This window comes from Trachurus trachurus, assembly GCF_905171665.1.
Source record: "Trachurus trachurus genome assembly, chromosome: 17".
Lineage (NCBI taxonomy): Eukaryota > Metazoa > Chordata > Actinopteri > Carangiformes > Carangidae > Trachurus > Trachurus trachurus.
In genome coordinates, this window is record NC_139900.1 from 10,739,809 (window position 1) to 11,183,191 (window position 443,383).

A 443,383-nucleotide genomic window follows, 5' to 3' on the forward strand; every position below is an offset into this window, starting at 1 on the left:
TTCTTCTTCTCCTCCTCCTTCTGCCTCTTGAATATGAAGTCTTTTTTTTTTTTCTCCTGAATTCTGAAGGTGGTGCACGGGCGGCGCTCGGCTCTGCACCGACTGATCGATCCATCCGCTGCTCTGTGAGTTTAGCAAGAGATGGCTCGAAGACAAGGAGGAAACAACACGAAGGAGACACAACCAATCCGTCAACCGGCAGCGACCTCAGCGGCTCAGACGTCCGCGGGCGTTGTAATGTACCTGGCAGAGGCTGAATTTAAATATTTCTTTCTTTTCTTTTCTTTTTTTTTTTGGGTAGTTATATTTCCAGGACTGGAGCTGAAGCCACCACGTCTTGACGAGCTCTGTTACCTCTGCGTGACTGTCTTCTGTCAGGCTGTAATTAATCTATAACGAGCGTAATTCAGGCCTTCATCTCTGACTGAGGGAGTACTGGAGGCAGACGCTCTGTCGGTTTCAATTTTCTCTGCTGCGTTTAGAAGACGCTTCAACAAACAAGGTCATTTGAAAAAGAAAACACAAGCGAGCAAAAAAAAAAAAGCAGATTTCAGTCGAACCAGAGGTGTAAATGTAAATCTGTGTGTTGACTCACACAACTTGAAGATGTCAGCTTTCTTTTTTTTTATAATGCTGTGAAATTGAATTTTAAGAGAGATGTCTTGGCGTCGACTTGATGTCTGGATGTGTTTTTTTTTGCGTATTTATTCTGCAGAGTGAAGTTCCTGAGGCTCTTTAACGGTGTGCCATTGACGACATGCAGCATCACAGCATATAGAGCAACGTGCAATTAGGAAGCCCATCCGTACGGAGGGAGGAAAGTCATTTGTGACCCCACTGAGGGAGAGATTTATGTGTGCAGTGAAACCATTTGAAGTTAATTGTATTCTATTATCATTTTGTGCCTGCGATATACAGTACTCTGCAGTTCAGCTTATAGAGACAAGCTCTCTGTCGCTCTCTTTCTCTCTCTCTCTCTCTCTCTCTCTTTCTTTCTCTGTCTCGCTCAGCTCATCTTCTCGTCCAGCTTTGTGCCTCTTTGTGAACAGTATCACTGTGCGAACACATCTTCCCATTTGTCTTTGGGGGCGAAGCGTGCGTGTCTCCCGGTTCAGCCCATTACATTTGAATGCGTTTGTTCCAGGGCAGTGGAGGATAATCAGCCGAGGTGTGTGTGTGCAGATGTGTGTGTGTGTGTGTAGGTTGGCCGGTCGCCGTGGAGGCCTGAGACTCTGTGATTAGTGTCCCGGTCAGAGTGATGACGGCTCAGAGGGGACGACTGGAAGGATTCAAAGACTTCTAATTTAGCCGACTTGATGCACAGGCTCCCTGGTGACGGTAATATACTGCAGCTGAGCATCACAACCTTAACTCCTCCTGCAACGTACTGTTTACTAAAACACACTATATAAAACGCACACTGTTGCAGACTGTGTGAGTGCTTGTGGTGATTTACGGGACGAAAACATTGAAAAAACTGAACTTAACGGGATAGTTCAACATTTTGGCAAATTGGCCCATTGCCATAATCCCTATAGTTTTAGCAGTAGGTTCGTTACCTTTAATTGTTGGTGCAAGCTGTTTTTAGAACGGCGGAGCAGAGCCGTGAGCTGCTCAGAGCTACACTACGGAGGCTCATGGGATTTCTTGGTTTCCCTCATCAAACTCACCAAATACACAATCCAACAACTCCACAACGCTCTGGTGGACAAGTTGTGACCTGCACATTCACCACGCTATGAGATAATAACACAACGTTACCAGACAGAGTTGTTTTAGAGGGAAATTCATGCAAAACTGTTGATGCACGTTCCTGTCGGGGGCAGTCTCTGTATTTCCCTATATTATCTCATAGCGTGGTGAATGTGCAGGTCACAACTTGTCCACCAGAGCGTTGTGGAGTTGTTGGATTGTGTATTTGATGAGTTTGATGAGGGAAACCAAGAAATCCCATCAGCCTCCATAGCGTAGCTCTGAGCAGCTCGCAGCTCTGCTCCGCCGTTCTAAAAATAGCTTGCACGGGCAGCTGTGGCTCAGGAGGTAGAGCGGGTTGTCCACTAAGCGGAAAAGTCGGTGGTTCAATTCCAGGCTCCTCCTGGCAACATGTGTATGTGTGTGTGTATGTACGTGAATGGTTAGATTCCTGCGCTGTATGAATGTGTGTGCGAAAGGATGAATGCGACCTACAGTGTAAAGCGCTTTGAGTGGTCAGAGAGACTAGAAAAGCGCTATATAAGTGCAAGTCCATTTACCATTTACCATTTACAGACAATTAAAGGTAACAAACCTACTGCTATAACTATAGGGATTATGGCAATGGGCCAATTTGCCAAAATCCCTTTAACTGAGTGAACTTGAAAACAAAAAGTTCAACAGAACAAAAAAGACTGAATGAAGCTTCAATTGGGTTAAATGTGTTGCTACAGTTCCTACATATCAACAGTGTCCCAGCAGCACCTCTCTCACTACATTTCAATATGAAGCAGGTCCGACCTGCAGTGAAATATGCGTTTGAAGCGGTGGTTATTTGTAACTTTGATGTCAGGAAAACAAGCCTTTCTCCGCCGCTGGAACTTCTCCAAGAATCTTTTTAAGAAACTCAGAAACTTAACTTTCGACAAAACAGTTTCAACCTGAAGGAACAAGGCCTTAAATTAGTTCTTGAGCCAAAAAAAAAAAAAAGTCAGAGCAGTGAGAGTGGTGCTTTTACATAACTTGGGTACAGCATTAATTCACAGAGTGAGAGATCTCAGGAGAATCAGCGTCAGGACAAAACAAAATTACACAAACAAAATGATGTTGTCAGTTCTGATTAGTCTAGAAAATGAGCGATGCAATAAAGCGTGAAACACTCGGCAGATTGAAGAGCCAAAGTTCATCTTTGACTTTGGAAATAAAGAATAAAAAAATGACAAAATAATCTCATCCCATTATGAAAACCATTCGATGTGGTTGAAAGTCCCCTCTCTGTCCACTCTGCACGTTCACCAGGCAACAACATCCACTCAAACACTGAACAGTTCATTTTCAAACTTCATCCATTGTGTGTTTCCCACTTTTATTTTCAATGCATGATGATAATTTCATTTCTGAGTGGAGTTATTTTGGTTCTTTAGCCGCTGAAATTACTTTAATGAAACAAAATGAATTTAGTTTTTAAAGCCAATTTAGTCCTCACTTGTCAATCCACTTTCTCTTTTAGTCGAGAATTAACTTTATTTCACTAGAAGTTACTAAAGTGATATGGATGAATTGATAACAGCAACACACACACACACACAGCAAACTAATTGACCTATGCCTAAGCCCCGCCCCCTCCACTCACTCGGACAAACAGTCAACATTCGGTGACAGTTGCTATGGCAGCTGTCACAGCAGGAGATATTTCACAGGAGGCAGTTGATGGTTTTTGGAGACAGAAAGATTAAATATCACCAACACTTTGGTGCTATGGCTGCCGTTTGCCGCGAAACGCCGATAGCAACGGGCTAACTTCTATTAGCCTGTCTATGGAGTTTTTCATTATACGTTAGCATTAAGCTAGCGGGCTTTATGCTTAGTTGTGATGCTGGCTAACATCCAAACATCTCTCACAATATGTTGCCTCAAATACGTTGTTGACTTAACTTAGAACAGATGTAGACATCCTTGTTAAGTTTATCCATGTTTCGTTGGTGTTGTGGTCTACCGCATAACTTTATCCAGAGCAGACACTTCTCTCGGTTGAGATGTGGCTTAGGAAAAGGTAAAAAAAAAAATCCACCCCGTCGCCCAGCCTCTCGGGATACCTAGTGTCGGAGTTGCATGTACCCCATGCACACCGTTTGACCATTTTAAACTTAAAATGTCAAGAAAAAACATATAAAAACGAATGAAAACTGACTAACTGCAATGCATTTCAATGGACGTGGAAGCAGAGAATGTCCGAGTGCATGGGCTAGCTAATGCGCACTGTGGTTGGCTCATCGTGTTTGGGGGCGTGGCTTAGCCATAGGTCAATTCCATGACCTCATCATCTCAACATATTTTGACCCGTAAATCACCAGAGTCGTACTCATGAAGGTCGTCTTTGTGTCAGCTGCATGTGTGGAAACATCAGCAGCAGGAAACTCTGATGTCTCTGTGTGTTCTCCAGGCGGAGACAAGAGTCCGTCCTCCTACGACTCCACTCCACAGTCCGTTAGCGCGTCTCACCGCCGTCACCTTGTCACTCATTGTAAGTCGACCTGGCTGACAAGAAGAGCATCGGCAAAATGTAAAAAATGCCCTGTTTTAAATTCCTCCCCGGTGTTGCTCTCAGCAGATAGGAGGCGGCCGTTAACACAGGCAGGGGGTCACGGGTCCGATTTCCTCTGGGAAAGACGTGAGCTCCAGAGGTATTCAGAGCATCCACCAACCCCTCAGAAACATCCCAGTTTTGTTTTTCCTGCTGCTCGAAGCCTGGAGATTAAAAAAAAAAAAAAATCTGGGCCTTCAGCTCCTGTGGGAAAATGGTTGCAGATACTGAAGCGTGAATTCATACGATATGCCGTGCATGTTACATGATTAACATACAGCTTTTATACATTCCCACTCAGCCTGTGATTGTGCAGTCATCTGGCAGCTTTCCGCCGATCGGTTTTTACCTCTACTGTACAGAACATCCACCATAAATTGTAAAGCACCTCACACCAGGAGGAGGAATTAACTTCTGCTGAGACATGTTTTATCACCGTGATCTAATTTTCTTTGTGCATCATTTTAAATTTGTTTTACTTATAACTGGAAGAGGAGCGCTGTGCTCCCTCTGTTCATTTTTCTTTCTTTTTTAAATTCTTTGCAAGTAATCGTTTGCTTTTATTTTTTGTTGATGCAGTGGTTTGTGTGCATCAGCATGTGTTGTTGTTGGGTTTTTTTTTTCTGCTGCAGGTTGCATGTTGCCAACATTTTTTTGCTGCTTCAGGCTCCGCACTCAGTTATTTTCTGATCAACAAACGCTCCATTGTTCTCAGTTAGAGCACACCGCACGAAATGCCCACGGATGTGTTACAGTGAATATTATGGAGAGCAGACGCCCTCTTATAGGCTCCCATGAATCATTTGCTGGCTCCCAGGAAGGACACACGGAGACACACTCGGCTCTGAAACACCATGAATACAAGTAGGAGGCAAAAATAAAAAAGTTACTTTCATAGCTCAATTATGGTTTTCTTATCTTTAAATGGAGTTGGACGCGTTCTTTCACAATCTGTGGCTCAATTCTGGAGCTGCATCATCATTTGACGGGTTAGTGTTAGTGCTGCAAAGTAGATTCAAGACGCACCTTCTTCTTTCTTCTGGGACTCCATCTCGAACCATGAAGACAAAACAGTCTCCAATCAAATGCAGACCAAACCTCCAGAAGTCCCTGGACTGATCAGTTACCCCAGAGCTGAGTAGCTGAATTTAGCCCCTGGTCCCTGCTACACGTTCATCTACCTGTCGCTCAAAGTGTCCACGCCCTCAATTATGCAGAACTTTAAAAATTTAAATGAGCAAGTTTCTATAAAAATTTCACCCCCATACAGTCGTCATGAAGGAAAACATTAGCTGTAAAAACCTAAACCGTTGTTGCCCCGGTCTGTTTATTTCTGCTGTAAAGTTAAAACCGACTCACTGGTGGAGCCTCTAGTGGCCAATTGATGAACTGCAATTTTGGTTCTTCTACTGTACAGTCGGAGGTTACAGTTTGTTTCATGGTCAAACTCATCTCAAGATTACATTATGTAATCGCTCTCGAGTTGCTCAGTGCAACAGCTAACCGTACAACTTTTAAAACCTCAAGTTTTTATGGAAACTAGTGACGTAGTAGCAAGGTTGCCACATGGTGGCACAAAGCAGAGATCTGTTCATTTCAGTCAGACTTTGTGGTTTCCAACGTATCCAGTCCCTGAACTGATTCAGCTCCTGTTTAAATGCTAAGCTAACTGTAGCGTCCTACGTATCAGAGTGGTATCGATCTCCTCATCACCGTCTTTCTGCCAGATAACTAATAATCATTTGGCCCAAAATGTTACACTTTTCTAAAGTCATCTTCTTGGCTTGTAAAACTTTGTTCAGCTCAAATTTTGTCTCTTTTCTTTCCAGTGCAACTCGAATTCATTATTAAACGTCCTGATTTCTCGTTCTGAGCTCTGAAGTCTCGACTCGTCTCAAACCTGAAGCAGAGACTTGACTCTTTGTTCTTCACTGTATATATATGCAAATGGGTTTTTAAAAAAAGAAGACACAAACACTGTCCTCAGCTGCTCGACAACAGAAATGGCAGCAGAATGAGCTCCGACTGTTCACACATCGTATAATACAAAGTATAAAAAGAAAATTGAAGGTCATTTCCCTTAAAGCAGAGCTGGCTTCATATAGAAAGAAAGAAAACAGAGTCCTGATTAAAATGTGTGGGCTGCGAGGTCGAGGGACAAAGACATGAATTGCATCGTTCCTCACTCTTTTTTTTTAAAAGCTCTAATTATTTTTGGCTCCTTTTGGTCCCTGCAGAGATCGGTCGATTTCTAAAGAACATGTGATTGTCTGACTCCACGTCGATATCTTCTCTTCAGGTCACTATGTAGCATCCGACTCTTTCCCTCACGCCTCTTGTACTTGTTGCCATTTTCTCAAATGCCTCAAGTGCTTTACGTCGAGAACTTGATTTGATTTCTCTTCTCTTTCCCCGTGTGCATGTCTTACTATTATGTTTTTGTTTTTTTGTTGTCGGTTTTTTTTTTTTTGTGTTGTGAAGCACTTTCCCCGTTCTCATCTTAAGGTCAAGTGTCCTTGTGAAGTGTGTAACTTTGGGTGTGTTTGAGCTACATCGAATGTACTATAACACTGAGGTTGTTATGATGGAAGAAGAAATGTGTTGTTTTGTTTTTGTTTTTTTTTGCTAACACGGCTAACACACTCCTTTTTATTGGTGGTACAATAACATCCAAATGCTGCATGGATTATTGCAGGTTGTTGAAGTGTACGTTTTGTTGGAACAATAAGTAGTGATTCTATGTATTCTTCCGTCACTTGCTGTCTACATTAGCAAAAATTAGATATATTGTGAATGTTCTCATTTTTTATCAATGTGTCTTCTGTCTTTTATTCACTGTGGGGATTAAAGAAAACCTAAAAACCCCCCCTTTATATGATTAAGTTCCTTTCTACACAAAAAAAAAAAAAAACAGAGTAAGCAGCATCAAGAATGTAAAAGGACCCTTGGTGAAATGTGTTCATATTGTTATATAAATGGAGCCTGAGTTGAGCTGTCGTCTCAAACCCGGTGTCTCATGAGATTATTAAAACATCGACGACGGAGGAGCGGGGATGTGCTGAGTTCACACAGTTTGCCGGGAGTTTGGGTTTTTATGTAACCTCTGCATAAATAAACATGAGTTTGAAATAATACCTACATCCATGGGTTTTTATACGACACTAATGAATAAAGTATATCGAGACTGAAAATTAGAGGAGCACTCCGGGCATTTACGATCACACTTTAATATATTTAAGTTGACTCATAAAAATTGGATTTTAACAAAGGTAGGCTACGGTACAACACGCAGCAATAAAGCTTCTTTTCTTACCCCATGCACACCTGAATGTAATAAAATCTAAATATCTCCCGAAAACCTTGCTTATATTCTACTAATTTGCCACAGTTGATACATTTTGCATGATTAAAAGACGATTTTCAATACTGCAAGACGTGTTTTTTATGAGTATCTCTGCAGAGTTGCACAATCTTTGTATTCCCATCCATTTGTGGTAAATAAAACAGAAGAAACATTCACATGGTTATATAAGTTTAGAAAAAGATGTAGTTAAATGTGTTTATTAAAACTAAACCACACCCTTTTGCAAACCTTAACCTGTATTGATAAAATACTCCACTTTGAGGGTGTTATAAATACACGACGCTTAGAACAAATCATGTAAAACTGTAAAACAAATGGACGTCACAAGAGTCAATCTTGCTAAACTTCACTTTACGTTGTGTTTTCAACATGATGATGTGTTTTTTTTTTTTACTGAGTTTGTAGAGCGTACGTGTTGAGCCGTTGAGTTTCTCTTTAAATATGTTTCCACTGAGTCGTGACTCCAGACAGTTTCGGCTTAATCTCTGAGTAAAGATGTAGTGTGGCTGAGCAGGGTTTAATTGAATAGTGTATCATTTTTATCAGCCTCTAGTGTTATTATATCAGGTCCCAGGAGGACACCCAGTCTTTTGTGGTATTTATCAAAATGTTCCACCACGGGCGCAGGGAGAGAAGCTGTGTTTGGTTAATGCTGTTTCACCCCCTTTGGCTTCAGTTTAATTAATAGACAGTTTGAATTGTCATCTGGCCTGAGCTGACCAAACAGCGTCAACACAACAACGTCTTCAAACCCTGCAGTCCCATCGGTCCAGACACAAACATTAACATACAAAAACATATTCTGAACACTGTGAATGTTACCTTACAGGATAATAAACCCACGTGTGTGTGTGTGTGTGTGTGTGTGCCGAGCTGACTACATCAAATCAGCAGGCGCTTCCGTCTTCTTTATGAAAGCCTCAGACAGTACAATGACATGGCTGATGTATTAACTAATAACTAAATAGCTTCGAGCGCGGCTGCAGAGCCCATTCATTTCTCAGAAGTGCTGGGTGGAGCCGTATACAGGGAGCTCGATGTCTGAGCAATGGGAGTAATGGACATAATGTAATTTACACGAGCTCACAACAACAGAGAAACTAATGAGCCGCTGGATAAAGGGAGAAAAAGAAAGAAGAAAAAAAACAGCAAAACAAAATGTGTTTTTTTTCAGCCCAGCAGTCATTTGTACTCAAGTTACCTTGACTGTGTTCAACCTCATTTTAAATTCCAGCCTGACCCCTGTATTTACTTTTAATTTTTTTTTCCTCCTGCCTTTTTTTTTCTTCCTCTTTTTTTTGGTTTTTATTTGGCAGCTGGCACCCATTAGTGTTTTCTGTTATGTGCACAGCTTAACTGAGCAAGGTCAATGAGACAACTGGAATCTTTTCAATTCAGTGTTCGCAAATTTGTTCTTGCACAGCGTTTGACCTCTGAAACATATTTGCAAGTGGATGTGCTCTCCAGGGCCAGATGGTGCCACAATATGTAGAATTATCATAGCTCAGGGACACCTAACCATGGTAATTATAAAATATAAGGGACAAAGAAAAAAAAAGGGAAGGAAAAATGTTCTACTTTACACCCTACCTCAGGATGGAGCGTGTTTTTGTTCATTTTACTCCTAGAGTTTCATTCAGGCAAATCGTTTTTTGAGAAAAATAAAAAATAAAGCTGCTATGTGTGAAATATTCACACTGCACTTTATTGTCCCTTACAATTTTAAAAAACTGTCCACAGTCAAATGTGCTGGGAAAATCAACACATAATAAAAAAGCTGCAAAGCCGAGATGTTTCCTGAACGTCAACACAGCTCACATTCAAAATAATAAACCAGTGTTTTGAGAAAAACTCCTCAGGCCTCATCGCTTTAGTGCTGAGAATTATGGGTAGACCGACGCCACCCTGGTGTCTGTTCGCTGAATATGAAGCTGGTGCCAGAAGGCAGTTCAAAAACAGTAAATAAGAGCAGATGGAAGCAGCTAGCAGAGGCTCAGGTTATAGCCAATAGCTGGGCAGCCAGTTAGTTAATGAATCTCTCCACAGATAAAAACATACGGCTGCCAACATCCACTGAAGATCACTGACTGACACGTCACATTATCTTCACTCAACACGGCAGCATGTCAGGGCCGGTGTCGGTTAGAGAAACCAGCTGAACAGGAGGGACGGGGGATTTTTTCTGAGTTTAATACTTAGTCAAAAATTTTCACAAATGTGTTTTCTTCTCTGCTGATTTAGAAAAAAGTAACTTCATAATGTCCGAGTGAATATCTGAGTTTTTTTTTCCTCTAAATTTTGCAACTTTGAAAGTAAAATTCTTCGGTAAAAACTCAGAAAACGACCTCCTTCTCTTCTAGTTTTTATTCAAACCTAAAATAATACTTTATATATAATTAAAACTATACAGCATTTTTTGGTGTTAACAGTGTTAATTAGTTGTTGGTCAGTGTGCAGGTGCTCCCAGTCTTGATGCAGATTATTTGTTAACACTTTATAATAAGTACACACTAGTTAAGCATTAATAAATACTGAATTCTTCATTCATAACACATGAATACTTATTAGTATGTAGTTTATAAATACAGTTGGTGCTTAAAGCAGAAGTAAGCGGAATGTTTGTGTTAATATAAGTCTTAAATAGTTGTATCTTCCGACAGCAATCACTTATAGCTATAGAGTGTTTGGTCTGAAACACGGGTCTGTCAGTCACTCTGCTCTGCTGTAAGCCGAGGAGAAAACTTTCCTTGTATCCTACAACCTTTATCCAATGAGGAGAGAACGGCACAAAGGGGCGGTCCTCTCTGTGTGTGCAGCCAAGGGATGCATGTGAATGTGGTGACGTAGGGACGAGGGCGGGGACTGCTAACTCCATCTGCTGACAGGAAGTTAGTCAAAACGACCGGATCGCTTACTTCTGCTTTAACCCTAACCCTATGAGTAAAACATTTTGACTGTGTTTATAAACAACATACTAATGTGTATGCTATAAAGATGAATTCAGTATTTAATGCTTAACTAATGCTAATAGTGTGTACTTATTATGAAGTGTTACCGATTATATTTTTTATCATCATAATTCTTGGCAGCAAAGTGAATCAATACATTTCCCCAAATGTCAAACAGTTCTTTTAAAGTCTGTGCTTGTGAATGAGAGGTGCTGGTTAAATCTCTAAATCTTAAAAAGTCGAAGTGCAGACATACTGTAGAAGTTTGTCTCGTCACTTTCTCTCTTTTTTTTGTCACCTGCAGTTTCCCCGGTTCACAGATTAAATCCCAGCATGTGGTTCATCTCATTCAGCACTTTGTGTCAGCACATCGTCAGAATATCATTATCATCTCTTTGCACAAACACACAGGCTGTTTGCACTGATGGTTGTTGTGACACATGAAGAAAAGTGTCGGCTCCTCTCCCTCATGTTTCAGGCTGTAGTTACAGTCTGCCGCCTCTCTGAGAGCTTTTTATCATTCAGATCATTTTCTTGCCCACAGGCAGTGATATCTGTACAGATCTACATTTGGATCATGTCACTTTTTCATCGCCTGAATCCAACTTGTGTTTTTTTTTTTCTTTTTCCTTCTTCTAATAAATGAGTGATCCTAATTATCCCTTTTTCTTTCCTCTTCATTTGGAGCGAGTCGTCCGCCTGCTCTCTTAAATGAAAACTTATGTCTCTCATGTTTCTTTTTTCTGCTCCGTTGCTCTAATGACCGTTTGGCTGTTGGTTGACAGATGCAGCCAATTATCCAGGTGTGTGTGTGTGTGTGTGTGTGTGTGTGTGTGTGTGTGTGTGTGTGTGTGTGTGTGTGTGTGTGTGTGTGTGTGTGTGTGTGTGTGGGACACATCGAGTCAACAGATCACCTTCCCCCAAGCAGTGATCTCCAGCTGTGCACGAGGCCCAAACACAGTGTGTGTGCAATGCATGGGCGTTTGTTTGTCTGTCTGTTTGTTTTGTGCCTTTTTTCTTTTTTTTTATTAAATGTTTGCCTCTCTGTCTCTGCTTGTTTGCATGTTTCACGAGGTTCTCTGGACGAAGCGATCGCACTTTCTGGACTCGGCCTGGTCCACTTGGCGCTGGACTGGTGCTTCCCGCCAGATCCTGTTAATTGCTGCATTTTTCACTGGTTTCAAAACCCTAAAACGCTCTCAATCTGTAGCAGAAAATAAAATGATGAGAGAGTCCATGTGGGAGAGGATGAGAGAGAGAGCCGCCATGTTGATTTCCCCAGTCTGGTAACTTGAAACTGTCTGTAACATTGTAAAGTGCATAAATGATGGAGGAGCACATTGTGTTTTAATTAATTCCACGCAGGTTTCTTTAAGGCTCTTTAACAATACATCCCTGCAGTCGCTCCGCTGCTTCATTAATGACTCACGTGGAGCAGACATCACTTTGATCGCCACTTTTTTTTTTTTTTTTTTTACTACACCCACCTCCCTAAAGAAATATGAGTGCTACACTAATTGCCTCATGTTTATATTGATTACATCCACCTCCCCCCAGTACTCACTCATCCTCCCATCTTACCACCTTTCAGCGAGCATGCCGAGCCTGTCAGGAGTCAGTAACGTCGGAGGGATAAAGTGCACGGAGCTGGCACTAAATGTCAACAGTTTTTCCAGATTATCTGAGGCAACAGAAAACAGTCGAGTGTGACTAATTGCAGCCGTAGTTCTGACAAAATAAATCTCACTGCTGTCGGGGAGAGAGAGAGAGCTTCGGTAGGCTATGGGCTGTGTTTACATTTTTTTTCCCCCACATAATTTAAAACACCTTGATAGCAGAGACATGTGTTTTACATCGGGTTGAGTGAGGATTGTGTTAAAATATGAAAAGATGCTAAGTAACGTCTCACCTAATGTCCTTGTTTACCTCCTCCCGTCCTCCCGTCCCTGCAGCTCCTCTCCTGTATAATCATAGTTGATATCATCCTACAGTTTCTCTGGGCCTGAGGGTAATTGAATTGCTTTAAAAGGTCTTATCTGTGGAAAGCCTCCCTCCGCTCATCTCAATCAATCACCCCCTCTGACGCCTGTTTATATTCCTCCCAAATACATTAGCTACATGTTGTCTTTATTCATTTTCCAGTGTGTTTCCAGTTTTATGCCGACGACGTCCTGGTGTGTGTGTGTGTGTGTGTGTGTGTATGTGTGTGTGTGTGTGTGTGACAGCAGATGGAAATGATTGACTGCTCTGTCTCTGATTCGCTGCTGGAAGGCGTCAGCTGTCTTCAAGGTGCACGAGGATCAAGGCGAGCGCTCAGCGACTGTGAAAGTTTCCTGGTTGTAAACACTTTTTCTTGTAACACCCTGATTCACACGTTACACATACACTCCCCCCCGCCCCCGTGGGAGCTCGCCACTGCACCCACAATCCTTTGCTGTTGTTGACTGAGCAACAACCCGGTGGGTGGTAAACAGTTTCCTACTTTTATATTATTTAAAAAAAAAAGAAAAGCAAACAATGTGATTTTTGGGAGGTTTATATTGAAACTATAGCATAGTATCTTTGTGTTTAAGTTTTATATCCACATCAGGTATTTTATTAATAAATTATATTGCACCACCCAGTGCTACATAAATGATGTAAAATCAGTCTCTAACTCCAACAAGAAAACACTTGCATCAATTTTTGATAAGAATTCAATCATAAAATACACATTATACATAATAAACCTCTAAAAGGGGGGTTATAAATTATGACGGTTATTTCCTTTAATGCTTTTAAGTACAAGTTTTATTGGCTGTTGCCTGAACATGGTGTTTTTACTCCCTGAACAGCTCTACTGCTGCGTTCGAGACGACTCGGAACTCAGGTTTTTCCAACTTTCTACTTGGAAAAGTGCAATCGAAGGTCCCACTCAGGAAAGTCAGAGAAAAACAATCTGCACCTGCTCAGAACCATACCGCCAATGGTAACACATTGATTAAAGCAGAAGTAAGCGATCCGGTCATTTTGGCTAATGCTGCGTTCCAGGCAGGCTTTTGAAACCGTAAATTACAGCTTCAAGTCACGACTTACGACTTTGTAGCGTTCCAGGCAACCCACTCGTGTTTTTCCGACCTGTTTTACCTGTGAAAGTCACTATAACGGCCACTCGTAACTTCCGACCGGTGAACTTGTACCAGATCGAACTGGTACGACTTCACAGGTCGGAAAAACACGAGTTACGGGTTGCCTTGAACGCACCATAACGTCTTGTCAGCCGATGGAGTTAGCAGCCCCCGCCCTCGTCATGGATCTATTGGTCCTCGTCCCTACGTCACCACATTCACGCGCATCCCTTGGCTGCACACACAGCCCTTCATGCCGTTCTCTCTCCTCATTGGATAAAACTTGTAGGATACGAGAAAAGTTTTCTCCTCGGCTCAGAGAAGAGCAGAGTGACTGAGAGACCCGTGTTTCGGTCCAAACACTCTATGTAAGTGATTGCTGTCGGAAGATATAACTATTTAAGACTTATATTAACACAAAAATATCGCTTACTTCTGCTTTAATGCATTCTAAATGCGAAAATACATTTAAACGCTATGAAATATACAATATTTACTTATACTTACAAATTACCTATTGATGTTGTGGACACATCAGTAGGCTAAATTCTAATGCTTCTTTTTCAAAAAAAATAATTGTTTTTGTGCCTGAAGCACTTGCACAATTTGTCCGCCATGTTTTTGATTATTCTCGTGTGGTGCCTGCGTCTTAAATGCTTTTAAGTCTGAAATCTGAGTTTTCAACTGGGAGTTTCTGAGCTCCGAGTTGTCTCGAATGCATCATAATGTCTTCTTGGAAAGTAATAAATACTATGGCTGGTGCCAGCTTGTTAGCATGCTAACTTCATTAGAAAGAAAAGACGAGATAAAGATATAAGTTAACATTTGTGTTGTTTTTCCACTGGTGGAGATGGATCATAGTGACTAAAGAAATGAAGCGTGATGCTGAATTTGCACTGACGCTTCCAGACTGTTCAGTAAACAGCTAATGCCAAACATTGGCGGCTCGGCCAAGTAGGCTACTGTAGCAATAGCAAAACAAAACAAAAAACCAACAACAAATAGCTCCTTTGAAGCAGCGCTCATTAATATTTAGTTTTCTGTTCAGGAGGGTTTTTTTTTTATAAAACCCAGTAGAACCTAATTAGTTATAAAATAACATATGTTTACTTCCTTTGTTTTGAATGTTGTGTGCATCCATTGAACTGTTATTTCTTTAAGTCACATATTAATACAGTCTCATGGACGTTCTTTTGCCTTTAAGATAATTTTCCTTCTCTTTTCATGTCTATGACTGTTGGTCCTAATTAACTAAATGTTTGTGGTGTTAGCCACCATGTTGCTGACACATTGTTTTCCATTAAGCTTCATTTGAAAGTGTTGCATGGCGCTGCATTCATATGTAATCTGAGTGTGGTGTTGATAATCCTATACTCACTAGTATTAGTTGTGTGTTTTTGATCGTAGTAGTGGATCAGTTTTTGCTCATTATAAAAGTGGATTTTCTTTGTTAATTTCTTTCTGCTTTTAGAAATGACTGATTGCTTTCAGGTTTCCAAGCAACCGGCTTTGTCATTTAACCCTTATTGTGACTGAATTTAATTGTTTGCATTGTGCTGCTGCTGTTCAAGTAAAAGTACACACACACACACACACACACACACACACACACACACACACACACACACACACACACACACACACACACACACACACACACACACACACACACACACACAAAAATGAATCCAGACTTCTACCTTCGGCCTGTAGATGCTGTTAGGCCATTTGATTGCTTTTCTGCTTCTTCTGAATGAGAGAAGCCACTACAAGCTCTTGTTGAATTATTTTCTATTTTTGTACCGTTCTTCATCTCAACTGTTCAGTTTCTTCGCTGTCCTTGTTCCTAGCACATATTTGGCCGATAATACAATTCTTAACTGTAGCTATGTCTCCATCCACTTGTCAATTGAATTATCTGAAGATCGCTAAAAATATTATTGCGAATAGCGCCAGTGAAAGTTTGTTTCCATCTTAGAACATTAAATCAAATAAAAAAACTTGTGCATAATGACCCCACATGCTGTTTTGCGAACAGATTGATGTATCGAAAAGATTTCTTGCATTTTAAAGGGTTTCCTTTCATTTTTGCACTGAATCGCAAAACCACTGGAGTCATTACCTGGAAACAACTGAGGGATACGAACGCCACCCAAGTTAAGTTGGATAAAAGGTTAGCCTATAATAGCGCTTATGAACCAACTAATTGCGACATATGAAGATTTTTGATGAAGATGCAGATGCACCCAGTGACACCGGAGGAGATCTGTGGTTTGGGAACGGCAGCGCTCCAAACAGTTCTGGGAGATCATGGTTGAAAGACACTTAAGGGAAAACCTGTTGCCGGAAATAGGTTGCAGATTTGATGTAGAACATGTTCGCAATTCACATTTATCTGGCAAAGGACTGTTTCAATCAGCATTTCTCTCATAAACCCTTTTACCGATCAAGAGAAAAACCGATGCAACAGTATAAACTTTGTCAATCTTCATGAGATTTAATCGATTTTTACTTTTTCCATGAAGCATTTTTTACTTAATGCACAGAAACATGTGTGGATGCTTGTGATTTAACAGATGAACTTGATTAGACCTGGTCAAATTAATGAGTGAAAACACCTGTGCAGGTGTGTGAGACGACTGTTTCGGTTGCATTGACTGAATAAACTGATTGTTAATGACAACAGATTAAAAAACTCTAAATGACTGAACTGAAAGAACAGTCTAATTAATTTGGTCTTTTTCTACTTGTTCAACTTTTTTAATAAAGTTACTCAGAACCCCTCGGCTTTGCTTTGCCTTTTGTTCGCTCTTTTTTTTCCTCTCTCAATGCAGAACTTTTATTTTCTCAACCGTTCCTAATACTAAAAGTTCACTGGCAATGTTCCAGTTTCACAGACCGGCTCTGCTCAACCATTAGACCGCAGCCAGTCACGGTCTATCTGAAATCGGAAAAGAGCTGCCTCCAATTATCTGAGAGATGAGTATGATCTTACAGGCAGTGAGAGGAAATGTTCACAGTGCATTTTCAGCCGTGCCAGGCAGCTGAAGACATGAAAGATTCCTCTGACTGGACTCCGCCAACTTAGTGAAATTTTTGGGAATCCATTGACAGTTTGATGAATCCTTACTCTGTTGGAAATATGCAACCGATGACTACAGCAGCTTTTTTTTTTTTTTTTTAGCCCTGGAGCAAAGTGAAATTGCGGGACAGGCACACACAGCCGTTGTCCTTCCAACCAAACATTACACGAGCACAGTTATCATCTCTGCATTAGAAACCCAGCGTGTATGTCGAGCAGTTTGCTCGTCCCTCCAATCCTCTGAGGCAGCACTGATCTCTCTGGGGGATTCTCGCTCTACAGAGACAGAGAGGCTTTCAAAAGTCCCCTGAAAATTAGGTCTGTCCAAACCAATCACATATCGTGGAAGAATACTTCCGCACAGAAAAAATATAAATAAATATGAAAAAAAATTGGTGCAGAGCGATGAAAGGATTCCTGGTTCTTCACCAGTGGAACTGTCTGAATGCATCACTGCTGCTTCCTGCAGATATGTGAACACTCATGACAAACTGTGGTTCATCAGACATGTGATCCCGGACAACAGGAAGTAGGAAACAACAAAATATGAGGTCTCATTTTTAAAAGTGACCTGTATACTATTATAATAATGGACAGTGAATTGATCTCTTTTGTCAACGTCAAAGTTTTCACCGCCTCTGCAGTTGTGCAGATAGTTTGGGCTTTTTGTATTCCTGGCTCTGAATATAGTGCTGCAATTACAGATGAGGATTTGAAAGCAGTTTTACTTCTGATTGAAGAAATAATTCACCATGAAAGCAGCAATCAGTCTATTCTTTGGACTATTAAAACCAACAGGGACTCTGTTCCTGGAGAGAAATCTTCCCATTGAGTTCTGTAAATGTAATTCTCCACATACGAACTTCTGAGTTACTGTACTCCAGTCAAACTTCAAATGAGAAAAGGAAATAACTAGGACTCTGGGATGTTAATTACTGTTGGAGTGTGTGAAAAGGAAGCAGGTGCTTTCCTCCATGTAATACAGGAATTGTTCTTTTATCACTTCTTTTGTGAAACATGACTCATCAACTATTAGCATAAATTACGTCCACAATCTCTCCAGCTGTGTTTATTGAAAGACGAGTCTGCACTTCCACTGAGTGTGTTCAAACAAGGATGTGGAGGTGTGGAGTCACACGAAGCCTGAATAGTTTAAAATGAATGTGATAAATTTGCCCTTTTAATCCCTGATTGCAAGGACAAATAATTATCTGACAAATCTTGCAAATAGATCCACGAAATATATTTTCCAGTGTTGTCTAATCTGATCCCTCTGTCAGCAAGAAGGACATTTGCATAACCATTACAAATCATTTTAATGACGCAACATTTTAAAGAAAATGGCCTAGACATATTTCGGGGAAGTCAACGTTCGGGTTAAACTTGGTTCCTCCGGTTAGAGAACCTATGTCGTCATGGTTACCATAATAAAGCCTTATTATCTCCAGTATTGACTGTTAGTCTATGACTTCCTCCTTGTTCCTCATCATGCAGGTGCTAAAAGGGAGTCCTCTACTCTTTTCAGTATATACCCTACAATTATCAATGAAAATTGGCTTTTTCGCAATTTATAATATGGCAGTAACATAACTGTAAAAAAAATATTGCAAATATTCCTCTGAAAATGTTCTGCTGCATTTGTTTTGTATTTGCTGTATAGTAGCCTATGTTTACCTTTTTATGTCCATTGGTTGTATCATATCATTTACACAATCCACTTCAGAGCACCAAGATTCATTCTGTTATGTGTTATTCAATACTTTATGATGCCATGGTTTGTATTATGGCTGTTATGTGTTGGAATATATGGACATACCAAACATAGCAGAACACTCCCTAATGACAAATAGCTTTTTTTCCCCCCTCTAAACTGAGAAATACGAGCTCTGCCAAGGAATTTTCTCTGTCTTCTTGTATCGTCTCCAGAGCAACAGAGATCAAGGACCAGGCAGAGCTAGTTTCATCTCTTATCACCGAATCTTCCGCCATTAAGAAGAAGAAATTAGTAAAGAGAAGAGTTGAGCTCATTACTGGGTTAAAAATTACACAATAACTCCTGTTGCCAGTGAAAGTACAAGATATGTGTTAGGTGAAGGAAACGTTTTCAAGGAAGATTTTACATTTTAGAAAATCCTGAATGGCACATTTCAGCACACACTCCTGAGAGAAAGAGTGCAAGTTTTAAAAAGATGGAGATACCTTGGCTTCTGCTCTCTTAGCTCACATTATAAATGATTTCAGACTCCCTTATTTGTTCAGTTTTATTTGACAGTGCATGTTAAAGCAGATATCAGTGGAATGTTTTTGTTAATATAAGTCCTAAATAGTCCTATTTTCCGTCAGCAATCACTTACATGAAGTATTTCAGCCTAAACACGAGTCTCTCCGTCACTCTGCTCTGCTGTAACCCGAGGAGAACATTTTCCTTGTGGGATACAAGTGTTATCTAATGAGGAGAGAGAACGGCATGAAGGGCTGTGTGTGCAGCCAAGGGATGCGCGTGAATGTGGTGACGTAGCACGAGGACCAATTGATGCCTGACAAGGGCGGGGGCTGCTAACTCATGGTGCGTTCAAAGAAACTCGTACTTTGTGTTTTTCCTTCCTGTGAAGTCATACCAGTTCGATCTGGTACGAGTTCACGGGTCGGAAGTTACGAGTGGCCGTTATAGGGAACTTTCACAGACAACAGGATGGTAAAAACACGAGCTACGGGTTACCTGGAACGCTACCAAGTCGTAGTTGTGACTTGAAGCTGTAACTTACGGTTTCAAAAGCCTGCCTTGAACGCAGCATTAGCCGAAACGGCCGTGAAGCTGATATCTGCTTTAATGAACATTTCTTCACTAAGTAAGACAGGGTAAAGTGCTGCTGTGCTTATTACAGTGCTATAGCGGCTGAAGATGCAGGATGTGATGTAAAATAATAAAGTCCTGCAGCTGTAGGGCTTGTTTAGGTGCTTGCAGATAGTCATATACATTCAATAATTAATTCTATGCCATAACTAACATTACTGATGGGCACAAGTCTGGTTTTCCCTTAATTAACCATGATTTCAACAAGGATTTGAAGGTCACCATGGGCATTCCCTCACTGAAGGTGGGATACTGTTCCATATCTTATGGATGGTCACAGTTAAAGGCTCTTTAACATATATTTAAGTGTTTGTCTTGCCTTCCAGCTTCCTAAATGTGAGAATTGGCAAAAAGAAATCTGTAATGTGCAGGCTCCCTAGGTTGAAATCCACTTAGTTTTACAAGCTGTTCCCTCAGTTGTCTTCCAGTGATGTAACTAGGTTTCTAATTTGCATAATCCCACCCCTACCTGGGACCAGTAGAAGGGGGCGGGGCAAGCAGTGGTTCATTTGCATTTAAAGGGACAGGCACTGAAACCAGCCGTTCTGAACAGGGCTCTGATAAGTTGTGATGTTTGATCCTTGGGGTATTTTGACCAAAGCATGTCACAGATATGTCTTTAAGACACCTGGGAACTATTTTAATTTGTGGAAAGCGGGCATAATATGTCTCCTTTAACAGACAAGACATTTTGAGCAAAAGATGTCTGTCTAAATGAGAGTTCACAGTCGCCACAGTGGCTCTAGTCACACGAGAGGTAGAGCCACCGATAGACGTTTGTGTGATAAAGAAGGCGTTCAGTGGAGGGGGTGCCAGGCCATACAGGACTTTGTAGATGAGAGCCAGACATATTTATATATATTAGCCCCTTCAAAATTTATAAAACAATTTTTTATATACTGTAAAAAAAAATCTGTAAAAGTAATACTTTTATTCTGCACCCCTCTAGACATTCTGTTATTTTTTTAAAAAAATTAATCGTTTTGATGAAAATCGCCTAGAATGAGCACTGAGGAGGGCTTTAAAATTGGTTGTAAAAATCCACTTTGGCTGAGGGTTGACAGAACAAGCAGATTCTTCAATAAAAGACATTTCAGCAGAGACTGTGATGTTTACACTGCACACCAACGCATTCTATTGCGATCTCACAAGGCCAAGATATTTGTTTGCAATTAATTGAGTCCTTGACGTACAAAAGTACACCGCCACCCATTTGCAGTCCTTCACTCCCGACCTCTGATAGTTTCCTCGTCACTGAGGAAAACTTCCCGAGCATCTGGCAGCGCTCGCACACCCCCTGCAAGAGTGAAGCATGTCGGGGCAGGCGAGTTTGCCTCTCTGCGGGCCCCGATGATGAAACTGTGCATTTACATTAGCCTAGTGAAGCAGGAGCAGTGGCACGCTGCCAGCGCTGAAGCACAGAGCATGCAGCCAGAGCATCTGGTGAGTTTGTGCTAATGCAGCAGCAGCAGCAGCAGCAGCAGTAGCAGCCCGGTCTGCCTTCAGACAGAAGAACACACAAGCAGGCGGGCAGACAAACTGGCACACATTCAGATCATAAAGTCAGATAAACAATCATATTCAGGAAGTTAATTAGCCATTACTCGTTGAGCCAAACCATTTGTCAGCCAAAGAGGGAGAGAGACTCCTGGCCTGCACCTCAGTCAGTTGTAACTAGGGAGCAGAATTAGAGAGGAGAAGGGACGGCTTCATTTAGCAGACAGAGTGGCCTCCAGTCTCTTGGCTTGGACGGGGAGGAAACCAGGTTGCTCTGTTCACAGGGAAATTAGCCTGGAGAGAAAAATCACTCCCGTGTTGAAATTACCTTGGACACGAACTGTAATCTTCCTCCCAACCAGAATTTTCTTTGGATTTCAGCATGACTGTCAATAAAGACTTAAATGGAGGAGGCTGAGAATGGGACATCAGAGGGGCACTTTGAGAGCGGCACTTAGGTGCACCAAATGTGAATTTCCATTAGCTGGAATGGAAAATGGACAAGTTAATGGCAGCAAGCACAGCAACATTTTGGAAAAGAGTTGCATTACACCTATATTTGAAGCAACAGAGAGCAGGAATAATTCAGTTCTTTAGCTGAATGGGGTTAAAAATTGTTGTGCACTCTCGCTGAAATAAGCAATAAAAGTAGCACCAATAAGCATTTATTACAGCCCACATTGCTGCCCGAGCAGTAAAGCAGCAAAACACATTCAGCAGAACAGGAAAGCAAAAAGGCTTAAGAATATAAAGAATATAAAGAAACAGGCTGCAAACCTTTTTGACTTGTGACCCTCTTCTCTTCACAGTTTAGGATTTGAGGGTGTTTTTTACCTTTGTTTTAATTGCTTATTTATTAACACAAAATTTATGTTTTTGAGTCATTATCCAGTTCCCAAACTGATCTATCAAACAGATAAATACAACTGCCCTAATAATGTCTCCCAGTGGACAGCTAATGATTCCCTGCAGATGCACCCTTTAGTCTCTGAATCAATCCATAAAAGCTTTTAGCACTATTATTAGAAAATTTCATACAGTGACATCATATTGAGCGTCAGCACCCTAATCCCAAAAATAAATAACCGTTGAAGAAGCTGCACAGTTCATTAAATGTTAAAACAAAGTGCAGAGCAGAATCGAATGAAATCACTTCAAGATGTAAAAGCTTATGCAAATGTCAACTTTGGTCATCATTTTTTTCACATCTATAAATGGGAACCAACCATCAGTACGTTTCTTTTAAATGTTAAGTGTTTAGTTTTAAAACTGCGCTGCTACAATTTGTAACCACTGAGGAAACACTCACATATATCACAGTGTCGTCTGCGTACGTAGTAAACGCGGTAATCCTAATTCTGTTTCCTGGCTGCAAACCAAATATCCACACATTAAAGCAGAAGTAAGCGATATTTTTGTGTTAATATAAGTCTTAAATAGTTATATCTTCCGACAGCAACCACTTACATAGAGTGTTTGGACCGAAACACGGGTCTGTCAGTCACTCTGCTCTGAGCCGAGGAGAAAACTTTTCTCGTATCCTACAAGTTTTATCCAATGAGGAGAGAGAACTGCATGAAGGGCTGTGTGTGCAGCCAAGGGATGCGCCTGAATGTGGCGACGTAGGGACGAGGAACAATAGATCCATGACGAGGGCGGGGGCTGCTAACTCCATCGGCTGACAAGACGTTATGGTGCGTTCAAGGCAGCCCGTAACTCGTGTTTTTCCGACCTGTGAAGTCGTACCAGTTCGATCTGGTACGAGTTCACGGGTCGGAAGTTACGAGTGGCCGTTATAGTGACTTTCACAGGTAAAACAGGTCGGAAAAACACGAGTGGGTTGCCTGGAACGCTACAAAGTCGTAAGTCGTGACTTGAAGCTGTAATTTACGGTTTCAAAAGCCTGCCTGGAACGCAGCATTAGCCAAAACGACCGGATCGCTTACTTCTGCTCTAATTCTCTCTTGACAGAGGAGCTCTGGTATGGAGTGGCACATAAACCACCTATGTGTACTATGAGGTTGCAGGTTGAGTGGTGGGGTGGAGGCGCTCATGCATCCCCCCCACGCCCCTCCTCCTTCCATGAGCTGCATCACCATTTGGTGAAGTGAGACTGTGAGCACTTGTCTCGCCTCCAGCAGAGACACACAGCAAAGCCGGGGCTTCACAAAGCGTTGGGTCTCCCTCTGTAGCTGTGGCCCAGTCACCCCTGAAACTAGATTCCCTCTTCCATCATGCCTGAGGGAACAATTTAATTAAAGGCCAGCACAGAGGAAAGGACACCCATCACCCTATTCTTGACATGTCCACAGTCAACAAATATTGAGAGCAAATAAATCCCCTAGTGGACAATGTCCTGGCCTTGCAAGACTAACTGTAAATACACACCGGGTGAACAGATTGTATTGTAATGACTGTAATTTACTGGGTAAAGGGGCAGGATTAAATCTCGTTCAGGCTTCGAGTTATTTTCATGAGAATGGCCCCGATGATTGACGTAGTTTAATTGAATCCGGTCCTAGAATCTGTTTTCTAATTTACCTGCGGCCCAAACTGAATGGGCTTCATTTTTTCGTCCCATCTGGTCATACAATCCATTCATTTCCCCCTCTAATGACCTGTCAGCTGTTATTATCATGTTAACCATGTGTTTATTACACAAAGAGCCACGAGGATCGCTAATTCCTGCAGAAATGAAAAGGGTCAAACTGGAGTTTCAGCTTTTAACTGCCACAACAGACACAATATGAGGCGTTTTGGGGTATGATAATGTCTGGATGTGCCTCAGATTTTATGTTGTGCTGTTACTAAAGTGCATTATTTTATGTGAATATGTGAGTGTGTTTCTCCCTTTAGCTCAATTTCTGTTGCCACTAACTCCCAAATATAGCCTGGCTCTTCAGCTTTATGTGCCATTTTCTTCAGCAGCGACTTGCAATTTTTCTCCGAGATGTTTGGTGCAGTGGAGGTTACATACACTTTATCAGAGCTTTTTCACTGGAAAACAATGAGCTAGAATACAATAAATAAAAAAAATCACTATAGAGCTGGAGAGCGAGTATGTGCGTTAGTCACTATAAACTTTCACATTATGCCCCTATACAGCCATTTGAATCACTGTGAAATATGAAAAATATTGATATCAATGCAGGCGGAAACTCATTGTGATGTTTTAAGTATCTGGCAACAGATTTTCCATGAATAGAAACTCAGCAAATGGAAATAAACTGAATCAATGGAATTTTGCTGTCGTCACAAAAGGTCAAAAATATGTTTGAAAAAATCCCAACTTTGCAAAAATGTTTACAAGAAAAATTGAGTACACATGATTTATAACAACAGAGCTAATGCAGCTGAAGGACTCCGCTCTCTTCAGTCCTCCCTTCCCTTCGTGTCTCTGGTGAGACATTCAGATATTTTCAAAATTGGACGAGCAAAGAAAAACAAAACGAAATCTCAGCTTCATTTTGTGTAATACGGTTTGATAATTAAACTACCTCATAAATTCGTCTCCCGTCTCCCATTCTCTTGTATGCAATGTGGCTCATTCACCCCGAACAGGACATTCAGTGAGCCTGCATTAAAACAGGCCTCCTCATCATTTGTCACTGGGCCCAGGGGTAATGAACGGGGTGAATTGGATGTACTCTCTAATTATGGAAAGGACAAAAAGCCAGTCAGATTCCCTTGTCAAGGTCTCCCTCCTGCAGCACCACAGGGAGCAGCTTTCACTCATAAATCAGAGGTGGGATACAGATCTGCAGCAGATTAGAGAGAACATAAAAGGGAGAAATATAGGCCCGCGTGGACCCTAGACAATCAACCATGTAACGGCCCACGACAGGTAATAAGTAGAGGCCCGGTCCCTCCTGTGCGTTATAGGCATCGTAAACACCTGCTGATCAGCATCCGCCACCGTCCGCGTGCTCGGCAGCAGCAGCAGCAGCAGCAGCAGCCATCTCTCACAGTAACCTCACCCTCATCATCATCATCATGATCAGCGAGTTGGCCCCGGCGATCAGACGCTGCTCTGAGAGCGCCGTAACCTCTGCATTAGAGGATCCATTTACAGTGTACATCGATCAACCTGACGCTGATGCTCCCACTGCTGCTGCTGCTGCTGCTGCTGCTGCTGGCATGTTGGGTTTGCCTGTGTGGTGATTGCATTTTAAATTTGTATGACTGCTCGTGGCCTTTTCGTCATGCTTAAGATTATATAGCAACAAGAACTCCCACGCATATGTGATCTGCACTGGCCCATCATGGATAGCCTGTATACGCTAGGCTATACCCACCACAGTGAAGCTGTTTTTTTTTTTTTTAAATATCTCTGTTTCTGAGATTTTTGTGCACAATTTTTCTCCTCGGGTCTTCGGGTGTTTGAGAGGTTACGAGCACAGACTATTAATAGCGGGGTCACTACTTTAACTTGAGCAACTGCTGGCTTCTCTCTCTCGTTCCGTGGGTTTACGACAGTTTCTACAAACTCACCCTGGAGGTTTGATCCTTTTATCTTACAACAGTGTCATGTATAATGTATAAACACCAGCAACAACATTGGAGCTGTAGTATTTGTAGTCGTATTATTTCTGGGACATGAGTATTAAGTGAAAAGAAAATCCTTTCATTTAAATCCTTTTTGAAGTATTAAATGGCACAATAGACCACACTAATAATTATGTAGAGTGTAGGCGCATGCAGTGAATCTGAGGGTGTATCAGGCACAGCTACCACATGTTAATATTATATTGCAAATTTGGATTCTTTTCCAGTTTCCAATTTTATTCTTCACCCCCCTGTCGAGGGACTGTAGATAAAAAAAAAACCAGCAGTTTATCAACTCAAGGGGGAGGAAAGTGCAGGTGTCGCCATGTAGAAGTTCTGTTTTCCACTAAGTGCTTGTTGAACTTCAGGTACACTTTAGTCCTGTTTTCCAGTCCTGGGAGGATGTGTGAACATAAAAACAAGGCTGTGTTTTCTGTTAAACCTTTGGAGGTTACACCGAATGGCCCGCTCACTGGGGATACTACAGTTTCATGCCACAAATATTAACTGAGTTTTACTCTGAAGTGTAAAAAAAAAAAAAACCTACAGCGTTGGTGGAAAACAGCCACATAGAGTTATCTCCAATGGTGCCTATTATGGCATATGCGCCAAATTCCACACTATTTCCCCCAAAATATCCCTGGTAAAACTCAGAGATCCACATGCCCTTTCACTGCCCTTCACTAAGTGCACACTTCAAAGATGGCCTTTCTTTGAAACTACTTTTCTGATGCGCTGCTGCTGTTGTTGTTATTGTTGTTGCTGATCCTTCCAACCTTACGCTGTGTTATCGCACATTATTCCCCCGTGACTCTGATGGCAACACTGATGTGGATTATTGCTTCTAGGAAGTCTCTCTTGCTTCTCCCCCCATGAGGATGTGTTTTTTTTTATAAGCAGATTATACACAATCACTGGCAAATGGGGGTGAAGCATGCAGCAGCTCCAGTCCAGATGTAATGCATTGTTATATGTAGTTTATGTGTCCATTGTGCTGTGGATTGTGAACAGAAGCTGTCACTGTCGTGACCAGAATTGATCCCTGAAAATGGTGTCACGCTACAAACTCTTAAAAGGGTAAAGTCTGCTGGCTTTCTTCTGAATGTCAACAAAATCCATGAAAAGACCAAAGCCAACAATAAATTGCTCTGACTAAGTGTTGCCAAAGCCTGGCATCATTTATTCCTCTGTGCCACAGACCTCCATGTTGTCCAAAAGCTGGTCAAAACACCACCACACTGTTGCATTGGATGAATTTTAACAAGCATTGTAATTTAAACTGAGGCTATATCAAACATGTTAGTAGCTACTGAAAATGCATTTCCTATTTTTTATTTGAAAATAGATATTTCTGTTGAACGCTCATGCTGCATTTGAGAACTTGGATCTTTCTGACATTCTACCTGAAAAAGTGCAATCGAACGCCCCCTGAAGTGGCAGCTCCCACTCTGCAAAGTTGGAGAAAAAAATCTACCCCGCTTCAAGATTCTTCAAGAATCAGTTGTCCGACGTCACACAACAATCTGCACCAATACAGAACCACAACGTTAACAGTGTAAAACATCAATTAAGATGCATTTAAATGCCAAAATACATTAAAATGTTCTTTTTAATATTGTTTTTATGCCCTTTGTAATGTTTTTACGCCTTACCTGAAGCACCTTGAATGCAAAGTTTGTCCCGGCCCACCATGTTTTTGGTTATTCTGGCATGGTGCGTGACGTCTCAAACGCTTTTAAGTCGGAACTCTGAGCAACTGGGAGATCCGAGTTGTGAGTTGTCTCGAACGCAGCATTAGTTCAGTTTAACACTTGCTCGCTGGTCAAATTGCTAGGCAACCATCCAGTTACCAAGGTTGAGGAAGCAGAGCTTGCAAAGTTATAAGCCTGTTTAGGTGACTAAAGCGTGCTAAATTAGCTAGCTAGAATTCTGTTTTCAGTAATGACTTCTGTTCAATTAACACATATATTTACCTTAGTTTGAGAACTAGGAGCATTTCTGTAGACGAGCTAACTTGTAGTTTTCATCCATTTCATGCTGTGGGAAAAGAGAGAAGGTAAAATGGCCTTTTCTGGTGTGTTTTTCCATTCTAAGAAAAGTTGTCACTCACATAATGCTGTGGAAAATAAAAGGTAGCCTAGAGGGGTAAACAGTAGGTCCTCGTGCTTTTTACCTGACAAAACATCTCCATCAGAATGACTCCTGCTTTTAGAGAGTCTGCTTTTCTTTGTTCAACGTTTATTCAGTGTTATAGGCATTCATAAGACAACGCTGATGTGATCCAACGTACCTTACTTTGAACAATCGTAATGAATCACAACATTTCTGACACATCTGGCGAAGAAAAACAACATGTTTACACTGTGTGGGGTAACGTTGACCAAAGGAATTATGGCTTTTATCCATAGAAAGCAGGCAAACAAGAAAATAGTGAGATGTACTTTCAGAGCCATAAAGCCTTTAGAGAGAGGAAAATACAGACAATAATAACAATTCAGCAAAAGCCTGGACCTCACAGTCGGCATGACAACTATTATGTAGTTAAAATTTGAGAAAATGGCAGCAAATGGCTACAGCAAAGGAGCAAAAATGATTTGGTTACAGGGATAGTTCAACATTTTGGCAAATTGGCCCATTGCCATAATCCTTATAGTTTTAGGAGTAGGTTCGTTACCTTTAATTTTAGTATTTTTAGATCTGCTGAGCAGAGCCGCGAGCTGCTCAGAGCTACGCTACGAAGGCTAATGGGATTTCTTGGTTTCCCTCATCAAACTCATCAAATACACAATCCAACAACTCCACAACGCTCTGGTGGACAAGTTGTGACCTGCACATTCACCACGCTATGAGATAATAACAGAACGTTACCAGACAGAGTTGTTTTAGAGGGAAATGCAGAGACTGCTTGATGAAAAACTGCCCCAGATGGGAACGCGAATCAGCTGTTTTGCATGAGTTTACCTCGAAAACGACTCTGTCGTTCTAAAAATAGCTTGCACCGACAATTAAAGGTAACGAACCTACTGCTATGACTATAGGGATTATGGCAGTGGGCCAATTTGCCAAAATGTTGAACTATCTCTTTAAAGATCTGAGGTAGCACAAAATATCAAATATTTTGCACTCACATCCAACAGCCCAAAGTGGCCAGGGTTTGCCAGTTGAAAGGTGTATAATGATCCAATTTCACTACAATGTTGGGATATTTGGCAAGTAAACATCCTGGAAATTAGTCCAGGAAATTAGAGAAACTATGTATTTGTATATTATCAGTGTAGCAACGAATGGGTGTGGGGCTTAGAGGCAAAGATAAAGGCAGCAAAAGTAATTGAAAGCAATGAGAGACACAATTTTCTTCACAATTGTTAATGGTCTTTTCATGGTTGATGATGTGAGTCAATCCGTTATCTCCGTTTTAGAACACTGTGTCTAAAATCCCTTTTTTTTTCATTGATGCTGACCGAGTAAAAGGTGAAACATCAGTTAAAAATACAGATCTTTTAAAATCTCTTTATAAAGACCTGTAATACTCCACACTCAGCCAGAAAACCCTCTCCACAGGCGAAATCTCCAGGATGTGAGCGTATAGTATAACCTCTGCATAACCTCCTCTGCACACGGTTGACCTGGAGTTTTTGAATCGCCATTTTTAACATTTCGCTGATCACCTTTCGTGTCTCTCCATAACAAACATCTCTGACCTGGTTACTGTCTTCAAGTCGAGCGAGCGCCTCGGGCAAGAAGCCCACAGTTCCCTTTGGTTATTCCATTGAGTGAAGGCAGCTGACCTTCATTGTGAGAGCACACAAAAAGCACCAAGCTTCCTCCATCACTGTCTCGTCTTAAATCACCTCTTATTCACCTTCTCTCTTTCTTTTCTTTTCTTTTTTACCGATTATTCTATGTTTGTGTTATTGCTGCATTTGGAATCATTTCTTAACAACATGAGGATTTTTCTGTGTTTAAAAATGCATCTGTACTATACACTCACCAGCTGCTTTGTTAAAGGGATAGTTCAACATTTTGGCAAATTGGCCCATTGCCATAATCCCTATAGTCATAGCAGTAGGTTTGTTACCTTTAATTGTTGGTGCAAGCTGTTTTTAGAATGGCGGAGCAGAGCCGTGAGCTGCTCAGAGCTATGTTATGGAGGCTAATGGGATTTCTTGGTTTCCCTCATCATACTCATCAAATACACAATCCAACAACTCCACAACGCTCTGGTGGACCAGTTGTGACCTGTACATTCACCACGCTATGTCAGGGGCAGTTTTTCGGCAAGCAGTCTCTGCATTTGCCTCAAAAACAACTCTGTCTCGTAATGTTACATTATTATTTCATAGCGTGGTGAATGTGCAGGTCACAACTTGTCCATGAGAGCGTTTTGGAGTTGTTGGATTGTGTATTTGAGCAGCTCGCGGCTCTGCTCCGCCGTTCTAAAAATAGCTTGCACCAACAATTAAAGGTAACGAACCTACTGCTAAAACTATAGGGATTATGGCAATGGGCCAATTTGCCAAAATGTTGAACAATCCTTTTAAATAGCTACACCTATTCAATTGCTCATGGTGAAATATTAAATAGTTCAATGACATGGTGGCAACTCAATGCACTTAGTCAAGATGATCGGCTGACGTTCAAGCAGAGCATCAGAACAGGGAAGAAAGATGGTTGAAGTGACTTTGAACATGGCATGGTTGTTGGTACCAAACGATCTGGTCTGGATATTTCAGAAATTGCTCCTCTGCTGAGATTTTCACATGCAACCATCTCCTGGATTCACAGAGGAAGCTGGAAAAAGAGAAAAACACCCAGTGAGCAGAGCAGCAGCTCTCTGAGTGAAAACACCTTGTTGATGCCAAAGGTCAGAGAGGTGACAGAGGAGAGTGACAACAAGACCGATGAGAGTTGATAGAAAAGCAACAGTAACTCCAATATCCACTTGTCACAACCAAGGTCTGCAGAAGAGCATCTCCGAACACACAACAACATCAAACCTTGAAGCAGATGTGCTACAGCAGCAGAAGACCACATCAGGTTTCACTCCCGTCAAACTGAAGCTGCAAGTCTCACAGGCACAAAAACCGAACGATAAGAGTTTGGAAAATATGGACTTCTGCTGATTTCTGCTGCGATGGATTTGGTCTAAACATGAAATAATGGACCCATCCTGCCTTGTATCAATGGGCCATTTATCTTTGTACAGGTTTATGTCTACATATACTCGCTGAGCACTATATCAGAGACACTCAACACTGGGCAGGGCCTCAAGAAGCAGGTTCATGAAACGACTTCACGTTTCACGACTTTTGCTTTGTGACATGGTGCATTATCACATTGGACGTAGCCATTAGGAGATGATAAATTATGGCCATAAAGAGATGAACATGGTCAGCAAGAATCCTCAGCTCGGCTGTGGCACTCAAACAATGATTGATTGGTATTAAGGGACCCAAAGTGAGTCAAGAAAACATTCCCCACACCGTTACACCAGCAGCAGCAGCAGCAGCACCAGCAGCAGCAGCCTGCACTGTGACACAAGGTGGATTGGGTCAATGTATTCATGCTGTTGACGCCGAACTCTGACCCGACCATCTCCACGCCTCAGCAGAAATCCATATCCATCAGACCGCGCTGCATTTTTCCAGTCTTCACCTGTCCTGCATTGGTGAGCGTGCGCCCGCTGCAGCTCAGGTTTTTCTGACAGGAGTTAACCCCTCGTGGTCTCCTGCTGCCGCTGCAGCCCGTTCACCTGAGGGTTTGACATGTTGAACGTTCTCTGTTGTTGCTTTTCTGCAGAGCGGCCGAAACCCTGCGTCGACTCGACACAAACAGTCCCTGTGATTTTTATGGCCGCTGACCTCAGAAAGCCTCAGCATAGCCCTGCTCCTTCTGTGTGGTTTTCTTCTTTTTTAGTTTGATAGCTTTTTTTTCCCCCCCGCTGCTCTGTGAAAACCTTTGGAAATGTGCTTTGAACAAAAAAAAAACAAATGTGTTTTGAAAATAAAGTGTATTAATATTTATGGTAAACTGCAGTTGGTGCAGCTTGAATCATAAAACACAACACTTCCAGGGCTCCACACTGAGTTTGGAGCTGCAAATTTAATTTTTTGTTATTTACTGTATCTATTTATTGTGCTGTGGTAAATGCAACATCTGTACATATAGATGACTTAATTAGAGAAACAGACCAGTGGCAACCATCAGCACACACACTGTAGCAGATGCCCACAAAGAAAAATTGGAGTTGATAATATCTGCATTTTGTTTTAAGGCTGAAATCCGTGTATTTTTCTACTGTAATGTTTAATTTTACATTCATGCAGCTAACAAGTCCAAAAGGGGATTTAAGGCTTTATATCTTCTCTATCAACACTGGCCTGTGCAATACATATAAAAGGAGTAAAAAAACAACAACAAATAAATAAAAAAGGGATCAGCGGGTGGTGTCAGCACTGCAAGCAAACCTTATTTATACTGCACTTTTCAGTAAAAAGGACAATGTGAGATTAAGAATAAAAGATAGCATAGTGAAATGCACTGTACCCATTAAAAACAAAAAAAGGAGGAAAAGGAAGTGGATTAAAAGCTGATAAACTATTAACTCACGGCTTTGATGCATCAGGATGTTTTGAGATATTTTTACTTCAGCAAAAAACAGAAATTATTATTTGAAAATACTGTTTAAGAAAAACACTGGAAATGTTACATAATCAGCTACATTATTTTATTTGAAGTGCCAGCAGGCTGATTAGTGGACGCATGTGGAGCCCCTGTCAGCCTCATAATTCATTATTGTGAACTAAACTGTAATGTGATTTATTATGTTACAAATCATTGTGTTATCGTAGGTTTTGTGTTGTAAAAGTCAATCTTCTGAATCAGCGGTCAAGAACCCCTGAACCCACACAAATTAGCGCACAGACCTCCATCTGACTTTTGCTTTTAGATGTTTGATTTGATTTGAAAAGTCATTCATTCTGACATTGTGTTAAAGTATGGCTGGAATTAAAGTGAAAGTAATTTATTGCCCTTTTCTTTACTAAAGCGGTGGTGAAGTAAAATGGAGAGATGTGAGGTGGCTGGAGATGGAGAGTAGGCTGCCTACAACTTTTATCAGACATGTCTGATGAAGAGATTTATTTTAATAACCCATCAGACAGTCTGATGAAGGGCAGGCGCCTGAAACGTCGCACATAGGTACATGTGGTGGTAATTAAAGGGATAGTCCAACATTTTGGCAAATTGGCCCATTGCCATAATCCCTATAGCTAGTCTTAGCAGTAGGTTTGTTACCTTTATTTGATGGTGCAAGCTATTTTTAGAACAGCGGAGCAGAGTCGTAAGCTGCTCAGACCTACAGTTGTTTTCAAGGTAAATACAGAGACCTCTAAAACAACTCTTGTCTCGTAACGATCCGTTATCTCATAGCGTGGTGAATGTGCAGGTCACAACTTGTCCACCAGAGCGTTTTGGAGTTGTTGGATTGTGTATTTTGTCGTGGAAATTTTTGGTTGACTCGCCCTTTTGCTCTTTTTGTCTCGTCGGTGATGGTCCCTCTGCCTTGAGTCAGTCAGCTCTCTCACTCTTTCTCTGAACGAGTTGAGGTTTGAGACCGAACTCTTTTCCTGTTCGGGGTGATCAGCCTCTGTCTGCACTCAGCAGATGGACGAATCACTCACGAGATCCCACCACTGCCACCATCTTGCCGTGGAAATTTTTGGTTCTGTCGGTTTGCGAGTCAAAGAACAAGACAGGAGAGGTAGCATGCACCCAAGTTTATTCTCCATTCTCCACAGAGAAGGGGAGAAGGGAACAGAACACAGAACTACATGGCAGGTAGCAGTTCAGAGTAGTGCCCCAAGAACAGAGATTGCAGTCCCTTCTTATACCCCACTTTATGACTCTGGTTACTTCATTACCTACAAGCACTTCTAGCCTTCCCAGACGATAAACCAATTCAACAGATGTGTTACTCAACAAATGTCTACCCCAGGTGTTGGTTTCCCTATAGGACTTTACAACCTAGATCAGTTAGTAATAAAGGTTGTACATGGGTCATAATTGTAGTCAGTACACAAATGTCTCCACTAATGGAGTTAACAGAATTTCAACATGGTCTTACTACAACTGCTTCAAAGACTATGTTACCACTTATTACAAGGAGAATACCAATGGCAGCAATTTTCCACCACAATTTGATGAGTTTGATGAGGGAAACCAAGAAATCCCATTAGCGTAGCTCTGAGCAGCTCACGGCTCTGCTCCGCCGTTCTAAAAATAGCTTGCACCAACAAATAAAGGTAAGGAAACTACTGCTATGACTCTAGGGATTATGGCAATGGGCCAATTTGCCAAAATGTTGAACTCTCCCTTTAATTAACCGGTGATTTTTGCACCTGTTTCTCTTTCCAGACCCAGCATTTAGTTTTTTGGGGGCGATATGTGTGCTGCCTTTGTTTACCTACAACTTTGTGCCTTCAGTTCAGAATAGGCTATATGCCGCTGGCTGAAATCCAGGAAGTAGTGGTACTTCCTGGTTGGTACTACCTGAATTTCAGCCAGCTCCTTTATTTCCTGTTGTACATGATTGGCCAAACTGATTAATCCCGGTGTGTCTGACCTAAAAAACAATAATCAGACACACCTGGCTGGCTGAAATTCAGAAAGTACCAACCAGGAAGTACCACTACTTCCTGGATTTCAGCCAGCGGCATAGTTAAATTTGGTTACCAGAGACTCTGTGTTAATGTGAGATATTTCTGAGCCACAGGTGATAGTGTGTTAGTCCACCTCATATTTCATGCAGCAGACGTCAGGCGGTGACATGTCGTGGCTCCACTGTACTCCAGAGTAATCCGAGCACAGATTCCCATCAAATATTGCTCAGCAGAAAAATAACCATTAAACAAAACGGCCTTATCACCCTCTTGCAGGTACTCTCTTTAATTAACTGTGCCGCGCCTCCTCCACTGCTCAGCCCTCTCTCTCTCTCTCTCTCTCTCTAGCTCTCTAACTAACTCGGGGGGCTTTAAGACCCAGCAGAGGTACAATAGTGAACATCTGTCTCCTCGTTCTCCACTGTATGAATTGCGCCTGGGCTCCGGTCTGGAGACACACAAGCAGCGGCGGCGGGCGGGCTGGCACGGTGCGGACAGACTGGAGTGGATCCTGAGGGGGGAGGAGGACTGCGAGTAGACGGACTGACGGACTGACCACGGCACTGGACCATGAGACAAAGTGGAGTCAGACGCATCGAGCCGCAGCGATAAGACAGCGCGCCGCAAAATGAAGACACCTATGGTAAAGGTTTGAGCCCCGTAGCCCCACTGACTCAACTGTTTGTGCTGCTTTCAAATCCAGCATTGTTGTGAGAAGTGCGCTCCAGCCGCCGTAACGCTGCTCTCTGTTTGTGTGTGTGTGTGTGTGTGTGTGTGTGTGTGTGTGTGTGTGTGTGTGTGTGTGTGTGTGTGTGTGTGTGTGTGTGTGTGTGTGTGTGTAGCCATGTGCATGTGTATGTGTACGTGTGTGTACACTGACGGATCAAGAGATTAGGATCTGAACAATGGACGTCCAGCTGTGCGGGCTGGTTGGCACTAAAAGCTCTGGCTTCTCTCCCACTAAACACTATACAGCGTGGAGCACGGCGCGCTGCTGGGTGTTTGTTTGTATCTGCGCCTTAATGCAGAGACACACATTTGTGCAAGTGCATTGAATTTGTATAACTGCTTTAAAATCACTTGTATTCGTGCACGTTGCTCCAGTTTATACAGATGTGAAATAATGAAAAACAACAGATCCACTATCAGTGTCAATGTGAGGAGCTGCTCCTCTCATCCAGCTGTGATTTAAGGTGGATTTATGAGGCAGCAGCTCCAACACTGAAGGTCAGGACATCTGTGTGAACTTTTTTTTTTTTTTTTTTTACTGTAAATCTCCCAGTTTCCTCGGAACTGTGGTGCTTTTACTGTAAATCTGCCCGCAGATGTGCCGCTGAACGCACCTGAGCATTGACATGCATGCTGGCAAACTAAGTCTAAGGTGATCATTAACAGGCTGACATCTTGTCAATGTCATGAATATGCCTGTGCCCTTAAATTAAGTCGATAAGATTTTTTTTTTTTTTTTTAAGTTTTGGTTGCATGTGAGATGAATTATAAGGAAAGTTTAGTTGGTTTTTTTTTATTGACAAACCAGCTGAAGATGATGATGATGATGATGATGATGATGGGAGCAGGCGCCCACTCATCTGTTGTTGTTGAGCTTCTCTGTGCAGCCTGAACTCGGGAACTAATTTGTCAGCATCTGCTTGTTGTGTCTCCGTCAGCGCCATGGGGTAGCCGTGCTCCTCGTGCTTCTCCTGTGCGCGAGCCTGTTCCTCGTGTACAACGGCAGCTTCAACATCGCTTCCAGGGACTCGAACGACACGCGCATCCGACAGCATGAACAGCTGCGGCGGCCCACTGAAGTCTCCGTGAGGGTGGCCAAGCCTCACCCGCCGGTCCTCCAGGGATACAGTGGCATCATCGACCATAAGGTAAACAGATGTGTGTGCTTGTGTATGTGTGTTTGTGTGCGTGTGTGCGCATCTGCCCGTGATGTATGAGTGAGTGTGTGAGTGTGTGAGTGGCTAATGCAGGGCAGAGCAGGAACCAAAGCCTCAGAAAGTGGAGCCACTTTTACTTTATCGCATTAGGAACCAATTTGTGCTCTACATCTTCACTTTCTCCACTTTCTCCCTCTCTCTTTCTCTACACACACACACACGAATACACACACCTTTCCTCCTGTCTAATACCCAGTAGTCCTATAAACCTGCACAGCTCTGTAGAAAGAGAGAGAGACCCCCTCCTTCTCGTCATTTATCACAATTTTCTCCAGCACAGTGTTGCGCCACACTCAGTACCCACCTGTCGTTACTAATAACAGCTTAGGCTACAAATGAAATCCTTGGCTGCATTCATGGCTCTAATTGATAAGCCTGGGAGACCTGGAGCTAGGTGAACCCTGACGTCACTGTAGGGGTGTATTGACTTCCAGCTATTTACCGAGGCAGGAGAAACAATCAATGTGAGTACTGGGGAGCGAAGGCGCTGCAAGTAAAGCAGACCTAATCACCTTGTAAAGGTTTTTTTTTTTTTTCTTTTTCTTTTTGGAAGGCAACATATAATAACAGTGAGCTTCTCTGCAGGCAATTTGGTTGATGGGCTGCTGGGTGGTTTGTGTAGCGGTCTGCACCACTGACCCAGATGACGGCTGCAACAGTTCTGCAACAATTGGATTTGAGATGGTTGGAATTTAGAGAGATGGAAAAGTTGGGAAGAGCTCGTGGATGGATGATGTTGATGATGACAATGATGATGAGACCGTTACAGATAGACTTGTAGTCAAGACCGCCTACCAAGACACTACCAAGACCAGAGAGTATTGTAGTATATTATCCATCTGAACTTTTTTTGCTTTAATATCTTGAATTATCTCATGTTCTTCATGGTGTTTTCTTAGCCTAAAGGTTAAGGGATAGGTCAGAGGTCATTCACCATTTGGATAGGAACTGACCAAGACAGACCAAGTCAAGACTAAGACCAGATGAGCTCAAGACCGAGACCGAGAAAACTAGTTTACACCATATTTTTTTGCATTTTTTTGTCATATGTTTTGTAGAACATAAGCACCATACTGGGTTCAGCTGCTTAGTATAAATATGATATTGTTATTATTTCAACTACAGGCACAACAGTACAGACAGTACAGTACATTGTGTGTGTGTGTATCCAAAAGAAGAAGAAGCGTGCCTGCCTGGATATTGTAGGCAACAAATCCCTACGAGACAGCTCTGCCAGTCCGAGACATTGCGGGACCGAGAGACCCGAGACCGAGACAAGACCAAGACCAAAGACTGTCGAAAAAAAGTGGTCTCGAGACCTACGAGTCTAGTTACAGACGACGTAACAGGTTCCTTTAACTCTCCTACAAAGGAGCAGGAACAACCACAGTCGGACTGGATCAATCAGATGCTGTGTTCAGTGTCTCTGTGGTCACTTGTGTCTCACTCTGTAGGAGCCTGGCATCTCGTTGTGGCGATTTGAGTCACTTCTGAGAAGGAGAGAAGCTCCCCGCTGACCCCCTCCCCCCCTCCTCCACCTCAAACCGCCGGCTCCCCCCCCCCCCCCAGCTCGGCCCCTTCTTTGAGTGACGTGTCCGTGGCATCGACTGACGAGAGCTTGGACAGCAGGGCCAATCGGCGCTGCCATCTCTCCCTTTGACGATGTGTCATATGTTGATTTGCATATGAGTAATTTGACAGCCGCCCCCCTGCTGTCCCTGTGTGGACGACACAAACAAGCAGAGTGAACATGTATCAGCCAGACAGATTTGGAAGCCAATACACACATTGTTCTTGTACGTCAGACGGAGAAAAAAAAAAAAAAAAAACTAGCCCTGCTTGGTAAATGAACTTTTGCTAAATTAAACACCAGGGGCTCTGAAGAGTCACTTAATCTTGTGACAAAGTAATGCGAGTTGGCAACAGAAGGCGGAACTTTTATTCATTAAAGGGAATCTCACGGGAGCAGAAACCAACAAGTGTGGAAACCTATAATGTTGGCTGCTGATAACTGTGAAAAGATCAGCTGGCAGAGTTTCCTCAGGAGAACTGCTGCTGCTCTGCCCACTTAACTTTCTCTACCTTCAGCTCTGCATGTTGCAATGTGTGCTGTAAATCCCCCCCTCACCTCACCTCCTCCCGTCCTTACAGAAGATAAACTCAATGTGAGAAGAATGATTCTTCTTGTTTTTGGCATTTTATTAAAGTTATTTACGACAGCGTGTTCCTTATTAACACACTGCTAAGGCTGCAGAAAACAGACTGCAGCAGGAAACCAGCACAAGTTACCAAAGAACACAGTGTGGCCAAGTCCACAGTTTCCCCGCGTTATCCTAATGATGACTCATTTATTAGACTTTGCTGAACTACTTCCTGATTAAACATTAACATACGCAGCACTCGCTGATTACGACCTGCGGAGTGGAAGTGGATTTTTTTTTTTTTTTTACAGAATCACTGGAGTGATGACAGGAAGTGAGAGGATACAGAAGACGACATGTACCAGAGGCCCCAACCGCCCCTCCTAGTTGAGGCCCTCATTATTAAAAATGGAGGAATAGATAGTTTTTTAAGTCCGTCTTCCGTTCTGCAAAGTGCTGTTTGAGGTTTGAGGTTTGACTTTGGGGTGAGCAGCATCGTAGAAGCAGCGGTGCAGATCAGGATGGTCATACATAAATCATACATCACATGCGAGCGTCTACATGGGAGCGCTTGCATGCACCTAAAACCAAACGACCCAGCCGACAGAGCCACATACTGTACGAACGCACCTCCTTATACGCAGACATGCAATGCAACGCAGTAAAAACGGCTCATGCGTGAGCGTCGGCTGCTGATCTCAGGAGAACCAGATCCAGGCCTGTAGGGTCCTGGGGGGAATTGCATCCTGTCAGGTGAAGTGTATGATTCATGATATTTGTACAAAACATGCTTTTTTTTGTTTTATTCCCCCTCCAGTGCAAGGGTCCAATTATAACAAACATTTCACATGTGTTTGTTTTAACTTCCAGATAATTTGGTTTAGATAATTGGTTTGAGCTGCAGATTTTCACAGCCTGTTTGTCACTGGGTTGCTTTAATAGACTCCTGTGTGGAGCTGTGTGGAGTGAGGCTGCTTCTCCTCCCACATCTCAGCAATTTATTTAGCATTGAGTAAGATCTTAGCTGTAACAAATGTAAGTAATGCTTGAAAATTACAAATTTAATTTAAAAAGAAAATGATTTTTTTAATGTGTGAAAACTCTTTAATTTGTATGTAGCGGGGTGTGATGCAGCAGATCTTGGACATGATGTGGCAGACAACATTAAAACCCGGTTAATTCTAGTCCGGAGCTGTCACTCAATATGCCAGAGGCTGTTCAGTTTTTGGTTTTTTTTTGGTCTCTGAATCCGAATTATCGGCGAGCGGAGTCACGCAGTTCTGTCAGAAGTCGAGTGGAGCACAAATAAATACGAAATGAGTCAGTCATATCTGAAGACAGCTGATGGGGCAGCAGCAGCAGCAGCAGCAGCAGCAGCAGCAGCGGCATCTTTTTATTCTCACCGCCTGAAATGCCAATAGTCAGTGACCGTGTGCGTTTTGATTTGATGAGGATTTGTCTGTAATGCGTCAGTAAACCCCGGCTATGGATGAGAATTGATTTTCTCCCAGTGACGGGAGCAGCTGAGCATTGTAAGTAAACCGCCAATTTATTTTTTCTCTTGGCAATAAACTTATTGACATTTTGGTGACAGGGGACATCAATTAGGGCCCCGGCTTCGCTGAGCATCATTTACGCTTCTCCAAACCTGCTATCATGTCACCCTTCACTTTCTGCCACGCTGAGCTGCTGCAATCAATGCTTTATGATTTGAATGCACTTTCGCTACAACAGCATGTGGTTGTGCATAATGCAGCACAACCTTCACATTCTTTGCATTCACATCTTTAAGCCATTGTATTCTCCCCGAGGTGCAGTCCAACAACACAGATGAGCTTTCTCTGTGCGGATGTATCTACTGTAGTAGTGTAAAAAAAAAAGTTGTTGGCCTTGCCTCACATTTGTTCTCCTGCGGCGCTAAATGATTGGTGTTTGGAAGACAGAAAAAAAAAAGAAAAACTCAGACATGAACATTTGTCTTCTTCATTTTTGCTCGCTGACCTCTCTGCCATATTGATCTTTCTGAGATATCAGCTGACTGGCACGCAGGGTGCAGTGCCAGTCAGCCTCTGACCATTTCACTTTATCTTCCACCAGAGTATTAAAACTCATCACAGCCCAGAAGCCGTTCTGAAGCTCGCTGAAGTTTAGTGCAGACTTTTGGCCGAGATGCTAAAACATTTCCCCGAACATTAAAAATAAATGTTTCACCACCCATGTCAGGTTATGAACTGAAATTGTAAGATTTTTTAGAAATCACTGACCCTATTTGTGCATCTGAAATCCATAAAATCCTATAAAGTACTTTTAATGCAGCATGTTTGATTCAGGTCAGAATAAAGGCTAATTTATTTCTATCTGTGCAGCCGGCCGCGCTGGTTCGGAGCTGAACTTGTGCCGTGAAGGATGAGATAAGGAAGCAAAAGAAAGAAATGCAGGACAAAGATGAAAAGGCGAAGAAACTCTTGTGGAGTCAGGGCAAAGAGAATGAGAGAAGAGGACAAAACTAGGGAAGTTTAAGGAAAGAGGGAACGATATAAAGAGAATACAGTATAGGACCTAGGAAAAGGTTCAGCCGGAGAGAAAAGGGGCGATAGAGGGAAGAAGGAGGGAGAAGCAAGCAGACACAGGAGTGAGAGATAGAGGATGAAATCCCATTGGGTTTCCTTTCTTCCAGCACTATCCTGCTTTTTATTTCCTCGGTGAGCAGGAGCAGCAGGAGGAGCAGGAGGAGGAGGAGGAGGAGAGGAAACCACTCTGCCCTGTCTCTCAGTGGAGATGTGAGGATGAGGCAGTGTAAGCGTCTCCCTTTGATTGCCTCTCTGACACCAGAATCATGCAGATTCCTAACTGATATCCCGCAAGTCAGGTGGAGACGGAGTAATGGAGGAGATTTCTGTGCAGCAGACGAGAGCGCGGCGCCTTATCAGACACGCGGGACGCCCCGGTGTCACGCCGGAGAGGGATGAACCAGCTGAACAGCAGACATGATGTTTTTTCATATGATTAAAAGTCAAACCTTTGGCTCCTGAACAAACACGGCTAAGAGTCGAAGCTCGCGCTCGGAGCTGTGAGACTCCACTTAAAGGAGCAGTTCACAGATTAAACAGAGGACGAAGATCAAAATAAATGCAGCAGAACTACTAGATATATTGTGTTTAATTAGGTTGCCAGCATGATGCAACTCCACCACCGACAGCCTAGTACTTATCCCAGTAGCCTCAAGCTGCTAGCCTGAAGCAAAGATGAGGAGCTGGCTACGGAGGCTGAAGAATTCACTCCGATCTAACTCCACAGATTTATTTAGATTTTTAAAACAATCACGCGGCTTCCTCTGGAGCCAAGAGCAGCTTCTTTTTTCTTTTTCTTTTTTCCACATATGCAACAGGAAACAAGCTTTGGATGTGAGATCAGTGGAGCTGCACTTTGGAGAGCGATGCTAACAAAAGTAAACAAAAGATTCATCCAACCGTCCATTAGCTATTCATGCTGGGTCACAGAGAAGCTGTACAGGTCGCCATCCCAACGCAGGACTCACACAAAGACACAAACAACCTCACACACACACATTAGAGTTACCAATCAACCTAATGGAGCATGTGTTTGGACAGGAACAGTGTTGAGCATGTTACTTTTAAAAAGTAATTAGTTGGGGCGTGGTTTTGCTCAGTTTGTAGAGCAGACGCTCCATATGCAGAGGCTGTAGTCCTCGCCGCAGCGGTTCCCTTGTTCGAATCCTGACTCGGACGGCCCTTTGCTGCATATCATTCTCCCTCTCTCTGCCTCCCCATTTCCTGTCTGTCTCAACTGTAGCTACTGTCCATTAAAGGCAAAAAGCCCCAAAATATATATAAATATATTTAAAGAAAATTTAAAAAGTAAATAGTTATAGTTGATACTTTCCCCAAAAGGTAACTGGGTTAGTAACTGAATTACTGCATTATAAAAGTAACTAATTACCAGGAAACATAACTATTGCATTACTTTAAAAAGAATAAAATGCTCAAATATGTCAAATCACTTGGACGTGCCCCCCTAACTTCCTATCCATAACTTTAACCTCGTTTATCTGGAACTAACCAACTGACTCAGTATTCCTCAGCGTTGTGGAGCCTGTCTGTGCGGAGGAATATGTGAGTTGGTTATACTTCAAGTTAAACAGCTTTTTTCCGACTAGTCGATAGATTGAAAAAAATTGTGTATGCACTGTAACGTACACTTTAACAGGTGTATTTTATTTTGTGACGGGGCTTCTTGAGTCAACGGCGCATTTTATTGTCAGTAATGGTAACGGTGTTATAACGGGGGAAACAGTAACTATTTTGATTACTCGTTACTGGAAAAAGTAGCGCTGTTAGTAATGCCGTTATTTTATTACGCTGTTTTTTATATAACGCTGTTATTCCCATCACTGGGGAGGAAGGAGAGAACCTACTGTACACAGGAACAGGGAGAACATGCAACCTCCACATAGAAAAAGGCTCCAGGCCTGGAGAACGAACCCAGAACTCAGAGCCCATTAGCAGTACATGCAGCATAACTGAGGCTAAAATTTTGCATCGAGTCAAGTGAAATGTATCAAACAAATTAAAATATTGGCACTAAAAATGTCATCAAAATGAAATGAAATCATCCGTCAAATTTCAGCCTCACAGTGCTGCTAAAGAAAATTGCAGGCAGGTTCACACTGGAGCGACGTTGGAGATGCCAACGTCGTGCAGCTTCAGACGGCTCCACTAAGACATCAAGACATTTACCAAGCAGCGTCTCGTGCACAAACTCAGGACAGAGTTGTTTTGTTTTGTTTTGTTTTTTTTCTAGACATATCTGGGCTTGGAAACACTCTCTTCTGACTCTAGCGACGCTTTGCTGGGAGGCAAGAGCCAAGGAGAACGAAGTCGTCTGTGCCAAGGAGACATGACAAGGCATCTCTCTCCCAGCCACAGCTTTAGTGACAGCTGGAGAAGTGAGATGTTAAATATTTCATCTCAGACAGCCACATCTTCTGTGGTTTTCTCCGAGCAACAAAACCATTTTTCACCGTTCATTAGGGTTTTTTGCTACGCAGTCAGCCAGCTGATAGAGAGACAGAAAACTCCTCAATTAGACCGTTATGGCCGAGGACTCTGTAGTCGCCTTATGCGAACTAACAGTGTTTGTGAAGTCTGTGGGCCTGAGTGTGTGTGTATATATTTTGTGCATGTGTGCATATGTGTGTGTGTGAGGTCTGTCTTTGTGTTTCGTACCATTAGGAGTTTTTAAATTACAAGGAGAGCTGCACAAAACATTACTGACAGATAACCGCTATTTTTATGCAGAGACCTTGTTAGAATGCTAAAAATGCTCCGTTTTGACTGAAGAGAGGAGAATAGTGGTTTCGTTATATCTCACTGGTCCCAATTGGGGCATAGTCTCGGATTTCAACTTATCTCCAGTGCATTCTGCTCCCGCCAAACATAACACCGCTCCAGGCTCTTTCCAGTGCAGGCCTGGAAAGCAATTATGGATGAAGGAGGGAGACGAGGAGGAGGAGGAGGAGGAGGTGTGGGGTGGGTTGGGTTGGGTTGGGTTGGGTGGGGGGGGGGTTGCTGCCTCTCGATAAGCATTCCCTCGATGGAGTAATCTCACACTTGGTGCCTTTTGGCATTCTGTGGTTAGGGAATCACGGGCGAAGTCAAACATTTTCAACATAAAGGAAAGTGGAGGGAAATTTCTGGAGGCGCGTGTCAAGAGCTGAATGGTGATTTCATGCCTCTCCGTGTTTTAACCTTTGGTGCTCGGTAAAGCTGCAGCCCGCGGGGGGGCGACGCCTCCCTCGTTTGGCCCCGCAGAGACCTGAGGAGGATCTGAAAAGGTTAAACTACACGAGAAATGGATGATACCTTTTGGCACAGCCATCAGCAGATAGATGATGGGGCCCACTGCCGCCGCCACCACCACCTTCCACATCACCGAGAGCGAATACAAAGAGACGGCCGGCAGGAAGCATCACAATAAAACTAAATTTCTTTGCTTTTTCCGTCCTCTGGCTCCTCACTCACACACACACACACGAGGCGGCTACTTTATTCAGCTCTTTAGGCGTGATTAATGAGCATGTCCTCCACGGTGGGAGAGGGGGATGATCAAACTGTTATTTGTATTGTGGCGTAATCTCTGTCCGTACGTCCTGAGCAACCCTCCCCCCTCCCTCTCCCCAACCACATCCCAGATTAGAAACATATTGGATGCCAAGGTTATTAATTATGGAGACCTGAGGTTTGCCAGAAACACTGAGCGTCTTGGCTGGAAGTGCAGCAAACAAGGAGCAGACTTGTATTAAAGTTGGCAAAGTTTGAGTGTAAAACTAGAAAGTGACAAAAAGAAAAAAAGTTGTGGAGGACCAGAGAAAGAAAGAACTAACGGGGCTTCTGTAGCCTTGTACTGTTTTGCTGATGTGACATTAAATTGCCGCCCCTACGACGTTGTCTGCCTTCAGTGGAGATACGCCCAATTACAGAGCGGACTTTGATGTATATCCCATCAACCCCCTCCACCCCACTGAGAAGACGGTGTCACGGTTATTCTTCGAAGGTTCTTTGGTCTCCCGCTCTCACTGACTGATCACACTTCCAGAGAAGTAAGCATTTTTTCCTGGCTGCACACAGAGCTGCTGCTGCTGCTGCTGCTGCTGCTGCTGCTGCTGCTGCTACCACCACCGCCGCCTCCTTCTCTTTCCTCTCCGCTGGGGACTCCACATTAATTCAGGTTTTTATCAACAGCAGGGTCTGTCGCAGGAGCCCAAGTCATCATGTGGAAAATAGATACTGTAGATAGGCCAAACTCCTGGAGAGTAATTTCAAGCTGATGCATCGTGCACCGTGAAGTAGAGCCAAGTTGTTCACACAGACAGGTGACGGCAAAGAAAGTCAGAAGGAAGTGGTTCAACAGTTTGATGAAAATAATCACAAACATCTAAAGATATATGAAGATCTTGGACCAATGTAGCTGCAATGAGGACCTGCTGTGGACCCTAACACTATATCTTCACTCAGGATTGGTTATTATGGAAACACTGTGGACTCGCAGCAGTTTGATTCTGGGTTTGACCTCCAGGTCTGAGGTCTTCCTGTGTGGAGTTTGCATGGGTGGTTCTGCAGCTTCATTGGGTTAATTAGAGTCAAAACTGGTTGTTTCAGTCGTTAGGTTTCAAGTGAATGTGTTTTCATCCATCCACCCACCCACTGGCTGTACGGTTTATTAATGCAGGGTCATAGCAGCCATTCACAGTCACAGGGAAGATCATAGGGCCGACATAACACTCACATTCACACCTACAGGCAACAGGCTTTATGCACAGCTCCACTACTTCCTGAACTTAAACAAGCTCCTTTATTTCCTGTCTTACATTATTGAACAAACAGGAAGTAAAGGAGTTTGTTTAAGTTCAGGAAGTAGTGGAGCTGTGCATAAAGCCCTTTTGCCTGTAGGTGTGAATGTGAGTGTTATGTCGGCCCTATGATCTTCCCTGTGACTGACTGCGATTGGCTTCAGCTTCTATGACCCTTCATTAGTAAACTGTACAGCCAATGGATGGATGGATGGATGAAAACACATTCACTTGAAACCTAACGAGTGAAAAAAACGGTTTTTGTTAGACTTTGACAGACCATGTAAAACCAGAGATAATTATTATAGAGTTAATTTGATATCGCAAAAAAATATATATAGCGTAAAAGTGGGATGAGATGGGCAGGCGTCGGATTTTTTTGTCATTTTACAAAACAGATAGAAGTGGTTGAATCAGCTGATACTACTCTGTGATTTTTGGGCCCAATGTTAATAAAGTAGGTTAAAGTGAAAAAAATAATTGTCAGATCGTATAGGTAAAGTTGTGGTAAAAAAGGAACCAAACATGGATATGGTGAATTTTTTCTATGTGGTATTTAAATATTAACACTCCTGGTTAGTGTTGCACTCATGAATTTATATGAAAAGTGATAAGTAGTCTTTATCGAGAACCAGAGAGAGAAGTCGAAGCTCTTTCCTCACCTCCACTCTTCTGACCAATCATGGTGAGGATGGAACAGTCGATCATAGCGTCTCCTTAATCCTCCTCCTCCATCTCCACCATCCTTCATTCATCTTCTTCAGAAACTTGCTGGCAGCTTTATCCCCTTCATGTCTCTAGAGCGGCGTAATATCTATTTGATCTGAAGAAAAAAAAAAAACTTAACGTAAATGCCAATGAGAAACATTTGAGACTGAAATCTGATTATTAAAGCACCTTGGGAGGTGATGCATATTCTGGGTAGATGAATGTATTTGTCTCCTCTTGATGCTTATCTTCTCCAGTCGTCCCCGGTGACAGGGCGTCGGCGAGCAGCAGTCTGTGGAAGTCGACCGTCCTCTGTGATAAAGTAAATCTAGATAAAGTTTTCAGCTCAGTTATACAGAAGCAACAAGTGAAGATGACGTGAGAGAGGAGGAACAGTGTGACTGAGCAAAATGCAACTCATCACCCTCGCGGCGCAGCTTTCCGCGATACTGTCGCGTATCACTGTGCAGCATCGCTAACTTTCCTCCAGCTTTTTCTCACGGCTCATTCACGTGAAAGAAAACACTGGACATCATAATAAACATCATAATAAACCACCCAACATCCAGCTTAGAGCAACATTGCCACCTACCAGACTGGAGTGTGGTTCACTAGATCAGTGGTTCTCAACGTGGGGTCCGGGGACCCCTAGGGGTCCTTGAGAGATTTGAAGGGGGTCCCCGATTTTTTCTTGAAACTTTACCACTTTTTCTAGATTTTTATTTTTAAATTTTTAGAAATTTTACCACTTTTTGAGAAAATGTTTACTTTTTAATTTTTATTTTGAACATTTTTTATGAGAAATTTTACCACTTTTTTTTTCGAGAACATTTTTTGGCTACTGTTTTTTATTTTTCACTTTTTTTTGAGAATTTTTATCACTTCTTCCTAGAAATGTTTAAAGGTGTACAGAAATGGCCGTTTGTCCTGTTTGTCGCGCCGAGTTGTCACGAGCTGCAACATGAGTTTACCCGAGTAAGGAAAACGAATTTGATTGGTCGTTATCGAGCGGGCGGGATATTCAAAGCTTGGGGCGAGCCCGAGCTCGGTGTGTGTGTGCGTGTGTCAGACGTTTGAATGACGGATAACGGATCCAATATCAGTGGCTGGTGAATCGTGTACAGGCTGACGTATAATCCGTGCGCCTGCATTATCCAATGCGAAAAAAAAACTACACTAAAATACACACTTTCATCCCGGATTTACTCAAAAATAGAATTTTGCACAAAGTTTGGCCTACATCGTCTGATAGATGAGTTATTACACTAATTTTATGACCCAGAGTGGGCTTAAATTCAATTTTCTTTTCTGTACACCTTTAAATGTTTTTGGAGAAATTGGACCACTTTTTTTCCAGAAATTTCTCTATAATATTTCCAAAAATTCACGCCATCGGCCCTAATTTAAAAGTATAAAAAAGTAATGTTCTTCAGTCTTAGAACAAATATAGTATGTGCATTTCTGGTGTTTACTTCTAAATGTGGTCCAATGGGGGTCTGTGGTCTAATTTGTGTCAATTTAGGGGTCCTTGATGTACAAAAGGTTGAGAACCACTGCACTAGATCACTGTTGTTGTCTTTTCCACATCGTAACTCATTGAAGACTATGATCACGCACGCGATTTGTGCAAGAACAGCGGTACACCCAGAGGAAAGAGGGAGAGAAACAGCAGCTTGATTGACACATCACGATCCAATTGACTTAAACGTGGCGTTCAAGATGATTGGATGGTGTCTTTACAGGATTGTCCGTCCCACAGGTGACTGACTTGTTTCATTTTTGTGAAAAAGCATTTAATTAACTGGTTGCACTCGGGGTGTGAAGACGATTTCAAACAATTTAATAAAAAAAAAAAAAAAAGCTCCAGAATAAGATCTCCAACCCTGCCTTTAAAATGGTAAATTTCCATTTGCTGTTGCCCTGGGAGACGAGTTAACAGACAAACAAAGGTGGCTACACGTGATGCAAAGCCTGCGGAGCTAGTTCAGGCAGACGACTGCATGCATCCTGATCAGCTGATCAGTCACATGCTCTCCTCATCCAAATAGGGCGGACTACTTAAACCCCCCAGTTTACCTGCTCATCCCTGGCTATGATGCTACTGCTGCTGCTGCTGCTGCTACTGCTGCTGCTACTGCTGCTGCTGCTGCCTACTGCAAACCCACCTCCTCCCCAGCATCCACCTGCGGGGGTCTGCTTCATTCCCTGTAACGTCTGGCAAAGCAGATCATTCAGGGAACGAATAACCGAGACAGTCTGACGTCAAACCTGCTGCAGCCATGCTCAAGGATACCCATGCTGAGCTTCAGCTTGCCATGCTTACGCTCAATAAATGATTTGTTCTCATTCCTGAGTTGTCTGACTGAAATGCACTTATTGAACAGTTTATTAGATACGCTAAACTAATACAGTCCAATACTAGAGTCCCTGCAGGGTTATGGGAAAGTGATAATGTTCAGTTTTTCAACTTGATGGTGGATGAACCCGAGCAGGAAGCTCTGAAGCTGAAAGATGAAGAAGCAAAAACTGCACTTCTTGTAATACTGTATATATAATGACCATAATATAATGACTATAATGCCCATGGACTTCCATGTTAAAATGTCCAACTTCACATTAGATGTGTTTTGGTCTTTACAGCTGAGTTCCTCGTCCAACTGTACAGGAGGTGAATTTTTGTATTTCTCACTTGTTTAAGTTTAATTGAGGCTTAAACTTGTGCATAATTGAGAATTCAGTCACATTCAGGTCATAAAACACACTCGTAAAATCAGGGTTTTAACACTTAACAGCGTTTTTGGCTCATGTGAAACCAGAGTGTTTGGTTTTGAGGTTCTTCCTTATTAGTGAGAGATATTTATGTAGAAGCTTTCAGAGAAATTTGACTTTCTCCAGTTATCTAGTTAAAGCTTGGATCGTGACATGAGCACAAATGAAATCCTTATAACGCTCATATAACACGAAGGCAGCACTTTATGTTTGTTCTTCATTTTACTTTTTCTACATGTGTTTTTTTTTTCTTTCTTTTCTGAGAAGCCACCTTGGAGAAAGCTGCTAACAGCTGCTCCTCATAACAAAGGAGGGGACATAAAACCAAAGTATTTGCTGTTATAATTGGATAATAAACAGGACCCGGAGTGAGATACTGTTATACGTTTGTATATATCTGGTTTCCTTGTGAGGGACGAGGACACAGAGACATTGGAGTGGAGGTCAAAGAGGAGTCTCTCAGCTGGAGATAATTTTCCCTGGTTGTTGTGTCACTTCTCCGATAAAACACAGATCTCTGCTGCTACAAGAGCAAAGGTGTTAGTGAACATCGACACAGGAGGAAGTGGAGTGAGAATTTGTCTTCACACATCTGTTTTCACACTCATGCACTTCCTGTCAAACACTGTGGTTGTTGGTTTGTTTGTTGCAGAAAGTTAAAATCAGATCATTTCACCAATTATCACCCCTGATAAAAGACAATTTTAAAGGAATACTTCAACATTTTGGCAAAATTTGCCCATTGCCATAATCCCTATAGTCTTAGCAGTAGGTTCGTTACATTTAATTGTTGGTGCAAGCTATTTTTAGAACGGCAGAGCAGAGCCATGAACTGCTCAGAGCTACGCTATGGAGGCCAATGGGATTTCTTGGTTTCCCTCATCAAACTCATCAAATACACAATCCAACAACTCCACAACGCTCTGGTGGACAAGTTGTGACCTGCACATTCACCACGCTATGAGATAATAACAGAACGTTACGAGACAGAGTTGTTTTAGAGGCAAATTCATGCAAAACCGCTGATGGGTGTTCCCGTCAGGAGCAGTTTTTCAGTAAGCAGTCTCTGCATTTACCTTGAAAACAACTCTGTCTCGTAACGTTCTGTTATTATCTCATATCGTGGTGAATGTGCAGGTCACAACTTGTCCACCAGAGCGTTTTGGAGTTGTTGGATTGTGTATTTGATGAGTTTGATGAGGGAAACCAAGAAATCCCATTAGCCTCCGTAGCGTAGCTCTGAGCAACTTGCGGCTCTGCTCCGCCGTTCTAAAAATAGCTTGCACCGACAATTAAAGGTAACGAACCTACTGCTATGACTATAGGGATTATGGCAATGGGCCGATTTGCCAAAATGTTGAACTATCCCTTTAATCCGCAGACACAACAATGTACCCGTCACTCTACCATCCCATAGAGATGCAGAGGTTTACACACACACACACACACACACTGTACCTCAGAGTGTAATTTTTGTGAGATCTCAGTCGTAGCAAGTGGGTCACACTGACATGTAGGTCAACGCTGGAAGTTTCCACAATTGTCAGTACGACTAAATTGATTTCAGTCGTGGAGGCACAGGATGTAGCTGATGTGGTGTAAACCCTCACGGCCCTCGGTTTAATCTCATCAAAACACAACAAGGCTCTGACTCAATTTCCTGCAGTTCAAAATAGAAAATTATTGTTAATCGTATATTTAATCATGTGGCAAATTTCCAGCACCGTTTCACTGCAGCCATTCAAAAACTGTCGACATCCAGACACATGAGGGTGTATTCAGACATGTGGCTCGTTTGCTTTGTTCTGATCCATGGGCTATAAGGACACAATTGTTGCTTTTTTGTCTTTTGTTGTCGTTTGTGTTCACACAGTAACAGTCCCAGGCTGTCCAAAGTGGTGAACAAATACCGTGCGTGAACCAACTGTTCTCTCTTTGGTCAGAAACCGTACCCGGAAGGAGGAGGAGGTTGTTACGTGGGAAAAACAAAAACTAGTCTCAACGGGCCTGAAAATTAAAACCCGACCTGGCCCGACCCACGGTTGAAGCCCGGGCCCGACCCGAGTCATTTGTATATATTTTCAGTCCAAACCTGGCAATAAAAAGAAAAGGAAGCCCATGCAGGGCCCAACCCGACCCAAGTCATCCTATATTTTCAGCCCAAACCAGCACATCTGGTCGGCCCGAACAATTGAACATCAACAGCGTGTTGCGTGTTGTGTCAGTTGAGTCGATTATGTTCTCACTGCAAACAAAACCGCTCTAGGGCTACAGTGAGGCGAGCCGAGATCAGCCCTTCTTTGTGATCTCAGCCCTCTTGTTTTGTCCCATTTCAAGCGCAATTGCTGTGTTGACATCTGCCCAAACGAACCGATCTTTGGGGTTTAGCGCTCCCCAGTGTTTCCTCTACATTCATTTAGGAGCCGCCGCTCCTTGAAATTTCTCCTTTTGTTATTGTCGCAAATACACCACCGCCGCATGTCTCCACCTTCCAAAAAACATGGCCGGCCACAGTAAGGTGATGTTTGTTTGGATGTCTTTCCAGCATCAAAAGGTACTGCTGGGGAAGTGCATCAGCTAAGGGAGAGGGAGAAAGAGTGTTTTTTCGTCCCTACTACATACACGCACAGACCTTTTTAAATCACAAATTAACCGAGTGAGAATGGAAATGCCACTGCAAAGTAATTCTACACTTTTAGTAACACAAATGCCAAATTAGACGACACGAGTTCAAGGGCCGTTCTATTGCACTTTTCCGATTCGGAGGTTGGATCTTTCCGAGATCCGAATGCAACAGCCGCGTTGTCTCGCTCTCTTTTTTTACTCAGGTGAAAGAACAACAACAGTCTCAGTACAGATCAGTGGGCACTGCTGCCAGTGTGTTTTTAAACTTAGTGGGTTTGATTGTCGTCGGACGTCACGCTCGAGCGCTCGTGGAAAGGCAAAAAGGCAAAAAAGCAACAGAAAAAAAAACAGAGTAGAACCGTGTCACGCTTGTGGAAAAGGACCATAAATAATAACCCCCCTAAAGTATCTCAGTCCACTCTGTTTATCAATAAACATATACGGTATAACAGGGAGGATTGCCACCGTCAACTTGGGGGGGGTTTACCACCACTACTTCAAAAAATCCCATGCGGAAACACTGCTTCCTGTTTCAGAAACAACTGCTCCAGCCGAGCCAGGTCTGAACACAATATCTGAATATATTGAATATATTTTGAGGTGAACATTAACACACCATTGGAGGACAGAATAGAGGAGCTAAAAAAAAAAAAAAAAACCTCTAAAATGTATTTCAAGCTGATAACCTTCAGTGGGGTTTTCAGGGATGCACAATTATTTCTGTATGAACCAAGAAAAAGCTGCGGCAGGTGTGTGAGTCCTCGCTGCACTGTTTGTGATGCTGCACAGCAAAAATTAACCTTTTGCTGAACAAATAACAAGCCAGACTAAATTATAGCTTGACAGCTGCTTCGTGGGGATCAATGAATGTTTGTGCTCTCGGATAATAAGATAAAAATCAAGTGAGAATTGTGTTTCATTGTGAGCCAGCAGGACGGTTGGTTTTCAATAAAAAAAAAAAAAAGTTGCTATAAATTTTTGTTTTTTTCCCCCTAATGAAACAAATTAAACTCATTGTTCAGCCTGCGACACAAAATCATGAAACATTTGGAGCAACACTTGTGTATCGCTCTGATCGCGCCAGCAGGGATTAAATATTTGTCGAAAGCAACTCAGCGTGTTTAAAAGATTGTTTTGGAGGCGAGTAATCTTTGGAAACTTCTGCCACCGTCGTCTCAGACTGTCTGTCAAGATAAACAAACACGCAACCATGAATGAAGTTTCTTCTCGACTCGAAGTGCCTCCCAAAATACGACCGATCACTGCAGATGCACCGCAACCTGACAAAAAATTAAGATACAACACGTTGATGCTAAACTTGGAAAGACTTTTTTGGGAATTAAAAGAATAAACTTTTCAACACTGACGACACTGTTGATTGTCAGATTCACTCAGGAGAAGACTGATACGAGGACAGCTGGCTACGACTGGCTGATGAAATTATCGGCTGCAGAGGCAGAAGAGCGTGTGTCTGTTTGTGAGATGAAGATGAGTCAATTTCCTCAACTCATAATCACGGTGTTAATTCTGCCTTCCATCATCATCTTATTACGAATGCATCAAAACCTCGATGATGATGATGACAGCGTCAGATGCTCCGCTAATAACAAGTATCGACCGCACAGACGTTAATATCACACTTGTTCATCTCTGCTACACTGATGCGACGTCTGTGGCGACTTTGAATTAAAACATTAAAAGTTAATGGGTTCTATTTATTGAATATAACACATTAGCTTCAGATCAACTGTTTACATGGGAAGTGATTTAATACGTCTGGTGTTTTTATGCGGCGAAGCGTTGGACTGGAACAGCTGTGCAGTTTGAGATGAGCACATCATGTGTTTTTAAACATGTAGCCTACGTCCTGATGCATTTAAAGTTAATCTGGACAAATCATGCACACGGTTGATCTATTTATGAAAAGATATAGATTTCACTTGTTTTCAGCCTGTTTATTCTTAATGAAGTGTTTAAATTTTGCATTTTATCCTGTTTAGCTTCATGTAAATATGTATTTTGTTACAGAATGAAGCAGGGTGCAACCTTTGTTTTACAGTTCAGCACCAGCTCTACCTGAGTGATGAACCACTGATATACCTGCAGAAAAAAAAACAAGTTACACTTTATTATAATTTACACACTATTACAGTAAGCTAATCTACAATAAAACATCTACTAACATACGCACTCTCTATTAGTACACTGTATGTATAAGTGCAGCAAAAATGTGGATCTAAATAGTTTGTTTATTTATGGACGTCTACAGATGCACATCTCCTAAATAACTGGTTTAAAATGGATATAGTCCTTGGTAAATGGTAAATGCACATGCACGTATATAGCGCTTTTCTAGTCACTCGGACCACTCAAAGCGCTTTACACTGTTTTTTGTCGCATTCACCCTTTCACACACACACATTCATACAGCACATTCATTGACAGACATTGTCGATATTGGCATTGGTATCAGTTAACAAGGTCTGTTTATAAATGGCAGTGGGACGGCCCCCTACTCATTGTAGGTTCCATGTTTAACATAAAAACATGAATATATGAACCTGTGTATTATGTGAATAGGTTAAACCTGTGTACAGTTTAATATAAAACACAATTTCATACAATATAGTTGGGGGTCCCTGCCCCATCTCTTGGGGGGTCCTTGGCCTAAAAAACATTGAAGACCCCTGCCCTAGTCCATAGTAATTGCTATCAATGCAAGAGGGATGCTTTATAAATGATGAATTAGTGATTTAATGATGCTTAATAGTAGGTGTAGTTGTATGAAGTGTTTCCAACATGTTTCAGACTTGTATACCGTAGGTTTCATGTAGAATATTTTCAGCTCTTTATCTTCTCGCACTATGTTTTCACAGCCTCTGAACAAATGTATTTCTACGCTGCACAAACAGCCGATCTGCGGCGAGATACAGGTCGCATCATAGGTGTGCAAACAACCTGAACTATCACATCAACAACAACTTCCGTCTAAACTCCCCAGATTAAGTCATTTTAAGTTTTTGTGACCCCAAATTTGCCAACGATGCAAAAAAAAAAAAAAAAGTCCATCCTAACAATCTCAAAATTAGTTTCTCCTCCTGCAGAATGGTTCATTTTACATGTTGAATATATTTTGGTGATGATTCTGTTGTTTTGTTGGTGAAGTAAAAGTTTGAATGCAGGACTTTCACCCGCTCTGAGTTGTTGTTGTTGTTGTTGTTGTTGTTTTTGTTACTGGTGCTTCTTTCTGGCTCATTGAGGCCTCTGAACGCACCCCTCAGCGCCGCGGCTGCGTGACGTTCACCTTCTCCTCAGTGTGAGAAGCGTGAACAAGCCTGATCAGGGCTCATTAAGGGATAAAACAGTGGGAGCAACTCACCGACAGAAAGCTGTTAGCATGTGTGCGCGCATTGTTTGTGTCTTTATGAATTCCAGCTAGACAGAATACACTCAGGATTAGACTAATGAGCCCTGTGTTTGTGGGGGAGGCTCATCACCTTGGTGAAAAGCTGAAAAAGAAAAAGAAGGAAGAGAAAGAAGAAAAAAACAAAAAAAAACAACAACAACAGGCATTTATTGATGTGAGTCGGATCCAGAGTTGCTGCTGCTGCAGGAGTCATTTCTTTCCCTGTGAAGCTCAACCAGCATGTTCATAATCACCAGTTTGGCTATTATCGCATCTCAGGTGCGTATCCATTAGGTAAATGAATAGGCATTACCTTGGCACTACACATTAGCATTGTGATTCATTTCATTAGCGCTTTCCTATTAAAAGCCTGTGTCTCTGGGAATGCAGCAGAAAATCACATAAACAAGCGCTCCTCCCCTCCCTAAGCTCCACCTGGTTACACTGGGAATTTCAGCTCTGCATGCAGATGAGCTCATTATTACCATTATTATAAATATTAATATCAAAGTAAAAGGATCAATTGTGCAATGTAAAAACACTTTAATAACTGTTATACTGAAGAAAAATGAACCCTGTGCTTAATAAATGATTGCAAATGATATAATTAATATTGATGCATCTGCATGTACGGGACATTTTTGGTTAGTTTTGTCTACTTCATGCAGCGAGTTAGTTAGCTTTCCCCAACTTAGTGGATCCCCAGGCTCCTCCAGCGGGTCACAAGATGAATCTGAAGGTTTGTGAGATGATTAATAGAAGAGCAGAGATGAAAAAACAAAGTTTTTTCCCCCCACTTTCCTCTAATCTTTGCTTTTTGTGAAACATTGCGTACTTTCATTTCTTTGATCTTCTAATTTAGTGAGGCCATCTGAGAAGTTTTGGAGGGGAAATCAGTCTTTGGTGGAACAGCGAACAACTCATTAGTCAAGTCTCCAACCAGGACGTACATGTAGCTCCAGGGAAAAATAAAACGCTACTGCTGTTACACAAATATTAGGAGGTGGGTAGATCAAGATAAACAGCTGGTGGCGCTAATTTTACCGTCAGGTGCCATTAACCCTGCTGAGTGCCAGCCAGACCTCAAACACTGGAAAACCAGGTTGAAAGCATGACGTGCAAACGGGATCTGTGTTTTAATTTGAGGAACATATTAGTTGACACAATGTTTACTGTTTTGCTTCTTTTTTTCTTTTTTTTTGCTTCTATGAATTCCTGGTGTTTGCACTGAAAAGCTGACGTACTGTATTAGGTATCATAACACCTAAATATTCAAGCAGAGAACAAGTGGCTCCTGGTGAAAGCGTTTGGGTAAATGTTATTATTTAATTTCCATTTCCACACAGACACAGTCATGCACATGAACACACACAGACACACTCACGTGTCCTTCTGCCAGTATGAAATCTGCCGCCTCCCAGGAGATTCCTCCTACTTGACGTGTGTTGTCACTGGCAGCTGGTGTTTTATACACACACAGAGACACACACAGACACACACAGACACACACACGCCCTTTTTGGTTACTGTCTCTCATTATCCTGTGTTCCAGCACATAATGGACTCACTCCAACTCGAATATTTACCATTGAAAGTGTTTTCAGAGGGAAGCAGAGCCTTCCCCAGCACAGAGCCTGTAGTATTGGTGATGTATTATTGATGTCTCCTTTTTGTTTTTCTTGGGCTCGTTGTTATATTGTGAGAACACAACAGTAATTGCTCCTTTGGGATTTAGCTCGACGGGATTTATTACACTCGCACTCCAAGATTTAACAGCCAGTCTCCAGCCTGGAAGAAGAAGTGGAAGTTTTTTATTTTATTTATTTATTTATTTATTTATGTTTTTTGCATTGGTGTGAAAATTGCCTATTTGCCCTTGTTCGCAACAAACTTGTCATCTCGAGTTTGACGGTTACCAGTTCGTCCTGAGTGCCATATTCAAATGTTCCTCCCGCTGTCCCTACCCATGCATATATTTGGCTGCACGCTAGGATTCTGCTGCACCTTTTATCTTCCAGTTTCGTTTTCAACTCCCTGTATCTTGTTGTAGAAGAGGGACTTTTTGCAGCACGGATGTGACGTGACGTGAATATGAAACAGTGACACGCGCACAGACGTCGTCGTCATTATTACTCTCACCATGCAGACTTTCTCCTGACAAGATCATCTTCTCGCCATCGATTGCGCTCCATTGTTTACAGCTGGTAACCATGCCCATCACTCCCAACAACAAGTGATCAGAGAGGATTATGGGAACATATAAGCCCAGCGGATCAATAAGTGGAGTGCTGATGATGAAGGCGGCTGTGAGCTCACTTGCAAATGTGAAACCTCCTCCTCCTCCTCCGCTGCTGCAGGACTTCACGTTCAGAAGCCTGGACGAGGAGGAGAGAGGAGAGAGAGTCTGTAGATGTTGTTAAAGCTGTACAGAAAATAAAAATGAATTTGATTCCACTCTGGGTCATAAAATTAGTGTAATAACTCATCTATCAGACGATGTAGGCCAAACTTGGTGCAAAATTCTACTTTCGAGTAAATCCGGGATGAAAGTGGGGTAGTTTTTTTTTCGCATTGGATAATGCAGGCGCACGAGTTATGCGTCACGTTGCACACGATTCATCAGCCACTGATATTGGATCTGTCATCCGTCATTCAAACGTCTGAGACACACACACACGGAGCTCGGTCTCGCCCCAAGCTTTGAATATCCCGCCCACTCGATAACGACCAATCAAATTTGTTTTCCTTACTCGGGTAAACTCGTGCGGCAACTCGTGGAAACTCATAGAAGGAGGCGCGACAAACAGGACAAACGGCCGTTTCTGAACACCTTTAATGTTGTCTGTGCATAATGACCTCGTCAGATATCTTGACTTATGAAACAGGAGAGTAGAGGGTGCGATTCTGAAGTTCCCCCCCCCCATCAAAGGATGTCCCTGAATCCCCCCGTGTCTCTCTGAAGGTCCTGCCCTACATTTCCTGGTCTCCAAAGTGGCTCTTTCTCTGACAGCCACTCCTTTTTCTTGTTCGTCTTTTTCATCTCTATAAGATTGCCTTTCATTTTACTCCCCCCACATCTCGGCCCGCCTCCGTCTCTCACCCCCACTCTCTTCGTCTTTTTCCCTTCCTCTCTCTTCCTAATGTCCTCCTGTCATTTCCTCCAGGGCTTTTCCCTCCTCTATCTTCTCCACTCGCCACCTCCTGCTGCAATTTCAGAGCAAAAAAAAAAAAGAGAGAGGAAAGGAGAGATTCTTTGACCTGGTAAATTGCACCTCATCTTTTGTATTCATGCCAAGACAATCACTCCTGCAGGGATGCAGTGCCTGTGTGGTCCTCACAGCAGCAGCAGCAGCAGCAGCAGCAGCAGCAGCAGCAACAGCTCGTCTTCTATCTGGGTGGAGGTTATAGGGACAAGCAATGGCTGCATCATTGTACTTTACACTCTGCACCGGCGGCTAGCAGCCTGATATGGAGCCAATTAAGGAGCGAAGGAGTGTGTGTGTTGTAACAAGCTGCAACCCGATTGTCTCCACACTCCCACTGGCTTGACACGTCGGGCTGCCTGAATCCGGTCTTTCTCTCCAGCTGCTCTTACTAATAGAAACTCGCAGCGAGAGGAGCTGTTTGTTCTCCTCTCCGGGTCACCTGCACCAGACGAGGTGAGGGAGGGAGGGAGGGAGGGAGGGAGGGAGGGAGGGAGGAAGAGGAGAAAAGGAAGAGGAGGAGGAGGAGGGGGGGTTCACGTTTTATCTGTGAGAAAAGAAGAGATAGAGGAACAAGGCGCAGTGTTGTTCCTTTCACCTCCTCATGCAGGTGGTGAGGAGAGTTAAGGTTTAATGACACGGAGTCTCGGCCTCGGGGCAGAGTGAGTCGAGCTGCACGCGAGCTGCAGAGGTGTTCAGGAGGATACAAGGGCGGTGCTTGATCGGGGAGGCAGCGGGGGAGGGGAATGTGAGACAGACATCAAGCTGTGGATGCTGTGTGGGTGGACACCATAATAGCAACAGCTGTATAATAAAAAAAAACGCACTCCAGAGCGGTGCTGCATGCAGTTCATGTGCTTGGAGTTCAGTTGAGACGGAGGCTGATGAGAGATGAAGCTGGAAAAGTTTGTGGTGAGGATGTAGAAACCGATTCAACTCAACAACACAGTTCAACTTTGGCTCAAGTGCTTTTGACATGGTCCAGTAACACAGAGTCTCAGCCAGAGCAAGAGCAGGTTTAAACTGCGTGAGTCATATGTTTGGAGGATTTTCTGGGAAAAGTGTTAGAAAAGAGATTCAACAGAGTCTGGCTATTAATTATAATTCAGATCCAACTTGAACTGTGTTTACACCACACAACCTTATATATATAACAGAGATCTGATTAATTTATGAAGTAAACCACAGTGAGAGAGGGTGAAAAGGTTGTTACCATGGAGAATGTCACAGTTAGAAACAGGAGTTTGCAGAGAGATGGATGTCATTAATACAAATATTATCAAAGGTAAAGTCACCTACATTTTTTTTTTGTAATTAACTTCCACACTGGTTCAAGTTGCAATTAGTGTTCATTTAAAGTGATAGTTCAACATTTTGGCAAATTGGCCCATTGCCATAATCCTTATAGTTTTAGGAGTATAGGTTCGTTACCTTTAATTGTCGGTGCAAGCTATTTTTAGAACGGTGGAGCAGAGCCGTGAGCTGCTCAGAGCTACGCTACGGAGGCTAATCGGATTTCTTGGTTTCCCTCATCAAACTCATCAAATACACAATCCAACAACTCCAAAATGCTCTGGTGGACAAGTTGTGACCTGCACATTCACCACGCTATGAGATAATTACAGAACGTTACCAGACAGAGTTGTTTTAGAGGGAAATACAGAGACTGTTGATGAAAAACTGTCCCTGAAGGCAACTCGGATCAGCGGTTTTGCATGAATTTCCCTCTAAAACAACTCTGTCTGGTAACGTTGTGTTATTATCTCATAGCGTGGTGAATGTGCAGGTCACAACTTGTCCACCAGAGCATTTTGGAGTTGTTGGATTGTGTATTTGATGAGTTTGATGAGGGAAACCAAAAAATCCCATTAGCCTCTGTAGCGTAGCTCTGAGCAGCTCGCGGCCCTGCTCCGCCGTTCTAAAAACAGCTTGCACCGACAATTAAAGGTAACGAACCTACTGTTATGACTATAGGGATTATGGCAATGGGACAATTTGCCAAAATGTTGAACTATCCCTTTAAAATCAGTAGAAGTACAGTGTGGTACTGGATAACATGGCTGTCATTATAATGTCCAAGTAACTTGTTATAAATGGTTTGAGACGGATGTAAAAACTAGTTTGTGCATGAACTCGTTTGATGACATGTTCATATTTTCCGTTCAACTGGATGAATCAGTTGAGAAATGATGAACATGAACATGATGTTCACTCTCATGACAGTTTTACAGTGTGCTGCATGACGCGTTTAAAGCAATTATTAACAAACAAGGAACACTCGGATAAAAACACGTTTTCCAAATTGCACCTGTCGGGTATTTCCACGCACAGTTCATCTTAACTGCACCTGATTTGTTTTTTCAGCACAATACACTTCATTGTTTAAGAGGTGAAATATATTCTCAATATCAACACTGGTCTTGTACAGTAGTTCATGTCTGTGATAGATGGTAGAAGGAAGTTTTATTGAAAAACAGCAGCATCGAGGCATCGACTAGGTTCAAAATTTTAAAAAGATGAACTATGATTATATTCATGTTCTTCTATATGATCTGAATTTTGAACTTTTTAAATGTGAACTGACACGACATTGATCTGTGTGAGCTGTAACGTCCTCCTCCTTCTCTCTGTAAACTTCACTGCACTAGTTCCTAATTTTCATAAGAGATACCGTTTTTATTAGCTCATGAAAAGTTTAGGTTTTGCAGATGCATTGCTTTTGTTTTATTTTAAATATTAAGATATATTATGAGTGCAGTGTAGTTGGCATCCCATTAAGATTACCTGTTATTTGAATAAATGACCAGCGCTGCCGTATTAGTCTTTATCTGCGTGACCCCTCGAGACCCCTGAGCTCAGGTCGCTTTAAGTAGTTTAACACACGACAAATGGTCCGTCACTGATCTGTGATTGATGCTCTTTTCTCGCCCATTATCTTAATACTTCAAGTGTCCAACTCCTAAGAGCCCAACGTCTCCTGTCTGTGCAACAGGTAGCTGGTTTCTCCATTAGTCTCACTGTGTTGGATGGATGAGTGTCGAAGCTGCATCACGTTGACTTTATGTTATTTGTTCTCTCAGAGATAAATTTAAAAAATACTCTCTTTTTTTCTGTGTTCAGTAGATTTAAGACTTTGGTCTGTGTGAAGTCTCTCTGGACACATCACGGTGAATAAATCGCCATCTCCTCCTAACACACAGACATTGATCAGTTTATTTGACAGCCTCAGGTACAGTAGTCGTCAACTGTCGATTCATTTATTTATATTTTATTTGCCTTGAAAGAAAGAAAAAAAGTGACATACAACTCCTCAACAGAGGTATGAACAAACAACGACAAAAAATAAATAAATAAATAAGACCTGTATGCGTTTCGTATGGTACAACAGAAAAAGGCTACTGTTTCATATTTAGGAGCAAAAACAACAACAAAACACTCCACCCTAAACAATAAATTCATATTCTGCTCTGTCCATTTGTCATTGACCAATGAAGTACTATGTGCACTTAGATAAAGGTCACACAAACAAATGCCAACAAAAAGAAAAACATAATTCTGAACACTAAGTTTTTATGAGCTGCCCCCCAGGGCCGTTGCTAGGAATTCTGGGCCCCCTGAAAGAATACTAAAGTGGGCCCCTACCCCCTAACTTTTCCACTTTTTTTTCTTAGACTACGTATGTATTATCATTTTTTATTTAGCCTACTTTGTTTTGATGCTAATGCAGCATTACTATGAGTATTAGTCAGGGTCTTATGCAGAATAAATCAGTCATACAAAGATTAGACGACTGGGCCCCTAGAATTATCATCACCTTTCTCCCCTATACAACGGCCCTGCTGCCACCAAAACTGTTTATTTTATTTGTTAACACGCCACTTTTAGTGTAATCAGGCCACGGCGCTCCTCTGTTATCTGCTCTATCTGCTCCTGTATCCCTGAACGCCATCATCCTGCTGCAGCTCTGGTTCACACGTGTCGCACTGCTGAATAATTTGTGTCTTTGTCTGGATTTTTTTTTTATCTGGCTTTGACATTGATTGTTGGATGCAGCTGAAGTTCAAGGGTGGGTGATGTATTTTGCAGTGGTGTGATTTTTTTGTTTTGTTTTGTTTTGTTGTTGTTGTGGTGTGTGAAACAGACTGGGTTTGATGTCCTCTAAACTGTTGCATCCCTCTCCAGCGGACGTACGGTACACTTTTACTTTGATCGCAAACGTGCACACAGACTCACATTAAATCATTAGATCTCCTCTCTGTGGTGAGTCTCGCTCTCTCTCTCTCTCCGTCACACACACACACAGAGTGGAGAGCCCTCTTTACACCCTTGCTTGCTTTGAAGATCAGAGCTCTGCTGACAATCTCTCCTCTCCTTCAAACGCCGTGGACGATACCAGCTCTTGTTTCAACCAGTGCCCTCCTAACAAGATCATCCCACATGTCACTTACCCCCCCAAATAAAGAAAGAAAGAGAAAGAGAAAGAGAAAGAAAGAGAGGAAGAAAAAATACCATCAACCCCCATCAATGAGTTTTCATTAACTCCTTTTTGGGTCAGATGCTATTTTTCTTCTGAGGTAGATAATTGCCCTCCATCAAAGATGTCTTCTCCTCTGAAAACTGTGCCCTAATTAAGACCGGAGCGTCGGAGCAGCAGGAGCTGTCAACCTGCCGTATGACTGCTGACCGCTGGAACCCCTAATTGCCCCTGTTTCGATATCCACTCCCTCCTTCTCCTTCCTCCTCCTCCTCCTCCTCCTCTTCCTCTTCCTCCTCCTCCTCCTCCTCGTCTTCATTAGTCCTCAGCAGTTGCTTGTTTCCCACCTCAGCTCTCTCTAATGACCGGCCAAACGCGCATGCTGGACAAACAGCTCCAAATAAGCCCTCCTTCATTGACTCTGCCCTGCAGCACTCAACCTGCTGGAGTGTGTGTGAATGTGTGTGTGTGTGTGTGTGCCAACGCTCATCAGCACAACACAAGCCGACACTTCCATAACTGAGCCTAACTCTCTCTCTCTCTCTCTCTCCATCTCTCTCTCTGTTGCCTCCAGCTGTTGAGATTTTACTCTAATTTGGTGACTGTCCTCATTCAGCTCCTCCCATCTATTCTTCTTCCTCCGCCGCTATCGGCTCTAATTGGTGTTTTGCGTCTGCATTCGTTAATTCTCTATTCATTCGCTCTTTTACTCTCTTGTCTGTCTATCTACGCTCTCCATTTCCTCACCCTTGGATTTCTCCTTTCTGACGTTTTCCTTTCCTTTTAATCATAATAATATCATAAATTGCACATTTTGGTTTTCGCAGCAGGGAGCTGCTTAAGAAATTACTAATTTTACTAAACACTTTTGTCCCTTTGTCTGATTGTAGAGAGGTTTTCTTTCTTTCTTCATGGTCTTTTTACAGGCAATTTTACAGAATGATAATGCAAATATGCACTTGATTCAAACCAGCCAGATGTGTTTGAACTTATAACGCAGCTGTTAGAAGAAGAAGACAGTCAGTGATCGTTGAGCTTTTTGTTTGAGCTGGTCTCTAAAGGTGTGGTTTCCATAGATAGATAGATAGATAGAGATAGATAGATAGATAGATAGATAGATAGATAGATAGATAGATAGATAGATAGATAGATAGATAGATAGATAGATAGATAGATAGATAGATAGATAGATAGATAGATAGATAGATAGATAGATAGATAGATAGATAGATAGATAGATAGATAGTAAATTTTATGGACTACAGATTAGCTGTGGACGCTAAATCTGGTACAACCATCTTTCCATTGCTTTACAATTGATCAATGGTATTGTACACTGTCCTGTATTAAACTAAATTAAACTTAAACTTAAACGTAAACTAAGATAGATAGATAGATAGATAGATAGATAGATAGATAGATAGATAGATAGATAGATAGATAGATAGATAGATAGATAGATAGATAGATAGATAGATAGATAGATAGATAGAGGCCTGTGATGAGTCAGTCACATACTGTTGTGTTGTCACCAGCTGCACCACTTTGTATAGCCTTGGTTTGCTGTCTTCGTCTGATGGCGCGCTAATATATTTCAACCTTGTCAAAAAGTGCAGAATCAAACTGGACAGCTGGTTAATAACAGGAATAATTAAAGGGAAAGAGAGTCGAGAGACAGATGGCGAATCGACGAGTGATCTCTCCTCCCGTCAGAACAAAGCAGCTTCCCCTGGTCTCAGTCCCGTCACTGTCATGTCTAACCCGAACCCACTGCTGTATAGAGGACACTTAATGATGATGCAATGATCTCTCCTCTAGCGCCATCATGAGGCCGACATTTATGTGTTTTGGGGGTGAGATATGACAGCAGCTGTAGGATGGATGGATGGCCGTGACATTTCCTACACACTTTCATTGTTCCCCCTCAGGATCCAGGTTCTCTATCACAGTGAGTGAAGCAGCTCATAAACACACAGAGAAGTCTCACATACAACTAATGAGCCGCCAAACAGGACCTTTCTACCACCGCTATGCATCTGCATCACTATGTAACTTTAAAAAAAATGCAAACACAGTCACCGCGGGGGATCAAAATTGAAACACACTACGCCTGGATCACAAACAATATGGCCGTCTGATGATGGCAACTTGCTTCTAGCGTTGACGACACGTTGTGCTGCTAGAGGCCGCCGCGTCTTTGGTGTTTTCCAATCAAAACCTGCTTTGTTTTTCAATGGGCCGTGGAGGATAAAAGCTGCATTGAGCAACAAATGAGCAGGGTGATATATCATTAAAGATACTCATCACACTTTCCCTTTGTTTTTGTTTTTTAAAGACCTTGCATGAGTATTTTTTCGAGCCGCTGTTAATTTCTGACCGTGGGCAGAAAGAAGTCTCGTCTCTGAGGAAGCTATAGAAAACAAAAGGCGTCTTTGACAGGCCTAAAGGTCAGCCTGGAGGAGGCTGCGAGCGCTCGGCTCTGTTGTGGTATCTCCGGGTGATACGAGACAGCCAGACAGCGTCCTGCTGGGCTGGATGATTGCCGCCTCTCAACGCTCGCTCGCATTTACTGCCCATATCCTCCATTTCGCATCTTTTGAAGGCCCCGGCATCCTCACTAAGCCCTCGCTCGATCCCTCTTCCCACCGCATTCGCCCACACAAAATCAATAACAACACTCAAATGCTATTTCTCTCCGCTCCGAGAGGAGGAGGAGGGAGGGGGGTGGGGGGTGGGGGGGTATATGGCATACGTCAAGCGTAATGGTTCGCAGCGGTGTAAGTATGTCTTTCCTCGGGGGACCACGCCGGCTGGAGGAAAGGGTGGGGTGGGGGGGAGTCAGGTTAGAATCTAAAGGCAGATTTCACGACCCCCCGTGAGATTTAACCACCAATTATTGCCTGGTGTTAACCAAGAGCTCTGAGCGCTGACCACGAAGCCAACCGGGCCGGCCGACCTGCACCTTCTCTCCCATTTACATTCACATCATAATAATAATAATAATAATCATAATCATAATAATGTGTGATTAAATGAGGCTTTTGATCCCACTCTTGTTTAATTACACACTCTTGTACACAGTCGGTAGCAGCAGCCCTTTTGACTCGCACGATCTGATCTCGATCGGTGACGCAACATCTCTGCTTCTTCGGTCGTCAAACATCAGCAGCTCCTCCCCAGGTGGTCCCGCAGCCCAAGCCCCCTTCTTCCCTTTCATCCCCCTTGATCCGCTGTATCTCAAGGTTAATCCCCGCTGCTCTGACAGCCGTGTGTATCCTCGGGTCAGGAAGTGAGGCGAGGGTGAGCGGCGGCGAGGCCTCGTACAGGCCGGTGAAGGACAGCAGGCTGGATGGAAGCAGAGGAAGGTGTAGTCGGGTTCAAGATGCCGACAGAATGAGGAAACAAGAGGAGCCGGGGGTCGTCGCTCAGGCAGAGCAGAGCAGAGACGTGAGAGGCTGTTGTCTGTCTGTCTCTGCGTTGGAGGGTTTTTTTTTGTTTTTTTTGTTACTAGGCCACTGTGGATGGATGGATGGGCTTAATGAAACCAGGACAGGCTCCTGGTGTGCCACAAGTGGGACAAGGTTACGCCTCATCCCGTTCAGACTGGAATCTCAGTGTGAAATGAGAAATGAATTTGTTCTGTGAGCTCATTTTAAATAGATGCACAGAGCAGCGAAGAAGTCACACTTTGCTGTGTTGCAGCTTTTTTTTTGGTTATTGCGACAAAGTTCCGTTTTTTTTCTCAAGAAGCGATCGACCTCCTGGTGTTTCCTCGCTGTAAAAATGTCGATCGACAGCATCGTGTTGTTTCTCAGGTCAGGTTTTTTTGGGGTGATTTTCAGTGGAAAACGACCAAACTTCGGATTCAGAGATGTGTTCATGTGTTGATGTGTTGCTGCTGCTGCTGCTGTGGTCGTCACCATGGCGCCGTCTTCACGTGCCGACTCCCACTCAGCTCCTGCTTTTCTGAATCTTGTTACACCTTTTGAAGACGCTGCAGAGCTGCACTGCGCTGCGCTGCACGCCTCGCAGATGCTGCGTTTGGAATCACGTCTTGGAAATACACCCTTGTTTCTCCATGAAAACCGGTCCGACAAAGAAAAAGACAAATTATTCTCTCGTCCAACGTTTTGCTGCAACACTTAAGCCCTTTTTTTTTCTCTCTGCTCTTGATCACCTCTGATGTTTCTCGGCCTCGGTTGCTGCTGACAAAAGCCACGAGGTGAAGGAACTACCTGCAGAGCTCGGAGACATGGTTGTGTCGAGGCACAGATCTGGGGAAGGCTTCAAAAACATTTCTGCTGCTCAGTGGCCTTTATACAGTAATCCCTCAGTGAAAGACGTTCATATATAACAACCGGGACTCTTCCTAAAGAGCTGCTCAACAGGATGAACTGAGTCCGGCCCCGGTGGAGGACGGCCTCGGTGAGAGATGTGACCATGAACCTGACGGTGACTCCTGGTTGAGCTCCTGTGTGGAGATGGAAAAACCAATTCACGAGTGTCACATCTAGTTTCCTTCAGACATTATGTTTTGGAGTTGAGGGCGAACAGTTCAATCTTGGTTTCACCAGAGCAGAGAATATTTTTCTCCAGAGTCCTTGAGGTTGAAAATGTTCATTAAGGTGAAGCTATAAAGCTCTACGAAGCAGCGAGTCAACTGTTTAACAGCTACAGGCCAAGAACAACGTCTTTATGGTTAATATAAACAAGAATCTACAGGATGAGTGGATTAATTGATGGTTGATTGAAAATAATCTGCCTCCATTTTGATAATTGATTCTCAACTTTCCAAGTAAAAATGAGTTTCAGAGTTTCTTTGACTTTTTCTTAGACGCTTTTTTCCACAATTTCCAGATATTTTATTGTCCAATTCATTAATTGGAGGAGACAGTGTCATGATTAATGTCCGCTCTACGCTGCCCTACCTCGTTGTCTCACATGAGAAATACACAAATATAGATGCACCGTTGTACATGTACAGTATGTGAATTATGTGGCTGTGTATATGATTTAATGTGGGTATATTGTTAAAAAAAAAAAGAAAATGAAATAATAAAAACTTGATCACAAAAAAAAGAAATACACAAATATAAATGTCATAGTTCGCACATACAGACATATAGTCATGCACCTGCATACATGAGCACTGAAAAAAATAACTTGTTGCAATGACTCAATCAGGTCAGCACTTTTACAACACCGTATCATATGAAGGTGATTGAAAGAGAAAAAGGAGGATTAATAAAGTTCAAACTCTACTGTGCCTCTGATAGAGACTCAGGTGTTTTAGTCCAGTGTTTCCAAACCTGGGTGTGAGGCCGATTTGAAGGAATAGATAAACCTCTGAGCTCATGAGATGAATAATGGAGAAGGAGAGAGGAACAAACAAAGTTCAGTTACATAAATTTGAATTTCTGTTTTTCGACTTTAATCCTGCAAAATATTGGTTCAAACCTGAAGTTTTTATTCAAATGAAACTAACAGAGAAGTTTGGAAGGGAAATCTCTCTTTGTTGAAACAACCCTAACTCTGATCTCAACTCTAGTCATATTTCTTTATGTAAAGTCTTGAACAAAGAGACACAAAAGTACCATATTAAGAATTGATATGTATACACACATGCTAATATTTCTATATAATATTTAGTATGGTTTCTGCCATGAACCGACAGTTAAGCAGCACAGAGTAAATAAAGTTATTTTTCACTCTCTAAAGAATCACAGATTGTTCTGTGTGTCTGTCTCCTGCTTCTAAATCCATCTCCAACCAGACACCACTCGACTGTGTACTTAACAACTGAGACATTTCCTGAAAACTGTAATTTTTCCTCTCTCTTGTCTATTTTTTCACCTCCAGTAAGACAAAAAAAAGCCAAACAGTTATCACAATACATAATTTAGTTTGAGAAATCACTGGGGTTGAATTACTCATCGCAGCTTTGATCAGGTGTTGTAACCAGACTCCACTGAAATACGCTTAAAATGAACGCACAGTTTAGACGTGGTGAATCTTTTAATTATGATCAAAGGTGTTTTTCTTGTTTTTCCAGTATGGAAGAACAAAGCCAGAAATTTAAGCTACGTAAATGATAGATGTGTCTCTTGAATTATGAACCATTTATTGCATGAATCATTGAGCGGAGCACGATCCTCCCCATGGTTTCATCCGCCACCGCCGCTCTGCCTGGGATAAATTCTCAGTATTTATGGAGTTGGGAAACGGCCACTTTCTCAGGTGCACTACCAGTTTAGTTTACCTCGACTCCATCGCCTCGGCTCAAGCCACCATATTGGACGGGTCACGTAATTCCGGCTGAAATGGAGAGCCTTGTCCAGAAGCATGCAGCCTATTTCTCGGTAATAGCCTGACCGAGCTCCCTGAAGAGGCCAATTCTGGCCGAGCAAGCCCCACTTAAATTCTCCGTGAGACAGAGGAAGAGAGAATAGGGTCTGCGCAGCCACTTAAAAGCCCCTGGGTGAAAATGGGATTTCTGACCTGCTCCACTGGTGCCGTAGCTCTGTAGCCAGATTGGCTGTCAAGGCGCTGCCAGGTGGGAGAGGGAGGGAAGGGGAAGGGAAGGGAAGGGAAGGGGGGAGATGGGAGGAATGGATGGATGCTGCTGCTGCTGCTGCTGCTGGTGATGCTGTAGACCGCCAGGACCTCATTAGCTCAACATTTCATCAAACACTTTGGCACCGGTGTGGCTCTCACTGCCTCCATATCTCTTTTACGCCATCTTTTTTCTTTCTTTTTTTTTTGGTTTCCTTGTTCTTTTTAACACTTCTCACTCACTCACTCCTCTTTACCTCTCTCTCTCTCTCTCTGTCTGTCTCCTTTTCTTCCCCACCTCTCTTTCATCTGTCTCCCTTTTCTTCCTGATCCTTGAAGTCTCGTTAACCAGATGAGCCTGTTCTGCTTGGTAATCTGCCACTAAGTCAAAGTCGGCAGATGAGTATGATAATGACACCCCCCCTCTTCTTCCTTCCTCCCCTCCTCCTCCTCCTCCGACTCCCCCTCCCTCTCACACACCCAGCTATAATCATTTGTTCTTGTTAATGCCACAAAAATGTAAATTTGTTATAGCTGGAGGAATGTAAATAACCACCATATTTCTTCTTGGGGGTGAGATATTTCAGGGCACATTAGAAGCCTCTCCACTTCTCGTATGCATATCATTGATTTCGCAGTGCAGAAGAAAATCCCATGCAGGCACACACACACACACACACACACCCCACCCACATGCACACATACATACAAGTACATGTGCCGCTTGCAGCCTCACACACATCACAGCCAGTAAACATGCCGTGCATCTTAACCTACACAAATAGGTCTGTGTTAATGATTTATGTGCATGCACAGCCTCGAACCCAGTGCACTGTAAAGGAAAAAGAGGCCACACTCTTAACGAACCACAGCAGACATGTACAAATGTGAGACCTTCAGTGTGGGGTCGAATCCTTAACGACAAGATCCACAAATATCTTTTAAAAATTAACGATATAACATTAAAAAAAACCACAATGCATCTGGTGGAACATGCATAAGATATGCGTGCACTGACATTCTTTATGTAACTACTGTATAGGCTCTGGGCTAAAACTGTGATTTTCCTCATTGATTATTAATCTCTTAGTTAATTTCTCATCTAATTGATTAGGTCAGTAGAGTCCAAATTGATAAAGTGAAACAGTTTAACAGTCTTAAATAGTTTCCATTTTAAAGATTTTTTGGAATTTTTGCTTGAAAATCTATATAAACAATCAAATAATTATCAGAATTGCTTCAGATTTTTAAAGTTTTTTTGGTCATTCATCTTCGGGGCTTTTTTGTTTGTTTGTTTGTTTGTTTGTTTGTTTTAAATAGATATTTAACTTTATCAAAACTAAAACTAAATCACATTTTCTATTCATCTTATACTCTATATGTTGTATTGTAATCAGCAGTAGTATTATTCATGAATATCCCATATCAAACACACACAGGACACTTTAGTACACCTGCTTGTTTTTATGTCATTATCCAATCAGCCGTCACCGTGGCGGCGGTGCAGCTCATGAAATCAGGTCAGGAGCTTCAGTTAACGTTCACATCAAACATCAGAACGAGGCAAACATGTGATTCTGTGACTTTGATCGTGGCATCGTGTCGGTGCCACTTTGAATGTTTTTTGAAATTGCTGCTCTCCCGAGGTTTTCACGCACAATCATCTCCAGAGTTTTTGCTCACCGTGGTCAGAGAGAGACAGACAGAAGTCACTACAGTGACTCAGATGAGCACAAATTAGCCACATGTTAAGTCGTCAGATGAAAACACACGACCGTAACTCTCTACGTCGCTCTGTGCCCCTTACTGCTGATAAATCACTCGGCCTGTTTGCATCACAGGGCAGAATGAACGTGCAGCTGACAAATCTGCAGAGACGATGTGATGCAATCATGTCAACATGCAGCAGAATCTCAAAGGGAGGTTTCTAAAACCTAGAACCACCCAGTCTCAGGCCCAATTACATTTCTGCCTCTTCGGCCTCCACAATGCTCTCCTACATGAAGGAGTTAGGGCTAAGGGGGGAGGAGGTTACATATTTCCCAGTACCACACACACTACAAATGACAAATTTCCCAGAATACACCAGATAGAGAAGCAAGATGACTGCACAAGCCACCAAAGTGACCTATTTTGCCAATAATAAGGATTTTAAAATTACAACAAGCATTGTATGTGACACGGAATCTTGTGTCCTGTTCCTCATCAAAATCGCTGTGTTACAACAGATGTTTGAAGTCCAGCACCAGCAAATAAGTTGAACTTTTGTATTGCCCGCCTCACATCAGTGCATTGTGATGCATAAGATGACATATTGTGGTTTAGTAGTGGTATCTTATTTCGTAGGGGAACGTTTCTACTCCTTGTGACTCTGTTGTTCAGGGTGAAAGGCATGAATGAGAAATAAGTAGGGCTGTCATCAAATTATCTCATTTTCTGTAATTAATCGTGATTCATTTATCACTGAATTAATTGCATTTGTCCACTTAAGACTGAAGCTTATGGGTTCAGAAATGGCCGTTTGTCCTGTTTGTCGCACCTCCTTCTACGAGTTTCCATGAGTTGCCGCAAGAGTTTACCCAAGTAAGGAAAACGAATTTGATTGGTCGTTATCGAGCGGGCGGGATATTCAATGTTTGGGGCGAGACCGAGCTCCGTGTGTGTGTGTGTCTCAGACGTTTGATTGACAGATGACGGATCAGATTTCAGTGGCTGATGAATCGTGAGCAGCGTGACGCATAATTTGTGCGCCTGCATTATCCAATGCGGAAAAAAAACTACCCCACTTTCATCCTGGATTTACTCGAAAATAGATTTTTGCTTTGGGCTACATCGTCTGATAGATGAGTTACTCATTTTATGACACATATAGTGGAATCAAATTCATTTTTCTTTTCTGTACACCTTTAAAGACTAATTTAATGGCTTTCTTTACTTTGAACACAGTTTCTCTCCTGAAAAGTAGCGCTGCTCTTCTATCCAGGTCACACATGAAGCTTCACTTTTCATTCAAACAAACTAATCAACAACTAAACAAACATTCAACAACTAATCAATGCGACCAATATTTATCTCCTAAAAAGAATTAAACCAGCCGGCGGTAAACCTCTAAAGACCTGCGGGTAAGTTAATCGGCTACTGCCACCACCACTGGTCGCTGCTCCCACAGGTGCAGCTTCACTACTCCCAAAACGTCGGAGCAAACTTCCAAACAGGCGTCATTTGGATAAACTAACCACATATTGGGCATCTAAACGGTTAATTACTCGCATAAAAAATATTAAAACTTAATTACAGTAAGTGACAAATAACAGCGCTACAGCTGTTAAGCCCCTACATCGGTTTGCCTGCACAAGTCCCCAAAGGTTATGGGTCAGCCGCCACCGGAAGTAAACAAAACAACGTTAATTGCGTAAATTTTCTTTAACTCGTTAACTTAAATGCTTAAAATTAATCACCAAAATGAACACGTTAACTTTGACAGCACTAGAAATAAGATTCAGCTCCCTATAAAGTGCTCACTATTCTCTATGCCTAATCCTTTCATGGGTTTATGTCTAATAGGAGCTCCACATGACTTCTATGCATCGCTGTGCTTGTGTCGGAGGTGAGCACACACACACTCCTCTGTTGTGTGTGAGTGGGAGAAAGATTTAAGGTGAAGCCTTTGTAACACCCCGGGGTTTCTACCAATCACAAAGCAATATGACAAGTCACACACACCCAGGCGGCTCTGTCGCTCCCTATTTGTCAACAAAGCATTTTCTGCCTCAAACACAGAGTGAAGCTTTTTACCAAAGTTCCCTTAGGTGAGCATTTCTGTCTGCTTTGCATATTCCCTATGAAGCAGGACTTTCACAGCATTTTGACTTCTGACAAATAAAAAAAGAAAAAGTTTGTAGATTTTATTATAAATATGGTGCAAAACTAACACAAAAATTCTGCTGCCGGTGCCTCCACAGGGGAGGAGGAGGCCAGATATTTGGATGCACAGAAGATGTTTCTAGGAGAAAGAAGTACTTTTTTTTCCTCCTCTGTTTACCTCTTCCCTGTTTTCCTCTCCTGTCTCCATCAATCAGCCTCTGAGGATGCACTGCCACACCTGTGCCCTGGTGACCAGCTCGGGTCACCTCATCGGAGGCGGCCGCGGTGAAGAGATCGACCGGGCCGAGTGCGTCATCCGCATGAACGACGCGCCGACCGCCAGGGGTTACGCCCGCGACGTGGGCCGCCGCACCTCCCTCCGTGTCATCGCTCACTCCAGCATGCAGAGGGTCCTGAGGAGCCGCCACGAGCTGCTCAACGCCAGCCAGGACGCCGTGTTCATCTTCTGGGGCCCGAGCAGCTACATGAGGCGCGACGGGAAGGGCCTGGTGTACAACAACCTGAGGCTGATGAACCAGGTGCTGCCCAAACTCAGAGTCTACATCATCTCCTGGCAGAAGATGCTGCAGTTCGACGAGCTCTTCAAGAAGGAGACCGGCAAGGACAGGTGAGGTGTTACCGTGTTAATAAGAAGTTATTCAGAGGTGCTGAAAAAGTTATTTTAGGGAGGGTCACAGTAACACGATAATAACGCTTTATTACAAATAGACTCATCATTAACACATGTTCTGTGCTTTTGACCTTTGACCTGATCCATAGTTTTAATCAGCTCACAGTCAAGAGCTAAACCGTCTCTGCTTACAGCTAGCACTCATATGGCATCATCAAGTTAAAGTCCCCCTAAAGAGGCATTTTAAAATTTGTTAAACAACTATTTTTTGACTAGAATTGCTTTCCCACAAAAAAGTTGTTTAAAAAAACTCTCAAAGAGGCTAAAAACACGTCTACTATTTCTCCCTCATTGAAAAATCCAGGTTCTATGAATATTCATGAGTATGCAAATGCATCACGACTTGCACCTGCCCACCGCCATGGGTTGCGGTGCGCGTCAGAGAGAGACAGAGGGGCGATGTCACAGTGAACAACAAATGAGATGCAAAATAAATCAACAGGATTGGTTGCTAGGGATTCTGACGTATTAAACCTGACTGGGTGCTGAAAAACTGAATCCAACTTTTTCAGACTCTGACTTTGAAACTGCATTTTCAAATCTAAAATGCTCCGTTGTGGCGTGCATTAGCAACTTCGCTGCTGAAATGTCTTGTAGCAGAACCCAAACACTACATTGACATGTTAATGATTTCAAAAAGTCAATTTTTGGTTTGGGGGGTCTTTAATATTTGAGCAGACTTTTTACACCAAATGCAACGAGAACAAGTTCCCAGACAATATTTATCGTATAATTAAGTTACATTTGCATAGAGGACTTGAAAAATATCCCATTAAAGTACATTCTGACTAAATAAAAAATGTGCAATTCATTTGCAAGTAATCACAATTAACTATGGACACACATGCAATTTATCATGATTAAATATTTTAATCAATTTATAACCCTAATTTGTTTCAGTCACTAACATGCTGGTCAAAACAAAATATGAAATTTAGTTCATTTCACCTCAGGCTCTGGGTAAATGTGATTTGGTGTTTTCACTATTTCCATATTATGGTGTTAACTGCATGAGTAATGCAGTAATAGAAAAAACTATACAAGACAGAAATCTCCCAGACCATGTTTGTGCCACATGTCTGTTTTCTTCTCACGTATACTACGCACCGTTCCTCTGAAGGGGCTAGTCCCACATCTGGACCAGTTCTGGCACACAGAGCATCTTCCAGCTGTCGTTCAATATCAGAGGCAAACAGCTGGATATACAACATATGTTCTATGTATCTAAGCTATAGTTACATTTATGAATGACAGTGACATTAATCCATTGTGGCCTATGATGGAGTCTGGAGTCAGGGTCAGCGCTTGTGGTTATTTGGATCAACCTCTTCATGCAGAGGCCATTTTTGGCAATTTCCGCCTGTTTTTGTATCACTGCAATTAAAGCTTAATAGCCACAGAAGTACTAATCCCACAACTATGGTTTATGGCTTAAATGAAAGACAACCTTTGTCCCTTTACATCTATATCTATAAAATATTGAATTGAGTCATTCCATAAAAAAATGGGCTTCTGGAATTGCTATTTTTTTTTTGAAAAAAAAAAAAAACGAGTTTGAAATTTTTGGTGAAAAGGTGATATATCAAAATCCTAATTATAAAACAGGTTGAATTTTACATATATGGTTCACACACTCCCTGTCCACATGTGTACCAAATTTTAGGTTGATATGTAAAACTACTGAGGCACTATAGAGTTTTTCCAAACAGTGTCCCTTGGCGATGTACAGTGTGCAAAACCTGTCCAAAATTGTCCAATTTGGCTAAAATGCACACTGCAAGATTTAAGTGAGATTTTTTTTTTTTCCAACAGATAACCTATTGGGGCCAATCACACACTTGATGGGTTTTAGGAACACCAGTTACATAAGTAAAATGCCATTTGAAAATTTTATTTCTGGGGATGAATATTTAGTGTCCAAAACCCATCCAAACATGAATTTACCTATTTTCGCCTGTATTATATTGTTATTTTCCTTTAAAACTCCAGAAGTAAACATCCCACAACCATCAGTGATGGCTTAAATTAACAAGGACATTTGAAATAGTTCATTTTGTCTTTTATTATTATTTTTAATTAAACTTGGGGCAGTAAAAACACACTTTTTGTGTCGACTTGTATTGCTTACATGTTGACACTAGGGGGAGAGGGAACCACATGAACCAGCTGGGTGCAGGCTTAAGCTTTGCCCAATCAGGGATCATTATATATCAGGTCACACCTTAGAGTCTCTGCTATTGGACCAAAAAGTTTTCACCCCCGTGACTTTGATTGACAGGCGACGAGAGATGCGCAAAGCGGGTGCGCAGTCTGCCGGAGAATGCGAGTAGTATTAGAACTGCGGAGTTACGTAAAACGCCGTGGAATATCTGGTCACGATGGATAAAATCAATCAATGAATTATTTTCGAGCACATGTTCAGCTTTTAAAAAAGGGTAAGCTTGTAATTTTATTCAGTGTTTTAGTGGGTCTATTATTGATTATTGTCCGTCTTTTTCGGCACTCGAAAATGACTTCCGGGTTTGTTTTTGTTGAGTGAGCAGGCTTGTTTAAACCTTTGATGGGGTAAAAACTGCATTTTTGTGCTTTGCTTTTGTTTATATGACAGAAAACGATTTTTTGGTGGTGAAAGAAGAGGTGTACAGATGGTACATATGTTAAAATCACCTTCGTTGTTGACGTGACGTCACTTGCGGGCTGCCGTAGTCTGATATTGTTTGAGACATTTTCAGTGACTGTGAAAAAACCGTAGCACCTAGAAACTTCATTTTTTTTCTACCTGTTGCTGAAAGTGTCCTTAAAAGGTCTGTGGTGGAGTTTTAATTACAGCATGCCTACTTTTCGTTATATTAAGGACGCCGTTCGTGTGTTATTGATTTGGGACGCCGGCGTCCCAACCACTAGGGGGCCTGCGTGAACAGGTTTGCATATTATTATTCATTTGTATAAACACTCGTGGTGTTCTTCCTTTCATTGTGTCTGTATCTACATGCATGTCTTTCCGTCCTGTGCACATGAGGTGTCAGTTCAGTTTTTCATTTTTGAAAAGAGCCAGAATTAAAGACACGGGTTGCTGGCTGTCGAAAATTCACGCCTTTGCACCCACTCTCTGTGTAGTTGTCGATTCAGCAGGTAAACTGGGCATGTTGTGAAAACGAGTGTGATGGGAATTTAGTTTGTTTCTTGCACGAAGACAGCTCTCAAGGTTAATGTTCAAGTTCAACATGAAATAGTAATGTAACAGGGAAAAAAAAGAAAAAGGACAGAGTCTCCTCCGCCTGCCTGTGTGAAGTGCAGATGGCTCAGTAAACACTGTGTGTGTGCAACACCTTCTCTCACTCTGGTAAAGGACCTAAATTGAATGAGTCCTAGCTGAGTTCTCAGTCCTGTGGCTATTAATGCTTAATGAAAACGCCACCGTACACACACACACACACACACACAGTTTTGTCTCTCCCTCTCTTTGTCTGAGCCTTTGTATGGGCTGTCAGTGGAGATTGAATCTGACTGCAGCTTAAGATAGATGTCAGGGGGGAAATTGCAGAGTAGAGGATTTGGTGAATAGCTCAGACATTCATCCGTCAGAATCGGTGCCTACAGTCATGGTAAATGTTTACAGTGAGCAAGCAGCTTCTGTCACTGCTCTTATTGGCTGTTTCTCTTCCTTTGTAGCATCAGGCATTAACATCTGTGAGGCTTATTTTAGGTCATTTCTGCCGTGGGGAGCGTGGGTGGAGAAAAGGGAATGTATTCCTTCCTTTAAACGCATTAGTTCTGTATCTTGTCTAATGTTTGAGAAAGTTTAAAGGAGGCTATCATCACGCCGACTGCGCTGTACTTTTTTTATGGAATAACAATGTTTTACTTAATTTATAAAATGAGTTCTATTGTCAGTGAGGGTTTGGCTCCTGCTGGGGGCGGGGGGGGGGGGGGGGGGGGGGGGGCAGCAGTAATAGCAGTAGAGTTTCTGGGTAATCAACTGTGCGATCTGCAACCCTGCAAGCCTGTAATTGTAATTATGGGTTATGGCATTTCAGTAAAGGTAATTAAGATGGTGTGGGATGATGCCACATCCACCCATTTTAATCACACCGGCAGAGGAGCCGTGAAAAAACGGCCTCCCCCCTCTCTCTGTATCCTCGGTGTTAAATTGCAAAGCTGGAATGAGCATCAACCGGTGATTAAAGGGAAATTAGCCTTAGGAGCAACTTTTTTTATATATATATTCAGTGCTTTATATCCCTGTAATGCTTTATAATCACTGCTAACAGCTCCTCTGTGGTGCACGGTTGTGGTATAGTTTGCTGGAATAAAAATGTGTGGGTTGCAGCAGGCCAGGTGGTTTAGACGTCTTTCACTTCTCAGAAGATTATAAGAAGTGCTGATCGCTCTGACAGCAAATCTACCTGCAGTGGGGAAAAAAAAGAAAAAGAAATGCAAGTTCAAGCCTTGGAAAGAAAAAAAAAAGTTCTGCAATGTGAAAAGGTCAAAACTGAGAGAGGAGAAACCTCAGAAACTGTGCAACAGCTGCAGCAGAAAAAAAACAGGAGGCTGAAGTGAAATGGATCATGAAGGAGTGAACAGAACCAGATCTCCTCTTATAGACTTGGAACCACTGGAGCCAGAACCTGAGCCTGCATTAATCACAGCTCCCATAATTATGCTCAGAAGGAACATAAGAGTCAATTTAGTATAGGAAAAGAAAGTCGGTTTGCTTTTCATTTTAAGTGTAAGAGTGGCTTTTAAGAGGCCATGCACACCCACGCACACGTTCTCAGTGAGTGATGAAGCTTCTGCTCGGGGTGAAAGTGGGCGAACCTCCGCAGGTAAACACAAGAGGTGACCAGATTTTAAAAACTAATAAAGATTGTCCCATTCTGTCTAAACGTGAAGGCTGTTACTCTCTGTGAGATTAAAAAGAAAGAGAAAAAAGAAATAAAAATGTCACCAAAAAAAGACCCTTTTCACTCTTGGTAGAGATGGAAAATTTTCTGTTGAAAATGGCGGATTAAAAAAGTTACTTAACTACTTCTCGACGTTTTATTTCCTTTAGTTTTTTAGTGTTGAAATTTAAAAGCGAGGACCCATATATTTTCATTACTCAAGCTGACATAATAAATCCTCAGTATCTGCACTGGAGATTAATGAAATGAAAGGCACAAGTAGCCGACAACCAGAAAGTGAAAGATGGAGGGAAATGTAGGAAAATTAGACGAGCTATAGAAACAAAATGAAAACCAAACTTCGCTGCGGGTGGAGAGGAAACATCAGAGAGGACATATAATAACTCTGGTAGGGGGGAAAAAAAATATGCATGAAAGGAGATTGCAAACAAGGGGTAAAGGCAGTTTTTTTTTTTCCTGCCATTTTCACCCCTGAGGAACGCATCAAGAAAAAGAAAACTGATGCAACAGAAACAGGAACTGTGATCAGACCGAGCAGATACACACATCCTTGAAAATAAAAAAGTAATTTCTTGAATTAGAAATCAACAAAAATACACACTTAAGTTGTATTTAGCCTTGAACACGTCTGCACGCCGCGTCTAGCTGCAGGTGTTTCCAGTCAAACAACAACAACAAGAAAACCACCATCTCCACTAATCTGCATCATCACCACCTCCTGAGAAGACGATGCTGATGATGATGATGTCCAACAGCTGCTTCAGCTTTAACTAATTACAACTCATCACATCTTCATGTGACCTTTATTTCTCAGCAGTTACATAACCGCCATTACAATACGCTCACTGACAACACACCTGCTCTTTACAAATGGCAACAATGCAACAGCAGCACAGTCCACTTCTCCCTCTGTCTCCCTAATTAAAACTATATGTTTTTATTATAACAACACGCCCCTGTGTCTCTACCTGAAGGAGGATGTTTAGCTTCAAGTGCCATTATTGTGAAAGCAGTCGACTCCTTTATTAAATACAAGCACTGCGACAATGATCTCACTTTTTTAGTGGAAATCCGACTTTTAAGTCTCAAAGATCAACACACGATTAAACCGTTCATTAAATGGGTGATGTTGATTTAAAGAACCAAACTGTGCGAAACATGAGAAAACAGCACTGTTCCTCTTCACGGGGATAAATCTGTCTTCCTACTCACAGCTTCCCTTCAGTCCTTTTAAAAAGACAGCCATTGAAGCTGAGAGCTTGACATTTCACACCACATTATTCATCACCATGTTCATAAACAAGGAAATGAGGAAGACTTCTTAAGTGAGATTAGCTGCATGCATCCTGACTAAGACCTCCACGCATCCACCGCCGAGCGCTTGATGACAAAATGTTGTGCTTTGAACTTTGAAAGTTTTCTAATTTGCAGGAGGTGTGTGTGTGTGAGTCATGGCTGGGCTGTTGTCATATTAAAGCCCAGTGGCTGTGTTTGCATATCACAACAAATCAACATGTTCCAGACAACCTGGCTCCTGTCTTAAAAGAAAATGAGAAATCTGTGCTTCAGCTGCGATAACATCGCTTTTGACACTGTTGTTTGTTGCGTGAACAGACTCTAATAAAGGTTTAAAAAACACACAAAAGTGCATTGTCACTATTCATCTGGCCGTCACTCAGCCGGCGTGTGCAGAGCGATGGATGCGGGAGGTTCGGGAAACAGAGAAACAGCAGGAAGTGACCGTTTACTGCAGCAAACACAATGTTGCTGTGTCAAAGGTCAGATTGTTTAGGGATAAAAGACGAAGTCCATTTCTATATCCCTCTTTGATATCTAATATAAACAGTACAGTATGTTTCTTCTCCAAATTCAAGCATGATATTTATGTTAGCGACCAAAGCGGTTGAAAATGTTTGCCGCTTTGGAAGCTGTCTTGTCTGAAGCCCACCCTCGGGGGTTTTTGACGCTTTGGAAGCTTTTGGTGTGAACGCACAGTAACTCTTCAAATATTTCTCCCCGAATGATGCCGCATTTTTGCATATTACCTACATATGTAAAAGTTACAACTATAAAGAATGATGCTAATTGACAATTAGTCAAGTGTTTGAAATATTATATTACAAAATTACATCATATGTATGAATGTCAACTGTCCACCACAGTAGCTACATGAGGTGAAGGGGAAGAAGTAAACAGGTTATTATGTTCAGCCTCACCGTGCTGATGCTAGCTTACAGGAGTCATGTTAGCGACTTGTACTTTAGAGACATTTTTTGCACTGAACATTAATAAAACAGGAAATTCTTATTTATTTTTTTGGCCTTTTCACCTTGTGTTCAGTTTGTCTGCCTCCTGCTGACATGTTGAATGTTTTATTCACTGTTTTCTGTGTAAATCACTGACATTTTATGCTCCCATTCCTGTCAACATGTTAGCTAAAACTAATTCATGCACATTGGATTTGACTGGATTTCACAAAATTTGCATGTAGAATAACCAGATTTAGTGATTTTTTTTTTCATCAGTGAGGATATTGCAGCGTATTTCATGACAACATCCTGATAATATCTCCCTTTGGATCAAAGGAGTAAGAGAAACATGGCACCACAGCACTAGCATGACTAAAAATACACAGAGGTGTGGACACAAAGCCCGGCACAGCAGAGTGTGTTTTAATTACACTCAGGGGTCTTGTCTATAACGCTCCTCTGATCTCCTATCAACAAACTAGTAACGTTTCCTCGCCTCCCTACAGCTTTCCAGGAAGATGCGTCTCTTTTTCCGCCGTTCCCCCCAAACAGGGGAAACGTTCAAAATACAAATGCTAAACAGGCTTTTTATTTCAGGGTTTTTCTTTTTCTTTTTTTTTTGCCTAATGTGTATCGTCCTGCACTGTTCACCTCTCTGTGAGAGAATAAAAGAGAGAAATCTGAACCCCTTTTCAAACGAGCAGGTAAACCCTCCACTCCAGATGTGTCACCCTCATCAGCCGGAGCCGAGCGGGGTGTCGAGGCGCCTGCCTGGTTGTTCTTGTCGAGACTTTCCTTATCAGGCCCCGGCTTTGTTTCTCTAACTGGCAGAGTTAAAACCTCAGTCACTATGGATGTTGGTGTGTGTGTCTGTGTGTGTGAGAGATACGACAACAAGCAGTAACAAGCTTCCCTGAAAACAGCGGTGTGAGTAAAAATAAGTTGACATGACCTGGGAAAAAAAAGAAAACTCCCCCAAAAAGTTACGATTATTAAGTAAATTAACAACTTAACCACATAAAAAGTTGTTTTATCTAAAGTATGTAAGGTTATAAATAATAATATCATAATTAATTGGTCATACCAGCAGCTGCTTTTATCTAGACTCAAGTATCTCATCAACTCTTGACTTGAAATTCGAGTCGAGTCTCCAGTCAACAGCTTATATTTAATAAAATAAAATGAAAAGAAACAGAATTAGTCACTTGGTATTTTCCTGATAAAATCTCAATGTGTTTTTTTTTCTAACCTCTAACTAAAAATACATCTCCTTTCCCTCTGCACTCAAATCATTTTCTCTTCCCATCAGCCTTCATCTCTTCTGCCGTCTCACAAACTAAAGCCGCCTGACAGTCGGAGAGTTTTGTTCTTTTTTGTGCTCCAGACCATTTGCTGCAAAAAAAAAAAAAAGATTCAACAGCGCTTCTCACAATAAAATGAAATATGTAGGTCAAACTTTAAAAACTGATAACACACAAAACGTTCCTATTGTTCGTATCCTGACTTCAAACGTTATTAAAACTATACACTTCTCACAAAAAGTTATGGATATCCAGCTGCACCTAAAATGCACTACAACCTTTACAGGTGAACTTGATTTGACCTTCTCTAAACTCGTGAATGCACATGTCAATACATTGTTTAAGATGGAGAAATTACCATTCCGCACTTCTACTTAAATGCCCTACTTTCTTGATATGATATCACTGTATCATGAACTTCTTTACATTTTCCATAAATTTCACCCAAATATCCCCAACTTTGTGTGAGCACTGTGAATTGAAAATGTATTCACAGTGCTGGCTGGGAAAAGTGTGTGAAGCTCTCGGCTAATGACACGAACAGAAACGAACTAGTCAGGAGTTTTCAAACATGTCCAGTCCAGTCAATGAGGCACAGTTTGACTTTGAGCTGCTTTGACTTCAAGACATTTTGAGTCTGCTGTTCACACCGAGCGTCTGCTGATCTGAAAGAGAGATCTCAGTGGACTTAGGATCAAGAATTGTTGATTAGCATAAAGATGAAAGTGCTACAGAGAGTTTATAGATATTCACCAGGACACAGTCGGGCAAAATGGAGACGATTTAGCTCTGTGGCTCTGCTCCCCTGGAAGTGGATGTCCTGCTAAGACGACTTAAAAGACACAAGGTAGATCCGTAAGTGAGGTAAAATAACAAGAAGAAGAAGCTCAGAGCAACAGAAAAAGGTTTTAAGGAGTCACTGGAGCTGGTTAATGTCTCTATTAATGGGTCTAGGTGCATCATTTCTATCAGAGGAAGCTGCTCCATGCAAGCACCAATGCCTCGACACCTCACACCACTGCAGGGAAAAAATGTCTACAGACTGATGAAGCAAGTTTGAAGCTGTGGGTCTCAGCTGGAAAATGGTCGACTGCTGCCTCAGGGTTGGAGGCGAGTTCCCACCCAAAGTGAAGACGTTCAAGTGTCTCACAGTCTTATTTGGAAGTGAGGGTGGGATGAAGCAAGCGATCAACAGACAGAAGTGTTTAGGGGCGGGACACCACCGCGAAATGTCGTCCAGATAGAGACAACGCGAGCGATAATTTAAGGGTTGAGCGACATCGCTGGACGGCGCGACGGCGCTCGCGGCACGTCAGGACAGGCTGATTGAAAAGTAACGCATTCTAATCACTTTTCCTCGCTCGCTCGCTTGCGTCACTGTCGCATCGCTGTATGTCAGGACGGGGTGTTATGGTGGAGAGGGAGTTGAGCTGGAGGGTGAAGCTCTCGATTTACCAGTTGATCTTCGTTCCAACTCTCACCTGTGGTCATGAGCTTCGGGTAGTGACGGAAAGAGTGAGGTCATGGATGTAAGCAGCTGAAATGAGCTTCCTCCACAGGATGGCCGGCCGGGTTCAGCTTTAGACACGTAAGTTGCATTTCCACTGCGGGAATTTCTGGTAAATGGAGGCGGGTAGGAACTTTATAGGAACCGTCCTCCCATTCGGTCCTCTCGGCCGCCGTGTCTCCACTGATCGTTGCGCAATCGTTGTACAGCAGTTTTTTTTTTTACTGCTGTTGCTGTTGCTGTTGCTGTTTTTCCGTCGGATAGACGCTTTGTAATAATGCTGGGTTTTAAAAATGTTTTTTCAATGGTCGTATAATCTGTATAAGTCTGTCCACTTATCATACATCTTATACTACTACTATCAAACATCTTTTACAGACTTATACTCTTTTTTCCAGTTGTGTAGACGCTATTTTAGCAATGCTGGGCTTTAAAAACGCATTCTTTTGGGGCTTTCTCTTGGCATCACATCCTGCTTTGAGTATGACCAATCAGCACGGGAGTTTTTCAGGGCCACTCTAAGTTCCTACCCAGAGGTATAGGGACTCATTTAGTCCTTGTAAAAGTTCCAGGAGGTGATCCTTCGGGGTTCCTGCAGTGGAAACGTCCCTATAGGGGGATAGAGCCGATGTTCCTTCATAACAAAAGGTGACGTGGTTTGGGCATAAGGCCTCCTGGATGCCTCCCTCTGTCGAACTACAGTATGAAGACACCTGGGAACAGTTTGGGATCTCCAAGGAGAAGCTGGAAAGTGTTTCATAGGAGAGGGAGTGTCTGGAGCCCTCTGCTTAACCTGCTGCTGCTGCAACTCGACTCTGGATAAGTGGAAGAAAATGGATGGACTGATGGATCTAAGGTTGAATTGTTGGAGAAGAACATCTATATGGTATGAAATAGGCCTCTGAGGCTGGACAGCTCCACACCCTCAGGGGGAGAATGAATTCCCAAGTTTATCAAGTTAAGGGATAACGTCAGGGTGGCTGAGGCCCAGCAGATGCCGGATGGATGATGCAGCAGCTGGACAACGACCCTAAAGACTGAATTAAATCTACGAGACAATGACTTCAAAGAAAATCCATCTTTTTGGAGTCGGAGCTGAGACTGAGACTGAACGCAGCAGAAAGGCTGTGAAATTAGCTCAGAAAGCTGCACATGCACCGCAGTGGTACTAAGAATACGTCTGAGCTGAGGGACTTTTGCAGGAAGAATGACACAACATTATAAACTGTTTGTGCGTTATCAGCTCGAGCACATTGTGTTTGTCTACACTTGTCAGTTTGTAGACGATCAAATCACATTTTATGTCCAATTAATGCAGAAAAACCAGGTCGTTCCGAAGGGTTCATGCACTTTCTTCTTGCCACTGTAAATTAATGTGGCAGTAATTTACTGGTGTCACAGCACCGCCAGTGGCACTAGTACATCTTTAATTATTGAATAAGGGAGTTAATGTGATGTAATTGCTGTGCATTAAGGAGAATTGATTTTTATTTTCCTCCTTTGCTGGATTTTTCTTTCTTTCTTTTTTTTGGGCCAATTACAACATAACAACTTATTTAGAAAATGACCCTGTTTGAGCGAGCGGTGATAATAATAGAGCTTGCAGGGGTATGACTTCACCATCCTGTTTAATATTTACAAAGGCGCCATCTCGACAACGCACCTGATGACTGATGCATGATCTGCAGGTCACCAGCTCCATCCCAGTCGTAGCTGAGCATGAAGAGACGGTTCGGCTCTGCCTGACGCCGCTCAGGGGCTCAGATATTTCCCTGCTGAAATGTCTCATTGTAAAATTGTTACATCATTTCTAATTTGAATATTTTCACACTGTGTCGGTAGAAACAAGAGCAGCAGCGGTGATGGGTTTCTGTTTCCTCACTGAGACCAATTCAAAAATTGAACTGATGATGAATATTGATTGTTCCAAAAATGCCTTGGACCACAGTAGCTAAACCCCCCACCCTCTCTGCTTGACAGCGCTTGGCAGCGCTTGGCAGCGATTACAGCTGTGGCTACAGGCCAACGAGCCAGAGATCGGCATCATGACATCCTCTGTCACTGCTGCACTGTGAACAACAACACCGAAGCGTTTGCAGCCACACTCGCAGGCTCCGTGACGCCCGTCGGGCATGGCGGGCAGCGCTCTGAGCTAAATGCTAATGCTAATCCTAAAAACCATGTCGCCGCGTGACGAAAATGTGAGAGAGGTACAGTCTGTGAAAAAAATCCTCCAAAGGTCACTTGGCATGCTGCTGCAATCTGAATGAAATGAAGCTAATGTTATAAACATTTGGCGCTGTGATGTGTCCTCACCACCGCAGATTTCAGTTGAGTCTCATTAGGGTGTGTGTGTCTTTCACCGACATGAAAAACAAACTTAAGTTTTAGTTATTTTGGTTTTTGATTAAAGTTGTTTTTGCTTTTCATGGCCCTTTAGAAACTGTGCAAGTTTCATGACTCTGGAGCCCATTAAATCTGCTGAAAACCAACAAGGAGTTCTTAAAAAATGCATGGTAGTCAGACTGGAGCGCTTTTTTTTCTTTTCTTCATCTGATACGAACCCTATGAGACGGATCACTCTGACTCTGATGGGCATTTAGATTTAAAGATTTTCTCAGGGAATGTAAATATCGTTTCATGTTGCTCCCAAAACAACATATCTAAGAAAAACGATAATTAGTGCTCGTTTCTATTAAAAAATAAATAGGCCTACTTTTTTTTTTTTTTTTTTACAAAAACTGCTCGTTCAGCTGAGGATGCTGTGTCATCTTGACTTGCTGCACCACATACAGACCAAGGCTATTTTTCTGATTAAGGTTTTGATTATTTGACAGCGTTCATTTGTATCAGTCGATATGTAGGATGGATCTGTATTTTAATGAAGCTGTGTGGGAACTTGAATGATCTCACAGTCAAGAGTATCGACCCTCTGGATCCAGAGGAATCTTTATTCTGCCATAATACACCAGTGTGAGATTTTTCTGATTATCTATCCCCGTTAATCACATCTTCAAAAAAAAAAAAAAAATCAAATATGGTGCAGTTTTCATCCTTGTGTTCTCTCACACATGAAATCCATCTGATTGTCTTTTCTCTCCTCCTCCTCCTTCTTCTCTGCAGGAGGATATCAAACTCCTGGCTGAGCACCGGCTGGTTCACTATGACCATCGCCCTGGAGCTGTGCGATAGGATCAATGTCTACGGCATGGTTGCCCCTGACTTCTGCAGGTGAGACAGTCGGAGCTGAATGTAAAAAACCATCATCATGAGCTCATCAGTGTTGCACCGTCACTGTGGAGTTTTTTTTATTTTTATTTTTCTAAAGCAGAGCTATGCATGTGGTCGCTTCAAGTGTATAGAAATTCATGGAGTAACACCGTACAGCCGCCTGATAAGAAAGATTAAAACTGTAAATATATTCTGGGAGCTGATAAATAAAAATGTCAGAGTGGCTGGAGATGTTGGTGGAATACTTAAATAAGTCGGTAAAAAGTAAACAAGTCAGTAAGAGATCAACATTAAGCCAAGTTTTCACTCTCACACTATTTTTTTATTCCTATGGTCAATATGAAGTCTCACACACCATCACCACATAGTGGAATAAAGTGTCTTAAAGGGGTAGTTCAACATTTTGGCAAATTGACCGTTGACATAATCCCTATACTATAGTCATAGCAGTAGGTTCGTTACCTTTAATTGTCGGTGCAAGCTATTTTTAGAACAGCGGAGCAGAGCCGCGAGCTGCTCAGAGCTACACTATGGAGGTTAATGGGATTTCTTGGTTTCCTTTATCAAACTCATCAAATACACAATCCAACAACTCCAAAACGCTCTGGTGGACAAGTTGTGACCTGCACATTCACCACGCTATGAGATAATAATGTAACGTTACCAGACAGAGTTGTTTTAGAGGCAAATGCAGAGACTGCTTGCTGAAAAACTGCCCCAGACAAGAACGCGCATCAGTGGTTTTGCATGAATTTCCCTCTAAAACAACTCTGTCTGGTAATGTTCTGTTATTATCTCATAGCGTGGTGAATGTGCAGGTCACAACTTGTCCACCAGAGCGTTTTGGAGTTGTTGGATTGTGTATTTGATGAGGGAAACCAAGAAATCCCATGAGCCTCTGTAGCGTAGCTCTGAGCAGCTCACAGCTCTGCTCCGCTGTTCTAAAAATAGCTTGCACCGACAATTAAAGGTAATAGCAGTAGGCCTACTGCTATGACTATAGGGATTACGGCAATGGGCCAATTTGCCAAAATGTTGAACTATCCCTTTAACAACGTAAATGTGGTAGGAATACAGCTTTATCCTGCAGATATTGTTTTGACTATTAAGTAAACCAGCAACACTACACTATAAGGTTAATAAAAGAAAACAGCCTTGTATCCACAGACAGGTTTCAGCTCCACTGAGCCTGGCCATCAGGGAGGTTCGGCTCACCTGAGCTAATTCCCGGCTACGCTTCTTAAGCTCGTGTCAGTCAAACAGTCTGCCTTTTTCTCCTTTTCTTTTTTCGCTTCGTCCACTGTTTTGGTTTGGTTTTATTAGATTTTTGCTGCTGTGTACAACTACAGAAACTGGTATTCATTTAAAACATGCCGATATGTACAGAAAAGCCTCATGCACCTGCACCCACGAGCACTTCAGCCATTTTTGATTTCCTGTCGTCGTTTCTGCATAAAGGACTTGAACAAACCTCTTCTAGTGAGTTAATCAGATCCACATTATGTTTGGTGAATCTCATCTGAAGACCTTGAGATGTTTGACTAAAGAGCTTTTGAGTTTTCTTTTTCTGATCCTTTGCCATGAAAATCCAACTGCCTCTAACTCTGCTAACACATTGTCCACAATGAGCCAAAGTTTTTTTATTTTGTGTTCAATGACGCATCATCTTAACATTTCAGTTTCATTTCCCACAAGTGGTTTTTGGCTTAACACTTTTGCACGACGTCCTTGTTAAATTTTGGAGTAGCATCAATTATGGAGAGTTTGGTACTTTGGCTTTTTAAGAGCTCATGTCAACTTGTGGCAGGAAACTAAAACTTCCCATGAAATAAGAACTGTTTTTAAAGGTGTATTTCACATGTTATACATATCTAAAACTAGTAATGGCCTATGGTCCTAAACAAGAGATTACGGGTTACAGGGCACGTTGTTTCGTAAAGTAAAGGGACACCGGGTCGGATGCGCTGGTCTTGCAAGGTTGGTTTTCGGCCAAGAGATGCTATGTGGAAGGCAGAGAGACTCCATTCTCTTAGAAACTGTTTAATTAAGGGGGGAAAATCTTGCATAGTCCCTCTTTAAACAATGCAGCAGGATTTCAGCCAAAGCAGCAAATTCAGAGATACAAGGTTTTCCATGAGGAGAGATGAAACCTGAATTCAATTCCTCTACATGTCAGTGTTATTAGAACTGAGTGACTTTGTCTACGATCCTAAACCGAAACTTTGAATAACGACCACATTAACTGCAACTGACAGCACTGAATACAAAAAGGACAGCTGTACCTAAAGCACGACAACAACACAACACCAAAAAGCAGACGACATCCCTGCAGGCGAGGCTTTTCAATTTCATCCCCAGCTTCTGCCACGCCGACTTTTATACTCTGCATATAATCTAATTTAATTTTCTTAGTTGTGTCCAGAGATTCTCAGAGTAAAGACAGGTAGTGCAGCGAATACTTGAACACTTTTGATGAGAGAAACCACCGTGACCAGGCCGCCGGTCCCTCAAAAAAAAAAAAGAAGCAGAAAATGCAAAGAGAACCGTGGGATACATAGCCGGTGCTGCCTCCATCTTGCTCCTAGCAACCAGCTCAACCTGCCTCATTAGCAGAGTTTTAATGGTTTGAATCACAGCTCACGTCTCAAACCACCTCAGTCAACACTTAAATTGGAGGATTTTATTGGACAAGGAACAAATCATATTAGATTTCTCAATAAAAAAGAACAAACTGTAAAATGTTCAGCCTTTGTTTTATCCCCCCCACCACCCTACTTAGCTCTCATTGATTCAAATAATTCTTTATTTTGGGCTTTGGCACATTTTCAATCTTGATGATAATGAAGAGCAAATGCCGGTTCATTTCTCCCAGCAGTTTCTGGCTTAAGCTGATACTTAGTAATCCTTTTGGCTCTCGTATAACGAGTGAAGTCTAGATCTTACTGCATGTGATCCTACTGGGGATTTAAAAAAAAACATTTTTCTCTCTCTAACATCATGTCAAATATACTTTATTGACATGAAGGGTGATGCAGGGGTTATATTATCAGACAGAGCAGGATGAAATTTCAGTTTGGATGCCTCCTCCTCCTCTTCCTCCTTCTCTTTTCTCCTATTTTATTTCACAAACTTCTCTCTCTCTCTCTTAGCTTAAGAGGAATTTTTACCATGCGGTCGTTGCTTACTTTTTCTTTCATAAAAGTACCATCCTCTCCTTTCTTCTGAAGAAAAAATGTTTGAAAATGTGACTCGCATGAATCTTCCTAACGACTTCTTCCAGACGACCAAGTCACTTTTTGTACCAGCAACTCCCATTTAATGGCCCAGCATCACAATCCTCTATTCTGCAGTTCCTTTAAAATAGTGGAGCGCAGTATCAAGGTGCATATTTTCTCCGGCTGAAGCTTACTTTTGTGGCATTCTTCCCTTTTATTTTATATATATTTCATTGTGAATATGTGCAGAGAAACTTGAGAAAGGCAAGAAGCGATCCCTGTCATATTTTTCCTGACATTGTGTTTGGAATAAACCTTGGACCACTGAACTGTTACATCGACTGAAAGTTTTCACCCCCCCCAAAAAAAAAGTTTAACCAAAGGCAAATCTCTTGTGCGTGACATTTTGGACAAACAAAGGAAACAAAGGAGAAAAAAACAACAACAACCTCCAACTGCAGACTGCTCAGTGTTCCAGCAACTTCAAGAAGAACAAGATTTGATGTCTCTGGAGGAAAAGAATAAACAGTCGACCCGACCGACGTCTGTACATTCCTGAGACATAAATATCCCTGTTTGATAGTGAAGCAAGCGGCTACCATACAATATTATCCTCTTGATGTCAAGATTAATTTGCTCTTGCTTCATTGAAAACTAAATATAAATAAAAACAATCAAACAAGCCATATATGTAAAAAGTAAAATAAAATATGTACTTGTGTGTTGTTTATGAGGGAGCAAACACTGGTGCAGCTGAAAATGTAAAGGAGCAAAAAACGCCTCATTAATATTTTAGCGGCATCCGATCTGAGATATCACTCGACGGGTGGATCAGAGAACAGCGTGCGAGTCATGTTATCTCCTGGTTTGAGAAATCTAGGAAGGAGGGAAGATTAACTGAATTGAGATTAACAAAATTCAAGGGTCTAAACTGTTTGAAATACAAGAGGTCTATTTTTATCACCGTGAAGATTAATTCAGATGAAAAAACCTAAGGAGCTGCTGCATTAACCAAGGTGAAATATGATGTCAGGACCATTAACATCTTCATTCTGGATCATTTTGCAATGTAATTACTACATGTGGGCAAAGTATAGGACACACATCTTATATAATAAATATACTATTTACATTTAGTGTAACTTTTATAATGGTTTGGGAATGCTCTTCTCCACAAGCATCTATATACTGTAGTTATAACTCTTCCCTGTTTCTCTAATAGTTAAAGCTGAAGTTCAGTCAGGACACTCACATCAAGGTTTTCCCTATTAATTAAAATACTCACTGTTGTTTGGCTGCACATGTGAAGCTCTGGCACAAATCTGATTAAGCTGGACACAATGACTGTCCCTGGGTTGTATTAAAGCTCAGCATAGATGAAATTCAATGACATGACACTTTTGGATTTAAATCCTTTCAGTGTGTGCAGGGAGCTACCAATCTGGAGCATTTCATCACATGACGCAGAATCCACACAATCTATTAGTTTTTAAAAACAGCTTTAAACTTCGATTTAATCAAATGGAAAGCAAAGAGATGAGTGAATGGCTTTAGTACTTTATTAAAAAAAAAATGAATAATGCCATGCCTGCCTCTGCTATAATGAAATATGCATCAGTTACAGAGGCACAGCAGCACATTTATTATGTTATTACTTGTTTTTATCCATTATGTCGTTTTCCTGCTGTTAGAAACTATGAATTAACTCAGCACTTCTTCCCCTCAGACCCTTTGATTTCACTGCTACCAGTTCACTGACACTGCTCTGAAAATGCACATGGATTTATGTTTGGATATTTGGTGCTGTATATTGATGATGACAGGCATCAGCATCAGGAGAGAGTGTGCAGGGTGCATGAAAGTTTGGTGTTTGCACAGAGACGGTCTTTTCTCAGCCGGGTGCGATCATTATAGTGCATTAATACGTACTACAAATGCTATAGGGAAAGTCACATTTCACTAGCTGTGACACGTAGGTCACAGCTAGCACTTAATTCTGCTTAAATGACTGGTAAACAAACAAGCTCTCCTGCATACATACATATCATTATGCTATATGCACATCTGTGTATCTTTGCAAAGGAGTTTAAATGATAGTCCTCAATAATCAGGCTACCGCCACGTGGAAGGAAAACATAGGACATGAAAATCAAGGTCAAAACTTTTGCTGTCGATTTGAGAATCCCATTTTCTCTCTCTTGAAATAATTTCACACATTTGTCACTCGTCCCTGTTTGAGAATATTCTTCCAGTCGACGAGTGCAGGCAGGGGAAATGAATCTGATAAGATGATTGGTCTAACTCTTCTTCTTTTGCTTTGCGACAGATAAGATGCCCATCGGCGTCGACTCGAGCGCTGCACAATTAATCAAACCCACAAGGCCGCGCCAGATTTTTTTTTTGTTGCATGATACGAGTGGCAACTGGTGCACAGTGGTGTCAGAAAGAATACAGAGCTGCTCTGCAAAGTGCGAACAGGTTGGCGGGTCTGAAACAATATTACATGATGACTCAGTGGGCTACGGTGGCCCAGATGGGAAAGCAACAACACCAATACCAACTAAGCCAAATGGAAAGTAAGTGGTTGAGATTTAAATGAGGACAGAGTTTGAGAACTGGCTGCTCTGATCCATAATACTGAGTCTCATCTAATAATGAAGTATTGACTACTGAGCGCTCGTGGATCGAGGGATGCAGCTGCTGTGATACTAGAGCTGCTGGATTATGGAAAAAATCATAATCACCAATTATTTTGGTCAATATCATAAACTCTGCTAAACTGTGCATGCATGCCTCTTTCAGAATGAAATCCTAGTAGTCTTAGGCTTACTTGCACAAATGAAAATGACATATTCATCTTTTTTTTGCCTGATTTCGTGATCGTTTGGAGCCAAAGTCGACGTCAAAATGTGATTAATTGCACAGGCCTAGGTGATCTCATAATAAGATGGTACCTGGTTTGTGCTTTTCAAACCTTCACTTATTTGCCTTTTTCTGTTCCCCGTTGAGCTGCGTGTGACATTTAAAGAGGAACTCTACAAGATTTTTTACCTTAATTAAACAGCTTCAGAGTAATTGTGATGGTTAAATGACTTGTTACAAGGGAGAATAGAGGCTCTCTGCCTTCCACCTAGCGTCTCCTGCAAGAAAACCAACCTTGCGAGATCAGAGCCTCTGACCCGGTGTCCCAGATCACCCCGTAATCTGTAATTTCTTGTTAATGTTACCCACCCACCTGGGTAGACATTGCTCCACTGATTTCCTTCTCGCTGGTTTCATTGAAAACAAACGCACATGGCTGGGGTGAGGGTTAGCTGTGGGTTCTTACGACTATGAAAATATGTACTCCGAAACTGGAGCTCCGTAGAGATTAAAAGAGGACCAAAACTGCGAAAAAGCAATGCCGACGTGCATAAATTCCCCTTTAAAAGTCATTAAAGGAGACATATTATACCCCCCTTTTCCACAAATTGAAATAGTTCCCAGGTGTCTTAAAGACATGTCTGTGACATGCTTTGGTCAAAATCCCCCAAGAATCAAACATCACAGCTCTTTTCATCCCCCAAAACAGCCCTGTTCAGAACGGCTGGTTTCAGAGCCTGTTCCTTTAAATGCAAACGAGCCACTGCTTGCCCCGCCCCTTCTACTGGTACCAGGTAGGGGTGGGATTATGCAAATTCGAATCCTAGTTACATCACTGGAAGACAACTGAGGAAACAGCTCGTAAAAACACATGAATTTCAACATATAGGGAGCCTGAAAATTACAGATTTTTTTGTCAATTCTCGCATTTTGGGGGCCGGAAGGCAAGACAAACACTCAAATATATGTTAAAGAGCCTTCAAAAAGTGATATTTCCATAATATGTCCCCTTTAAAACCAGATAAATGTGGCTGATTTCGCCCTATGAAGCCCTATCTCTCATCACAAAATAAAAAAAACAACAACACTGAGATGTTGTACATGAAACTGCTTTTGTAAATGTCATCCGTCTCTTTCCTCCCTCTCCATCCCTGCAGGGAGCCTCAGCATCACTCCGTCCCGTACCACTACTACGAGCCTCGAGGCCCGGACGAGTGCGCCATGTACATTTCCCACGAGCGCGGTCGGCGGGGCAGCCACCACCGCTTCATCACAGAGAAACGCGTCTTCGCCAAATGGGCACGGACGTTTGACATCCACTTCTACCAGCCGGACTGGAGCCCCCCGCCTCTACCGGCCAACCGGACGCTGGAGGGAACGGTCACAACGACAGCAGCGCCCTCGGTTCCCCAGAAGACGTGACCGGTGCTGCAGGCCAAGACGAAATGAGTAGAGATTCATGTTGAGAAAGGACTGAGGACAGGGTAGCTAGACCCTTAACATGAAGTAGGCATGAACACGTGTTACCGTACCACAGATGAAGACTGACTCTTGTTGATCCTGCTGGACATTTAGTTTGGAAAACATCTCTCCGGCTCCAGCAGAGTGTTTTGTTTACTGCGCCGAACCAGTACTACATCCTTTTATGAAGAAACCCCTGTAAAGTGAGATTATAGGAGAAGGCAACGCTGTCACACACTCCACTTTTCAATGCATGCAGTGTCTTACTGTTGATCCTCCTGGTCTTTGTGCACATGTGTGTGAGGGAGAGAGTGAGTGTGTGTGTGCATATGTTTACCAGAGGAATCACAGGGGACACACGTTGGGCTCTCCACAAAGCCTCTGCTGGATGAAGGCTCTACACAGGATCCACTGCTTACAGCCCATTGAAAAGAAAAAAATACCATTACAATGCTCATAATCTCACCATGTAATGCTGCTGCTGCGGAGAGAGAGTGTGTGCTGAATCGTAATAATAGCGCAGCCCCGGTTTAAATTTGGCCATTTGAAATTATGATCACTGCTCAGACGTCTTATTCTTCTGAGGTTTTTTTTTTTTTTTTTAAGATTGAGGTCAGTTTTGATGAAATTATTCAGACTCCTGCGTCACCTCCTGAAAAGGAGGCGTGTAGTGTAAATCACTTTCCTGACTTCTACACTGTGTGTCAGACGTGCACGTTGAAAAAAAGACAACTAAAGGGGTCACACAAGTTAAACTTTGCAGCTGTTCCTGGTTCAGAGATCCCCCCCTGCATACACACACAATAATTCATTCATATGTATCATACGGCTTCGTCGGCTCCTGTCACCAGTTAATAGTGCGATTTATATAGCTACAAGCTGGATTTCCATGTAAATGCACAGCCATGTCACACAAGACAAGTGGGAGATTAAGATCGAGAGCAGGGGACGCTGCAGCTGCATCCATCCCACTATGTTCATCTGCTGCCGCCTGTGTGAGTCTGAATCACCTCGCCTGAGAATTAGACCGTTTGGAAGACGACCAGGTTTTTTGTTTCTTTCTTTTTTTTTTGTTAAAATGATGAGTATGTGATCTGTCAGTCTCTCGATTGTGTTTCATGTGCACCCCTATCATTTCCATGGGAGTATATGCTACATGTAAAGTCCTCACTCTGTCCTTTCTGCTCCGTCTCCTTGAATAAGAACCAGGTGTCAGTCAGGAGGAAGTGGTGGTTAGTTTAATGATACGTCCCGGTTATAAGTCCCTGTTGGTTTGAGGTTTGTTTTTTGTTTTTTTTGCCCTCGGCTCTAATGTGAGTAACGAGCGGACAGATGCTGTGGCTCAGATACAGAGGTGCTGTTTCCTCTGTGACGAGCACACGAACGCTTTTCACACTCCAGCAGCTGCAGGAGTGGTGCTACACTGTACGTCGCCTGGTTCCTCAGAGCTGCTGACTTTGTACTGTCGCACAGACCCGAGATGTATGTGTGTGTGTGTGTGTGTGTGGATGTGTGTGTGTGGATGTGTGTTTTCCAGAGATGCTGACTCATCTGCGAAAAGGCTGTGTGCAATTGTATTTATTAGCAAGAGTTCCTGCCTAATTAACTCTGTACTGAATCACAGTGTGTTACTTAGGGGCTGCAATTGCTCATTATTTTCGCTCTCGATTCATCATTAAGGTCTTTAAAATGTCAGAAAACAGCGAAGAAATGCTCATCACAAGCACCCAGAGACCAAGGTGACATTTTCAAATTAACATTTCCCAAACGCCAAATCATTCACTTTACGGAGAATAGCAGTAAATCCTTAACATTTCTCAAGGTGAAACCAGAAAACACTTGACGTTTTCTCCTCGATAAATACCTTAAAGGCATTGTTCGACATATTGGGGAATAGTACTTCACTTTCTTGCCAGGAGAATGAAATGAAAAACACAGATGCTTCTTTCACGTCAGTGCAGTCAAAATGTAAAGTTAGAAATGACACATTATCCAAAAGTAGGACAACTAGATGTTTTTTTATGGCTCAGTTTGTGTGTAAAGTGTTGGTGGGGTCACATATTTACTGTACAGACTTGACAGCGGCATCAGTTCAGACATCTAAATCTTGGCAAGAATTAGCATCTCCCAAAATATCATACAGCAATTAATCACGTTTCGCTGCTGATTAGTTTTCTGTTCCTCGACTAATTGGTCGTGTCAGCGCCGATGTTGATCTGTTTTCTTGTCTTTGTTTTTCGCACATAATGGAAAATGTCATTCCACTCAATAAAGTAATTTTTTTCAGGACTCTTGCGTTGGAACCGTTTCTATTTTTACCAATAACAAATGAATGACAGTGAGTCATAAAATGAGCTTCCTCTGTATTTGTAAGCAGCAGCAGCAGCAGCAGCAGCAGCAGCAGCAGATACGGATATGAAGCATGGAGGATGGGAGGCCGGTGACTCACCTTCACCCTCCACTGATGGCAGCTTTCAGTTTTGCCTTTCAATCTCTGGTCTCTGTCTGCTCGCGACATCAGGCCGTGTCATACTGAAATAATAATGAAAGACAGGCAGAGCTACAAGGTCTCCTCATTACTCCCCGGAGCTGCAAATAGATCCCCGACCACATCCTTCACTGAGCGCAGGGGCATTTTGTGTATTTGTGTTTGAAAAAAAAAACAACACTACTGCCTCATCACCTGAAGGCAAAGGGAATATAAAGATCGAGAAGATGAAGGGGAAAGCAAGTATTCAGCGGAGAGTCATCAACGCTTCAATTATTAAGACAGCTTAGCCTTTACCAGATCAATAAACTGTACTTAATATGCATTGAGGAGAACTGATGGCTCATTATACACCAATGTGCCACAACATTACAACAGGTAATTGGTTTTAATGTTGCGGCCGATCGCTGTGTTTTTTTGACTTGGTAAATCAAAATTCATTTTAAATAACATTATTGATGGTTAACGATGAAAAAACTGCCGCAGTAAAGGTATTTCGAGATATTGTTTTGATTAAAGTACAAATTGTTTGGTTTATAAACAAGATACCTGCAGAGTTCAATAATGCTAGATTTTTAATTCCACATGAAATGCAATTTAATAAAAAATAAAAAATCACTCAAAAGCATTAAAATATGATGAAAAAGAAAACAGTTTGGACAATTTGGTATTTAATTGTTTATTATAATGTCACTTTTCTTAGCACTTCCCAACAGTATTCTGCACCCAGACAAGACAAAAAATAGTAGACGCATGGATTAAAAGGATTAAATTATTAAATTAAAATTTTTTGCTAAGGTCAACTCAATGAGTTTCCACACAGCACAGCATCGTGATCGCTACAGGTCTGATGGTGTCGACCAACACTACACATTCAGTTGGTAGTTCAACAGTGCACCTCCCAACATTTACCCACTTACTTAAAAACTTTTCTTTTAATTCCAGCATACACAAAAGGCTTTTGTCTTCACACTTTTTAACATCTCATTAGTAAGTAATAACAAATAAACCCACAGTGCAAAAGAGATTCATTTTAGAAAACCAAAACTTACCCAGTTCACATCCACATAAAACAGGCAAAATCTGAAAACGTTGAAGCTGAAAGAAGCTTCAACGTTTGAAAGAAGCTGAAAAACCAACTTAATCCACCAGTTAACAGAATGATTGTTTATGTGAGTATGACATGATGACACACACTAATGTGTTGAAGAACAAATTAGGACTTGAACAAATAGTAGAGCGTGAAAAAAGTAGAAAAAAAACACATAAATATTCTGGAGCTTTCGGTCGTGTTACAAGATCTTCTTCAGTCGGTTGTTGGGAATCGCATGCTCACATTTCCATTTTCTTGTGAGCACTTCAAGGACACGTTGTCGGGACAGACAGCTCATTCTTCACCTCGGAAACAACAGCTGGTGAAAAAGATCGGCTGTCACTAAAGCTCCCGTCTCCAGAGTCAAAAAACAGAACTCGGGTCTCATCAGATTTCATCTTCATCTTCCTCACCGGCTCTAAACGTATAAAAAAAAAAAAGATTTCCGAAAATGTACCATACAGATGTCGCTTATATCACGCAGCCCTCTGTTTGAATTCTTCTCTGCTTTCTTAGTTTACACTTGGCGTGAAATCGACTTTGCATAAATGAATGAATCTCAAACAAAGCAATCTGGACAGAGATGGGGAAGCTGTTCATATTTATTACTGGGCTTCGTGCCCAAAGTCAGAATGTGAGTTTCTACCACATTCATTTATTTTGGTCGTCTCACTCAAACTCTAAAAAAAAAACCAGATGTTAAATAAAAAAAGCTGATAAAAAAAAGCAAAGTGCAGCTGAGTGTGACTTTATGCCACAGCTACTGTATTGTTACAGATGAGCGTTAAAATCTGCGACTGCTAAAATTACTGTTATCATTTCGGGGTAATTGATCGACGTTACAAAGGCTCGTTGACAGTCGAGCGGTGGGAAATCCAGAGTTTCCATGGAAATTGGACAACCTGTCAGGCGCACACGCTGTCACCAAACACGCCATGTGTGTGTGTTTGTGCGTAAATCATTAAATTTAGCAAGCTGCCACATGGGGCTAAAGTCGACGCTGCTCTTCTAAAAAGATACACACACCGGGTACGCGTTTGAACAACCTGTGTGACATATTCAGATCATCCTGCCTGACTCTCCCCCTCCCCCTCCTCCCCCCTCGGTGGAGACTGCTGCTCTAATATCGTCCTGTGACTGGTTCCTCTCCGTCTCAGTCAGGTGTGCAGGATGACAGACACTGATCTCCATTATCGTAAAGAAACCATAGCGACAGAGCAGACAGGAAGAGTCTATCAACACGCCGCAAGGTGGAGCGTCTTCAACTCCGTCTGCCGGAGCCAAAGTTGAAGCGAGGGCGGTGAGAGGGGGAGGGGGAGGAGGAGGGGGGGGCTCAAAGGAGATGAAGTCAATTTTGAAGTGGGTTTAAGAACAAACAAACCCATCTGAGATAGGCTGGCTTTAATTTTATTGTATATCTGCTGCCAGCCTGGTTGGTATATACGCTGCTGTATACTGAGGCTTGAACCCATTTGTGGCTGTGTATTATTTTTGAAATACAAGAGTGGAAAGAAAGGGGGAGGAGGGGAAGAGGAGGGGAGGATGAGGAGGGGGAAACTGCTTTTAAAAATTGTTTGAAATGTTTCCAGTAAGAGAACAACAGAGCAGGTGTGTAAGTCAACTCGAGCGGCACCGATTTCAAGGGTGTCTTTGTGGTATAAAGTAAGATTAGACTATCAGCTCTGCCAGGCATACCTTCAAGGATGTAAGTGTAAAAGCAGATCTCGACTTTAAACAGCATTACAGAGTAATTAAGGAAGCTCAATATCGTTTCAAAAAAAAAAAAGAGAGAGAGGAAAGGTAGTTAAAGACAAATGTATTCCTTTTGATTCTGCGTTTCATCTTTAATCTTAGCATCAAAAATCCGACCAATTGAGGAAATAAAATGTGCTTCCAGTCTCTTAAAGGAGGAATGGAATTACAGGAAGTGAGAAAAGAGGGGGGAATAAGTGTTGCATAAATAATGTATAAGAAAAAAAGGTACATACATGGGCGGCTGACGCAGCAGCTGCCTTTCCGATACTTATGCTTTCATTTCTGGCTCCATCTATTTTCCCTCTTTAGACTCCAAGGAGAGTGGCAGTGCGCACCTGATGGGTGGGCCGCGTTGCCACGGAGCAAAGATAAACTACCGGCGGTTCAATTCAAATGTTTTGAGCATCAGTCACTCCCACCTTCAACAATGAGCCTAATGCAGAGTGGTTGCAGATGGAGAGAAAGGCAGAGGGAGGAGGAAGAAGAAGAAGAAGGGGAAAAAAAGGAGTGGGGGTAGAAAACACGTCCCCGTATAGACGAGATTCATTTGGGACAGCCGGCAGCTTACTAGGTTATCACTCACTTATCGCCGCTGTAGCGCGAGACGCAGAATGGCCGGGGAAATAGCTGTCCATCACCCAGAATACAATCAGCAGAGTACAAGGCTGGGGAGCTAATGGATGTTTCCACAGGGAGGGCAATTTGGTGAATGGGAAAGTGGATGGGTCCATCACACGAGATGGGATTATGTGCGATTGTTATCCTTCACGAGCGTGATATGACGGTCAAGGGGTGTAATGTATATGGACAGGGGAGACATTAAATAGTAATCTCTCCGCGCCGCTCTCACAGCCAATCAGCCTGCCCTCATCCCACATTTCCCTTTTTCTGACCGAGCGGATGTTCTGAGTAGCACTTAGACAAAAAAAAAAAAAGAAAAAAGAAAGAGGCACTGCCGCTGAAATATGCAGAGCAGCGCGCACTCGAAAATAAATTAAATTCTTATCTGCAGACTCAATTCAGTGCATTTATAACCAAATCAACTCGATTATGCTATGGTTGGAAAAAAACAGAACTTTCGACACAAAAAATAAATAAGTTTCAGTGTTTTTCAAAAAGACACAGAGAAGAAAACTGGTTTCGCAAATAACAACAGCAGCAGCAGCAGCAGCAGTGCCGCTACTGGAGTGGAAGTGCCCATGCACAGGAAAGGGCTTTGCATATTTGATGCACCACTTTGAAGTATTTGTCCCGTCTTCTTTGTTACAAATGAAATAATACACACGCAACTGTTTACATTTCATCCATAGAGAGCAATCATCCCCAAAGTTAAAAGAGGAAAAACCAACAGCATCACAGTATCTGGACGAGCAGTGTGTGGTGCCTTCATCGTCTTTTCCATTTCCAGGAAAATAAGCTGCACCTTCCATCTTCAGTAAGAAAAAAAAGAAAGAAAAACAAAAAAACAAGCTCCTGGTCTGGTCTGGTCTGGTCTGGTTTGGTCTGCAGCTTCGAGTCCTCAGGTGTCCTGCAGCGTTCACTCAGAAGATGTGTTTGAGGTGCTTCATGCCGTAGGTCTTGAAAAACACCAGGAGGATCAGAGTCCACAGGCCCAGGATGAAGCCATCAGGAGGATGCCAGTCTCTCTGCTTTGGTTTCTGTGGGGAGGGGAGGGGGGGGTGAGGCGAGGTAAGGCGAGAGCGGGATCGGGTGGTGCGGTGGCGGGGGGAGGGAGGGAGGGAGGAGAGCGGGGGCGGATGGAGGGGAGGAGGGAGAGATTGCAGGTTAGTAATAGTGTGTATATTTCTCCTGTTGAGGCCACGGCTGATTGTTCTGTCATTCACACAGGCAGGCAGGCAGACGCAGAGTCACACATAGGCTCACTTTATCTCTACAAACACTTTATGTACACTATCTGTTGTTTCATGCACACATACACACACACAAACACACTAACACAAAGGTTCGCACAAATAAAAAAAGAAAAAAAAAAAAGCGGGTGGTAAAGCTCATCAGTACACCTCCCCTGTCTCGTGTTGTCCCATTCACTGCCACATCATCACTTTGTGTATGATTATACTTTTAAATCTCGCCCATATTAAACATGCATCTCACAAGGAGCACATTTATATGCTAATGCGGCGGCAATATTCTGCGAAGAGATGAGATTTAACCTCTAAAAAATCTTCCTAACTCCTCCGCTGGCGACAAAGCTACAGATAGGCTGTGAGGACGCACTTAAGAGATTTCTGTTATCCGTCGCTATACAAGCTGTCATTATCCAGACGGGAAATCACTAGGCAGAAAAGGCATCCCCTAAAGCCAAAACCCCAAGACTTGGCAAAGAGGATGAACACACAGTGCGCACTCCAAGTCTGCCTGAGTCATAAACTATACACGCACAATGGTACACCGTCACACAGGACAGGAAAAGCTGCTGCACCACAGCTCCACAGACGTCTCTGTCTCTCTCTGTCTCAACTCTTCCCAGTGTATATTTCCTCCCTCTCGAGCTCATCAACACACTGCAGCAGGAGCTGGATGAGTCAGACCGACAGGCCACAGGTGTGAAGGTACCTGTGTAATCTATAACCTGCAATACCATAAAGATGAAGTCTCAAATAGACTGAGGTCTGGCTACAGGTTTGAGTAAATAAAAAAGTCTGTCTCAATTAGAAACCGAGTCGATTTTCTGTGCAAGTTCTTGTGAATGTAGAAAACCTCTCTGAAAAATTAAAAAGTTGGTGTTGAAGCCCGGACACGACGAGGCCGGACTCGTGAGCATTAATTCTTGGTCGAAACAAAATGAAAAAAAGGGGGGGAGCCTGTGGCCCGACCCTGAATTTGTACAGTACAGTATACACAGCAGGGAAAATAAGTATTGAATGCGTCAACATTTTTCTCAGAAAATATATTTCTAATAAGGCTACTGACATGAAATTTTCACCAGATGTCGGGCACAACCCAAGTAATGCACACATACAAAGAAATCCAAACATTTATGTCCATAAATTAAGTAATGTGTAATAATTAAAGTGTTAAAGTATTGGACACATGAAGAAAAGGAGGAGGTGCAAAAAGGTTTGGAAAGTCAAGAAAGCAGCTGGAGTCTGTCAGTATTTAGAAAGTCATCCATATCAAGTAATATCAGCTGGTTTAGTCCAGTTGACGCCTATAAAAAGGTTTCTCATCACCAAGGTGTCACACAAGAGGCGTCTCATGACGGGGAAAAGCAAAGAGCTTCTCTAGACCTTCAGAAACTGATGTTGCAGAACAAACCGATGGCATCGGTTACAGATGTGACCAGGTCCTCACAAGATTTCTGAAAGAGTCAAAAGAAAACTAAGAAGAGTCGTCCAAGAGTCAAGGAGACTGACAGAGCTTTAGACAGACCTGCAATTAGCAGGTACGGTTATAAAAAAAAACAAAAAAAACAATGAATAACGCATTTAACCGCCATGGCCTCTATGCATGCTCACCATGCAAGTCTGTTGACGTGTTCAATACTTATTTTTCCCACTGTATTTGGGTTGTTCGGACCGGCCGGGCCCGCTCAGAACTCCAAATGACTCCAAGTCTACTCTGGCTGGATCTAATTTCGTCAGAAGGACTCGTAATGACGCCAAAGTTATCTGGGTGAGTAAATGAGAAATAAGGTCCTTATTGTAAAAAACTGAAATTCCCGTTTAATAATTTACATATTGATACCAGATACCAGAAATATCATCACCACAATGAGAAAAACTCTTAGTGCTCCTACTATGCTCCTACTACGTTTGTGCCTGTACCTGAGAGATTCAATACCAGAGTATCTCTCATTTAGCTTGAGTGACTATAAAATAACCAGAGTATGTGTTTAATAAGATATTTGCAGTGCCGATAGAGAAGAGCAGTAGTAGATTTAATCCTGATGAATCGTGGCATCTCAGAGCTCAAACTGTCTAATTGCCTTGAAATTTTCTACATAAATTCATCCGTACAACTCGAGTGGACGTCTGATATTTTTGCTGGATTTCACTTTTTCAGAAAAGTGATAACTGCTGAATTGGCATAAGTAGCTACAGTTAGACTCGGTTTTCTGTGATTGCAAAGACAAAAATAAAAGCCGGGCACGTACTGTAGAAAAGAGTGTGTTAATAATAATAATAAAAATAATAATAATATGCGTGTAGTAGTGTGTGGTGAAATTACCACCCACTGAGCTCCAAATGCCGGTAAAATGTGTCTCTGGCAGCTAAAAGCTTCCACTGGCTGAAACTGTAACACTTTAACACCTCAGTTATATTCAGTTTTGTTTTGTCCCAGTTGACCACTGTATAGTCTCTGTCCTCCAGCCAATCAAATCAAAGCTCCACAATGGCTGCGGTTCAAACAGGCTGTTCAGTGCCTGGCGATAATTCCCCTCCGGCTACACGGAGCGGCATTATCTCAGCGTGTGGAGAGGGGCTGATGATGAACTTGACCCGCCATATTATACAGCAGGTCTTAAAATAACACGCTGCACCTGATTGTAATCATGGAAAAGCATTAGAACCGGCAAGATAACACATCTCTTGGAATAATAACCATCAATTGCTTTGACAGCTGAAAATGACTGTAATTTCTTATTAGTGCAAAAGCTCCTGGTAACTAATGCACCAAAAAAGAAAAAAAAAAAAACGTTAATAATTTCAGGAACAGTGTGTGTCTGTGCACTCGTGGCCACTGTGCAACCTTCTGTGTGCAGGGCAGCCGTCCTCTCAAGGCTGTCTTTTCAATCCAAACTCCTGGTTACGTGACAACGCTGCCAATTTCTAATGTAGAAAGAGTGAGGACAGGGAGTAAAATTGGATTACGTCTGACTCTAAATTTATTTAACAGCTCAATCAAGTCAAATCAATAGAGCGCCGCAGCCTGCCAGAATGCTAAAGCGAGAGACAGTGAGGCCTTTTGGAGTTGACACCGGCCCAGAGCTCCGGGGGCTTAAAGGAGAGAGTCAAGGCTGGAGGTCCAAAGCAAAGAGCTTCTCATTTAAAAGATGCATTCACACGGCGTATTGTAATTATTATATTCAGCTTGCATTCATTTATCATCCGCCAGCAACATCCAACAATAACCACGGCTGAAAGAATAAAAAAAAAAAAAAAAAAAGACTGCAGTAATATCCAGGAGTACAGGAGTTATGGGGTTGTGAAATGTGACTTTTCTACACACTGCATTCAGAAAGTCTTCACAACCCTTCACTTTTCTCCATTTTATATCTTATTATATTATATTCTACTGTGTTTTCCCTCCTTGTCAGTCTTCACATTCACCAATAATGACAAAGTGAAAATAAAATGATGTAGGAGTGGTTAAGGACGGGGTGCTGCAGCAGCATGACAAAATGTGAAAATAAAAAGCGAAGGGGTGTGAGTATTGTCTGGATGCGCTGTGTCTAAAAGTCTAAAAGAGTTTCAACAGACAGCGAACAACAACGACAACAACACCTCGTCTGATTTTCCCAACAGTGCTTTTATGGGAGCGATGGAAACAAAAGGAAACGTCTCAGACGACAGATTCTGGTCTGGTTAGCAGCACATCAAAGTCAAGCACTTAGTCCAAAAACAGCGGCACCGTGTTAAAGGCCCTGACAGCCGATTTCTCCAATCACTTTATAGAAAAATCATTTATAATGGAGTCTTTTGTGAACTTTAGTTTTTTTTTGTTTTTTTTTGGTGTGACAGAGTTGGACCTTTTTTTCCTGTGAGCAGGATGGAGTTGGAGAAAATTGATGTAAGGTACTTCCACACATCAATCAGGATTATACATTATGAATCAGGTTCTGGTAACGCATGTGGGCTCGTTTCCTTGTGTTGCTAGGCAACGGCTAATCAAGTCTGATCAAACCACACCCACACAGTCCTACTCAGGCGGTTTTTGACTCCATGAATACCATCACATGTCTGTTATTCAGTGATACAGGAAAATGCTTCACATACTTAAAGCACATTTGAGAGGCTTCACACAGAATAATAATAGTGAGAGGAAATGAAATGTTTGTGAAGGACATTTGACTGCAAAGTGGTTTATGGGATGGAAGGCTTTGACAGGTTGTCTTAAAGGCAGAAAGTATTTCACTGGGGGCTGACGATACACTGTGGACACTGTTTTGAATATACATGTTTTGTTTTGTTCAGTGAACATTATGAATATTTTATATGAATGTATTAATGTGCAGGTGGGTGGGCAGGGTTCTTGTTTCTGTTTTCATATTGGTTGTGCCACAAGGAGTCTTAAAGGGATAGTTCAACATTTTAGCAAATTGGCCCATTGCCATAATCACTATAGTCTTAGTAGTAGGTTCGTTCCCTTAATTGTCGGTGCAAGTTATTTTTAGAACGGCGGAGCAGAGCTGCGAGCTGCTCAGAGCTACGATACGGAGGCTCATGGGATTTCTTGGTTTCCCTCATCAAACTCATCAAATACACAATCCAACAACTCCAAAACACTCTGGTGGACAAGTTGTGACCTGCACATTCACCACGCTATGAGATAACAGAACGTTACCAGACAGAGTTGTTTTAGAGGTAAATTCATGCAAAACTGCTGATGCTCGTTCCTGTTGGGGGCTGTCTTTCATCAAGCAGTCTCTGTATTTGCCTCTAAAACAACTCTGTCTCATAACGTTCTGTTATTATCTCATAGCGTGAATGTGCAGGTCACAACTTGTCCACCAGAGCGTTTTGTTGTTGGATTGTGTATTTGATGAGTTTGATGAGGTAAACCAAGAAATCCCATGAGCCTCCGTAGCGTAGCTCTGAGCAGCTTGTGGCTCTGCTCCGCCGTTCTAAAAATAGCTTGCACTGACAATTAAAGGTAACAAACCTACTGCTAAATGGTGCTAATGGACCAATTTGCCAAAATGTTGAACTATCCCTTTAATTTACAGGTGGGTGGGCAGGGTTCTTGTTTCTGTTTTCATATTGGTTGTGCCACAGGGAGTCTTAAGTTTGTTTTGAGCTTGATCTGTGTAATGGATCGCAAGAGTATGATTTTGGACTTTTGAATTTATTTATTCATTTTTTTTTAGCATGCTGTGTTTTTGTTTCTGTCCTGTTTTGATTTGTGTATGTGTTCTTTGTTTTGTTTTTCTTCTTTTTCTTTATATATGTGACAATTCAGGTTCAAACAGAGGCCTCACTGCACTGAATAAGCTACATCTCTGACACAAACTAAAGGTCTGTCTGGAACAAGACTTAGTGCTCTGCTTGTACAAATCATCCAATATTTTATGTTGCTGCTTTTCCACTATATCTGAATTAACCTTGGCCTTGTGTGACAAAGCATATGGAGCTTTATATAGGGTAGTGCAACTTTTCATGAGCTACTTTTCTAAATGGAACTCCTAACAATACCGACGTGTCTGATTCTGGTTAATAACTTCAGTGTGAAAGCTGCTGCTGTCTTCAACTCAGAGATCATTACTGCAGTGAAGTACAGAGGACAGATAGACGGTGCAACAGCAGGAGAAACAGGAGGTGCTCTGTCCTGATTGTTATCCAGAGAGAGGGAAGTGAAGAGGCTGAGCTCCTGCAGGTCAAATCAATAAGACACTGACCTCGACCTACAACGGTGAAACACCAAGGAACTCCTGAGGAATCACACTAGAGAGGCCAAAACAAAAACCAATCAGTTCATCTGTGAATCCAAGTGAGCGACAGGTTACCGCTCTGCCTTTCAAATATTCTTTCTATGTGCATCTTTCTATCACAGAGCAGACAGAAGATCAGGGAGCACAGCCCGGTCTAACACTGTTTCCTCCAGACGTACTCCTCTGGTACAATCAAAACATTTCGTTTTACATAACGAGCACATTTTGCAGCCATTGTTAAAGAACCCGTTTCCCGTCATCATTTCGAATGTCAGTCAATCCTGAAATGTGTGAGATTTGTTCTTCTTGCTTTTGTCGAAGCAGAGGCTTCAGACCCAAATCCCAGCACGCTTGAGCTGTCGATCTCCATGTCGTCCCGTGTCAAAAGGACACAGAGCCATCACAGCAGAGATCTGTCCTACATGGAGACGCTGATATAATCATACGAACGGTCTGACAACCAGGACATGGCCACTGATCTCAAAACACAAACGTGTCCCAAATCCTAAACTCAGTGTTCATTTTTTCTTTTTCTTTTTCTGCTGCTACTTCACTCCACAAGCCTTTAAATCGAGCATTACGTAACTAAATCTGAGTTGGGACACTTTCAGCAATCGACCGTGGTGACAAAGTGGTCGGCAGAAAGACGAGGGGAGGAGCTGAGAAAGAGAGAGAAACACCTGGAGGATGAGGCAGAGCTCGGCTGCAAATGTTCATAAGAGGAGACTGGGAGCTTATGGCCATCGGGGGCAGTTGACCTCTGTGACAATGGTAGGAAGAGGTATGCGTGACTGCTACTGCGACTGTGTATATGCATGTGTGTGCGTGCGTGCGTGCGTGTGTGCATGCATGTGTGTAAAGCCCAAGTCCCCGGGGTAAGGAAGAGCAGGGGGAGATGGATCGACTGTGACAGGAAGCCACGTCAGCAGAGCCGGCAGAGAGAGAGGAGCATATGTCAAGAGGGGAGTGAGGAGAAAAACATTAGGAAAGAGGCACAGAGGAGAGAGGGCGATACAGTCGCATGAGCAAAACGATTTTTCTTTTCTTTTTTTAAAGTGAAAAGTCATAAATACAACCCGTCTTATAATAAATGTTTTCACTGCATAAGAATTTGTCGCTTTTTTTGTGATTAACCGAACATACAGTAGGATCTATAGGACTGATGGAGTTTTGTCAGCCAATGTTTTTCAATGGAGCTGAACAATGTGCATATTTGTATTCTCATCAGAAGTTGTTGTGTTGTGGTTTCGGTCTGCATGGTTTTAATTTTCAATGAAAGTTTTTGAAAATTAAGTTGTAATTTTTTGCAGGGCTTTGGATCAGCACCACAATGTTTATGGTGCCAACAAGACCCAAAATGTTGGTGTTTTGGATATTGCACCTGGCCATATAGCAACACCGATTACATTATTTTTTACATAAAAAGCAGGTTTTTAATAAAGTGTCTCTTAAATATGTTTTACACATGAAAAAACAAACTTGTCATCACTCTGACAATGTTGACACTGTGTCTAAATGCTGTAAAAGCTGCTCCTGTTTCATTGAAGATGCATGTTATTTTTGATTTGGTGAATTGATAGTAATCATTATATACACCGTTATCTCAGTCTCAGTGTTGGCCATTGTGGCCTTTTGGTCCAATGCCGTTATGTTAACTGTGGTTTGTCCTTTGTTTGTACGATGAGTTCATGTTTGTCTGTATGTTTGGACCCCCTCGAAAACAAGATGATTCATCTCAAGAGGTTTATCCAAAAAAAAAAAAGAAATTTCAAACAAAAACACACAGCAGGAAGCAGCTGCACATGTTCTACACTGAACTTTAGTTTGGAAAAAAAAATATTCAATACATTTTGAGATACTTTTGCTGTTTTTCACCACTGAATTACACCACCTTGGCTCCTGTGAGACACATTTGTCCAATAAGTTATCAGCTGATACTGTGACTTAGTGTACAATGGTGTTAGTCGTACTGTAAGTTCAAGGCTGCATCTTCAAATAGCTTGTTTTTATTAAACCAAAAACCAAACCTCCCAAATGTTACCATCATTTTAGAAGAACATAGAACATGTTTGAAATTCTAGCTTGATAAATGAGACCAGAATGAGGGGAAATTATCATTTTAGATTGAGTCATAAACGTATCGATTGTTATCGTATTGTAGAAAATGAATTCTTCATCAATCAACTGATTAAATGACTGATACAGCCCAGAATGTAATATGCATGCATGTCATCATTACTTTAAAGTTTGATAGATAGATGCATACTTTATCTGGGCGAAAACACACAGGAAATGTGTGTTATCTGCTGGCCAACACATGAGTTTCTGATGCTGAATAAAAAGAATGAATCTTCTCCTGACAAAGAAAAGCATGAATGAGTCAAAAAAAAAAAATATTGGAACAGCTGAGCAGAAAGAAGATGAAGCTTGTGCCGACCTTCACATGACGGCAGCATTCACATCCCACCAAGGCCAAGGACAGGGACCTACACTCGAGCAGCTCTGCCTCCATTACACACACTTTGTGTTGCGTATTCAATTCACCGGTAAAATCAATTAAGGGCTACCCATCTGATTGATCGGTGCTAATTAACATGGCCATGGGGGGACGCTAATGGCCGTTGAGGGAGGTCTGAAACGCCCGGCCAAACACGAGTGCTCCCAAGGTCAAAACTGCTGCAAATTCACGTTGTGCAGAAGACGGGTGACAGAGCAGCAGCTATTGTACCCGGCTGCCGGGACGCTGCACTGTGCTGCCTTGACATTCAAACACCTCAGCAAGAGCCGGGATGGGATGATTATTCTCCCATAAAGGCATGTTTTGCCTTTAGAGAAAATATTATAGAGCGGCAGAGCTAATTCTAATTGATATTTGATTAAATGGAGGGAGCTTGTCCGACTGGGTCTGGCCCTGTGATCCGCACAATCCACAACATCTACTTTTGATAAGAGTCATTGTCGCAGCCTGAGTGAGGGGGGGGAAACAGGGGATTTGGCGGGCGATGGGAGGGAGGGAAAGCATTAATTTTCACTGTTTCCATTTTCGATTCTCCGGAGCCATATGGTGTGGCGTCAAGCTGGAAAAAGAACAAATAACAATTTGACGCCAGAGACCAGGACTCACAGCAGCGAGGGACGAGGGGGGAAAAAAAACAAAAAAATACACAAGAGTAAAAAGAAAAGAAAATAGAGAGAGCTCCTTCTCGTTATTTCCAGAACTGAACATATTGTGATTAGGCTTTGGCGACGTGATGAGACGTGTGAGGTTGGAAACAGAAGGTGGCAGGAAGAGGGGACTCACCCTGTCACCAGCAGCTAGACAACTGCCAACAGTGACAGGGCATTAATCAACTCCTCACATCCACGTACACAACAAAAGGGAGGAAGTTTGTCTACAGACGCCACGCAGCACAGCCTTATATACCCACTGTCACTCACTCTGACGACTTTATTTACAAGGCGTCGGCCGGGCTGGAGGCAAATTGAAAAATGTTTTTTCTTAGAAGATAGAACAGAGTGAGTGAGATTCGTTTTATTTATTTATTTTCTGGTGTATGGCGCAACTGAAATCAGCTTCAGACGACTCAGATGATCAAATCTTAAAGAGATACGATCGCATCGAGCCCTTCAGACGGCGAAGGGGGCGCCACCATATAAATCTCATATCTCCACCTTGGAGCGCTGCATCCAATATGACAGCTAATCAAAAACAGGGCGAGCCGTCAATAGACTTGATGGACATTGGTCATTCTGCTGCGGTCCAGATGGAGTATAGTGAGGGGGAGCCGAGATGACTCAGTCTATCAGGACTCCCATCTTCAACCCAGCAGGAGCGCGAGCCGATAATCGAAATCTCTGGCAGGGGTCGCCGGGTTGACGAGTGTGTTTGTGCGTCGTACGTGTGGGTGCATTTAAAAAGACAGAGAGAAACAACGGCAAAAAAAAGATGTATGAAGATGAATAGACAGGGGAGCGGTGGAGGGAAGGGGAAAAAAAAGAAAAAGACAAAAGATTGAGCCAAGATATGAAGCCAAGTAGCAGACGGCAGAGGCTTAGCAGTGTGTGCGTGTGTTTGTGTGTGTGTGTTCATGCTTCCAGCAGTGCCATTGCTTCTACATATTGAACAATTATAGACACAGTTTATGGGGGCCCTCTCTCTCTTCGTGGAAGCAGCAGATCTGAAACCAGCCTGCGTTGTGCTCGGACTCTGAAACAGTCACCCAGCTAATTTCCCAGAGTGCCGCTGGGTGTGGAGACCCCCTTCTGTTTCCATCACGATACTCAATAAGCGTCTGACGGGGCTGAGACCTGTGGTCGGCTTCGTTTCTCTGGGACCAAATGACTGCGACTTCTGTGCTCACAGTGAAGTCGATGTCAGTCGGCAACGACACGAGGAGACCCGAGGAGTTTTCTGATTTATTTTATTTTATTTTTTATTTCATTTTTCATCACTTACTCAGTTCAGCTCGATATGACCTTTGCAATCAACACCAATAGTTTAGTATCCAACAACAAACAGACGACAAAAATCATTTTCAAATCAAACGTCTGCAGCGTCAACTCTCCTTTGACAGATCTGACCTAATCAAACACCTCAGTTTTTTTTTGTTTTTTTTGCAGTTTCATTTGAAGCGTCTGTCTCTCGCTTATATATCAGATAGAGCCATGATATCTATATATCTTTCCTCTGTTTGGAAAAGTGGACTGGAAACAAGCAGCTGCTCTGACCCTCTGCTTTGACTTTTAAAGTCTCAGAGCTATTGATGTGACACTTGGACTTTAACTGATGCCAAACCCCAGTAGCTGAAATCAAGCCAAGTGTCACATCTTCTTTCCTAAAACAAATACCACATTTAAACAGCCCACTTTTTTGCTATTATCTGAAATAACAATTCTTTGGAGGGACGGCAAGGTGATGAGGTCTAGTCAGTGCACCTAAGGCAAAGGCTAATTTATACTGAGCGAGGGAAGAGTCGTTCCCATTTAGCTTTAAAAATGTACAACAAATCTCCAGTGTGAGGACTGAATTATCCCACTGCCACAGAGAAGTTTGACCAGTACGACCTTTCTGACCGACTGACTGTGACTGGTCTTCTCCTGGTGTTACAAGCTAAGGTGTAGTGCTGCTGAAGCACACTCCAACGACCAGCTCATGTTAGTAAACCTGACACTGGTTATACAACCTTTAAAACCAGTCACGACTCAACCGTTTGACCACACTCATTAAAATGTAATTAACGATGAGCGGGGTAAACTCAAGATTTGTGGTGGGTGGACAAGCTGTTTTCACCAATAGATGTTGGTGGTGGGTTTTCTGACTATTATATTTAGTACTACTCCTTATACCTCACATGTCAAACTGGCCAGATCTGGCCTGCAATACATTTTGTGTGGCCCATGAGAAAATTTCAGATTTCTATTATTAACGGTCTGCCAGTGTAGCGCTCACACTACTCACACTACAAATCCCATAGCACACTGCAACAGCTACCGTACGGTCATGAACGAGAAATAGACTGAGAAGCACCGGCAAGCTCTGTCTGCTCTGTTGACAACAAATCAGCACACAGATGTGCTCTCAGTCTCACTGATGCACACCTCCACTCAGCTCAGGACCGAACTCCAAACATACATGAACTTGCAGCCAAGAGGTCAAGTATCGGGACAAAATGGCATAGGAAAAAAACATTATTTTTATTATTTTTTCTGAAATCACAATACATTTTCCATGTTTGACCCGCAACATACTTTGTGTTTGAAATTTTGGCCCCTTGTGTAACTGAGCTAGACACCCTGGTCATACGGTGAGTTGCACGAGTCCAAGCACCAAGACATTGCACTGTGAGCCCACACAAGGTCTGCATTATAGCATTGGTATGATGCAAAGATGAAAGCCAGACCACCAGATGACTTTGGATCAGGACTAGTGATCAGTGGCCCAGCTCACAACCGACCAACACTGGCTTAAAACATGTCGGACATGTGACAGCTGTGACACTATTTCAGAGACACAACACCAGATCTAATCATTTCTCAATGTGAATCCTTTCCTTTTAAAGAGGAACTATGCAGGATTTTTAGCTTAACTATGCTACATTTTTACCTTAATTAAACAGCTTTGGAGTAATTGTGATGGTTTAATAAATGGCTTAACTTGTCACGAGGGAGAATGGAGGCTCTCTGCCTTCCACGTGCCTGTCACTTCTTGCGTCTCTTGGCTGAAAACCAACCTTGCAAGATGTCACTTAAACGCGCCCTGTAACCCGTAATCTCTAGTTTATGACAGATTAAACTACACAAATGTACACATGGTAACATCATGTATGAAATATAACGTTATCTACTGCTCTATTGATTGCTTTCTCGCTGGCTTCGCCGTAAACAAAAGCACATGGCCGGGAGGAGGGTTAGCAAAACAGTGGAAAAGCGACCGGACTTGCATAGTTCCTCTTTAACTCACAGGGTCCAAATGGAAGAAAAATGCGTTATCTCAGTCAGAAACCACAGTCTGATAGTTATATCCAAGTTCAGACACAACTTTCACAGCACTAAAGAATAAAACCTGTCCTATACATCCGTCTTTCAAACTCTCAAAAGAGACAACACTTGTATCTGCGCTACTCTCCTCAAACAGCATAAAAGGCCTCTGCTGTCAAAAAACTGATGAATTAGTTCAAAACTATTGCTATGATGTTATAAGAACAAAAACCAATAGACTATTCATTAATGCACAGCTTTTTCAAAGTAACAAGGTCACATGCATTAATGACACTTCAATGAGCTGAAGTATAAATAAAGGTCTTATTAAGAGAGAAGGTCTAATTGTTCAAGACAAGGTATAGATAGATATAGAGCATCTTCCAGCTGTAATACCCAAGAATGTTATTTGTACACATTTAATTATTTATTCTCCGCTCTACAGCGACTCAGGTCTCAGGTCTAAACCACGGTACAGTGGTGGAGAACTTCAAGCTCTGCATTTAATAAACATATATCCACACTATAGCAAAAAAAAAAAGACATCATTACCATAAATTTCACAAATTTAGCAGCTATTGCAGGGATATTAGATAACACTGTGTAGAAGTTATATTACATATTAATGCGTGTACTCTCTGTATTTTAAAGTAGTTTCTCCGAGGCTAGATCCCGAATGTAAGCAACAATAATGACTGCTTTTGCCTGTGGCAGAGATTAAATGTGACTTTGTTGCACAAGTTGAAAAGGTGGGTGTAGAAACAGCACTTTTAACAGGCTCGTCATAGAAAATCTTACGAGTGTGATATAGGACCACCAGACGAGCTGCTCTGAATGCAGAGCACAAGGCGGAATAAGTAGGAATAGGTGTTCATTTGTGAAGGTCGGCCACCTGAGAGCCACTATCCATTCGAGAATGAGGTGTGAATGCACAATTCCTCGCCACAATCACGCCTATCCATTCAGCCGGATTTCACGGTGGGCCCCTACACACCGAGACCGGGAGGCACTCGCATTTCACACCTACAGCAGTCACCATAGAAACGGCACAAAGACATCTGTCGGCGGATGTTGTACATAACTTTCCAAAAAAAAAAAAAAAAAAAAGCAGGTGAGCATGGACACGCTTCAAAAATAATGAAAACACCGGCGCCTTAAAAATAAATGGCTGTGAATGTCAATGACACAAAAAAATATGAGAAAATGTGAAAACTCTGTTTTTTATCATGAGGAGGAGCCGATGTCAGAGCTGCACGGATTAAACCAGCCTGGGCCATGTCGTTCTCACCTGTCCTTGGGTGTTTTTTGTTTTTTTTTGGTCTCTTACCTGATGAATGATCTCAGACACTGGCAGCTGGTCCACATATGAGTGCACCTCTCCTTGTAGCTCTCCATTCATAGCACTGAAAAACAACACACACAAAGAGAGAGACAAAACAGACGTCTTTTAGCATTTATCTGAAGTAAGTAAACTGCACATTGGAAACATTAACCTTTTGTTGTGTGAGACACCATTACTCAGTGATGAAGAAAAGCCGTCAGGAAGAGGAACCGACTCCAGAGTCTCTGTTGGCAGCGTGTGAGTGTGTGTGCAGCAGGTGTGTGTGTGTGTGATTGACATATTGTTTCAGGGCCAAGTCAATGATATGCAGTGCAAATTGATGCAAATGAACCAATTTTTTTTGTTTCTGCTTAATGAATGAAAACAGAAATCATCCTGAGGAACAATGACAGTCAGAATCATCCTGTTCATGGATGGATCCACTGCTGATCACGCCAGAGGAAGCTCTTCAAGACAACATGCAATAAATGAAAATGAAAAATATATTTAAAAAATATGTTTAAAATTTGAAGTAAAACAACTTAAAAGGTATAATATGTAGGAATTCCCCCCCATCTAGCGGTGCGGATGCGTATCGGAACGTATTCTTGGATGTTGCATTCATGTGAAATCGGGCAGACGTCAGACAGACAACAGACGCTGCATGTAACAGGATAAACAAGCGTCTATGTAAACAAGTGATCCGCCAGCACGAGGCAAAACAATACAGGCGTGACAATATGTTGTCATGGTGATGTCGTATTGTTAACCTGACCCACGTTTTACCGTCTTTCTCTCGTGGAGTAAAATGACATCCGGTTGGTTTGCCAACGGCCGTCTGCCTGACTGCACCTGAATGCAACACCAGTGCCTCCGTCCTTCCTCACACTACACAGTGGTGACAGTTTTAACAGGCCGAGCCCACAGCTCCGCTCAGTTTCCGTGGTTACCTACAGTCACGCTGCCACTGAACGTAAAAAATGGCGATGCAACATGGCCGCCTCGGTTCGGTGCGTCGCCCACTTACAGTATGTATTTGTAACGACTTGTAACAACTCATTTTAAAGTACGAGAAAGCTTTCATTTGTATGCGGGTGTGATTCGACTTCAGTGAAATACGTATTTATGAAAGACATGTTTGATTTTTGCTAATAAAAAGCCAAATAAGTTACAGACTGGGGCTTTAAAAAAGTATCTTTCCAGCGTTATGAAAGCTGCAAACTCCCCGGCCTCCTCCGTCTTTCCCACAGTACTCTCTGCTCTTCAGTTAGTTTTTCTTTTACACCATCATCAATGCCGCGATCACTGAATGTTAAAAGGAGCTGCAGGTTCAACTTCAACACTCACATGAGGGTTTGTTGGTGTTCAATTTGTAAACAACCTCAGATAAAGTTTTGTTGTTGTTGTTGATGCTGCACAGCCGACATCAGCTCTCCACAGCGTCTCATTCACACCCACCCCTGCTCTCCTGGTTGCTCTTTACAAGTTTATGCACAAAGGAAACACGAATTAAACTTTGACTATAAAGAGAGAGCCAATGTTGACTTTTGCCGTGTGGCACTGAAATCACCTGAATCCACAAAAAGGGAAGAATTCTGCCCAGGTACAAAACGTAATTTAATGTAGGACAAAGAAAGAGAGTTTTATATGGTCAATATGTGCACAGACACAAGAAGGAGATCCAACTAAAGGCTTTGAATAACAGCAAATCTGGACTGCAGTTTCTCCTCAAGCAGAACAATGAACCTGAGTCAGTCTGTATTAATCAACATTAGGTAATAGGCCTGTCACAAGTATTTCATAATCGCCTGATTGCAATTATTTGAGCTGACTGCTATCATTTTGCATAACCATTAAAACCGTTTCCATTCATCTGTATAAAAACAGCTGGATGAAACCAACAGAAATGTCATATGTCCAACGTTTGAGGTTTCAATGGTCCTCCCCCTTCTGCTTCTATGGTTAATGCCACATGAGTGGAGCACCACAAACTGTTGATCTGCTTAATTTCTATGTTCGACGATCACATTTCGATGAGCATCTATTGACATTAGCATCCTGGAGTTAGTTGCAAACAAAAATGCAATTTTTATTTATACGTTTAATGCCAATTAGTTGCTCTTCTCTCTTCTTCTCTAATATGTATTATTAAACCATGTTTAGGCTTACACTATAATAGTGATGGAAAAAAACAAATTAATTAATTAATTAATCGTAAACTAAAATGTCATGATTGTGACAGCTCTATTATTAGGTAGATCAATGAAACACTGTAACGTCTGGTCTTGTTTCATACGGTGACAGGTCGTAAGCTTGAGCTTCGTAGCATACTTTAGTCAAAATAAACATAAAAGAACAAAAACAACAAAAGGAAACATAAATCATTGGATTGTAGAGGAGGCAATGCGTTTGTACTTGGGAGTTGTAGTTTTCTACATCTGCCACCAGAACTTAACTGACTAAAGGACCTTATGTTAGTGTGAGAAAAGTTAAAGGTATTAAGATGATAACTTGATGAATATGTTTTGTACAAATGTGTTTTCTGAAAACATTACACAGGCTCTCCACTGGACAATGTTGATGTGTGAATCTCAGGTAAATTCATATGCAAGTTGAAACTACTGTAGTTGTTCTACAGGTAAATGCAGAGACTGCTTGTTGAAAAACTGCCCCCGACAGGAACGCGCATCAGCGGTTTTGCATGAATTTCCCTCTAAAACAACTCTGTCTGGTAACGTTGTGTTATTATCTCATAGCGTGGTGAATGTGCAGGTCACAACTTGTCCACCAGAGCGTTGTGGAGTTGTTGGATTGTGTATTTGATGAGTTTGATGAGGGAAACCAAGAAATCCCATTAGCCTCCATAGCGTAGCTCTGAGCAGCTCGCGGCTCTGCTCCACCGTTCTAAAAACAGCTTGCACCGACAATTAAAGGTAACGAACCTACTGCTATGACTATAGCGATTATGGCAATGGGCCAATTTGCCAAAATGTTGAACTATCCCTTTAACATCTGGCCAGGGACAGCAGATGAAAATTAGCCTTACTGGCAAACTCTGGCTCAATTGCTGTTTCTCTTAAATACTGTTGTGTTGGTTTGTCCCTGGCAAATAAATAAATACACCAATAAATAAATAAACCACCACCAGCGTTGTGTACAGACAAAGTTCTGCTCAGCCTTCAGAGGAGAGATGATGAAAAGATGAGCTCAGTTGAGACGAGACATATTCAAACTTCAACCATTTAAGTTACGTAACTGGTTTCCAGTCTCAGGGTTTTTGCTGTTTCCAGTGTTGCTAATCTGTTGTTCACTATTCAACCTTTTTCAAAACATCTGTGACCCATTTTTGAATCCTCGGTAGGAACGAATGGCTTTAGGGAGCAACAGACAGGCTGGTTGGACTGTATTGAGACTGACAAGACCATTTCTGTTTTTCTTTTTTTTTGGAGGGGTGATTGACAAGAGCAAAAATATTGAATAATGCCTGCCTGATTCCTTAAAGCTACGAAGGCAAGGTTTTTCTTATCAGCATGAATCACAAATGCGGTTTGAATTTGAAAAGTATAACACAGAAAAATGTCCAGCTCTGGTTGATTTACTCTGCTTCCTGCTGGACTGAATCAGCTTTATGAACTCCGAAAGGGCTTCAACAAAAACACATATGACAAAAAAAGCTCAAAAAGAGAAAGAAACTGAACTGTCAAATGACATTACACCTATCCACTGCATCCGTGTGGATCCAGCAACTTGCCACAGTTGCCGTGGGCTCTGAAATGCTTGTATGCTTCCGTGTATATACACAGTATATGCTTATATCTCTGTTTCTGAAAGACTGTTTGTCTCCAACATCACAGTCTGATACAGAGTCAGAGAGAGGAGTCTCGGCTAAAGGTCACAGTCATGTGGAGGCTGTTTTTGGATAATCAAAGAAAGTTCAGGTCAGACTGTAGCTGACAAAAATGGGCCATATCCCCCAGTGAGCGGCCGTGGCTCGTCTCCAACCACCGGCTGAGCGAAGCAACCTGTTCTCCTCTTTCATTTTGCCGCTTTTCTTCTCTCTGAGTTTTATTTTGTGCTCAACATTTCTTTTCCTCTCTCGGTTTTCCTTCCTTTCCTCCTGCCTCTGTGTTCGACTCCTCCATCCCTCTGCCCCTCTCTCCTCTCAGCATGTGTACGTGCGGTAGGGCAGAAGCTGCTCTGACAGACAGAAACACTGACTGGAGAAAACAGGCCGAGCTCGCTGGCAGGGGGATGATCTCCTGCTGAGCTCCTCCGTGGGCTCACAGCTCTTCTCCGCCACTGGAAACATGTCACCGAGGGCAGCGAACGCCTCACCCCTTCCAACCCTGGACCTCTCCAACCCCCTCCTCCTTCCACCCACTCCCACTTAGCACAAGACATGAGGTCTAATTCAATTCAAACCACTTTCCACTTTGTTTTCCATGAAGAGATTTTTGGAGAGGATTTTTCAATCCACTTAGTCGACTCTAATGGATGTGACTCCACCTCCCCACCTCCAGCTCTGGTATCGCTGCTCCAGTCTCCAGCTGCCATCTTAAGGTCAAACAAATTTCCTTTTAACATCTGCTCTACTAATGGCAATAGTAGTTTTTTTTAACATACTATCCAGTGCTGCAGGTCACAAATTAGATTACATTTACTTTATGACTGAATGGGACATGAACTCAGCTTTAATTTGGCACTTTGTAATTATCCTGGAAGTCGTGTGACGTGGTTTGGTCGACAACAACCGCCGCCGATCGCTGGAAGTACGTAACTGCGCGGTGCCGTTACACAGTTTAGCCGATGTATAATGAAGAGGATCGAGGGGATCCTTTAAAATGTCCTCTCCATCAAGTACAATCCACTTAATGGAAGAGCCTGTTCTGAGGAAAAATGGCCGTTTAGGGATGTGAGAGAGGAGAAGAGACAATAAGAGAGGAGTGAGAGCGACCGAGGAGGACGAACCGGAGAATTAGGAACAGAGACACGGCGCACACACACACACACACACACACACACACACAGGAAACCATCTTCTCCAAATATCCTCCGCCACTCGTCTGAGTGGCCAAACGAGCCGACAAAAGTGGATTAAAGCTGCACTATATTTAATAACAGCTAGTTTCAGTGTGTGCGGACACACAGAACTCACTACAACCTATTATCAAGTCTAATAAAATGCTATTATTGAACTTTATGAGTGGCATCCCAGCAGAGGTCTCATAAAAATCAATTCTCTCCCTTCTGAGATGATCCAGATGTGTTTGGCAAAGGGTTTTCTCAACAGTTTTCCTCATTAAAAGATAACAAAGAGTGTCTATTGTCATTCCTCAGAGGCTCAAGTGATGCATTCAAATCGCCCTACTACAACAACAGAAAAGCAGAAGCTGGGAGCAGCAAATGTTTGAAATGTTCCTTTAATTAAATCAATGAGTGAATGGATGGATTATTAATCAAATAAAACAGTTGCCAGTTAATTTTCTGTCAATCCACTACTCCATTAACTGACTAAATGTTTCATCACTGTGTGTAAGTGGTTTTAATCCTGTCCTGCGATAATAAAAATACTATTACATCCAATTACCTTCTGCATCTTGACACACTTATTGATCTTTCCTCTAATTTAGGTCCTGGTGGGCAGATTTTGTATTTCAAAAATGTATCTGTGAGTTTCTGCTGCCGATCATCGTACAGACACAGTTTTGCACGACAACTAAAACTAGACGCTATTCCTGTTGACAACAACATTCAGTTTGTTTCAATTTCATTTCCAACCCATTCTGTCACAACTAATCTGTCACTGAACAGCCTTTCTACTCTTCCTATGTAGAATAGTATACACTTGCAACATAATTAGCTTGCAAACGCCACTTCTTGCATGCACAGAGAGCCATTTGAGTAGTTTGCAACGGTCTTTGCAAATAATCCAATTACCCATTAATGATTTAATAATGCTAATATTAATGGAAACATTAAACTACATTATTTGATAAGCCCAGTGGTGATGAAGGTCATGGTTTTCCAGCAGAATATTCTTGGCGCTGTATCTTGCAATTTGCCCATGGCAAAAAAAAAAAAAATGAGAAGCACAACAAATGCTTAATTAGCCCCCCTCCCTGTCGTATTAATCTTGTCTGAATAGAGCTACAGAAACACTAATCATCAGTCGCCCTAATATGTTTGAACTTTCACGAGAGTGTTTTCTTTTTTTTATCACTCTTATATATAGAGAGAGATGCTACCAGAGCTTTGGTGCATCACTAAACTTTAACTCCATTAAACATCAAATGAATCAGGGGATTGCTGCTTTCTTACATCAGAATTGGAGATAAAACGTCTCTCTAGGACTGAATTGGGGCAACAGCAAACCCAATATCACTGGCGCTGTGTTTCTGTTGGTGCATGGGGGATCAGCCCGCCTAATGTGTTGGCCTTAATCAATAATAAAGTGATAGGGGAAGTTGTGTGCAATGCCTAACCAGCCTCGGGCCAAAACAGCCGATGACTAAAATCGGTATGGCAATTGCCTCTAATTACTAATTAGCAGCCAACCGCATTAGATTCTTTGACTATAATACCTCCCAGTGGTTCAATTAAAACCCAGCTTAATGAAATTAACAGGAGTGGGGGGAGGGGAGTCGTGAATAAAGTTTTAATTTCTCCCACATCTGTTTGTAGAGCACCTAACTCTATTCGTTACCCACAGCTTAATGAGTCAACATAAGGCGGACTGTTTGCATTTTAGTGCATTAGCTGTGTGTTTTCCCGGAAACTCCCGGTGATTGTCCTTATTATGGGATTAGTGCATCTGTCTGAGAAAGCAAACAATTTGTCACAAGGCGCCGGGAATGCTGAGCAGGTGGTGTTCAAGAGTTTGACACTGCAGCCATCTAGTGGTCGAGTCTGTGCATCACACCAGGAGGAGGGAGGGAGGGGGAGGGAGGGGGGATCAGATGCATGTACGCGTGTCCATCACAGGGTCGCGCCAGAGAGAATCGAACACGGACGCAGCCGCTGCTGCTGCTGCTGCTGCTGCTGCTGCTGCTGCTCACTCAGCCGCCTGCAGACAAACCCTCATCCTCACAGCGCTGTGTGAAATAAAGCCTCAGCAACAGCATCAGTCAATACCACCTGAATGGAGCTGTGCCATTACATCAAGCAATGATGTCACCCACAAGGTAGGTAGTCATGGCAACGTGCTCAGCGAGGTTTCCTCTGCCGGTAACAGGCCACTCAACAGGTTATTAGTAGAAAAAAATCAATAAGACTAATGAGAGATGTTCTAAAAACAGAAATCGAAACCGAGTTAGTTTGAAACCAAACACGGAGCGAACGCGGCCTGCAGCGCTTCAATTAAAACAAAAAGGAGGACGACCTCAATTAAGGCTTTTACATCCCAGCTGCCCTTAATCCACCTCAAACTAAAATCACTTCCCTTTAGCGCTAAATCCACCAGAGCTCCTCATTCCACCCGCTTATCATCATCATGGTTATTGTTCGTTCACATTTAAAAAGATATTAAAGCAAGAGCAAATCCAGTAAAAGGACATTTTAAAAAAGGAAGGTCTTTGACTCTTGAGGTTCAAATGTAGAAACCTATTTGTTAAGAGTAGTTGATTGTTACAGTCCACCTTAAATTTCTAGACAAGTTTACTTTTCAAAACTGCTTCCTAACTCTGTCAAAACAGTATGTTGTGATGACAGTGGTGTTTTAGAGATCTGGCTTTTTGTTTAAAGCCACTATTAATATTTATTTTACTTTCACATGACATAACTTATATATATATTTTTTTTATTCATTAACCATTATTTAACCAGGTCGGTCCTGTTGAGATACAATGACCTCTTTTCCAAGGGATGCCTGGCCAAGACAGCAGCATAGGAAAGTTGCAACAATGAAGAACACACAGAAACTCACACAACAACACAGATAAAATATATGCACGATAAAAGCAACAGGACTAAGACTCCAGATTCACATTAAAACAAGAAGAAGTGCGATATGAAGCGGCTCCAATGTCTCTCACACTGGTTTTCAAAGTTGCAAGGTTGATGAGTTCCTTTAACTTTAAAGTTTTCTGCAGTGCGTTCCAGCAGGTGCAGTGTCCTTAAAGCAGTGCTTACCAAATTCAGAATGAACTTTGGGCACGTTTAATAAGTAAAACTCGTTGGAACGCAAGCAGTAATTGCTTTAGAGATGTAATTACATAAATAGTGGGGGAACAGACCCGAGACAGCTTTATAAATAAAAAGTATGCCAAAGTGTAAGGCGGCGTGCTGCCAGAGACGGCCACTCTATATAAATTATCTAAATTCATCTTACTTCTCCTCCACTGGCTCGATGGGACTGGTCAGGTTGATGGTCTCCATGGTGATCTCCACTTTGCGGACGCTCCCGAAGAAATCAGTGATGAGGACGCTGCCTGGGTCCCTCAGGAAGAGGTCGGTACGGTGGCCCGGAGTGGACACACACTGGCTCTTGGGACAGACTTTGAACTGGAAAAAGCAGAAGGAGAAAAAGAAAAAGCAGCTTATTGTAACAAAGTATATGTAATAATAATAATAATATGGGGCTCAAGCCATTCATGCAAAAATGATATGTTTGCTTTATTTGTGTTAACGTTTGTTTGCGTCTCCTCCTTTTAATCCCACTAACAGTTGACTGCAACCTGTAGCTGCTTCAAGTCAGAGCAGCAGCGTGAGGTGTTCAACTGCGTGACAATGAGTGGAGAAGATTAGAGACATAAAGCCTGACATTTGTGCATGTCATCATCAATTACAAATCTTTTGGTGCCTGGTGCGTTTCCACTTGTGGGTTAATCCTCTTAAGTGTGTGATTCATCGGCGTGTCGTCCGACTGGGTTCTTCATTTGAGCGGAGAAATAAAAATCATTAAACCGAGGCAAACGTTATCTCCGTCAGCCAAACAGACTGTGATGAGCAAAAAAACACACACACAATTGCTGAAGGATTTTTTTTTTGGGGGGGGAAGTGGAGGCAATTTCAGTATCATCAAAAGGTCTGGATTAAAAAAAAAAAAAAAAAGAATAGATAAACTTGGTGGGCTTGTTGGAGAAATCCATAACATTGATCCTTAAATCTACCAAATAGCAGTGGAACAAAGAGCGCATCTTCAGAAACAGGAAAATTACAAAGAATAATAATCTTGTGTCAGAGCGCGTCGGCTGAAGTCGAGCCGAGTATGGATCTGAGGCGTTTTGATTGTAACTCCAGGTGAGGTTAAGGCGGGCGGGGTAGGTAGGTAGGTAGGTAGGTGGTGGTGGTGGTGGGGGGGGTTGATGATCGGTCCCCGGGGCCAGTGGATCTCTGCAGGAGTGTGGAAGATGAAAAGAGCGGTTGCTGCTGAGATTGAGCCACGGCCGCCCCGAGCAACGGGCGCTCGCCCTCTCCACCGTCATGTGTCAAAGGCCAACAACCTTAACGCAGTATCACACATTCTGTTTCAAGTGCAACTTTCATCTGGATTCTCTAGGACGAGAAACCTTAGAAAGCGAGACAGACGAGACGGGCAGAGCAGCCAGACGTCGTCTCACACAACCTTTTCTTTCGTTTTTTTCTTCTTTTGATTAATCAAATAATTGTTTCATCTGGAAAATGTCAAAAGATAATGAAATAGGCCAATTTTCACAGTTTCTTTCGAATTTTCCTCAGAAAAGCAGCACCTGTCAAAGTCTGGTATTTGGATCATCAAAACTCTTCTGTCAATCTGGAGAAAGCTTTTCTTAACATCATTCACCTCATGGATATCTGGAGGTCCTGGAAACTGATTTTTAAATGACTAAACACTTATTTTTATTAATCAGCTACTAGATGAGAAGAAATATTAGCTGCTACTTTAAAAGGGTTGGTTCAACGTTGTGGCAAATAGGTCCATTGCCATAATCCCTATAGTCATAGCAGTAGGTTCGTTACCTTTAATTATCGGTGCAAGCTGTTTTTAGAACGGCGGAGCAGAGCCGTGAGCTGCTCAGAGCTACGCTACGGAGGCTAATGGGATTTCTTGGTTTCCCTCATCAAACTCATCAAATACACAATCCAACAACTCCAAAACGCTCTGGTGGACAAGTTGTGACCTGCACATTCACCACACTATGAGATAATAACACAACGTTACGAGTCAGAGTTGTTTTCAAGGTAAATTTATGCAAAACCGCTGATGCCAGTCCTGTCGGGGACAGTTTTTCAGCAAGCAGTCTCTGAATTTACCTCTAAAACCACTCTGTCTCATAACGTTCTGTTATTATCTCATAGCGTGGTGAATGTGCAGGTCACAACTTGTCCACCAGAGCGTTTTGGAGTTGTTGGATTGTGTATTTGATGAGTTTGATGAGGGAAACGAGCCTCCGTAGTGTAGCTCTGAGCAGATCGCAGCTCTGCTCCACCGTCCTAAAAATAGCTTGCACCGACAAATAAAGGTAACGAACCTACTCCTAAAACTATAGGGATTATGGCAATGGGCCAATTTGCCAAAATGTTGACCTATCCCTTTAAGGATGGACATGAACTCTGCACACATGCACACAGATCCTCACCAGGTCGTTCATGTTGGCTTTGCTGGCAGGGTGGATGTCCTCCAGGAACTCCAGCAGGTAGAAGGTGTAACGGTCCATCAGATGGACTCCTATGGCCAAATCTGGCTGATGCTGGAACGAGACACAGTTTAACAAAATATGAGAATAGAAACATTAAATCTAACAGCATATTGTGAGCACGCAAACAGGGAAACAGTTAAGTGCTAATATTGTAACTGCAGCTGATTTTACTGCCACGATGAGAAGCTGCCCTCATCTTAAAACTACTGTGATCTTATTTTTTAATGATCTTTAGACACGAGTTGAAGTACAGTGCTTCTCACAGCCGTGCTCCTCCTGGCCATCTGGAAAATGTAAGTCTAATATTAACTCTCATTTTAGTCTCCATCGACTCCTGGGGGAAATAAGTGGCTCCCTTGCTGCTAAATGCTTCGCTGTGTCCAGCAGCTCGTCTCTAACACGGTCTGCTGCTCGGTGCTGAGCAGGTAGAGCGCAGTGGGTCTCACTCACTCGCACAATTAGAGCATTGGAAACCAAGGACACAAATTCAGATGGTTGGTTTCTGTAGGTCTGGTTCATTATTACAAGCCACTGTCATCTGATCTGATATAAATATATATTTTTTTTTAATAAAAATCAAAGTTACAACAGTTTTACAGTCAATTTACACTAACACACACACACCAATGTCTTTAAAATGACACAACATGAAACTTACACCACCAGCTAACCAATAGACTGGACACGGATCTACATTAAAACAGGTGGTAATGTCTGTATTAGAAATAACTTAAACTATTAAGTTTTTAATCTAATTACTAGTGATTCAGAATTAACAGGTCACAGATACGAACCAATCAAGCACAACAATAAAAACTGTCACCTGCTCAACTGTGCATATGAATTATGAAAGAATTGTTAGTGAAGAAAATAAATTGAGTTTGAAATCATTCCTCACTATATAAATAACGAAGACTTAGTGGTGAACAACTAAGATTTCACACATGCCGTTTGAATCACTTTACATTATTGGGATATTCAAGAGCCCTATGATTGATAGATAGATAGATAGATAGATAGATAGATAGATAGATAGATAGATAGATAGATAGATAGATAGATAGATAGATAGATAGATAGATAGATAGATAGATAGATAGATAGATAGATAGATAGATAGATAGATAGATAGATAGATAGATAGATACTGCACTATAGTAGATGGGGAGCAACTTGTAAATGTGTAAAAACTGGACATTTGATTTGCAATTGATTTGACCCTTCACTGTTATTGTTGTTATTGTGTTTAAGACTTAGTGCGTCATCATCAGTTAATGAGTCAACATTGAAATAAATGAGCAGCACTGTGTTTAGTCCCAGTATCATCAGTATGATAATGAACATCACACTATTATAAATCGTAATAAACTTCAGGCTTGGTCTTCAGCTTCGCTGTGCGATCAAACCTCACAGCTTATTAGAGACGCTGACAAACTGATTGATGACTTTTCATTTATTTATCCCGGCGTCCTCACGGAGAGCAGGTAACTCACCGACAGGGAGTCTTCTCCGACCTGACTGCTGGCCAGCGCCATGAGGTTGGGAGAGTAGAACCTCTCGTACATGGAGGCGCCCTGACAGGTGTCGATGATGAAGAGCAGCTCGTTGTACCTGGACACACACACACACACACACACACACACAGCGAGAAACAGGATTATGTACATTCTCAAACCAAAAACTGATGAGAGGATCCACTGCTGGCATAACATTCGTCCATTTCTGCCAATAAACCCCAGTGTCACACAAACCCTCTCATCATCTTTCATGCTGCAGTTGCCATGGTGACCAAGAAAAACCAACAGCACCATTCAGCTCCTCTAACACACCCACCCACACACACTCACAAACACACACGTCGTTTCACTTCCTTCTCCCTTTTTCCCTCTTATTACGGAGAAAAATTCACTACAAACTTTATTTTTAACCCCCGCTGCTCCAGACAAACACGGCGAGGTCTTTAAATCCATGCGACAGAACTGCATAAGGTGGTTTTTTAGGGGGGGGGGGGGGAGTCTCTAAAGAGGGTTTAATTTGGGAGTTAAAGCCGGCAATTATCACATCAGCATCGAGGCCGGCGTCACTAAAGCTTTTATCTTGTAGCCTGGGGCCGAACTGTAACCCAGACTCTCTCTTGATAGGTTTGAAGGATGATGGAAGCTCGTTTAGTGCCTGGCAATTTAAAAAAAATTAAACACTGAAACATTATTCCATTTATAGAGGCAGTTCCCCTTTTGTATTATGTATTAATTGATGGATATATGATGTGTTGCGTTTAAGGAAATGAGTCAGATTCTCCACTGACAGTACTGCGTTGGTAACAGTCCAAATATAAAACTGTTATAATCACTATTTTTATATGAAAAATGGATCAAATGACCATGAGCCCACAGACTGAACCAAAATACACTTCAGAGTTTCTGGGAGATACAACACACTCAGTTGAGTGTTGAACTGCATTTTTCATTACCTTTAATTATCGGTGCCCCTCATCAAACTCATCAAATACACAATCCAACAACTCCAAAACGCTCTGGTGAACAAGTTGTGACCTGAACATTCACCACGCTATGAGATAATAATGTATGTAACATTAAGACACATGAAGCAAATACTCAGAACTACTTTTGCTTTTGAAATCACTCCACCCAGCAGCATTTGGTTCCAAAAGAACTCAGTCTTGTAGTGTTACATGATTATCTCATAGCGTGGTGAATGTGCAGGTCACAGCTTGTTCACCAGAGCGTTTTGGAGTTGTTGGATTGTGTATTTGATGAGTTTGATGAGGGACAGGGGACCTGTACCGTTCCCTGAGCAGCTCACGTCTCTGCCCCGCGGATCTCAAAACAACATGCACCGATAATTAAAGGTAATGAACCTACTGCTATGACTATAGGGATTATGGTGGTAAGTGGATTTGCCAAAATGTTGAACTATCCCTTTAAGTTGCTCTAAAGCAGCTCTGCCTCCAACACACAGCACATCAGAGCCTATAGACACTTTAAAGGCCACACACCCCCTCCACTCTCCTCTCCTGGTTTAAACCTCTTGCACCTCTTGACCACATTCAACTGTGATATTTGAAGCGTGAGTCACCGTCTCTGCTGACCGCACTTCTACTTCTACATCCCTGCAACAAGACGAGATTTTCTATCACTTTCTCAGCTGCAGCAGCTTCAACGTTGTAAACGAGAGGATCAACAAACACTGTGAATCCGTACGGAGAGTAGTGCATGAGCCGAGAGCAGCTAGAAGCAGTTAACAGCTAACTGGTTCTATAAAGAGTCGAGTCTGTAGACGGACACGCAACATGTGACGTTACTGTGTGAAGCTGTTTTCCCTTTAAATTATTTATGTCTCTTTCCGGTTTATTTACCTTCTCTTCTGCCACATCTGCTGAAAAGCGTCGGCCAGCTCCACATTACTGATCTCCTCTGAGTCCTGGAACTTCAGGAAACCGTTCCCACCATGGCCTGTTAGACAAACACACAGGATTAATAATTCATTCACCTCTGATTTATAATTCAAAACAAATATCCTATGGACCACAAACTAATGGGAAACATGAAGAGCTTCTGGCGGCCTTGCTCACTGCGTGGGAGAAACAAACATGGACTCATTCAGCCTCAGATGAAAACGATAAAGAAAATGGAGCCATTCAACTAAATATATAAAATATACCTCAAGACAAAATCTCCTGGGAATATACAGTATATATCACATTATTATACACTATAGATTCTATATGTGGTGTATTTAGTATGTATACATGGAAAATAATAGCCAGTGTTACAGCTTCTTTGTGGTCGCTTTTTTTTTTAAATGTGTTGGTTTTGACATAAATATTCATCATTTGAAATTTTAAATGTGGTAAAACAAGGAGTTCATCTCAGAACATTATAATAGTGTTTACCTCTTTGTGATTTTACTCTCTGGACCAGTATAATTGTTTAGTGGAAACCAAACAGACCTGAAGTCATATTAATATATTATATAACAAGTTCTGTACCTTTGTAATTGCTCCTGTCTGGTGGTGAGTTGGGGTAACTGGCTTTAAGGGATTACTTAAGATTTTTTCTCTATTTTTCTATGTGCTATGTTTTATTTCTGTGTTATTTCTTTCTTCGTTATCTGTGGTGTTTTGTCCCTGTGGTTTCTTCTCAAACTTAAAGAAGAAGAAGCAAAACGCTCCATCAGCAGCTTAGCATCCTGAAGTTTATGACGGTCAATTAGAAAACTCTGTTGGATTTCCTCCAGTGTTTCATGGAGGAGATGGGTAACCTGACCTGAAACAACAATAACCACCTTGAATCTCATCATTAAAAAAGGGTACCTAACTGTAATTTTACAAACCCATTAACCTTAAGGAGAAAAAGAGCAAAGGAGCCATTTCACTCAACAACCGCCATAAATTTAATGAGAACGGCTTTTTGTTGAGGTCAGACTCTGCAAACTACAACAAAGACAAGATACTGAACAATGTGCATCCTTCAGGAAAAAGAGTTCCCGGTGGAAACTTTCCTATGATCTTGGTCTCTTCATCCGCACCTACAGCACCTGTTTACTGTTTAAGGTCGGCCGAGGATGATATGAGGAACTTAAAAGCCGAGGTGTAGACAATGTAGGAAACTGCCTACACACACAAAATGAGTTACACTGCTTCAGTCAGAAAACAGCTCCTAGCACTGAATATCTTGTTCTCATTAGATCTAAGAGGAGCTTCCACCGGTGGATTTGTCCTTTAATTACCTGTCAAGTATATGAGGATGTTGCTGCGGTCATCAGAGAGGAGGCGCTTGGAGCGTGGAGTGCTGGGTGGAAGCCGTCCTGTCAAAACCCGCAGGAAATTCTCCACGGTTACCTGTCACACAGGCAGGATATACGTACATTAAAAAATCACTGTTTTTCATAACCCAGCATGAACCAGAAGTGATAAATGATAAAATTGTGCTTTCTCTAATTCAGGAGTCTGTGTTTAATAAAACAGTGAGAGGAGCGTGTCAGTGTAATAAAGAGAATATGATTAAACGTTTCATCTGTTCAAGTGGGGTCAGTCTGAAGGTTACAGAAAAACATTTTTGTCCTGCGTCACTTGGCTTTTTATTAAACGGAAAGTCAATTGATCATTGTATTATTTTCCCTTGTGTTCCTTCATCGTTATCAGCTCTTCATGTAAGGGATTATCATTCATCATTTTTTAAATAACCAGCACAAGGCAAAGTAAATAATCAAAGACAAACTGTGATAGAGGGGGAAAAGCCGATGTGGCTCTGTCCAGATCCACAACAAACAAAACACTCGGGTGCTCCTCTGCTGAAGGACTCATGTGACATGAAGTCATTTCCTGGTCAACAGACAGAGCAAACACTGGACCTGCAGAGTTGAACACAATCCATCCAATTCCCTACTACTGTACACTTCTGTCAATACCCATCTAAGTGAGTTACGTTTTACTTTTTGATATGAAGTTCTGAAAACAATATGAGATCGCTTCTGACACTATTTCTCTGCAAGATATGGAAGTTGCACATTTCAAATTTTAATGAACACTTGTCCACATCAAATTCAGATACACATACAAATGTGCATACAATTAGTACCAGAGGTTTAAAAATTAGATACACAACTTCAAAATCTTGCAAATGGAGTAAGAATTTATGTCGAGTAAACTCCAGGTGATGCGAAGTGCTCTTGAAGCTTAAAAAATTGGATAGACGGACAAAAAAGCACTAGACTTGCTTCAGGCACTCACTCGCTAGCCTTGTGCTTTTTTTGTCTGAAAATCTGATCATTATTTAATTTCTATCAAGCTGCATTTTTTATCCTTGAATAGTTAGGATGTGGCAAGAATACAATGTCAGAGGATTAGAAAGAAAAGAACATTTTAAAAAGATTACAATAAGAGTGACAGACGTCTTTCTATGAACGAGTTTAACAGAATAGAGTTGGCCGATTGTGAGAAAAACCAACCTCGTATCCTCGGTAGTCCACCTCCACGTCGTCACCGTAAACATTCAGCTCCATGTTCTTATGGCTGAACACTGTGGCAGGTTTGGGGTTTCTGTGGTTGCAGGCCATATCATCAGCCAGCATCAGAACTATGTGGCTGCAGGAAGAGAAAACAAAGATCCAAAGTTATTATGATGGAAGATGAGTGGATGGTATGTAGGTCATTACTCTGATAATAAAATATCACATTTCACAATATTTATGTGGCAGATGCTTTTTTTTCTCCACATAAACAAACAGAGGGATCAGTTTCTTGTTCAGTTTATTGATCAAGGTTACTATTGGACAGCAAAAAAAAGAAAAGAAAAACTACAGTGCATTAAGAAAGTGTTGTTTTTTTGCCTTCATTTGTTCATTTAACATTTTTCGATATGTTGCAGTCTTGCAGTGCTTTTTTTCTTCATTCATCATATTTATTCATCTTTACTCAATGCCCTATAATGGAAAAACACAAACATGAAGTTTGAACCTCCATTGTGTTCGCTGAGTACATGTATTGTGCATAATATTAAAAAATGGTCTGAAAAGGGGCGGTGCGTGGCGCAGTGGTTAAGGCGGCCGCCCCATGAAGAGGCTACAGTCCTCAACGCAGGCGTCCCCGGTTCGAATCCCGCGTCGGGCAGACCTTTCCTGCATGTCATTCCCCCTCTCTCTGCCTCCCCCTTTCCTGTCTATCTCACTATGTGCTGTCAAATTTTTAAAAAGGCAAAAACGCCAAAAAAATATACTAAAAAAAAGAAAAAGGTCTGAAATAAGAGAAAATATTATATAAAGAGTTCCTAATTACTTTTGTACTTTTCACTAAACAATTAACTGACTATTCCTTTCAGCTTTATTGTCAAGTATCGACAGATAGATATAGATAGCTGGTTAAATTCAGGCATACAGAGTATATAGTTGCAAAGGCAGCTAAAACTAGTGTTTAATAGCAACCCAAATAAACCTAAAAACATCAGCATCTTTAATATCAGCTCATATTTTAGATTATGATCACCTTTTAAAATCTAAAACTGATACAGTACATGTGGAAGATTAAGAAAAGCAGTTTTACTACTGTACAGTTACCTGTCAGGGATGCCCAGCCTCTTAACACTTCTGTACACAGACAGACTGTTGGCCACATGACGGTAGTTGAACCAGAACCTGGATGTGCACACCTGAGTGTCAAACATGGAGGAAGCAAAGGTGAGAGAAGAACCAGTTAATCAGGCAGGAGCAACAACGACAACAACAAAAAACAATTAGCATGAGCTCTAGCAGAGATGTAGCATTGATTAATACTGACCAGAACAGCCCAGTTGTTGGTGTGTCCGCTGCTGAACATGTTGCTTAAGATATGCCCCGCATTATCCTGAAGGAACAAGTGAAAGATAAATACATCTACACGTGTTAAGTGGTCATTTGAATAAGCTGTCAGCAGGTTCATCCCCAAAACAGCAGCAGCAGCTAACCGGCTAGCACATGAAGCTAACATGGAAACGATATCACGGGGAGATTTCTTACGTAAACACACAAATTGGCGGGAAATTGAGAAGCGCATGCAAAAAAACATTCACTCACATCGATGTTCAGGCTGTCCGCCAGCAGGTAGATGGAAAATACGGTGAGTAAGTTCAGTATTTTCATTGTGCAGCTGTGTTAGCAATGTGCATCCAGGAAGTGGAAACCGGTGGCTCCGCCCAGCACGCGCTTCCGGTTGGAGACGTTTCAAAATAAAAGTCGCAGCGCGAGGAACGTTAGGTGGGGAGTGTCAGTGCCCGATCCGTACCCGGAACACGATCCGTTCCAGGACGCTTCTGCGCATGCGCACGCACATGCGCACTCCCCCCTTCTTTTAGTTTACGGCAGACACCGCGGATATGGATGAAAACAGAGACGTTCTATGAGGAAAAACACAAGCACGTCGCAACGAATTCTGTCAGTGCCCGATCCGTACCCGGAACACGATCCGTTCCAGGACGCTTCTGCGCATGCGCACGCACATGCGCACTCCCCCCTTCTTTTAGTTTACGGCAGACACCGCGGATATGGATGAAAACAGAGACGTTCTATGAGGAAAAACACAAGCACGTCGCAACGAATTCCCCTCTGTTCTATTTCTGATTGTAATGTAGACCGATCAGTTAATTGTAAAACATTTATTTATTGATGTAAATGTGGTGATTTCTGCACATACAGACAGCAGCAAGTCAGCACTGCTCCTCTGACCAGCTCCTCCTGAAGCTTCACTTTTCATTTACACAAACTAATCAATGAGACCATAAATTAATCTGCTCGCTTTCTCCACCGGCATGACGACGTCTGGGTGACCGGTCAATCACCTCAGCCGGCCGGCTGCTGCCTCTGAGATGAGCCGAGCAGCGAGCTAACGTTAGCTCCCGGTGGCTAACGTTACTCCCAGGTAGCTGCTCCCAGCTCTGCTCCCAGCTAGCTCTGCACTTCTCCCAAAACCGGAGCAAACTTCCAAACAGACGTCAGTTGGATAAACTGCCACAGATTAGGACTCTAAACTCTGTGACTTTCTCGCATGAAAAAATATTTAAAATTAATAAAGTGACGTTTTAACAACGCTACGGCGGACTTTTAGCTGCTCTACTGCTAGGCTATCAGTTAGCATAGCTTTGAAGCTAATGCCGTAAAACGGCGCATGCGCAGAAGCACTGGAACGGATCGTGTTCCGGGTACGGATCGGGCACTGACAGGGAGGAAACATCGTTACATTTTTTAACAGGTAAAAAAAAAAAAAAAAAGGACTTTAATAGGTCTCACACGGCTTCTCCACCTCAGGGGCATGAGCCAAGACATTCTTATGGTAGAGCCGGTAAATCATGACTATTTAAAAATGTCACTGACCCATAGGCCAACTCATGAAGCATTCACAATATAATATAAATGAAGGAGAATATGGGTATGTAGAATATTTCTCTGCTGAAGTTTATATGGTTATACCAATATCCAAGCACACATACAAAAAAGGATCTGTCTGACCTTGTGTAAAATACCAAAGAGTATATGCAGAACACATATATATGCTTATGTCAAGGGAATTGGCTTAATAAAGATATAAAATAACAGACACTAATAAGTGGAGCATGTGCCTTGGTTGCACATGTACATATACATATCATTGTTTACTGGCTATTACACTTTCTGATTGATTTCTATTTGATTTCTTATGATTGTTTTTGTTTTTGTTTTTTTACTCTAACTATATTATATACCAGTTGTGAAGCACATTGATTCTGTCTTGTGCATGAAATGTGCTTTATAAATAAGGTTGAATTGAATTGAATATGCATTTTTAATTAAGGTTAAACATTTTTTAAGAGCCAATGAGTCACCATCATTGCTCTGAATTTACATAGGCCTACATGCCCACTGCAAAGAAATACTATATTTTGTTATTAGGCTAGGGTATATGGTTCCTTTTTTTTCTTTTCTTTCTTCTTCTTCTTCTTCTTCTTCTTTTTGAAAACTGGTGGGACATATTAAATGTTTTTAATGAATGTTATATCAGTTGATCAGTGCTGATATAACACTTGTGACAGTGAGTAGTAGCAGCCCATGTGGTTATCAGATGTTGCTTCCTGTGTATGAGAGGCAAAGGCTTATCATGGCATGGGCAGATACAGAGCTGCTATGGGAGTAAACAATCATCTATTTCTGAACTTATAGATCAAGACAACCAAGACATCACAATTATTAATGTCAGTTCCTGCAGATACGATACTTTAGATGCACTTAGGATATGTCACAGGACAATTTATGAACTTGCAAATTAGATTCGGTTCAGCCCTGTTATTTAATTCTGACCGACGATAACAAATGTGTTTATATTTCTGCAAGATCGCCATCTATCTAGTCCCTTATAGGCTCATTTGGTTCTGTTATTAAAGTTTTCTTATGCTTCTGGACTGTTCATAACAAAAAGCAATATGCAAATAACCATTTTATTCTGTGAAACTGCCCTTAAAGTGACATATGATTGGTTTTCCCCCTGTATGTTTTATTGCAACACATCTGTTAACAGCTGTTTGATTTTGCATTACGGGTATGTAGCCTATTGATGATACCCCAGGGGCCACAGCTGTCTAATTAAACTAATTATCATTTGGTCAGATATGGCTGATACACTGACAAGAGGGGAAAAAAGTACACATTAGATAAGTAATGGTCTTTGACAGCTTCATATTCAAGTGTCCTCTCCAGCTAAGTGGTAAGGGCCCGGGTAATGAGAAGTGACATGGATATCACAGGCAGCAGATGTCAAAATGCACGTCATGTTCAATCTGAAGTAGCCTAAGTGTCTGGGATCCCTGTAGTAAGGTGAAGCTAGGAAAAAAACATATCCCTCATGCAATTCTAATGTATGATTACAGCACAGCACAGCAGACGGTCGGGCTGGAAACGTAGCATCCAAATCAGTTTTGACACACCGCGGGGCGCCTTTCCAGGTCTGCTAACCACTTTAATCCCAGGGACGTCTCCTACTGTATACCTTTGCTGCTTTCTTTCTGACCCTCAGCATCACCACTCTCTTTGCCTGCAGTGCTCATCACAGTAATGTCCTCCTCCAAATGCATCACATTAGACAAATGAAAAAAAAAAAAAAACCCGAGCACAGATCTCCCACAAAGCAGTTTCTAAGTTGCATAAATCTAATCGTTATTCCATTTCCAATCCATAAATTAGCATTTTACTGTCAGTCTGTTGTGTCCTCCGTCAGCTGTGAGTCTTGGTCATGCATGAAATGTTATTCGGAGTGAATGGTCGCCACTTTCCAATGGCAGTAATGGCACTGAACTAATCTAACGTTGTTCCGTGATACAACAAGGAGACTCAAAGTCAGCTGTCCAGTTGTCAAGAGGATTAGTGGCCTATAAGAATCAAATCCTATATGGGACACACCAGGGGTTGCACCAGGCAGTCAAACTGGCCTATTCCTGGGTTGCCTAAAAAAGCCATGATTGTGTGACTAGGAGAATACGCCTTTTGCTGATCCGTTTGTTTCTATGTATGTCCCAAAGTAAAGACATTGTTATGCAAGTTAAGAGTCTGACCTGCGGTCAAACACATGCAGAAAGCTGCGTGTGCTGAAAGTCTGTTTCAAAACATTCAACAGATACTTCAGGAGGCTCGTTGGTTGTGATAATGGGCCGAAAATTAAGGTCACACTAATCAACGATAAAACTTTACTTGTTCTTGTCTAAAAAAAAAAAAAAAAAAAAAGTGAGTTTAGAGATTTATTTTGAACTTTGAAACAGCAGCTTGACTTGACAAAAGAAGAACAAAATAAAGTGAAGAAAAGGCTGAGGAGCAACTTGTGTGTTCTGATTGCAAAAATTAAATAACTTTCTGTAAGCAACAGCTGGAAGATTATGTTGACCATTAAAGTGGTGGAAGAATTCATATTATTTAGTAGAAGTAGCAATATAGGTACAAGTAAAAGTAGTGAATATTCTATAAAAGAAGAGAAGGATCATCAATTAAAAACTTGAAACTTTATATTAATGTCCATATATATTATTTTATTATCAGATCCATATTATTGATTTATCAATGATATACTGTTAATCTGTAAAATGTATTAGCCTACAGTATATTGGATAGACTTGATATGGGTTTTGTTTCTCTAATAAGTAACTCTGTAAGTAACTGCAGCTGTCGGATTAGTGGGGTGAAAAGTTCAGAGTATCAGAAGATTAAAGAAGCATTCAATTGAAGCAACTACAGTGAAGTCAGTGCGGTTCTTAATTATCTACTAGATCACTTTTCTCCACTGTGTCACTGTAACATTGCAGCTCACGACCGTTTCACAATCGGTATGGTAAAAAAAAAAAAAAAACTCGTAGAGGCGGTGCGTGCGTTTTTTTCTTTTTGGCACACACAGCGCGCAACCTCTGTGCCAACACACACACATACACGCACGCACACACACACGCTCTCACGGCGCGTGGTGGAGGCAGAGCGCAGCAGGAGGGAGGACGGACGAGCCACGCATCCGCATCAGCGGTGGCACTGTGACTGCCTGCAGGAATCCAGTTGTAAAGTCCACGCGAGGCACGAGGCAAAAATGCGCTGAAGGGGGGGAAAGAAGAAATCTGTCCGGAGCTCGGTCGTTAACCAAAGATTACCTCACGGCACTGAAGACACCAGAAGAGAGAGGGAGAGAGAGAGAGAGAAAGAGAGAGAGAGGGGGCAAAAAAAAAAAAAAAAAATCTGACCAGAGATGAATACCAACGATGCCAAGGAGTATCTCGCACGCCGGGAGATACCTCAACTATTTGAGGTGAGAGATGGTGTGCGCTTTGTTTGGGGGGGGTGGGGGGTGAGGTGACCGGACTTGACCATGTGTGTGTTACATCGATGCTTTGCACAGTGTTGCAGAATGCATGTCAGAACAGAGACGAGATGGTTTTTATGATATGAAGTATATCTCGCTGTGGCGCGTCTCTCTGAAATCTTATTATCACTCAAAGGGGGGGGGGACTTGAGGGAGTCATCATTTGTAACAAAGTGGTTTCTAAAATGATGTTTTTCTCTTTTTTCTCTCTCTTATATTGATATTTAATCATAATTAGAGACGGAGTGTAAGGGTAATTAAACCAAGCAGACCTTCCTCGGCTCTGCTCCTCTGCATAATTTGCTTTTAATTGAGATGTTCGCAGCGGGAGACATTCTTTTATCGTGAAAAATGAAAATTAGTCTAACAACTGTGACAGAGTGGGCTACAACAAAGAATATTAAAAGTTCACAATACATCTCAGAAGTGAAATAGGGAAAATAATAATTACTATAATGTGTCTTAACCTCCAGGATATTAATGACACTGTATATTTGTGGTAGAGGTGTTGGACATTTCATTAATGGTTACAGGATTATCTTCAAAACTAATTGTTAATAAGCAGACATTGTGAGGACTTATAGTGAAATATGATATTAATATTCCTGAGGGGATAGTAAATTGGCTCAATCACATAATTAGACTCAGCTCTGAATGCAGTTGCAGCTTTTAATGTATGCAAGCAATCAGTGCTTGTTTATTTAGTGGCAGTTCAAATTACATTGAGCAGCCAGCAGTGACACATTATCATCCTATAACCGCGGAGTCGTTTCACTGATCACAATTGCTGCTCATATGGAAGTGTATTCATTATCAATCAGCTCAATGAGCACCAAGAGGCTTCGTGTTGTCATGAGGGAGGAGGAGGAGGAGGAGGAGGAGGGGGGTGGAGATAAGGTCCCACAGGAAGGTATTGTTTTAAAACAGTCAGGGTCAAAGGGGACAAATGTCACGCAAACACACACTTGACTTTGTCTTTTGGCTTTTGGCATGAAGCTCGTTCTCACATCCATCACAGCCACAGTGTTTCCTCCTCCACACACACACACACACACACACACACAAACATAACAGGTCGGTGGAGTTCTGTGTTTATTCGGCCACCAGGCTGAGGGCAATTTCACGGATATCTGACAAAACGAGATGTTTTTGTTTCCCCGGTGGAGCCGATCGAGCCAAGGCAACCAGATCTGAACTTCAAAACTTTGCCTCATTAAAGGCGTCGCTGTTCTCTGCCGCCCGCCACTCTGTCACACAACAACACATCATTACAGAGACGTAGCAATGTCAGAGCAAACATCTCCTCCTCCTCCTCCTCCTCCTCCTCCTCCTCACACTTAACTCCCTCCTCTGTGTCTCATCACCACCTCCACTGTTTTCTCCAGAGCCTGCTGACAGGGTTGATGTACTACCGGCCCGATGACCCCATCGACTACTTGGAGGGCTGTCTGAAGAAAGTCAGGGAGCTGGGAGGAACAGACAAGGTGCGATGGGACACCTTCGTGGGCCAGGAGAAGAAGTCCCTTCCCCCTCTCAACGGGGGCCAGTCACGCAGGTCCCTCTTCAGAAATGGTGAGCGGTGATGAAGGCTCATTTTACTCAGGCTGTGGCGTAAACACATTAGCCACAGTCAATTAACCAGTTAATTGGTAAACAGGAATTTTTTCATCAGCAACAAATTTAATGACCAATCGATCACTTAAGTTTTGTTTTAAAGCTACGACACCAAAACTTTAGTTCCAGCCTCTTCAATAGGTTTATAATGTTGTTAGATAAAACAGGACGTGTTTTACACATTTCTTTTACTGTTTTCTGACACTTTACAGACTAATTGGCCAGATTTTCCCTAAATTACAGGTAATAATAATCATTAATTACAGCCATAAAACATCTGTTATGTTTAAGGCACAACTTCTGTTAAAGAAAAAGCTGCCAACTACTGTAAGAGCCAAAATATAAATAAAATATGTGTTGGATGTACTGTATATGTTTTTGGTAGGCTACTGTGCATCTTTCTAAGAATGCTGGCAACAGTACAACTTCCTCTTTACTCGCTCAGTGTTTCAACAGGAAAGGGTGTTAACATTTGCCTTACACCCTCATGAACCCCTCTGTGGCTGCACTAGCGTTTAAACTGAGGAGTGAGAGTCGCAGCTGTGTGTGCATCACCTCTCTCAGATTGATTTAGTTTGCTAAACAGAGCCAGAGGCATTTGTTGGGACCCCAGAGCGCCCACAAACAAAAGGCAGCCGCCTCCGTCTGTCTCCAAATCACCGAAATCAACTCGTTCCAAGACTGAACCCAGTGGGAAGGACCAGCCTTGAACATGCCTCTGCTGCCTTCACTGACCTGACAGTGGTTGAACGGTGCTATACAACAAAAAACAAATTAATGTGTGAGATTAAATATTAATCTGAGTATAAGGATACCAAAAACTTTCTCACAGGTTTAACTGGAGGCACCACAGATGCAAACTTTGAATTTGCAAAGCAAAGTTCTCAACTACAGCTCTCGTATGTTAACGAGGTTTTTTCCCCGCATTTGCATCGAGTTGTCACGTCCACTTTGAATTCAGACATTCACTTCTTTGTTTGGTAATGTGAGTGTAGCACGGTATCAGTGTATACAGTGTCTGAGCATGAGAAATAGAAAGCAGTCGAGTGTGAGCAGGGGACATTTTAGTGCATTACTCACAGATACGCAGGGTCAATATTTATAAAAACAGAAGCATCCACAGCCAGAAAGATGATTCGAGATGCATTTAGGACAGCACCGTGCTTTTGGAATTTCAGATTTGTCTTGCTTCTTTAAATATTGTGGCAAAGGCGCCTGTTAACTTTGCCAGCTGCAGAGTTTAGCTGCTGGCAACTGCAGCCTAATTAAGGGTTAGAGATTTCCCCTCTGCTGTGATTCCGTCTCGAGCGATAGCTGCATGAAGCTCAGATCTTTCATGTTTTAAAATGCTCGCTGGAAGGAAATCCTGCTCCGACTTCCTAAAAGTATTTTTTCCATTCGATTTATGAGTTAGAAATGTCTGTGGGGCAAAAGTGAGCCCTTAGATTAAGGCAGGTGGTGCAGTATTAGATTGGTAATGTGCAAACTCCTGAAAGCTTTAGCGTTTTGCTAAATTATTGGCATTTTCTCTCATATTATGATCACTCTCTGATCAATGTGATTCTTAGCGCTGTATTTTATAAGGCAAGGCAAGGCAATTGTATTTGTATAGGCCATTTTTACAAACAGTTTGTCCCAAAGGGCTTTACATGGCATCATAACAACATCCTCTGCCCTTAGACCCTCACATCCACTGAGGAAAAACTCCATAGAAAACTCCTTTAACAGGGGAAAATTGGAGATAATACTGCATAAATAGAAAATATTGGTGATGACTTCTGTGTGTGACAAATGTGCTATATTACATCAATATAGTATAAAACATCACAATAGGCAGCTGTAGTATAAGTTCTGATTGTGTCATCACACTAATTAATGAATCTAGATCACTTACACTACGGTAATCAACATTTTGACTGGCAGAATCTGAAATGATGTGACAGCTGCACCGAGCAACTGACTGGCAGCATGAAATTACAGCAGTTTGTTCTCATCCATACCTTTTTACGTGTGTGTGTGTTTGTGTGTGTGTGGGACAGTGTTGCCCGACAGTCCCAATTTCCCCTACAGACGCTACGACCGCCTCCCTCCCATCAGCCAGTTCTCCATCGAGAGCGACTCGGACCTGTCGGAGACGGCGGAGCTCATCGAGGAGTACGAGGTGTTCGATCCATCGAGACCCCGACCCAAAGTCATCCTCGTCATCGGTAAAACGGACTCACTGCAACACACACCAATAACACCAAAACTATAAATACACACACCCAAGGAGGAAACTCTGAGGCACAATCTATTTATTGTCTCTTCTGCTGATGTTACTGATTTGATCTGAGTTTCTCCCGGGTCATGTTTTCCATTAGATAAGAAGACGGAGCAGTAAAGAGCTATTTGTGTGTAAACACAGTAGAACAAGCATCCAGCGTCTATTCATTTTGCTTCTGATGAGAGTTTTGGCCGTGTATATAAAAAGATCAACAAAAATACAGAATAGAAGTTTATATTTGACTCGCTGATGATCTAAAAATACATGACCTGGATGGGAATCTATGAGTCGTGGAGTGTGTGTTTGTGTGTGTGTGTGTGTGTTTAGTAGCAGTATGTTTTTCCTGGTATTCTGCACGTAGCCCCACCTCCCTCTGTCTGTATCAGCCGCGGAGATCTTGTTGCATGTCACTCACTGTGTTAGACACTCACGCTCTCCTAATCTGATTTCCTTGATGGGCCTTGCATTAACCTGTCAAATACATTCATTAATCTTAGAAATTAGGCACGGCAGCTGCACAGAAAGACTGATGATGACATTGGGGTGAGCAGGATCAAAAAAGAGCTGCTATTTATAAAACCCTTTTTAAAGTAGTTTATTGAAGGTTAGTGTATATATGTAAGCAACAAAACGACTTTGGTGTCCATGAAAAGCTTTTTAAAAAAAAAACCTTCTGACGGCCTTCTGCTGCAGCGTGCTTCGCTTTTGGTGTGTACCTGGGATGTTCGCACTGTCTATGCATGCGGGATGATAGTTATTTGTCCTCGCAGCACAAAGCCACTTCCTATCTCGTCTTTGTGAGCACATTGTGCCCTATTTTAAAAAGGGAGAACAGGACGACAGCAGCTGTCATCCCTTTGGAGGATCATGGCAAATGTTTTGTCTGCCAGGTTCGCACAGAGAGAGACAGACTGACAAAGACACGTGTGGTCATGAGGAGGCTGGGAGGGGACCAGGCGTGTCGAGCGTTACAAAACACTCAGATGTGAGATAAAGTGCACATTTTGCCGAACGCATTATTCAAGGATCTCTCTTATTCTCCCACGCTTTCTCTTCTCTGCTCTGCAAAACTTTCTCAGACAGAATTATTATAGAAAAAACACTGCTGTAATTAATATGAATGATAGTGGCTGCGCTCCATCTGGGTGTGCTGGTTCAAAGATGTCTGCTGTGAAAAATGTCCCATTTATTTCACTCATATATAAAAAATGAACTATAAATAACACAAATCACAGCTCTGAAACAAAACCTCATTAGTAATGAATCACAGTTTTATGATAATAATCGTAAACATGAGGTCAGCACTCTGTTGTGCATTAAAAAGCTAGACCCACGGAGAAAGTTAACATATCTTATCTTATCATAGTTTAGCTTAATTTAGCTTAGCTTAGAATAAAAACTGTAGGCTACACATATGTACAGTAGGTAACTAGCCAAACTAGCTTTCTCAAAAATACAACAACTCTAAAGCAAATATTTTGCATTTAGACAGAACCAGACTAGGGTTGTGTCCAAAATCACTCGCTCACTCACTATATAGTGACTACGCCGATTTGTAGAGCTCTCCGAATGTTTAGTGAGTATTGACACTACATAGTATCCCACAATGCAGCGTGAAAAGTAGTGCAGGCCTACAACTGTATTGGAGCTCCAAGACAACCACTGTGCAAAATTTAGGGTCAAAGGGGGCCACTTAAGGCCAAAAAAGACACTACAAAACAACAACAACTTTTTAACAAAAATATCATCAAAACTTTACCTAAAATAAATACAATTTCAGTATGTTGCTCAGCTTCAATTGTAATACAAGAATATTTTTGTTCCATAATGATTAGAGCTTTCTAAAGCTACTTGGCTTTCCTATTGGCTGACAGAGATGAGCTTTTGGAATATTGATCAGAGTCTCCAACACAACCTCTGTACTGATTATGCATAGTAATATACAGTTACCATAATGCATTGCGGTTGCCGGTTGGCATTGATCTGCAACGTTTTAATTATGCACCATAACTATGTGGTGAAAGTTTTTTACATTTTACCAGTGAGCTCAATATAGTCTTCTATACCAGTGGTTCCCAACCTGGGGGGCGGGACCCCCCAAGGGGGTCGCCAAAGATCCAGGGGGGGTCGCGAAGCCCTCTTGATTTTAAGGGGTTTAATAATTTTAATGTAATTAAAATGTTAAATAAATTAGTCGGCTAAGCATTTAATTCATGTGACAAAATCAACTAAATTCAAGGGCCACATTTAACATTTATTTGTGTATTTAAATAGATAAACAAATAAATTATAGGTCTATATCAATAGATGATTGAATATCAACAGTTTTAAAACATTAAATACATAATATACAGCAGGGCAATATCAGTCACAATGAATTTGAAAAACAGCATTGAACAATGAGAAAAACCTGTGTAAAATTACAACATATTCTTCAGAACTTGTACTTTTAAAAACACAATTATCTTTTTAAAAGTACAAGTTCTGAAGAAATATGTTGTAATCATACACAGGTTCTCCTGATTGTCCCATGCTGTTATTAAATTACTGAAATATAATAAAGTATTTCATGTAAAAGAAGTTATGATGTTCCTTATTTTATTTTATTTTATTTTACATGGGGGGGGGGGGGGGGGGTCACCAAAGTTTTCAATGGTAAAAATATGGGTCCCTTAAGAAAAAGGTTGGGAACCACTGTTCTATACTATATAGTCTACTACATAGAATTCCCTATATAGTGAGTAGGGAGTACAGTAGGTGAAAGAGTAGGCATGACACTGTTCACTTTCAAAAGAAGCTAGCGGTAAATGTAAGATTTGCCATTTAGCAAACATCTGTTTGCCTTGAGGGGCCTGCATTATCTGGCAAGTTATAGCTAACTTGCCAGTCTCAGCTCTGAATCAAGAAGTCACCACAGTTTTATGATAATTATCTCACTAGGTCTACACAAGAAGGCTGGTAGCCTATCCCCTTATCTAAGCTTAGCATAGCATAGACACTGTAAACATAGTAAAGCAGCAAAGCCTGCGGCTCTCTCAGAAATACAACAGAAATACACAGCAGCAGTTTTTCTGCTCTTTCCTCAGACTGATACAACCATGAACTTGACCTTGGTCCAGCTCTAAAAGCCTTAGTATGCTTCAAACAAACTAGCCTGTACGTGTCGTCTGCCCACGTCTAAAAACAGAAGTGTTTAGAAAAGGCCACGTTCAAAGGCCTCTGCCTTCACAGAGAGAAGAGGAGCTATAGACACAATTTTCAGCTTCTCATTCATGGTGTTGAAGTAATTTTGTGGAGTGCTGAAACGAAATAGTTGTGTGAAGGTGGAGTGAAAACAAGAAATGTTGAAGGGAGCTCAGGCTTTACTTACTTACTTTCACACCTCTGAACAAGGTGGCCACGGCTGATGGATGATCAGTTTCAGAGAGCAACAAACATTGCCAGACCCCCTTTCCCACTCAATCTGACCGTCACTTTGCTCAAAACATGCAGAGGCCTGAACCCTAACTGCAAATCCTGTAAATCCTGAGTATTAATCCCAGCTGTAAGGCGGACACTGGCCCGGATACCTGCGGGATAGGCCTACTTGGAGCTCAGCAAACCATTTAGAGGGCCACATTACATGTCACTTCGCTGAAACTTGGTTGTCAGAAATGGATGATCTAATTTAAATCCAACCAAATAATATATTAACAATCGCTGACTTGTAATGATTTTCCTCACTCGGGCGCGCGCTCGTCTCCTCGTCCCTTAAAAAATCATTTCTGACAGTCAACGCCATGATGGAATAAATTACCAATGACACAGCTTGTTCTCTGACTAATTTCACCCTTACTCCAGCCTGGCTGTCAACCAGCAGTGATTTTGGAGCGGTTGACATTTCTATGGTAACGGTAGCATTTCAGAAATCCTGAAATGAAATTCAATGCAAGTTGTCTCTCAGGCAAAAGCAGCATTCAGGTTGCCAGATGGCTTCAACGCTGGCCGCTCACACATTTTTAAAGCTCTCACCACTTTGCGTCTTCAGATTGTAATTTTAAAGGAATTATAATTGATTTTAATAATGTTGCACTGATATTGTAAGATGTTAAAACAGGTGCTAACGTGTCATATTTACCAAACTATGCAGCACTAAGCTGTAGGAGCTGTGTCCTCTTGTCATCACTCCTCCTCCTCCTTTTTCTCCATTTGAATAATAAAAAAGAGGATTTGTTAGCTAATGTAGGAGGTTCACACATACCTGTTTCTCTATCACCCCCCCCCTCCCCTTTCCCAATGTGCCCTTCTCCCCCGCACACACACAAAACACACAAAAGCAGCAACACACAGTCACAAAAACACCCTCTCACACATGTGCAAATATGCACACAAAGTCTGGGATTCTCTCACTAATACACACGTGTGCCTACGCCAACAACACACCCACACACATAATGTTTCACACTCACACACACACACACACACACTTTTTTTCACAATTTCCCCAAACATCAACAGCTCTCCCTCTGTGCCTATAGGTGGCCCTGGCAGCGGCAAAGGAACACAGTGCCTGAAGATCGCCGAGCGCTACAGCTTCCAGTACGTGTCCGTGGGCGAGCTGCTGAGGAAGAAGATGATCCACAACGCCACCAGCAACAGAAAGTGGAGCCTGATCGCTAAAATCATCACCAATGGAGAACTGGCACCACAGGTAGCGAGAGACACGGAGAAGGAGGGAGGGTCGGGACACACTGTGGGGTCGCATTTTCTATGAAAGAGGGGGAGAATATGAGAGGGAGGATGGATGGATGGATGAGCGCCGAGTGTGTCCAGTCACTTGCAGGTCATTATCGCAGCGTGCATGTAACAGGGGACTAATTAGCAGCATCCATATCACAAGTGCGCTGGAGAGAGGGATGTTGTTCCGTCTTATTAACGTCCTTCTCTGCAGGATAATTAATCTGGCTGAGAAGAAAATGGGCACAGACCGACCACCTCTGGTTGTTTTTTGTGCTCTCCGTTCTCTCAAAGCCGGTGTAGAAAGCACACGAGGAGGCCTCACACTTGTGTATGAAATGAAGATTATTTCCCTAATTAAAATTTGTAATCAAAGGGCAAAGGAAGGACCAAGGCAATGACGATAAATAACAAAGCCTGTTTCTTCATGCAGAGGAGTTCAGGGCTGTAACGCAGACAGAGTGCCTCCTCCTCCTCCTCCTCCTCCTCCTCCTCCTCCTCTTCCTCCTCCTCCTCCTCCTCCTGACTTTGTGATTTGAGTTTGAAGCTTGTGTCCCCTCCTGAATTATCTCCAATAACAGTCTCACCGTTCATCATCTCTCCTGTCTGACACGACACTGCATCTCCCCTCCGGCCGTTCACCGGGAACCAGGGAGATAAACAGCAATGTAGGCCAAGCTGCAGACATATTAGATATGGGGGGAAAAAATGACTTGTGGCTGATAGGTGTTTAATTCCCTGCTATGATTACTTCATCAAATTCAGATTACAATTTGGTTTCTTAATGATTTTGTATCTGATGGTGAGAGACTGGCGGCTGCATAAATAGTGTTTTATGATGTGCTGAGACACATATTACTGATTCACAACTTGTTTTTAATTGGTAGCTATAAACTTACTTCCTATCGTGTTTACTTTACTGCAAATTAAACGGATAGTTTCACATTTTGGGAAATACACTTAATCTCTCCACTGAGACATATGAGAAAATCGATCTATGCTATTGATCTTAACAGGAAGCTATAGCCAGAATATAATATAATATAATATAGCCTCTTCATCTGTTCTTACCTGTCCAGGGACTACAGGTGGAAATTAGCAAATGTTGCTACAATCTGGCGCAAGGCATCTTCTCTTGTCGGACAAGATTTATGTTTTTGTGCATTGTCCCTGTTTCTAATACATTCCTATCCTATTCCTATCCTCAAATGGTCAGCTTAGCTTAGACAACACACAGCATGATTGCAAAGAAAGTTTGGAACATAACTACTCCATCTCATCATTTCTACACTTTGGCAGTAGCATTGAGCAATGAGCATTAGACGTGCAGGTTGGCAGATTCTCTCCTTGGATAGCGCTAAGCTTTGTTTGTCCCTGTTTCTAAACAGGGAGAAAGTGCCTGGAACAAAAGTTGCTGGTGGATCCAGCTTCATGTGTAACAGACAGAAATGATCACAGCATCAATCGCCGCTCTTGGCAAGAGAGTATGTAACTGTGCTCATCTGTGAAGCAATTATTCAAAATGTAACGAGCACACAGCATCACTTCTGACCTTTAGGCAAGCACCAAATCAACGTGAAGTCCTCACGGTTTGTCTGTACAGTAATTCACTGCAGGTCATGTGACTCAGTATATTTCTGACCCTGTGTTCTCTCCGAAATCCCACTGGCCTTCTCATTCAGTAAGAGGCTCTTGGACGTTCGACAGTCTGGTCTAAAATTAACAACTCATACTCATAGCACTTTTGTACTTTTTATATCCACAGACAGTGGAAAAAATGTTTCAAAACCAGCTGAAGACCCTCGAACCAGTACATAGTAAATTATTCATGCTAATTTCAACTAGAAATAATGCATCTTTCCAATTTGTGACACTGACATGTCATTAGGATGTTTGGTTTTCAGTGGCACACAAAAACAAAAACACCTCAATCACTTCAACTCTTCACAGCTCAATCAACCAATCAATCACAAGCTATCTGTGAGCTGTGCACGAGCATTGGCAGCTGTAAACATCAATGTTGTTTGACTTACTTGCACAGCATTTTAACATACACTGTTATAAACAAATAAGTAGCGTACTACTACTACGGTAATTATATTAGCAGAAAATTACAACATTTTAAAAATCGGGGCATTTCTTTTGCTCTTCATGACACTAAATTAGTGTCTAATTCACTAACTAATAGTTCATTGAATTTATTTGCACTCTGAACTGTTGTTTTTTTGTCATTCAAATTTTTATTTGTTTTAACATAACTTTACAGACATTTCAAGTGTTACAGATATGGCACAAATTAATAGTCTGTTTAAGAAAGTAAAAAAGGAGAAACAGATAGGACGAGGAGAAAAACAGAAAAAAAATATCTGAAAAAATAAAATATAACATTGATAAAAATAAAATACTCATCTTACAACTTAAAGACTCTGAACTGTTGTTTGAACAAAGCAAGACATTTGAGGACATCGTCATGTTCAGGTGTTTTTCATATTTTATAGACAACAAATTGATGAATCTAGAAAATATTTAGCAGATTAAGCGACAATGAAAATTAGTGTTTTAATCCCATATAAAACCTAACCTTTCTGCCATTTTGCCTCGGCATCCCTATATCAAGTGTGAAATATACATTAGGCTACTATTGCCTGTGCCATTCAAATGCCAATGTTACAACTGCGCTTCACTACACAGCGAACAGATGTATATGCATTGGGAATACAGGGGGATTGGGGATAGACAATCCCTCCAGCTGCTTGTCTGCTGCATGATTGCTATAGAGTTATAGATAGATCGTATTTTTAGGCATCAGATGCTTGTCTGACCTGGCGCTCCAGTGAGAGCTCAGACGTGAAGCCATGCAGAGGATCAAAGGGCTTCTCCTAGATTAGCTCTCTTTTCATTTTATCATACACACATGCGTACATTAATCTGTTCAATGAAACTGAGATTAAGTTTAATCTCTGTATATAGTCTGCTGGGCCACTGCTCACATTCTGTGGCTGGAAGCAAATGAAATGTCTCTGTTAGTCAACGTTGGGCGGAGCGACAGCCATAGTAGTTATTTTTAGATCAGGGCATTGCTCATGTATCGCTGCCATATCGCATGATGCATTCGGCCTGAAGAGATAACCTCCAACATGTTGACCTCCTCCGGCCACGAGGACGGCAGCGATGCTGAAAGATGCTGGCACTCTCTGCCCTCAAGTGCTCTCAAGACAGCGGCTCTGCTGCTTTCAAGAATATTAAAGTGCAATTGGATAAACACATGAATTATGTTGTGTAATTCTCCAACGTGCTGTATTTCATTCACTATTTTTTACAACTTTAAACGAGCTACTCATTATTAATGTAACGCAATTAATCTACAACCTTGATGAATATACACTGGGAATTGCAACAGCACAGAGCTAATCTCCCCCGTCCATGTTATTATGTTCTTATAATTACAACTATAAAGTTTTTTTCTTTATCACTCAGTTGACAAAACTGTGGAATTGGGAAGCAACAGAAATCCTAACATCTAGCTAATTGTTGAGCTATTAAAATTGATAAATTAAGAACAGTTAATCATCTTATCAACTGCCCAGCAATCAGTTGTTATCAAGCTATAAAAAATTGAGGCACCAAGTGATGATAATCATGTTGCTGTATTTCCCCCCCAGGAAACCACAATAACTGAAATTAAGCAGAAGATAATGAAGATCCCTGACGCTAATGGTATCGTCATAGATGGGTTCCCTCGAGACGTCGGACAGGCCCTGTCCTTTGAGGACCAGGTGAGTTGAGTTTCCATCAGTTCTATGAAAATGCATAAGATTACCTCTGAGTGGCATTGTCACATTTGTTCCAGATGCTACCTACAGTACAGTATACCTCCCATCATTTGAGAGGGGGTTGTTTCCTTAAACTTGATTTGTTTCGGTGACAAAGCAAACATCACATCAATGAATTCTGCAGTCGTGGAGAGTAAAGCCTTTCAATTGTTTGTTGACATTCTTCATATTCTTGTCAGATTTTCTTTGAAGGCAAATTCAGTCTAAAATCAAACTGGGCTAGAAAACATCTTTTGTTTGACGCACATGCTTTGTTCGCATAAGAAGACGATTATATTGTGAATGCATGATGGGAACGTGCTGGTTTCTCTTTATGGCATCCAGACACAGGCGTCAGAGAGTCACGGTATTTGTTTGTTTGTAGAGACAGCAACAGTTCCTGTCTGTGTGACCGACAGAGAGCCTTTCAATTGGCGCCTGCCACAAGCCCTTTATGTAAATGACTTGTTTGCTCACCACCGCACACTGGAGCTGTTATCTTTCAGGCTTCACCTCCAGGAGCATGAGATCTAAGGATGGCTGAGGTGGCTGCCCAGTGGTTTGACTTGTATCATCCGGGTTTGATTTATTTGATATCAGAGGCTGCACAGTGTCTGGAGGTCGCTGTCAGGGCATTTAGACTCTTTGTGGAGTCATAAATATATAATCAGTTGTATGAAATAATATAAAAAGTTCATCCCCAGATGAGAAATCTCCCAGCTGTTGCTAATTAAACTAATACAGACTGAATTATAACTATGATTTTGCATCCGTTGTACTTCAGTGGGTCGCATTTTTTAAAGTCTGACTGAAATTTGAATCTCAGTTTTTTTGTGTGTGTGTGTGGGGAAATGTGAACCATGATGACAGCTATTGTGCATATTTGGTAATTTTTTTCCTAAGTACAAATATGTCACATTTGTGCTTGCACGCCTCTGAGTGAGTGTTTTCCACGGCAGCAGCTGAGTGACTTTTGAGAGCTGAAGTTGTTGGGAGACAGACTGTCAACAGAGCGGAGAGCACCACCGCTGGCAGATTAAAGCGTCTGTGTCTTGACTGCAGTTAACATTGGCTGCGTTGCCAACTATTCGAGCAAAGGCAGCTAAAGCATGCTGGGGAAAATTCACAGAAAAGTCACACACTAATCTGCATATGAATGCTGTCGTGTCAACTGGCTGTAAATCTTCATTCGTATTGTTCACGCTGCCATCATCACTCCAGTGCATTTCTGAGTCTACCTCTTTTCTAAAGCTTTTTATACTGTGGAAGTATCATGAACAAAGTGGGTCAAAATGTTTTTAAAGTTTGCATTTTGAGGAAAATAAACCCTGACAAGTTAAATAAATTGGGTCCACTAGAAAAATTAATGGAAGGATCACTGGCATATTTGGGTACAGCTTGGACCAGAGACACCCAAATTCAAAATAAACACCGAAGACATGCTGTATAAAATATACATAGGCACTGAATAACAAAATTTAATTTGTAGCAAGGAATATTTCCCTGAGGGCACTGTTAATAATAAATAGTGCACAATAGAGTTTTATTATAACAGCCATAACTTATAGTAGCGGTGGCCTTCAGTTCAGCAATTTCCCTTTACGTGTCCCTGCAGAGACAACACATTAGCAGAGTCTGCAGCCTGCACTGAGACCATTAGGATTATTTCTCATCTTCTTTTTACTGACTGATGGAATTTGGTTTTATTATGTCATTTATAAGCTATGCAACACAGTGCTATAGACAGACAGTGGTGGATTAGATGTGTTGTTCTTCTCTGAAACATGAGCAATAAACGAATCAGTGCGAAGGCAGAGTCAGTTTGAATATGTTTGCTGTGTGTGTAATATTTCATAGCAGCACTGACCCTGAGTTCACACCATTAATGCTAACAATGTCTTAAATCAGCATGTTTCCGCTTGCTGCTCCTCCTGCTGATCAGCTATTCAACAGTGAACCGCTTGTTTTCCATTTCACTGCCAAGTCAATGCTCAGTGTTGCTGAAATGCGAAGGCGGTAGCTCTGAGCAAGGACTCTGCCCTTTGACTGGCAGACTACAGATGTTACTGGTTCAAATTTGCGGGGTTTTTCCTGCACTGCAGGATCGCGTGATCGCGTGACTTTTCACCACAACTGTTTTCCTCTAGGTGGCAGCACCGTACTAAATACTGCTCAGACGTTTTGGGGACAATGCTGACAGCCTGATAGCCGCGATTAGGAGTGGCGCTGTTCATGATACAGAATACAAGAGGATGAAAGGAGAACTAGCTGCAGACAGTAAATAATATAGTAGCCTAGTTTTTCAATGACAAAATGTAACGACGGCAGCTACAGTAGACTATAGCCCACGTCTCACTCTCTTTTTTCGGTCATCTGTCTCGTCATCTCCAAAATGTGTTTTTAAAATGAGCCAACTACAGTACTGTGCAGTAGTGCCGCAGATTTCTCACTCCGCACCTTGTTTGAGAGTGCAGCTGGATGATTTCTTGTGAATGAACGGGTCTGTGTCACTTTGGGGCTGGGCGATAAAACATAGGATAAATAACTTTCCCTCGATAGAAGACGCGGCCGATACAAAGTGACACCGTCAGCCATGCATAATTAATTGATCTGTTGTTTGGCCACTGTTTGAAAATAACCCGAATTATGAGCAAATAATCTGATCCAGAGCAGCAGTCATAATCAGACTTCTTCTAAATAAACCTTAACATTCAATAACTGGGTCAGGTCGGACCATGGGGTTATTTTTTCTCTTCTTCTTCACAGGAGAAAATGAGGTGCCGCTCACGGACGCGTTGATGTTTTGTGATTTATCTGCTGCCTTGACTCTGCCCTTTATACATGTGCGTTCAGATTAACAATAAGACAAGCCATGGTTGAGTTTATTGAGTTTTAGCTGCTCAATCTCATTGTTTCAAAGAAAAGGGATTGATTTTTATAACGAAATGAAACAAAAACAATATTATATTGATACATTGTTGTAAAAAAAATCCAAAAGAAACGAAAATGAACTAAAGAAAATAACTTTCACACACACACATTAAAACAGTGCGATTGGTTGAAAGCTGATAATTAGCCATGTGCTTATAAGCTGATTGGCCGAAACCAAGAACAAAGCCGCGTGAATGGCCAATCGCCATGTGTTAACGGCCGACATGTAAATCAGCTGTTTCGATGGGCGTTATATGAATAGAGATGTTAATGTGGTACTTTGCACATAGGCTGTATACTTTCTGTAACTGGAAGAAAAACAGCCAGCTGGAAGAATGTGTTGCCTAAATCTTTTACTGTGTGGGAGATCTCCACCAACGTACTGTAGCCGGGGAGAAAGCAACCGTTCTGCTGCGGGGGGAGGGAGGGGGGCTGTCGGGGTGGAGGTGCTGAAATGGAGAGCTGTCCCCCACAAGGTGCTAAAGTGAGGGAGAGGAGTGGAGACGCCGGTTGATTTGAGCGATTTAAGCAAAGCAAAGCCTGGGCTTTTATTTGGTTTTATTATATGCTTGTGGTTTTTCTCTATTTTTGCCTGTTTTCACTCTGCACCTGCCCTAATGTGTGTCTCCCTTGTCTCTAGTAAATGAATATTTCCCACAATAAAATGAGTCTTTAGAACAAAGAACTGATTTTTTTCTCTAGCTTTATAGAGCTTTATAGGCTATAATAACCTTGCTTACTGCTTTTTGAATCACTTGACAAAATAAGATGCCTCGAGCAAACTTGGATATGAAAACATTTTATTGAAGAAAAAACACACACACATTGTAGCATCAAGTTTCATTTCAAGTCCTTTCTGTCCATGCCTGGAAACTCCGTTCTCAGTGACTGCACTCTAGCTTTATTTAAAATATACAGCAGCTTTATATTAGGCTACAGTCACCAGCAGGCACACAAACAGCATCCCCAGGACAGGATATCGATTACGGTCACATGCCAGTCGCTCCTCCCTTCAGTTCTATAACTTTCTCAATGACACTGTCCAGATGATCGATGTACTTATTACAGACGCTGATGGTCAGCTTCTCCATCCAAAATGTCTGGATCGCTGCTTCCAACTCCTCCCTGTTAGTTGGTTTCGCCTCAGAGCGGATGTAGTGCTTCATCGAAGCCCAGACCAGCTCTATCGGGTTTAGATCTGGTGACCTAAACAGAAGAATATGATAGATTAGCACTTATTTCCTGCTATTAATTTATCCCAATTATAAATGCATCATTATTAATGCAGGTAATCACGCCAAATTTATGACTAACTTACTCTGCTGGTGTTGGCACCCAGTTGATTCCCTCTGTCTTCATACAGGCTCTGACACTGATTGCAGTGTGTTTGGGATCATTGTCTGGTGGAGGGAAAATAAAGAAAACATTAGATTTCACCAACTAAATCATCATTACATTGCCTTTATTGTAGCCTAAGAATGTTAAGGATGGTTTTAAAAAAGTGTTAAGATGATACCTTGGAAGAATCGATGTGTGCGCATCGGATACTGCTCTCTGAGGTATGGACCAGCAACTTTTCGGATGATTTCCTCTTGGTAAAAGTGTCGGTCCATAATGCCTGTGGGTGACATAACGGGCTTAATTTCAACATTTTTTATTCTTCATTTTTTTATTTTTTTTATTTTAACTCTGTTTCAGACTAAATTGTTAGGTAGGTCTATATATATTCAAACTACGTTTTTTCCCCACTCACCGTCGAAAATGAGAAGCGGGCAAGGGCCACAGCGTGAAATTCCACCCCAGACATGAAGCTTGAGGGGGTGTTTAGCTTTAGGCTTTGGCGTCCCTGCAAAGTTGCTCCTCCTCCAGCACTTCAAGGCAAAACGCTCAAGGGCCACAGTCGACTCGTCGGTGAAGAGGACATCGTCGAATTTCTCCCCAGCAGCTTTCCATTTCTCAGCCTGGAGTAGACGTGCTTCTTTGTTTTTGTCCCTCGTCATAGGAACAAATCTGCAGAATATGTAGAAATTAGGCTTAAGCGAGCAGTTCATTACTAATAAATGTAACATAATTTCAAATTTCAATGCAAGATGCAAAAGAGCCTAATGTTTTACCTTGACTTCCCATAGTTCCAGCCAAGCTGATGCAACGCCTTCCGCACCGACCATAAACTGATGTTTATGTTGTGGTCACGCAAAAGAATCTCTTTCAATTTTCTTGCAGGTAACTCGTCGTTTGCTTTCAGGATGGCATCTAGTCTTTCCACCACCTGACTGATAGAGAGACATTGTTAGGGTAATAACAACAATAATAATAATAATAATAATAATAATAATAATAATAATAATAATAATAATAATAATAATAATAATAATAATGAAAATATATATATATTGGCAATACCTTGTCAGTTTACGTGGTTTACAGACTCTTTTCTCCACAGTTGCATGCAGGAAATGATGCTGAATTGTGCGCAGGGAGGCTGAGACTCCGGCCGACTTGAGATGTGCAGCGATGGCTCGTGCAGTCCAGCCTTTCCTCCGCAGAGTCTTGATGAGTTCACTCGTTTTCGCGTCGATCATAGCCATCTCTGAGTAAATCGAAGTCCAACTCAATGAAGACTAACCAAATGTAGTCCATGTACAGTAGGCTACAACAATTTATTCTTGCTGAGTGGGCGTTGATTAGGATGCCTCTCCCAAGGGGCGTGTCTGGTCTAAAATGATTTTTTTTCTTTTACTGTGGGTCTCACATTCGCCTAATGGGCGTGGCTACCCTACTGTAACTCTGCTGCCTTGTTCAATCACGTCCTCAGTTCTGTACCATATGGGCTATATGGCCCCCTGCTGATTACTCGACTCGACCTACTGATTACTTTAGCTGACCGAATTCAACTGCTTCAAGATGAAGAGCGCACGTTTCTACGGAGCATCCAAGGTCAGCAAGGCTCTCTTTCCCCGAGATGAGAACTCACCACCTGCTGCACGGGGGCGCAAAAAGGTATTTTTTCCCATTACATTTACAAGCGAGAATCAAACATTTGTCAACCTAATGGAAGAGATCAACGTTTTTAATTTTCAGTCTCTAATTTCTTTGCTATTTTTCCTTGTTACAGGTTGCAGCAAAAACCGCACAATCGTCTGCCCCGCCAGCAAAGCGTCTCATCCAAAAAAAAGCGGTAAGTGTCATAGGCCTAGACTACACTTTATACCGTGTACTGTATACTACTCTATCTCCCTTGTTTATTATACCGTAAACCATGACTCATTACTTGTTTGTTTTTCAAACCACAGGCAGAGGTTTCTCGTTTGGTGGCTCCTCGTGTTCCTGGTGATGTTGCTCTGAATATGCTCCTGGACCACAGAACGCAGCAGCTGCAGCGCGAGAAAGAGGAAAAAGGCAAGCTTCTGGCAGAAAAAGAGACCCTGCTCGCAAAAATTACCCGGATGGAGGATGAACTGGCAACCCTGAGGCAGGAAAATCAAAACCTCAGAGAGAGCGGGAACTCCGAAGGAAGAGGGCAGGCTTTCATGGAGGAGATCCGAGCTGGGATCGGAGAACTGCGAGATGCTTTCCGCGAGCAGCGAACTCGCATCCCGGTTACGCCCCTTACCCCCGTCAGGCCGATCCCACGACACACATCGACTCCTGATCTTTCCTCGTCGCAAGCCTCGATGTCTCCGCTGGTTCTATCTTCAACCTCGGACAGCATTAACATCTCTCACCAACACCCCGATGTAAGCTTGAGGCATGTCGGACCTGAAGACCATGCTCAAGTCCGTCACCAGAGCCACGGCCAGGTGGGACGTTTTGGGTGCCTACTGTTCCGGAGAGTCATTTCAGAGGACAATTACCGAGCCTGGGCCAAAACGACAAACTGGGACGGATCCCGGGGGAAACATGAACTGCCACAAAATGTGAAGAACTTTGTAGTGCAGTCACTGAGAACGGAGTTTCCAGGCATGGACAGAAAGGACTTGAAATACTGCATAGATAAGATCAACGAGTTCTTGCGAACTCCGAGAAGATCATCTGAGGGTCCTATCCTCACCCTACTGTAGCCTACAGTAGCCTACAGTACTTGATGCTACAATGTGTGTGTGTTTTTTCTTCTTCAATAAAATGTTTTCATATCCAAGTTTGCTCGAGGCATCTTATTTTGTCAAGTGATTCAAAAAGCAGTAAGCAAGGTTATTATAGCCTATAAAGCTCTATAAAGCTAGAGAAAAAAATCAGTTCTTTGTTCTAAAGACTCATTTTATTGTGGGAAATATTCATTTACTAGAGACAAGGGAGACACACATTAGGGCAGGTGCAGAGTGAAAACAGGCAAAAATAGAGAAAAACCACAAGCATATAATAAAACCAAATAAAAGCCCAGGCTTTGCTTTGCTTAAATCGCTCAAATCAACCGGCGTCTCCACTCCTCTCCCTCACTTTAGCACCTTGTGGGGGACAGCTCTCCATTTCAGCACCTCCACCCCGACAGCCCCCCTCCCTCCCCCCGCAGCAGAACGGTTGCTTTCTCCCCGGCTACAGTACGTTGGTGGAGATCTCCCACACAGTAAAAGATTTAGGCAACACATTCTTCCAGCTGGCTGTTTTTCTTCCAGTTACAGAAAGTATACAGCCTATGTGCAAAGTACCACATTAACATCTCTATTCATATAACGCCCATCGAAACAGCTGATTTACATGTCGGCCGTTAACACATGGCGATTGGCCATTCACGCGGCTTTGTTCTTGGTTTCGGCCAATCAGCTTATAAGCACATGGCTAATTATCAGCTTTCAACCAATCGCACTGTTTTAATGTGTGTGTGTGAAAGTTATTTTCTTTAGTTCATTTTCGTTTCTTTTGGATTTTTTTTACAACAATGTATCAATATAATATTGTTTTCGTTTCATTTCGTTATAAAAATCAATCCCTTTTCTTTGAAACAATGAGATTGAGCAGCTAAAACTCAATAAACTCAACCATGGCTTGTCTTATTGTTAATCTGAACGCACATGTATAAAGGGCAGAGTCAAGGCAGCAGATAAATCACAAAACATCAACGCGTCCGTGAGCGGCACCTCATTTTCTCCTGTGAAGAAGAAGAGAAAAAATAACCCCATGGTCCGACCTGACCCAGTTATTGAATGTTAAGGTTTATTTAGAAGAAGTCTGATTATGACTGCTGCTCTGGATCAGATTATTTGCTCATAATTCGGGTTATTTTCAAACAGTGGCCAAACAACAGATCAATTAATTATGCATGGCTGACGGTGTCACTTTGTATCGGCCGCGTCTTCTATCGAGGGAAAGTTATTTATCCTATGTTTTATCGCCCAGCCCCAAAGTGACACAGACCCGTTCATTCACAAGAAATCATCCAGCTGCACTCTCAAACAAGGTGCGGAGTGAGAAATCTGCGGCACTACTGCACAGTACTGTAGTTGGCTCATTTTAAAAACACATTTTGGAGATGACGAGACAGATGACCGAAAAAAGAGAGTGAGACGTGGGCTATAGTCTACTGTAGCTGCCGTCGTTACATTTTGTCATTGAAAAACTAGGCTACTATATTATTTACTGTCTGCAGCTAGTTCTCCTTTCATCCTCTTGTATTCTGTATCATGAACAGCGCCACTCCTAATCGCGGCTATCAGGCTGTCAGCATTGTCCCCAAAACGTCTGAGCAGTATTTAGTACGGTGCTGCCACCTAGAGGAAAACAGTTGTGGTGAAAAGTCACGCGATCACGCGATCCTGCAGTGCAGGAAAAACCCCGCAAATTTGAACCAGTAACATCTGTAGGTCAGGACTTTTGTTGTGAAGCATCTGCCAAACTAATGTGTCCTTGAGCGAGACTAAAAATTGTCTGGTAGATAGGCCTATTTTTGACCTGTTTTCAGTGGATCCATTAAGTATTATCTGTCAGTTTTATCAGACAGGAGAAATAATAGAATAATACCCTGGCAATATGACAGTAATGATATACAGTATGAATCATAGCAAAGTTTTCGTCTAGGCTAATGGAAATATTTCCTTAACATTTGAGTGCCCAGCTTTTAGCAGGATTGATTGGTTTTCCTTATCACATTTTAACTCACTTAACATTTATCAACTTTTAAATGAGCACTCAGTGACTAATAGACTGGGGAATAGGCTGTGGTCTGTGCAGCCAGTGCAATCATACAGTGACATTATAATCTGGTCATTTTAGTTGGGTCAAGAGGGATGGACATAAGAGTCTCAAGTCCCACTTGGACGGGGTTAATGTCCCAAGAGGAGATGAACTAAACTCACTTTTACAAATTTGTAACAGTGTATTTTTATAGACTAGAATCTTTTTTGTTGTTGTTTTTAAAGGCAGCATGTCACATCCTTATCAAATTAGTAAGATTAGTAGCCCATTAGTAGCCAATTATTTGTAAACAATCCCATTTGTTTGATATTAGCATTGGCAAACAAGTTCAGGAAGTTGTTTGTTCACTTTTCTTTGTACAAAATTAAATGTCAGACGTGTTTTTGCACATATTGTCGATCACTATCACGTCTGTGTATAAAAGTTTAACTTTTATAGCCAGAACTTATCTTGGCAAAAGCTTTGACTATTGTTTTGTTTACAATACAAGAGGTCAGCTATATAATATGTCCTCAGGGAAGCTCTGCGGGGCCGACTGAATGCCACAGTGGCACCATGTCAGAAAACAATGTGAATTTCTGACCAAGCTGGGACTATATGCTAACTTTAGTGTAAGTAAAAATAGGGGTTATTATTACAGATAGATCTTTATATGTTCACAAGACAAAGTTTTGAATAGTCCCCTGAGTGGCACTATTTTTTCAGTGACTTGGCGACATTGAAAGTGACAAGCACAGTTGATTGGGCTGGGGCCATAGGCTGGGGGTAGCTAATTGGCAGGCTACCTTCAATAGGCTACAAGAAAGGCTCAGCAAGTGTTAAAAACAAAATTATTAAATAAATTGTACCTGAAAGTGATAAGTCAGTTCGAATAGGCTGAGATGAGCTTGTTAGCATGCTAATTTCAGTAGAGGAAAACAAGCGATAGATAGGCCGGTGCATATTCTCATTTGTCCAGGTCATAGTATTTCAAAGGAGGTTAAATCGAAAGCAACTGGACTTAGTTGTTTGTCTAGGAAGACGTTTCACCTCTCATCCAAGAGGCTTCATCAGTTCATGTACGCAGCTGACCAGGCTGGGACTGGTCCAACTATCTGGTGTGGAGACTCACTATTTAACCTCTTGTGTGGGCGTTTCACAAGGGTGATGATGTCACTGGTTCCCTTTTATGCTCCAAGTGCCAACGACAGTCGTTGGAGTGACAGTCGTTGGTGGGAAGTTGGTTTCGACTTCGTTAGTGCCCTATTGTGTTCTAACGACAGTCATTGGAGTCACTTGCCACTTGTGAACAGTGTTCACTGTTCACGAGTCACTTGCCACTTGTGAACAGTGTTCACTGTTCACAAGTGGCAAGTGACTCCAATGACTGTCGTTAGAACACAATAGGGCACTAACGAAGTCGAAACCAACTTCCCACCAACGACTGTCACTCCAACGACGGTCGTTGGCACTTGGAGCATAAAAGGGAACCAGTGACATCATCACCCTTGTGAAACGCCCACACAAGAGGTTAAATAGTGAGTCTCCACACCAGATAGTTGGACCAGTCCCAGCCTGGTCAGCTGCGTACATGAACTGATGAAGCCTCTTGGATGAGAGGTGAAACGTCTTCCTAGACAAACAACTAAGTCCAGTTGCTTTCGATTTAACCTCCTTTGAAAAAGCGATAGATAGACAAAATGAAAGGGCTGCCTGCTCGTCAAACTTTCAGTCATTGTTAGGGTTTACAAGACAAAAAAAGCTGTGCTATACTTCTTCAGTGACTTTGTATCTCTTTGTTCTCTGGGTAAAAATAAAAGTCCTGCTCACAAATCACACACTGTCATTTCACTAAAGTTGCTGGACGATGTGGCTGGCTGAGTCACTGCAGAGGTGAGTGTGCTCATCGACAGGCCATGTGTTTTGTTAGCATGCCACAACACTGAAGCAGAGCATAGATGTAAGTATCAAGCAGCATTATCGTCAACAAACTGCGGCTCCCCAGCGGCGCTGAATTGTTATTAAATGGGTGTTTGTTGGCTCCTGCAGGAGAAACCAGATGGGGCTCTTCTGGAGGTATCATTTAGTGAACGATGGCGTCGGGCTTTATCTCGTCATCTTTATAGTTAACTCATGTGAATGGCCCGTTTATGCAGGCAGCCATGGCCCAACAGCTGGCTGCATGGCTGTATATCTGGCTGCTCCAGCGGGTTCAGTTAACAAACAGTGAATGGCTTTCTGTTTTGTATTTCTTTTGCACAATGCATGCAATCACATGCCAAAAATAAAGTATAGTGTATAGTATAGTTAATATACAAAACTTTTGCACATAGAAGGGTGCATACGCAATGTACACACTTACTTTCATAAGTGCACACAAAGAAACACACACAGCATGTCCTTAATACTACATACACCTGAATGAAGAGTAGCCTATGGACGTATGACATGGGAATATGTCATGTAAACTGTACCAAATGAGATTCCACATGACCTACTCAGTGCATTTCAGTTTGGGTTTTAATCATCCTGTTGACTTTGCATATTAGGCTACATTTGATTAATCCTGCTGTGGATTATTGAGTCTGGATGAGTCCATTTCAGATATGATGGAGTCTGGAGATGAGCATTAGCATTATGTGGTTTTGTTTTGATTTGTTTTTTGCTGGTAAAGGCTTTGGTCATCTTACCTTATATCTCAAGTGCCAAAGTGACCAAAGCAGCATTAGAAAGGCTGAAATGGAGAAAACCTCAAGCAAACCTATAACAAAGCTGATTTAAAAAACAGGTTTTCTTACAGCAGATGAACAGATACAAACTTCCAACCATGCCTGATAGCAGCAAACTGTGTCAGGCGTGTGTGTATAGATTTTCATCAAACTGACCGCTGTCGACAGCTAATCCTCCCTCATGTTTTCATTATATTCGCTTGTCTAGAGTAATTGTACATTTTCTCTCTGTTTTTCTGAAGAGGCCGAGTCTCAGTAATGAGAGCTCATAATGTGGTTGTTGTTGCTGTCTCCTGGTCCACCTCACGTAACAACAGATTCCTCTCAGTACAGTACAGCCCCATCAGACAAAGAAGAGATGATATACAGTATATATACAGTATATGGATATGTGTGTGTGGCAGGGAGAGAGATTTCTAACCAGACTATAACCACACAATCAGCCCTCTCCTTTGATGGAGCTCACAATGAAGCTATTATTGTGGATATAATCAGCAATTCCAGCTGTTTAGATGTGAACAAACATACTTTCCCATCGTGTCTCCACATTAGCTGAGGCTGTAAACACTAAACAGTGGTGATAAACTCAAATTTGCTGCTGAACCTTTGAGAACAGGCATTTTCACATGCAACAACGGCCCTGGAAGTCTCATAATGAAAATGTTGTCGCATCTCTCATCTTATAATTCGAGAAGTTACATTTCATAATCGGTAATCACAGAAATTTGATTCCGCCGGATAGATTTTATTTATTGTCACAGTGTTATTCAAATTGCGTCAAGACAAAAACAAACAAGGCGGCTATTAAACAGGGATGATGACAGGTTGCAAACGGGGCCCCAGGGTTAGATAAGGGCCCGAGGAAGTTCACGGGAGATGAAACCACAGAGATAACACGTGTATACAGTTGTGTTTATAATCATTTCCAGGCAACCGCCAGGAAAAACAGCTCATACAGTCACCAAGGGTCGGACAGGAGCTGAGGACCACTTAGCCAGTGATGCACAGATGCCGCAGCCCCTGGGATTTACAATCGAATTAAGTGACAACTGGTTATTAAAGGGACTTTAGCTCGGCTCAGCACCAGGGAGAGAAAATAATGGTGGTATGTTTTGACAAATAAGCTGCTGAGACCCGGTGTTGTCGAGGATGAGGCCACTTATTGGCTGTGAATCAGACAAGTGAATCACATATACATTAAGAAAAACACTGATAAACTAATCAATAAACAAATCAATATTTGTTTTAACTTGCTCAAATGAATCCAGCTCCAATCAGCCGTCATATCTGGACAAACGTCATGTTGTCTACAGCTGATAATGTTAAAGAAGAAGAAGAAAAAGCTGTGTTACATAATCCAAGTGTTAGACGCTGGGGAGTGCTGTGATTATGCACATTGATGCATTTCATCTGTATAATAAGATAATCATATAGCAACAGCAACCACATTACGAGCTCTCATTACTGAAAGTGCCTAGAACAGGTTTATTTAAACCATATACCAACTGATTAACCTGTCAAATACTGTGTTGAATAATCACTTAATCATATGATCTATTTACTGTAATATAAGAGCGAGGAAACTCTGCATTTCAAGGCTGCAGCATTAGAAAAACTACTTCCATTCATTCATTGCTTATCAACAGATTCACCAAGATTAATTTTCAACAGACTAATGTCATCTCAACTGGACTCGACCTGAGTCTACAAAAAAAAAAAAATGCTGCATTGCATGACGCTCCTTTTACAAGCAGACCTGCTGTTAACTGTCCCAGTGGGAGCTGGTTGAAGACTCGGCTCTAAACTCTTCTCCTCATCATTAGCAGCAGCACAACACTTAACACCAGTGGAGATGAGAAGAAGAAGAAGGAGAATGGCTGAGGCAGTGAAGGAGAAGCTGCTGTGATTAAAGGTGGAGGCCCCGAGGCAGAAAGTTACACATTCAGCTGCAAAGTCACACACAGTCTGGAAAATTTATGAAGGCACATGAAGCTGCAGGAGCCTGGAGTCCTGGCACTGGCAGGGAGATTAGTGCTGACAGAGACAGAGTCTGATCGACACTGACAGTGAATACAACAAAAACATGGCAATACCAATGATTCACAACATGGATCTGCGAGTTATTTTTTTGATTTATACTGTGGAATAAGAAGCCTGGACACATGATTCAACAAAACACTGAGTTATTACCTGGCAACACGGTCGGTGACGCAGTAGCCAGCACAGAGTTAGTGTGTCCTGTGGTTTCCTCCCACCGTCCACATATACATGCAGCAAGGTCTAAATTGGCAAAGGCCTGTAGGTATGAATAGGAGCATGAATGGTTTTTTGTCTCTAAATGTCAGTCCCGTGATAGACTGGCGACCTGTCAAGGGTGTAACGTGCCTCTAGCCCATTGTCAGCTGGGTTTGGCTCTGACCCCTGACTCACAGCAAGATAAGCTAATGGACCTGTGTCTGACTGTCTGACATTTGTTTTACTATAATATCTTTTAAAAAAGAATACACAAAATGCTGTGCAGACCAGCGCGGGTCTCAGTTTTAAGTCCATCATAGTTAAAAATAAAACACTGCACACACTGCTCTGTATTCACCCAGTGTATTCAGCTTTCCTGCTTTCATCAAAGCCGTGCTTCAGACCGTTTCTTGTTACGCATATACAACATATCAGTCATCCAAGTGATTGACATGTCATCGTAGGGACTATATATCATCTGTATTTACAAAGTATCTGCCTCTTAGTTCATACAACAACTCCAGTTAATACACTTTTTAACCATTACCGGTTTCATCTGCTTTCAAAAACAAGTCCATTTGCTTTTGAATTCATCCCTCGGGGAACTAATTTTCTGATGAGTCTCTTAAAAACAAATCCTGTCATTGCGGAACAATTAAAATTCAGCAGACATTACAAAAATGGTCAAAGAGTCATTTAATGCCCTTGGGTAAAAAAAAAATAAGGCGAGTTCATGAATCCAGAATGCCTTCTTCTTTTGTTTGAAGTCTATAAAAACATAATTTACCAAGTCAAACCCTGGAGTCTGAGCTTCAGCTGTGTCATTTCTGCATTCTTGTTTTACACTGCTGCTCAGGCTGAAGTTAGATTAATGATCTGTGTGCTGAAGGACGACTCAGGACTGTGCCCACTCTCTGCTTTGTAGCATTAAGCTAATGTGGGCTCATCATGCAGACATAGCCCACAATTGAAATTCCCAAACTGTAACTTTACAGTTTCAGGGGAGAATTGCCTTTGAAAGGGCCAAATCCTGAATTTCTGATGACCTGCACACAGACTCTCTGCTGCTTTAAAGGGGACATATTATGGAAATATCACTTTTTGAAGGCTCTTTATAGGCTATTTGGGTGTTTGTCTTGCCTTCCAGCTTCCAAAATGTGAGAATTGACAAAAAAAAAAATCTGTAATTTGCAGGCTCCCTAAAATCCATGGTTTTACGAGCTGCTCCCTCAGTTGTCTGACAATGATGCAACTAGTTTTCGAATTTGCATAATCCCACCCCTACCTGGGACCAGTAGAAGGGGCGGGGCAATGGTGGTTTATTTGCATTTAAAGGGACAGGCACTGAAACCAGCCGTTCTGAACAGGGCTGTGATGTTTGATCCTTGGGGTATTTTGACTGAAGCATGTCACAGACATGTCTTTAAGACACCTGGGAACTATTTTAATTTGTGGAAAAGCAGCATAATATGTCTCCTTTAAGCGTCAGACAGTGCATCTAATAACCTGAAAAGTTCACTTTTTAGATCCTATATTTCCCAGCGCTGTGTAAGCTCAGGGGTGACTGAGAGATCCTCTGAGGACCCACAGTATCCATTTTCATTAGTCTCCCCTCGCTCCATGATGCTACTCTGCCCTTTACAACATCACAGCAGCCATTTCTGAGGCTTTTCCTATGGGCCTCTCAGCAAACGCCCTGCTCCTCTTTATAGCCGCCCAGAGAGACCGTCTATCCCTTCATCGCCCCCTCAAGCTCTTTCACAAACACTCCTATCGACTATGGAGGTGTCTGTCTCTCTATTTATCCCTGTCAGTCTCAGTGTGTGGGTTTCTGAGTTCACAACACACGCAAATCCATCAATCTTTGTAACTGAATAATCATCAGTCGAGTCTTTTATCAAGGAAAATAGCTCCAGTTCCTGAGGACTTGCAGCTTGTCTCTGTTTGATGTCATTAAGTCTGACAAAACAAGTGAGTTTCTCATCAGCTGTGCCAGTGGGACATTGATCAGAAATATGTCACCTTGTTTCTCGTAAATAACAATCATGAAGGGTTTTGAAAAAGTGGCAAAAAGAAAAAGTAGAGCAGCTGTTGTTGTGCTGTGCTGCAGCGAGATCGAGGTGCACACATCATTACTGTCCCTGCACATTCCTCTCAGACAGCGAAGAGGGAAATTACACATTACGCTTTGAGAAGAGTTTAAAATTAATTACTGCATATTGCAAGCGCACACAGCTTCATCCACCTCCTCCTGTGAGATTTCTCAAGGCTTAAGGGGAAAGACAGTAATGTTATATAACTCGTCTTGTACAAAGCTCTCCCTGCGTTACCAGACCAAAAAAAAAAAAAAAAAAAAGCTTTTTCACTTCTTTCATTTCCTGTGAGGTTACACCGAGATATGTCTTCGCTATGAATAAGCAGAAAATAGGTGTGAAAGTGACATTTACCAAACCTGTTGAGTTTACAGATGAAGACTAAGGCTCATCCTTCACTGGCTTTAGCACACAGATTAAACCAAAATCATTTCAATACTCATAATCATAATAATGGTGGATTAGAGAATCTTACGCCGTGGTCAATTTACTTAAGAAGTCAGAATTCAGAGCTGGAGAAAGACGTCACATCCGAGTTGACCACGTTCCAGTTGCTGACAAGTTGGAAAAGCTGCCGATTTGTTAGCTGTTGCAAGAATTGTTAACTAATATCAGCCGATAACACCACACTATGGGATAGTTTGAGCATGAAAGCCACATATCAACATGTCTACTGGTAGAAGTTGCATTATACTGTTGGTACGACTAATTTAACGACACAACAATAAGACTAAGTGGATGATAAACAGTGAAATCTACAGCTTTTATTCGCTGTTGATGCACAGAGCAGCCATCTTGGACTGTGAGTTCAGGGTTTCCAAATTGTAATTCCAACTTCAGGGACCATAAGACAAGGCAAGGCAATTTTATTTGTATAGCACGTTTTTACAAACAGTTTGTCATCATAACATCCTCTACCCTTATATTAGACCCTCACATCGACTGAGGAAAAACTCCACAGAAAACCTTTTTAACAGGGAAAAATTGGAGGTTACTGATGACTTAGCTGCGTGGGAAGTAGGAAAATATGAAAAATTATCAAGAACCAGGCTATTTTGATTTCAGTGAATTAGTGAATAGTTTGTCATTTTTTCAAGCAAAAATAAATGTTAAATGTTGTTTAAATGTTTTGTGTTATATGTTAAAAGAATTTGCTGCTTTTCTTTGTCTTATGTAATAACAGACAGAGAAATGAGGATTCTTTACCATTGGTTAAACAGTAAAAGTAAGTTCTGTCACCTCTGGCTTTAAAAAATGCTGATGGGCAGTCGATTTAGAGAAAATTATTATTTCATAAATTAAAAAATAATGCTCAAACAGATCAGTAGCTAATGAAAATAACTGCCTAAGTAGCTATCCATAGGCTCCAAGCATATGGATAGCTACTGTAAGTGCACTGGTTTGGTTCTGTTTGTTAGGACGAGTAAGATTAATGCCATTCAAACCTCACTGCGACATCTGAGACATGGAAGTCTGTTGTCCTCCATTAGACCTGCAGGACGGCAGCTCGAGAGGAAACAACCCCAGCTACAAACCGGGGTTATGGAGACAGATTGAGACGCAGGATAGTCTCCACACACTTAGGACGAAATTAACCTACAGTACAGCAAACAGCACTCTGGATTGATGCCCACATTCAGGTCTTTCATCATGTAGCCTACTAGTTTTAACTGCTTTGAACCCCAGAGAAGGTCAGATTCATGAGGAAAAAACTCCTTAACAATTAGCTCCACTTTGAATAACTGGAATAATCTGATACGAGGCTTGTTTCACTAAAAACGTATGAATGTTTTAGATTAATTCCCACAGCGTTAATGCACACAGACTGTATTTTTGCATGTGGGGGGAAACCATATCAGTATTATGTATCTAAGGTTGCGGCTTATCAAGGATGTTGACTTTCCTCTGAAGCTCAACAGGAAGTCACATTTTTCTGTTTATCAGTTGTTGAACCTCTGCCATCAGTTTATTTCTCAGGTTCCTTTTTTTTCTTCTTTTTCTTCTTTTGATGGAGAGAAGTTAGCAGAATAAGCCTTGGCACAGTGATCAGGTCAACATCTCAACACCTGCCTGCTTATGTGCCTTATAGCCTATATTTAGCACCGTGTGTGCGAAGTGGCAGCACAACAACAACAACAACAACAACTATCTTTCTTATCTGTATCTATCTCGCTCATGTGGAGGATGGTAAATTTCTCAAGAAACCTTGATAACTAAGAAATTCTCATTAGGGTTAACTGTGGGGTCTGTCTGACTATACAGTAGCTATAATCTGAGTGAGCGTGGTTACTATGGAAACAGAAACTTTTCATTTACAAAGACTGACTCAAAACTGAGTCCTGTTTGCCGGAGTGGCATGCGCCTGAATAAACAGCAGCACCATGGGAGCTATTTCTGGCTCTGGCAGGGCTCCAGATCAAACGCAGGACGACTCTGGAGTGTTCATCATGTGCATCTCATCCAACGCAGGAGCAAAACAAATGACAGAGCATGAATAGTTATAAACCACTTTTGATGCTTTTTATAGAGGAAAGCCCCAGCTGGTGGTGGACCGGGTGAGCAGATGTCAGGTCCAGGAGCTTTTAAACACTGTGACCACCAGAGCCATAGAAACCAAGTTACTTCATTTTAATGTTTGCATTAGATTGATCACTGCATCCTTTACTTAAAGGGATAGTTCAACATTTTTGGCAAATTGGTCCATTGCCATAATCGCTATAGTCATAGCAGTATAGGTTTGTTACCTTTAATTGTCAGTGCAAGCTGTTTTTAGAACGGCAGAGCAGAGCCGCGAGCTGCTCAGAGCGACGCTACGGAGGCTCATGGGATTTTTTGGTTTCCCTCATCAAACTCATCAAATACACAATCCAACAACTCCAAAAACGCTCTAAAACAAACTCTGTCTGGTAACGTTCTGTTATTATCTCATAGAGTGGTGAATGTGCAGGTCACAACTTGTCCACCAGAGCATTTTGGAGTTGTTGGATTGTGTATTTGATGAGTCTGATGAGGGAAACCAAGAAATCCCATTAGCCTCCGTAGCGTAGCTCTGAGCAGCTCGCAGCTCTGCTCCGCCGTTCTAAAAATAGCTTGCACCGACAATTAAAGGTGATGAACCTATGACTATTAGTCCATGAGCCAGACCACCAATCGCAATCCAAAGGGTGGGCAAATTCTTGTTGCTATTTTATTATTCCTATATATGTCCAGATTATTAATTGGTATGATAACCTTCGCACAAGAGTAGCTTAACAATATTTATCATGCATTCACTATTTTGACCATAAAAATGCCATATACACCAATTATGGCCATTCTCCGATGTTGCACATTTCATAATTTGTGTGCCACTACTGATGATTTACAGCGCCTTTGCAGTTGCAGAAAGGCCCTGCAGATAATATTTGTTTGCACCACTAGTTGGCGCTAATTCCACTGGGTGCATGAGGGAGCGAGGGGGAAAATCGGCTTTAATACTGCTGTTAGCAGGAAGTAGCAGAGGACTTTTGTGAAATCACATTATACAGGGAACATTTTTAATGGTTTATATATACATCCAAGGTTAAGAAGGCTAAGATGTAGTGAGTAAAGATGACATTAACATTATAGCATATTACATCCATAGGTTTAGGGTTATTTAGGGGGAACTGGGGCATTGTTTATTAGGCTGACTGCAGAGAGGAAGAAACTGTTCTTGTGGCGTGAGGGCCTGGTCCGGATGGACCGGAGCCTTTTGCCAGAGGGGAGGGGCTGGAAGAGTTTGTGTCCAGGGTAAGAGGGGTCAGCAGCTATTCTGGCTCTGGTCTCCGGGTCCTGGAGATGTACAGCTCTTGAAGAGATGGGAGGCTGCAGCCGATCACCCTCTGGGCAGAGTGAATGACACGCTGCAGTTTGGCCTTGTCTCTGGCTGTAGCTGCAGCACACCAGACTGACATGGAGGATGTGAGGATGGATTCAGTGGTGGCAGTGTAGAAGTTCACCAGCATCTTCACAGGGAGGTGAAACTTCTTCAGCTGCAGCAGGAAGTATAGCCTATCCTCTGCTGAGGCTTCTTGGTGAGGGAGCTGATGTTCTGCTCCCATCTGAGCTCCTGGGAGATGGTGGTGCCCAGGAAGAAGAAGGACTCAACCAGGGTCACTGTAGAGTCACAGAGGATGACAGGGGGAGGGCAGGTGGGTCCTTTCTGAAGTCCACTATCATCTCCACTGTCTTCAGAGCGTTGGGCTCCAGGTTGTTCATGCTGCACCATGACACCAGAGGGTCCGTCTCGCTGCTGTAGGCCGACTCGTCCCCATCAGAGATGAGGCCGATGAGGGTGGTGTCAGCAAATTTCAGGAGCTTGACAGACTGGTGTCCAGATGTGCAGCTGTTGGTGTACAGGGAGAACAGCAGAGGAGAAAGGACGCAACCTTGGGGGGATCCAGTGCTGATGGTCCGGGTGTCAGGGACATGCTTCCCCAGCCTCACGAACTACCGTCTGTCAGTCAGGAAGTCCGTAATCCACCTGCACATGGAGTCAGGCACATTAAGCTGGGAGAGCTTGTCACAGAGCAGAGCTGGGATGATCGTATTGAAGGCAGAGCTGAAGTCCACAAACCTGGCGATCCTGGCGTAGGATCCTGGGGAGTCCAGGTGCTAGTGGAGGGCCATGTTTACAGCATCATCTACAGATCTGTTGGCTCTGTAGGTGAACTGTAATGTCCTTAAGGTGGGTCAAGACGAGGCACTCAAAAGTCTTCATGACCACAGAAGTCAGAGCAATGGGTCTGTAGTCATTAAGGCCTGTGAGCCTTGTCTTTTTGGGAACTGGAACAATGGCTGAGGCCTTGAAGCAAGCTGGCACATGACAGTTCTCCAGTGAGGTGTTAAAAATGTGTGTGAACACCGGAGACACTTATACCCCTTTCCCACTGGCCAAAAAACCTGTTTAAACCCACAAACGCACCGACCCGCGTCAACCCGTTACGTCTGTCTGACTACCCATTTCTCCGACCATACATTTCTTCATTTTTGCGTCCATTAGTCCGACCTCCCATTTCTCCGACTTAAGTAGCCCTAACCCTCAACCTTACCCTAAACCTAACCTTAACACTGTAGAATGGGTAGTCGGAGAAATGAGCCGTCGGACTTTTCAGTCGGACTGATGTATGCTCCCCGTCGACCCGCGTCAAATGACTCTGCAAGCGACGCGGGTTAAAATCGCCTTCAATCGGCTCGGCTATGATCGGCTTGCAGTGGGACCACCAGACCCGGCTCAACCCACTAATTTACGTGATGCCAAATCATCAAATCAAGTCGCGTCTCACGTAGGCTACCAAAACAAAGCTCTGCTTGCATTCAAGACTGGGATTTGAAGATCAAAGAACACTGACCAAAAAAGATTGAAAAAAAAAGAAGCAACAGTCTGTTTAACTGACATGTTGTGCCGCGGACGTCCATCATAAGGCGGCCGCGGCAGACTCGCTGTCCTCCATGGCGGGCGGCTGGGGCATGACACGGTGTTTCTCGCACTGCGAATGAAAGCGGGGCGACTGGTTTATACGGGGGTTAGACAGACAGACCCGGCTCATTTTGGTCAATGGGAAAGGAGCCAAATGCCGATTGTTAGCGGGTCGACCTGCATTTAAAAAACCTGCGTCGACCCGCTGATGTTAGTAGGAAAACGGCTAGAGTTTGGGCCTGCAGCTTTGCACGGGTTCAGCTGTTTAAACAGTCTCTTCACCTCTCCTTCTTTGATTTGATTTGATTTCTATGATGGAGAGAGGTGTGAGAGGTGTGGGGGAGGGTGGCACTTGGGTGTGGGGCTGTGTAGGTGATCCAGGTGTGGAGGAGCTGTTGCTGATCGATGGCTGGTGGTCGAAGGTGTGGGGGATATCAGGTCTGTCCCATTGTCTTTCAAAGCAGCAGTAGAACTCGTTCAGGCTGTTGGCCAGGCGTAGGTCATTGACAGAGGGACACTTGAAATACTGTACTGGCAGTATGCTCCACATTATTTGTGACAGAAGGAGCAAGCTCTTTAGTTGATTTTAATTGTGTAAAAAATATTTGTTTGTTCTTGTTATTGCATGAAAAGTAAAACACTCTAAAGATGTTGGCTATTTCATGAGTATGTTCTAATTTTTATCACATTTTCATTCACATATTCCTGAGGTGAGTCTATTATTATTACAGTAGGGTCTTGATAAAAGGGAAAAACATCCTTGAAGTGATTTAGGCACTGAGTGGTCAACAAACAGCATAATACCGAACAAGCGCTATACACAGTTTTCAAGTTTCCACTCTACCGGTCCACCTATTCAACACATGATAACCACCACTAAGCTACCTGTTTGCAATGGTTATCATGCCAAACTGTTCACTAGAGATGTCTACCAAGTCAAAAAAACAATCTAGAAATTGCCCACCCGTTCGATTGCGGGAGGCCAATTTTGGGGTCTTGGCTCATGGACTATATAGGGATTATGGCAATGGGCCAATTTGCCAAAATGTTGAACTATCCCTTTAACTTTGAAATACCAGGTGCACACGTCAGTTTGTGCTTTGACAAGGAATGTTTTTGTGTGTTGAACTTTGTAAAACAGAAGCGGTCGAACTCATGGAGCAGCACAAATTAAATCTCTATTACTCAGACCAGTCAGTGCTGCTGCTGCTGCTGTCTGACCTTTACCTGTAAAATGAGAATAGCTAATTGTTTATTTGCCCTCTATAATACCTTGGTAACAGGTGCGGTAGACCTGTCATAGATATTTCATCACCATCTCATTGGACTAACTTTAGCAGAACAATATCGCTGTGTGCAGAGTTTAATGTTGATGTGTGATTATTGTCTGTACGTGTTCAATCAGACTCACTCTGCAGAACAAAGCTCATAAACTTCAGTGGGATGTTTCCAGCTTTTGTCAGATTTTATCATTATAATTGAGTTTCTTTAACAATATTCAGTACATGATAACTTATTTAATTGCATATTAAGTTGTGAAAATGAATTAAAGCTGCACTTATCTCTATTTTCATATCCACAATAAATGTAATATCATGAAAAATGTTGCTTATAGTGACAGAACAGTAGATTATCTTGATTTTACAGATCTCCTTTGCTTTAGGCATTTTAGCATTTTGATTTTCCATCACACAACTTTAATGTGTTGGTTGTCTATCACTGCTCTCCTCAGTTTTGTTTACAGGCATAATATGCCTAAATAAATAATAAAAACTCCATACAGCAACGTGGTGATGATAGTGGTACTGCAGCAGCTAAAAGTCCAGATATTTTTCTCAAAACTAAACAACCAGTGGATATTTATCAAGAAAACTGACATTTTGCTGTGTCAGTGTTGTCTTTTGACCGCTATACCTTTGAGCACGTGTCTACATCAACTGTTCTCAACCATTTTTATGCATCAACGGTTCATAACTGTTGCAGAACGAGCTTTAAAATGAGCATTTGTGCAGCAGAACAGGTGAAAAACTGAAAAACAAATAAACCAGAGAATAATTATTTACATGCCAAGTAATCAGTTTTCTGATTGGCAACAAAGACTAATGAGCAATCACAGCATTATTCACGCACACAGATGAAATGGAGGGGATGTCGCATCCTGTGCCGTTGAGTGACATCTTCTTCTTTGCGTTTGATCTCTAAATAGAAACACTTTTTTTTTCACAGTTACGGAAAGAGGCAGCGTGAGTGATCGTGTCATTTACTGTTACGAAGTGATTTTTAAAATATTTTTCATGTGGTCTCGAGTCGGCGAAAACAAAGAGAAGCCGTGTGTGAGGCAGGTAATGATGCTCTGGTCTCCTGTAGGGAGAGCACGGTGTCGTTCTGTTTGACTCACTGTCACTGTCACACTCGTATGAAAGCTACAGAGCAGCTGCAGCTGACGTCAGGGCTTCAATCTGAATTCTTCACTCCACTGATTCAATCCAGGGAAATTCAGGTGGTAAACGTTGCTATGAATAAAAAAAAGATATTCAATCTTTTCAGACCTTGCCGAGAGCTAAGTGTTTATTCTTCTTTGAATTTAAGTGTTGACATTTTTGAACTGAGTGCAAAGAATTTAAAAATGAGACTGACCCTGCATTGGTTCACTGGTTTTCTCTGGATCAGATTGAAATGGAAATCGAAAAAGAAAAACTGAGTGTGTCGTAGTGACGTCCTCTCCCTCCTCTCTTTAGATCTGCACTCCCGACCTGGTGGTGTTCCTGGCCTGCACCAACCACCGCTTGAAGGAGCGGCTGCAGAAACGAGCCGAGCAGCAGGGACGACCCGACGACAACCCCAAGGCCATCGACCGCCGCCTGACCAACTTCAAGCAAAACACCATCCCTCTGGTCAAATACTTCCAGGAGAGGGGCCTCATCGTGACGGTAAGGCTGGTGGAATATGTTTACATTACACCTGTGTACGTCTCCAGACTGTGGAAGTGTGTGAAGCACATCTGAGGTCAGATCCCGTCACTCGCATCATGATGGAAAATAGAGATGGGAAAGATGGTTTACGACTCCAGGCGTCATGTGTCAGCAGTCTGATTACGATCCTACAGGGAGCAGGACAAACTCAAACTCACAACACCGACTACCTGACAAATGATTTACTACAAAAACACTATTGAATTGAACAGGTAATATGGGTTGTTTTGTTTGGATATATACTTCATCATCACCAGTGAACTGAGACTGCACACCAGGAGCACTGAAACATTTCCCAGTGGCCTGATGGTCGTTCTGGTCGTGAACAGTCGACTTCACCGGCAAAAATGTAGCAAATCAGAATCAGAATCAGATGACGGATTAAACAAATCCACTTATCTGGTAACCAATGTAACCACAACGCTCTGTGAAGCACAGCCGGCGTCTTAAATCCGCAGCTGTTAAATGTGTTTATGTGGAAGCTGCAAGAAGAAAAAAACAAAAGTGCAGTTTGCACAGATGCAAAATAAGCAGCATTCAAGAACGCTACAGTTTGCTGGTAAAAAAAAAACAGTACATTTATGTAGTCACGGGGCGCCGTATAGCTACAGCACTCGTTTCCCCAGTGGCCCTTTGTTGTATGTCATTCCCCCCTTCTCTGCCTCCCTATTTCCTGTCTCGCTCAACCGTCCTATTAATTGATAAATTGAATTAAATTAAAAGAAAAATGTATGTGTGACCGACGTTGTCTGGCTTGCCCTGAGTGGGTTTTGAACCCAGGTCTCCTGCACCGCAGGCGTCGATGCAAATTGTTTCGCCAAGAGGTCAATGACCACTTGGCAAGTGGGTTTGCACGCTTTTTTATGGGTGAGTGAGTTTAACTTCAGTTCCGCTAACCGTCACGCGTTGTCACTTCTCCTCACTGGTACCTCGTAACTGTGGCTATACCCGCGGACCTCCGTTACATTTATAGTCATATTTCTGTGTGTATAATGTGTAGGGCTGACCCAAAAAAAAAGAAGCTTCGAAGCTTTGTTCGTTGCCATGGTAATTGATCATGAAGTCCGTGATCGATTGTTTGTTTTTTTCTTCCTTTTTTCTTTTTTGACACCGGTTCTCATCGGCAATTGTTACATTAAAATGAGTAGGCGACTTGGCATCCTGGAAACCTGCCTGATTTTGGAGATACGCAGTGTTTGTTTGCCATTACTTTCATTATTTCCGCTACGGTCGCACACCCCCCCGGCCGTCGAAGCTTCGATTTTATGTCCGCGAAGCTTTGATCATCAAAATATGATAATCGGGTCAGCCCTAATTATGTGGTCGTACTACATAACCAAGGTCAAGTGTGTTTACTGACAACAAAACAGGCTACAGTAACATAACTAACACAGTCTGTGCAAGACAGTGATGTTTTTGCCGTGTATGAGCGATATCAGTGACACCTAATGTAGTTCATGTCATAAACACGTTCTAATTTTTATATTTTGGATAAGCCTACTCCGCAGTTAAAGCAGAAGTGAGTGATATATTTGTGTTAATATAAGTCTTAAATAGTTATATCTTCCGACAGCAATCACTTACATAGAGTGTTTGGACTGAAACACGGGTCTCTCAGTCCCTCTGCTCTGCTCTGAGCCGAAGAGAAAACATTTATCGTATCCTACAGTTTTTATCCAATGAGGAGAGAGAACGGCATGCAGGGCTGTGTGTGCAGCCAAGGAACGCCGTGAATGTGGTGACGTAGCGACGAGGACTGTTATGGTGCGTTCAAGGAAACTCGTATTTTTCCGACCGTGAAGTCGTACCAGTTCGATCTGGTACGAGTTCACCGGTCGGAAGTTACGAGTGGCCGTTATAGTGACTTTCACCGGTAAAACAGGTCGGAAAAACACGAGTGGGTTGCCTGGAACGCTACAAAGTCGTAAGTTGTGACTTGAAGCTGTAATTTACGATTTCAAAAGCCTGCCTGGAACGCAGCATTAGCGAAAACGACCGGATCACTCACTTCTGCTTTAACAGAGTTCCCTAATTTATAACTGGAGTTTTAAAGCAGAAGTAAGCGATCCGGTCGTTTTGGCTAATGCTGCGTTCCAGTCAGGCTTTTGAAACCGTAAATTACAGCTTCAAGTCACAACTTACGACTTTGTAGCGTTTCAGGCAACCCACTCGTGTTTTTCCGACCTGTTTTACCTGTGAAAGTCACTATAACGGCCACTCGTAACTTCCGACCCATGAACTCGTACCAGATCGAACTGGTACGACTTCACAGGTCGGAAAAACACGAGTTACTGGTTGCCTTGAACGCACCATAACGTCTTGTCAGCCGACGGAGTTAGCAGTCCCCGCCCTCGTCATGGATCTATTGGTCCTCGTCCCTACGTCACCACATTCACGCGCATCCCTTGGCTGCACACACAGAGAGAACCGCCCCTTCATGCCGTTCTCTCTCCTCATTGGATAAAGGTTGTAGGATACAAGGAAAGTTTTCTCCTCGGCTCAGAGCAGAGGGACTGAGAGACCCGTGTTTCGGTCCAAACACTCTATGTAAGTGATTGCTGTCGGAAGATAGAACTATTTAAGACTTATATTAACACAAAAATATCGCTTACTTCTGCTTTAACTGTTCGATCAAAAAACAGGGTCAGCCAACAAGATGTGGTGGTCTGTGTGGTTCTGGAAGTGAGTCAAATTCTCGGCCTGAGTCATTGTCCCAGTCTGACACAGGTCGTCTAGTTAGCATAACTGAAGCTAAACCTCAGGAGGAGGCGCAGACCAAAACACCAGTCTTTCCAAACTGTATCCGCTCCGCTGCCGCTTCTTTCGCGAGCTGCCAGTCAGAGTCCTGTTGCTGTTAATTGGAGGCCGCTGGGATCTTCTTAGATTGTGTAGCTCGGTGCAGAGGGGGCATCGAGTTACCCCCGCGGTATGTGTGTGAGGCGGGTGCTAATAGAGCTATTGACTCCTGCAGCCAACAGGAAGTGGCGGCCCACGCTGCCGGCGGGAGTCTCATTGATCCGTCTGGGTCTCAGCGCTGCATCGTCTTCTTCACAGCGGAGGGGAAACACCAAAGAGCCGCTCCACTGTGTTACTGCGCCGCTGTGGATCGTCTTTAAACCAAACACACATTGGATCATCTCCAGAGAATCTCCCATTGATTTTAAAAAAGGAAAACGTAGCAGGATGTGTCTGTATAGTTACGTATTGCATAAAAGCGTTTCTTCTCCAAAATCTTAAAGCATCTCATCTATTTTTCATAATCTGCTCGTTGTGCGATTGTCTCTTTGTCTCTTTCCTCCTGCTCTCGTGTTTCGTCACAGTTCATGATCCTGTATACACGTTTGCAATGTTCCTGTTTAGCTTGTTAAAGGTTTCCCAGAGCCGGTGCCAGCCAGCAATAAGCCCATTTGTCAGAGGGCTCATACTGCTGGCTGCACATGTTTGTTTGTTTCTAGTTCATCTAATCGACACGTCTTCTTCACTCTGTTGGAGGAATGTGGGGCAGACCTGGGGAGAGTGTGTGTGTGTGTGTGTCTCCACATGGATGCTGCCGTTTGCTATCCGTCTGATTGTTGTGGTCCAGCCTCGGCCACGTGAATCTAGGTCACTCATGAAGGGAGGAAAAAGAAAATGTGCAGATTTTTAATCCCATCTGCCTGTTTATAAGTGATTACCTGCATTTTAAAGATGGACATGGAGTGTTGTGTGTCACAGCTCAGTTCTGGATGTTCGTCTTTATATCTGATGATGATGCAACAAGTTTCCGATTTAAATCATATATCAGAAATCATATTGGCCAGATACAGTATGGCTGAGCAAGACATATCGTCTTAGTCCTGACTGCAGCAGCTGCGAGTTTGAGTTCAATCTGCATCTCATTTCCCCTTTCTCTCTCTCTCTTTCCCTGACTTTCCAGTCTCCATTGTCCTGTCAGAATAAAGGCAAATTATGAAAAAAATATAGAGGAGCCTGGGGGCCATCTTGTCATAAAATATCATCGCGCACTTAACCTTTTAAAGCTCTGTATTAAAGTGAGAGGTCAAAATCTAAAAGTCATTCATTTGGGCACAAGAAGTTATTATTCAGTGTAATATGAAAATTGCATAAGTGTGATTTTCTGAGTCTAAAATTGAAGTGGTGAAAAGACGGTCTTCTCTTTTAGGCAGTTTTTCATCAAGCATTTCATTACTGTATTTGGTTCCATAAAATGTCAGAAAACAGCTAAAAAGAAAAGGTGTTATCTCCAAATGTCTCTCCAAATGTGTCTGAGCAATGGCACCAAAATGCAAAGACGCCATCACAGGAGAACAAGAAAAACATGAATTATTCACAGTTTCAAGCCTGAAACAACAACTGAATTTATGGTGCTTTTATTTTGAAAGTACATAAAAGTATAACCAGCAATCAGAATTGTGGCAAATGTTGTTTTCTTTATGAGATTTGCGTGTTTAATATGGTGTTTTGTTTCTCTTTAATGGAAAAAAACAGAAGTGTATTCCCAGCTACTTTAATTATAGTATTGAATCTTGGCTGTTCACAGTAGAAATGAGTTGTTCTCACAGTATGGCTCCTTCAGACTCTTCACAGCCTCCCAGACTCTCAGACAGCAGATACATCTATATTCACACTCTGAATGGTGATTATTATCACTTTATATTATTACCCAGCAGTCATCTGTGTCAGCCAGAATAATGAAAAACAATCCACCTGAGCAGTAAATATCAGTCACAGGTGAAGCCTCAGACACCTGTGCCCTGCTTTTTCTTTTCCGTCCATGCACTTCAGACGGTGTTTACTAAGAAAAGCTCCATTATAATGATAAACTTTATACAGTATATAGAGGAGCTCTGACAACAAAGGTTATAAAACAATGTACAGCAGAAGTACAGAAGGAAACAATATGAAAAACAAAGAAGGAAACGAGTCAAGCAGCTGCAAAGAGAACGAAAGAGAAAAGACTGGAGCTTCGTAGACGTCAGGTGTCGTGGATGACTTTATAAATCCCAATACTGACTCTAACACGTTCAGACAGGCAGCACGGGGGAAGTTAAGGTAACACGAGCCCATTTCTTCATACAGTTTGAAGCCCAGCAGCTGAATCTGAACAGTTAATGCCTGTCAGAAGCTTTTTTCATTAAGACAAGAGAAGAGAAACATTTAGTATCTTTAAAAAAAATGAGGCCAGGCCTAATCCTCTTTAACGGCTGAGCAGCGATGTGCTGATTAAAACTGAAGTTGAGATGCAGTGTCACAGATTTGTGGCATGATGTTTAACTGGACTTGTCATTTCCTGTTCAGACAGACTCTCAGAGTAAAATTTTTGTTTAAAGGAATAGTTCACCCAAAATTCAAATTGCACTCATCATCTACTCACCCTCATGTGGACTAAGGGCTGGCAGAAGTTTCAGAGTCCTCCGTGCCTTCTCTGAGTTACAGGGGGTCTCGGCGTAGCACTGCATGTCCATATGACGGTTGCAAATGGATACCAACTGTCTTCGTAACAAAAAGACACACCAAAAAACATCCAAATACCTCCATAGTGCTCGTATGTAATGTCCCTCTTGTATTGAAGCCCCGAAATGCGAGATTGTTCCGAAAAAAATTAAATAAGTCTATATTTCAAGCTTGTTTATAGCGGAAGCTCCTCTTCCTGGTCCATCCAAATCTTGGGCAATTTGCGCCGGCGTCAGTAATCGCACTGATGCCGGCACAATTTCGTATTTTGGGGCTTCAATACAAGACGGACATTACATACGAGCAGCATGGAGGTATTTGGATGTTTTTTGGTGTGTCTTTTTGTTACGAAGAAAAGTGGTGTCCATTTGCAACCGTTATATGGACATGCTACGCCGAGACCCCCTGTAACTCAGAGAAGGCACGGAGGACTCTGAAACGTCTCCCAGTCGACATGAGGGTGAGTAGATAATGAGTGCAATTTGAATTTTGGGTGAACTATCCCTTTAAGTTAATACAGATCCAGTGCACAGTCTGCAGGTGACCAGAGAGATTCACCAGGTGCATGTGAAACATCATCAGCATAAGAAGAGAAGAGAGAACAGGAGGACGAAGCTCTAAGAGCAGGTTCACTTTCTAAAGAGCAGTTTAGCCCAGAGACGAGGACGCTGAACTCTGCTGACATGCTGTGTCACTCAGACCTGACTCCACAATTTCAACAACACTCAGCCCCCTCCTCTCCCTCCCACGTCTCTGTGACTTGCTGTCGACACTCTCTTTGCACCAGCGACAGGGACTCTCAGACAAACAGCGTCACTCCCCCTTCACTCTTGGCCTCTTGTTTGTCAAGTCATCCCAATCAAAAGCTGACAGAGTCTGACACGCTGTTAAAACAACAACAACTACGACTACAACTACTGCTTGACAATTTATGTCAGCGCTGAACATTTCGGGGCGGTTCTTGTCATCAAACATCAGACAGAGACACAGTTAGAGACGAGTCAGTGAACAGAGTGAAGTATTCAGCACCTGAAGAGCCAGATATCAGGCGCTCCGGTGGCTCCACCCCATAATGCCTACTTTAGGGGCATAGGCTTTACTTAGTGGCCCAGCACTGAATCTGACTTCATTCTCATTTCATCCCCATCTCTCTCTCCACTGATTTCTCAAACTGACTTTTCACAATAAAAGCATTAAAAGGCTAGAAATATATTATATATATATATATATATATATAAAAAGAACCAGATATCTCCATCAGGAGTCGGTGGAGACCAAAATCAGAGCTAAAAGAGAAAGAATATTGGACGAGATTCACCAGAAAGCCAGAAACACAACAGTACTGTTGCTCATAGTTACTGTCGAAAGTGTTTGATAATAACAGGTTTGAAAGAACTGCCCGTAACCTGCCTTCAAAATATCACACATGAACATTTTCAATTGTAAAAAAACAATAAATAAAGTGGGGGGGGGGGGGGGATCACACATGATGTTTTTAAGATAAACAGTAGGTCAAAATATTGGAACAGGATTTATTATAAAGCAGTAAAATCTGCTCAGTGCACAGATAGATACGCCTTAAAACGAGCCACTAGGATTTCTGTAACTTTCTGATGTCACAACAAAGTACCCAACTCCCCACCTGGACTCATCATCCAGCTTTGCAGGAGTCAACCAATCAGAAGAGAGGTTCAGAGCCTCCTCTCCTCTGATTGGTTGACACCTGTTCAGAGAGGAGATGTACAATCACACTGAGATGGTTTCTGGCCCTGCAAACCACAAATAACTCTTTGTTTGGCTCAAAGCTTAAAATAAAAGTGTAAAACATGGGACCTTTAATTGCCAGTAACACCAACACTTCAAATTATCAGAGGGTCTTTGTTTCAGGTGTTTGCACCGAGGTGTGAAAATGAACAGTTTTCACACAGAAAATGTGCAAGAAGTCACTATAATAATGTTTTGTGTATAAACTTTCTTTCTTGTTCTGTTGTCAAAACACCAATTATTCTGTCTCTCATTTTAAAGAAAACATAAATACTATGCATAGAATTTCTGACAGATGCACAGTGACTGAGTTTAAAGGTTGGATTATTCCTGTTTACCCCGTGTTCTTCAGTAGTCGTCTCCAGAGAAGGACTCGATACTTTCTTGACTAATGAATCCAATAAACGTCTGAAGCTTAATTGCTTTTTGCACTCGGCTTTTGTGAGAGAGCACTCCTTTAATTCCAAATGTCAGGTTCAATATGGGAACAACTACAATGACACATTACTCCACAAAGTTGAGCGTGGTTTGGAACGACGATAGACACGTCTGCAGGTCTATTAATTCTTGATGTTTCATCATATCAACTCATCCTACCTCCGTTGCTGTGACGACGTGTTGTCACCCTTTGAGCTTCTCAGTGTTTTTACGTCCGAGCTCTGTGCGTGTCAAATATTGACATTTTAGTTTTTGGGGTGAAAAAAAAAAGTGACGCACTCTCAAACAAAGGCCTGCGTGTTTGTTTTTATCATCTACACTGACTCAACTTTAAATAACACACACAAACACACACACAAACACACACACACACACATCTCCACAGTGAAGCTAAAACCGGAAACTGCAGCGAGGAGAGATAATTGTTTGTTGTGGTCTCTGCTGAAGCCGTCTCATCATTCTTGGAAAAAAAAGCAGAGATCTAATTAAGTATTTGCTGATTGAGATCAGCTCCAGCTTCGGCCCCACATGCTGCGCGACGCCACACAGATACACCTCACTCTGTCTGTCCTCCAGGTATTGGTTCGTTATTCCTGAAAAACACATGAGACGCAGGCAGCTAATCAGTCTTTGTGTCAAAACAACAAAAACACAAAAACAAGATCCAAATTTCACGATACTGTATATCTGTCTTTGAAGAGACAACCTTCAGTCATTATTAAACATTAATTTGATCCATGTGAGTCTGTATCATACCTCTGTTTGTTTATATCTCATCTGTTTTCTGACAAGTTTGACCTGCACAAAGCTTCATAGAAAACTGGAATTTGAAATGCAGCTATGTTGCAATAGAAAAACATACAAATAGACTCTCTCTCCTCATAAGAAAAACACAACACAGTAAAACATAATCTGCTCAGTGTTGTGATAAATCACTTCAGTCAATCTGCTTCATCTGGACTTTGTGGCTGTACGATCATATGTGACTGAAAGGAAACAGAAAAGCCGGCAACTGTCGACACATTTTGATCAAAATGCCTTCAGAAATCACGTAACAATATGTTGTTGTTTTTTTCCAATTGACAACGCCCAGACAGGTCATCAGTCTGTATACATGTAAACAGCAACATAGGCTGAGACTGAACCCAAAACTGAAGTAACAAAAACTGCAGAAACACACTGTTTCCAGTCTGGTGCATGACTAATTCTATGTTAATTTCCTCCTTCATGGCAACTGTAGAGAGGTGAATCTTTCTACAACTCACTCATTTCACTTTTATTAAAGCCTTAAAGAGGATCTATGCTAGATTTTTTACCTTTATTAAATTTAAATGGTTAATTTATTAAACAGCTTTGGAGTTTGTGATGGTTAAATGACTTGTTACAGGGAGAATGGAGGCTCTCTTCCTTCTACGTGGCGTCTCTTGGCCTGAAAACCAAAAACCTTGTAAGACTGGTGCCTCTGACCAGATCTGGCCTCAGCAACACCGTAATCCGTAATTTCCGCTCCGTTTTCGTTCCTGTCGGCTTTGTTGAAAACAAAATGCAGAGGACCAGACTTGCATCGTTTGCTTTTAAGTTCTGTGAGTGTGTTTGACACAAGCCGGCATTATGCACCAAAGTTGCAGCTCCACTTGTGAACCCTCCTCTTAGTTAGGCGGCATCGAGAACTGAAAAAGTTGGACCCATTCTGAACTAGGGGTTGCATGATTTCAGATTAATTAAAGTCGACTGTTGTGAAGTCGAGTAATATTCCTGTCATAAATAAAATCACAGGAGGAGGGAAATGCTTTGCAACAATCTGTTTTCGCTGACAGACAGCTCATGCACAGAAATGAGTCCACAGAACAGCAGGTTTATAAACAACAAGCTGTAAATCAGTTTTTTTGTGTAACATACACTCATATATAGTAAGTGCAAAAGAAATGACTGTAGCCTACTGTCTGTATTCATTTATTATTAATTAGGGAGGAAAACGACACACAGGCCTCGTCACCATCACAGTCCTGCTCAGTCACAGTTTTTGGTTTTTGATCCTGGTTAGTTGGTTGTTGTTGTTGTTGGTTGTTGTTGTGCGCGACGTTAAGCTGCCTATACGAGCAGAGTTTTTTTTCTTCATTTGTTTAATTGCCTGCTTATTTGGCTGCGGTGGTGCACTAGTGTGGTTTTTTTTTCAATGAAACGCGGTGCGTTAGTGTTACCACACTACATGCACAACTTTTTTTTTTTCATCAACGATCCGTGGAACACTTGCATGCCGATCCGTGGAGACCCTCACCTAGAATAACATTAATAACCAAGTTTACCAAGGCCGTGCATTCAGCTATAGAAGACAATTTAAATAAATTAGGGTGACGGATTAGTTTCAGTCTGCACATTCAAGCTGTTGCTTCAAGCTGCTCTCCTCTTCTACGTACTGCCAAAATCACAACACAAAATCACAGCAAATAGTCGACGTCAAGCTCAAAACGTCATTGTGGAGCAGTAAAATCGACTAGTCTGTGCAACCCCTACTCTGAACCACAACGTCTGTCTTTATTTACAGTTTGTGATCAGGTCACACAACCTCGCACACTCACATTCACAGCTATGAGGAGTCACAGATTGATGTGCATAGGTGCTTTTAGGAATCTCATGCCTTAGAGATCAATGTAACAAAAACACAGGAACTTGTTTTTCATGAAAGGGACCCTGTGCAGCCCCTTAAAATTGTAGGGGTAGTAGACAGGTTCAAATATCTAGGTACATATATATTGATTGTAACCTAAATTTCAGTGAAAACACAGACTATATTTTTAAAACCGGTAACCAACGTCTCCATCTACTGCGCAAGCTCAACTCCTTCAGAGTGAGTAAGCACATTATGGAAACAGTTTATAAGAACCTGATAGAGGGCATTCTAACTTTCAACATGGCAATGTGGTGTGGTAATCTAAACAATATAGGAAGAAGCAAGCTGCAGAGAATAGTAAACCTTGCCTCAAAAATCATAGGGACAAGACAGAAACAATTAAGTTGTATGTACGAGGAAGTGCTTAGGAAAAAAGCTGTCAAAATAGCAAATGATCCCTCTCATCCACTCAATAGGGAGTTTGAACTTCTTCCCTCTGGTAGACGATACAAAGTGCCAAGGGCAAATCGTAATATTTTTTTTAAATTCCTTTATTCCTAATGCCATTGGGGCACTGAACACCATGCCCCGTTGATGTGTTGTAATGTAACTGCCACTGCTGTCCTGCTGAAGATGTCTGTGTGTAAGTGTTGTTGTTGTCCTGCTTGTTGTTGTTGTTATTGTCCTGCCTGTTGTTTTTATGAGACCAAAAACAAATTTCCACATCGTGGACAATAAATGAAACTAACTAACTAACTAACTAACTCAGTGACATGCAGTGCTGCTGACCACTGCGTCCCCGTGCCGCCCACACACCTGGCAGCAGACACACAGAAACCTGATGTGGCACAGCTGTTCCCATCAGCATGTGTTGATGTGTGTTTTGTCATGATCAGGTAGAAAACATCTACACAACATTTTCCCGGATGCGTCGTGGTGCAGCATCAGTTTTGATTATTAGGAGGGAGGGAGAGGGAGACAAGACAGGTCTGTTTAGTGTTGAGGACACTGACTCACTCAGACAGCGGAGCTTCCCCGTCCGTCCTTGGAAAGTGACACTCTCTCGTCTTGTGAGAGTAAATGGATTTCACAGAGCTTCTCTGTGTCGGCGTAGCAGCATATTCACGATACAAAGAGTCCACAGACACTTTCTCTGACATGTTGAGATGTGAAGGTGAGCTGCGACTACACTGATGGCTTTTTTTTCTTTCTTTTTTTTTTTTTTTGAATACCACACTCTCCAGGGAATCCTCAGTTTGATCCCGTTCGCTCCTTTTCTGCAGGTGTACCCGAGGGACCAGCCTCTCTTTCTTTTTCTTTTTTTTTAAAGGCTGTTACCATGGAAACCCCTGGAGGAAGTGGTGGCAGTGGTTGGTGGGCTATCCTTATCTTACATTTGTTTGACCTCCACTCGGACTCGGTGACATTAATTTGTTTGTTTGTTTTAGCTTCCTGCTGAGCATCACACACCTGAGACTGAGATCAATTACAATCCAGTCTGTTTACATTCACCCAGGGGTTTTTATTGTATGTGTGTGTGTGTGTGTGTGTGTGTGTGTGTGTGTGTGTGTGTGTGTGTGTGTGTGTGTGTGTGTGTGTGTGTGTGTGTGTGTGTGTGTGTGTGTGTGTGTGTGTGTGTGTGTGTGTGTGCGCAAGGTCTCAGTTCAACCAGAAGGGCGACAGAGAGCAGATTAGGCAGGAGGAGTCAATCAGCTTCTACTTCATTCACAAAGCAGATTCTTCACGGCCAATTTGCCGCCGCCGTACGTGCAAAAGGAGGAGACGGCCGCCGACCGCCGGATAATCTAAAGGAGACCGAGCGCCTGAGGGAGAGGCTAATTAATCTGGTGTTATTAAAGCTGCTGGTGTGTGTGTGTGTGTTGAATACAAAACAACCCCTGAGCTGAGTGTGTGGAGCTCCCAGGACCTGAGCTCATCTCTGATGTTTGATCTCATAATGAGTCTCATTGTGGACGGCGCAGCAGCTTAACTCCGGCCCAGCGTGTCATTTCTTGTCTCTGATGTCATAGGTTAAGGTCGTGACTTTTTGTGAAGCCTCTGTCTGCAAACTTCAAAGATATAATTCATTGATCTATACAATATATACACTACGTCCCTGCGTTATGCACACAGCCATTAGAAATAGGCTACCACACACACCCACATGCAAACACACATTTAGCCTACCCGTCACCCATTCCCTCCCATTATCCCCTCCTTCACATGATGCTGCTAATGAACACGTGCAACGGCTTCAAGGCGACTGCTGCTGTGAGAGAAAAATCACTTAAACTTGTTCTATACTTGTTTATTATAATGTACAGAAGTGTTTTTATATCTCAGATTTGTATATATTGTAGATATTTGAATTAATTTTTGACCTTTTTCAGCTTGTGCCGCTGCATGTGACTGCTGCCAAACAAAGATTCATTGTAATTCAAGTGAAACAAAGTGTCTGTCATTTTATTTATAAAGTTATAAAGTTCCTACCAGATTTCATAACAACACATATTTCATTTACAGATACAAGTTCATTAAAGCAACATAGAAATTGCTTTTCTTAGAAATATCTGAGGATTGTTTTATTCACTGGGACGTTTAGACTTAATAGAATATGTAGTTTATGTAATAAATGGGTTTAGGATCATATCAGGATTTCTCTTTTCTGTTCTTTTTTTTCAGTTGGATGCCGACCGAGATGAAGAGGAGGTTTTCTGTGACATCAGCATGACTTTGGACAACAAGCTGTTTCCCTCCAAAGAGCCTGCAGCCGGTGAGTCGAGCTCTTATTTTATAAAACATCTCAATATGATTAAGGCAAAACACATTTAAAAACTTTAGATCTTAACCTCAGATAAACTATCCTGGGAAATATTAGGGATTTCATCAGGCCACTCTTGGCTATGGGAGACTTGTACAGTGAGTGTGGGCGACATGAGGGAAATTTCAACAGACATCTTATTTAGTTTGACATATTATTGGTGTGGGATTACTGTGGGAAATAAAAAAAAGAAAAACAATTTACACACGTTGGTTGTTATGCTGATAAAAAGACAGGCTGTGTGCAGTGCAGTTGTAAATGAATGCTGTGTATAGGCACTGTTAATTATTAACTATATATAGAACTGTAAACAGTCATGGGAAGTAAAGTACATAATAATATTAGTGCAGTACAGTGTAAAGTGTCATAAAATGGAAATACTCACTAATTCAAAGGCAAATGTTGTTTTTACTGCATGACATTTATTTGATTACTGTAGTAGCTGTTTAGATTTAGATTAGCAACACATTAAATACTCAATACATTTTCTAGCTTAAGGAAAAACACTGCGCTTCCCTGGAAATACACAAACTAAACAGCAGTTTATTAAGTACTGATATATTTTTTATTTTAACTTAAAATGTGAGTTTTACTTGTAAGAATATTTCTGCAGTGCAGAATTGCTATAAAAGATCTGTTTACTTCCACCACTGTGCAGTACTTAGTGTATTTACACAGGCAGCAAGAAAGATTTTGCTAAGATGCCACAACAAATAAAAAAGAAAGAACGTAATATTGCAACAGGTGTGTTTACATACAGTAGCTATATGTATGTGCAGAAGACGTTCATGACAGCAGCTCTGGGCCAAATAATGATGAAATATGATGCAATCATCATCATCTCTGAGCTCCTCAGCATCAAAACACCTACAGTCACAGTGAAGAGCACCAGGAGGATTTTACTGGCTTTGAACAGCCACAGTGATGAAGGGCTTCTCCAAAACAGTCCCCACACACACACACACACACACACACACACACACACGAGTGAAAACCAAAAACATCACCCACCAGCTCCCTGGTTACCACAAGAGTTGGCATGGCAACTGGTGAAGCAGGGTTAGCCACGCTTTGTGAGAACCACAGACTCAACAAGGTTAGAAAGAGTCTTTGATCCTCAGATGGAGACGACCAGTTTGTGTTATGTAAAAAAAATAAAAAAGAAAAAAAAATAAAAAAGATAGATAAATAATAATAAATAATTTACCATTTTTCAAAATTGTCCCAGACAGTTTTGTGTTCATCGCCTTCAGCCGAGGTCTGGCAGACACAGCCTCAAGTCTCTTTAGAAGATATGATCGGTCGGCAGGGATTTCAGAAATGATAGCGATCATAAAAGGCTTCAGTGAAAGGGGAAAAATATATATATATATATATATCACTGCTGGCACAGAACTGAACTGGCAAAAAAATATATGCCTTTACTTTTCATGATATAAACTTGTAAATGTGCCTACACAGCATAAAAACCTCTTGAAGTGTGAAGTCAGACTCACAGCGGAGAATCCTCTGCCTCGGCTGAAACACAGTTTTTGGTACGATATCTCCTGCTCTCTGTCGACTGGGGGGAAAAAAGTTGAATGAATGTTTCTACTTTGTAGATATGTCGTTATACAGACTGGTGACTGATATCTGATCCATGATATACTGTATGATCATTTATCACGCTTTTTTTTTTGGTTGTTAAAGGAACTGTTTTAGGAAATACACTGAATGATTTTCTGTTGGAGAATTAGACGAGAAGATCAAAACCTCTCTCATGTTGGTCTGTAAAACATAAAGCTGCAGCTGCTTCTCTTTGCACAGCACAGAGAGGATCTCTGGTTTAACTTATTTATAAGAGGGCAGCTTTATTGTGAGAGCAAATAGGTTTAGAGCTGCCGGCGCTCCAAGTGAGGAAATAAAATAACAACAGTTTGTATTATCCAGTTGAAATATATGAAAATTATTAAGCATTTGAAGATCATCACTAAGAGAGCTCATAATAGTCAAAGTCATTTATTGACAATTAGGGTGCACTGATTGTTTTCCAAACTGTCAATCACACTTTAAGTTATGGGCAAGAAAAGCTGCCGGTGATGAATTAAATTGTTAAAACTTTATTTGCGATGTGTTTACACAGAAAATAAGTTGGTCTGTTTTACTGTGAACTGAGCTCTGGTTCATGAACAAACAGCACCACACATTTAAAACAAAAAGGAAAACTAAAGGAAACTAAAACTCACTAATTAATGAATATTTTCAGTGCTTTCTTTAACTTTTGGATTCTGAATGATGCTCGATCTGTTAATATATTTATGTTTATACATTATACTAAGGTCTGTACATGTTTATATCTTGAGAGTGTGGGTTACAGCACATTTAAAGGCACCTCGACAAATCCTCCTCATCTGTTATTGGTCAGGTGGATGACATGTGACCTGGAAACAGGAAAGTGCTGTCGTGACGAAGTGTGGAGTAAAAGAGTAAAAAGCTGCTTTTAGTTCATCCATCTCCATCCAGCTCGTCCAAAACTGATCCATACCATCACCAGTACAGTAAATGATCAACTCCAATCCAACTCAACCTATAGAGAGACACCTGTATCAGCCATTTTCAGCCATTTTGCTTCAATGACCTGTCAAATTATCTTTAATTCCCATTCGATGTGGAAAAACAATGGCAAAACTGCTTTGTTGACGCTCTCAATGTCGGGAACGGTCTGGAGCAGATTCACCACAACAGATTCACTCAGCAGTTTGTGTCGGGAGGTGAAGAATCAGAACAGGAGAACATACGGCACGAGAAGTTGGAGAGCTGCTCAGGAAGCTCATGATGGACGATGCAGAGATTATTACAACTGCAGCTTTAATATTATAATATCAATTACGCATATTTTGGTGCTTTGACTGATTCATATCAAAGTCAAATAAACCCTGCAGATCATTTATGGAAAAAGTTTTTCAGCTCATCTCCAGAGTTCATAAAGGCCGAGCACATAACAGGATGGAGGTTCACATCTCTCTCTCTCACATCCTTGACATCGAAATTGGCTCGTGCTCAACTCAACAGCTACCTGACGCACTTCTGCTGTTCTCCTCACACTCAAGAGCAGTCAGCTTCATGACAAAAACACAGAAATACCAAACAGATGGAATAGAAGTGGGGGGAAAAAAATAGAATAAATCCTGTCCTGCATTAACTCCACTTGAGTGACAGAGCCTCAAAAATAAACCGTTTGACAAAAGAGAATCGTTTAAGCTCCGTTAACTGATCGCTCGCTGCCGGAGAAGAGACGCTGAACCTTATTAATGTTCACCGACTCCTACTGAACCGTCATTATTATTGTTCTTAAGATAATGTGTCACTCACTCTTCTTCCAGCGAGGAACGTCAGTGATTGATCTTTTTTCTCATTTAGGACAATAATTGGCTGCGAGAGCTTCCCATCGACGGTCCACTTACTGTACGCAGCGCTCGTCATGAACCCGCACTGTGAGATGTGTTTAAGAGCATTTGTGGAGATGTTCTTTCTTTCACGTGTGTTTTTCCATAATGGAGTTTCACAATAGGTGGAATAAAAAAAAGAAACAAGCTCTCCTGAGTGGAGAGCAATTTGTAAGGACCAGTGAAAGGCCTCAGAGATCAGGTGACGTCGTTACACTGCAGAAGAAACGGAGGAAGGAAAAAGCTGCAGGAAGCAACAAAAAAAAAAAAGTGAAATTTAAAAATAGATCGGTAGTCCTTGTCACGGCAAACCCTTTGAGAGAGATTGCCTTCAGGTCCATGTGCTGCTGCTGCTGCCAGCGTCCACATCTCTGGAGCATCCATCCTCAGGCTGTGATTATCGCAGCCTGCATGGGCCACCTGACATCACAGGCCTCAAACGGTGACACAAAAAAAAAAAAAAACCTCCATACTGTCATCGCTCAGGATGAGATGCACTCTGACAAGCTGCTGACTCTTTAAGTTGTGAACTGTAGAGAGGACACGGGGTGGTGGTGGTTGTTCTTCTTGTTCTTGTTTGATGTTTTCTCTGGTGGGTTCTCGTCGACGCTTTCAAGTAAAGCAACTAAGGCTCCCAACCTGAGAGGATGCACAACTGTACAGTATATTTAAAAAACTGAAAATATAAATTATGTTTTTGAATGAAATTATCTTTAAAGACATTGAAAGTGTTTTAAAAAAAAATGCAAACCCTAACCCCTTAAAATTAAAAAGAGGTGGAACTATTTACACTGAAGCACAAGTCTCTTAGGAGAAAAGATAAAAGCATCTGTCAAATGAGTAAATGTAGATGTAAATATACACTGACTTTATGAAACTGCTCATTAACACAAATATCTAATAGTTGAATCACAGCTCATTGCATCTAGTCACGTAGACATGGTCCAGATCTTCTGCTGAAGTTCAAACTGAGCATCAGAACGGGGGAAGGAAGGCGATTTAAGAGACTTTGAACACAGCATGGTTGTTAAAAAACCAGACAGGCTGGTCTGAGTCTGTTGCTGATCCACTGGGATTTTCACACACAACCATCTCCTGGATTCACAGAGGAAGTTGGAAAAGGAGAAAAAATATCCAGTGAGCAGCAGAGTAGAAATGCCTTTTTGATGCCAAAGGTCAAAGGGTCAGAGGAGGATGGAGAGACTGGTTGGAGTTGATAGAAAGGTAACAGTAACTTAAATAACCACGCATTGTAAGTGAGGTCTGCAGAGAAGCAACTCTGAAAACACAACAACATCAAACCCTGAAGCAGACGAGCCACAGCAGCAGGAGATCACATCAGGAGAACAGGAAGATGAAGCTACAAGTCACAATGGGCACCAAAACTGGACAATAGAGGAAAGAAATACGTCTTAATTTTTTACTGTGACATTCAGATGGTCCGGTTACAATTTGTCACAATGTGTAGAGAATCGACAGCACTCTTAGTAAGGGAGTGCACTTTCTTTTAATATAAAGCGCACAGCAGCAGTACAGATAAACGGACACGTTTCGGCTAACAGCCGTCCTCAGCACGGATACAATGTGGGTGTGTCTCCCTTTTAAACAGAACCAGCTGGTCCATATCAGTCACTACGATAGAAAATACATTCATATAAATCAGGGCTGTCAAACTCATTTTAGTTCAGGGGCCACATACAGCGCAATTTGATCTCAAGTGGGCCGGACCAGTGAAATAACAGCACAATAACCTATAAATAACAAGAACTCTTAAGTTTTCCCTATTTTTTTTAGTGCAAAGAAGTACAAGTGCATTATAATTTATTAACATGTTTACTTTTACAAAACATTATGAACAACGTCAAATTTCTTGAGAAAAATATGTATAATTTCAACAATATTACGCCTCTTCTGTCCTCTATAATTTTCACGCTTGACAAATTCATCCTGCTGTGGGCCTGATTGGACCCTCCAGTGGACCTGTTTTGGCCCAAGGGCCGTATGTTTGACCCCCCGATATAAATAATTCGAACAGTGATATATTCGATAATGCATCATAATAGTTTACATATAACTAGGAAAAAGATGAACCATCCTGAACATCCCAACCATATCAGAGAATAGGTCCGATATAGCTCTTAACAAGACAATAGCCTCTAAGTTTGAATATAATAAATAGAATACAATAAATAGAAAAAGGACAATTTTAGCATCACATCAATTATCAGAAGACAAGCCAAAATACATCAAAAGGTCCAAATATCTTAATTAGACCAAGATCTGGATCAAAATATGTTAGAAATCGCTTCACATTAAGACAAGAAGCCTCCCGTCTCTATACAACTAGAGAATAAAAACAACATAATCCCCCCCAGTAAGTGTTGTTGTAGTCGACTGATGTGTGACAATATTGTATTGTCTACACAATTTGTTACACATCATGGATCCATCCTGTCTTGTAGCAACGGTTCAAACTGCCGCTGGTGGTGTGACGGTGTTGGGGACATTACAAACCCAGAGCTCAAATCATTTCACACGGGTTTCTTTGACATGATGATGATGAGTTCACTGGACTCAAACAACCTCCACCGTCACCAAGTCTCACAGAGCTCTGACCTTTAGGATGTGGAGGAACAGGAGATTCACAACATGGATGTGCTGCCGACAAATCGTATTGTTTTCACGTGGTCCGGTCTGGGTTAGGATGAGTTTGAGAATTTCAAAGTGGGCCATGAGCAGGGAAAAGGTTGGGAAGCACTGATCTAAGGAATTCACAGCTGCCGTCTCTCTCTGGAATCTGCCTGGATGTTTGAAGCTTCATCCTCACGGAGTCTCTCTAACCCAGTTCCTCTAATCAGGATGGAAGCATGTGTGGCGTGCATGAAAGGAAAGATCTGCCGAGGGGGGCGCGTTATTCACGACCCATTTCCACCAAGGATGGAGGATGGAGGATGGAGGATGAAGATGCAGCGCGTTTTAGATTTTTTTTATCTCAGTGTCACCTTCGGCAGCTTCACTTATGGACAGGAGGAAAGCGCCGGTTCGCTTCAGGTTCACGGGTTTATGAAGTTAAGATGAACCTGATGAATTTGTAGATTAAACTGTTTCCAGGTTTGTGTTTGAGCCAAAGTGCAGATGTGCATGCAGCTGTGTGTCTACATCTGGAAGTTGGATGTGCCTTGGCGTGCTGTTGTGGTGCACAGGGACAAAATTAGCTGCACAGAGATCATGCAATATACATCTATACATACATATACATACATTCATCTTCATATATTGAGTGGTTGTGGCAGCAGCATTATGTTTTTATAATACATTACCAGTCAGCTCAGTTTATAATGACATTTCCCAGACATGAAATGCGTCTGTTGAAAATCAAATTATTTCCAACCTTTTAAAAATGAGGATTTTCTGCCTTTCACATGAGGAATAAATTAACATTTTTTGGAAAATGTGCTGCTCTGAGTTCAGTGAGGAGCTGCAGAATAATTAGGAACATAATGTAAAAACAACACTGTGTGATCTCGCAGTGGCCTCATGTGCTGTAAATGCTCCTTGACAAACAACAGCCGAGCTCAGTGGCTTCCTGGAGTCTCGCCACCATTGCCAGGCAACCGGGCTCAACCCTGTCTCCGAGAAATGATGTCTCTGTACAACTAATTTGCAACAGTAAATATGTTTTGAAGGAAACATAATTGTGACGTTTTAGGCGAGACAGCCTACTGTAGGTGAATAGGCAAAACAAATATTTTTATAGATATCACTACGAAACTTTCCCAGTTTGTTATGTGCATAAAAACTAAGAAAAAAGTGTATACGTTTTCTGAATTTTATGTTTATATATGCAAATTAGGCGCTAACTCATTAAATATGTGCAAATTTGCATATATCACCAAGAACAGAATCACCAACATTGAATGATGCCAGACTCAAAAGCTTGGTTTCATTTTGTTGACGCATTCCACAAGAAACTTTTTACAGAAGGGATTGTGGCTGGGATGTCCTCTTATCAGCCCATACATCAGAAAATACCATCTACAGTCATACAAAAAATCTTTTTTTTTTTTTTTTTTTTGGTATAAAATGTACTTAACACCCGGATATGAATGATATATCAACAAACCTTTCTGTAAAAAGAAGCAGGATATAGATAGGAAGAAATGTGGAAAGTTTGGTGAGTGTAGGTACGAGGGAAATGGGTATATCTTGGTATGTAAGAAAAACTTATTTTTGAGAAAACGGCCTGAAAGTTATGTATTGTAAAATTACATACATTTTTATTTGAATCTGCTATTCACAAACACAACACCTAATCAAACCATTGGTAATAGACATCCTAAACACATGACTGATAACTGAACAGCAGCATGAAGTTATTCATATGAAATGAACAGAACTATACACATACAGTGTAGTACAGCTGTGCCAAAAGTAATAACTTTTGGCGAATTTATGAGGAATTTACGGACGCAATCAGGCAAAATGAATTAAAATAAACAACTAATTGTGTGTTATTGACATTTTATTGCCACTAATTTGAAAGAAGACATGTTTAGGAAGCAAAATCACCCAAAAAATAAAAAGGGAAAATGGCATTTTCGGGGGTGCTGTCTCGCCTTAATTCACATATTTAGGAAGTCACCGATATGTTAATACTGAACAGATCAGGGATGTTTCTTTTTTTCTCTTCTGTCGTATGTCTGATCCTGCAGAATGAAATCCACTTCACTTCACTTCACTTCACTCCAGCGTTATTAAACTTTTATATGTTTATGTGGAGGCAGCAGCAGCACTTTGTTCAGGTGAGAGAAAGATGGTTCGGTTGAAACCAGGGAAAGCTCACAGTGAGATATGAACGTGTTTATTTACTTTTAATAAAAAACCGCAGTGTTTTCTTAACCTTGACAGACACATCGGCCCCTGAACACCTTCCCCTGACTCTGCTGTGGTTTATAATGCTCTGCTTCAGTCATTTATAATAACAAAAGAAAACAGCCTCTGTCTGAAAATAACCCAGCCAGTGATTATGTTTGTCTCAGCAACAGGACGGGGCTGAACTTCTATAGGAGAGACTTCAGGAGTGTTGATCACCTCTGGTCCTCCAGCTCCACACTCCACTCACAGACATGAGTCACTCTGATGCTGACGTCCGACTCGCAGCAAGAAACCCAATAAGAGAATCACACAGGAAGTTGAACAACATCAAGTTTCATGATTGTTGTGGATTTAGTTTTTCTTTCTCTCTGTGTGTGTTCAGGTCCCAGTGAACTGGACTTGAGTCTACTGGGTGAAACCAGCAGCCTGGCAGACACCGCCTGCAAGTACGATGAGGTAAGACCACGATTTATTTATTATTGCCTGTTCAGTGGAGGGTTGTCCGTCCCTGAATCTGAATCGATCATCATTTGCTCACGTTGCAGCTTGCAGCACTTTTCTGGAGGTTGAAAATATCCCAGTTTTTGCACAATCTGCCTCCCACCACCAGAAATGTCACCCATGCATGTTTCCGATCCAACAGCCTGAGCTGCAAAGTTCATTTCTTTGTTACAGTGGACACAACATATTGCAAATTAACTGACCAGATGCAAATAGACAAACTGCAACACAACAGAAGTCTGGATTCAAGTTCAAGCTCTGTCTCTATGGACGACATTTCGCGGCCGTGTCCCGTCCCTAAACACTTCTTATTGGTTGAAAGGAGAGGCTGCTTCCTGTTGACAAGCTAGTTAGCAGAGAGAGGAGAATATGAGAGAATTGCATTGAAAAAGAATTTTAGAAAAATACTCCAAGGTGTCAAAAACGACAACCAGGAAGTGTCAGGAATCTAAAAAAAAATAGCCCCAGAAGTTTGTTTACGTCCCTCGATAATTTGATTGGTTTGGATTCTGAACCAATAGAATACTCGAGGTAAAATCGTCACACTGCATATCATATATGCATCATATAGCCTCGCGTCACCAGGCTCTTCAGAGAGGAGCCTGGTTTCTGTTCACCAACATAAAACTTATAAAATAGAAAATAACTTGTAATACAATTAAATACAACAAAAGAAAAAGGTTAATTTAATGGCTCGGGATTTTCTTGTAAATTATATTCCCTAAATTAAACAGTTTCATCACATTTTATTAGCTTGGTGCTTTTATTTTGGGGGAAAGGCCTGTCTCTCTCGCCCTGGTTCCGGCTGCTGCCCAAAACAGCGAGTGAAGGGCCCCAGACTACAGTAGCGTATCAAGACACTTTTGCACAAAATTTCGTCGCCGGTTCGCTCACTCTCTCTCAACTGCTGGGATGCACTTGTTTTCCAACACCTTTAACATCTATAATCACAGCTCAGCTTTAAACAACAACAACTCTCAGGCAGGTTCTTCACTTTATAGTGGAATCACTTCTGTTGTGCTGTGTGAATTTGCAGCTTGTTTGTGTCTTTGTTGCTGTGCACTGAGCTCTCAGGGCCACTGTACTTTTTTTTTTTTTTTACAAAATAAAAACTGGACGATTATCTCTGAAGGAGAAGTTCTCAGTGAAACTGCTTCGTTGTACTTATGTCCATTGTATGTATGTCTGTCACTGCTTATTGCTGCTTATATGTCTTGTTGCTACACGGTGCACTTTTGCCCAAGACAAATTTCCTCTTTTGGGGACAATAAAGTTCATCTAAATCTAAATCTAAATTTAAACACATGTGTGAAGAGAATTTGGGAGGAAAGATGTCTTTAGTGTGGAAAGAACAACCCCGAGATGTTTTTCGCTGCACCTGTGAATGATCCTAATGTGTCGGCTCATGGCTCAGTGTTCCTGCAGCTTTCAGTCGTGATGAAGCCAGTGGAGCGCGGCTGAAAGCTTCGGGAACATCCGAGTAAATATGGAAAGTTTTCCACTTTGATGGACTGAGTTTGTTTTTGTGATTCGAATCTCAACGCGGCCCTTTTTTCACCCCGATGATCCTCACAACAACCTCACTACACAACTTAATAACAATCTCATTGTCCCTTTCATGGTGTTCATCTTTGTCCCATCACATAAATCTAATTGTGAATCATCACTAACGAGCCAAAAAAAAGCAAAGCCGTGTCCACGTCCTGCGCTCGTCTCACTCTCACTCCGTCCTTTCTCTTCAGCTGCAAAACAAAACTGACAATCTGCAAATTACCTTTTCAGAAATGGCAAACTGTGAACTCCTTTCAAAAAGGCCGAATGATTCAGATTTTCAGAGCGATGCATCGAGCATCGTTCCTCCACACAATCCCGGCGCTGCAGTGAAGCGTGACCCCCGACCCCCCCTCCGTCTCATTTCCATCCACCGAGAGTCTGGAAACAAATAGATTGTCTCTCTCTCCCTCTCTTTCTCTCTCTCTTTCTGTTTCTGCTTCTCTACTTTTCGTCTCGGGAGTGTTGCTGCCTGATGGAGATTCTTCTTTGTTGTTGTTGAGGTTTTTACTTTTTTTTTTTTTTTCTCCAACCAGTCTGATTTTCAGGGCACAAACGCTCTCTGAGCAGCAGCACACCTCTTCATTTACACAGTGCACTGAATTCACACCTGGGAGCTGCTCTTGATAACTGAATCTGTTTAGTCTTGGCTGCTCTGCACTGGAGAAGTTTGGGTCTTTTGTTTTGGCAGAAACTCAATGGGAGTTGCATAAACGCACCTTCTCCATAGCATTTGTCTATTGTGCCATCTCTCCTCAACCTACTCAGTGATTAATCTACAGTCTACACTTCATCTACACTGTTTTTTAATCTACATTTTGCACATTTTTCCTCTTGTGCATGTGTAAAGTGTCTTAAAAAGGGATGATATGGGTCAGTGCTAGAGTTTTAAATCAACAAAAGAGGAAAGTTTCTACATGTCTCACATCCCTGTTAAAAGGATGCATGACGCTTTAACTCTTGATTGTAAAGTTTGACACCTATGTTAATATGAAGTATAAGCTGACACCAAACACTGATCACAAACAGCTTTTTCAATTTATAAAGAATTGAATGTGCAAAACTACTACTACACTGGAAACTCATATGTGAAATGTAATTCTCTTTATCTTGAACGTTTAGACCTTTTTCTAAGTCGGTGGAGACCAAAAACAGAGCTAAAAGAGATTGGTTGCTTCATTTAGATTTTCCAGTTTATGAATGATGTTCCTCAGTAAGTGCTGGATGAGTTGTAAAGAAAAAAAGAAGAAGAAGAAGCATGATTTGCTGCCAAGGTGAAAGATAACCACTTTAGAAGGAGATGATATGTCGGTGTTGTGCTTGTAAAATAGTTCCTGCTGCACCCAAGTGGTGAAATCAATCAATTATTATGAATTATTATCATTAATTAAGTGTTATTCGCTCCATCTCCCTCCATTCATATTTCAGTCCAATTCATTTGCAGAACAGAAGACAAAAACACACAGTAAACAAGGTCAGAGATGAATCTGACTAATAATATTACTTTGTATCGTCACTGTGATTATTCTTCGCTGCAGGTCAGATCTGTTTATCTTGTCGAAGCCCGTTCATACACCTCAGACTGACACTGATATATGTTTTGTCCCTGTGTGAGTGTTTACAGAGATGGTAATGTTTCATCTTCAGACCCGGTTGTGATCTATAATAAAAGTGAACTTAAAGAGAGGCCGATCGATAGATATTGAACGGCGCTGTCACCTACTCATCATTATTCAGACACATCCAGACCGAGGGTAAAGCCTGCTCTGTCGATACGACGCTGAGATAATCTTTGTAGAGGGAAAAAAAACAAAAAAAACACAGAGCGGCTCGAGTTCTAAGAGAGAGAAAGCAAAGAGACCGGCAGCTCGGTGGAAGACGCTCCTGTGCTGCCGTTTCCTGTGGCGAGCTGTGACCATTTTCTCTGTGAGGTGGAACAAAGACGCTGTGCAGCCTTGTCACTCCATATTTGTGGCCTAAGAAATGAGACGGAGATGGATTTTGTTAGCGTGCTGCTGATCCACAGAAGGAGGGGACAGGAAGGGCAGGAGCGGCTATTTTGGTGCTCTGGTGTCAGAAAACTCACCATCTACCATTATGATCCTGATGAGAGTGTGAGATCTGAAGTATTCATGTATTTCTGACTCACCTTTCCTTATGTGGCTTTGAAAAACTTCATAGTTTCACTGCTTTATGGTGTGTAGCTGTAGCTGAATCCAGGTCAGGGTCGGCTGCAGATGTTCTCTCATCAGTAATTAATTAGCAGGTGGACCTGAGCCCTCCTCCATGCTCTGCTGGAGATACAGGGGATGTGTGTGTGTGTCTCCATTCATTATTTTTTTGAACATTTGGTGCACTAGATAGTACATTTATTATTTCATTTTCTTATTTAATGTATTTTATTCGTGCAGCAATTTTGCTATTACAGGCAATTCACCTTCTATAGCTGCGCCTACTTCCACTACGTCCAGGTCAAACATAATAACTGTGTTATTATTGCCTGACCCCATAGATGCAGGGCCGTCCAAACAACTGATCTAATTAAGTCGTATCACCAACTAGATGTCAGGTGGAAGCTGAAACACAGTCAGAAGTGACACTCAGGTTACAATGAAACACAGGGTGAATGAAAGTAGATTTAACCTGAGTGACCTGAGCAAACAACGACAACAAAAAGCCAAACATGATGAGCCAAAATGTGTCAAACCACTGCAGCAAGAGTGTCCATTATACAAAAGCAAAAAAAAAAAAAAACCTGTATGGTGCAAGCATCTTATTGTAATGTGAAGTTAAAGGGATAGTTCAACATTTTGGCAAATTGGCCCATTGCCATAATCCCTATAGTTTTAGGAGTAGGTTCGTTACCTTTAATTGTCGGTGCAAGCTATTTTTAGAACGGCGGAGCAGAGCCGTGAGCTGCTCAGAGCTACGCTACGGAGGCTCATGGGATTTCTTGGTTTCCCTCATCAAACTCATCAAATACACAATCCAACAACTCCAAAACGCTCTGGTGGACAAGTTGTGACCTGCACATTCACCACGCTATGAGATAATAACGAACGTAGCGTAGCTCTGAGCAGCTCGCAGCTCTGCTCCGCCGTTCTAAAAACAGCTTGCACCGACAATTAAAGGTAACGAACCTACTGCTATGACTATAGGGATTATGGCAATGGGCCAATTTGCCAAAATGTTGAACTATCCCGTTAAGTTTTTTCCTAAAACAACAGAGTAACTCATGATACATACGGTACCCACGATAACAATAATACCACAATATGACAGTATTGCCAATCAAGTGATACTGTGACACTGAAGAACTGAATTCAATGCAACACAATCATGTAGTACAATACGTAAAGACATCTGTGTTAGTGATGAGCACATATAGATATTGATATATTGCAAGAGGAAGTAGACTGCTGTTCATTTCCATTTTCATTCACATTCATTTCTTTATGATTGTAACCATAACAATAAAGATCCTCTAACCATTAAGTAGTTAAGTTAACTTATTCTACATCCTAAACCATGATCTTTCTCCACATCATATCAAACCTATTTATCTATTTTATTCTAAACACTCAGCTTTACTCACATCATAACTTTACTTCATGAAGCTTTCAAGCTGCTGGAAGTGAAGTATTTGGCATTTTACTGGAAAAGCAACAGTTTATATGTCCTGAATTAAAAAACTATTTTGGGATCGAGGAGGATAAAAAAATCATCTAAACACTCTGCTTCAGTAAACAGACGAGTTTCCTTCATCTGAACATCAGTACAGAAATGTGCAGGACGTCTCTCTGCTGCTGCTTCCTGCTCCCAGAGTCGCTCAGACCACTGGAGCGACTCCAGGCTCATTTTGAGAGTCACGACATTTGAGCTCAGTGGTCCAGAGGTTTAATGAGTCGAGGGCGGGCGGCCGCCACAGCTCATTTGATTAGATCACACAGGTGACTCACAGCAGGACAAACATGTGAAGGAATCATTCCTCTGAAAGCCAGATGGACAGACGCCGCACGCTGCTGCTAACCACATCACTGTCCTGTTTCCTCAGATCTCTGCTGGATGGTTTATATATATTTATATACAGTATTGATCCTAATGATTTTGTTGATTGCACAACTTCATAACTTTCAGAATCAGAAAATCAAAATTCTTCTGTTGCATTATTGCGTTGTGCATAAAGATACAATACATTATAAGATATATATCAATTATATTGAACTATTTATACATAAATAAGCCACTTAAAATGAATTATGCACAGATAGTGTGCAGGATTAGAATCAGATTAAAGGGATATTCCGGCGTAAATTCAACCCATGGTCCAACGAACCGTAACACTTACCACGTTTACATGATCTTTTTAAAGCGGAATTAACTTTAATTCAGAATTAAATGATTTTAATTCGGAATTAAAGCTCTCATGTAAACGGGGCAACTGAGTTAGACCCCCCCTCGAGAGATGAAGTCTGCTAACCGCTAGCTTCTCTAGCTGTAGCAACTTTAGCAATGACCGCACCATAACAAACAGCGCAGTCTATTGATCCACTATCAACCGATCAAAAAGCCACTCATAGCCACAAATAATGCTCAGAACAGCACCAACCTTCATCAACAGTACAAACAGGGTCCCAGCCCATAATACGAGGCATCAAACACCTGTTAGTGAAAAGAGACTAAAACAACTCACCCACTCTCCTCCAGTTATATGCTATGCAGCAACTTTCCGCGTCCAGTATAGTGTCCAGGCACTGACAACACACCTCCGAGGCCAACTGGCAGCACAAACATCTGGTTTCAGCGGCCACTGGCAGGCACTGACCACTGACCACTCGAAACCCCCAGGTCCAGCATTTAGACTCCACCGGCTCTATCCCTCTTTCACTTTTCTCCTCCATTTCATATATTTTTATATTCCACTATAAATTGAATTGATCAATTGAAAATGATTAATTATGATGTTTTTATAACCATCTGTCAAACCTTTTAGATATTATAACTGAAAGTCTACCCACTGACCAAATAATATTTTCCCTCAGAGTGAACATTTCACATTTTAGGGAGCATAACCTCCACTTCTCAGAAACCTGTGAGTATCATCAGTATCTACTGTAAATATCAGAGCTGTTAGCTGTTAGTGATGTTATCACCATCTATCAAAGCACCGCTGTGTATAAATGCAGAGCTGCAGCTACAGGAAAAAACACTGGTACACCTTTTATCTACAGTGTTCGGCTGAGTTATAAAATATTCATGCACCAGACACAGATTATCTGAGAGGCTGTCGTCCGGATAAAAGTGATAACAGATCTAAGAAAAGTCGTCTCCTCAGCATCTGTCAGCAGTTTTAATCCGTGATGTTACCTCTTTATCATCTTAAATTGGATTAATTCATTTTCAACCGATTGAGTCAAAGTGTTGTTTTTTGGATGTTGTGTAGGAGTGTGTGTTGGTGACCAGTATACAGTATCAACTTCACAGGAATTAGAAAAACAGTCTCATTTCTGTATTCCTGTGTGTGTGTGTGTGTGTGTGTGTGTGTGTGTGTGTGTGTGTGTGTGTGTGTGTGTGTGTGTGTGTGTGTGTGTGTGTGTGTGTGTGTGTGTGGTCTCCATCACGTGTCAGCAGTGTGTGCTGGCGATGTGTTTCTCTCTCTGAGTCATCACAACAGTTGGTGTACCCGCATGCCAAGACTGTGTGTTGACACCGGCCCTCCCCCTCTTACACACACTCTCACACACACACGCACACACACACTGACGCTACTTAACTCTGAGCTCCACTTTGTTGTTCTGCTCCTCCACTGTGTCTGACTGCAGCTCCACTCCGACCCATCACACACTGCCACACACCGTCAGGATGTGATGGTGGGAGTTAAAGCAGATATCAGTGGAATGTTTTTGTTAATATAAGTCCTAAATAGTCCTATTTTCCGTCAGCAATCACTTACATGAAGTATTTCAGCCTAAACACGAGTCTCTCCGTCACTCTGCTCTGCTGTAACCCGAGGAGAAAATTTTCCTTGTGGGATACAAGTGTTATCCAATGAGGAGAGAGAACGGCATGAAGGGCTGTGTGTGCAGCCAAGGGATGCGCGTGAATGTGGTGACGTAGCACGAGGACCAATTGATGCCTGACAAGGGCGGGGGCTGCTAACTCATGGTGCGTTCAAAGAAACTCGTACTTTGTGTTTTTCCTTCCTGTGAAGTCATACCAGTTCGATCTGGTACGAGTTCACGGGTCGGAAGTTACGAGTGGCCGTTATAGGGAACTTTCACAGACAACAGGATGGTAAAAACACGAGCTACGGGTTACCTGGAACGCTACCAAGTCGTAGTTGTGACTTGAAGCTGTAACTTACGGTTTCAAAAGCCTGCCTTGAACGCAGCATTAGCCGAAACGGCCGTGAAGCTGATATCTGCTTTAAGAGCTGGAAACAGATTTTTAAAATGAAAAAAAAAAAAAAAAAACGTAATGCGAGATAATTTTTCTTTCGGTTTCCATCTCTCCTCTTCCTCATCAGTCTCCTTGATGATGACAGTCGGCTCCATCTCTCCAGACTGCAAATTGTTCAGGATAATACAAAAGCTATTCAGTGATTGGTTATAGCAGCGCTCCAGTGAGATAAATCACCATGGAGACACTGATTAATTGGACACATATACAAAATAATATCTAATATATGGACTGAACAGACCTATTTCTAATGTTATTTATATTGTTGAACCACTTCATGGATGATTTATTACAACCAGGCAGCTACATTTGCTGTTTACAGTTGTTAGTTACAGTATTATTCACAGTTTAAACTCAGACGCTACAGTGTAAACAATGTTAACATGTTGATGTTTGGCTGCAGATGAAATGTTTACCAGGTTCACAGAGTTCATTAGTGTCTTAAAAAAAAAGTGCAGCGGATGGGAATGTCACGGCCTGTGTCTTGACCTTTGACCAGAGGACGTCACCAGATTTAAAAGCCAACGAGGGTGCATGGTGGTGGGAGTAATTACAGTATATCATTCATCCTCTGGGGACTATGAGTGTGTGCACCGGGTTTCACAGCTACAGTCAAGGAAACCATTAAAGGGATAGTTCAACATTTTGGCAAATTGGCCCATTGCCATAATCCCTATAGTCATAGCAGTAGGTTTGTTACCTTTAATTGTCGGTGCAAGCTATTTTTAGAACGGCGGAGCAGAGCCGTGAGCTGCTCAGAGCTACGCTACGTTCTGTTATTATCTCATAGCGTGGTGAATGTGCAGGTCACAACTTGTCCACCAGAGCGTTTTGGAGTTGTTGGATTGCGTATTTGATGAGTTTGATGAGGGAAACCAAGAAATCCCATGAGCCTCCGTAGCGTAACTCTGAGCAGCTCGCGGCTCTGCTCCGCCGTTCTAAAAATAGCTTGCACCGACAATTAAAGGTAACGAACCTACTGCTATGACTATAGAGATTATAGCAATGGGCCAATTTGCCAAAATGTTGAACAATCCCTTTAAGGACAGGAAGCAATAATGTAACAGTGCTATAGGAAAATCCAAGGCATGGCATCAGAGTTTATCCTCATCGTACAGCTGCGTCACCTCTGGTTCATATCATTAAAATGTTAACATACTGTATGGTATGAAAAATGAAGTCATTGAGTTTGAGAGAAATACTCGTTTGGACTTTTCCTTATGGTTGAGTTAGTCATAAACTGCAGTAGAAGTCAGTAAACCCTTCAGTAGTAACATTTTTGTGTGTCAGCCTTTATTTCTGACGACAGATTTGATGCTCCTGGGCACGGAGTCTTATCTGCGGCGAGATTATCTGCAGTTATCATCATTCAGCTGCTCTTTGCTGGAGGGGGTTTTGTATGTTGCCTGATCTTCTGCTTTAAAACACAGTGGATTCAAGTCAGGAATCATTTACTCATAGTTATAATGGAGTTTTCTGTTTTTTTTTGGTCTGTACGAACACCTGCGTGTTTGGGATCACTGTCGCATTAGAAAATCCCCTCTCCTGTCGACCTCCTCCTCTATTCCCTCAGTGTCTGTCTGTTTACACATTTACATGTTTAATGCCATCTGTGCTGCACCTTTCAAACTCATGCAGCCTCTTATCCGCTCACTCCGACCTCCATGATTCACCGAGGCTGCTACTGTTGTTGTGTGTGCGTGTGCAGAAACAGAAACACGCTGAACCCCCAGCTGGTCCAAACAAACACACAAACATATTTTGGTTTAATCTGAATGGATTAAACTTCTGCCGTCATTTGATCAGACGTCTCTCGACACTTTCTCCTCTGGCAAAGTGTAATCCTGCAGTTTTGTGAGAAATGGTTGCCATGGACGCCATCTGTAGAGTCTGACCTCAGAACGAGTCCTTCGCTCCGTCTGATCAGCTTCACATGCAGAGCATTATTAGCTTATCTGTGTACTGGTTATAGATTAATTAAATTATCAAAGATTTGGATCTTCAGGGGCGCCGTGTGCAAATATTGGTACAGTCTCATGTTATTAATTTCCAAACAGTCCACATATTTGAGGCATTCTGGGAAACTTTTCTGTCTCAAGTCCACGCAGGTCACGTTACGGTTACTCAATAAAACAGACGTAGTGAGGCCTAAATATCTGATCTGTATTTGGGTGGGGTAGATGTCTGTGTGTGTTCAAGAAGTTTGGGGGGGGTTTTAAAGTATTTTTGCCTTCAATTGATAGGACAGTTAGAGAGACAGGAAATGGGGAATAACGTGCAGCAAAGGGCTGCCGGGGGAATCGAATGGGGGACGCTGCTATATAGTCTCAGGGCGCTTGCTCGACCCGACGAGCTACACGACGCCCCACAATTTTTGATTTTTAAGTCCTAAACCACAATGGGTATAAAAAGTGAATTTGCCAAAACCAAAATTGTGCAGTTTCGTTTAATTTTTTGATGTTCTTGTTTTTGTCAAAAATTGAAATGTGTGTCTGTTTTTTCCCCTGGTAAAAGTTATGAAGCAAAGATGGTGGCAGGTCAGAGTTAGCTTCAGATGATACAGTACGAATCATAAGCCTGTGAATATTCTCATTTGTCCAGGTCATCGTTATCCCCAAGAAATTTAAGTCAAAAGCAACTGGACTTGGGTATAACCAAGTCCAGTTGCTTTTGACTTAAATTTCTTTGGGGAGTACGAATCATGTTACATGCTCAGTTCTGTTGTGTGATCCATATGTTTCCTCATACTTTTTAATATCTGGATGTGTACATTTTGCTTTGATTTGTGAAATATAAAATCAATTCAGTCAAATCTCTCTGGTTCAGTTCAACAATAAGAAGAGCCGTGTGTGTTTATATATCTGTACTGAGCTGGCAGACGGACATCTCACACTGTATTTATGTGCACATTAGAGTGATTTTATTTCCCTCAAATGTGAAGTTGGACGCTTGTTTTTTTTTTTTCTTTCACACATCGATGTTGAAGTGCATAATGCAGCCTATTGTTGGGCTCCTCTTTGATAGCTGTTTGCCTCAGACCTGCCTGTAGAGATAATAGATGCCTAGCTGCTAGGTTTTTTTTATATAAGCATGTTGCAGATTTAGAATAATTTCTGCAGCCAACAAACACCATACACACAGTTTGTATTTTTTTTAAAACAAAAAACAAAAAAAAACAGTGATGACATAAAAATCACACTTTTAAAGCCAGGAACATCCAAGTCGTTGCCCCTTCTGAGAAACTTAACAGAAAACCTAATCTGTGCTCTTCATATTCCCTCCCTGCTTCCATAAATCAGTGTTTGCCATTTAAAAAGATCAATTAACATTTCAATTTTAAACTCTCTCTGCTTCGTCGTTATCCGAACAGAGATGAGACAGCACTTAACTACCGGGTGCGTTAAGTGTAAATTGATTGTCTCAAATCAATTTACACGTTGCTCATTCAAATAATTAAAGTATAATTATTGTAACATCATTCAGTCCGTTGTATCCACAATTTATTTGATGCATTCTGTCAAATTAGTAGTGAAATAAATGAGCATTCCCAATCATTTGTCTTAATGCTACAGAGCTGTGGTGTTTTACAGTAATTATTCTGGTACTCCAAAACAGTACGTACTGTATTTATGGATTTGGCTATTACGGTTGATTAACATCCTTTTAGACTGTTGTGTAGTGAGATGACAGATTGTTTTCCACACTCATAACATGGGAAAACAATCTGTCAACATGGTCATTTATGAAATTTGAGGTCCTATATTTTACGTCTTTTCTGTGTTTTATTTGAAGGGTTGATCCATAAAAATACATATATATTTGTAGTTTTAAGACAAATGTCACTGTCAGCCAATCAGAAGAGAGGAGGCTCTGAGACTCTTTTCTGATTAGCTGACTCTTTTATGAGCGATGTAATGAAAAATATAGATTTCAGGAAAAACACTTAAATTAAGTTTGGGCCGGGGCTTGGAGCACATCTCAGAGCAGTGACTGCTTCTTTGTGACATCACAAAGTTACAGAAAGTGACAGCTGGAGATTGCATCACATTTTTGGGACTTGTACATTTCTGACAAAAACGTCTCACGTATGGCTCTGAATATTTTCCTATTTTCCTACACTGCACACTCACACATTTGAGAGCACTGATCCCTATTTATGAAAATATCAACCATTCCGGTTTTACATGTTTGCCTGTTTCTTCTGTGGCCAGCCTGCTGGATCATAAAAAATAATAATAAATTGTATGCTACACCTCCAGTCATTAGCAGGTCATTTGTGCCAAAATGATGCAGATGGCCGAGGAGGAGGAGGAGGAGGAGGAGGATAACCATGGAAACCTGCAGCTATGAAACTTGGGGGGGCTTATTTTTGGAAAACCTCTCAAATATGTGAATTTAATTGATTTCAGTTTGAACTGAAAGACTCGGATTCTCCCTTGAAACAAATTAAAGTGAGAGGAGAATCGGTCTCTTGGCCAGTTTTTCTGACCTTGTTTGACTGTGACATGTGTTTGTAGACGACACGTAGTCATCATCATTCAGTGGACGAGGCTGCTGGGAGTCTCAGTCCTCCTCCAGACTCAGACCATGTGTTTGCTCCGGGGAGACGGAGGGTTTACACAACACTCAGTCTCGTTCTGTCTTTCTCAAATACTTCTTCTTCTTCTCTATTCTCTCCGTCTTGATCCCTGTTATTCCTATAAAACTCTTTTCCCAAATACTGCCAAATGTCTCCGTTTAGATTTCCATATTATTACTGTGTGTGGCCAAAAGTTTGTGGACTCTTTGTGCTGCTGATTTTAATGCTGCAGGATTAGGATTACAACATTTTTAGACAAGTCTATACATGGACTTTTAATATGTCTTGTGTGAAAAATACACAGAGTGGCCAGAAAGACACAAATCGAACACCCACGGAGTTGGAAAATGAGCATAACAAGATGCAACCAGGGAGAATCACAACGAAATCAGCACAAAGAGACACAAAACAACCACAAAGAGATGGATTATATCTGCAATGAGAAACAAAATGGCCATAAGGAGGCAACAAACTAGAGAGACAAAAACAATATTCAAAACATCCACAGAGAGAGAAACAAAACAGATCCAGAAATAGCAGAATAGCAGAAGTTGGTGGTTATTTATGTGGCTTCATTGTTTGTTGCTTCGTGTCTCTTTAGTCTGAGAGTCTTGTATAACAAAATGCAACTTTGACCTAGTTTCACCTACTGTTACTAACCTCCATCATAACTGAACTATCCTGAAAAACAAATCTAATTATATACTCTATTATATATTATATACTATTATATCTATTATATACAGTACGTACTGTTTTGGAGTACCAGAATAATTACTGTAAAACACCACAGCTCTGTAGCATTAAGCCAAATTAAGATTCTGTGATAGTGGCAGATTTTACTGGATTTTCAAAGTAAAATGTCCGTGTAACTGTGAGTGAATTCTCCCACAGGGAACATTTTTCTACCAAAGTGGAAAACCAGAGCAGTTTTATATGAAGTTTGGAGAAAAAAAAAGTCTTAATCTAACCAGAATTCATGAAATTAGTCTCTGTAACGAGACAAGAAGTCGACAGCTTTGAGCAGGGATGAATGAATAGTTGGTCATGTGACTCTCTGTCTGGTGTCTTTCCAGGTTGCCGAGGAGGAGGAGGAGGAGGAAGAGGACATTGGGTATGCTGAAGGAGCCGCAGACAGTGAGTTGACGAAATTAATGATTTTTATCTACCGTCGTCTTGTATAAAACAGTCAAAAGAGGAGAGACACACAAACACACAGCACCTTATCTTATCTACAAGGTTTTTATTACCTCCTGCCTTCCTTTATAAACTACACACTCCATTCAGCATTTCATCACTCACACACACAGACACACAGAGGCTCATTCAGGGATCTGGTGAATAACGGTTACATGACATGTGGCATTTACTGAGATGGAACTGTGTGTGTGTGCGTGTGTGTGTGTTCATCATCATGGCTCTGCATCAACATTATTGATTGTGTAATGGAGGGGGCGGAGGCCTCGTCTGCAGCTTCACTGTCATCACTTGGACCTGATGTTTATCTCGTCAGCGAACTGCACAGGACAGAGGAGAGGGAGGGGGAGGAGGAGGAGAGAGGGGGAGGAAGGGGGGAGGGCACCTGTCTTATTAAAGGAAACATATACGCTGCATTTAGTAGCATGTAGGGAGGCTGCACTGCAAAAACTCAAAATCTTTCCAAGAATATTTGTTTTATTTCTTCTCAAAATGTCTAATTTCTAGTCAAAGGTAATCTCTTTCCACTCACCACCTAAAAATTAACTCTTTTTTAGATAATTTTCACTTATTTCAAGTGAAAATAGGCTTGAAAGAAGTAAAAAGTGTCTTAAAACAAGCTACTTTTTACGTGGTGAGTCTTATTTTGGGTATAATTAGATTTGTTTTGACTAGAAATGACATTTTGACGAGAAATAGGACAAATATTCTTGGTAAGATTTTGAGTTTTTGCAGTGTGACGTTTATAACATGAACCACGTGTTGCGTCACATGGCTCTCTCGGTATAGAGCAAGCGCCTCATAAACAGAGGCGTGTGTGTGTGTGTGTGTGTGTGTGTGTGTGTGTGTGTGTGTGTGTGTGTGTGTGTGTGTGTGTATGTACATGATGCTCGGTGTGTGTGCTGCTAATCGACTCTGCATGTTTAACTCAGATTTTCTCTCCTCTGACAGGTTACAGTACAGAACAGAGGAAACCAAAGGTCATCTTCATGATTGGTACGTACATGTGGTGGAGCTCACACACACACACACACACACACACACACACACACACACACACAGTGATAATGAGCAGCTACTGTCTGCTCAGCTGTAGTATACTCTCATGCTCACTCACGTCACAGACACACAGGTGAGTTACTTAAGTAATTTAAGTTTCTTTGCTCAAACTTCACATTCAAAAATGCATCAAAATAAAATACGTTTTTTTATCTATAAGCTATTATTTTCATAATGTGACTTTTTTTTACACATCATAGGTTTCAGCTTCTTAAACTTGCTGATTTACCGTCTTTCTTTATCATAATGGTGAATTTTGAAGACGATCCCCTGAACTCTGAAGAATTACAACAGGCATTTATTCGCTATTTGGCATTTAATAGACATTTAAGGAACAGAAAATTGTTGACAGGTCAGTCGGTAATGGAAATAATTGTAGTTGCAGTTTTTTAAGACATAAGTTTCAACACAGTGAGAACTTCTCAGATGTTTGATGTAGCCTGAACAGATTTTAGATTGATGTGTAATTTAAAAATGAGAAATTTTCTCTGAAATGTAGGAAAGTGGATAAAATATAAAAACAGAAACGCTGGCGCCTAAAAAATTGTGTTCAGGTGCAGCAGATGAGTAAATGTACTTATTTACTCGACTCCTCTGGTGCATTTCTGTCATTAATTAGTCTGCTGTGGCGCTGCAGCAGCACAGCTCAGGCTGCTAATTGACAGGACACAGAGATGAAGGTTAATGAGGGAGCTGAGACGCACAAAGTCTCCATTAACTACCATTCACTTTTCTTAGCGTGGAAAAACCACTTAAGATACAAGTCATTAAAAGATTATTTCATCAGCATTGTGTGCGGCGCGTGTTCCCTTTCACGCCCATACAGATTACAGAGCAGTTATGTGCATTACTGTTAAAATCCCCTTCTCTGGAAAGTAACATGACAAATCCCCACTGATCTGTTTTAACACCAGTTTGTCTGATTATATGAGAAACAGACGTGGAGAAGGACCAAGAGCTTTTCCTCAGCAGCAGCAGCAGCAGCAGCGGGTAATTGGAGGAAAATGCCAGCTGCATATATAACAACTGTCACCTGGACTCAGATCTGTCTCCTGAGCAGATCTTGCAGCATATAATGAAAGTCTGGCCCATTTACACCAACATATTCATGATCTATATTCCTGTTTATACCCAAACTGTGATCAGACCATCTGCGCGTTACGACAGAAAGGGAGATTTTTGTTTTGTTTTGTTTTGTTTTTTTACACTCTGGATTTCATGTCTAATCTTAGACCTGAGCAAAACATCAGACGACCTGCTCCAGTGTTTGACTAAGCAGCCGTTACACAGTGTGTAGTATACCAGCATGCAGATGTTTGCTGAAGCCATCATCGTCCTCCTCAGATCTCTGTCACACCTCTCACTACCTGCTGTTCTGCCTGCAGACTGCTGCCAGCACTGTGTGCAACACTTCACAGACCGATAGTGTTATGATAACTTACATGAATATGAACAGGAACAGTGTGTTTTTAAGGCTACTTTTTCTTTGTTCACATTTAGGAGTGAAATCACCCACGTTATTCACATACAATACAACCAACTATGAATTTAAAAGTGACGGCAAGTTGTGTTTGCAATTTAATCAACTCTCAGCTTGTTTTACACCTTGGGATTTGCAGTCATGTCAAAGATTAGGCTAGCCTATATCTAAACCAGCTTCATACCCCTGACTTTGAATGACAGGAGCAGAGTTTCATGCTCAAGCTATATCAGACTCATTCAAGAAGTATGACTAATCATAAATGTAGGTACAAAATGAGCTAAATTAACTCATACAGTACATCCTTAAAACTTAACTAATTGTGCTGTGAACACAACATCTGGTCTGTTATTAGCTTAAAACATTAGCGAACGTCCTGCTCACATCATTCAAACCTAATTACATAACATTTTTTGTCTCCTTGTGTGATGATAATGAAAAAAGGAGGTCGCTTCAGTTTAAATTACCAGTTTTGAACAAAAGATTGAAAGCATAATACACATTTTCTCTAACAGAACATCATCCAGCTATAACAGTAGCATCAGCCAACCTAAACTTATGTGATACGGTTTCCTTGTTGTTTTTTGACCTTTGACGTGACATGTGGCGTCTTTACAGGTGGTCACTTAGCCAAACGTTTGCTAATGTGCAAAGTAGGGCTTTGTTCACCAGCTAGTTGCTAACTGAGGCTAAGCAGGTGGTGCAACCTGTGGAGCTTGACAGGAGCAGTGAGACTTTTAACCAGCAGAGTAAAAAAAGCTGCAGGCTGCAAAGCCCAAAACAGCTGCTGGAAGACGCTTAAACTCTCCCAAGAGCTGCAGAGTCGGTGCTAATTTCCTGTTCATCACTGCGAAGACCCCCTGACTTTACACAGTCATTTAATCTGCTGTTAATACAAAACATCTGGACCACAGCAGCTTTAAAAAAAACAGCACGTCTCTAACTTCAAAGCAGCTAAACGGCTCACTTTATGTTCAACACTCCAGGGTGCAACGATCAGCAGTAGCTTGTCCATTTGTGTTCATTTAAGCTGAGCACCCTCCTTGTTAATTGTTTATGGGCTCATTAGCGTCAGTGTTTGGAATGCATCACTTCCTCTAGCTGCAACTTTGGGAAAACTGGACAGAGTGATTTATGCAAAGCCCAAAATGAGGTCTGTTTCAGAGACGCTAGAGTGCACACGTTTACAGCATCGTCCCTGTTGTAATATTTATTCAAACATAATATGAACCAGGTAATTCTGTTTTATTTACAACATTTTTTACACTTTAAGCAGCAGCAGCTAAAGCCCTTGGCTTTTATATCAGAGACTAAGAGGGATTTATGAGTTATTTATGTGAACAGGGAGTGCACCTGTACCTGCGTCACCTCAGAGGACACGTTGCCTTTCCTGCCACATCATCAGACGTGAAGCCCTGACTTTGAACACACTGTCTCCAGACTCCCTGACGCAGCAATGATGACTCCTCGCTTCTGCGTTTAAAAAAAAAAAGTCTGTGTCCTCTCAACAACCCCGCCGTCTCCTCCTGTCGCTCTTTTTCTGACGTTGATGGTGCTGCTGATTCAGCACAGAGCCAGGTTATCTGTCTCAGGTGAAGGACGGCTCAAAGTCGCTCCCTACAAATCTGTCTTAGCTCCGAAATGCTGATTAGAGCAAAGTGTGTGAAGGTCTTTACAGGAAAGAAGCAGTTTTATGTAGTAGAAAAGAAACTGCAGTTTCTCAGAGAGCTGGACTGATGGAGACTGGATGAATGTGGATAGTTGCACAGTTGTTTCACATTTGTCTTCTATTTAACCAAAGCATTTAAAGCAGGGATGTATGATAACTCTAACCAATAAGCCATAACTTCTCATAACCGATGGTAATACAAATAACATTTTTAACAGTTTATATACACACCTGAAGTTAAGAAAGGCTAAGATTTAGTGAGTAAAGATGAATTTAACCTTATAGCTCTGCATCTGACTTAACCAAATAATATACAGTAACTGACATCATACTGTCATCACAACAAAAACAAGAACTCTTCAAGCAAACTCAAGGCAATGTTGGCCAGTTATACTGGCTCTAGTAATGTCAAGATCTGACTTCGGTGTATTTTGGCGGATAATTATCTCTACCAATAGATTTTTTATCATTCACAGTATTCAAATCGAGAGATTCTGCCTTCTTCTATGTTTAAGTTTTATGAATGATCTTGTAAACAATAAAATATATTGGGATTGGGGTAATCATGCAATAGTTTTAACTTTAACTTTGTAATATTTGTTCAGTGCAACTTAAAAAACTTCAGAAGTCAATGATTCAAACTAAGCAAGTTTCGATAAGTTGCACAAACTGTCAGGACAATGACAAAAATAGACTTTTGAAAAACAAAATATAAACATGAGAGTTTCCTCTGTCTCCCTGCAGCAGTGGCATTATAATTGTCCTCGCTCAGTATGTTGGAACAAGACGAGTCACAGTCTCCAGTGAAACTAGAATAAAGGAAACACTATGAAGTGAGCTGCAGACGCACCAACAGATGCACAGATACTGAAAATCTTTATAAAAGAGCCTCAAATTAAGATGCACTGGCCTGTTTTCTGTCACATCCAAACTGATTCAGGTCGTTAAACATGTCATTAAACCTGCCGCTGTTTGTTAAACATCCCCACCCGACACATGCAGGTCGATTCAATCACATTATGTGAGCGCTTGTTGAGATAATTAAAACTCTGCACAGGAGAAACTATAGTAGGCTTCGCGTGTATAAGTTCTCAAACTGCTCTAATTAAAAGTTGGTGGAGAGGAGTGTCTCCTTTAATGTGGGTTTACTCGTCCAATCCCTCAGTGACCATGAGAGGTGGTGGAGGAGAAGCTGCAGCCCTGTTCTGCCTGAGGGAAATGCTAATGTGAGGTTTTCTCCTCTTTTGTCTCTGTTCGTCTCCTCTTCACATCGTTGTCATCGTCCCTCCGCTCCGCTCCGTTCCTCTCTCACTTCCATCTCTTCCCCTCCTCTCTGCACAAAATTACCATTTTTACCCCGGTAATCAGACTTTAATTTAAAATGGCGAATAAGCTGCTCTTGTAGCGAGAGAGAGACAGAGAGAGGTAATGTCAGCTGCTCTGAATTGATGCCATGGCAATTTAGCACTTTGGAGAAATTGGGTGGAAACTGTTTCTGGTGTTAAAGGATTTTATTAACAATGGAAAACCAACACGTTACATCACATCCCTGCAGTGTAGACGCTTCGGTATCATCCTAATATCATTATAATCAATAAAATAAGACATTAAATTACATGATGAAAAAACAATGGGTTGAATCAATGAACAAAATAAGATTGTTCAGCTAGGTCTCAGCTCTGATGTTTCATGTGAATTCAAATGTCATGTCTTGGTTTTTAAATAATAGCTCTGTCAGCAGCTGGAGTCATTACATTCTTACATTTCACAGACTGACATAAGTGTGCTGTAACCCCAGCACCTTCATTCGTTGTTGTTAATGCCACATAAGTCTCATAATCATGGCACATACACATCACTACAACAGTGTTTGCAGCTGAACCAACAGGGTAAACAGAGGTTTGACAGCTACGTATGTGGGAGCAGAGCTGAGACACAAAAACAATCCATCTCTCAGAGTTTTGTGTTTTTATTTTTTGGTTATGGATTGGAAAGACAAAACTTTATCCACCACTGTGAAGAAATCCAAAGTTCCTGTATAGTAGTTAAGCAGTTTTTTCATCCAACAGGCAAATTCATAACGCAAATATCAGTTACGGATCAGGTGGACACGTTATTCAGAAGAACGGTTGAAACCAGGGAATCAGAAACTCTCAGGCAATGGTAGCCTACAGAAATCCAGCAGACAAAACTCAGGGAACAAGGAACACAGAGGTCACACACAGGAAAACACTCGAAGGAACACAAAAAGGCTTGAACGCGTACAACTACTTGACAAGACGATCTGGCACAGAAGGGAAGGGGAACACAGCTTATATACACACAGGAGACACAATCACACCAACTTGACAGGAAGACGGGGGGTGGATAAGGACTTCAAAATAAAAACAGGAAATAAAAACTATTTTTGAAACATACACCGACAGTGAGGTTTTCGAGTTCAGTCCCACTGCAGATTTTGCGAGTGGAGGCAAAAGACAAACTGCAGCTTATGGGAGATAGATTGCACATATCGCTATATAAAACACTGTTATAGCATTTCCTTGTTTCAATTCAACATTATTGTCACATTTCCTTGTTCAAGTTTAATATAGTTTCGTTAGTTCGTTCATTCATTCGTTCGTTACTGTAGGCTTGGTTGGCTGATGTATGACGTAGGCTGAAAATGAGCTTCCCCTCTTTGAAAGACCAGCAGCCGCCACTGAAATACAGTAGTAATATATGGTTGGTTCATCTCAACTGACTGTAGTGGGTATTTAACTGTGCTTTTTGCCCGCGTGACATCCTATAATCAACATCTGGAGGTAATTGTGGCTCCAAACCAAACAAGTGTCAATCATGAATCCAGACTCTGTCACATCTGACAGCATCCACAGAGTGTGACCTCACTCAGTGAGCGGCACCTTGAAAAAAAACATGACCATCGACAATGGAAAAGTCTTTCAAAATCTTTTCAAAGCAGCAGATTCAATTATCATTCAGGAGCCCAGCGCTTCTCCATCTCCTCGGTCTGAGCTCCTCTGTGTTTGCAGGAACATTCATCATCTTTGCTCTCAGGCTTTGATTTGCCACTTCCTGTTCACCGGGAGAATTCCCTCCCAGTCGACGTCTGCAGCTCCGACTGCAGAGCCGAGGTGTCTCAATTAGCCGAGGCGAGAGGCTCGTTACCGCTGCAGCCCATTTGTCATTTAGACCGATTTTTATTTCTTTTCTTTTCTTTTTTTTCCCTTTTACATCAAAATATTACCTGCTGAAACTTCAAGGAAAAATGTAATTACGTAGCAGCGCCACATACACAAATTAAGTTACCACAGAGCCATTTTGCCGCTCTGCGTGTGTGGTCGTCTGCCCTCTCTGCCTCGTTTCATGTGTTTCATCTTCATCTCAGTCTGCTGCACTGTTGCTCTCAAACATATTCATCTGTCACTTTGGCTCTAATCAAGGACAACGCTGTGACAGACCTGCTCACATCATGGGGGGAGGGGTTAAAGGGAGAGCCGCATCTCTCTGTTTGTTTGTTTGTTTGTTTGTTTGTTTGTTTGTTTGTTTGTTTGTTTGTTTGTGTGTGTGTGTGTGTGTGTGTGTGTGTGTGTGTGTGTGTGTGTGTGTGTGTGTGTGTGTGTGTGTGTGTGTGTGTGTGTGTGTGTGTAGGTTCAACCTCTCCAAAGAGACTTGAAGGTGCTCAGCAGGTGTTTCGCTTTCGCTTCAGATTTTATGCAAAAAAATTAGGTCAACACGAACACAGAGCTGCCTAACCCTCTCATTAAAATAGATTTTAAATTTTTTAGGCAAATTGAAAAAGTATAAAATGTGAGCGTGTGAATCCTGAGCATGAAGCATGATCATATCTCTTCCTCTGCGCTGGTTTTAACGGCACCAGACTGGAGACGTAGCTCCTCCAGCTGTTCACCTTGACCAATCCTAACATCTGTAGAACGTTTTTCTTTCACTAAAAAATCTGTACTTGTTCAATCTGTAGCAGTTTTCCTGCACCACAAAGACACCTGTTGATTAACTCAGTTATATCCCAACAGGCAACTGATGTTATTTGACAGTGATATTTGGTTGGATGTAAGTTGTCAGGTGACTAGAATTAAACATGAGGACAACACTGATGTCAACCTGATATAAAATGATATAAAACAGTTGACATTGCATCATTATATAGCACTTTTTTTAAAACAATACCCGATACCCAAAGTGCATTAGTTTAGTTTATTGGTTTAAAATATACAGAGACAGTGCACATCAATTGACATTTCTGTAAACATGCCGGTTGGCTAATTTTCAACCGTAGTTTCTGGGGCAGGTGACAGAAACCATTATTCATTCATACCACATTCACACCTGGTGTGATTGATATTTTTGTTGGTTTTCAGTTGTTTTGTTAAATAACCAAAATCGAATGTCTGTTGAACATTTTATTCCATCATCATATTGACGTAGAATACCAACTTTAGTTATGATCAAAACCCAACATTGGTTAAACGTCACAATGTCGACATCTCCATAATGTGAAATTAGATGTTGATATTGGTTTATAAGTTTTAAGTTGTGTCAATAATTAACCAAAGTCCAACATCTGTGCAACGCTGGATGTTGATTTAAGGCCAAAGTTGGGTTTGACGCCTGATTTTCATCCCCAAATAAAGTTTAATGTCTGTCCAATGTCCTACCAACATTACATGGACATTAATCCATGCTAATAATGCCAGTTTGGATGAATTTTAGGTGAATTTATAGGAAAAGAAAAGAAAACAGCTAATGATTTCTTATTCTATTATTGCATTAGTTTCTACATACACCTGTTCTTCAGTCAGTGGTTCACAGTGATATGTTGTCATGTGTTTTTCTATATTGGAAAACTTAAAGCACAACCCAGGAGAGTTTTAGCAGAATAAAAAACCTCATTCCCTGCCTCAGTTCTGACTCTGAAGGTCAGGTAATCTAAATTTCAGACAGTCTCCTATAGAGCAACTCTCTTTACCCACAGAGCCGCTGATCTCTGCACTAACTAGCAGAGTCACTAACGAGTTTCTCAGGGTTCCTGCTTCAGCTCTGGTGGGTCATTATTTCACTTTCTGTCCTTCCAAGGTGTGAAACAACCATGGGGAGACATTAAGTCAGTGTAAATGTGCTGAATATACAATGAACAAATCCATATCTCCTCCTCCACCCTTCATCGATCTCTGCGGTCGTCCCTGTGGGTGATCGCAGCTCGTGTCTGCGCGTGAACTCTGAGGAGACGGAGGTGAGGACGTTTGTGTTTGAAGGCGGGCGGAGGGCAGCGACTCTCTCGCTGACTGGAGCAGCATACTGATGAATATCAAGCACATGCTGAGTTTTATTACTGGGCTCAAGGCTGGAGATGATAAATCACCTCCTGCCCACCGACGCCTCGCGCAGCTTCCAGGCCAAGTAATGTGGTTAACCCGCAATAAAACACCTGCAGACCTCACAGCACGGCAGCTGAGCTGAGAGCCGCGGATGTTGTCTTCTCAAAAAAGAGTTGTGACTCAACAGCAGCTGAAAACTTCCAGCTTTGTTTGTGTTTGAAGGTTGAAGTTGGACATAAACTGGTCACTGTTCAGTTTGAGGCTCATTTCTGTTGCAGTGACAACACCTCCATTCATCCTTTACACTGCCATGGATCCACTTTTTATTATTGTTCACATGCAACATGCAAAACTATTTTAAATCTTAAATTATAATCACACTTTACTTCCATGTGTTCCTGTTTTAGCTGATCTGTACACGCTGATTTTAATATTTCAATTATCGTCAAGGCTTTTATTTATTCATAATAGTTGGTTGTTGTGTTTTTGTTTCCTGACACTTTCTTTTCTTTCAATTCAATTCAACATTGCAATTTGTGTCTATAGGACCTTTAATCCATCGTTAATTACCTAAATGTAGCCTATAAATGAGTTAAGATAAAGTTGTAATTAATGAATGACTAATACGTCCAGTAGAGGGCAGTTCAGAGTCCTGTCCAATCACCTCACAGCTGTTCTCTACCGACTACAACATCATAGAGATTTTTGACCTTTAACTCACAAATGCTCTTCTTATATCATCTGACATTTGTAAAGATTTACTTTAATTTACAAAGAAAATGTGCAGACCAAAGATTTCATCTGTGTCCTCATACACATGTCTGAAGTGGAGCGTAAAACTAGACGTTAAGTCCACAGTGAATATAAGTCAATATAATCTTATGCTAATACGGATGTGTGTGCATGTGCGCGTGCGTTAAACTGATGCAACAGAGCGGATATATTCAGATAATCATCTGTGATAACTTGGCTCTGAGCCGCTGGCAATGAATCAGACCTCTGATGTGCAGGTATAGACACATACACACACACACACACACACACACAGAGTTCACCTGCCCAGCTGCTCTGTTTCCTCTCTTCTATCCTCCCTCTTGAAGTCTGGCTCTTCTCCCACACTTCTCTCTCCTCCTGAATACCCACATCTCTCTCACTTACACACACACCATTTACTTCCTATTGTCGCCCTCCGTCATGCTCTTACTTCACCTCTCAATTTCCTCCTCTTCATCCTCGTCCTCGCCTCACCCTGTGCTGAGGACGGACTGATCTGTGAACACGACTCTGTGGCTGTGTTTTGGTTTTAATCCATCGAGTTTGAGTTCAGTTTAGGTTTAGATTTGGTTTTAGGTTTAGATCGGGTTAAGCTTTCAGTTTTACTGGTTAAGGTTTGACTTAGACTGGCTCGGGAATACATTATGTTGTGTGTGTGTGTTCTCAGGTGGTCCGGGCTCAGGGAAGTCTCTGCAGAGCGAGCGGATGGAGGACAGGTTCGGCCTGCGTCGCCTCAACCTGGGCGACCTGTTGTGTCACGAGCTGCAGTGTCACAGCGACAGAGGGCGCCACCTGCGGGACGTCCTGGAGGGAGGGGAGCAGCTGCCCGAGGTCAGTGTGGAGCGATGGGGTCACAGCCAGCACACAGCACACAGCTCATTCATATTGTAATGAACAGCAAACTGCAGGTCAGTTCAACCAGTAGCTAAACCATCAACCAAGCTTCAAGGTTGTTTTTTCACAGAGCAGAGAGCAACCAGAGCCACATGGTCACATGACTGTCTACGCTTTCCTCACATCTTTTTAAGGTGTTTCACTTTGATTTCACATCCAGACTAAATGCTTAGAAAGTTTTACTTGATCTTGTTGGTCACGGTAATTTACCCCCCAATCTACAGCGTAAATGTTCTTGGTTGTAGATGAGAAATTTTTCTGCAAGTTATGAGGAAAACTGCTGCTTAGTTTATCAGTACAATTTCAGAATAAAAACCTTAAAGGGATAGTTCAACATTTTGGCAAATTGGCCCATTGCCATAATCCCTATAGTTTTAGGAGTAGGTTCATTACCTTTAATTGTCAGTGCAAGCTATTTTTAGAACAGAGGAGCAGAGCCGCGAGCTCTGAAACAACTCTGTCTCATAACGATCCGTTATTATGAATGTGCAGGTCACAACTTGTCCACCAGAGTGTTTTGGAGTTGTTGGATTGTGTATTTGATGAGTTTGATGAGGGAAACCAAGAAATCCCATTAGCCTCCGTAGCGTAGCTCTGAGGAGCTCGTGGCTCTGCTCCGCCGTTCTAAAAATAGCTTGCACTGACAATGAAAGGTAATGAACCTACTGCTATGATTATAGGGATTATGGCAATGGGCCAATTTGCCAAAATGTTGAACTATCCCTTTAAGCCTCAACGAGAGTTCACACTTTCGTCCTCCTCCCATCATGTCGTCTATATAGAGTCACAGAAACCGTGACTCAGCACAATAATCAGCACATCTGCACTAATGGACGACATGAGCTGATGTCGTGCTTCTCCTCTTTTGTCCTCCGTCCTCACACTATGAACAAACGCGTCTCAAACCGCCGTCATACAGTCCTGCACAGACTGCAGGATCTTATCTGGCCCTCCAGCACAGCGTGACATATAGAAAACATCTACAGTTGTTGTTATCACGCAAGAAAAGCTACAGCTGCTGCTCCGGAGACATTTTAAAGGCATACCATGTAAAAAGAAAGAAACAGACAGATTAAAGCTGCATAATTGATTGCGATGTGACCAAGTGCAATTGTCTTTGTCTGCTCCATAAATGTTAGTTTGGTACAAGACCAAACAAAAACCATCATAAATCTTGTATTTCTTAAAGCAGAAGTAAGTGATATATTTGTGTTAATATAAGTCTTAAATAGTTATATCTTCCGACAGCAATCACTTACATAGAGTGTTTGGTCTGAAACACGGGTCTGTCAGTCCCTCTGCTCTGCTCTGAGCCGAGGAGAAAACATTTATCGTATCCTACAGTTTTTATCCAATGAGGAGAGAGAACGGCATGCAGGGCTGTGTGTGCAGCCAAGGGACCCCGTGAATGTGGTGACGTAGGGACGAGGACTGTTATGGTGCGTTCAAGGAAACTCGTAACTCGTGTTTTTCCGACCTGTGAAGTCGTACCAGTTCTATCTGGTACGAGTTCACGGGTCGGAAGTTACGAGTGGCCGTTATAGTGACTTTCACCGGTAAAACAGGTCGGAAAAACACGAGTGGGTTGCCTGGAACGCTACAAAATCGTAAGTTGTGACTTGAAGCTGTAATTTACTGTTTCAAAAGCCTGCCTGGAACGCAGCATTAGCCAAAACGACCGGACCGCTTACTTCTGCTTTAAGTGAAAATGAAAAGCAGAGATGACAACATCACAACAACAATATCTACCCATATGATCACAGTATGATAGATTTTTTTTCACATAGCACACAGACCTGGTTTCAAGTGTCTTCAGACTTGCAATCTATGGAGAAATGTTGTTGGCCCTCTGGATATGTTTTTGTCGCAGTCGAGTTGGCAGCAAATGAGATCCAGCTGAACTCAGACCTGCTGTGAGAACATGACGAGCGTCTCTGAGCGTTTGGAGAGGCTGCACTTCTGCTTCGTAAAAAAAAAAATACAGGCGGCTAGACAGAGAGATCAAACGCAGACGACATCGTTTTCACACATTTACTGAAACAAGAACGACATTTTACTGATAACTGCGAAAATGTGCGAGGGAGAGGAGAGAGGATGTCACAGAGAAAAAACAACAACAGTGGTTTGTATGGAGTTAGAATAAAAAGAGAGCGAACAGGGAATTAAATAAAGATGTCACAGAGTCACCACCCACACTTATGATTGACAGGTTGTGCAAAAAAGAGCTGTCAATCAAGCCAACAAAACTATAAAATCGTACAGAATATTATCATTAATTCATGAGGCTGAAGCTGCAACATTAAACATCTATATATCCTGTACAACATGTTTTCCTGCAGAGAGCCTGGAGGAATAAAAACACACACAAGCAGGAACAGAGAGGAGCTATTACACATCCACAGCTCATAAAGGCTTTCACAGAGACTGCACTCCTACACTCACTGTAGCTACTCTTCAAGCTGATACGACCGTCTGAGGCTGGATTAGAGCTGAAAGCATCCATTCACTGACTGTGCGAGTGTGAAACCAGATAAATGATCCACAACTTAAAAAAAAGAAAAAGAAAAAGAGAGGGGAACAGCGCATTCTTAGTGAGAAGACGTAAACATGTTGGACTGAAGCCAGTCGGCAAAAACACGACGGCTTCATTCATCCAAGCAGACAGTTGGACGAGAGTTACATCCACACTGACGCTCATCACAATTCACTGCAGCTCCTTTAACAAGCTCACAACACTGTGAAAACTGACACTGCTGCTTAAAGCAATACTTACCTTTCTGGAACTTTTGCACATTTCTTTGTCTAAGTTAAAATGCTATTAATAATCTGATGATACATTAAAATGTAAGAGAAACCCAACAGGGTTAAAAACTCATCATTTTTTAATTCTCATATAATTCTGAGAAAAGTCTGACCAATAATATTATTCGGTCCGATTAATAATATTTGACGAGCGACCGAACCTACTTAATATGTAATCACTTTGTGCACCCCTCTCCTCCTCTCCCCCCTCCCGACCAGGAAGAACGCTTATTGACAGAGCAGTAGCAGGACATGAGCAGAGGAGACTAGAGTCACAACACACACTAGAAAGAAGGTTTTTGGAAATAAATAGTTTTTTAAAAGACCAATAACTGCAGCCGCAGCTGTTTGCGGAGTTTCATGTCTGATATTGTAACGTTGATAGTGATCAGCCCCGAGTGATACGTAAACACAGGAAGTCACATGTGTCTATAAAGCATCCAGTGCTAACGGCTAGGCTACTGTTAGCTCCCTTAGCTCTGGGAGTTCTCAGCGGTCCGGACCCGGTTGAACTCCGGACCGGCGCGGCTCGACTCGGCTCGGTCTGGATTTATTTTGGCCCTGAACCAGCGCATCAGGTGGCGCTGGTCCGGGCCGCCAGCCCGGCTCGTTGAGAACTGTAATCTGTAACAATCACTTCCCCTGCATCTCCAGTAGCAGTAGGCTAACAACAGTTTATTATAAAACTCATCAGTCATCATCACTGAGTCCGTTTATACGGTTTAAAACTCCGGTGTTGTGTTTGTTTGTGTTGTTCCCGTTTCACTCGCGTTCCTGTTCTGTTTACCGTTGCCCTGCCAACGCATGCAGCGGGGAGGGAGGGGGCTCGTGGAGATGCGGCAGGAGCAGGGCAGGAGGGAGAGGTGGGTGGGACTTGTGAGGGAGGTGGAGCTGTTGATTTTCAAATGTTTGTGCTGTGCTGAGTGAAATGCCAGATCGGTAAGTATTGCTTTAAATCACCGCGGCCACTTGGAAAACGGACAATCCTCCCAGTGAGCTTCTTCTCCGCAGAGGAAGTTTAAGACATGTTTTAATAATGCCCTTCCTTCCTTCCTGCAGGAGGGAGAAACTTTCCCTCCCGTCAGCGGCAGCAGGTGAATGTGAAAACAGTTCACACTAATACTTCATCCTGCAGCCCAATAAAACAACATACAGCATTAATGCGATGGGATTCAGCAGCACCCAGCTGTACAACCGTGGAGGCGAGGAGGGTATTTATTCATTATCATAATCGTACATTTTCACCCACGCCAGCCTGTGTGAGTTCAGACCCACACTCAGTTATCTCAGCCACTAAAAGGTTGGATTTCCATGAAATCTGCCGCAGACGTTCAAGGTGATAAATCCTCATAACTCACAGCGACTGTCAACAACAAAAGGTCAAAATTTCCACTTGTCCGCGACAAAACTAATGACTGCACAGCTGTACTTTGAGATGAGCGCTAACTTGGGTGACATTAACATGAGCAAGATATCGTTAGCATAAAAGGTTTTTCCACTCAGAGGTGAACGATACTGAATATACAAACGTTATTTGTCTATAAGGAAACTGCAGAGAGAGAGACACCTTTAAGATGCTGCGTTCAGGGTCCAGCAGATGGTGTAAAGATGAGCACATTAGCATAGAAACTGGAGGAAGTGTCGTGTTATAGTGAACAGACTGACACTGAGGAAACAATATTTAAAGAGCTTTGCAAGACTTTTTTTTGTTCATGGTATGTTTATTGAAGGTTTTTTTTCTTTTTTTTTACACATACATTAATAAAAGATAGAAGATCGGACAATGAGGGATCCATTATCCATTTACAAGAATGACGACAGCACATACATACAAGAAAGAGGAAGAAAAAAGAAGAAGAAAAGAAATAAAATAATAATAATAATAATAATAATAATAATAATAATAATAATAATAAAATAAATAGATGAATAAAAGGAGGGGGTTCAGGGGGGTCTCGCATATCTACATCAAAGCACATGTACCAGGGCAGTTACATGACAAAGTTCACAGTCACAGGTAACAAAATAGATATACAGTAAACTTATACGGTATCTGGAGGTTGTAAAACAAGGCTCTCTACATGCAAAAGAAATGGCTGCCAGATTTCATTAAATTTAGATACAGAACCTCTCTTTAAGTTTCGAATCTTTTCGAGTTTTGAAAACATTAATATATCTCTAATCCACAATGAATGTGATGGCGGGTGTTGTGATTTCCAGTGTCTCAAAATTAGACGCCTAGCAATCAAACAGAGAAAAGCAGCAAAATCAGATTGGGGTTTTGATAATTTAGTGGAATCTGATAAGACGACTTTGCAAGACTTTTACCCTAATTAAAACAGCTGAGTAATTGTGATGGTTAAATGACATTACAAGATCAGCGCCTCCAGTGGCACCACAACACAAATGCGCCCCGTAATCTGTAATCTCTTATTTATGACAGATAGGACACAAATATACACATTGTAAAACATAGTATATGATAAATAATGTTATCTCATCGGCTTCACATGTTCAGGTAAAAAGTGACCGAACTTGCATAGTTTCCCTTTAAAATCCCACCGTGCACGACCTGTTGCCCACAAACTGACAAATTTAAGGATTATCTAGTTAACACTGTGAAACATTCAGCAACTGACGAGCCTGATGCTGAGGTCAGAGGTCGGTGGAGACTAAAAAACAGAGTTCAAAGAGACTGAATTAATCAGAACCAGAACTCCACATGTTGTTACAGTAATGTTGCTTCATAAATGCTCAATATTTATGTACAAATATCTGCTAAAAATCCAAGGCCATTCTTGTGTTTACAGCTTTTTTCCACTTTCCACAAAAACACAGTAACTGCAGATTTAAAATGGATGAGACTTCATCGTTTGACCCAGTTGCACTTTTTTCCCCCCCTACAGACAAAGTTTTAAATTCAGCTACTGAAATAAATATTAAGTTTTCTTGAGCTTAAAGGTCATAGCTACAACTTTTTCATCAAAAGGATACATTTTTCAAAACTAATGCATCCACAGAATGTCTAGAGGGGTGCAGAATAAAAGTATTAATTTTACTGATTTAAAAAAAAAAGTATATAATTAATTGTTTAATAAATTTTGGCAGGTCCGAAATATGTAAATATTTACATCTGGTTACGTTGGCAATGTCGGCATGGAATGATCTCTGTGGCAACAGCATTTGATGTCATGTGTAACTGCTGTAACTGGCAACCATGTAAAACGTAAGGTTGGAGCGAGAGCAGGCAGTGTGAGTTCTACACCTACTGGCCAGGAGGAATTAAACTTGTAGCTATCACCTTTAAAGTTTCTTTGTTCTCCCAAAATCACCAAATCACTGTGTTTTATGCTTTTAAATAGATAGGTAGATACTTTAAAATTCCTTCACAGGAAATTGCAATTGTTACAGCAGCTGTGCATTCAATCATTCAACAACAGGAAATATATATTTGACCCATTTTAATGATTGATCAATATTTTCCCTGGTCAGATAATTGATATTTAGAGATGTTTATTCTACAGTATAAAGCCTCAAAATCCTGTTCTGGTGTGAATAACAGTGTGTGAGGTTGTTTGTCTCTACGCTCTCTAACAGATTCACAGATTGCTCATGGATTCATGGATGGATGGATGATCTCAAAACTTGTGATTTCATACTTTTTTGTGAGCAACACAGACTAGACGTCACGCAACAATGAAAAAAAAAACAAAAAAAAAAACACACACTTTCAGGCTTTTCATCAACTCAAGATTTTTAAAAAGTGGCTCACTGGAGTGGAAAGCGAGGCGTGTAAAAAGACACCCACGCAGAGATTTACTGTAACTTTCTGTCGTCTCGGTGGAGAAACCCAGTGGCTCTCAAGCAAAGCTCAGCTGTCTAAGCTCCTTACAGCACATTAAGGTCACGTCCCAGTGCGTTCACCAACACTCTGTGCCAAACACTTATTTTTTTTTTATGTGTGTGAGCAAGATAGTTATGGAGAGAGGCGACGATGAATAATCCCGCACTGGGACTGTTGAGGTGCAGAACGCATCATAAAGTCAATCACACCCACGTCACTGTTCAGGTTTTTATCTCGGCGTGAGATAAAGCGCCGTCATCTGAGGAGGCTCGGTGGTGAACACGAACGTGTCGGTGAAAGTTGGACCTGGTGAAATGTTAATGTACAGTTGCCTGGCAACACAGACGGGGCAATTTAATATTCTCTGTCATGTGTAATCCGGCTGCAGACGATCTGATCCCCGTTTGGCCATCCACTACTGTAACAGGCACCGTGTGTGTGTGTGTGTGGACCCCAGTCTCACCGTGCAGAGGTCACACTTCATACTAGCGATGTCATGTCACGGTTATACATTTTCTTGGTAGGTTTATCGTCAGACAGATAATAGTAGTAGTTTATTTTGGTAATATGCATTAAACACATAGTAAAAATCAACAAACAGTCAAAAACTCATCACCAATCTTCCTTCCAAACTATATGCAATCTAATTTAGGAGTCCATAGTTATGGCATATGCCGAAAAGGAATAAACTGAAGCTATCAGGCTTTAATCCTCCTCATGTATTAAGCCTCAACTATTTATATTTTAGTAGTGCCAATTGCCAAGAAAGCAAAAAACAACAACCGCGGTATTACGATTATTACGATTTCACAATGTGTAAAATCAAAACTAGTCAAAATATGATTACATTACTAATTTGAAGTAGCTATTAATATACGACCAATTATTAATCCCCAAGGGGAAATGTTCCAGTTATGACACGGGGCACCATCTAGCTCAGTGGGTAGAGCAAGCGCCCCATATGCAGAGGCTGTACCTGGTGGCCCTTTACTGCATGTAGTTCCCCCTCTCTCTGCTTCCCCATTTCCTGTGTCTCTCAACTGTACTGCCAATTAAAAGGCCCAAAAAACATATTTAGAAAAAAAAAACTAAAATACAATGGCACTAACAAATCTGAATGTTCATTGACTGAGCACCTTTAACCTTTAACCAAAAGCAAGGACAAACTCTAAAGCCAAATGCATTTCTGTTATTGGAGTAAAATTATGGAATAGCCTTGACAATGAACTAAAATCATGTACAACTATTACCCAATTTAAAAGGATGTTTAAAATCAATGTATTGAATAAATACTTAACACTAACATAAAGTAAGAAAATTATTATAACCAAATGGAGGTTCTGTTTGTTTCGTTTTGATACTGTTCACCTTACTTACTCTCTTCGAGTGTAATTTTCCTACAAATTTTGTTTTGTTATTGCAAATTTTCTTCTTGTAAATAGGGTAGGCATTAATAAGCTTTGCTTCTGCCTTGCCCTTTCGCCCATATTGATTATGAAATTTTGACTTGTTTGTGTATGTTAATGTTTTGTGGAATGGACGAATAAATCAATCAATCAAACCTTAAGACGACAACATTATGTCCATCTTCAGGCCATTGCACATGTGAAAGTCACGGTATTGAGGAGTCTTTATGATTAATTAACCGTGGCGTTCAAAGAGGAACTATGCAAGTACAGTCGCTTTTCCACTGTGTTGCTAACCCTCCTCCTGGCCATGTGCATGCATGCGGTGTGTGTTACGAATGTTATGATGTGTATATTTGTGTAGTCTAATCTGTCATAAACAAGAGATTACGGGTAACAGGGTGTGTTTCTGTCACAGTGCGCCAAAGTAGCATAGTTCAGGTAATATTCTTGCATAGTTCCTCTTTAATACTGCGGTTAATTGTGAAAACGAGTAATCGTGATATCCCTACTTCACACAACAAGACATTCACCCTCAGCTTCATATTCTGAGCTGAGGCCGAGGAGTAAAAACCCTTTAATGTGTTTAATCACCGACAGTGGAGTGGTCGTTGTCCTGCGGGTGTGTGCGCTGCACATGGTTTGATGAGTCTCTGACAGCTCTGAGCTCAGGCTGCAGTCGATCATGATGACTCAGTGAAGAGCTACCGACTCCGCTGTGTCCTCCTGATATGAGCACATCAACTAATAGTTAATCATGTTCCTCAGGAACTTATCGACCGGAGCGTCTAGCTCTAGTCGACCTTCGATGACTGCGTCAGACCTGATCAATAGTTCTCCATGGACATTTTTAGATTTAGTCAAATATTTAAAAGAGAAAGAGCTCACATACCTTCAACATTTCAACTCATATCTCCTGAAATGTCCCTGAGTGGTATTAAAAAAGCAATAACAGGTCAGATTTATTAGTACATTTGCATAAAAGTAGTAGAGGGCAGTGTTTGCATGTAATTCAGCACAATCTATTACTCTCTTCGCTCTATCCAGTGTCATGCAACACAACGACCGGTTAAATGTTCAGTTTGGAGTAATTTTACCTTCATGAACCTAATAAACTGGCAGCTCAGTGGAGTATAGAGAGATGTGACACCATCTAAATCCAGCTGACATTCACATTTCAATCAATCTAAGACAGTTATGTAGTTGAGAAGCAGCAGATGAACATCCACGAGTGCAGCAGATTACATATAATCACCGACTTCATCGTCCACCTCTTTTCAGTTTCACCCAAAGGACATTCAATAAAATCCACACAACAAAAACACACAGAACATGTACCACAACAACAACATACAAAGGTGACAATGAGCAGAAAGCAGCAGCAGATGAACACCAGAGAGCAAATAAATCCTATAAATAACAGGACAAGACAAGCAGCAAGTGTTACCTTGATGCAAATGTAACCCCCGGTTACTAGGAATATTGAATAAATAAAATAAAATAAAAAATAATAATTTTATTTACACTGGTTGATTTATATTTAGGTTACATTATTTAAATTAATAAATATCTATATCTATTTATTCATTTTATTATATACTATATAATATTCATTTTGGGTTATATGTGATTTTGTTGGTGTTGTTGTCATTTTGAAAGAAAGAAATACGAAAAGAAAAAGAAACTGAGAAGAAGACAATCAATTCATATTGATTATTATTATTATTTCATTATTTACTTTTTTATATACCCCAGCAGTGACCTCTTGTTTGTTTTCTTTCTACTTACACCCATTTCTCCAGAGCAAATCTAATCTTCTGAGTACTGGTCCACATCTAAGTTTTCATTTTATTTACTTTACATTAATAACTGGTTCTTCCTTTTAACCAGGTGTTACACAAACACTTAATGTGTTCAATGGGGAACAAAAGACAAAGTGTATGTGTGTGAGCCGACCTCTTGGCTTGAATGGACAGAGGATGTGTGTGTGGTTTGACAGCAGTGTAAACATGTTATGAAGAAGAACATACTGTAGAGGAGGGCTGCATAAACTGAACATTGTGTTGTGTTGTACATCCAGTGCTGAATAGAGAGAGAGAGAGAGAGAGAGAGAGAGAGAGAGAGAGAGAGAGAGAGAGAGAGGAGAAAATGTGAATAAGACTCTCAACAAGAATGAATGAAGCTTATGATCAATATCACTGTATTAACGAGAGATGAATGTCCAAACTGGGCCAGTATAACATAATGACATATCACAAAGCAAGTGAGCATCACTTGCATCAATACACTCAAGTCAAACAACCACAGCAGCAGCACAAGACACAGTTAGCAGCGTTAGCAGTGTTAGCAGCGTTAGCACAGACAGACAGAAGAGGCCAAGAGTCAAACACAAGCGGCAGCACAGCACACAAACACCAAGCAGAGGAAGAAACTACTAAAACTTACTGAACAGAGTCGGTTGAGGTGAAGCAGCAACTCCAACAGAGGTGTTTCATCCGAGCTAACATCGCTACATCATCACTTCCTGGTTCAGGTGGCTGAAGCCAGAGAGCAGGTGGAGCTGCAGCTTTAAATAGGCCGGCACATTACAGAGGGTGCGCTTGATTTGAGTGGCAGGGAGCGCAGCAGACAGTGTCCAGTCAAACACTGCAATAAATAAAAGTTACTTCTATGGAGTTTATCCTGTTGGATATTTATTGGCTGACACTTTGACCTGGAGCTAATGGGCCACGAATACTCATTTTGTCTCTTTTTTTTTGTCCTTTTGTGTCTCTTTCAAGTCATTCTGCACCTGTTTATAGTCTTGTGTGTCTCTGTGCTCATTTTACAACCATTTGTAGTTAGATTGTAGCTGGTGTTATATATTTTTTCATTTATGTTGTCATTTGTTTGAGTTTCTGATAAGAAATGACATCAATTTACTTCATACAGAAGCTGTGATGCAGGAGGCCCAAGATCCCTGAGTTACGTTTAAAGAAAGAAAGAAAGAAAGAAAGAAAGAAAGAAAGAAAGAAAGAAAGAAAGAAAGAAAGAAAGAAAGAAAGAAAGAAAGAAAGAAAGAAAGAAAAACATGTCATTTTTTAAGCTGCTTCTGAAGACTCTGGCATCTGTCCAGTGCAACAACATATCTGCCACTGGACGCACCAGGCAGGATATAATGTATGTAGGTTATTTATGTCCAGTAAAGTAGCACATATGAATGCAAACCAGTGCACAGGTCTGATAAACCCACAAGGGGGTCTGGAGCAGACGTATGAGCTGAGAGGCTCCGTTCCTCCAACTAATTATGGCTGGAGCTCGGCGCCTGCAGTGGCTCAGGAGCTGGAGCGGGTCGTTCACTAATCGGGAGGTCAGCGGTTCAATCCCCAGCTCCTCCACTCTGCATGTCAATGTGTGGTTGGGTTTGATACTGAACCCTGAGTTGCCCCTGATGTACTGTGAGTGTTGAATATATTACAGAGCTGTGTGAGAGAAACTCAGAGCTGTGAATGCTTGTTCAAATCGATTTTTTGGTATTTTCTGACAATTATTCATAATAAATCAACAGATAAAGCAAATAGAATCCGCCATCTCACTACACATCTTCAATAATGCATTACATTTATGTTAAATATGAACGTGTGCATGTCCTTGCTCTTTCAGGTATGACTGGTGACTAATGCTGGCACTGTGTGTGTGTGTTTGATTCCCAGGACACACTGCTGGAGCTGCTCTGTGATGCAGTGGCGTCGTCGGTACGGCAGGGGAAAGGCCTCGTGATCAGCGGCTTCCCCCGAGACCTGAGGCAGGCGGAGGAATACGAAGCCAAGGTGACAGAATAAAAGAGAGAGAGAGAGAGAGGGAGTTATCCACAAATTGGAGTCATAGAAACTCTGAGCTCGTTTGATTGTCAGCGGTAGTTTGACATCGGTGACAGTTAGATGTGACTCAGTGTTAATGGAGCAGTGACAAAGTGTGGAAATAACAGGAGGAAATGGGGAGACATGACAAACAGAGGATGTCACTGTGACATCATAATGACATAAAGAAAAATGTTGTGTTTTTATACACACACACACACACACTAGGGTGACCAGGTTTCCCGCTTTGTGCACCACATTTTCATCCCTGTCTGAAAATGTGCAAACTGAAAAAATGAAAAGTCCTGTACTTAATATATACTACCGTATTTGGGTCTGTTAAAGGGATAGTTCAACGTTTTGGCAAATTGCCATAATCCCTATAGTCATAGCAGTAGGTTCGTTACCTTTAATTGTCGATGCAAGCTATTTTTAGAACGGCGGAGCAGAGCGGCGATCTGCTCAGAGCTACGCTACAGAGGTTAATGGGATTTCTTGGTTTCCCTCATCAAACTCATCAAATACACAATCCAACGGCTCCAAAACACTCTGGTGGACAAATTGTGACCTGCACATTCACCACGCTATGAGATAATAACAGAACGTTACCAGACAGAGTTGTTTTAGAGGTAAATGAAGACACTGCTTGCTGAAAAACTGCCCCTGACGGGAACGCGCATCAGCGGTTTTGCATGAATTTACCCCGAAAACAACTCTGTCTTCTCAAGTTCCGTTATAATCTCATAGCGTGGTGAATGTGCAGGTCACAACTTGTCCACCAGAGCGTTGTGGAGTTGTTGGATTGTGTATTTGATGAGTTTGATGAGGGAAACCAAGAAATCCCATGAGCCTCCGTAGTGTAGCTCTGAGCAGCTCACGGCTCTGCTCCGCCGTTCTAAAAACAGCTTGCACCGACAATTAAAGGTAACGAACCTATAGGGATTATGGCAATGGGCCAATTTGTCAAAATGTTTAACTATCCCTTTAAATTTATTTCCTGCAAATGCAAATCATGTTTTAGGAAATTCCTGTGTAGTTACTACAGTAACTAACTACTACTATTACCTGCATTGACCTCCCTTCCTCCTGCCCCTGCGGTGTCAGATGGGTGAACCCAGTGCTGTTCTCCTGCTGAGCTGCTCGCCCGACACCATGTCCAGTCGTCTGCAGTGTCGCGGCCGCTCCAGCTCCAGCTCCAGCTCCGGCCTCCATCCCTCCACAGACAGAGACGGCGCCGTGCACCGACGGGCCGAGAGCTTCTGCAGCAGCAGCAGCCGGGCGGTGGCCGCTCACTACGAACGCAAGAGGCTCCTGCACACGGTGAGTTGTGTGTGACAGGTTCGATTCCCGTTAAGGCTCACTGCTCTCCGAGGAACAAACTCACCCCATCGAATTAACGTCGTCTCCTTTTAATCCACTTTAGCTGAGCTGAAATTCATTTGCTGTAATAAGCTCTCCAAACACTTTGCAGCCTTCTTTTAAAGCAATTACACTAAGAGGAGAAACTGTCCACACCAACATTTATCTCCACAAAAACATGACAGGCTCCTAAAGTGTTATGTAATCAGCTGCACTGTGGTTAGAAAAGTCCCCAATTATTTTTACCTCCTCATTATTCCACATTATTTTCTACACTGTGGCAAAACTTTGCTCTTTAAGTCTTTGTACGTGACCAGATTATTAAGTTAAATGAAAGACACAGTGGTGCTTTTAAACAGAAGTTAAATCCTTTGCACATGTCGGTCCCCCATTCTGCTTATTTTCCTGTCTCTCTACGCTGTCCTCTCAAATAAAGACAAAAGACGCCCACAACATATCTTTAAAAAATAATAAAAACACACAAGATTCATCCAAGTAATCAAATGAAAAAAACGTAGTGAACCACATTGACAACATATCACATATCTGCACTAGTTTTTTTCTTCAATGTGTCATAGTATAGTAAAAGTGTAGTGTATATATGGACCGATTCGAGTCTGAAATAAAGATTCTAGAATAAAGTTCTGCACACATGACAAGATATACATACACACGACACATTAAAACATACTATAACTTAACAAATCATTCTGAGTGCAAAGAGCTAAGAATAAAATCAGTCCATAGATAGTTAATTAAAATGTCCTTGCAGTGCAGATGTTATTAAAAAAAAAACAACAGCTGAAGGAACAAATGTTTTTAGAAATCGGTTTTATTTGACCTTCATATTGGGCAGAAGTCAAAACTCCCTGTGGACATGGCTGAGGTTGTTTAAATAACCCCAATGATCTTTTGACACACTTTAACAAACGGTCAAGTCTGTTTTTATTGGCCAAACCAATGAATCATTGAAAAAGTTAACATTGTCTTAAAGCATCAGTGTGTCTGAGCACTGAGGCAGGTTTTGTTTGCTGAAATGATGGTGCAGAAAATAAGTCCAGACTTTATTTTACCCTGAAATGAGGCTTCAGCAGTTCAAGTCATGAAGCGTTTTGAGTTTCAAAGTTTGTGTTTTTGGTACAAAATATTCTCAGAAAACAAACTCTGTGCTAAAAACACTTGTCACTGCCAAACTCAGACTTTCCCCAGAGCTTCATACTGTATAAGGTTTAAATAAACAGTATTACTGCAGTTATGCACAGAACGAGGACGGTGGAGTCAGTCCCAAAATCTCTCAGTGTCTGTTATAAACAACAGGATTGATTACAGCTGTTTCTTTACTGATATGATCAATGACCCTATATTAATGGACCAGTTAATATTTTGTCTTAAAGGAGACATATTATGCCCCCTTTCCTCAAATTAAAATAGTTCCCAGGTGTCTTAAAGACATGTCTGTGACATGCTGTGGTCAAAATAAAAAAAAAACAGCCCTGTTCAGAACGGCTGGGTTCGGTGTCTGTCCCTTTAAATGCAAATGAGCCACTGCTTGCCCCGCCCCTTCTACCGGTACCAGGTAGGGGTGGTTTTATGCAAATTGGGATCCTAGTTACATCACTGGAAGAAAACTGAGGGAACAGCTCGTAAAACCGCGTGGATTTCAATCTAGGGAGCCTGCACATTACAGATTTTTGTGTCAATTCTCACATTTTGGAGGCCTGAAGGCAAGACAAACACCCAAATATATGTTAAAGAGCCTTCAAAAAGTGATATTTCCATAATATGTCCCCTTTAAATACAAGTCGAGTTGAAAAGGCTACAGAGACTTAACTCACTGCACATTTGGTGGCAGGTTATTACAGTTTCTAGTCGAGGGTGAATGTCGCTTTCAAATGAGCTGTTTGAACATTTAAATGCCACATCAGGTGTGTGTGTGTGTGGAGGGTGATGGTGGTGGTGGTTTAATGCCACAACATATCGAGGTCATCAGTCTGCTGTGAGCTGGCAGGAGTCGCTCCGCAGCAGACTGTCGCCCTCGACCACACACACGTGAAGACACCGACGTCTCCCTCTGAAAGGCCTCGACCGTCTCGTCCTTTTGTCTTTTTCGTCTGCAGATCGATGCCGAGAAATCTCCGGAGGACGTGTTCACCCAGATCTGCCAGGCGATGGAGTCATCCTCCTCCTCCTCCTCCTTCTGATCCGTTCACCTCAGCACCACCACCACTTCTCCTCCAGGAGGTGAAGGCCTCCCTCCACATCGCTCCCCGGAGACGCACCCACTCCACCTCTCACCTGCACCACACATCTGCTCATGAACTCCAGTGGTCTGCATGTCCCACCTGATGTTTTTTTGAAAATCGGTGAAAACCCCTCTCTGCTTTTGACACTGACGACTGACGAAGCGCCTGGTTGTCACTTCCTGCTTCACCTTCTCCTTCTTCTCGCATCGTCTCTTTTTCTCTCCGCCGACTGCCGGATTGAGGCCAATAAATGTACAGAAAAGGGAGAAAAGCGTTTCCTGTTGTGACTGAGAGCGTGTTTCCAGTTGAATGTGAAATCTCTCTGCCATTTTGCCCCCACCCCCCACACTCCCACTCCCACTCCCCTGTCCCCACTCCCCCACCCTGGAGGAGATCAGAGAGGGTTCCCGCCGTGTCACAAAGTGAAAATGTCAGCGTGTGCTCATGCTCTCGTGCACAGCAACATGCTTTACATTGTTAACAAGCATGCAAGAATTACAATCAAGCTTCAACGGCCTTTTGTGCATTAAATAAAAAGCAGAGTATTTAAAAAAAATTAAAAAAGAGAGAGAGAAAGAGAGAGAGAATATTTGCATTTGTATGTTTTTCCGAGCTCATCGCACAAGTGCTTGTTCCAGTCTGGTATTTAACATTCAAATAAACACAGTGCATTTGCTAAAAGGAGGATTTCTGGAGTGTGTGCTTTGCTGTTGTGCCCCCGTGTGTGTGTCTGTGTGTTTGGAGAAGATCACAGCTGATCTGATGGCGCCATCTGCTGGTGAGACGCTCACAACAAGAGGAGCTGGAATTACATGAAGAAGCGCCAAAGGAGAAGAGTTTAGCACAGTGTTTCTCAACCTTGGGGTCGGGACCCCACGTTGGGTCAGCTGAAATGTCTAGTAATTGATCAAAGAAAATTACTGATAAATATTTTTTAACTAATTATTATTATTTTTAAAATTATGATTAAAAACACCACACACAGTCTTTAACAACTGTATTCTATACTTTCACTTTCACCAATATAAATCAAGTTAAAATAAAATGTGAATCTGAGCTGGCGCATCTTGATTGGGTTGCCAGAAATTTGTGATGTCAGAAACGGGGTCACGAGCCAAAAAAAGGTTGGGAACCACTGGTTTAGCATATTGTTTAAGATAATAATAATAATAAATATATAACAATAACTCATGTGTCTACATTTATGCTGATGCAACACGACGATACGCGGCTCCAACCTCAGAAAATGACCTTTAGCTGCAGCTCTCGGTGTTTGACGAAGGCCTCGAGGGGACACGAAAGCAGCAGAAATGGAAAGAGACAAAAGAAATGAGGAACTCGGATGTGTTCACACTTTTCTGACAACACCTGGAGCTTTTCAAATTGCCCTCATGCTATAAAAAAACCACACTTGTTTTTACACGACAGAAGCACTTTAGCAGGTAGAGGAGGTGGTAAATTAGCTGTCGCTCACTCTCGGCCTCTCCGCTGATGAAGGGGAACCAGTCTGACATTGTTTCTGGGAAGCAACGTTTTCCTGCCGTTTCCTTTTATAGATATAGAAAACACACAAGTATATGTTTCTGTTTTAAACCGTGCACATCTTGATTCAGTTTCAAAGCATTTTTTCAATCCCATGTTGATTAATCTCAGGCAGATTATAGAGCAGAGATATTGATTAGCTCTACAACAAAGGAATATACACAAACAATCTGATTATTATTTATCACTTATCAAGTAAAAAGAGTAAAATATTTGATGAATCCTGCAAATTGGACTTTGAACTGAACAAAAGAAGCAAAATAAACCATCATTGGGCATAAGTTATTTTCACAAAGAACTAATTGATTTAACAAGTAAATACTTGATGAGATTATGAAATGATAGTTTGTCTTCACATTTCACTTCACAGGTTTCTTATTCAATCCGTTCTTCTTCGTCAGGTCACGATGATGTAAAACAGAAAAGCTCCGAAGTCCAATTTCTGAATATGGAACTGAAACATTTCTGCGACTTTTTTTTATTAATCGAGTCGATTCATATGCTCAACCACGAGTCAAACCTGGAGTCAACTTGAAGACACAAATAATGTAATAATGCTTCAGGAACCACATATGTAGAAACACTATTTTCACATACTTTTATTTCCACGATTCTCCTCTAGCATTTTTTTTTTTACATTTTTTAAATTATTTTTTTACATAAGAACAGACTGTTATACACAGATATTGAAGCAGGGCAAAGGGGGGAGGGGAAGGAGACGAAAACCATACAAAATGGTGTCTACTCAAGCACAACAAAATCTATGTGTATAAAATTGTGTGGGTTGTTCCACAGTGGAGGCACCAACCACTACCTCAATTCTTTTTTTCTTCTTTTAAATAGATTAATAAAAATACAATCTTTTAAATGGACCTTTTTTTGAAGTGGACTGTGAAATTAAAGAAGGTCTAAGAGAGGCATGATGATGGTGATGATGGTGACTGGATCGATAATGTGGGGTAATGTGGGTCGATGGTGCCACGCAAAAAGGGAGAAAAGTTGTGGCCAAGTTCGGAGGTGGGATTCCCCCCCGAAAACAAAAAAACAAAAAAATATTTCTTCTTTTTTTTTAAAATGGCACACAGCAACTAGCACTGGCTACTTTTCACCATATACTTGTACACTCAACATGATCAACAACGGCACACATTGGGGGAGGAGAAAAGAAAAGAAAAACAAAAACACAGTCTTCTGTATTTTTCCCGTACGTTCCCGTTCGCCTGCCATCAAAAACATTTTTGCTCTCCGTGCTGTAGTGCTTCCTTGTTAGACGTGTTTTAGTGGAGAGAGCAAAGGGAAAGGAAATAAGAGATGAAAAGTGTGCATCTGTGTGTTTGTTTGTTTGTGTGCGTGCGTGTATTTGTGTGTGTGTGTTTGAAAGGTGAGGGGGGGAGGGGGGTAGAGAGCAGCGTTTGTGTGCGACAGTGGTGTAAGTTGACGGCTCCATGTTGAAACACGTACGTACAGGTCCATCTGCAGAGCGAGGTTTGGATCCGCAGCGCCTGAACGCACCAGCCTCGATCCTCAGTGTCCGTCCGATGTCTCTCACAGCAGCCCCCACCCCCACTCGCCTCCCCCCAACCGACCAACCGAACACCACCTCCTCCCCTCGACTCTCACCGCACCGCACGGGAGGCTGCGACTCATAAATACTCGATCTACGGATACCTAGCTAGAACATTTTTTCCACTCTTGCATAACACGGAGAGATCACATACACACATACAGAACCACCATCTGTGTGTTGATGACTTCACGGTCCACTATGACACACTGGTCGACCACACACACACACACACACACACTCACACACACATCTCCATTCACCAGACTGATCGTCAATACTCCAGTTTCGAAGCAGCAGCAGCAGCACAGGGAGGTAACTGGAGGGCGCTGGCTGACGGGCCGAGGGGAACGGGGAACGGGAAAACGGGGAACGGGGACCGCCCTCCTGGAGTCACAGAGCTCGGGAATGTCGGTGTGCCTTCGTTGTTGTTTTTTTGTTTGTTTGTTTGTTTTTAAAAATAGTGTATCGTTTTCAAATCACAGATCCGTTGATTAACCTGGCTGAGGTGGAGCGGTGGGCCCCTCCCCCCCTTGTTTTGGGGAGCCCAACACGGCCGCCCTTTGCTTGAGTCAGGGAGGCCAGTTTTACCCCCACACCCCCCCCCCCAGCAGCAGCAGCAGCACTGTGGTCTGCTCTGAGGCCCCCACCCGTCCGGCTGCCTGGCTGCACGTCTGCCTGCTGGCCTTCCTGCCTGGCGGCGGGTTAAGCGGTTATCTTGGACTTGGAGGATGGAGCCATGCACAGAGTGGCCTGTGGGATATGTGGAGAGAGCCTGGAGCTAGGGGCGCCTGGGACCCTGTCATCTGTTGGCCGGGAAGTAGTTTGGGTCCAGGTAGTTGTAGCCTGTGCTCTGAGGCAGGCAGTAGTCCCTGTCCAGAAAGGTGTCCGGCTGGTACACCGGGTCCAAGTGGTGGTTCGGCTTGTGGGTCTCTGTCTTGAACAAGCTGGAAGATGAGAGAGGGGAGAGAAAAGAAGAAAAAAAAACATTAAAGCAGAAGTAAGCGATCCGGTCGTTTTGGCTAACTTTCTGTCAGCCAATGGAGTTAGTCAAAGTCAAAGTCAAAATCTTTATTTGCCATTTGTGCATACACACACCTAGGAATTTTTGTACGGTTGTTCCAGGTCAGGTGGAGAAACAAAAGAGAACACACAAAGATATACAAGACACAATAGAAAAACACTTTAAAAAGGCTCAAGCCTGGGATTAAAAAAAGGACAAGGACATAACATTTCTAAAGAGGCCAGAGATCTATGTCTATAAGTAAATAAATATAGGAATAAATAAGTGTAAAGTGCCAAGTGCTACTGAGGTGGGTGCGTGTTGTGTTGCCATGTGCCCGGGTTATTTTGTGTTTGCTAAAAGTCTGACTGTAGCCGGGTAGAAACTGTTGAAGAAGCGTGATCTGTGTGTGATCTGTGTGTTAGCAGTCCCCGCCCTCGTCCCACAGTGAAAACAAGTAAGAAGAAGACTGTTGTTGTTACAGTGAGCTAACTGTGCCCGTGTATTGTCTTGAAATTTCCGGCCAAGTCGCAGACGTTTGATATATAAGTCGCTTCGAAATATAGGTCGCATGACCAGCCAAACTACTAAAAAAAAGTGCGACTTATAGTCCGGGAAATATGTTATGTAAAAAAAACTTCAATGTGTTGATGGTCAAATAAACTCATAGCGAAGACTAAATGAAGGGAAATGTGTCGGAAAAGTACTTGAACTATTTTGTCCTCTGTCCCATTGGGCTGTCTGACTCAAAATCTAAAGTTTTAATATAATCTATCCAATATATTATTGCATTTTTTTCTTTATTAAAACATTAGTACTTAACAAAAAGAGCTAGGAGGGAGTTTCTGGTAACATTTCATTTAATGGGTCCTGTATTTTACAATGTTCCTCAGATCTTCTTTAAAAAATGATCTCGTATGTTTCTGCACCTCCTCAAATACTCCTCAAATACTACAATACTTGAAAATTTGAAGGTGAACAAATGAATGTCGTCTCCCTGTGCTGCAGCCTCAGCTCAGCTCAGCTCAGAGGTGGAGGAGCAGCAGACTCACCAGTCGGAGCAGTTGGAGCAGAAATCGACTGAGTTGTCTGGCGGACAGTCCTGACAGTGCCACCGCACTCCCTGGATCGGCTCCATGCCACAGACGTCACACTGCGCAAAACAAACACACACAAACAATATCGTAAGAACACAGACAATGTCAGACCAGTACACATCTAATTCATGCAGGTAAAAACTTTCTGTAATCTTTAATAACAGGGAAAGTAAACACAAAATACTACACTGTTGAGTAATGTTGATATTTCTAATCTCAAAGATAAGTGACTTCTGTCCTGTGTTGCTTATTTCAAATTGGAAAATATATAAATGTCTTAAATATTTAATGATTCAGTGATTTTTTTCTGAGACATTTCCCACCACCTTACAGAGTCAAAAGACAAGTCTTTCTACGATGCACAGTCTGTACATGCTTCATAATCAATCACTGTTGGAGCTGGAGGATATTATGCAACGACAAGGACGATCGTTGTCCTTGGTAACCTGCTCACAGTGGCCTTCACACACTTGTATATGCAGAAGCCTTGCTTTAGTGTCGTGTTTATGTTGTACAGAAATGTGCTCAGTCTTCACCTTGTATCCCAGGTGCCGCACCCCGACCTTATCCTCCTGGATCTCCTGCAGCTTCTGTTTTTTCAGTCGCTTCAGCTCCAAAAGCTCTTTGTATTCTGGCAAATTCCTCAACTCCACAGGTACGCTCTCGTCGTCCTGGGGGTGCAGGAAGCAGGCAGGCAAACACACACACAGACATAAACATGCAAACACAGACAGAAGGAGATAGAGGGAGTGAGTGACAGGCATCCAGACATACACAAAACATCTCCACATGACTCCAGAGATCCAATCCCATGGTGACATTCTCTACATCTTTTTTAAATGCCACAAACAGTTTTGCTGACAATATTGATCCGTCTAATTTTAGTTGAAACTTCCTATGCATGAACATTAGTATAGGTGTTCTGTAGGGGTGTGCATCTCTCCAATACAAGACGATCCGATACATGGGGTAAGATACGATTTAGGAACAAAATGGAACAATTCAATTCGGTAGGATCTTGATACGATTCAATTCGATTTTGCACAGCTGAATTCGAGGGGGTTTGATGCAATGATAGTTCCTTGTTGAAAGTAGACAATCATTTTACAATATAATTGAACATGTCAGTTCTGTAAATGTGGCATTTCTTTCAAAAAGATTTATCAATAGACTACAGAACAAGTGTATTAGTGTAACACATAACAACAACAACAATATGTAAGAGCTCTCTAAAGCCCTTCTGGATGAAAAAATTAACAATATTAAGGTGGTTAGGTTTGTTGGCACAAATTAAAGTCAAAGAAACAACGAAGAACATTGCTGCACTCTTTTTCATCATCTTCAGTTTTTTTGTTGTTTTAAACGTGCCTTTTTTTAATAGCAGTGCCGTTGTTACAGGTGAAGTACATCTATGTCCGTGTATTGTATTTGTCCTCTGATCTTCCGTAACTGGCACATACTGTCAGTCCTCCTGTGTAACTTTTTGCTGTGAAATATGACTGAAGGCACGAGTGGAAGTCTGCATGTGTGTTAAAAAAAATAAATAAAAAAAGCTTGAGCGAGCGCTGCAAAAGGGAGAGAGAGGCGGTCACAGAGGGAGATGCAGCATGCATAAACCGAATTATAACTTTGTAATCGGGCCACCGGCCGGTTCAAGCTACACTGAGACCGATTCATTAGTCTGTGTACCGATGCACTCGCATCTTTTAAATTCGTTCGTTTTCTGTCTGAGCAGCACTTGTTGTAGTGTCTCTGTCATGAGCAGAGATCCTCTTTCAGCTCAAAGTATCGACGTCCTTCATAAAAGACACTGGATGTCTTCTGTGTCCAGACTGTATAAAACCTCCACCTTCTCATAGAGAGGAGACAACAAGTTTGGAAAAAAGCGGCAAGGTGCAAAGTCTGGTTCTCAACAGAAACCCATCACTTGTCCTTCCAGGTCATGACAGGAAATGGCTTTGTGAAAAGTCCTGCTAAGCTGCCGACACACTTGCCCTGAGAAGACTTTTCTGTTCAACCTGCAAACGCGGCCGAAAAGTAAAGGACAACCTGGTGAAGTGAGAAATTATCGTGGCCCATGCTGGCAACATCTTTGTGACTTTACTTCATACCGGCGGTGTCAGAGGTTTTGTTAACGCGCTGGTGGAGCCGGCAGCCTGTGTTCTCAGCAGGACACAGCAACCTGGTTTTACTTAAAGGTTACTGCCATCAAAGGGGGGAAGGAAGAAAATGTCAGCGCTTGGATAACGCCGAGCGTCGGGAGTCGAGCGGTTCAAATGGAAAAAGAGGCGAGGCTGGCCGGGCCCCCTGCTCTGATTTAGCAGTTTTTCAACAGCACACCCTGCCCCGATCGGAGAGAGGAGGAGGAGGGGGGAGGGGTGGAGACGAATATGATCAAGGGCCAAATGCTCATTTCATCCAAAGGTGTTAAAATGGAGCGAGGAGACGGCGGGATGCTCTGTCAAAAGATACAGATAGAAGAGACAAGACCGCATTTTGTCTCATCTGAAATGGATCTAATTAAAAATAATAATAATAATAAAAAAAAAGGTATACGATAAGCTCCAAAAGGCAGATCAGACACAGCTTCACCAGTTTATCCTACAGACCATTTTTATATACACAAAGGAGAGAAAAGGACAGTGGATGGAGACAGAAGAGGATTAGAGCTCGTCATTATCTTAATTAAGTAGCTGCAGTGATCAGTGACAGAAAATGAGGCGAATTACTTCAGTTATTAGATAATCAGTAGTTGCGTTTCCATCCACCTTTTTTTATTCGCATTTTCAAAAATTGCAAATAAATACTTGAATGGAAACGCCAGAAATTCGAAAAAAGGCAGTAAATGCGCATAAAAGTTTTTACGCTTTGGGTGGGTGGATTTGTCAGCGTACCGATTAAATGAAAATGCGACTTTTTGTTATGGAAACAGGTTATGCGAATTGAGCCAGAGTTTGTGGGTGAAGTGCTGCTGGACTTCACCCAGCGACGTTCAAACAAATGGAGAACGACGCCCCGTCTCCCAGCTCTCGTCTCTGCACACCGCAACACAAAACGCGCTCCGTAACCCATAATGTTTTATTTATGACAGTTAAGACTACACAAACACACGCTGTAACATCGTGTTATGTAACGTTATCCACCGCTCCATTTGTTGATTTTTCGCCGGCTTTGTTGTCAACAGATGCACATGGGCGAGAGGAGCATAACCAGAACAGCGGAAAAGCGAGCGGACTTGCACAGTTCCCGACTGTCTTTCTGTGTAAATATCTCATGTTACAACATGAAAACCTGCGGCTTATATTCAAGTGCGGCCTATATGTACAGTATTTTCTTTTCAAATTTAGCTGGTGCGGCTTATACAGGTGCGTCTATAGTCCGGAAAGTACGTAAATTGTCCATGATGTTGAGTGTCAGCTGTCAGCTGAGTGTCAACTGTTGGATACATTCACGCACTCCTCCTAATCGCAAAACACCAATGAATGGAAACGGTCATAAATTCGCATTTGCTTTTTGCGCATTTTCACAAAATCCGCTCTTAAATTCGATACATTTGGATGGAAACCCAGCTAGTGTAAAAACACACAGTACACTTCAAAATTAAGACAAAAGAGCTTTGTGGGCCTCCAAGTGACTGATGTTGTGTGAACACTGACCGAGTCGTCGGCAGAGGGGTCCTGCACGCCGCTGTAATACGCCGCACGCTCGTCCTCGTCGTCCATGAAGACCGGAGGCTCGTAGGAGGTCAGGAAGGTGGACGGCCGGTAGAGGTGCTTGTTAAGGTGGTGCTGCCTCTTACTGGATGCCTGGTGGACGAGCAGGAACAAAAACAGATGATTGTTTTGGATAGGTAAAATCACTACTGTGATATCACAAGTGTTATATGACCAAATAGTCGCCTGTGTCTGTGCTCTAAAAGCCGCTGGGGATCCAACTTCATTCAGCATATGAAACGCCCGTTCAATTAAAACACACTGGTATTTGCATCTGTGATATTGAAGCATTCAGGGCTTCAAAATGTAAGGATCCAGCCAGAGTGTGTGTGTCCGTGTGTGTTGATTGTAGGGGTGGGAGAAAAAATCGATTCACATAAATATTTTTTTTTTTGAATTTTTTTAAATATTGTGCAATGTGCATTTGTTAGCCTTTTCACAGGTTTTGAAAAGGGTTTAAGTTCACTTTATAATGGAGTATGTTAATTTATAGGCTCCTACAGTATTTGTGTGCAGATAAATGTTCAAAATGCAGACTAAAAATCGAGAGAATCGGCAATATCGTAGAATCGCAATTTAAATCGAATCGCCATCCAAAAAATCTTGAAGAATCGAATCGGGAGAAAAGCATATCGTCCCAGCCCTAGTTGATTGTGTGCCGATTGCTGTTTATTGGTATCCCAGGTGTGGGGGCTGACGTGGCAGCTGATAACAGTTGACAGTTGACAGTTGTGTTACAGTGTGTAACACAGTTGTGTTGTGTTGTGTGTACAGTGTGTTAGTTTTGTTCCAGTGGTCCTACGGTGACCTCCTTGTTCTTTGCAAATAATGGTCTGGTGCTGCTGGGTCATAGCAAAAACAAATAATTTAGTAGCCTGTTGCAAATACGCGCCTGGTTCTTATAAACGCCTGGGCTCCAAGGTGATTCAGCATATTAAACGCCCGGGCTACTAAATGGTCATATACGGTACATAAATAAATGCAACACATAATGATGAGCAAAACAAAACTGTGTTGTGTAGGTAAATATTTTTCAAACATAAAATTGCTGAAATGCTCATAACAATTTTCCTGGCATCACTTCATTACCATGAGGCGAGTATTTGAGCCAGACAGGTGAGAGATTAAAGGAAGGACGACAGAGCGTCTGACCACAGGGCTCAAAGCCTCACTGAACGTCTGATGAGTGTGGAAATGGGAGTGAATCATGCTACGACCTCCACATTCATCAGATCTCAAGCCAGTTGAACACCTATGGGAGTTTTTGGACCAACATGTTAAACAGCGCTCTTCATCATCATCATCAAAACACCAAATGAGGTAATATCTTTTGGATGAAAGGTGTTCATCTAGTCAAGTCCTGAAGCTGTTGATGTGGACCAGTGCTTTCCTAAAGACACTTTAAGTACTATTAATATTCATTTTCATTTTCATCTGCTCAAGGTTTGAACAACATTGTTAGCCATTTTTATCTCATCATGGCTTTTCTCAAATGTCTAGAATAAATCAATCTGTCCTCAAACATTTAACCTCCTCACTTCAACATTCATTAAGAAAACCATTTGTTTTAATGAAATTAGTAGTTGAGGGTTACCTTTTTAGTGTACATGCACAGGTTGGGTGTTCTTCCAGGCACGGGGATACCAGCTTTTGTCAGTTTGATGAAGTACTTTTGAACCCTACTGGCAACCTGGAAAGTTTTTAACAGGAGAATTTGCTGCGTTAATTATTTCCAACAGCGGAGCAGCTGCTTCAAGTAATTGAGGTCACGCACACACACATCATTCAGGCGCTTGCAGGGGGTCCAGTTATGATAGCAGTCAGAGTACACTTGTAATTTTACAGTCTGTTGCCATAGTAAAAGACACAGATTTTTCAATGTCATGACGTGCTTGAAAAAAAAAAAGCACGATTCGACAGTTCACAGAAAACTGGAAGCAAACAATTAGTCAGTTTATCATCATTTATAGATAAGTGACTAAGTGTAGATCACATAAACATGCACTTCTCTCATGTTAATCCTGACTCTCTGTCACCTGTTTTGCTGTTCGATTGCCGAGCTCGTCTGCAATCTTCTGCCACCTTCTGGACTCCACTTCCTCAGGAGGGAACTTCACAAGAAGCTGCTCCAGTTTTTTCTAGAAAAGGTGAAAATGTGTAAGAACAAAGCTCCTTTGGACGGGACTGGAACAGTATACTAGATGCACCCTCTGCACGACCCAATCTCCTCTTCCGTTTTCCGGACTCTATGATAACACATCTTCTGTGGACTCATGATTATGTGCCTTCATTGGGAGGCCCACTGACCGCCATGTTCTTGTTTTGTTTTGTTTGTACAGTTGTATGGAAGTATGTGTATGAAAAATTTGATCTGACAGTGTATCATGTTTGTACACTTCTGTACCAATTTACACACTTCTCTGTTGTTATTTGTTCTTGTATGTCTTTTTTAAAAATGGAAATCCAATAAAGATATTGTTAAAAAAAAAAAAAGAACAAAGGTCCTTGTTGCAGACTTGATTACACTAAGCAATGGGATGCACGTATTTACATAAATAGACAAACATCAGTCAAAAAAAGCCCAGTGGAATAGATTAATAGACATATAACAATACATACAAATACCCATGAGCATACCACAGACACTTGGTTATTGTTATTTGTGTTTATCATATTGTGTTGTTTTGTGTATCTGTGATGCATTGATAAAAACCAAACACCAGCCCCCTCCCCTGATAAATGATGTCAATCTGATATAAATGTAGCTCAGCGTCTCACACTGTGCTTCCTACCTGTTCCTCCACAGTCCACAGCTGGTTAAATGTGTCAGACTTGTTTGGATGACAAATCCTCCCCCTGATCATCTGCAAAAGAAAACAAGTGACAGGCATGTTGAAAAACTGACACAGTGCAAAAAAAAAAAAAAAAACCAAGGGGGCAAAATGCTATTTGGAGAGATCTATGCATATGAACTGCCTGGCACACTGAATGTGTCAGTTTGACAGAGAAAGCCCGGCTGTCAGATGCGACTTGAGACGTGTCGTCGGGAAGAGGCAGAAAAACAGCAACTCTTTTGAGTGACAAACAAAATCCTGTTAGGATTCAGACAGCGTCGTCCTGGGGAATGCAAATGTGCTCGACGCAACGACACAAACAGGGAGAGAGAGAAATAATCAAGGAGTTGTTTGCTCTGTTTGCTAAATGCTTAGTGTCGTCTAATCCCAACAATCAATTAAAAAGTGAAACCTTACTGCTTATACAACACCGTAGAGACACACACACACATAATAGAGGCCAAGAATAAGACATCATAATCAGAGGTGTGAGAGAGGCGGTCCCCCTCATGTTTCCATAGATACCATCTTTTCTGCTCAAATGTGCTTACGGGTGAGAATAACGAAGGTGAGGCCAGTCAGAGTGAGACGGCAATAACCTGATGATTTGCAGGGCAGCGTATGGATGGATGTAGCTGCGGCTGCACTAATGATGCACCGCTGCGACGACAGCAGCAGCAGCATGTGTGTGTGTGTGTGTGTGTGTGTGTGGTATAGATTATTATTGCAGTAAGGAGGAAGAGCTGTACCTGCGCTTGTCTCCCGTTCTCTAGGGCGTCACTGGTGGGCAGAGAGGAATACATGGTGGAGGACTCGCCCTCTTTCTTAGGCTCAACTGGACTTTTTGGTCGAAGAGGCAAACCTGAATGGCGGAGATAAAAAAAAGAATGATTATCTCTGAAAGCTGTATATATTATTATTATATTATTATTTTATTCTATTTTTTTTGTTAATTTCCATTCTTCGAGATGCTTATTTGGGAAATACCAGTTTGCCTCATATATATGTTTGTCTGTATTCTTTATGGTTTGTTATTTACTTTGCGATATTGTACCTTTCTTTTTTTTCCAGGTATATATTCACTAAGAGAATGAAATGACTGATTATGTTTGTGAAGGTAAGAAGCTTTGCAATAAAGTATTAAAAAAAATCTTTGAAAGCTGTGGGATGACAAAAAAGGTTCAATCTGGTTATCCCCGGCTTTGTGCACAATACAAGATAAAGAGACAAAAAGAACTCATCCCTGCTTAATGAAATCCACGGTCGTTTCTAAATTTACACGTGCCTTTGTCGAAGATCAGCTTCAGCCGCCTGGTTTTGCGTTTCTTGTCGCAGAACTCTCGCTCAAAGTCGCCGAGGCCCGAGGTGTACTGTTCCCACGCGATGTCGGGGAGCTGGACGACCCGCTGAGGACACGGCAGGCCCAGATTCACCTGGGGACACAAGAACCATCAGTCACGAACCATCAGTCACGATCCATTAACAGATCAACACATGACTTCTGTAACCATCACTGCTGCAATGTTAGATGTGTCGATACTGAAAAGCAGATATTTCTACTTTTAAATGTCATATCTAATCTGATCATATTCAAATCTTCATATCGAGCAGAAACAAAAGGTTTCATCACTTTTTGCACAAATATTTGCTTCAACATCTGCAGCAGGTGTTCTGACAGTATCTGCCGGTCAGATTTAATCGTCCACATTGGTTCATTTACAGATTTCTTTTGAGATACTCTCGATTTTTCCAGCCCCAGTTGATAAAAATCAGAGCAGCACAGCAGTAAAGGAACGGCACTCTGCAGCCTGAATCTGAATTTTACAAGCTATCAAACTTTTCTTTTTTTTATTCCAGTAACGTTTCAACAAGCGAGGTATTCCTGAGGCAAAAAAGAAACCAAAATCAAGATCTTACACGTCTCAGCGTGGGGCTGATGCAGAGGAAGTGACAACTTATTAAAACACAAGCTTGCCAGTGTTTTGTGAATATTCTGCGCAACTCATTCACCTAAGGTGTTTCTTGTAAATTAAAACATCACACATTCTCTCTCCTTTTCCTTTTTTTTTTTTACCCGTTTCTGCAGCTGCTCCACAAAGCTGATGGGATCGGTGAGTGCTTCTCTCTGGTGACGCGCTAACGTCTCCAGGTCCAGGATGGCCTGTGTGCGCTGGGCCTCCAGAACGCCGATGGTCTGCAGCAGCCTCTGATAACTGACATGAAGGGAAGCGAGTTTAGACACGAGTGGAGTGAACGGACTGCTTACATTATTCAACCTGACACTTGCAATGCTGCAGTGCATCAAACTTTCACAACCCAGACTATACATAATTTAACCCGTGGTGCTCACAGCCGTAATAGTTGCACAAGACAGGAAGGACTTCTCCAGGCTTTACCATCTAGTTTTTTGTTGTGTAAAACGCGTTTACAGGTGTTTGAGTGTTACCAGTCTTGCTTTGCTTATAAAATGTACATCGTCAAGAACTGCAGGTGGTTATAAATAAAGGTTTACACAACAGCCTATAACACTGCTCCTCTAACAAACGCTCAATGAGGAGCGATGTCAAAGCTGTCATGGCTAAAATATGACCTTATTTTATATTAAAGAACATCTGGACCTTACACAGACCAAAAAGCCAGTATTCACAGCTGCAACCGACCATTGATAGACATAATAACAACACTCGACAAGCCTTAAAAGGTCATTTCACTTTACCTCAGCCAAAATCCAATGCACTTTAAAATACAGCTATATCATATTGGAACAGACTCCCTCTTTATCTTATTGGTATTGATAATAAATCAAGATTCAAAAGGAAACTCAAGAAAGGTAAAGAAATCATATTTTGAGCAACTTATTACCCACTTAATCCTATTTGTTGTGTATAATTTGACTTCATTGTTCGGCTATTTTGACCGCCTTATGATTTAAAGCTGAAGAGGAGAATAGTCCTCACCAAGGTGACAAGTAACGGGGATCCATGTACAAGTAACAAATAAATAAACTGGTCTGATCTGTAACTATACACATCAGTCAGATTTCAAAGCAAATACCAAAATCTTTGCAAAGACAAACACTGAGGGTTTTTGCGGTGCTTGAGGAGTCGTCAGTGCTGTGGAGGTCTGACCTTTGTACTAACACCCTCTGGGGCAAGAGGAGAACTGCAAACTGAGCTGTCAGTGACTAAGTGTGGTACTGACTCAGAGGCTGTACAGTGCGAGCAGAGCGGGGAGGGGATCGACGGTGGCGTGACAGCGTCCTACACGGCTATAACCTAATGCAGGTGCTCAGTGGAGCAGAGTGGATCAATCTCCCCCCTAACAGGACATGAATGAAAATCAATGCACAGGACACAATTTATTCAATAGCTGCCGGTGTTTAAAAAAGAATCCTCCATGTAAAAAACATCGAGTCAAGTCAACTGTGTTTAACCTCATATTCCTTCAGCAGTCACACACACACACACCATCCTTTTAGACGACGTGAGGCACAGTTGACCTTGTGAAGCATCAGTGTTTCTTTCGGGGGTTTTTTAAACGGTACTACAACTGAAGCTGTAAATCTGGCTCTGCAACAGTGGCACTAAAACACACACACACTGCTGCACACTTCCTGTACGACAGAGTGATTCTGATTAAAATGCAAGATCTCTGCAAGTGGAAGCAGCGAGCATGCTGACTTCTTCTGATGAACAGACGATCTGCGCATTAATCCGTTTTAGCGGAATGAGGGAGAACTTGGCTCCTCTCCTCATCTTCGGCGCTCTGGACTCGCTCCAGGTGTCCGGGGACAAGCCTGGTGCTCCGTTGCCACCTACTGGGCCCGAGGACCACTCGCAAAACACCGGTGCCAAACCAAAGGCTGCGGCCAGGACAATCATTTTGCTTTGTGGAAGTCCTGATAATTAAGATTAAGACTTTTTTTTAAATATTTACACAATGTAGGTGAGGGGGGTAATTTGTCAAAAGATTTTCTATGCACAGATAATCAATCACGCCGGTGTCAATTCTCCATATTCAGCAAACTTAAAATGCCTAGTCACACTTCCCTAAAAATGACTCCTTACTGCATCGATCCGAGCCTTCAAAAATCTCCTTACTCTGCGTAACGAAACCTTGGCGCGTGGTAGAAACTTGATCGAATTACCCTGCAATACGAGCCCTGTGAAATCTTATTCTAAGGCCCCGCTATACAAATTTGATACATTCGCCAATAGTGGTGTCAAAGACGGAGGGACCTCGGCCGACGGTGTACTCTGAGCCCCCTAAAGCGCTCCGCCCCCCCCCCCATCCTCCCTATGAAGATGCATCATGAATCAGCTGACCTGCCACAGTGCAGTTAGCAGAGCCCGACTGTGCGCAGCATGAGACCTGTCCGCTAACATCAACATAATCTTGCATGACATCTGACAACAAAACTAGGAACAAAGCCCTGCACCGAGAAATCTCTCTCCTCTAAAACTCTTATCCCTGAGTAGAGAGAGAGAAGAGAGCAGAGAGGCAATCAGAGGAGTAATTTTAACATCCATTCTCCTCAGGCTTTGGAAATCTGACAATTGGCAACAGATTCACACAATCGCAGCGGCAGATTGAAGGTGAAAATTAAATGCTGAAACATGAAGAAGCTAAACAATAAGACAGGAGCTATAGTTAGATTCTCAACCATATTCCCACAACGACCGAGGAAAAGACGCTAAAATTAACCGGGATAATAATTAAACATTCTGTCGATGTGTTGTTGGTGCAAAACAGCGTTTCTACAGTCTGTTAATCAAAAAAAACAACTCCTTCAACTTATTATAAAATACAAACTATTGAAACATAAAAAGCCTCTGGGTCGTGGGCAGAAAAAAGTCCTTAAAGCCTGGCGACAGGCACAGGGCTGAGAGAGAAGCTGCAACAATTATGTCAATTCATTTGCTGATATGCGAAGAATTAATCAGCAGCTGATTAGTAGTTTCAGTCAATTCTCACACAAAAAATGTCAAATTATGTCTCTGGATGCAGCTTCTATAATGTGATTTGATGCTTTTTCTTTGGTTGTGACAGAAAATGTGTTGTACTTAAGGTCTGGACTGTCACTGGATAAAACAAGCAAGCATGAAGATATGACCTTCGGTTGCATTTTTCACTCTTTTCTTACATTTTAACTGACCAAACTATTTAGAAACTAAATGGCAGATTAGTTAGTTGCAGCTCTATTTGCAAGATAAACCTTCAGGGTCATGAGATAATAAAGCAGGGACAGCAAAGAAGATAAATGCTATTCGTAACTCAAATTTTGATTTCTGACCCTCCACTATTACAAGACTTCATAAAGAAAAAATCCTCCAGAGTAAACACCACAATTTCTACCCTTTCTATTTTGTGTATGGACTTTTAACCTTGATGTGAAGCGGGACTCATTGTTTGTATAAGATTTTATCTTTAAGTTTTATCTATTTGTCATGGTGTAATGTCTGTATGTTTTTATAATGCCTGCCTTAGGACAACAGATGAAATTTAGCAACTGTGCTGATATGTTGATTAATGTGCATTGTCCTAATCAAATAAATAAATAAATCCTCAGTTACAGTTATTCAAATGAAACTAAGAGGTTCAGAGGTCTGCTCACAACTCATTCACATATTCAGTCTGCAAGGAGTGAAAGCCAAAACATTTGAGAACCACTAACATTTTGGACACAATAAAATGAGATTCTCTTGTGTTATTGCCACTGCACTGACCCAGGATTAAAAGTTCTTCAGCACTTTAAAAAATATAAAATACTCTCAGCTTATAGAAATTCACATTTACTGTGAAGTGAATCTCTGGTTCATTCAAACCCACAGAGCAGAAGTAACGCAATGATCACAGAACGTAGCGACCAACATGTGTGAGAGCTAAACCAACAAAGGATGAGGGGGGAAGGCCGAATCCCAGAGGAGCTCCCACGTACTCTTTATTGTGTTTCAGAGCCAGGTGGTCAGACTCAAAGTAATACACGTCTGGCTCCTCCTCTTCCTCCTCCTCCTCGGCAGCCTGGGTCTGTGCGAGCTCCTTGCTGCTCTCGGCCTCAGACCCGCCGCCGCCGACCTCGCGGCCCGCTCTGTCTCCGGGATCCACGGACATGGGCTCCTCGATGGAGGTGCTGATAGAGTCTGAGGGGTCGGGGGCGGCGGCGGCTTCCTCCACCGTGGGGCAGTCCTCCTCCAGCCCGACCACCACCTCCCCCTCCTCCCTCAGGGGGCCATTGTCTCTGGGCGGGGAGCTGGGCTTGGAGGAGGAGGAGGTGGCTTTGCCCCCGGTGGCGGCCCTCCGGGGCGACGTCCGTAGGGTGTATCTGTGTTCGTAGAGCTCGGTGAAAGAGGGGGGCGTGCTGGATAGGGAGGGGTTGTTGCACCCTGGCTCTGTGGGGGAGGGGGTTGTTGCTAGTGGGGGTGTAGTTTCTCCTGAGTTGCTGTTGTTGTTGATTGGACTACTGTTCATGTTGGGTGTGGTGGTGGAGGTGGAGGAGGAGGAGGAGGAGGAAGAGGAAGAGGAGGAGGAGGAAGAGGAAGAGGAGGTGGAGGCAGCAGCTTCTTGCACTGGTGTCAGCGGCCGGCCGTTGGCGTCGCCCTCGCTCTCCGTCACCTGCTCCTCGTGGGCCAGACACAAGGACTCGCCCACCACGTCCACGTCCACGTCCACCTCCTCCTCCGCCGCCGCCGCCTCCTCCTCCTTGGCCACGATCAACTCAGGGACGGGGTCCTCCTCTGGAGCGGCCGCCGCCTCCTCCAGCGCCGGCGATTCCCCTGAGCCAGAGACCGAAACCTCCATCTGCCCGGAGGGGACAGAGTTTCTACAAGGCACAGCAGGGTCGGGGGACGAGGGCCCCGCCGCCTGGCTGCCGTTGAGCAGCGACGGGCAGTTGTTGTTGTTGGCGGCAGAGGAGGCGGCGGTGGTGGCGGCGTCTGCACCGGACTCTTCAGTGAGTGTGCTCGAGTCCTCTGATTTATTCTCTCTGAGTCCGTTAGAAGCTTTGTGAGCGTTCGGGGACTGATGAGGCGCCCCGTCAGCCTCCACATGGCCGCCGTCCTCCTCCTCCTCCTCCTCCGCCTTCTCACCTGTCGGCTCCGCCTCCTCTTTACTCAGGACAGGCGAGGAAGGAGTTATACTAGCAGAGTTTTGACTAGGAAATTCTTCACAACTGTTGTCCTTGCCGGGCTCCGGGGCAGAGACCGGCGCGGGCGGACTTTCGGGTTTGGGGGGCTCAGGGTGCTCTTCATGTCCCTGAGGCTCTCCGGAGCGGGAGCACCGCTTGGCCCTTTTGATTTGAGGAGAGGCATCCCGCGCCCCTTTCCCTCTATCACAGTTCTCAGGCTTCTCTGGACTAATGTCTTTTTCTAAACAGGACACACCCCGCTTCCTGGAGCTGGTCCACTGCTCCGCCTCGGCCGGGGGAGCGTTTGAGTCAGTTTCCTTTCCCTGCAACGGGGCCTGCTGTTGGCCGTCGTGCTGGGCGTCCTGCTTGGCGTCATGTTTAGCGTCCTGCTTCGAATCCTGCTTAACGTCTTGCTTCGACTCCTGCTTGGCGTCCTGCTTCGGGTCGTGCTTCGACTCCTGCTTCTTCTTGGGCGAGCGGGCCCTCGGCAGCGGAGACACCGAGGTCTCCTCCGGCTGGGCGATGCTGCGGTTCCTGAGGGTTCGACCACAAAAGTTCTCATCCAATCCATTGAGCCCCACTGATGACCTTGTGACGCGCGAGGAACGGGACGCGGCCATACTACGGCGGATGCCTACAGTCTCCTCATCCTGGTGCTCGCTCCTCTGCAGCAGAATGTGGGCACCTACAAAAACACACACACACACACAAACAGACACCTCATTAAGGCGTTACAATAAACAACACGGCCAAACATTTACAGCTCAAGGGTTACGCTGTAGCACTAATACTGCAGTAGTTACAGGCTTTGCTGGCCGGCCAAAGTGCTTCAAACAAAAGCACCCCCCCCCCCCCCCCCCCCCCCTCCCCAAAAGGCCTTTGTTAAATACGGCTTGGGTCATTTCTCAGCTCACACCAAAGGAGTATTGATTTCTGCTGTCATTGTAGCTAAGCAACACCTTCTGGCCACAGGCTAAACTAGACGTCTTATCCCAGGGCTGAGCAGAGGAAATATATTTTAAAAGGTGGCTGATCAAAACAGGAAACAGCGAGGTCGGATCTCTCATTTAGACCTAAATGACCACTCACACTTGTTCCTTTCAACGATTCACAAATGTCAGAGCTTTGAAGCTTACTCAAGAGGTAAAAGGCAACTTACAGTGCACTGAGCATTTTAAGTGGAGAAAAAAACCCTGTATGTTTCACAAGAGGTGAACCATTAACTGTAGACAAGTCATCGCACATGATGTGTGTGTTTCAGGGAGGTTGTATTCATCCCCCCGCAGCCAGAGATCACTGCTTAGTCTGTCAGACAAAAAGAATAAATATGTTTTACTGGTTGACTGATTTCTGACAGGAGCTACACTGAAATTCTTACATCCAATTCAGCAGAGATAACACTGCAGGTGAGCGTTTATCATCACACACTGTAGTCTGTTTATCTCTGTACAACAGGTGTGCCTGAGGACCAACAGGCTGCGGTCCTTCCTTCTACGATTTATCAGAAAATAAAGGATTTAATGCTCAAACAACAACACTCCTTCAGCAGGCTTTAAGTGTGGACAACCATACAAGCTTAGGACACGATGATTAACTTCCTGACACAATTAAAGCTACAACAAAGCCTAAAAAAAGTGCTGATGAAGTACATTACATTGGAAAAAGAAAAAATACTGAGTCACAGCGTGTACCAGAAAATTACCACTATCCAAATGCAAGCAGCCACTAAGTAGTACATCTTATTCTATATTTACTAATCCATTTCACAGATCGTGCACCGTCTTGCATCATGCATGACAGGTCATCTAGGTCAGACAATCTGTGATAATTTCACTACCTCATGGAGGCAGGTTAACTCACATTGAGGCAAATGTAGCCTAATTAACATTGCGAGGTTAGTCATCAACACGGACAAAAATACATATAAAAAGTCATCTTATTCTTGTTTCTCTCGGTGTTTGAGTCTGTATAAAGGTCATGGAGGGAAGCAGATGTAAAGCAACGTGTTAATGCAAGAAATGTTAGTGGTTTACAGTTTTAGTGGGATCATTTGCATTTATAAACCATGTTAATACCTTAAAATCTCAATATATATTTAGGTATATGACTAATGGAGTTACCTCTTTGTATGCAGTAATTAAAATAAGTGTGAATTTTTAGATTAAAGCAGAGGGATTAAAAATACTTTCCTGACCAGGATACACGCATTTATTCTCCGTTTCCTGGGAACATTCCCAATCAAGACACGCAGGAAACTTGCCATTGAAGTATCCTCTACATCACGGCTCCAACTAATAAATCTAACAACAGAGGACAATAAAAATGTGATGCGGTAAAGGTCACGCTAAAGTGACATTCAGGGGGAGATGATCTCACCGAGCGTCCCTTTTGCAGAGGATGAGATAGTCTTAGACATTCAGTGTAGAAAAGAGAAATGATTGCATCAATTAGCATCGGACATGGTGTTCATTTACATTAATTCGTAGTGCATCAATCTGTGGGACGACCTCTGTCCAAACTAATTTAAAAGCTCCTTGTTGCCTAGTACAATCAGTCCCGTCCCCTACACACTGCCAACACAGCAACATCAAAGCCAAAGGCTACCCTGGCTACAAATGCATTTTGATAATATTCCTTCAGGGAGATAACATAATAGTCACCTGGAATAAGCATTACCACATGCACGTATTATTCACACTCCAGTAAAGACTCCAGCTGAGAAAGCTAATGTGATTTGTCCATGCATAAAAGAAGAAGAGAGAAAGAAAAACACAATGGGGGGGAGCAGGGGGCAAGTTATTCAGACTGAGCCCCGCACCCTTAGACTCAACACGACAAAACTAATTAAGCTGGCTCATGTGACCTGCTCTCAAAAACTAAAAAGTAATCACTACTCCTAAATGATCAGGGTTACAGTTAGGCTAAATCACTAGATGATAAATTAACTCACACTCTCTTATGCTAATAATTGGCGTAGCTGGCGAGGCTTCAACTAGTAATTGACACACAAAGGTCTAATGTCACGTTCAGGCGCCTGTAGGAATTGGATTTGTGTTGGGGTAACAATACAGTCGAGTTGTTATTAAGTTGCCAAACATGAATACCATATCTATGACTACATCCACATTAAGCCACTTAAATTTGAAAACACGTCTTTTTCTCTCAGTTTCAGCTCTTCTCCCTGCGCTGTTTTCCTCTCACAACAACTAAGCTTTTCCAAAAACAGCATCAAAACACATGAAGTCCGGTCCAGCCCAATGAGGGTCAGGGGCTGCTTGCCAGAAAAGTTAAGAAAAGTCTTTAGTCGACCCTCGTCTTGGCTGTGATCATTCATTTTAACTGCCAATATATCCAAAAGCTCAAAAAAGCTGTTGTCACCAACCTGCTTTTATCTCGACTTTTTTACAGATGATGCTCCAATTATAAAATAAGGATTTTATCAGCGCAGCGCAGCAGATCCAGAATGATTGCTGGTTAACTAGCGTTTACGGGCTGCAATTAAATCTCTATCTAACTCTCATTCTATTGTCTAACAACAAAAACAAAATAAACATGTGCATGAGAACTATACTGTGAATTCAGCTGCTATAAAGCACAGTGTAGGTTACTACAGAGAGTTGGAGAACAGAGAGACTAATATAACACACACATAAGAGAGGTGTAATCACTGCAGTGTTATAAAATACAGAGTGCATGTAGGTTGCTTTTTTTCCTAGTCCACACTGTTACAAAGTAGGCATGCAAGAACTTTTTTTTTTATGGAGGGCTAATCATTAGTAAAAGCCTCCTTAGCTGTGCAGCATCTAGAGTCAGCATCAAAACATACAGCGCTGCGCCGAGGCTTTACATTCACATTCAGATGTATTGATTCTTCGCCATCGTGCAGCCTCACCATCAGAGAGGCATCAAATTTATTTTACAGCAGTAACTAACTCCAAACAAACACACAACCAGGGTTATAAGGAGCAATCAGCAACAAGAAGAACATGGAGCGCTGAAACAAATCATCTGCCCCCCCACAGAGCCCTGATCTCAACATCACGGAGTCAGTCTGGGTTTACATGAAGATACCGAAGGGACTGCGACAACCTTCATGCACATAAAAACTGTGGTAACTATCTATTTGCCAAGTGCTTGGGTGGAGAGCTGGTTGGCATTTAAAAAGCAAAGGGTGGTCGCAGGCAGCAAATGGTACATTTTCTTTCTTTTACTGCACTTTGTATGACCTCAACTATTATATAGAAACTACTCATTGATTCATTTCTGGAAGCACTCTCACATTAAATCTTTCGCACACTACTGTATTATCACTCCACAGGTATAAAGGCTGGGGGAAAATTTGAATACATGTACCTAAGCCAGAATAAAACTCTGTTACACAAAATTATGTGAAAAAAATCTGATGTGTTTCATTCTTCATGCCTCTGAAAAGTGCCTAAATGAAACAATCTTACAGATGAGTGGCTTTTTTTGGTTGAACTGCATGTAACTGATGTCAACACTAAGGTCAAAGCGCCTGATCGGGGGCAACAACTAGACACTGCTGTGTTTTATGGGGTCATAAGCCAAGAAGGTTGGGAACTGCTGCTTTAAGACAACAGACCATTATTTGTTTGGTGCTTTCTCTTTCTAGCATCAGTGGGTAAATGACAGTGAACAGTCCTGAGTTACTGAGCCAAGAAGAAATGTGAGTTTTTATCTGAACATGGCATCTGGTGTCATATCAGCCCTTGTGTGTCAGATATAAACATTTAACTGTAACTACCAATAATGAATAAAGTACATGGAAGATCACACAATTGCTTATTTTTCAAGGAAACATCTCAGCACACCATGTCCCAGTGAACCACCTAAGTACTTAGTTTCATTTGGCAGTGGAGGGGATTGAGCAAGTTCATTACAGTCTTACCGCAAAACACTGCCATGTATGTAAAAGAAAAGAACAACTTCTACTCACAAGCTGTCAACTAACTGTTAACCTCATATGTGAAAAGTGTCAAAGCCAGAATATGATTTTGGTCTCACACACAAGGATCAAGACAGAACACGTGTGATTTACCTCTGAATCAAACCACTTCCTGTGCTTCTCTACAGCGTGTTTGGTTGTGAAGTTATGTTTAACACGTGCTGATTTGTATTACTACAATCATGACAGACCAGTGCTTAGAAATTGCTCGTTTGCCCCCTCATACACCATCCTAACACTGGTTTCATTGAGATGTTAAGGCGGTGAACGCCACAGCTTTACATACAGGGCTCCAGACTAACTTTTTTATTTTTTCACTAGAGCACAGTGGCCCATCACTTAAAATTTAGGAGCTCAAGCAGAAAATTTAGCGGCACACATCGACTTGCAAAGCAAATATACACATTTCCCTTTCATTCATTGATCCTCACACACATTGACCTGCCACCTGTGATTACAGATACTAGATCTTTTGAGTCGCCTCTTCCACATTTTACCAGTGTTAAAAAACAGCAAATTTACTGGTTGCACATGTGCAAGTAGATGAAAAATTTTACTTGCACTGTCTCAAATTTTAGGGGCAAAATGCCCCCATTTAGGAGCAGTCTGGAGCCCTGACATAAGTAAACAACCTCCTTACAGGCAGAAGTGTAAGAGGCTAGTGTTGTTTGCAAACGAGCTAAGCTAACTGAGTTTCACAGTGAGAAATCTCAATCTTGTTTCATGATAAAACAAATAAGCTTTGAGCTGTTTTTACCGTCGTGTTGGTCTGTTCGTCTCTGTTGCTGCTGACCTGTAGTTCAACACTTCCACAGGGCCTACTGGCAACAAAAAATCCACGCAGTCGTGTTGTTGTACATACCGACGAGAATCGCTCAAACCTCCACATGTCGGTCAAGTCAAGTTAACATAACACTAGTTTTTGCGCTTGTCGTCAGGTGAACTCTATAAAGTTTACCGTTAAAAAAAACACTCCGGAACCACCACGTTTAGAAGAAGAAAAAAACACAGGTGGTTTCGAGGAGCAAGGTAAACGTTAGCATGGACAAACACAACTTCCAACCCGAGCAAACGTTACTTGACTTACAGCTTTGCCGTTTGGCGAGCTAACCCCAGCAAACTAAACTTACCGTTAGCTCTCAGGGGCTAATTAATATAAAACATTAACGCTTTAAGACCCCCCAAACACGGCAGACTGTTGCACCCGTCAAAAATAAAAATTCACATTATCTTTCACGCTGCCAACCAACTAACAAGTACACTACTATCTAATCTAATCCTAAACCAGCCCATTAAATTGTGAAATGTTTTTTTTACATTCTCGTGAACGACTAGACTAGTTAGCCAACTTGGCTAACGTTAGCTCGGCTAGTTTTACCCAGTTAACCGCAGAGACCGTTAAGGCGATTTCAGATGTAGCTCCTCTCTCTCTTACTAACTAACGTTACTAACTAACATCGGGTGCATAGTAGCTAGCATCAACAACAGAAAAAAAGGGAGGGAACCGCTACTGACATTATGTTTCGCCGAGGTTTACATTTCAACTGCTGCGTACAGACACAAGTAGCATGGTTAGCAGCACAAGTAGCATGGTTAGCGGCACAAGTAGCATGGTTAGCAGCCAACGGCAGTTAGTAACCGTTTTAGCTTAGCAGCTACGTGCTAGCAGCCGCCGCCGCAGCAGCAGGTTAATATTAGCTAACCCGAGCTAGCTGAGCTGATTGTTCCGCGCATAACTTTGCCGATATATCTGTGTGTACTGCAAAAACAAAACAGTGCAGGTAGGTCGTAGACGTTTTCTTTTTCTTTTTTTCTTGGGATACTAAATTCAGGGTTTGTTAAATGTTGCTGTGCTACAAGTACCGAATTGGTGGTCCACTTCTAAAATAGCTTTTTGTAGCTCAAGAATTACACATACCTCACTTCCGTAAATCTGCTGCACGTTCGGCCGCAGCCATGTTTTTTCAGTCCAGTCAACTAGTCGGGGTGTGTGTGTGAGTGAGTGTGTGTGTGAGCCGATTCAGCCGCGCTTGTCAAAATGCAACACTATACATTTTCCCCCCTGCCAGAAGTGCAGTGAGTCGGTCACACACTAACCTCTCTTAATTCACGACTGTTTACTATCACTTTTAATGAATGGTGAATACACACTATAATAAATATATTTTAATTTTTTGGGGGGGTCTAATTTACCTCCTTGTTATGCACCCAACACCCACTGTAGTTTGGAGAAATCAGCAAAAGGGTGACACAATTAATGGAAGCACACTGCTCAGTATGTTTTCGTCAAGTTTTAATAGTGTCAGCCAGCCAAAAATCAGCGTAGATCTTACTCAAGTGACATCCATATGCAAAACCTTACAGTACAGCATCCTGTTACTGCCTATCAGCCAACACATGAAGCAACACCATGCCCATACACAAAAATAATGCCTTTAATTAATTAGATTGCTGATGATGATGCTGATTAGATACTGCTATATGCTTCCTATAGCTGTACAGTTTAGTGAAGATAGATCCGGATCATGAGTTGCGTGCACATTTTATGAGCAGCTTTTGCATTTACATGCAGTTACATGTGATGTTAAACTGGGATTGAGTGTTAAAGCATGCATTCTTAACAGACTCTGCCTGCCACTTATTTTCTACAAAAAAAATCTATTAACATCATATTAAATCACTCCCTTCTGTGATAAATAACCAAGTGCTGAATCTTGACCAACATACTGTCACTATCAGTACTGGTACATTCAAATACAAACCAGACATTTGCGTGAGCATGCCAATTTGTACGTATAAAGAACAGTGCAAAACACAAAATTCATTCCTGAGACTAGTCAGTAATTAGTCCCTTCATACCCTTATGATTTTCATCACTTTAAGTGTCACATTTTGCTCTCCTTACCATTCATTGGACAATATTATAACAGGAAAAATGTGTGATATCTACAGCAAGATGTATTGTGATTCATCATTATCAGCAACACAAGACACATGGACAAATAATATGTGCTCATTTGGTCAAGAAAAAAAAAAAGAAATATGGCATTCAGTGGAATTTTTAGCTGCACATACTTTAAATGCTTGGTTCAGAAAACAACCTGACACATGAATACTACAGTGCTAATAGAAATTGAAGAACTCTTTATACAGATTTGTACAAAATGACAAACCTTTTAAGACATGTTAATTCCCTCAGCTGTCAAAGGCTGTCATGTAGCGGTAAAGATGAGGTCCTTTGCTTGAATGCTTTTGAAATAAAAGTCAAGTGCAAAATAAAAAGGCTTTTAGTTTCTGAAACGTTTTCCCATTGTTTGCTGTAGAGTGCTTGCTTAAAGAGAGCGCGTCTCCATCTCGATCTTCTCCTCCGACTGCGAGGACTCGGCTTCCTGGTGGCTGACGTTCGGCCGCACCGTCACCAGCGGGCCGCCGCCGTAGATCGAGTGAAGGAAGTTCCACGTCTCTTCAGAGATCTGCCCCGAGTCAGCTCCTGCAGGGTTAATACAAACACACCCGCTTACACATCACAAGTACAACAACAATCTGCAAAAAAGACTTACAAGATCATTAATTTATATCTTACTATAATTTACTTATAACATGCTTTTTACAAGATGAAAAACTACAACTTTCTACAGCAGAGGAATAATAAAACATGACATCCACAATAATAATATTAGTACCTTGTTTGAGTGTTAAATGGCCATTCTTGTTGACTGTAATCTTGGAATTATCAATGGGACCAGGTGGATCTTAAAAGATGAAGAAGGACAATTAGCTGCCACAATTATAAACAACAACAACAACACACATGCCTATTCTTCTTCAGACACATATTCTCAGTCCTAATTGTTTCAAAGAGCAATGACGTTAAATGCCAAATGTTTCTGTCACAATATGAAAAGCAGTTTCTGCACTGCACTTGCTACAGAGAGAAAACAAATATTAGAGGTGCAGAAGTCAGAGGAAAACAGACGTTTGCAGACGTGCCAGATGTAAGTTGTTATAAATAGATATGACAATACAAAGTGTGTGGAGAAAAAAAAAAAGAGAGAGAGAACACATGGAATAAAAAAGAAGACTAGTTCGACGGTTCATTTATGCTGTAGCAAGAGGGAAACTTGACTCGGGGGACTAACGCAAACTCTTTGAAGATAAATCAAGACAAGAAACGGGACTTCACAGCTTCTTTTGAACATGAGCAGCTTTTGGTAGCAAGAGGATGTCCTATTTAAAAAAAAAAAAAGCTGATTGTTTGGTTTATTCTCCTGTCCATATAATGCATAGATCTGACATTTGTTTGATAAAGATAAATTAACATCTGATAAGAAAATAAAATCACAGCAGGTTTCTCATAGTAAATCACAACCAATCACCAGATACTGAACATTTGACACAACTGTCATGTGGTGTAGATTTAGCCCTTTAATAAGACATTTAAACCAGGCTGGGGGTGGAAAGGCAAGACTTCTGTCCAATTACCATTGTCTTTTCCTTTGACAAAGCCCTCCCACTCACGAAACCACTGCATGCTGATGCAGTATATGACCACTGGAGACTCCTCCTCCTGGAACGCCTTGTTCAGCTACAGAGGGGGAGCAGAGGGAGGCCAGAGAGAGAGGAAATGGGGGAGGAGAGAGCAGTAGAGACAAGAGGGAGGAGAAAGGAAGCAAACAGATGGGGAGGAGAAATGGGAGGAGGAGGAAGAGGAGAGGGGGGGGCATTGAGGGGTTTAGAGGGAGAGAGACAAAAAAAAAGAAAAATTAAGTGAGGATGAAAGGATTGAGAGGAGAGGAGATGGAAAAACCTAATCAATTTTCTCTGGCAGTTATTCCAATTAGAAGACAGTCTTAACACCACACTGCACCCATTTTCTACTTTCCTGGAAATGACACAATCCCTGCACTTCTTGTTGGCTTTGCTGAAGCTAATAACAGGTGCATCTGTCCCAATGCATTAATGATAAAGGCTTTCATCAGACTCACACCTCTCATCTCCTGCTGGGTGAGGAGCACCAACACATGCAGCCTATCAACTGGCTAAACAGATCAGGAAAATAGAGCCTATACATGTCCACGGTTACTGGCTGCTCAGACTCACACACACACACACACGATGCATTATCACTCACACCAGTTTCTTTTTTTTTCTTTTTTTACACTGTTTCTGACTAAAAGCTTGTCTGCCTTTTCCCTTACTGTTCACAGTTTGCCTGGTGAACGTATGATTTAAAAGGTCTTACCCGGACAAACATGTCCAGCTCTGACTTGCGCCGTTTCTCCAGTTTTTCTATCTCGATCTGGCACGTGTGGCAAACGTACAGGTGGTTGACAGCCGGTCCCCCTCCGTACCTGCGGAGAAGCGGTCCACATTAACTCTCTCACAGATAAAAACCAACGGCACAAAGGAGAAAAAAAAGATAATACACTCATGAGAACAATGAGCATAGTGTCTGTATGTATGTGTGCAGTGTGTGTACCTGCTGTAAAGGTGATCCCACACGTTCTGTGGCAGCATTATCACCAGGTCGTCGATGAACGACGCTTTGTTGGGTGGCACACCTGATGAAACACAATGAAACCCGTCAGACATTAACGAGGTAACATTTCCAATGTGTCAGGATGTTGTATAGAATATAGATCAGTGTTGGAAACGTTGTTACCCTTCCTCAACTCCAGTGCTCATCATTAGAGCAGTGGCTCTTAAACTGAGAAGAATCTGACGAATCTCACAGGATTATTAAATGTTATTATGATCTAAATGAAAAGAGAAAAAAGAAAGTTCTGCTTTTTCTTGTGATGTTTTTTGGTCACTGTCCGTCTTTTTAAGGCGTCTGAAACTCTTGAAGTGAAACAATCTGAGGAGGAAGAATCGCTCGTCTTCACATTGAAGCCATAAACCTGTGACAAAAGGGTCACAAGTACATTTTGCCTCATTTTCAAGGCTCACAAAAAGGTTGAAAGGACAGATAGCTTTTATTCTTTGTTTCAGTGAGGATTTAAAATCTTGTCCTTTCCTCATCCTTGAAGCTAGATTACTCTAATCCTGCTCCAACATTATATTTCTGAAACAATTCACACATTACATTTAACAAATGAAAAACCAAAGTCGATAGAGAGGATCCTTCGGTTTTAGTGCAAAAACAGCTACGCATTTAAACTGATTTGTGGGTGAATGGGTGAATTAGAAAAGTTCAATTATCTGGAATTATCAAGTGATTAAAGATTTGTTGTCCCCAGATGTGACATTCACTGAATTGCAGCTGAAATCCTCATTTTGCTTGCTACAGTACGAGAGATCCTGAAATTATGAAAAAGACACCACAATGCAGCAGGATGTGTGCGTGCAGAGAAGCAGAGTCACACAGAGAGGACTGTGATTTGCACATATAAAAACAAACAAATCAGATCAGTTTGTTTTTTTTGTCCTGTTTCCTCAAAAAACCTACGGCTGACAACCACGTCATGTCTCTTTCTCTGGAAAAAAAAAAAAAAACCTCTCCTGGAGGAACAGAGTCCCTAATAAAAGGCTTTGCGAACTGTACCCAATTATCCATTTCTGATGACACCCCTTGGCTATGAATAGGAAAGTGAAAATAAGCTGTGATACTTTGGATTTGCATGGAAAACTAAACAACTGGCAATCACTGAGCTGATATTATCTCCGCTTACGTACATGACTGGGCTGTTTTTACAGCTGCAGAGGAGAAAGAGGAGGAGGAGATAACTGGTAGGTGCTTATTTACACCCCGAACGCATTCTTCTTTACAGCCGCTGTAGCCTGTAACAGCTTTATCATAAATTTACATGATTCCAACTCAATTTTCAATACCGCCGTTTTCCAGCATGAATAGAGAGAGGTTGGAGAAGAAAAGCAGCTGATTGGCACAAACCCTTTAAGAATCCGCCCCTCTTTGCTACTAAAAGGAGAAAGACGGATCATCTGTACAAAGAGATGTAAAACCCTCTTTTGAAGTCTGCTGTGTTGTGAGGGGAATACTCTGCAGTCTTTGTCAGAGTCAAAAAATCCCCAGCCAAGATGAAAGAAAAGGCTTGTGTGGAGGGGAGGGCAGAGCACAGCTTTTCCGCTAACTGTTTGGACACGGGGCAAAGTGAAAGGATTCCTGCACAGAGACGCTTTGACCTCTGTGTGGTTTTTGGGGGAAGAGGAAAAAAAAAAGAAGGAAGAAGAAAAAAAGAAAATAAAAAAAGATTGTGATCGTATGTATGTACCTCCATGCGAGCACAGGAAGTCGTCATTGGAAATGGGCCCCGGCTCGGCAAAGGTCTTGAACTTGTTAAGCCACTGGCGGGAGATGTAGAACTGCAGCAGGCTGGGCTCCATCATGCTGAACAAACCTGACACCCTCCTACGCTCCTTCACCGCATCCTCGTTGCTCTTTCTGTGACGGGAACAGACCAATCAACGGCGAGATGTGAGTAATGAACATGGAAGCAGCCAGAGAAGATCTTGGAAGTGTTACCGAGGGGTGACTATGCTTTGTTTACAACTGTTTAAAGTGGAGTGTTAACCATTCGGGTCCAGTGTGTGTGACGTCTTACTTATAGAAGAGCACATAAGCTTCTGCGTTCTGGACGAGGGACTCGGACACCTCGGTCACACTCTGGTCATCGAATTCATACCACAGATTGTTCGCATCGTTCCTGCAGTAGGCGATGTAGTGGCCACCTGGAAGCAGACAGCGGGGGAATGTGTTAGAGCAGCATTCATAAACCTAACAAGTGCATGTGAAATGTTCTAATGAATGCAGGACCCTCTTAAAGTGCCAACTGATGGCAGATGCCCCAGTCTGATGTAAAAAAAAAAGGGGGGGGGGGGGGGTTTGGGAATGTGCCCACTCACTGCTGGCAGTGCCGTGGTGACAGATGACTGACAGCAGGTCGTAGTTGGTGGTCTGGGCGGAGCCGTCTTTGGCCAGGAAGGGCTGCAGGTCCAGGCCCTCCAGCGGGAAGGAGACGTGAGTGCTTATCTTGGTGGAGAACATCAGTTCGTGTCTGAAGCGCTTCAAGTGGATGCAGAGAATCTGGAGCAACAGAAAGTTTAATTATTTTAGAAACCTGGGTGTGAAGCTCAGGGGATGAAAATTTTTGGTTTATTCATGACATGAGGTACAACACTTGTCTGTATACCTCTGGCAAACTTTGCATTTTACAAAACTTGACTCCGTTTCGTAATCTAAGGAGAGAAAAAAAGACAGAGCAGACGGGTAATCATTAAAAAAAAGAACTGTTTCTGATGAGGAATCAGTCGTCTGGCTTAATATTCATCAAGTACTCACTTCTTGCATTTTTCACAGCTGTACATGTTGTCTCCTAGAAAACAACAAACACAGTTATTGAGCCGTCAACCTGTGAGTGCTTGTATTTGTAGGACAGATTCACACCCACTTGCTTACCCTTCAGTTCATCTCTGGCAAAGAAAGCGGCAAGACAATCTTGTAGCGTGACCACGGGACCCCAGAACCAACTAAATACAGAAACAGACAGAGTACATTTTGAACAAAAAGGAGGAAATAAAAGCAAAGATTAACTCGTGTCTGGTGTGAAATGTAAATAAATACGGCGCTGACATTACACACAAACACGCACCTCTTGATGTATTCCATGACAAAGGCGATCCAGCCCTGTGGCGCATACGCCTCCCCACAGGAGCCCGCTTTTACCATGGAGGTCTGGTGGGTGGAGGAGTGGAGCTTGGCCAGGTCTTCCTTCCCTGGGATGGGCAACGAGATATCCTGGAAGTTCTCCAGAGTTACAGACACCTGCCAGACACAGCGCACACACACAGACAGAACGATTAATCTCAGGACAAGCACAGGCAAATAAAAAAATGTATTTTAATGGTTTATAGATTAGTCACTTTGTGGTTGAATACTGCAGCACCAATATCACAATATGTGGCACAAGAGAAGGCAAAACAAATACGGTAAACTGTCTAGAATATTCATCTTCTTTGGACCTTGTAGCAGGTGCATTTCCATTACCCCTACAAATGCGCAAAACCTAAATATCGCAATAAAAAACAGGTAATGGAAACACCTATGTTTCAAAAAACCTCACAAATATCGCCAAAATATTTTTACGCTCTCATGAGGTGGTTTTTCAGAATAGTTCCTTCTGTTACAGTTGCGAGACTAGACTTTACGAGAGTTACGGCTCATTCGCAAAAGACTGGAAACAATGGAAACATCTGCAAATAGCAATTGTACTTTTTCAGAAAATTTCAGATATAGCGCTTTTATTTTGTGAAAACCTGCAATGGAAACGCAGCTACTGTCTCCTCTACCACTGTTCCCCGTCACACTCTCAGCAATCCTCTTATCTGTTTACTAACCCGATCGCAGGTGAGGCACTGAACGGAGCTGACAATGGTCCCGTCGAACACGTCCGAGATGACGCTGCGGTATTTCTTCTGACGCTTGTTCTTTGGTGGAGAGAATGTGGTCACTGCTGTGGGAGGGCAGAGAGAGAAACACGAGAAGAGCGCTTTACAGAAGGTCTGCAGAGACAGATACAGGATATAAGTATAAGCTATTAAAACCCAGACTGTATCAGCTGTCGGTCTGGATGCGACGGCCTCTGGTTCTCTTACGTACCTTTCTTGTGTGCGGGGTTGAGGCTGGGCCAGCCGGAGGCAGCTTTGGGCGGGCTGCTGGACATCTTGGGAATGTGTCCCTCCATCGGGACTGGACTCTGCGGTCTTGTGATGTTGGACATTTGGATATCTGGGAAGGAATCTAGAGGACAGCGAGTGGGGTTTCATTGAATTTGCGGAGTCGTCGCTTTTTTCTCTACGGCGCTCCCCCTACAGTTTCAGAGTGCATACAGTGCATATCCTCAAATTATGGATTACTGGGCGTGTTTGTGTCGTGCCGCCGTAAAGCAGTCCATGTTTCTCTAAAGACAAGAACTTGGACACCGGGTCAAAGCGCTGATCTTGCAAGGTTGGTTGTTGGGCCAAGAGACGTTAGGTGGAAGGCAGAGAGCCTCCATTCTCATTTAACAATCACAATTCCTCCAAAGCTGTTTAATTAAGGTAAACATCCTGCACAATTCATCTTTTAAAATAAAGCCTAGTAGATAATTAAGTAAATTACAGAAGAATTAGACATGACAGAGAGTTTTTTTTGACTCCCTGATGAAGGCTTGATGCTGAAATGCGTTGGATGTCATTGTGACAATGCCAGATAAATAAAGGCATTTTAATGATTTAAAGAGAGTGCTTTGGACTTTTCTCTGTTTTTACATCTCCTGTATCCCTCTCCAAATAAAAGAGCGCCTCTAATTGCGAAAGGAAGAGCTCCTTGTTTGAACATTGAGAGTGAGTCAGCCTGTAGTTTCAATGTGATTACCTGACGTTCTGCTCTGAACCTTGATGGCTCCCTGGCTGCTGATGATGGGCGTGTTCTCGGTGGTGGTGTCGACGTCTTTGTCCATGTCCGTCCCTCCGGAGTTTCCGCCCATGACGCCATGAACTCCAGCACGATAAAGGTCATTGATCATGTTCTTCTCCTTCTGCCACTCCCTGTTGGCCTGAATGTCGTCCTGCTCGGGGATCAGCATCTCGGCCTCGTTGGTGTCGTCCATGTGCACGTTGCCGCCCTGCACCTCGTTGTCGGCGCGCTCGCTGCTGCCGCAGGACTCGCACGACTGGAAGTCGTTGTCCGACTGGCTGTGGTTGTCCTCCTCGGGGCCGTCCTCCACCGTGACGCCGCTGGACTGGTCGTAAGGCTCGGGCATCGGCTCCTTCAGCTCCTCGTGAAGCTGATCCATCAAGCAGCGCAAGAACTCCTGGGAGTCCTGGAGATTGCAAGAAACAAACAAACAAAAGATTCACTTTCATCTTGTCCATCTCTGCCCCCTCCCTCTGGAACTCACTCCCCAAACCCATCCGTTTTTCTTTTTTTGAAGGGTTTGCAGATGGGGAATATAGTACATCTAGTTTCAAAGGAAAAAAAATGACAAAAAAGGTTGAATATCTTATTCAACTCAGAATTCATTCAAAAAAACTTTCACCGCCTCCACAATTCATCATCCCAAAAACATTCTCAATCTCATACCCCCCCACCAAAAAAAATGGATCTGCACACATCTCCCAACATTCAAGACTCAAAACTCACCTCTTTAAATTAGCTTTTAATGTATAAGTTTGTGCATTTCATTATTGCTTATTGCTGTTTTTGTTTTTTTTATTTTATTCTGACTTTGCTCTATTTTATGATTTGTAAAGTGTAAAGTCTCTTTGAGCATCTGGAAAAGCGCTTGCAAATAAAATGTATCATTATTATCCAAATGTTAGTTGAGGCTGCACATTAGTTCCAACCGATTGAAAAATTATAGTTTTGTGCCGTTATTTTTGTTTAATTAGTCAAAAATAGCTAATTTCCTCTCCCTGAATAGAACATTAAAACATAATACATCACTAATTCTTCCTAAATATAATCGAGTCTGACAGACGCAGCACAGCTTTCTTCTCACAGCTCATTTTTTCCCCCAAAAAATAACAAACAACCACCACTTCACCTCATTTATCCTAATTCTGCATAACAAAACCTGAGAGCAAACGCTCATGAATGTGTAATCAAATTTAATGAACCTCAGACATCCAATCTCCCTCTCAGGCCAGATGAACTCTCCTCTCCCAGGACCTGGAATGTTAACTTCATTCACAGCGATGCTAATTTCAAGGCTGCGCAGCCCAGCGTGGCGTGACAAATGAATATTCCTCAGTTAACTCCTCTGAATAAACACTGGCAAGCTGAGAGGAAACAGGCCCTTTTATCATCTCACCATTCAGGCACATAAATCCCTTATTTACAGACACTGGACAAAGACAAGACGTGCTTCAGTAATACATCCTCCAAAATCCTTTATGTTTATGATGCTTGGATCTTTTCATCCATGCACCTCCTGGAATCAAATTGAGCAACTTATTTTTAGGTTTAATGTGAGTATTTGTGTGTGAATGGAAAAGTCTGTAACTTTAGAGTTCATAGTTGCAAGGAGGAGGAGGAGGATTCAGTTTATCTGGCTGAGTGATTTGAGTTGGAGCTAAAGTAATTTCTGTGAAAGGATGAACACCGAAGGTTATGGAGTGGAAGAGGAGAAAAAGAGAAACGTAATAATATCTGGGACAACTTTATAGTCTGGCCATCAGACCCATAATAACCTCGCCTCAACACAAAGTCAAACTGAAAGAACTTCTCAGTGTAAAAAAAAAGAAAAAAAGAAAGAGGATAAAGTTTGTTGACCTGCACCTGTTTGTGTTTCATGCTACACCGACTGCATCACAGTGTAATGACTGCAAACAAAAACCAAAGCATTACCCACACATATCTGAGCTCACTGAGACACCCAGACATCATTACGGATATGAGAACATCCCACAAACTGTACAAAGTTAAATCGACACAAAACTCATTACGCTTTTTTTTTTTTTTTTTTAACTCATTTGCAAAAAGGCAGAGGCAGAAGTAAATAAACCCACCTGCTCACATCATAACAAACAATTACTTTTTAGTAAAAGTAAGAAGCAAAGTTGCAAAAAGTTGCAGTTCATGTTTCCAACTATCTCAGGCGTGCACTGTTCATCTAGTTCTTATATAATGAATATGCAAACGTGTTACACCTAGTGATGTCACGCTTATAATTTTTTGTCAGAGAAATAATCACGGTATTACGCTTATCAGGATTATTATGCATTAATTACTTTAACAACACTATGCATGTGTAAAATCAAATATAGTCAAAATATAATTACATTACTAATTATATACACTAAATATTTTAAGTATCTATTAATATAGGACCAATTATGAATCCCCCAGGGGAAATGTTTGAAATATTAAAGTCATATATCATCATCTATACCAAATGTTAAAGTTTATTTTAATCAGGGTTTTTTTTTTAATTATTATTATTACAAATGACACACTAATTTAAATTCCTACCAATTCAGTGTTACAGTATGTTAGGTAAATGAACCAGAATCTGTGCATTCACCTTATTGCAGATATGGTTCTGACATGATCTTTTTTGGAAAGTGACGGTATTTAGGAATCTTCATGATAAATTAATTGTGGAGTTTAATACTGTGATTAATTGTGAAAACAAGTAATCGTGACATCCCTAGTTACACCATCTAAACGGTGACTCACCTGCTGAGAGTATCCTCTGAACATGGGGTTAATGGCTTTGATCCCCTGGAACAAGTTGGTTGGGACGACATAGGAGGGTCTGCAAGGTGAGAAAACACAACACATTCAACCAAGCAGTGACGTACACAACATACTAGTGCAACTATAAGAAGTTTAACATGATATGGTCCTGGATTACTCCCAAAAAACCACTTATGTCTGGTCGCTGAAGCCCTGAAGTGAGCTGTGGCTTGTGGGGCAAAATGTTGGGGTGTTGTGAAGAGACACCGACCTGTTCTTGTGCCACAGGTCTGAGACTAGTTTCTGGTAGCTTTTGCAGAGTGCGGGCTTCTTGTCCGTCCTCACCATGCCACCACATTCAAGGAAGAACTGTGTCAAAGGCGGGCTGCAGGTGGACAGAGACAGAACAACATCACATGTGGAGACTAAACAAGCTTTTTTCATTTGATTATCATCAATCTGAACTGAATCGAACAGAAGTAGATGTAATTTGGAGAAGAGTGTGCTACTGTATATCCATTTTCAATTCCTTAAAATCTGCTGATTGTATTAGTAGAAGTTTTTTTTTGTTCTCATGAAGCAGAAGAACATTACAGAGGAAACTGAGAGTGCAGTATTTCTACATAATGCTGTCTTCTGCCCGTATTTCTGATTTATTCTACTTCATTAAATTCCTATTTCACTTGTTGAGTGATATCACAAACTCCCAGGGGTACTAGCTCATGCAGGACAACTCCACCCACAGCTGAGGGCTGAAGGACATTGGAAGCAGCTGAAAGAGAGAAAAAACAGCTGAGGAGTTTTTTTTATATATACTGTATATATTTGATGGATACACAGTGCTCGGGAATTCTTCGAGGAAGAGTAGAGACTACAGGATGAACAAGGCACAGAGTGTGTTCCCTTCCCTTGGCAAGAGAAAAGTCCTTCAAACTGAATAATGACCCCGACAGGAGCTGAAATAAGCAGCGTTCACACAAACAGACATCAAAAGGAAAGTTTCAGAAACGCTCCCTCCTTCTGCAGCTGCATGACTCAGTTCCTCCTATTTCTGGAATGTGATTTAGATTGCAAATTTTGACCCACATCTTTTTTCCTTTTTTCCATTTGGACTTGCATCCAGCCTAGGCATCGGTTTAATTTAAAAAAATTTACCAGCCCCTGGGTAGAAGAAGTAAAAGCTTAAAAAAAAAAACAAAGTAAGGAAAAGCACAGCCTGGGGCTCGGCTGCGGAGCTCTAATTCCAGTGACCGCACCAGCGATGCAATCATAAAGAATGAATCAGGACGATTGGCATTTCAATAAACAATATTTTAAAAAATGAGGCAGACTGGGAGAGAAAACAGTGAAAGGGAGACACATAAAAAAAAGAGACAGGGTGGTTAAGGGGAAAGAAAAGAGGAGAAAGGGCAGAGCAGATGGGGAATGAGTTGGCGCTCATTTGTAACTGAAGACCCTACTGGGATCTACAAAAGGCCATTTCTGCCATCTCAAATGGTGCACTGCAGCAGTTTTCACTCAGCCGTCCCACCCCCCAACCCCCACCCCCACCCCTAAAATGAGCCTGGGCATGGCCGTTCCTCACAGTCAACTAGAAGCAGCCAGGCAGGGAGCACAACTGTACAGTAAGCAGCTGCTGAGAAGAAGCGTGTTCAAAGAAGTACTGTATGAGCCGGGAAAAACTGCAGCCCCTGAATGCAGCGTCACAGAGTGAGAGGTGATGTGGGGAGGGGCGATGGAGGGGGGTGGGGGGCAGGTAAACGGAGGGCAAGGTCTCACCAGTTGGACAGGGCCTGGAGGGCGGCGTTCATGTAGCAGGTGTTGCCGATGTTCTTCAGCCCCGTCAGGCCTGGGGAGGCAAAGCAGAGCAGGAGGATTAAACCGAGTCACACACATCCAGACACATGTACAGTTTGACGACAGCAGCAGCAGCGAAGTCCCCACGTTGTTATAAGACGACCCGCTCCATTTCTGAATGAATATTTGATAAGCGGGAGCAGAAGAACCGACGTCTCTCCACCTGGTGTGTTTTAAATCAGCGGCTACTGGCCGGTGGACTCCGATGTCATTCTGTGTGTAAAGCAGCGATAACTTATTCATCAACTTCTACAAGGGGCTGTCAAAGTCTGACTCTGTAGGACCCCCCCACTCCCCTCCCCTCCCCTCACCTCACCTCAACCCATTAGACGAACACAAGACAGCTTCCCCACCCACCCACCCACCCAGCACACGACACAGTTAATATTAAAGGATTTCTCACTCCTACTGTTATATTCATATAAGTGTACTGTTTCCATAACTGTTGGTTAACTTCATCCCAGTTTTTCACCTTTATGTGTTTACTTTATAATTGTATTTTTATTTTTTTATTTTTTTTATCTGTTGTCAGGAAGACAGGCCAGGTCCCTGAAAAGCAGGACTAACAGACTGAACTCCTCACTGTAATGCTGCTGTTTCTTTTTTTTTTTTGGTCCTATGCCATCCCACCACTGAGGGGGCCTTATCTGAGATCCAGCGTTGAAGAATGTATTTCCTGGTTATTTATTGTTATTTAAATTCCCAACCTCATCTCGTTTTTGATCTCTTTATGCACCGTTAAGCGGTTGCTGCAATTTCGTCATGCACCTTTGTATGATGACAATAAAGGTATTCTGATTCTGATTCTGATTCTGACTTTTCAGCACATGTAGTGCTAATAAAAGCTAATTAGCAATTCGCAGGTGCACTGACAGTTATCAATAGATTCCTCCGGTACTCAAAAGCATCTTTTGTGTTTTGATTTCTAGGCATCTTTATGAGGTTTATTTGAGCCAGACATCAGGAGTGAACATCACACTGAGTATAAATATGTGTGTATAGTGTCTATTTTATGAGTTATGACTCTGCACAAAGCAGCAGTCCGACTGAAACAGCTTAAAGCCTCTGTGAGCTGTGTGTCACAGCTGCTGCTGCTGATGATAACTGAGTCAAATCAGGTAAACTACAGCGACTACATCCCCACTGCAACGTGTCGCACCTGTCGCCCTCACCTCGTACAGCATCTCTCTCTCTCTCTCACGCAGGTGCGCCTCACAGTGTGAAAACCTCACGATGCCCGGCCCGTCCTGCAGACGCTACTCTCACAAAGCCTAATTACTCCACCTCCTGATCACATGATCTGTGTTTGTGACAGAAATAACCAAAGCGGCGGCTCGTGCCAAAGCGTGAGCTCCGCCGTAGGAGGTTTAACATAACATATGTCGTTTTGTAGAGTGACTGTGTGCGTGTGTGAGAGAGGTCGTGCGTCACTGAGTTTCAACTGAGTGAGAACAGTATTTGCATCGGTGGCTCCAGTGGGACCGAAGCAGTCGGCACTGAGGAGCAGGGAGTCGTCTGTGCTTACAGGTCACGTGTGGTTTTTCTACTGCCCATGTTTTAGTGGTGTGTCTGGCAGCATCGGCCTCAGTCAGCTGTTATCAGCAGCTCAGTCTGACGACAACTCTATTTCAGAAATAGCTGCTTGTCTCTCCGGTGATGTTTCCAGATGTTGGCAAGGTCTTAGTGAAGTTTTCAAGTGTAACTTTTTAACAGGAGACTTGACACATCAGCTAATGCTCCTACTTTGAAGTCTGCTCGGTGAGTCAGGCCTTTTAAAAACGCTGGTGTTGTTGTTGCACCCGTTTACTGCTCAGCTTTATTTCAATCACAGACTTCTCTTTGAACTGAACAAACCGCTGATTAAAAAAAACACACACACACACCTGAATTAAGAGGCAATAAAATGTTTTTTTTTTTTTAGTCACTTCAAAAGTAAATGCTTTTCATTATCTAAATGATAATACAGGAAGAGAAATAAGCCTTTTTGTACATTTGACAATTTAGTAGTTTATATGACTGCTTCATTTTCAATATTTTTTAAACCTTAAGAAATTCCTTGACCTTGTAGCTGGTGTTTAGGTTTAGGAGGAAAACCTATTGCATCTCTCTCATTTGGCTGCAACTGCCAATGGTAAAGGTTTATTTTTATAATATATAATATACAATATATTCACTGACCTGTCCAACTCTCTAAAAATCATCCAATAATGTGTGAGATTCATGTTGTTGTGGTGAGATGAACACTGACCTCTGGCTCTCACATCGTCCTCTTCCTCTGTCTCCATGTCCAGGTCTTCACAGCCTCCATTAGGGGGCACTCTCAGAGAGGTTGGGCTCCCAGGGGCCCTGCTGCTGCTGCTGCTGCTGCCGACTCCGCCGCCGCCGCTGCTGCTTTCCTGGAGCAACAGCAAAGCACAAACCAACCTCGTCATCGAAAAAGAAAAAAAAATCTTATCTAGTAAATGAGTAACAACACAATCTGACTTGCAGTTCAAACTGTAGCTGAGGGCAGAGCGGTGGGATCTATCAATCAGTGCGACCAGAGGCCGCGTGGTTATGTAACTAAGCGATAGTGATGTAAGGCGCCGTGTAAATCTGTCAGTTCAAACAGCACAGACTGGCAGACAGAAAATGTTCATGATGTATTTCACATCTCCTCAACTCCATCACTTTTTTTTCTCTTTTTTTTTTTTATTTGCTGTATCATCGAACCTGCTTTACGACTCAGCAGATCTGCAGCTGTAGCCGTAAAAGTTAGGGAGTAAAGTGTTGTGCAATAAAACATGATGACTAAGAGACGGCGGCCTGGTTCCTTCCTACCTGACCGGCGCTCTGCGAGGACGGGAGGGGCTTGTTGCTGCTGCTGTTGCTGATACTGCTGCTGCTGCTGCTGGTGGCGGCGGCGTGGGGCGAGTGGGGACCCAGTTTACGCTCCAGGAAAACCTCCTTGCCGCAGGCGTAGCACCACACTCGGAGCGTGGTCAGGTTCACCGTCAGGTTGTGCCGTGTCTCCTGCACACAAAGTCGATTCGGGGTGAGACACAGTTTGTGAACAGAAACATCAGAAGTGAAACAAGAAGTGTGTGTTGTTGTTTTTTTACAAGATGCTTTGTAATCGTCAACCCAATCTACCAATCAGCATCTCGTTAGCAAATGTACATGTTGGTTTGGCTGTTACATAATAAATCTAGGCGTGCCCTGTCCACTGCTTGCTGCTCGCTGGGCGTCTTTGAGTCTGTGGTGCTCAAACTACACTTATATGGAAAAATCTGCCTCTCAGGCATAAACAAGTTTTCAGCCCAAATACCATCTCAAGTCACACTGTGTCAGTGTTATTGATGTTACTAGAAGAGGGGAAATATATTCAGAAAACTGTACAAAATATGAATATTGTGCAAGAGTGTACAAGAGTTGCAAAGGATTAAAAGGAAAAATGAAAAACATACAACACTTCCACATCCGCTATCAAAGCAGTTTCATTTGATATCATTGTTTCTTTATAGCTATTGCAGTAAATCATATAAACAAGGTATTAAGGCTGCAATTCCCCAAGGCTATTATCAATAATCTGCAGATTGGTGTCTATAAAATGATCAGACAATGTTTTAAAACATTTCATATAAAGTTCCTCATTGTTTGTGTTATTTGAACAAAAGTCCAAACTAGAAGATATACAGTTTAAAATCTGCAACTCTCTACAACTGCAAAACCAGAGCAAGGTCATTTTTGTGTCTGTGCTTGAAAAACAAAACACACCCCCAACTCAAAATCTATAAACCAGTGGCGCAGCTATCTTGATGTTATATTGATTTTATTTATTTTTTGATACTTGAGGAGCTTAAATACAAAAACCAGCACTTACTCTCCTCCCGTTTTTTTTTTAATGAGAGCACTCATAGGTAAACAATATAAAGCTGCACTTCAGTGTTCAACCCTGCATTTGCAGATTTTGGCTGCATCACAATGAGTTCATCCACATGATTCAGGTTTGAGTCTCAGGTTACAGGTGGAGGCGAGGCGGACGGCGCTGCAGCAGCGGGGCGGGACCTGCGCTGCTGAGGAAACATGGCCGAGTTCTGCTGACCCACTGCTGCTCTGACAAACGCCGGCAGACTGGCGGGTCGACAGGAGGCCGAACGTGAGCAGCTGCTGACCGGCCGACTCTGCATTATTCATCAGGGCTGCATGAGCCTGCTGCACACACACAGTGGGGCAGAGCAGGGGCAGAGTGGGGCAGAGCAGGGGGCGGCAGAGGGAGCACGCCAGACTGAGCACCACCATCAAACTACCCTGTTTAAATCATTCATGAAGGGAGGGAGGGAGGGAGGGAGGGATAGCAGGTAGGGCATTAATAACAAGCTGGATTTATGGAGTCTGGAAGATGTTTTTCCAACCCATAGTTATTACAAGCTCTTATAGCGAGACTTTATGCCGTTTCATCTGGTTGGATGAAAAGCTCATAACTTAGAGAGTCACACTGATGCAAAGCAAATCCATTATCCTGCGAAGTTCTGTGAAGTTGAGCACCGACAACACTCGACTCAACACAGGACCACCCTCTGCATACTGCTGGAGTTTTTTTCTGCAAGTTAAACTTTTGCACTTTACACACTGATCTCCTCATTGTCACTTCTCTCAGCCAAAACCAAGATGGCGGGTGGGGCTTACAATATCAACACTGTCAACAAATGCTGGAGGGAAAAACTGACCCTGATGGTTGTCACTGACAACAACACAGTTATTTGCAGTATATAACACTGGAAGGATGGGAAGTGCTAAAGACAATTTCAGTAACCTAGCAACAACAAGCACTTGAGAGAAGCACTTTGAAAACAAGGTCACGGGTGCTTCCTGTGTAAAAGAAAACAACAAAAAAAACAGATGCTTGTGAACCACAGTCCAAAATACTAGAGAAAAAGGAAATACCCGATCGTAGCAGCAACTCATATGGTCACAGTATTTTGACCAGAGTATAAAACAGTTGTAAGATTTATGTGTTATAAAGAAGCATGAATAAGGCACTGGTTTGGTTTGCAAAATAAATAAGGCCAGGAAAAACCAGCAGCCAGAATCAGTCTCGATCAGATTCTGTCAGATTTGCAGTATTTGTGCAAACACGTATAAAGTTGCAGAACTGATCCCCAAATTTGGTGTTTTAAGAGGAAAACAAGAAGCCTGAGAGGAACTGGAACTGGAGCTAGTCTTAATATCCTTTCTCTGATGGATTTCCAAAGTTTACCCTTCATTAAATTTGCCTCGGAAGTCATTTTTGGTGCATAATGATATTTGAAGTACAATCTATGTGCAAACATTAATTATGTGTCCTACTCCATTACCATGAGTACACACAAAAGTGGAGCTTCAACTTTTGAAAATCAGCTGACCCAGCTGGAGTGCTGCACAATTCATTCATATTTACTCATAATATTGATGTTCCCAGTGTGTGTGTGTGATGAGCAGTGGTCCTCATTCACATACATTACTGCATCTGAGCAGCAGTTTTTCTTTTTCTTTTTTTTCACATTTTCCCTCCCCTTGGGGCCTTCGGAGCGCTAATTAAGCATGGCCTTCATTCTTACAGGATTTAAAGATGGCTGCCGCTGGAAAACACAAAAAGAAGGCAGCCAACGAGCTACACAGACTGATGTCCCCATTGTCCCAGATAGAAGGCAACAGATATCACATTCCCTGCTGATATCACTTTAAATCAGTCTGCGATTGTTACATTTCTTCACCAGCGCACACTGTATCCGATATCTGTGTTTTATCTGGGTGGAGATTTCCACTTGTGAAACGGTTTGCACTTTCTCAACAATGGATTGAGCAGCAATACGATACCAATAAGCAGCAGAGCGAATAATAGCATGTTCGCTTTTATGTTCCTCCTCTCCTTCTAACCCTAGTTGGCCCTTTGCGTGCTGGAGGAAAAGCCTGAGTCAACGCCGTGAACAACTGGAGGCTGAGTGAAGCCTAGAGCAGCCAGGAGGGGCAGATACTGTAACCATGCAACTGACAGTACCAGTGAATCTCCCCCACTTCCCAGAGGAATGGCAATTAATAATGGATGATCCACTGCTGAAACCGCACCGAATGTGGAGATGTAGGCAGGCAGACTGAGCTGGCTCGATGGTTTTTAACAATGCATGTGCTTCAAAAAGCTAAAAAGGCGCACGTGCGGCGCAGCCTTGTTTGATCGTGGTGAAATAAAAAATGTTAAAAATATAGGCAAGTGCTTGAAAGGCATCATGGCTCCTGGGACCAGGGAGTGGTGTTCCTGTCCTGGACTGCCATCTGCCATCTCCTCTGCTTCTCCTCTCTCACACCTCCACCACTCATCTCTGTGGTAGATCTTTTCATCTCAGCATCACAGGCAACACTTCTAGACCTTTCAGTTTACTCATAGCTCGAGTTGGGCGTCTCGTTGCGGTTCGGTCCTTGTCCCAGTTTACATGCAGCGGGGAAAATCGGATAATTGACGGTGTCCTCCTCCTCAACATGGGACCACTTTTCAATTGACTTTTCTGTCACTAAATAACTGGAAAATAAATAACTTAGAGTCCTCAACTACAGTTGCCGACCAGATGCACCGGTCCAGGCTGAAAGTATATGACTCAGGTCATGTCGGACCTTAGACTTCTTTTTTAATAAAACACATATTCTTGCTGGTTGCACGTGAAATGCACTGAATTGGCGGTGACGCATCAGAACGGGCGCTTCTTTTTTCTTTTTCTTTTTGGCCGGCTTCTCTGCTGTGCCGTCTCTACTGTTGTGAAGCATGCGCACATGCATTGTCTGGTTTCAGTCCAATTAAGGCGTTTACATGCAGAAGAAAATCAATTTCCAGTCGCATTATCTGGGTGTTTTAGTCAGATTTGGAGAACTCCGATATTAGTCGGACTAACGCGTTAACATGCACTTCAGTTGTCCAGTTACAGTCGGATTAAGGCAATAATTTGAGTCATGTAAACATACTGAGTAACGCCCCTGTCTCCTTCCTCTCTATGCGTCTATTATCATCTAACAGCTGAGAGGCCGTTGGTGCAGCCTTGAGGTGTCTTACCTGCGAGTGGACGGTGCTGTGGTCGGTGTGAGATTCTCCACATCCTACGTACGCACAGCCATTCTGGAGGGAAAACGCAGACACCAAATAATCACATACCTCTGGTGAGAAGTGTTAAGTGTTATGCGGTAGTATTTCAAACTGTCAAGGAGATGTTTTTTTTTTTTAGATTTTCATGGAGTTGCAGACAGCTCTGACTCACCTCCAAACACGCCCACAAATTTGGTCCTCCAACTTTGCAGTCTTGGCACTGGCCCTAGAAAAACATAAAGATACTCAGGTGAGAGTCACGTTCAAGTTAAGTTGAGGTATTATGGGATTATAAAGGGAGCGGTGAGTGAGTGAGTTATGAGCAGGGCAAACGGACAGGATCAGGAGGGTTAGGGTCACTCACATGGGATTTCTGAATGAGTTCCTCCTTGGTGATTTCCCCCACACAGTCAAGGTGGGGGCAGTCACAGCTGGACACCAGCGGCATCACTCAGCCACAGGTCTGAGAGGGAAAAAGGCCATGGGGGGGAGGGGAGGGGGAGAGGGGAGGAGACAAAACGTTTGAACAGGTGATGAGATTTTGTGTCAGGTGACTTCCGCTTTTAAAAGCTTTTCAAACCCCCGCGTCTGACACTTGACACACAAGCAGGCGAAGGGACGGCGTAGCAGAGCAGTCAGGTAAAGCCTACAGTAACATGAGTCAGCGCCACGCAACACGACTGACAGATTCCTCTTATTATCAGCCGCTGTCACGCCAAGCAGCACATCACGCCACAGCTGTCAACAACTCACGGAACGGGCATTGTATGAGTAACGAACGACGAGGACATAAAGGGTTTAAGTGTTGACTTGAATAGAAATATTTAGCTTCGCAGTCCATTAGGTGTAGAACAGGCTGGAGCAAATCTTTTACTGTATATTATGTAGTGCATGTCTTGATATGTTGATATTTAATTAAATTGTTTTTTGACTTCTTGCACTTTATGTGTTTTTTTTTTACTTTTCTAAATGTTCTTTGCTGCTGCAGGAGAGAGACTGCTAAACGAAATTTTGTTGTATGCAATGACAATAAACATAAACTACACGAAATCTTCTGCAAACGACGCCAATGTGACGAAAAATCTGCTCGCTGACGAAGCTCAAAACGTGGCCAGTGCCTCTGTATCCGTCCGTCTTCATGGTCCTGATTTACAGCAAGTAGTAAAAGGAAGGCCTACATGGAAATGACCTCTCAAATGTGGGGTCACACATGTAAAATTATTATCACTGACAGCAGCAGCAGCGTACAAAAAGAAGACACCTCTGTTTGTGTGGAGGAAAATATGTGCCTCTACATTCCTGCTACTGTTCTGACTGTGTGTTATGAATGTAAACACCAAATCCTGGTATCAGAAACATGTACAAGCCTTTAACAAATATGCAAGCAATGGTTTCACAACAGAGCAGTGAAACTGAAACATGTAAACACTAGGTGCGTTTCCATTACCCCTGGAAATGCGTAAAACCTAAATATCCAATTAAAAGCTGGTGATAGAAACGCGTCGCCTACATTTTGAAAAACCTCTCATATATCGCCAAAACATTTTTACGCTTTCATGAGGTGGTTTTTCAGACGTGACTGACGATATAAGACAGTGTACCACAAAAGTGTAATGGAAACACTTTTTTCGCATTTACGCGTCACTCCAGGTCTGATCAGGTATGATCCCGTTGGTAGGCTAACGGTTTTCTGTTTGAGTCGTCCCATAATAAAACTTTGGCGTGTGAGGTCCAATCATTCAACTCCGTATGATAACTCAGGTGGTGTCACACAATAACATGTCTGTGTGAATAACCAAACAATAGTTCCTTCTTCTGTTACAGATGCAAGACTAGACTTAACGGCTCATTCGCAAAACACCTTTCAATGGAAACACCTGCAAATAGGAATAGTACTTTTTCGAGATTTTATTTTGTGAATATCTGCAATGGAAATGCAGCTACTGTGTTGATTTTCTTAGAAGAACAAGAAACTATGAAAACATATGACAATAAACACAACAAAACGAAAGTAAAACCAAGTCAAACCAGTGATGTTACAGAGCATAACGTTTTATGGCCGCTCTCCTTCCCCATTACTGCTGTTCACAATGTTAAATCCAGCAGAGCAGCAAACGCTGCAGAGTCCAACACAAACTGTATTCATCTTCTTACAGTCGCTCAGTCAGGAGAGAAGGCGGGTGATGGAAATGTTGTGGTATTAAAAATACAAAACTGGGTTACTAATGCACTAATTAGCTTTGGTTGGTAGCCCATTTATACTTCGGAGGGAAAAAAAAGTAGAGCAGCACTGTCCAGTTTCATCCACAACAGCCCATAAACACATTTTTGCAAGTCAGTTTTTATTCTCCTTCAATTACCTTTACCTTAGAAAATAAAATTACATTCCTGAACTTTGAACCCAGGTCTCTGCAGTGCTGTCCAAGAGTGATATGTCCACTTTCTACAGCGAGGCTCAATTAATTAAGCTACATTACCAGGCTGTAAGTATTGATTATTATTCAAAGGAAGAGATAAAAGATCTGATCACAAGGTAAATATTACCACTCAGCCAGCTTTGTGTCACACTGACAGTGTAGAATATCTCCCAAAATATCCCTTAATCATCATTTTAGAAAAACATCACCTCAGATCGCTTTACGTTCTGTAAGACTGATACTTTCTAATTCTGTACAGACGTAACGGACTCCTGTTCTGCTTCTATTTTTCAGTGTGTATGAAAAAGAATGAAGGGCAGCTCAGCAGCGAGTTGTATAAACTCTGTACATTCATTGGGATTACAAGAAACCACTGCTGCTTCCTATAATCAGATTTCTTGAGAGCGCAGGCCGGCGTCCTGTCTCCTCAACTAAACAAACAAGGCTCACACACTGTCTCCTCCGGCCCTGAGGAGGAGCTGGGGATTTGCTTGTACAGTGACAGAGGGGACATGGGGCTTGGTCGGGCTCTGTCTATTAAGTGAGCAGTATTTGAGGAACTGTTGCATCATAAAACAAACAGCTGTCTTAGCGTGAGTGGGAAACATTTCTCTCTCAGGCTACAAATTACATAACACGGTTTGTACGAATGGTTTTAAGACACTTCCTCTCCGGGTAGCAGGTGCACCTGACAGAGACAAAGCACGCATTTACTCTACTACTGCATGACACAAATAATAGTACAAAGCATTGACCCACAAGTAGAGATGTATTGCAAGAGTCAGGAAGATAAACTCTTGATGTAAAGTGTGTAATAACACACATTTTGTCATTATGAGCAAACCGCCTGTAGCTGCAAGGCCTCCTCAGACCTCAGTGTGTCTGTCACACACAAAAATAAATAAATAGATGATCTAATGTGTGCCCACTTTGCCCGTGGCAAGGATGCTAAGTGTGCCTCTTGTTGAAGGTTGCACGCTGACTTTTGAGGAGTGTTCGGGTGTCAGCGGCATGATGACAGCAGATCCCGGCTCGCAGCTCTCTAAGCTACAGCGCCGCACGTGATGCAGCACATTTAAAGTAACCACAACTACACGGTAAGAACCACTTTCACTGAGTGTCACAGCGGCAGCGTACACCAACTTTCTCTAAACCGCAGCTCTGGCCTGCCGACAAACATCTCTAGGACAGGACAGCCGAAACCTGACAATAGCAGATGCATGACAGTGGCAAACAGGACATCACACCACCACCTGATGTATTTATACTCACAGGTCCAGAGGTGACACTTGTTTGCAGTTATAACACACTGATAGATGATCGATACATTCATATGCAAAGTTCCTGTTCTTAAATTATGCTGTGAATATTAGGGAATTTCAATAGTTGGTCAGACAACACACAGAGGTTAAAAATATCGCCCTGTGCTTTATATTGTTATGGTGGGGATTTTTCTTCTGCTCCAGATATAGCTCCACAATGTAAAGAGGAAGAAGAAGCAGTTGCACATTCAGTATCCTAACAACAGGTCATAGGAAGACAGGAAGAGGGCCGAGCCTCAGTTAAGTTCATGTTCAGTCTTGCAGTGTCAATATGCCCGTTTCCTCATCCAATCACTGCTATCTGTGAGCACATGCATAAACAAACTGATAAAAGACTCAAGGTCAACTACAACTCTATTTGTTTTATAGGCTCCTGTAATTGCCCTGAACTTTGGAGGTATCCGTTCAAAAGGTCAACAAACTCTGTGTGCCTGAGTTAACACTCCTCATCCATCCTAACAGGCAGTAGTACGCACCAGGATAATCAAATTAACCGGTGGTTTCACTCTCAAGCCTGAAGCGACTTACTATACGCAAAGCTATTGCTAGAAAAAGATAACTGTCCTCAGTTGTTTCATCATCGCAAACCATCCTCATCCTTACACTGTCTGCACAACCGATACAATGCTGCAATAATAAAGCAGGGGGTTTTAAATCTAAACTAGAAAGAGCATTTTCCTGAAGACAATGCGTGTGAATGTTGAAAGCTGAACGCCATTGCTGAAGCAATGCTGAATGAGCAGAAGAAATTGTTGAAACAATGCTGAGTTAGGTGAAGAAACTGCTGAAGCCAAGTTGAAAAAGGGTGACGCTAAAGCTGAAACATATAGGCCTAACTTGTAAACTGAGAGATTAATGCCTTTAAAAGGGCGTAAAGTAGAATAAATGTTTAAAAGGTAGAAGAAAATTTAGAAATCCTGCATGTTTAAATGTAACAGAGAGTTGAAATGTGCAGCTTTAACCTGACAGTAAGGAAAACTGATAAATCAGCACGAACATAGCCGAAGAAATAGGTGTAAATCGATTGAAAATTTGTAAGAAAGAGGTTGATTTTGTATGAAATGGTTGGAAATTATTTGAATGGTTGAAGATTATAATAAAAAAAACATTAAAGTCTACTCAAATGAATAAATATACATTGCTTATAGCCTATGTATGCTGCAATAATAAAGCAGGGGATTTTGAATCTAAACAAAGAGGAGGTACAGTCAGGGTGGGGCGTTGACCCAAAGCAGGCAGTGCACATGAAGCCCACTTTGACAGCGAATTCCCATGTTATTATAGTTTAACTTAAAGCAACGAAGTAACAATAAAAAGGTCAATTTAAGTGACCTGTTAGCACAGGTTAGCAAACAGCTCATGATTAGCCATTATACTGAAACGAAATGTTACCTTGCAGATGATGTTTGTTTGTTTGTTTGATGCGTATAAAAGGTTAAAATATCGCTGTAAAATGCAAAAAATAATAACTTCCAACAGGTTTAACAGCTAAATAGCGACCACCTTGGTCTGTGGTGGACAAAAGACGGAGCATGTTACAGATGTGTGAGGCTCTCTGGCCTTGTCCACTGAGCTGTCAGTGTCAAAACCAGGCGAGGCTCTGACAGCAGCGTCACAGCTCCACTAGCATTAGCTTGTTAGCTCACAACCCGCGGTTATCTTGTTAATCTTTTTAGTCTCGAGCAACGAGCAACCTGCAACACTGGTAATAACAATAGCACACATTAAAGCTCATCGTGCTTTTGGCTTATCTACATATAACAGATAACATTTGAGTCAGGTGTAGTTCGCTATTGATGATAACCATCTCGTCATATAGGCATGCTAGCTAACGTTAGCATGCTAATGTTCCTGTATATTACCCGATCACCCGTCGATGCCACAGTGAGTTAGCAGCAAATATAAATGTTATCATCGGCTCTTACCGGCGCGATGGTGAAGAAAAAACGCTTCCCCAGCGGATCCACTTGAACTCTGAGTGCGAGAGAGTAGATTTTAGTCTGTTTTTAGAGACATAATTCAAAGAGCAATCCTTCACATGAACGATAACCCTCCTCCCTGCCGCTCAGCGTGGTTGCTAACGTTACAGCTGGCTCCGCCCACTTCCGGTTTAAAAAATAAAAATAAAAAAGTCATTTAAACGCCCCTATCCCGTCCCACTGTAAACATTACTACAGATTTTTATTGTAAAAAGCTTTATACTTTTAACAGTTTATATATCTGTATAGAATTGAATGCTGGTGCGAACTATCTGGTTTATTTTGGTTTTTGTTTCTTACATAGCCTACGTTGTCTGCGACAGAAAGGAAAGTCTTGTTAGGCTACGGGACAAGTCAGGCGTAATCAAAGGGGCAATATAAAACAGGACTAGTATAAAACAGCCTAAATTTGTCTTTCGACTATATGTATAACATAATATTCTTTAGATTAAAAAAAAAAAAGTGTGTTTAAATACATAAAGTTCAATTTCCAGGTTAGAACATCTTAAAAATGACATGTATGCCCCACCCTCAGTGAAAAATCCAGACTGAACCCAAACAGAAATGTGATCCATTTGACAAGAGTGATGATGAAATGTATAATGAACCATCACATATATACATTGTCTAGATGTATGGCAAGTTACATAAAAATATAAAGAATATTTATTGAATATATCAGAGATTAATTTGACTTGACCTCTTAAATAATCAAAGTTTCAGAGAAATAAACAAAAAACAGTATGGTCATGCCATAACAACTCACCCAGGACCTCGTGGATTTTGGCTTTTTAAAATTCACGAGACAGCTTGTGAATTCTACAGCTCCACTTCAAACACTTCTTTAGTTATCAATTTTGAAGTCTGGCCCTGAGGCTAAATTCAATTAACATCTTATTTTTCACTGGTTTGGGTTGAAATTTGTCCAGAACTTCCCAGAAATCATGTGGATAACTTGGAACGCGTATGCATAGAGATCATTGGTCATGCATTAAAAAAAAGTGATATACTTTTGTAATCATTACGGCTAACTACTTTGTTTAGATTCTTATAAATCACACAAACAATTGGGGATGTGTCTGATTGATCCTACTTTTTTGCAGCAGCAGCAGCAGCAGGGCTACAAATCCCAAACATCCAGTCAGAGTTGTAATGAGGAGACTCCACCATAGTCTCAACATCATGGAGTCAGTCTGGGGCTACATGAGGAGCCAGAAGACTCTGAGACAGAATAAATTCACATTACAATTGTAGTACATAATCCACAATGTTTGGAGCAACCTACCTGCCAAGTACCTTGAAGACCTCAGTGTAATTCTTGGTTTTTGGTGGGGTTTTTTCCTGTCCTTTTTTCATGCAAACAAACTGCTAAAAAAAAAAAAAGTCTGACAATAGGGAAGATGAAAGTCCTTTGAATGTCTTGTATGATATGAATGGATATCTGAGGAAAGCGTACAAAGTGAGAATGAGAATGAATGAGAATTTGCACAGACAAGCCTTTTTGGCTAATTCTGGCGCATCTATACAGCAATGTTTATTGATGTGCACTATCCCTGCTAAATAAACTAATACATAATAATGATAATAATAATAACTATTTAGCACCTTTAAAAACACAAGTTTAAAGTGCTTCACAAAAAAAGAGACAAAGAGTCACAAATGCCATAAAACCATAAGAGATGGACCACCCAAGAAATACAGCAACACGGGCAATAGGAGAACCCAACAACTAAATGAGACCAGGATGACTCAAATTAAAATGCAAGATGCATTTTATTAGATATAAATAAATAAATAAAGGTGGTATACATGATAAAAAGATGATACAATACGATGGGATACAATAAGATAAGGAAAGATGATAAAAGAGTTAAAACAGAAGAAGGTGTAAAGTAAAACAAAGAGCATCTGAGTAAACCTGTGAGATAGAATAGATGATGAAAGAAGAGGATGGCATAAAATCAAGTCTGTTTAGTTTAGTTTAGTTTATTTAGATTAGCTTTTGCCCATGGATGTATTAGCTTTTGCCACACAGCAGCTATTCTTCCTGGGTCTTTTCATCATAATAAATGACAAATACAAACCATTAACACACAACACATTAATACATAAAACAAAAATACATACAGAAAACACATACTCAATACATACACATACAAAACAAAACATCCAAGACAAACACTTAACATATGTTACCCGCTCCTACATTGAATCACTACACAACAAGGATACCAGGACCCAATTTACAAATATAGGCTACTAATGGTCAAAATTGCGATCAAAATAATAATCTCTTAGTTTCATTTTAAAACTAAGTTTCTTTGTTTCTTTGTTGTATAACATAATTCGGAAGGGCATTCCACTCCTTCATAGCTCTAGCCTATATAATACTGTACCTTGAGAGAGTGCCCTGGGTAAAATAAAATAACCTCCAGCAGCATGTCGAGTTGAATAATTATGTATGTTTGAATTCTATACAAAATGTATGGCATTTTAGTTGTTATTATATTTCTAAGAAAAACCATCAACAAATATGACAATCTGTGCTTGACATCCAGCAAGACTGGCATGCATTTGACAAATATTCGACCTTATTCCACACATAAGTGCAACACGTGCTGCTTTATTCTGTAAAAGTGGGTTTAAAGAGGTATTTGTTTGTATGTAAATAAATAAATAAATAATTTAAAATTCAAGGTGAGTGTATTTGTAGTAATTGAGAAAGCCACGCGGGGGAGCAGCAACTCCATTGAGGTAGACGAGAAGCGTGCTTTTATTTTGAAAATCAAACCACATGGTCGCCTGTGCTGTGGCCCGAGTCCTTCACTCTGCCGCCGCCGAGGTCAGCTGGAGGAGCCGGGGAACCACCGGGAGCTGCCGCGGAGGTAAACTCCAAAACGTCAGGGTGATATTACCGATACGAAACGTTAGTCACATTCGGTCAGAAGACAGCCACGGAAGCTGACGTGTTTATTTGTTATGACATGTTATAAGTAACAAGGCTAACGCTGCTAGCCGCGTTATTAGCCTCCTTAGGTAAGTTAGCCTCTAGCTGCTCAGTTCAGTCAGGCTATAACAGCTGAGAGCTCTGACAGTTTCTTACCATGTGCTACAGTAATAAGACCAACCTGACACACTGGTTCAGAGACAGGGAACTATCTGTTATTTATTTTCATTTCGTTTTTACTCATTTCAGCCATTTTGGTCCTGAATTGCTTGTTATTATGATTGTGCATCACTGATAGAAAGTATGAATGAAGTTTGGTCATCTCAGTCTCAAACAGATTAAATCATTTAATGATGATGAGTATTAAACTAGTAACTCAGCAGACACCAAAAACATTGATATATTATTATTATAATATACAAGCAAATAGGTGAAATTAAATGTTAAACTTATACTTATAGATTCTCAGTCAGAAACGGCTGCACTGTAATAGCAAAGTGTTAAACCCTAGTAATAATGACCTGTTAGCAGACACCAAAAACATTCATATATTATTATAATTATTATAAGCAAATATGTTAAATTGAATGTTAAACTTATAGAAACAAAAGATAACATCAAATATTTATGTTGACTAGTATCTGTAGGAAACATGTTGTGCAGGTTTGAAAGAGTTATTTCAGTTATTTGCCTTTGTTGTAGTGAAAAACACAGAAACTTAAGTGTATTTGACTTCTTTTTCCTGATTTTAACTGGACTATAATGACTAGCTGGTTATGGACATTTTTTATTTTGTAATAATCAATGGACTAATCGATTAAACAATGTTGCAGTAGTGCTCCCTCAGGAAAAAGATGCAGTAGATACTGACTATAAAAATTAAAAGTTATGGTGGTTGAACATTTGAAGTTAAAATGTAGTCATACTTTGCATCTTTAATTCCCATTTTTTTCACTCTCATAGTCTCACAAGTGGAAGTTAGTTACAGACTTAATTTACTCTTACTAAGCCCAGATTGCCGGTGGTTTAATGCAGACATTGATAAATAGAACAAATGTATTCCCCACCTCTTCAGTGTTATTGTTTCCTCAGTAGCATATCAATATTATTTAGTCACAATAAAGGTATTTCAAAAGACATAAAAACTTAACTTTTCCCTCATGAGCCATGATAACTGACTAAAGATACAATGTTTTATCAGGCGAAGGACTCAGCTCTGAAAGGAGATAATCATCCATGTGATGAGCCACATGCGTCTCTTGTGCAAACTTAATTGGATGTTGCATGCGTTCCTGTGTCAGGTGGACACACACAGCAGCAGCAGCAGCTTACTCTAGTAGATGATGTGGTTGTGCACTGTGTGAAGTTGTGTTTAGAGAAGGCAGCGCTGTGTTTGCAGGAAGACAAAGCCTCCAAGTGCCACTTTGTTCAGGCAGGTATGCAACATTAAGTTTGGTTTGAAAGTGTGTTATTAGAGGGTGTGTGTGTGTTGCCAGTCCTGTAGCTCAGTGACTCACCCACATATTTGTCAGTTCTCATGCAAGTAATAATTGGGATTGAAGCATTTTATGTAATCAGGATTTTTGTTTTTTGTCCCTAAAACATTTTAACAGCTATGCGGTTGCTAAGCTCCACAGATTGGCCGAGCCTCGCTGCGAGCAGATACTGTATGTCAGAGGCTTTATGTAATAACGTCATTCTATCCCCTCCTGAGCCTCCAAGGTTAAACCCTTTGCATGTCACTCACTCACTCCTGTCCCTCCTGTTCAGTTCCAGCAGCAGAACGGGTGAAGAGGATAAAGGAAGTTGCCAAGTCATGGATAGACCGCCACAATGACACATGAGACCCTTGCCAACTCCCAGCTGTCTGTTCAGGCCGCCGCCCTGCGCATGGTTAACTTACCGCTGTCCGTCTATGGCTCCCTGGCACAGGTGAGGACATGTTTGAAAGTGGCAGGTGTGTCTCTCTCAACAGTTCACTCTGAGTCGGAGCTGCCGTCCGTCCCTGGGTTCTGACAGGGGAGGTTGTTGACTGTCTTGCAACTGTCTGCTCTGTTGATATCAATATCGGATTTGTCATAATGCTGGCCGCCGAAACAGATAGTAGGAATGAAATACTGTATGTGGGTGTTTTTCATCTTGATAGATTTGTTAATCATCATTAGTAATATTTTATCTAAATGGCTTCTTTGTATCCTAGTGTGGGCTGTAAGAATTTACTGTTTAAAGAACAAAACAACTGTTTTTCAACATAATAAAATAGTGTTAACAATTCAAACAATAGCCATGGAAAAAAGGAAAAATATAACTCCCCTTGCACAAACTTTATTTATATATTTTAATGACGAAGCAAGTCTGTCATATTTGCATGGACCTTTTTATATCATAAACATGTGGACGATCATTTTGTGAGGTTCTAAGAATATGCAAATAATGTGCATTTAAACATCTACACTGTCTCCAGACCATTACATACAAATATGAACATTTGTAGATTTATTTCCATATTAGCGAATTGTATTTTATAGCCTTGAACTGGAGCATAGGCTCAAACTGTCACTTTGGGTGTGTAAACAGAAGTTACATGACTTCACTAAAGCCTGATTTATTGAAATGGACCTTTGGTTATTTCTTCACTTGGGGGAGTGTTTGATGTGGAAACTGGAGCCCTTCACCCCTGAGCTCATGGTCGTCCTCATGCGCATGCTGGTAGAGCACGAAGACCAAATACCTGGACCTGCTCGTCAAAACTTTCCAGTGCTACTGGTCATAAAAAAAACTCCATTTATTTATTTTAACCTGTTTTTTCATTAGTTAATTCTTTTGTTTTTCCTATCAGACATGTGTCTTGGGAGCACAAGTTGCTCCGCGGTCTGATCTGATTGAGTCTGGCACAGCTCCATTCATAGTGTTTCCTCAAAGCTGATCAGATTAACCTGTGTCTGATCTGTTTGGATGTGAAGTACTACTACACTACCTGCCAGAGCAGTTTAGTAGTTTAGTTAAAGGTGGTGTGTGATGGAAAGGTGGCAGCCAGCAGCACAGCTTGGAAAGCCAATAAACATCAAGTACCAGACAGTACATCTCAAATTAATATGCACAAAATTAAATAAAAAAATCTCCTGAATTACTGCAGCAGACCCTCATGGTTCAGGTTCTTTCATTTCTCTCATTACTCTTTGTATCCTGCAGGCTGTAACAGGTTATTTCCCCCCTCAGCGACCCTCATGTTAATGTGTTTATGAGTCGTACATGAGAAGAGTCACGTAGTGGATCTGGTTTCATGCAGAGTCTGGTCGGAGCAGGATCACTGCAGGCCTGTTGCAGCATTTAATCCCCCCCGCCCCCCCTCGTCCACTCAGTAGCTTCTCCACAAAAAAAAAAAAAAAAAAAAAGCATCAGTATTATGGCTGTTGTCATGGCTGCTTCAAACAGAGCGTTTATGTAATCTTCATTTGTTGGTGGATGTGCAGCAGCGGGGCCTGTGTGTGTGGATAATCTCAGCGCCATTCACTCTTGCTATCTATAGACGGACGGCAGCTATGCACGCTATCTGAAATTGATTCCTTAAAATTCAGATGACAGCCTGGTAGCTGGTTCTCTGTCTGTTATGTAATCGCTGTTCACTATATTCTCAGTTGCGTATCCTCAACTGAACTCAAACCAAGCAGGAAGTGTATTCTTTAAGTGCTGTTTTTAATGATTTCCTTATTTTTATTTTTTATTTTATTTTCATTTTTCCAGCTCTTGTAGCTGTTTGGTCGTCATTCTGTCACTGCAGTTTAAATAATCTTTGTGCAGAATTTCAAGGATGTTGGATACTGTATCGCTGGTCTGACAGTCTTACCGTGCCTCAGGCTTTCTCTGTTTTTATTAGTTTGTTTTTATCCATTTCAGCTAACGACCGTCCTCTTCTTTGCTCAGAAAACGCTAAAGACCTTGATGATGATTTGTTGTGAACACTTTGAGATTTTGCTGAACAGGAAGTTTTAATAATTCAAACATACATGGTCCAAATCTGCCTGAAACTTCACATGTGTGATGACGGACAGTCCCACACTGACTTCTGACATCAAGGCAGCTGTATGAATGAAGTCTTACTCATAGCGCCACCTACTGGATACAGGGAATAACCCATAAAAAACAATCTGATATGAATTTTATACACAAAAGCTTCTTGTCTGCCTTTGATGAACAGTAACAACATGTATGCATACAATACATCTTGTCAACCACCCGTCAGTGTGGGCGACTCTAAATCTTTTTGTCAATCCTGAACAAATCTTCCTTTTGAGGTTTGATTGATTTCTCCCTGTAGGTTTTGCAAAAGTCCAGTTTTAGAGAGACGTTCCAGCTTCTTGATTCTGATTGGCTGACGTCAGAACCTGATTTTAACAGCTTTATGTATCACATTATCAGCCGTATCTCTAACAGTCGTGTCTCTGGATCTAATGTCACTTCATTTCAGTCATGTCTGTTGGAGTATGAGCAGTAACATCACCAAACAAAACATGACCCAGAAAGATATAATCTGTAGTGCAGAGATTTTAACTCTGTTTAATTGTTTCAGGATGGATTTTTGCTCATTTGATCGTGATGGGTTTGGATTAGGGTTACTTAGCTCTGACGTAGCCGTTGTGTCGTGTCTCTTCTTCTGGTTCCAAAAATACCAGAGTTTTTTGTATTAATACTTGAAATATAAACAAATTGTCTAACAGTGTTTAATCGTCCGTACTGAGTGAACCTCTATGTGAATTTGTTAGAGATTCAATACTGAGTGAGGCCAAATTCAAGATTAGGGGAAAAAGGATCTGATATTGGAACTTGTTTCACTTTCCAAGCCGGACAAATCATTCACACAGCGGGGGAAAAAAGTATTGAATGCGTCAACATTTTTCTCAGAAAATATATTTCTAATCGAGCTATTGACATTACATTTTCACCAGATGTCGGCAGCAACCCAAGTCATGCACACATACAAAGAAATCCAAACATTTAAGTATATATTTTTTTGGCTTTTTTGCCTTTATTTGATAGCTCATAGTGAGATAGACAGGACCAGGGACGCCTGCGTTGAGGACTGTAGCCTCTACATGGGGCGGCCGCTTTAACCACTGCGCCACACACCGCCCCAATAAATCCAAACATTTATGTCCATAAATTAAAGGAGTATTATCGCAAATCCAAATCCTTAATTCGGCCACTAGATGGAGCCAGGCGAGTTTATCAGATATAAACAAGTGGGCAGCTGTCAGAGAGAGAGAGCAGCCTCCTTTAGTCCTCCCCCTCCCCCCTCCTCCTCCTCCTCCCTCCTCCCTCCTCCCCCCTCCTCCTCCCTCACCAGGCTGAATGAACGTGCAATCGCGGGAAAAAGAAAACTCGCTAGTGGAAGCGGCAGCTCTACGTCGCGCACAACAACGACAACAACAGCAACTGCAACTTCCTCCTCCTTAATAACGCTGAGAGAGGACAGCTGAAGAAAGACACGGGACGTGGAGACAAAGTGTTCTACCAGCGATTCAGTGACTGTGAGCAGCCTAACACTGCTACATTACTATTTACTGTTGCATATTTGTCCGGTTCGGGGGTCGTATTTGCGAGTTCCGAGTGCATTTTAACGCAGCAAGCGCCGGGCCGGCTTGGATCATAACAAAGACAAATGCTGCATTTGCCCCACGGACACTATACTGTTGGCGATTTTTTTTGTACATTTAGTTATGGCTCCCCCCGATCCATCTTTTGCATATTTCATCTTATTTTATGCTATTACTGCTGTATTTGTGATAATGCTCCTTTAAGTAATGTGTAATAAAGTGAAATGACACAGGGAATAAGTATTGAACACATGAAGAAAAGGAGGAGGTGCAAAAAGGAATGCACCATTTTATCCGTTAGTGCCGTTAATCCTGAACTAAAAAGAACAACATTTCACCATAAACTAAACTGGCCACGACCAGGTCCTCACAAGATTTCTGATAGAGTCAAAAGAAAACTAAGAAGCAGGTCGGATAATTAGCAGGTAAAGTTATTAAAAAAAACAATAATGAGTAATGCATTTAACCATCATGGCCTCTATGCTGCTCACCATGCAAGTCTATTGACACGCTCAATACTTATTTTCCCTGCTGTAAATCTTCTTTGTAAAATGTATAAACTCTTAACCCGTCTGTCTCTTCCTCCCTCCACCTGTCCTGCAGGTGAGCGTCAGCACAGGCACCAAGAAGCTGGTGGCCGCCACTGCCTTCGGTGCCGTCTCCCTCCTCCTCCTCGCGCGGCGCTTCCAGAGGAGGAAGGGCAGGAAGAGGGCTCTCTCCCCTCAGTGGGAGCAGGCCGGCTTCGAGTTCTTCTGCCCCGTCCCAGCTGGGAACGGTAAGACTTCCTGCCTCCGAGATATTTTTTACCCCTAAACCAGCAGCTCACTGGCCTCAATCGATCTCCATTTAGCATCTCAGCCTCGGTTGCTGGTTCGTGATATAATCAACCTGATGTGCTAGTCTGCTCCTGCATTACCTTTACAACTTTAACAGCAGGCTCCAGATAAATGCTTTAACTCATTTAATCTCACTTAGGAAGATTTACAACCGAGTAGTACTAAAGAGAAATTAACAGGAATGAAGGATTATCTGGAGTCGAATACTAGAAGCAGGTAGCCCCGGCCTTTTGAACGCAACTGATTTACAGGCTGTTAATTACGTCATAATGTCAAGAAATGGCCAAGAAATAACAATTAATCGCATTATAATGGCTAGAAATTGTCCAGGAGAAGAATTCTGGCCTTTCCCAAAAAAATCTAAGCATGAAAAAGCATGTATAATCTTTTGCCTTTAAGAAAAACATGACATTACAACCCATCTCTCTCTTTTTATTTCTAAACTCTCGTCTTCATCTGTTTAGATAACACCAGCCAAAACATCACACTCTCCCTCAACTCCAAGAATGGCTACCCCTCTGGTCTGGTCCTCACCACAGCAGACTACAGGAAGCTGTCGGGCTCTCTGCTCAGCTTGGCCTCGGTGAGACTGAGACTCAGGTTTATTTAGGAGTCTGGTTATTGATCTTCTTTTGTCTCCTGAAATGTCAAAGTGCAGCAACAGAAGTTTGGTTTTTTAGTCCACAAACTGTTACTGTGTACTGTACAGCAGACCTACATCTGCATAACAATGAAGTTTGTACGTTTACTGTGTTTGCAGGTGAAAAGCATGAACTCATCGAGCAGCAGCACCTGCGCTAATGAGTCCACCTGCTGGGACCGAGTCGGTGACGCCGACATCTGCAGCGTGGTCAACCTACCGGTCGCCACACCTGAGAACCTGTACCTCATGGGTAAAAACACTTATCCACCATATTACGTATGGAATGCATAATAAATATGTTAAAGAGATAGTTTAACATTTTGGCAAATTGGCCCATTGTCATAATCCCTATAGTCATAGCAGTAGGTTCGTTACCTTTAATTGTCGGTGCAAGCTATTTTTAGAACGGTGGAGCAGAGCCGCGAGCTGATCAGAGCTACGCTTTTACGGAGGCTAATGGGATTTCTTGGTTTCCCTCATCAAATACACATTACGAGACAGAGTTGTTTTCGAGGCAAATTTATGCAAAACCGCTGATGTAATCAGTCTCTGCATTTGCCTCCGTCTCGTAACGCTCCGTTATTATCTCATAGCGTGATGAATGTGCAGGTCACAACTTGTCCACCAGAGCGTTTTGGAGTTGTTGGATTGTGTATGTGATGAGTTTGATGAGGGAAACCAAGAAATCCCATTAGCCTCCGTAGCGTAGCTCTGAGCAGCTCACGGCTCTGCTCCACCGTTCTAAAAATAGCTTGCACCGACAATTAAAGGTAACGAACCTACTGCTAAGACTATAGGGATTATGGCAATGGGCCAATTTGCCAAAATGTTGAACTATCCCTTTAAAATAATATTCAATCCATAATTTACTGGTTTAATTTTCTAGGGGATTAGGAGTTAGGTTTTCTCTGATTTCTCTGATTTGAAATGGAGCTTTGGAGACTCAGTTTGTGTGTGTTGTGTTGTGTTTGCAGGTATGGATTTGTTTGAGGAGGCTCTGCGGCGGTGGGAGGAAGCTCTGACCTTCAGGAGCAGACAGGCTGAGGACGACGCAAGTTGTGCCTCCGTCAAAACGGGAGCTGGAGACGCCATCGCTGAGCAGAGCAAGGAGGTGAACACTCAGGATATTGGGTTTTTTAACCACATAATATCACCCAGGAGCCTGGGAATGAGCCATTTTCCCCTCACACCTCATAAACTACTGCAGAGCAACTCGCTCAACCTGAGAATCAAGATTTCCTTTGTATCCTTCTATACCAGACGAAGTTCGCCTACAAACGCTGCCTTATAGGTCACATATGAATAACCAGCACTGACAGCCCACTGGTGTCACAGAGTGTGAATTGTGTAATGACTCACTCGTCGGCTCTGCTACCTGGTCTGAAGGGCTTTGGATTAGTACGGGTCAAATAGTTAAGCCTGGGCACCCAAACAGACATCCAGTCTGCTGCCTGGACTTCTGTCAGGGATATCCCCCGCACAGTTGGGCCTCTTTAGAAAGCTGATTTAAAATTAGGTCAAAGGAGTTTCTCACGAAGGAACTGATGAAGATCTATGAAGTGGAAATAAATGTTGTTTTTTTAATCTAAAATTTCTCTATTTTTCTTATTGTCCATGTTGTGAAGGATTCAATACAAAGGACAGAGATGAGAACACAGGGCAGGGAGGTGGTTTAAATTAAAGCAGAAGTAAGTGATATATTTGTGTTAATATAAGTCTTAAATAGTTATATCTTCCGACAGCAATCACTTACATAGAGTGTTTGGTCTGAATCACGGGTCTCTCAGTCCCTCTGCTCTGCTCTGAGCCGAAGAGAAAACATTTATCGTATCCTACAGTTTTTATCCAATGAGGAGAGAGAACGGCATGCAGGGCTGTGTGTGCAGCCAAGGAACGCCGTGAATGTGGTGACGTAGCGACGAGGACTGTTATGGTGCGTTCAAGGAAACTCGTATTTTTCCGACCGTGAAGTTGTACCAGTTCGATCTGGTACGAGTTCACCGGTCGGAAGTTACGAGTGGCCGTTGTAGTGACTTTACCGGTAAAACAGGTCGGAAAAACACGAGTGGGTTGCCTGAAACGCTACAAAGTCGTAAGTTGTGACTTGAAGCTGTAATTTACGATTTCAAAAGCCTGCCTGGAACGCAGCATTAGCGAAAACGACCGGACCACTTACTTCTGCTTTAAGTATTTACTAGTTTCTCCTGTTTCAACTTGTTATGTTGTGATCCGAGTTCCCCAGCAGAGGACAGTACCCCACTCTGTGAGTGTCTGGTATTGCCATAACACTTAAATACTGTCTGGGGCAGTGAGGTTCATGCTGCAAAGAGTGGGTGATGATATTTTTCCAGATAACAAGACTTAAAGGGGAACTATGCAAGTAAGTCTAGTTGCTTTTCCTCTGTTTTGCTAACCCTCGTCCTGGCCATGTGCATTGCAAAGCCGGCAAGAAACCAATCAATAGTGCGGTACATAACGTTATATATAATATAAGATGTCACGACGTGTATATTTGCGTAGTTTTATCTGTCATAAACAAGAAATAACAGGTTATGGGGGCGTGTTTGTTTCACGGTACCGCAGAGATGAGAGCTGCGACACCGGGTCGGCTGCGCTGATCTTGCAAAGATGTTTTTCAGCCAAGAGACACTACGTTCAAAGCAGAGAGCCTCAATTCTCCCTGTAACAAGTTCTAAGTCATTTATTGAACCATCACAATTACTCCACAACTGTTTGATTAAGGTAAAAATGTAGCATAGTTGAGCTAAAAATCCTGCATAGTTCCGCTTTACAGTCCCTAAGAATGAGCTCAGGTTGATCAAAAGATTTATGCAACTCTTCAAAACAAATTTCCGTATATATACACAAATGAATGGAGCTGTCTGTCAGAGATACTTGTCTCTTAATTCATCTTCCATGTTTCTGTGAACAGGACGTCATCAGTGCAGAGTTCGTCCACCGGCTCAAGTCTCTGCTGCAGCGGGCGTACCGCCTCCAGGAGGAGTTTGAGGGAGTGTTGGAGCCGTCGTCCCACAGCAACAGCCAGGGTGAGGCACAGAAAAGTAGACCCACCTGTATAATGTCATTCACAGCCGTACAATACAGTAACCTGGTGGTAAAGTGTGTTGTAAGTTCACTTAACAATATAACGCCACTAAAAGCAACAGTTGAATGAACACGGTCGTTCTCCTTCGCAGATAAAATGGCCGACATCTTGTCCAGAGAGGACCTGGACGACGTGTGTCTGAGAGACAGCATCAGCATCGCCTCCACTGACTCGTTTGTCTCCGCTGCAGAGGTAAGAGACGACTCGGTCCGGTCCATACATCCCATCATTATCACCTCGGTTACACCTCAAGCACCTCTTGCAGGTTTGAGTGATTTCTCCCTGTAGGTTTGCAAAAGTCCAGTTTTAGAGAGAAGTTCCAGCTTCTTGATTCTGATTGGCTGACGTCAGATCCTGATTTTAAAGGAAGAGTTCACCAAAAAATGAAATTCATGCTGATGAATACTAGTTAATTTATTCGTCAAAGTTGGTCTGGAGACCCGGGAGGCCGGTTCGTAGTCCAACGATATCCTTATGAGAGTCAATAGCACCCGACACAAAAAGGTCCATAAAACTACACAAAAACCTTGTAATATTCCTCCACACTGCTCGTCCACTGCAATCCAAGTGTCCTGAAGGGAGATAGTCCAGAGTTTACTCGAAACAATGTCATTTAGGCAAGTCTGGTCATGTCCGCATGAACGTGAGAGCGCACACTAGGCAAATTCAATACAGGACTGTTTAGGCTGTAAAAATGCCCTAAATGACGTTGTTTCCAGTAAACTCTGGACTATATCCCTTCAGGACACTTGGATTGCAGCGGACGAGCAGTGTGGAGGAATATTACAAGGTTTTTATGCACGTAGTTTTATGGACTTTTTTGTGTCGGGCGCTATCGACTCTCATATAAAGGTTTCGTTGGACTACAAACCGGCCTCCCGGGTCTCCAGATGCACTTTGAGGAATAAAAAACTACTCCGGAGTATTCATCAGCATGAGGGTGAGTCAACAATGACTGAATTTCATAGTTTGGTGAACTAAAAATAACTTTCACCTTTAGTCACAATAAATGAATAATGATGAACACTAGAGCTCACATTATTTGTTTCAGTGAGGGAAAATCTCTTCGTCCACATTTCTGTTTTTCCTTCACTTTATTGTGAGTTATGATAGATGCTGAAATAGCAGGTGTGAGTGATTCAAGTGAATTTGTCTCCATTAACAATTTATTTATAAGTACATTTCATCAAAAGAAACTATCGCTCACAGCCTGGTTGATACAGTGTCAACAATTTGCAGAAGATTTTTATATCATAAAACAAAAACAATGCGTCACAGTGTAGTTATTATTTGGAAGTGGTTTCAAAACAGACGCCACACAATTTAAACAAACTAGGTTTTAAATCACTAATAACCTTGTCTATGCTATAAAAAAAAGAAAACCTAATGAATATTTGGCTGGCAGTATTGTACGGCCACAGGTGAGTCACTGTTAAATAGAAGCGTCTATTGATCTCGGCCGTCCGACAGGTTCACAGCAGGAGTTTGAATTAAATAGCTCTGATCCTCCTCCCGGTGTTTAACTCTTTTCAGCTCATTTGTTTCACCCGCTAAGTCTCTGTGGGGGTTTGAGCTCTGTGTATCCACCCGTCGCCTCTGCTGCACTTGACCCACAAAGAACAAAAATAAACCGGTGCTGGAGAATCACAGACCGGGAGAGACTGTGTGTTGAACAGGTGAACCTCAGCGAGCGGCCACGGCTAAAAGGATAATTCCTGCACATTTATAAAGGCTTAAAATGAAGATTAGTTAAAAACCCTCGGACCTGTTCACCATTTCCTGTCCAGTGAGTGGAAGGTGGAGCTCTCCGCAGTGGAAAAACTGGGTCACTCATACTAAATATAGACCCTCCACATTCCTCCATTAGTGTTCAACTGTCTCACTGCAGCTGGTTTTACTACAACAACACTGAGAAGCCTCAACATGGTCAAAGCAGCTCAGTAAAATTCAATGATGTGATCCACAACATGGTGAAGCTGAACAGATTCACAAAGACACTAGGTTGAAAATCGATGTCTTGAAATTACCAGTATTGACACCCTCTTCTCTGTGTGTGTGTGTGTGTTTGTGTCAGCTGTCCGAGCACAGAGAGCTGAGGAGTGTCTTCGCTCTCGGTCACCACTTGTTCTACGAGGAGGCTCTTGAACTGGCCGAGGACGGAAAGATCTCCTGCAGAGTGCTGAGGTAAACACCGTGAACAACCCTCACTACCCGCTGCCTCAGAGAACAAGAAGACTGAAACTGAAACTCATCTTCAGCAGCTCTCACTGCCTCTACGTCAACAAAGCAGAGTGTACTGTTGATAACACAAACACTAAAGTGAAACTGCAACACTGACTAAAGACCAGGGGGCACAAGTGTATTTGTTATTAAAGAAACATTGACACTTCTGCCTTGCACCTCTTTGCACCAGGTGTAATTTAAATCCCTGTGTCTTAAACACACACTGACAGTTAATGTGGAGACGAACACTTAAACAAGGATCGTACTTCTTTGTTTACAGTTGATTCTGGGGCTGTAACTGATCTAACACTCATGATGATACACAGAGTATGCCCAGCACTATCGAACCTACATTGGCCCCCAGTCAGCTACAGAATAGATTTTAAAGTTCTGCTACTGGTTTACAAATCACTGAATGGTTTAGGTCCAGAATACATGAATGACATGTTAGTAGAGTATAAACCCAGTGGAGCTCAGAGTTCAGACCAGACATGGTGAAGCAGCATTTAGCTGTTATGCTGCTCACAAGTGGAACAAACTACCAGCAGAACTGAGATCAGCCCCAACTGTGAGCACTTTTAAATCCAGGTTAAAAACATTTCTCTTTTCACGTGCTTATAGCTGAGAACTTACAACTTTATCTATTTTATTTTACTTTTATTTGCTCTTGCTTTTAACTCTGTTTTTTGGTATGAAATGCGCTATATAAATAAAGATGCCTTGCCTTGCCTTGCCTTACTAGTCCATCAGAGTCTGACTGTTTTTTTTTCCTCATCAGGACTGAGATGCTGGAGTGTCTCGGTGACTTGGATTTCTTGGCCAAGTTGCACTGTGTGCGTCAGGCGTGTCAGGTACAGTCGAGCCTCGTACACTGAAATGCAGCTGTTTACAGTAACATGGTTCCTGCTGGGGTTGACAGGGTTTCTGAAATATTGTGGAGTTAAAAGGTTTTATTATTAGAAGAAGATTAATGTCAACAGAGGTTTTTCTAATTGGATCACATACATACACCATTAGAAAAAGTTTCGGCTGTAATTATACACACATCTGTGATCCAACTAAAGCCACTTACAAAAAAAACAATCACTATTAACATTGTGCATTGGAATAACTTGGCATTGATGTGGCATCATGCTGAAGGAACCTCATGTTACACAGTGGGAATCATTAAAATCATTTAGAAACAACCTATATGTAGAATCGTTCAATTTTAATTACAAAAAGACTCAGTTTGAGTAAATGAGTGTTTTGTGTCTGCAGCTCATCTTGTGTGAGAGGGCGACCAGGATGTTTCTGGCTGAAACAGGAAAGAAAATCCTGTCCTCCATCATTGTTAAAGCTCAGAAGGTGAGAGTCGAGCCACAGTCACATTTCTCTTTTCATGTGCTTATGACTGAGCTCCTTTTAAGAACTTTTCTTCTACTTTTTTATTCTTCGTTGCTCTTGCTTTTAACTCTGTTTATGTTTATGTAAAGCACATTGAGTTGCCTTGGTCTGAATTGTGCTATATAAATAAAGATGCCTTGCCTTGTGTCCTCACTGTCACTGTCACTGTCCTTGTCCCAGAGCCCAAAGAGATTCGAGGAGGTGTTTGAGGAGATGATCTCCTTCCTGGAGCACACGGAGCACTGGGAGAACACGGAGGTGGAGCTCGCCACACGAGGAGTGAGTGTGACGTTAAATACTGTCGATCTCAACCCCACTCTCCTTTATTTTATATACGTATACAGTGGAAACCGCTTATAGTGATCACAGATATAGTAATCAAGAAATCCGCTTACAGTGTTCATTTTTGGTCATTTAATGAATGAAAACATGTGCAAAAACTTTAAATTTTTTTTTAAAACAACTGTACATGTATTTATTTTATTTCTTACTCCCATGATTCCTTGCCGGACGTGTGCCTCTGGTGCAATTAAGACCCAGAGACTGTGGCAATACTGAGACAAGATGCAATATATAAGAAAGTGCAATAATTATTTATTACTTTGTATGAACCGTGAACTTAGTTGTACTGTCTGTAAGTGATCTCTGCTGGTTGTGTGTGTGTGTGTGTGTGTGTGTGTGTGTGTGTGTGAGTATGTGAAATGGTGTATGGTTTTAAAATCTGTCTTGCAGGATGTACAGCAATGATTGTCCAAGACAAATTTCCCTCCGGGGACATTAAAGTTTATTTTGATTGATTTATGTCCAATAAAAAATAAGAAATAAGTCACCGTCAAGCCGCAGCTGGGCTACCAATTTGCACTACGGACATACAGGAGGCTGACTGTTTTTTACGAAACTGCACCACAACGTTAAAGGCTGTTTTGTTACATTTTTCTCATTGGAAACTATACAAATGGCATTTAGATGATGCTCTGCATAAAAAATGAAGTGAAATAATAAAAAAAAATCGGTTATAATAGTCAACCGCTTATACAGTAGTGCTCACATTGACTCTGGACTCACGTGATCACAATCAGCGGTTTCCACTGTAATAATGTTTAACACTTGCTGTCACCAGGTGAAGCACTTGAACTTCTATGACATAGTGCTGGACTTCATCCTGATGGATTCGTTCGAGGACTTGGAGAATCCACCGATCTCCATCCAGAACGTGATCAACAACCGCTGGCTCAACAGCTCCTTCAAGGAAACGGTGGGTAAAAAAAACTGTGAAAAGTGGAAAAAACCATGTTCAAATCTGGACAAAACAGCTTCCACGTTGTGTTTTTATTTTATTTTTTAGCATGTCCCAGTTTGTGGATTTTGTCTTTGTTGAGTCTGATCAGTTTGTGTTCCTCAGGCCGTGGCGTCGAGCTGTTGGTCGGTGCTGAAGCAGAAGAGGCAGCACATGAAGGTACGAGTCCAACACATCCTTACTTTACTTTACTTTTTTATTTGCACATTACATAACCTGCATAAACAATGAAAATAGTGTAATTAAACATTGTGCAGGAGAGGTGGAAGCCAAAAAAGGCTTAGGAAAATACCTCCCCTATGTAAAAAACAAAACAAAACAGCAGTGGTCTTCAAAGTAAGAAGATAACACAGAAATTCATAACATAATAGATAGAAAAGAGAAAAAAAAGACAAATTTACATGGAAAAATGAAAGATACTGAATTAAAGCAGATATCAGCTTCACGGCCGTTTCGGCTAATGCTGCGTTCAAGGCAGGCTTTTGAAACCGTAAGTTACAGCTTCAAGTCACAACTACGACTTGGTAGCGTTCCAGGTAACCCGTAGCTCGTGTTTTTACCATCCTGTTGTCTGTGAAAGTTCCCTATAACGGCCACTCGTAACTTCCGACCCGTGAACTCGTAACAGATCGAACTGGTATGACTTCACAGGAAGGAAAAACACAAAGTACGAGTTTCTTTGAACGCACCATGAGTTAGCAGCCCCCGCCCTTGTCAGGCATCAATTGGTCCTCGTGCTACGTCACCACATTCACGCGCATCCCTTGGCTGCACACACAGCCCTTCATGCCGTTCTCTCTCCTCATTGGATAACACTTGTATCCCACAAGGAAAATTTTCTCCTCGGGTTACAGCAGAGCAGAGTGACGGAGAGACTCGTGTTTAGGCTGAAATACTTCATGTAAGTGATTGCTGACGGAAAATAGGACTATTTAGGACTTATATTAACAAAAACATTCCACTGATATCTGCTTTAATGAAAGAAGGAAAGAAAAAAACTATTTACATTAAAAAAAATGAAAGGTCCAAATTGACAGATCCAGAAGTTTTACAAATCTTAGCTAAAGAATGATTTTTTCAGTTGTTTTTGAACAAAGCCAGTATGAATATTGATTTTAGTGATGTAGGTAGACTGTTCCTCTGTATTTTAAAGTGTGTTGATTGTATGAAGTCCAACACATCACAGTGTTGTCTTTATTCATCAATAATTAGCCAGAGTTTGATCGTCTCTGTAACGTCCCTCCCTCCTCCTCCTCCTCCGTCTCAGGTCCCCGACGGCTTCATCGCTCACTTCTACACCGTGTGTGAGCAGATCAGTCCCGTCCTGGCCTGGGGCTTCCTGGGGCCCAAGAGCTCCCTGCACGACTTCTGCTGCTTCTTCAAGGTCGGTCTCAGTCCAGAAAGCGACATTACAGCAGCACACGTCGTCTTTTAAATTCATTATTCTGAATGTGACCTTCACTTAGTGTTCGTCTGGTCCCGACTCAGTTTCCCTGATCCCACAATACTGACGTGGTTTTACACCACGACCACCACGACCTGTGCACTGTCAGAAAAGTATCTGGTGACATAAGGCAGAGCTAATAGGAATTGTCAATTACTTAACTGAAAGAAAATGAATTAGCAGTTTACTTGATAATTACTAAATTGTTTCAGTATTTCTTTAATCTGAAGTTGTTAAAACCAAATATCTGTTGTCATTCTTCATCAAATGTGATTGAAAGCTGATTATTTGACGACTCAGACACAACAGATGTTTGAAAATGTCATGTCAATTTTTTTAAACTTTTGACTGAACTAGCAGATCAATCAGTTATAGATAGTAGATAATGTTATTTGGAGCCTGACAAAATAAAGGACATTTTGTTTATAGCACACGTAAAAATCATGTCAAATACAAAGAGCATTTCAAATTGAGACGTCGATGTGTTTTGACATCACGGCTATAGGCACATCTCAATAAATCATCAGAATATCATGGAAAAGTTTATTTATTTCAGTAGCGAAACTCATATAGATTCTTAACCACACAGAATGAAATATTTCATGTCTTTATTTCTTTTATTGTAATGATTATGGTTTACATTTAAAGGGATAGTTCAACATTTCGGCAAATTGGCCCATTGCCATAATCCCTATAGTCATAGCAGTAGGTTCGTTACCTTTAATTGTCGGTGCAAGTTATTTTTAGAACGGCGGAGCAGAGCCGCGAGCTGCTCAGAGCTACACATTTACGGAGGCTCATGGGATTTCTTGGTTTCCCTCATCAAACTCATCAAATACACAATCCAACAACTCCAAAACGCTCTGGTGGACAAGTTGTGACCTGCACATTTACCACGCTATGAGATAATAACACAACGTTACCAGACAGAGTTGTTTTAGAGGTAACCAAGGAAGGGAAACCAAGAAATCCCATGAGCCTCCGCAGCGTAGCTCTGAGCAGCTCGCAACTCTGCTCTGCCGTTCTAAAAATAGCTTGCACTGACAATTAAAGGTAACAAACCTACCGCTATGACTATAGGGATTATGGCAATGGGCCAACCCCAAATTCGTGTGGAAAAAAAATCACTTTTGTAACCTAATGATCATCTAATTAACTCAAAACACCTCCAAAAGTTTCCTGAGCCTTTAAACGATCTCTGGTTCAGTAGCTGCACTATCAAGGGGAAGACAGCTGACCTCCATGCTTTTCTACTTTATTGAGATGTGCATTTTAATAAATGAGGCTCATGAATAAAGAATCAAATCCACTGAGACGGCTTGAAAAAGAAAAAGCTTTTGATTTATCTTCTTAAATAATAAGTTAGATGGAGTATAACACTGAGCCTTGTGTTCACGTTCAGTCCTCTCTCTCTCTCTCTCCTGCAGGACCAGGTGTTTCACTTCCTGAAGGACATCTTCGACCTGGACAAGGTACGCTACACCTCGGTGGAGAGTCTGGCCGAGGACATGCTGCACCTGCTGCACCGCCGCTCCGAGCTGCTGCTGGCCTACCTGGGCGCCGACTCGCTGCGCCACGTCAACGGCTGCAGCTCCCCGCGGATGCAGCTGGTGCCCGGGGCCTCCGCCGCTCTGCTGGAGGCCGGAGTGCAGTGATGAGGGCCCAGGGAATCGAACCTGCTTGGAAGTGGAAGTGGGAAAAACCTCAGCATTTATTTTACTAAGTGTAATAATAATAAGTTCACACCAAGTATTGGACCAAAGAGAGAAACTGTGTCGGTGTGATGCGACTCCTCACTGAAGAGTTTTATTGTAAAAACACTGTATCTGACCTCCACTCATCACATCTCCCATCATGCCTTGCGCTCCCCAGTTGCACCAGCTCTCTGCCTTCACACATTATCCACATTATCCCCCGACGCGCCACCGACTCCCCCTCCCCTCCCTCCTCTGTGCCATGGCAGAGCGCACGTTAATATTTTAAAATATCAGAGCAATAATATTTATAACAGAGCCTCGCTGTGAGCCTGGCACCGACTCCTGTCCTAGATCATCAGCTGTGTAAATTAAGCCGTATTTATTGCCGTTAAGAGCAATTTTTGTGCGTTGGAGGGAGGGGGGAGAAAATCAAAAAGGAAAAAAGATATTTTACCATATTTATTTTATCATACGTCTAAATAATGCAGGGTTTATTTTTTAGAAGTCGTAGTTGTGCCTGTACGCATCAATGGTTTTGTGATCAGCTTCAAACATGCAGTAGTTTGAAAACAGAGAACTATTAAGATGTAACTCTGACTTCCTAAAGAAACATGTGCAATGCAAAACTATTAACTGTACTTTGTGCGTTTGTTACGAGCACATGTGAACAAAGGGACTGAGATAAAATTAACTGGGTCACACTGAGACCTGTTGTTACTTCAGTTAGTTCAAAGGGAAATGTTTTTTTTTTTTTTGCTAAACGTTTATGTAATATTAAATTAATCCAAACGCATTCGGCCCACGATCCCATTAGCTACAGGAAATAAAAGATTAAACTTCACGGTTTCATAACTCTCCAGCCGTTTTAACAACCGTGTCCCTCTTGTGTTTCCATGGCAGGCAAGCACACGAGAAGCCTTATACTGTAAACGCACATATTCAAGCCTTGTGTTCATCACTGAATGTGAAAGTCTTTTTTTTTTTTTTGTTTATTTTCATGAAATGCAAGGTTTGGAAAGTACTAATATATTATAAATGTCTGCTCTGCTAATCCGTCACTGCCGTGTACAGAACATGCACAACATAAATGCTTCGAGCAGCCGTTTGTTTTTTGAGTGTGTGTTGACAAAACGAGTCGATTGTGAAACGCTGCTGCACATCAGAGCAGGTGTCATCATTCAACGCCGTCAGATGTCGTGATGGTGCTTTTTGTAATGTGAACCCGTCAATCACATCAAAAAATCTACAGTTCTGCTTCTGTGTCGACATCAACTCTTTACACTGACTGAGCTGTTTGGATAATCAATCTTTAAGTTTTAAATTGATCAATTTCTATAATTGTTACCGTCACTAATCAAGTGAAATTCAGTAGTTTCAAGTTTTTACTGTTTAATTGCAATTGATTTATGCAACAGTGGCTTTAACTCTTCTGAAATGTTCAGGTTTCTCATTTTGTCAACACACATTTTAAAAGTTAACATTTGTGACTTCATGTTTGTGTAAAAAATAAAATAAAGACTTGAATGTGTTTAATTTGTTTTTTCCTTTGGTTTAAAAAAAAAAAAAAAAAGAAATGTATATGAATCCAGTTTGTTTTTTCTTTGTTACAACTTTATTAATGAACATGGCAACATCTCAAAGTCAGAACAGTTAATAATTCAGAGAGAAAAAAACAGAAACCAATAATTTGATAATATACACAGCATATGAAACCTTGTTACCTCTAAGGCATGCTCCTTGTTTAGTCTTCTACACCCATCGACCTCTGTGTTGAAACACTTGAGCACTCACATGTACAGAGTGAACAGCCTCAAACCAAACAGTATGTGACCTTTTTTTAAACTACAGAGAGAAATCACTGAAACCCCAAAGTTACTGCCAGTAAAAAAAAAAGAGAAAGAAACACACAACAGTGCATGTCATTGAAAAACATCAGATCCTGTCCTCGTCCAACTTTCTAAAGCACATTCCTGTTTGACTAAAAAGTTACTGATGAAGGCAAATCAAGCGATAAAACAACCATCAGACAACTCTAAAGTACACTATGGCATGATTTTTAACTAAAAACAGTCAATCAATCCGAGCTGCAGCAGAAAACATGTATCAGACCAACAAATGCAAATCACAGAATTTTCAATTTCAATGCGTTGCTTTTAGATTTGTTTTTTAAGTTTTTACCTTATCACTGGAGCTCTTGAACGGTCTACGTTCAGCAGTGGCACTGACTCAAAGGATTCCTCCTTTTGTGTGTGTGGGGTGAGGGGGGGAGACAAACTACGACAGGGCCTACGACTCTACGACCTAAGCTTGCAGCGTCCTCCAACACTGTGAGCGAGAAGTGAAGGCAGCAGCGTTTCAATAGCAGATTTGTTTTTGCACTGCACTTAGAAAAGGGCAGATTCACACCACGACATAATTAAAAAATGATAGAAATCAAATTTTTAAAAAATCACCGTTTTCTTTCTTTCCTAACAGTTCAGAGCACATTGCTAACGTCTGGCAACAGGTTTGCATGGCATGCAGTTTTGTTACACCAGTGTCTAAGGTAAAGCATCGATTGAACATTTCACTGTCAGACTTACCAGGAGGCAAAAAACATAAAAGGCTACTTTCCAAAATTATTAAGAAAGCACAGTGACAACATTTTCCTCAGTGAACCTACATCATCACAACAGCTTGTTCTGGGCAAAGTTATTCAACTCACATCATGCAGTTTCATTCAAGGAGGCAGATCATCTTATTAATAATAGTAATAATAGTAATAATCATAGTATAAAAAAAGGGCTGTTCATACTTTATATCCTGGACTAAGCATGAATGCATTGAGGCATGTTAATGTCACAGGTAAGCATTTCTTTTGCATGGATATATATGGGTCAATGTCACTGGACAAGGAAAAAATATTCAAATATATATATATATATCAACAACAACACTGGGTTTCCTTAGGTTTCGCTTACCTGTGTTATTGCAGCAGAACCTAAGGTGCAAGGTCTGGGACGACACTGCAAAGATCAGATATATTGCACTGTTTGCCATCAGTGAACAATGCAGTCAAAAAAGATTGTTTTGCTTGTATGTTGTTTGACCTTTTAAAATCAACAGCCTTTCATCAACAACAACAGTGCTCATTCAGAAAAATGTCATAAATCAATACTGAGAGCTAAGTCAGAAGCACTTTCCACTACTTAGCATTCCACATGCTCATATGGGACATTTAAGAAATAAGAGCAAGAGGCCTAAGCATGCTATGCTGGAAGTTATGCAGTAGGACTTTTTCTAAAGCAGTGTAATGCAATAAATGGCATTTCTTGTTTTCAAAAAATCTACACAATGGCACTTAGCAGGTCAGATATTCAAATGACAAAAAAAAAACGCAAATAAGGGAGAAGAGTTTGTTTTTTTAAAAACCATGGACATCCTTTTAAAAATCAACAGTTCCTACCAGCAGTCAGTGTAAAGAGTAGCTGACCATCATTCAAGCCCTCAGTTCAGTTCAGATCTCTCCCACCTGGGCACTGACACACGCTACCTACACGCAAAGATCTAAAGGACAAGCTACAGACAAAAGTCAACAACACACTGTGAAGTTTTCAAGAGTCTCAGTGTTATATGGCAGTCAGGAGGAGTCACACAAGGGAAATGATCAAATAGAAACGTCTCAGAAACATGGTGGTACAAGAATCAATCAAAGTTGAGTCTAAAAAAAAGCACTAAAGCCTCTCCTCTGGACATTTGATACTTACCCACAGACATGGGGGAAATGGCAAGATTTGACAAATGCACTACATCTTTAGCAGTTCATAAAGCATCAAGATATAAAATAATAATCAAAGGCGTGTATCTCTCAAATTCAAATCACAGGTTTTGTGTACTTACAGTATAGGAGGGCTCAACTGATGGATGACGACCACCCGACCCTACAACATCTACGTTCTTATACTGGATAAACACTAACAGAATGGGCACAGCAACAAAAATAAATAAAAAAAACTTTTCTTGGTTGTTTTCTTTTTTGCAATGTTTTTATATTAAAAAAACATTTTTTCAATCAATCATAAAAAAGACAAATTTATACATGTGAGTTAGTTCACAACTTGAAATGGGCAAAAGACAAAACGATTCAATGCATTTTCGATACAGTGGCAATTTTTACCTGACTGTCCTGCAAAAAGAACAGCACAAAAAATGTATAATAATAATGCGTAATAACACTAAAAATATGCAACATTTCTTGCAACCACGTTTTTCTGAGGAACAGGTTAGGAAAAGAACTTGCTTACCGCTCTTTTTTTTTTCTAAACTTGCCTGTGGAGGAGGAGGAAGTTTCTAATCAAAATGCAAAACACAGTGCATCATACTACACCTCGACAATGTCAACAAACCAGGCAAAAACTTTTTAAAGAGAGAGCGCCACAGCAACAACGCACGTTAAAAATGCATGAGCACACGATAAACACAGATACCCGTCGGCTTTTTTTTCTCTACAGGACACACATCTGTCTACAGCTGTTGTCAGGAAACAAGTCAGGAAGTGTAAAAAAGATAATAATGCAATAAAAACAAAAGTCTATCAACAAGAGGACGTTTTGTTGGTCTGAACCACTCTGGATCATTGCACTTGCACGCACATAATGTTATCTAAGAGCCTTATAGACAGTTGGAGAGAGACAGGACAGCGCAACTTTGAGTCATCCATGTTGGACATTCAAAACCCCTGCCCACCCCCCACCCACAGCAAAAAACAAAACCATACAGATGTTCATCTCAACCCCTCTCTGCTTTCTGTTTTTTTTCTATTTCTTTCTTTCCTTTCCAACCACCCCAACTTACCAACACAGGAGGTTTCAGTTTGTTTTATTGCAAAAACACAACAGGCAATAGCATTTTTAAAACTGAGATGATTTACATGGTAATGTCAACAGTTCAATAAACATGAGTTCTAACCACATTTGATGTAGATACAGGGCTGGAATGACCATATGTATAATTACCTCACTAAAAACAAAGCATTTACAAGAGAAGGAGAAACAAAAACAAGAACAAAAAGAAAAAAAACAAAGAAAAAAAAAGGAAGGAGGACGTGTTCGCCGGGAAATCTGCCATCTATGTGAAACACTTTCAAACCAAGGAAATTTAAGATCTTCATCAAGGCGTCTGCATCCAAACATTTAACAAAGGATTTTGTTTCGACAATGTAGCATTTACTTTATGTCCACTTCACATTACTGGCCCTGTGCAGAAGAAATACATAGAAGATACATTGCATGTTAACAGCAGAAACAGTGGACTCAGCTTCCCAAAATTAAAAGCTAAAAAACCTGTAATAGGGAGGAAAATTGTGTGTGTGTTTTTTTTATGGTTAATGAGTTTTGTGTAGCTGCTGCGGCCACTGGAGCCCTGTGAAAACCTGAGGGGGGAAGGAGGTTAAGGCAGCAAAAACCAGCAGTAACCGGCAGTAAAAAAAACAAGTGAATGTGGAGGAGGACAGATTCTTATCGGGGGTGTACCTGAGGGGCTTGTGGCGCTGCGCCCATCGTCTGAGGGTTGGCCGTGCCGTAGTACGCGGCCTGCTGCCGGTAGTACTCCGCCCAGGCGGCGCTGTAGTCCGGCTGGCCCCCGGGCTGGGAGGCGGCCGCCGCTGCCGCCGCCGTGGCCTGAGGGGCGGCTTGACCTGAAGAGGAGGAGGAGGAGGGGGAAGTGGGGGGCGGGGGGAAGTGAAACCACAGGAAACTCATTAGTAACTCAGGAAAACTCGCCACTAACTTGGAACTTGTAAGTTGATGGTGCTGAGCTCGTTTCCTATTGAAACCGTGACGTCACCACTCAGTCAAATAATAATAATAATAATAATATCATTAACACTTTTTATTTTAATTTACGAACCTTGATTGATTTCAGCTGCTAGGGGGTCTCCTAATCAAAACAAAGCAAGACGGATTTCGGTGACATTGTTCAAAAGAGCATAGGATCATGGGAGATGTTGTCAATCAAGATAAAATAATGGATTTCTCTAGATTTGGAAATTGCAAAACATTTGTGATGATACATTTCATTGATGATCAATAACATGGGATTTCTCATTTATAGATATGTTAAAGTAGAAAAGTCACATACTGTTGCCATTGTATATTTCTATTAAAGCACAAGTCTCTACTCGGAATTAAAACTTGGATAAAAAACACAATTTCAGAAAACTTTTTCTTGCAACTTGTTGCTGATTCACCACTCACACTCTTGTACAACAGTGCCCGATCGATGTCTCTGATCAGTATGTGCAGCTTTAACCATTTACAGGTCAAATAAAAACTGTATAAAAAACAGTTTCTGTGCCGTCCACTTGTTTTAAAAAAAAGGTTAAAATCTTCGACTCGGCTCGTCTGCTCGGCCGCGCCCCACTGAGGTATGTAAAGCTGGTATTTTACTGCAGATGAATGAAACCTTGTGTCCAGTCACAGCTTGTGGGGGTTTTGGACATAACTACCACGTGTTTGTGGGGGTTCGAGAGCTAAGAGACGAGAGCAGCAGCTGCTGTGACAGATCTCAGACCAGCTGCACAACGAGTAACGGCACATGAACTGGTTTCATGCCCAGTGAGTGTGAAAATGGTTCCAGCTTCACAAATGAGAAGATTATATGGTTTAAATTCTTTCAACAACTATAATTTCTAGGGGGCGTCTGTCAAATAAAGCTTCATTTGGTTACACTTTATAATAAGTACACACTATTAAGCATTAAATAAATACTGAAATCATTTATAAAACATGAATACTCATAAGCATGTAGTTTATAAACAGTTAAAAATGTTTTACTCATCATTGATAAGCACCAACTGTATTTATAAACTATATACTAATGAGTATTCATGCATTATAAATGAAGAATTCAGTATTTATTAATGCTTAATAGTGTGTACTTATTATAAAGTGTTAACCATCTTTTAAATATGATCTATTTCTTCAAACGTATAAGAAGGGGAACGAACCCACCACCGATGACTCAGGGTGGCGGGACAGAAACCTTCTGCCTTTCTGTCGGGCGGCTGGGAGAAGCAGCGACTCACTGTCAGAGCGCTGCTGGATGAACGCAGCCTCCCTTCAACTACAACTATTACATTTACCAAACTACAGGGTCAGACTAAAACCTCTGTGATACCACATACTAACACTTTGTAATACATTTCTCACAGTGCATGGATTCACATTTGTGTCTCTACATCCCAATATCACAATTCCTGACTAAGCAGCAGGTAATGGATGGATCAATAATTGATTTAAAGGTCCATATAAATAATACATCAGGTCAAAAACAGTCTGGAAATGAAATACTGAGGATTTTCCAGTCATCCCAAAACAACAAAAAGCATTTCATATGCTCTTAAACATATTTATATTTGTTTGGGAACAAATCAATTCACAGTAAATCATATTAAAGACATACAATCTGATTACATCTGTGTGCCTTTAAGATTCATACACATGTTAACTTATTAACATTCGGCTCAAACTAACTCTGAATATCATTAGTGTACATGGTGTATTACTGTCTTTATATCCAAGTACTTCTGCTTCTAATGACTTGGTTGTATATTACGGCCTCAGGCATTTTTGTTTATGACTGTCTGTGCCACTTTAATTCCAACCTCATGCACATGCAGCAGAACCGAATTGCAAAAAAAAAAAAAAAAAAAATTGAAATGTGCAATCTACGATTATCTGAACAGGAAGTTGAGTCGACTTCACACACCTTGTTTCTTGTAATATTCCTCCCAGGCTTTCGTGTAGTCCTGAGGTTGTTGACTCTGTTGACCTGCACAGAGAGGGGAAACGTGTGTCAATGCATTCAGGTGTCGCGTGAAATCAGATTTTAAAAAAAGAAGAGTAATTAACATTAATCCTACATTTTTAATATGCATGACAACTCCCCCCTCCTTCCCCCAGTAGCAGTAACACATTGCATGGCACATTGCAAAATACTCTGCCATCAGTGTGGATAAAGCCTAAAGAAAAGTCTAGGTAATAAGCTACTCTAGGCTGAGAAAAGGTGGTTTTTCTGTGTCGACAGCTCAGTCCTGTGAACAGTCAAAAGTGTTGCAGTCTAAACAGCACAGGCGTTAAAATGTCAAACCAAGTGGAGGCACGGTGAACACGCCCCACTGCAGGCCAGCAATGCTGACAAATACCCAGACCTGGAAAAGAAGCTGATTGGGGAAAGGCCCAGTGGCTGTTTAGACTGACTTGTGTCAATAAGTGTACACTGGAACTACGTTCGTATACCCATTTTCTTGTAATATTCCTCCCAGGCCTTGGTGTAATCTGCCTGTCCACTCTGACCTGCAGCCTGTGGGTCACCTGTTAAAAAAAACGGTACTTGTAATTAGTGAATCATTCTGAGCAGTTTGTCCTCCACCTGCCCGCGTCGCGCTGTCAGCCTAGGGATGGTGGAGGAAAACTATCCTGTCCCTGGGGTAATGTATAAAAAAAGTTTTTTTTTTTCTTTTAAAAGTGCTCTGGAAAAGCAAAGTAATTTAAAAAGAAAAAAAAAGAAAAAAAAGAAAGCAACTCGTCTCCACCAGGACACTACTCAAGTAAAGCTGGTAAACTACGCTGCTCTACGTTTGTTTTTGTTTTCTTTCTGCTGCTGCTCTGACACTGGGGGGTGGGGTGGGGTTTGGGGGGGAAGTGAGAAACACTTCAGGTACCTTGGCCGTTGGTTTGAGTCGTGCCAGGAGCGCCGCTCGTCGGGGTCATGGGAGCCTGCGGCTGCTGGCTGTACTGAGCGTAGTAGGCCGCCCACGCCGCTGCGTTGGCGTCGGCCGCTGCTTTATCTGAACACAACAACAAACAGGTAGGTCTGGTTACAACATGGACGCCAAGAATAAAACTGAAGACAACACAGTGAAATAAAATGCAGTGAAGGCAACTGAACAACTCTATGACAGCGCAAATAGTTAAAAAAATAAGGGGCAGTAAAGCCCACAACTATGAATCGAGGTGTATATGACAACAAGAATTCACAGTGTTGTACTTCAATAAACCTCACCTGAACTAAAGCTGGACCTTTGAAATTGTTAAAATGTTACTTTCTGTTCTGCTGCTTAAGTTTAATCTAAACATAAAACTATATATCTAATAATAAAAAGGCACATTTAAAACTGTGGTCTGGTTTGTTTCAGGATTTTAACACATAACTGAGACAACAGTATATATAACATTAAAAGTCTCCAAAACTACCCATCAAACTATTTGCATGTGTTTCGGTCTCAGATAAGTTGTGGTTTGGGGGTTATACATCAGCTGTCAGCGTGGTGCATGAGCTTTCATCATTGACCGTCCACATTTTAACTGCATCTCAACACTTGTTCTGGGTTACATTTTCTTGATTTGAATTTATTTTTGCCTCTTTAATCTACATCTTGTTTCCTTTTTCTCTTGTTCAGTATTGAACTCAATCAATAAACACAACCTGAACCAATACTCAGACCATTGAAATTGAAGTTTTGTCCTTGCCTAACCCAGCAGATAAGTTATTTTCTCATTTCCCTGAGCTAGCAGCAGGTACTCACTTGGATCAGGCTGTCCCTGTTGCCAGTGTGGGTAGCCGTTGCCCCATCCCTGAGGCTGGTAAGGCGCAGGAGGGCCACTGAGGAAATAAAGAAATAAACACTGATCAGTTTTCCACATCTTGCACGCTTGTGTGATCACACAGGACTTTCTCTAGGCAACTGAATCAAGGAAACTTGAAATTCACACTTTTATCAATAAACCTCACCTGAACTAAGACTAGACCTTTGAAATTGTTACTCTCTGTTCTGCCGATTAAATTTATTCTAAACACTTTGGTCTGGTTTCTGTTTCTGGATTTTAACTTAGAAAAACATTTTACCCCTAACTGAGACAACAGTATAACATTAAACGTCTCCAAAACTACTCAAACTATTTGCATGTGTTTCGGTCTCAGATAAGTTGTGGTTTGGGGGTTATACATCAGCTGTCAGCGTGGTGCATGAGCTTTCATCATTGACCGTCCACATTGTAACTGCATCTCAACACTTGTTCTGGGTTACATATTCTGAATCAAGGAAACTGGACTTAGTTTTAGTCTTTGGAGATGTTTCGCCCCTTATCGAAGTGGCTTCATCAGTTTGTGAAAAAAAGGTGGATGACTCGGGTATCTCAGCTCCAGGTTTGATGTTATGGATAAGGGGGCGAAACGTCTTCAAAGACAAAAACTACGTCCAGTTGACCTGACCTGGACGAATGGTAGCGTTTTCACAGACACAAAGGACTTTAAAGACGAGGAGGAAACACTCACTGTGGCCCTGGAGGTCCCTGGTTGTACGGCCCAGGGTTGTATGGACCCATGGGAGCCCCGGGGGGTCCGGGCGGTCCAGGAGGACCGTGTGGGCCTGGGCCTCCGTGTGGACCAGGGGGGCCGTGTGGGCCGCCCATCGGAGTGACTGGTCCCTGAAAACACATCAACAACAGTCAGTTAACAACCTTAGAGCAGATTAAAAGTGTCTCTGTAATGATCAAAAATTCAGTATTGTACTTTTATCAATAAACCTCACCTGAACTAAGACTAGACCTTTGAAATTGTTACTCTCTGTTCTGCTGATTAAATTTATTCTAAACACTTTGGTCTGGTTTCTGTTTCTGGATTTTAACTTAGAAAAACATTTTACCCCTAACTGAGACAACAGTATAACATTAAACGTCTCCAAAACTACTCAAACTATTTGCATGTGTTTCGGTCTCAGATAAGTTGTGGTTTGGGGGTTATACATCAGCTGTCAGTGTGGTGCATGAGCTTTCATCATTGACCGTCCACATTGTAACTGCATCTCAACACTTGTTCTGGGTTACATATTCTTGTTTTGAATTTCTTTTTACCTCTTTAATCTACATTCTGCTTCCTTTCACTCTGAACCAAGACTTAGACCATTGAAGGTGAAGTTTTGTCCTCGTTACATTTTCTTGATTAGAATTTTTTTTGTCTCTTTAAAAGAGTCTCTGCAATGCCCCAAAAAAATCAAACTTTTGGGGTAATGTATGTGTACACAATATATACAATTCCTAGCAATGTGATTGGTGGTCCTCTATTTTTGTGTCTTAGACGAAAATGTGAAAAAACACTGGTATCTATGTAAAATACTGTTGATGGCTTGTTAAAAAAAAAATTAAAAAAAAAAGCTATAACCAAGTGCTGGTATAAATCTGAGTCTCCAAACCGTAACCAATGGATGGACAGAGTGAAGGAAAGGTGTTTAATAGAAAAGACGATTTTCTCTCTCAGATCTAAAGGAGCGACCTTTCCCAGGAAATGGGAGAAATGGACTGCGTTTATCAAAATAATTGAGGACGCTTCAAATTAACAAGTAAAGACACTGGACATTATATATAAGATCATCAACAGAGGAGCCCCCATGTTTTTGTTTTGTTTCCTTGACAGCTTGGGCTAAAAAATCTCTGCAGGAGATGTGTTGTCGGTGTCTCACCCCGATCTTCTCCTCCACCAGCTGCCTGGCGTAGTCGATCTGTTGAGGGGAGCCTCTGACTGTGAACATCTTGATGTTGGGGTCAGCGTTGGGTGGAGGGTTTCTCTGCAGCTCGATCCGGGCTCCAGACTGTTGGCTGATGCCCTTGATCGTCTCACCACCTGGTAAAAGATCATCAACGTTAGCTTCAAATAAATCCAAATCAACGCCGCCGATGAAGTGAAGACAAACCAGACAACAGGATGAACATCTTAGTGATAATGATGACGTTAACATGTCCTTTAATCAACAAGGTTCATAAGATTTTCTGTTCTGCTGCTTAAGTTTAGTTTTTCTGATTCAAGAACTTGAAAAAAAAATGCATTTATGAATAATTAACACATCTAATAGTCTGCACTGAAAAGACTCCAAATCATTTATGCATGTGTTCAGGTCTCAGATAAATTGTGGTTTGGGGGTTATACATCAGCTCTTCAGCGTGGTGCATGATTTTTCATCATTGACCGTCCACATTTTAACTGCATCTAAATGATGACGTTTGCTTCTGTCCTTTTTCTCTCATTCTTAATTTAAATTTATTGGTTTAAATGTTGTTGTTTTTTTATCTCTTTAAACCACATTTTCTTTCCTTAAAGAGCATCATAGTTGTTTAACAAAGCCCTGGTGCCACTTGCCTTTTCCAATGATGAGGCCGGTCTTCATGGTCGGGACGGTGAAGGTGAACTCCTGCAGGCCACCAGGGGGCCCCATGTTCCAGTTGCCCTGCCCGCGCCCACGTCCTCGGCCCCCGCCGTGTCCTGGCGGCCCTCCAGCCTGGACGCTCCTCAGCAGGTCGGATATGATTTCTGCCGCGTGCTGAGCCTGGTCGGGAGGACCCATGATCTGTGCTATCCTGTCTGGCGTGCTGCCGTCATCTGCAGGGAGGAGACGGGGATCAAACAAACGAAGATTCAAGTTTCTGTTTAACATTTATTTTTTTATTTTGCACAAATAAAATAAATAAAATAGTATGAATAAGGATTATGATTGCAATGTGCAAAGGGGAGGTATGAAACCCAAAAGGGCTTATATGAAAACCTCACCCAAGAAGAACATATTCAAAAACCAAATTTGTTACAAGTAAAGAAAATAAATTACAAGTAAAGACTCTTAATTTAGACAAAAGTATAACATTTAACATCTTCAAACAAACACTCTAAGCCTTTGTGCGTGTATAGGTCTCAGATAAATTGTGGTTTGGGGGTTATACATCAGCGCTTCAGCGTGGTGCATGAATTTTCATCATTGACCGTCAACGTTTAACCTGCATCTAATTGATCTGATGATCAAGTCTCTGCTCCTTCTGTGACCTGAGCGCTCACCTGGTTTGAACTGAATCCTGACGCCTGTGTCATTCTGTATTTTCTTGATCATCTCTCCGTTTCTGCCGATGACAATTCCTACTGCGAACCGCGGTACAGGAACCTGAACGACGACAGAGAAACAAAACCCCATTTAGGACACCAACTTACAATACAACAACATTGTCTCCACATGTATAAATGTTGCGGTTTGTTGAAAACACTCACGTCCAAGCTGTCTCCTCCTCCCCCTCCTCCGCCGCCGCCTCCTCCTCCTCCTCCTCCTCCACCTCCTCCAACCCTTGAACCGTACTCGCCCCTCTGCTCCCTGAAGCCCTGGTCTCTGATCAGCTCCATCACCATCTCTTTGGCTTGCTGAGGAGCAAAGACAGCTTTATTATTATTTTTATTATCCCAGTCTCCATGGAGGCACGTAACAGGACTTTAAGATTAATATATGTCTTATTTTATTAGATTCCAGTTATAGAGAAGAGATCGAGGACCCACCTGAACTTTAAAGGGTTCTCCTGATATGCGGAGCGGCTTGTCTGCGCCTGTGTTTTGGGGTCCGTCTTGGATCATTACCATCTTCACTCCCGCTCTTTCCTGCAGGACGAGATGAACAAAATACATTCAGTAAATGTTTTGTCTGTGCGCCATCACAACCACCACACACCACCCGCCTATGATTAATTTTTGGCCTCCGACCCTCACCTGTAGGCTTTTGATGGTCTCTCCTCCTTTTCCAATGACGAGTCCGGCTTTAGAGGCAGGGACCATAATCTCCTGAACAGTCATCCCCGGGCCGTCGTTGTGGTGAAACGCTGGAGCTGGGCGTCCCTTCTCCACTATCTCTGTTAGTAGCCTCTTTGCAGACCTGAAAGGGAGAAAGAAAAACAACAACATTATGCACCGCGCAGAATTCATATAAAAAAAAAAAGGGCATTAAACCCAAAACTTTAGGTTTTAAGGTAAGAAAGGGGTTGGTTGGTTACTTACTGGATTGATTCTGGTGGTCCTGTTAATGTCACCGATCTCTCTGGCATCCCTCCACTGTCTGAAACACAGAGGACAAATCAGGCAACAGCGCAAACATCTCAGTAACTGTCAATGTTAAATTGTTTTTTTCTGTTCTGCTGCTTTAGTTAACTAATTAAATAAAATGTGTTCAATAATAATAATCATAGGCAGGTTTAAAACTGATAAGACTCTAAAATCTTACATGTGTGTTCAGGTCTCAGATAAATTGTGGTTTGGGGGTTATACATCAGCTCTTCAGCGTGGTGCATGAGCTTTCATCATTGACCGTCCACATTTTAACTGCATCTCAATAGCTTTTACTTAAGGATCTCTCTTCTCTTGTTCTGGGTTATATTTCCTTGGTTTAAATATATTTTTGCCTCTTCAACAGGCCCTGAATCAGATTAATCACAACCCAATAATCACACATGGTCCAAATCTAAACTCACCAGGGGCGATCTGTATTTTACAACCAGACTCCTGCTGCAGACGTGATATTTGCTCGCCCCCTCTTCCGATAACTAGAGAAAGAAAAAAGGGAAACTGTTACACCCAAACGCCTCTTACTGTGAAAAAAATAAAGTGGCTTTCATCGTTGACTCTGAAAACACAAAACTTACTGAATCCAACCATCCCATCTGGAACCTTGAACTCCTCTGACGTCGACCTATGGATGAAAAGATTAAGTCAGTGTCTGTCAACACTATAAATAGACCAGAAGTCAAAAAGTAAACATTTAAATATAACTTGTGTATTTACCTTGGGGGGCCACCCATTCCTCCCATAGCTGAAAAGGCTGGGGGAAATGTACAGGGGAAAATATACATTTAGAGCAACCAGTGTACCAAAAATGCCCAATTAATGCTTTTTTTTCTCTTCTCAATTAAGCATTACTAGGAATTACTTGTAATTACTGTAACTACAGCTACATCATTAGGAAACTTACCATCGTTTGTAGCCACTTTCTTTGTCTCTGGTTGGTCTGCGACAACACAACACAATGACCAGCATAAGTAACTGATATCAAACCGTATCTCACATTACTGTCAGGGACTCGAGCGGCATTGCTCAAAATACAACTGGTTAGGTATGTTGAAAATAAATATTCACCTACAACAGCCTGCATAGTAACATAACAGAAACCAATACAGAAGTCATGCGGTTGTAGCCTGTGGTGCTGTTTAACTGCACCATGGTACATGACCACCCCTTTTAAACCAATGTAATTGACTATTTCTAGCATTACTACACCCTACATGATCCTAATACTCTAGGCAAAGTTTATAATCACGATGATATATGCTCATACAATCTTGACTATATACTTAACACCTGATTATTCTAACCTACAGGGACTAAATCTGCTTGAATAAACTGAGCTCATGAAATCACACATGTTCGCCAGACACTGGCTGAGAGCCGCTGTGAGGATAGACGGTGAATTTATCATTGAAATACAAAAAAAGACCACATGCCATAGCTAATATACTGCATAAAACATAAATCACAATACAATGAACTGCAGTAGTACTGATGTTAAGACTTATTGTTACAAATGCACATTGATATGTAAACAATATTACTATAGATTAAGTACATTTCTATGCATTTACGATTTACAACTTATTTTTCTGCTTAAAAAATAAAATAAAATAAAAAGATAAACAAACACAGGCAGGCATTAACTGTGAAGACTTGCATTGATTGAATCGATTTGAGCCACTGACCGATATTCAGGTTAGGCATGGGAAAATACCCACCAGCGTCCTCCAGGGGCCTTTTCTGGCCTCCGTAGCCAAATTCATTTGTTGGAGGTGCCGCAACTCCATCACCACCGATCTTCGCCGCGATCTGAAACAAAAAATCAGGAGAAAAGGCCGCCATTTAGTGCAGTTTGATTTAGTTTTATTTTCTTTCTCCCGCTGCGCTTGTGATAGTCGTAGCGCACGCGGCATGCGGCCTTGCTCCTTCTGTCCGGAAGTCTGGACCAACAAAGGACCGATATGTAGCCTACATAAAATCATGCTATTAATCACATAAAGCTTCAGGTACCTGATAGCTCATCATATTTATGAGACTTCGCACGAATTCGCAGTTAAACCAGCTTCAGTTTTCGCTACGTTTTTTCGCAGCGTGGCGTTGGCCGTTGTGTTAGCTTAGCTTAGCTCCCGGTCTCCCGTGTGTTAACGGCAGAAAAGCGCAAAAACTCCCCGTTTCCTGTCGATTTTACGAGATTATTCCCGGACTAAAACGATGCAGTGGGGTCTCCTTACCTGTCGTGCTCGCTGCAGAGCGTCTTTAAAAGCGTCGTTCATCCCGCCACCGGCGTTAGAGGACGGCGGAGCCACGCTGCTGTAGTCAGCCATATCTGCTGCTGCTGCTTCTTCTTCTGCTCGGCGCGACAAGATGGCGGGTTTCATTCACGGGATGTGGACGGGAAAACTCGCGACCGGACGTCAAATCTCGCGATAACAAAAACACTCTTTTGTACACTGTTAAAACTACCATGGCAAATCTAATCCGTAAAGAATTGATATGATTATGTTCTCGGAAATGGAATAAAGATGAATAAATATTAACACATTGATGTTCTTTGTTAATCTTGATTAGTTTTACACAACTAGGTCATGTTTTACATCGGGATTTTTGATCTCGACCTGCTTTTAATGTGGTCTGGAAGGGAGCAAAAACAAAACAAGTCACCCATTCTCTGTGTTACTCTTTCACAAATAGGAAACTCTCTTTTAAACAGCCTCCACACTCTTCTTATTGATCTAATCCAGTAATAATACATCTAAGTATAATGGTTTGTAATCTGAATCTGGTCTTGTCTTCCTTAATTGTCTTTTATTGTGATATTCAGTTATAGACTATGGGCTCCTTTGGGCTAATGATAGAAATAAACTCCTAAAACCTCACAGTGAAAGATGTACACCTGTGTCTTACACCTCTAAAAGTTACATTCAAAACAAATAAACAACTGTTGACACTTGATGAAAAATGAAAAAGTTGCTGTTGTGACATAAAATGTTATAGTTTATTATACAGCTCACACTTAAACACACATCCTTATTTACAAAGTTCAGTCTGAAGTGGGCAGTTGTTACACTAACATCACAGTGTTAATTTCAAGTCCACAATGTTTCCACCACTCTGAGGTTTGGTCAGTGGTCACCATGTCTCATGATCTTAGAGGTAAACCTTTTACTTAATGCTTCAGAAAGAGGTATTGTGTGGATCACATGAGAGCGCAAGTCTGGCGGACTTGACTCGGTAATAAGAGTTCACAGTTTTTGCATTTTCCTTTATGTTCCCGATCACATCCCTGAAACGTATTGCTTAGGGATAACAGTTAAGCATGCTAAGAAAGTAAACTCTTCATTACGGCTCAAGACTCTATTGAAGAAAACATATTTTCAAATTGTCTAGTTAAAGTGTAGTTTATCAAGGCACATGGTACAGCCCTGACAAAGCTGGCTCCCATGCCATTATAATATCCTCTAATTCCACGTCTTTCATATATCCCAATGAGTCCTTGTAAAACGCCCGAGGTCGGTCGCGAGTCTGAGCTGAAAGCTGCAAAACACACAAATTGTAATGAGGAGAACATGATTTCAGATTGTTTTAAATAAACTCAACTATGTTAAACCAAATAGAGACGTTACCCTGAGCTTGCTGGTGGGTGCGGATCACTGCCAGGGGGTAACTGGTCACTTGTCCAGAGGCAAAGGCCACAAAACTGAAGAAAAACAGCTTGGAGTCGCTGTTGTAGGCCGGATCGCTCTTCGCCCAGTTTATGATGGACTGTAATTAAACACAAGTAGTTACAACTGGTATCTGCCAGAGGAACTGAGCTCTTTAATCTCCTGAGTGTTGTTGCAATGGGGTCTCACCTGATGAACTGCACACTCCACTCCTGCGTAAGGGATCATGCAGAGGATGCTGGGCTTGAATCCTCTGTAGAACGAGGACAAAGACTCATGTCTGTAAATGGACCGGGCGCAGGCCACCACACCGTGGTATGTACCGGACTGCTGCAGGTTCAGCCTCACTTTCAACACCTGAAGGGCGAATTGGACAGAGATTAGTAAAAGAAACTGACACAGTGTTGGTACATACAGTCAAAACTCTGACACTGTTTGAAAAGCACTATGTAACAACAGAGTAATATACAAAAAAAATTATATTATATTGTTATTGGGAAAGACTGCTGTGGAGTTAATTGGATTTCTAAAGCATATGCTAAATTTTCACATTAATATTTGGGATATTGGTGTGATGGCTGCAAACAAAGGAATGAGTAATGAGTGAGGAAAATAACAGCAAATGCATTGGATTTTACAATACAGTCAGTTTTGATTTACAGCACAGGGAGAAACTAATTCAGTTAATAAAGGTATGTAAACAGAGCAAAAGAGGAGTTTAATTATGTTTGTTTGCAATTTCCTGTGTGTGATACTGTAGAAACTACAAAACATCTCCATAATGTCAAAAAATGTTCAAAACAAGGAGCGCTTTGTGGATTTCTTTAGAGGTGTCCTTGGAGAGGGATCCAGGAGATGTGAAAAGCAAAAACTCCAAGGCACTCTCGAGTAAATAAAATGCCTTTAATTAATCTGGCATTGTCACAATGACATGTCTAAAATAGGCTACGACGCGTTTTGAAGGCTTGATGCCAAAACGCGTCATAGTCATTTTAAACATGTCATTGTGACAATGCCAGATTAATTAAAGGCATTTTATTTACTCGAGAGTGCCTTGGAGTTTTTCTTTGCTTTTTACATCTCCATAATGTGTCGACAATAATCAAACCAAAGCATCACAATGAATGTGACATGACATAGCCTACTGACATTTTAAGTCTGTAATAATCTATATATTTCAACAATGGACAACCACTATGTCTAACCACAGGACAGGACATAAATGTTGCACTCAGACCTGCCACAGATCTCTGATACCTCTAAAGGGTAGAAGGCCGCGTGGGCAACGGCACCTGAGACGCAGCCCAACCCGAAACGCTGCTGCACCGTCAGAGTCTCCTGGGTTCTGTTCTGGGTGTACGCCTTCATCTGGACAGAGCCGGATCGCGGCGCACATCATATCGATTAGGAAATAGGAAACTGGTTTCTTCAATAATTCATACTGGAGAATTTGAGAGCTGCCATACGCACGCCTCACCTGGGCGTAGATGAGACACTGTAGCGTCGACTGCGGTGTCCCTTTCAGCACATTGACAGCGTTGCCTTGCCACATCGACCGCAGACCACCTGCTCTCATCTCCTGGAAGCCTTGGGAGAAGGCCTTGGATCCATGAACCTACGGGGTGCAGGGGAAATACTTTAAAGGGATAGTTCAACATTTTGGTAAATTGGCCCATTGCCATAATCCCTATAGTCATAACAGTAGGTTTGTTACCTTTAATTGTCGGTGCAAGCTATTTTTAGAACAGCGGAGCAGAGCCGTGAGCTGCTCAGAGCTACGCTACGGAGGCTAATGGGATTTCTTGGTTTCCCTCATCAAACTCATCAAATACACAATCCAACAGATTCAGATTCAGATTCAGCTTTATTTGTCCTTTGCAGGAAACTTGTTTTCACCAACCCGTACAAGACATCCTCAAGATGCAACATACAGTATACACATACCCACATTAACACATCACACATAACAATAGACAAAACACACATTTAGTGGAACGTTATGAGACGGAGATGTTTTCTGGGCAAATACAGCATTAATTTGCCTCGAAAACGACTTGTTCCATTATTATCCCATAGCGTGGTGAATGTGCAGGTCACAACTTGTCCACCAGAGCGTTTTGGAGTTGTTGGATTGTGTATTTGATGAGTTTGATGAGGGAAACCGAGAAATCCCATTACCCTCTGTAGTGTAGCTCCGAGCAGCTCACGGCTCTGCTCCGCCGTTCTAAAAATAGCTTGCACCGACAATTAAAGGTAACAAACCTACTCCTAAAACTATAGGGATTATGGCAACGGGACAATTTGGCGACATGTTGAACTATGCCTTTAAACTGAATCACTGTCATAGTCAGCTGTAATACATGTGCAATGTGAAGCAGAGATACACCCACATGCTGCAGAGGTAACAGACAAGTGTGAAGACAGACAGAGGAAATTATGTCATACTTCTGTCAACGTCTTTTCACTTTTTTAATCTGTGAGGTCAGACTCAGCAACAGAAAAAAATCACTATATGTCCTGAATAATCATCCTGCAGCAGATAAAAAGGTGAAGCACTTGAAAAAACAGCACTAAAGATAGGACGAGTGTCATAAATGATTGGTCTCTCTCATTCTTGTGATTGATATGCCGTATGAACCATAAACTGAATCATCTTCTATTTATTATCAGCAACAGACGGATAATGTAAAATAAAATAGGTCGGCTGATAACAGGCTATCTTTACACCCTGAGACAGTCCAGGAGAACATCTCATGTCTCTCCAATGTAACAACAAGCTGCACGACAGGAGATCAGAGCAGGGGTTACAGTAAATGTTGTTTATGTGAGTTTGATTTCGTCTTATCTTAGGGAACACTAAATCTAACACAATAATCTGAGCTGTTAGGACAATTTACTGGGTTTAGGAGCTTTAAACTGTGCCTCGTGGTCTTTACTCAGCAAATAGTAAAAGTTATAGTGTAAGGCGTGGTTGTAAGCTCTGAAAGTCAGTAATCAGACCTGTGTTACAGCAACTGAAAGCTACAAATGAACTATACAACTATACAATAGTTGCTGCACTAGGAAACCTAAAAAAGTGTTTGCAAGCTTAATGCACAAGAAAGTGAGAACTGGGCGACTTCAGGAGAAACTTAACGGCAGCATCATGCAGGAAGTGGATTTTGTATTGCACATCAGCTTAATCTAACTGACTCTCCCCACAAGGTGCATCACTGAAACCAAATGTGAAATGTTGTAAATAGCGTTGGGTTTAGAAAATCTATTTTCCGAAGTATGCCACTTCCTGTTTCCTGTTTACTGAAGAGTTGCACTTTTAACTTCTGGAGTAGGTCATGTTAAAGAGTAGACACGGTCGCGCACATCTAGTTCAATAGGTGCTGGCCTCAAAAATGTGGACAGGAAAAGCAAAAAGAGGAGACCGCACACATCAGCTCCCTTATGTGCAGATTTATTAGCACATCAGTAGTAACGTTTCGAGCTCATAGCTCTTCATCAGTCTGATGAAGAGCTATGAGCTCGAAACGTTACTACTGATGTGCTAGTAGGTCATGTTAAATAAATGTGCATTCACGTAACTGCTTTTGCTTACAAATTTCAATGTACATTTTCAATTTTCAATAATGCAACGTTCAATAATAACGTCTTCCTGGACAAATAAGTTGCCTTTGATTCAATTTGTTGCCCAGAGATAGTAATGCACCAGGTTAGAGAGTTCCATCTTTGAACAATTTGCAGCATTAGTTCTGTGAAAATCTCTGTCATAACCAACAAAATTGGTATTAAAACTAAAATATCTCTAAATGAATCAATATCAAATAGAATGGGGACTAAATTAGTAGCAGTACCCATGCTGCATGTTCTTGGAGTATCCTTGCATGTATTTTTCACAGATTATATGCAATGAAGTGATGCATTTCTAAAGCAGTGGCACCTGTTCTTGGAGCTGACCTGAAGTTGGGTCTTCAGGCGGTCAATGGGCGCCGTCACGGTGCGGGAAACGCCGTCTGCCAGACCTGCTGCCAGGACAAACGTCTTCCACGCTCCAAAACCGGACGCCTCCTCGGGGAACTCGAGGGGCATCGCACGGCTCTCCCCGACATCAAAAACCTGCAGGAAAACACATTCATCATACTGTGTGGTCTTTTTTTTTTTTTTTTTTTTTTTTAAATCACGATATTATTACACAGCATGTGAGAGTTTTCTTACCAGCTGGTGTTTCCATGAGGTCACCAGCTCCCCGATGCTGTCCACAGGGTTGAGGATGATGTGGTGCAGGAACTCCCCCCAGTCCACTGTCATGGAGCTGTCCTTATCCATCCTGGTGTCGGCAAACAAACACAACAACACACATATAATAATATATAACATAGAAAATGTTCATAGTGTTACTTCTTTTTTGTTTTATTTATTGTCTAAAATATCATCACCAAGTATCACTTTACAGAAATCCATACAAGTAAAGGTTGCAAACTGATGTTTTCATTGATAATCAATAACAATAGATTTCTTACAGAGCAGTAATAAGCCATTACATGAGATAATATCAGGTTGTGAGGCCGAATTGAAGGATAAGTTTATTGCTAATTTACCTTCATTCATAATGGGCTTTTTCCATCTTAAGTGAACCATTAAGTCTGTGTTTAAATTAAATGTTAGTGAGTCATTATTAGTCAGTGGCTTTGATGCTGCGCTGCCTCCTTGTTGAGGCCAAAGTGCTGAATTAGAAGAGATGCCACCACATCAGTCTGATCAAAGACTAAGAGGAATCCCTAAGTTAAACACGTGCTCCTGATCTGGGAACACTTGTTTAATTTTACCGACACTAGGATGTTTATTACTGATCATCAAGCTTGATTTAGTGTCATCAATAAAGTACTAATCAATTATATCTTCACAACAAAGTAAAGTGATACAAGGTGATTGAACAAACATCAGCACTAATGTGTTGAATGTGAATGAGTGAAATGTGTTTTGAACTCAGTCTGAACCTATGACTGTGTAATAATTAGATTTCTTTTGTTTAGACAAATTAGTATTTGTTCAAATATAATAATTAATCCATGGCGGGGGGAAAAAAAATCTTACATTTGTATTATTTTTTTTGCATTCGGCTTTGAAATGACCACTCCTAACTCCTTAAACAAACAAATGATGTCCTCCTGGTCAATCACTCCTGATCAGAGAAAAAATGCACAAAATTACAAACAAGATACTGGGATTGTTTCTTCCACGTATTGTCTGCAAACTGTCAAGTGATGACTGCACACAGTCACAGAGTGCAAAGTCTGTAGTACCGTTCAGTCAGTGTACCATAAATAACTTTGACGTCTGCATGTGAGCTGTTCCCGTGTGACCTTGAAATGCTGTTTATTGCCAAAATAAATCAACATATACTGTAGTTTAGTTTAAAAAATAAAATATACATGTAGGAACACAAAGCCTCTACACAGTAAAACACATAATGTCATGTAAAGAAAAACAAAACTATGGCTACAATTCTCAAAAAAACAAAACAATTAATGAATAAATAAGAGTATTTGTATTCAACCAGCTCAGTTCCACTTCACAACATTATTTAAAGTGAAAGAAACAAGATATTTTTAAGATTAATTTGGAAGTTTAAGACTGTCAGTACTCACCACACTTGTTCTTATCAAGGTCATGAAAGTGAATTTTCCACGTTTTCTCTCTGTCCATCATGTAGCTGAGGAACTCTGTATAATCCAACAGGCCATCTTTGTTTTTATCATAAGAATTAATGATATTCTAGGATGAAAAAAAAAAGAAAAATTATTTCACTAGCTGGTTTGAGTCGACATTTTAATTAAGGAATTAATGAAACAAAGCCTATATGCATTGCACACTGTGAGAAATTAGATAATCAGATTATTACCTGGACCTTGCCGTCTGCTGAGAGGATCCCATGCTTCTTCATTTCATCATGGAGCTCTGCTACAGATACGAATCCATCTTTGTTTTGGTCCAATTTGACAAATAAACCACGAAACTGGTCCATGTTTGGTTCAGGTGATAATTCCTAAAAAGAAATTTTTAAAAATCAAGGTGTGGGAAGAAAAAAAAGAGGCGATATGAAGCTTGATCAGCCTGAAACAATAAAGCATTAACAGAAATGATTGACCTGCAGCTGTACGCCGACGCTGACTCATGGCAGGGCCCAGAGCCAATGCAGTATGAGAGTGTACATCAGCAGCTCCAAGACAAAACCCCTCACCGTCTGTGTGGAGCAGCAGGTGGCGCTGTGGCTGCAGGAGAGGAGGAGGAGGAGGAGGAGGAGGAGGCCACCACAGCCCCATCATCATCATCATCATCATCATCCTCAATCATCACTGTGCCTTCTCTGCTACTATTTGTGGAGCTGGTGACAGAGTTTTCCAGAGACAGAGAGAAGATTGTTATAATAAATAAAACACGAATAGTGATGAATAATGAGTAAAATAACTTGTAGGCCTACTTAACTTTTAAAAATGAAAAATGAAACTAAACCTTCCATGTTTAGGGTTAGGTGGTTAGGTGTTGAGCCAACAATAGGAATAGTCTGGCGTCTGGCCCAGGGACCTGAAACACACGCACACACATAGGCTAGAACTTTATATAATAACAATCATATAACATATAAATAAAAATCTAGCAGAAAAAAAGGTGCGTGGCATTGTGCGTTCAGGCCGGTAGGTAAATGTGCCATGTGTCTGTGGAGGTAAAGAGTGAGTGAAGGGGGCGCAGCTGTCGGTTTGCTGTGTGATGTGATGTGATGTGATGTGATGCTGTCATCTTTATAATTTACCTAAAACACAATGGGCAGCAGCACTTTGTCCCCCTGCTCTCACCTGGGGTCTGTGTAAAGGAGCCCGGTTTAGTGAATGACGTGCCTCAAAATGACTCTCAAAATGTGCTTTCTAGAAAGAGCCGCTGGATTCCAGCGCGGGAGCGTCGAGTTAGACCTGGTTAGATAGAGCTAAACCGGAAAGGGACTTTCAAAATAAGACCAGATATTTTGTTCGACCATGTAGGCTACAGCTCGTAAAATTAATTTTATAAAAATGCCTACGTGCAAATGATCTGCACAGGTACCTATTACACCAATTTCGTTTTTTTTTTATTTCCATTTACATTATTTCATGAAGTGTGGTTTTATTTGATAGCCGCATGACAAATAAAATTGAGACAGTCCCTGTTTAGATGGATTAAGTTGAAGTTATCGGTGTCATTATAAATTATTTATTTTGGCTCAACTTCCTCTATATTTGAAATTTGCATTTAACTAAAAATTAATTAGTGGCTTTGGGCTTCAGGGGCCCAACAGCTAAATTTTGCCTTATGGCCTCCAGCAGTTAAATCTGGCCATACTTTCATCTTAAAATGTTTAAACCTGATTTAACCTATTCCTATCACGTTATCCACTTCATTTTGATAAATAAACACAACTAAAAGTGGATGAATTTAGCACCTTTATTCCTGTGCTAAACCGGATCTAGATTTATTTATCGTGTCTAACTTGACTTTGGCGCTGTTGGATGCAGGGGAGGGAGCCGTGGCTATTTAAAGAGGGTCATCCAGTCACGGATAAATAACAGAGGGTCCACGGCGTTGACTAACCGCCTCTAAATGGTCTTCATCCTGCACCGTGTGTCCGTCTGCGGATACTTATTGTGTTTTAGTCCAGACTGAGGCCGCTTCACTGCTGTGACAACCCTCCCGTCGACCAGACTCACACCAGCATCAGCTCTTCCCCTGAGGACTAGTAGTCCGGTTCTTTTATTTATTTATTTATTTATTTATTATTTATTTATCCATCTGGGATAGGCGAGAAATGGGTAAGGATTACTACAAAACGTTGGGTATCTCTAAAGGCGCCACAGAGGAGGATATAAAGAAAGCTTACAGAAAACAAGCCCTGAAATGGCACCCGGATAAAAACAAGTCTGCAACCGCCGAGGAGAAATTTAAGGAGATCGCTGAGGCATATGAAGTCCTGAGCGACCCGAAGAAAAGGGAGATTTATGATCAGTATGGAGAGGAAGGTAATGTGCGTGCATGTGTATGTGCGTGTGTCTCTTCTATTGCACTGAAACTCATCTTTTACCTGGTGTCACGGTCCTTAATTCACCGTCAATAGGCTACCACCGTTATAAAACTGGATGGCCAGATGTGAAACACACAGCTGGCTTAAATTCAAATCCCACTCTGCAACCAACCAGCACATCAGCAGGCCCAGAAAACAGCTGTTCAGCAGACCTACAGTTTGGGGCATTTTAATATTTCAAAGATTATCCTCATGGCTACTGTCTCGTCATGCAGCTTCAGGCCACTGATAAATAAAGAATTAAAGGCTTGTCATCATTTCCATAACAGATTTTTTTTTTTTTTTTATCAAATAAGTGGGTGCTTAGCATTTTCATTATGTCTACCTTTTCTGTTCTGTGTGGTACCTCTGAAGTATCTATCTATCTGAACACGAGGGTTTAATTATCAGTCCAGATGGTTCTGGGTGGGGAAGCATGTCTCATGTGAAGAAGGTAAGAAAATAACACGGATCATCTACATATTCAAATGAAAGGTGACTCATATTATGATTTTATGCAAATTAATTTAAGTCACCTTGATGATGCATCAGAAAGTAGACTAGAAACACTGCAAGAAAGGGTCAGTGTATGTTAAATAAAGGTGTATTTGTAATGTAAATCATTAATATGGTCCCTGAAATGTATCTCACATGGTACAAAAATACAAAAATGGAGGTCATGGGAATTGATCCACCAAAAAGCTAAAGATCTTGATTATTCTTTAAAACGCCCAATAAATAACAAACAGTTAGTCCAAATCCAGTAGCCGACCTCCAGTCACCTCAATACTGAATAGGCTACCAAATGGTACCATCAACCGTTTGGTATTAAACTCAAACAATGAATTGATCATCAAAAGAATTCTGTTGATCAATGCATCAATTACTTGCCTAATCATTGCAGCTCTGATGATAAATTGAACTGAATGTGGACTGGTCACTTTGTGGTTGATAACACGAGGTCAGTGTTCGTTCGGCAGATTGGATTTGTGCGTCCCCGTTGTCATAGTAGCCAGCTCTTGTCTCCCACCGCTCAGTGTTAAAGGAGACATATTCTGCCCATTTTCCACAAATCAAAATAGTTCCCAGGTGTCTTAAAGACATGTCTGTGACATGCTTTGGTCAAAATCCCCCAAGGATCAAACATCACAGCTCTTTTCATCCTCTCAAAACAGCCCTGTTCAGAACGGCTGGTTTCAGTGCCTGTCCCTTTAAATGCAAATGAGCCACTGCTTGCCCTGCCCCTTCTACCGGTCCCAGGTAGGGGTGGGATTATGCAAATTGGAAAACTAGTTGCATCACTGGAAGACAACTGAGGGAACAGCTCGTAAAACCACATGGATTTCAGCCTGAAAATTACCGATTTTTTTTGTCAATTCTCACATTTTGGAGGTCGGAAGGCAAGACAAACACCCAAATATATGTTAAAGAGCCTTCACAAAGTGATATTTCCATAATATGTCCCCTTTAAAGTCAGGATAATCAATGAGTCATGTCTGATGTCCACCACCAGGTCTCAAGGGAGGAGGTGGCCCCACCAGCGACGGACAGGGCAGCACCTTCACCTACACCTTCCACGGGGATCCTCACGCCACCTTCGCCACCTTCTTCGGGGGGTCCAACCCCTTCGAGATGTTCTTTGGGCGTAAAGCCAACGGCCGGGACGACGAGGACATGGAGGTGGACGGGAACGACCCCTTCGGCTCGTTCACCAGCTTCAACCTGAACGGCTTCCCCCGGGACGGCCACATCGGCCTCGGCGGCCAGCAGCGGCGGAAGCAGGACCCGGCGATCATCCACGAGCTGAGGGTCTCGCTGGAGGAGGTCTTCCACGGCTGCACCAAGAGGATGAAGATCTCTCGCAAGAGGCTGAATCCGGACGGGAGGACCATGCGCAACGAGGACAAGATCCTCGCCATCGAGATCAAGCGGGGATGGAAGGAAGGAACCAAGATCACGTTTCCTCGGGAGGGAGACGAGTCGTCGAACACCATTCCCGCCGACATCGTGTTCGTCATCAAGGACAAGCCACACCCTCACTTCAGGAGGGAAGGGTCCAACATTGTGTATCCTGTTCGCGTGAGCTTGCGACAGGTGAGGCGCTTTTTCTATTTCAGCGTGTTTGAGTGTATTTTTTATTAATAGAGTCTGACAGATGGATTCCCAGATAACAAAGAATCATTGAAACAGTGTTGTATCAACATTATTTTGTCAGCGTTAAAGCAGAAGTAAGCGATATATTTGTGTTAATATAAGTCTTAAATAGTTATATCTTCCGACAGCAATCACTTACATAGTGTGTTTGGACCGAAACACGGGTCTGTCAGTCACTCTGCTCTGCTCTGAGCCGAGGAGAAAACTTTTCTAGTATCCTACAGTTTTTATCCAATAAGGAGAGAGAACGGCATGCAGGGCTGTGTGTGCAGCCAAGGGATGAGCGTGAATGTGGTGACGTAGGGACGAGGACTGTTATGGTGCGTTCAAGGCAGCCCGTAACTCGTGTTTTTCCGACCTGTGAAGTCATACCAGTTCGATCTGGTACGAGTTCACGGGTCGGAAGTTACGAGTGGCCGTTATAGTGACTTTCACAGGTAAAACAGGTCGGAAAAACACGAGTGGGTTGCCTGGAACGCTACAAAATCGTAAGTTGTGACATGAAGCTGTAATTTACGGTTTCAAAAGCCTGCCTGGAACGCAGCATTAGCCAAAACGACCGGATCGCTTACTTCTGCTTTAAGTCACTGAATCAACGTTGGACTGGAACGTTGATTTTAGATCAGTTGGCACCCTTTTTTAATATTGAAACAATGTTGATTTTCTAACTCAATGGAATTTCAATGGTATTTCTACTGAAAAGATATTGAAACAATGTTGAAATTTCAACCATTGAACAATGTTGATTTTCTAACTAAAGCTCAACTGAATTTCAATGATATTTCTACTAAAAAGATATTGAAACAATGTTGAAATTTCAACCATTGAACAATGTTGATTTCTAACTAAAGCTCAACTGAATTTCAATGATATTTCTACTAAAAAGATATTGAAACAATGTTGAAATTTCAACCATTGAACAATGTTGATTTCTAACTAAAGCTCAACTGAATTTCAATGATATTTCTATTAACACTAATATTGAAACAATGTTGAAATTTCAACCTAACTAAAGATCAACCCACTTTTAATGATATTTCAAATGATATTAAACCACAAAAAATACTAAATATGCCTATATATTTAAGCGTGTTTGAGTGTATTTTTATTAATAGAGTCTGACAGATGGATTAGTCACAGAGAGAGAGAGAGAGAGAGTGCTACTTTAAAGCTCTGAACAACCCGGTCATAATCAATAAACCCAAGGTAGCTAGTGTACCTCAAAAGTTTTCCCTGGAAAGTAGAGGCGTAATGCATGAGCATAGTACCAAACTACACACACACACACTCTGTGGATGTGCACTTATGTAACGTGGATCATCATCAGCATTGAGAAATAGGAGCTGTAGCACAGGGAGGTGAGAGAGGCGGCGGCCGCCCACGCACACTCACACACACAGTGCAAGATGTACTTATACGGTTCCTCCTACTCTCCTCAACACTCAGAAATACATGTCTGAATATCTCAATGCTGCAGATCAGCTCAGCCCGACGTGACTCATGCTGAGAAATCACATATTAGATTAGATTAAATCAACTTCTAATCACATTAAATGTTCTCCAGCGGTACCAACGTTTGAAGATTGTTTTTGTTTTTTCACTGTAGGTTGATGAATGAATGAATGAATCCTTGTCAGGAGATGTTTGTTTACATCGTGCTTTGTTATTTATGTTCAAAAACACAAGATTTGTTGATGTTGATGTAGTTTATTTAGTTTATTAAGGGACAGTGTGCAATGACATTAATCATTTGCAGAAAATGAAGAGATGGTTTAGCTCTCACAGCTAATTTCCATTTGCAGTCCCAACATTATAACATATCAAAAATACACAGAAAACACAGACCACAAACTACTACACAAGGGTGATACATAGAATGACACAAATAGACAATAGACAGCACATAGACAATACAGAAACACAGTTTCCACATCTAAAAGACCAGGTCAAGTGTAATACATTTGAGAAAGGTGTACCCTATCCTATATGGTCAATGGAAAGAAAAGCTGAGTCATACATGATTCAAAATACGATAAAACATTTTAAAATTCCCAAATTCCTATTTCACAAGATTTTAAAACAATTCCATAGATTGATAGATTAGAGGTAGGCTACTAAAATACATTTTTTAAGAGACTAACTGAGTAACAATTGCCCTGCTCCTGACTTTACATCCATATTTCTGTCTTTGCAGTCGTTGTGTGGATGCTCGGTTACCGTGTCGACGATAGATGGGAAGACGTGCAACATGAAGATCACAGACGTCATCAAGCCCGGCTTGAGAAAGACTGTCGCCGGGCAGGGTCTCCCGCTGCCCAAAAACCCCGAGCAGAGAGGAGACCTGGTGGTGGAGTTTGACGTGAACTTTCCCGACACGCTGCCCGGGAACGCCAAGGACGTCCTGAAACGGCATTTACCTACTTAGGAAAACAGAAGGACATGGATTTGAATGGATGAGGGGAAGGGGATGAGGGGGGGGGGGAGGAGATACCCGCATGACAGCACTCACCCTCGTTACCAAACACACACACACACAAACACAAACACACACACAGGGACAGTTTATGACAGCTCACAGATGGACCCCGTGCAATTTCTATTTTTGAGCTATGTGGTGTTTTTATAAATACCGTCGTGCATGCTGCCAAGGTGACACAGGTGAAAGACTGTCTGGGGGTCTGGTTTATATCTGAAAGTACACGATTTATGTATGCGTGGGTCTTTTCCACGGTCACTTTAACCTTTTGTTTGTTAAGTTATCTGGTTGTGAATGAGTCGAGTCTCCTGTTGCCAGACACAAGATGTCGCAGTGATCCCGGGGACGCTGCTGTGCCAAAATGTACATTTACAGATCCGACAGGTTTCATTTCTGACATTTTAATAACCGTCAGTTTTTGATACTGTCTTTAAAGCTGTGTACAGGTTATCCAAGCGGAAAGTGGTTGAGTGAACTCATGTGTGCATTTTTAGAAACTCATAGTTAACATGTGAAGATTGAATTTTAAAATAAATATTTCCACATGAGCTTGATGATCTTGAGCCGTGTCAGTCATGGAGAGAGGCATTCAGCGACTCCTCCTCCTCCTCCTCTGTGAAATAAACACTGCATTAACTATAATCACTTTAAAACCACTAATGCTGCTGCTTAGGCCTATTAATAGTCAGTCTGCATAGCGATATTACACTGAATGGGTTCTCTGCAGCGCCGGGAAATCAATCACATGCTTTCTTTAGAAATACCGTACTATATTTTGCTAGTCAGATGTGGATATTTTGTCGTTGTAAACAAGTAAAACTCATATGGTGACATTTCAGAGATCAAAATTAAAAATATATCAACTGGATTTAATGCTTTAAAAGTTACTAATGGCAAAACTATGACTGTGTAAATATAGCTGGGGTCTCAGCTGCTGGATATCAGCTGCCAACACAGAGGCCTTTACGTTTTCCCACCAGGGGACGCCACATCACTCGTCATGGAGTGGGGGGCCCACAGAGGGGAGGATCAATGGGGCACTAGGGTGGAAGAGTGGCAGTAGAAACAGTCATTTCTACCCTGTGTGGCCTCTATTAAAGCCATATAATGCTTGGTATTAGATGCATTTTACATTACATTCATGTTTTTATCACATATTCTCACAGACAAGTTTCCTACTTTTATGTTGTTACCATCCACCACTGATCTATAAACGATGTAATCTGGATGTTACCCAGTTTTATTAACTAGTGCTCTGGGGACGAAACAAATAGCTCTTCTTACTGACAACGATTTGTGTTAAAACGGCGCTGCCCGCCCCTGAACTGAATAACTTACATGCACATTTGTGAAAATGATGAGTCACTATTGTCGAGGGAGGGAGGAGAGTAAACACACCTGCTCCTGCTTCAATGTGTGAGTTTATCCGACTGATGGGAATCTTCACTGTATGAAGATCATTGTGTCCTATTAATACAAGATCAAACTCATACATTAATGCACATATATATCCATATTAATCAGCTCAAGTGTTGTTGCTTGTGTAATAATGACGTGCCCTACTTTCTAAATGTCAAGTTATTTTCTTCAGTTGTCTTGACTATGTAAATATTTCACAGGTGCATTTTCCTCTGTTCAGCTTAGCTCATGTTTATTATCTCCCACTTAATCAAGAAGATGAAACAGTGGGTGTAAAACACAAACCACAAACCTTAAATGCACTCATTGAAAATTGCAGTGATGAGTAGGCTAGATCAGTGGTGGAAAGTAACAATATAATTTTAATAGGCCTTAAGTACACAAGAACTTGCTCTTCGTAGTTGAGTATTTCTGTTTATCCGACTACATTTCATACATTCATAATTTTCTACTTCTCTGAATTAAGAGATTTCTTTAAAATGAAAGACCTGCTACTGGTTTCAGGCACCTTAAAGGGATAGTTCAACATTTTGGCAAATTGCCCTATTGCTATTGCTATAGTCATAGCAGTAGGTTCGTTACCTTTAATTGTCGGTGCAAGCTATTTTTAGAACGGCGGAGCAGAGCCGCGAGCTGCTCAGAGCTACGCTAAGGAGGCTAATGGGATTTCTTGGTTTCCCTCATCAAACTCATCAAATACACAATCCAACAACTCCACAACGCTCTGGTGGACAAGTTGTGACCTGCACATTCACCACGCTATGAGATAATAACAGAACGTTACCAGACAGAGTTATTTTAGAGGTAAATGCAGAGACTGCTTGTAGAAAAAACTGCCCCTGACGGGAACGTGCATCAGCGGTTTTGCATGAATTTACCTCTAAAACAACTGATAATGCTTATGTGCTTTTATCTTGATACTTCAGGTATTTTACTGAGAACACTCCTGTGCTTTTTCTTTTAGAAATGATTTTGAATGCACAACTTGATTCATGTTTAAAGCTTTGATACTGGTGCGTACACTGCCAAACTTAAAAATAGCATAGGTGCACAATTTTTCAGGTCATATTTAAATATTGAGGTCCAGATTTTTACTAAAACTGTAACTTTTCCTGTTCACAGACATTCGGGTCACTAGGTGGTCAATGCTGTAAAGAGCCACCACCCTTCATCTGTGTAAAAGTATTTCAAAGTGAACCTGAAGCTAACATGAGACATCAGTAATCTGAATTGGACAAATCAAGTTGGTGCCTCCCAAAATTACAGCATTTTTATTTATTTTGTTTGCACAAAATACCTTTCTTGTGCAGCTGTCTCTCTATATCAGCTCAACAGAGAAACCCTGTTTATGAAAACTCAATTAGGACATTTTACTTAAAAAAATGCCGCACCTTTAAAAAAAGAAAATAGAAAAAAGACATCCACATGATACCTTTGAAATATGTCCAGTCCACATGATGTGTCCAGTTTCAGTATTTTGTTCACCCTGTAAAAGAAAACAGGCTTCAGACTGACACTGTGGACAGATATAAAACACAATACTTCAGCACACTTTGCAAAATATCAGAGGAAATCATAACAGAAGAATTGAGATGCTGGTTAAAGAAAACGTAGCTTTACTAAGTCAAGTTTCTTCACTGTGTTAATATTTTAATGCCTCATGCCGTGCTGCTGGATTGAGTGTGGTTGAAGATAATCAATACTCATCCCTCCCCATTTTAACCAATATTACTTTGCAGCAAGTGTTCATAAATTAAGAACAGAGTGGTCCCCCTACTCTGAAATGATCAGATGATTAATCACTGAGATGATTCATTCATGGTCAATGAATTAATCAGCTTTGATAATTGATTACATTAGCCTCTCAGAGGTTGAAAGTCCAGTTTTGACTTAAACTGTCAAAACCCACAGAGAGATAAAGTTTTCTGTCTGATTCACCTGATAATATTCAGCTGGAGCCAATAATTTAGCATATCTTTTTAAATTTATGACTCAAAACATCTAATATATTACCAGAATACTTATTAACAATGATTGTGTGATTGTGATACAGTGATTGCCAGATGTAGCCTATTAATAATGACAATAACCAGTCAATCAATTAATCAGTGGGGCAATTTGTTTCACAACAGTAGAAGCACACAAAAGTAAAAAAAAAAAAAAAAACACAAATACACATACTAGCATAATAAATAACATTATGCACAAGCCTAATAAATAATGTAGCCTATAGAAAACACTCACTCATACTCAGTTAAAAAGGATCGCTCATTGGATTGAATGTGGTTGAAGATAATCAATAACAATCATCCCTTCCTACTTTAACCTTTAAAAAGCATAAACACTCTATGCGGTTGTTTAGGGCCACAGCCGTTAGGTGGGGGGCCGCATGATCAGAAAGGTACCGGGGTTCATCAAGTCATTTAAACATCCTGAGGCAGTGCACGCACGCTACAAGCTTTATATGTAATTTGAAATCAATATTCAGCTTCTTTTATCTCACATTTGAGACATTTGGTGAAAATGGAATGGCAGAATGACAACATTTGTGCTCAAAAAGCAATCTTACAAAATTTCATTTTAGACTTGTTTTCTACACTTATCTATTACTGTATTCATATCCTATTTCAAGCACCAAAACAGTTCATTCTCATGACTGAAGGTGGGTTTTCACAAGGGATTTGAATTTTTTTCAAAAAGCAGACCTCAAATTTCCAGCATTTGGCCTAAATTATACATTATTATTATTATTATACATTATTTCTTTATACAGTGTTCTAGGCAAATTGGCCTCAGTGTGCTTACAGCGGAGGTTCTAATATTTAGACATAAAACACTTGAGTATTGTTACATCTGCAAGTATCTTAAAAAGATAAATTTAAGAATGTAAAAGTCGAGAAAATGGCCTCAAACCTCAGAGGGCATAAACACCTGTATTCAGTTTTAACCAGTGATTTGGTGTTTGTGCTTAGAGTGCAGGGCCACAAACAAAAATCTTGTTTAGGGCCACCAAAATCCTAGGGCTGGCCCTGTTAAAAAGTGTTCATAAATGAAAAATAGAAAGTGCTGGCCCCACTTCCCACCCCCATGTGGCGGTCCACAGGTGCACCGGGATCGACCCCCCCTGTCCGGTGAAGCCCCGGTCCGTCCGTCCGTCCGTCCGTCCCACTGCGCGTGCGTCCGGCGGCACGCGGAGGGAGACAAACAGAGCAGCTATTGTTGAGCCGAGGAGCAGCCAGCAGGTTGAGTCAAGAGTTTATCCCCACACTCACTCACTCACTCAACATCTATCTACCTGTTGTTGTTGTTGTTGTTGTTGTTGTTGTTGTTGTTGAACATTTACACCGTCGAAGAACAAAGTCAAACCTCGGCTGCGGGCAGGTGAGGAAGAGAAAAGGTGTTCACGGAAGGAAGGAAGGAAAGAAGGAGGGAAGGAGGGAGGGAAGAAGCTGAGGGAAGCTCGGAGCAAAAGAAGGAAGTAAATAAAGGACAACACGACCGTCGGGGCTTGGGCTTGGGACGCAACAGGTACTTCAATGCTCTAGCAGCGGCTCGGACTTTTCTGTTCTTCTGTTCTTCTTACACGGAGAGAAACAAACAAAAAAAGAGAGGACAAAATGCCGTTGGGACCATGGAAGAAGAAAAACAAGTCGACGAAGGAGCATTTGGTGGAAAACGAGGAGGTCGTCGGACACGCAGGTGCCGGCGGAGGGAGCTTGAGTAGTAAATCCGCCGTGAACGGAGGCGCGGGGCTGCCGCCGCCACCTGCCAGCCTGCGGCCCAAGCTGGTTTTCCACACGCAGCTGGCGCACGGGAGTCCCACCGGCCGCATCGAGGGCTTCACCAACGTCAAGGAGCTGTACTCTAAGATAGCAGAGGCGTTTAATATAAGCCCACCTGAGGTAAGAACTGAAGAGCTCACCTGTCATTAAAAAAAAAAAAAAAAAAAAGTCACGTCAGTAGTAGCCTAGTACGTCCGTGATTTCATGTGACGTTCAGGGACTAGTGGTCGATTTTACTCAAAAGTACGTGAAGTGTTCATTTCAAACTTGTTTTCTAGACCAGGGGTTCTCAACTAGTCTCACTCTGGGCTCCACATTTTCCCATGGTCATTAAGTCGCGACCCACTTTTATAGAATTCAAACCAAGATCTTTTTTTTTTAAGCCTTTAAAAACTCATTTAGCTCTTTATTGAGCAAAGTGCATTTCAGAGCACATGAATGAAACTGAGGAGGACCATGACAACTGTATGTACGGAAGTGAATAAAAAAATATCAAACTGCACAAAATGAAGACCAACAAAATGATATATTTGACTTCTAATGCATCTCTGCATTCAGAGCATGTTCACAAAAGTGAATAGCCTAAATATCAAATTGCACAAAATAAAGACCCACAAAACAAAACAAGATTCACTGCATTCAGGCCACATTAATAAGAAAGTAATATCTTTGCATTCAGAGCAAATAATAAGAAACTGAGGAGGACCATTACAACTGCATGTGTTCACTGCCTTTCAATATAAGTTATTTTTCAAAATAAAAGACATGTCCAACATCAGATGTACATTAAATATTATTTACTTTTTTGACCAGCTGTCCACGACCCATCCAGAAAGGGTCCGCGACCCACTTTTGGGTCCCGACCCACCAGTTGAGAACCACTGTTCTAGACTTTGTGCAAAGTGGACACGGTGCTCAGGGCCCCGGATTTACCAAATACTTGTGTTGTTGTAGTTGTTGTTGGGCCTCTCTTGACCCCCCCACCCCCACCTCCCCAATACTTTTGACTGAAGTTTCATTACACCCAGAAACCAACCAGCTAGCTAGGCTACTCTCTGAAATGATCAGCTGATTAATCATTGAGATGATTCATGGTCAATGAAGTGGTATCAATCAATCAACCAACCAACCAGTCTCTCAGATGTTGAATGTCCAGTTTTGACTGAAACTGTCAAAACCCACAGGGAGATGAGAGGCTGTAAAGTTTTCTGTCAGATTCATACACAAGGAACCTGGAAATATTCACCTGCAACCTACATTTTAGCATATATTTTTTTAAAGATATGGCTCAAAACAATTAATCAATTATCAGATCATATTTGCTGATTATTATTCAGTTGATCAGCTAATTGTTGCAACTCTCAATTTTTCATGCACTGAATAATCAACCAATAACAACTGTCAGGTGTAATGAGAATATTTCACATTAGCTCCTTTCCAACCAGGTAGCCTACAACCTTTAAATCTAAAACTTTCTGATGAGAGATGTCTGATTGAGAAACATTATATATACCATATTTTTTTCAGAATAGTTATTATATGTTTTGCTCAAAAAACCTGCGTTATTTTACTTTCTGTAACACAGGCTTACGTACGGGCTACTTGAGTAAAGAAGTTTGATTCTTCTCGGGCAGAAACGGTTTGAGCTTTTCAATGAGAGTCCTCGTCTTGTGTCATACCTAGTTTGTGTTAGTGAAGGCACGCCCTGCAAACTGTCAACCCCGTCTGCACACTTTGACCCAACAACATGATTGAGAAATATGATGTGCATCCTTATAATTCAGTCACACACGCGCGGACATCTGACAAATCAATGTTACGTCTATTTTTAGATACAGTTATTTCCCATTAGAGTCTAAATTCCTCTTGGGAAAAGAGCTCAAAGCTACACGACTACGTGAAGGTGGAAAACAAAAGCAGCTGATCTGAGTGCCTCAAACTGAGCTTAAGCTCTTCTTTTCTTTTCTTTTTTAAAGAGAAAGACTGTGTGGCATGTTTGGCTTTTGTCAGCCTGAATATGACCAGATCGTCTGGCAGGGCAGCCGTCGTCAACCTGCATCCACAGAGATACATTCAAGTAGTCTAATTACCACATTCAAGAAGTCCAAATACCAGATATGTCCTTGTCTCAGTGGCTACACTGGCACATCAGAAGACTTCACATGTTTGTACATTTAATAATAGAGAGCCTCAGACTCTGTTATAGCAGAAATGAGAGTCCTTAATGAGGCTCAAACATGAACACAAGCCTATTTTCCTAAAGGTATTTGTTCCATCATGTCTGTTAGTAACATTCATTAGCACTTTCTGTCTGTGTCTAGACCTGTTCCAGTACAGAAACACCCTTACGGCATGTTCTTTTCCCCAACACTGAGTGAACACATCACCACAGAGGAGCTGCAGCAGATTTTCGATCATTTTTTTAGCAGCTTGCATTTGAAAAACCCTTAATTTACTTCCAGCGCTGCATGCTCTGCTGAAGTGTCCATGAGCAGGAACAAGTGATCCTCTGGCTGCAGCTCCAGAAGGTGTTGTTGTTGCACTTGTGTCTGTTTTTTGAGCTCTGATCTTCCTGTGATGTGTTTTACAAGAGAAAACAAAACAAAACAGGAGTCAGTGAAGTGATAGGCTGCTGACAGCGAAGAATGTCTGAATGGTGCCAAGCAGGTAACAGAGAAAACGCAACAACATAAACAAGTTAAGATCATGTATGCGTTGCATCCTTTTGCTGGTGTGTGTGAAATATGGCACAAATATTTCTGCAGAGAGACAAAGACTGAGGGAGTGTGATGTGCTATAACGTTAAGTGTCGGACTCACAGGAAGTCCCTCGCGTCCGGCTCAGCCTCAGCCTCCAATCCAACCAGATAACCCGTCCCAGCCGCAGCCAGGCCTCGTCCCAGAGGAGCCGGGGCCTCCTCCCTCCATAAACACCACCCAGCCTCAGCGTGGTGCCCGTCTGGCTGCTGCGTCCACGCCGACTGGGTGTGACCTCGATCAGACAGGAGCAGAAATGTCTATAACTTTAATTATTTTAGAGCTATTATCAGGTGAAAAACAAAAGAAAAGCAAACAACATTACAGGAAAAGCGTCTTTCCTCTCATGCGTAATGAGTTTTTTTTTATATATATACGTATATTGATCATATCACAGTTTTAAGGTAAAGGTCAGTTTCAGTTTATTTTATTGACCAGTGCAGTCCAGTGCAGTCCTTTGTGGAAAGGTTTGCCTGCAGCTATTTCCGTGTCACTGACTTGTTTGGTTTTCTTTTTTTTTTTTTTTATCGCACTGCACCGCAGCGCTGCTGTAGAGATGTTTTTACTATTTAACCGTCAAATGCAATCAGTTTATAATGTGCTGAAAAGACAAATACCTGACTGCTGTTGCATCCAGACTTTGATCTTTATGACGTAGAGATAGTCCCAGTTGTAGAGCAAGCATCACATGTGTCTTTTGAAACAGGATTTTAGAAGAAAAACAGTGGAAAAACATGTAACCGAAATAGTTTTATGCATCAGAGAACCTGGCATAGGCTTATTATTGTGTATGTAGGGCTGTCATCATGAAATCTCAGTTGACAATTAATTGCCAAACAAATTAATTGCAAATTAATGATTTAATTGTATCTTTATGATCATTTTATTCCACTATTGTAGTATAAGCCTAAACATATATCTTATGAAGAAGAGGAAGGAGAGCCATTTATTGGCTTTGCAACTAAATCCATGATGTTAATGTCAGAAATTAAGTGCCTAAGTGTGACATTTCTGTTCCAGCTGTTTATACAGATGAAGAAAATGTAAACAATTTTAATCATTATGCAAAATTATAGCGATCAGCTCAAATAATTGGCAGTAACAAGGCGATTATGTAATATTTGTGACAGGCCTATGTATATTATCATCATGGCTGAAACGTGGTCCTGGACACACCTGCTGCAGCTGAGACTGTTTACTTTAACAGGTGTTTTACATCTGGACAAACTTTTGTGCATACAGTCATGAAACTTTGTCAATCATTTCCAATTGCTTATAAACTCTATGAAGTCTAATTTAAAATGAAAAGACAGTTAAAGCTGTTAAAGATGTACGTCGTTTATTGATCCATAAGGCTGATTGAAACTGCAGCACAAGTGGGAAAAAATATACAAAAATACAAAAAATACAAAAAAGATACAAGGTAAACATACCTTTAAACATCTAACATCTAAAACATTGTTAGTATCTAAATAGGAACAAGCATGAAATTCACAGGCTGGATTCCTCTTTCTTCATATACACATAAGTGATCAAAATATTTCTTCACACTTCACCAGGCCGTGGCTTTAGTTTGCTGGATTCTCACTTGTGTTTTATTCTGTCACTTTGTTTACAAACTGTGGTGAATTAAGTGAGACGACTTGTCAAAAGCAGCTGGTTTTTTCTTATTAATCGTGGACGATGCAGCCGAGCAAGAGCTTTTTAAACCTGACACTGCCTCTGTGTAAATACAGATCATTAACACTTTAATCTGCAGCAGCTCAGTCGTCTCTTCTCCTGTAAATGAAACAGTCTCTCTATCTCTTTCTCTCTCAGGGGAAAAAAGAAAAAAAAAACATGACTGTGTTGTTTGTAAAAACCAGCGGCTCTGTTGTTGACGCTGATGCTTCATGAGCACTTGGCTGAGCCTGATAGGAATTATGTAATTAACGATGGCGTTGTCTTCCTCGCTTCTGAGAGGTCACATATTTCCTCCCAAACAAGACATCGCTTTGAGTCAAAGAAGCGTGTCTTGGTCTAACTGAGGGTCTATTGTTGGCTCCCTAATTAGACAGCAGACCTCAGAAAAACTCCAGGCCGGCCGCTTTATTTAGGAAGCAAAGCTGATGGAGAGGAATTTGTCTGAGGGGAAATAACTGGCAACTGAAATAATTACAGCAATTTTTTTTTTTACAACAAGTAAAAAGTAAAAGGGCTGAAGAAGAAAGAGCACAGATTATTATTAGTATTAATATTATTATTACAACTTTTATTTAAACTCGGAAATATATTGAGGAGCAACCTCATTTACAATATAGCCGAGACAAAACACAAAACATTTTAGGACAAGACAAAACACAAAACATATCCGAAATACCAAAAAGTAAAAGATAAATTGAAAACAGAGAAGTCTAGTTAAAAACAGGAGCAGCTGGAGGTGAAATAAGATGCAGTTATGGATTTAAATTGTCCTAATGATAGAAGTGTGGTAAGTTTCAGATGGTTTTGCAGATTGTTCCAAGTTGCAGGTGCACAGTAAGAAAAACTGAACTTTATAAATTCAGTGTTAACAGAGGAAACCTGCAGTGTGAGCCACTCCTTTGAACGTGCATGATAGAGACTAAAAGATACTAAAAGAGATAATATAGGATTGTTATGGTAAGAGCCCAATGAGATCTCTATCTATCAGATAGATGCACATGAGTTATGTAAACCCAGGAGACACTCGTGCACGGTGCTGCAGGGTTTTTATGTGCTGTCTCTCTCTCTCTCGGCTCAGGTCAAAGTCTGGTTATTGTCTCCACGGCTCCAAGAGTTTTTTTAAGGTGTGGCTCTGCAGTCACTTTGCCTCTTGTTCACCTGCTCGCCGCTCACAGAAAGCGCACGCCCATTTGCCTACAGTTTGAATAATATCTGGGCTGCGGTCGTGCTAACAAGCCACACACACAACACACACACACGTCTTGTTTTTGTTTTGCAGGTTTTCAGGCCGGTTTGCGCCTCCATGTCGCCGCTGCTGCTGCTGCCAGACATTTTTTTTTTAATCGGGGGGGGGGATTAGGAGGAACAATCTCATTTGTTGGAGCTTGAGCCGGCCGGTTGTATTAGCTGAGCTCCTGTGCCCACTTCCTAGATGGAGTAAATAAGTAGCAGGCAAAGCAAAGGGTCAGGTGAAACTACACCTGAGGCCACACTGCTGTTTACTGTCACACACTGCAGCTTTATCACTTTGTCTTCTCTGTAAGAGCAGAAAAAAGTTAAACATACTAGTTATTGAGCTACGGTCTAATATCTATTGTACTTTTTTCATTAACAATATGCTTTATTTATTTAAGACTAACTAGTCTAGTGTACACGAACTGATGAAGCCACTTGGATAAGGGGCAAAACGTCTTCAAAGACAAAAACCAAGCCTAGAAGTATCCTTTAATGTTTGTATTGTAAAATAGATATAAACCTATACAATCTAATGCAGTTCAGTGTGATGGCTCGTCCACCTGTTACATAGTTTATAATGAAGTTTTTAAGATGTGTTAATTCAGCTGGACTCTACTGACCTGAATTAGTGAATAGAGTGTAAATATTACTCCCTCCTCATGGTTGTAATAACCTGTAATAAATGTGCAGTTAATAATACCACCTTAACTGTGTCAACCAAAGCCAAAGTCATTCAACGTCATTGTCTCTTGTAAAGGTAGAATTTATGGCTGACGTTGATGTTGGAAGTTACATAACATGAGATAACACGTAATACACAGGGACCTAAGTTGTTCATTTTGTTTGTTTATAGTTAAGATTTCTTGAGAATCTTGAACGTAACTTTTAAAGAGGTGATAATAAAAAATATCTCCATTTTCCGTTGTGAGTTGATACAGGACAATATTATAATTCAGCCTTTTGTCATTTTACAGATGAAAACAACAACAAATCTCATAATTAGCTTATTCATATGAATTTCCTGATTTATTGTTTAGTTAAAGTCTAAAAAAAAATGTCCATCACAGGTTTCCATGGAGATGTTGAATTCTTTTGACAGTATTCAGATATTAAATGTCGTTAGTTTTGCCAGTAAATCGAGTCAATTAAATATTTTCTCATCATTAATTTGTCAGTTGATTAGTTGATTATTTTGTTTTATCAAAAAGGACCCCTGTGGTTTCCCAGGTTTATTGTTTTTACAGTATAGTGGCATATTCCTACTTGGTAGAAAAACTATTGGACCAAATTATTTCATTTGATTTTTTTTTTTTTAACCATTATCTCAATGATTTTTTTTATTACCCGGGATGAGTCACTTATTGTCTTGTGTGTACAAGCCAGAGTGTTAAGCCAGTTTATATTACATTAGCGCCTAATAACATGCTGTGAAAGTGTCCTGCAGCATGATTTCAGAACATGTATTTACTGGTAATTGCACTTATTACACATGTGATGAGAGAAATTGAGAATCAACTTTCCCTGTTTGCAAAACCAGGCGGCTGCAAGTGTGAAGCAGCAGCAGAAACAGACCCCAGGTGTGTGTGTGTGTGTGTGTGTGTGTGTGTGTGTGTGTTCATTGCTGACTGGACTGCAACTGGTTTTATAGTGATTTAAGTGGTTGTTTACCAGCAGTGATGCAGAGGAAAGCGTTGCCACGGCACCACGGCCCAATGAACAACAACAACAACAACAACAGCCGAGTGATTTCAGTTTTTTTTACGTTGTTTTCTCCGCGGGTCGATAAGATGGTTAGAGACAAACAAGAAAACTAATCTGATCGTCTGCTGTGAGAGTAAAATGGTCTCGAAGTCTCTGAAGTAGCATCAACAACAACACAAGTTCATCCACATTTTCAAGTTTGATTCTCACAAAGAAGAGATATAAAAGAGTTGGATGAGTCTGACCACTATGTTACCATGGAAACGTCCTGGCAGACTAGCCGGGTGCAGTTTTTCAGGATAAACCAGTGTTACAGAGTAAATCACCGCCTTTTTCCTTCGAAAGTCTTGTTTTTTTTTTTACTGCTGATCTCTGATCATGCATTTGCGATGGATACTTAAAGGGATAATTCAACATTTTGACAAATTGGCCCATTGCCATAATCCCTATAGTCATAGCAGTAGGTTTGTTACCTTTAATTGTCGGTGCAAGCTATTTTTAGAACGGCGGAGCAGAGCCGTGAGCTGCTCAGAGCTACGCTACTGTACGGAGGCTCATGGGATTTCTTGGTTTCCCTCATCAAACTCATCAAATATACACAATCCAACAACTCCAAAACGCTCTGGTGGACAAGTTGTGACCTGCACATTCACCACGTTATGAGATAATAACGAAACATTACGAGACAGAGTTGTTTTAGCCGAAAAACTGCCCCCGATGGGAACGCGCATCAGCGGTTTTGCATGAATTTGCCTCTAAAACAACTCTGTCTCATACCGTTCCGTTATTTTCTCATAGCGTGGTGAATGTGCAGGTCACAACTTGTCCACCAGAGCGTTTTGGAGTTGTTGGATTGTGTATTTGATGAGTTTGATGAGGGAAACCAAGAAATCCCATGAGCCTCGGTAGCGTAGCTCTGAGCTCTGACCTGTGTTTGTATAAAGATTATTCCCTAGTTCACAATAAGCCCGTTCTTCTCTGTCTCACCTTTACTCACTGTCATTCCACGAAGCCTCACATCCGCACTTAGGTAAATGATTACTCGGGTTTTAAACGCTGATGAATGTGATACTGATTTCCTGTTTAAAAAGTCAGTCACACCACAACACACACCGCTGACATCAGCACTGCACCTGTCACCTGCTGAAACACCCAGCAGCTCAGAGACAGCAGCAGATGAAACGAGTCGACGACAGTAGGAGGGGGGGGAAATCATTGTTTTGCAGAGCGTCTGTCTCTGTGCTCCTGGTGTGATATTGTGTTGAATCCGTCCAACCCTCTTTCTTTTCTGACATTTAAAAAGAGCAGTTGAAGAGGCTGTAAATGGACAAGCAGTTCAGTTGCCAAAGAAACAGGTTTCCCGAGTTTTTAGTCACCGCTGCTTCAATTCACTCTAATTATCTACCTTCACCTGGTGCCTACACACACATGCACACACACACATACACAGAGGCAGATCAATGTGTTCTCAGATTTAGCTGAAGAACCTGTATGATTTTAATATTGCATAATAATATAATATATATTATATATATATGTACGTATAAATAATATCGCCTGCTTGACAAATCACTTTCATTTTGTTTGAGCTGCAAATTATTTTTCAGAGCTGCTGAACTACTTGCACCTTCCTGGAGGGATCAGATCTGTAATTGCAGCCGAGTGGTTTTGTAGCTTTGTGCTCTGGTGCAGTGAGAAAGTATTAGTTAAAAAAAATAATAATAATACTGCTTAGGAATTTGAGTAGGGTTGCAATGAGTCTGGTAATTATTGACTAATCTGTTAATTATTTTTTTTAGATTCATAACTAAATCACTAAAGCTGTTTATCATAGTTTTACAGAGCTAAAGTTCATTGTGTCAGATGAATGTAACGTAGTGTTATGTTATGATAAATGAGAACAAGCATCAAATTCTCACATTGTGGTGAGATCAAAATTATTATTTTAAAATAAAGAGTGATGCCTTAAAATCAGAAAATGACTGGTTTTCTCCAGGGAATTGGTTTTGCAAAGATAAGGTTAATGTCACTCACTCCTTTACCAGTGTTACGCTGACAGGAAGTATTCAGATCACTTTGCTTACGTAAATGTAAACGCATTGTAAATTGGGTCACAATGCAAAACTACACTCCATTAAAGACAAAGTCCTCATAAACCTGCAGTAACTGACTGTTCGGCCAGTGGGTTAATATGATGAGCAGCACACAAAGGAACATTATCGTCTTTTATTTATATTCATTACGATTCTGTGTAAAATAAATCTAATATTCACCTCCTTTTAGCTCTGTTGTTGGTCTCCACCTCTTCCTTCCCGCCGGCCAGAGTTCAACTGTGAACCAAAACAGACGGTTTGCAGCACTGAACACTACATATGAGAAGAAATATCGCTTACAGTATACAGTAGCTGCTTTAAATGACCTATTTAGAAGTTTTGCTATTGCTGCAAAGCCCATTTACAGCTGTTTACTGAACGGTGTAGAAGAAACTTTGCAAGTTGGCATCAAACGTCAGTCCTTTACTCACCTGGAGTGCGCTCGGTTACGCACACACTTTGGTGATGTTTTGCTGGTGCAACGTACATTTGCATATAGTGTGCAAGCATGTATTAAGTGGCCAAGCGTGTAGGGATACAGTATTTAGAAGCTATCGGGACATACTTGACAAGTGCAGCCTGTCATTTAAGTGTCATTGTGCACACTAGCACAACTAAATGTGTAAGCCCAACCCCGTAAGAAAAAAAAGGAAAGAAAAACACAGAGCAGGATGAAAAATTATAGTGAAAAGTTATAATCAATAGAGAAAATTCATTATTATGTGATAACAGCTCAAAATGATCAGATGTAAAAGTAAACAAAGCTTAAAGAGAACAAAACTGGAATTGAAAAATATGAGATAAAAGAATATAAAATATATGAGATTAAAAAGTTAAGATAGTCAAATTCATTTTATTGAAATTTATTCAATGGCATTTCCCAAACATGGCTTGTGTCTCCCGGTGACGGCAGACTTCAGCAGCTGGAGCATTGTGGGATTTATACTTGGCCAAATATCGCTCCGATGCGGTCTTCTTAACCTAAGTGTGGGTAAAGTGCAAATCAAGCGCGCTGCACTTTTGGTTGTTTGAGAAACGGGACACACTTCCGCACTGACACTAAGCCCATGAACGCACACGCCAAGTGCCCAAGCGTGTAAGTGTGATCGAGTGTGCATATTGGGACAGGCCCTCTGTTAGCATGCTAATCATCCAGCCCTGGCCTGTGTCATCACTTTCCGATAGCGACTCAGCATCAACTCAAATCTGCCCTGAAGAATCAGCGTTGCTCAGACTAGAGGTGTATCATCACCTCTTGGATTACAAAGTCAAGCAACAACCACATACACCTGCACAGAAAACTTTACAAATAGCTTCTTTAAAGTGTCTAAATTGGGAGTAATCCTCATGGAGGATGTTAGTTGTTGATATACTATATGCAATACTAAAATGTAGTCATGTGTTATTTGTTAAAAAGTGTAGAAATATTGATGTAATATGTGGCTCAGAAGTCGTCGTGTTTTGCTCCATCCACCTCTGAGCTTTGATAAGTTAATGTGGAGCAAACGTTTGATGTTTGATGTGATAAACCACATGGTCACCTGCTGAGTCCTAATATATTAATAATATATCACATCTCCTCATCAGTGGAGTTGGTAAATTTAATTACAGTGTAGACAGTTTCCTCCCTCATTCAGTGTGTGACGTTATAATTGATAAAATGTAATACTTTTTATGAGGGTTTAACAAATTGATCGTCTGTTTAAGTAAGAGAGTCCTAGCAGTGACTGATATTTCTGGACTATTTCTATGCGATCAATCGATATTTCTTGGCGATGTTACTATGAAATTGACCGTTATTTCTAGGCTATTTCTAGACATTATGACATTATGACACAATTAATTATTATTTCTTGGCTAAATCCTGACATTATCACATAATTAGCGGCCTTACATAAAAGTGTTACCTAATACTTTTCTCTTACTTAAACAGATGATCAATTTGTTAAACCTTTATAATAATCGGCTCTATACTCAACTTATTTATTTACATTTATGTCGTGTGTTTGTGTTTGTCCTTCTGAAGCTCTGACCCGTGAGCTGCAGCTCTGCCACCGGTGATGCTGCTGAACAGATTGCAGAGCCTCTCCTCTCACTTGCCCTTGTCTGTGTCGTAGCTAATCAGTTTTTCTTCAGTCAGTGGGAGGTGTAGTAGTCTGTGTGTGTGTGTGTGTGTTAGTGTGTGTCGTTGCCCGCCGCCGCCTCCTCCTCCTCCTCTTGGCTACACCCGGCTGTGTGAACGCGCTGTGGCTGTCGGCCCAGCAGGAGGAGAAGAGAGGAGAGCTGAGAGCTGAGAGCTGAGAGCTGCAAACGTTGTTGCAGAGAAGCGGCTTAATGCAGTCGGCCGCCTTGGAAACCGGGTGTAGGCGTCCACTGCTGTTACTCCCACTCACTCCTGGGTAATGCCCTGGCCTGGAGGTGTTGGTGTGGGGAGGGAGAGAGAGAGGCAAGGGAGGGAGGGAGGGTCTGTTATGGAAAAAGAAAAGAGGAGACCGCACACTTAACCTCCCTTTATGTGCTTTTATTTAGCACATCCAACAATATCGGCAACGTTTCGAGTGTACTGCTCTTCTTTAGACTAACTCATACATACAGGACGCCACGTTTTTGGGTCACATGATGAGTCACATGATCAGGGAAATATTATATCACCAGTAAAAACCCTGTGGTAAGTAGAAAATGACATGGAAAATATACACATATACAATATACAGTAATATGTCAAAATACAAAGAACTCCATAATTTAAACTAAATCAAGACAAATCAGGCCTATACTGGCTGTCATAAAAATCTAGTTGCTAAATAAAAGCACATAAAGGGAGCTTATTTTTGAGGCCAGCACCTTTTGGATGTGCGCGACCTTTCTTTTTGTAGGGTCTGTTATGGAAAAAGAAAGGAAGAGAGGGCCATCAGTGCAGCTACAGTACAACCCCCCTCTCCTCCTCTCTCTCTCCATCCTCTGTCCTCCAGTTTCTCACTCCTCCTCCTCCTCCTGCAGTGGCCTCCTCTCCATTATAATCCCATTCTTTATTAGTCTGGTATCCCAAGGCAACGCATGAGGCCTACTTACTGTGTGTCCGTAAACAGCGCCAGGAAAAAATAAAAAGCCCCCCCTCCCAAACAAGGCAGTCCCCTCGATCGCTGCCAGCCGGACGGGGCCTGATTGGTGCACAAAGGTCATCGTCCTCCTGATGAAGCAGCACGATCCAATCCCTCCTGCACCCGGAAGTCAGACAGCTACATACAGTAATAATCCTGGCTCGGTATTTTCACCAAGCCCCTTTCTAGGAAGCTGGACTCACAGTTACTTTTACTTTATTTGTTTATTTATTTGAATGGGACAGTGCACATTAATATGACATAACATGTAAATTATTATAGAAAGATGCTAATTTCCGTCTGTAGTCTCATTAACATAAAAACAGTTCAGCAGCAGTATACACATTACAAGTAGAGAACACAAAAAGCCAAGTATAACAATGAAAAACGTATTGAGAAACACACACAATTAGGAGAGGGATGCATGACTTGTGTTGTTTACATCCTCATCATGTGCATATCTGAGTAGATTTTATCTGAATCGCACGTTTGATAAATGACAGTTAAAGTGGAGCTTGTAAACGTCCTGTTAATGTGGTGTAACTGTTCTGTCCAGGTGAGTTGGAGCTGAATAAATGATTCACAGCCAGCCCAGTCGTCTCCTCTTCGTCCTGGGTTTCACCCTCGTCCCCTCTGTTTTAAAGTGCTGGTGGTAAATCTGGCTTCTTGTGTATCGAGTTCTGGCCGATCGCATTTCCTTCTCCGTGACCTGCCAAGAAGATGGACGGCCGCGGCAGCCGCAAAGGTGTGAAGCCAGATTTCTGCATTTCTGGCACAGCAGCAAAGGTCAATCCCCCCCCCCCCCCCCCCCCCCCCCCCCCGGCTGGCTTCATCATCACCACCATCCGGTCTTGTCCCAAAAAAACAAACAGACGGCACATAACTGCATAACTTAGCCTGTTGCAATCAAGACAGAGCTCCCAGATGATTCCTGCATTTAGCTCCGTGACGCAGCACTTATTTTTGAATCCGGCTTCGTTTTCACACTGAGACTGAAAACACATTCTTCTTCTTCTTCTTTTGATTGTGTTTAAAAGATAGCAGATAATCCGAGGTGTTTTGTCTTTTCTCTTCATATCTGTTAACGTCCTGTCTGTGTGCATCTGCTGCTTGTCTTGTGCACAGATCCTGTTCTGCACCCTGAACACCCACAAGATCGACATGGAGAAGCTGCTGGGGGGCCAGATCGGCCTGGAGGACTTCATCTTCGCCCACATCAAAGGGCTCAAGAAGGAAGTAGAAGTTTATAAATCTGAGGACGCCCTCGGCCTCACCATCACCGACAATGGAGCGGGCTACGCTTTCATAAAGGTGAGGAGGACAGAGGGGACATCTCAACGGAGACAAAGAAAGGGAAGAAGCTTTGGTCGTGGTTTTGTGGTTTGGATTTCACAAGATGTTCGACTGAAGTTTTTGGTGCAAATTAACACAGGATAGCAAAAGATTCATCCTTCCTGTGATGTGTTCAGATCAGATCAGATCAGAAAAACTTTATTAATCCCTGGGGGGAAATTGACAAACAACAAAACAAAAACTAAGAAAGAAAGAAAGAAAGAAAGGCAGTGCAAAAAATAAAAAATGAAGAAATATAAAAGTAAGTATAAAAAGGACAGTACAACTATTAACATTGACACTAATTTGATAATCAAAGGAGAAGGAAGAGCACACACACAAAAGAAGAAAAAAAGTCTGGAGGTGCTCGGCAAACAATTTAAAAAGAACAAGAAGTCAGCAACACTCAGTGTCCTTCTGATATGTATAATACTGTATATGGTTATCTGAGGGACACTGAGTGTTGCTGGCTTCTTGTTCTTTTTACTAATTTGATAATATCTTGTAAATAAGTTTTTATCAGGTAGAAACTACAGATGAAAATTAGCCTTTTAGCTAACTCGGGTACATTTACATTTGTTTTTACAATGTTTTATTGATGCCCCTTTTCAAATAAACTAAAAAAATAAAGAAATAAATAAAAGAAAGGTGCTGTGTTCCTATAAGTGCAAAAACAGTGTGTGTAGGTCTGGCCCTGCTGGATGCATTGAAGAGTCACCACAGCTGTAGAGAGAGCGGTTTAGTTTACTCAGTCATTATCAGCTCCATCCAGTCGGTTCATTCTTCTCAGAAACTCCCTCATCAATAAAAATGTTTCTATCCATTCATCCACTCTGATCCCAGGAGATCAGCAGCTCCACACTCGGCTCCGTCTGGCACCAACAATCGTGCCACACAGTGAAAATCACCCATTTTAAATATTTGATGTGGCCACGAACTGACCTGCACTGCTGCCGCACCATTAATGTTTTATCAGCAGTGCAACTCATTATTGGAATAATTTAGTTAGAAATATAAATAAATCTACGATAACGATGAGTGCTGCTGCTGCTGCTTTATCACGGGCTACCAGAGTGCAAAGGTGTTGTGTGTGTGTGTGTGTGTGGGGTTTGTTATGGTGCAGCAACAAATGACAAACTGCTCACATGTGCCATCATGTGACTCTGAGGCTGCACTGCATCCTGACAACCTGACACACACACACACACACACACATAGACACACACAACAACAACAAAGCCTCAGGTCAGGGCTGTGATGCTGTTGAATGAAGTGAGGAATGACAAAGATGCTGCATCCCTGAGTGGGTTAAACCGAATGTCGAATGTCTGGAAAGTGAAGTTTCTTTAGCTTTAGCTGCATGAACATCCAGCTCCATGCAGCGACTCTGACTCATTTACACCGTTTAACAGCTGCTCCTGCTCCACAAAATTGACCAAATATGATTATAGGGCAAAATATAGGACAGTACATGAAGCATTTATAGGTGCAGCTTCCATCTCGAACTGGGAAAAAAAAGAAAATGTATTGAAATGAACTATAATTTATTTTATATTATACCCCCCCGGCCGTTCAGTCTGTGGTGCAGATGTTCCTGAGCTGCATTTGCATCACAATTGTGTGCTTTTTTTTTTTTTTTTTTTTAGAAAAAAAAGCTTTAATGGGGTTCTCGTTGGTCGAGTGTTTAAGAGCGAGTCCCATGTTGCAGTGATCACCGGATCAATTCCTGATTGGACTGTGCTGATCTGGACTGTGTGTCATTCCCACAGTCTCTCTCCCCACTTCCCTATCTATCAATTAATACTAATATAATAATATTATATACTATCCTATTAATTAATGCCAAAAATGCCCACAAAATATCTTTTAAAAAAAGAAAGAAAAGGAAGCTTTTCATGTCCCATCCAACAAATAAATCTTATCTGAGCTTTCTGTTGAAGCTTATTTAATAATATATTATCTTGTCTTCTGCTGAGTCGAGTGGTTTCACAGCAGTGGACTTACAAACAAGAAAAAAAAAAGATTATATTGGCTAATACACACTCACACACACACACTTGTTTGTTCGCTCTCTTGTTTTGATCTCTGTGCGCCTGGAAAGAAACAACAAACCTCAAACTGACCTCTTTTTTTATGTAGCTCTTTACACTTTCGCTGTCTTTTTAATTCTATATATATATTCGGTAACACTTTAGATTAGGGAACACATATTCACCATTAACTAGGTGCTTATTAATATGCATATACTGTAAGTAGTTTACTAGCTCCTTATTAGTAATTATTAAGCACATATTAACACCTTATTCTACATAGCCTTATTCTACCTCTATTACACCATGAATTAAGATTTTTCCTGATATTAACTCCTAATTATCACTTATTCATTGTAAATTAATGCATTAATGCTATACTAATTCAGAGTGATAAGGAAGAATTACTGTTCTTGTGCTACTGCCCCTGTACAAGGCCCCAATAATAACCCACTGGTTATTCACATCATTATTCAGAAACAACAATGCATTAATTTACAATGAATAAGCGATAATTAGGAGTTAATATCAGGAAAAATCTTAATTAATGGTGTAATAGAGGTAGAATATGTAGAATAAGGTGTTAATACGTGCTTAATAATTACTAATAAGGAGCTAGTAAGCTACTTATATGCATATTAATAAGCACCTAGTTAATGGTGAATATGTGTTCCCTAATCTAAAGTGTTACCATATATTCATGTCATGATGACTGACGTCTTGTTTTCCTGCAGCGCATCAAAGAGGGCAGCGTCGTGGACGGGGTGAAGGTGATCTGCGTGGGCGACCACGTCGAGTGCATCAACGGACGCAACATCGTCGGGACGCGGCATTACGAGGTTGCACGCATGCTCAAAGATCTGCCCAGAGACAGACCCTTCACCCTCAAACTGGTGGAGCCGATGAAGGCCTTCGGTGAGTGAGACACAGGACGGAGTTGGAGAGAAGAGTGTAGGCGACACCAACGCTGACTCAACATTAACATGTTTCTGTTGGGTCGCTGTCGTGTTTATGTTCGTTGATGAGTCAGCAGAGCAACTGGACGCTGTTGTGATGAAACCTGTTGTGATTACGGCTGCATCATGAACACAGATCGTATTCACAAGATGTTTGTTTGCTACAAAACCAAACAAGAATCACATCATCATGTTTGTGTTTTTTTTTTATAATACTCTTTTTATTGGTTTTTCAGTTTTATAAGTACAAACATTGGAACTGAACAAAACAAGACACAACAGAACATCAAAAAGAGAAAAAAGAAAAAAGAAAACCCACCCCAAACCAACAGTGAGCGCTGCGCTGTACATATGCATGAAGTGAATAAGTAAATAAATAAGTAAATTAAAAAAGACGACAGGAGACAGGTAAACGAAGAGCACATACATGGAATACATGAAAGAAAAAACAGGCAGTCCAGGGACAGATGCTGATTTAAAGCTTCTGTAAGAAGGTGTGCAGTGGTTCCCAGATCCTCCAAAACTTGTCCGATTTGTGATTAAGGTCATGAGTCAACTTCTCGAGAGGAATAAGAGCAGAAATCTGTGATATCCACATGTCGACTGTAGGGACCTGGGGAGTTGCCCACCGCAGCAAGATACATTTTTTAGCCAGGAACAAAAGAATTATCAACAGAGATTTGGTGTCTGTGTCCAAAAGAATGTCTGGAGCATCATGGTAAAGTAAAAAGAAAGAAGGAGTCAGCCTGAACTGTTTACCAGTGACCTCCTGGATTACAGAGTGAACCCCCTTCCAGAAAGTCTGGATGTGGTCACATGACCAAAACAAATGGATAAATGTACCTTTGTGTGTCTTACATTTATAACAAAGGTTGGAAGTGTCAGGAAACATTTTCTGGAGGCGAACAGGAGTGTAGTAAGTTCTGTGAAAAAATTTAAAGTTCTGTTCATGTATAGAGATTGAGGTACATTTAGGAAAAGTCCTGCTGCAGATCTTGTCCCAGTCTACAGGATTAAACGTCACCTCCAGATCACGCTCCCACAACAGCTTCAAAGAGTCATAACCTGAAGAGTCAGAGTAAAGTAGTGACGTATAAATCTTGGAAATCAGTCCTTTAGGAGACTTTTCCAGAACTATAGTGTTTTCCAGCTCTGATAGTCTCATGCGGATCCCGCCTGTCTTCAAGAGAGATTCTATAAAGTGACGAATTTGGAGGTACTTATAAAAATCTTTGTGGGGAATATTAAAATCAGCCCTGATTTGCTCAAATGATTTAACCGAGTCAGAGTCCAACAGGTCTGTAAAATCTGACAGGCCCTTAGACGTCCACTCCATCAAACCAATACTCCTAATCTGTGCTGGTAAATCTGGATTCAGAGCCAGGGGAGAACAAAGAGAGATGGCAGAGGCAATGTTTAGGTATTTCTTCACATCTCGCCAAACCAACAGTGTGTTATAAATAATTATGTTATTCTTGAGATGATTTAACTGATCTATATATTATTGATATCATGTTTGTGTTTAATCACAATGAAATTATTATTTTTGATTGATAGAAATGCTTGAGCCCAGGTCGAAAGGCTCCAAACCTGCCAGCGACAACAAGATCGGCACAGGGAGGGGGACGCTGAGGCTTCGCTCCAAGGGCCCAGCTACTGTGGAGGACGAGGTACGTAAATCTCTCTGGGTGTTTCTGGGTAACACGGGTGTTCATTCATTCAAATTGTTGCACTCTGACGTTTCCATTGTGGATCTGTTGAGTTGAGTCCATGAAGAGGAAACACACACAGATGAGGCGGAATAAACACGACACGACATGCTGTTGGAGGTTATTTTATTTTACCCAGGACGCTCAACGTACAGTATAATATAGAGCTATGAGGGAGTGGAAAGCCCTTCCTAATTATGTTACACAACAAAGAAATATGGTAAGTTTTAAAACAAAATTAAAAGATTATTATTTAACTCGATACTTGACCATTTGTTCAAATTTGGTCTGTCGTAAATATTTGTTTTCAGTTTTGGGTCATGGCATCTACACTAAATGTTTTGTAATGATTCAATGTAGGAGCTTGTAACTTTTATTTTTGGTGTCGTCTTGGGTGTTTTGTGTGTATTTGTATGTATTAAGTATGTGTTTTTGTTTTTTATGTATCAAGTAGGTGTTGTTTATAGTTGGTTTGTATTGTCACTTATGAAAATGAAAGACCGCAGGAAGAATAGCTGCTGCTTTGCAAAAGCTAATGGGGATCTTAATAAACCAAACCAAACAAAAACAACACATACCGTGATGTGAATGTCCTATTTTCCCCCTTTACAATTGAAATCTGGGAAAATCTGGGAAAAAAAACCGGCTGATGACCTAATTGATGATGAAAATGTTTTGTCAGAAGATAAAAAGGAAGACAAAACAATTTACCGTCAACTGAACCGAAGCGCTGAGCCGACCTGTTTGTGTGTTTCCAGCCAACAGAGTTCGAGGAGAAGGCCGTGAAGAAAGTGGACGACCTCCTGGAGAGCTACATGGGCATCAGAGACACTGAACTCGGTGAGTGGTACTAACACGAGTAACACCAACACTAGTGCTACTTCACTGTTTCTCTATGACTCAGACTCATCGTGTCTCCTACATGAGGGAAACACAAAACTTTATCCTATTGTGTAACAGCTGTGGCTCTGCAGGACGGAGCTGCAGAAATATAGAGTTTGAACTTTAGCTTCTAAATGTTTTGTCCATTATTTAGTCATGTGTGAAAATGTTAAACCTCAGTTTAGTCCTTGATTTTATTGTTCTCCAACACAAAGATGTGTTTCATATGATCAAAATTCATAATCCCAGGTGTAATAAAAGCAAAGAACTTTGAAACTTCAATAGATTTAACAGGGATCATGCTGTATCTTTCTCATTATTACTTTTTTTAAACAGTTTATTTGTTGCATTTTCAAGAAAAATACAATGCAGTCTACAGGGAAAGACACAGGTGTAAAGGTTGAAGATCATTAAAAGAGAGAAAAACTAAAATTAACTAAAACTCTGAAGGTACCAGAGGAGTGGAAATATATATATAAACAAACACGTATAAAGAATCATTAGATACACAATAACGGAAGGGTAAGAGAGAGAGTTGTTTTCGAGGCAAATGCAGTAACTGCCCCAGACGGGAACGTGCATCAGCGGTTTTGCATGAATTTACCTCTAAAACAACTCTGTCTGGTAACGTTCTGTTATTATCTCATAGCGTGGTGAATGTGCAGGTCACAACTTGTCCACCAGAGCGTTTTGGAGTTGTTGGATTGTGTATTTGATGAGTTTGATGAGGGAAACCAAGAAATCCCATGAGCCTCCGTAGCGTAGTTCTGAGCAGCTCACGGCTCTGCTCCGTGGTTCTAAAAACAACATGCACCGACAATTAAAGGTAACGAACCTCCTCCTAAAACTATAGGGATTATAGCAATGGGCCAATTTGCCAAAATGTTGAACTGTCCCTTTAACTGTTATTGTTGATTTCTGTTGTTTACTTACTTATATTTATGTTGCTGGCACTTGATTATATTCATGTTATGCAGCATTTTGGTGAACTGAGGTTGTTTTAAATGTGCTTTGCAAATAAAATTTAACTTTGAGGTGAGTTGTGTCTCTTTCTATGGAGACATTTGTTTAAACCACATGGAAACATCCAGCACTCGGCTTGATGTTGATGTTCCTCTCTCCGTCTCTCCTGCAGCTGCGACGATGGTCGAGGTCGGCCGCGACAAGAAGAACCCGGATGAATTCGCCATGGCGCTGGACGAGACCCTGGGAGACTTCGCCTTCCCCGACGAGTTCGTCTTTGACGTCTGGGGCGCCATCGGAGACGCCAAGCAGGGAAGATTTTAAAGTTTGCTCCGGCCTCCTACAAAAAAAAAAAAACACATACACACAAACACACACTGACACACACACACACACACACACACTCCATCCATTCTTCCTTTCCCCCCCCCGACCTCAACCTCTTTCTACTCTCCCCTGAAGCCGACTGGACAAACTTCAACCAGTTCTACAAACAAAAGGAGGGAGGGAGGGAGGAAGGGAGGGGTGGGTGAATGAAGCGCTCCTGCCTTCACCGTCACCTTGTCGTCAGGTGTAGCTTCACCTGGATGGAGAGTCTCTAAGTCCGGTTCAGTTTACTCTGCACAAGGAATTTCACACGTCGGGGTTTTGGTGTTGTAATCTTGGTGTAAAGATATCCATGAAACGTGGGATTCAGTTTTCCAGCTGTGGAGCCGAAGCGTCACTGATTAACTCCAGATGTTGTTCACAGCAGCAGCAGCTTCATGCATCTCAAACTCAGCTCATGAGGCTGCTCTCCTGTGTGTGTGTGTGAGTGTATGGGGGGGGGGGGTACGGCCCACCTAGTCCACAGTGGTCTATTAACACTGGTTATAAATGGTACGTGCACAACCTTAAATTTTTTTAAAAACAAAACAATCACTGAGTTTTAATCACACTTTATAGCTGTGTAATTTTGGAGTATACAGATGTATCACAGCTTTTTATAGGCTTTTTTTTATATATATATATATATATATATATGTGAAAATGCTGCTGATTTTTTACAGCAGCAGCAGCTTTGTGTAATTATAGAGATCGTAGCAATACTTCTTCCCTCGAGCAACTCTTTTTATTTCCCTCAGTACTTTTAAAAATGACCTCATGGTAACAATGGTAATAATAATAAGACCACGTTCACTTTGCTAATGTTCGTTTACTTTGTTTGATTTGATTCTCTTCTCTCTGTTGCCCCTTAAACCTCTCAGCTTGAGCCTTGCGTCCATCCATTAGAGACTGAGCAAAACAGAGAAAAAGAGTTTTTTATTTTATTTTATTTTCATCTCCAAATGCCTTTTTATCCAAGTTTGACGACACATTCCTCGTGCTTCTCAAGTCCGTTGGCGCTGATGATACGTCATGAAATAAGGAAGATTTTAAGAGGCACGCTGTTTTATCTTTTTTTTTTCTCCCCTGTAATTTATTTTATCATGAAAAATCAAATGCTGTATGACGTTTTGTACACTGAGGAGGAGGAGGAGGAAGTGGCTCTGAAGGCCGTGTCTGGAATGGGATCAATTGCAATCCAATGTCTTAACTAAAAAAAAAAGAAAAAGAAAAAAAATGCACTCGCATTAATGTAACTGCACTATTTAAAATCACTGTCAAACTGAATTTAAATAGTGACTCCAGTCATCTACTCGTGTTAACTGTTCACAGCAGTTACAGACTGTTTGACAAAACCATAAGGGATCACTATTGTTGTTGGATAGACAATAAAAATCTGATATACTGTAACAACGCTGCCCGTGTCGTGAATGAATGATGCAACACATGTAAAATTACTCAATACAACAAACTTTTTATTTGCACACTTGGCTGTGTACATGTATAAAATACATCAAGACACTTAACCAATGTTTCCATCCCTCATCCAAGAGTTTAACAAGGCTGGTTTCCAAAAAAACAAAACAGTAGTATCACTTCACAAGCAGCAAAACAAACCCCAGAAACAGTTAAAATTAAACAAACAAAAAAAAAAACAGTTATTGAGATATAGAGCTAAATAAGTAAGTAGAGATTAAATTGTCAAGATTAAATGAGTCGTTATAACATTTAAGAAAGTGGATAATAGAAATAGAAGAAGTAGAGAGTCTATCTAGTAGTGCAGGGTGAATATAGTCGCAGAGGATCTTTGGAAGCACATCACTGTAGGTGTTGGTTTATTGTTTTACCAGTGTGAAATACTGCATCGTGGCTGTTGGGTGAAAACATTAGAAAAACTATACTGGTTTCACGATCAACGACGTGAAACTAGCTCAGAACCAAACAGACTCGCATCTCGTGGCGTTTCACATTTAAAAAGAAATAAAATAAATTGGCATATTATTAAAGATGTGGACGTTTGCATCCAACAACAGATGAGAGTTAATAGTGAACACTGCAGTTTTAAAACTTGGCTAGCTTGAGTTGTTTTGCATCCTCTCTAACTGGACAGTCAGTACAGTACAGTATATGGCGTTTATAGTTAACAACAGTACCTTATACAAATATACAGGTTTTTTTAAACAAAAGACGACGGCGACGGGAGAAAGAGGTGGTGAAATAACATACGAGACAGAAAAAAGAAAAAAAAAAGGAAATACTCAAGCACCGATGCCTCTGAATGACTGGCTTGGTTTGGTCAGCGGGACGCAGCCCACCGTGTTCAGTATGAGTATAAATAGTGAAGGGAGGGGTGAGGAGGAAGTGTAGCCCTTACAGCCTGATCGTCGCTCGTCTCCGCCTCCTCACAGCTCGTCTCCGGTGTGGCCGCCGTGCTTGAAGGCGTCGCCCGTCAGCTTCTCCTGAGCCTCCTTCATACCGGACACCACTGAGCAGGATGGAGGCAAACAGACACACAATTATTATCAACTGCTTTAAAATGAGGTTCACCATCCAGCTCCAGCACATTTATCGTCATATATAAAACGACAGAAAAGAGGTGGAAGCTCAGGTCAATATGAGGAGACAAGATGATGATGCATTGCAAGAAGGTTTTCACACAGTTAAATGTGGGAGTTATGAACAAAGTGACATAAACCAACCATTTCCTCTTATTTTCAGATCTAATACATAACATTTAGATTTACTACATTCGATACTTAGAGTACAACTTTTAGATTTACTGAATCTACTACATGACAACATTTTAGTTAAAGCCAGTTCTCTAAACCCTCTCTTTTTCCCAGTATCTACATCAGTACGTAACGTAAGCATGTGTACCATCTCATTTTTTTTTTATTAAAAAAGACAAACAATAAAGTTTCAAGTTAAAAAAATAAAAATCTAAAAAAATCTCATCATAGATATGAGGAAAAGTAGATGGATAGAAAAAAAATCATAAACTGCTGCCTCAAAATAAATAATCGAAAACATATGTAAACCCACTCTATTTAAAGTGGAGATTTGTCACTTAAATGTGGCATCTACTTTTTATTTTAAAGAGGGTTAGGGTTAAAAAATGAACTGAACTGTCCAAATCCTCCAGTCTGGTCTGAAATATGAGTTTCCCTTTTAATCCCAGATGTTATGTCAAAGAGTGCAGCAGCTGGAAGCTCAAAACGAATATTTTCCCAGAGCCAAAAGATGATAATCTGTTTGTTACCTTGCTCTGCGTTGCTGTAGAAGTATTTGTAGTTGGGATTCCCGTTCTTGTTGGTGATTTCAGGATGGACTTTGCCACTGGGATCTATGCGGGGGAGTAAGAGGAGTCAAATAAAACATTGAAATCCAAATGCTTTCATTGAGGGTGTGTTGATTTTGTATTAAAACCCAAAGTTTGTGCAGCCTCATCTAATGTAGTTTTAGTTAGGACCAGGAAAACAACAACACCAAGATGCTGACGGGTATCTTCTGAATCATTAATTCATCATTTTGTCTGTAAAATGGTAAAATAAATACAAAGACAAAGCAGTTTCCCAACATTAAAGGTCTAATTCTGTCAATCTAAAATTTACAGTCACATAAAAGAGAAAATCTGAAAATCGAATTAAATTTCTATCATTTAAATGATGTATCTGCTCAGCTCCAGTTTTACCTCATTAAAAAAACATGCAGAACTAAAACAGGTTAAACTGTAAATCTAAATATTTTAAAAGTTTAAAGATTTCACATTACAAAATAAATTCCTGCGATTAGTTCTTTTAAACTTTACACACTGTTCACTACATTATTATATCCATCTATCCACATGAATTGCATTAATTCAACCTGAACACATTCTCTAGTAGTTTTGTTCTAATGTGCAAAAAAATGTGACATTGTGCAACTGGAGCTTAGTGAATCAACCGCTGTTCAGGAGGACGACCAACTGTGCACCGGGTCTGTCTGGAGGAATCTTAATGAGTGTTTACAGGACTCGACCCTCGTCCGTACCAAGGAAAAGAATCCGAGGAATGTATCCGCCATCGGGGCTGAAGGCTTCGTCCTTCGGCTCCTCCTCATCCTGGTCAGGAGCAGAGATAACAGCTCGTCAACACTTCATACCAGTGGGATAAAGTAACACACAGTCACACACAGTTAAGATTTTTTTTTTTTTTTTTACACAACGCAAACACTTTAGATGATGATAATGAAAAAAAAAGGGTTAAGTTGGTAACTATACAGCAAGTGCCTTTAATCATGTGACCAGAGTGTGTGTATGTGTAGGCATAAAGTTTTTTCTACAGGTCTGGAGCTGAATCCAGTGTTTAAATGTTTCAGTGTGTGATAAAAGTGATAAAAACTGAATCCACCACGTGCATTAGATAAACTGCAGCTCCAAAAAAAGGCACCAAATCAAACGGAGAATAAAGAAAATAACCGTATATTGTACAGTGTATGATGATAAGTAAGCGTAACCCTGACATGAGTGCGTCCTCACCTCCAGGTTCACCATCACAAAGTTGTGTGCAAGTTCAGAGATTTCCCTGGATTCAGCAAATTTGGGCTTCAGCGCTAAAGGTAGAAATAAAAAAACAACACAATCATGAATGTTGCTCACAGTAGATCATGATGGCAGTGCAGTTCTCACTCTGCATCTTTAACATGAAGTCTCCTCCAGAAAAGAAAAACATATGTACAGGAAGAGAGAGAGTTCATGTTCAGATCTGACTTTAATCCAAACTCACAGAAGAACCACGAGGTCGTCACAGTTCAACTGCAGCACAACACTTTTCTACTCTCTGTACAAGTCAGAGTTTGTTCTTATGGAGATCATCAGCAACTGTTTTTTATTATTTTATGAAATATCTGATCTGATTCCAGCTTTTGCTTTCGTCTTTGTTGTATTTCACTATAGTTTTTGTGTGAGACAAAAAAAAAATCTGCAGACTCTCACACTTCAGGGTGTGTGTTGGACTGGAACAAGCATTTTCACACATTTTATACACAAAACAATTGGGTGAGAAAATAACCATTAAATTAAGATGAAAAATGTTAATTACAGTTTCTAAGAGTCCAGTGAGACTTTTTTCCAAATGTCTCACTTTGTCCAACAAACAGTCAAAGACCCAAATATATACAGTATGTAGTTTTCAACTTTCTCACATCGGAGATCCTGCAACCTTCACAACAATGGACTATCAACCAATTATACAAATATGATGTTTGCGGTTTCATCTGTTTGTCAAAGTGGTGGCTTCTTGTCATTCATACATATTTGTTCACTATTCAGTGGCTTCATTTGGACATGACCGACTTGTATTCGTGTGTTTGAAATTAGTTAGTTAGTTTCAGTTTATTTCGGACATGTTAAAAGAAAAAAGAAATAATACAGTAATGGACAGACATAACAAATAAATACTTTACAAAGACAACACGTGAAAAAATAAAAAATAATTGAAAATGAAAATAATTAGATTTTTCATATCCAAATGGGAGTGGGAAGAAGTTCAACTTATTTACTCCCACCCCCTATTCATAAATTAACTATCAAGCTTCCTTGTCATTACAATAAGTGAATTTATAAGTTTATTCAGCCGGATTTATTCTAATATATTATCACTAATCTTTATCTCTCTAATATATAGGCATATACATAAACAGATTGAAAGATTTAATATTGTCACATCTCTATATGTCTAGGACAAAACAAAAGAATTGAAAAGTCGGTTCTCTCACATAAAATAAATACTATATATATATATAAATTAAATGCTCTACAAAATAAAATACTATAATAATATTTAAAATCATCTATGTACATCAGTGCAAAACACAGTGCACAGGGTAGCAAATGTTAATGTTAAAGCCCAGGGGCAATGGGGCATTGTTTTTACCTTTGCAGGCTCCACACCAGCTCTTGTGGACGATGACCATCATCGGCAGCCCGCTGTCACAGAAACACACACATGAGGAAGAGTCGACTCACACTCACACAACACTGAGAAGAGTAAACTACAACTGCTGTGAATAAAAGTAAACACTCAGCAATGTATTACAAAGACAATGACTGATATGTGTTGGGAGTAAAAGTTATTTCTGGATTGATAGGGCATAGTATCACAATATTTTGTGTGGAAATGTTATATTGATTAATGGATTAATAATAATAATGGATTAATGTATCAATCTTTTATTACATAACTTGCAAATACAAATTGAAGTTTTTAGCACAGGAATACCAGAGTACTTTTTTATTACTGTGTTGGTCTGATTGTCAATCCTGTTTTATAAGAATAAAACTGATTTAAGTGAGATTTTCTTTACGGGACATTAATCAAGGTCAAAAATAACAACGTATCAGAGTTGCAGTACCACACACTGTGTAGTTTCCACTCTCAGTGTGGACTCACCTGGCCTCGGCCTCATTCTTGCCGTCGTCCAGTGTCCTCCAGTGGATGTTATCTCCGAACCCTGCAGCGGAGGAGGAGGAGGAGGAGGAGGAAAACGATTTAATGAGTGCACCTGCATTGTGCAAATGGTGTTGTGTTTCTACAGCAGGGTGGGTCTGTCCTAAATACAGCATCAACAACAGAAAGAGCTGTGGTTTGCAGATACAACCGGATGAGCTGTAACTCAATATCAAGCAAAGAAGACGACTCAAACCAGAGGCCGGATTTATGAAACGTCTTAGAGTGACATTTTAGTCTTAAGTGCTGGGAATTTGTGGAATTTACTCTCAAACTTAACAATAAAAGCTATTCATCACTCCTACTCCCCCAGATATTTAAGAGAGAGTGGGCCTCATCCCTGTCACAGATTTAATAAGGGACGTCATCTCACCAACAACGTCACGCTGAATTAATGAATAGGAAAGATTAGGTCACATTTAGTTTAGATTCATTATAGATTTTGTATTTTGTAGATTGTTGTCAAAATACGGTTGAATAGGCTATACACTTCCATGGGCCATTTAACTATTCTCTGAGATATTTCTATGATAAAAGGGACTCCATTCAGCGATTGGTCATTCCTATGAACTTGGAAGTGCTGTCATCTGTCGTAACTGACGCTTAAGATTCAGTCCTCCACTTCGCTAAAAGTGTGAGTAATACACTTGATAACTAACTTTTAAGTGCAGCTTTCAGCCATAAGTCAACTCTTAGCAGTGTTGTTGTTAGGAGTTATTCTTAGAGGTTTGATAAATACGGCCCCGGGGCTCTGTGTCACCTCTGACTACTTGAGTCTAGTCGGTTTAAATCATGGCACCTGCATTTCCTGGTATAAACTCTGTAAATGTCACAGTGTGTGAAATATAGTTTTGTATAGAAACACACAAAAATTCAGAAACACATTTACAGCCCCTGTGTTTCATAATATACTGTATGGTTTCAGAAGTGCTTGTAGTTGTTAATCATCAACAGTTTAATGCTTTGCTTCATCATCATCTGCTGCTGCTGCAGGATGACGCTCTGACTGATCCGTCTGTCCTTTCTCACCACTCTGGAAAAAATACACAGCACTAGTACTTCCTTATTCAGAGGGCGTAAAAAACATGTTTCAGAAACAGTTTTACACAGACAGAGGTTTTTTTTTTAGTAAATAATCAACTAAAGTTGGGGCAAATGTGCAAATAGTTTGCATCAACTTTCAAGATTTTGTTTACTTCCACTGCTGAAGCAAAGCTGTGTGTTGTTCCATTTTTTCATCCCTGTTCCTGATCTTTTGCTTATATTTGAATAAAGACTGTAAAAACATTGAGAGTTTCTGGGAGTTTTGAGCAGCGGGGTAGGCTATATCATCCATACAGGAAATATGTGAAATGATGCAGAAGAATACATAAATGTATCTAAAAAAGAGCTGTTCAGATGACAAAGGGGGGATTAAAATGGCTTTAACACTTACTGCAGTTATCTTTTAACTTTTCATTCTGTATGAGTCAGAGTGAATTACAAAAAACCTGTTCCTCCACTTTCTTTCATTCATTCATGTTTAGTACAATGAATCTTAACATTTATTTTATTACCTTGACTATTTCTGACACAATAATAAACCTCCTAGATGAATAAAGTTATATATTTTTTCCTTCAGTGGAGAAACCATTCACATTGAACTCAAAGGGCACAGTGTGACTGCAGGGAGGAGTGAGTGTGTTGCCAGTATTAAATACTAGGAAATAATGAATGAATGCCTGAGGACACACACACACACATACACTCAGGAAACTACCTGTCCAGACCAGGAAACACACACATTTAGGCTTACACTCACAAAAGACAGCGAGGTTAACACTGTGAATGACCCGGCACACACACACACACACACACACACACACACACACACACACACACACACACACACACACACACACACACACACACACACACACACACACACACACACACACACACACACACACACACACACACACACACACACACATATTCACACACACACATCCTGCTGCTAAGTCCACCGATGCACCGGCGGAGTGAACTCACCTCTGCTGCTCGCCGCCTCCACGACGTCCTGCAGACACGTCAGAGACAAGAAAAGCTGCAGGGTCGAGAACAGCGCGATCTTCATTACAGATGTGTTCATTTTGTCTGGCCTTCTCTCTCTCAGCAGCAGCAGAAGCAGAAGCAGAAGCAGCAGAAGCGGGTATTTGTGGGTAATAATGGCAGTGGCTGCTTCTTAACCAGCGACCCGGACGTTCTACTGCAAATTTCACAATAAAAGTCTGTTCAATAAAGTTGTGAAATCTTGTATTGGGCGGACTCCTCCTCTTTTTTCTTTTCTTTTTTTTTTAGCAGTGATTCTCTTTCCTGGAGGGAGGGGGGGTTTTGGTATTATTCACATGACATCACATCCACACTACAGCACCACCGCGTGCTCCTATCTGCAAACTCAGCTAGTCAAGTTAGACAAACAGGATGTCTGACCAGGACCGGAAGTTGAGCCGAAACCAAAAATTTAAAAGCCTTTGATTAAAAGTTTGGTTTTTATTTTGTGTAAACTTTACATCATATTACACGAAAGCCTCCAAAGTTCAACTTTTTATGGTATCTAGAATAATATTAATGACATCCCAGGCTCTAACCGCCTCTGAAAAGTTTGTTTTTTCCGTCCTAATGCTGAGTTCTCAGGTTGAAGTAGTCAGGGCATTAAAAAAAATCAGACTATAGAGCACTGAGTGCAAGTTGAAAAGAAAGATAGTAATCTAGTTAATGTTATAATCTAATGCATTAATGTGGTTTTACACATTTTACTGATTATTACTGAAATAAAATGAAATGTGTACACATCGTCAAGTGTTTCCGTAAAATGTAAACCAGAACACAATTGTGTAAATCTGAGCTAAAACTATAGGTCATTAATTGCTTAAATAAACAGAAAAACTAACTGGGCTCCAGACTAACTTTTTTTTTTTTTTTTTTTACTAGGAGTGGCCCCTAACTTTAAATTTTAGGAGCACAAGCAAAAATTTAGGGGTGCACAGTGTAAATCAACTTGCAAAGCAAATATTCACATTTCCTTTTCATTTATGATCCGCACACACATTGGCCTGCCACCTGTAATGACAGATACCAGATCCTTTGAGTCGCCCCTCCCATGTTTCACCAGTGTTAAATATTTTCAGATTTTTGTGTTTGAAAATATATATATATTTAGGTTTTTAAGTAATTCAACCCCACTTGAATAGATTAATTTATAAAGTTAGGCAACATGTTTTCTCTGTGGTGTTAAAGTCAAGATACTAGTTTTATTGTGAAAATCACAAGCGGAAGTGTGTTGTATTGCTGCGGGTTTAAGCTGCGCTGCTGCCTCACACTCACCAGCAGCGAGAACATTTCCACGGGCTGTCAGTGAATTTCCTCATCAAAAGGTAACGAAAAATAAAGATAATGACAACAATAACGATTTAATCTTGTGGTAAACACAAGTGTCGGCCTATTTCATCGTTTAATTTACAGTTGACCTCGGCTGTTTGCTTAGCTTTGGCTCATCTTGTTGCGTTAGCCACCGTGCTAATTTTAGCTAAGTTAGCATGCATGCTAAGTTAGCAGCAGACAAGCTACATTAATGTTGTACTTAAATGTCACTTTAACGACTGTTTCTAGATACTCTTCTTTATCATTTTTTAGTTTATGTTGGGTTGTAGTTTTCAGTGTAGCTGCTGTGTAAATGTCAGACCATCTGTCAGCTCTGTTAGCCTGTCTGCTAGCAGTGCTAACGTGTGGAAACGAGGATTATTGTAGCACTTATTGCTTAATTCATGATGTCTTCACTGCGTTAACAACCTTTAACCACACGTGCTTCCTAAAAGCTGAAACTGTGGAGACTTCGGTTATATCTTTGCCATTGGCTTTAATGTGAAATCATGGTGAAAATTAAATGTTAAATTGTTAAATCCCCTCTTTTTGATTTTTTAAACAGAGCACTATGAATCAAGAGAAGCTCGCCAAACTTCAGGCACAAGTCCGGATAGGTGGAAAGGTACAGTCTGCTCCTTTATCACAATTTATTTTCTTTTTAACTTGTATTATTGTTTTTTCTTATTGTGTGTCACACAGGTTTGGTTGAGATGTGTGATTGATTCCTACATCAAAATTGAGTTTTAAGGTCTTAAATGTTGTTATTTAGGAAAAATCTGAATTAGAAATGTTTTTATTTCCAAGAGCAGTAAAGGTCACTTTACAGCACAAGGAACTTAACCGTGGTGTCAGGTGTAGACACAAAAATAAAATAAGATGAAATAGAAAAAAGCAAAATATTATATTACAATATATTTAATTGGATACAATAGGATAAAGAATTGCACTTTCAGCTGTGACTACACTGTTTTCATCATAGGTGAATAAAATCTGGTTTAGAAGTGTGAACTCAGAGCCTGTAATGGTTTTATTTTCTAAATTTTATTTCGTAATTCAGTTACTTGATGAGGACCATGTGAGACAGTTGAAAGCAGAAGACAAAGCTCTTCTGTGAGTGAACTTGAAACAATATTTCCAAGTTCAAGAGTGACGATGTCGATAATCAGCTCTCTCAGTTTTGTCCTGTCGTTACTTCAGTTGTTGCTCATTTTAAGGAGTGTGGTGGCATTCAGCATCTGTCAGGTCGTTTCTCCCGACCTCAGCGTTTCCTTTATTAGCCCGGGGCTGGGGGCACCGGCCCCTTCATCTGTGGCCTCTGTGGCTTTGTTCCCACTTATTGTGACGGCTTCAGCCACACACTAGGTGGCGTTATTTGTTGTTTTTTTTCTCTGACAAAGGCCCAGTGTCTTTGGTTAGATTACACCACACTGTCATCGTCACACAGTCAAAATTTCTTATCTGTGTTTAACCAGAAGTAATGACATCTGACACACTGTTGGTCACTTCTACTCGTGGAGACAGTAATTAATCAGTCAGGACTTTCTCATCCAGGATCTCTAAAAGTGATAAAATCCCTGTTTTTAACTCCTCGGTTTAACTTTAGAGTCTTGTCTTCAACCATGTCCCTCATGTGCTCTCAATGAAAGTTATTAAACTATATAAACTCTAACAAAGCAGTGCATCAGGCTTTTCACTGTAACCACTTCCCTTTTCTTGTGGATTATATTAAGTGTAGTAGTGAATCAGGTGCAACTATTTTTTGACTATTTTTCACTGCAGTTACCTCTTTGTTTTTTTTTACGGACATTACTCATCAAAGAGGAAAGACAAATTTATCACATCATCATATCAATATCACAGCTTGAATAACATATTTTAAAGTTGAACTGTTTATTCAACACATTTTGAGAAATGGAGCAAAAGCTCCTTTAATCCCATCACAGGTTGTAACCAGGCATCTGTTTGTAGCTGCTTCACCACACTCCAGAAATCATTCAAAAATGTAAAATAGAAAACCCACAGTGTCCCACTTTGATTAAAACTTGACACTGTGGTATTAAACTGTGTTTGACATCCTGGTTCATTCTGGCATTCGCACCTGTTCTCTCCTCAGGGAACAGCCCGCAGGAAGAAAAAGGTTGTTCACAAAACGGCAACAGCTGACGACAAAAAACTCCAGGGCTCGCTGAAGAAACTGGCAGTGAACAACATCGCGGGGATAGAAGAGGTGAGGCGTCTCCGACAAGATTAAAAGGAAAGCTGATGTCACTTCTGTCCTGGTTTTTTTTTTTTTTTTTTTTTTCTTCTTTCGTTTCTTGGAGTCCTGAATCTTTTATCGTTGTTGTGTCACAGGGAAGATAAAAGACGGGGATGGCCTAATCAAAGCGCTCTCCAATCATGTCATCATCTAGTTTATTTTTAGACTGCTTTTATCCAACAAGTTGCAGCACAGAGCTTCAGATAAATAAAATAATAAAATCTGAATAATTGTGAATCCTCACACACACACACACACACACACACACACACACACACACACACACACACACACACACACACACACACACACACACACACACACACACAGGGCTCATTTTGCTTCATTCATTCATGTTGTGGTTCAGTTTACCTGTTGAGTTTTCCAGGGAAGTTGGTAAAACAATGAACATATTCATTCATTAATTGATTTTTTTTCTCCCGCCGTCTCTCAGGTGAATATGATAAAAGACGATGGGACGGTGATCCACTTCAACAACCCCAAAGTGCAGGCGTCTCTCTCCGCCAACACCTTCGCCATCACGGGCCACGCCGAGACCAAGCAGCTGACAGAGATGCTGCCAGGCATCCTGAGCCAGCTGGGAGCCGACAGCCTCAGCAGCCTGCGCAAGCTGGCCGAGCAGTTCCCACGGCAATGTGAGTGCACACACACACACACACACACTTAGACATTCCCTGTCACAGTGTCAGTGTATCATCCTGAATATAGGACTTTTTTTAATGGATGAAAAAGTTGTGAGTTGCCTTATATTCAAGGACGAGAAGTGTTTACAGTATACTTGAGAACGAAGGTATTTTATTCTGAAAGACACACACATGCGCGATTCCATCGTGAAGCAGGTAGGCAGGTTGAGAGCAGCGTCATAGAACAAGTTCTCTAGTGTGGGAACATATACAGGGTTTTCCTTAAAGGGATAGTTCAACATTTTGGCAAAGTGGCCCATTGCCATAATCCGTGTAGTCATAGCAGTAGGTTCGTTACCTTTAATTGTCGGTGCAAGATGTTTTTAGAACGGCGGAGCAGAGCCGCGAGCTGCTCAGAGCTACGCTACGGAGGCTAATGGGATTTCTTGGTTTCCCTCATCAAACTCATCAAATACACAATCCAACAACTCCAAAACGCTCTGGTGGACAAGTTGTGACCTGCACATTCACCACGCTATGAGATAATAACAGAATGTTACGAGACAGCTGTTTTAGAGAAAAATTCATGTAAAACCGCTGATGCACGTTCCCTTCAGGGGCAGTTTTTCAGCAAGCAGTCTCTGTATTTGAGTTGTGGGTCATTAAGTTATGAAGTTGTCGAGTGCTTTCAGACGTTTCGTGGTGACTCGTTCTGAGTTAGTCTGCCTTTTAAAAAATGCTTTGCTCGCCCATTTCACCTGCAGGCGTGACTGAGGGCCGGTGTAACGTGTTCTCGAACTAATGACGAGAGAAAACAGTTTCACGCCCTCTTCACTGTCTTGAATGTTAAAAAAAATCCCTCAGACTTGAAGCTGAGGTAGATGATCAGCTCAAAAAGAAAACCAGGTCAGTTAAAATAATTAAAACTGGATCCAAGTGAGCAGAGAACAGTTTAGTTGGTTTTATGTTAGAGGAGACTCTTCAAACACTGATTAACCGATCTCTCAGTTGAAGTCAGTGCCTTATTGTGTCACACTTTGACTGGTGCGACCGGATCAAACACGCAGCCTGTGAACATACAGCAGCGTCTTGTTTGTGTTGAATCGCTGCTGAACCGGAGGAGGTTAAACCTGCACATGTGACCTGGAGGAACAGGTTGTAGCTGCGAGGTGAAGCGAGGAGAAAGAGAGGTGCAAAACAGCAACGGAAAAAGGTGCAGAATCAGATCAGAGGAAAGTCCAGCTCACCGATCGTCTCTATCTAGACTCAGTGTTTGCACAGTGCAACACAAATAATCATGTGATTTTTTTTTTTTAAATTGTGTACAGACTGAGACTTCAAATCAAATTCAGGTTCATTTTCATATCACATGCTTTTCTGTTTGCAGATGTTCACTTAAATTTGCTGAGCACTTTCCTAACCTCACATCCACACAGAGCAGCAGCGTGTTGCTTCATGTTTCTATAAGCAGAACAAGAGACAAATCACTGACATGTTGAGACCTGATCCGGTCTGGGGTCAGGAAAACATCAAAAATAGATCTGTGAGAATTTGATGGAAACATAAAAAAAAAAGTCTAGTAACTATCAAAGAATTACTTTTTCCATTTTTCAGCTCAACTCTGGATTCACTTATTGGTTTTTCTTTACATATTTTGCAGCAATGGACATGAAAGCAGTGAAGGAGGAGACTGCAGAGGAGGAGGACGACGATGTACCAGGTACAGATGGAGATTATTATTTAATTTTAAAGGAAACATCTCTTTTTAGTTCTCATCTTTGTTTCTTAAATAATGCAGTAGATCTATTTAGGCTATGAAAATTAGGACTTTGGAGTTTGCATTATGTTTTATTGGAACAGTTCAGCTGGAAAATGTAAAAAAAATATAGAATTAACTCATCATCTTGCACAAATGGTCTCTATCATGCTACAACATCCTGATGCAGTTTGTCGTCTTTCTGTCTCTCAGATCTCGTGGAGAACTTCGACGAAGCCTCAAAGAACGAAGCAAACTGATGAATCCTCCTTTTTCCTCCGTCAACCGTTGTATTTTTTACCTCTTGCGGACTCACAAAAGGGCATTTCCTCTTGTGGGGAAACAGTTGTTAAAGGTGCAATGCATCATCTCCGGAGACGTGAACCGCTTTGGTTCAGCCTGCCACTACAGCACGACAACGACAACGACGACAACAGCAACAACGACAACAACAATAAAAACATGATGCAGATACAAGTAGGTTTTGATTTCAGTAGGCGGTGATGTTGTGGACACGCCGAGAAAACGAGGGATCTGTACGACTCTCAGCACCCAAAGGACTCAAACGACTTTAGGGACAAGATTTCTACATGGTTAAACATGGCTAGTATTTAAGAGATTGTTTATTAAATTACAATTAAGTGAATGAATAATTCATTTTACATATAGTGGTGATTATGACTTTAATAAAACATTTTTTTGGTCAATCAATGTTTCTCTTTATTTGATTTTTGGGGGGGAAAACCGTAGGGGAATCCACACGAGCTGTATTTTCCTGCTTTGATGAGCAGCTCTGAAGTCGTGGTTGACGCCTTCATATGTCATGTAATTATCAATACTTGTTTTATAAATAGAATAAACAGTTAAGCATCTTCCTTTACACTTCCTTGAATTTAGAGCTGTTGTGAAACTGTGAGGTTTTAGTGATAGATTATCAGTTCAAAGCGGCAAAATTATGATTTCAAGTCGTCTGCTGCTTGAATTTCCTCTATGAATTGGAAAGGGGAAAAAAAACAATAGCTATGAACAACCTGTTACAACGTAGCAACAGAATAATATACTGTATATAACTACTGCAACACAAGTGAAAGCTCTGCTCATTTACTTAAAATATGAAAGAAATATCAACGAAACATCCTGAACTGTGCAGCAGAATGGATCCTGTTAGTGTCGCTCATGTTTTAGCAAAATTTTGATGATGTATGTTGTCAAAATGGAGCACATTTTACCCAGTATTAATGCTAATTTTAACTTTTACAATTTAGTATGGGACTGTGATTAATATGAACAAGGGAAACAGTGACTAGCTGTCATATGGATCGATTTTATGAAGCTCAATATTTCCCTTTTAAATGTGAGTAAAAGTATGAGGTAGTAAGAATTTAGTAACTTACTCTATTTTTTTTTTTTTTTTACCTTCATTTACACAATAAAAACCCCAGATGCTGATGTTACAGCCTCACAAGACGATGTATATTTTCTTTTTTATTTGACCTTTTATCAGCTCTTAGTTCTGTAAACTTTAATGAACATTTCCACATTGCTGCACCAGATAAACAGATTTTTAAACTATGACACTACAATTAAGCGCTGTTGAAATTATAACTGGCTCTAGTCTGTACATAAGGTGGGGTTAACTGAGTTTGGTGGGTTTTTTTTTTTTTTTTTTTTACACATCACTACATCCCCGCCAACACTGTCACATCCCGTTTCATTGATCATCTGTGACGCTGCTCTGCTGCATCATGCACCTGATCAATGGGCCGCTGCTGCTGCTCCTCTCCTCCTCCTCTCCGTAGTAACAGGAGGAGAGAGGTCTGACAAGGTTACTGGGGATGAACGTGCCATTTTGGCTCTGGGGTGTCGTATCGTGAGCGGGACAGGGGGCTGCGGACCCGCCCCAGAGCACGACACACCACACACACCAGCCTCAACTGCCCCGACTTGAGCCAAAATGTCCCTGATGCTGCTGCTGCTGCTGCTGCTGCTGCGGCTGGAGCCCAGTGCAGGGACTGGATGGAGCTGAACCGGTTCAACTGCGTCAAGCCAGACACTAACAGCTCGATCCAAACAGGAAACCTTGTGTTGTGTCATCTTGAAAATAAAAGCCCCCCCCAAATAAAAAAACAAAAACAGTTGTGCAAATCTCTTGGTGGTGTCCTTACTGTACATAAACACAAGCCAACATGTGTGCAAATATATCTCTTTATTGCTCAGGTGTGACGTATTATATTGTAGCATAATCTTATCAGTTTGGTGTCCAGGGTGAACAAGCCGCGGGCGGCCCAAAACAAATAAGGAAACAAATGCAGTGTAAACTCAACAACCCTGTATGCATATAGAGTAAATATACAGTGTTGAATCAGACTGTACCATCCACTATATTTACAATAACACTGCTTATTCAGCAAATAAACTCAATGTTTTCGAGAATATCATTTAAAAATACTTTCACACAATTTCAATATGTTGTCTTGATATTAGTTGTGCAATCATAAGAAAAATTCTCTTTTTCTCTTTTGATGGCAACTAGTTAGTTTGATGATGTTTTGTTTTATACTGTAATGCAAAAATGAGTTGTTATTATGACCCTAACCCCAACTACATGTTATTGTACATTTTACACGCTATTTGTTAAATTTCAAACTCAATGGCTCAAAATAACTATTTTGGAATTGCCCATATGACTCACATTAGTTGTTTGCTTGTATGATATGTCTATAGTTGCATGAATGTTGTGTGTAGTTTTGCTTCTAGCTATAAAATGCATGGGGTTGTATCTGATTACATTTGCCTCTTATTACATTTGTTAGTTAAGATGATTTAAGTTGCTCTCCTTCCTCTGTGTTCACATTTGACCATTTAAACTAAATAAAAAGAAATACCTAGGCTAGCCTAATTCACAGTTACATACATACACACCCCAACTCCCGAACTCGCCATACATTTTATTCTGAAATCCAGAACCGGAAGTCCCAGATACACATCATGGCTACCTTGACGTTACTCCTTATTTTTCCCAGTATTAAACCTTAGGGGAGGTGATACTTGAGCGCTGTCGCACAACCACGGCAGACTACGGGCTGTACTTTCCGACTTGTGCTGTAAGAGTCGGGCGGGCGGGCAGTGGAGGGTCTACGCGGGGATAACTCAAAAATAGCTCCCAAAGGCGATTAGGTATGACGGTTACTAACGGAGGGGCTCCGCGGGACCGCACGTAAAGATGAGGATTCCTCCGGTGAGTGACTGAATTTTGTTTATTATTATTTCACAGCTCTGTTGCGTCTATAAAAACGGCAGCTGGAGTCATTGTGGACGGCTGCCGTGTTGTGTTGTGTTGTGTTGTGGTATTTTCACGGTGTAGTCTCTTCGCTAGCTTGTGGTGTGTAACCGTAACACTATATTTTTTTTTACGTCAATTACACAACACGTTAACAACGCTCCCCCAACGGCTGTAACTAAGCAGCCACTAAAAAAAAACGTTAGCAGACGTTAACGTTACTTTTCAAATGACTGAGAGAAATGGAACGGAGGAAATGGAATGCTTTTCAAATGGAACGCTTTTCAAAATCCCTCTTAACCGTTAAAAAAACTGCCCGCTGGCCACGAAGCCCACCACCACCACCACCACCAACAGCACCGAGTCAGTGACGGTGTGAGTGTCCGTCAGAGCAGCAAGTCGCTGCCGTCACTCGGCTGCACGACTGCCCGGCGCTGGCTGAACCCGTGTGTGGGAGCTAACACTAACTAGCTCCTCCATTAACCCCCCGATACAGCCTGCTGCTGTGTAATTTCTTAATTTTTCACCGTTTTCTTCAGTCGATTCGGTGATAAATGTTTTAAAAAAAAAACTTCCCTTCGGCCTTTTCGCTGATGTGCTATGTGGATGTTAGATACAGCTAGCACCCATATTGCTAATACAACTATGTTTAAGTTCTGCTGCAAACAAAATCTCAACTGTGCAGGTTTTGTTTCTTGTGTTTGTGTTTTTTTTTTGTTTTTTTGCAGCTATTCCGTTTTATTTAACCCAATGCATTTAATAGCAGAGTAGTTTTCCCCACTTATCCAGTCTACCTGTGAACAATATTTACCCATCTGAGGGCTGTGTTTGGCCTGTAGGCAGCAGCAGCCACAGACAGTGCCACTTATGGTTGCATAATCCAAGCTAATGGTCATCTATCTGTATATTGCTCTTCAGAGTTGGGTTTTTGGTGAAGCTCATTATTGGTAGCAGGTGTTTTTTTTTTTTTTTTTTTTTGCATTTGCCTCATCATTTGGGTTCTGCAGGCCCGAGTCAAGAAACCTCTGGAGGGAGGTGGATTTATAAAGAAGTGGGGGCCCATCCCAGTGCCAAGTTGGATAGTCATCATCATCATCATCCCCAGCGACAAATTAGGAATGAATTTGTTGCAGGAAGGATGGCCAGAGCAGATAATATCTAAGTGCAGCTGGAGTGATTTAATAGTTGTTTAATCAAGTAGTTGGATGCCAGAGAAAACAGTCATTTACTAATCACTTCACACACTACATTCTGCACATTCACAGGTTCTCAGATGGCAGGACCTGCTGCTTATCATGGTCATTTATCATTGTAATCTAAATATCCTTTGTGGACTCAAGATCAGAGAAATAAGACATTGGAAAATGTCACCTTGAATTATTCAGATTTTTTCATTTCAAGTGCATTTTCCACGAAATCAGTATAACAGTCACATTACGCCAAAGTTTTATGCTTTATTGCACCCATCATCATCATCTTGTCTGGTCCTTTTTGGCGTCTCTCCAGTCTGGACTGGCTGACTAACCATGATCCATGAAATCCAGATTTACCTACATGCTGAAACCCAGGGGGTTGATTGAGCAGACTGATCCAACAGGCTTCCAAGCGAAGACGAGCTCTCATGTGTGCACAGCCTCCCCAGATGTAGGTTACTGTATGCTTTCAGAAAGTATTACAAGTCTCTCCCCTGATGGCAGCCTGGCGGTCTGTCTCTTTTTCTGTCTCGTGGTGGTTAAATGTAGATCAAAACATAAAGGAGAAAGGAAGCTCATAATAGCTTTTGACACTTGCTGTGAAGCAGAGCAGCTCTTTGTAGGAGAAGGACAGCTACTCTCGTCTCTACCTTTCCTTCTTCAAACCTCAATGGATTTACCTCTCCAACCTCCACCCTGTCAAAGAAATTATCTTTTCAGAAATCCTGAGGAAGTGCGTGACCTTTTTTTTTTTTTTTAATCGGAGGATACAAACCTGTGGCATGTTTTTCTTTAATATGTGTTTCTTTCATTCCTTTAATCTCTCGCAGATCTCGGAAATTGCTGTGAGAAACAAAACTCAGCGGAGCAGGGAGGAGAAGTCCCAGTGCACTCCCAGTCAGGGCGTTAAGCGTTACATAAAGCTGTGTCACTCAGTCATGCGATGGCGTTGTTAGAAAGTGATGTCAGTCCATTCTTAAAGAGAGGAAGTGATCATTTGGAGGTTTCCTGTGCTCCCCCTGTGCAGACGGCGTCTGGAGCATGGCCGCGCTGCATATGGATCTAAAAAACACTGTTTGTCAGGATGTGAGCTCGCGGCCATGGGAAGTTTGTAGCACCAGGGAGAGAAAAACGAAAGAAAAAAGGAACAATCCAGAGATTTGTCGCGCAGCCTTGATTTCTTGAAGAACTCTTTACAAGTTTCACAGCCATTACCACTTTCACAATGACGTTTCCACTAAACTGCAAAATCCTCAGTCATTTATAAAATACCATGAACTTGTGAAAAATACCCCGTTATAATCTGTTAAGCGCCCAAGGTTGCATGTTCAACTTCTGTGGTTTGTTCAACAGTTGTTGAAAAATAATAAGAAAGAACAGCGTTAACATTTTCTCAGTTTCCACTGTCATAGTGTTTTGTTCAATCAACCATCTAGAAGCTCTAGGTTTTTAATTTAATGGCACTTATGACAGAGAACAGTTACCGTCATTACCGTTACATATGACTAGTTTACATCAACCACAGGATATTTGTCCTTTAGTTTGAAACGCAATTATTGAATCAACTGTCATATCAGGTAATATACTGATCATATAAGTTAAAGCAGAAGTAAGCGATCCTGTCGTTTTGGCTATCTTCTTGTCAGCCGATGGAGTTAGCAGCCCCCGCCCTCGTCATGGATCTATTGGTCCTCGTCCCTACGTCACCACATTCACGCGCATCCCCTGGCTGCACACACAGAGAGGACCGCATCTTTATGCCGTTCTCTCTCCTCATTGGATAAAGGTTGTAGGATACAAGGAAGTATACAAGAAGTTTTCTCCTCGGCTTACAGCAGAGCAGAGTGACTGACAGACCCGTGTTTCGGACCAAACACTCTATGTAAGTGATTGCTGTCGGAAGATATAACTATTTAAGACTTATATTAACACAAATATTCCGCTTACTTCTGCTTTAAGTTTCGAACCACAGCCGCTACAAAAAGAAATTTCAGTTTACCAGCAAATCGCCTCTGCTTGATATGAATGTTGTTGATAAACTGTCTGGAAAATAACAGTTTTAATAATCGATTACTCGTTTTTCAAGCAGAAATACTAAACGCTCTCTCGTTTCAGCCTCTCATATTTGATGATTTTCTGATTTTCTTTGTCACAGATGAGAATAAATTGAAAATACAGTACATCACAGTGGGTTTGGAGAAAATGTAAATGGCTTTTCTCACTATTTTATAGACATGTGTGTTACAATACAGGAAGAAAAATTACTCTTAATGCTCATTTTCTCATTTCCTATCCCACTGGCTGAAGTCAGCGTGTATAAAACTTTAATGAAACAATTCTTAGAAGAAGAACCACGGCACTTTTCAATAACGACACTAAAACTTTCATGTAAGCGTAGAAATCATTCTCAAGTGCAGACTGCGAACGACACGAATGAATGTGTGTGTAAAATAATGAGTCTGGTGAAGTCAAATATCCTCCCTCTACACACCAGCCAATAGCAGGCCTCCGAACGCCATGCGTCAGGCCTTCATCACCCCATTCATCATGATTTAATGCACAGCTTGTCATGATTAATCCTCCTGAACTGACTCCTCATCCTCCTCATCACTCACTGTAACATTAATGCTTCAGTATATTAAAGCGTGCAATAAATAAGCTTATCATAAGATGTATGTAACCATGAAACTAATTACCAGCTGAAGCTGAAATGTTATCTGATGGGTTTAAACTGAGTATGTTAAAGAGTATTAGACATGAAAAACTAAGGAAATTATGTTTTCAAAGTTAATTTCTGACCCTGGCATCAGTGTGTGACCACATGTTTTAAACTTAACTACAACTGAACATCAAATATATACAGCTTAAATAAACAAAAGGTATTAGGACTGTAACTAAAACTAACAGTTACTTTGATTATCAAGTCCACTACTAATTGCACTTTCTAAATGGGCCGTCACTATTTCCCCACAGTGTCTTTACATTTGTTGTTTCTAACCCTTACATTTGAAAACCTGTGTAGAAATGATTTGAATGGTGATCATTGAAATAGTTGCCCACTCTTTTTCTGCTCATTGACCATCATTTCAGTTGTAAAACAGATTTTTGATTGTTTCTGTTGAACGTTTCTCTTCAGATTTTGAGGGCGGATCAAAACCATGCCAAAATGATGAATTGATCAATCGAAAAATAAAATCTGCAGGTTAAACAATGAGGAAAATGAATCATTTGCAGCCCCCAACGCAGCTCTACTTAACTTTATGTCAGCTTGTTTGTTGTGGTTTACATCGTCACATATTTCCACAACATCTTGAGTCGTTCGGTGAGCGTGTTGTCGCTGTCTCCATATGTGTAATGCAGACATCAGCTGGTGACGCTTCGCTCGTGAGCCCTCTTTAATACTTCAGGAGCTGAGTCCAGTCTGAGCACTTAGGAACATTTAGGCAAGACATTTATAATTTGTAGAGGAAATCCAATGTCGTTTTCAAAATTTAGATGCACTAAAAAAAAATGCTTTTACTATAAAATGGTTTGGTATGCTTTTATGTTGTTATGACAGACAAAGACATGAGCGGTCTCTACGGGGCCTTGTCAGCCAGTCAAAATGAACACTACAACAATCCTGGAAATGTTGCATTTAAAGCCTGCAGTTAAATGGTTATTTTCATTAATGATTGATCTCCTGATGGTACCCCTGATCAGTTCATTGATTGATCATTTTGTTCTCACATCTGAGAAGCTACACCCGGCAAATGTTTGGTATTCTTGCTGAATAATGATTATTTAACAATTAGAACGAGCGCCGATTCATTTTCTGACATTCAACCAATCGATTGCTGACTGATTGTTGCAGCTCCAGTGCACTTAAATGCAGTAATGCCCTTTTACTTAGCATATTACATCTGTCATTTTCTTGCTGTGACATATGAACATGTAGATGAACTAAGATCTACTGCCAAAAACCGGGAAGATCAGCACCAATTTCATGCAGGAAATGGTCCCAGGAAATGATGAGAATAACTCAAAAGGAAACAAGAAGCTGGAAAAAGAATACGAAGAGAGGAGCCTCGCTCAACTAAACACATGCAGAAGTACAAAATGTATATGCAGCATTACATAACCCGGAATGTGAATGTCAAACTACACAAATGACTCTGAGGAATTTCCAGCTGATTGGCGAGGAAGTGAGTGCAGCTCGCTCACAGGAAACAACAACAGGAAACTGTCTTGTTCTGACAGCGAGGCCTTAACGAACTGCCTCAGCGACCCAGTGCGTCCGTCCGAGCCTCCACGCTTGTTTATGTGCTTGTCTTATTTAATTATGCTGCTGCCATGATGCCAGGACGTCCAGTCAGGCATAGTCTATTGTGTTAGTAGTCTGTTAGGCCATTTCATTATTAGCATGTCTGGCTTTACACTGACTGGAGGCCGGAGCAGGACCGTCACTGACCGTGGGTTCAACTTCAATGAACTCGATTTTTAAAATAGAGTCTCTGGGTTTTAGTCATGTGTCCTCCAGCATAATGTTTCATATTCTGTGTTTTACTCTGAAAAGCATATACTGTATATATCATCCATCTGTCTGTGCTGTGGTCCCGATTCGATTCAATATTGATTAATTTGGAGATATTTCAGTTTTGATAACCAATTTGCTTGGTTATGAAAGAGATTTTCACAAAACGAATAAGAAGATGGAACTCTCGAACCTGGCGTCTTATTAAAAATATCCATGTTTATATTAACTGTTTAATTGACTGAAAAAGCACAAGTTACATTAATGCACATTTATTTAAAATGACCCACTCCAGAAGTAAACAGTACAGCAGTGCAATGGCTACATTAAAAGATCGATCTAAGGACTTTATGAATCGATATCAGATCTTTCAAATGAAGATCGATATAAATCAGAAAATCTTTTTTTTAAACCCAGCCCTGTGCTGTGTTGTTGATCTAATCTCACTCCCACAAACAGTTGTATTAGAGGTGAAATAACTGATCAGTTAATTGATAGAAAAAGACTGAAAAGATACTTGATGAACTGCTCAAATGACTTATCAACTATCAGTTTCTGGTCACAGCTTCTTTAATGTGTCTGTTATAGCATAAAATGAATATGGCACAAAGATGGACTCATGATTTCTGCACCTACTGTGTCATCTTTTGGCGTTTTTCTATAAAACAAAGAGTTTTAACACCTAATAGTTGATTGATTAATATGAATAATAGGATAAGTGTATGTGCTGTGCTGTTGTGTTGGATGCATCTTTAAGAGAGAGCTGCATGTTTGTTTTGGGAGGACTTTGCGGTCTTGATTGTCTAGTGTCACTGCATGTGGTTGCTTGCCCTCCTGGTAGGGTTAGATTAGTCATGAGTTGATGAGTTAAAGCTCACATTGTTGGGAGCAGTTGCATCAGGCATGTTTGTACGTTTTGTAGCTAAAGGGACTGCTTTTTGTTTTGTTTTTTTGCTCTGACTGACACTTTCTCTCTCATGCACATATGTCTCCTTTAAAGCATCTTCCCAAGTTTACATGTCTAAAAATACAACTCCTTCACGCACTTTGACTAAAGATGCATTATTCAGCGCCTCTGCAGAGTAATTAAATCTTAATCAGGGACGGGCTCCTGTCGTCATGGAGGCGTGTCTGTCTGTCTCTGTGTGTTTGTTCACATGTATTTATGTGTGTGTGTGTGTGTGTGTGTGTGATCATCAGTGCACCGTCCACTGGAGCTTTGCTGACTCCTATGGTGCTGGATGATTTATGCTCTCATTCAGTATGGGGGGGAAACCTCTCTCTGCTGTAGTAAAAGGTGCAGAAGCTGTAAAGGGTTAAACTCCAGGGTTCAGCTTAGATGTTGCTCTGGTTCATCGGTCGGTTCAGGTGATGTGATGGTTATTTGTTCTACGAAAACTGGGTCTCATCCTGCACTGGGAGGCTCATGTTTTTTTCCCTGTCAGACTTAAAACCGTCTGTTTTCATTTTCATGCTCTGTCCTGGTGAAACACTTCCAGTGGGGTTTCAGTGGCTCAACTCAAGTCTTGACCTTGGAGCTGCATAAAAATTTAATTTCTAATTTTGCATTTTAGTTTGAGTTTTTCTATGGTTTTGATTTGAAGCCTGTTTTTTTTTGTTTTTTTTTTGTTTTTGTACTAACATTACAGTTAATACAACCAAAATAGATATAAATGAAGTATTATGGAAATTGCCCATTAAACAAATTTTACAAGCTGATAAACTAATAGTTATTTATAAGCTCGATGCCTTTTTGAAGAGCGTCCTTCCTATGTTTAAGTGATATTTTAGTTTTTTCTGATTATGAGAGCTGGAAAACATATACAGCCTCGTCACTTGCTAATGATTGATTATATTCTTTAATGTAAAGAAGGTTTTGATCAGATAGATTCTGAAATCTGGATGATTTCCTGGGTGCCCTGGTAGCCTAGAGGTTATAGCACCACCCATGAAGGTCCACATGTCTTTTCCTTTATTGTTTTCTGTCCCCTTGTTTTGTCTGTTAGTTTACCTACGACATACTTTTCCCTCAAATCTGGTTTCCTTGAATTATTTGCATTTATAAACCATATTAAAAAAAAATATCTGAATGGTAAAGTTGAGGGACTAAAAAATGAAATTTTGAGTAATATTGTCTTGTGGGAACTGATCCATGTGTTGGACTTTCCTGACAGGCAAGTTGAGGTTTCATTAACCGGTGTGACTGTCATAGCAAGTAGAACGAAGCTCGCTCCTGTATCGACTGAGCACAGTGACGTCACACGACTGGTGTGTTTTGTTCCTAGACTGAATCATCATCATCATCATCATCATCATCATCATCATCATCCTCCATCTGGACTGTGCTCGCCTAAAGGGGTTGCAGTGCGCTCTAATTAAAGCGCTTGTTTATTTGTTTCGTTCGCTAGTGGATTAATAGTTTTGTGGATTTTCTTAATTTGCAGAAGCCTGTGAAGTTTCTGCCGACTAGACGTGTTTAGCTCTGGTTGCAGCAGCTTCTTCTCGCTCCGCCGTCGTTCCTTCCTGCTGTGACTGAAATGGTTCGACCCCCCCCACACACGCTACACGCTTACACATGTAGCAGCCTCCTGTCCTGTGCCCTGTGCCTTCACAGTTTTTTTTTTTTTTGGTGCTGACATCGTGCCCATGCTTGCATCTTAAACTAAGCGGAAAATGTGTTGACTCTGCTCCTTTTCTCCGAAGCCTCTGCTCTGCGGAATATCTGGTCTCTGGTGTAATCCCCCGGTCGCTCTTGTCCTTATGTGAGTGACCCTGAAGTTCAGCCTGGCTGTTACTCATTTGCAGCCCGACACACACACACACACACACACACACATGCGCAAGGCAGGCAGGCACCGGCACGCATACCCACCCCTTGTCCCATCACGTCACACACACACCCTCATGCCCCACCACATCACATCCTCTCTCCAAGGTCTCCTCATCTGCAAGGACGGACGAGGCAGGTTTACTGTGGCGGTGATTCAGGCTTCAGCCGTTTCACCATTCATGACTCTGATTGCCTTGTCGAGCTCGGGTGGCTAATGGCTCACTATGTATGATAATGTGCAGTAGTTACACACTCTCAGCTGAGTACAATGTTAGATGGACGCTCGGCTCGGCTGCTGTCTTATCAGTCGCAGCAGGGTGGTGTTGTTCATGAACTGCCCTCCACTGATTCATCACTAACTTTGAACCGTGTGCATGTGATTTCATTTCAACACAGCTGTGTGTGTGTCATAGTGTTGACACTGGGCCATACAGTAGCTAATGCTTAGTGTTACTACTGACGCTTTAACATTACTCATATGTTTTGTCTGTGAAGTGTAAAAATTTCCATTGCATACTAATTCTACCATCATGAAGTGACAAAAAGCATTAAAATCTCATGTTTGTGAAACTGGAACCAGTAAATGTGCGATTTTCTTTATTTAGTGAATGTTTCATCTACAAAATAAATGTCTTATCTTGTCGGACAAACAGCCCAAAAGCCAAAAATATTCACTTTAAAATCACAGGAGACCAGATAATATTTAAAAAGTTGGACCTTGGTTGAAAGTTTTGTTTGCTTGACTAACTATCAGACTACTACTATTAAGCTCAACTTTTTTTGAAAAATGTATAAATGATGAGGGTTTTTATTTTAAAGGCATTATTTTTTATTGGAGGAAATACCAGTCTCAAGCTTTGCCAGAAGTGGGAGTGGAACCGACACTTTTCACCCACAAAAAGTGAAATATTCAGCTTGGAAAAAAAGCTCTCAGCTGCCTGGCTTTACTTTTTACTGTAAAGCATGTGGGGAATTTCACTGTTATGGTACTCAAAGTGTCACCTCGCAGTGTAACAAGCGGCGCAGGGTTGAAAAAGCAGCTCTTTAATGAACGGTGTTTCCCCTCTCTCTGCCTCAGGTGTGGGCGCTGGGCGCTTGCCAGACTGGGTGAAGTGATAGCTGAGAGGGAAACCTGCTGAGAGAAAAACCACCGCCTGGGACTGCTGAGGAGGACCTGTGTGCAGGTGAGGACTGACGGAGAGGAGCATTATTTCATGGCTAAATGTTTCTACAGGCTTTTTGCAGCTGAGTCAGGAGTGTGTAGAGAAGACTCCAGCACACTATACTGAATGAAAAACACTTGTATAACCTTCATGGAAATATTTGCATCAGGCTTTAGCGTAATGATATCATTCAAACTACCCGGCCTAAGAGGGCTATAGCAGGACGTTTTAGTGGTGAGATCCACTGACAACAGGTGCTGGCTGGATGTCAGTGTTGACATTTACTTGTCTTTAATTTTAAATGAAATCTATCTATCTATCTATCTATCTATCTATCTATCTATCTATCTATCTATCTATCTATCTATCTATCTATCTATCTATCTATCTATCTATCTATCTATCTATCTATCTATCTATCTATCTATCTATCTATCTATCTATCTATCTATCTATCGAAAATACACAGTTCCTCTGAAATCTGTGGGTTTAAGACAAAGCAAGTCAATTAAAGGCTAATTTCTTAGTCTAGAAATGAATCGATAGTGTATTTTTTGTTTTGATTAGGGAGAATGAAGAAAATATATTCCCTTAGAGGAGCTGTAGAAAAGTTTCTGTCATGGCCATCTCTTTGCAGGATTGTTCCAGATCAGTTATTTCTAGAGCTGCTCCAATACCTGTTATCACTTAATTAATGCCTCGAATATGCAAATCTCTGCACCGATGATCACAACATACCATGTTATTAATGAATAAACATCGTAGTTGCACACTTCAGAGCAGCTTTCCTGGGAATCAATTCTTGTTTGCTGCTCTAAATCAGAAGCTTGCACAGGAAGTGATGACTCCTGTTTAACAGTGGAGAAGTATTGATTTCTGGTAAATAGTCTAACGTGGGTCATTAGCAAAGTGTCAGCGTTTTGACGACATGTTGCACTGGAAAATCCCGCCAGGAAAAAAAGGCAACGTGTGCAGTAATACACGGCTTTAATTTCCAGGGGTGCTGGGACTGGTGTTAGGACTAGAAGCCAGAATAGCCATTATACATACAGGGTTAGTAGTATACACACACAGTACAGAATCTGTATTGTGAAGGACAATATTGTACCGTATAGGGATGTCTCGATTATAGATTTTCTTGGTACAATTATTGTCAGAGAAATAATCACAGTCTCACGATTATTATGCATGAATTAATTTCACAACACTATGAATGTGTAAAATCAAATATAGTCAAAGTATAATTACATTTACTAATTATATACACAAAATATTTGAAGTATCTGTTGATATAGGACCAATTATTAATCCCGTGGGGGAAATGTTTGAAATGTTGAAATCATTAATTGTCATCTATACTAAATGTTTAAAGGGATAGTTCAACATTTTGGCGAATTGGCCCATTGCAATAATCCCTATAGTCATAGCAGTAGGCTCGTTACCTTTAATTGTCGGTGCAAGCTATTTTTAGAACGGCGGAGCAGAGCTGCGAGCTGCTCAGAGCTATGCTACGGAGGCTGATGGGATTTCTTGGTTTCCCTCATCAAACTCATCAAATACACAATCCAACAACTCCAAAACGCTCTCGTGAACAAGTTGTGACCTGCACATTCACCACGCTATGAGATAATAACAGAACGTTAAGAGACGGATTTGTTTTCGAGGCAAAACTGCTTGCTGAAATACTGCTTTCGACAGGAACGCACATCAGTGGTTTTGCATGAATTTACCTCAAAAACAACTGAACTATTCCCTTTAAGTTTATTTTAATCATTTCGTTTTTTATTGCAAATGCCACGCAGTTGTTGTGTAACTTTGTTTTCGTTCATCTGTCCATGTGGTTCTGACAATCTTTTTTGGAAAGTGTTGGTATTTAGAAATCTTTACGAATAATTAATTAATTGTGGCGTTTGATGCCGCGGTTAATTGTGAAAACAAGTAATGGTGACATGATCCCTAGTACTGAAACATCTCTGTTTTATTCAGTCAGGAATCTCTCTTATCAAATAGACTTGTTGACCACACCTCACTTCCCTTTTATTATCCCTGTGACCCCAGAGTGATCATAAAAGAGAGGACTGCTTAAAAGGGAAATGAGAAGTGAGAGCGAAAGAGAGTTGGAGGGGATATTTCTGCTTAAACAAATCATATTATATCCAGTAGAGGACAGAGATATGAAAAAGGAGATATGATTCAGGCCGTTAGAGACATCTGCATACTGTATGGAAATATGAAAAAGGTTTGGTATTGAGGACACGGCGCTCGCTCTTCCTGCCTCCAGGTTCACACGGCTGTCGGCAGGGTGGAGCTTCCTGACCCATGGAGAATTATTTCCAGGCCGAGGCCTTCAACCTGGACAAGGTGCTGGACGAGTTCGAGCAGAACGAAGGTGAGGTTTTAATGAATGACTGCGGAGACGAGGCGGGGGACAAACAGTGAGTCACCGGCGCGGTTTAAGAAGAAGAAGAAAGATGGACGAGACGAGGTGTAACCGTGGGATTGCGAAGTTTCAGGAGAGCAGCTGCGGTTAAAGATGACATTATGTAACACATGAGTAACGCAGTCGAGGCGTCGGATCAGCAACAGTCAACCACCGCCCAGTGAATTTGAGCAACACTTACAGGTGGTAATTGAGGGTGCGCAGAGAGGGAATAGGACTAATTTGATTTTCCATTTCCCTCGGGTTCAGGTGAAACTGTGTAATTGGTGCACGGAAAGAGGGTTGTCGTTTTTCACACTTAATACTCACAATGAGTAAAGAAAATGTATTTGGGCCTCTTTTTTTAAACTTTGTTCTCTGTGTTTATTAATGGTAATTATAAAGTAAACACTGCATTACTGAGCTGAGTGTCTGCAGACTGCAGCTCTGCAGTATGAGCGATCAGATTATTAGAGAAGAAAGGCTGTTTGTTTTTTTGTTTTCTTCTGGTTTTATTGTGTATGACCCCAGAAAAAAGTCGGTCCTCCGAAAACACACACACACACAAACACAGAATGTATTTTGATAGTACTGTGAGCTCAGTTTGTATTTTGGCTGAGTGATTATCTGTGTGTCCTCTGCCAGAGATCCAGCTTGGCAGATTAAGTCTGTGTGTGTGTGTGTGTGTCTGTCTGCGTGTGTGTGTGTGTTTGAACTGAGTACAGCACACATACTAAAACAGCTTAGCATGAATTCCAGGGAGGGGAGCGCTATACAGTAGCTGCCACCGCTGTGTGTGTGTATGAAAGTTGTTTTGGATAAATAGTATAAGAATTTCCGCCCACATTACACAGCATTCATGTGTCAGCCTGACTGATGGCTCCCAGGGGCGACCGAGCCGTTTGGCCCACTTTCTCAGAATTTCCCAGTCCATCCATGCACTAATTTCCCGCTCCATGCCAACCTCATTTCTCAATTTGTCCCCTGATATGTTCAGCCATTTTTAGCCTCTTTGGGTCACCTGGGAGTGTGTATCTTCACGCTCCGCAGCACAGTTCATTTGACGCCGCTCCCGTCTTCATGTTGAGGATCATGATCATGTTTGCTTGTGGCCGTTTCCTCTTGTTTTTTCTGTTTCTGTCTCAAATGTGATAAGAAACCTGGAAGTTGATCAACGAAATGAGGGTGAAAAGTTTTGTTTGTAAGTTATAAGTGCAGGAAAAATTACTATTGAAGTTTCAGTCAATTTGTAAGAACAATCTCATTCTGGCTTTTTAGATTTTAGATTTAGATTAAGATTTATTTTGCACACTTAAAAATACACAAGTAAAAGAAACAATTCGATAATTTACAGTGCTAGAAGAGGCGAAAACTGAAAGAGTTTATAAGATGCCTCCACCTTTATAGTTAACAATGAAATATAATGTCATACAAAAAAGAAAACAGAACATACATAAACAATCAGAAATATACAAGTGATAATAATAAAAGCAAAATTATCATAGGGAAATTACACAAAGAGATAAATTATCAAAATATATGAATAACAATAAAAAGAAACAGAACTAATAAACCAACAAAATGAAGTTGTGATCACTCTTTCCTATTGTTTAATAATCAACTACCCTAAACGTATGACTGTCCATCTGTTAGTCAGTTGCAGCTCTGACTCTTCTCTGTCTTCCAGATGAGACGGACACTCCTATTCTCTCCGACGCCAAGTGGACCCAGATCCTGGCCCCGCCGACCCACCTGCTCTCTCTGAACCCCGCCCTGGCCCACGCAGACCTCAGCCCCCGGGAGAGTCCGCTCACCTTCAAGAACCTCCCCGACTCCACGTCCAGCGCCTCCCCGGGGGCCGACCCCAAAAGACACCCCGGTCCTGAACTGTCGTCCTGGGCGGAGGAGAGGCCGGCAGACGTCCACAGCCCGCCGCTGCCCCAGCCCAACATCGGCAAACTGGTGGGAACGGACGACCTCTCGCCGCCCCCCGTGACGGCATGTAGTGCCGTGGAGAACGGTTGCCCAGCGAGCCCGCGACGCGATGGGCTGAGCAAGGATGTAAGCTCTCCTGCAGACACGCGGCCTGATGTTTCTGAGCAGGCCGGTACTACGGCTCATCAGGAGGAGAGCGCCGCCTCAGCAGGGGGAAGTCACACTCACTTCACCTTTGAGCTCGGATTAGGACAGGAAGAAGCTCCGTCTGAGAAGATTCATCCACAAATTGCAGAAGGTGTCAAGGAGCAGGCGAGTACGGCTGTTTTACAGGACTATGGTCAAGAGAGACAAACTGCAAACTCTGACAAGGAGCAGGGAGAAAGTGTCCTGAATGGGGGAACAGATGTTCACGCAGGTTGTGAGGCCGAGGAGAACGGTTTATCTCCTCCTGCAGCGGAGACAGAGAGGAGATGTGGTCCAGACGGACACACGGAGCAGCTCCTCAGAATAACGAACCTTCCCAACGGTTTGGAGCAGGAGAGGAGCAGTGACTCCAAGCTGAAAGACACGGAAGAGAGACAGGTGGAGGAGGAGGAGGAGGAGGAGGAGGAGGTGGTGGAGGGTTTGTCTCCTTCCCCCGTCCCGTCCAAAGAGGACTCTGTGACCGAGGAGAAAGAAATGGAGGAGAGCAAGCAGGAGAGCAGCGAGGGAGGAGCGGGAGCGGCGGGGTCTGGCGGCGTCCAACCAAAACTCAACAACCGCCTGCAGCCGGTCAGCGTCCCCTACGGAGGGGCTCGACCCAAGCAGCCGGTCAGCCTCAAGCTCCAGATCCCTCAGCCGCTGCCGGGACAGACCCAGAACCAGCTCGGCCCGTCCGCCGCCAGCAAGAACAAGAACCTCGAGAACCAGTGTTGGAGAGGCACGACGTCCGACGCGACGCAGAGCGGGACGGATCAGGCCGCGCTGGGGATGAACGGGGACGGCGTCGTCCACTCTCCCTCCCTGATGCCTTCGGAGAGCCCAGACAACGACCTCCAGGCGGGACAGCTGGGCACTCTGTGCAAGAAGCCCGCCAGCTCCCTGGGGGAGGTCGCCCCGGTGTGGGTGCCCGACTCCCAGGCCCCCGTCTGTATGAAATGTGACGTCAAGTTCACCTTCACCAAGAGGAGGCACCACTGCAGGGCCTGCGGCAAGGTGAGAGCAGCACTGGAGCGTAAAACACAGTAACACACAAACAAATGGGAACAATTTACCTCACATGTCTGGGTTTGATTGATTGTCTCTTTTTTTTTCTCTAATTACAGGAGCATCTCAATAAATTAGAATATCATGGAAAAGTTAAGTTTATTTATGTCAGTAATTCAATTAAAAAAGTTAAAATAATACTATAGACCCTTTCAGAGAGTATAAACAAAGACAGGTGTTACCAAGGATACTAATTAAGGCTCCATTCCATTTAGTGTACCAGAGCGTTTTCTAATGAGCCACACCTGTCTTTGTTTATACTCTCTGAAAGGGTCTATAATTGTATAGATTCAGTACACACAGAATGAAACATTTCATGTCTTTATTTATTTAATTTCTTTTAATTGTAATGATATGGCTTATATTTAATGAAAAAAATTGAATATTACAAAAGACAGATTTAAAAAAAAAAAGAAAAAAAGGAATTTTTAATATGGAAATGTTGGCCTTCTGAAAAGTATGTCCATCTACAGTATATGCACACCATAACTTGTTTTGACTTCCATGATATTCTGATTAATTGAGATGCACATGTATAGCTAACCAGCAATAACGGAGATAAGTCATCAAAAGCAGACATTGTGCTGTCACTGATATATTTCCAGTAGCTACATTTACAATATTAACATTTAAACATATTAAAGATCTGTGTAGTTTTTGGAAACAGCTCTTCAGAATAAAAGAAACTCGGTACAGCCCCAACAGCAACAGTTAGGATGAGTGACATAAAATATAAAACATACCTTTACAATCGCGACATGAATAAGACAAGACAAGTCAACAAATATAATACAATATTTGCAATAGGTACAGTATAAATCATCATCCTAAATCAAAAAACATGCATAAGACACTCCAGCGCACAGTGGTTATAACATAAAGAGGCAAAACAAATCGAAGTGACAAGTCAGGACAAGTTGAGCTAAAAATGGGCAAATGAAAAACCTGCATTACAACATTTCAGCATCAAAGAGCCGTCTAATCAACACAGTAGTAACCTACTGCAGCTTGTGGGTGTGTTGGATGATGCAGTTGTACCCTCTTTACATTTCTCCACAATGTATTAGTAAATCAAGCATTCAGCTGACGCCTCCATACTGTGTCTCTTGGGAGTAAATAACCTTTCACTGTATGGACACTTATATAGAATCATCAGTGTTATGGGTGAGTGGTGCAGTGGAAATCTCTTACAGCGTGGTAAAGATGATGCCAACAACAAAACAAGACAAATTTGCACTGAAGTGAAAAGGTAAAACTTATGAGAGCAAAAACAATAACACCTGCAAATTTTACAGAACAATATTTCACCAGTGACTTGTAGAAGCTGTGTTTGGCTCTCTGGAGTTAGGGTTTATATTAAGTGCAGTCCTTTTGATAGATGAGTTCCTCTTTTTAGGGTCTTTTCTTTGCAGATTAACTCGGTTTGTTCTGCAGGTAGCTTTCTAGCATCACGACCGCCCACACACAGGCAGCGGGACGTCCGCGCACACACTATGCCTTAAAGTGAAGATGCGGTCGCTGACACTGCACTGTGAAATCGCCGGACTGCTACTTAATTTCCCCGCGGTGGTAAACAAGCGCACGCTCTGCCACTTGAGCTGGGAGGAGCTGGCACTGCAGTAATACTGACACCAGCAGTGGGGCCGCAAAAACAATAGACACAGCGGGATCCTCGGAGCAGAGTGGTAGATCCACAAAAACCAGCTTATGTTGCTGTGAGGCTCTGAAATTAAAAGGATCCACCACCCTTAGTCTAATCATTTACTAGATTCATGTTACTGGATAATGATGTATAATGAGGTGCTAATCCATTGAAAGTGAAGAGCCCTGTACTCAGCCGCAGCTCATTAAGGCACCAGCTAAGTACAGGAAATCGATATCCATAAAATGGTACATTTGCTTCACATTTAATCAGAACGTCTTTTTCACTTATTCTCTGTTTGAATCCTCTACTACGGTGGATTTGAAATAAAATGTCACACAGCATCGTCGTCCACTAATGCTCAACTCTTTTGTCCAAATGCGACACAAATGACATGTTTCTGTGCGTCGTCTGCTTGTTATTTTTGAAGGTGTTCTGTGCAACGTGCTGCAGCCTGAAGTGCAGGCTCACGTACATGGACAAGAAGGAGGCTCGAGTCTGCGTCACGTGTCATTCTGCTCTGACAAGTGGTGAGTATCAATGCAAAGTAGGAAGTCACTTCTTTCCGTCTTACAACAGGTCACATTTATATGTGTTACATGTTATATGTGACTTAAATGTGTCCAATGACGCTGCTCCATTTTGGTGGATTTCAGATGTTCAGTGTTAATTTTTTTTCTTATTTATTTACATGAAAATTACAAACAAAGAGGAGGAGATCATCATGGGCTTTACAGTTAAAATCAATATATTCTTTTACACATACCGTACATCATGGCAAGTTGCTACATACAGTAAATTTCTTTAATGATCCCGTGCCACTGGTCCAATGTTGGAGGATCTAGTGTTGCAACCATTTTCGTGTTATAGCTTTCCTACTATTTGCCAAAAGCATCTTAAATAAGTATTTATCCTTCTGTAGAACTGTTTCCTGTATTTTACCAAGATATAAAGTAACAAAAGGGTAATCTACTGTAAATCCACCGCTATTATTGTATTTATCTCGGTAGCTTAAAGCTTATCATAAGTATTAGGATTCTTCAGCACCAAAACATACAACTACAGTGACAGAAATCAGTTGTTTTAAACAGAAGTGGAGCAGCAGGATGATTTTCCTATTGCATATATGGTAATAAAGCACGTACATTATAGCTACTGCATAAATACATAATTTCAGTGGCAGACAGTTCACATGTCATACTAAGAAAAGCACAGGTGCAAGCAATAACCGCAACTACATCTGTATTTCATTCATTAGGTTTACTAGGCTACTTACTGGATGAGAGATATTTACTTTTATGAGTTGTATATAGGAATTTTTAGACTTAACACACACATGCACACTTTCTTTCTTTCTATATGTGTCTAACTTTTAGCTATGATACTTTCTGTCTTCCAGTTCAATCATGGGAGCCACCAGCCTCCACTGGCAGCAACCAGAGTCCGAACCCCAACAATCCAGCAGAGTACTGCTCCACCATCCCCCCTCTCCAGCAGGCTCAGGCCTCGGGGGTGCTCAGCTCCCCCCCTCCCACCGTCATGGTGCCTGTGGGAGTCCTGAAGCAGCCTGGCAACGAGGGTACGACCTTTACCGAGCATAAACATCCTATTAGCACTTTATATTTCACTGTTACCGCAACATCCCGTCCACACTTACTTTAAGCAGCATTTGCAGGGTTCCCACGCGTCCTGGAAAACCTGGAAAATGGTTGACCAATTTTCCAGTCATGGAAAACACATGGAAAATGAGAAAAAAAAAGGTCCTGGAGAAACTTAAGTTGTCCTGGAAAATTATTTATCACATCGTAATCAGCTACCAGAGCTCTGTTTGACTTTTTCAAACCACACTAAGGATTTCTTTTCCAAAGAACATTTCTCTGCTGATTGACAGACAGAGGAGCAGCAGAGAGCTGTTGTGGGCGTGGTTTAAAAACAAAAACAACATGTTTGTGTTGCTCTATGATGAATTTGTTATAATTTCTAAGTGTGTAAGAGATTATTTAGTAGATAAGTAGAGCCACCACAGACTGCACACCTTTAAATCAGACTTCTGAGAGTGAGAGAGGAATAAACATAGAAACAAACTGGTTAAATGTATAAGATAAGGTACAACTGTTGAAAACAACAATTCTCCAAAGCATGAATGGGACGAGGGATGTATTAGTGTATGGTGTGATAAAATGTATGTCAGACTGTAACAGCTGAAAATGTCCTGGAAAATGATTTCAAGAAAAGAGTGGGAGCCCTGATTTGCTTTTTTTGTTATTTATGGGAATAATTTGCAGTTTTTGTTTTTTAAGCTTTTGGTATTTCAATGTGTCTACTTTGTTTAGGTTCCCTCTCACGGGAGCAGAGGAGGGTGTGGTTCGCTGACGGGGTTCTACCTAACGGAGACACGGCAGAGTCCCCCAAACCTCTGACTTCCAGCGCAGCCCCCTCCCAGTCGCTGGCCATCTCATCCAGTTCCAACAAATCCTCAGCCTCTGAGTCCTCGGAGGTAGGCTGGGCACGAAAAACATTTCACCCACAGCTAATGCTATTAGGTTAGCGTGTATGGTCATATTAGCCCGAAAGGAATCCACAAAGAACTCTTTCTGTGGGATTCTTGGTGATTTACTCGTTGGCTCGGGGACTGAAATAAACGGGAAGTAAACAGAATTCAAAAAGGAACATTCCTCGTGTGCATAATCAGAATTAAAAATCCCAGCAGGCTGAAACGCTCAGACTGGAACATACTATACTTTATCCGCTGTATAAGCCAACATAAGTGACCAGAACGCTGTTTTTTTCCCCTCACAGCATGTAACAGGACGAGCGAGCTGTGTTTGGTTGTTTCTGTGTTTGCGGCCCCTCGCTCGTCGGAGTTGAATGCCAACTGTCAGGATGATTCATGGCCTGTTGAACAGAGTGATTGTTGAAGCTTTTAAATGGCTTTGACTGAGATGGCTCACTGATGCTATGCAGGCACAACTCGAGTTTCAGATTGTGGCAGTCGCACTGACCACGCTGACATCAACACAAGGCCGTGATTTGAGTTCACTGCTAGAGGTTTTTGCGCACGGAAAGACGACTACTCTAGTTTATCAATGTCAGAAGATGAGCCTTTGATACGCTGTGTCTCTAAATGTGCTTTTCCAGCTGTTGTTGTCATGGTGCAGCATCTTATAATGAATAATATGAGGGCAAAGGCGACAAAACTCTCAGTTCGGGCCATTAGTAATGTTAAAGGGCCACTGAATCAATTGTACGCGTCCGAATCAATTTACTGGTCAGACAGAGTTCAGCTCAGACTGTGAGAGCAGTTGTGTGATGTTGTACGAGGAGCTTTATCAAAACTGAGGAAAGAGACATCGCCTTTTGTCTTGCAGGCAACAAATTTATAATGAAAGCTTGCATTACAAGGTGTTGCACGGAATCTGAAAGCAGCTTACAAGACAGTTAGGATCAAAGTAAAGCAGCCATCAGTTTGTATCCAGTGCTTACAGAGTTTCACTTCCAGACAGAGCCGGTGCTAACTCCTTTAGCTGCTCCACTGTGTTCGTCAAAACAACGGCTTTCAGACGCTTTATAGCTCAGATTTCCCTGCAGGAGTTGGATGATAAGATAACTCTCTGTGGGTTTGAATCGCACGGTAATTTGTCTCTTTTGTTAATATGCAAATATATTGTAGCTTCAAGGAAAGGCGATTCTAAATGGCAGCAGTGTTTACTTACATAGGTAAATTAAGAAGCCAGAGGGGTGAACTATGAAGTGAGTAGAATGGGTTAACGAGCTATGTTGAGTCTAAAGCCAGGCTCTCCTGTACTGCAAAGGTGACTGTCTTTTAACCCGGTAACTTATGCTTAGCACATAATCTGGTCCCGACCAGGTTATGTTCAGAATTTCAACCTAAAATCGGCTATAAAAGCTGATAAAACAGTCATAACTGTACTAGCATAAAACCATAATCATCAGTATTGAAAATAAAACAAATAGAATAAATGAAATAAAATCAAAATATCAATTTTTTTGTCATTTTACAAAACAGAAAAAAGTGGTTTGAATCAGCTGACACTACTCTACTCAGTGTACTTCTGGGCCTAATATTATAATAATTAATGAAAAAAAAATCATTTTCAGATCATGTGAGATACCAAATGGGTATGTAGTAACTAGTAAATAAAGGTAAAAACAAAAGTATTCAAAAACAACCAAACAGGCTCAGCAGATGTTACCTGTGATCACAGCTGGATGATTTGGCTTCACTGTGTCTTTGTTGTCTCAGTCACGGCCACACGAACATGCTCTTGGATTCTGTCTCTGTACTGTTACATCTCACTGTGCGTTATAACCTACAGTACATGTAACCCTGCACCTCCACCCCCCCCCCCCCCCCCTCCCGCCCCCCCGTCCCCCCACCTCTCCTCTCCACCCTCCTCAGGCAGCCCACACCCCCGTGGCCCCGGTGGGCAGCCCCGTGGGCAGCTCCCTCAGCCTGATCCCGGAGGACGGGCTTCCTCCCATCCTCATCTCCACCGGAGTCAAAGGAGGTACGGGAGGCCACATCACAGGTGCTTGCCCTCATCCTCACCATTCTGCTGCCTCCTCATCGCTCCGTCAGCCGCTGCGTCTGTCGTCTGTCTCTGCCTGTTGTTCTCATGTGCTTCTATATCACGGCTCATGTTACGGTCACTCATTGCCGACACGGGAGGGAGGGGCCGGGGTTTGTTTGTTCATGGGAACGCTGTGATGATGCTTTAAATCATTTTGTTTGGGAGGGCTCTAGCCGTTGTTAAAGGACGATTCCAGACAAATTCAACCTGAGGCTCTAGTTTCCTAATATTTTGGGTCTAAAGAATGAATCTGAAGATTTTGTTTTTAATGTCTCCTGTTTTGCAGTTGTTCTGTCTGTCCCCGCATCGCCACAGCAACATATAATGGGAGGAGACCGATCTTACACCCCATCCTGACATACAGCGACGCGAGCGAGCGAGAAAAAGTGATTAGAACGTGTTACTTTTCAATCAGCCTGTCCTGACACGCCGCGGGTGACATCGCTCTGTTCAGCGATGTCGCCCAACCCTGAAAAACTTGCTCGCTCTGTCTCTATCTGGATGACATTTCGTGGCCGTGGCCCCTAAACACTTCTTATTGTTTGAAAAGTACACGCTGCTTCCTGTTGACAAGCTAGTTAGGAGAGAGAGGAGAATATGAGAGAATTGCATTGAAATAAAATAAAAAAAAAATACTCCAAGATGTCAAAAACGGCAACCAGGAAATGTCAGGAATCTAAAAATAGCCCCAGAAGTTTCCCTCGATAATTTGATTGGTTTGGATTCTGAACCAATAGAATAAACTCGCGACAAAATCGTCACGCTGCATATCAGGACATGTTCGCTCGCTCGCTGTATGTCAGGATGCGGTATTAGGCTGTTTACATCCCACAAAACTGTAATTGTTTTTCACAGACAACGTCAGATGGCTTCAATCATACACCGAGGGGTTTGTTGACTTCAAGAAAGCCGACATGTTTGTAAATGTAGCTGTGATACAAAGTCTCGCACAAGAGTCAAGTTGATGTGCTCAGTATGTTTACAGGTAGAATAAATCATATCCAGATTTACTCTCACTGCTACGAAAACATCGTGCCTCCGAGTTGATATTCCTTTGTTGATTAAACAAACGGGAGCTTCAGACGTGAGCACGCTAACTTCACTCTTGCGTGAGACTTCGCGAGACGTCGTATTACAGCTCCGTTTACAAACATGTCTGCTTCCTTGAAGTAAACAAACCCCTTGGTGTATATTTGAAGCCATCTGACGTTATCTGTGAAAAACAATTGCTGCTTTGTGGGATGTAAACAGCCTAAACAGCCTAAGATCCGTCCGCTCCCATTAAACGCTGCTGTGGCGATGCGGGGACAGATAGAACAAAAAAGAAAATCTTCAGATTCGTTCTTTTAAACCTAAAATATTAGGAAACTAGAGCCCCAGGTTGAATTTGCCTGGAATCGTCCTTTAACTTGGTCTGATGGTCATTTCCCCCTCCTTACCTCACTTATAATTACTTCTCCATCTTCACCTCCCCCTCGCCCTCGTTCTCACTCTCACATCTCCACCCTTTCTCATCCTCTGCTCTGTTTATCTAACCTGACCTCCACTCCTTCCTTCCTTCCTTCCTTCCTTCCTTCCTTCCTTCCTTCCTTCCTTCCTTCCTTCCTTCCTTCCTTCCTTCCTTCCTTCCTTCCTTCCTTCCTTCCTTCACCCTTGTCTCCTTCTCCTTCTTCTTCTTCTACCCCACCCTCACCTGCCTGCAGACTACGCAGTGGAGGAGCGGCCGTCGGAGATTGTGCTCATGCAGCAGCTGGAGGAAGGAGGCCCCGACCCCCTGGTCTTCGTGCTCAACGCTAACCTGCTCGCCATGGTCAAGCTGGTCAACTGTGAGTTCCCAGCTGCTGCCTTTGTATGGGAATGAGTGTGCAGACCAACTTTTACATTTATAAGCTCATGACGGCCTAAGTGAAACTTTTTTATCGTGCCTGATTTTTAGCTTTTCTGTAGCCAACCTCAAATTCACTTTTAGGTGTTTCTTTTCCCTAAAAAACACCTAAAAAAGTTGCATCACTGATGTATTTTAAAACTTATTTTGCAGTTGAAGCTTTAAGTTTCTTCATTAACGAGCACTTTGGATGAGGAGGAAGTTCTTTCATTGTTTCTCACCAAGTTATTTTTCTGTTTAATTTATCTTTTTATTATTACACAATTCTGCAGCCTACAGTCTCCAACAGTGTAGAGGCACAGAGCGGCAAGTTGGGGTTCACATTAAATCCTGTTTGCTCACATCCTTTATCTGAAGCAGAGCTGTACATATTATGGGATAATTGAAATTAGAGACAGCTGGTCCACTTATTGCTGCAGATGTACAATATAGCAGCTCTGTGAGGGGAAAAATCACCAAGACCGATTTCCTTTGAGAAGAATTTAGTGATTTACACTTTATTAGAACTTTTTTTTTTTGTTCTTTGAGCAAAGATGAGTTGTGAGTGGTGAAGTAGACACAAGACACGTAACACATGAAATCTCTCTTTGCCACTTCAATGTCCAAGGATTCAGTTCAAACTTGTGTCAAGTTGGGAACGTCATTTAGATGTCACGCGGTCTGTGGTGATATTTGAGTTTTTAGATAAAGTGAAGGAAAACAGATAAAAGTTCAAGATTTATTGCGATCAGAGCTTTTGATGTAGAAACGACATTGAAGCAGGAGTCTCAGCAGCATTGTACGACAACACATGTATCATCATCACCACCAAGAGAGCGACTCCAGATCTCTGCTCTCTCTCTGTCTCTGCCCACAGACGTGAACCGGAAGTGCTGGTACGTGACGACTAAAGGCATGCACGCCGTCGGCCAGGCGGAGGTGGTCATCCTGCTCCAGTGTCTCCCTGACGAGAAGACCATCCCCAAAGACGTCTTCACCCACTTCGTGCAGCTCTACCAGGAGGCGCTCAGCGGTAAGAATAACAATCAGCGACCGTGTGAAACTAGTCCAACTCCATCGCTGGTCTCCGTCCTCGCGGGGCGGCCGATTACTATTTGTGTCTCCGGGTCCACAGGTGAGTCCACCTGTGTGTCCGCCATGCGCCGTCCAGTTAAAAAACGACTTAACCCTCGTGTAATGCAATGGGAGATGTTCCAGCTCTACTTTTATTTTCCATTAGGGATGACATGTGCACCGTGTCGTCCTCTATTTAGAAACCAGGTTACTGTCTGCCGCCGCCGCCGCTGAATTGTGTCTGGCTAAAAAAAATGAAAAATGGTCCAAGTATGAGTGTCCTGCTGTCAGCGCTTCCTCCCTCCAGGCGTGACACCTCGCCACCGCTTGCTTTGCGCTTTTTAACTCCATATGCTGCAGAGCAAATAAGGCTAATATCGGGTGACTTTGACGGCTCGCTCCCCTCGGGCCGTTTCCTTTTTCATATTCACACTGGAGCCGTTTCAGCGCTGGTGGAAAGGAGCCATACTGCGCGCGTCGCTCCTGATTAAGCCGCCGTCAGTCAGGGCTCGGGGAAGAAGTGCTGGCTTTAGCAAAGTCTCGAGCCACCGAGCTTTTGTCTTTGTCATTACGCTTATTGTGTTACGTTGCCACATAAAGCCAGCCGGTCCCTCCCCGTGGATGATAAGTAACATGAACCCTTTTGTTGGTAATTTGAGGTTGTAGGGCGAGCGAGCAGGCAAGTTTTCATCCCTGTTGTATAAGTCGATACAGGCTCCATATCCCCTCAGTAATCCAGTGAAATACACACAGGGTCTTTGACTTTCAAATGTTTCTCCTGTTTCAGAGAATGAAAACCTTCCTTCTCTCTCTCTTTCTTTGTTTCTCCTCCTTTTGCTTTTGTTTGTGTTCATTTCTTGGCATTTCTTTAGAACCAAGAACACGATTATATTTCTCCTCTTATTCTTTCCTGCTGCCCTACTGTGTCTCCTGTCTCCTCCTCCTCCTCCTCCTCCTCCTCCTCCTCCTCCTCTTCTAACCCCTCTCTCCTCTTCTTCCTCGTCTCCTCAAGGCAACGTGCTGAGCCACCTGAGTCACTCCTTCTTCACGCAGAGCTTCCTGGGCAGTAAGGAGCACGGCGGCTTCCTCTACATCAGCCCCTCCTTTCAGTCGCTGCAGGACCTGCTGCTACCGAACCCGCCTTACCTCTTCGGCATCCTGATCCAGAAATGGGAGACGCCCTGGGCCAAGGTCTTCCCCATCCGCCTCATGCTGCGGCTGGGAGCGGAGTACCGATGTGAGTCGGGGGTTTTCTATATAAACAGTTCACACACACACACACACACACACACACACACACACACACACACACACACACACACACACACACACACACACACACACACACACACACACACACACACCAGCTGGAGCTTTCATGTCACATGATCTTCATCAGCAGATAGACGCTGATTGTTATTCCTTATTTTTCTGAATGTTGCCCCACAGATTGCAGGCAGTGTTTCATTTGGTTCAATCAGAGCCAAAACTACTAGATATTTAAAGAGACCCCGAGGAGTTTGCTTCTGGTTATGAAATAGTCTCATATTAATGTTGATGAATCTACGTTACCCACCCTTGTTAATGGGTCCATTTTCGATAAATATATCGTTTTGTCTTTATAGTTATTTTGTTATTATTATTATTTAGTGGTCGGCTCGCCCAGCATTTCCTAGTTTCGGTTTCCCAGACGCTGCCCGGCGGATCATAGGAATAACGCCGCCGGATCGCTAGTTGGCATCGTTTATGGTCGGAACTACGACGGTATCTGATCATCTTCCAACCTCCGACTTTCGTTCTTGATTATGAAAACGTTCTTGCGTCGTGGTCCAAGAATTTCACCGTGCACGTGGAGGCTCATGGGAAATGTAGTGTTCACTTTCCAAAACTCTTCGTTGTCCCTTTAATGTGTTTTTTCAAGAAATAGCCAAGAAATAACAATTAATTGCATCATAATGTCTAGAAGTAGCCTAGAAATAACGGTCAATTTCATAGTAATGTCGAGAAATATCGCCAAGAAATAACGATTGATTGTGCAGAATTAGTCCAGAAATAACAGTCAGTTGTCAGGACTTGTAAGGGAAAAATTCTGGCCCTTCCCAAAAAATTCAAGGCATGAAAAACATGTGTAAACTTTTGCCTTTATAAACAACATGACATTACTATGAAACGGACCGTTATTCTAGGCTACTTCTTGACATTATGACCTATTGACAGCCTGTAAATTAAAGGCTTACCCAAAATCCTTATGTGAAACATTTTTTTTGAAAAGACTTGATGGAGAGGGAGTGAGGAAGTTATTGATACTTGTTGCCATGGAAACATTTCTAAGAGAGTAAGAGATGTCACACTCGGCTCCGTCTCTGCAGCCGTCCTGTAGTAGAGCAGCTGCTTCTCTGTTTAAGGTACAATCACATTGACCTCTTACACACACACATACACACGCACGCACGTCTCCAGGAAAGGACGTTGTGGTGTCGTGTTTCTGATGTGCGTAATGCATAAATATTGATCCAAATTATCCTGTGTAAGTGTAATCAGTCTGAGAGCAGCGCTGCAGTTTGTAGTGCAGTGTAATGTTGCAGTAAACATGATTAAAAGAGAAGCTAAATGAATGACACAAACAAAACCTTTGGACGACGTGTTTGTCTGCGCAGGAAATACATATTTATGGGATTCAGCTGGAGGAAGACGGAGCAGGAAAGAGTGATGTAACCTGACCTTTACCTGCACTGACATTTAATACATACATACATTTATATATACATACGTTTTTTGTCCCAGTGTCACATTTTCATCCTCACTTTAAAACCCTCATCATGAGAGGCTTAGTGCGGTAGAGAACAACAGTAAAGAGATGCTCGCTGTGCCAGCTGATTGCATGAATTACCTGTGAGGCAGAACGGAGCCTCCGCGGCTTCAAGGTCATTAAACAACCTGCTCAGCGAAACATCGAGGAAGTCTGACACAAAGACGACACGTTTAGTTCAATTTGGTGAAAGGCGGAGCAAAGAGAGAGTGAGAAGAGATTTATGTGGAGAGCTCACGCCAGCCTGTGTTTATACACCGACGTCTTGTGAAGGTTTTTTTTTTTCTCCTTGGTATCGGCAGTGAGGTTCCTCTCCACCAAATCCCCCCCGTCTCTCACAGCCAGAGCTGCCAGCAGCACGGAGCGCCGCCTGGCTCCGCTAAGCCTCTCGCCTGCCTCCAGTGAGCCGGGATAGAATACATTAACAAAAGCCACATACAGCCGAAGCTCTTCAACACAAAAATAACGTTAGCATTACCATGAAATTAATCCACCGCACAAACGGCACGCTCCTCTGTGGCCTCACCTCTGAACGGTTACACACAGTGGCCGGCGGAGAGGAGGTCGGGAGGCCCGGGAGGGAGGCAGCGCATGGACGGATGGACGGACTGACGGACGGATCCCCCCGCCGGCCGAACTGCAGTTTGTGGCCGAGATTTGGTTTTTATTGCTAATGAGAGTTTGTGGCGAGATCTTCTATCCAGCTGTTTGCAGAGATAAGGCTAAAAATAGTCATCTAAGGAGCTTTGGTTGCTGGAGAAAAAAAGCAGCCTTATTTTTCACTTGTGGATTAGGAGCGTTCCTCCTAACTGCAGGCGCACTTCACTGTATTTGATGTGTGTGTGTGTGTGTGTGTGTGGTCTCTCTTGTTCAGTTCATTTGCATTTGTGAATGATGAAGATGGGGAAACTCTGTAAGCAGCAAGTTGTGCAGTTCATAAATGTCACAAATCCTGGACACGGAACAAAAACAAAAAAAGACCCAAAACTAAGAGACTGAAACAATAAGTAAATAAATCAAATGAGGATAAAGAAGAGTTACAGTTACAGAATTAAAACGTGGCTTCGTTCGGCTGAAGTTCGTCACCGGTGCCTCTTTTATCAATAAATCCACCTTTTTGTTTTGCAGTTTATCCCTGTCCGCTGTTCAGCGTCCGCTTCAGAAAACCACTCTTCGGAGAGACGGGTCACACCATCATGAACCTGCTGGCAGTGAGTGCCTCCTTCTCTCCTGAGCTCAGTTGTTATGAAACAGAAGATGACACTCTGTAGTAAGATGAGTTTGTCAGATAAGGATGTGAATCATCAAGGACCTTGATATTTATATTGTAACCTATTCTGTAGGAATCTGTTCATTTTACCAGTTTGTTGTACGTCACTGTTGATGATTTTTATGGTTTTGTTTTCTTCTTGTTTGTTAAATCCTCTCCCGCCGTAGGACTTCCGTAACTACCAGTACACGCTGCCGGTGGTGAAAGGCCTGGTTGTTGACATGGAGGTGAGGAAGACGAGCATCAAGGTCCCCAGCAACCGCTACAACGAGGTGAGCGCCCGGCATCTCTCATAACTCTGTCGACAACTTCACATAGTGGTTCATTCAGACTTGGAGAATAAAGTGGTTTTTTTTTTATTTCTTCAAAAATGGGCCGTTAATAAGAAGCTTCAGACGGTTTTGGTGACTGTCAGTGTCCTGCTGTTTTGCAACATGTATTGCATCTTGCTTTTATCGTGAAGCACATTGAGTCTATGCTTGCCATATGAAATGTGCTATATAAATAAATTGACACATTGACATTGTTGTTTCACACCACAAACTAAAGCCACCAGTCTAAAAGTACGAACACACAGCAGAGTTTATTTGAACTGCATCTAATTAGTTTGGTGTCGGATCATCCTGAAACTTCGGACTGAAGCATGAAAACGGATTCTCGGCTCAGAGAGAGAGAGCAGAGTCTCATGTGTTGAACATCTGAGCGTGTTTTCTTGGATTATAAATCATTTTTGAATGATGAATTAACACAGTAAAACCCTCCAACAGACTAATGACATCAGTGGAGGAGTTTTTTCTCTTCTTTTTAAGCTCCTTGAACATCAACACACACACACACACACACACACACACATACACACACACACACACACACACACATGTGCTCTGTGTGTAGGTGATATGTGACAAACTCTCCGGGGTCCCTGCAGCTGAACATTAGGCGTGGGCTGTCGACTTGTTATAACGCCGCTGCCTCGAGGGTGTGAATGAATGTCCAACCAGAAGAGGCGACGCACACGAGAGCACCATTTGGCTGAGAAAATGAGCCATTGGTGGAAAGAGAGAGAGATGGAGATGGAGAGAGAGAGAGAGCGGCGCTGGTTGTAGCGTTTGGCTGCCGATCGCAGTAACAGATGGGAACGCGGTAATGTGAAGTGGGGGGAACGTTTCTCAACAGCTTGCGGGCGAGCCTTTAGCGCAGCAAGTGGTTAAAGCCCTCCAGATTTTCAGTTTTATTTCTGATTTGATAAAAAAAAAAAAAGGGAAGGCTTCAAAGAGATGCAGAGGCCGGGGATTTAGGAAGAATTAATATGTGGAATCTTTCAACTATTGATACCCGCCCGCGTCAGTGTCTCCTTCGCCGCAATCTGTCATCTCAGCGTTCAACTGGAGGACTTCACCCAACGCAATTAGGCTTAAGCAGGCAGCCGTCTTAAACCCAATTCTTCTTCTCCAGCACACACACACACACACACACTCAAAGGGCATAAGCTTAATCAGACATGGATGTAATGTGTGTGTGTCTGTGTGTGTGTTCTTCTCACAGCTGATGAAGGCCATGAACAAGTCCAACGAACACGTGCTGGCCATGGGGGCGTGTTTCAACGACCGCGCCGACTCCCACCTGGTGTGCGTCCAGAACGACGACGGGAACTATCAGACGCAGGCCATCAGCATCCACCACCAGCCACGCAAAGGTGCACACACACACACACACACACACATGGAGGCTCGTCACGATAAAGACTTCCTCCACTGACTGCTGTGATTTTTATTTTTGTATTTCTCTGTTTGTCTGTGTGTGTTTTCCCAGTTACTGGAGCCTGCTTCTTTGTGTTCAGTGGAGCGTTGAAAGCCTCGTCGGGCTTCTTGGCCAAGACCAGCATCGTGGAAGGTGAGAGCTGTGACAACAAACTACACGTCGGCTGTAAAAACACTGAAATATTAGTTATTAAACAACAACAAAACCACGACAGAGACTTCAGGGTGATTTTAGCTTCTAAAGGCTGAACTGCTTTGACCTGCCAGGTGTTTATTATTATTATTAAAAACCCACTCATAGATGCAGCAATGAAATATTTGTTTAAATGATTAGCAGGAAATTATTAGTTGAAGGGATATTTCACCCAAAATCAATAATTCACCAATTTTCTACTCACCGTCATGCCAAGGAAGGGTTTGGAGAGCTTTCAGAGTCATCAAAACCCTTTAGGAGTTCCAGGGGGGGTCCGGCTGGCAACGGATTTTCATATAATGGCGGCGGATAGAGTTCACTTCTGAATCGTCCAAAACACACACAATGAAACATCCAGATACCTCCATACTGCTCGTCCTACTGACCCAAGTGTCCTGAAACCGCCACATGAAAAAGTTGTTCAGAAAAAAATAATTTGATCTCTGTTTTTATCCTTGTTGTAGTAGCAGCTCCCAGTGGCTCTGTTGATGTTTGTGCACATGTGCGAGATTTGCCGCGAGATGTTCGTTCGCATCTCGCATCAAATCTCATGCAGTCACCAGGAGCTACTATTACATCAAGGATAAAAACAGAGATCAAATAAATTTTTTCCAAACAACTTTTTCTTTTTTTGGCGGCTTCAGGACACTTGGGTCAGTAGAGACGAGCAGTATGGAGGTATCTGGATGTTTCATGTGTGTGTTTTGGACGATTCAAAAGTGAACTCTATCCGCCGCCATTATATGAAAATCCGTTGCCAGCCGGACCCCCCCTGGAACTCCAAAAGCGTTTTGATGACTCTGAAAGTTCTCCAAACTCTTCCTTGGCATGATGGTGGGTAGACAATTGGTGAATTATTGATTTTTGGTGAAGTATCCCTTTAAAGTTATTTGATTAAAAAATGTCTAGAACAGTTTCAAGGTCCAAAGTTGAAGTTATTAAATTACACCATGATAACTTGAAGATATATAAAAGCAGAAAATGTATGAAGACGTTTAAAATGAAATCTATTTCTGCTTTATACTTTTCGTCCCTTGTGTAGTTAAAGCTTCAACTTCCTGGATCCTATGTTTCCCATAATGCACAGTAGTCGTATTTCTCCCACCCTGCACCTCACACTTGTAAACACAGGTTTTCAGTTTTATATTTATATCCTCCATCGTAATGGATCATCAAACGCCACATGACAGGTCGAATCAGTGGAGTCATTACTTATCAGACCATTTGTTTGACCACTGCTCATCATTGACCCCCCCCACCCCCACCCCCTCTCGCCCCCCCTCAGATGGTGTGATGATCCAGATCACAGCTGAGACCATGGACTCCCTACGGCAAGCCCTGAGGGACATGAAGGACTTCACCATCACGTGCGGTAAAGCCGACCAGGAGGAGAACCAGGAGCTCGTCCACATCCAGTGGACGGAGGACGACCACAACTACAACAAGGGGTGAGGAGCGAGGGAGCGAGGGAGGGAGGGAAGGAGGAAGAGAGGGGGAGAGACGCAGTGATGTCACGGACAATTGAGCTGATGGCTGCGTTCTCCACTTGGCTTATAAAAGCTCATCGTGTGCGCCGGTGGGATGTCTGAGTAGGAAACTCGGCAGCAGTAGCAGCAGCGGGGTGGAATGATGTCGTTGGACGTGTCTCTCGCTGAGATACCGAGCAGCGCAATCAATTTTACAGCAGCCTGATAAAATCTCCAAAGTTTAAATGCGACTCTTCACCATTAAATATAATTGAGCTCTTCCACCAGATAGCGTATCGCTTCATCAGCAGAGCAGCTGGTTTATAACCCTGACTTCACCGAGTCAGTGACCTCGTAGGTCTGCTGTCGTCACGTCACGGTAACGTCGGCGTGTGAACTGCTGCATCATTTATCGCCACGTCACTCTGGCTGTCGTTTTTTATTTTCCATCCTGCATCGAGTTCCTGCTCTTAACAGAGATGAGGTTCACTTAGGACGTCTTTACACTACAGCCTTGATGCCCAATTCAGATTTGCTGCCGACATATATCAGATTTTTTCGTTCGTCTGTTTACATGTTCTGTTAAAGTGACCCATATCGACCAACTTTCTGCTACTAAACTGAGATGATAGCCATTGGACCCTCGATATACAGACAACAGTTTGACAATTTCAATCTATTCCTTGATAACGATACCATACATAATAATGATAGGGTAAGAGTCTCTGTGTTATCTTGATCTGACCCTTTCATTTGATCAATATGAGGTTAATAAGAGGTGACACGTGTAGCATTTCTTCACCTAAGAAATATTGCTAAAATCAGACAAATTCTGTCAATCAGTATGTTTACGTGCACAGCTTAAGAGAGCTATGCTCAAAATGTTATTTTGGCGTCTAATTGGACTTCTCTCCTGGTCCCACTTTGCATGCAACTGAGAAAATCGAATAACTGACGTTGTCCGCCTCCTCAGGCGGCGATATGCGTTGTTAATACGGCCCCCTGTCCTGTTGACTTTTCTGTCACCGAGTAAAAATCTGAATATAAACAACTTAATTAGCTTGTTGGAGAACTCCGATATTAGTCGGACTAACGCGTTTACATGCACTCAGTTGTCTAGTTATTGTCGGATTAAGGCAATATCCGATCTGTCTGTTTAGACTGCAGACACATTGGCGGATATCTGATTTGTATCTGATTTATTTCCACATATAACGGGGGCCTGAATCCGATCTGACAATATCTGATATGCATGTTTTTCCATTTACACGTTCATGCTACAGATCTGTGCCACTTGAGAGGAAAAAATCAGAACTGGGCCACTTGAACGTTGTAGTGTAAACTAAAGACAGCCTTAATGTTTTTTGGCTGTAAGTAGTTTCCTGATGTATTGTTTGTCTTCATCTTCTGCCGACTTAGCACTTCCTTAATGTTTCTAAATCTCTGTGTCGGCGCCGCTCAGAACTGCAGACGTTGTGTTTTTTATTTGAGGTTCTTCGTCAGATTCAGATTTAGCACAAAAACATTCACTTGGTCACTGAGACGGCACAAAATAGGTTTTTAATCGTAACTGAAGAAATCAGTCAGTTTGATGAACAGGGATTCGACCTGAAACGACTGATTCCACATCTGGCTCAGACACAGAGGAAACTAACAGTGATGTTGAAGCGTAGTATGTCTTCTCACTGACAAAGACTGAAACAAAACAAAACAAAAAGAAAAAGAAATCAAAGCAGTTGGCTCAACACAAGCGGAGCCAGAGGCTGTGATGTCGGCCACAGCAGCTGGCAGGTCGCTGCCTTGCTGAAGGGCACATCGATTGGCCGTATCACTCCTCCTCCTCCTCCTCCTCCTCCTTGTGCTCTGCTCTACATTTCTGCTGCAACTCTGTAAATGTAGTTTCATCCAACACTGACGCTGTGTGTTTTGTTCCTCCAGTGTGATCAGTCCGATCGATGGGAAGTCGATGGAGTCCATCACCAGCGTCAAGATCTTCCACGGCTCCGAGTTCAAAGCCAACGGCAAAGTCATCCGCTGGACAGAGGTACGACTCGGACTGGTCCTGTTACTGGGAACCAGTTAGAAAAACATCAAGATATCTGACGGGATGCGTTTCCTACCTTAAAAGGGAAAAAAACTAAGAATAACAGCTTGAAGTCAGTCGGTTCAGTATGAAGCTTTGAGTGTTGAGTCACTGTAAACAAACATGATGATATGGTTCTGTGTAAATGGTCCAGTTTAGCTTTAATGTAAAAAAAAAAATAAATAAAAAATGTCGCGTTCCCATTGATTGGATGCTGTTTTTTCAGGATTGTCCGTCCCACAGGTGACTGACTTTTTTCATTGTTGTGAAAAAGCATTTTATTAATTGGTTGCACTCGGAGCATGAACAGGATTTCAAACAATTTTGTACAAAAAAAAAAAGAAATGCTACAGTCCAGAATAGGATCTCCAACCCTCCTGCCTTAAATCCTTTATTTCAAACATGTAAAGTTGTATAAAAGAAACTGACAGAAGACAAAGCAAACAACAACAAACACAGAAAAAAACAAATAGTATGGTAATAGAAAAAAAAACAATAAATCACATTCATCAACAGTCTGAACATGCTCGAAAGGGAGTAGGAAGAAGTAAAAAACTTATATGATCCTAAAACTTGTATATGTATGTATGTATAAAAAATAAAAAAATATAGAAATCTATTCAAACCTACATACACCCATACACACGGACTTATAAACGTTCATATTCAGTCAAAATGACTTTGAGGACACGTTTCAGTTTTCTTTCCTCCACCTCCTCAAATATTGAAACCAGCTCCATCTGCAGAAACCTCCATCAATACTGTGTGTGTGTGTGTGTGTGTGTGTGTGTGTTCCTCAGGTCTTCTTCCTGCAGAGCGAGGACCAACCCAACAGTCTGAGCGACCCGGCCGACCACAGCCGGCTGACGGAGAACGTGGCGCGGGCGTTCTGCATGGCGCTGTGTCCACACCTGAAGCTGCTGAAGGAGGACGGCATGGCCAAGCTGGGGCTGAGGGTCACGCTGGACTCGGACCAGGTACGACGCAGACGTGTGGACGTATGATCTCACAGGGGGCGGGGCTTCATTTATATAGTAAAAAAAAAAAATGTATTCGATCTTTTTTTCTGATTTAACATTTATTGGTTTCCTGTTTGGTGTCGTCCGTTCTGAATGAACTGATAACAACACGGAGCAATCAGTTAAAGGTCCAGTGTGTAAAATGGGGGGAAAACCATGACATTGACGCTCACTCGCTCAGTGACGGTGGCCTCCCAAGGACAAAAAAAAACTTGTGCGTTGATGATCCATTCGCAAAATTTCAGGTTTTTAACTCAAAAACTTCTCCACAGTAGAAACTTCTCACAGCTTCATAGAGACCAGACGATCTGATTGGAGCTTCTCTCGTCTTGCTTAATCTGCATATTAATGAGGTCAAACTTTTTTTTTTTTAACTTCTGTTAAAACAAATCTACAGTTGTGTTGTCATGGAGATCATGGCCTCTGAAGACAGTCACAGTGGAGACGTGAAAGGAAACAAACGGTTCATGGGAGAAAGAAAAACTGATGAAATGCTTTTCTCTCTGCAGTGAAACGATAAATATCAATCAATCAATCAATTTGTTTGTTTCGGGCATGTCAATTTAAATCATCATCATCACACTTCATCTTAGTTCAAATAATACAATACACATGGCCGAAAGGGAAAAGCGGGAGTCCCGCCCCCATTACCCACAGAATAAAAATAAAAAATCTTTATCATAATATTTTCTTTTCTTTTGCTTTTTTTTACATTTTGACATAACATTCTTTACTTATGACATTTTGACATAATGTGTTACAGCAGTAGGTAGTATACAGAGCTGAAGTTTAGCTCTAGACAGTACATACAGATTACGTGTGTGTCTGCACATGTGTCCATATTTCAAACCTTTATTTATTCTCGAAAGGACATTGAGGTTTTACCCTCATTTGCAATGTCGTCGAGATCACAGCAACATTCAAAGCAAAACACAATGCGCAGCATAGGATAAAACACAGTTACAAAAGTTAAATACAGCTGATTCATTACAAAATTTAAAAACAGTTACAGACTGTGGTAAAGAGGTTTGAGATTATATTTTTATAATGTTGATAGGATGGAGGGGCATCAATTTTAAGTGTGAGTTGAAGGTCGTTCCAGGAGTCAGGGGCATCATAGCAAAATGCAGATTTACCAAGTTCAGTTTGTACCCGGGGGACTTTAAAAGTAAGCCAGTCATTGGAGCGAGTTGAATATGAACCTTGATTTAAATCTAACAGTGTTGTAATGTATGCTGGGAGTTTTTCAGTAATGGCTTTAAAGATGAAGAGATGCCAGTGATTGTTGCGTCTTTCTGACAGGGAAGACCAACCTACTTTTGTGTACAGATTACAATGATGAGTGCTGTAACTATCGCCGGTAATGAATCTAAGAGCAGAGTGATAGACCACATCTAGAGGTGAAAGAATTGAAGGGGCAGCATTCCTATAAATAATATCACCATAGTCCAACACTGGCATAAAGACAGCTTCAACAATCCTCTTTCTGCAGATCATAGGGAAAATAGATTTATTTCTGAAAAAGAAGCCAATTTTTTGTCTAAGTTTGCTAGTGAGGTTGTCTATGTGTCTATATTAGTCCGTCATGAGTGAACAACAGTCTCATCTTGTAACCTGACATGTCACAAAGTCACAAAATGGTCCAATCGACAGAGCAAAAGTCCAGTGTACTTATTATTTGTTGGGATGGTGTGAGAGCCCTTTTATACCATTTTTTCTTTTATTCATCCATAATCTTTCATCTTCATCTTTCAGCCCAGATGTGCTGCTGAGCCTGTAAACATCTGTCTGACATCTGTCCGTCTCTCTCTGTCGTGGCAGGTGGGCTACCTGGCAGGAAGCAACGGCCAGCCGCTGCTGCCTCAGTACCTGAGCGACCTGGACAGCGCTCTGATTCCCATCATCCACAGCGGCGCGTGTCAGCTAAGCGAGGGCCCCGTCGTCATGGAGCTGGTCTTCTACATCCTGGAGATCATCTCCTAGGAGACGCCGACACGTCCCCCACCGACCGACCTGGAGCTTCACCTCCCCCCGACGTCTTGTTTTTGTTTTGTTTTTGTTTGTTTCCTTCTAAACCTTCGGACATCGTCTCCTCCTCCGTCTCGTCTCTTTGGCCGTTTGCACTTCAACAAGAGCCAGAAAACTGTGGCGCCAGGCGGAGTAGCAGCATCCTCCAGTCAAACCTATGCATCCAACCATCCAGAGGTCGCTCAGAGCGGAGTCGCCTGTCGTCTTTAGCAGCATCTTTAAAGGGATAGTTCAACATTTTGGCAAATTGGCCCATTGCCATAATCCCTATAGTCATAGCAGTAGGTTCGTTACCTTTAATTGTCGGTGCAAGCTATTTTTAGTGCGGCGGAGCAGAGCCGCGAGCTGTTCAGAGCTACACTAGGGAGTTGGGATGGGATTTCTTAGTTTCTCTCATCAAACTCATCAAATACACAATCCAACAACTCCAAAAGGCTCTGGTGGACAAGTTGTGACCTGCACATTCACCACGCTATGAGATAATAACAGAACGTTACCAGACAGAGTTGTTTTAGAGGCAAATGCAGAGACTGCTTGCTGGAAAACTGCCCCCAACGGGAACGCGCATCAGCTGTTCTGCATGAATTTCCCTCTAAAACAACTCTGTCTGGTAACGTTCTGTTATTATCTCACAGCGTGGTGAATGTGCAGGTCACAACTTGTCCACCAGAGCCTTTTGGAGTTGCTGGATTGTGTATTTGATGAGTTTGATGAGGGAAACCAAGAAATCCCATGAGCCTCCGTAGCGTAGCTCTGAGCAGCTCACGGCTCTGCTCCGTTCTAAAAACAGCTTGCACCGATAATTAAAGGTAACTATGACTATAGGGATTATTTCCAAAATGTTGAACTATCCCTTTAACCTCCCATCTCCCCACACAAACACAGAGTCAGGTGCTCCGTCCACCTCCCCACGCCGTTCACACAGCGACCAGCATGAGCCAGCGGCCTGACGTGTCTCAGCTTCACACAGAGGAACAAACAGCTCAATATTCACTGATAACTAATCAACCTGTGGATGTTCAGTCATCGGAGGAGTGCGGCGGCGGCGTCCGTTTATCGGCAGCAGAGACGTCAACGCCACAGACGAGAGAGTCCGACCGCAGCGCAGACCGCGAAGAACTGTGAGATCCTTTTTTTTTTGTTTGTTTCAGCTCTGGGTCGTAGAAACCGGAGCGCTGCCTCCTCGTCTAACGCTGCAACTGGTCGAATAATCAGATTTTATTATTTTCTTCATCAACTGAAAACCCATCACAGTTTTTACCAGAGCTCATGAAGCAGAGGTCAGAGGTCAAGAAGACACATCAGCCTGAAACTGACTCCAAACGATGAATCCTTCGTCAAAATGTTATTTTTTTATAATTCATTTTCTTCATCGTCATCGGCTCTAAATGGAAAAACCAGGATTTTTTGCGTGAATGCAACTCAGAACTTAAAGTGAACGGGGCAGGGAAACACGTTAATCTGTGTGATCAAATAAGAGGATGAATGAATCAGTTGGACACTTGGACATTTGTGGCGTAGGTGTGGTGTAGCTCCTGGTCACTGTAGCACAGACACACTCTGAAAAGTCTGAAGACACGTCGACGAGGGGAAGGAAAAAAAAAAAAGACGACAAATCACCTGAAACGAGGAGCGAGAAGGTTTCTGTCTGTGGTGATGATCTTACTTTGTTTGTTTTTGCACCGTGGTGCTCAGTGCCTGCAGCCGCCGTTCATCATCAAGGGAAAAAGGACAAAAAAAACAGAAACAGAAACACATCTCGGCTTCTTCACCTCTTGAGCTTTACTCATCAGTCACCAGATGCTTTACTTCATTGACTTGTACATATTTTTTGTAGCCGTGACACTAAAGAGCATCTGTAGCCTCCACTCGTCCACTCACACTCAGTATTACCGCCGCCGCCGTGAAGTGAAATGACAGGCGGTTCAGAAAGACGCCCCCAACTCGCCCTTTCCCTTTCCTTTGAGCTCCACGGCCGATCAAAAGGTTCCAATGCTTTATCGATAAATAAACTCAAACAATCTGTACATAGAGCGTGAGAAAGAAGAAAAACAAACACACAAAAAAGAGGGAAAAACTTTTTAATCTCATCAATCAATCAACTTAAAAAAAAAAATCATCATCATCATCAGCGTGCAGTGTTTCGTCCAGCAGTGGTTGGAAAAACCTCAAGTTATTTTGGTGTCTTTTTAATCATACAAAGAGAAAAACTGTTGAAGATGTAAAGATATATATAAATAAATATATATATATAAATATAAATATATATGAGATATAAACTGCAGAAGCAGTGCACTGGATTCTAAGCCATTAGAGGAGAGGAGCACGAGCGTCGGGGGTTTTGCTGCCGCTGGGTCCTGGAAGTTATTTTGTTTTTTTGTTTCGTTTTCCAATCGATAAAGTCGAGTGTTTGTGTAGAGACCCGGGGGTTCCTGCGAGGTCGACTTGAAGCTGAATGTATTTCATGTCACATTTTCTACAACTGATCATCAAAAAACAAAAAAAACCACCCCTGAATCAACCATCACCACCAACCACCAACACGCTGCTCCAGACCCTGCAGAGCTGCGTAGGAAACCCTGTAGATCATGGAAAAGGCCTCAACTGTTCAGTGCATCTATTATGAAACAGATCAGGAGGTCAGAGGTCGACCTGCAGCCCCCCTCCTCCCCCCTCCTCTCTCTGCTCTGCTCTCGCTCAGCTACTTGGACCTGGAGATAATTTAAAAAATAATTAATAATCTTAATTAAAAGAATGTATTCCTCCCCATTTCTCTTCAAATCTGCAAAATGTGTTTTTTTGTTCTGTTTTGATTTGTTTCTGTTTTCTGACCGGATTAATCACCAAAAACTCCACCGTTGTTGAGTGGAGACGCTTCGTTCTGTATCTTTGAATCATGCGGATGTGAAACCACACGGGGCTACTGTACACTAACAGGTTTTGTTGAAGCATTTTTATTGGAGAAAGAAAAACAAAACACACACAATCAGACAATCACATGAAAAATCTGCAGAAGAGCCGACGACGCTTCCCGTTGAAACTATATTTAGACCTGTAGGTTTTGTTCTCCGTTAATTTATTTTTTAGGAGCTTTACTGTAGCAAAGTCCTGCTAAAGTGGAGCTGAAAGTTAAAAACAAAGGTCAAAGGTCACCGGGTTAATTAACTGTGATCGTACCAGGCGTCGCTGGATCACTGTGTCTTCACTGTGTGACCTTCAGCAGTTCTCTCTCTCTTTTTATATATGAATATAAAATTAGCATAAATGAAGCGGAGATTATTTTTCAGACTCCCTCTTTTTTCCGTTCATTGTTGTTTTTTTTTGGCATTTTATCTGACGTGTGCAATATGTCCTGATCCAAAAAAAAAAGAAAAAACAGAAACGGTGCAATTTGTCTGACTGAAAGTAGCATTTCTTTTTTTGTTTTGTTTTGTTTTGGGTTTTTCTTTGTCTTCAGTTGTGCGATGTTACAAACCTATAACACTGCATGCAAACAGAAACGAGCTTGAAAACAGTGAAGAGAGAAAATCAACTTTGCATTTTAACAGTTTGTGGATGAAACGTAGAAAATCATCCACGTCTCAGTTGTCATGAACTGGGTTTTTGTTAATGTTTCTTTTTCTTTCTCCTTTTTTTTTCTTTTAAACAAACATTGGTGAAAAATGTTTGAAAAGCCAAAAACCCTGTATATCCTTTTTTTTTCTTTCTTTCTTCTTTACACTACAAATGTCAAGAAAAGTGGTCTTTATGAAAAAACAACAACTGTAGTATATGTAAAATAAAAACTTATAGAAAACTGAAATGAGTGTTTTTTTTAATTTCTGGCAACAAAAACATTTTATCATCCAAAGAAAGCAGAAAATATTAGAAAATATTATTATTTTTCTTTTTTTTTAATGGGACATTTTGAAGCAAGAAAGAGAAATTCAGTCAACAATTAAAACAAAATAAGTTTCAGAGATTATTTTTTGTATCTTTACGTCGTGACATCATCGATCTTTGTAAACACGTAGGTGGATACAGACATTACAACACAAATAGAAATGATTGGTGTGGTGACAATTTTAATTAGTTAGGAGGACAATGTTTCTAAGTAAACGTGATGTTGGTTTTCAAAAAGAAAGAAAGGGAAAAAAAAGAAAAGCACAGAATAAAAACTGTCAACAAAGGGAAGAGAAACAAATGTTGTGACCACAGTAACGTTTGGCAACTAAAACACGTTGCAGTCGGCGTTGAGGTAAAACAGTTGGAGATGGGATCAATGACGTTGGCTCAGTTTTTTATTTTTAGTTTTATATGGCTTCTTTGTGCAGCATCTGTTTCAAATGCTGCCGCTAAAACTTTAAAGGGTCAGTTCACTCTAATTACTATTTTTAAAAAACAAGTGCATTTTGTCTTTCTCGTTTAAAGTTTCAATTATTTTATTATTTTGGCAAGTTTTGGGGCTAATTTAAATCCAAAGTTCACTACCCTTTTTGGCCTCTCCTGCCTCCTGTAGCCACTAAATCGCCCTGTTACTGCTCAAGACACTAAAACATTTTGTTTTCCAGTGGCCGCCAACATTTTTAAATCAAATCTTGCACTTTGTTTTTTGTTCTTCTCAGACAACAGCTCCTTTTGTTTAAATATTCATCCAGCGCTGTGTTGAAGCGAGTGCTCTGGACATGTGATTCCATTAATACAATATAAGTTTACTATTTTCAGCGAGGAGGAACAAAACTGTTCAAGTGCAATTAGTGTCGAGTTCAGTGTCTTTGGTCCTTTCGATTAAAATCTTAAATGATAAATTAAATAAGTGGAAGACTGTGGAGCTTCGTCTTTTCACCTCTTTTTTCTTCCTCCAAACCAATGTGTAACATGATATAAACCACTTTTTAAATGTGTTTTTGTAAAATTAGAGTGAACTAACCCTTTAAAACACAGAGGGCTTCCTCCCAGGATTCAGAGCTGATGCATAGTTTATTATTTAATAAAATAAAATAAAAAATAGCTCCACACATTTAAAACAAAGTTTAACATGTCAGAAAATTCACTCAGACTCAGCTCAGCTACGTTAAAGTTTAACTGCTCATCAAATAAAGTGAATTCCCCCGAAAAGAATAACTTTTCCTCAAAACCATTAAACACGAGTGAAAAAATTAATCTGTTCTTGGATCAAATGAACTTTCAGCTTCCTCTCCCGCTCAGTTTTGTGCTGCTCAGTGTAAACAAGTCGAGGCTGAACTCACCTAAAGCCTCAAGATAAATAAGTGAAGGATTTAAGGATTTAGTGAAAGTGAAAGGTGCCAAAAACAAAAAAAAGGAGGAAGGGGGGAGTGTGGTCTTTAAAAATAACTCTATAATAATCATCGTACCTTTTGTGTAGCATCGTCATTTTTTTCTTGGCTTACTCCTGTAACGTGTGTGTGTGTGTGTGTGTGTGTGTGTGTGTGAGGGTGCTGCGCTGCGTCTGCCGATGGCAAGCCGCCATTTTAACATTTAAAACCCAGACTGGATATGTGTTGCAGATGTCTGTAATTTAGTTTTGCCGAGTCAAAAAGAACATTTCAGATATCCACAATTACGTTCTTCCTAGGACAAATGACGTCACTTTTGCCATTCATGTGTATGGGGTTTGTCATTACAGATATCTACAATTCAGTTGCAGATATCCGCTATGTGAATTACAGATATCTGAAACTGAATTCCGACTAGTACTAATTCCAGTTTGAGATATCTACAATTTGATTCTGACTAGTCACAATTCCAGTTCAAGATATCTTTAATTCACCTCAATTAAAGATATCTACATGTCCCTTTTCAGATATATCTTAAATTAAAGCAGAAGTAAGCGGAATGTTTGTGTTAATATAAGTCTTAAATAGTTATATCTTCCGACAGCAATCACTTATATAGAGTGTTTGGTCTGAAACACGGGTCTGTCAGTCACTCTGCTCTGCTGTAAGCCGAGGAGAAAACTTTCCTTGTATCCTACAACCTTTATCCAATGAGGAGAGAGAACGGCATAAAGGGGCGGTCCTCTCTGTGTGTGCAGCCAAGGGATGCGCGTGAATGTGGTTACGTAGGGACGAGGGCGGGGACTGCTAGCTTCATCTGCTGACAGGAAGTTAGCCAAAACCACCAGATCGCTTACTTCTGCTTTAAGTTTTGACTAGGCGAAATGACGTTGTAGATATCTGTAACTGGAATTATGACTAGTCTGAATCAAATTGTAGATATCTCAAACTGGAATTAGGAATAGCCGTAATTCAGTTTCAGATATCCGTAATTAATTCACATAGCGGAATATCTGCAACTGAATTGTAGATATCTGCAATGACAAACCCCATACACATGAATGGCAAAAGTGACGTCATTTGTCCTAGGAAGAACGTAATTGTGGATATCTGAAATGTTCTTTTTGACTAGAGGCAAAACTGAAATTACAGATATCTTGAATGAAAAATCCAACTATTCAAAATGTAGAAAGACGTTGTTGATATCTACAATGTTAATTCCAGATAGTCAAACTTAGCTTTTAAATGTTAAATCCACTTGCCATACTGTATCTGCCTGATGTTTCACACTGAGAAGCAGATGATGATGATGATGATAATGATGAATTGTTCTGGAGAAGAACAGAATAAAAAACCCTGACGTCTCCTCCTCCCGTGCCGCCGTCGTGGCCGTCGTGGTCGCAGGTTTGGCAGCTAAAGGCGACTTCAAATATGCAGGACTTTTACAGCAACAGTGATTACTTTGGTATTAGTGCATAGGTGCAGTTCTAGATACCAGAGCTGTATAACATGAGCAATATGTACACATTCTTTGATATATATATATATTTATAATTATATTATATTAACTAAAGTCAAGTGGGGAAGGGGGGAAGGGGGGAAGGGAGGGTGGGAGGGTGGGTGGGGGGGGGGGGGGGCAGCAGGATCGGGTTAGCTCGACACTGAGCCCCTTCAACAGTATCACAGGACACACCGCCGTCCGCCCAGGAAGACGCTCTGACCTGCTCTGTGTGTGTGTGTGTGTGTGTCTCCTCCTGGTGGACCGACGACGTGTCAAAGGCTGCTCCTGTTGTGTCTCGCAAAAATGTGCAAAAAGTTCTTTTAAAAAAAATAGTCAAAGACCCCAAGTGGGTCGTCACGTCAGAGCGCGATCTGAACGTAGAGCTTCCTCTCCAGATCTCTCTCTCCTCCGAGTGTTTTCATCTAGTGCCTTTTACCTGCAAGACAAAGAGTTAGCAATTAGCAGGTGGAAGCTCACTGAATACATATTTACATATTTTCATAAACACATTTAAAGGGATAGTTCAACATTTTGTCAAATTCTCATATCACCATAATCCCAATAGTCATAGCAGTAGGTTCAGTACCTTTAATTATCGGTGCATGTTGTTTTGAGATCCACAGGGCAGAGACGTGAGCTGCTCAGTGAACACAATGGAGGTGAACGGTACAGGTCCCCTGTCCCTCATCAAAGTCATCAAATACACAATCCAACAACTCCAAAACGCTCTTGTGGACAAGTTGTGACCTGCACATTCACCACACTATGAGATAATAACACAACACATGAAGCAAATACTCAGAACTACTTTTTCTTTTTTCATTTACCTAAAAAACAACTCATTTCATCTCAATTTCATAGCGTGGTGAATGTGCAGGTCACAACTTGTCCACCAGAGCGTTGTGGAGTTGTTGGATTGTGTATTTGATGAGTTTGATGAGGGACAGGGGACCTGTACCGTTCACCTCCATTGTGTTCACTGAGCAGCTCACGTCTCTGCCCCGCCGATCTCAAAACAACATGCACCGATAATTAAAGGTAATGAACCTACTGCCATGACTATAGGGATTATGGCAATAGGAGAATTTGACAAAATGTTGACCTATCCCTTTAAAGCAGAAGTTTGACCGTGTGGGAAATATGCACATTTTGTTTTCCCACTGAGAGTTGGATGATGAAAATCTAAAACAGTCTTAGTCTGTAGGAGAAATATGAAGCTGCAGCCAGTTAGTTTTAGCTCAGCATGAGGTGTTAAAGCTGGAAAACAGCTTCTCTCTATGCTCAGCTGAATCTGCACAACATCTAAAATACATCCCATTTGTTATTTCAGTGTGAATTGTCTTTTTTCTTTTCATGTAATTTTCCCTTTAAAAAATTACAGAAGAGTATTAAAGTCACTAATGAAAAAGAAAATGAGAAAAGGATTAATTTTGTGGAAATACAATGTCGAGAATAAACTCCAAGGAAGCGTTGCACTGTCAGTTACACTGGATGGACCTGAGAGGAAATTTTGACTTCACTCGACATAGTATTTCGACTTTATTCTCAAAGTGGATAATGAAAAATTATTCCTACTCTCGTTTTTATTTCACAAGTGGCCCGTAATACTCTTCTGAAAAAAAAATATATAAAATTGAAGATGTGACTTTTGTTTGTCTTTTACTAAACAAACCTTTACGTCTTGAGAGTATGAGTTATTGGCGTCTCTGTAGCTCTACAACACTTATGGTGCTGACAATGCAAAACAATGCTGTGGCACATTTCACCTTCATCAAATAAATAAATAAGACCTGCAGCTCCTGTGATCTGGACATTACACTTGTCCATACTGGGATTTGATAATTATGCAGTCGTGGCAAAAACTGGGAACAACTGAAATCATCTTCTCTGTGTGTGTGTAACAAGCAGAAACAGTCACCTGTATCTCGTCAGTCGGTGGTTCAGCTCCTCCTACAGAAGAGTCTTGGAGCAGAGACAAACAACAAAACAGAAACCATCAATCAGGAGTTGGATGTTTCCTCCTTCAGCTTCGTCTCCTCGGATGAAACGTGTCCTACCTGCGAGTGGTCGATCACCAGCCAGCGCTCCGTGCTCTTCTGAGTGTCCTGGCCGCTCAGAGGCTCGCGCAGCCGGATCTTCACCTCGATGCGACCGCCTGTGTGTTTACGGCCGTCCATCACCTGCAGCAGGACGACACAGGTCAGATCACAGGTCAACATGACTGTCTCTCTCTCTCTCTTTCTTTCTCTTCAGGTTGTTTTCTTTTTCCTTTTTCCGACCCGGGTGCCACTCACCTCTGCGATTTCCCTGATTTCACTCTGCGTCTCCAGTTTGTCCAGCTTCACGAGCGCCGTCCCAATCGGCTTGTCGCTCCGCAGGAAACCTCTGCGGAGAAGACACACAGCAGTTTGAGACACAAAAATTCAAGATTCAAGAACTGTATTGCACAGACAAGCTAGGTACAATAGGAGTCAGACTGAGTTAAAAGAGTTAAAAAGAGTTTTAAAGGAATAAGTTGAGGTAAAAAGATAAAGAAAACATCAATAAATAATATCGATAAATGATACTGAAGAATAAAACACAGATGAAGCTGCCAAAATGATATACACAGAAATTAAAATATGTATGTACTGTAAGGCCCATAAAAGTGCAAAAGTGCAAAAAAACTGGACTTTTTAAACTGAAACCTGACAGCTCCTTCATATTTTATCTGCAGAATTTAAATCTTTTGGTCAGATTTGTTCGTCTAAAGCAGCTTGATGCAGGAACTCCTTCCTACATGAGGACACCAGGTTTATCTGGGTCAGTGTTTTCTCCTGCACACATACTGCGTGATTTACGGTAACACCGAGTCTGACGTGTTTCAGTGTCGATCTACTTTGCCTCTTCACATCCTGCTGAGAAGAACCCAACAACAGTAACAGACGACACTGATACTGAAAAAACAACCTGATAACCAATTAATGAGCTGATATTCCTCATGTTTAGATCAACACACTCGTCTTACAACCATGTGACAAAGCTGTATTGGAGGCTACAACTACAAACCACTCTTATCATTCAAAATGGCCTCAGTGCAGCACTGCAGTAAACTCTTGGAAAATGTAAATAAAAGTAACAACAAAAAGGGCAAAAATCCTGTGATGAATAAAATGCAAACTTGCACAAACAGAACAACAAGAACACAAACATTATTTTTTCCTCTAGTAGATCAAACAGTGCAACGACATCGTTTCTAAATTAAACCCAGATCAGTTCGCCTGCAGTTTTAAGCCACACACACAAAAAAAAGTGTTCACATCGGTTCCTATCGGCCCACACACACACACACACACACACACGCTGATACTGGATTAAATCAGCCAATTAATCGTTGGGGCTGTAGTAACAGCACAGTCGTCATTTCAGCAAGAAGTGAAGTTATTACCTGACTTCTCTGGAGTGTGAGAGATTCACACTCCAGAGAAGTCAGGTAATAATTAGAAGAAGAAGAGCAAGTTTGGAAAGGAAATGAGACAAACATTCAGTTAATGTTTCCGAAAAAAGTTTTGTTTTACTATTTCTACTCTTCACTTTGTGTAACAACCGGTTCCTTTCTGTGCTCATGTGTGTTTAAACCTCCATGAGACGCAGCAGATTGTTGATTACACTGGTGTGTGAGTGTTTTTCTTATTGAGAAAAAAGAAGGTTTTATACGCACGCACATACAGTAACGTTGTTCCAAGGTGCAGGGCCGTACTAAAAATGCCAGAAAAAGGAAAAGGTATGCCCACACACTTACTAGTTGCCACAAAATAATTTTTATTTTGCACAACGTTTCGATCACAGGGAAAATAAATCTGGACTCAAATGTGGAATAAATGTAATTCACTTACAGTATTTCAATTTAATGTTTTAAGAAGAAAGTAGACTTTTTTTATAAGTACACTTAAATCAACTGTAGGTGGATGGGATATTTAATATTCATTATTATTTTATGGTTTCACCATTTGACATTTTCAGGAGCCTCAGTCTTACCATTGTTAAAAAAAAAAAAGTTCAAATGTCATTTGAAATTACATAAAACTAGTGTGAATAGAAAATGTACATTTGAACAAATCCAGTGCTTTTAAATCAATTATTTATTTTCATTTATTTAATTTATCTATCCACAATGTTTTATCTATCACTGACCCATACAGTATATAGACATAAGCCACCAACAGGATTGCAGGTATATTGATGGTAGGTTTGGTTTTTCTTATTGCCAATATGATCAGATCAACTATTAATAGTGTGGATCTAGAAAACCAGGAGAAAACCCACGCACACAAACACGCACACAGGTGAAAAACTTGACTTAACACACAAATGAAAACAACCACACCTCATATTTACACTGTGTGAACCTGAGCTGGGATGTTTCGACTCTCACCCTTTGTGCAGCAGCTCCAGCTTGAGGCCTTTCGACGCCACCACCCTCCTGAAGCCGCGGTGGTTACGGTTGATCGACAGCGAGAAGCTCTGGTTGTATTCTGGTGCAGAGAGACGACAGACGAAGAGATGAAGAGATGAAGAGATGAAGAGCGAACGTTTACTCAGCACACATACTAAGTATTTTGGGCAGAATAAAAAAAGGCCCATAAATCCAAAAACCACACACAGTTTCCTTCCACACACTGATCCGTCTGCAAGTCTCACCTGGGGAGTTAGTGTTCTTGATGACAGATGTTTTGTGTTTCTGCGGCTGCTCCTGGTGGAGACGAGACAAAACAAAACAAAACACAGAAACATCATGGGTGTGCATCACGTCAGCTGCCTGTGGTAGAAGCAGAAAATATGTGGATTTTTTCTTTTCTTTTCTTTTTTTTTTAATACAGCAGGGTCGTACGTTGCTGGGGTAGGGGAAGTCAAACTTGACATAAGCATCCAGATCGTTTGCTTGGATTCCTGAGGGAAGAAGAAAAACATTTATCACAAATTATAAAACGGAAAGGTGAAATCCGGCGATCTGATTGGTTGTTAACCGTGGTATATTGAGCATATACCACGGCTACTATTCTAAAGCCTTATCACTCCGCGTCAGGCACGTATGACTGGTATGAATGGAAGTTGTTGGAAGACTGTTGCAGTCCGTAGCAAAAGACAGTTGATGTCTTTACGATGTTAAAAAGCGGACTAAAGTAGTTGAATTCACATGTTTAAGGTGAACTTTCACCTCCGGGGAGGGTTAACAATGGTAGAGGGGACTGAGCAGTGACTTTCACCTGAAAAAAAAGCAGAGGAAAAGACGAGATGCAGAGCTAACTTGGAGCTAACGTCTGGAGAGGTGGGACTATTTTTTTCACAGTGAGGCTATTTTATTAAATAATTATTGGTAACCGTTTTATAAAAGCAATATATCACTCCAGTCCGTGGTATATGCTCATTATATATATATATATTATACAACGCCCCTTAGCCGTGGTATAATGAGCATATACCACGGCCTGTCGTGATATATTGCTTAAACATACGACAGACTGTGTGCGCTTCTTCATCCGAACGTCAAAGTTTTCAGCTAAAAATAAACAAGACTTTAATTACGTCTTTCTTTTTTAAGAGTGTTACTGGAAGCTAAAGCTGAAAATATCTACTTTTAAAACTACAATTATATGAGTTATATACAATAAGAAATGGCAGCTACAACTACACGGATGTGAAAACTGCTGTTTGGACGTGTTGCGCCGTGCGGTGCTGATGTGTTTGGACTGGACTTTTTACCACTCGGTGCAGGAAGATTCATCCCTTTTACGATGACAACGACCATGTCAGTGCTGCTCAGCTCTGGAAATATCCTGACAGGGAGGGACAGCAGGAACAGGAAGGAAAGGAGAAAAGGGAGGAAGAAAGACGTGAAAGAAGAAGAAAAAGAAAAAAAGTCATTAATACGTGATGAAGAACAGACGGCAACAAAACTGCATCAGCAAAGAGAAAATGAAGCAGAGATTATCTGTCAATCTGCTCTGGAGACAAAACTGTATTTTACAGTTTAGTAAGAATCACAGCCTGATGATAATTTACTTTCATTTTTACACTGCAGCAGGATCTCATGCTGTCCAGCTGGATCCCAGTCGGGATTTTAAACTAAGGGCACTGGAATAAGCATCATTGGAAACGTGTTCCTGTTTTTAGTAACTTTAAATCTGCTTCCACTTGGCATTTTTATGCAAATGTTATGTATGTATTGTATTATATGTCTGTCTCTCTTGGAAACGAGACCATGTGTGTCTTAATGAGATTACCTGTATAAATAAAGGTTTAATAAAAAATATAATTATCTTTTTTTACCATCCTCGTCTTTTAGAAGCTGCAAATTCTACAACTGAAACAACAGTCACACTTCTTCACTGTTATATCCACAACTATGGCAGAAGTTTGAGTCGTCTTGGCACGAAACATTAAAAATTATATTTCTGACCTGGGATTTACGATATGGAAAAGTTTAGACACCTGCTGGCCAAAGTACAAAGAGTTTGTGGGTGAAAAGATGTAAACTCACCATTAGACTAGGTTTTTCTTTAAATATTTAAATGTTAATTCTAATATTAGCTTTTAATTTCATTGAAAGAGTTAGATTAGATGGATATCAACCAAAAGACACAACGCTGTGTTTAACTCTGGGTGTCAGGCTCTCACCTGACAGTGTTAAACGATCGCTCCTCAAAGTGATGTTTAGGAGGAGGCAGACCTCTGGACTGAGCCAGCTTCAGCACATCCAGACTCTTCTTACAGCTCTCCGCCATCTTCTCAAACCTGAAGGATAAAAAAAAAACAAATGTCCACAGTCAGAGAGGAGTCAGTGAATGTCACCTGTGTTTCTTGTGATTTTAGATAAAGTGTTCAAGTGTTGAAACTGAGCCTGGAGTTTGTGTGTGAACCTGAACTGAATGAAAAGTGCGAGTCTTACTTTGTAGTTTCAGAGACGTTCCCCAGGTGTGTGAACTGCTTGGAGTGAGTCATACATTTCTGAAAAAGTAGCAGAGTTGGGAGAATCACAAACAGACCAGGAACAGACTCGCTGAAGATTTCTGTGGATCTGAATTAATTTTGAGATTTCTAAATATATCGGAGCTAAAAATGTGTCGTTCTAGAGAGATTCAAGTTTCTCCTGGCAAAAGGAAAGCCTTCAACTGGAAACTGTCAGGATGCAGAGGAAACACGCACACACACATTGCGTGTTATAATAAATCATTTCAGTCTGGCTGTGATTTATATCTTACTTTGCATATGTTAATGTTTGTTTTCAGTTCCTGGTTCTTGTCGCTTCTTAAACGTGAACATTTAACAAACAAATCCAAACATGAGCTGTGGTCAAAGAGTCAAAATGTTGGGTTTGTGTCTCTTCAAAATAAAAGCTTTGATAACCAACACTATGACCACCACTGTGACCAGAGGAATCCTGCAGTTTTACCTCGTGCTGCTCCTTGAGGATCTTGGCCAGCTGTGTGTAAACCTGCTCGGCTTTCTCCGAGATCTGAACGTCGCTGTGATGAACCAGGATGAAGTCCTCGTCCTCGTCACCAGGGGGCGACGGCACCTGCAGGTGCAGCACAGACCAGAGCACAGACAGTCAGTCAGCTACAGAGGAACGACTCCTTCTCTCATCACCTCAGTGAACCAACAGTACATGACGTCTCCACAGTGATCTCAGTTCATCATGGTGTACAACACACACATCAAACGACAACATCTTTTGTCATAATCGCTTTCAGTGCCAATCTCCATTCATAAACAATCTCCGATAACCCACTAATTTACAGTCCGCTAAATACCTGATAATGTCAAGGAAAAGCCAAGAAATAACAATTAATTGCAAGAAATAGCCTAGAAATAACGGTCCATTTCATAGTAATGTCATGTTTACACATGCTTTTCATATTTTGAAGTTTTTGGAAACATTATGATGCAATTACTTGTTATTTCTTGGCTCAACATTATCACGTAGGCCTGTAAATTAAAGGGTTACCCAATCTCCAAACACGTTCAGCATAAAAAATGTCTATTTCTATTGAGTGAAATAATTTGAGCAACAACAAAATATGAAAATGCTAATTTTTCATTATTGCAACAGAGCAAATCAGTTTTTTCTGAGTTTATTTACTGTTCCTGATACATTTTAATTACAAAAACAAAAACAAGTAATAACTTCAATCAATAGTGGAAAAAAAATCATATTCAGAAGAAAAAAAAAATACTCCTAAACTCTCATCCAAACCAGTTTCCACTGATTAACATAAAGAAGGCTCTTATATATGAGTCAGGGAACCACATGAATGTAGTCTCCGCTCACCGTGCTGATGTCCACAGGTTTCCCGCTGCGAGCCGCCTCGATCATGGGGTCGAAGCCCTTGGCGGTGCGGAGGAAGACCTTGGCCTGCTCCATGTCGTTCTTCTGCTTCGCCTGCAGCGCCGCCTTCATGTACTGCTTCTTCCGACCCTCCAGGAACTCCAGCTGCTGAACAGCTGGACGACAAAGACAGACAGAAAATGTTTTAAAAAATGAGACGTAGTTGTGGACTTCATCGGAGAACATTTGTTGTTCATACTTGAAAGTGACTGAAAGGATTATTATTGACAATCATCAGAACAGATGTTGGTGATCAGCGTTGTGTTTGTTGCACCTGTTGGTGAGAGTCCTTCTCTAGCAGCTGATCTGTCCGGTGAAGCCGAGGGAGTCCTTTTCTGTCCCTGAGCTGCTGCGGACACGTCCAACAGGAGCTTCTTCGGCTCCTCTGGAACAGCAGCCTTTGACTACGACACACACACACACACACACACGGCGCTGTAACAAAAACTGAGGGAGGGCAACCTATTACCTCTCTTGTTTTTTCTTGGTCAACCTGTCCGATTTCTGTTAATTTATTTTATTCTTTATTTTGATTGGTCCCATTATTTCATGTAACCACTCTGTATGTGTATGTGTGTATTATAAATGCCTAAAGACACAGTTGTTTTAGAGGTAAATTCATGTAAAACAGCTGATGCGCGTTCCCGTTGGGGGCAGTTTTTCAACAAGCAGTCTCTGCATTTCCCTCTAAAACAACTCCATCTCGTAACGTTCTGTTATTATCTCATAGCGTGGTGAATGTGCAGGTCACAACTTGACCACCAGAGCGTTTTGGAGTTGTTGGATTGTGTATTTGATGAGTTTGATGAAGAAATCCCAGTGTGTAGCTCTGAGCAGCTCGCGTAAAGGTAGCGAACCTACTACTATGACTATAGGGATTATGGCAATGGGCCAATTTGCTATCCCTTTAACGACAAAAAGCTAACAAAAGTGGTCACATAGTTCTGTCGCCCACCTCCTCCTGTTTCTCCTCTTCTTCTTCCTCATCTGGAGCCTCATCAGCATCAGTGGTCGCGAGCTTATTGGCTGCCTCCAGAGCAGCAACGAACCCCTGCTCAGCTCCTGTCGCCTTGTGGCCTGGGATCGGAGGAAAGCCTGTGAAATAAAAAAGCAAAAACATAAAAAAATATTAAAAAAAAGATTCTCAGTTGCATTTAAATCCTTAAACACTGGATTCAAGATTAAGCTTAACAGATCTTGTGGCACTGATACAGAGACTCAGTGTGTTGTGATATAGTTTAAGTCAGAGCCCGGGGCCACGCAGCTGTAAACACAATGCAAATCCAATTTCACAGAGCGACGAGTAAACTTGAAAATTACTCCGTCGACTCAAAAAACACACGAATCAATGAAGACTCTCACCGGGGGGAACTGGCAGCTCATCAAAGTCGACTGCTCTTCCTGCTTTGTGAGCTCGGATGGCGCTCTGGTATTGCTGCAGGGGGGAGAGAGAGAGACGTTGAATGGTTTAAAAATAGCAGAGGTAATGTTATAATATTTTAGTTATAGTTATAATAGTTTGCTCTCAACCATGCATAGTTTGAGGGGTCAATATCATTATAAACATGATAAATCCCTGAAACAACAGGTTTAAATACAAGCACCATATGCAAGAACTTAAAAGCATCTTAAAGATTGAAGCTCTCTGTTAACTCTGAGAGAAAATCAGTGTACGCTTTATTTTCTTTATGAGATAAACACAAGAACCAAACCTCTTCATAACTATTTTAAGCTCTGAGAAGGGTTCGGGTCACCAGGTGTCTGCGTACCTTAGCGATGCGGTCGTGCATTCGGGCCTTGCGGTCGTCTCCGCCGGCTTTAGCCTGAGCTGACGCCTCCACATACTTGGCTCGTCTCTGCTCGAGAGCCTCCAGCACGTCTTTGGGAGCTGCAGGGGCTGATGGAGCTGCAGGGGCTGAGACGAGAGAGACTGATGAGTAACTAACGAGTAAAGACTCTCACTTATATGGCGCTGGACTCACAAAGTATTAAAGGAACAGTTCACCAAAAAATGAAATTCACCCTCATGCTAATGAATACATCTGGAGACCCGGGAGGGGGGTTCGTAGTCCAACGAAATCCTTATATGAGAGTCAATAGCGCCTGACACAAAAAAATCCATAAAACTACACAAAAACGTTGAAATATTCCTCCACACTGCTCGTCCGCTGCAATCCAAGGGTCCTGAAGGGATACAGTCCAGAGTTTACTGGAAACAACGTCATTTAGGACATTTTTACAGCCTAAACAGTCCTGTATTGCGCTCTGACATTCACGTGCCCCAGGCAAATTCAATTCAGGACTGTTTAGGCTGTAAAAATGTCCTAAATGAAGTTGTTTCGAGTAAACTCTGGACTATCTCCCTTCAGGACACTTGGATTGCAGCGGACGAGCAATAAGGAGGAAGATTACAAGGTTTTTGTGTAGTTTCATGGACCTTTTTGTGTTGGGCCCTATTGACTCTCATGTAAAGGTTTCGTTGGACAACGAAGCCCCCTCTTGGGTCTCCAGATGCACTTTTGGGGAATAAAAAACTACTCCGGAGTCAATAATGACTGAATTTCATTTTTGGGTGAACTATTCCTTTAAGGTTTTTTGTCCACTGGTGTCTGACAGATGAGTACAGACACAGTACTTTCTCTTTCACCTTCACTCTACAGTGAGGGAAACTACAAGTCATTTCCATTTGTTATTTTCACTTCTAATATCCAAATTATCATGATCATTCATTATCTGCAGTGTCATTTTTTTTTTTGGTTGAATTGTTTGCAGTTCTTCTTTGCTCAACAGTCTCTGTTAGTCGTGCTTCTACACTGTGCACCACACGAGCGCTGAGTGTTTCCATGTCTTTGAACTCACCCCTTATGTAAAACCTCAAGGTGACACTGGCTGACTGATATAAATACTGTTAGGAGACGTGTGTGTGTGTGTGGAGTGTAGAAGGGGGGGATGGGGGACTCCAAGCGGCCCGATATGACAAGTCAAAACGAAACTGAAGCCGCCTCAACAGCTCATGTGCTTCGGCTTCCTAATGTTGGAACAATGATTGTCACCTGGAGCCGCTGCGACCGGTTGGGTGAGCGGCGTTTCCTTCACTGGAGCCGAGCTTCCTCCTGAACCTGAGGCACAAAAACATCATGAGCATGACACATGAAGCGTGAAAGAGATGCTGCAGCTTTCTGTCCACAACACTGCACCCCACTGGTCCAGTAGAAATTAGCTACACATGGTTTGAAATTTGAAAACAGTTGTTGATCAGGATGAATTTCCTGCATTTAAACCATTTTATTCTTCATGTAAACCACAGAGAAAAAAAATTCTGCTTTTTTTAAACAGTGTAAATAAAGTTTTAGTTGCTGCCTGGCCTGTTGCTAAAATAAAAGCTGATGTTATAACAGGAAACCTCACCCTGTCCTGGAGAAGGAGGAAGGCCACTCAGGTCGACTGCTTGTCCTTTCTCCAACGCCTCGATCACAGCGTCGAACCTCTGCACCCAAAAAAAATACAACAAATCCCGACAGTGTCAAACATAATGATGCTCTTTGTCAGCATCCAGATTGTTGGCATGTTTCACATAGTTGAGAGGAGGATTCCTAAAATGGGAACGAGCAGCTGCAAAACTCAGGCTGTGTTTAGTTCAGAGTGATACAAACAAAAAGGTGCATGAAATGTGACGGATCAAGGAAATTATTTCATTTGTTTACTTTATCAGCGGTTGCAGCTCAGCAGTGTCTGGTGTTTAATCCTACTGATAACATATGTTTGCAGGCTACATGCAGAAAAAGAAGCGATACCATGTATTTAGCTCACATTGAACAAATGCATTGTTTTTATTTCACAAAGTCCAAATTCTACAAAGTTCAATTTAAGGCTTTTTACCACTTCTCGTGTCTTTTTACTCTTTTAAGCAACTCGATTCACAGCTTTAAACACTTTTTAAAATCGGCAGATAACCTGTATGCAAAACACAACAACACCTCTGATGCAAATTCCCTACACAGGAAGTTGAACAGGTTACAGTAAATTGTAGTGTAACTCACCTTACTGGTCCTGAAGTACAGTTTAGCTTGCTCCACGTCGCCCTGCTTCTTGGCTCTCAGAGCTGCCATCTTGTACTCTTTCTGCCTCTCCAAAAGCATCGTCCTGGTCGCCTCATTAGCTGCCGAGGCCACAAGACACAACGATTACCACAGAGAAAGGTCGCATTCATGAGATAGTCAGAGGCAACTTTGTAAAAAAAAAAAAAACAGAAAAGTGAATGAAACCTATTTATGTGGGAGAATAAACCCCTCAATGAGTCAGTACATTATATTACACACAGTAAATGTGACTGGATATTTCACTGATTAAAAAAAAGCCAGAAATCTGATTAATTATCTCATGACTTATTCTCATATTATTAATGAACTGGTTACTAAGAATTAAATATTATATTGTCAGCAGTCACATGTGGCAGTGCAAACACCCTGTGGCTCGTCTTTACAGTTTTAAACTGTATTTTAACCACCTGGTGGGTGGCCGAGGCCGTACAGTACAGACTGTGTGCTGTTCTGGTTTGTGCTTTGTTTTGACCGCTGTGTTTGCATCGACAACGTCTTTCCTTTAAAGGGATAGTTCAACATTTTGGCAAATTCTCCTATCGCCTTAATCCCTATAGTCATAGCAGTAGGTTCATTACCTTTAATTATTGGTGCATGTTGTTTTGAGATCCGCGGGGCAGAGACGCGAGCTACTCAGTGAACACAATGGAGGTGAACGGTACAGGTCCCCTGTCCCTCATAAAACTCATCAAATACACAATCCAACAACTCCAAAACACTCTGGTGGACGACAAGTTGTGACCTGCACATTCACCACGCTATGAGATAATAATGTAATGTTATGAGACAGAGTTGTTTTCGAGGCAAATGCAGCCTGAACTAGATTCCAGACACGACTGCTGGGTGGAATGATTTCAAAAGCACAAGTAGTTCAGAGTATTTGCTTCATGTGTCGTAATATTACATAATTATACATGATTATATCATAGCGTGGTGAATGTGCAGGTCACAACTTGTCCACCAGAGCGTTTTGGAGTTGTTGGATTGTGTATTTGATGAGTTTGATGAGGGACAGGGCAGGGGACCTGTACCGTTCACCTCCATTGTGTTCACTGAGCAGCTCACGCCCCGCGGATCTCAAAACAACATGCACCGATAATTAAAGGTAATGAACCTACTGCTATGACTATAGGGATTATGGCAATAGGAGAATTTGCCAAAATGTTGAGCTATCCCTTTAAACTGTCAAACCGAAGCCGACTGTCCCCAACGGCCGCAACTATCAGTGATATGACCGTGTGATCTGAGACAAACTGACCATCTGTCTCACTGCTCTGTGGCAGCTCCTTCGCCTGCTCCTCTGGGGACGAGGCGCTGCTCAGACTGGGTGCAGCGGTGGATGACGACTGCTCCTCTTCGCTGGTGGGTGTGATGATCTCCGGCACAGCGGCTGATGGTGGCGGCGGCGGTGTGGTGGCCTCCGACTCCTCCGGCTGATCTGAAGGAGCAGCGTCAGGGCGCGACGGTACAGGGGGAGGAGGTCGCGCAGGAACATCGGGTCGGGGGGCGGAGGCTCCGGTGGGGACAGGAGGAGGGATTTCTGCCTCGCTCACCGGCCTCCCCTTCTTCACAGCAGCTAACATCGTCTGCAAAGTCTGAAAAAGAGCAAAAACAACAGATGATAACTTCGAAACTGAAGTGAGAAGCTCTTAATATTAAATAAATAAAGCTTCACTGCAGTTCAATACAGACAAATTAAAGACACAAAGGTTAAAAGTATAGTTCAACATTTTGGCAAATTGGCCCATTGCAATAATCCCTATAGTTTTAGCAGTAAGTTCGCTACCTTTAATTGTCGGTGAAAGCGATTTTTAGAACGGCGGAGCAGAGCCGCGAGCTGCTCAGAGCTACGCTACGGAGGCTCATGGGATTTCTTGGTTTCCCTCGTTAAACTCATCAAATACACAATCCAACAACTCCAAAACGCTCTGGTGGACAAGTTGTGACCTGCACATTCAGCACGGCGCTATGAGATAATAACACAACGTTACCAGACAGAGTTGTTTTAGAGGCAAATGCAGAGACTGCTTGCTGAAAAACTGCCCCCAACGGGCACGCACATCAGCGGTTTTGCATGAATTTGCCTCTAAAACAACTCTGTCTTGTAACGTTCTGTTATAATCTCATAACGTGGTGAATGTGCAGGTCACAACTTGTCCACCAGAGCGTTTTGGAGATGTTGGATTGTGTATTTGATGAGTTTGATGAGGGAAACCAAGAAATCCCATTAGCCTCCGTAGCGTAGCTCTGAGCAC

At 41.7% G+C, this 443,383-nt stretch overlaps 15 protein-coding genes across 28 annotated transcripts in view; 8 read left to right on the plus strand and 7 right to left on the minus strand.

Annotated features, from left to right (window-relative positions):
* Nucleotides 1-34,886: 34,886 nt before the first annotated feature.
* On the plus strand, nt 34,887-94,772 carry st6galnac5a (ST6 (alpha-N-acetyl-neuraminyl-2,3-beta-galactosyl-1,3)-N-acetylgalactosaminide alpha-2,6-sialyltransferase 5a; the record flags this gene model as incomplete). The annotated part of the gene is made up of 5 exons (XM_083990771.1): nt 34,887-34,976; nt 36,001-36,210; nt 73,606-74,018; nt 87,166-87,273; nt 94,508-94,772. The coding sequence occupies exons 1-5, from the start codon at nt 34,962-34,964 to the stop codon at nt 94,770-94,772; spliced, it is 1,011 nt and encodes a 336-aa protein (XP_083846897.1). The 5' UTR covers nt 34,887-34,961.
* Nucleotides 94,773-101,401: 6,629 nt separating this feature from the next.
* Nucleotides 101,402-133,852, minus strand: pigk (phosphatidylinositol glycan anchor biosynthesis, class K). Of its 2 annotated transcripts, none has more exons than XM_083990855.1 (11): nt 133,743-133,852; nt 133,468-133,533; nt 133,248-133,339; nt 132,144-132,279; nt 130,923-131,034; nt 129,550-129,646; nt 127,667-127,784; nt 126,114-126,218; nt 123,884-124,056; nt 115,564-115,639; nt 101,402-101,805 (listed from the first exon to the last, which is right to left on the minus strand). In XM_083990855.1, the coding sequence occupies exons 1-11, from the start codon at nt 133,806-133,808 to the stop codon at nt 101,689-101,691; spliced, it is 1,158 nt and encodes a 385-aa protein (XP_083846981.1). In that variant the 5' UTR covers nt 133,809-133,852; the 3' UTR covers nt 101,402-101,688. The 2 variants fall into 2 exon arrangements, with proteins under 2 accessions (XP_083846981.1, XP_083846980.1); XM_083990854.1 differs by having other exon boundaries at nt 126,114-126,224.
* Nucleotides 133,853-138,411: 4,559 nt separating this feature from the next.
* ak5 (adenylate kinase 5) lies at nt 138,412-238,086 on the plus strand (the record flags this gene model as incomplete). Its single annotated transcript, XM_083991702.1, is given in 16 exon segments — nt 138,412-138,471; nt 139,911-140,097; nt 142,179-142,346; nt 146,920-147,092; nt 150,781-150,894; nt 175,205-175,396; nt 188,388-188,478; nt 197,209-197,282; nt 210,993-211,053; nt 212,065-212,109; nt 222,099-222,262; nt 234,070-234,186; nt 235,321-235,395; nt 235,397-235,429; nt 235,432-235,536; nt 237,693-238,086. Coding segments are annotated over 16 exon segments (1,743 nt in total). The 3' UTR covers nt 237,777-238,086.
* Nucleotides 152,991-159,652, plus strand: LOC311000842 (uncharacterized protein). Its single transcript, XM_083991705.1, has 3 exons — nt 152,991-156,861; nt 156,977-157,039; nt 157,155-159,652. The coding sequence occupies exons 1-3, from the start codon at nt 156,766-156,768 to the stop codon at nt 157,920-157,922; spliced, it is 927 nt and encodes a 308-aa protein (XP_083847831.1). The 5' UTR covers nt 152,991-156,765; the 3' UTR covers nt 157,923-159,652.
* Nucleotides 238,087-240,734: 2,648 nt separating the features above from the next.
* Nucleotides 240,735-263,625, minus strand: zzz3 (zinc finger, ZZ-type containing 3). 2 transcript variants are annotated; one of them, XM_083991693.1, is made up of 12 exons: nt 263,579-263,625; nt 255,510-257,379; nt 251,646-251,784; nt 250,857-251,004; nt 250,321-250,433; nt 249,530-249,601; nt 248,774-248,875; nt 248,332-248,427; nt 246,681-246,830; nt 243,561-243,695; nt 242,980-243,080; nt 240,735-241,871 (listed from the first exon to the last, which is right to left on the minus strand). In XM_083991693.1, exons 2-12 carry the CDS (start codon nt 257,312-257,314, stop codon nt 241,727-241,729), a joined length of 3,006 nt encoding a protein of 1,001 aa, XP_083847819.1. In that variant the 5' UTR covers nt 257,315-257,379; nt 263,579-263,625; the 3' UTR covers nt 240,735-241,726. The 2 variants fall into 2 exon arrangements, with proteins under 2 accessions (XP_083847819.1, XP_083847820.1); XM_083991694.1 differs by lacking the exon at nt 263,579-263,625 and adding an exon at nt 262,418-263,384.
* A 320-nt stretch (nt 263,626-263,945) lies between these two features.
* On the minus strand, nt 263,946-289,597 carry usp33 (ubiquitin specific peptidase 33). 2 transcript variants are annotated; one of them, XM_083992099.1, is made up of 24 exons: nt 289,449-289,597; nt 284,149-284,247; nt 283,957-284,010; nt 283,755-283,817; nt 279,515-279,706; nt 278,943-279,090; nt 276,617-276,686; nt 275,109-275,222; nt 274,838-274,916; nt 272,033-272,480; nt 271,277-271,417; nt 271,015-271,130; nt 270,270-270,442; nt 270,077-270,147; nt 269,960-269,993; nt 269,811-269,856; nt 269,524-269,704; nt 269,223-269,349; nt 268,893-269,062; nt 267,140-267,221; nt 266,903-267,011; nt 266,143-266,245; nt 265,344-265,412; nt 263,946-265,150 (listed from the first exon to the last, which is right to left on the minus strand). In XM_083992099.1, exons 2-24 carry the CDS (start codon nt 284,230-284,232, stop codon nt 264,993-264,995), a joined length of 2,832 nt encoding a protein of 943 aa, XP_083848225.1. In that variant the 5' UTR covers nt 284,233-284,247; nt 289,449-289,597; the 3' UTR covers nt 263,946-264,992. The 2 variants fall into 2 exon arrangements, with proteins under 2 accessions (XP_083848225.1, XP_083848226.1); XM_083992100.1 differs by lacking the exons at nt 263,946-265,150; nt 265,344-265,412; nt 266,143-266,245; nt 266,903-267,011; nt 267,140-267,221 and adding an exon at nt 267,332-267,416.
* A 2,713-nt stretch (nt 289,598-292,310) lies between these two features.
* Nucleotides 292,311-312,203, plus strand: miga1 (mitoguardin 1). 5 transcript variants are annotated; one of them, XM_083991696.1, is made up of 16 exons: nt 292,311-292,387; nt 294,220-294,381; nt 298,647-298,818; nt 299,344-299,462; nt 299,640-299,772; nt 300,497-300,633; nt 302,455-302,569; nt 302,720-302,820; nt 304,703-304,812; nt 305,630-305,702; nt 306,112-306,198; nt 306,418-306,516; nt 307,358-307,492; nt 307,640-307,693; nt 308,802-308,918; nt 310,406-312,203. In XM_083991696.1, exons 2-16 carry the CDS (start codon nt 294,283-294,285, stop codon nt 310,631-310,633), a joined length of 1,779 nt encoding a protein of 592 aa, XP_083847822.1. In that variant the 5' UTR covers nt 292,311-292,387; nt 294,220-294,282; the 3' UTR covers nt 310,634-312,203. The 5 variants fall into 5 exon arrangements, with proteins under 5 accessions (XP_083847822.1, XP_083847826.1, XP_083847825.1 ...); XM_083991700.1 differs by lacking the exon at nt 310,406-312,203 and adding an exon at nt 309,001-309,415; XM_083991699.1 differs by having other exon boundaries at nt 292,368-292,432.
* A 927-nt stretch (nt 312,204-313,130) lies between these two features.
* fubp1 (far upstream element (FUSE) binding protein 1) lies at nt 313,131-326,952 on the minus strand (the record flags this gene model as incomplete). 6 transcript variants are annotated; one of them, XM_083991078.1, is made up of 21 exons in its annotated part: nt 313,131-315,909; nt 316,186-316,349; nt 316,562-316,591; nt 318,422-318,484; nt 318,952-319,026; nt 319,377-319,502; nt 320,241-320,317; nt 320,990-321,141; nt 322,173-322,333; nt 322,847-323,086; nt 323,534-323,636; nt 323,741-323,887; nt 324,020-324,118; nt 324,227-324,389; nt 324,512-324,569; nt 324,982-325,053; nt 325,153-325,199; nt 325,292-325,328; nt 325,479-325,514; nt 326,260-326,383; nt 326,806-326,952. In XM_083991078.1, the coding sequence occupies 21 exons, from the start codon at nt 326,950-326,952 to the stop codon at nt 315,901-315,903; spliced, it is 2,130 nt and encodes a 709-aa protein (XP_083847204.1). In that variant the 3' UTR covers nt 313,131-315,900. The 6 variants fall into 6 exon arrangements, with proteins under 6 accessions (XP_083847204.1, XP_083847203.1, XP_083847206.1 ...); XM_083991077.1 differs by having other exon boundaries at nt 313,131-316,349; XM_083991080.1 differs by having other exon boundaries at nt 313,131-316,349; nt 326,293-326,383; nt 326,806-326,932.
* A 968-nt stretch (nt 326,953-327,920) lies between these two features.
* Nucleotides 327,921-334,252, minus strand: slc25a24l (solute carrier family 25 member 24, like; the record flags this gene model as incomplete). Its single annotated transcript, XM_083990899.1, has 10 exons — nt 327,921-328,108; nt 328,198-328,336; nt 328,426-328,593; nt 329,494-329,604; nt 329,714-329,851; nt 332,185-332,343; nt 332,443-332,554; nt 333,322-333,409; nt 333,876-334,002; nt 334,130-334,252. 10 exons carry the CDS (start codon nt 334,250-334,252, stop codon nt 327,921-327,923), a joined length of 1,353 nt encoding a protein of 450 aa, XP_083847025.1.
* A 1,559-nt stretch (nt 334,253-335,811) lies between these two features.
* On the plus strand, nt 335,812-340,926 carry dnajb4 (DnaJ heat shock protein family (Hsp40) member B4). Its single transcript, XM_083991703.1, has 3 exons — nt 335,812-336,275; nt 337,830-338,410; nt 340,665-340,926. The coding sequence occupies exons 1-3, from the start codon at nt 336,065-336,067 to the stop codon at nt 340,893-340,895; spliced, it is 1,023 nt and encodes a 340-aa protein (XP_083847829.1). The 5' UTR covers nt 335,812-336,064; the 3' UTR covers nt 340,896-340,926.
* A 4,620-nt stretch (nt 340,927-345,546) lies between these two features.
* On the plus strand, nt 345,547-368,369 carry gipc2 (GIPC PDZ domain containing family, member 2). The gene is made up of 6 exons (XM_083991704.1): nt 345,547-346,267; nt 359,843-360,028; nt 362,814-362,994; nt 364,593-364,705; nt 365,503-365,584; nt 366,762-368,369. The coding sequence occupies exons 1-6, from the start codon at nt 345,983-345,985 to the stop codon at nt 366,911-366,913; spliced, it is 999 nt and encodes a 332-aa protein (XP_083847830.1). The 5' UTR covers nt 345,547-345,982; the 3' UTR covers nt 366,914-368,369.
* A 90-nt stretch (nt 368,370-368,459) lies between these two features.
* Nucleotides 368,460-375,680, minus strand: txndc12 (thioredoxin domain containing 12 (endoplasmic reticulum)). Its single transcript, XM_083991706.1, has 7 exons — nt 375,472-375,680; nt 373,384-373,444; nt 372,868-372,920; nt 371,472-371,545; nt 370,985-371,054; nt 370,215-370,298; nt 368,460-369,440 (listed from the first exon to the last, which is right to left on the minus strand). Exons 1-7 carry the CDS (start codon nt 375,569-375,571, stop codon nt 369,358-369,360), a joined length of 525 nt encoding a protein of 174 aa, XP_083847832.1. The 5' UTR covers nt 375,572-375,680; the 3' UTR covers nt 368,460-369,357.
* A 1,083-nt stretch (nt 375,681-376,763) lies between these two features.
* Nucleotides 376,764-382,213, plus strand: LOC311000298 (transcription factor BTF3 homolog 4-like). The gene is made up of 6 exons (XM_083990976.1): nt 376,764-376,856; nt 377,408-377,467; nt 378,959-379,072; nt 379,557-379,758; nt 381,407-381,466; nt 381,716-382,213. The coding sequence occupies exons 2-6, from the start codon at nt 377,414-377,416 to the stop codon at nt 381,760-381,762; spliced, it is 477 nt and encodes a 158-aa protein (XP_083847102.1). The 5' UTR covers nt 376,764-376,856; nt 377,408-377,413; the 3' UTR covers nt 381,763-382,213.
* Nucleotides 382,214-384,577: 2,364 nt separating this feature from the next.
* zfyve9a (zinc finger, FYVE domain containing 9a) lies at nt 384,578-422,539 on the plus strand. 2 transcript variants are annotated; one of them, XM_083991155.1, is made up of 19 exons: nt 384,578-384,740; nt 394,397-394,502; nt 396,763-396,870; nt 398,588-400,032; nt 402,156-402,255; nt 403,125-403,304; nt 404,059-404,222; nt 406,146-406,275; nt 408,021-408,143; nt 409,059-409,214; nt 410,268-410,492; nt 413,193-413,275; nt 413,502-413,606; nt 414,880-415,030; nt 415,147-415,227; nt 416,573-416,735; nt 418,692-418,797; nt 419,637-419,813; nt 421,677-422,539. In XM_083991155.1, the coding sequence occupies exons 3-19, from the start codon at nt 396,801-396,803 to the stop codon at nt 421,836-421,838; spliced, it is 3,621 nt and encodes a 1,206-aa protein (XP_083847281.1). In that variant the 5' UTR covers nt 384,578-384,740; nt 394,397-394,502; nt 396,763-396,800; the 3' UTR covers nt 421,839-422,539. The 2 variants fall into 2 exon arrangements, with proteins under 2 accessions (XP_083847281.1, XP_083847282.1); XM_083991156.1 differs by having other exon boundaries at nt 406,146-406,254.
* Nucleotides 422,540-428,768: 6,229 nt separating this feature from the next.
* The window catches only part of cc2d1b (coiled-coil and C2 domain containing 1B), a 92,373-nt gene continuing 77,758 nt past the window's right edge, over nt 428,769-443,383 (minus strand). The window contains exons 7-26 of the mRNA XM_083991695.1: nt 442,387-442,723; nt 441,069-441,187; nt 440,437-440,515; nt 440,082-440,147; nt 438,798-438,943; nt 438,391-438,463; nt 437,984-438,123; nt 437,303-437,432; nt 436,972-437,144; nt 436,093-436,218; nt 435,589-435,647; nt 435,318-435,434; nt 434,403-434,476; nt 433,531-433,589; nt 433,341-433,392; nt 433,075-433,174; nt 430,955-431,045; nt 430,718-430,840; nt 430,579-430,622; nt 428,769-429,096 (exon numbers count right to left, since the gene is read on the minus strand). Coding sequence (XP_083847821.1) covers nt 430,611-430,622; nt 430,718-430,840; nt 430,955-431,045; nt 433,075-433,174; nt 433,341-433,392; nt 433,531-433,589; nt 434,403-434,476; nt 435,318-435,434; nt 435,589-435,647; nt 436,093-436,218; nt 436,972-437,144; nt 437,303-437,432; nt 437,984-438,123; nt 438,391-438,463; nt 438,798-438,943; nt 440,082-440,147; nt 440,437-440,515; nt 441,069-441,187; nt 442,387-442,723 — 2,076 coding nt within the window. The 3' untranslated portion in view covers nt 428,769-429,096; nt 430,579-430,610. The remainder of the gene's footprint in view (nt 429,097-430,578; nt 430,623-430,717; nt 430,841-430,954; nt 431,046-433,074; nt 433,175-433,340; nt 433,393-433,530; nt 433,590-434,402; nt 434,477-435,317; nt 435,435-435,588; nt 435,648-436,092; nt 436,219-436,971; nt 437,145-437,302; nt 437,433-437,983; nt 438,124-438,390; nt 438,464-438,797; nt 438,944-440,081; nt 440,148-440,436; nt 440,516-441,068; nt 441,188-442,386; nt 442,724-443,383) is intronic.

Bases quoted from the DNA above. Each gene is read 5' to 3' on its own strand.
- pigk (XM_083990854.1), bottom strand. From the start codon at position 133,808: ATGAAAATACTGAACTTACTCACCGTATTTTCCATCTACCTGCTGGCG. The intron at 133,340-133,467 runs GTCAGTATTAAT...TTTGACACTCAG, and splicing joins CCAACAACTGGGCTGTTCTG to GTGTGCACATCCAGGTTCTG. The intron at 131,035-132,143 runs GTTGGTTTTTCT...CCTGTGTGACAG, and splicing joins TGGACTACCGAGGATACGAG to GTAACCGTGGAGAATTTCCT.
- LOC311000842 (XM_083991705.1), top strand. From the start codon at position 156,766: ATGAAGAGCGCACGTTTCTACGGAGCATCCAAGGTCAGCAAGGCTCTC. The intron at 156,862-156,976 runs GTATTTTTTCCC...TCCTTGTTACAG, and splicing joins CTGCACGGGGGCGCAAAAAG to GTTGCAGCAAAAACCGCACA. The intron at 157,040-157,154 runs GTAAGTGTCATA...TTCAAACCACAG, and splicing joins GTCTCATCCAAAAAAAAGCG to GCAGAGGTTTCTCGTTTGGT.
- zzz3 (XM_083991693.1), bottom strand. From the start codon at position 257,314: ATGGCCGCGTCCCGTTCCTCGCGCGTCACAAGGTCATCAGTGGGGCTC. The intron at 251,005-251,645 runs GTAAAAAAAAAA...TTGTGTCCCCAG, and splicing joins TGGAGCAGCTGCAGAAACGG to GTGAATCTGGGCCTGCCGTG. The intron at 243,696-246,680 runs GTCAGTGTTCAC...CTGCACCCCCAG, and splicing joins ACCCCTCTGCCGACGACTCG to GACGACGAGAGCGTACCTGT.
- usp33 (XM_083992099.1), bottom strand. From the start codon at position 284,232: ATGCCGCTGGTGTCCAGCTGTGACTGCCCCCACCTTGACTGTGTGGGG. The intron at 275,223-276,616 runs GTGAGACCTTGC...GTCCACCTGCAG, and splicing joins CTCCAGGCCCTGTCCAACTG to CCCGCCTTTGACACAGTTCT. The intron at 269,350-269,523 runs GTGAGTGGGCAC...GTCTGCTTCCAG, and splicing joins TCACCACGGCACTGCCAGCA to GTGGCCACTACATCGCCTAC.
- miga1 (XM_083991696.1), top strand. From the start codon at position 294,283: ATGACACATGAGACCCTTGCCAACTCCCAGCTGTCTGTTCAGGCCGCC. The intron at 299,463-299,639 runs GTGAGACTGAGA...CTGTGTTTGCAG, and splicing joins CTCTGCTCAGCTTGGCCTCG to GTGAAAAGCATGAACTCATC. The intron at 299,773-300,496 runs GTAAAAACACTT...TTGTGTTTGCAG, and splicing joins TGAGAACCTGTACCTCATGG to GTATGGATTTGTTTGAGGAG.
- dnajb4 (XM_083991703.1), top strand. From the start codon at position 336,065: ATGGGTAAGGATTACTACAAAACGTTGGGTATCTCTAAAGGCGCCACA. The intron at 336,276-337,829 runs GTAATGTGCGTG...GTCCACCACCAG, and splicing joins TGATCAGTATGGAGAGGAAG to GTCTCAAGGGAGGAGGTGGC. The intron at 338,411-340,664 runs GTGAGGCGCTTT...CTGTCTTTGCAG, and splicing joins TTCGCGTGAGCTTGCGACAG to TCGTTGTGTGGATGCTCGGT.
- gipc2 (XM_083991704.1), top strand. From the start codon at position 345,983: ATGCCGTTGGGACCATGGAAGAAGAAAAACAAGTCGACGAAGGAGCAT. The intron at 360,029-362,813 runs GTGAGGAGGACA...GTTTTCCTGCAG, and splicing joins CGGGCTACGCTTTCATAAAG to CGCATCAAAGAGGGCAGCGT. The intron at 362,995-364,592 runs GTGAGTGAGACA...TTTGATTGATAG, and splicing joins GGAGCCGATGAAGGCCTTCG to AAATGCTTGAGCCCAGGTCG.
- txndc12 (XM_083991706.1), bottom strand. From the start codon at position 375,571: ATGAACACATCTGTAATGAAGATCGCGCTGTTCTCGACCCTGCAGCTT. The intron at 371,546-372,867 runs GTAAAAACAATG...TTCTACCTTTAG, and splicing joins CTGGTGTGGAGCCTGCAAAG to CGCTGAAGCCCAAATTTGCT. The intron at 371,055-371,471 runs GTGAGGACGCAC...GCTCCTGACCAG, and splicing joins TTGTGATGGTGAACCTGGAG to GATGAGGAGGAGCCGAAGGA.
- LOC311000298 (XM_083990976.1), top strand. From the start codon at position 377,414: ATGAATCAAGAGAAGCTCGCCAAACTTCAGGCACAAGTCCGGATAGGT. The intron at 377,468-378,958 runs GTACAGTCTGCT...TTCTCTCCTCAG, and splicing joins AAGTCCGGATAGGTGGAAAG to GGAACAGCCCGCAGGAAGAA. The intron at 379,759-381,406 runs GTGAGTGCACAC...CATATTTTGCAG, and splicing joins CGAGCAGTTCCCACGGCAAT to CAATGGACATGAAAGCAGTG.
- zfyve9a (XM_083991155.1), top strand. From the start codon at position 396,801: ATGGAGAATTATTTCCAGGCCGAGGCCTTCAACCTGGACAAGGTGCTG. The intron at 410,493-413,192 runs GTGAGTCGGGGG...TTTGTTTTGCAG, and splicing joins GCTGGGAGCGGAGTACCGAT to TTTATCCCTGTCCGCTGTTC. The intron at 413,276-413,501 runs GTGAGTGCCTCC...CTCCCGCCGTAG, and splicing joins CCATCATGAACCTGCTGGCA to GACTTCCGTAACTACCAGTA.